Source organism: Misgurnus anguillicaudatus, chromosome 20 (assembly GCF_027580225.2).
Source record: "Misgurnus anguillicaudatus chromosome 20, ASM2758022v2, whole genome shotgun sequence".
NCBI classification, from domain to species: domain Eukaryota; kingdom Metazoa; phylum Chordata; class Actinopteri; order Cypriniformes; family Cobitidae; genus Misgurnus; species Misgurnus anguillicaudatus.
In genome coordinates this window covers 17248282-17824997 of record NC_073356.2, presented here as the reverse complement: position 1 = coordinate 17824997, position 576716 = coordinate 17248282, and the positions used below count along the sequence as shown (strand labels likewise).

The following is a 576716-nucleotide window of genomic DNA, read 5'->3' as shown; positions in this document are numbered from 1 at the left end:
TACCTATTTTTTTTCAATGCGTGCACTTAATCTTTGTACAGTGCCTTGTGAATGTGTTAGCATTTAGCCTAGCCCCATTCATTTCTTAGGATCCAAACAGGGATGAATTTAGAAGCCTCCAAACACTTCCATGTTTTCCCTATTTAAAGAAGTTGTTACATGAGTAGTTACACTTAAGTATGGTAGCACAAAATAAAACGTTTTTTATACAAACCCTCAATTTTTATGTTTATTTCATTCTGTACCAAATAACTATAGGAGGTGGAGAAGGACCTTCAGGCCAAAAGTGAAGCATTAATGGAGACTATGCGCTCAGTGGAAGAGTTTCTGGCTGAACGGGGTGACAGTTTGAGTCCTGAAGAGAGGAACAAACTACAGGAGGCTCTTTCACAAATGAAGGAACAGCACAATTCACTTACAAACTCCATCCACTCTTCGCTTGACCAGGTGGACAATGCCATCGTCACAACGCTTCAGCAGAACACACAGAGAGTACGTTTTTAGCCTTACGTGTTTCATTTATCATTATTATTTAATTCTTACAATAACTCTCATCTGCTTTGACACAAGGCAAAAGCAGAGGAGCAAATGCAGGAAACACAAGAAAAAATTGACACGTTGTTCAGAGAATTGTCATCACTGGACGAGTCGAAGAGGAGGTCGATTGAAGAGACCGTCACTGACTCTTCATCATCTGTATCAACAGAAAATGCCCTTAATTCTCATAGTGAAATGCTTCAGGTAAGATTATTCAATTTAGTCTAGTTTTAAATGGTTTTAGAGTCCAAAAGTCAGTTTTAATAATCTTATTCGAAGGTCTGATCCAGTTCGAATGTCCGCTTTGATGTAAATTCTGAACAGTTCATGTAGAAAACTGTTGTAAAGTCAAAGTTCAGCACATTGACGTTTTGTCTTTGGTTGGTTCCACCAGACGGAGCTGCAGCAGTTACAAGCTCAGCAGGCTCACCTTCAGCAAGTGGCCCAATCCGTCCGCTCCCTGCTGGAACAGCCAGACTCCAGCGTGCCACAGGAGGAAAAGCAACGCTTGCGTGCCAAGCTGGACCAGCTGCAGAGTCAACATCAGGAGAAGCTTCAGAGCTGTCAGGACAGACTGAGGCGGGCAGATGCCCTCAGAGATGAGCTTGCCAAGTTTGTACAAGAGCACGGGAACCTGGGAACATGGCTAGATCAGAGCGAACAAGAGCTACGTTCACTCGGGGAAGGTGAAACTGATGCTAAAGGCCTGAAAGACAGGATGGAGGAGCACAAAAAGGTAGCACATTTTTTATACAGTATTTAAAGGTTCAGTGTGATGCTTCTAGCAGCACTTAGCAATGAGAATGTTAATTGCAACCAAGGCACACCCCTCCTTCTCGAAATGCATAGTGATGCTATGGTAGCCACCACAGGACAAACACATCATCGTCTGAGACAACGTAGTAACAAAATGCGATATAGTTATGTACTGTATATTATATTGCATTTCTGTCAAGAAGTCCTTTTAAAAGTCCCATGTTGCACGTACCTTTAAAGGGACACTCCACTTTTTTTGAAAATTTGCTCATTTTCCAGCTCCCTTAGAGTTAAACATTTGATATTTACAGTTTTTCGGAATCCATTCAGCTGATCTCCGGGTCTGGCGGTACCACATTTAGCATGGCTTAGCATAATCCATTGAATCTGATTAGACCATTAGCATCACGCTAAAAAAATAACCAAAGAGTTTCGATATTTTTCCTATTTTAAACTTGACTCTCCTGTAGTTACATAATGATATTACGCAGCACCTGAAAAGAGTCCCCTGCTATTGAAAGTAACCAAGAGGACTATTTTCGGGCAGTGCATAATATCACTACGCCTGCTGCAGCCATATTACAGCAGCAAAGTCACTGATTATTACACCAGAACGAGAGTATAGTTCCTAGACATATCTGCCTAGAAAATCGCAACTTTTAATTTTCTGTCTGTCTTAGTACACGATGTAACTACAGAAGAGTCAAGTTTTGAGTGGAAGAGATGTCTGAACTCTTTGGTTGTTTTTTGGCGCGATGCTGATGGTCTAATCAGATTCAATGGATTGTGCTAAGCTATGCTAAAAATGGTACAGCCAGATCTGGAGTTCAGCTGAATGGATTACAAAACGGTAAAAATCAAATGTTTAACTTTAGGGGAGCTGGAAAATGAGCAGATTTTCAAAAAAAAGTGGAGTGTCTCTTTAATACGGTATAAAGTTATGTCAAGTGGAGAGGGAGCGGGTGACAAAGTCTGTTTGAACCATCTTTCTTCCGATGTGTTCTGTCTGTGCTATAATTTGAGAAAGACCATTTGTTTCATTGTGTTTTACAGCTTTCAGAGGATGTTATCTGTCACAAGGCAGACCTGCGCTTTGTGACCATCTCTGGCCAGAAGGTTTTGGACTCCGTACAGGGAGCTCTTGAGAGGGAAAGCAGTACTGATCCAGCTCTGGAGGACGCTAGGCAACTAGTGAGCGAGAAGCTCCAGGATGCCACCCAGCGCTATAATTCATTACATAGCAAAGTGGGTACAACACGAAAAACGATTTCTGTCAATCTTACATAATGATGCAATGTTTGCAGAGTGACATATTAAATACTCTCTCTTCAGTCCTCAGAACTTGGCACCCGTCTCTCAGGTCTCCTGGACCGATATCAGCAATACCAAGATGAGGCTGGATCTTTGGGCTCCTGGCTGAGCACTCAAGAAAAGAATGAGAGTATATTTAAGTCCAGCGGAGAGCAAGCTGACACGCAGGCGCTTCAGCGTGCACTCAGTACCGTACAGGTTTGATAATTTTGCAGAATTATAGTAGAAAACTTGCAATGCTTATAGTTTTGACCACCAGATAGATAAACAATGCAAATGGCAGTTATCACCCAAGCGCTTACCATAAAAAAATCATGCAATCTCTTCTCTGCTGTTACAGGATGAGTTGGCTGAACGTACTGTACAACTAGAAAAGGTTAAGAGAGCAGGAAAAGAGCTAGTTAACAGCCAAGAGTCCCCTACTCTTCAAATAGCAGATATAAATAACACTACAGGTAATTTTTTCTTTTTTTCAGGTAATTTCATTTAGCAAACAAACCAATTCAGGGTAAAAGTCCAATTCATTTATTTTAATGTCAGACTGACTGTACATCATCCCTTATATGTATAAATCTTTCTCGTTTTAGATGCTTTGGAGAAGCGATTCGAAACTCTGTCTGATTCTGTGTCACTAAGAGCCGAGCAGCTCCAAACAGCTGTTGCCCAGTCAGTAAGTGTTCAGGAGGGGCTTAAAGCACTTTTGGCATGGTTGGATGGCCTGCCTTTATCTTCTGCCCCAGTCCAGCCTACAACTCAAGCAGTTCAGGATGCTCTGACACAAAATCAGGTATTTTCTTATTATTCTGTCTTATTTTATTTGTCAGACATGTTTCAAATCTTCTAATGTCAAAACCACATGACGCTTTACCCCCCAGAAACTACGTCAAGAATTGCTTTCGAGGCAGGGCAGCGTAGATGCCACATTCGACTCCGTATCAAAGCTGTTGAAGTCCGCAGATGCATCAACTGCAAGTGGCCTGCAGGGGGCACTGCAGGATTTGACTCAGCGCTACACAGAGGCCCAGGCCAAACAGGCCGAAAGAGAGACCGAGTTACGGGCGCTTTTGCCCAAGTTGGAGAGCTTTGAGCGTCAGAGCGCAGACCTCCGTAGCTTCACGCAGAGTCGAGAAAGAGCTCTCACGCCAGTAGGCCAGCCGGACTGCAGTGTGGAGGATTATAGACAGACTGTAGAGGTTGGGGAATATTATAAGGCTTATATAAAATGTTTTTTATTTTGATCATATTTTGAAATAAATTGTCTTTTCCTATTAAAGGAGGTGAAAGCAGAAATTGCCCAAGAGTCAGGTCAGTTAAAGTCATTTGTGGAGCTTGGTTCAGACCTGAGCCAATCTGGGATTTTTGCCAATGTCCAAAGCCTTCAAGACACAACCAAAGAGATTTCTGAAGAGTTTGCACGCCTTGAATCCAATGCCAACGAGAGGTGAGTGCAATGATTTTTCTCTCCAGACCTTAGGTCAAATCAGGGGAGGAAGCAAATATTAGGATATTAGGAAACCAAATAAAATCTTTTTATAATCAAGAGCTGAAGAACCTGTTTTGTTTAACCATTAATATAAAAATTTAGAAATATTGATAATGTCCATGGCAGTTTTAGGAGGATATACTGACAAAAATGCTATATCTATATTACTAGTGGTGTATAAAGACCTTACATAATGAATCATAATGTTTTTATTACCTTAGAATGAGCTTTTTTTATCTACATACACCTCGGGTCTCCTTACATGGAAAGTCGCCGTTTTGCACTACCATGTTTCTAAAGTAGCCTTAAAGGGACACTCCACTTTTTTTTGAAAATAGACTAATTCTCCCCCTCTCCCTAGAGTTAAACAATTGGTTTTTACCGTTTTGGAATCCATTCAGCTGATCTCCAGGTCTGGGGGTACCACTTTTAGCATAGCTTAGCATGATTCATTGAATCTGATTAGACCATTAGCATCGCCCTGAAAAATGACCGAAGATTTTCAACATTCTTTCTATTTAAAACTTGACTCTTCTGTAGTTACATTGTGTACTAATACTGACGCATAAATGTAAATGTAAGATGGCTCATGGGACCCCTTGTAATCTAGTCCAGATTTTTGTTTGTAAAAGATTTGTACTTTAACCACAGTTTAAAAAACTGTTTATGTCTGAACGTGCTTAAGTTTGTTTCAGAAATGTAATGCGGTGCCAGCTCTAATTGACTTGATCTTTGACATGTGCAAAAATGCCAGTCTAATAAAACCATGTCTCAGGCATAAAAATAGCACCATGTTAACCTAATTTGACACTTTGTTTATAATGGAAAGCATTCTGCCACATTTCTTTCTTAAGATGGCACACAGTGGCTGCAGGCATTTCAGAGAAAAAACATTCAGCAGTCTGCCATGTGACTCCACATATCTCCTGGAATGCTTATTAGTGGGATTATTGTAATATAAACTGAACGTAAACAGTAGCATGTTAGGACGTGACCTTCAACCCTAACCACTCCTAACAATAGTAGAGGCGTACTGGCCACACACGAGTCTGGAGTGGAGTCTGGCTCTGCTCTCACACAAACTCTTCATCTATCATAATAGACTTAAAATAGTCACCTCCTCTGTTGCTTTATTAATAGGAGGGATAATTGGCCAAACATGTCTGGTTGTGTTTGATTACAGTAGATTTGAGCTGTAAACAAAATCAAATTTTCACCTATTTTCAGATTTATTTTTATGGCAATGTCAACAAACATTCGAAATTAAATACCAATGAAATATTTTATTATCTGTTTACTTCCTGTTCATTTTCTATTTTTTGTTTTTGATAGCATTTCGGGATGTGTCCTAAATAAATGGTTTAATTTTTATTCGTTGGATACAGTCAAGGACTTCATATCAATATCATTACTTATTTTAATATTTATTAATATGTATTATTTGATATTTTAAAGGAGACTTTTTTAAGATGTAAAATAAATCTTTGGTGTCCCCAGAGTACGTATGTGAAGTTCTAGCTCAAGATACATAATATATAGATCATTTATTATAGCATGTTGAAAATGCCATTTTGTAGGTCTGAGCAAAAATTAGCCGTTTTGGGTGTCCTTTAAAATGCAAATGTGTTGATCTCTACACTAAATGGCATTGCAGTGGTTGGATAGTGCAGATTAAGGGGCGGTATTATCCCCTTCTGACATCACAAGGGCAGCCAAATTTCAATGGTTATTTTTTCCACATGCTTTCAGAAAATGGTTTACCAAAACTTAGTTATTGGGTTGATCTTTTCACCTTTTCTAGGTTGATAGAATCACTGGGGACTCAATTATAACACTTGAACATGACAAAAGTCAGATTTAAAAGGGATAGTTTACCCAAAAATGAAATTTCTGTCATCATTTACTCATCACCTTACAAACCTGTATGAGTTGTGTTACACAAATGAAGATATTTTGAGCAATGTTTGTAACCAAACGCTGACTTGAATTCCATAATATTTTTTACTGTGGAAGTCAATGGTGCTACTGCTTCCTGCTTGATTACAAATATCTTAAAGCATGGGGTTTGTTCCTCTAATGCATTACTAAACGTAATAAAACTCTCTGTTGATGAAAGGTGTCATGCATTCATCTAACTAATTCATTGCTCTTATGTTTTTCACAGGTTCGATTGCATTCAGAGCTGTGCACAGCAGTTAGCTCAGTTTCGCTCGCGCTCTGGCTCCCTCCTCAGGTGGCTGCAAGCCGTGCAAGAGCAGCTACCATGCAAAGAGCCCAACCTCAGCACAGAAAGCCTGCAGAGGAGAGCACAACAGCTTAAAGTAGGACTGCACTTCTCACTTTTTACAGCAGTCAGACACTCAGTGTCTTTTTATAGTGCAAGGAGCTTAAATTAACGTCTCCTTCTCCTATCAGGATCTGCTCACAGAATGGGAAACCCAAGGAAGTCAAGTTCAAGAGTTGAACAAGAGCGGTTCACAATTGGAGAGCCTTGTCATTAACATAACAGCCCCAAAGAACAAGACTGGTAGGAACGGCAATAATGTGAAGGCTGTGTTTGTCTGTCTAGTAGGGGAGAGCGGGGCACAACCTAACGCTTTTTGGTTTTGGCTCAATCATTTAAAAAATATTTGAGTTTGATTAATTATATTTTTACACAAGCAACACACACATCTCTGCTACAAATGAACATTTGAAGTCTGTTTCTAGTACTTGCCATTCTTGGACATTGACACCAAACGTGACAGAAGTGCAAACGTTGCAACTTACCCCATTGGTGGGGTTAATTTTAACAGGCAGGGGGTTAGTTGTAACACTTGCTAAAAATTACGTTTTCAGACAAATATTTCAATACTATTTTGTCTATATACTTGAAGTGGATATTGTTTATATATCCGTCTATAATAGACAGGTATTCACACTGTATTCATTCATCCAGCCCTTTTCTAACAATCGTTCAATTATAAATGGATACAAATGTCTAAATATGTGGGGAGAAGCAGCACAATTATGACAAAATTTTTTTTCATATATGATCCAGTCTGTAATAACCATATTACAGTTTTAAAATCAAATTCTGAGATAATGAGCATCAAAGTGATTTTAGCCATTTATTTTATTATGATTTCAATCTTTGACGTGACCGTATTCAACCAATATTAAAGATATGAACAAAAATACATTTGATACACGATTTTTGATAAGACCGGCACATTTATTTTGTTGGCAGCCAGCAATCATTCGTGTGTAGCCTTTTTAAAACAACAGGCAGAATTACGCTAACGTTAGCTGTTTTCATATCATAAGTGCTGAGAGGTTAGTTGTAACACAGCGTTACAATTAACCCCGCTGGGTCAAAATATTTTCAAGCCCACCAAAAAAGTTGCTAATAGCTGCAGACATATTTCAAAATGATGCTATGTTTTAGTCAACAAGACACTGATTAATAAGACATAGCAATGGATTTGTTATCTTACGCACCCAACTTAGAAACCGAAAAAAAAAAACATAGGATGAAAAAATGTACTTGCATGCCACCAAAACACTCATTCATCAATAACTCTCTGGGAAAACATTATACATTTCCAATAATTTGCAGGAGATCGTCTTTTTGCAGCATGAAAAAAAATACCGGAAAAACAAAACGCTCAACCTTGTGCAACAGTCCGCGCACACCTACTTGGTGATAATTATAAAGTTAATATGAGGAGCTCAGAAGAAAACCCTCTAACATGTTTTCTCTTAATGAATTCTCCCTACAAACTGTTATTTCTGAATGGATTAAGCAAATTTGAAGCAAAAGTATTTAATGAACATATAATATGTGCTGAGAGCATTCGGTCAATATTATGGTGGTGTTTAGCAGCTTTTGCATCTGAGCTCCTTAACACAGAGAAAATAAAAACTTAAGAAACATATTACCACAAAAAAGAAAGAAAAAATTTAAAGTTAGTCTAAACAGTTCTTGTACTCTATGTATCATGCATATAAATAATTTAGATTTTTGTGTTGAGTTTGTTTGGCTTATTGTGTTTGTGTGTACTTACTGCTCACGCATGTCTGTCAAATATTGTGCTAGTGTCTGAGCGCGTGTGTGTTTCTCCCAGGTGTTCCCCACCTCAATGGTGCTTCCAGTCCCAGCAGTGTTAATGGCATTCACACTTGTAAAGGTGAGCTTCCTCCTACACTTTTAACCAGTGAGCCCTCTGCATCACTTTAGTCCTTATTAAAGGCGGGGTGCATGATCTCTGAAAGTCAGTGTTGGTATTTGAAATTACCTAAACAAACACGCCCCTATCCCAATAGAATCTGGACCTTCTTTTGATAGACCCGCCCCACACATACGCAACCAAGGCAACGATGTCTGTTAGTAGACATGCACCTTACTGCTGATTGGCTACAGGTGTGTTTTGGTACCCGGACCGACTCCCTTTTCCAACATGTTTTTAAAAATCATGCACCCCGCCTTTAAACTCCTTAACAACTTTTACTTGCCATTCCCCCTCCCATTAAAACTCCTCCTAGTCTTTCTCAATCTTTTCCTCCCTTTTTTTCTCTCCATGTTTTTCTTTGCATTGCTTCTTGTCCTGTGTTGTTTGTTTGCTTTCAGACATTGGTGTCATCTGTCTATAGTCCTTCATGATCGAAATGCTGAATCATCAGCTTCTGTCTATATTTCTAAAGTGTAGGCACTTACTTTCCACAAAATGGTTCAATAACTGGGACTGGGAAAATAACTGGGAATAACTGGGACTGGGAATAGTTTACTGAAATATTAAAGTTCTGTTATCATTTACTCTCTCTTATGTTGCTTTAAACCTGTATGAATTTCTTTGTTTTGTTCAACAAAAAAATAAAGATAAATTATGGTAAGCACACATGTGATGGTGCCCATTGACTTCCATATTATTTGTTTTTCCCACTGTGGAAGTCAAGGGGTACCATCAACTGTGTACTTACCATCATTTATTAAAATATCTTTGTGTTCAACAGACGAAAGAAACTCATACAGGATAAAAACAGCATGATGGTGTTTAAATGATGACAGAATTTTCAGTTTTGGTTGAACTATCTCTTTAAATAAAATAGTTTACCTCACTTTCTGTAATGCTTCAAAAAGGGTCCAGATAATATTACATCTAGGCTGTCTTTATTTAAAAGCAAAAATTGTAATAGAGGTTAAAAAAACAAGAATCAAGGTTTTCATTAAGAATGAAAATAATATGCATTCCAAACATGACACAATTTAGTAAGTATTTGGCCTGCTTGCTCTCATTTTGCTCTCACAGTACAGTATCTTCTATCTCACCCTTAGACCTAACAGAGATCCAGGTGTCAGTGGCAGACGTGAACAGCAGGTATGAACAGCTGGGCAGTGACTTAAAGGAGAGGAAGTGTAAACAGGAAGCCTCGCTCGACCTGCGGCAGAAGGCCAGACAAGGGACCGAGGCACTCGTCCAGTGGCTGGGCCCTCGTGAACAAAGCCTGATCCAAGGGCAGACCGCCTCACCCTCCCGGCCAGAGGTGGTACGTGCTCAGGCCCAAGAGACCAAGGTAACTTTTTGTAATAAGATATTTTATAATGTTTAACTTTTTAAACAAGCAGAGGTTTCCGGACCGGATCTGCACCAGATTTGCGCCAAAGTCGGCAGCTGTGGTGCGGATCCGGCCCAGAGTCGTCTACAGTATGGGATGGATGAGGAGGTTTGCAATAGTTGTTGAAAATTTCTGGAAACAATTATAGGCTTGTAATTTACTCTGACTTGTGTATAACTATCATACTACAGTATGTGATTATATTGACATGCCGTAATCTTTGTCCAGGCTTTAATCTCAGAGCTCGCTGAGCATTCTGGGAAAGTGGAGGATCTCAAGAACATCCTAAAGCAGCTAATCACAGAAAATCCAGATTCTCCCGAAGCAGAGACATGGAAACGTCAGCTTGAAGACTTAGGTCAGTGAATGAGGAGAGCAGTCTTTAAAATGTGGTGTCCCTGCATGAAATGGTTATAAATATATCTCAGTTTAATGGACTTTGTCCCCACAGCAATTACTTTGTAACTGTTTAATGGTGCACTACACAGAACAATGCATTCATTTGTTAGTCATGGGTCGAGAGCTGTGTACTGGGAATGGAGAGCAGAAAATAACTTAAGCTCCATAAAAAGCACTTACTTGTCTCTTACAGGTCAGATATCCTGAACATCTGCTAATAACTTTTTTATACAATTTTATCCAAATCAGAGTGCATCATTTAGAAAGCATGCAGATGTCTGGCACACTTGAACAGTCCAGTGTGTCCGAACAAATGCACAACAATGTTCTGCACTCCGTTTGCTGTATGTTCACTAAACCAGATTGCTATGTGTCTAGTATCATAATGGTCTGTGGTTCTTGTTATCTTCAGGATTTAAAAAATTATTCATCAAGGTATCCTAGAATTTTAGTGTTGCCATAGTTTTTAAAGCAGGAATGTTTTTATAGAAGCATCCATCCGGTTCTTGGGACATGTCATATAAACAAGCCCACTATTCTCCTCTCTAGACTCACGGTGGAAGAAGGCCAATCAGACTGCAGCACAGAGGCAGACTGAATTGGAGGCGTGTGCTGATAGGCTGGGTAGTTTTGCATCAGCAGCCGGTCAACTTGGCCCATGGCTGAGAGAGAAGGAGCTGATGATGAGTGTACTGGGCCCACTAAGTATCGACCCCAACATGCTTAACACACAGAAACAGCAAGTGCAGGTAAAGTGGTTTGCAAATTTTTTAGATATTAATGCTCACATGCTGTTTCTGCTTATCTTATGTTAATCTTTAGTACCTATAAAGTAGTATTACATCCTTCATTTATCCAAAGAGTCTTTAGTTTCATCAGATTTATAAAAGACGGATTAGCTGTATATATTCTTAATAAGCCTTAAGGGGGTTACACACCGGATGCGCAACTCAGCGCCACGCCACGTCTAGGACAACTCGGAGGTATCGTAAACCGGAAGTGCAAATTAAATAGCACAAACTTCGTCAGATAACGTCTTCTTCAAAATGCAAAATATACGTTATTGATTTGGGATAAATATGATGTTATTTAATGTTAAACTATGTGAGTGGCGCTCTATGGCGCGACAGGGATTTGAGCAACTTCCTGAGTCGTAGCAGGCGCCACCTGTCGGCGCCGGTGTGCTTATACTCATAGAAAAACAATGTGTTCGATTTTTTAGAATGGCGGTGTGCGACCCCCTTTAGCCCCTGGAGGTGTACCGTGGGTTGAGCAAGTCCCGAGCAAGCAACACACACAAAACATTATCCCACTATCTCTGGATAACTTATTATTCACTACGTTCGTTTCGTTTACATTATATGCACTTGTGCGAAGATTGCCAACAAAACACAGACTTTTATTTACAGCATGCGACTCATGACCCGGATGGAACCTCCCCATTTTAACAAAATCCAGCCTTAAACAAACACACACAACTCCGCTGCCACACCGGATAAACAAATAATATCACTTGTTTCCATAAGGCTGGGTTCTTTGGGAAGCTGAACAAGCTTAAATTTCTCTCCCAAATAACAACACACTTCTTTGGTGACGTTGATTTCGTGCCAGCTCTTAGTTGGTGTGTGCATGCGCTATTTCCGGTTAAAGTGCCCATATAAGGACTTCCACTGTACTTCCTGCACTGAAATTGCCCTTAAAAGAAATAAAGCAAAATTGTTACGTATAAATCTTTCATGTTAAAAAATAACTTTCCGAAACTTGTACAATCTTTGGCGAAGTGCATTCAGCACAAAAATGCGTTTTTGACACTTTGGCTATGTTTGCCATGAAGAATCCAACTCTTAAACATTGTTAATAAGTCAGAATGCATGAAATAGCTTTAAACCCCACCTTTAAGAAATTTCACAAACTTAATACCCACTTTCTCCACATCAGTTCATGCTACGTGAGTTTGAGACCAGGCAACCTCAGTTTGACCAGCTGAGACAGGCAGCAGAAGGAATTCTCTCCCCATCTGCAGATGAGGACTCTGGTGATGGCAAAGATCTAGAGGAGGTGAGACGGGAGCTGGCCGACATTTCACAACAGTGGGAAGACCTCACGTCTCGCCTCACCGGCCGCTCCCGGCACATCGAGCAGGCGCAGGGGACAAGCCAGAGTTATCTGGCCCTCCTCAAGGAACTGTCCCAGAGTGTGGCCGATCTGGGCGAGAGACTGGATGCGCAGGCTTCTCTAAGTGCCCAGCCTGAGGCGTTGCGCCGCAGGCTTCAGGAGACCGGGGAGATTCGTGCTGAGCTGGAGCAGAGGAGGAGTCAGTTGGCTCAGGCTGAGCAGCTGTGTACAGAGCTTAGCACGATTGTGGCTGAACCGTATCTCAGAGACGAGTTGCACAAAAGACTGGAGAGTGTGAGCGGTCCTCTGAAGAGCTTAGAAGAAAGAGCTGGTGAGTAATGTCTGAAACTTACAGATGTATTAAGTCTTTTACATGAGTGTTAGTATTGTAGTAACCATGCCCTTCACTGCTCCTTCTCAGCTGATGGCTTGTCCCAGCTGCAGGCCACGCTGTCCAGCACTCAACAATTCCAGCAGATGTTCGATGAGCTTCGTGGTTGGATGGACGGGCAGGTTGGAAATCACACAGCTGCTACTTCTGAACCCTTACCTTGCCAACCTGATGCCCTGAAGAGCCTTCTCATCCAGCAGGAGGATTTCCAAAGAAACATTGCACAGCAACGTGGGTCCTATGAGCTCATCCAGGCTGAAGGGGCATCTCTTCTGGCATCCCTCCCTGCTGGAAATGAGCGATTAGCCTTACAGACTCGACTAAACACCTTACGGCAAGATTGGGAGGGCTTAAACCAACAAACCACCGAAAAACATGGTAGAATAAAAGAGACGCTGTCCCGTGCCGAACTTTACCGACAACATCGCGATGAGCTTCTGCCCATGGTGACAGAATATGAGGCGAGGGAGACCGAGATCCATCCATCACTGGACCCTCCCGCCTTAGATGAGGCTTTGCAAAAGGCTAGACAGCTAAAGCTCGACCTGGATTGTCGGCGCCCCCTCTTGGATTCCCTGAACTCCGCGGCAGATCAGCTGCTCGAGCAGGGATGTGTTGGTGAAGAGAATGTGAGGGATGAGAAAGCCCAAGTTAACCGTAGGGTGGACGGGCTATCCGAGCGATTGCAGGAACGCACGGCCCAGCTGGACGAGTTGGGAAGCAGGTTAAAAGAGTTCGAAGACGGGAGACAGGCTGTGGAAAGACGACTGGAGGCCGCCAAGCATCAGATCGAAGTGCAAGAGGCGCTAGGACCACAAGCTTGCAGCAATAAAAGCCTGGAGCGTCTGCGCAGCCAGCAGGAGTTGTTGAACTCCGTGCAGCCGCAGGTGGTGTACCTGCGTAATTTGGCTCAGGGTCTGGTGCAGGATGCGCCACAGATATCCGGGGTCAGCGAAGACGGTGGCCAGCGGCTGTTACAACAGGCTCTTGACACGGAAAGAGAGTTTGAAGAAGTTACTGAGAAGGTGAGAGAATCTGCACATGATCAGTAGCCGTTGGTATGTGTCAGGACTGAGTTGGTAGACAGGATGTTATATATAACTTCATCTGTAGTTTATGTCTGTGCATGTACGTGTTTGCTGAAGTAAGACAGAATCTTATTCTGGCCGTGGGTCTAGATTTGGCTTATGCATTCCAACGTGTATGTAGTCATAGTTTTGTAATCAAGACTGTACGCATTGAAAACTCACATAAACAATGATTTTTTTCTTATGACCTCTAATGTGCTTTTGTTGTTTTTAAAATACACTTGAGCTCCAGAAGCATGTTCTTATTAATCTCAAGCTACTAATTGTTATTGTAGTGTATGTATAGTACTATAATTTCTATTCTTTCAAATAACCACATGCCTTCTTTTCTACAGACTGAACAGTGCTGCTCATCCCTGGAGTCTCGGTTGCAGGGCGTGGGAGAGGTCCAGTCACGGGTACGTGACGTGTTCTCCCGCCTGGCTGATTTGGACGATGAGCTGGACAGTCTTAGCCCTGTAGGTCGAGATTCTGACTCCTTGGCCTCACAGGCTGATGCTGTCCGGGGTTTCCTGAGCCGACTCGATGCCCTTCGTGCTGAGCTCGAGGGTCATGGTGGAGAGTGCACTACTATGCTCCGTAGAGAGGGGAGCTCTCCAGATCTCCTGGCCCTCAGGAGAGAGACTGAAGCCTTGAGCAGACAAGCAGGCAAGCTGGGAGAACGGGGCCAGAATAGGCTGGCACTCATACAAGCAGCAGAGGAGCGTGTGAAGGAGTTTTACACCCGTCTGGCTGAACTGCAGGGGTTGCTGGGACGAGCAGAAGATGGGCTTAATACACAGGCTGTTGTGGGGACGGAGGTGGACGTCATCAAAGAGCAACTTCAGGAATTTAAGGTAAGAACAGATTTGTGTTTTTTTTAGCTATATTGGTCGAACATTGTGTTAGCAGCCCAAAGCTCGTGGGTTTGATTTTTCAAGGATCACGCACACTGATAAAATATGTGACCCCTTATGGCAAATGGAGTCGCAATGAGCAAATTTTGATTATTCTCTATTAAAAAAAACTTCAAAACTTCATGCTTGTTGAAATCTGACGAAAAAATGTCAGAGCTACACCTGTTTGAAGTTGATAGAGTTAGCCAACTCAATTTTGAGAAAAATAAAGTTAAAGTCAGTAAAGCGTGTGCAAGATCGTTTTTGTGTCTTATGCAGGGTTCACTACAGACGCGGTAGAGGCGGCAAGCGCAAGTGATTTACATGTTAAGTCAATGCAAAGACGTGAATAGGCATCCTGCCGCGCAGTAGTCGCGGCACAAATGGCGCAGAAGGTGCGGCGCGGATGACGCGTTCCGCGTGAATTGAGTGTTGCCGACGGAAACGCACAAGTTGAAAAATCTGAACTTTGGTGGAATTCCGCGTTAACCAATCAGGACTTTGCTGTTGTAGTGACGTGATTACAGGAAGCGAGCGGAGTCTCAGCGGAGTTGCAGAAGCGACGCGATTTCCGTGTGAATGTCTCGAATGACTATAATTTCACGCGTGGCTTTCACACGCGAATGAAGCGAGTAATCTCAAATGTTCAAGCGTCCAACTAGGCGCGAATATCATTGTAAACCTTTAAAAAGGAATTATTTTAGATGCAATTTTGTAATATTTACAGCTTTTTTTTTTTTACATTTAAAATCATTCCACAGAATTCCTCAGATTTTTCCAAAAAATTACACAGATAAAGTCCAGCACTTTATTATCTCATTTCTGCTGTTTTAAACCGAGACCAAAACGTCAGACGCACAAGTGCTTTGCTTCCGAAGGGCGTGCATTGTTTGTATTAGTAAATATTTAGGAATTTCACCTCTCAGAAAACGTACAAATAAAGATGTTAAGATGTTTAATTACAATTTGAAGCATTGGGATTGCTAGATGAGGGCTTAGTGGTATATATATTTAAAATCTTTTTTCACTTCTTTTGCCAATAGCTCAAATTAGACTGTGTGCATTTCGACACATTTAAGCACCAGGGGTCACATATATGTTTTAAATCCACTGTAATTTCCCTTTGGATAAAAGTGTCTGCCACATGCAATATATGTGTCTTTGTGTTTAGACTTCATAGCTCAGTTCCAGATAATCTTTTGCAATGTCAGGTTTCAAATTGCAATGTCAGCTAACCACTATTTAGCACTAGTGTTCACACACAATGCATGCTATCTAAGTAGGACATCTCAGTGGGTAGTGATACTAGTTAGTAGAGTAATTATTAAGCCCATCACATTTTAATCAAGGAATAGGAAATGATAAGCTGATATGATGATGTTCCAGAATCCAGGAACATGAGAAAATCCTAAATGAAAAATTTGTAATGTTTGTCTGGAAAAAAATAATTTTCCCTCAGGTGGACACTTTTCTATTCAAAGTGACTCATATCTACAAAGCAATCTGAATGCAATGAGCTCTTTTCTCTTGGTTTTCTGTTGAAACAAAAGCAAGGAAATTGTGTTACTTTAGTGCGTTAGGGTTTAATGTTCGTGTTACTGCAGTCTTCAATAAATCTTAAAATAAAATAAAATCTCTGTCTCGCACAGCATGTTCTTGCTGTATTTGTCTCCTTGTGGCTTCCTATGATGGGTAGAGGGAATGACAGATATCTCAGCTGTGAGCTGCTTGACCTTCCCTCCCTTCAGCGTCTGATGAGACGTCCGTATATCTCTTACTAATGCCTCTTGAGGGTGGTGAATGAAAAGAGAGTGTGAAAGACGTGTAGGTAGGAGTGGGCAGGAAAGCTGAGGAAATGACATCTGTGGTGGGTGTAAGAGACCCACAAGGAGCAGGAGAATGAATCAGTGCTTTTGTACAGCATATACTTTGTTGAGTCTGAATCATTGCTTTTCTGACATTTTTGATTGCTCAGCAACAACAGGAAGTAAGGTGGTGTTGAGGTAATCTGGTACGTGCGTTCATCTCTTCTTGTTATTGGAGATAAAAGTGAAAAGAGTCTGTGATAAGTTTATCGCTAAGATTGTCTTCTGTAGATTTCAGACAGGGAGCTTATTTAAGATGTCACCATGATGGACACAGCATAACTGATGTATCCAATAGCTTCACATGACAATTCACAAGTCAAGAGACTTCTATTTTTTTCTACATTTGAATAGTTTTCTTACTCCCTGTCTGCCTACCTGCTTTTTTCATAGCTTCACTCCTACCTCATCTTAGGTCAAGCTGTCCAATAAATCTGTCTCTGAAAACTTTTTATAACGTGGTCGACTGAATACACGCCATCACTCATCATTTCGGTTTCTGTTTTTCATTTTTCTTTCTCTTATTCTTTCATGGGTGCTAAACGAAAGCAGATTGGAAAGATGTCTCAGAGCTCAGACAGAGACAAAAATAGGGAAGGTTGTGTATGTAAAAAAATCTGTAAACCCTAAAAGTAAAGATTTAGTATTTAAAAAAATTTAAAAGTCGACTAGCTGAGTTGATTAAACAATACTAAGCAAATAATGTGTAATAATAAAGCTCGTTTTTTTTATTAATTCTCAATTCCAACTAAGATAATATGGATCGTGAGGTTTTGTACAAAGTTGTGGGGTCTATGTAAGCAATAAGGTACGAGAGGCTGTGCTGTATCGTGAATAAGTAACGGATGAAGGGTGTTGTTAGGCACGACGCGAAGCACACCTATTGACCAATCAGAATCAAGGATTGGAACTAACCGTTTTATTTAATTTTTTTTTTATTTTATTTTTTTTTTTGCCTGGTGGTTCCTTAATGCGGCTCATCCGTGCTGGACCTTGAGGTTATGATAAACAGGCAAACATTGATCTCTGCGATTTAATGCGTGGAAGTTGACGTTTTCTATGCACCTTCCACAGCCCGGTTGCAGAAACACGGCTTAAATCTTTGTCACAAGCATGTAGCTGATAGAAGATTACATGCACATTTTAGGTGGCAAAGTGCCGTTTGATTTTTAACATACATTTTATTTTATGGCATTTACAAATGCATAATGGTTAGAACTAACCGTTTTATAAGCTACAGTAGCAGGACCGCTGGTATTAAAGCATTGTATCAATCTAAATGGCAATTTTCTTTACACTTTACTTGAAGGGGTGTTCATAAGACTGACATGACACCTTCATAATCATGAAATTACACGTGCTATGAACACGAAGGAGATTTTATACACATTCATGACAACTTTCATTAAGTGTCATTTGTTCAATTATGTCATTTTTAATGCAAAGATGACATTGTTTGAAATGTCTTTGTTATGACAACTTGAAAACCAATACATGATAACTTGTCATAAATCTGTCATAAACTTGACATAGCAGAATAATTATCAAACTTAAGAAACTACCTAGATTTATGGGTTAACATTACATTAAACTGTCATTTAAATGTCATTAAGTTAATACTGTTGATTAATTTTAAATACCTTAACAAAATGCATCAAACATGTCAAAAGATTATATTTAACTTTATGTTTGTGCACAATACATAAAAAACTGACAACCAACAAAACTTGTTCTTCCTCACATAGAGGATTCTGAAATTTTCTGACATAGAAGAAAAAATGAATAAATGATTTAATCAATTTAATTTAATGTAATTAACTTTGCAGCGATATGGACCCAACGCTGCACAGCTTAACCCATTATTGTACTGTTTTCATATACTTTTAAGGTGAATCGGTTTCCAAATGCAATAAAATATAATTTTATAAATTTTAATTATTATTATTATTATTGTTGAATTATTGATTTTATTTGTTAAACACATGGAGAAAACTTAAAAAAAAAAAGGAACTGAAGAATATTCATGATGTTGTTATAGACGGTTTCATCGGACGCACGTGATACACGTCTGGATCCGAACCTTACTTCCGGTTTCGTTTTTTTAATGGTCTGACTAGTTGCTAAACTGATCTCTTGAACAAATGCCTCGTCGAAAATAACAAATGTTTTGGTTTCCTAGGTAATCTATGTGTTGTTTTTTGTGCTTGTTATATAAATAATCTACGTTTAAAGAACTTTGTTGTTATTTATTCTTAGCGGAGTTTACCGGAAGTTACGTGCGGATCGCGACAGCCGCTTGTTTATGTTGTTACTGCTGAAACCGTCTATAAAAGTATTTGACAGGGTATCAACACTTAATGACATTTTAATGACAAATTATATTTGTACCACTGTAGTTGAGGTCAAGAAAAATATTAATGACGCTGTTATAAAACTATATGACAAAGTATTAACACTTAATGACATTTTAATGACAAATTATATTTTTATCACTGTAGTTGAGGTCAAGAAAAATATTCATGACGCTGTTATAAAACTATTTGACAGACTATTAACACTTAATGACATTTTAATGACAAATTCAATTTGTATCACTGGTAAAAAGTGGTAAGTTATGTTGTCTTGGTAATGTCAAGTTGTCATCATGACAAAGACATCTCAAACAATGTCATCTTTGCATTAAAAATGACATAATTGAATGAATGACACTTAATGACAGTTGTCATAAATGTGCGTAAAATATCCTTTATGTTCATACCCCGTTTCATGTCATGATTATGAAGGTGTCATGTCAGTCTTATGAACACCCCTTCAAGTAAAGTGTTACCCAGTTTTCATTTGTTAGGCTGATGCTATAATTCGTATTGAAAAACTGTATAAAAAAGTATTTTTTTATGGAACTATGGAATGGGATGATCGTTTCATAAGAGGTAAGAGAGGTAGACTGTGTTAAAATGTGTTAAGAGAAGAATTATTTGAAATTCATCCAACTTGGCTGCCAGGAATCATTTTTCCATCCTCTCTGCTCCATTTCTTTTTTGTGTCTACTACTTTGCAATGAAACACATTTTTTACAGCGTACATCTAGTTCGTTTGTGTGTCATGAAATGGTGTGCTCTCATTTCCACGTAAGCCAGACTCCATTTCAAAGACGCTGAATCCAAAATGATGTCATTGCTTGAAGGGGGAAGAGTGGGAGGATAATCCTGTGTGTTTGTGTGTCTAAGAGACTTTTTTGTGTTGTGTAAGCTCCATCGGGGCAGCTGCGGGGGGCATGGGGTATTAAGAGAAGGTGTCAGATTAGTCGGTCTCATTGTTTAGCTTTTCAACAATGAGCTTATTGAGACATTTTTTGAGAGGCAGGGAAGTGACCATTCATGATTGCGTCCTCGATGTAAAATGTATGTATGGGAATTTCGTTAAAGAAATGTAACGCTTCAGATTTCAATTGCAGTTCCATAATGGGTCGGATCAACAATAATTTTTTTAGGTATTAGATAAAGATTTAATGCTTCTCACTATAGAAGTGAACTGAAAACAAACAAGACTACATATTTGTTCCTCCTAATGTTACAACATTTTGTCATATGAACAGGCAGTCAGTGACTCTCACATGCCTTTAGCCAACATAACACAATAACATTTTTTTTTTCAGTTTATTCAGTAAGCGAGTGAGGAGTTATAGTTCATAAGGTATTTTTAATCAATATTTTAGTATGGTGTTCTGACCACATTGGCAGTTTAGTTTAATAGCCATTCAAGAGCAATTATTCGTATTTGTTTTTAAATATGTGACCCTAAATATATCAAATATGTGATGCGATTTGGAGCTTCGTATTTTGTATTGATATTTAGCAGTATGTTGACATGTGCTTTATGGTTATACGTAGACACAGAAAATGTGTTTGTATGTGCTGGGAGTGTGTCCACAGGTCCATGTGTGGGAATGTTTCTAATTCCAGTCCGTTTGGAGCGTCCGGCATCCCAGCTGTTCCCCCACCCTCAACTCCGCTAACGCACACACAACAGGGTGTGGTTGCCCCCTCTCTTCAAAATTCCAGTCCCCTATGCACCCCGGTGCACTCCCCTGCCACCCTGTCCCACGGCAGCTGAGCCCTGAGCCGGCTGGGCGGGACAAAGTGCTAGACTGGAGTAAAATGAGGGCCCCCCGTCCAACTGGGAATTCCTTTGCAGGGCTGTCAGGATGAGGCAGTGACTTTTAAATCACATTGTGCCGTCCGCGCTGTCCTCACCCTCGCTGCTTATATCTTCACTCCATGTACACTTTCCATCCCTCCCTAACGCCTGCCGATCCGTCTATTTTTATCTCAGTTTTTCTGCGCAGATAGCCCTATCCTGCATAATAACAACAGTAGGGAACTGTGTCTTGACCTGCCCTGCCCCATACAAACCGTGGGGGTTTCCCTCCAGTTCATCAATCTTGTGCCCTCACAGTCATGTGGTGTAGTTTAGTACTGATTTCCTCTAAAAAAATGCATTTATTATGTAGTTAATGCAGTTGGAATTAAAGTTCACTCCCCAAAAAAGTATACAGCAGTGGAAAAAAATAAGAAGCCACTCTTGTTTTGCCTTCAACCATTATTTTTCCCTGTATTGTGACCATCCCATTGGAATTCCAGCAAAAGCAAACATTAGGAGTGACATGAAGTCATCCAGCACAAATGAAAAAAGACTGTGAGCATGCCAAGAGTCATGAAAGATGTGATTAAAAATCAGAGTTATTTCATGAAATATTCCATCGCTTTTGAATAGTTTCTAAAATACATAAGACATTAGCATTAATTTAAAATAAATTTGCAGTGTTTTCCAACCTTTTTAAAGGGATAGTTCGGCCAAAAATGATATTAAACCCATGATTTACTCACCCCGAAGCCGTCCGAGATGCATATGTCCATCATTTTTCAGACAATGACATTTTCAGGTATTTTAGAAAATGTTTTAGATCTTTCAGTTAATCAAATGTGAAGTTATGGGGTCCACATCCTTCAAGTCCAAAAAATGTGCATCTATCTTTCACAAAATAAATCCAAACATCTCCACGATGATAAACAAAGGTCTTCTGAGGGTAATCCGCACAGTTTCGTTGTAGAAATATCCACATTAAAAACTTTAGAAACGTAAATAACTTGCATCCGGTAATGCCGCCATCTTAGTTGCGTCCGCATTCAAGATCATAGCTTTACGCAGCGTACGGAGGTTTCTCTGCTGCTGCTCTGTGCCCCCGCCCTCCAAATTTGTCATACGTCACTAAAAGGGCGTACACTATGCTAATACTCTCTCCTGAATACAGAGGAGTCCAAGATGGCAGTGCTACCGGAAGGTAGTTATTTTCGTTTATAAAGTATTAAATATGGATATTTCTACAACAGCACTGCACGGATTACCCTCAGAAGGCCTTTGTTTTCATCCTGGAGCCGTTTGGATTTATTTTGTGAAGGATGGATGCACATTTTTTGGACTTTTGGACTTTTTTTGGACAATTAATTAACTGAAAGATCTAAATCATTTTCTAAAATATCTGAAAATGTCATTGTCTAAAAAATGATGGACATATGCATCTTGTAAATCATGGGTTTAAAATCATTTTTGGCCGAACTATCCCTTTAAGGTTTGTCTGGTTTCAGTTATCTGCATATGCCAATAAAATATAATTTTATTAGGAATTTGGCAGAAATGTTGTTGGTAATGAAACAGAAATTTTCATTTTACTTAAACACAATAGTAAATCGAGAAAAAATGAAAATAAATCCCTGCTGAAAAAAACAATAAAACCATTACAGAAAATTCTAATGGTTTTATTGGTTTTATTGGGAATTTTATTGGTTCTAATGGAATAGTGTATTGGTTTTTCTTGGTCTCTAATGGTATGTATTAGTTCTATGTATTGGTTCTAATGGAATATCGCCCAAAACACACTACAGTGTAGTGGTTTTAATGGCAATAGCTAATGGTTCCTATTGGTATTTTAATGGAAACCATTAGAATTTTCTGTAATGGTTTTATTGTTTTTTCAGCAGGGATGTCTCTTAATTTCTTCCACGCTTGTATAAAGAAAATGAAGCCCCATTTTAAGATCATTATGATTTTTTTTATGTAATGTATTGTAGTATGCGTAACTTTGTAAATGTACTGTACAATTACAATACATTATAAAATTACATTTAAATAATTACTTCTTTATCCAGAAATGTTGTGAATATTATAAATGTAAAATATTAAAATTATTATGTGGTTTCTCTGTAATTTTAGATGTCATGCTGCGTGGTGTAATTTTCAATCTTTTCGGGTTTTTCTGTAGCATCTGCTGCCTCGGAGGAAAACTGCTTCAAATGTAACATTTGGGTCCATCTGCTCATTTTCAGAGTTTATTTTTTGCACCGTACCGGCTTGATTAAATTAGTAAACTTGGTTAGATGAAATCATTCCTGTAGCTCAGTCGGTAGAACATTGTACAAGTGACGCAAAGCTTGTGGGTTCAATTCCTAGGGGACATACAGTACTGTGCAAAAGTCTTAGCCCACCATGCCACAATTTGATGTTATAAGGATCATATATAATTGTTTCTCAGTCTCTTTAATATAATAAGTCCAGTAAATACAGGAAATGTGTATATAGTATTAAAAACTGCATAAAAATGTAAACTGATGTGTCAAGTTTTTAGGGTAAACTCCCCTTCCACTTGTGCAGGAAACTGCAATTTTAAAGAAATATTTTTTTTTACTCCATTCTGCTCAAAAACGCTCAAGATGTGTTTAGTGCCAAGAGAGGTCACACTAAACACAGACGATACCTAAAGAAGACATTTAGTCCTGAACATTTAATGTACATATTTCCTCTATTTTCTGTTTGTATCTTAATAAAATAGATTGAAAAATAAATATGGATGAACATTAAAACTTCTAAAACAACAAGTCTGGTGATGGTAGCCTAAGACTTTTGCACAGTACTGTACATACTGATAAAGCATGAATAGCTTAAATGCACTTAGTTGCTTAGGATAAAAGCATCTGACAAATGCATAAATAAAAGTGTAAATGGACATCTAATGACTTAATTTCTCCAAATTGACTGGAATTCAAGTCTATGTATGCTTTATCTTGCTGCTCCCATTGACTGATGTTATTACAGCTGTTGTGTATTGCTGTAGCATTCCCTAGAATAGCCCACTTTCCCTTCCATTTATTCATGATTAGATCACCAACAGAAATAAATAGGGCTTTATGTGAATAACGTTGACCTACTGATGGCAAGAAGTAATTGCCAAAATAATAATTAACATAATGACTGGCTGTGGGCAAGAAAACTGTTTCTGCCCCCTCACCCAAACTTGGTGGATGCCAACTGAAAACTTGACAATCTGGTTATATGAGGCATGTTTGAAGCTGTTTTAAAATAGTTAAGTTTTGTATTAACGGAGCAAGAAATTGCAAACAACTAACTTGCGCCTCATAGTAATTTCCACCTCAACTTTACACTTAAGAAATATAATGCTCTGTATTTTACTTCTTTTACTTTAAGTTTAACCTTTTTTACATTTAAATGCTTTAAATCCATGCATTTAAAACATTGATTTGTGAACGGTATTCCTGTATTGTGCTACCAGCATAAAGATCATGAGTACGATTTGCAGGGAACCCAAGTAGTGATAAAAGTCTGCCAAATACATAAATGTAAAGAAAGGACGAGACATCTTCCTTATTTTAAGATGTGCTGTTTTTACTTCATTCTTTGTTCTTTTTCACCACCATAGACACAATGCACACATTGAGTTGTTCAGGTAAAACCTGGTGGTTAATTATAAACCCACTGCTGAGATAGAGAAGACCAGTGAGAGGCTTCCTAGTAACCAGTATGCCAAAGGGAACGAGAGCAGACGAGGGGGGTAGATGAACAACCGAAACAAACAGATGAGGCTTTCAGTACCTTTTCACTTTTAGTGCAGTTAGAGAGGGAGGGAGTGGGCAAGAGCGAAACAGACAAAGAGATTGAGGGTGAACAATATCAACAGGTGCTCAGCTCCAGCAAACAAATCGCCGTCTAAAGTCAATAATGTACTCCGGCCCTGTGCTTGTTTTGCCGAGTGACCGCCTGCCTTTAGTTAAGAGTCATTTTTAAGCTGCGAAACACAAATCACTTGCAGCGTTTTACTTATGCCAGTGGGTTCAGCTTTAACCATAAAGTCTGTTTAGGGGATTTTGGGGTTTAAACCCCTCCCTCTTCCTGTCTGAGTCAAGGCTGGGCTCTTTAACTGGGCGAGACAGGCCAAATGACCAATCACTTAAAGAATGAGGAAGGAAGAAATGGACACTGAGGGATGCATGAGCCAAGAAGTCATGAATTAAACGAGTGTCAGGAAGTTCATTAACATGTGAGGTTTAGACGTAACTAAGACAAGCAGGATAGTTTAGATGTATTGTTGCAGTATGAGTTAAACTAATCTTGGTCTCTTTATTCTTTATACGGAAATAAACACGCAGCACACTCATTTATTTAGTAATTTTATCCGTCCTCTAATTGCATTTGTGACACGCATGTGATATTGGTATGGTAAAGTACTTGAATGGTCATTGAATGTTTTGATGTGGGTCAAGGGAGAAACCACAGGCACCAGTAAAGTGGACAACAACCCTCTTTTGTTTCTGTAGGGAGGTTTGTGTTGGAAGCAGGCATGACAGCTGCAACCCAGCTGACAGAGAGGGCAGAGTTTATAAGAAAGACAGGGTATTTAGCTTGCTTGACATGCAGGCCACGGGGAACGTGGCGGTTCAAAGCAACAGCTTAGATCACTGAAGAAGTGAAAGACCTTCCCCCCTTTGATGTGTAATTGGGTCTGTGTATTTTCATGTATTAATATCTCCAAATCAAAACTGCCTACACTGTCCCAAAAATGGAACAGATGAAAAATATTGTTACCATTATGTACTTTTGAGGTACTAATATTCAATCTTTGGTACCAATGTATCCCTCTGAGGTACATCTTTAGGTGTACTTTTTGATAAGGGTACCACCCCAGTGACAGCTAGGGACCTTTTTGACCATTTTTTACTGTGTATAATGGATGCTGCCTTCTATGACGGCAGTATAATCATCATAGCATACATAACTGACTGATTTGCACTGGTGCGCCCTGCAAAAGCAATAATTTATGTCTAAATGTACAATATACAAGAAAATAAATAAATAACTTTACTTTAAGTAGTAAAGACTACTTCAATTTGCTCTGTTATGAGTCAAGTAAAAATAAAGGTTCCTATTTGTTCTTTGTCAGTCTGTATTTAAGCAATAAGGTACGAGAGGCTGTGCTGTATAACTCTGTATAACTTAGACAAATTAATACATACCTATCTTTTTTCAATGCATGCACTTAATCATTCTGCAGCGCATTGTGAATGTGTTAGCATTTAGCCTTGCCCCATTCATTCCTTAGGATCCAAACAGGGATGAATTTAGAAGCCACCAAACACAATATTTTACTATATTGTATGGTGGAAGAGCACTTAGTTTGCAGCATTCGACCTTGGCGTGCAGTAACTTTATCAAACATCAAACTTTGGCGGAAGGAGTGATGTTGTTACTGCGCGCCGAAGTCGAAGTGCTGCCAACTAAGTGCTCTTCCGCCATACAATATAGTTCTCATTTTTTGTCTGCTTAAAAATCGGCACGTTTTATTTTGTGCCACCATACTTACTCGTGTAACTACTCATGTAACAGTCTTTAAATAAGGAACACATGGAAGTGTTTGGTGGCTTCTAAATTCATCCCTGTTTGGATCCTAAGGAATGAATGGGGCTAGGCTAAATGCTAACACATTCACGACGCGCTGTACAAAGATTAAGTGCACGCATTGAAAAAAGAGAGATATGTATTAATTTGTCTAAGTTGAGGTAAGAACATAGTAAAATATTGTTTTCTTTTAAGAACCTTTGACTAAAAAGTCATCTGGAATCTTAAAACTGTCACTATTTTTAAAAGTGTAGGCTGACACCATTTTGGCCTTATTTTCAATAACGTGTGTGTGATGCTTTAAAATACTGCCTTCTTAGGAAAGACACTTGATTTTGGAACAAAGCACATTTGTGCATCTTGGAGGGAGTGCTTTGAAGAATAAGCAGGCATGTGTGCAGTGTATCTCTGCCAAAACTCTTCTTCAACTGAAGGGAGTTAAGGCAAAACTTAAATGCCAACCATTGTTGGATTCACTTTTTATGCTGGTTTGGGTCTGTGGACACCTCACTGGAATGTTCATTCATTTTCATTTTATGTTATCCTTAAGCCCCCTGTCAGAGGCCCCAGCCCCCCGACACTCTCTCCTGACAGGATTGTGTTACAGAAGAGTAGCAGACGGGAATGCACAAGTGGGGTGTGTGAATATGGCAGACTTTTGTATGTCCTTCTGTATTGTTTTGCACAGTTACAGAAAGCCCGTCTGAAAAGGAAGGGACAGTGGAAGGGAATGTGTCTAGGGGATTTTTGCTTTCATGTAGTGCAGTTTATTTGATGGGGAAAGGGCAGCCGTTATTTTTTTATTTCCTTCTCACAAGCTCCTCCTTTTTAGCATGAACACTCCCACTTTAGTTTAATCATTTTCACACTATTCCTATGCATGTGTCCTTTTGTCTTTATCCTTTTGCCTAAGGCATTGCTGTCTTCTTAGTGGTTGTGTAAAATCCCCAGCTGATTTGGGCTTTGGATTGCAACAATCTGATAAATGTTACTTAAACTAAAACTCTGTATCATTTATAAAGTTCAATCTCATTAGATTACTTTAAAGAAGAACTTCGGTGAGCACATGTAGCTATTTTTATTAATAATGTGCACAATTAAAGTGGTTTAAATTGTGCTTACTATGCAAAAGCTACTCCCGTTATCCAGTGAATCTGCAAAAACGTGTCAAATCCCCGGATTGGTCACTCCTACTGACTGTCTGGTCCCTCCTTCCATTGACTTTATCTCAGGCTTAGTCCTCTAGCCTTGTCTTGTGTGTTTTTTTGGAAAAGGAAACCGGCATGATTGGACCACTTCCTGTGTTTTAATACCATAGCAGGAAACAGAACAAACGGAGCTGGATTCAAACAAAAACAGAGAGAAAGAAGAGGGGGGAGAGAGAGAGCAAGAGGGAAAAAAGGGAGGCGATAGTGTGTGTGTGAAAGAGAGAGAGAGAGAGTGAGAGAAAACGAGAGCGAGAGAGAAAAGGGGAGTGAGCGAGCGAGGAAAAGTCAGAGATTTTTTTTAGCAGCTGCAAACCATTTCAGCTGTGTAGTGGCCTTAGAACAGACACAGAGAGAATTTGTGTGAGAAGGAAAGTCTTTGCAAGAAGAAGTTATAGAAAAAAGAGCAAGGAGCTTGCGTGGAGCCTGGCTGATCTCTCGTGTTTGGAATAGCGAAAGAGGAATATAAGAGAAGAGAGAGCGTGTCCGGGGATTGTCTGGAAATCACAGTGCCTGAAGTGCAAGGCTGCGTTTGGAATGAAGCTCTGTCTGGGTCTCTGCCTTCTGGATACGGTCCCTTGACTCTCCACTTTCTCCCTGGCTACACCGGACTCATACAATGGATATCCATACATACCTTCAACCCTTCTGGACATAGACACCTTGGATTTTCTCTCAAGCACTGGATTAAAAGGTTGAAAAGAAAGATAAAAGATTATTTTTTTCCTTAAAAAGTGTAATGAACATGTCACAAAGACCCTCGTGCTCCGCTGCTAAAGAGGACTAGATAAAGAGGAGGATGAGGTATTTCAAGCACAGATGGCTTCTCTTCCTGACATGCTCTATTAATGCTTCATTATGGGATTAAAAAGAGGAGGAAGACATTGATATATTGCAAGAGCAGTGGTAGGACTGTTAAAGACAGTTTCATTACATTTTCTTTAAAAATCTGTGCCATTTAATCAGTAGAAGTGTTATGGAGTACATTTTCTGAGTCATCGTTTGTGAAGCTGGATTATTTTTCTGAATTCATAATTATGAATTTGAAATGATGTGCTGAAGAAAGGAAGATGTGAGACAACATCGCCTGATTGGCAGTTTTTTCTTTTCTGAACTCCATTTCATGTAACAGTGTGGAGTTCTCACCTTAAAAGGAGCCTCATGCAGCTCTGGCTGCTGCTCTCAGAGATGGTGAAAGAAGCTGAAGCCCTTCCTTGATTTTCCTGTTGTGGTAGTAGGAAGGAGAGTGAAAAGGAAGCAGGAGTAAGAAAGGAAAGGATTTTGGATGTGGTGCTTGTTTTTTGGACTCCTGTCTTTGGACATCACACTCTGAATGTCTTTTTATTTATATTTGATAGAATTGTAAAGGACATCTCTAATGCATTTCAGCAATGCATGTGCAGATCTCACCATGTAGCCCTAAATTATGGCTCCTCCCTTTTTACTTGGATATTTACCCTGGATCTTAAGCACCATAACACATCATAAACTGAGAATTTCGTACATGACTGTGAGTATGGTGATTATTATCAGACTGATGGGTAAGCTGTCTACATAGTTTCAGCAGCTCATTTACTGCAAGCTTTGTTTGTGGAATAGTAACCATCCAATCTCAGCCCTTTGAGGGCGCTGTAGTTTGGGATGGGAAAACCTCTGAGCCGCCCGGACTGCTTACGGCAGAACCCCAGGTGCCTTGGGAAAGGTGATGATGAGGAGGCTTATATTGAAGACTGCTATGTACCCCAGCGCTCAATTTACGACACCATGCGCATCAATGAGCAGATTGATCAAGGCTCAAAGATCAGTCAGCCTTCTCGCAGTACCTTGGGCTCAGGTGCCGGTGAGGGAAGTACACTGTCCAGCAATGGGACATTGGGAGCTGACATAGGTGGAGTATTCATCGCACGAGGAGGGCCTTCAGATGCAGGTATAAAAAGGCTAGATGAAAGAGTTATTTTTGATGCTCTGAAACTCACAGGTGATCCACAGAGTATGTCACCTGTTGGAGGAGTTGGCTCTTCAGTGGTAATTCCTACATCAAATTCAGCTGCTGTTGGGGCAGCTGTTGTGACCAAAAGGCGGCATCAGGGTGGTGACAAAAAAGACAATCTGAATCGACGATCCTGGAAAGCTTTTATGCCCCCTACGTACCCTGAGTTTGCAGAACGTTTAGAGCTTTCACCTACAGAGAATGTAGAAAAGCGTCTGTCTGTGGCTGGAATTCCAGTTTCTCCTCACCATCCTTTACCCTCTTTGTTAAACTCTTCGGTTCCTTCTACATCTTCACCCCCTCTGGCACCTTTCTCCGCTTCAACCGTCTCATCAGTAGGTCCTCAAACTCCTCCTGTCTCCAGCTCGCCATCTTTAACCCCCTCTGTTAGCCCGATGTCTCCACATCAGCCTCATCCGCTCAAACTAAAACAGCCACTTCAATTGCACTCTCACAAGCATGTTTCTCCCTCACCCTCTAAAGAAAACCCAACCTCACAGACTACTAAATTTTCCCAAATGAACTCTGATAATTCGCCACGTCCTAGTCCTAGTATTTCTCAGCAGGCTGGGAAGAAGAGCAATGAGCAGAGCAAACCAACAATGACCCCAGTATATGTTAGAAGTGCTTCAGAGGAACAACCACAAAACTGGGATAAGACTGCAAGTAAAACCACTGATACTGAGCGGGACTCACCACTGCTGGAAAATGACCAAGACACAGCTCCCCTTATATCTCCAAAACCAGTATTTTGTCCTCCTACTAAAGCCCGTACCTGGCCTCGTAGCATACGTGGTAGTAAAAAATTACTGGGGCATGGGAGAGTACTTCAGAACTTCTCTATCCTACCCCCACTGCCTCCTGTTCTTGGTGAAGATAGTGACCTGGATGAGGAATCTCTTTATCTGTTGGATCCTCCATCACCTTTCCTGCAAGAGGGCGAGGGAATTAGCTATATGGGTTTGCCCCTGTCCCCCTGCATCAGTCAGGAAGGTGGGGTGGATGGTTTGTTGGTCTGGCCCCCTCCTACTGTTGGGTTACGAGAAAAGACCGCCTCAGAACTCTGCTTTGAAGAAGATGAACGTAGAATCTTAGAGGAATTACAGGAGGATGATGAGATGGACAGGGAGCAGGAAAATAAAGAAGAAATGGAGAGACTGGCGATGGAGGAGAGAAACTGGCAGGCAGTGTTGAAATTGGAGAGCACCGAAACAAGTGGTATATCTTGGGAGTTAGACACAGAAGAATCTCAGTTACAAGACTGGGAGTCACAACAACTTGCTTCCTCAGGCCGTTGGCCCCTTCTGACGCCCCCTGTAGGATTTGGAGGTTCCGAGGCTCCCAGTGCCTCCCCCTGCCCTAGCTCAGAAGCAGGCTCAGATGACCTATTTCTGGAGCTAGAAAGACAGTGTTTGGAAGAGGACATAGATGATGTTTCTCAGTTGAAAGACATTTCTGATACTTCTGAGCACTCAGATACCTGTGACAAACTTTCTAAAGTAGAGGAAGATCAAGCTGATGATACCAAATGTAAACCTGATGTCAAAGAACAAACTGAGCATGTTGTGGCATTAATGCTTAATGTCACGGATAATGAAGATGTAGAGCACACAGTTCAGACTGAGCCATGGGTATTGCAGATTAAACAAAATGCACCCTGGGAGGACACTGAAAGTTTGCAAAGCTGCTCAACAAACCATCAAGATGACTATATTTCATACATTGTTGATGCAGATGCTTTAGATTCTGAAACCAGTGGAATTCAAGTGTCACACAAAGATGAAACTGTGGCGTCAAATGCTGTTCATATAGGATATGACAGACCAGAGAGTGATTCCGATTTAGGCAGTGGTACTTCATTAGATAATGAGCAGCGAGAGGATGAGGAGGTAATGGAACAAAATGAAACATCTGACATTCATATGTCATTACAACATGGACTTTTCTCCTTAGAGAGTTTGCACGCGGAAACAGAATATAATGTGGATTTTGGGATCTTTACTGGTTTAGATGAAGTTGAAATTGAAAACAATAGTCATTATTCCTCAGAGTGCTTCAGCTTGGAAGATGAGGTGGAAAGGAAAATTAGAAACAGTGACTGTGAGTCTATCTCTCAAGAGGATGCAGTTTCCTCTGAGCCTGCTCAAGTTGCTATGGAAATGACCTCTGACCAGGAGGGTGCATCTTCAAGGTCAGAGAAAGAAGAGTTTTCAGTCTCCATGGAAGTTGCTGTTCAAGAGAAAGTATCTTCACACGAGTGGGAGGTAACAGAGATTCATCAGGGAACGACAAGTACTCCAAAATCAGACACCTCATTTACTCAGTTAGACTCAATAGAAGTCAGTATAAAGTCTGATCCCCCTTCCCCTCTGCCCGTGTCAGCCAGTAAACATGAGTCAAGTATTACTGGAATAGACAGCAAAGATGCAGAAGCTTTTGTTGCAACAGACAGTTTTGTGTATTTAGCTGTGGCTGTGCCACCCCGTTATCCTCAGGATTGTCCCCCATCTCCATCAGTAAACTCTGTCCCTCCAAGCCCCCTCTCAAATTGCTGCCTTGAGCCAGAAGATGGTGCATTTTTCTCTTCTGATAGTTTTGTTTACCTTGCGGCCCCTGAGCGACTTGTCTCTGACGGGGGCTCAGCTTGTGAGGACTGTCAGGATTTTGACTCCGAGTCAGAGGAGAGCCGATCAGGTGTTGACTTTGTTCTCGGATCAATGACGGGAGATAGTGAATGGGACTCAGATGGGTCAACATCAGATTTTGTTCACACACAAAAAGACCAATGGGAGAAGCTAGAGCCAGGTCTATTACAGGAACTTTTTAATGAGGGCCAAAGTGAGGCAATCTCTCAGGAGAGTGTGGTATCGTGTAACAATGACTGTGAAGCAACCTGTGAACCAAAGGGTTCTGAGGAGGAAATATCACCAATAAAGCATGACACTGATTTGGACACAAAGGTAATTAAACTCTTTTTAGTTCAATGGTTTATATATACATACATGCATAAAATATGTATGTATATATATATATATAGATATGTAAGTATGTGTATATAGTCACCTCACAAATACTCACTTTGCAGTCTACTACTGTTTACCTGTAGGGTTTTTTCACGGGTTTACTGTTGTGTTATGTCAGGGAAATGACCTAATTTAACACTGCGGTAAACGCTGTGCTGGTTGTGTAATATAATTTTGCCTTATATGATATGAAGTAAACACCCTAATCAAAGTACTCCAGATTGAAATTTCTTTCACAGATCTGTTTTATAAAGAGTGTGTTTGTGAGCAAGTTATATTTGAAGTAATCCATGTGTTTACATTTATGTAGATCTTACTGCAATGTTTTGATAGGTCTGGATATACTTGTAACTATTATCTGACCTGGCTTTAGTTACCCTTATAGACAGAAATCTTTGTTGAGCACAGTAGTTGTTCGGTTTCTAGCATTATTTGTGTAATTCAGTGCTGATCACAGATCTGAAAATAAGCATGCTTGTTTAGTTGGAAAAAGCTCTGAACGTTTGCATGTTTGGTTACAGGCAAATGAGTTTGTGCACACATTTGCATGTTTGCTTTTGCTGCCTGATTGAGCGCTGCCTTTTCTATGAGATCACTTTAGGTTTGTTTTAGAAAGAGATTTAGGAGTCAAAAAGGGACTGGAATGTATTTTTCTATATACATGTAAGAATTCTAGGCATCATTTGAATGTGAGTTTGACAGTTTGACAAGGCCTGGGTCTGCTCTGTTTCACCGTGGCGGGTGGCCGAGAGACTGTCTGTGTTAGTACTTATGCTATTTGGATGGTTATTACATTACTGTCTATTAGCAGCAGTGGCCAACCCTGGCTGGTCATCCATATATATTATTTGTCCCTTGGCCTGGCCCAAATCTGCCGTTCCGAGTGGTCACTACCACTCATAAAAACCAGATCTATCAAATGTAATTAGAAGCAGGACCTTGTCAGAATAGATTTGGTTATAGAAGATTATAGCAACTGAGAGACAGAACAGGATCTAACAGCAAACAATCTTTAAACTCCGTTGGGATAGGGAAATTAAAAAGCAAGAACAAACTGACTGATTTGAGAGGTGCTGCTGTCCGGTGCCAAACCCACTCAAAATCTCCCTCCCCCCCACCTTTTCATCCCTGGTGCAGTCAGATGCTACTCCAATTGAGATATGGAAGTGAGAAATAAACATCGACCGGTAACACACAAACACTGTAGAAAGTTGTTGGAAATATAAATAGATAAGGACATGTCAGTGCTATCAACCCAGGGCCAGGCTTGCTGCCTCCGCAATGCCCAGAGCCAAGGGAATATTTCACAGACCTCAAGAATAATATTTTGTAATCTTTTGGAGCAACTCTCTGTTGCAGGCCATCTCACTGTGAGACTGTGCCAATGAGAGCTGATTTGAAGGGTGGAGTCAGATGATTTTGCAACAGTTTAATCATTAATGGACAAAGAGTCTTTATGGTAAAACACCTGGTAATACTCAAAATGAGAGATGCATGAGCAGTAGGAGGGTCAGGTAAACAGACATACTTGTTGATACACACAGTGGGAAAGGAAGAGTGTTCCGGGACGGGATGATCACTGATGTTATGACGTACAGTAACAGCGTCCATGTTCAATTGTTTGGATTGTGATGATAGTGAAAGGTGGTGTGTGGGAAACATCTGTGACAAAAGACCGTTGGGTAGGAGAGAGACCATAACAAAGCAGTCACATATGCCGTAAACACACTGATGTGATTTTAACCTCAATTGCCCAGTTTTTATTAATGAAACTTTATTAATGTCTTTCATGTTAGAACATCTAGGTCACATAAAATGTTGTCATCCCAAGTGCATTGTTAAAGAAGCAGGGGTGTAGATGACGAAAAAAGACAGGACGAAAGCAGGAAGAGTAGGAATTTTGAAGAATTATGTACATGTTTACATTGATGTGAATGTAACTTGTGCTTTAGCTCTTCTGGATACCTGGAATACCTGGAAGTATAGTAATATTGTTTTTTTAGGCATTTCTTCTCCTCTTGTTGAGGTTTTTAGTAAAGCCTAATGCCATTCATTTACAGTTTATTTGTTATCGCTTTAATTTGCATGGTTTTGCATTTGATCAAATTGTTATTTTTATCCTTGCTACTTTGATATCTTTTAAGAAATACTACATTTTGATGTCAGGGTAAAAACATTTAAAACATAGATATCATTCTCTAGAATTGCTTCTTCTTTATGTGAATTACATGTTTAGAATTACATGTCTATAATTATTTCTTTCCTCAACACCACAGAAGTTTTAAATACAGTATCAATCTGACATTTGGATACATTTATGAAATGTGGAGCATTGCTATAATTAAGTCAACAAAACAATGAAGTTTAAAGCAGAGGAAAGTATTGGAAATGTGCAACAATTCAAAATCTTTGTATATTTTAGCTTCTTCAAAACAGCCATTTGCCTAGATTACAGGCCTTAACACTGGGCATTTTCTCAACCAACTTTACAAACAAATCTACAGTTTTGAAAGAGTTCCCATGCCGTACAAGCTGGCCATGCTGTTCTTTCACTATCTGGTCCAACTGCTCCATTTATTTTATTTTATTATCTTGTAAAGACATTCTTGTGCACTAGTGTTGGCCGATATGCCCCGTTTCGAGATTGTCTTATCATCAGCCTGTGAGATCGCCAATACACAATAGTATCAGGGGGTGGGGCAATGGTTAACTTATTAATGACAAGGCACTTGATTGGTGGACAATAACCTTACAACTTCTCTAGTGCAAGGAAAAGCCGCGTGTATTACAAGCTCACGTGCGAGGAAGAGTCTGAGTCATGCGTATTACAAGTTGAGGTGCCAGAAGGAGTCCATGCCACGCGCATTGAGGAAAGTGTCCAAGACGCACACATTAAGTCCAGGTGCGTGCGAGAAGGACTTACAAGCTCTCTCGCCAAAATAAGGCTGTGCAAAAAATCGCTTGCGATTCTCAGTAAAGCCGGTTCCTTGATTAGTAGTAAATTGCCATCAGCTGCTTTCAGATGGAGTGGCATTTACTACACAGTTCACGGACAAGCTAGGCAAAATCGGGTTCAAAATCGAGGAAAAACGACAATATGCGATTTTGCCTAGCTTCTCGGTGAACTACGGCTCTGTGTAGTAAATGCTGCTCCATCTGAGAGCAGGTGATGGCCATTTACTTCTAATCACTGAACCGGCTTTACTAATGAAACACGCATGAGAATCGCAGGCGATTTTTTTGCACAGCCTTATGCCAAAAGTGAAGCCCACAAACCCACTATCGCGAGAAAAAGCATGCAATGCAAATGTTAATGTGAAATTAAAGCAACACTATGTAGTTTCCATGTAAAAATGACTTACAGCTCCCCCATGTGGTTGAAAAGCGCAACAGTGCCTGGTATCAGACACTCTTCTGCAGGCAGGGGGAGGGGCGGGGCTGTGTTTCCTACCCTCCACGGCCACTTTCAGAGTGTGCTTGTAGCAGCTAGGAGGCTGCTCAGGTTGCAGCAACAGTAGAATTCATCCAGTTAAGAGTTGTTCTATCACTGAAATAATTTTAGAGACATTATTTAAAGGTAAAAAAACTACATAGTGTTGCTTTAATATAGACAGTTTCAGCAGTAACAACATAAACAAGCGGCTGTCGTGGTCTGCACGTAACTTCTGGTAAACTCCGCTAAGAATAAATAACAAAGTTCTTTAACAGAGTTTATTTATATAACAAGCAAAAAACAACACATAGATTACCTAGGAAACCAAAACGTTTGTTATTTTCGACAAGGCATTTGTTCAAGAGATCAGTTTAGCAACTAGTCAGACCATTAAAAAAACGAAACCGGAAGTAAGGTTCGGATCCAGACGTGTATCACGTGTGTCCGATGAAACCGTCTATATTAGATACTATCGTCTATCGGCACAACCCTATTGGCCACAATTAGTTTTAAGCAATTAAGCATAAGTGTTTTAATCGAAATCATGAGAAATACAGATACAGTATCCAAACATTTGAGTGGTACTGTAAAGCTGTGTTTTTCAAACTGGGGGCCGCGAGATGGTGCCGGGGGCCTTTTTTGATAAAATACCTCAGAAAAATAAGGCAACTATCCAAACGCAGTACTTTGTATAATTTAATATTTTGTTTATTTAAAAGTTGAAGTTTTAGAATGTTTTGTCTTTTTGTCAAAAATTTTGTTAAGTGTTTATATAATCCTTCTAGATTCAGATCAGAATTGAGAAGGGTTAGCTAAAGATCAGCCTATAATAGAGTAAATATATAGCAATAAATCCCTTAGCCAGTCATTGTCATTATTCCTTTACTAAAAACTAGGCAGGCGGTTTGTCACTGCATGTGGACTTGTGGTTTGGCCTAAAGAGAAACAAACAAAAGACTCCAATGACTGTGATGTTGGCGGTTGGCGGTACGTTGGAAAGCTGCCAGAAGCTAAAAGTGATCTGTGGGGGTTTGAGTAAGAAACAAAAGAGTTTAAAGTTTGGTGACAACAGAAACAGAGAGTGCTGTAGAGATACGCGTGTGTGAGAGACTTGCGTTCTGGCCAGATTGGTTGAAAAAGTTTGAGTGGAATGAAAGGCATGCTATATATTTTCCAGAGTGGCTAGTGTCAAAAGCTTTGCAAAAGAAAGGGAAAGAAGAAAAGCAAATATATGGTAAACTTTAAATTCAGGAACAATTAATAGTGATCATTGTGAAGTTTAAATTAAAAGGCATTATATAAAGAAGTTGCTTTAGAGCAAAGACTTCACGCTGTGGTAACTGATGAGGTCGCCTTACAATAGATGTGGCCAATTAACTTACACACTGAAACTTACACTTAAAAATCAAGTAAAATACCTGCATACGCTAGTTAGCTCAAAAACAAGAACTAAGTGTTAGTTGCCATTGTTGTCCATTGAAATATTTGCATTAAAGTTTGTAACAAGCCTGTGAAAGTACTCCATATACAGTAGTTCAGTTACTTTACAGCCTTGTTTATGGCATGTGAAAGATATGCCACAGATCCAGATGAATGAAGTTATTTCTGTGCTAGTGGGTGAAAGTGCCACATGTGATGAATGATCAGGATTATAAACGGGAAATGGCTCCAAACGGACACACTGAGGAGGAGGAGGATTCAGGATAATGTTAGACAGGATATAAAAAGCGACTAAACACTCTCTTTGCTTTGCAGACGCGTACACACTCACAGTCACATATGCTATCGGTGAGAGGGTGGAGCAGGTTGGGGATGTCGTTCATTGTTTTGAAGCCGACAGACATCCTGTTTAAAGCAGGAATGAAACCTCTTGTCACAAGGCAACTGCAAACAAATGATAACACGAATGTAGTCACATGCAAAGGATGCTAAGTGTCATAATGGCCTTGTTTCTTTGTACAAACCTGCCTTCGACCTACTTTCATCAGATCAAATAATGTGAAAACTAATCACTTCTGTGAATAAGAAGTGAACCATACAGTGTTAATGCCAAGACCCTGTGTTTGATTTCAGCCACTGTGTGGGGGCTGCAAACTGCTTCTCCAATTATAAACGACCATACCACACTAATTATCTTGTTGTTATGTTTGTCCAGTTGCATAACAAGTGTGATGGTTGCATACTCCTCAAACTATGTGTTCTCTGTCTCACTTGAAGGCTGTGGAAAGGGAACAGGTAGACAGCATTCAACCTAAACTGCAGCATGTCAACGCTGTGGGTCAAGGTCTTATCCAGAGTGCCGCCAAACACACGGACACTCAGGGTCTGGAGCACGACCTGGAGACCACCAACCTTCGCTGGAACTCTCTCAACAAGAGGGTAAGCTTTACATCTGCATTACTTCATTTGTCTTTTAGTAGACTGAAAGATATGGATTTAAATGATAAATAATTTTATTCTCACAGGTCGCTGAAAGAATCGCACAGCTACAGGAGGCCCTGTTGCATTGTGGGAAGTTTCAAGATGCCCTGGAGCCGCTCTTGAGCTGGTTGAGTGACACAGAAGAACTCATAGCCAATCAGAAGCCTCCATCGGCTGAGTACCGTGTGGTGAAGGCTCAAATTCAGGAGCAGAAGGTAAATAAGAGCTTTTAATAGTTTATAGCAGAGGTCTTAACCTTTTTGTCACTGAGAAGGGAGGACATACTGGATAGATAGACATACAGACAGAAAAATAGAGAGAGAGAGAATAGATAGATGGATGGATGGATGGATGGATGGATGGGGTAGGTAGGTAGGTAGGTAGGTAGGTAGGTAGGTAGGTAGGTAGTAGATAGATAGATAGATAGATAGATAGATAGATAGATAGATAGATAGATAGATAGATAGATAGATAGATAGATAGATAGATAGATAGATAGATAGATAGATAGAGATGGGGAGATAGAGAGATAGATAGAGAGATAGATAGAGAGATAGATAGAGAGATAGATAGAGAGATGGAGAGATGGATGGAGAGATAGAGAGATAGATAGAGAGATGGATAGAGAGATGGAGAGATGGATGGAGAGATGGATGGAGAGATAGATGGAGAGATAGATGGAGAGATAGAGAGATATAGATAGAAAGATATAAATATATAAATATAAATAGATAATAGACAGACAGATGGATGGATAGATGGAGAGATGGATAGATAGATAGAGAGATAGAGATGGATGGAGAGATGGATGGATAAAGAGATATAGATAGAGAGATATAGATAGAAATATATAAATATAGATAGATAATAGATAGACAGATGGAGAGATGGATGAATAGATAGATGGAGATGGATATATGAATAGATAGATGGAGAGATGGATAGATAGATAATAGATGGAGAGATATAGATAGAGAGATAGAGAGATGGATGGAGAGATGGATGGAGAGATGGATGGAGAGATGGATGGAGAGATATAGATAGAAAGATATAAATGTAGATAGATAACAGACAGACAGACAGACAGATAGATGGAGAGATATAGATAGAGAGATTAAGATATAAATATATAAATATATAAATATAAATAGATAATAGACAGACAGATGGATGGATAGATGGAGAGATGGATAGATAGATAGAGAGATATAGATGGATGGAGAGATGGATGGATAAAGAGATATAGATAGAGAGATATAGATAGAAATATATAAATATAGATAGATAATAGATAGACAGACAGACGGATAGATGGACAGATGGAGAGATGGATGAATAGATAGATGGACAGATGGATGAATAGATAGATGAGAGATGGATAAATAGATAGATGGAGAGATGGATAGATAGATAGATAGATAGATAGATAGACAGACAGACAGACAGACAGACAGACAGACAGACAGAGATAAATAGATAGATGGAGAGATAAATAGATAGATGAAGAGATGGATAGATAGATGAAACGATGGATAGATAGATGAAGAGATGGATAGATAGATGAAGAGATGGATAGATAGATAGATAGATTGATAGATTGATAGATAGATATAGGTAGATAATAGATAGATAGACAGACAGACAGACAGACAGACAGACAGACAGACAGATGGAGAGATGGATGAATAGATAGATGGAGAGATGAATGAATAGATAGATGGACAGATGGTTGAATAGATAGATAGAGATGGATAGAGAGATATAGATAGATAATAGATAGATAGACAGACGGATAGATGAACAGATGGAGAGATGAATGAATAGATAGATGAGAGATGAATGAATAGATAGATGGAGAGATGGATGAATAGAAAGATGGAGAGATGGATAGATGGATAGATAGATAGATAGATAGATAGATAGATAGATAGATAGATAGATAGATAGATAGATAGATAGATAGATAGATAGATAGATAGATAGATAGATAGATAGATAGATAGATAGATAGATGGAGTGATGGATGGATAGATTGACAGATAGACAGACAAATATATGTAGATATAGATGGATGAAGAGATGGATGGATGTATAGATATGTATATGTATATAGTGATATATATTTAATGTGGGAGGGGCATTACAACATTTTATTAGTGAGCGTCTGCTAAATGTGAATTAGATTAATTCATTGTCCTAAATAACATTCATTCATACTGTACATTAATTTGGAAATGTTTTGTGTTCTCAGCTTCTGCAGCGTTTGCTGGATGACCGTCGTGGGACGGTAGAAATGATCCGAGCAGAAGGAGAGCGTATCGCTGTCACGGCCGAGACACAAGACAGAGACAAAATCCAGAGACAGCTAAAGAGTCTCGGAGAGAGATGGACAAACTTACTGGAAAAGGCCAGCGGCAGGCAAACACCATAATCAGAGCAATATGGACACCCAGACACAACCATAAAAAGCCTTAATCCAATCTCTTACTGGCAACCCAGTCACTTGGTTGTTTAACAAGGCCATAAATACAGAGCGCTCATAAAAATATAACAGATTTCCTCCTCATCAGGCAACGGCAACTGGAGGAGTTGCAGGTGTTGGCGCTGCAGTTTCATGAAGCCGTGGAGCCGCTCGGGGAGTGGTTGAGTGCCACGGAGAGACGCCTGAGCTCTGCTGAGCCAATGGGAACACAGACCTCTAAAATCACACAACAGATTGCAAGGCACAAGGTACGCAGTACCTGGCAGTTTAAAAAGAGATCTATACTAAGATCTGAGTCATTTCTTCAAGCAGTTTTAAAGTGATGAGAGCCTGGAGATGTACAGGAAAGACCAGACTTGAATGCTTGAAAAGTCTCGTGTGGGTTTTAACAGGAGTGTAATTATCATGAAATGTAGTCCTTTGGTCATGACCCAGCCCTCATCTTTTCCATTTTTAAACAAGTTTCATTTTTAAGGTTGTTTCATCTCATCTTGTGTTGATCCATATTTCATTTTACATCATTCACATTAAAGAATTATGATTTATTATTGAGTGCGTTTACATGTACAACAAACCCTGATAACTTTAAATATCAGGTATTTAAGATCATAGCATGTAAACGCACTCACTATTCAATATCCTGCATTTATGTTTGTTTGCATTTTTGTTTCCGTTTTCTTCTTTTCTCATCCCATCATCCCCCTCTCTTTATACCCTGGGCTATAATCCCAGGCTTTCCAAGAGGATGTGTCCTCTCGGGACAAAGAGGTAGACCACCTCGAGACTCTCAGCCAATCGCTGAATCCGCTCAGCTGCGCGGCTGATCGCGATTGGCTGGGCGAACGCGTGAGGGCGGTGCGCAGTGGGCACACAGGGCTGCGTGATTGGTGCGATCGGAGAGCGGCCATGCTGGAGCAGGCCTTGGCCAATGCACAGCTGTTTGGAGAGGAAGAGGTGGAGGTCCTAAACTGGCTAGCAGAGGTGGCTCAGAGACTGGCTGATGTTTCCGTGCAAAATTATCAGCCGGATCTGCTAGAGCAACAACACAAATACACACTGGTACGAGTATTCAAGGGATAACTGAAGCTGAGGATTAGCAATATTGTTTTATAGTGAGTTTAGAGAAGATGCCCTCATTCCAGAAAGAGATACTGTATATAAGGGCTACCAGTTGAAAATTGTATTTAATAATTAAAGTTGTTAATTAATGAAATGAATATGTATATAAAGCATCCAAATGGACAATTTAAGGAAATGCATACCAAAACCCACATTATTCAATGTCATTGCTGTTTCCCACTGGCTCTTAATGAAGAGATTATCAGCCGGAAGAAGACAGTCGATCAGGCCATTAAAAACGGACAGGCGCTGCTCAAACAAACCACTGGTACTTGTCCATCAAACCTCTGTGCTCTCTACTAAAACGCGTTACTTCAGATTTGATCATCTTTGGTTTTCTTTCAGGTGAGGAGGTCCTGCTGATTCAGGAGAAGCTTGATGGTATCAAAAGCCGCTATGCAGAGATGACAGCGGGCAGCAGCAAAGCCCTTCGCACTCTTGAACAGGCCCTTCAACTTGCCACTCGATTTGCCAGCGCGCACGATGACATCAACCAATGGCTGGATGCCATGGAGGCGGAGCTTAACAATAGCGAGCCAGACACGACACCGGCCTATCAAGACAGGCAAAGAGTAAGTGCATAACTTGAGAACAAGAGAATGAGGGTTTCGATTACATTTAGCCATCATGTAATGGGAGAATTTTTTGCTAAACCAAATGAGGTGTCTCTCCTATCACAGCGTTTGATGGTTCTGTGTATCTGTGCCACTGTTTGTCTCAGGAGCTGAAGTGTGTGTCTGCCGAAAAGCGTTTGGTTTTGGACACCGTGAACGAGGTAGGAAGTGCCTTACTGGATCTGGTCCCCTGGCGTGCACGGGAAGGCCTGGACCGCCTTGTTGCTGATGCTAATCAACGTTACCGCCACGCTGACGAAACCATTACACAAAGAGTGCAGTTAGTGCAGGCTGCCATCCAGAGGTCACAGCAGGTACTGCAACCTTTAAGAACCAAAGTGTTTCACTGTTATTTCTTTCAGGAAAATAATTATTGTATTCTTGTGAGTCTTGTATTCATGTATATATAATATTATTAAAAAAGTGTACGTCATTCTTTAAAGAAAAACACCACCGTTTTTAAAAATATTTTACTATGTTCTTACCTCAACTTAGACAAATTAATACATCCCTAAAACTGCAAGCACTTTTAATCTTTGTACAGCACGTTGTGAATATGTAAGCATTTAGCCTAGCCCCATTCATTCCTTAGGATCCAAACAGGGATGAATTTAAAAGCCACCAAACACTTCCATGTTTTCCCTATTTAAAGACTGTTACATGAGTAGTTACACGAGTAAGTATGATGGCACAAATAAACGTGGCGATTTTTTAAGTGGATAAAAATGAGAACTATATTGTATGGCGGAAGAGCACTTAGTTTGCAGCACTTTGACCTTGGCGCGCAGTAACATCATCACTCCTGACTACTCCCCCCTCGCTCAAACTTCTGTCAGTATTACTTCGGACGAGGTCGAAGTGCTGCAAACGAAGTGCTCTTCCGCCATACAATATAGTTCTCATTTTTATCCGCTTAAAAAATCGTCACATCTTATTTTGTGCCACCATACTTACTCGTGTAACTACTCATGTAACAGTCTTTAAATAGGGAAAACATGGAAGTGTTTAGGCTAAATGCTAACACATTCACGACGCGCAGTAGAAAGATTAAGTGCACGCATTGCAAAAAGATAGGTATGTATTAATTCGTTTTAGTTGAGATAAAAACCGTAAAATATTGAAAAAAGGTGGTGTTTTCCTTTAACAATATTAGATTTAGTAAATTAAGGTCAGATTGTTGCTTGAAATTGTAAATATTTTTGACACTCCTTTCTTTAAACGCATCAGTATGAGGAAGCAGTGGACGCAGAGCTGGCCTGGGTCGGAGAGACGGAGAGGAAGTTGGCGTCACTGGGACCTCTCAGTCTGGAGCCTGATGTGACTGTGGCTCAGCTCCAAGTGCAAAGAGCCTTCAACATCGACATAATCCGTCACAAAGACACTATAGACCAACTGCTAAAGACGCGAGAGGACATACTGGAGAGCTGCAGTGAAGAACAGAGAGATGCCCTGAAGGTTAGAGAAAGATAAAGCCTTGCCTTTATTCTTTGATGAGGCTGAATAAGGAAAATTTAATTGTGACTCATGCATTTTCCAATAGAGATTTGATTTAGCTGAGTCATGTATAATGTACGGAAAAGCTGAACAGCTGTGCTGACTCCTTGTCTCTCAAAAGATGACCTGAATTAACCCGTTTTCTCTTCGTCCCGAAGGTGAAAACGGATTCTTTAAGTGCCCGTTATGAAACTGTCAATCAGAGTCATGCTGAGCGCTTCTCGGCTCTGGAGCGGGCTCAGGTGCTGGTGGCGCGGTTCTGGGAGACTTACGAAGAACTCGAACCCTTTTTGGGTGAAACTGAGACACTGATTACCCAGTTGCCCCCTCCTGCTATTGATACGGAGACACTCAGGCAACAGCAGGACCAGATGAGGGTGAGTGAGATGACCCAGAAACCCTTGAATTTGCTCAATCACTGATCTTTAGATATACAATACCGTGCAAAAGTCTTAGGCCACCATGCCAGAATTAGATTTGTTGTTAATAGTGATCATATAGAATTGTTTCTCAGTCTGATTTTAATAAAATACATTCAGAAAATACAGGAAATGTGTATATAGTATTAAAAACTGTTTAAAAATGTTAACTGATGCGTCAAGTTTTTAGGGTAAACTCTCCTTCCAATTGAGCAATAGCAGGAAACTGCAGGATCTCTTAAATCTAAATAAAATTAAATCCTAATTACTAATTTTAAAGAAATTTGTGTTTTTACTTCATTCTGCTCAAAAACGCTCAAGATGTGTTTAGTGCCAAGAGAGGTCACACTAAACACAGATGGTGCCTAAAAATAATTTTTTCATATTTCCTGTATTTTCTGTTATATCATAATAAAATAGATTGAAAAATAAATGTGGATGTACATTAAAACTTCTAAAACAACAAGTCTGGTGGTGGTGGCCTAAGACTTTTGCACAGTACTGTATAAATGTGTAAACAAACATATAATAGTTTTGTCGACCTTTAAGAGATTTTTCTTTTATAGGGTGTTTAGATATTATATTTTGACATAAGGTGATGTATTCAATTAATTCATGATATATTTCTGTTTAGCTTTTGAGGGAGTCTATAGCGGAGCACAAGCCGCACATAGACAAACTGTTAAAGATCGGCCCACAGCTGGCAGAGCTAAGTGCACAGGAAGGGGAAACAGTCAAGCAGCGTTATAATAACGCAGAGAGACGTTACATTAAAATCAAAGAGGAGGTCAAAGGTCGAGCCACAGCCCTGGATGAAGCCGTCTCACAGTCCGCGCAGGTGGGTGCTATGATACGTCACTATGCATGTACTGGACTGCTGTTACGAAAATACAATGTTTGGTGTTATACAGCATATTTTGTCATCACCACCATTTTTTACAGTTTATTAAAAGACAATATACATCATATATAAAAGCATATCACATTTAGATCACATTCATCGGTTGCATTTTGGCTAAAGGTTTGTTATTGATGCTTCCTGCTGGTTTGTTGCATGCTGTTGAATTAACTCATTGTATTGTTTCTCCACCCCCATCCCATCAAACTCTTGTGACCTCACCTGTGTGTACATTTACCCATACCTTACCTTATTCACACCCGCTTGCTGTAATGTCCCTGCTCACCTCCCCACCCATCCCATGTCCGTTTGGTCCATCGTCCGTCCATCACTCATGTTTGTGGATGTGCGTTGTGTGTCCATCACTGCTCTACAACACCTTCAGTTGGTAGAGGTAAGAGCTCCATTGCCCACTAATAGCATCTGTATTGCATTGGGTATTTATTAGGAATATTCATAGTTTTTCTTCTTAAACAGCTTCTATGTTCACATTGTGCCAAAATGTTGTGCCTATATTGTGAAAGAGATCTGTGACACCCCCTTCCTGATACTACTCCTATACTTATTGCTTTACATTGTTTACATTTACAGCATTTGAAAAAGCAAATGGCAAGCATTTTATTTTAAAAAGTTAATTTCTCTAGATCAATTTGAATACAAATACAGGGAAATGTATTAACACTCTTTGAAGTCTTGACATTTAGTCTATTTCTGTGCACTGTATAAGCACATTGCTTCACACATGATTTCACACATGTGCTCATGCAGGATGAAGGTGTCATGTCTCTGTGGTGTATTCTGTAGATAACACCTCTTTCTTCCTCTTATTACCGTATTTTCCAGACTATAAGTCGCTCCGGAGTATAAGTCGCATCAGTCAAAAATGCATTTTGAAGAGGAAAAAATGTATACATGTATAAGTCGCACTGGACTATAAGTCGCACTGGACTATACGTCGCGTTTATTTAGAAAATGACTTCACAAAATCCAAGCCGAAGAACAGACATTTAATTTTGGAAGAAAGGCAAGTTATTCAACTAAACGATGGCACACAGAACAGCAGGCTGAATGGTTGTCCGTACATATTAAAGTAACATAAACAGTTATTTACACGATACACAATAGCATACAAGAACATACCTGAATAGGCTAAATTAACACAACAAGCCAAATCAAGTTCAAAAAGGTCCCGAAATAATTCTGCATCACTGAATCCATTGAATTACATAAATACAGGAGCAGCATAGTGCGGACTCTCACAGCTGTAGACGGTAATGTTTTCTCTTGGTTTAAATGAAATAATTTTGACGTATAAGTCGCACCTGACTAGAAGTCGCAGGACCAGCCAAACTATAAAAAGTGCGACTTATAGTCCAGAAAATACGGTAGCATGTATTTCGGATAAATCTCTTCAACCTTACTTATTTTAGGCATTTCTCCGATTACTTGCATGGTGTATTTGTTCTAATCGTCCTTCACCTTTTCTCCCATCAGTTTCATGATAAGATGGACCCGCTGTTGGAGACTCTGGAGGGGGCGGTTCATCGTCTGCGGCAGCCCCCTCCGGTGGCGGCCGAGGTGGACAAGATCCGAGAGCAGCTGGCGGAGCACCGGGCTACGGGACTGGAGTTGGACAAACTCCTGCCTTCCTTCAGCGCCCTGTGCACCCGCGGAGAAGAGCTCATCAGCCGCGCTCCCCACGACGATCCTGCCGCTCAAGGTAAATTTCTACACTTGTAAGTTTATGCTTCATTGAACAATCAAATTCCCTGGATAAGTGAGCGTTGCGTTCCCATCCTCAGGCGGTGCGTTCCCGACTCTTGCGGTTACGCTCCCTGTGGGATGAAATCAGGCAGAGAGCAGAGGAGAGAGAAGGAAAACTTCAGGATGTTCTGGATCTCTCCGGGAAGTTTTGGGCAGACATGGCCGCTCTGCTGAGCACGCTGCGTGACTCTCAGGACATTGTAAAAGAGCTGGAGGATCCAGGGGTGGATCCTTCACTCATAAAGCAACAGATAGAGGCAGCAGAGGTCAGTGCAAGAGATAAATCTTATGAGTAATTAAAGGGACACTCCACTTTTTTTGAAAATATGCATTTTCCAGCTCCTCTAGAGTTAAACATTTAATTTTTACAGTTTTAGAATTCATTTAGCTGATCTGCGGGTCTGGCAGTACCACTTTTAGCATAGCTTAGCATAATCTATTGAATCTGATTAGACCATTAGCATCGCGCTCAAAGTGATCAAAGAGTTTCAATATTTTTCTTATTTAAAACTTGATTCTTCTGTAGTTACATCGTGTACTAATGGCCGCAGAAGGCGCAATGATATTTCGCAGAACCCGAAAATGTCCCCTGCTATTGAAAGTTACCAAGGGGAATATTTTCGGGCGCTGTGTAATATCATTGCGCCTGCTGAAGTCATGTTACGGCAGCAAAGTCCTTGAATATTACGCCGGAATAAGAGTATAGTCCCTAGAAAATCGCAACTTTAAATTTATGTTGGTCTTAGTACACGATGTAACTACAGAAGAGTCAAGTTTTAAATAGGAAAAATATCGAAACTTTGGTTATTTTTTTGCGTGATGCTAATGGTCTAACCAGATTCAATGGATTATGCTAAGCTATGCTAAAAGTGATACCGCCAGACCCGGAGATCAGCTGAATGGATTCCAAAACGGTAAAAATAATGTGATTGAGCAAACTGAAAATGAGCAAATTTTCAAATAAAGTCAAGTGTCCCTTTAAGCACATTTCATAATGATGGGGTGCTAATTCAAAGCCATTAACATGAAAATATCAAAACCCCAAAAATGGGTAGTTGGAGAAGATGAAACTTAATAATGTGATGCTAAAGATCAGCAAGTAAAGTAGTAAAGATGTTTTCCTCTCACGCTTAGGCTATTAAGGCAGAGACTGATGGTCTGAGGGAAGAACTGGAGATTGTGCGCACCCTGGGTGCTGATCTCATCTTTGCCTGTGGAGAGACTGAAAAACCAGAGGTCAAGAAGACCATCGATGAGGTAGGTCACGCGAACAGCACCCTGTTTCACTCCAATTTTAAACAAGATATCTGTCTAACTTGTGTTGTTGTGTTATACAGATGAATGCTGCCTGGGAAGGCCTGAACCGCACGTGGAGAGAGAGAATGGAGAGACTGGAGGAGGCCATGACAGCTTCTGTTCAGTACCAGGATGCTCTTCAGGTGCATATCTCTCTGATGATTCTTCAGAATCAAATTTGATTGGTTAATCCCCAACTGTATGTTCACAATCTTTCCTACATGCATTTTCAGGGCATGTTCGACTACCTGGATAACGCTGTCATCAAACTTTGCGACATGCCAGTCGTGGGGACCGATCTCAGCACTGTCAAACAACAGATTGAGGAGCTCAAGGTATGAATCTGTTCCTTACCTCAATCCTTTTGAGACATTTTGAGAAAACAAAAATTCAGTTAACCTGTTTTGTTTTTCATGAAACAGCTGTATAAAGTAGAGGTGTACCAGCAGCAGATTGACATGGAAAAGCTTAGTCACCAAGGAGACCTGTTGCTCAAGAAAGTGACTGATCAAACAGACCGAGACATGATCCAGGAGCCACTCACCGAGCTACGCCACCTGTGGGACAACCTGGTGGACAAGATCACAGTCAGACAGGTGAGCAAATAGAGACTGTTTCCTAATCTCAACAACACTGACTTTGAGCTTATCATAATGTTTTTTGGGGTCCGCCATTAGTTTAGAGAGAAGAAAAACAAGAAATGGTCTTTCAATTCATCCTCTCTCTGTCTCTCTTAGCACAAGCTGGAAGGGGCTCTGTTGGCACTCGGTCAGTTTCAGCATGCTCTCTCTGAGCTGCAGTCCTGGCTCAGTCACACTCACGCCACACTGGACACCCAGCGGCCCATCAACTCCGATCCCAAGGCCATTGAAATTGAGCTGGCCAAGCACCACGTACGTAAATCAGGCTTTGCCTGCACACTCTTCTCTCTCTATCGGTCAAATCTGTTTAATCGAGATCTGTATTTAGGTTTTAAGAAATGATGTGCTGTCCCATCGGGCCACGGTGGAGGCGGTGAACAACGCAGGCTCTGAACTCCTGGAGTCCAGTCCTGTAGATGAGATCAACCACCTGAGGGATCAGCTGGACGAACTCAACCGCAGCTGGAAGAACCTTCTGCTGAAGAGTGACGAGCGGCAGAAACTTCTGGAAGCTGCTCTTCAGCAGGTGCTTGAGATATAATAGATTTACAGAAAGCTCAAACAATATACAAGTGAATGTGCATGTTGTTTACTAAGATGACACATAAAGCAGGTGCTGTTTGGAGGGATTCAGTGCTCGTTAATATTGTAGTACAGGTGTTAGATCAATTAGCTCATTGTCTTTGCCCTGTGTGGTTTCTGTGTCAGGCGGAGGGTTTCCATGGAGAGCTGGAGGAGTTTCTGCAGTGGCTCAGACGCACAGAGAGTCAGCTGTCTGCTGCCAAACCCACAGGTGGCCTGCCTGAGACCGCCAGAGAGCAGCTGCAACAACACATGGTACATTAACACACAGTTCACCTGCAGTCTGACCATCACATAACAAACCTCTCTCAATTTAACAACGACAGTTAGAATAAATTGGATATTATCATATATTTCTGCTTCCGATCCGAGTAGTTTGGTTTTCAGAATCGTCCGATTCCGATGTGAAGCTCTGGTATAGCAGAGTGCTCAGAAGACTGGAAAGAGAGGCCAGGGAAAGCACGCGTTACTTTACCCGGACAAAAATGCCCAAGTAAACTCAATTTATTTCGTCGGGTGTTTCAGTTTTGAGGTGTCTTTGAGGCAGTATTAGACGCGGCGTTTAGCGGATTCAGCCCAAACAAATCGACGTGGTGTTAAGCGTGGATTCTGACAACAAATCGATGTGCTGTTTAGATAGTATTGTGACAACAAATTGATGTGGTGTTTACCGTGGATTCTGATGACAAATCAACATGCCGTTTAGAGCGGATTCTGGTGACAAATGGGCGTGGCGTTTAGCGCAGATTCTGACGACAAATTGACGTGGCGTTTAGCGCAGATTTTGACGACAAATCGACGTGCCTTTAAGCGCAGATTCTGACAACAAATCAACACATCGTTTAGCTCGATTCTGACAACAAATCAACGTGCCGTTAAGCGCAGATTATGACAATAAGACTACCTGCCGTTTAGCGCGGATTCTGACAACAAATCAACGTGGCGTTTAGCATGGATTTTGACAACAAATCGACACATCGTTTAGCGCGATTCTGACAACAAATCAACGTGCTGTTAAGCGCAGATTATGACAATAAAACTACCTGCTGTTTAGCATGGATTCTGACAACAAATCGACATGGCATTTAGTGCGGATTCTGACAACAAATCTATGTGGCGTTTAGCGCGGATTCTGACAACAAATCGACGTGCCGTTAAGCACGGATTCTGACAACAAATCAACGTGCCGTTAAGCACGGATTCTGACAACAATTCGACGTGGCAAAATGACGCAGTGTTTAGCGCAGATTCTGACAACAAATCGACGTGCTGTTAAGCGCGGATTCTGACAACAAATCGACGTGGCAAATTGACGCAGTGTTTAGCGCGGATTCTGACAACAAATCTGTACTTCTACATGGCACGAGGCATGAATTAAGCGGATTTTAAGTGAAGGTATTTGATGAACATATAATACACGCAGAGAACATTTGATCAATATCATCATCTCATTTTTGACCGAGGTGGTCATTTAGTGCCTTTTGCATCTGAGCTTCTCAATTGTTGATCCGTATCGGCAAAATGAGAGACTGTACATTTTGAATATTTATATCTTCTAAATGTGAATTTTGTCAATGTTTTGGAGCACACTCGTTTATATAAATACTACATTTGCACTGTTAAGGCAATTGCTGTCTATTGTATTTATAGGAGCTCCAGGCTCAGTTGACCCAAAGGGGTGAGCAGTACCATCGACTTCTGGACAAGGGAGAGTCCATGCTGCTGGCCAGAGGAGGAGAAGACGCTGGACCCGGTACCACACAGACACAACAAAACCTGGCTCTACTACAAAACAAATGGGCCAGTCTTAATGCCAAGATAGATGACAGAAGGGTGAGAGAAGCAAACAGTGACTTCTGTCTCTATGATCTTGTTTGGAATTGAAAAGTGCATGGATTAATTTTCAAAGACTTGAATTGCCAGTTTATCTGTCTGTCTGCCTCTCTCTTCAAAGGCTAAACTGGAAGAAGCTGTCTCGCTGGCGACAGGTTTCCAGACCTCCCTGCAGGACACTATTAACTGGCTGACCCAAGCAGAGCAGACTCTCAACATGGCTCAGGCACCCAGCCTCATTCTCGACACCGTACTCTTCCAGATAGATGAGCACAAGGTTGGAGAAAACCTTTATGTACATTATTACTACTAACAATCTAGATCCTAATCCTCTTTGTCACTGCATGTTGTAGGTGTTCGTGAATGAGGTGAACACCCACCGAGACCAGGTTCTGGCTCTTGAGAAGGCCGGATCTCAGCTGAGGTTCGCCAGTCTCAAACAGGACGTGGTTCTAATCAAGAACCTGCTGCTCAGCGTTCAGGCTCGCTGGGACAAACTGATACAGAGGTCACTGGAAAGAGGACGTCACCTGGATGAGGCCCGCAAGAGAGCCAAGCAGGTACTGGTTACCGCTTTCTTACTCTCTTTTCTCATTACTCTTTCAGTCTCTGATGTTGATCTCTCTTCTGTTGTTCAGTTTCATGAGGCCTGGAGGAAGCTGACAGATTGGTTGGAGGAGGCAGAGAGCAGGTTGGACTCGGAGCTGGAAATCTCCAACGAGCCAGACAAGATCAAAGTCCAGCTTGCAAAACATAAGGTACACTACCTACTTGAGTTTAGGAGCATGCAGTTATACTGCAAACATCCAGATGTGTCTCTTACGCCCTCTGTCTGTTACTTACGGTACTGCAGGAGTTCCAAAAGTCTCTTGGGTCCAAACAGCCGGTGTATGACACCACAGTGCGCTCTGGGAAGGCCATGAGAGACAAAGCCACACTTTCCGATGACACCCAAAAATTGGACCACTTGTTGGGGGAGGTCCGTGACAAATGGGATACCGTGTGTGGAAAAAGTGTGGAGAGGTGAAAAAAAAAACTATACATTTGCAGTGGTGGTCAAAAAAAAGGGGTTAGGAATTGTTATACATATTTTTTGTCCTCTTCAGGCAACACAAGTTGGAGGAAGCTCTGTTGTTCTCAGGACAGTTTGCTGAGGCTCTCCAAGCTCTTGTAGATTGGCTGTATCGCGTGGAGCCTCAGCTAGCAGAAGATCAGCCTGTCCATGGAGATCTGGACCTGGTCTCTAACCTCATGGACTCCCACAAGGTAATGGTTTAACAAATAAACATATAATGTTGTTGAACAAATAAAGTTTGGGTTCATTATTTCATCCCTTTTTAGGCCTTCCAAAAGGAGCTTGGCAAGAGAACCAGCAGCGTGCAAGCTCTGAAGCGTTCTGCTAGAGAGCTAATGGACACGGGCCGTGACGACACAGCTTGGGTCAAAGTTCAGGTGCAGGAGCTCAGCAACCGCTGGGAAACTGTCTGTGCCCTGTCAGTCTCAAAACAGACCCGCCTCCAGCAGGCTCTCAAACAGGTATGTCTGACGAGTAGTTACGTGTAGAAAAAAATATAAATGTAATTTCTTCTTCTCACATCTTGTTTGTTCTCCATCTGTAGGCGGAGGAGTTTCGCACAGCTGTTCAGATGTTGCTGGAGTGGCTGTCGGAGGCAGAGCAGACCTTGCGTTTCCGCGGTGTCCTGCCAGAAGAGGTGGAGACTCTACAGGCACTGTTGCACACACACCGGGACTTCATGCAGACGGTTGAGGAGAAGAGGGTAGATGTCAATAAAGCTGCTGGTATGGGTGAGGCCATACTGGCCGTGTGCCACCCCGACTGCATCACCACCATCAAACACTGGATCACCATCATCAGGGCTCGCTTTGAAGAGGTACAGAGGCAATCAAACCTGTAAATATGTAGCATAGTCGCTACACTGATGCTAAATGTAATTAAATATATTAAGTAGTTTAAACTTAATTTTTAAAGTTCTGTTAACTTAAAGGAACAGTATGTAGGATTGTGGCCAAAACTGGTATTGCAATCACAAAACTTGTGGCTAAAGCTGGTTTCTTTTGTTTTAATAACATTTATTTGTCAGTCAAACTCAAAAATTTCATGTGAACATAACCAAATATTTTTAAGTTGGTGTATTATACCAAATACACAAAATAACGTTGTTTTTTATCAATGAAATAGGTCCTCTTTAAAATTAATAAGTCGTTTAATAGATTGTCACGTTTGTTGTGCTCGACAGGTGCTGACGTGGACCAAACAACACGAGCAGCGTTTGGAGACAGCTCTGAGTGAATTACACAACAATGCTACACTACTAGAGGAGCTGTTGTCATGGCTACAGTGGGCGGAGACAACACTGGTCCAGCGTGACACTGAATCACTTCCCCAGGACATCCCACAGCTGAAGACGCTAATTACAGAGCATCAGGTAGGCGGGACACTTGCCTTAATCAACTGTCATTGGTCCCATATTCTGTCATTCATAGTGTTTAAATGTGACTATAATTAATATATGCGTAGAGATTTCTAAATAGTTTGGTTTTCTTCAGATGTTTATGGAAGAGATGACAAGAAAACAACCTGATGTTGACAAAGTGACGAAGACGTATAAGAGGAAACCAGCAGAACATCCCAGCAGCCTGTCGGAGAGGAGGGGAACCCGTAAGGAAGTTTATTTTTAGCTATACGCATACACAAACCTATTTGCAAATAAACGACATGTACCCGCTGCTCTTCTTATAGGAAAAAACCAGCAGCAACAACAACAGCACTCGGTACAGGTTACTGGCGGGAATCCTCGCCTCACCCAGCTTTGTTCACGCTGGCAACAAGTGTGGCTGCTCGCCCTCGATCGCCAACGCAAGCTCAACGATGCCCTCGACAGACTAGAGGAGGTATTGCATCTGTGTACACAACCTATCAAAGTGTACTGCTATTGAATGGACACTCCACTTTTTTTTTAAAAATTGCTAATTTTTCAGCTCCCCTAGAGTTAAAATTTTGATTTTTGCCATTTTTGAATCCATTCAGCTGATCTCCGGGTCTGGTGGTACCACTTTTAGCATAGCTTAGCATAAACCATTGAATCTGATTAGACCATAAGCATCATGCTCAAAAATAACCAAAGAGTTTTGTTATTTTTCCTATTTAAAACTTGACTCTTAGTTACATTGTGTACTAAGACTGACGGAAAATTTAAAGTTGTGATTTTCTCGGCAGATATGGCTAGGAACTATACTCTCATTCTGGCGTAATAATCAAGGACTTTGCTGCTGTAATATGGCTGCAGAAGGCACAATGATTTTACACAGTGCCCAAAAATAGTCCCCTGCTATTAAAAGTTACCAAGGGGACTACTTTTGGACGCTGCGTAATATTTTCTGTCAGTCTTAGTACACGATATAACTACAGAAGAGTCAAGTTTTAAATAGGAAAAATATTGAAACTCTTTGGTCCTTTTTGAGCGTGATGCTAATGGTCTAGTCAGATTCAATGGATTATGCTAAGCTATGCTAAAAGTGCTAGCGCCAGACCCGGAGATCGACTGAATGGATTCCAAAATTGTAAAAATCAAATGTTTAACTCTAGGGGAGCTGGAAAATGAGCATATTTTCAAAAAAAGTGGAGGGCATCATGTAAACGGTACAAATCAATTTTTTTTCCAACTTCAGCTTAAAGAATTCGCCAACTTTGACTTTGATGTGTGGAGAAAGAAATACATGCGCTGGATGAATCACAAGAAGTCTCGCGTCATGGACTTCTTCAGGCGTATCGACAAAGACCAGGATGGAAAGATCACGCGCCAGGAGTTTATTGATGGCATCTTGGCATCAAGTACGTTCATGTGCCAACACTAGGGATGCATATCAATTAATCGCGATTAATCTATAGCAGAATAAAAGTTTTTGTTTACATCATATATGTGTGTGTACTGTGTATAATAACTTTGTATAGTTAAATGCACACACATGCATGTATATATTTAAGCAATGTTTACATGTGTATATACATTTGTATATTTATGTATAATTTATATTATATATAAATATAAATACTTAATATATAAATATATTTTTTTCTTAAAATTATACATGCATGTGTGCATATTTATATATACATAATTATTATACACAGTTCACACACATATATGATGTAAACAAAAACTTTTATTCTGCTATAGATTAATCGCGATTAATTGATATGCATCCCTAGCCAACACATATTGTTTTTCATTATATGTTGAATTTTTTTTTTAAAGTTTTAAAAACTGACAATTCTTATTTTTTAATATAGCAGTGTTTATTATAAACAGTTTATTTGTGTCTTTTTTATTCATGTGCCCTCATAAACTTCATAATCAAAATCTGAAAATGTTCTTTTGCCCTCTTGTGGCAATATTTCTCTGATGATGTCATCTAGATTTGTTACTGCATTTGTTAACCCCGCCCCCATCCAACTTTTAGTCTGCTGCAAGTTCCATTTTTGAATGAAACGCCCACTTTCCAATGTCCAATCAAAGCACAGTATTAAACACGAAAGTGAAGTTGATCACGACTTCCGGACTTTAATGCTAGTTTACCTTTTGTGCAGAGTTCCCTACCAGCAAGTTGGAGATGACAGCGGTCGCTGATATCTTTGACAGCGATTGCGACGGCTACATCGATTACTACGAGTTTGTGGCAGCTTTGCACCCCAACAAAGATGCTTACAAACCCACTACAGATGCCGATAAGATCGAAGATGAGGTACAGACAATAAGAAAATGCATAGGAGTGGGCTTTGGATGAAAACATGTTTAAGTTGAATTCATGTTTTGAATTCATATCACAGGTCACCAGACAAGTGGCCCAATGCAAGTGTGCCAAGAGGTTTCAAGTGGAGCAGATCGGAGAAAACAAGTACAGGGTGAGAATCTTGAGCTAAAAGACATTATCATTGATTTTATAAGAATTTATACTTAATAAGATATGATGTTATTTAAAGACTGCTGATCACTGCTTTATCATCATTACACCTTTTTATTTAGATCATCACTGAGCTTGCATTTGCATAATATCATAACTTTAACCAACATCACATTCTCTAAAGATTGAATGTGATCTTGCCATTTTTACTAAAGGTTTTGTGTGTGTGTATGCAGTACCACTGTAACATTTCACACCAGCATCAGTTTAATGTTGTGTGCGCTTCCCACCACCCAACTAACGTTAACCACAATACCCATAATTTCAGTGAGCAGGCACGACTGAGTGGTTTTTCAAACCCCAACATCATTAGCCATTGGTTAATGATGTCTGACTAACTAACTTGTTGCATTGCACAGGCTATGGATCCACAATGCTAACTCTGCATACTCTCCCAACCTTCATTTGTCTCCTCACTGCTTTACTACTTCACCCCCTCATTGTGTTCCTCTAGCAGCTCTTCAGCACCACGAGTCAACATAGACCATCTCTGCTGTATATGCTAATATTAAGGAATAGCTTTTAGGGAAGCTATTCCCAACAAAATAGGTTATGAACATGTAAGCTATGTGTTTATGTCTGTATTCATTTTTGTTTTTCTTGTCTTCCTTCTTTTTTCTTCCTTCTCCACGTACGCTGGACTTATTGTAGTTCTTCCTTGGGAATCAGGTAAAGTGACCGGTGTGTTCGTGACATTTTTCTATGAAATCTTACAGTTCCCATGAGCTCTTCCTGTAGACACTGACTGTTTTGTGGTTTTTGAGATGTAAATCAGTACCGATGGACACTTTCTGCATGGGCTTGCTAAGAATTCCCTGTGGACAGGCCACATTCCTGTCTGAGATTTCTTCGGTCCCTTCCTGTATTCTTAGTGGGCATTTCCTGTCTAGGAGACAAAAATCACTGCGCTATCATAAAAATATTAAATGCGTTTATATACGCCATCCAAACCGGGGGCAGATTTCGAAGGTTGTGGTTGGGATGTGCTTGGTTTTTTATTGAAATGATTTGTCATGATCAGGAAACGGTTAACATTTACAGAGCTTTCTGTAGAGCTAATTTTAGACTTGTTGGCTTTTGGTGGAGGAAAACTATCCAACGTCTGATTTCTTTACTTAGCAATAATAAACATTTAACCGAAGCAATTCTTTGAAGTATGAAAGGACAAACATTCAGAGAATTGCTGTGGCGTGATGTTTATTGTAAAGATGGGTTTTAGCCGGACAAGCTTTAAGATGAATCATGGTGAATTTGTAAAGTGTGGTTTGCAGCATGTTGCAGCGTGATTCATTCTGATTTGCCTGAAGCTTTTCAACATAATAAGTATAATCTGACTAAATGATCATAAAGGTAGTTCATCAAAAAATAACCGTGTGTTGTTCTCTGTTCCTTCACTATTCGTTTTTTCCAGTTTGGAGACTCGCAGCAGCTGCGTCTTGTGCGAATCTTGCGCAGCACAGTCATGGTTCGGGTTGGAGGTGGGTGGATGGCCCTGGATGAGTTCCTGGTGAAGAACGACCCTTGCCGAGGTAAATCTGACACAATTGCTGCAAACTGAACACATAGAGGAACAAAACAAGGCTATTGCAGAAAGTACTGGACATCCTGACAGACAATTCACAGAACGTTCATAAGCAACATTTTCTTCTAGCGACTTTTGTCATCATCAGCTTTCACTCTTTCTTCATTGCGTACTGTGATGGCTGTCACGAAAACTAGTGTGCTGCCTTCATTTGCAGCATTATTAGGACCATACACCTTATTCAGTCCACCGCCATGTTGATTACAAGCCAAGGCTGTAAGGGACGTCCAGAGCGTGCGCTTAGTTTAAACCTATTGTTTTGTATCAGGATGCTGGTCATTCAGCCATCAAAACACAGAAAATGCATCGTCAGAAAACATGGATTGTTAAAATTAGAAGGGACATATGATCTAATTTGAGATGAGAATAGCGCATTGTGTACATAATATCTGTTTTGGATATTAGCCTGTTGGCTAATCGCTAATTTCTCATATTGTAAGCATGTTTACTCTTTTTTTGTTTTTTATCACCAGTGTAGTGCAACAATACAATATTTTCTGACAACAACTAAGTATACATCTCCATTTGTACAAAACATATAAGAGTATGTCCCATTACGTCCCGGCTAATAAGGGACAGTTGGCAACCCTATTTAAAGCGCATGCTCTGGACGTCCATCCATCACAGCCTTGTTTTGGAATCAACATGAATAAGGCGTATTATGCTGCCTCTTAAGTGGTTGTAAAAAAACCTTTCTCAGAATTAGGGATGCATATCAATTAATCGCGATTAATCGATAGCAGAATAAAAGTTTTTGTTTACATCATATATGTGTGTGTACTGTGTATAATAACTTTGTATAGTTAAATGCACACACATGCATGTATATATTTAAGCAATGTTTACATATGTATATACATTTGTATATTTATGTATAATTTATATTATATATAAATATAAATACTTAGTATATAAATATATTTTTTTCTTAAAATTATACATGCATGTGTGCATATTTATATATACATAATTATTATACACAGTTCACACACATATATGATGTGAACAAGGGCCTTTGTTCTGCTGTGGATTGATCGCGATTAATTGATATGCATCCCTACTCAGAATGCACTTCGAGTAACACTGTGGAAAAAAGTCAAAGTTCAATGTAATTACAAGAGTATTTACATACAAAAAGATCTGTGTTATGCATGTCTTTAGTTAATCAGGGTATTGCACCTTTATCTTAGCAGCATGTTAATGTCAATATCTATCAAATGTTAAGGATGTATGTGATGTGACATGCAAGTTGCTGTGTGTGGTGTAGCTCAGTTGGAAGAGCATTGCGCTAGCAATGTGACAGCAATGCGTTTAATCTCCAGGATAAACACATACTGATAAAGAAAAATATGAATACTGCCCTCCGAAGGCTATGTGCAGTAACTACACAAACACTGAGACTGAGAAAAATGCCCTTAAACTTTTTACGCCAGCCAGTCAAATATGTTACTGCAATTAATGGTACGAAATTAAACCAGGAGGCTTTGTCAAAAAGCCCATTTCAAGCCTTAAAAGGATAGTTCACCCAAAAATTAAATTCTGTCATCATTTCCATACCCTCACGTTGTCCTAAACCTGTATGAGTTATTTTATAAAGTTTTTAAATAAATTATGGTAAGCTCACAGTTGATGGTACCCAATGAATTTCATCATATTTGTTTTTCCTACAATAAAAGTCAGTGGTTTCCATCAGCTGTGTGCTTGCCATCATTTATTTAAATATCTTCTTTTGTGTTCATCAGATTCATACAGGTTTAGGACAACGTGGGGATGAGAATATGATGACAGAATTTTCATTTTTGGGTGAACTTTTCCTTTAACTCAATGTTGTAGTTTTTCTTTAACCAAATCTGTAGTTACTGCGCTTTGCCTTTGGGGGGCAGTATAGATAGAATGCACTGTAAGTCAATTTAAAAAATAAAGCATACTAAATGCATAAATGTAAATGTATATATAGCGTTTAATTTTGGTTACTAATTACGTTGTGTAACGGTTACGATGCTGCATTAGAAGTCAACTGCTAGTGTAGGCAGCTCACTAGGTTTTGAAGTGTCTTCTCAATACATAAAACATCTAAGTTCACTCTCATCTTTTATCACTTCCCATTACTTCATGTACTGTCTCCCATGGTGATTGTCTTTATATGCATGGCCTTTACATATGGCCCCTTCTTTTTCTGTCTCTCATTATTTTATCCAAAATTGTAGTGCATGATGCATGTTCCTTAGTTTTCTCCCTCTCTCTTTCTCTGCCCCGCCCCCTATCTCTCTTTCTCTCCCCAGTGCAACATCCTGGACTTAAAATCCTCCGTTCTGACTCCAGCATCTCCATATCATCTCGCATAGGTTGGGTTTTTCTCTCTCCTTCTCGTTCGGATGGTCTTCCTTCTCCACACGTTTCGTTTCCCTCTCTTTCTCTCCGTTTCACTCACACGCTGTTTGGTTCTTGGTTGCTTTGCTGTGCTTCGCTGACCTTAGCACTAAACTAACTGGACCGCACCCTCATGCCTGTATCTCGCTTTGGACCAATCGCACATTAAAGACTCCGTCTCAGCCGTTTACAACACTTCCTGCATTGTGATTTTGATATTAAAAGTGCATTTCTGTGGTGCTTATAAACCGACAGGAGGTCTTAAAGGACAAGTTTACCCAAAAGTATATTTGGGTGAACTGTTTCTTTGGGAAAGTGTGTTTGCGTGTGTTTTCATGTTGTCTCTTGTGTCTCTTAGTGACTGTCACTCCTGGCTATTTCTGCTGCAGAGGTACCTCTCTCTTCTCTCCTTCCTTTCCTCTTAACTCTGTCCTGTTAACATCTGTCTGTCTATTTCATTCTCGGCCTCTAAACCTATTTTCCAGCTTCGGATCCATCCCATTACTGCTGTGTCTTTGTATATGTGTGGGGTGTGTGTGAGGACTACGCAAGGTCTATTTGTCAGCTGGCATCATGCCAACCATTCAAACCAGACGTGGCCGAGCCTCGGCTTCATTTCTTTTCATGTGTGTCATGGGTGAATATTGTAAATTAAAAGCACTGGGACCTGGGTGCGGCCAGGCTTGGGGTTTCTAATATCACTCTTAAAAAGCTATTACTCGTGGAGAAATGAATTACAGGCCCCGACTGACATGTGGGGAGCAAATTATATGGTGCGGCAGTTATCAACTTCACCCCTGTTTCTTGGTCTGATGGGAAGCGTGTGTCTTGCAATGACGTGGAAGCTCCTTTAAATCACACTTTTATATTAAAGTAGCTTGACACAATACAGGTTCACTAGTAGTCAGTCAAACAGTATTTATACTAAGACCAGAACACTCTTAAGCCCAGAGTTTAGTATGGGCACAGTCGAACGCACAGCCTTGCGAAGCATCGTGTATTTGACTCATACGTGTACGCAGACGCATTGCGACAAAATGCAACACATCTCCGGGGCTACAGACTACATTCTACTGTATGCACATGTGCGACCCACACATACAATGTAAACAGGGTTTCAAAAATCGGTCCGTGCGCTCTGTACACGCGCACTTTTCGGATGAGGAAAATTGCGTCACGCCACTGTATACTTCGGCCTCTATGCCACCATTCCATTGCATACGACATTCAGACACAACGCTCGAAGTTTCGCACCCTAGTGGCAGTCATAATGAACTTTTAATTTGAATTTCATTAACAGTAAAGCAACGCAAGTCTTTATTCTACGAATATTCACCACATTTGTCAGGTACAAGTAGAAAGGCACCATTACCCATGTATAATTTAACTAAATATTTAAATCTGTGCGATGAAATGAATCAGGGAATTATTTATTTGAACTGATTTATATGCTTAAAGGAATAGTTCACACAGTAATTTAAATTTCTTTCATAATTTACTCGCTGTCATTCCAGATGTATGTTCCCATGGATATGTAACGTATCAATTGCTAAATAAGCTTAAAAATTTGTTTTACAAACGTTTTGTTTCAATTTAAAAGACATATATTAACCCACTGAAGGATCATGGATGTTGAGCTTCAGCCAAGATTACTCGCAGGATTTAACTTTTTTTGACACATTTTTGCGGCAATCACAGAGCCCAATTTGTGACATTCGCATTGCTGTGCGTGAGTTCGCATCTATTCACATCTTTGCATTGACTTTGTATGTAATCTACCCGCACAAATCGTTGAGTTCGCATTTGGTGTGTATGCCCCATGTGCTGCGTATACACCAAACAGAAGCATCACGTTTCTCGCTCTAGATACACGTGGAATTTAACTTTGTGTCATGTCCATTTTTAGCTTGAGTTGAATATTTTCAACTTGCGCAAAGACGCATTTGAGGCAAATAGCGTGTTTTTTTCATGTCAATCGTGTCGCCAAATTCGTGTCATTCGCACTGCCCCGCACAAGTTCGCATCTAATGGCATCTTTGCATTGACTTTGTAGGTTATCTACTTTAGCAAATCGTTGAATTCGCGATGAAGCATCACATTTCTCGCTCTAGATTACTCGTGGGATTTAACTCCGTGTCATGTAATTTTTTCGTGAGTTGAATTTTTCAACTTGCGCAAAGACCCATTTGAGGCAAAATGGCGCATTTTTATATGGCAACCTTGTCACCAAATTCGTGTCATTCGCATCGCCCCATGCGAGTTCGCATCTATTTGTGTCTTTGCATTGACTTTGTATGTAATCAACTTGTGCAAATCGTTGAATTCGCATTTGGTGTGTGTACACAGCTGTGCTGCGTACACAGCATCAAGTTTTTTTCGCTCTAGATTACTCATGGGATTTAACTTTGTGTCATGTACATTTTTAGCTTGAGTTGAATATTTTCAACTTGCGCAAAGACGCATTTGAGGCAAATAGCGTGTTTTTTTCATGGCAATCGCGTCGCCAAATTCGTGTCATTCGCATTGCCCCGCACAAGTTCGCATCTAATGGCATCTTTGCATTGACTTTGTAGGTTATCTACCCGCACAAATCGTTGAATTCGCGTTTGGTGTGTGTAGGCCATGTGCTGCATACACACCAAACACGAAGCATCACATTTCTCGCTCTAGATTACTCGTGGGATTTAATGCGTGTCATGTAATTTTTTCGTGAGTAGAATTTTTTTCAACTTGCGCAAAGACGCATTTGAGGCAAAATAACGCATTTTTATATGGCAACCGTGTCACCAAATTTGCGTCATTCGCATCGCCCATGCAAGTTTGCATCTATTTGTGTCTTTGCATTGATTTGTATGTAATCAACTTGTGCAAATCGTTGAATTCGCATTTGGTCTGTGTACAAGCATCATGTTTTTTCGCTCTAGATTACTCATGGGATTTAACTTTGTGTCATGTACATTTTTTTTGCGTGAGTTGAATAATTTCAACTTGCGCGAAGACGCATTTGAGGCAAAAATGGGCGTTTTTATATGGCAACCGTGTCACCAAATTCGCGTCATTCCCATCGCCCCGCGCGAGTTCGCATCTATTCGCGTTTTTGCATTGACTTTGTATGTAATCTACTCATGCAAGTCATTGAATTAGCGTTTTACGATGTAGGCCAGAAGAAGATAACTTGACAGCATTACTGCCTCAGTTCACCTTGTTGTACAGCTGCATGCGCAATATAATGTGTGTATAACTTTGTTGACACAGGTGTCTTGAGGGCTTAACAGACAACTTCTGTCCACAGCTACTTCTGCTATTGCATCTCTCTCCCTCTCTTTTTCTTTCTGTCTGGCTGCTCTGGTCTGTATGTTGTGCAAGAGCTGCTGCGTTCGGTATCTGTTATTGAGAATGCTCTGTAGAGGCTTGTGTTGGTTTCATTGTGTATGTTTGCCTAAAGCATAATCAGGCATGACCCTCAGGTGTCCGTCAGCGCTGTTTATGCGTGCACTTGTTTCTGTGAGGGGCGCTGTGCTTTTTTTGAGTGAGCTCTTGTTTGAAGATGCTTGCTCCACCGTTTTACCTCCTGCATCATGTTTGTACGCACACAGACCGCTTTCAGAATGGATATAGAGTCAAACCAGTGGTAAACCGCTGACTCGCCTGATCAATGTCTCTTCTGGCCAGTCAGCTAAACTTGTTTTTCTTTTTGTCCCGCCCCTCTTTCCCATTCTGCAGCTCGTGGACGTACCAACTTGGAGCTGCGGGAAAAGTTCATTCTTCCAGAAGGAGCCTCGCAGGGTCTGGCGGCCTTCCGGTCCCGCGGGCGACGGTCCAAACCTTCATCACGCACAGCTTCTCCCACCCGCTCGTCCTCATCGGCATCACACAGTGCCCACAGCTGCGCATCGCTGCCCTCCGCCCCTGCCACGCCCACAGCTTCTTCAAGGGTGAGTCAAGTACTATAGAATTATAACCCAACATACAGTACCCAATTTTTTGTGGCAATAAGAGGGGTTGCCTCTGTATAATACATCCATACATGTATCATCCATTTGACACGGTCTATAAAGGGTCATTTTTACCCCAAAATTTTGTCACCATTTACCATCCTGGATTTATTTCTTTTTTCTGCTGAACACAAAGGAAGATATTTTGAGCAATGTTTGTAACCAAACCGTTTCTGAGCACCATTGACTTCAATAGTATTTGTTTTTCCTACAATGGAAGTCAATGGTGCTTCAGTTTTCTGCTTCATTACAAACATCTTCCTTTGTTTTAAAATCAGCATTGTTTGTCATGTCGTCTTTTCGGTGGATGGTTTTTCTCTGTCACTGATTGTGGTGTTTGTTTACATTTGTTATTGTGGGTTGACATGGGATCACTGTCATAATGTCATCTGTACGATTTTTACGTTCTTTGTCTTTTTGTCCCTCTCCCTCCCTTGTCTGGAAAATGCGGCTTCCTCCACCTATAAAAACACTTCGCTCTGCCATGCTGCGCTACTTCCCTTTACTTTACTCTTTTTTTCCGATTATTATCCTGGCTTTTTCCCAACGCTTTGCTCTTGCGCTCTTCCTCGTCCTTTTTGCTGCCTCGTTTCCCAGTCCTCCCAATCCCAACCTCGTGGCTATGCAAAGCCCTGGCTGGCACACAGTAAAACTCCAACTCCATCCAAGTGCCAGTCCTGCCCAGAGCACGGCCAGACCCCTGGGCATGAGGTAACCGCCCTGTCCCGATGCCCTAACACACTAACAGTTAAAAAAAATAAAGAACGGTAACAAGCTCAAACAAAACAAACAGCAGCAGCTTGATTTGACCCAAACAACACAGACAGGCATTGTGGTAGACTCATCATTCTCCATTTAGATCCAGTGAGATCTAAAGTTTTAGATTTTATTTTATTTCATTTAAAGATCATCTACGTGTTATCATAAATAGCCAAGCGTGTTTGATTAACTTTTTTGTAAAGTGTAGTCAACTAAATAGTGTCTGTAAAAAATGTATCTATATTAGGTTTAGTATCTGTATTAATAAACCTCATCTTCTTTTAAAGGGAGGCTCCACGTCCAAACTTAAGAGACCAACTTTCCATTCCAGCCGTGGCTCTTTGACTGGTGAGAATGGTGGAGCCACACCATCTACTAAACCTGGACGCTCCGGTAGGAAATCCTTTACTCCCTTCCCTAAAGTCAAATACACACTGAAGCTACACAATCTCTCTGTATAGCTCCTAAAAATAGTTTGTCAACCATTGCAAGTTACCATAATAGTGTATAATGGATTTAATTTTGATTTATTTCATCTATAGTTTAAAAACCAATAAAGTACATTAAAAATATATTTCTTATTAGAAATATATTAAATATAAGTAATTAGTGCTGGGCAAAAAATAATCGCGATTAAAATAAAAGTGATTTTAGGCATAATTATTATGTACACACACACACATTCATGTATGTCTTTAAGAAACATTTACATGTGTATATATATATATATTTATTTATATTTTTATAATATATATTTTATAATATTCTATAATATATAGGGCTGTCAAAAGATGAATCGCGATAATAAATGTTTGTGTTTACAAAACATATGTGTGTGTACTGTGTATAATTATTATTTATTTTATAAAAACACAGACAATCATGAATATATTAAAGAAAAATGTGTTATATTTATATATAAAATATTTATATTTATATATAATATAAATTATATAAATGTATATACAGTATATAAATGCAAATATTTCTTAAATATATACATGAATGTGTATTTATATATACATAATATTTACACACAGCACACACACATATGTTATGTAAACACAAACTTTTATTTTGGATGCGATTAATCGCGATTAATCTTATAACAGCCCTAATATTATATATTACATATTATATAGAATATATGTATGTGTGTGTGGTTAAATATACATAATAATTAGACACAGTACACACACATATATTATGCAAAAATCACTTTTATTTTGTATGTGATTAATCACAATTAATCTTTGCCCAGCACTAAAAGTGACGCTTAATTAAATATATTTTTTAATTCGAAAATATATTTAGTTTTAACCTTCATATGTTAACATAAATTTAAAAATGTATTTCAGGGGCAACAAATATATTTCCAATTTTACAACCCATGCAGCAAAAAAATAAAAATAATTCCAGGCCAAAATATCCAAAATTTCCATGTTTGTATAAAATATATAAAGTATAATTATAAAATGTATAATTATGTTCAAGGTTGTTTACAGGTTTGTACAAAATGTTTTTCTTCCAATGCGACGTGAATATAAATGCTTTAAATTGCATTTATTTTAAAATATATTTCAAAATATAAAAAATGGCCAAAACAAATTTGGTGAAAAATACATTTTTGTAAACATATTTCAAAATATATTTCAGCACATATATTTTTTGGCCATTTTTTTTGCATATTTTGAAATATATTTAAAATTATATTTAAAAATACATTTTTTGGCTGTATGGAAATGTGTACTTTATCTCAAACTAATAAACTTCATTTATTTATTTTCAGACACTAAACGCACTCCATCCTCTACGAGCGGCCCGGCCAGTCGAGCAGGGAGCCGTGCCGGAAGCCGAGCCAGCAGCCGAAGGGGCAGCGACGCTTCCGACACTTCCGAGCTCATGGAGACCCGTTCGGCTTGCTCCGATACCTCAGACACACCTCGCCGACCTGGGGCCAAACCCTCCAAAATCCCTACCATCTCCAAGAAGACCCCAAGCCCTAAAACACCAGCAGGGAAGAAATAAAGTCTCCATCACAATCTATATGACTGACGCTGAGCTGGTTCTGATTAACCAGCAGGAGAGAAACAAACAACTTCTCTCGTTCTCCTCTCACTCGCATGCCCTCATCAGCCAGCTCAGACCAGTAGGGGTAAATGAGACGGGACTAGACTCTTACCGAAACCCAGTCCGTCAGACACAGCTGTGCGCCGGTACAGCACCCAGATAAAACCCCACCATAAATGCTGCCTTATTTGTGTTATACATCACGTCCTTAATTTGACGTTTGTGCGATCGAGAAAGTACGACATGACGTATCAAACATCTACAGTGCACACTAGGGGGCGGTACAGACGGCTGTCACTTTTGCACTGGGGTGTTTTTCACCACTATGAATATGCAACCACCAGTCACACTCTCTCTCTCATACAGATGTGCATGATCATGGTTGAAACGTGTGCAGACCACTCGGCACGTTTCTGCCACTTAAATGAAAGAGGAAATCTTATATATAAACATTTCCCTATTTGGGATCTGTGCACTTGGGACATTTTGAAAGTCTGTATGTTTGTGTGTATGTGAGTGTATGGTAGTTTCTTCGAACACGGTGATCACGAGAAGAAATGGAAAGAAAGGTCTCTGTCTGACGTCACGTGTGATACTTAAGGGACCCCTAAAGCGCACAGCAGATATGTTTCACTTGCTTGCATCGAGCGTCTTCTCCACTGTGTTACAACCCAGGTGTCCATGCAGTCGTTGTGTGATATTCTGTTTCTGTTGAGCTTATTTTGTTACAGATATCATGTTACAGAGCTTTGTTTTTACAGTATGCAAAAATAATTACAATTGTGAATGTTTGTTTCATGGTTAATTTATAATCCTGATGTTTTTGTTTCTTTTCTAGAGTAAGAAACTGTATTTATTTGTGATTTGCAGTATCATATCAACTCTCTGACTAGTATTAATATAACCGAAATGACGTTTTCTACTAAGTAAACAACATCTCCTGACATGAAGAATTGCTTTTGACAACGATCATTTCTGATGATAACTGACCGTGAAGCTTAATAATTTCAATGGTGGCCTTTTCGCCAGCGACTACACACTTTAAATGACGTCAAAAGTGGCTTCCTGCTTCTTTTGTGACAGAAGCGTTCAGATTAATGGATCGTGGGGGCTCTAGTGAAGCCCCCATTAAACAGCGCTTTGAATTTTGTCTTGTCTTTGACAAGCTGAAGCATATGAAACCTGAAGAAAGGTAATTTTTATTTATTTATTGTGTCATTTGAGTAGGGGGATACGAAAGGATCCACCTTTTGATTGTTACTTTTTACATGACTGAGAGAAAACTGGGTGCAATTATGTAAAAGTACAGAAGTTATGATTATAAATCCTTTTTTGTTCTCTTTTGTATTAAAATAATGCTTGCAGTCAAACGGTCTCTTTCTTTATCAAGTGTGTGTAGGGATGGCACGGCTAACAGGAAATGACACTGTAATTACAAGCATTCGAGATAATGACACACCCCATTAAATCTTCAAAAGGGGGGCAAGCCTTTTGTGTGTACGCCGTCTGGCTTTTATGTAAGATTTACGTTGAATCATTAGGGAGTTCAAATATAGGTTGGCTCCATCATAGAAGCACCTTTGTTTTGTGTTTACGTCACCTGTGATGTGTGTTGTGTGTGTACGTGTGTTTGTATTGGTCTGTGTGTATGTTTGGCGGTTAGGTGGAACGGATGGGGTTTGGGAAGGGTGGTGTTCCATCATCTCCTTTCTGCAGCTGTGTTTCTGTGTTTATATACAAATATTTAAACCCACTCACATCCTTTCCCACCAAATACCATCCACATCTCGGAGCCAAGAACTTGGGGCATCTCACATTCCAGCAATACAACTTCATTCTTTTCATTAAAAAAAACAACATAATTTTTATTAGAGGAATACGCATAATTGCACATGTTTGAAACAGTATTTAACTGTAAACAGTTTGGAAAGGCATGCACAAGTCTTGTCAATTTGTTTCTGTTAGAGTTGTTTACAGTTGGTGTAGTTTACACAGATATACAGGGAAGTGCACTGTGTGTACTTCATAAGGAAGGAGAACAAGTGTATAAGTCTATTTTAGATGCCTTTTTCAACATATCACCATTTTCTAGTCTCTTAAATCATCGTGATATGTTATTTTTTAATTCAGATATTTTATTTAGGGCCGGACAGGGCTTATTCTAAGTTAACCTTATAACAGATCTTATATAATAGATTCTTTCACTCAGTAATTTAGGTAAATTACCATAAATTTACCAGTAAATACAAAAAAGTGCTGTTCACACATGCAGTGATGTTCCATCTTTAGGTAAAAAGACATCATTCACACATCAGTATCAAAATACCGGTAACCTCTGTAAGAAAGCGGAAGTTACCTGTGGCGCGCGACGAGCTCAGTTTTGTATTTGTGAACAATGGGGGTAATCATATCCACGGTCCGTATTTTGCTGTTTTCACATCTTTGGCAAATGCTGACGGTCGCGAAGTTGCTCTTGACCAAACAAACGAAACCTGCGTCTTAAACACCAGTACTGTTTGCACATTAGACTTCACAGAGGGTGTGCTTAAGTTTTTGGCAAATAGATGGTAAGCTGTTTTTAACAACTTTGGTGAAGAAATGTGGATGATTACTTAAGGTTTGCTCGACTTTTAATCATCAGCGTGTGTGTGTGGAAACGTCCGCAAACAGTGCGGGCCGCGGGGGGTAAACGCGTAATCTGTATCAAAGCATTATGATTGGCCCGTTCTAAATGCCGGTAATCTACATTTTTGTTCACAGATAAGTTAGCGCTTACCGGTAAATTACTGGTAATCTTACAAACTCTCTTACTGGTAAATTAGCAAAATTGATTTTGGCTTTATTTCATTTTAAAAGAATGTTTGGGGAATAATTGGGTCATTCTACGGAAATGTCAATTTACATTATACCTAAAAACACTTTAGGGTTACTTTTTTATATTTTAAAATAAAAAAATATGTTATTTGAACAATAACACCTTCTTGAGCCATCAATGTAGCCATATTTGATTTTTGTTAATTAGTTAGAATACCAAGCACCATAGAAGTGCTCGTCCCCCCATTCATGTACAGAAGGGAAATGCTTTATTTTGAGATCAAAAACTGTGTTTTCTTCCATTTAAAATACAATAATGTGTCCACAACTATCAAATATATTATGTAGACTACATTAAAAACAAAATGCTAAATAAATATTATAGAATATATAATTAAAGTAGTGGTCCCCTGGAGTTGTGTCACTGGTGTTACAGTTAAATAAAAATCACACTGATGACATCACTTGACTTCCTTCTTTCAATTTCCGTGGTTAGTCCACTGTCTCTTTTCAGTTATCAGAAATCTTCTCATTTATATCATGATTTCATATGAAGCTTTTAGTTTAATTCACTGGTATGACCTCATTAACTGTTTGGAAATTGCAAAAACTAGAATACAAATGGATTAAACTACTTAATTTAGTGAGTGTAAAATTATTGACAACATGTGGTTTGATACCTTGCAACAGCAATTTTGTAAAATGCAGTTTTCATGAAAACTGTCACTGGTGTTACCTTAACACCAGTGACTGATGATTTGTTGTGTCACTGGTGTTACTGTTTTTTTTTCTTACACATTTAATAAAATCTTGCACATGTGACATGATGATAACTTTAAAATCATTGAATTCTGCTACACTTAAGAATTAAGCTTTAAAGCTAAAAAAAAAATTCATAAACACCTTTAATATTGCTAAAGATGTAAGGTAACACCACTGACAAAAAAACGTTGTTTATGCAGTCTTTAAGTAAATGCACACACACAAAAAAATCATTAAGCTGTCATTTATGTGTACTCCTAGTCAAAGAGTAATCTAGTAATGTGGACTAAGTTTAAATGTTATGAAATCAATTTTAAGACATCTTGCCATACCAAAAGTGGACGTTTCTGTAGAATGCCCCAACTGCAAAAATGTCAATGTGGTGTAATCGGTTCTTGTCAATTGGTGAAACTAGCTTTTTTTTTAAATGAAAATATATATTCATAAAAATGTGGAATAAAATATAATCATCTAGTTTAGTGTAATATGATTTTTTACATACATTTTTACATCATTTGTCAAAGAATATTTAGAAAACAGAGCTGTTTTCAGCATATGTCCGGACAAATATTACAAAAACGCATTAAAATTTACATTTAGAAATAACTAATAAAATTATATTTTAAAATTATTTTTTTGTGATGATTACGCTTACATGCTATCAAGGTATATTTAATATTTCTCATTCTTTGGCGCAATTGGCGGTTACACCATTTGACATTTTCAGCTCCATTTAGCCCAACTTTCATAAAAATGATGCAAATGTAATTTTTATTGCATAAAATCAACAAAACTACACTATGTGCATTAAAATAAACATGATGCATGCTTTTAAAACAAGTTTTTTTTTTAAGATTTTTGATTTTCTCATCTTGCCAAACCGTTTTTGTCACTGACCCAAAAACATCTTAAATGTCCTAATATAACTAAGGCCTAGTCTTTTAATCTAAACATTGTCCGGGAAACCGACTTTTAATTAATACACTGTAAAAAAAAATTGCTGTAATTATGCAGCTGGTTGCCAGTATTTACTGTAGAAGATAAAGACTGTAAATGTTTCATGTTCATTTAACTTTAAATAAACTGTTGCAAGTAAATAACATAAATGTAAAATCTACAGTAAGTTACTGGCAGCTAGTTGCCAGTAATACCCAGTAATACTGTAATTTCTACAGACATTTTTTACAGTGTATGACATCATAAAGATTTCATGTAAAATAATGAAGCATGTAACTGCCTTCACTACGGTTCATGTCAAATATATATTGCATATTTCCATAAGTACTGCAGGACACAGAATAAAAATGTGTAATTACAAAATAAAAAGCAGGCAAGTGTGTATAATAATAATAATAATAATAACAGATTATAAAAAATAAACTTTATAAATTCAGGGATTTTTAAAAAATATACTTTTCATATTACTATAGCTGTTTTTGTGCAAGCCTGGATCCCAAATGAGATCATTTTTATTTCAATCCACATGAAAATTGGCAGCAATTTGTGAAGTATGTATAGAAGATGAGACGGTTGATAGGCAAGATGAAGATTGAGGTAAGACGGTCTCTGGGAAGAGAAGGAGGAGACTTAAGTCATTTCAAACACTCCCTCTCTGTGGTGGTGCATATTTTAGATAGACAGAGATCACCCGTGCTCAGATCATGCATTTAGGACAAACAGCGCACATGCTAAGAATATCACAGCTGCATTGGATTTTTTATGTTTTTGTGAAAAAAAATTATTAACCAGGGCAGTTAAATATATTCTGACTAAAAGTTTCAGGAGTTTTGAGTGCCTAAATTCATTGGATTAAAACTTTCAAACCTGGATTACTGCAAGAACATATTTGAAGTTTTTGTTCTCAAATAGAGGATTTTATTATCTTGGAGTGAAAACATCTTGGAAGAAGCCAAAGCAGGTGTTGCGTTTGAAGAATATTTGAAGAGCTTGAACCGTTAAAGGCTTGGTTTGTATTTATTGTACCCAATGACTTTAATTTTCCACATTTTGTATTTTCACATTAAGTGCCTTTTCATTTAAGTCTTGTGAAAAACGTGAAGCTGCCAGGAGAACAGTTTGTTTTCCCTGAACAGACTGTAGATTATGAGAGAAACCAGGATCTGGTAAATACAACAGCATGAGTAATGTACATCTTAGTAGTAAACAATGTCCGTAGTGGAACCTACATTGCTCTGCCATTTGTGTGTTACTCAAAAGTAAATTTTCCAGCTTTTAAACACAGAAATTGTATAAATTCAAGGACTGAGCAGATCTTTATATAAGGCTGCAGAAGTAACAGTAAGGTGAACCAGCAGCAATGGAACAGAAGTCTTCCAACCACAGTGCCACACCACTGGACAAACATGAGACTGTGGCCGAGTTTGTACCCTCACACCGCAGCAAAGGGAGGAAAAACTGCGGCAGAATCCGAGGCCGACAACGGCTTTTCCCTCTGGCTGCTTTCCTCCCTCTTTGCGTGCTGCTGCTGTGTGTTTGGGGTCAGGTGGAAGGGGTGGTACATTCTAGCTTCCGAAGGCTAAGTGGTCGGGAAAAGAAAGAGATGCAGAAGGAGATTTTATCTCTTCTTGGGCTGCCCGGGCGGCCGAGACCACACCCACCCCTGCGCCCTCCTTCCTCCGCCCCTCTTTTTATGCTGGACCTTTACCATGCTGTGTCATCTGAGGGTGATGAAGGACCAGGCTTGGGTTTTAATCCGGTTGTCAGCTATGCCGCACTGCCCACCTTAAGCACACACACCCCACCCCTGGGCACGGTGGTCAGTGAGGCAGATACAGTTATGAGCTTTGTCAACTTGGGTAAGTGACAGCTGGTTAGGGTTAAGTATACTTTGGCAGCTCTGTGACCTCAACCAACAAGTTGATATAAAACAAGCCAGTGGCCACTTAAATGAAACATGAAAATGTGTATATATATATAGATAACAAAATAATACTTTTATTTAATGTGATAAACTTTACACTGTAAAAAGTGAAAAGTTGAATCAACTGAAAAAAATTAGGTTTTAAAATTTTTTTTATTTACATATAAGATACTTAATTGTGGTTCTTTCATATATTCACTAAAATTACTTTGTCACAATGTGGTGAAATGCATGTTAGTAAAAAAAGTATATCTATTAGAGATTTTGTTATCTAATGTAATGTATTCATATATTCATGTAAATGTGTCTTAAAGGGACAGTTCACCCAAAAATGAATCTGTCAGGGGCACCTGAGAGGGGCACCATTGACATCCATAGTAGGAAAAAATAACACTATGGAAATGAATGGTGCTCCTGATCTGTTTGGTTATCAAGATTTTTTTCAAAATATCTTCATTTGTATTCAGCAGAACAATAAAAATGTATACAAGTTTAGAACAACATGATGGTGAGTAAATTATGAATTTTCATTTTTAGATGAACTATCCCTTTAACTACCCTAAAACTTTATGGGGCCATTGAGTGTGATAGTGAACCAAATATATACCACCTCCTCCTGCACAAGTGTCATATTATGAAATATTTGAATTAAAGGCGGAGTCCCCCATGTTTGAAAAACGCGTTGGAAAAGGAGACGGGCCGACTACCAAAACACACTTATATATATTTGATATTATCAAATCAAATCAAATGCTGGGTTGCGTATGTGTGGGGCGGGTCTATCAACAAAAGGTCCAGATTCTATTGGGGTAGAGGCGTGTTTGTTTAGGTGATTTCAAATATCAACATTGGCTTTCAAACATCATGGACTCCGCCTTTAATTTAATTACATTCGCTACTGATTCTGGATCAGTGTTAATTAGAGAGAAGCGGGCAGGGCTTGTGGTGTTCATTGGTATCATTCCATATCTTTTCCTCTCAATCCAAACACAGACGATACTTATCTGCCACAAAACAAATAACAGTTAAACATCCCATTTAAACTACTGCTTCCATCTAAATGTCTTTCCTGTACTGATCGGTATCAATCCTTTTCAGATTTAACTAGCAGAGGAAAGCAGCATGAGTTCAAAATATTTGAATCTCTAAGTCAAACCTTAGTTTTAAAGGTGCAAAAGAATGCATTGAAATAATCTGTTAAATTGTCCTTTGATATTTTCATATGGTATGAGACTTTATTAATTGCAAATATTATCCAGAACAATTTTTACATGTCCATTTACAACCCTAGGATTTGTCCTTTAAATGAAATGGTCTATTTTTGCATTTATATTTGCCCTATTTGGAAGGGTCATGAATAATAATGTTGAGCTCTGCTCTGCTCTGAGGCTCATGCCAGTAGCTCACATTAGTAAACATGTTGGGGCGTAAATCTCTACTGTTACATCACAGCCGGCCTGAGATTGGCCTGTTTTTTTCAGCAGTCTGCACAATGTTTACATAAGAATGACATAACAATCATGTTTGAGTCTCACGATATGTCATTATCATGTACAGAGCTCTTATTATTCATCTATGCCTAGGTAAATACAATTTGACAATCTATGGCACCTTTAATTGTAAGTGTGTTGTAACATAAGGGTTTCTTACCTAATTTGATTTTTGCAATTGGTTAAAGGGGTCATCCCACTGTGTGGGAACATTTGCAGAACACCACCCAAATGTATAATGAAAGAAAAAGGCGTAACTTTTATTCTCGCTGTACACTGTTAGACTTTTTATTGTATATATGCGGTAACTCACTGGCAACTGCCCCATTACAGTACCATAACTGTACATGTTTTTTACAGTATGATGCCTTTACCGCAGTTCCATTTTACAGTATAATACCCTTACTGTAACCTAGTTTTAAAGAATAAATTCCCTTGAGGGGTGAATTGAACCCAGGTAGACCGCATCATAGGTCCGTAACACTACCACAGTGCCACACAGTCACTTGATAAGAGTTACTCGCTACACTCCCCAAGTAGCCTCTTCTGTCACTCTCCCGACAGTCCGAGGAGCGAAATCTTGGCGTCACTAGTGTTTTAATGTCTTAAGTCAAATCTGACGGTCAAGCATTTATCCATAATCCCTTTCTCGTTTCTATCTACCATTCTCAATCAATTATTTACACTGCTGAAAAACAATTCACATTTTGAAATTAACATAACAAATAAAATGTATTTCATTTCGTAGATATGTTTTATTTTTCCATTTTATATGCTTTAATAACACTGTTTTATTCAACTACAGTAGCACTAATGCTGTTGTTTTACAGCAGTCTACTGCAAATTCAAAATATACAGTAAATCACTGTAAATTAAATTTGAATACCCATAATGCAATGCATATTACAGTAATGAACTGGAAAAGAAAATGATGGTATTTTACTGGGCACTTTGTGGTAAGTAACTGTAGAAATTACAGTTAAGTCTAACAGTGTTGTATTGTTGCCGCCATTGCCATGGAGACATTGTGCTTTAGGAGCTGATATTCCAAATATGGTAAGGGGCGTAACATTTTCTTCACACGCCATAGCACTGGTTAGCTGGCCAATCAGAGCACACCGCACTTTTCAGAATGATAAGCTTAGTTTTTTGACCCTAGTAGTTGCATTGCAATGTCCTTAAAATCCTTCAAAGCATCTTAACAATGTTGTGGCAACCACCACGAACACCATGGTGGCAGCAGGTTTTCCCACCATCTAGTTTTCTACTCTTTCCTCCTGCCAATTGTCCTAAACACCAGTGTTTTCCTTTAATCTGGGTTGTTCTAAATGTGAATCCTGATTGTTGCTGATTTTTGGGAATTTACAAAGCCCAGTCCAGATCACGCAGACCATGTGATGTTGTAGTGGGCACACAGCTGTGTGAAATTACAGGCCCCACTGCAAGGCAGAGAAATGAGATGAAGTGGATGAAAATACTATCGGGTACTCCTCTAAAAATACATCGCTGGACTGTTATTAGTGGTTGCGTGCAGAGCTGCAGCCAGCGTCACAGTGCCTGTAATTACTCGGCTGCAGAGCCACAGCTGTGGGTGTTATAGTCCGAACTACAGCGCTCTTTATTTCTCCATCTTCTGCCAATCAGCCCTACAAAACATCATCTTTATTCTCATTTCACACACTTACTTGATGGTGAATGTATTTTTTACCAAGTAGTAGATTTGGATCAGCATCACTGCTGGTCCTGGAACAACATTTCTATCAACCAATCAGATTGCAGGATTAGGGCCAGTGGTTAGATATATATGGTTAGGGTTATGGGTTCGTATACCATTCTTAGGATTTGTTTTTTTCTAATTCTCTTTCTGATGCTTCTCTCTGTCTCTGAGCACAGTGGAGCAGGAGAAGGATTTGCTCCAGCCTCGCCCTTATTGGAAAGAGTTTCGTTTCGATCTGACTCCGCTTCCTCAGGGAGAGACGGTGACTGCTGCGGAATTTCGTATCTATAAAACTCTTCCCATGGGATGGCGGGCGAATCGCACCCTTCATATCTCCGTCTATGAAATTCAGAGGGAGAAAAGAAACAGGTCAATACTACATTATTGTTTGTCTGGTTTCACAAACTAGGCTCAGGATTAGGTCTTAGTTAAACTAGGACATATAAGTACTTTTAATAAATGTGCCTTACAAAAACATTACTGATGTTTCTAACTTGAGACAAAACAATAGCACTGATAATTTTTAAGATATGTCAGGGAAGCTGTTTTTAGTTAAGACAGCTCAAACATGCATTTTAGTCTGTGACTAATCTTAAAGGCGGAGTCCATGATGTTTGAAAGCCAATGTTGATATTTGAAATCACCTAAACAAACACGCCCCTACCCCAATAGAATCTGGACCTTCTGTTGATAGACCCGCCCCACACATACGCAACCCGGCATTTGATTTGATTTGATTGGCTATAAGTGTGTTTTGGTAGTCGGCCCATCTCCTTTTCCAACGCGTTTTTCAAACGGATTTAATGGTTATAATGAGAATTTTAATGGGCTTAATGGACAGTAGGAGTCTATGGGTCTATGTCTGCTTATTGTTGGGATGTTATCTGGCAGATGGGAACCAAAAGAACATCATTAAAGGCGGAGTCCACGATGTTTGAAAAACGCTTTGGAAAAGAAGACGGGCCGACTACCAAAACACACTTATAGCCAATCAAATCAAATCAAATGCCGGGTTGCGTATGTGTGGGGCGGGTCTATCAACAGAAGGTCCGGATTCTATTGGGGTAGGGGCGTGTTTGTTTAGGTGATTTCAAATATCAACATTGGCTTTCAAACATCATGGACTCCGCCTTTATATCCTGCTGGGAATTCTGTAATGGTTTTAATAAAAAACAATACCTGTGTACCCTTTTGATAGTACAATTCGTTTTATAGACTTTATTAGTTAATAAGCAATTGTCCAAAACTTTAACTGACCATATCCAAATTACAGGTCACTATAATGGGTGTTGAATGATCCCAATAGTAGAAAGGCATTAAGTTGATTTTGGTGTTTGTTTGACAGGGAGCCTGAGCTGGTGCTGCTGGACATGCAGTCTGTACCTGCAGGTCAGGAAGGCTGGCTGGCATTTGATGTGACTTCTGCAAGCAATCGCTGGCTTCTTAATCCTCGAAGCAACCTCGGTATCCGTCTTTATGTGGAAACTGAGGAAGGTGAGCAATTCCTAGAGTCAGCACTGGTCTTTCGCTCTTGCTGTTTCCCAATGAAAAACATGTTGGCCAGTTTTACCAAATTTCCATAGTGATTGCTAGTGCTCATTAGATCCATTATCAGAAATGAAAAATGACAAAGATACTGATTCTATTATTTTCTATTCTTTATGAGAACTTTAAATTCACTATAGGGTGATTCACACGAAATCCAGATTAAGAAGGTGTCCAGCATCAGAATTTTTAAAAAGCCCTTAAAGCCATTTTTTTTTTGCACATGTAAGATTAAGATCTGAACTTACTATAATCATTATTTTTAGAGGATTTAAAAAATATTTCCTATAGAAGTATTTACATTTTTTAGATTATCATTACCAAAAATTATCATTACCGCAACATGATATTACATGAAATATATGCATTTACAAACACATGTTTTGGTAATGAGAACTAAAAAGTTGTCTAGGGAACTATGACAAACAATTTCAACTTTTATCTGGAGAGAAAAAATAAGAACTGCTTACCTGGTAGCCATCTTGAGTGTCACAGTCAATTATGTCCCTTCCAGCAATTTTTCTTGGACACATTTATATTCCTTATTATTGTCTCTACATTTATCAATGATCACCAAATACCACATGTTACTTTACTGTAAATGTTTATACTATAACATGCACTGAAGCTTTTTATTTTTTTATTTTTTTATTATAAATATTTCCAAGTCAAAGAACCAAAATCCAGTCATGTTGCGGTAATGAAATTTTCCCCTTAAATGTGGAAAAAACAACAAAATTGGTTTGTATGATGTCATTTGAAATTATATGCAAAATAGTACATGAAGAGATGTTTGCTTCTTATTTTGATACTCTTACTTTGCATTTACTTTTTTATCAAAATGTTTCATAACACCTCATAAGTCTAATTTCGTGAGAATTACCCTATAGTGTTTTAGCTCTCTCATGGTAACAATGGTTAATGTGTGTAAGAGTCCAATTGTGACCCAGTCTGGTAAAACCCAGCTAAAATAATTTTGCCATTAATGGTTTTCTACATAAAATCATTCTACATAATGTAAAGTACAATCTGTGAAAAATAACCTTTAAAGGGTACCTATTATTGCCTTTTTACAAGATGTAATATAAGTCTCATGTGTGCCCAGAATGTGTCTGTGAAATTTTAGCTCGAAATACCCCACAGATCATTTGTTATAACATGTCCAAAATGCCCCTATTTGTGTGGGAGCAAAAACGTGCTGTTTTAATGTCTGTACCTTTAAATGCAAATAAGCTACTGCTCCTTACTTCCTTACAAACAGACAGTGAGCGCTTTCAGTTATAATAGATCTGATACAGTCTGAGACAATAGCATCTAGTGGACAGATTACAACTCGCTGAGGGTGAAAAACTATGGTAATTCAGAACTGTAAGTGGGTGGGGCTTTATCAATGTGACCTCACACCGATAAAAGAATCAAAACGGCATGTCTAATGATACTGCTTTCGTTTAATAGGGATTAAAAAAACAAGGAGTGGATTTTTTTTCATCGTAGGGTGGTTGAGTTCACAAACATTTTGCATAATAGGTGCCCTTTAAGGCTACATCAAAGATTGAAATCAAAAGTTGATATTTAGATTGAGCCTTTATCCTGGATTTCACAGAAATAAAACATGATGACATCAAAGTAGTTACCACGAAAGGTGCTGTTGGCTGTTTTACTTCTTCAAACACACACTCTCTTTAAAACCTGCACTACAACAACATGTGCAAATCTGATGACAGCAAACATGAATGTACAAAATGAATAATTTCTGATTGACTAGTTTTCTGATTGTGGGCCAAACAGACTTATTATTGCATCAATTTGCTATTTAAGTGAAATCTATATATATATTTACAATGATTGTAAAATGCTGAAATCTTTTGTCACAGACCGGTCATTGTCTGCTGGGTTGGTGGGTCTGGTTGGCCGTAGAGGGCCACGCTCTAAGCAGCCCTTCATGGTGACATTTTTCAGGGCTAGCCAAGCCCCCTGCCGCCCACCTCGTGCTCTGAGACACAACAACCCTCGCAAGAAAAAACCCAAGTACGATCTGCCACACCCAAACAGACCCGGCATATTTGGTGAGCCACAATAACGTTAGTGACAGTATATTATGAGTCACAATAAAAAGTGCTTTAAAGGGGCATTTAAAATAACGGGGCTTTAATCTTATTAATTCCAGACCAAAATTATGCCACCAGTGGACGCCAAGCCTGTAAGAAACATGAACTCTATGTCAGCTTCAGTGACCTTGGTTGGAAGGTGAAAAACATTACTGTGACTTTTTAGGATGTTGCATGTGAATGCTAATATTATACTATAGATGAAACTCAACTCAATTGTATTTAGATTACATATGTAAAACACATTTAATGTTTTAGGATTGGGTTTTGGCCCCTCCAGGCTACTCTGCATATTACTGTGATGGGGAATGTGACTATCCTTTGAGTTCCTGCATGAATGGCACAAACCATGCCATGATACAGCTACTGGTAAATAATTTGTACTTTGACATTTTAATTTAAAGCGAATTAAACCATTATTATGTGTAGCTGGTTGAAAATTGACTTCTTTTATTGTATCTGTACTGACTCCTCTTGGCAGGTACACCTTATGAAACCAACCGAAGTGCCCAAGGCCTGCTGTGCACCAACTAAACTAAGTCCCATCTCTGTGCTCTTCTATGACGACAACAACAACGTTATTCTCAAAAAACATCGAAATATGGTGGTCAAGCACTGTGGCTGCTTGTGAATCCTGTACGATGTATTGCTCCTGTTCATTTAAGTTTAATATCTTTGAAGCATTTTGTAATGTACAAAGTCATGTTCTCATCTCAAATGACTGTCATGATGGTATATCAGGTTATTTGTTGCATGCACGACAGTAATGATGCGTGCATGGAGATTATCATATTACAATAAAATTATTTTTAGCTTATTCACAGTACTTTTTATGATTATACAGTACTGATGTTAGCTCGAAGATGCAATAATTTTTGGGTTATTTCACAACTGTTTTCACAAAAGTGCTCAGATGAAAGAAAACAGATTTTTTTGCTAATCAACACGACACAAGTACTGATTATATGCATATACATTTATTGAAAACTTTAGAAAACAATGTAACAAAAGTGTGTCCATGGGTACTGACTCATTCCGTGTACAAAAACAGGAGCAGTTGTATCGCATGTGTGATCATTTCAAGCACATTAACACAATTTATTCCATTCCTGGTTACTATTATAAGTAATACACACAATGGTGCAGCTCTTAACCATGGTTCACAGTTAAAAGATCAGGGCATTTTCTGATAACCTTTAGAAAACATGGTGGACAGCACCTAATCATGTTTTAAAAATCAAACTTTACAGGGACAAAAACACCATGGGGCAATAGAAAAGATGTATCGTCTTCAGTGGTGAATAAATATGAGTGAAAGCACATAACAATGAAATTGTTAGGTCACGCAGCACACTTTGAAAAGATGGAAGAAATATACAAATATAAAAAATAATGAGTGCTGGTGTGCTTGTGTCTGTCCTAAAATCTCCTTGTTACTGTATCCACATCTGGTTCAGGGTCTATGTTTAATACAGCGAGTCGAGTCAGTTGGCAGAAAACATGGCATTTCTTACCCGGGGTCTGAAAATTGGACCATCATCAAGAAAAACAGCCACATTAGCATACGGGTATGCATACTTTTGTAAATTGTGGTGTTGATGTATATCTAAACTTTTTACAGACTTACCCCTGTTTTAGGTCCATCTTTTAAGCTTGTACATCAACCAGTTCAGGAGGCATAGGAGACTTTGGGTGTTTGCTTTCAAAATGTTGTTTAAATGTCTTTGGGTCTGGCATCTGAGTCTATAAAATTTCAAAGTTAAAAATGTCAATAGTGAGTTGAGCTAAATAGACCACTACCATCAATTTATTATTAGAACAGAGCTGAACTCGACCTAAATTTGACTGACACACAGCATTCTTACCCTGCAGACAGGACATGTGTGAACCAAAGCTGCTTTGGCTGCAGTCTTCTGATCTGCTGCTTGACCTTTCTTCTTCTCGGCTGCTTTCTTTGCGTTCTTCTGTTGGGACTGTATCTTCTGCTGCCCACGAGCCATGACCTTCTCCAAACACGTACTGCATAATATGTACACACATTTAATTACTTCTACAATAATGTATTTTCAGACAGAATAACATGGGCCTTAATCAAGTTAAAAAAAGGACTAAATGCTATTTTTTCGATTTGTATAATTCCTTTATGCAGAGTAGTATGGCGACTGAGGTTATAACAAAACGTGAGAGTCTATTATGAAAAAGATCGAGTCAGTAAGAGATCGGTAGGAAGTATTTCACACTTTCCAGCTAAAAGTATTAAGTGTCGATGAAAAACCCATATCCAGTGTTTTTATATTGAAACAGAAAACCAATTTTGATGACCAAATATAAAAACCCAGACGGCGCTGAGCCCACATTAAGTTTTAAAGCTCTTCCTCATCCGGCGACTACCGCTTTCCTCACAACTCTCTCTAAACCGCCCTATTACCACGCAGTTAACGGCCTAACATAAAAATACAATCATTATTCATCACATACATTAGAAACCTATCAAAAAGGACACATTATAAGGCGAAATATGTCAAATTAGTAGATATTTAGAGACAATACCTCGGCGTTACCACGGGCCAGGAAGTGAAGGGCTAATGACGTAATTCAACGGCTTCCGTCAATGCCGTTTACATAATATGGGTATTTCAAAATTCACCTACTTTAAAACTGACAAACAAAAAAAATAAAATTAATTAGTATTTAATACTTCTATATGAGTTGTGTTTTTAAACATAATAATCATAGTTTCTGACTTTTCATAAAGTAAACCATTGCAACTTAAATCGAAACATAAACATTATAAGAGACATTTTATAATATTACACGTCTTTTTGAAAAAAAAAAAAACGAACCTTCATTATTTTTATTAGTTCACGAACTGGCTTTTACTTTGACTCTATTGTTCACAAAAAGTTAGCGGCGTTTTTCGGGTGTGTTTCCGGAGCAGAGGATAAATATGGCGGAACGAGGATACAGTTTCTCTCTGACAACATTTAGGTAATTTATCATTTATTGATCAACGTGTGACTTTGATTTTTTTACGGAATATTTATTTATACATTCTTTTATGAAAAAGTTGTTTTTTTCCGGAATGTATGTTACTTTGGCGATGTTTTACGTAACGTCGGAGATGCATTGTCACGATGTTAAATGTAAATATGTACTAACATAAATTTATCAAAACAAAATGTATTATTCACCATCAATACACGAAGAATTGTATTTGAGGTATTCTGTATTTATGTTAAAATACACATTCTGGGCCATAAGATTTTATTTGTCACGGTGTTCAGGGCTGTCATTCACAAAGTTGCCTTGGTGATTATTTTTGGTTAAAATAATTTAATGTATTCCCCAGCCCTTCTGGCAAACTGGTACAGATTGAATATGCCCTAGCCGCTGTTGCAGCCGGTGCTCCGTCCGTAGGAATCAAAGGTATATGTTTTTTTATGCAATTGCCTACTTTAAGTATGTTCTGCCTTGATATGCATTGCATTTGTGAATTAATTTCCTTTAAAAAAAATTGCAGCATCAAATGGAGTCGTGCTGGCAACCGAGAAGAAACAGAAGTCTATACTGTATGATGAACAGAGCGTACACAAAATTGAACCTATAACCAAACACATAGGCATGGTGTACAGTGGAATGGGTCCTGACTACAGGTATTTAACTAATACTATTGTTAATTTAAATGAAAAAATAACTGAATTGTCACCTAAGAATAATCTGCTTTAAAAGAAAGTACATTCAGGGTGCTCTTTTTGTATAGGGTGATGGTCAGACGAGCAAGAAAATTGGCCCAGCAGTATTACCTCGTATATCAGGAGCCGATCCCCACAGGTCAACTGGTACAGAGAGTGGCTTCAGTTATGCAGGAATACACACAGTCAGGGTATGTTTACTTTTAAGCCAGTGTCTGAATTTGTTATACTGGATTTCAGTTTGAGCCTTTGACGTAATAATTTATGTTTCATGTTTTGTAGTGGTGTCCGCCCGTTTGGAGTCTCTCTTCTAATTGCTGGTTGGGATGAGGATCGACCTTTCTTATTTCAGTCAGACCCATCGGTATAAAGGATAAACAATCAATCACACACTTTTTGGTTATTCTTTCATTGTTTTCTTTTAATTTTAAACATGCAACCATTTATTTTGTAAACATTCTTTGATCACATCCCATCGGGAGCATATTTTGCCTGGAAAGCCACAGCAATGGGAAAGAACTATGTCAATGGAAAAACATTCCTTGAAAAAAGATATAACCACCACGGTTGCTAAAACAATGCTAGTGCACTGAATCTAATCAATTGTATAATGTATTTCAGATGAAGGTGGCATAACAGAAGTTTTAAGTGTTTTATAAATTTGGGATTGGTATAAGTTTTACAGTTTTGCTCTTTACTACTTCAATACAGATATAATGAAGATCTTGAACTTGAGGATGCTATACACACTGCCATCTTAACTTTGAAAGTGAGTTCATCTCTACTGACAGTTCAATTTTACATTCATGCATTTCTGTAACAACATGAGAGTGAGTAAATGATAACAGAATTTTCATTTTTAATACTGTGCTCTACCAATTGAGCTACATGATTAATGACACTTAATTTCTCATACAACAGTTTGGCAATTAACAAAATAATGAAACTACAGTTTAGTGTTATTAAATTTAGGTGTGCTGCTCAATTAAAACATTTTTTTATTCCCACAGGAAAGTTTTGAAGGTCAGATGACAGAAGACAATATAGAGGTGGGAATTTGTAATGAAGCAGGATTTCGCAGACTCTCACCTGCTGAGGTGAAGGATTACCTGGCAGCAATTGCTTAAATACATGGCACTACTGCTCACAGTCATTTCGGTTTGGTTGTTTGTTTAAATTACACATTTTTATTATTTGTACATCTGTATAATTGACTTCTTTATAAAGGGTGTATAATATCAACAAGTGTTGTGTCAGATTTATTTCTATATGACTGACATTTCTCTCTGCATTTCCTGAGACAAGACTCCATGATGTACATTTTTCAACATGGCTTAGGTTCATTCACAGAGCAAAAACTATATTATTTCACTCCAAAGTGTTGAACAAAGTCTGAAAGTCCATAAACCTCTCCATAGCCCACTCTGACATCCATGCAGATAAAATCGTCAAGATTCATTTTAGTATCTGAAAGGGCACATTAAAAATAAGACAATAAAAAATTGTTTTATTAGTTATATAGAAAAAATGATGGGTACTACTATAAATACCTGATGCCTCTATACAAGGATATGAAGGAGGTGGCATACGCCAGTTGCCATCATTAGTCTTCATATGTGACCGATCAGAAGCAAATTTCTTTAAGTAGATGTCTGCTGGTATGACACGAAGCTTCCTAAAATGTATACAGCAAGCAAATTTAGTAGTTAGTATATGCATATTGGGATTTATTTCAAATTAAATACTTGCCTCCAGAAATCACGTCTTAAATGCTCATCAGATTGAAAGGCCTCCCTTGAATATACATCAAGTAAACAAGGAAAGGGGAGGATGGTGTCTAGATCGTATATATAGCTTGGTCCCTGTTTACTTCTGTGTAGCAAAATAACATGGTAATCCTAAAGGCAGGCATACAAAATGACATCCCAGATTAGAGAAGTGTAGGTTATCCTAAATGTGATTTTATAATTATTGAAAATAATAATCGTGGTAAGTTTCTTACCCAGATTACAGGTTTATCCCCTCGACTGGATTTTTGTTTCCAGATGGGTATCTGCATTAATTGGACAATGCACATATATGACAACTATATTTATTTACAATATATAGAGACATAAAACAGCATGACATACTCACCATTTTTCTTTCATTTGATATAAATACTGCATGCACATCATCCAAAGAGCAAGTCCCTTGATCCCTGACATATTCACACAGTTTCCACACATTTTCCTCACTGAAAACACAAACGTGTTTATATGTAACAGTCAATTTAGTACCAATATCCAAGGCAGGACTTACTGGGGTGGGGGCCCCTGGGGTCTCAGAATTAAAGGTACAAAAGCTGTCACTGGGATAGTACCCTTTAAATGGGTCCTAATATTTACATATTTAATATATGTAGAAACTTAAAACACCAAAGGAAATGTAAAATCATGAATCAGATAATTGGTGCTCTTTAATAATCATTTAGTGTTAACACTTATAGCTGTTGATTTCTACTCTAACAGAAATGATACAGCATCCTTAACAAAAAAATAACCATGGTTTTATTACAGGTAAAACAGTGTAGTCTAGATTTTTGTAGTGAGTATACTGTGATTTTTTCCTCTCACCTTTATACTCTGATATGAACATAATACATTAAAACCTTGAACGCAAATATAAAAATGAACTTTTTTCAGAAGTTTAAACTGTGATTCTGTGAAGCACAAGCAAGAGGAACTACAGGTGGGCTAGTGGATTATAATAAAAACCATAGGACGAATAAACTGGACTGATGATTTAAATGTTGTTTGTTATATTCCGTAGCTCTAATCCACTCGTTTACTTCTCCACAGGCACTGTTTGGTTACAGTGTCGTGTATGTGTTCTTGATGATGTCAAAGTACCGCGAGAGCGATTCGAAAGAAGACTTATTTTTCGAATCGCTCTCGCGGTACTTTGATGTCATTTGTCTGTCGGTTGTGGCGCCACATGAACTTGAATACACCAGTCTGTCTGCTTTCCAGTCACTTTTGCGTCAAATACTGTATATAGCCGACTGTATATGAGGTTCAACACGGTTGATGATTCAGATGTTAATTCATGAATGAAAGTGTGAAAGGTTTGTCACAAAATGACGCTATGTATCCACGCGCTTTTTTAAGTGGGTATCATTGACCTTTCCTAGATATCTGGGTATCAAGGCTACACCACTGAAAAGAAGAAAAAAAACATGGTTACAAGAGTTAAACAACACTTACTGTATTAATCTTTTTCATTTCACTGAGCGCTTCGTTTTCGGGTTGCTCTTTCTCGTTATCTGTAAGCAGCATGTCTCCCATTTCGCGTATTCACTATATATAGCGTCTAACTTATAAGTTTCAATAGCAGTAAACGCAGCGCATCATATTCATCACAAAGATGACTGACATATATATTAACGAATTTACTGCACCATTCCTTTCAAAGTTTAACCACCATAGACCAACCAATAGGCTGTAAAAGAAAATTTAAACGATGTTCATATTACTGAACAAATCAAATGAACGCAAGCACGGGCTCAAGCCCAATGGTTGCGGCCATGCCAATATCCATTATGTTTGAACTAAAAACTTAAAAAATGACTGATAAATATGAATTGATATAGTCAAACCGACTTACCAGTAACAGCTGGTGTATACACATTCATTTCTAGATGGAGTAATAATTGCATATTCAGACATAGTTTTATCTTCATTCATTCTTCACAGCACTTTGTTCGATTATTTCTAACTCAAATTACAACGACACGAAGAATGAAAAATACAAGATACACCACAATTATTAAAATGATTGTTTACTTTGCGATACCATCACATCGTTATTACCTATTGGTGTTACAGTTTATTTTGACCGTGTGGAACTTCAGAAGATTTGTCGTTCCGACATTTCAACGACTGTTCAAAGCACATCAGCGAAAAACAACAATGACGTCCGACTAACTCCTGCCTGCCTGTGCAGACTATGGTGCAGACTGCGTGTCTTGATTACCACCACTGACAGAATTAACATTACTCAAAGGGGAGATTTCCAATACTTTTTTAAGATGTAAAATAAATCTTTGGTGTCCACAGAGTAAATTTAAAGAAAATATTTTGTTCTCTGTCATAAAGAATAAGATAATCATAAAAATATAATGTATATGTTTTATATTGGTGATGCGCGTAACACGTAGCCTACGATAAACACGTAAAAAAGAGATAATTTTATTTTATTAATATAGGCTAGTAGCCTACGTCATATTGGATTTTAGAAGGCTTGGTTTTAGTCAACTGAAATAAATTTAGTAGTTATTTTACATTTAGGCTATCGAATTATATACGTGAAATAAAATATTTTTAAACAGTGTTTTGAAATGTTACTTAAAGCCTTGCAACAAGTGTTTTTCCTCACATATACCTCATTTACATGTATTCATTTAGCAGACGCTGTTATTCAAAGAGACATGAGAGAGCATTTAACCTTTTTTATTATTTGTCAGATTATGAAAATGTTAAAGCATTTCTAGTTTTTAGAGACAGAAAAAGCATTGAAATTAACGCTGTCTGTCATCAAACAGCTGTTTTACAAAGGTATTAAAATCGCTTATTCTCTATATTGTTTATAAAATTGTTTATAAAATTATACAATTGCAGAACAAATTCCTAAAATACAAAGTTTTATATTTGAATGTATAACTAATATAATTTGATTATTTTTTTTATTCAAATTTATTTGCAGTAACTTTGACAATAGATAAAGGGGACATGCTTAAAGTTCATATCCAGTCCAAACAACTTTTTTCAACAGTTGCCACGTGGTGGCAGTAAGGCACATAAAAAACCTTACGGGGTCTGCTTTGTGTATAAAATAATATTCGTTCATTCAAGAATAAAGTACAAATTAGTTGAAAAGTCAGGCAATTATTCTGGAAATGGTAAGAAACAGATAGGTTAACCTCTTTTCGCTTGATATGCTGTTTAATGCAAACAAACAATATTTTGTTGTAATTTATTATGCAAACAGACAATTAGTCAGCTGATAAACATTTCAATGTGTGATTCTATCAAAATATTTCTAGCTAATGTTTGTGGATGTTCCATCCAATGTTGACTGAAAACTGGCCATGCAAGATCAAGGACAACAACTACACGTGATAAAACTGTTTGCCATGCTTAAAAATAGATATTTTAGGTGATGCTCGTTCCCCTCTTGACTGGTTACATGGGGGTTATGAGAAAAAACGTTGTCAGCATTTACTGATCTTGTTGGTCAAACTGTGTGTTTGTGTGTATGGACATGCAGTTAATAGTTAGTACTTGTATGCAAACTAGTGGTTCAGGCTGCATCACCACGTAGACTTCTCAAGCATTTAACACAAGGACTGTTACAATAATCGGCATTATAATATGATTTTTTTATTTTTTGAGCAAATTTTCCCACCGCAGTGACTCTGTAATGACCTGAAAATGCGTAAAAGATAAATTAAAATGACAAAGAAAAGTTATCACATCAACTATTTCAAGAGAGAAATAATAGTAATACATTAACCAGCATGTTCCCCCACGTCCTCAATATTTCAACTTTGCCTTCAATATAGGCTACATCTATAAATTGCGTCGATTGACTCTTGACTTTATTTAAGGTTCTTGGCATTTTGCGCATAGCAGGGTAACCACAAATTTACAGTGGACTCACAGGAATTTTATATAATGATATTGCATATGCTAAAATTTTATATTTGTAGTAAAACTACAATGTTACGACAAATACAAAAACAATTTAATAGAAAAAAGATAGCCTACAGGTTTGTGAAATGACAGAGAATAAGAATGTGGGTATACATGATTTGCGAGTGAGTTTTGAACATACTTCTGGTAGCGATTGTGACATGCAACAACATGTACTCTCGATCGTTTCCTTTATTTAAAAATTTTAGGAAAATTCAATTTGTTTTTATTTTTTAACCATTACAAGATTTTTTGCCATTTTAAGAAAAGTGGATAATTTTTTTATTACGCTCCTGCGCCCGCCCACAGACGCGCGCCAGACAGACACGTACCATGCACGTCTTCACGAGGACGTGAAAGTATTCACGTTCCTGACACACCTTGTACACTTGTATCCACCAGCTCAGGGGATTTACGTTTTTTTGCGTTGCTTAAGCACTTCAGTGTTTTGTAAATTTATGGTTTACAATTTCAGTGGGCCATGTGTTTATCATGACTATTATAATATTAAACAGGAAATACAATGATTTAACAAGTTGTAAAATATTTGACCCTGTCATTGAAATCCAGTTTGAAGTCTTACAATCTAATTGAGATTTGGAGAATCAAAGTTTGATTTCAATCATTGAATTCAATCTTTGAAATGACTTTATATTTTCACAAAATGTTCTTTACATTATGTAGGATGATTTTCTAAAAACACAAAACCACAAAAATACTTTAGCTGAGTTTTACCAACTGAGTAACATATGGTATATATTTTAGAGGTTATATATAGCCCTATATAAAATATAATACAGTATGCATAAATTTAGGTAACAACCAAAGTTAAGGCTTTCTGGTGTGGATGTAAAATCAAGTACATCATGTGTTAGAACTTCATGTCTGTCCACTGTAATTGGCATTGTGAATCATAGGGTTAAAATAATGTTAAAATGTGACTTATAATGATCATGTGCTTTTGTTTTGATGCTGCGAGCAAGCTATGTGTACCTAAAGTCTTATGACTGGCGAAGAGGTTAAAAGGTGAATAAAATGTTTAACAGAGATATTCCTGTGTCCATCATCTGCCTCAGCAGTGGTGTAATAATTACTTCTGCCTTTGGCTAAGGTTTACTGCCTAAACAGAAGGTGAATAATTTCATTAATTTGTTTTGGTTAGTTTTTTTGCTTCCTGCAAGATAGGATGCTTGATATCGTTTGGACAGTGTGTTTTCTTTTAACCTGTTAAACATAAGCTTGGCATCGAATTTGTAGAACTCAGCACTGAAGGTAAACTGCCTTTCCAGCTGTTTTTTTCCCCAAAATGTTCCTGTTCCAGTAATATCAATAACAGTGGCCCTCATGTGGTGTATAATGTTCCCATTCACAGTCCTCTGTGTCCCAATGTGATAACAGGCCATCAAATACATAAACATGATTACATTTCATATGGACATGTGCTATTAATAGTTATTTTCATTGTGTATGTTGTAGATGAAAAAATATTTCATTTTTTTAACGCAGTATTAAAAATAAACATTTATTTTGGACAAGACTGTGGCCGGTTATCATGTAGTATCGCCTTTGGCGAGTTGTTAGTGAATGAGTTTAGGTCCTGTTTTAAAGGTTATTTTAATGGAAAACAAAACAAAGTCAGGTCAGAGCAATTTTCCACCTCAGTAATTTGTTGCGTCTTATCAGCAGAAGCAATGACCTGTAACAGGAATGCTAACATATTGCCAGGTCAGAATAAGGTGGACATGGCAGAGCAGGAGTTTTCATGCAGGTCTATCACATGCATCAGCAGAAAGCACCTCCGTTATTAAACCATCAGAAATCGAATAAGTGACTTATTATCACTTGAAATCAATCAACTTTTAGTATTTGGTATTGTATGAATATATGACCTATAATATTTATTCATAACATTATTTGATTTATTTTGTTGGGGAATACCTGGGGTGTGTCTGAAAAAAATGCTGCAGAAACTAAAACAGCTGTTCTCACACACAATACAAGAGCTTAGAGAAATATGTGGGTGTTATGATTTAAAACATATTATTTTCAAGTAGCAATGGGACCAATTCAACCATTTTCTGTTTAACTTAATTTTTTTATTTTAAAGAAGTAAGAAAGCCATCCAGATATATATTTAACCATGTTCTGTTACTCAGTAACTTTATTATGCTTACCATCAAAGTGAAATGAGCAATACAGTGCTATTATAATTGTTGCTCCATTGACAAAGATTGATTGTGGAGATAGACTGACCGAAGATCAGATCAGCTTTGGTCAAAACAGACCTCTGAAAATGTTATGCCTATTATACTATTGGCAAGTTACTACTTTGACTAGTCTTCATAGTTGATTTATTAATATTGATGTCCTGTCTTTTAAATGGTTTTTTTTTTTTGTAAAATGTAAGATATTTGCTAAAACACACTTTGGCATTATTGCTTGTTTATGTTTTTGTGTACAGTCAGGTCCATTGAGTTCACTTTGTGCACACATGATCCATTAATACATTATCCATAACACTTTGATCATTATAAGTTTGCGTTGGCATGCGATTATCTTGTTCATTCTTTATTGAACATCTGCTTGTAATCATGGCTAACGTGTTTATTTCTCTACATGTCAATTTTGAATTTCAGGGCATCAGGGAATGATGAAAAGCCCATATAATGCCTAAAAATGACCTACATATACATAACATACTTTAACAGTGCATTATACACCACATTAAGCTATTTTTGTCAATGTATTACTTAAAGACGTCATATTATCCCCTTACCCATTATCTCCTACTAAATACCCCCACTTTAACAACCTGTGTGATAGAGGTGAATTGCATAGCAGACTGCCCTTAGTTTTGGGCGCTGTCTCATATGTCATGTGTTTCTGAATCATGGCTTAGTATGATTCATACTACATCTGACAAATGTTATTGCATCATACTCTGTACATCTGCACTGAAGCAGTCTAATGCAGTTTAAGCCGATTGTGACTACAATTACCAGTAACTTACTGTAGATTTTACATTTGTGTTATTTACTGGAAACAGTTTGTTCAAAGTTAAATGAACATTAAACATTTTCAGTCTTTATCTTCTACAGTAAGTTACTGGCAACCAGCTGCATAATTACAGCTAATTTTTTACAATGTATCCATATCAGATCCTTAGTTTGAAACTGGTATTGCTTGCAACTGTGGCTTGGGATATTAGACACATTTAGATATTAGATATAGGGATACATTTTTATATCACCAGTGTTTGACTAATAAAACAATGTTAACATTTTTGTGCTATCTGGTAGCTGGAATATGATGTTGCTTCTTTAGAGTCAATGGAAGGCAAGGATGTCACATAATATGTACTACACTCCTGTCAGTCAACATCTCTAAGCCAACCCAGCGTCCAATGACCCCTACCTGAATGAAAGTCTTGTAATGCTTTTATAATGTACTTTAGTGTGGTAAACCCAATTCTCACAAGGTAGGTCTGTGACGTTATAATGATAGCATAATAACCTTGACCTGTGAGTTTTGAATCTCCTTGTTTTCTTTATTTGCCTGATGCCAAGAGTCAAAATGTTTATATACTGATTCTGAGACATCCAGAAACATCCATGTTATGCAAACATGATCTTACTGTATTTAGAATGCAAACCTACTCTGTATTTCAATAACAGGGAAATGAACAGAAGCCAATGTCATGAGCCAGATTTTGGATGACCTGACCGAAAAGTGAGAAATGTACACACATGACCTTGAATATCGACTATTGTTTAAACCACAATGGTCTAACATTACTTGATAGACATTGTTTTTCTATTGCGTTTTCTTTATGGGTGTATGTTTTTGATTCATTTAGCTTTTTCCAAGTTAGTAAACATATGGCAAGGATCAAGTTAAAATATTATTTTTATTCAATTGAAGATTGTAGGTTAATGGCAGGAATGATCACATGAGAAAGTACACAGATATATTATCTTGCTGGGTAAAAGTCCACAATTCTTATCAGTTATTATTCTCTTTAACCTAGTTTATAATCCCTGCGACTACTCTTTGATAGGTGCTTACCATTTGCCTATCATAAAATCATAAAGTTTATCTGGTTACCAGTGGTCTCAGTAATTTTCCAGAAGAGAATAATACAACCCTGGGTGATTGCCCAGCTTTAGATCAACAAACTACCTAATAATGTCAACAACCCAAAAATAACTGCGAGCTTTCAATTTCTGAAAAAGTGTGTTTTTTAAATTTAAGTAAAGAGCATAACTGAATTCAAAGAATAACTAAGTTTAAACTGTAATGTTTGTTGTAAATAGTGCTTGAGAGTTGATCGGCATAATAGCAGTTTGTGTGCAATGTGCCCACTGTGGATGTGCTTGCTATCACGGCCTCACAATAGCTTACCACAGTGACAGTATTGTTTGGTTTGAGGGTACACACACACACACACACACACACACACACACACACAAACAATGGCATGCGCAATGTGAACAATGCATACAGATACAAAAGTTTAAATAGGCTAGTTTTCAGAAAATTCTGCTTTAAAGCATAGGAATGTCAAAGTTGCACAGATTTATGTAGAATGCATAAATGCAATCAGTTTAGAAACATCTTTAAACTTAGGCACATAAGAATAAAATGACCAATTAAACTGCTTTTCTACTCTAAAATATAGTAATTGATTTTAACAAGTGGTCAGGAAGACTTGAACAAAATCTAATGCAATGTGGTGAAAGGAAGGCTTGACTCATTGAAGTTACCCAATAGTGGGAGGAGTGGGCAGGACTGACTAAACACACATCTTTATAAAATTGCCTGCGACATCCTGTCTCGAGCAGCACGTACTCAATTTAAACATCGAAGTGTGACGTTCATACGCGTTTTACTTTTTCGTTAATTTTCGGGAGTTTTTATTTTCTGGACAATCAACCGGTAAGTCATGAAAAAGTTTACTTATGTATTTCTTTATTTGATAAACCCACACATATTATATATATCGTGTAAGTTACGTGTTTATCAAAGCCTAAACCCAACAAACATCCTGCGTAATATCAGATTTCTCAAGTTTCTCTGTGTGTTATTTTTATGGTTTAGAAATCTAGCATAAACGTCGATAGTATTTTTGTTTGTCATTATTGTGCGCGTGGGTTTGCTTGTATGTGTAGCACGTGTACATGTCAACAAGGAAGAGCAGCGAACTTCATTGGTTGTGAAAACAAAAACATGCTAGACCACGAGCAATATTTATTTTTATATTATTGCTATTATTTAAATTTATCAGTCAAAATTGAATTTCTGTCACCACTATAGTTATACCACCGGTAGGTTAGTACTTTACTTTACAATCTTGTATACTTAACTTAGCCTAATGTTTAACAGTGTACTAATTTAGGTGACAGCCCTGAACCTAATCTTAAATTAAGAACTTAATATTAAGCAGCCTACGTTTTGTATATTATTTCGTATTTTGTAGCTGTTCAAAATTAAATAGTTGGTTGCCATGACAACATCACCACGCGCTCATACACAGTACCTGCAGGAAGGAACATAACACAACAAAGGTAGGAAGCATGAGGCATAAACCGAGAAATATGACACATTGAGTATGTGACTTTCCTGGAGATCAAGCCTATGACTGTTGTGCTGCTTATGCAATGCATTACCAATTGAGCTACTACAGGAACACTGATAGGAGGAGGACTTTAGTATTCTGTATGAAGCCAGCAGCAGCTGCAGTGATCTGATATACCTCTCAAATAAAAAAATGTGTAGGTCTACACTCTGTAGGTCTTAGCTCAGGCTTCCGGATTTAACTAAATTCAGATGAATTAATTTCTTAAAGATTAAGGGAAGTAGTCATTACTTTTTTTTTTAGATTCTGCTTATCTAAGCATTGTGCTGCTGTGATTCTAGTTAAGATTTTCTTCTGCACTGTAGATGAAAGACAGGTGCAACAATAAGGAGTGATAAATAAATAAATAAACAAATAAATGTTAAAAAATTATTATATACTAAGTAAGTATAAATGACATATTCAATTACTTTAAGGTAGTTCTGACAGGATAGAGTTAAACAAAAAGGAGGAAGATAAGTGATCATGGGAAGTGAAACAAAATATTTCCTCCTTCTGTAGTGAAGTGTATGCAGCTGTAGTGAGGCGCCAGTCTCTCTTAACAGCAAAACATAAACATTTCTGAGTCTGATGCCATTTATGTATTTATACAATGTCAGATTTATAAGTGTATGTGTATTATTCATGTTCTTATGAGGGATTGTAATGTTTATCAATGTATCTAAAGTTTAGGGGTGCCCAATCCTACACGCTTAAGAAAGGATGTGTTAATTTTTTGACATTGTGTTATGCTGTTTAAAGGAAAACACCAGCGTTTTTCAATATTTTACTATGTTCTTACTTCAACTTAGACTAATTAATACATGCGTATCTTTTTTCAATGCGTGCACTTAATCATTGTACAGCACGTTGTAAATGTGTTAGCATTTAGCCTAGCCCCATTCATTCCTTAGGATCCAAACACGGATGAATTTAGAAGCCACCAAACACTTCCACTTTAAAGACTGTTACACGAGTAAGTATGGTGGCAAAAAAATAAAATGAAGCGATTTTTTTTAAAACAGATAAAAATAAGAACTTGTTTGGCAGAAGAGCACTTAGTTTGCAGGACTTCAGTAACATCGGCTGTTTCTCAATTCCAAGAACGCAAAGAAAAGACTTGGGTTCTCATGGAGATCGGTCTTGCCAGGCGACCTTGGAAGAACAAACCCAGAAGGTCGCGAGGACACAGAATGCAGTTGTGAGAATGGGCTTTGTGCCCAGCTGCACTGCTTCCGGGACTTCGGCCGGCTCCTTGTTTCCTGTCTGCCATTGTTGGACAAACTGATTAATCCAGGTGTGTCTGATTATTGTTGTTGTGACTGCTGAGGTCGGGCACACCTGGATTAATCAGTTTGTGACTACTGAGGTCAGGCACACCTGGATCAATTGGTTTGTCCGGTGATGGCGGGCAGGGGGCGGGGAGCTGGCTGAGGTTGGGGAGGTGGTGCAGCTGGGCATAAAGCCTATTGAGATGTGTGCGATCTTCCTGTTGGTCACCGGACATCCTTTGTTTTGCCGCAATGACTTCTGGGACTTCTGCACTCGATGCATCCTGGATATCAAGAACACATCCGTGTATTTTCTGTACTTGTGTTATTGAGAATTGGAATTGAACTTCGACGTTAATGATGATGTAACCCAAGGACGCAAGATCGCTGAAGAACGCATATTGAGACAGTCATCATCACTTCTTAACAGCCTTTAAATAGGGAAAACATGGAAGTGTTTGGTGGCTTTTAAATTCATCCCTGTTTGGATCCTAAGGAATGAATGGGGCTAGGCTAAATGCTAACACATTTATGCTAGCACTGTAAAAAGATTAAGTGCATGCATTGAAAAAAGATAGGTATGTATTCTTTCATCTAAGTTGATGAACATAGTAAAATATTGGAAATGGTGAGTGTTTTCCTTTTAAAATATTATGAGTTGATTTTGTGTTCAAATAAATAAAAGGGACAACACAAAATGTGTTGTTCCAATAATAACACAGAGAGATGTGTTGTTTTAACACAACCGTATTAAGATTGCATGACAGTCGATTGCCAGGAGTACAAAGTTCATATCCAACCCAAATCAAATACACCTAAAGCAACCACTTGAAAATTAAAGGCAGGTGTGTTGGACCTGAACTCTGCAGGGCAGTTGATCGCCAGGAGCAGAATTGGGTACCCCTCATTTTTGTATTATTGCTAACTGTGATATAAACCTGATCTGGAGAAGTTAATGTGTGAGTTGGGGTGATTTGAATGTTGACTGTTCTATGGCATGAGACAGGCACGCTCTGTCCTTATGTTACACTGAATTTATATCCTGCGGAGATGGTACAGACGTTGCCACTCCCAGGTAAACGATTAATCAGGAGAGGCCATAAGGGCACACGGCTTTAAAAAACAAGCAGGTGACCTACTTGCCAGCAAACCTTTGCCTGTCTGCAGCTGCCTCAACTCTAAATCAGATTTTAAACATTTTCATCAGACTTGCTCTGGTATTTACAAAGAGTTTCTTTTCTCACATGATTCAGAACAGGAATGTGTGTAGGGGGCTGCAATAAAAACCTCAGAATATGATGGACTGCACAACCACAGAAGTTCCTTTTGATAAACAGCTTGGCTTGATTCCTAGGTTTGCGCTGTGAATCAAAAAATACATTGCTGCTTGGTTCAGGAACAATCCTTACTGGACCTGGGGGATGATAAGACACAAAGGCTTTCGTGGGACAGTTAAAAATGGTCGTTGTTAAACGGGTGGAGGGACTACAGGGACCCATGGAAGCAGCTGTGTCAGTGGCTTCCTGTGTGTTAGCTTGCAGTACTGTTGAGAGGAAAAGCCTGACATGTGACCTTTAGATACCCCAGCCAGACAAAGAGACTTTTCAAGCCCTCGTTCCATTTATATACCCACCAACATTGAAATGATCGGTCCATGATGTGCGCTATCCCCATCCCAAAACAAATTAGGAGGAACTGAGGAAACAAACAACATAAACTGAAAAAAAAAGTTTTCTTTTTTAATTTAATACTGGTGTAAGAGTAAGAATATGACAAATGATGTCAAGCGCTTTTATATGACTGTGTTTATGTCATATTTCTCTCACCTCTAGGTGTCCTCAGCATTGAAAATGGATGATATCCAGATTGAGTCGAAGCCTTTGATTGTAGAAAAGGATTTGCAAGTATGTGAAGCATGGTTGTATTTGTCAAGACTTGCAATGAGAATGCAGTAAACAGATGTTTTGTTTTCTCCTGTCTTTCAAGGGCTAAGGGAGGCAGTCAAGAAGCTGGAGATTAAGGCAAGCATTTTTTTTTTAAATAAATATTTTTAATTAAATAAAAGTTTTCCCAAATCTGTTATTGTCACCATCTGCAAAAAATGTCAAATTTATACAAAAGTCTGCTAATCTTAGTACTGAATCTAACTGCTTGGGGTGATGGGGTTACCTTAAATAAAGTAATGTTTGTAAATGAGCATTTTTAACACTTAGAGGAGGACTATATACTTGGAGATTTTAATACCGATTGTACCAACAAACCAGTATTTCTGAATGGCCTAAGGCCGGGATTAAGCGGATTTGAAGCAAAAGCATTTGATGGACGTATAATACGTTCTGAGAGCAATATCATCATCTTATTTTTGATGGAGGTGACGTTTAGCGGCTTTAGCATCTGAGCTCTTCAAATTATACCACAATATTAGACCGGTGTGAAAAAAATTAATGATGCATCAATTTTCTATGACGTTCAACTGTACAAAATAAACAACTTTAATGAACACAAGAGTCTCATTTATAAAGTGTGCGTATGCACAAAACGGATCTGGAAACGTGCGTACGCCAGTTCCCACGGAAAGATTGTGATAGGGATGCGAGATAATTCGCATGTTATTGTAATTGCAGATGGACAATCACAATTTGCTAAACAAAGCCGTAATTCACTGGCAATCTGGGTAATTTCGCATTAATTATTGCGGACGTGTCGCCTGTGATATGCGATATGGCCCAGCTTGTTAGTGAACTACGGCTTTGTGTAGTAAATGCTGCTCCATCTGAATAGCAGGTGTATGCCATTTTTGGCTTTTGTGGATACATAGACTTTATGTTTTATAAATAAGACCCCAGATTTTTTTATGTTTACTAACCTTATCTTGCTTAGTTAAGTTATGATGACATGCAAAAAAATTCAAGTAATGCACATTAGCAGACTTTTAAATTATAAGGTACCTTTAATGTGTTTTATGCCATTTGGTTTGCTGGCACGAGATCAGCACTGTCTGTCTTCGCCTCCTACGGGCAAGACTTAGACAGTGTGAAGTACATAGCTAACAGGCCTCTCGTGCTGATCCTTACACGGATTAAACTCCTGTAGTTTGCAGGTCATGTGTTTAATAAAAGACTTCAGTCTTAGATCAGTGACGTGGGCTGCTGAGGGACACACCAGCCATCTGCGCGAGGAGCTCACGTAGGGCTCGTCCCATTTTAAGAGATTAGTGCCAGTGTGGAGACAACATGTGTTTGTGTTGTATACAATGCTACGTGTTATTGGACCGTCTTGGAAGCTTGTGCTTTAAGTCGAATCGGCTGAAACTAGTTTGTGCTTTGTCAGCTTGTTGACCTTTGACTAATGTTTTACCCTCCAAGACTTTCTCATTGACTGCAGTGGATGCTTTTTGCAACTAGTGTTACATTAACTACTGTACAACAAAGTTAAATTGAAAGTTAAAGTTCAAGTTAAAGTTTAATCAGTTGGAGTTGATTTATGATTTGTGGGTTTTAGTAATTATTCTGTTTTCATTTTGAATGTTAAATTGAGCGTACTGAAACGTGATTTTGTTTGGAAATGTTTTTAATTTAGTTAAAGGTGCACTGTGTAACTTTTAGGAGGATCTCTTGGCAAAAATGCAATATAATATGCATAACGTTATTTTTAGTGGTGTATAAAGACCTTACATATTATACTGTTATGTTTTTATTACCTTAGAATGAGTCGTTTTTATCTACGTACACCGCGGGTCTCCTTACATGGAAGGCACTGTCATGTTTTTACAGTAGCTCTACACTGACAAACTGGTCTACAGAGCGCATTTTGACACTACATTGTCTCAGATGATGACATGTTTGTCCTGTGGCAGCTACCGTAGCTTCTCTATGCGTGAGCTGTAGACTGAGCTGTTGGTTGCAATTCGCAATCTTGCCACTTTAAAGGCATAGTTCACCTAAAAAGTTCATTTACTCACCCTAAAGTTGCTTAAAACTAAAAAAAACTCTAACCAAGCAGATCTGGGCCACCACTGACCTCTATAGTATATATTTATTTTACTATGGAGCGCCAAATCTGCTTGGTTAGAAACATTTTTCAAAATATAGCAATTTGATATCTCAGTTCAACATTGCTGGGCCGCCAGCCCTCTATTCAGCAAGGAAGAGTCTCATGTCGCGCCTAAAGCGCATGGAAAACGCTAGGTAGTAGGTTCTTGTCACATGACTTGCGGTGCGCTTGCGGCATTCTGAAAAGTTGAGATGTTTTTAACTCAAAGCGGTGAGGACGCGGCTGGAAAAACGAGAGCGTCATTTCCATTATGAGTGCGCATTATGAGGCCTACTTTTGAAATTACGAACTTGAACACACAAAAGACGCGATATGTGAAAGCCCCCTTAAGGGGGTCGCACACCGGATGCGCAGCTCAGCGCCACGTCAGGTCAAGGACAACTCGGGGGTATCGTAAACCAGAAGTGTACATTATATAGCGCGAGCTTAGTCAGATAGCGTCTACTTCAAAATGCGAAATTTACGTTAGCAGCCAATGTTATTCGTTAATGATTTGAGACAAATATGATGTTATTTAATGTTAAACTATGTGAGTGGCACTCTGTGCCGCGTCAGGGATTTGAGCAACTTCCTGAGTCAAAGCTGGGTGCCGTGGACAGGCGCCACCTGTCAGCGCCGGTGTGCGTATACTAAAAAAAAACCCGAACACATTGTTTTCTATATTTATTTTTTTATTTTTTTAGAACTGCGCTGAGCTGCGCGTCTGGTGTGCGCCCCCTTTTAGAGTAGACATCTCCTTGACCATCTGCTTATTGTTTTATTGAGATATGTCATAGATTCTATAAAGCTGTATTGAAACTCTTACTGCTGATTTGCTCTATGACCGTGACACAATTATTTGCCGCCATTTCCATCACACTTTAGTTTGGCTCTCCTGCCTAAAGTTTCCGATGCCCTAAAGCTGGCTACCTCAAGCATCTGACACAGCCTGATCCAATTTACGGATATATCGAACTAGAATTAACTTGTTTTGAACCTGGTGCAAAGCATGCCGGGAGCATGGGGCTTAGGTCGTATAAAACCCTGTGCACAGAATATTGATGCACACTTACAAGCTTACTTGCAATCGGATCTTACATACTTCATAGTGTTCCCTCATCACAACTACTAACTACTACCTGCAGTCATGGTTCTGGAGGACTCGGATATGGAATTAGTATTTGATATTGAAGTCTCTGTGAGTATAGGCGTACATTTTAGTCTTTGTATTTAAAAATCATTTGAATTGTCCTGTTGTGCAAGTGGTTGACAATGGAGTTAGAATTGTTGTCTCAGTCATAATGGGGGTTTTATGAATCTGAATATTATAAAATCAGACAGACAGTGTGATGGACTGTGAGCTAACTGATATATAACCTGACTTTGAGTGCAAAGATTGATGAAATATTTGCGATTGCTCTGTGTTTCATTTGGAGATATGACCAACAGTTTAATAGGTTTCATGTTGGTTGCAACATACTTTTCCTTAAAAGCTACATTAAATCGCAAGGCTATTGTTAAGATCTTAAAACACAAGTTTTGGAAGTGGTAGATGCATAATGTGTCCTTTTTATCAACATCAAAATCTTGTAAATGGACACAATTTCTTTTATATCATCATTTTCCATTACTGGTTCATTATAAATATGGTTATGCAGTGTTACTGATATTTACAAGTACAATTATTTTCTGTATTCTCTTGATTTAAAATGATTATAGAAACATAAAAACTAATAATTAAAACTACTACATTCTTTTACAATTATTATGCACGCATAGTATGTCATGATGGACAACATAACAGATTTACCAATACAGGCACTGAAAGGTTTCATAAGCCATTGAGATTAATTCTAGTAATAGCTGGTTCATCTGATGGCCAATATCTGACCATGTTGCAAACAGGAACATGATGTGGAGACTCCATATGGCAGAATCCACTGTACCATGAGAGGAGTACCTAAGGGGGACCGGCCTGTCATCCTTACCTATCATGATATTGGGCTGAACCGTAAGCATACATTTAAACATTGTCTAAGACATTTACATCAAGAGCTACTTCTATAGGAGGCTGTAATGTGTTTTCCACATAGACAAAACCTGCTTTGACTCCTTATTCAATCATGAGGATATGGCAGAGATCATGGAGCACTTTGCTGTGTGCCACGTAGATGCACCAGGGCAGCAGGACGGCGCGAACACCTTCTCTACGGGGTGAGCTGTGCTTTGTTTTGAAGAAAAGGTGGATATTTGTATAGTAAATGTTGAATGTCATTACATTCAACTTTGTTTCGTAGGTACGAGTACCCTTCCATGGATCAGCTGTCTGAGACTCTTTCATCAATCCTTAAACATTTTGGGTAAGATTTATTCATATTTAAAGAAAATATGTTGATTTTATGGATTTTCAAACCTTTTAACTTTTGTTTTTCATCCAACAGACTGAAGAGTGTGATCGGTCTGGCTGTGGGAGCAGGCGCTTATATCCTCACCAAGTTTGCTGTGAGTTTGACATGTGGTATAAGTTTTAAATGAACCAATGTGTTCTACATTCAACTAACTAGAGTTTAGTTTGTCACTATAAAAAAATGTTTAGCTGACATTAACAAATGTTATTCCTTGTTATAGTTGGACAATCCAGACATGGTGGAGGGCCTTGTTCTGATAAACATCAACCCTTGTGCTGAAGGCTGGATGGATTGGGCCGCACACAAAGTGAGTGCTAATCCTATAGTTTATAATATCTTTATATTTTAATAGTTTTTGTGTCTGTCATAGACAAATTTTCCACATACGTTGCAGATCTCTGGTTGGACTCATGCCATGCCAGACATGATCATCTCTCATTTGTTTGGAAAGGTAAATTTAATGCTCGATTTTGTCTGCTGAGGTTTTTTGTCTGTAAAAGAAATGAAATTTAAATTCTTTAGATTTTTTTACATTAGAATTTTTGTTAACTCTTTCCCTGCCAATGACAGTATTTCCGGCTTTTCGCAATACCGCTATTATCCACCAGGATAACTTATAAAACCCAGAAGTATCGCCCTAGGGCAAACAGCTATATGTCCATGTATGTTTTGAGGATCGCTCCGCATCTTAACTCTATCAAAAGTCCTTCACTAAAATGAAATTATCTTGGGTGTTTTTGAAGAAACCATATTTCAGAGGTGATAAAAAGAGAACTAATGAAGCTAGCTACATTCATTACAAACATTTGATTTTTACAGTTTTGGAATCCATTCAGCGGATCTCCGGGTCTGGCGGTACCACTTTTAGCATAGCTTAGCATAATTCATTGAATCTGATAAGACCATTAGCATTGCGCTAAGAAATAACCAAAGAGTTTTGATATTATTTCCTATTTAAAACTTGACTCTTCTGTAGTTACATCCTGTACTAAGACCGACAGAAAATTAAAAGTTGTGTTTTTTTAGGCAGATATTGCTATGAACTATACTCTCATTCTTGCTTAATAATCAAGGACTTTGCTGCCATAACATGGTTGCAGTAGGCGCAATGATATTATGCAGTGCCTGAAAATAGTCCCCTGTTATTGAAAGTTACCTAGGGGACTATGTTCAGGTGCGGCGTAATATCATTGCGCCTCCTGCAGCCATGTTACGGCAGCAAAGTCCTTGAATATTACGCCAGAATGAGAGTATAGTTCCTCGCCATATCGCCTAGAACTGCCTAGCAATTTTGAGTTTTCTGTCGCTCTTGGTGCATGATGTAACTACAGAAGAGTCACGTTTTAAATGGGAAAATATAGAAACTCTGGTTGTTTTTTGGCGTGATGCTAATGGTCTAATCAGATTCAATGGATTATGCTAAGCTATGCTAAAAGTGGTACTGCCAGACCGGAGATCGGCTGAATAGATTCCAAAATGGTCAAAATCAAATGATTCACTCTAGTGGAGCTGGAAAATGAGCCTATTTAAGTGTAAAAGTGGAGTGTCCCTTTAATGTTTGACATTTAAATTATTCTTTAGAATTTTGTTTTACATTTGAATTTCGTTTTAATTCTTCTGAATTAATTTGAAATGCTAATCTCTTAAATTTCCTAATTTGATAATAACAATGTTTATGTGTTATTTCTCCAGGAAGAAATCCAGCAGAACCATGACCTTATTAACAGATACCGTCACCACATTGTAAATGAGATGAACCAGTTCAACCTGCAGCTTTTCATCAAGTCCTACAGCAGGTAAGTACACCTGGAAAACAAAGTTTACTAATGCTGTTTTAGCATCGCCTTTAGACCCAACATTCAATCCGTTTCACAGCCGACGAGACCTAGAAATCGAGAGGCCTGTGCCTGGTGGCCACGTTAATGCCAGAACTCTAAAGTAAGTCTGAAATTGTCAGAATTTCAAAACTTTTTTTTCAATTATATTGCATCTCTGTAATAATAATATCTCTGTTTTCAGGTCTCCTGCACTGCTTGTAGTTGGAGACAGTTCTCCTGCAGTTGATGCAGTGGTATGTTTAAGTTAATTTATTTAGTTAATCCATATCACGCTATATATTAGTAAAACATTTTCTAACAGTCTAATATGTTTATGTTTTGTACAGGTCGAGTGCAACACTAAAATGGACCCAACAAAAACCACACTGCTTAAGGTGAGTGGCCGCCTGTATTCATGACCCACATGGAAAAGTCGGTCACCGTTAAGATTCCGATAGCTCAGCGTTATCTAGTCACTAATTTACCCAGATAGTGCAAAAGCGGTATACGCGGGTAAAGCTCCAGGGCTAAAAGCTACCTCACCTGACCTTGTTTTCCATAGTCAGCCCTCAGAGATTCAGGTTTATGGTGTCTTTATGTCCGATTTGTCACTGATAAGGGCTCAGACCAGTGCAGTTAATGGAGCTCTTAATGTTTCAGACACCTGTGTGAATGACTGAAACAAAATGAGAAGCAAGTAGTGACGCATTTGCGTGTTTTCAATGCATGGTAATTTACTGTTTTATGCTTCTTTCCTCAGATGGCAGACTGTGGAGGCTTGCCCCAGGTCGACCAGGTGTGTATTGCGACAGTGTTTATAGCCCTATTCGCACAGGATTAGTATTATCTTGTGTACTTTAGTAAATACCCCCCTATATCTGACTTTCATTTGGTGCATTCGCACAGGATAAGCAGTGCATAAACTGAGATCTTATTTTAATATAGTTTTGCACATTACGAATAGTAATCATGAAACATGGACGTGGAGAGACGAATTAAAGCAGAAATGTATAACAAATCCCTTAAATTGAACAAGGAAATGCATACAAAGAGGAGGGGTATGTGTGTAGAGAAAACTGTGCACAAACACCTTGAAAAATGATATACGAACCCACCAAATCCTGGCCAAATTACAGAGATGCTGATTCGCACTGGACTAATATTATCACAGGACCTCTGTTTTCGGCAAAATGTGGTACATTCTCAGAAATAAAGGTACAAAAGTTGCCACTGGGACAGTACCCTATCAAAAAGGTACACCTTTGTACCCAAAAAGTGCATATTAGTACTTCAAAGGTACATATTTGTACCTAAATGGTACATTTTAGGACATTTTTTAAAGCATACTGCTCCAGGGCCAGCTTTGGACCTTTATTTTTGACAGTGTAGGTCATTTGCAGGGGACATTTTTACTTTACAAATTACAGCATGGCTGTTTCGCACGGGATTAAGATCACAGACAACCTCCACAATTATCACAACATGACTAGAGGTCACCAGGTAATACTTATCCTGTGCGAATAGGGCTATTGACTACTAGATTAATTTACACATTTGAAAGAGAGGCACAGGATAATGGTTAGGGATGAAGTGCGAGATAATCTCATTACAGTCAGTGTTGGCACACTGTACTTTGTTCTAATACCCAGTTTACCACCTGCTACTACCGGCTGTTAGAGTCCTGTTTCATGACGTACTTGGAGAAAATCTGTTTTGCACTTCCATACAGCTACATTTCTTTATATAATCGAATGATGTAGTCAAACTGACTGGTATGTATTGTTTTTCTAGCCTGCAAAGCTCACCGAGGCCTTCAAGTACTTCATCCAGGGCATGGGTTACAGTAAGTATTAACTGATATTATGCTCACTACAGGCTTTCTTTGATTTATGCATTTATGAACAATACCCATAATGGATTTGCCAAACCACAGTGTACTAGTTAGTAGTTGGTAAATAACAGCATCACTGAGCTGTGCTGCCCTCTAGTGGTGGGATTTAAATTAGACCTACAACTTGACTTGCTCAACATGACCTAGACCAGGGGTTTTCAAACTGGGGGGCCGCGAGATGGTGCCAGGGGGGCCCCAGTTTTATGACATTTTATAAAATACATTAATTTATCATGAATTCTGTGTAATTAAACATAAAAAATAAGGCTACTAACCAAAAGCACTACTTTTTGTATAATTTAATGTGTTTTAGTTTAGAACAGTTTTTGTCACAAATTTTGTTTGGGGGGCCGCGAAGGAATGCACCATACACAAGGGGGGCCACACGATGAAAAAGTTTGGGAACCACTGACCTAGACCAGGGGTGTCCCGACCTTTTTGTGTTAAAAATGAAGGCATGAAGGCAATAATGCGCATCCTGGTCAATTTCAGAAATTAGACAACTGAGCTGCAGCGGGCAGGCATAAGATTTATAAAAACACATTTGAGAAGGAAGGCGCAGGAACTCAAAAAGACGTGCATGTTTCACAATTACTCTAACTGTGGGTTTAGACCAAACGCGAAGCATGCAAAAGCGTGTCAAAAGCGTGTTCAACTTGGGCGAAGACGCGTTTGAGGCGAATAGCGCATGTTTTCACGGCAAACTCGCCGCCCATATCACGTCATTCGCATCGCCCCACACGAGGACGCGTCTGATTGCGTCTTTGCATTGACTTTGTATGTAATCTACTCGCGCAAATCGTTGAACTCGCATCTGGTGTAAACCAAGCGTGAAGCGTGCAATCGCATCGCGTTGCTCGCTCTAGATTACTCGCGGGATTTAACTTTGTGTCATGCGAATTTTTCGCTCGAGTTGAATATTTTCAACTTGGGCGAAGACGCGTTTGAGGCGAATAGCGCGTGTTTTCACGGCAAACGCGCCGCCCATATTGGGTCATACGCATCGCCCCACGCATTGACTTTGTATGTAATTGACTTTGCATTGACTTTGTATGTAATCTACTTGCGCAAATCGTTGAACTCGCATCTGGTGTAAACCCACAGTAAGACCATAATGCCATGTTTTCAGAAGCTCGTGGAGCAGCATACAGTTAACTTATGTGCGATCTAGCCTACCGGCATTGCCTCTGCGATCGACGTATTCGACACCCCTGACTTAGACTGTGTCTGTAATGCCCCCTATACAATATTCCCTACATTAGTCCACTTATTTAGTTCACTTGAGTGAATTTGTACATTTGAGCGCAAGCGCCATTTTCCGCCGAGATGAGAGAATAATTTGGCACGAGCCATTTGGGCGAGTAGCGGCTAGCTTTTGGTTGTACACTCATTATTGCGGTGCATTGTGGGATGATTGAGTGCACTCAATAATGTCCACTTTAATTTCGGACACCCCTAAAAATTAAAGTTCACTCAAATAGTGCACTATTTAAGAATATGGGAAGCTATTTAAGACACAGCCCCACTTTTTGATGCTAAACTGTCAAATTTCTATCAGTAAGTTAGTGTCTTGAAAAAAGTGTCTTTTCCTTCATATGTTTTGCATATTGTATATTAAACTAGTGTTTATTTTGCCTTTTTCTCTTACTCAAAGCCTTCATGATAACAAACTATTTTTCAGTGCCTGCCGCCAGCATGACCCGCCTAGTCCGTTCACGCACGGCATCCGGGTCGAGCGTCACCTCGTTCGAAGGCAGCCGCAGCAGGTCGCACACCAACGAAGGCAACCGCAGTCGCTCCCACACCAACGAGGGCCGCAGTCGAGGCCACACTTCCGACAACCAACGCGGACGCTCGCACACCGACACCATGGACAGTTCTGTGGACCAGGGCCCAAAGTCCACCGAAGTGTCCTGTTAGACCAGTGACCATGTTTCTGGTCTGTTATCACACATGCATTAACTACTCTGTTCTGACTGTGCTGCGCTGCCACTAACTAGACACGCGACAGGAATGCAAGATATCGGCTCGAGGCGTTTCCCTCAGAGCCCTAAACTCCGTTTTTATTAATCAGAGAGCATTTTTGCCAAAGTGTCTTGTTTTTAGGATTGCATTTCCTGGGGAAACACCGATGAACGAGCAGGTAGAATGGAAGAAGGACAGAATAATGAATTATTTCTTTTTTTTTCGTTTCGCACCCTACGTAACAGCTGTTTTGGTGTTGTTAGAGGCAATGCAGCACAGAGACATTGTGATGGGCGACATCAAAATAAGCTGGGCACTGGAAAAGGGCACACGTTTGTAAATTAAAGCTGATCTGTAGTCAACAGTTTATTTTCTTTATAACACTCTCATTTATTTGACTGTAGTTTCACTCATTAAATGATTGTGAATGGCTCCTAATAATATTGAACTTTTATCATGCATAATTCATTTTCTGTATATTTTGAAATGGACCTCGATGAGAGAAGGTGTGTTTTTATGATGCTACGCTACCTAAACTATGGTATTGTAGCTCATAAGATGTTAATTTGCATCGTCCTATTTGAGGGTGTCCAGGGTTATATATTTGTAATTTAGTGATTGATGCTCTTTAAAAGTGATTTTGTTTCCTTTTATTTGTGATTTTTATGAAACCAAAAGTAAACAAAAAAATTGTGAAAATGAATCGTATTAGTTTAAATTCGAGAAAATCTGTAGACAAGGATATTAGAATGCAATGGCAGTGCAGGACAGATTTTTTTGTTGTGTTTTGTTTATAACAACAATGATTTCTATGCAATCAAGCACAACAGAACAAATGTGCCATGGATTCCTACTTGGACTCAATGCTTTTTCCTCAAGGCTTTGAAAGAATAAAGCAAAGGATTGTTGGGATAGAGAAAGTCAATTTAAATAACTCGCATGCTCTTCCACGCACACTAAAACAAATGCTTACATGCTCTGTAAGTTTTGCTTTGTAAAAATGTGTACAACAAACCAAATGCACTGCATTTTTAAATGAATAACAGTTTGTATTTATTTTAAAAAGGGGAAATTAAAAGCTGGTTACTCTACTTTCTTGGTTTTGGTTTATTTCAATGGCATACATAACGTACAGTAACATACACAATCTACCGGATTTATCAAATTCATTATAATTCTTATATTTACAGTGTTTTTATAAATGTAATTTTCTATGGGAATGACATTATCAGTATATAGCAGAATATCAGTTTTATCTTTATATTACATAAGTTAAGCTTGTAGCTATAAAAAGAACAACTTACACTTTATATATCTATTACTTACACATCCTTAAACATAAAAACTGTTTAGTTGTCAAAGGGACATTGCGTCTTTTTGTGCTTGATATTTATCTTAGAAGAAAAATGAGTGAGCAAATTTAACGGGCACATATTATATCCATTTTTACAAGATGTAATACAAATCTATAAGGTGTGCCTAGAATGTGTATGTAAAGTTTCTTTGGTAACACTTTACTTGAAGTGGTGTTTATAAGATTGACATGACATGTGTGATGAACATGAAGGAGATTGCATGTTTATGGCAACTGTCATTAAGTGTCATTCGTTCAATTATGTCAGTTTTAAAGCAAAGATGACATTGTTTGATATGTCTTTGTTATGACAACTTGACATAAACCAATACATCATAACTTGTCATGACAACTTGACATTACCAAGACAACATAACTTACCGCTTTTTACCAGCGATACAAATTGAATTTGTCATTAAAATGTCATTAAGTGTTAATACTCCGTCACACAGTTTTACAACAGCATCATGAACACTTCTCTTGACCTCAACCACAGTGACAAAAATATAATTTGTCATTTAGTGTTAATACTCTGTCAAATAGTTTTATAACAGCGTCATGAATATTTTTCAGTTAATTTTTTTAAGTTTCCTCCAGGTGTTTAAGAAATAAAATCATTCATCCAATAATAATAATAATAATAATAATAAAAATATTATATTTTAAAATTAATTATATAAGACCAATTCACTTAAAATTAAATGAAAACTGTATAATAATGGGTTAAGCCATGCAGCATTGGGTCCATATCACTGCAAAAACAGTTAATTACATTAAATGAATGAAATTAAATATTTTGTTAATTTTTTCCTACTATGTCATAAAAAGAACAATGTCACACACCTGTTAGTTCCGGATAGGTGCATTGGATAGAGAGACAATGACGTCCAAACAAAAATAAAGAGTATCCGGCACACTATTAACTTGCAAAATACAAAAAATATTTATAGCGACGTTTCGATCGCAATAAATATTTTTCATATTTTGCAAGTTAATAGTGTGTGGGATACCGTTTCCTACTATGTCAGAAATTTTCAGAACCCTCTGTGTGAAAAAGAACAAGTTCTGTTAGTTGTCAGTTTTTTTAATGTAAGTAAAGTATAATCTTTTGACGTGTCTCTTGCATTTTGTTAAGGTATTTAAAATTATTTTAAGTTTTTTTAAATGTTTTTTTTTTTGGCCGAACTCGGGTCGCCGAAAGTGCGAAAGCACCACATGTCGGAGTGCTGCCCACTACACCATCGGCTTCGACAGGTATTTAAAATTATTTGACATAGTATTAACACTTACTGACATTTTAATGACAAGTTCAATTTGTGCCACTGCAGTTGAGGTCAAGAAAATATTCATGATGCTGTTATAAAACTATTTGACAGACTATTAACACTTAATGACATTTAAATGACTGTTTAATGTAATATTAAGTTATAAAGCTAGGTAGTTTCTTAAGTTTGATAATTATTCTGCTATGTCATGTTTATGACAAGTTATGATGTATTGGTTTATGTCGAGTTGTCACAACAAAGACATCTCAAACAATGTCATCCCTGCACCAAAAATGACATAATGGAACAAATGACACCCAATGACAGCTCCCACAAACGTGCACAAAATCTCCTTCATGTTCATCACACGTGTCATGTCATCATGATTATGGAGGTGTCATGTCAATCTTATGAACACCCCCCCAAGTAAAGTGTAACAGTTTCTTCTTAAAATACCCGACAGATAATTTGTTATTGCATGTCCAAAAGCCCCGTGGGTGGGGCTTTATCAGTGTGATGTCACATTAACAAAGAAACAAAACAGCATGTCTAATGAGTAGAAAAGGAGGCTGGATTTTTTTCATTGTAGGGGTGTTGTGTTCACACACTGCCATTCAACACACATTTATGTCCTTGTAAAAGTGGATTCTGCATAATATGTGCCCTTTAATGGTAAATGAAAGAGTAAAATAAGCCACAGATGAACAGTCTCTTTTCCATATTGGTTAAATAAAGATTCATTTAGATTTATTGAAGTAATGACATGACCTTATCCATGTTTGTCAAATAAATACGGTGTGCAACTCTTTCATTTCACAATCTCACGTTTGTCATAGTACTCTTCTAGATCTGTGAAAATGTCATTAGGGTTCCTGCAGCTCAGGTTGCAAAAACAGGCATTAATCCACATGACGTGCCAGGTGAAACCAGTTCTGTTAGGGCACTGAAACTCAACCTCCACAGTCTTAGATTTATAGGGGATGCAGCAGCGTTCATCTGTACAGACTCCACAGTATTTGGGCTTGTAAGACTTTGTACTGGTACAGCCTGAGATGGTGAAGTTGTGTGGATGCTCTTCCTTGTAGATGTTCAAGCACTTCTTTCCAGGCTTGTGGACAAATAGTTATGACCTTTATGTTACACCCTGCTTTGTTTATTCTGTACATTTTTATATTTTACATTGTTGTATATATTTTTAAATGCACAACTTATATTTTTATTTAATATAACATTTTCATATTAATTAAATAATAATTTTGAAATAATTTAATTTCCCATTCTCTTAAAGGCGGGGTGCATGATCTCTGAAAGTCAATGTTGACATTTGAAATCACCTAAACAAACACGCCCCTACCCCAATAGAATCTGGACCTTCTTTTGATAGACTCGCCCCACACATATGCAACCCATGCAACGATGTCAGTTAGTAGGCACGCACCTTACTGCTGATTGGCTACAAGTGTGATTTGGTACTCGGCCCGACTCCCTTTCCAAAGGGTTTTTCAAAAATCATGCACCTTGCCTTTAACATCTGTTAGCTTAATAAGTTATCTTAACCAACAAGTAAATAATAAGTGCACTAAAATACATCTTATTCAAGTACAATTCAAATATCTCTTTAATTGAAGTAACCCAGCTGAAGTGCTTTTAGATCCGCATGCAAAGGCACAAAATCACTGCTTACCTTGATGTGCTTTGTGATGTCCACTTCACAAGGCCGAATGTTACATAGTCTGTTTTCTGTCATCATCTGACACTGCTTGTTTTTGTTAGTAATGCGTGTAGACAGTCCACGGCCGCAGGTCTTTGAGCAGGGACTCCAGGAGTTGGACTGGATCACACAGTTCTTATGCAAGTCATCTTTTCCACTTGAAAGAGCTATCAGAGATGACAGTTAGTGTTTTTTTGTGAGAACGTACTGTAGTTTTTCATGTCTTTAATTTACACTTCTGTTTACTTATGCTACAATCCTTCAATCTGCACATGCAGTCAATACTGCCACACTGTGGCAGCTTTTGGTCATTTGATAGAAACTTTCATACACTGTAATAAAGTAGGTTCAACTTTTGAGGTAATTCAACTTAAAAATATTAGTTGACACAACTTTACACAATATTTTTAGGTTACTAATACTTTTAAGTTGAATAAACTCAAAATTTTAAGGCAACCAGAGTGGGTTACAGATCTTTTCTGGGGTAGCGTTCAGTCGCTGCTCTGTTGACACTGCACAATGGATCGGCGACAGGGGGTTTCATGCATGACTTTACCATAGACTCGCCAACAACTTTGTCCCGATCCGCAAACTCTTACAACCAAACGCACGAGAGTAGTGACAAGGAGACAAGGAAGGTCACCGCCAATTTTATGTTTAAAATCAGACCTAAAATCGTGCAATCTGAACTCTGCATTACTTTATTAAGTTGAACCAACAAATCAGTTTTAGAATGTAGAGCAATTTAAAGCTAGGTAATAAAAATTACAAATTTTATATTTACCATAGTAATGACCTTTTAAGATTTTGTTAATTGACAATATGTTACCCAGGCTGAAGTGTCATAAACTTATAATGAGATTAGAAGCATCAAAGTTTGATTTCAATCATTGATTTCAATCTTCGACATGACCTTACTCTGTAAATCTAAAACCAGACTGATCTCACGGAAAGTCATGTTATAGTCACGAAAAATTTTATGAATTTATTTGTGTCCATGGCACGAATTTCAGCTTTTTTCATACCTTGAGCACAAACGTCTTTTTCGTTACACTCGCATGAATTTCTATAAATAGTTTTTTGTGTTCGTGGCACGACTTTCTTTTTCGTTTCATTTTATGTATTGTTTTCTCATAGTTTTCTCCCATTTTCTTACCATTGTCGCTTGGGGTTGGGGTTAGAATCACTTTCTGTACCATTTTTAGACATCCTATCCCAAACCCCCTCTCCAGGCGAGAATAGTTTTAAAAGCGGAAGAAAAACCAATGTAGAAACCAATACATAAAAGTACATCCTGACCCAAACACCAAACTAATCCCAACCCCAAGCGACAATGATTTTAAAATAGGCAAAAAATTAGAAAACAATACATAAATTGACACGAAAAAAAAAAGTTATGCCACGGACACGAAAAACTATTTATAGAAATTTGTGACACAAAAAAGACATTCGTGCTCAAGGCACAAAAAAGCTGAATTTCGTGCCATGGACATGTATAAATTAATCAATTTTTTTGTGACTATAACACGACTTTCCATGAAATCATGTTGTATTAAAGATATCAAGGTTATATTCCTACAGAATGTTCTTTACATTATGTAGGATGCAGGGTGCGATTTGTGAAAAAATATATTTTTATTTATGAAAATAAATCATGAACCACTAGGATATATTTATTATTCAGGGTATTAAGCTATTGTAAATGTTGAAATAAAATATGAATAGAAACATAACCAGTCCTACACGCACTCGCCCTGAGTGGGATTTATGACCGTCAGACACTCTAACAAGGAGGCTTAAGGCCACAAAAGCTGTCTGGGTTTTGTTTGATGTTGCATAGAATAAAATATTGCATTTTGCATCAATATCAGAGTCCATTGAGCATACCAGCCATTGTGTGTCGTGGTGCAGTCTTGCGCCCCCTCCTGGACTTATCACAGATCCACAGTTCACAGCAGCGGCCGGGGATTTTAACCTGCTTTGGGTTCTGACACCACACTCTGGGAGGCTGAGACTCATTACACAGTGAGATGCAGCCAATCGCTCCATTTATACAGAGACACTGGTATTTGCAATTGGGCTGGAAGCTCTGGCCATTGCGATAGATTACACCATTGTGCTCGCAGCCTGTGCCTGACAGATCTGAATAGTGAAAAAAGTCACTTTTATTGGGTAAAATTGGATTTATTGATTTTTATAGAAATTGTCAATAACTGCGTCAAATCCGTATTTACTATTATCTATACTGTACATCAGAGGTTATTAATATAGAATGATCGCATTTAGCTACGTTTTACCATTTTAATCCAACCTGTTAGTGTTTAATCTAATCGAATAGCAGAGCAATGTTATTTATTAGACTGTGTTACAGGGTTTGTGTTAGTATAAAAACACTTACATGCACAAACTCCTTTTTCGTACCTCGGCTTGTCAGCGCTGTAATCACAATAAAGACCACGATGATGGTCACAGTTGTCTTTCTCATTGCAAATCTCCCCCCACTGTTTGGCACAAGCTCTGCAGCATTCACAGCCGTCCATGATCAAGCTAACACCTGGTGGACAGGTGGGGGGAGTTTTAGGGCATTTACAGGGCCATTGGCAGTACTGGGTGCGGTTATAGGGCTCCAGTGCGTCAGGCTCCGTGTTGTACAGCATATTAGAGGAATCCTGTGCAAAAGCCCACTGAATCTGTAAGACACAAGACAGAGGCAGTAAAACAACTGTTAATGTACATACAAAGGTACAGACCAAGCACCTGCATACAAAAAAGATTAGTTTACTGATTAGTTAAAGTGATAATACTGCAGTTAGTGCAGTTATTGACCAGATAAAATACATGTAGCACAAGGATTTAGAGGAAAAAGGGAAATCTATTTAGTAAAGGGAGGAAATTAATGTAGTAGAAATGGTTCACATCAAATGGGACATTTATGTGTAATATACATGTAACATAATGAATATTCTCTTAATAAACATCAGACGGCTGTAAATAATGGTTAAGGGGGAAATTTCACAAGAGTTTTAAAGATGTAAAATAAATATTTGGTGTCCCCAGAGTACGTATGTGAAGTTTTAGCTTAAAATATATATAGATCATTTAATATAGAAGGTTAAAATTGCCACTTTGTAGGTGTGAGCAAAAATGTGCTGTTTTTGTGTGTGTCCTTTAAAATGCAAATGAGTTTATCTCTGCACTAAATTGCAGTGCTGTGGTTGGATAGTGCAGATTAAATGGCGGTATTATCCCTTTCTGACATCACAAAAGGAACCAGATTTCAATGACCTATTTTTTCACATGCTTTCAGAGAATGGTTTACCAAAACTAAGTTACTGGGTTGATCTTTTTCACATTTTCTAGGTTGATAGACGCACTGGGGACCCAATCACTTAAAGGTGCAGTGTGTAATTTTTAGAAGGATCTCTTGACAGAAATGCTAAATAATATACAAAACTATATTATCAGGGGTGTATAAAGACCTTTCATAATGAACTGTTATGTTTTTATTACCTTAGAATGAGATGTTTTTATCTACATACACAGAGGGTCCCCTAACGTGGAAGTCGCCATTTTGTGCCATCATGTTTTCTACAGAAGCCCTTAACGGACAAACTTTTTTACTAAGTTGTCTCCAACGATTACATGTTTTTCTGCTGGCGGCTACCGAATCTTCTCTATGCGTTTCAAAAGCGAGGGGTGAGCAGTGGACTGAGCCGTTGGTTGCAATTCGCAACCTCACCACTAGATGCTGCTAAAATTTACACACTGCACCTTTAAACATGGAAAAAGCGACCTGATCTCACAAAATTTCCTTGAAATAGTCACGCATTATTTTGCTCAGTTTTTCGTGGCATTGTCACATATTTCCACCATTTATGTGCTCATGCCACGCATTTCTTTTCCGTGTCAGTTTCACGTATTGGTTACTCAACTGTTTTTCCTATTTTAAACAATTGTCGCTTCGGTTAGATTTGCTGTTTGCATTAGGATGTCACTTTAAGTATTGGTTTACACAATTTTTTCGTATGCTTTTTAAACCATTGTCACCTGACATTAGGGTTCGAGTTGGGTTTGGGTAAGGATGTAATTTTGTTCATCATGTTCTAACCCCAAATCGAAGCAACAATTGTAAGAAAATAGGAAAAACACCTGAGCAACCAATACGTGAAACCGACACAGAAAAGAAATGCGTGGCATGGGCACTTAAAATGGTGGACATACGTGACAATGCCACAAAAAACTGAGCAAAATAATGAGTGACTATTTCACTTATTTTGTGAGATCATATGATTTTCATGATTTGTCCCCTTTAAGCTAAAGTTAATAGATTTGTTTACGGGCAAGCATCCTCGTCTTCACACAAACTGCTTTAGGTGTTCTGTAACAAGATATAATGGACTGGTATGGCAACAGACTTATGTAGCGTTCCTGATGCAGCCTTAACAGGACTGATGAATTATAGCTGTAGGGCTCTTTAACCTTTCACCCTGCATAGCCTGGGTTAAAACAAGCAGACGATCTGAAAGATGAGAAAGAAAACCGTACATAATTGAGGATAAACACCCCCCTCAGGGGAGACAGATCACATTCAAATCGATTTTAAAAATTCGAAAACAGCTATCCTTCATCAACAACACAAGAATCTCATCAACACACCAAACTCGCTTAAAACCCATCTTATTTTTAACAAGGCTATAATATGCAAACTACACCTTCAATCTTTCAGTCTACTAACCACCAATCTCTTAAACATCATTTCAGCATCAGTAGCCTACCATAAAAAAGTAAACCTTGTTTTTTTCCCGACCTTGCAAATTGCCAGTTTTGCAAATTCCAATTCCAACAAGTAATTCAACAAACACATATTTCTGTTTTTAAAAATTGGTACATAAAATTTTCATTAAATGCTTAGAATAGATTCAAAACCAAAAAGTCCTTCCAATCTCTTACTAAGAAACAAGAGCTCTAAGTCCTCCTCTTTCCCACAAACCAGAGAGAGAGAGAGAGAGAGAATCTAAATTCTATGTGTGCATTATCAGTTATACACATATATTGTACAAAATAAACCAGGAGCTTATCTTGTAAAGGAGGCCGCATGGCGGCGGTATTCTATCAGATATCAAATAATGTGACGTCAAGGATTCCTAAAAAGCATGACGTCATTAGTTAAAAATGTCTAATATACGTACTTTTAAGGTTATCATTTATGTTCTAATAAGTTAGAAGGAAACTAATCTGGAAGAAAAGTCACAGGTACTAAAAGCTGATCAAGTCTTATGTAAAAAAAAAAAAGGCTAAATTAGCCTATTCAATTAACCATTACATCAGTACAATTCGTGTGTACATTGCAATGTTTATGCTAAAGAGAATGCAAATATGAATGTCTTCATTAGCCTTTAAATATTTCAGGTCAAAAATTACACTTTTATTACATAAACCTTGTATCTGGCTTCACTATAACTAACTGTCAAGTAAATAAACTGTGCAAATGTGCTAATAGGCTACTTATATATTTTTTTTTAGCAATCAACTCATATATTCGTCTTGTACATATTTGTTTAAATATATTTCTTCGTCCATTCTTGTTTGTATGGGTTTTAATGTGTGAGTTTACTTTTTTAGGCCTAAACGTATTTTTTTAAATCACAAAGTGTAAAAAAGTGTGGTAAATGAGTGTGGTAATTCATTTCACGGATATGCAATGTGACGTTAAACTAATAAAAACGAAATATTTAGTTTTTACCTGAGGTACGCCGGTAACTAATAGAACCCACATCAGGAGCCAAACCATCACTGATTCCGAGCGATAAATACATTGAATCCAGAACCTGACGATGATTTAAAAATCGTCTATACGCCAGCAGGGTCCATTCATTGCTGTTAAATGACAATCAGACACACACGCGCGCTCTGCTGCGGTGGTCTTAAAAGTTTCATCATGACGTCACACAGCAGTGGCAAGAGGCGTGTTCTACTTCATGGGGCGATGCGCAGACCAATCGACGTATGATATCACAGTACCGCGAGAGCCATTCGAAAGTATTGCACAGGTCTGGATTCGCTCTCGCGTTATTGTGATGTCATACGTCGATCAGTATGCGCAGCGTTTTGTGAAGTCTATGTGGTGTTCTAAGCAGACGCGTTCTTTGTACATTAGCCAATACTATCTTGTTTTTCTGGCACAAAATGATGAAAAGGAGGAGGATTTTCCTTCTTTTAAAAACATTCTTTAAGAGAAAAAAGTTAAAGAAAAAAATTATACTTTTAAACAAAAAACAGATTATTTCTTGCTCTTTTCATACCTTGATTTATTAGATTTTCACTTTGGCACATTTTACAGAATGCTATTGTCTTATTCAGTTTCCCCTGATGTACTACAGAAATTCCTTGTGGCTATTCTCTTTTTTTATGTGGAATGCATTAAAGAGGCATCATCCTCATTGAGTTTGTCTTCTATCCGTTAACCTGACCACGTAATAGATACTTTTTAAATAGATTTGAGTTTATTGTCACTAATTAATTTTTATTTATGAAATTATGAGCTTTGAAGTTTGATTTGAATCATTGATTTTCTCTAGATCTTTATCTTTGCATGCTCCTACTCATGTCAATATTAAAGAAATCAAGGTTATAATTCCACAGACTTTTCTTTACATTATGTAGAATGATTTTATGTAGAAAAATAACTTTTTTTCACAGACAGGGTAACAAATAGTTCAAATCCCCATGTATTGGCTTTCTCAGATGTGTATTTTTTATGTGTTGTCTGTCACATCTAATTTATTCTAGTGACAGGAAATTTTTCATCACAGCATGGAGAAGGTGAACAACAACAATGTGTTGCACAGACTTACTCAGATTATACTGGCTTTGAATTAAGATATTTGCACACAGACAGACCTGACCTCTAGTTCATTTTGCGTCTGGTTATTTATCATTATCAAGCTTTAATCTGGAAAAAAGATTAATAGCGATGGGAAAACGGATTATGGAAGCTATGACTCATTATTGGCTAGATCAGCTGTATACGCATCAAAAGATGAATTTCTATGATTATTGGCTCTAAATATAATTAAACTTTTCCAGTAATATATTAATAATACTCCTCTTGTTTAGGTGCAAGAGATGTTAGTAGCATATCTTAAAATACACTCACCTAAAGGATTATTAGGAACACCTGTTCAATTTCTCATTAATGCAATTATCTAATCAACCAATCACATGGCAGTTGCTTCAATGCATTTAGGGTTGTGGTCCTGGTCAAGACAATCTCCTGAACTCCAAACTGAATGACAGAATGGGAAAAAAGATGATTTTGAGCATGGCATGGTTGTTGGTGCCAGACGGACCGGTCTGAGTATTTCACAATCTGCTCAGTTACTGGGATTTTCACGCACAACCATTTCTAGGGTTTAAAAAGAATGGTGTGAAAAGGGAAAAACATCCAGTATGCAGCAATCCTGTGGGTGAAAATGCCTCGTTGATGCTAGAGGTCAGAGGAGAATGGGGTGACTTTGACTGAAATAACCACTCGTTACAACCGAGGTATGCAGCAAAGCATTTGTGAAGCCACAACACGCACAACCTTGAGGCGGATGGGCTACAACAGAAGAAGACCTCACCGGGTTCCAATCCTCTCCACTACAAATAGGAATTTGCACATGCTCACCAAAATTGGACAGTTGAAGACTTGAAAAATGTTGCCTGGTCTGATGAGTTTAGATTTTTGTTGAGACATTCAGATGGTAGAGTCAGAATTTGGCGTAAACAGAATGAGTCCATCATGCCTTGTTACCACTGTGCAGGCTGGTGGTGGTGGTGGTGGTTTAGTGGTGTCGGGATGTTTTCTTGGCACACATTAGGACCCTTAGTGCCAATTGGGCATCGTTTAAATGCCACGGCCTACCTGAGTATTGTTCTGACCATGTCCATACCTTTATGAACACCATGTACCCCTCCTCTGATGGTTACTTCCAGCAGGATAATGGACCATGTCACAAAGCTCGAATCATTTTAAATTGGTTTCTTGGACATGACTATGAGTTCACTGTACTAAAATGGCCCCCACAGTCACCAGATCGCAACCCAATAGAGCATCTTTGGGATGTGGTGGAACGAGAGCTTCGTGCCCTGGATGTGCATTCCACAAATCTCCATCAACTGCAAGATGTTATCCTATTAATATGGGCCAAAATTTCTAAAGAATGCTTTCAGCAGCTTGTTGAATCAATGCCATGTAGAATTAAGGCCGTTCTGAAGGCGAAAGGGGGTCAAACACAATATTAGTATGGAGTTTCTAATAATCCTTTAGGTGAGGGTATATCATAGAAAGTAACCCAAATGACCTATGTTTGCCAGGGATGATGCATCCTCTGCTATTTAAATCAACACTTTTTGTTTTGCATTGTATTGCCAGGCTTAGATGAGGCAGAGAATCCAGGCTTGGTGCCAAAGCCAGCAGAGCATGGGAGAGAAGCACACTTCATTGCACTACTGAGAGATAGTGTTGCCATTAAAGTCATCATGGCAGTAATCCATGATCTCAAAGTTAAATACAGCAAGAAGCCCCTTATGATTTTGATTTCCAACCGTTCTATTCATTATAGAAATAAAAGCAGGATTTATCTCTCGCCACTGTTTATCTTGTCTTGCTGTGAGAGAAAAATTATGTGGGCATAAAAGAAAGAGTTTAACTTTCTCTTTTTTTTTAAATGATCCCCTGTTCACCCTTCAGTGTGATGATAGCACACTAAACCTTAAGAATCTTAAAACTAATCTCCTCTGACTTTGAAACGTACAAACTCCCTAAGATCTAACTAACAAACGCCATTTATAAAGACTGCCACCGCTGATCAAATTCAATATAAAGTAATCCAACACATATGGGAAAAATTGGGGAAAGTACAGGATCAATGATCACAGTCTAGCCATACAGAAATGTGCTTACTGTTCCACTGGTAAGGTTGAGACAGCGACACACTTTGTTTGGCCTGGCACAATAAAAATCGAGAACCACTGAAAAACCCATTAAATCATTTTACTTTTTATGTACCGAGTGTGAAGACGAGATCAAATGCAGGTGTTACTGGAGAAGGCAGTCATGCATCTGTCTAAGCAAAATTTTTGCCAATAAAGTACTTTTAAAATTCATATACTGTAGATATTGATATAGAAATAACAGCAGCCATGACAATAGGAGATTTACACTAAAATATACACACAGCATTAACACAAAATATTTTTAAACAAGAAATGTCCTGGTTGTCAAATTTAATGGATATTCCATAATTCATTTACATTTATGTATTTATCCAAAGCAACTTACTGTGCAGTACAAGGTATACATTTTATATCAACATGTGCGTTCCCTGGGTTCAATAGCACAATAATAATAAACTAAATCTGTGGTGTAGTTATATAGTATTAAATATGAAGTCTAATACAGGGATTGTTATTATGTCTTTGAGGATATTACGTAGGCAAATCAAATATAAATGATCCATATCAATTCTTAATGTTAACATTGTTTTTTCTCATTTGTCAGTGGGTGAGAAATGCATGTCCTAAATAAAACAAATTATGATTTTCTTAAAACGAGCAAATAAACAGTATTTAGGACTTAAACTCTCTCCTGTTTAGTATTAAGGAGCCAAAGCCACAAAAGCTCTTATGTGATCACAGTCTTCTGGATGCAGCCAAACATTTGGTTCTGCATCTGGATTCAGGAGCACCAGACAGAGAAAAACACTCAAACAGAAGCATTACTCTGCTGCCATCAGACAGATCAGATATAAGAAGAGGACCTGGCTGAAACAATGCAAGCTCTATCATTTGGTTGGAGTGATTGTTGAAAGCTAGATAAGTAATATGTGGGTGAATTTGACCATACATGGTGTGACAAAGTGAATTCCTCACATTAGAGAAGCTCGGAGGAATGCGAGTTGTGGCTTTATTCTTGCATCTTGCATTCCTATAATTTTTCAGTGGCTTGTAACTGGAAATACACTATATAGTTATTTTGGTCATTGATCTTATCTATACCTTTTTACCTACTAAAGTGCAATAAGGTTTTTTTTGTTGGTGTTTTTTAGTGTTGGCTGTACCCACCCTTAATTGTTGAATAAATTACAGAATGTTAATTCTGATCTACACTCTCAACAAGAAAAAAAAGTTGTCACTGGGGACGGTACCTTTTAAAGCTCACATAACACACACTGTTTCTGCCTATCTCATGTTAATCTTGAGTACCTACTATTAAATACTTTATATATTCAAAGAGTCTTTAGTTTTGTCACGGCCGGGGCGGACCCGAGATAGCTAACAGGCCACGCCCCTCTCTACTTTCCACCTCGAGGAGGTTCCCAAGACCACCCCAATGACCAGACAGACGAGTATACTACAATTAAAATGTATCTTTATTAAATATTTAAAAGGAAAGGGAAAAGGGGGAAGGGCAGCTTAAAAACAATCTTCTTTTCGCCTCCAGGGCGAGTTGGACCAGGGGACGGGGGCCATGAGTCTCCTTCTGTGTTGTTCTTGAACTCGTGGCGCCCTCCGCTTCCTCCTGGAGGCAAAACACAATTAATGTTGGTCCAGCACTGAGTCACAACTTATCTGACCGTTGTTTCTGTCTCTCTCGCCCTCAGGTCACTCCGTCTCGACTTCACTGAGCGCGGAGGATCCACCACGAGGCGTGGCTGCAAACACAGGTAGGTTACTCACAACACTCTGAGCTTTTGGTTCACTCCAGTGCATACGTGGGGGCAGAGGTAAGGAGTTTTCACTCCTAACACTGTTTGGTCCTCTTTGGGGCGCTGCTGCGAACACAGGTAAGTTACAAACTGCACAGGTGGGTTACTCACAACACTTGGGTCTTTGGTTCACTCCAAAGCACTCGTGGAGACAGAGGTAAAAGGTTCTCACTACTGACACTGTTGGGTCCTCTTCGAGGCGTTGCTGCAAACACAGGTAGGTTACACACTGCACAGGTAGGTTACTCACAACACTTGGGCCTTTGGTTCACTCCAGAGCATTCTTGGAGACAGAGGTAAAGGGTTCTCACTACTGACACTGTTTGGTCCTCTTCGAGGCGTTGCTGCAAACACAGGTAAGTTACACACTGCACAGGTAGGTTACTCACAACACTTGGGCCTTTGGTTCACTCCAAAGCATTCGTGGAGACAGAGGTACAAGGTTCTCACTACTGACACTGTTTGATCCTCTTCGAGGCGTTGCTGCAAACACAGGTAAGTCACACACTGCACAGGTAGGTTACTCACAACACTTGGGCCTTTGGTTCACTCCAAAGCATTCGTGGCGACAGAGGTAAAAGGTTCTCACTACTGACACTGTTTGGTCCTCTTCGAGGCGTTGCTACAAACACAGGTAAGTTACACACTGCGCAGGTAGGCTACTCACAACACTTGGGCCTTTGGTTCTCTCCAAAGCATTCGTGGAGACGGAGGTAAAGGGTTCTCACTACCGACACTGTTTGGTCCTCTTCGAGGCGTTGCTGCAAACACAGCTAAGTTACACACTACACGGGTAGTGGTTGGTTTCTCTCCTCTGGCTCAGGCCTCAACGTGCTATTTCTTCGCACAATCTGCACGGGGCCCGGGCGGCTTCGGTTACTGTAAATACAGCACACACACAGCAAGCTTAGTGAAACACACGATAAAAGTCACAACTCACCACAGCACTCTGCACACGCACTCCACGTGAAGTTAAGACTTGGCCGTCTAGGTCTCGGCTGCTCGAGAGGCGGGTTGGGCGTTGTACACGCCAGAAAGAGAGAAAATAATTCACAGGTGAATATGTTCAACAACACCCCTTTATGTCTCCTGGTTACCTCTTCGGCTCACCTACGCATTCAGTCTCCGCAGGGCCAGTAACCTTCAACACCCTCACAAAGACACCAGTAACTCTTCTTCTAGATAGCGCAGAGCAATTGCTTTGACTGTTACTCACGCTTTGTTGTCAAAACGATTCCCCAATCATACATCCAATAGCGTCATGTGCTCTTCTCCACATCCAAATCGCACGATAACTTCCTTACTCCAACGTCTCCAACCTCTCGTCTTCCCTAAGGGAAGAATGTGAGTCAACCCAGCCGATCTCCACCGTAGCAACAAGCGCAAGCAACGTATTCACAAAGTGCCACCAACAACAACATCTGACGTCTTCAAAGGTCTTTATATGCTCAACCTTCTTTCCTTATCGGCCTATCAGCGATCGCTGTGTTGATCGCTCTCACCTGAATGATATCGGGCTTGATTTAGTGTTTGGGGAAACCCCGGGAATTCCGGTGTTTTGCAGCAGTCGTCCGGGCGGAACCATCGCCGGGCGGAACCGATCTTGCACACTTTTGGTTCCGCCCTCACAGATCGTCACTTGGTGACAGTTTCATCAGATTTGAGCATCAGATTGAGGATCACCACACACAAAACTTTATTCTACTATCTCTGGATAACTTATGATTCACTACATTTTCGTGTCGTTTACATTATGCACCTAAGCGCCAATTGCCAACAAAACACAAACATTTGATGCAGCTTTACTTACAGCACGAGAGTCATGACCCAGTTTGGACTGCCTAATTTCAGCGAAATGTAGCATTAAACAAACACACACGCACAACTCCGCTGCTACCTTGGATAAACAAACTATTCATTGTTTTCATAATGCTGGGTAATTTCCTTTGGGAAGCAGAACAAGCCTAAATTACCTTCACAAACAACAACACACTTCTTTGGTGATGTTGATTTCATGTCAGCTCTTGGTGCCCATATAAGGACTTCCGCTGTACTTCATGCACTGAAATTGCCCATAAGATAAAAATAAGATTTGTAGGTATTAATCTTTCATGTTTTTAAACTTTGGAAAACTTGTACGAACCCTGGCGAGGTGCATTTTGCACCAAAATGCATTTTGCACGTCAAAATTTCGCAAGACTTAAGGATAAGCATGGCGGACGATATGCAGGAAGAAATTTCACCTTGTGAAATTTCAAAAATTTCACTTTCCACTTTAACTTCACTTTGTGCTGCACCATGACTGCTTCTGTCTTCAATCATCTTGCTTTCTGATTTGATATTGTTTCGTTTCACGTGATAATCTCGATGGGGGGGGTGCGCATTTGTCCTCGGGGTTCCCCCCACACATCAGGATTTCTGATTTGCGATCGGGGCGGCTCCGACTTTCTTCCGATCAGGTTTGGACAATCAGGACTTAGCTAGGATTGTCGAAAGGGGGAAATCGGCCCATAATCAGCCCGATTATCTTTTGGTGTGTACCCAACGTGAGTCAAAATGCATGAAATATCTTGAACCCCCCTTTAAAAAGGTCCTTATATGTTCCATTTAGGTACAGATATTTACCTTTGAGGTACAAAAGTGTACTTTCTGAAAAGGTACCACCCCAGTGACAACTTGTGCACCTTACAGTACCATATTTTCTGAGTGTAGTGATCTTTTCAGGGGCCTTGCCATATAAGAAAAGAGGTTGGGATGTAGTTTGGCCTCTTCAGAAGGACAAACCAGGCCTGTATTTTAATAGAGTACAGAGCACCCGTTCACAAATGAGGCATACTGTAGTGTCTGACTATCTGTTGACAATCTGTCTAGTAATTTATTTCCATAAACAAACCAACTGTGTTTTTGCAAGGAAGGCAGATGTTTAGTTGGATTGGTCTAAGCAAATATTTTTGGAAAAGTTACTTTAAGTGCAAACAACGTTCATTTCTCTTGGACTTTTATCAATATATTTTTTCCCTTTAATTACAAGCACTTTACTAGTATTTTGAAATCCAACTCACCAGGCTTAATCACACCATTTACAGTCAGTAAGGTAATTCAAGGTCTTAATATGACTTCTATATCCGATTCTGCAAAGAAAAAAACAAGTAGTTCCAGCTGTGAGGTGTATTTTAAATCTAAAGCTAGACCTTCATTACTGATAATGTCGACATTGTCTGGGAAGCATAAAGAGTGAGGAGAGTTCAAACCTAGAAATCAAACTGAGTACAAAAGATACACTAAAGCCAAAGGGTTCATGCTGTGCACACCAAAAACATTTTGCATGCATACATTACTTGGGCATTAATGCAAGAACATATATTTTTTAAAAGTTTAACTTTGCATCCAAGGCAAAGTTTATCAATGCAGAAATCATATTCAGTGGTAAAATTAGGACTTTATTGCATATTTATTCTTTAACCTCCTAAGACCTAGATGTCCACATACGTGGACACATTTTTTTTGCACCATAAAAATTAATTCTGTGTACTGGAACCTGTTGTACACAAACATGGACAATTACACTGCTTCATGTTCAAAAAAAAATATTTGGTTATATTATTTATTGGTTCTTCCTAACCCTAAAATAGCTGGAAGAAATCTAAAAAAGACAAACTAAAGCTCGGATCTTAGGAGGTTAATAATATTTGAACTATAAGCAAGAGAAAAACGTTCTTCTCCTAAGTCGTTGCTGTTTTTCCTCAGCAGGCATAGTTGTGATTCAAATGCGCTTTCATGTACATTTTTAGACATAGTTTAATTGCCCCCAAAGCAAACATTTTGTCATTATTTACCTTCATGACTCAGATGCACAGCTCTTCCATTACAACAATCCAGACCATGTCAGTCAGATCCAAAATAATAACAACTTGTTGGATAAAATCCTTGCTAATAGTACAATTATGATTATATTATAAAACACAATTTAAATGTTACTGATGCCAATACAACATAGTAGTTCAATTTAACATGTCTTTCCTTCAAATTCAAGCTAATGTCAGTCCGTTCCGTTCTTAAAACTATTCAATTCAATTCAATTCAATTTTATTTATATAGCGCTTTTCACAATTGTTAATTGTTGCAAAGCAGCTTTACATGAGTAGATGTAAAGGAGAACACAGAAAATCAATAGATAATATAAGAAGTATATAACAGCTAAGGTTAAACCGTACAAGCTAGCGTATTAATAATGTAACGTATACAGTAAAGTGCTAAGTTAAGCCAAAGTTGGCTGACTCTCCCTGGGACGAAAAAATCCCCTAGGAGAAAACCCGGTGGGAAAAACTCCTAGAAGGACAAAAACCCTTTGGAGAAATTAATGTATTTATATATGTAGATACGGTAGGGATAGGAAGCAGGTAAGCTGATTAAACTGGTTCAGCCGGTGGTCGTTGGTTGCGCATCGGCTAGGCATCACGTTGAAGGACAGCCAGCAGATCAGTGGTGCAATGACCTTCACAGCAACAGGAACTGGGTCTGTTTGTCTCGTCCTTGGGGTCGAGGACGAGACAGGGAGAGAGAAACAGAATCCTATTAGCGTAGGGGCCGTTCGCATGTAATGCAAGTGTCATACATTATAGTGGTTTAAGTCAGCTCGGTTCCAGACGGCTAACTATTGCGGCAATAGTATATTATCCATATGAGGTATGTGAGTGCTTTGTTCTAGACAAACTAACTACTGCGGGAAAAGTACATTTACTGGACATATTTTATGTGAATGCTTTGTTAAAGAAGAATGTCTTAAGTTTAAATTTAAATTGATCGACTGTGTCTGATACTCAAACATTATTTGGTAAATCATTCCAGAGCTTAGGGGCCAAGTAGGAAAAGGATCTACCACCTTTCGACACTTTTGATATTCTAATTAAGTAATTAAATAATTAAGTGACCAGAATTTTGTGAGCGCAGTCTACGTGGTGGATTGTATTCTGATAGTAGTTCTTTAATATACGAGGGCGCTATGCCATTTAAGGCTTTGTAGGTGATTAGTAATATTTTAAATTGTAAAATTGCCATTTTGAAGTTTGTTCCACTTTGTCAAGTGGATGAGGGAAGTTTGTATGGACAGACCCTCGCTCCCTCGATTTTGACTGAGGGAGTGAGTCTACTTCATATGTACACTTCAGGCAGCTCCATATCCCACAATGCATCACGGTTGTGACGTCACTTCAGCAACTCGCACTTTGCACATGGAGGGGGCGTCTCCACTTTCCATGTGATCAAGGGCTTAGGGCGATCCATTTGAACCTACTTCAAGTGTTTCAGCAGTAGTGGGCAACGTAAGCAATGACGTACATCCGAGTGAACGAGACTGAGGGAAGTTAGCGAGGGAAGGTCATAAAAAATTAACTGGAACGCAGGGCTGGTTTTCCCAGGAGGTTTCCCATCCAAGTACTGACCAGGCTCAACCCTACTTCATTGGGCAAGATGTCTTGAGCTACAGGGTGATGTTGCTGCTGGCCATTATATGGAAAGAATATCTTGAATATGGTGCACAAGACGCAAAAGTTATTTTATTATTTTTCATGTCGTCTTTCACTCTCTAAGCCTTATTCTCTTACCTTAGGGCATATCTCACAAATCAAGGTGTGCTGCTTCATGGGGTTGAACACAAATCCTCTGTTTACTGGGAAAATGCACTGTAGTGTGCAGGTGTTTTCAGTGGGTAAATATTCTACTCATAGAGCAGATTAAAAGAGTGTAATGAGCCATACAAATCTGATGGGTTGTTATGGGATTTAAACTGTTTTGAAGGCAGTTGCATGTAACATTGCAAGCTGAAAAAAGGTGGGCACACAGATGGCCTCATAGATACAATGGCAAGAAAAAGTATGTCAACCTTTTGGAATCTCATAGTTTTCTAAATACATTTGTCATAGAATATGATCTGATCTTCATCTAAGTCAAGGGTATTGACAAAAACATAATGTGTCTAAAAATAATAACACAAAAAAATCTGATTTTTGATGTCTTTTTTTGAGAACAACCAAAAAACCTCATAGTGCTTGTGGAAAAAGTATGTGAAGCCTTGAGTTGAGCTAATGTCAAAAAAGCTATTGGAGTCAAGTTTTAGCATACCTGGAGTCTGGTAAGACAATACGTTTGAAGGTGTGGACTACAGCTACTTTGACTGAAAAAGACCTCTCAAACATTTGGAGTTTGCTCTGCACAAGAAGAACACACTTATGTGAGCCATGCCTGCCTCGCCAAAAAGAGCTTTCAGATGAGCTACAATCAAGAATTTTTGCTTTACATAAAGCTGGAAAGAGTTACAAAGTTATTTCAAAGACTTTAGAAATTCACCAGTCCACAGTAAGGCAAGGGATTTACAAATGGAGACGCTTTGGGACTGTTGCTACTCTACCAAGAGGTGGGCTCCCAGTCAAGTGCACAATGAAGACTCATCAATGAGGTAAAGAAACAACTCTGGACGACAGCCAAAGATTTTAAGGCATCTCTCTGTTCATGAGTCTACAATACATAAAACACTGAGCATGCAGGGTATGGCAGTACACCACTAAGGAAGCCACTGCTTACTAAAAAGAACATTACTGCACGTCTGAAGTTTGCAAAAGAGCACTCCACCAGAGTATTGGCTAAATGTTTTGTGAAACTAAGATGAACTACTGTTACATGTAATGTGTATGCATGTAGTTGTCTGCCCTCTAGGGGGCAGGAATGTGTTTTTTTGTTTCTGTTTAACCAGATTGGGTACACCTGTGGGCCATCAGAAGTGCTATATAACGACCTCAGATCTCACATTCCGGAGGCGGTGGTTGAGCGGCCGTCCGGACACGGATTTGCTCGTGCGTGTTTCCCCAATTTTTGTTCCTGACTAATTTCTCCTACATTGTTATTATTTTTGATATTGTTTTAATAAATTCCCCTAATTTAAATGAGCCTTCGTGTCATCCCTCTTTTTGTTATGGCAGTGGCTGTAACAACTACTATGGTGTAGGAAACAACATCATGATTTGGGCCTGCTTTGTTGCATCAGGGCCTGGCTGGCTTGCAATCATTGAGGGGAAGATGATTTCCAAAGTCAATATCAGACAATTCTTCAGAATAATGTCAGAATATCTGTAAGTCAGCTAAAACTGTGTGGAAGGTGGGTGATGCAACAGAACAATGACCCAAAACACCAGAGTAAGTCCACAACAGAATGGCTTCAGAAAAATAAAATCCACCATTTGGAGTAGCCTAAGTAAGTTAGAGCCCAGACCTCAACCCAATAGAGATCCTATGGATTGAAATGAAGAGGGCCATACACATAAGACGTCCAACTAAAGCAGTTCTGCCAGGAAGAATGGGCTAACATTCCTCCTCAATGATGTGCAGGTCTGATCCACAGCTACAGGAAGTGTCTGGTTGAGATTATTGCTGCCAAGAGGGGGTCAACCAATTATTCATTCTAAGGGTTCACTTACTTTTTCACTCCCGTTTTGAATTATGAATGAATTTGTTTAATAAAGACATGAAGATCAGAATTGTTTTGTTTAATTATTTTTAGACACGTTATGTTTGTCAATACCCTTGCTAAGATGAAGATCAGATCACATTTTATAACAAATTTATTCAGAAAAACATGGAATTCCAAAAGGTTCACACACAATTTTTGCCACTGTATGTATACATATCAATAGATGGCCTGTTTAAAACAAATTATAAAGGTACGTATATTTAAAAAGTAAGTTCTGACTTCAGTATAGTGCAGTTGCTGTTTTGTGGAGTACACTGCAAGAAAAAATTGTCAGAAAATTATCCATAGTCACTGTGGTGGAAAATTGATCCAATATGTACAATTTTGGTATACAAAATTGATTCCAATATGTATTTTTGAGGTGCTAATATGCAGGTCCAAGGGTGTACTTTGTGAAAGGGTGACACCTAGGGACCATTTTTTACCATTTTTTTCTGACAGTATATCAAACGTTACAAGGTGTCACAAGACAAGACTTGTGAGCCCCTGCATACGTCACTAGAGAGTTTATCTGAAAATCTTAAGGATGTAGTGATGCAAGATTTTACAGTTGGGATTGGGCATAAGATCATATAAGAATTGATTTCCCAGCATGCTTTGCTCTCATAACTGGATAAAGACATAGTTGTTGAAAATTATGTTGAAATTAAGTGCTAAACTGTATGTTTTTAAGCAAGATAAAAATGGAGACATGTTATTGTATATATAATTCTGTAATGTGGAGGTTTGGGGGATTACCATAAAGTGTGAAGGTCTTACTTAAGTTTAGGACTAGCACGTTACTGATAGTAAATATAGGAAAGATATGTTTATTTTGTAACATTTTGTCCAACGGAAGCATGTCAAGTTAACTGCCTGAACACAAATGAATTATTTTTTAAATTCAACATAATAGAGTGAACTGAATATTTAATATAATTGAAATGTTTTGACAAGAGAATATTTGAGTTCGGAATGCCATTTTATTGAAATACTTCTTTAAAATTACAACAGAAGCATATTTATTTCTTAATTACAGAGGTCATTTATAATAAGTATAATTACCTGCAAGTGGTTTGTGGGATTGTAGTTTCATATTCAAGAAGCAGGCCTTGTATGTGTCATGTATGGGGGAGACAGAACCTAAGTGCAGACAGCCCTCAACCAAAAAGACTTTTATTATATAACAAAAACACCCTCGAGGGGGCAAACAAAGACAATAATCAAATAATATAACGTGACGTACACTTAGCGGGGCCGCAGGACAAGACGAGACGAGACAGGAACACACAACGTCATCAGAAGATCAACAATAATCCAGCAGCACAAGACAATAGACACAGGGCATTAAATAGGGGAGAACTAAACTGGGGAACGAGGACACATAGGTGAAGGGCGTTAACTAATAATGAATAATTAACAAAGAAACAAGGGGGCAGGTTCAAGACTGAAGACAGGAGAGCACGAGGCAAAAAAAACACAGGCCACACGACTCTCTACACAAAAACAAGACAACAATAAGTGCAGCCATGATCCTGTCACATGAAACAAGGGAAAATACATAAAAGGCTGACAGGATCATGGCAGTATGTTTGTCTTATGAATAACTGTTCTACTAATTATACACACAAAGTAGATAACCCTAAAGTCTTTAATATTTTAATTCTATATTTAACCAAATAAATGTAAAAAACATGGCTTTGTCATTTTAAGGTCTTTGAACACGGCTTCAATAAATCATGTCCATAGTTTTTTTTTTTTGGCCTGAGGCAGTGTATCGCTTCAAACAGCTTTGAGTCATTAGACCTGGCTAAGACTGAAATCTCCCATAAGTTTGTTCTTCAGCGCTGCCGTCTTTAATAAGTGCCATCTAACTGTTTGGTGTGATGTTTTACCCACAATTTCTAAATTGCACTGTGACGTAATCACCGCGTCCTATGTCAGAGTTTCCATTGAAGTGCATGCATTGTGGTCACAGTGAGAGGCCCATATCTGCTATGAGGACCATTTACCAATGCCATTATACCCCACCGGACATGAAAATAACCAGTTGCAATTTAGCTTATAGGCATGTAGAGGAGTCTGTATTATTATTTCAGTCTCTGTCTCGATTTATTTATAAAGCACAATTAAAAACAACTATAGTTGACCGATGTACAATGATATAGAGGACTTATAGAAACATGTATGCAAACCAAACAAACATCATAAGTCATAGTTAACAGTTAGCAGACTCTGGTTGGCAGACCTAAGAGTTCTTTCTGGACGATGTTCACACAACAGATCTGGGAGGTAAAGGGGAGCGAGGTCATTTAAAGATTTAAAAACAAGCATAAGCACTTTAAAATCAATTCTAAAATGTACTGAAAGCCAATGTAAAGACATTAGTACAGGAGAAATATGTTCGTATTTACGAACACCGGTTAAAAGATGTGCAGCCACATTTTGGACCATTTGTAATCTAGATATTAAAGAACTATTTATTCCTAAATACAGAGAACTAAAGTAATCAATTCTAGAAAAAATAAAAGCATGAATTGCAAATATCAAGTGCTTAAAAGAAAGAAATGTCTTTACTTTAGCTAACAAGTGCACTATCAAAAAAAATGGCCCAAGTTTTTAACACCTGTTTTAACTGAAGAGGATAAAACACCAACATTTCCCAAATAAATATTTGGGACTTCAGGAGAGCCGAACACAATGATCTCTGTTTTACTCTTAATTAGATTGAAAAAATTCAAGGACATCCAGGCTTTGATGTCAGAAAGACAAACACTCAGGGAGTCTACAGCATTTAAAGCTGAGTGTAATCCGCATAGCAGTGATGGTACAATGCATGCTTTTCAAAAATAGAGGCTAAAGGAAGCACGTATAAAGAAAACAATAAAGGGGCCAAAATAGAGCCTTGGGGGACACCACACATCAGGGGAAGACTTTGGGGGTTTTCTGCAAAGTAGGCCCCATAGACATAGATAGGCACACATTTACATGTCAGGTTTGAGGTTTGCCTATTAGATGTCATTTATTTTTTATTCATATCTTCAAATAAGTCACACTTTTAGTTTAAGTGGAATTATTGTGATCTTACAAAATTGGTTAATGATGTGAACAGGGTTGGGCAAAGATACATCAAAATGTATTTTAAAATAAAATACCAAATATAAATAAACCACTGTATATTGTATTTTTGGAAATACTAAAATTACTTATACAAGGGAGCATTGAGTCATGCAAAAATCTGACATATGCAACCAGTAAAGAAGGGACTACTTGGCATTAGCAACACCCATACATTGACAAACAAGTCATTCATAAGAAGACAACTGACGGCACCTGTATTGACAGCAACTAGTTTCTAACTAATTAATAATTTGATTGTTATCATAAATATAATATATTGTGTGTCAGGCAGTCATTCATGCAATGGTATGCAAACCAAAATATCATGATCCTACAAATTTTACTAAACGGAGTCGGGGCAGCACAGTGTCTCAGTGGGCTATCTGAATTGAAGATACCAAATTGCCCCCCCCCCAACCGGTTTATGGACCAATTTGTGTATAGATTAACCAGTTCTCACCATGAATATAGCCATAGATGCTGGAATGGCATGAAGAAGAAAGAAATAGTGTCATGCTTGTTGGTTTTGGCATATTTTGATGTGTAGCTTTTGGCTCTAAATCAAGTAAATAAGAAACGAGCAGATAAAATGCAATTGATGACTTTTACAGGCAGTTTTTTTTAATGCAAAGGCAAATGATTTTAAACGAAAAAGGCATATACATGTAAGTCAAAATAAAGCCTTCAGATATTTTTTCTCAACAAAAAGCGCTAAAGGGGGATCCTTCTTTAGGATTCAATTATCATATTAAGAAACATAATGTAGTGAATGTTCTGTGCAGTTTAAATTAATGAAGAAATTTAATGTCTTCATGTGATGATAGAGCTGAGTGTTGTATTCCTTTGTTTCAGCTTATCCAATTATAATGTTTTATCAGAGCATTAGAAATACAGAGACAGAACTTAAAGGGGACATTTTACAAGACTTTTTTAAGATGTCAAATAGAGTGCGTATGTGAACTTTTAGCTCAAAATACCATATAGATAATTTATGGGCAAAAATGTGGTGTTTTGGATGTGTCCTTTTAAATGCAAATGAGCTAATCTCTGCACAAAATGGCAGAGATAGTGTAGATTAAAGGGTGGTATTATCCCCTTCTGACATCACAGGGGAGCAAAATTTCAATGACCTATTTTTTCACATGCTTGCAGAGAATGGTTTACCAAAACTAAGTTACTGAGTTGTTTTTTCCCACATTTTCTAGGTTGATAGAAGCACTGGGGACCCAATTATAGCACTTAAACAGGGAAAAGGTCAGATTTTCATGATATGTCCCCTTTAACCATCTAATCATGTAAGATCTATTTTCCATTGAAACACACGTGACCTCAGTGCAAATGAGTTATAAACACATTTAAAAAACTATTTATGCAAATAATCTTTCATTATTTTTCCCCTTTAAATATCCCCTCAACATGCTTTATGTGTTTTAATGTGGTGATGCTTTACTTGGGTTAGTGTGACATTTCCTGTAAAGTTTGGTTTGCTGCTGATGTTTTGACACCACTGTTCTCACACTTAAACCAAAATAATTATGTCTACGCCAATATGATCGCTCAAGCAAAAAGGGTCTATTTTGTCTATTATTATGAACTGCTGTGAAATGTACTTGTACATCATAATGATAACGTTTTTTCCTTTCATGGAAATGTATACTTAACTTGAAAACTGTTACAAATATAAATTTTTGTCATTTACATTTACAGGGAAAAAATGATTTTTTACTCTACCTGTAGTTTTATTTAGCCCTACCAAATGTATTTTTCAAATTGTTAGTCATTTCACTTAAAAATGAAGTGTGTATTTGTGCACACAAAGAGTAGCAAAATACCATTTATTGGTTACGTTTTTTACGAGTTAGTTAGTTTCACAAGTGGTTAAAAACAAAACAAAACTCTGAATTTAGAATTTTTCTCAGCTATCAAAGACTCGCACACATTTATGTCAGTTGTTTAATCTAATCATTATGATCTTATCATTTTAGGCCTGTTAACCCTTTAGGCAGTGGAACAGAGCTCATGTGCACATTTAACAGATATGGAAACACAGCGCCTATGACTCTGTTAAATTGAAAGCTGTTAAATTGCACAGGAAACAGGGTGACCGGCAGCGTGATAACTAATCTAATTCATCTGAATCATCTCATGAGACTTTTCTGTAAACTTGTAGCAAAAAACTTTTTTTTACCATGAATGCTATTTAACAGGTTATAGAAGCATCGTTTCAGTATTGAAAACATTTGACAAGAGCTTCTAACATTTGTATTATACGTATTTTCATCATTTCAAGGCGGCTTTACAGAAATGTCATTCCATTGATCACAGGTATCCTGTTATTAAATTAGGAAAAATGATAATCTTTTAAACCAAACAAGGTCATTTGTTGACATGGTGGTAGACAATTTGAGACTCTACATTAAAAAATGTCACATTGTTTTGCCAATTATATGAACAACCACAGTTATAAACATTAAAATAAAGTAATCTCCCTGATCTCTAGACATCTATAAAGTTAAACCCCAACATTCGAAAAAAGTCTGTCTAACACATATGTGTTAACCTTTTCAATTGCAGAAGTAGCATTCACATTCAGATGTTTTTAGACATCTCATGCATGGACAAGCGTACGTTTGTGCTTAATGTCATGAAATTCTAAATAACAAAGAAAATTAAAATGTCCCATCCTTAAACATTTGTTTCAAGTGGACATGAAAGTCATAGTTATTCTTGGCAATACAGAAGCATAAACGCAATGACACCCTCCAGTACCAAATACAGGAAGTTGCACAATACTCAATGACGCTACGGGTGGCAACAATAAGTTAATCGAAATAAACATACATCTGAAAGTAAACGTATCTTGACGACTATATCAATTGTTGTTTTTGTAACAAATCGATTCTAAAGAATTTCTATTGGTGCATATTGTGGGAATTAAGGAAACACTGTTAGGAAACTCTTCCTCATTTCACCAGAGGAAGTCTGTGGCTATGCGCTGTTATTTGCAGACCAGTGTTCAGTTCAGATAAGCTTGCAGTGCATTGCAGGCCACTTACAAGGCAACACCGCTGGCCACGGGTCTAAACCTGGCCAGTATCTTAACTCTGAATCACCTGCTTCAACTTCATTGCGAGCAGCCAACCAGAAATGAAGCTTTGCCTTCTGGAAGGGAGAGTGGATATGTAACTACTTAGGCTGAGAGGTAAAAAAACTGATTTATGTGTCTTGTGTTGACATTTATGGGGTGTTTTACTGAATAAAAATGTTTTGTGTTAGAATATTGTTCAGGGGATGTCTGTTTAAAGTTACTTATTTTCATAAACATCTCCCTGCTCATGGCTTGATAGATTTTTTATTGTATCCCAGCAAATACCAAAATGTCAAACTTTATTTTTAGTAGACACATGGACGGCGCAATAAAGCTTTTGTGCTGCGATGGTTTAAATTGCCATACTTTAACCTGTTACGTTGCATGCCGTGTAAATAAGTTTAAGGCTGATTGTGAGCTATATTTACATACGGCGAGTGGAAACAGTGGTAAACGCTGGCTCCCCGCAGCTTCCCTGTTCTAGTTGTTGTGTATTATACTTTTGGAAGGGAAGTTGCTGAATTTTAACGCCAACTGCATTGGTTGCTAGCCGCTTGGAAACCAAATGCAAATGATTTGTATGAATTTACAATTTCAGCATCTACAGTACAGGGCTGTGAGCTCTGAACGGCCATCATGGGGAATGCAATGAAAAGACAAGAAAAAGAAAATACAGAGCCTAACAGCTTTGACACTATGTTTAGAGGTAAGATATGCATTTTTAATAAAATTAATGAAATGAATGAAATGTACTGGTCCGGGGCTTGTTGTCACAAAGGAAAGATATATTTCAATATGGTTTAAAGTCAACAACACTTCAGGTTTTTTTTTCTTGGTCAATAACATTATTGCAAAAGGGCTGTGGGGGATGTTTCTTTGCAAAAACATTAACTAACCTAGAGAAATATTCATTGTATGACTCCATGTATGTTAGTTTTTGCGTACTGTAAGTTTTTAACATTTATAATTTACATTTGTAGACTGTGACAGCCTTGTGGTCCTTTCTGACTATCCGTGTCGGGACATCAGCGAGCCCATCTTTAAAATTGGGGACAGACTCAAGGGTCTTTCTGAGTAAGTAAGAGAAAAATCAAATGCGATGTGTTGTGCTTTATAACACAAAGTGATTATAAATGCAAAATGCATCATCAGATAGTAAAATTCTTGGTTTATATAAATATGTATATTAATTAATACGATAAAACATGCATGGCTTACAGAGATGGTTGCTGGTGGAAAGTTCGTTCCCTTCAAACAGGAACCGTGAACTACATTCCAAATAATCATGTGGCTAAAGTATATCACGGGTAAGTGTGAATTGTTTGTCTGAGATTACACTGCATAAAGTGAGTTCATGCAAAGCGAAAACTTAAGAAAAGATGGAAACTTGATGGAAGTGAAATTGCATTGCGCTTTTAACGCTTTTAGTTTCTGCAGTATATTTTTAGATGTTAACAGCATTTCCCCTTTGACACAAATATGACGTGTTTTTAAAGATGGCTGTTTGAGGGCGTTGGGAGGCAGAAGGCAGAAGAGCTTTTGTTACTGCCCGGTAATAGTGTCGGGTCTTTTCTCGTAAGAGAAAATCCAAAAGAGAGAGGTAAGTACTTCTTTAGTACCATTTTTAAATCTACATTTAGAACTGACCCAGCAAGCGAATTTGCATTTTAAAGATGTCTAATAGCCGTCCTAACACAGCCCAGGCGTCTAGGCTAAAACAAAGCAAAATTTGGGCTATCAGTGAAAATTGAATAAGACCTCTAACCATAGCCCAAACATGAATGAACTTAATTTACCAAAGTTCGGAAGGAGCATTGTCATGTAATCCACCCAATCAGCACGAAGATGTGTCTATATATAACCATCCCTCCTCCACCCCATTACCTCACTCTCACACTGCAAGAAATACAATTCATGAGAAAAATTTGTATTTTTGTCTTGTTTTCAGTAAAAATATCTTAAAATTCTTACATTTAGGATGCTTTTTCTTGATTAGCAAGATGACCCAAGAAAATAAGTCTAGTTTTTAGACCAAAAATATCAATTTTAAGTGATTTTGTGCATAAAACAAGAAAAAAAAATCTGCCAATGGGGCAGTGTTAATTTTAGCAGCAAATTCTGATTTAGTCTTAGTCTTTTGAATAACACACCATTTAGTTTTAGTCTTATTTTAGTCATCTGAAATCTTTTAGTCTTAGTCTAGTTTTAGTCTACGAAATATCATAAGAGTTTTAGTCTAGTCTTAAGTTTTTTAGTCTGTTATGGAATGGTATTAAGGTTTGAATATGCAATACAGACACAGATTTAATGGTTGTTATAGAAAACACGTATTTTATTTTATTCTATTCTTAATGTCAAAAAAACTGACCGTGGCTTCACATAAAATAAGCATAAGGCCCGCTCTACCTAAAAATATACATGGTCCCTGAAAAAGATATGCATTGTCCCTAAATGACATGCACACACAGACACACATGCACGCAGACACACAGACAGAGACACACACACGCACTTACGCACGCACTTTGTCCAATCATGTTAAACCACAACATCTACTATAATAGTAACGTAACACATTTCATTCAATTTGAGGACACTGAATATTTATACTTAGTATTAATTCAGACAACCCAATACAATCAATACAGTTCAGATGTGTATTCCTTTCGTTTCTATGTTATACCAAGTTTAGCGAAAACACGGTGGTTTATCTGATAAAATAACCTTAGCGTGTATGCTTACCTTCGCATGTATTTCTGGATGAGTCGTCTTTACAGGCTGTCGGCTTGTCATATTTGTAGTGTGACCAGATTAGACGCTAGCTCTGACATTTTTGTTGTTAATGAGACATGTCTTCGGACCGGGTGCACCGCAAAACGAGCGAAGTCAACTGAAATCAGCCAAAGCTGGGTAACTAAGACTGTACAACTAAATATAATGTAAACAACCTGTTGTGAAAACGAACTTTGCCGCGGCTTTTTAAAATGCCTCTGCTACCTGCTGCTGCATAGATCAACCTACCCTCAAAGATTCGCTCTGATTGGATTTCTTCCCAACTGTCCCACAAAATGAGTATCTCTGATTGGATCTCTTCTCCATTCGTCCCTCCCTAACATTTTCGTCTTATTTTTATTCGTTGACTAAAGTGTCAGTTATATTTCGTTACAGTCTTTGTCATCATATATGATTTTATTTAGTTTTTATTTAGTTTTCGTCCGTGAAAAAGGTTCGTTGACGAATATTTTTCGTCATCGTCTTCGTCAACGAAATTAACACTGCAACGGGGTAAGCAAAAAAATCTTGAACATTTTTCTTAAACACTAAATTCAAGAAAAATTCAAGAAAAATTTGTTTAACCCATTGGCAGATTTTTTTGGTCTAAAAATTAGACTTATTTTCTTGGGTCGTTTTGCTCATCAAGAAAAAGAATCTTAATTTAAATTTTTTTAGATTTTTACTGAAAACAAAACAAAAATACTAAGATTTTTTTCTTGAAAATATTTTTTTGCAGTGCAGCTAGTTCATCTATCCCAGTTAGATTCGGCCAAAAATTTCAAACTTAGAGCCCTCCTCTCTGACAGCACACCAAATATGTGAAATATCTCATTTCCTATTGATTACATGCTAATGCAAACTCGTGAAATAAAAATAAATAAATTAATGAAACCAAACACCCTGTAATCATTGTTGACTGTGCTTACATGATGGAATATCATACATTTCACAAGTTATTTTGACAAAAACATTTTTATTCTGGTTTTTGACTATATCAGGTCCATCCATAGATGGTGAAATGACGGCTATTGCTTGCTGGGTTCTGTCAATATGGTCCAAATCTGTATATTCAGAACAGATTTCAAAATTCTTTTCAATCATTTTAAGGATACTAGTCTCAATCAAAGCATAAATGACAAGATTTTTAAACTATTTATTTTTTCCAGGTGTGTATTCTCTATCTGTGCGACACAGGAGCATCAAGCACTATAAAATATTTCGCCTGAGTAACAGCTGGTTTTACATTTCGCCAGGCCTTACCTTTCAGTGTCTGGAGGACATGATCAATCACTACTCTGGTGAGAGAACTAGATGTTGTAACTGTATAGATTTTTAACATATATTCTTTGGACAATATAGATACTTATTTCTAGTGGCGGCCGGTGACTTCTCTTCCGAGCGGCGCAAATTCAAAATATGTGTTCGGAGTGTCATGTGTGTTACTCGTCATTTTAAAATATGTGTTCGGTGCGTTATGTAAATCATGTGCATTACGTGTCATGTCAAAATACGTGCCTGCTGCACATGCGTGGAAAGGGTTTATGAAGAGACGTTCACGTTCACAAAAAACACGCAAGACACTCCCTTAACAGTAAACTCTGATTACACATGAGATTATGTGAGTATCTGGCAAACACGAGCATCTCTTTTATCATAAATCCTTTAGACGCGTGTGCAGCAGGCACTTATTTTGGCAAGACGCATGATGTACATGGTTAACATTACGGGCCAAACACATGATGGGCTAAATACATGTTGTGAAAAAGAAGTCAACGGCCGCCACTGCTTATCACCTATTACATTTTTGCTGTTTCATTAATTATTTGTTTTTATAAATTTTGACAACTTACCCCACATAGGGACAACAAGTCACTAAGTTAAGTATGCAACCACATAAAAAACAGGCTCAAAGTTAAATTCCGTAAAACTTCCACAAAAAATCAAAAACAATGCAAAATAAATAAATAAATAAATTACTTTAGTTCAAATAATGGATAAATGTATCAACTATTGCAATGAACTAACATTAGTATACAGTGTAAAATTAACAATGTTAGCTACAGATGGCTTGCCTGGTTGCCAAACAGCGTTGATTCATGCTCGTTTTTAGGCAACCAAAACATTTTTATTTTCGAGAAGGTATTTGTTCAAGAGGTCAGTTTAGCCATTAGCCAGACTGATAAATAAACACAGACTGGAAGTTACGTTCAGGCTAGGCCTGTAACCATGGCAACGTGCATATAAAACCGTCTATAATGCTCAAAATGTTCTAGACTTTTTTCTTTACTTAAGTAACTGAAATAGATATTTTAAAATATAAAACTTACAAATTTTACAGCAGTTGACTTTTAAGAAAATGTTATAATTAGTCTGTTCTTCCTCGAGTCATAACGTTTTATCTAAATACAAACTCATGTTGTGCCTGGAATGTACTTTGTAGATGTAAGCTAAAAACGGGTGCGATGCATTATTGCTGCCATGTAGTTTTTCTTCAGACTCTTCAGACGGCATATGTTGTGTGCTTAGCGCTCCATGTCTGGCTTTATCAGTCCCTGCCCCGAGTTCAACCCAAAACGCCCCGCCTGTGGTGATGCGCAGTAAAATGGATTGGAAGAAAGTAAACAGGTACACAAATTTCTGTCTCCACATTTCCTCTACCCGCTGTGGCTGCATTAGAGCTTCTTTATGTGTAGCCCTGTTTTTTATTTGATGTGTAACTGATATATATATGTCTCCCTATAAACAGGTCCGAGTTACTGAACCCAAATGAGTTGGATGTTGTGGACAACAAAGATAACATGATGAGCTATGGAGTAAGGAGTAGCATAGCTGCTTATATGTCTTTAGCATCAATACCTGAGCCACAAAACCCCAAAGACCGCAAGAAGAAGAGCAAGTCTATCTACGTGATACCCGACCACAGTCATATGGATATAGATGAATGCTAGCACATGACCATAGACTTTGAATCTACACCAGCACATGGTATGAATGAATAATACTTTTGAGCCGTTGGGTTGTCTTATGAAACCATGTTCTGTTAACGGTTCACCAGAAAAACGTACATGTACAGAGTTTTGCTGTGCATTGTGACATTTATTTCTTGGCATAGTATGTTTCCTGCCAAATTCTCATTACTGCAATGCTTCCAGATGCATTAATACAGTTTTCATAGTAATATAATACAGTAAATGTTACTGTAATACATTTCCCCCTTATTTTAATAAAGCAGTAATAAATTATGGTAGTATATTAGAATTCACAAATTGACAATATGTGATATTACAATGGCAAAAAAAATCATAATTGTCTTTAAATTGATTTGTTTGTTTATAGGCAAAATATATTTTCTTATTTCTTTTATTTAATCTTATGATGAAAATGACCGAGACATTCCTTATAATTTAATGGAAGTCAGTCTTTTAGAATTTCAGGAAATTTGGTTTTCTCTTCCATATAAAAACTCTCAAACTAAAACATCTGGATTGGGCAGCAACAAGTATAGATTGCAATATCTGTATTTATACCCTGCAGTATTATTGATATTTGTAGATGTGCTAATGTGTCAGCATTTGGTAATTTATGTCTTTACCATAAGCCACTGTTTTATTTAAACTTGTCAGTAACACTTATGAAAGGCCTGATAAAATTGTCTTTCAGTTTCAATAAATATTTCATTTTGCACTTTATTTTTGTTTTTAATTCGTTTATCACTCGAAACATCTTAGTTATACTCAACACGATTGAGAAACACACTGACCCCCTATCTATACAAACAGCAACACAAACTCTCATCGCTGTGTCTAGTTCATGTTATTGTTCCCATACAGGGCTTTCAGCAGCCTAATAGTAACCATATGGTGTGTTAATGAGAGATATTTATAAGCACCATGAAAAGAACCGAAACAAAGGCCTGTGTTAAGAGACTTAAGGATTACATCACTGCTTTATTACGAGCCAATGAACCACATATAGTGCTATTTAGCACCATCTTTAATTGTATTTATTAACTGAAGTTGAACAAATATGACATTGCACACAGAAATGCACACAAGCATTAAAATGCAAAGTGTAGTTGAGGTATAACGGAAAACAACGCAACAGAAATATCTCATACAAAAGAGCCCCCATTGTTTCACAAAATTTCAGTCTAACATAATGTGATATTATAAATGAGCATTTCGCTAGTTTAAAGAAATTTGAGTAAATTTCTGGATAATTCCCCAAGTGGTTCCTCCTGGTTTCCGCAACATCAACAAGATCCAAGCTTACGACAAACGCTTTTGCTTAGCTTGTTTTATGAAAAGCTTTCTCACACAGAGATGCATACTAATCGTAATAAACCGCACCTAAAAATAACCTTACGCTGTTTAATCAGATTGTACTTTATGGAGTGAGATTTAGCATTTTCTGTGGCTTGTGATATATGATAGTGTTTTATGAAAGCATGTCAAGCGCATATCATGTGGTGCACATATGCACACATGCGATGAATGCAACACTTGACAATAAGGTTATATTTGTTAGCATTTGTTAACATAAACAATGACAAAATCGTTTTTTTAGCATTTATTAACCCTCAAATTACCCTCGTTTCCCGTTAACACTCTAAAAACAAACGGTGCTATATAGCACCAAAAGTGGTTCTTTGCTCGTAATCATAGAAGAACCGTTTTTAGTGTCATGTAGCATCGGTGAAGCACCTGTGTTGCACCTGTGTAGAACCATATGGGGGCCATATAGCACCACATATGGTTCTACATAGCACTATATGGTTCTGCACAGGTGCTTCGCCGGTGCTATATGGCACTAAAAATGGTTCTTCTATGATTACGAGCAAAGAACTACTTTTGGTGCTAGCACCGTTTGTTTTTATACTGGCCCTTGGGGTCTATAGCTGCGTCCGAAAACTCTAAATTGCTACCTTCTGTGGCAGCTTTCTAAGGCAGAAAGGTATCAAGACATGTCTGATGGCATGTCCAATGTTAGGTTTACTTCCTGACTCCTGAGATCTTGTCTTACAATTCTATGCGTGTGCGCGCATGGGGAATGTGATTGGTTGAGACTGGTCAAGTTAAAAAAAATAAAATGGTGGCCAAGAAAGCGGCTGGAGCACAAATTTAGTTTAAATAACGGTAGATTTTCACTTTTTACACCTTTTAATTGCATTTTTAGCGAGAAATTAGTATTGTTGTTTTCAAGTGATTAGTTATCAGAAAGGCGCTCTCTGTTTATATTTCAAACACGCTGCCTTTGAGGTGTGTCCGAAAGCGTTTCTCTTAGCTGCCTTCATGCCTCCGAAGTCATTGACTCATGAGGCAGCAAGGCAACAAGTCACTGCCTAAGTTTTCGGACGCAGCCTATATGACCCCAACATTGAAAGCATAAATGAAAAATATACATTTTCAATAATACAAATAATATATCTTTTTGTTTACTTCTCATCTATACAATAAAGCTGTGTTTTGAGAAATTTGAAGTACTTTTGTACCCATTTACCACTAAATAACTCAACTAAATCATTAGCTTGCCTGACAAAAATATCTAATTTTTATTTTTAAAAAAATTCACATAAATTATTATCTAATTTTGATTTAAATTGTTTTTAGATATTGATCTAGATGTTATGTGTTGAATTCGGCCATCTGTTGTTTAGAAGAAAAAAAACATAAAAGAATTACAATTTAGGAATTAAATCATTTCGACCAGCAAATGCCCATAGAGACCCATTCATTTTACTGGATATGGGCAACTGCTCACATCACTACTTTAGTGATACATTTTGTGAATTTATGTTTATATAAACATTGGAAAGGACATTCAAAATAAATATTATTTCAAATAGTATATTTTTGTAGTTTTTGATGCATTTTGAAATGTCACAGAAATTTGACTGAATGTAAGTGTGTGAGTGTACATGTGCGTGCATTAGATCACACCCCTTTATATCTTTTTTCTGCATTTGTGATTTTATTTGCCAAATTCTATACAAATGCTCTCTGTAGCAGTCATACGTGTGTGTGTGTGTGTGTGTGTGTGTGTGTGTGTGTGTGCGTGTGTGTGTGTGTGTGTGTGTGTGTGTGTGTGTGTATAAGAATGTGTTTTTTGCATTGCATTTGTGCACAAGTACCAGGCCTTCATTTCTGTATCAAAATTATAAGATTAATGCTGTTTTTTTATATTTTTTGACAAATGGAATTTTTTTTTGCATTTTCCATTCATTTTCAATTGGGTTCATAGTTTTTTGTGAATGTATAGATAGATTATTTAGGGAAAAGTCACAAAATGTTATATTTCTGAGATGAAAGAAACCTTTTTTTAACTAATGAAATGTTGTTTGGGTCATATAGACCCTAAGGACCAATTGAGGGTTAATGTTGAACAACTTAATGCCAATTGTCCATCTTTGTTCATTGTGCACGTACTAATGTTGAAAGATAACAACATGTTTAAGTGTAACAACATGAATGTCAACCAATTTTGCATATGATACGTCAATCCTTCCTGTTCAATTAATACCACATACATTTTTGTGTCATTTAATGTATACTCTAAAATGGCTGGGTTATTCTTGACCCATAACGGGTAAATATTGGACAGAACACATGCTGGGTTAAAAATGACACAATGTTGGGTTGTTGTTATGCAAACATGGATTATAATAACCCAACAGTTGGGTTAAAACAACCCAGCATTCGATCAATTTTAACCCATCGGAGTATTCTGTCCAATATTTACCCATTATGAGTCAAAAAATAACCCAACCATTTTTAGAGTGTATTAGTCTAACCCAAATCCCAAATCTAACCCAAATTTCAAGCAACAATGATTTAAAAAAATAGAAGACAAAGAAAGAAAAACAATACATAAAACAACACAAAAGATGTGTAGTATTAAAGGAATAGTCTACTCATTTTCAATATTAAACTATGTTATTACCTTAACTAAGATTTGTTGATTCATCCCTCTATCATCTGTGTCCGTGCACGTAAGCGCTGGAGCGCGCTGCGACGCGTCGATAGCATTTAGCTTAGCCCCATTCATTCAATGGTACCAATCAGAGATAAAGTTAGAAGTGACCAAACACATCAAAGTTTTTCCTATTTAAGACGAGTAGTTATACGAGCAAGTTTGGTGGTACAAAATAAAACGTAGCGCTTTTCTAAGCGGATTTAAAAGAGAAACTATATTTTATGGCGTAATAGCACTTTTGGGAGTACTTCGACTCGCCTGAAAAGTCCGCTCCCCTTCTCACTCTCATAATGGGAGAGGGAGGGTGTTACTGCGCCGAGTCGAAGTACTCCCAAAAGTGCTATTACGCCATAAAATGTAGCTCCTCTTTTAAATCCGCTTAGAAAAGCGCTACGTTTTATTTTGTACCACCAAATTTGCTCGTATAACTACTCGTCTTAAATAGGAAAAACATTGATGTGTTTGGTCACTTCTAACTTTATCTCTAAATGGTACCATTGAATGAATGGGGCTAAGCTAAATGCTATCGAAGTGTCGCAGCGTGCTCCAGCGCTTACGTGCACGCACACAGATGATAGAGGGATGTATCAACTATTCTTAGTTAAGGTAATAACATATTTTAATATTGAAAATGAGTAGACTATTCCTTTAAGTGAATGGAAAGACTGGCGTATCATATGCACGCAAAATTGGACTGTGACGTATATTGCATGACTTTTCAACAGCGTGCTATTTATACGCATTTCATGAGAATAGGTATGTAGTCGTAGTGTGAAACTCATTACTATGTTCTTCCTCTTCTGACTGTGAAGATTAGATTGCTGCCAATCTCATGTTCAGATCATCAGTAAATTACCTTAAATGGACATATCAGTTAACAGGATCAAATGTATAGCATGTAGAACACACAATGTAAAGGTGAAAAGAAGATAAAAGGTGCAGATCAAAGGAACCTTAATGCACATATAATTACCAAAGAACACGGAAAGGGAGATGTTTCAAATGCCTTTTTTTGTTTTGTAAAGTACACCAAAATAAAGCAATGTAATAGTAACAAACATGATACATTCTCAAGGTTGAATTAGGCCCTCAAAACAATATCACATGAAATATTACCAAAGACTTGTGAAGCTACTCCTGATCTTTGTTTTTAAACAGTCTGTAACTAAAGCTGAACCCTAAAGGCAGGTTTCTTTCACATGAGACAGAAATGGTAGATAATAACGTCTTCTCCTCTGTTGTGGTACAATCGCTAACATCTGTGTAATGATCCGGCAGGTCCCAGGATCAAGCAAAACACCAGAAGCAGTATGTGGTGCTTCAAGCCTTTCCTCAATGAGATTATGAAAACACACACAAGAGTCTGCGTGAACGGGAACAGAGGCTGTGTTTAATGTAATTTTGCTTCTTGTACAGCTGTCTAAACCGGTTGGGATACTGAAATACCATGGCATGAATAATGGTTGCTTCACATACTTTTATTTTGTAATGACAAGATCTCTCTTACAAAACCCCTACTTCCATTTAGTTGGACGAACTCTTTTTTAAAGGTTGTTTGAACTATCTACCCACATGAAAAACACTATTAGTATGTAGTATAGTATATTATATTATATAATTATTGTTAAATACTATAAGCAAACATTTTAAAGAGAGCAAGAGCAATGCTAAGCTATTTCATATCTTATCATATCACAGGTCTGTGTCTAGTTCCCTCCCCAACTTTGTTTCCATTAATTGAATATTGTTTATAGACATTATACAAGAAGAGCTTACACAGCAGACTTTCACCCACTCAGAGAGCCATAAACATCTATGTGCAACACTAAATATAAAATTTGACTGCAGACTGTTTTGGCCAAGTGTATACCTAAAAACATAAGATGCTTGAGTTTACTGAAGAAAACTCATGTATGTAATGAGTGACAGTTCACAGCTCACAAAATCTCTTCAGGAAATACAAGTCACTGTAAGTCAATGTACTTTAGGTAATGAAATGTTTATAAATGCTAAAAGATGATGTTTAGAGATGCTCATATGAGCATATTTTCTATGTGTGTATGGAGTAAACATTGACAAAATGCTCCAGTTAAACTGAACCATGGCATGGCCTAATTATCCTGACATTTGCATTATACGCAAATTGCTGGCAGGTTCCTTTGACATAATGCAAATCATTAAATAATGCTGTTATAAACGTTATTAAACATAATAAAATGCTTCTAAATGTTGAATGCAATCTAAATGTGTTGCAAAATAATATTATTGTAAACTTAGTACTGTGAAAATGTCATAGGCCACCATCACCAACTTCCATATTTATTTTTCACTCTTTTTAAGATACAAAGAGAAAATACAGGAAATATGTACACAAAATTAAAAACAAAACAATTTTCAGAACTAAATGTCTTGGCATCAGTCAGTATTTAGTGTGACCTCTCTTGGCACGAAACACATCTTGAGCTTTTTTGAGGAGACTGAAGTCCTGAAGTCACTCAATTAGAAGTAGAAATTAGGATTTAATTTCTTTTAGGTTTAAGAGATCCTGCAGCTGCCTGCTATTGCTCAAGTTAAAGGGGAGTTTACCCTAAATAAACTTCAGCTTATACGTTTATACTGTTTTTAATACTACATACACATTTCCTGTGTTGTTTGGTTGTATTCTAATAAAGAGACTGAGAAATAATTATATACGATCACTATACAATTGCAAAAACATCAAATCTAATGGTAGCATGGTGGCCTGAGACTTTTGCACAGTACTGTATATGTTATTGTAAATAATACAGAAGCAGCAGGCAGGATTAATGGCTTTTGCGAACGTTAAAGTTGTGTAAATAGAGGTCTTTTATGTGGATATGCATTGGATAATAGAAAATAAATCAGTTTTGTCAAATCAACAAATAATTTTGTGTAACTTTAACTTCTTAAATTGAGTTAAACAATTTTTTACTTGTTTTTACACTGAAAAAAAATGATTTATTCAATTTATTCAATTTATTTAAGGTAAGTGGATGCAATCAATTTATTTAAGCTTAATTTAAACAAAAGTTTTTTGTTTTGTTTTTCTCATTTTTTTTTAAAAATGTAGCTTAAATAAATTGATTGCGACCACTTGCCTTAAAACAAAAATGAGTAAATTGAATGAATATCTTTTTTCAGTGTAAGTTATGTCAACTTATCACCAGTCAAAACATAAAATAGCATAGGTTACATTGACTTCCAAAACCAAATTGTTTTAACTTCATATCTACAGTGCATGTAGGTGATATAATTGTCTTGTATAGAGGACAGAGAGCATGCACGGAGGAGGAGTATGCTTTGACATGGCACATTTAAACACTTCCCCTTCTGTTTGAAAAAGCAGATGTGTTCCAGATGTGTCTGGGTCTCTGTCCATGTCGGAAACAGAAAATAAATCTTGTCTTTGCATGGAAAAAGAAGATGGCAGACCATTACGAATCCCCTGCTATAGATGTCATAGCTAATTAAACTGTGTGTGCAAGTAACAGCATCTTCAGACAGTTTAAAAAACAAAATGTTTCTGTTTGAAACTATTTTTGAGGAATTAGTTAGAGGCATTATTACACCAGAGATATTTTTAGGCATTTTGAGAGTCTAGTTACAGCATAAAATAAAAAGATGATGCCATTGGAGCCTCAGACTCAGACTGAGGTTTTTTCCAAAGCAGATAATTCTTTAAAATTAAATTAGTCAAGAAGGAAGTCCAATGTACTGTAAATATTGAATGTGTTACTATAAGTAATGCTTTTAAAAGCAAATGGAGTAGTTTATCCAAAAATTGCATTTCTGTCATTGTTTATTCTTGTGTACACATTTTTTTTTTGACCAGGGATCTGAGATACAGAAGTACAAAAAAAGATTATTATAAAAATATACTAAAAGTCAACCATCTGACACATGCACTATATATATTTTAAGATCATGGATTATCAGATTTTTTACTTTATTTCAACTACCAGATTGTCAGGGAATATAATGACTTTTTTTTTTTAATACACGAAGCTATTATTTAGCTTTACAAAACTTGATATAAAACACATTTTTTTTCTTGGTGCCTTTATTTTTTTTACATACACTGCTTGTTGCACTTTTATTTTTAAGTTTAATTAATTTAAAATTACAGTTAATTTTAACCTTCTTGACTAGTGAGGAGTTGCTATCATCTATAAAAATAAAGTTAAAATAACTTAAGCAAATTCAACTAGATTTTTTATAATTTATAGCAACTCCTCACTAGTCAAGAATATTGAAATTCATTGTAAATTCAAGTTGATTAACAACCTGATCTCACAAATTTCCGTGGCATAGTCACGGAATTTTGTGCTAATTTTTCCGTGGCATTCTCACGGATCTCCGCATTTTTCCGTGGCCCTGCTATGGACTGCCTTTTTCGTGGCATTCTCACGGATTGGTTACTCAACTGTTTTGTCCTATTTTCTTACCATTTTCGCTTTGGTTTAGGGTTAGATTTACATGAAATTACATCTCTACCCAAACTCAACTCTAACCCCAACGCCAGGCGACAATTGTTTAAAGTTTAGAAAATATTAAAGAATAAATCAGAAAAAATAGTATAAACCAATAGTTAAAGTGACATACTAACGCAAACACCAAATCTAACCCTAAACCGAAGCGAAAATGGTTTGAAAATAGGAAAAAGCTGTTGAGTAACCAATCCGTGAGAATCCCACGAAAAAGGCAGTCCGTAGCAGGGCCACGGAAAAATGCGGAGATCCGTGAGAATGCCACGGAAAAATGAGCACAAAATTCCGTGACTATGCCACGGAACTTTGTGAGATCATGTTGTTGATTAAACTTAAAAATGTAAGTGATTTTACAGTGTATTGATATGGTATGACAGGGTAAAAAATAACACATATTTGCAACAACATTAGGGTAGTTAATAATTAGGGCCCGAGAACCAAGGACCCTATTGTTCTTCAAGCAGTTATTTTTATTATTTGAACTTTAGGACAACAATTATATAAGAATAAGCTTGTGAATAGAATTCGTCACTGCAGTCACGTATGCATGGTGACTGATGAAAGGTTCAGTAGTTAGTAGTTTATGGCAGGCAGGTGGAAATCGGTTCAAGCCAGCAATCTGTTCTCTCTTTATCATCTGAGATTTTGGTGTCCATTTATCAAAAGTGTTTTTGTCCTGCCGATGACAGAGACTTTAAACATGGTCTTAAGTTTCTGGAATTATTATCTGTTTTAATGAAAAATATTGAAAAGTTCAGTAATACTTTCCTTTTGCCTACCTCTTTAAAAAATAAATGTGCTTTTGGGTTCCCCTAAGCACCATTTAGTCTATTAACCTTATTATAGTGTAAAGAACTGGCATAACAAATTAAAAATCTTATTAGTAGTAGCTGTTCACGAATGGAAGCTTTCTAGCATCGTAACCCAATCTATAATATCTGCCTAATAATATTTACTGTATATACCATTAAAATTTGGTCACACTTTATTTTACGGCATCACTGTTACAATTTAATTATACATTTAATTACTAAGTAATAATCATTAACAACATGTACTTATAGGGTTGGGGTTAGGATTAGGGTTTGGTTTAGGGTTAGATGCATGTAATTATGCATAATTAACTGTTATTACTATAATAGTTATTACATGTAGCATGTGTAACAAAGACACCGTAAAATAAAGATTATCAAAATTAACAAAATGAATATTATACCCAGAGCCATATGACATGTCGTAAACTTGTGCATGTTAACAATGTTTTAAATAAAGAATCGAAACTCTGTGGTTTGTGAAACTTTGACGGCAAAACAAGCTATTGTTAGGCCTCAGTAAAAGGTAAATTCCTGTTTCTATGTCTCTCGTATACTTCATGTTCTTGTGCATGCTTAATATAGATAGGCATCGAAGGGACTGTGATATCACCTTCCTGTAATAGCCCAGTACTGCAGATTGTTGTAGTAACAACATAAAAATAATTGTCTGCAGATACCTAAATGTCATTGCTTAAGATATTGTGCTTTGAAAAGCTGTTAAACATCGTTTCATTTTTGTTAGTGTTTGTCATTGGTAGCAGTATAGTCAATAGCCTTTAAAACCATTGATAAGTAATTATGAGACAGGAACGAGATGTGAAACAAACACATGCCCCGTTACCCTTTCTAAATTGGTCTGTTAACGTCATAGATACAAATAATCAATGACCTTTGCAAACACAACAAACATGCAGGTAACAAGATTTACTGTCATTGTGGTTGACATGACCACTTTCAGTAAATGTCTTGATGACATAAAAATTACTTGGATTTCTACTGACAGTATTTTCCTACTGACGCAGGAAGTTTGGTTCTGCCAAAAAAAGAAAATTATCACTGATGTCATCAAGGAATGTTCAAATATAAAATAAAACGTTATGAAACAACCTTAAGGGAGTCAGTGAGCCATGTGAATCTTTACTTTGGAAGTATCAAAGACATGTTTCCACATAAACCTTCAAATTATTATCCAGTTGGCTATACCAGAAGCACACAGTAGGAAAAATATGTCAAACTGTTTCTATCTTAAATAAGAAAAGTGAATGAAATATAAAAAGTAAACGGTGCTGGTGTGCAATGTTCATATCATCCTATTTGTTTTCCACTGCGCTGGATACATAAATTGTCAAGTATTTTTCATTGTTAATGCTTTCCCAAAGTAATCTGAGATCTGCTAATCTAGTCTGTATCAAAATACATGCAAACATTTTTTTATTGTGCATGCATATAAACATAACACATACCATGGCATGCTTCAAACTTGCTCTGCCAAGTACATTTTTAGGAAAATGTGCTGTTAAATGTATTGCATTGATTGCTCAACCATTAATGATGCATGAAATTTAACAATAGCATTTAAACTGCAATACGAAAATGAATAAAAATAAATGAAGAGTTTGGTTGCAAAAAGAGATAACCACCAATTTTTTAATTTTTCAGAAAACTCGTTTTTTTTGGTTGTGCATTCAAATTAATTTCAATTCAAATGCAGTTGGTTTGTTTTGATTTAAACCTTCATAACTTAAAAAATACAGCTAAGTAGCACCATAAAACAAAATAATAACATGATAACATAATAATAAACATGTTTTCACAAAAATGTTAAAAAATGGATTTATCTCGTTTTGCAACGAAACTCTTCAAATATTGCTTGTTTTTAGGAATGCTAACTGTTAATAATGTGATTACAAAGATTTTTAAATCACAAAACACACATCAGTGTTAAATCAACACTGCTGGTGTATATATGGGGACCACCAGGTCTGGTGTTACTCATATAAACACCAGCAGTGTTGATTTAACACTGCTGATTTTGCTGTGCACATCTGCATCTTGTTAACTTTTTAAACTATGTAAAAACTGCAGACCTGACCAGCCGTCCTGTTCTCAGGGGTGCTTCTTTCTTATTTGTGCATCCTTGTTTACTTTTCTTAGCTCCACCCTCCTAAGATGGAATCGAGGAAAGACGGGTGAAATGGCATGTCCTGTTCTTACTCTCTGTATAAAGTTCATTCTCTATTATCAAATTATCAAGTGCATTAAAAACCAAAATGATTTAACTAGAAAAATAACATTAAACACATACTTGATAAAGGGGCGGACAGGGATTAGACTAGTCCTAGACTAAAATAAATATAAGAGCTGTCCAAACTGAAAACAACTTGCACTGACATATCTTATAATACATTAGTGCCCTTTGTTGTTTCTCAAAATGCAAGCCAGTAATGTTTTTAGTAGGGCATGTTTGTTAAAACTAGTTATATTTCCTAATTAAACTAAGGCCTAGTCCTGGTTTATGCTAATCTCTGTCCGGGAAACCACCCCTTAGAGTTCATAGTCTCACTACATTATAATAAAGACAAAGTTCTTTAAAATTCATTTACGAGTCTTTATCACTGTCTAAACATGAATATTAAATATACTGTCTGAAATGAGTCTACAATTGTTACGGTCACCCCAGTGGCTCCTTCTACTGGCCACGAGGGTCTTCACAACACATCACCCTTAGGACTCCATCACCTAGAACCCTTTGCACCACACTGATTACTGCCACACATCATCTAAACTATTTAAACCCTGCTCTCACTCTCTAACTTTGCTAAGTCTTGTTTAGTTGTAACACTGCAATTCTGAACTTTGTTATGTGTCTCATATGGAAGACCATTAGGTCACCACCAGCTGCAGGGGGCACCAATGAGCGCAAATGCATTTTAGCAGGGCTGTGTTTTACTGCAGGGCTGGGCAAACTATGACCTGCAGGCCAGATATGGCCAACCAAGCAGCTTATAAGTAAATTAAATATTGTGTTTGAGTTGGGATTTTGGTCCATATTGACTCATTTGATGCAATACAATTAAAGTCCAATAGATGTTCCTAGTCTGCAGTGCTGCGACATGAATTTGTGAAAAATGAGCGGTAACACTTTATTTTACGGTGTCTTTGTTACACATGTTACATGTAATTATTATAGTAATAACAGTTAATTATGCATAATTACATGCAACTTATCCTAAACCAAACCCTAATCCTATAACCCCAACCCTATAGTAAGTACATGTTGTTGATGATTATTACTTAGTACTTAAATATATAATTACACGGTAACAGTGACGCCGTAAAATAAAGTGTAACCAAATGAGCTTGTCACCACGGCAACACGATGGAAAGGTAAACTGTTAATGTTGCGTGTTTAACAAAGAATAGATCTCAAACAGGTAACACCAAGATCAGATAGAAGGCAGCATGTGTGATTTGCTAAAAAGTATTGCTGTGTATTTTTTCATGGTGATTGATATGTAGTTATTATCACTTGAGATGATTTTCCTCTAAGAAAATGAACCAGTAGGAGGGCACCAGTACACTGTAAAAACTATTACTATTATCTACTCAATATTTTTGGTGAAGCATTTTTACACTTAAAAAAATTTAGTAAATTTGAAAGCTATGAAATCGATTAGATTTCAGTAATTACATTAATTTCCTATCACAAATTAAATTGAGTAGATGGAATCAAAAATATAAAAGCAAATCAATAAAAAATCCCAGTGAAGTCGACTAAAAAATTGAGTTGATATCATTAAAAATGTTACTTAGATGTAGCTGAAAATTTTGTGAATATTATTAAACTAAAATAAATTATTTTTATTTACTTAATGTTATAAATTTATTTCATACTGAACCATCAATTATCAATGATAAACAAAGCAATTTGTATACGTTGTTTTATTGAAAATGGCAAACATTGTACATGTTACAAAAACAATCAGCTAAATAAACTCTGAGAGGTTGTCAGTACCCGATCCGTGCCGCCTGTCCAATCTGTTTTGCGCATGCGCATAATTGTGCGCATGCGCAGAAGCGCAACTTGTTTTACGACAGTTTACGACCCTACCTGATCTGTTCTACGCATGCGCGACAACCGGAGTTTAAAAATAGTGAAGAAATGCGTCATATAAGAACACCGGCGAACATATGGAGGCTAAGGTAAGTGACGGAAATGTTCGTTCAAAAGTTTTTAATGCAGATATACAGGCGTCTTTATGCATAAACAACAAGGTCACTAAGACATAATATACAGTATTTCATATCATCATGTAGTAGTTAGCTAGACTAGCTGGCTGGTTAGGCTTACAATGAAATGCAGTGTGTCCGGTTACCTGAAAACTTCGAGTGTTTAAACTAACATTTATTTGATGGTGTATTGGCCCTGACTAGATTCGTGTGACATGTAGGCTAAACCACAATCCTTGTTGATACCAGAGGTGGACACTACTTAAGTATTTTACATAAAAGTAAATGTGTAAGTATTCCTTTTTTAATCAGTGTTTTACTTTGGAAAACATACAGTCCAAAGTGTATTATCATAATTTTTACTCCACTACATTTCATAATTTCAAGTGTTTGGTTTCCCTACTGAAAATCCAGCTAAAACCAGCATAAGCTGGTAGCTGTTTTTTGCTGGTTTAAGCTGGTCAGGCTGGAAGACAGCTGACCCACCAGCTTTGCCAGGCTGGGAGGACAAGCTTAAACCAGCTACTGCCACCTTAAAGCTTATGCTGGTTTTGGCTGGATTTTCCAGTAGGGGTGTATTTTAATCTCTATCTGTTTATCTTATTTATGTTTATTGTTTCGTCATGTCATCTTTGTTTTAATCCCTTTCATTGTCTGTGCATGTCACATTAAAAATGTGCAATATAAATAAAGTTTATTTAATTTTATTTAGACTTTCATCATTGTATCTATGTGTTAACATTGTAGCAGCATATGGTGAGTGAAGATATCTTTTTTTTTAGTCATTCGTATAAAGGACCAACATGGACCAGTAGTTATTTCATGCTGCCCTTCGGCAGTACCTACTAAGTGGGATGTTGATGTTGCGGTTGACTGGAAGAGAGTCATGCGGGTGGCCAACCACTTCGTTGTAGATGGTAAGTTAGTTGAGATAACATTGGACAGACAGACAGACCAATAAATCAATAAATTAATAAATCATCTATTTTTCAGACAATCATCTTTTGTATACTATTATTTTCTTTTCAGTGTTTTACATCTGCTCTTGGTTGTTTCCATTTAATGAATCTCGCACTGCATACTATTGTTTGCTTTGTGACAAATTAAATGTTGTGTTTGTAGGTTTGTCCATGCTGATGGCTATGCAGCATAGTTGAAGCAGACCTGTCAGAAAACTTCTCTAAGGTGCTATGAATCCTATGACTAGTAAGTAGAACCTCAAACTAATACATTGCTGTTCAAAGGTTTAAGGTTGTGGTTTATTTATTTAAAATGCACCCATTTCATTGCTAAAAAACAACGTTATCTTGTGTATTTGGTATAATACAATGTGTTTGCGTGGTTTCTAGTAAAAAAAATATATTTTCCACATACCGTACATTTTTGTAGGTTTAGATTTCCCTCCTTCCTCAAACGCATTGATTTTGTACAGAACTCATTGATTTAAAAAGCTCTGTGTCCCTAATTGACCAGCTAATCTGTACATTGTGACGCTCCTTACCATGTTTAAAAAAAATTGCTCGCAATGCTAACAGGAGTTAACTTACAGGCCAAAGTGGGAAGAATTATGATAATGTCGGTCTTGGCTACATCACCAATCCCAGGAAGTAAACTGTTGCCTACAATCCGTGTCTTTGTAGTCCAATAAAAGATATTTACATTGGAGGCAATAACTTGTGTCATCGTTTACTTTGGGGTTTATACCTTTAGCATATCGTTAACATTTACTAATACACACTTACACACCAAAGGAAATGCAAAAAAGTGAATCAGACCATAGTGTCAAGAAAAAACTTCGGAGACAATTGCAAGTTAACAGAGTTTATTTAGAAAAATGAGAGAGATGGAGAGCAAAGTCACTGGTAATCCACACACGGCATACACCCTCGACTCACTCTGGATGAATCACTACTGTGGGAATGAAGCACGCCCACAGCAGGAAGAGTGAGCCGGCACTACAAAAATCCAGTACAGATCTGAGGGAGAGAGAGAGCCACCCACGCTCTCCGTCGAGAACACCAGCACTGTCACCCACACGACAGAGGGATGAAACACGCCGCCCTGACGGCAGATGACAGGCGGAGATGGAAGATGGTAATCCAAGTTCACCGACGGAGTAATCCACTGAAGATTCCTGATGCAGATGTAGACACCCGGAAATAACTGGTATACCGCCTAATGACGAAGCGAACCAGTAGATCCGAGAGACAGACAGTCATTAGAGTCAATGTAATCCTCAGTCATGAAAATGTATAATCCACTCACGGGTGAAGAAGTCAGCCGGTGGGAAACTGAGACAGCTGGTGTACCGCCTAAAGACGAGGCGAACCAGTTGATCCGAGAAACAAACAGTCAGTAGAGTGAAGTGTAATCCCAAGCGAGCGGTCCAGGCGAAGACGCGCCTCCGGATGCCGTAATCCAAACCTGGGGTAACTAAAAGAGGAAACAGGGAAACGTCCGACAAGACAAGGCAGAGTAGCAAGACTGTGACCAAACAAATGAGCGCGCAACGAAAGACAGGACTACGTGCAATATAAAGGAAAAGGTAAACGAGACACCACCGGTGAACAATCATCGAAACAAGGGGGCGGAGTTAGTGAACACACGAGGAACCGGCACCACAGGTAAACAACACACACACACATATCCCACACACAGCCATCGATCACCCAGCAGTCATGACAGTAGCCCCCCCTCCACGACCGGCACCAGACGGACCAGGAGACTCACCCTGTCGCCGACGGAGGTCCTCGATCAACCCAGGATCCAGTATATCCCGAGCCGGAACCCAGCTCCTCTCATCCGGACCGTATCCCTCCCAATCCACCAAATACTGAAATCCTCTGCCCCTGCGGCGAGAATCTAGTAACCTCTTAACAGTATAGACAGGGGCACCATCCACTAGACGAGGGGCGGGAGGGTTAGGGGCAGAGACAGGAGGGTTATAGCGGGCAAACATCACAGGTTTAACCTTGGATACATGAAAAACAGGGTGAACCCGACCAAGAGAAAGAGGTAACTTAAGCTTTATCGTCACCGGATTAATGACCTTAGAAATGCTGTATGGCCCAATGAATCGCGGAGCCAGCTTACGAGAAGGCTCACGGAGAGACAGATCCTTGGTAGAAAGCCATACCCTTTGACCACAAACGTAACGGGGTGGAGGTGGCCGATGACGATCAGCTGCAGCTTTGGTTCGTCTGGAATTAGATAATAACAGAGTCTTAGCTCTCCTCCAGGTGCGTCTGCACCTGCGTACGAAAGCTAACGCAGACGGAACCGCTGCCTCGGGCTCCTGTGATGGAAACAGGGGAGGTTGATAACCGATGGAAAGTTCAAACGGGGACAAATTGGTAGACGTAACGGGAAGAGAATTATGAGAATACTCAACCCACGGGAGCTGATCGCACCAGGAATTCGGATATTTAGACGACAGACAGCGAAGCGTTCTACCGAGATCCTGATTAGCCCGTTCGCATTGCCCATTGGTCTGCGGGTGATAACCAGAAGACAAGCTGGCCGTAGCGCCAATTTGTCTACAAAACTCCTGCCAAAAACGAGAGATGAACTGAGGACCCCTATCTGATACTACGTCAGTCGGAATACCATGTAACCGAAAAACGTGAGTAATCAAAACCTGAGCCATCTCCTTTGCAGAAGGAAGCTTGGGCAGGGGAATAAAATGAACCGCCTTCGAAAAGCGATCCACCACAGTAAGAATAACAGTGTTACCACTAGATGCCGGTAAGCCGGTGACAAAATCAAGGGCAATATGAGACCAGGGGCGGGAGGGCACGGGCAAAGATTTTAGCAGACCAGCGGGTGGTAAATTAGATGCTTTACTACGAGCACAAACCGAACAGGCTAATACAAACTGTCTGACGTCTGTGGCCATAGAAGGCCACCAAAAACGCTGACGGACGGCAGCCAACGTTCTCCGAATACCTGGATGGCCGACAAACTTGGACTCATGACCCCACCGGATGACATCGGAACGTAACAGCTCAGGAACCCATAGGCGACCCGCTGGACACCCCTCCGGAACTTCCCCCTCCCGGCCGGCCTCTCTCACCCGCTGTTCGATTCCCCATACGAGGGCGCCGACCACCCTCCCCTCCGGGAGAATGGTCTCAGTCCGCTCTGAATCAGACTTCTCGAACAGACGGGAGAGAGCATCAGGTTTAGTATTCTTCGAGCCAGGCTGGTACAAGAGGGTGAAGTTAAAACGATCAAAGAAAAGTGCCCAACGAGCCTGCCTAGATGTTAGTCTTCTGGCCGAACGGATATATTCAAGATTCTTATGATCCGTCCAGACCAGAAAGGGCTCAGAGGTTCCCTCCAACCAGTGACGCCATTCACCCAAAGCGAGTCTAACCGCCAACAGCTCCCGATTACCTATGTCGTAATTACGTTCTGCTGGGTTTAACCGGTGAGAGAAAAAAGCACACGGATGTACTTTCCCATCAATAGACGATCGCTGAGATAAAACGGCGCCTACCCCGACATCAGATGCATCCACCTCCACTATAAATTGTTTAGCCGGATCGGGAATAGAGAGAACAGGCGCAGAGATGAACCGGGACTTTAACGCATCAAAGGCCACCTGAGCCTCTCTATTCCAACGGAAACATACGTTAGGTGAAGTGAGAGCGGTAAGAGGTTTAGCGATCTGACCAAAATTTCTGATGAAACGCAGATAAAAATTGGCGAACCCCAGAAATCGCTGAAGCTCTTTCCGAGTGTCGGGTACTGGCCAATCGGCCACCGTCTTAACTTTAGCGGGATCGGGACGAATCTCTCCCTCGGCAATAACGAAACCCAGAAACGAAACCGACTTTCTGTGGAACTCGCACTTCTCCGCCTTAACAAACAATTGGTTCTCTAAAAGCCGTTGTAAAACCATGCGAACGTGCTGAGTGTGTATCTGCATGGAGGGAGAAAAGATGAGAATGTCATCGAGATACACAAAGACAAATCTGTTAATCATGTCACCCAGCACTTCATTGACCATGGTCTGAAAGACAGCCGGAGCGTTACAAAGCCCGAACGGCAGAACGGAATATTCCCAGTGTCCTGAAGGGGTATTAAATGCTGTCTTCCACTCATCGCCCTCTTTAATACGTACCAAGTGATAAGCGTTACGCAGATCTAGCTTGGTAAAAACGCACGCTCCCTGTAACAACTCGAATGCTGATGACATTAATGGCAAGGGGTATTTATTCTTAACAGTAATGTCATTCAGCCCTCGATAATCAATGCATGGACGAAGAGACCCGTCTTTCTTCTTAACGAAGAAAAATCCAGCACCGGCTGGAGACGAGGAGCGGCGAATGAGACCGGCTTTAAGAGCGTCATTGATATACTTGTCCATAGCCTCTCTTTCTGGTTTAGATAGGGAAAATATACGACCCTTAGGCGGAGAAGTGTTGGGAAGGAGTTTGATTTCGCAATCATACGACCGATGAGGAGGCAGAGAAGTGGCCCGGGATTTACTGAAAACCTGCTGCAGATCCGAGTACTCCGCCGGGACCCCTGAGAGATCGACAGCCGGAACCTGTGAAACAGAACAAGAAACAGAAGAAGGAGCAGGACCAAGACATGAAACATAACACGAAGACTTCCAAGATAACACAACATTGTTCTGCCAATCAACGTGAGGATTATGTTTAGATAACCAGTCATGGCCTAAAATGACTGGTGATTGTGAATCATCTAAAATGTAAAATTCAATCTCCTCACGATGATTGCCAGAAACAAACAAACTCACAGGGGGTGTACGATGCGTGATCACAGCCATATGCTGACCCTTCAATGTCCAGGCAGACAAAGGAGAAGAAAGAGGGATGAATGGAATACCCCAGGACTTGGCCAACCCAGCATCCAAAAGACACGCCTCCGCACCGGAATCCAGCAACGCCTGTGAATGATGGGAATTAATAATGACCGGAAGAGTGGTACTGCTTACGGGAGATTTAAATGACGATGCGCCCACCGAGACTCCCAGGTTCATCGGCGGGCGTGAGCTTTTACCGGACATGAAGCTGCCAGATGCCCCGACTTGCCACAATATAAGCAGAGACCATTAGACAGACGACGACTTCTCTCACCAGCAGAGATGCGAAACTTGCCCAGTTGCATAGGCTCCTCGGTGGAACTCTCCGAGACCATCTCCCCTGGTTCTGACGTCAGATGGCGAAATGAACGACGCAGATCTCTTTGCCGATGGCGAGACTCAACCCGCAGAGCCAAATCGATGGCAGCTTCTAGTGACGGGGGTGGCTCTCTCAGTGCAATCTCGTCTTGAATCGCCGGTGTGAGACCCTCGAGGAATTGAGCTCTTAATGCCGCGTCATTCCAGTTGCAGCAAATAGCGAGAGTCTTAAATCTAATAGCAAAGTCAGTAACAGAGTCATTACGTTGCCGTAATCTCACCAACTCGGCCGCTGCCATGTCTCCCTTGAGTGAACGATCAAATAACTTCAACATCTCCTCCTGTAGAGCCTCAAATGATAATGTAAATGAAGCCTTAGCTCCCCAGGCAGCCATACCCCAGTCTCTTGCTCTTCCCGTGAGTAATGTCAGAACATAAGCCACCTTGGAAGTGGATGAAGAAAAGCGACGGGGTTGAAGTGCAAAGACGAGAGAGCACTGTTGCAAAAAGGACCGGCAGGTGTTGGGATCGCCGTTGTAGGTAGGAGGTGTTGCCGTGTGTGGCTCCCGTTCAGTAGAAACAGCTCCTCCGGGTGTAGCAGGAGGTTCCCTGTTCGGTGCCACTTGGTCCAACCGATTACTGAGTTCCTTGAATTGCTCAGACAAAATGCTGAAATCTCTGGCCGCAGCAGACAATAAAGAAGAGTGTTGTTCAATGACCGCCCCCTGCTGGTGAAGGGCGGTCTGCACCTCCAGACTCTCCAAACTTGCTGCCTCCATTGTTGGCGCGCTCATCTGTCAAGAAAAAACTTCGGAGACAATTGCAAGTTAACAGAGTTTATTTAGAAAAATGAGAGAGATGGAGAGCAAAGTCACTGGTAATCCACACACGGCATACACCCTCGACTCACTCTGGATGAATCACTACTGTGGGAATGAAGCACGCCCACAGCAGGAAGAGTGAGCCGGCACTACAAAAATCCAGTACAGATCTGAGGGAGAGAGAGAGCCACCCACGCTCTCCGTCGAGAACACCAGCACTGTCACCCACACGACAGAGGGATGAAACACGCCGCCCTGACGGCAGATGACAGGCGGAGATGGAAGATGGTAATCCAAGTTCACCGACGGAGTAATCCACTGAAGATTCCTGATGCAGATGTAGACACCCGGAAATAACTGGTATACCGCCTAATGACGAAGCGAACCAGTAGATCCGAGAGACAGACAGTCATTAGAGTCAATGTAATCCTCAGTCATGAAAATGTATAATCCACTCACGGGTGAAGAAGTCAGCCGGTGGGAAACTGAGACAGCTGGTGTACCGCCTAAAGACGAGGCGAACCAGTTGATCCGAGAAACAAACAGTCAGTAGAGTGAAGTGTAATCCCAAGCGAGCGGTCCAGGCGAAGACGCGCCTCCGGATGCCGTAATCCAAACCTGGGGTAACTAAAAGAGGAAACAGGGAAACGTCCGACAAGACAAGGCAGAGTAGCAAGACTGTGACCAAACAAATGAGCGCGCAACGAAAGACAGGACTACGTGCCATATAAAGGAAAAGGTAAACGAGACACCACCGGTGAACAATCATCGAAACAAGGGGGCGGAGTTAGTGAACACACGAGGAACCGGCACCACAGGTAAACAACACACACACACATATCCCACACACAGCCATCGATCACCCAGCAGTCATGACACATAGTTGCACTTTAACAAAAACAGTTAAACTGTTTTTTAACAAAAACAGTTAAGAGTTTACTCCTAAACTCTACCAGTCTTAATCAAGAAAAACACCTCTTCTAAGCCAAGCATTCACATACACATCTTATGACCTTGTTCTCCAGTGATGAAATAAGAAGTGCACATAAGCTTTTGCTTGAAATAATATGAACCACAGTAATCCTCATCCTTCTAATTTTCCTTTCCTGTTTTTTTCCCCATCAGGATACACATCCTAAAATAACTAGGTTACGGAAGCTCCTTTTTGGATCCAGCTTCATTTGTGAAGACTTCAGATGATGCCAACACTCACAGAGGCTTAAGACGATGGCAACAATAGATGGACATACAAAATTGCCAAATATAATATTGTAATTACTGCCCCAAAGCGCAAATTTGCCGATTTTTAACCCACTTTATATTGTTACAAATACAAAAGATGCTAACATTTGAACAGAAAATGTTTCCTCTTTATTCTTGAGTTAATTGTGCTGATTTATTCCCATTTTTTTATCCACAATTCTTTGCCAAAATGATGTTTTGCATCATCCAAATGGTTCATTTTCAAATTACAGACATTGTAACAACACAAAGTGGGTTGAAATTCTGCCAACTTACCCTATAATAATAATTGTCTTTTAACTGAACAGGACTTTAAACACATGACTTGTATTAACTTAGAGCTATTGTGAAATTAATATTGTTTTGTTTCCAGAACATTCTCCTCAGTGAGTCACTGTTACCTCAGACTGATTAAGGGATTTTTTGTAACCTTGAAACATGCATTGGTTTTATTATGGTAAAACTGCATATCTTATTTCAAACCAAGGTTTTGTAACCATGGTTCTACTACAGTAACATTATAGTAATGCTGGAGTGAAACTGTGGTAACCATATTATTTTAAATCATGGTAAAGTTTGTGGTTACTAAAATGCACTTCTATATGCTGTTGTAAGAGCATGATTATTTTTTATTTATTAATAAACCATGGTTGATTTTATTTTTACTGTGGTTTTACTGCAAATTATGGTAAAAAAAATTATAGATAACTTTTGCATGGGTACAGAAAAAAAGTGTAAACTGAAAGTCACGTTGGTTAAATGCATCTGATAAATGTAAATGGATTTGTATATTTATTCTGTTTACTGAAAATAATACATTTGCAGTTGCTATTGTATATTGTTTATTGTTCTGTTGAAAGACATTTTGGTTAGAGTGATTTCAGGGGCGCAATGAACAGTTTCAAGGGGGGTATGCAAGACAGAATTTTGGGCCCCTTTCTTTAGAGGATTGTTTGATTTTCATACCATAATGTGTTTATTTAATTTTACAGATCGCATTTGCACTAAAAATAAATGTATGAAGCAAAATAAAAAGATTTATTCGAAAAACGAATAGCCTACTATTTTAATCTGGTAAGGCAGAAAACATTCACGTGATTTTAAATAGATCACTAAAAGAAGAATAATGCATGGAGATGCATTTCTGAAATATGGAAATCTATGGAAGGTGCTTTGAAAGTCGCGGCAGTCGAGTTTTCTGTGCGGTTTTAGAAGCGAAATGTGTACAATTATGTTTAGCCTATAGTTCATTCTTCCGAGTTCATATTGATGATCTTATAGTAGCCTATAGTTCATTTAAAAATGTGCTTACGAAACTGACTGTATTCGTCAGAAAAACACCAAATACCTTATATTCTCTTTATGTCGCTGTTCTCTGTGTGTGTGGTATGTGTTCCGTCCTCCGCTCATGACAAAAAGCGTGGCCGGCAAAATTAAAATTAATATTACGTTGATCTTAAGATCGCCCGCGCACGCCCTTCAGTGACACAGAAATTGCAAAAAGCACAATCGGCTAAAGTTTTAAATATGACGTTGATTTTTGAAGTCAAAAAAATGCCGCAATCAAATGTGCTGCTGATGGGCATGCAAATTTATTTCTGTGCACTGAAGGCTGTTTTTTAAAGCGATTAAAGTGATATACCCCCTAATATGATTTTGCACATCCAACAACTATCATTACAAAGATAATACTGCCTGTTTTGGCATTTGGTAGGCTATATTGCAGTAGTTAATATTTGTTACGTAATGAAGTGCACCGTGTTCTTTTTTATGTTCTTTTTCTTAATATTCACAACACTTATTAACAAAACATTGATTAAAATTAAGAGACAAACTATATTAAACGAAATTCATTTGAAGCAAACATTTGAAGCAAACAAAACTTAATTTAAAGTCGAAAATTATGTCTAATGACCGACTCCATTTGTAACGTCATATTAGCCTTCAATCCATTACAACGCCCGATATATAGCGTTTAAAATTAGAGATCGAATTAAATTAAAACAAAACATTAACAACATTACAACAATATTTAAACACAACAATACTCAAACATAAATATAAAACAGACATTCTCTATTAGGATGCATGTTAAAAACAATCTGATATAGCGTTTATAATAGCTGCACTAAGTTTACAATTTTGGGCAAAACCTCCGTTGCAACCCTGAATAAAAATGAATCACTTTCACTTTGAAAATGATGCGCTGTCACATTAAAACCAGCTCTTAGTCATTTAAAATTTAACTCAATTATGGCTTAGACAATTCTCCTATTAGAAAATAATATTTTTAACTCCGCCTATTAAGTTATTGTCCGTCTTAGAAATGCAATAGTTGTCAGCAGTCGCTATGCTAATATAGCTCTTGCTGTCCTTATTATCACAAATATTTTTCATTTTTCATGAAACATACAGTTTACGGATCAGAACACTTTTAGTGGGATGTGAGATCTTACCTTGAAATGCCAAACTGTAGGGCTGTCGACTATTTGTGGTAACGTTGCATAGCAAACCCACCAAACTGATCCCAAACAAAAATGTTGTCTACTGAAATTAAAAACCACCAGAACCGCCAAATATGTAATTGCATCATGATTGCACGCTGTTTTTTTAAAGTGTCTCAATTTTACTCAACACAAAGTCATTCACAGTAGTTTTATATTAATTTACTTTACATTTTACTACAGTGGTAATAATTAAACGTGTACAATAAAAAAAAAACGGAAAAGTGATGACGGTGGGGCCCCCTAGAGTACTTATGGGCCCATATGCCTGGCATACTCTGAACCCCCCCCTAACGGCGCCCCTGAGTGATTTAACGATTATGAACCATTAGCTGCTGTATGTTAGCTGGGATGCGGTTTCGGATAATTGCCTTCATTTAAATATGTCTTTAAAAAAAGTCTTCATTTAAATATGTTTAAAAAGAGTCTTTATTAACTACACAAAAGTGTAGCCTACAAAAATACGCTGCCAGTTGTTATGCTTGGCCGTAAAGTGTTTCAACGCATGCGTGGTACCAATCGCACAGTGAAATGATGACGTTTTCTTCTACGCAATTATGCGCATGCGCAAAACAGATTGGACAGGCGGCACGGATCGGGTACTGACAGGTCTCTCAAATTCACAGCATGCAGAATCAACACCTCTTGAACCCAGACAGGTGGACCACCAGCACTTGTACCTGCAACAAAGATAACTTTATTTAAACGGCTGTCCGCTGTGACTCTGGACGCTGCCACAGAGCCCCACTTAGTTTAACATTAAAATAATACATTTGTCTCAAATCTGTAACGATTTACAAAGGCTACGAATGCATATTTTATATCTGGAAGTAAACTTTGTCTGACTAAACTCGCGCTATTTAATACGAACGTCCGGTGCGGTGTCAGAAACTGTGAGTTGTCTACAATTGACGCAGCTCATCTCCACCGGTGTGCGAGACCCTTAACACAAAAAAGGAAAATAAAGCATAGGCATATGGAGTCCAGAGATAATTAATATAAATGTATATAAGCGTGTGAGCTCTGTAAAGCTCTGTTGTGTTCCGCTTCCATGTGAAAGGTCAAATAAGTCCGGGTGAAGCGAAACTGAGGACCGGATTTCGGATCGCCTGACTATCTGCCACTACAGTACACGACATTATGCAGTAATAAAACGATCAGAAATGATTATTTTACACACATTTCAAGTAGCACAGCTGTATTAATACTTTGGTGACCTGAATAAATACGTAAAATAAAAATATTAATGATTAATCTAGCAGTATGTGCACAGAAAGCTGTTATTGTACCCAGTTTACGGTATGGCTCCGAAAGTATTCAGATAAATACACCTTACGTTGTTTACGCAAGGACACATCAAATATTTCATTAAAAACAAGTGTGAATATTAATAAACTCAACACTTACCAGGATTTTTGAGGAGTTTTGAGGTTGTTTGTCTTCCTGCAAGAGGCGCAGTTTCTTCTACTGCTGATTAAAAAACCGTTGGCTTTGTGATTTTTAAATTTACATCTGATTTAATTAATTTTTTTGCCTACATTTACTCAAATAATAAAATGTAATAATGTTTCACCAAAAATATTGAATAAATCATAGTTAAACTTATGCATGAAATTTACTATTTTTTTTGTTGATGTTAAATACCTATGTTAACTAGAAATGAGCAATTATTACAGTTTTGAAAACTAAAATATATAAGTGTGACATTCTCAAATATATTGATTCAAATTTACAACAAATATTAAGGATATCTATTAGAAATAATCTGTTAGTTAAATACTTATTTTATTTGATGTATACAACTAAATAATATCTGTACATTTTACACACAAATATATGTTTATTTTTTAGTCATTTATTTTGGTTTGTCTAACTCAAAAAATCCACTTAGTGACATAAAGAGATTTTATTGAGTTATTTTAATAATTTATTTTAGTGATATTTACAAAGCCACTGAATTATTTTTTACAGTGTAGGGAATTCGCTTAGGGCCTCAAAATGCCTAAAAACGGCTCTGGTAAGTGATGCCCCATGGCGGTATTTGAAAGTGAAACCTGTTATCCATGTCTCTATATTGAATACAACATATTTTCTTAAAAACACTTAACTGGAACATGCTGAATTCACACACTCTATTAAAGAACCCTCTCTACTCATTTGTCAAGTAATTGCCTGGCTTTGTTTGGAAATTTGGCAAAATTGAGCAATATGTATATACACGTTTTATTAAAGCAATAAGCCCCAAGAAGCAGTGGGTCACCAGTGCATTTTATAACAGCTAAGGGGTGTTGTTAAAACCCCCTTAGCTGTTATAAAAGGCACTGTAACCCCACTGCTTTGCGGGGCTTATTGCTTTTATAAAACGGTCACTTCATATGCATAGCAGGATTTCGTAAAATAAAACATAAATAAGTTGTAATTATATTAGTACAAATATTACTCTTCCGCCAAACAAATTAGTTCCTCAGAATCAAGTGTGGCTGCAACAGAGCCCAGTTCCCAACCAACACAGACGCAGCAAAGACACAATGAAAATATGATTTAAGACTGTGCTGTTTATTTTCATAAATCAACATTCTTCTAATTTATACTTTAACATTTCGTGCAACTGTTGAAGTGATGATCAAATATGCGTGGAAGCATGCTTAACTTTAACTCTTAACTTTAATTCCCTGTCAGCGTTTTTTTTTTTTTGGCACCCAAGTTGCCACCCAGATTTAGTTTAATGGCTTCCAGAAAAATGATCTTCTTTAAATAAACATAAAATATATAAAATGAAAGAACAGACGCTCTGCTTTAAAAAAAAGTTTCATCCTACCTTCATTTGCCTCTCAAATTTTCAGCTAAAGCTGAGATAATTCCCTTTTTGTGAATAACTTTTCAGAAAAGACTCAAAGCCATCAAAACTTATACTGTGTTTTTAGTGTTGAGTGAATGCGTCAGTGTTTAAGTTGGGTAAGATCGTCATCTAGTGGATAATAGCAGGAATTTGAGGTAGAAACTCCTCAGGGAATGCTTTCTCTTTATTGACGAGATGACTCAACAATATTTATTGACATTTATCTGGATATCCCATTAAGTGTACAATTGTAGAAAAATAAAAAATATGATTAAAGACTGTGATGTATATTTTCATAAATCGGTACGCAGCAACAGTGGCGCAGTGATAGCCTACTTATGTAATGCGGTCTGAACCGTCGGGTAACTGTGGTATTTTATCACGGCTTAGAACGCGTTTGAACCAATCAGAATGAACAACCAGAACTGCCTGTTTTATAAGACATCTTTTACAAGGGGGCATAATGCGATACTCGTCACAATGTATGTAGCCCGTCATGTGTGTGGCTCATCATTTCAAAATATCATGTAAACATATGTGCTTCACGCACATGTCTGCTGCAGATGCTTCGAAGGGGTTTATGATAAAAGAGATGCTCGCGTTTGCCAGATACTCACTTAATCTCATGAGTAATCAGAGTTTACTGTTTAGTGATTGTCTTGCAAATATTTTGAGCGTCTCTTTTATCATAAAGTCTTTCGACGTGCAGCAGGCTCGTATTTTGACAAGAGGCATGATGCACATAGTTCACATGACACAACAAACACATATTTTGAAATGACCAGCAACACACACAGCACTCCGAACACATATTTAAAATTTGCGCCCCTCGGAAGAGAAGTCCTTGGTTGCCACTGGTCTTTTCTGCCTTTCTGGGCCTTGACAATTAGTTGCATTGCTGTTTATGGGGGCTTGAAGCTCTCAGATTTCATCAAAAATATCTTTATTTGTGTTATAAAGATAAATGAAAGTCTTGTGAAATGACATGAGGGTGAGTCATTCTGGGTAAGTCAGTCTTGTTGTGCATGTATGACCATTCATTGGTGTATATGTAAGGACGGACTGACTTACATATTACGTGACTACTTACAAAATTGAATAATAACATGGAGTTAAATTAGGAATTAGATTATTATGTTAGTTAAAATTATTTTATTATATCAGAAGAAAGAACAACAACAATCAATGCTTGGGTTTACTGCCCACAAGGTCAGTATGGAAAATTTTACCAGCCTACAAATTGGTCGGATCAACAATATTTTTAGCTATTATAACACATATGTATAAATCAAAAAGGTTTCAAAATATTCTAATAGCAATAACTGATGTCAGTTGCTTTCATAACAGCTATATGTAAATTAAATCCATTTAACATCACAAAAACTTAATCACATCAATATTTTTGTGTAATTAACTGTTCTCTTGTAGCTTTCCAGGTTGCCAGTTTTTATTCTGTCTCTTCGTGTAATCTCAGACTGATTAAATGATAGTGAGATCAAATCTACGTGTGATATGAAATGTATTGGTACATTTCCTAATATTACACTAAAGCTAAATATATGAATGAACTTCTAATATGCATCTATTACCCCTTCAGCCATTAGTTTTTATGAGTATAGTAAAAAATAACTCCAGTGTAGAGTTCACTGTTGTTCTGCATCACCTACATCCTAATATGTGCTTTTTTATGCAATTTTGATTCTTTGTATTTCAGCACTTTTTAGGTTTGAAAATGTGCATACATATAGATTTAAGAGCTATAGCAAAGCTATTGTATGACACAGACTTGGAATACAGTGGATGAGTTTGTTTAGATATTTCATCTCTTTCATTAGATGTATTTATCCAAACTCTCAATAGCATTCTGTTTTGTGTATTGTTTCCATTCTAATGAAATCTCATCCCAGTTGTGGAACTTTATTCCGTAGTAATTTTCTAACTGTTCCCTAAAATTGCACACAAACCACTTCCAGTATGGCAGCTCGGACAGATCAGGGGTGATGCTCCACTTTGCATAAACACCTCCTGCACTTCTGTATTCTTTGCATGGAATCCACTGACCTGTATAAAATGATTTCGTAGTAATCACTAAAGTTGTGCAAAAGTCTGCACTTAGAGTATCTGTAAAATCATAACAGCACCCATTAAGTCCATCCACCCGATGAAAAGGAACGCTGTGATCTTCATCATGGTTTTCTATGGAGTTGGTGCAGACAGCTGCACAGAAAGGGCACTGAACCCAACAGCACTGACAGAGGTGATCAATCAAAATCTCACATGGTCTGTCCTTATTTTCCAGAATTGCTGCGAATGTTTCTGTACTGCAGTTTTTTTTTATGTCAGATATTACTGAAGGAAGTTCTTTTTGTATCACATCTTCAAGGATGTTGAAATCATCAATACCATCAAGACTCACTCCAGTGAGGTCCTTCACAGAGAATATAAGCACATCTGAGAGCGGCTCTGTGAAATGCTTTAACCACTCGTGTATATCTCCAGCGATTTCAGTTGCTTTATGAGCTGCTTTCTCAACGTTCCTCTGCAGGAGATCAATGTTCTCCTTTATATTAGGCATTACATTGCTACTGAACTTAGCATCAATGTACTTATTGACTTCTTCTTTGATAAAACTCTTAAAGTGTTCTTTTGGATCAATAATGTACTCAATGTATTTGTCAAAATCCTCATTTTCTGCCAGCATCTTTAGGATATGTTTTTCTAATTTAGATCTGTTTCCATTCAGTGACTCACAGTTTGTTTTCATTTCATTAGCCAAATCTCTGGCAGTCCTTTTGTAGACACTTTTCATAATGGGCTCTTTAAGTTTCTGACAGATGATCTCCCCAAAAATGGCAGCTGATGTCGCACCTTGACAGTATTTTTGGAAAATACTGTAGTACTCTTCTCTCTTCCTTTCAAAATAGAAAACAGGATCATTTGATTCCCTGAACATTTTATGCTGCTCAGTGAATGTCTTGTTTTGTCTCTCGAAAATGGACTGTAGTAAATCCATGTAAAAATCTTTAGTGAACACATATTTCACACGTTCTTCCTCATTTATTATTCTTGCCTTGATGTAATCTGCAAGTTCTTGAATGTAGCTTTTGTTGTAGCCCATTTTGGGAATGTTATATGACATGATCTTTTTTTCCGTCTCATCAGCAATGTCATTGACTAAGGTTCTTATTTGTGTTTCATCCTTTTTAAACAGAGTAAAACCCAACTTCTCTTTAGCTGAATTGAAGACATTCACAACAGGTCCTGCAAGCCCACTAGATTTCTTTAACTGTACATATTTTGAATAACTCTGCATATTGAAAATATTTTTGTGTTCGCTTCCCTGCTTCCAGGATTCAACAGGGGTACTTTTATAGATGTCAGTGTGGATTTGTTTCATGTCACTTATTATGTCGATGTCTTTGATTGAAGGAGTGGTTGAGGTAATCTTCTTGAGACACTTTTTCCAAAAAGAATCAAACTCTTGTTTCAGTATTGTCTCATCTTTTGCTTTGTCTCTGAGTTTTATCGCAAGCTCTTTGCTCTTTTCAAAGAGAGTGTTTTCATGATGTATCTTGTGATCATCAATCTTTTTCTTCAGGTCTCGCTGCTGAAGAATCTCATTCAACTTCCTCTTTGTTTCTTTCACAATGCTTTCCTCAAGCTCTTTGATTTTTATTACAAATGATGCATGCCACTGTATAAGGATATCTCTATCTTTGTCTTTCTCAAAGAATTCTGACATTGATTGTTTTACTTCTTCACTTTTCTCTATTAGTTGTTCTCGAAGATCAGCTTCTACAATCTCATGTATTGCTTCATTTTCTATTCTGTTTTGCAGTTTGCTTTCTATTTCCAGCATGGCACTGCGAAGACTCCATGACCACTTGCTGTATTTTGTCTCCAGTTTTCTATATGCAGCAATTTCCAAAGAGTTTCTGAAGCTGAACACAAACCGTTCATTCAGCAAAGCCTCCCAAAGATCTTTAATACGCTCTTTAATGCGTGACAGCATTATTCCATTTGATTTTGAAAGATTACAAACAAAATTTTTCTTGAGTTCCTTGATGTTTTCGCAGTATGCAGGGTTTGGTGGTGCCATGGGTGGACTGCCCTCCCAGAGCTGTGCAAAATATTTCACATCCTTCTGTATGTCAAAAGTGATGACATCCCTAAAGTACTCAACATCACAGACTTCCTCTTTAGCAGCAAGTTTTGTCATCATATCCAGTGTCTCTTGTAGTCGTCTCCTTCCTTCCATGTTTTTCTCTCCAGCTGTATTGTCTGAAACGTTCTGATGCACAAACATGCAGCTAGGATTCAGTTTGACCTGTTTCATCCTCATGAAGGCCTGAACAACAATCTGAAGAATATCCTGCATCTCAGATGGATTTTCTCCTAAGATATTAATCAAGGTCAGATTTCCAAGACCAACAACAAATGTGGCCATTACATTGTCATGATGTCTTGTGGACATTCCAGACAGTTCTGGAGCACGAAGTCCCTCGGTATCAACGACCAGAATGTAGTCAAATTCAAGCTCTCCTTTCATCTCATCTGACACTTTGACCAGCTGCATGAATGCTCCTCGAGTGCACCGGCCAGCGCTGACAGCAAACTGCAAACCAAACATGGCATTCAGCATGGTGGATTTCCCAGAACTTTGAATCCCTAAAACTGACAGCACAAAGACTCTCTGGTCTCCCAGTTTATTGATGAGTTCATCTAGAACAGCAGTAACCCAGGTCAGAGGAACATGAGCAGCATCTCCATCCATCAGCTCCAGTGGAAATCCAGAGGCCATCATCTCTGCTGCAAGACTCGGGAGAGTAGAGAAGCCACACTCCATACCTTCTTTTTCTTTTTTCACTGCTGAACATGATTCATAGATCTGACCGATCTCTCTCAGGATGTGCTCCAAACCAAAGGTTGCAGCTTGAAGATCTTTTGCTATCGTATCAAGTTCAGTTTCTTCATTATTCACTGTTGTTGACGTCAGTTGCCCAGCTTTGTTATTGATATCTTTCCGTTTTAAGACTTCTGACCACTTTTTATCATACTTGTAACGTAGATCTGAAAGTTCACCTGAGGTATATTCATCTAGGAGGATTGGGAGCCATTTAAGAAAAAACACCTTTTCATCTGGAGGTTTTGAAATCATTTCTCTGATAAACAAGTTCACAAATTGACTTATACCACGTGCATGCTGTTCTTCACGTATTCTCTGCAAGTCAGCTTGTTTTCTGATTACGTCTTCACTTATCACATTTCCTCCATGAAGTTCTTTCTTCTTCTGACACCAATTATGCCACATTGTTCCCTGACAGGGCAGTAGTGATTCTTTGATTTTTGTCAGATTTTCACCCTCCAGTAATCTCATGAGCTTCTTTGCTGCTGATTTTCCTTTCCTGCAGTTTTGATTTTCATCCTCGTCTACTCTATCTATTAGTTTGGACACATTTTCGAGTTTGAAAACAGAAGTTGATTTTGAGAGACAATCCTTTATAGCTTGTACGAGTTCTTCTGACACGTCTGCCTGATTTCTGTTTTTTAACCCAATCGTGTAAATCCCTGTTTTGATTTTTCTTACAGTAGATTCATCCTCAGCAAATAGGCAAATGAGTGGCTTTCTGTACAGGTCCTGGATCTTTGATGCGCCTTTGACATTCCTGTCAAGCTTTGGTAAAAGAACAACATTCACTGAAGCCATTTCAGTCATGACATCCAGCTGTTTTGCATTGTCTTCTGCATCACCATGGAGGTTACAGAACGCAACACAGTCGGTAAATGTATCTGTGTCTTTCCCAGAAGGGCAGTACCAGGCGATCTCCACCACTCCGTCCATCAGAAGTTTGGTTTTGCTGCTTCCTGGAGAGTTTCTATGGAAGAACGTGTTGTGTTTTTCATTGATCAAACTGTTTATCAGCTGAGACTTGGATGACGACAAAGTGTCAAACCTGAAGAAAGACACCATTGGAGTTTCTGCCTTGTATATTGGCTGGATTTTTCTGATGATCTCATTGTTTGTATTTTTCATCTTCAGGGTCTTGTTGATTTGTCTAAATGTCCAGAGAGGAAACTGTATCTGTTTTGTGAATGGATCAGGCACAAGCAGAGGAAGAGCATACTGACACTGTGACAGTTTAGTGACCATCAGCTGCTTCAGGAAACTATCAGCACAATGAAATACAGCCATCTGAACATCCATTGGGTAAATGGCACATTTGTTGCTTAAACTTTCTGTAGATAAAAACATTTTTTCAAAAATATCTACATTACTCTTATCTTCACATGAATCATTGTCGTCTTGTTGTCTCTCGTGCTCTTTACTGGTCTCTATAATTTTAATATTTCTTGCTCTGTAGTTCATCATCAGTAATTTTTGTGTGAAGGTCTGAACCAGCTCCTCCTCAGTACAAGACTCATGTGATTGTAGTGAATGTGCAGATAGTTGAAGAACATCTGCAGCTCTCAATTTACAGTCGTGCCCATTACCAAGATGAAGTCTATGAAAGAGATTTTCAATTTCTTCTCTCACTTCATTTTCTTGGTTCTGATTCAATCCTGCACCGTCTGTTGAACACTTCTCAATCTGAGAAATAGACACAATTATAGGCATTTTATAACATCCATTAAGATTTACTGAAATACAATAGAAGAAAATGTCTGTCTTGTACTGCCTTAAAGGAAAACCATGAGAGATACCTCTCTTTTCTCAATGCGTGCACTTAATTGTGTACAGCATGCCGTGAATATGTTAACATTAACATTTAGCCTAGCCTCATTAATTCCGTAGGATCTACACAGGGATAAATTTAAAAAATTGGCACTTTTTATTTTGTACTACCATACTTACTCGTGTAATTACTCATGTAACAGTCTTTAAATAGAGAAAACATGGAAGTGTTTGGTGGCTTCTAAATTCATCACTGTTTGGATCCTAAGGAGTGAATGGGGCTAGGCTAAATGGACGCACTGGACAACAATTAAGTGCACAAATTGAGAAAAGAGAGATATGTTTTAATTCGTCTAAGTTGAGGAAAGAACACAGTAAAATATTGAAAAACGATGGTGTTTTCCTTTGTTATTTTCTTTGTTATAGATTTGGTGTTAATTCAACTTAAAGGACACGTTCTGTATTTTAGATTGTTTATGATGAAATAGAACAGTTTTGACTGAAATTTGGACATATGATGCTGGCCCGAGAATTTTCGGTTTCTGCTGTATCACCCACTACCTCTACAATGTGTGTATAGGTGCACAGGAGCGATCCTTCCTAAAATGCATTAAACTTTCATTTACAAAGACATGAAACTCACCGAGTGGTCAGGGGTGTTCACTGATATGCTCACACAAAAATCGCTGCAAAAGATGCTTTCCAACAGGTGTTTTAGCATTGGTTGTATACTTGTGGACCTATTTTTCCAAACGCCTCACATCCGTACATTCTCCGTTGAGAGCTTCATTAATAGACACTACAGCCCAGTTGGTGGCGATAATTCACCTTTGCCAATTGCAACCGTACATCATAGCTCATCTAATACAAGTCAATGGAGTTGGACAAAAACTACGATAAAACCTGTTGGAAAGCATCTTTTGCAGCGATTTTTGTGTGAGCATATCAGTGAACACCCCTGACCACTCGGTAAGTTTCTATTTCATTATAAACAATCTGAAAACAGGGCTTTACGTGTTAAATACCGAACTTGTCCTTTAAACAACTTGTGTAAAAATGTTAAGTTAACTAATATTTTTAAGTTGAATTAACTAAAAGCTTTAAAGCAGCAGAAACACTGACATTTTGAAGTTGAAACAACAAATCGTTTATAGAAATATAAAAATTTGATAAAAGGATGAAGAATTTTATATAAGAAAAAAATATTTGCAGTACGTATGCAAATTTTGCATTCAAATGAAAGTCAAACGAAGTATGTCGAAAAGATTTTATTGTAGCTTCCCACCTTTATCCATATACTTTAAGACTTACCTCATTAACTTTTTCTGTCTTAGTATGGACTACACCAGAACATCCCTCTTCAAAAGTTGTGGAGTGACCTTAAAAGAGACGTTATCATTAAAAAAAGAAAATTTTGTTCATTACATTTTAATCTCTCTAAAAAATATAGTTACTCTTTCAAAAAGAGTGAGATAATAACTGGAAAAAACATAAAATAGTTTTGTTGACTATATGTAAACATGTTATGTGAAATATTCATCAAAATAACAATGAACAAAAAATGCTATTTTTATTACACTTTTTATTTTTGTAAATTATAAACATCTTGCATATGTAAACGTGTATATCAGATATGAGGAGTACATTCAATATACCAGTGTATTTAATTACACTCTTAAATGCTGGGTTATTTTCAAACCAGCATTGGATCAAAAAGGGACAAACAAGCCGTTGTTTTCAATTATGGTAACCCATTAAATGTTTGTATTCGACCCAACAATAAGTTAAAACAACCCTGCATATTGGATTAAAATAATCCAGTATAGGTTCAATTATAATCCAACGAGCTGGGTTAACCCATTTTTGACCCAACACTGGGTTGAAAATAACCCTGCATTTTAAGACTGTAGTGATGCATGCACAATTAAAATTAATGGCTGCTGTTAGTGATCAGTTTGTTTTTGATTGTGAGTTATCACTTGCAGCAGTAAAAACACTCTTAACAGTATATTTTGTGAATTATGAATTAAAATGTTAGCATACAATCAAGGGGGAATAAACATGTGAAAACTAGACAAGCATCATCATGAAATCAAATCTGTATACTTACTTTTTGGAAAATCGCTGTTTTTCTGGCCTTCTCTCTTTCTTAACTCGGTGTTGTACAACTCACTGGTGTAGCCTTGCCGGTTATTGTCAAGAAACAGATCCTTAATCCCTTTCATCAGTTGTCTCATTTCTGATTGGTTGTTCATGAATTTGTTGCAGATATAATATCTCCTTCCACATTTCTCATACAGATGCTCCAGAACAGTGTTGTTCTTGTTCTGTAGATCATCAATTATAGAATCGCTCTCTTCTTGTTGCTCATAGGTGAAGAGAATTATCACAAACTGAGCAACTCGGTCACCAAATACTTCCTGGAGCCATTCAATGCCCATCTTATCATCAGCATCTGTGCCCAGTCGGACAACAAAAATGAAGCCGTGGATTTCAATTTCATTTACTAGTTGACCAATATAATGATCCACAGTGTCACGGGGACATTCAGTCTCATGTAAGCCAATCATGTTAATCACTGACATGTGATGTTCTGATATCTTCACCTGTACAGGATCAATCTTGGATATTTCTGCATTTTCAAAATAAAGTTCTTGTCCAAGAAGCATATTATCATGCCCATACTGGACTGCCTCAGAATTTCCAAAGAGTACAATGGTCAGATTGTGCTCTAGAATAAAACAAATGTAAAGCTCAATAATATAGCACATGTCTGGTCAACAGATGGCTTTTGTCATCATGTACTGTACTGTATGGTTCTGTTTCCTTACCCATGTTGATAAGAGCAGAATCAGATGAATCTGATTGTCCAGATGTTTCACTCTTTCCTGCATGAACAACGTCAAGTTTGGAGTTGCTCCTCTTATCTAAAAGTTCTTCTGCAGACTTGAAGAGAAATTTTTATATAAAAATATAGTCATTCAGAAATAATGAAATAAGATAAACCCCTGTTTTGTTTGCTCATTATTTAGTCTTTTACTATTCATTCATCCTGCTACCTGTAATGTATTTTGCATTCTCTGTCTTTATATACTGTATATTTACCTTGTAATCTTCTTCTCTTTGTTTTGGGCTGCTGTTGTAGTCTGGTGGATCCACAGAGCTGCTGACTTGATTGTAATGGAAAGGATAGACAAGATTACAGTTAGACAACATTATTGGACAATTGGAGTGTTTGGTAGATTTACTAAAATCGATATAATAATGCTAGACATACGTGGTTGATTTGAAGGTTCGTCAATATTATTCTCAGTTTCATTTTGTTTCTTTTTGTTGCCACTGGCAGCTGATTCATCTGTCGTTGGAGAACAGTCCATGCTTTCACCTGGAAAAGTAGATTGGTCTCATTTAAATCCAAATATAAGAGTGATTAGCATTAACTAACTGCTAGTTGGTCAGACTTTTAAGTTCTAACTTCACTGCTATATTTACAGCCATAGATCTTCATCCAAAAAGAGTGACCCTTAAACATAAAGACAGTGTTTTTTGTAAAATAGCAACTGATTGCTTGTAAGTTAGAAACAAATTATAAAATGAGTATCAACAACAATTGCAGCCAAATGTTTTCTGTAGTTTTTGCTTCACAGCACTCATTGAAAGTTGTAGGCTTTCAAGAACATTTCAGGTCCTGCTTTTGCATTTCAGCAGGGTTTTGGTATGGATTTTTTTACTGCACTGTCTTCACATTTTTACAGCACAGTAAATATACTTATTAGTGTCCAATAATTGTACACATGCAGGCTACTCAAGTTGCTTTTCATCTTAAATGCAAAGTGTTTTCAGATTGTACACGATTTCACGTAAAAACATGAAATATTCAATATATATATATATATATATATATATATATATATATATATATATATATATATTAGGGGTGTCACAATTAATCGATTGTGCGATGCATTGCGATGCGGGGGTGGACGATTCTGCATCGATGCAGTAATAACCCATAATCGATTATAGCCTGCTGACGTCATTCGTCGCGTACAGGTATGTGGCGGTAGAAAAATGGCGAAGGGTTGTGAGACACGAGTGATAAAAAATGCACTTAAAGTACTTAAGTACTTAAAAACTGTAATTGACAGTTTTATGCACTTTTAGTTTTTCCTAACGTTTAGTTTTAAATGCTGCTGTTGTCTGCTGTTTACAGAACAAGTTTGTCTTGTTTCCTATTAAGCAGTATACTTTAGTATACTTCTTGAAGAAAACAAAATAAAAAGGAGTTTACATACTGTATCTGCTTTCTTACATTCATCAATATAAATGTAGCAATGTGCAGTAATAAAAAAAGGATGCAATGCATCGTGATGCATCGTAACATCGAATTGAATCGAATCGTTAACTTAATAATCGGAATCGAATCGAATCGAGGAACCAGTGAAGATTCACACCTCTAATATATATATATATATATATATATATATATATATATACAATGGTCTCTGTTAGTCCTTTCAGTCTTTTGAAACCTTTGGAATATATTTCTAAATATACACTGTAAAAAAATGCAGCATGAAGATAAAACAACTTTTGTTTTTTGTTCTGTCAATTCAACCTACTATTTTTAGTGGATATAAGCTTTGACCTGTGATAAGTTGACATGACAAGTTGAAATTATTTAACTTAAATTGTTATAGAGATGAAAGATGAAAATTTTGTTCGCATGAACATCAAATAAATAACATTGACATTAAAGGCGGGGTCCATGATCTCTGAAAGTCTTGATATTTAAAATCACCTAAAAACAAACACGCCCATACCCCAATAGGGACAGAGCGCAGCGCGTCATAACCTGAAAACCACGCCCACTGAAGGGAAAACAATCCAACCGCCTCCATTGACGGTGCGTTCCATTCGACAGGGTCCCTACGGAGTGTTCACTGCTCCCTACTCCCTGAGCACGGTATATCAGTTGAAGTGGACTTCACGGATAATAACCGCTCATTTGGAACGGCCTTCAAACGTCATCAAAGAAAGTCAACGAAGGGGTCGCGCAGAATGGTTTAACATAAATATATATAGGACTTCATTCATATTTTAATTTTTATTTACTATCACTATCATTTAAAATATGTACACTATACAATAACAAAAAACAGTGAGTACTACGTAATGAAAAACGTATGTTTATTATACACTTCAATTGACTATTGCTGCTATTACTTGACAAACAGAATTGAAGCCCTGCTAACTGTCATGCAAATATGAAAGTAAACTTTTATTTGGTTAACTATGTGTATTTATGTTTTTTTAAACGATTGTCATATAATTGCATAGCGGTCTCACCGTTCTGATTGGTGATCACGTGATGCGCGCAATGACAGTTGGGTGATTATCGCTCTCCACTTCCTGTGAAGTGATGTATCGATGTTCCCTGATTACCTATGCCGTGCGCAGTGCCCTTCGAACTGAACATGTTCGCTCCCTTCGGATTGGAATCTCATTTAAGATAGCGGAATACCCTGTGAAGTCCACTTCGCAGTCCACTTACGGTCGAATGGAACGCACCTTTTGAATTGCGAGAGGCCGCCTCCCAGTGGCGGAGCTAGACTTTTAAAACAGGGGTGGCAAGGTATTATTTTGGGGGGTCAAGATACAAAGTGTTCAATTACACTAAAAATAAATTATTTTCCACAAAATGTATATAGATTAAATTAAAGTTGTTTATTTTCCAAAATGTACACAATTATATATGTATTAAGTATACAGCAAAAATAGAACAACTGGGTCTGGGATCTTGGCCCTGATCTGCACCTGACATGACTTTTGCTTCTTTAGAACAAAGTTGGTAATATCGCTTTTTCTCTTCATTCTGCTGTGCCTATACAAAGGAAAACTTGGTTACACAAGTTATGTACAATTTGCTTGTTATTATTAACCATAAGTACACCGTAACTAATAATACAAATACTAAAGTAATACATTACGTCAAAATCTGAGTATACTGAGGTCTAGCGTATTTGACAACACATGGAAAATTGCTTAAAGACGTCTAGACATGTTATGTTTAGGGAGGGAACGATTTTTAACAAACTTTAATGTAATTATGTAAATAGACTTCTGTCCCTCACATTAAGCTATGGAATGGCTTCAGATGACTTTGTGAAATTATAATCCAACCCTCTCAGACCCAAGTTACCCAAACTGACGTGAAAAAAAAGCGTGAGGCGCCGAAAAGCGCGCTGTTTACATCCCCCACGGTTGTTTTATTAAGTTCAATATGCTGCATTACAAGTGCCAATATGAATTAAGCCTACCTAATGTCTGTGAATGTTGCTGCATTTGCTAACGACATGTTTTTTATTGTTTTAAGCATCTTCACGCAGGCGTGACAGTATTCAGTTTCACAAGACTAATGCTCATTGAAAGCAGAATGGGCTACAGTGCAACGTCTCCTTACTTCCCGTTAAAACAGTACTTCGTTTAATTTTATAACCAATAAAAGCTGACATACCACCAAAACGCTCTTCATCGATCCTGTGTGTGTGCTGTTGCGTTATGTTTTGGAGCACGAAGGAGCTGCATGTCAGCTTAACCAACAGGCTTGTTCGACTTCATGCGGCGCCGTATTACGTCAAAGTACCGCGAGAGCAATTCGCGAGATCATACGGAGGAGTTTGCTTTTAAATCGCTCTCGCGGAACTTTGACGTCATCCGGCTGTTGGTTGCGGTGCCGCATGAAGTCGAACAAGCCTAATGAAAAGTGTAGCAGCAACCATAGGCAGCAACAGCACACTGCACGTGTGGCATTTGCCACCCCAATTAGCCCTCTGGCTCCGCCACTGCCGCCTCCTTGTCATTTCTGGCTTACAACAAAACACTGAATAATGCCTAAAAGCTGCTGTGTGACAATATGTACAGCTAACAAGCCAAAAAAAACCAGAAATAAGTTTTTATAAGCTGTGGAGCCAAAAAAAAAAAAAACGAGCGTTTAAAGACACAAAAGTGGAAACAGGAATTTTTCATAGTACAAATCAGCAAGTCATCTGTGCCGTGCATAAATGCGCTCAATGGAATCGCGGAAGAGACAGAGTAAAAGGAGCTTTAAACTCATAAGATAAGATAATTTATGGAAAATTAATTGAAAATATGAATCTGTCTAAAGAAATATTAAGTAAACATGCGTTAATATTATTAATTCAGTCAGTGAAGCACAAACACATGGGAGCAGACCTGAATGAATGTGTTTACAGTATCTCACGTTATTGCTTCAATTGGTTGATACTGGAAAAGAGTTTTTGAGCCATGACACTGACTGAACGGTAATTTAAAAATGACGCAGTAATATTAACCGTTGAACATTTTTATCACGGTTAACCATAGCGTCAAACCGGCAATCGTTACATCTCTAATTTTTAGGTTAAAGTAACATAAAAATATAATTGATTTAACAAAAATTTATTTTTACAGTGTACATATCAACGCATAAAAAATAATAAATAAAAAAAACAAGCAAAAATGTCAAACCTGAGTGTAGAAGTCTTTCACAGCATCACCGTTTCTTGTTTATATCAATCAGCAAATAAATGATATCGGTTGATCTTTTAAATGCGCATAAAGGGGCGTGTGTGTATTCCTGATATTCTGCTATATCAGCCAGTCTCACAGGATCTGTAGGGAGATTCCTTCCCTCTTGTTCCAGAAAACCACGTGACTTTTAAGAAACTGCAGTGGTGTTTATAAAATCATTTTATACAGCCTTTATTCATAAAAGAAACCGTTTAATTAGAGATGGAGGTGTTAATACGTTTGTTTAAGGAATTTAAGCCTACAAATGCAAGTTTACTAGCAGGGACATTACTAGAAATCTACAAACTAAACAAAATGCTTTTTACAAAAAATGTCAAGTTTGCATTTAAAAATCCATATATTTAAGACAGATTGTTCAAAAAACAAGTTTTAATATCCAATAGGCTAGCAATTTAGTTTCTCAGACCAAACTTGCTTTTAATGATGGTTATATTTTACAAAAAAAAAAAAAAACACACACACACACACAGTAGGTGAAGCAGTGAACTATAGTAGTCCTGAAGTGCTTTTTAATTTCATACAGTACTTGGAAAGTTTGACTTAAAACCGGGGGCTTGTGTTTTAATGAAATACTTTATATACTTTATGTAGCTGTTAGTACTAATTGAGTAAATTGTATGACATGGGTGTATGTGTTATCAACATGAGGGGATGACCATGCAGCCTAAATATGAATAATTTTAGACATTGTTGTTGTTTTGTACTTTGACCAAATATGGCGTGAACAAATGTATTTGCATGCTTTCTTTATTTGCTTGATGCTTCTGGCATAATTAGTTTAATTTTAATTTTTTTCTCACTGCAGATGAACATCATTTATAATTCTGACTATTATAAATAGTGCTCCGTGTTGCCTCATAACCTAATGCTAATTACTTTATTCACAATTATACTGTATAACTTGCCATGCCAGGTAATAGAAATCTTGAGGTCCCTGCTGATGTACTCCATTTATCTTTTTGGGGCCCTAATCTGATTATATTGTGGGCATAAATTTTGTGCTAAACTCCTGTTTTTCTACAAGAACACCAGTTTCCTAATAATCTAGTAGAAATCATTTATAAAAACAAGTCAGAAGTAACCATTTTTGCACCTCTAGTATTACATTTTTACATCCATGGTGTTAAAATGATACAATATGACACATTTTTTTTTACTTTTATTTTATTTCCTATTATCAAGTGCAGTCATACAGTATGTCACAAATTCACATTTTGATGGTACAATATTGATGGTACAGTAAAGCATCAAGGTCAGGTCTACAAATAGAATAGTCATCCATATGTCTTCCATCCAAAAATATATGTGAGGGGAAAAATCCTTAACTCTGCAATACCACATATGCATTTGGTAGATAAATACAGAATTTGTTACAATACAAATGATTATTGGTAAATAAATGATAAATAAGTCAAATAAAAAAATTAAAATATAGTCTACATAATAATCATATCAAATGAAAATGTTGGGCAATGGAAGACCATTTATTTAGGAATACCTCTGCTTTCAGTTGTAATAATGCCGTTGTATGCTCCATGTTGTAAACATTTTGGATTCTTTCACTCCATTGTGCAACCGTTGGAGGGTGTGGCTTCAGCCAGGAGGCTGTATTACCTTATTCGCTATTAAAAGAAGGATTCTCAACAAATATGTTTGGTTGTTCTCTTCAAGGTCAGCTGGCAGTATCCCTTGCACAAAATATGATGGTTCCAAAGGTAAATCTATACAAAGACATTTTTTTTATTTCTTTTTGTACTTTTTGCCAATATTCTGATATTTTGGGGCAAACCCAAAATATATGGGTGTGATCTCCCACCAAGCCACAACCCCTCCAACAGTTATCCGAATTGTTGATCCATTTGGATGTTACGAATGGAGTTCTAAAATATCTCATTTTAAATTTTCCATCAAAATTCTTTCCATTTTGGACTACTGGTTATGACACATGTTTAGATTAGGTTTTAATGTGAGATCTCTGTGCAAACCTGTATTTAAAAAAAAAACATTATATCAATCTTAAAACGTCTCCATTGTTGACTTTAAATCTGTCTTTAACTTTCTGTCCTTCAGAGATTGAGATCTGGGTTATGCCCATACTGTCAAAACAGTACTTTGTTATCTCACTGTGACTGGGAAACAGTGACACCTAGTGACGGCACTAGACTATTTCCCTGTGTCCACTTATATGTACACAGTTAGCAGCAATAGTAAGCTCTGTTTTGGCTATTGTTTGGAGGTTTGTAGACAAATTTCTCTGCTTAGTCTTAGTGATGCAGCTGCCTGTATCTGTTGAATATCAGGACTAATTGAAGGGGTCTGCAGTGCGCTTCGATCTCTGCTAAAGACAAACTTGATATTCTGATCATTTTGATTTCGACTCTCAAACAACTCTAATTTTATTGTATTCTTAACTGTAGGGATATATGCTTAACCAAGGGTTTCGGACACAACACTTTCAGTTGTAGTCATTAGCCATCATTTTCAGAATTCCATAACGAACAAAAAAAACCCAGTATGTGGTCAGATTTGGGACTGAAAACAATCTGAAGGATCGTCTCCAATACAACTGTGTACAGTAACTTAATGCTTTTCATCATAATTACAAAACCGAAAATATCTGTATTTAAAACTTTTCCTTGAAGTCAACAGGAAATAAAGAATCTTGACGTCAGCTGCACATTACAGTAAAAGCCTCAGCAGATGGCGCTAGATATGCAAGTGATCCTCAAATACACCTGCTATATTATAGTAAATTCATAAAGATATCACAACTGCAAAAATATCTAAATTTCTTCAAAAAGCTAAAAGATATTTGGACAAATAACAATAGCATCAAAATTGCACAGCATAATAATGTGCAAACTGCAAACACAAATGTGATACACGTTACATTTTGACATGACACTGATGTGATGGGTGACTTCTATGGTGTTTGAGTTTCATAAAAACAGATTCAGCTCAATGAAATTTTTAACAACCGTCTTACAGTGCCAGTTATGGAGGTTTCTCCATTGATAACATTTATAAACAAACCCAGTACTACAACTCCCAAGAGACAATGCACAACGTTATCCTTCAAATCCTTGTAAAATTAAGATTTCATGCTAATAATCTGTCAATCATTCTGTCAATCTTAAAAAAAATTATCTTTGGTGCAGATGCACTTGAAAGAACCTATTTTACTGAACCTTATAAACTGGAACAGCTTCATAAACAAGTTTGTTTTGACCCAAACCCTTACTTCTTGTTCGCATCTGTGGCTGTCATACATGGGCCAATCCAAAAGGGCTGCTGTGTACCGCAAAGACTCTTTGACATTTTGTAAGACACGGTTTCCCACTGACTGCTTCATGAGATCACAAACAAAAATATGTGGTTGTTTAAGCTTGATGACATGAATAATGACAACAGGCCAGACAAGAAGACATTAACAGTCTTCATTATCAAACACTCAGAGAGAATTAGTTAGTCACTTAATAAGGATTATGAAAAAATAGTCCCTGTGAGAATCAAGAGATTATAGTTGGTTAAAACTTAAAAAGATAATTGGCAGTGCATAGAGAATTGTGCCATTCACACATTCTTGCATCTGCTTGTGTAGATTTTAATTATTTTTCTTTGTAAGCATTTACATTTATTCAATTCACACTTTAATCCAAAGCACATTAAATCTTTAAATTTTTTCATTTTGTGTTTTCCAAGAGTATGTGTTTTGTTTAATCTTGTCACTTTCAATTCAGAATATATAAGCCTTACATTGCTTTCATTTTTTCTTATTAGTCTCTGGGTGTCAAAGTTTATCTACAGTTCATCGTATTTCTTCTGGACATGGCCGACATACTTCACAAAGATTACAAGCTTGCTTAACTAGGCGTAAGGCTTTTTATAATGGGTTGTTATAAATGCTGTCTGCGTTCCAGAACATTCTGCACTTAAAAAGATACCACAAGCTCTATCAGCTCCTTTTCCTACACAGTTTCCTTCTGTTTGACAAGTCCACATGATTTTTCCTGCCTTGGAGACAATTGCTGAAATATCTTTACTGCATAAGATGGCTGGGCAAGTATGTGAGGTCAAACTCCATACATTAAATGCACACTTCCCTAAACATCTGCACACGCACAGACACATAGGTTAGCTAACCAAATGAAATTATATTGTTTCTATATAATGTGTTTTACAATAGACTATCCCTACCCCTAATAGAAAACCTTTTGTATTAAAAAAAAATATTATATTTATGAATCATTTAATGGAAGTATGTTTTAGTTTAACATCATGTGACCAATTCTGCCTTTATATAATACTGTTATAATACAGTATAACATTGCACACATTGTACACACCTTAGCAATACAAATATACACACTCTTAAAATTGATGTGTTAAAATTTTACACAAAATATGTGTAAAAGGATTCCAACACATTTTTGTGTTAGAACTGACACATAATGTGTAAATATTATGCTTAACTGCTTACACAATGAATGTGTAAAACACGTTTACCAGTACACCATAAAATAAAATGCATAATTATTGTAATTTAATGATGATTTATATTTAAACGAAGTAACAAAATAAAATATATCTACTGTTAACCAAAATATATCTACTGTTAACCACTACTACCACATAACAGCCAGCGGGGATTTTCATAAGGACTTGCCGAGATCAAGCTGCGTTGGGCGGGGTACATTAGCGCTGAGTGGTGGTTGTCTGGATCAGAACTCCGAAAGAGTCGGAGCAGATTTTTTAATAAACGCTATCTTTATAAACCGACCGCACATTTGATCTTTTTATACATACATTCTCGCCTAAATAGCTTTTGAATATAAATTTTGTGACACAATAAGAGTAATATTTCAAACATTATCCAGGCGTTCTCTTCCATTGGTGGCTGTTGTAAGTTCACACGAGTCAGCTGATGACGTTTCACTTGGACAGACAACCACGCATTGTTGTATATTTTTTGCGTGTGTTATTATTATTTTATTATTATGAAATTCGTGAACATTATTATTGAGCCTTGGCAGTCTATTTAGTATTTGTTTTATTGAGGAGAAAAAAAAACAGACAAGAACGCATATTGTGTTGCGCCTGCGCTGTGACGTTCTTTTTTCAACCGCATTTCCAGTCGAGAGGTCAAGAATGCTCCTGTCTGCATCAGGTAAGAATTTAAATAAAAAATTACCGTTATAATATGATATCTATTTTTCATTTAGTGTAATAAACTTTAGCATTAATTGTGCAGGAGCCTGTTCATTTAAACTTTATTGTGGTAACGTTAAATGCTCGCTCGTTTTGCAAAGTTACGTTTGGAGATTCATGTTAACAGTCATTGTTTAATGAAAGGCACATTGGACTACGGGTTAGTATGTGTGACACTTGCAGCACTTTAACGTTAATCTTTAACACCGTGTCCTAAATAGACGTGACACGCGGTAACGGGTTTCTTTTCAGTTTATGTCCTGACGTTAATAGGACGGGATATTATAAATTATGCCTTTCGATTATCGCGACGCCTCGTCGCGTTTGGTTAAGCACATGGTGGAACAGTATGCACGTCACTGTACCTACTGTACACCTGTGAGCGGCATGACGAGACAAAAGACGGTAAAACACATTATTATTCGGTGATGCTGTAACATACTGGATGCACCACCACATTTTATAATAATGTTTTTTATTTTCGTGTCCGCGCCCTCGCGTTTAACATAACGTAGTGGTCTAAATGTAAGGAGTCAAACTTTACGAACCTTTCACTGCTTGCAGTAAGGCTGAAGTGCTAGGTAGTGAATAACATGGGTGTAGTCTTGTGCTACTAGATGTAAATCACAATTTTTGTGTCAATGTTTGTTTGTAATCTTTTTCAGCTATCCATCTGAAAAAGAAAAGCTGGCACTCGCAAAGGAGATTGTGTTGTTGGATTATGGTCTCATTTGGTCAAAATGAGGGACGTGTACTGTAAGGATGCTTTGTTTTACATACTTCATTAATGTGTATGAAATTACTTACTTGACAATGTGTATAAAAACTGTACTACTACTTGACTCTAACTTAGTGCTATTTTTGCATTGATCATGATAGGAGCATTTTTCTTTATTTTTTCTTTTTTTTTTTTTTGATGGGCCATCACACAGTGGATTTATAAAAATGAGACTACAGAACATCAGACGGAAGCTTCAATGGAATTGACGTGAGAGGACATCATCAATGAAGAATGCCATTGACCAAACCTTCAGTCATCAACGGAGATGGATACAGGTAATGACAAAATCACCAACTGTTGGTGAAATCTTTAAGGAATATCCCCAATGTCTGGACATGCCAGTCTTTGTAATATACTTAACTGCAGATAACTTTACACAAAGTGTTTCATCATTTCAATATTAATATTTCTTATTAAATTTACTGAAGGTGGACATCAAGTTTTCCAGACTTACCGACAGGAAAGAAGACATGTTTATCAGGAAATGGGAGGTGACAATTATTGAGAAACTCAGGGAAATAGCATCTTTAGAGAAGAAAATGGACATCAGACATTCATTGAAGAAAGCTGACAGTCAACAAAATGGTATGATTTCCTGTCTCTGTTCCAAATTTTTTATTTGGAAAATGACATTTAATGTAAGATATAAAAGTAATCCTTTTTAAATAATTTTTTCTCATAATTTATATTTTGCATGTGACCTGCATGTTTACCACACCCAGATCTTCTGCTGTGTGAATTCTGCTGTCTCAGACCTGTGGGACTTGGTGGCGGTAAGCTTTGTGACTAAAAACGTTATATAAAATAAGTAATTTTCATGCAACAACATTTTCTAATGATGTATATTGTTTGATTTCTGTAGGCTGGTACCAGCGTGACCTCTTTGCTTACTAAATGTTGAAAAGGTGTCTAAAATCAGCTCAGCCACAGTTGGTTTCCAGCGGTTCTTCAGGACATAGAGGCCACTACGTAATTGTCGCAATGAATGATTCTCTTGCCTTTCCACTTGATGTTTACAATCTGACCTGTGCGGTAGAAAGACTTTTCAAATTTACTAGCTAAGTAACCTTAAGTATCCCTGCCAACTGTCTTCAGTTTTTTTTTGTATGAATATGATCTACCCTTGTCCCAGTCCTCTTGCAAACGATCCAAGCCAATGGAGTTTCAAAATGGACTGAAAATTGCAGTCTGTTTTAACCAATGCATGCACTGTGTGGCGGTTTCCCGGACAGGGATTAGACTAGTCCTAGACTAAAACATTTTTAAGAGCTGTCCAAACTGAAAACAACTTGCACTGACATATCTTAAAATACATCAGTGCCCTTTGTTTAGCCTCAAAATGCACACAGGTAATGTTTTTAGTAAGGCATGTTTGTTAAAACCAGATATATTTCCTAATTAATCTAAGGCCTAGTCCTGGATTAAGATAATCCCTGTCCGGGAAACCACCCCTAAATATTTTGTGATGGAAATTTCTTTGAATACACTTTCAAGTTCATTTGAAGTATTTTTCTTAATATAAAATAACGTGTTAATGTTTCAGGACAAGGTAAGAATTTTTGATAACTTGCTTGTTGAAAATGATTTCAGACATTGTTTCAACATGTTTAACACATGTGCTTTTAAATTCAATGAATTATTTTATAAATGGTGTTTTTTATGTATGAATGTAATGTATGTTTGAAGTGATTATACTTGCACTTATATTTATTTAAATTAGCATACATCTTGCAACATACAGTACTAGCATATTTTCATGCTAGCATTAATTGTCAAATATTTATTATTTTACAAATAAATCGTTTGTGAACAATATTTAATAGTTGTCTGCTTGATTTCATTATTTAAAGTTTACAAATCGTATGTTTTTTTTCTCTTTTATATTAAAACTAAACAATTACTGGGTAACACACAGTTGTGTTAAGTTAATAGAAAGTTACACATTAATGTGTTTACTGAAGCAACACATTTTTTGTGTTGCATTTTATAACACATATTCTGTGTTAAATTTAACTCAACATGTGTTGTCCCTGCGCACACTCAGAACATGTGTAAAAAATAACACATGTTGTGTTGTTTTTAACACATTTGTTTTAAGAGTGCAGTTTTTGTCATGCCAACAAAGCACACTTGAATTAAATTGGCTGCAAGGCTCAGTAACACTGTCATGTGTGTTGCTTGCGTTTTCAAAAATGTGTTTGTTGCGTCATGTAAACCATGTGCATCATGTTTTTTGTCAAAATAAGTGCCTGCTGCACATGCCTCAAAACCGTTTATGATAAAAGAGACGTTCACGTTCACAAAATACAAGACACGCCCTTAACAGTAAACTCTGATTACGCATGAGATTATGAGAGTATCTGGCAAACGCGAGCGTCTCTTTCATCATAAACCCTTTAGACGCATCTGCAGCAGGCACTTATTTTGACAAGACATGTGATGCACACAAGATCTCTCGATGCGCAGAACACATTTTGGAAAAAGGAACCACACACATGATGAGCTACATACATGTTGTGACGAACTTCGCATCGAGCGCCCTCGATAAAAGAAGTCACCAGCCTCCATTGTCTGTACCTTTAAAATGCAAATGAGCTACAGCTCCTCACTTCCTTACAAACAGACAGTGAGCGCTTTCAGTTAAAAGGGATATTTCACAAGACGTTTTTAGTCGAGTACATATGTAAAGTTTTTTGCTCAAAATACCATATAAATAATTAATTATAGCATGTTTAAATTGACACTTTGTAGCAGTGAGCAAAATGCCGTTTTTGGGTGTGTCCCTTAAAATGCAAATGAGCTGATCTCTGCAACTAAATGGCAGTGACGTGGTTGGATAGTGCAGATTAAGGGAGGTATTATCCCCTACTGACATCACAAGGGGAGCCAAATTTCAATGACCTATTTTTCACATGCTTGCAGAGAATGGTTAACCAATGGGTTAATTCAATGGGGACCCAATTATAGCACTTAAACATGGAAAAAGTCAGATTATTATAATATTTCCCCTTTAAAATAGATCTGATTAATACAGTCTGAGACAATAGCATCTAGTGTCTAGTAGTTCTAGTGGAATGGATTTGACTGGTGATGAACAGGCATATGCGCTAAATATGCGCTAGAAAAGTGGGTGGGTACAATATTATTGGTCTTAAATGTAGGTAGGTCTTGTCCTACCCACATATAAAGGTTCTGATGTCAATGTGCACGGATGCCTCGTTCACGCAGTTCACGTTTGCATTGTGAGACACAGCATCTATTAACATATATATCTATGGTCCGAGGTGGTAGGAAAGAGTGGGGGTGAGGACTATTTCCCATATTCATATGTATGGGTAGAGCTGTGCAGTTGAGAAGAGGCAGGGACTAATTCGCATATGCATAGATCCTCGTATACTAAATGAGGCAAGGGTGTAGAGGAGCTGTTTTAAAGCATGAGGAAATTACTGTTTTCAAAGATGAGTTTTAACTGATAAAATACTTGACTACAGGGAGAGGGTTCACTTTGGATTTGATATCTTCCTAGAATGCAGATTTGTGTTTCCAGGGTGATGAGTGTGCTCACTTTGCACTCACTCACTTTCTCCCTGATCTCGAAATTCTGTACATCGCCTTGTGGAACTGAGCAACCCAGGGCACTCTAAAGGTAGAAAATGCTGTCAGCATTTTTATAAAGCATGGAAAAAGTGTGGAAAAGAGCAATCTGTTCACAGGTTATTTGACTGAAGATGCGTGCTCAAAGAGGTGCTGCCATGAGCAAATATGTGGTCTCTGCTAAGAGGATGGATTGCACCATTAAACAAAGCTGAAACTTAAGATTCTGAGAGGGAGAGAGAGATACAGATCACCGGACTGAAATAGATTGAAATGGCCATCGCTAAAACAATATCAATCACATCTTTATTTGATATAGTGCATTGGGAAAAGAAACATGATCAGATCACATTTTGGCTGCCTACATGCTGCTGTATAAACTTATGAAAAAAAAAGACTTCTGACATTGTTGTCACATTTCTGGAGTTTGTGGAGCGGTAGACCTGTGTGACTTTTGAGACCATGTGTGTGGCTTCTGTATGAGCTCCTAGGATTTGAGGAAGTGTTTTATGTCATCTGATCATGATACATGTGACTTACACAGAGCTGGTTACTTCTGCAAAAACACATTTAATCAACACACACATCTCTGCTACAAATCAACACTTAAAGTTTGATTGTGGGACCTACTGTTATCGTACAATTACCCCATAGGTGGAGTTAATTGTACAGAGGGTTTGTTGTAACACCTGCTAGAAATTTTTGTTTAAACACAAATAATTAAATACAATTCTGTCTATATACTAAAGGTGGATATTGTTTATAATAGATGGATATCCACACATTCATCCATTCATGATCCTTCATATAACCATCTTGTATTATGCATCAATGCATATAAATAGATTTTTTGAAAGGGCCGCACAATTAAGAAAAAAAATCATAATTGTCAGTTATTTCCCCTGATATTGTATTAACCGTTATCATTTTAATGAATAGTCAGTGGCAGCCAGTGACTTTTCAAGGGCGTTCGATGCAGCTCATCATGTGTGTGGTTTGTGATTTCAAGATATGTGTTCTGTGCATCGAGAGGTCCTGTGTGCGTCACATGTTTTGTAAAAATAAGTGCCTGCTGCAGACGCGTCTAAAGGGTTTATGATAAAAGAGACGCTCGCGTTTGCAAGATACTTTTACTTTTGCCAGAGTTTACTGTTAAGGGAGTGTCTTGCGTGACGTCTCTTTTTTCATAAACGGTTTTAATGCGTGTGCAGCAGGCACTTATTTTGACAAAACACGTGATGCACATGGTTCACATGGGGCAACAAACACATATTTTGATGAAAATACGAGCAACACACATGACCCTCCGAACGCATATTTTGAATTTGCGCCCCACGGATGAGCAGACGCGAGCCGCCGCTGGGAATAGTATTTGCATTGTTTTTATTTCATTATCATTGTATACCTGAGGCATGATTGTAACACTGTGTTACAACTAACTCCACTGTGTTAAAATGTTTTCAATCCCAGCTATCAGTTACTAAGACTTAAAATGGTGTTATGTTTTTTGTGTAACAAGACAGTGATTAAAATAATATAAGGTTGGATTTGGTAACTTACACACCCAACTCAGACATAAAAAAAACATAGAATGAAGAAATTTACTTTCATGCCTTCAAAACACTCTTTGTTCAATATTTTAACCAAAAGACATTAAAACTTTTTACTAATTCACAGAAGACCAAATGAATAAATATGTAAAGTAGTCGTGTAACAATTAACCTCGCTTTAGTTTGTGCCACGCTCACCCCATGCCAAACTTTTTTATTATAGTCTCTTTATAACGTAACCATAATAACTGATGTATGATGAATAACAGTAAATACAGTCCTATGTACTGGGGGGTCCCTGCTCTTCCTCTCTATCCATTAAGGGGTCCCTAGCCTAAAAAGGTTAAAGACCACTGCCATAGGGAATACAAATACAGTATATGAAGTAGGTCAGACTCACAGCTTTTGTAAACAGAGTCTAGCACTTTAAAAGAGTTTAAAGTGAAAAAACAAGAAAGCGGAAATCTTAATAAAATCAGTTGATCAGACTTGCTTAATTTCTTTCTTAACAGCCAGCAGACTGAGAAATCCATGCAGAGACCGAGACATTTGGAGCACGGTCTGCATTTGTGATGAGATTAGTAACTTCAATTAGCATTTAATAAATGGACTATTGTTACTTCAGCAGCAGCATGAAAATACACAGCATCCCGAGCATTTGTGGATCCGTGTGTGAAACACTTTAGTTATGGAAATAACATAATGAAATCACTAGTTTTAGCATGTACCATATAATATGTTGAAGGTGGAAAGCTGGTTTGTAGTTATAAAGAACTCACACCATTTTTAAAAATATAGCCATGATCCATGATTTCTGTTAGTCATCAGCAGGTGGTATTAGAGAGACAATGTTACTCTATAGAGAATATCTCAAAGTACAGTGATAAATGAGTCATAGTGTTTGTTTTTAAAGCCACAAAAGTATAGTTTTGATTAAATGGGGGCCAAGCAATGAATATTAAGTATAAAGACTCATTAAAATTAGTTTTAAATGTCAATTTAAATTCGATAAAAATAATTTAATGAAGTGCATTGATCAAAAACAATATCTTAAAATAATACTATATTACTGGTACATATTACTGGTACAAAGTACATTTTTGATTTAATGGGGCCAAGCAATAAATATTAAGTATAAAGACTCATTAAAATTAGTTTTAAATGTCAATTTAAATTCGATAAAAATAATTTAATGAAGTGCATTGATCAAAAACAATATCTTAAAATAATACTATATTACTGGTAATATAAAGAAAAGGTAAAAAAGTAAGAAAGTTCAAATCTCTCTCTCTCTCTCTCTCTCTCTCTCTCTCTCTCTCTCTCTCTCTCTCTCTCTCACTCGCCGGTGGCTGCAGCAGTGCTGTGGTTGTTGTTAGGTATATTGCATGTACGTATAGTCTGTCAATCAGAGGCGGCGCGCGTGGATAATAGTGAACAACACAGAGGAGAAACGTGCATGTGGAAGCGGGTGATATTAATCGCGTGCTCTTAAACTACACCAAACACGCGCTTGCAGTATTTATAGACTCGTATCAAACTCGGGAGTTGTCGTGAGCATTAGGGTCTGACCGGCGGGAATGGCTTCGTCTCCGTGCGGCGGTGGGAACTTTGATTGCGGGCTCGAGATCCAAACTCGCTCGGTGGAGCAAACACTCATCCCGCTCGTGTCTCAGGTGAGTGAGTCAGGATCAAAGAAACTTCACGACTGGTTAAACATCACACAGGACTGGAAAACATGCTGCGGACAATAACAAACTTTACTTTTCCGTGTGTTGTGTAAAGATTTACAGAACGAGAACAGCGTCTGTAAACCTTTACATAACAAACTATTGTACTGTATGTAAACTATAGTTTACGCAGAATGTCAAGTTGTTTGATGACAGAAATGACTAATATCACAGTAGTCTCAATTCAGTAATTGCGGTTACTATGGTGTTTTGGCGGTAACTATGGTTATCCTGGTAAATTATGCAAGGACATTTTGTTATTAATTATATTCTGTAGGATCACATGCTAAACAAATGGAACCCCGGGGACTAAAACTTTGTGACAGGTTGTTTGAGAGACACTACCAAGTTTTGTTTTATAGACATATGTCAAAAGTCTCTCACACTTTTTTGATATGAGGCTTGACTTACACAAGTTTGAAAGTTGGCAAAACTAAGGCTTTTAAACATGCCTATGATTCCCAGAAATGGTGTTTTGGTGTTTGACAACATTAGGTTTCTGTGTGTGCGTGCGCGCAAATGCTGCTTTAACAGCTTAACATAATTCATACAGTTAGGAGTGGATTGGTTTGGTTCAGGATCATCTGTCATCTGTAGATCTGACATTATTAGTATTTCATTGATCTATTAGTTGAATTGAAGATGTGTACTGTGATAAAAGAGATGAATGTTGCAATGTCTTCTGGGAACATTAAGAGATGCTTGGTTTGAGTCACTGTTCCTCAATAGTTAGTGGTGCTTACCATTGGACTACTGATGGTAATGAGGCTAAAAGGTCAGTATTAGAAGACATGCTAATCAGCTATTCACCAGACCTTTGGGTAATAGGAGCTCTTTCAAAGCTTTCTGGAATCTGGACAATGGATTGTCCAAGTAGCCTTGGTCACAATAACCCTTCCCCCAACTACATCTAGTATGTTTGTGTCCTCCCTGTAAAAAGTATTGACCAGTTACAGATGAAAATATTTTGCTCTGAGTTTTTTTGACTGTGGTGTCAGACTCGGATACACGCGTCAAGTACAATTGTAACATGTTAGGAACGATTGGAGACCAAATTTGGAAACCTCTCCAATACTGAAGCTGATTTGATTATTTTCTTTGACGATTAGGTGTGATTTATACTTTTACTAGGTCAAAGCCTCTACGTCGTAGTAGGCTATGCGCCAGTTGTCATTTATACTTCTGCGTCGTTGTTTGCGTTCCCATGCAAATACACATGCAGATTGCTGGTAGGCAATGTCTACGGGCATTTATATAAGAGTAAAATTATGTTTAACTATTAAAAAATCTGTAAAATCCCTGTTTGCCATAGCCAGTTTTACTTAAAATGTATGAAGGACAGCGGTTGAGTTCAGAGGTCAGGTTCTGTATGAATAATAATAAGCTTGTTGGCGAAAAGGTTTTAAAAGCTTTTTTTCACAGTTGTGAAGTGCATCCACACAAGCTACCCCAGTTATCTGTTATAATTTCACACATGTGTAATAACTCTTATGTTGTTCTCCAACCAAGATCAGTGCTTCTGTGTTTCTGCATGTTGGCCCACATCAGCTTCAGTGAGACTGGCCTCTGTACCTCACAACTATTTAACTAACTAAATACCAATGTTATTGTATATAAAGGTAAAAGTGTGCTGTTGAGATCTATGACTTTTTTTTGCCCGACTTGCTTTAGGGCTGCACGATTAATTGCATGCAATTGTAATGCGCATCTCATCAGTAAAGCTGGTTCCATAATTTCTAGTAAACCACCATCACCTGCTTTCAGATGGAGCGACTTTTTTTTTAACACAGAGCTGTAGTTCACTAGCTGGATCAGGGTTCAACATAAAGGACTGCTCGGTGGCCCGGGGCCAGTTTGAGAGACGCTCGGGCTAGTAAACAGTATTGTCAGTGGCACGATTAGGCCAGTGCTTTGGCCTCAGTCACTAAAATATATTTTCTGCCTGTGGCCGTTTGTCTGTATGTATTCTTATTCAATATTACCATTGAGATACATTTTAAGGGTTGGGAACATTAACTTCTCAGCAATGTCATGAGGTTTCTCCTACCTTATTGGTGGTGTTGCATGTTACGTCAGCTGGTAGAGCAAAGAAACATTTATGGCCGGCGCCATCTAATTATGATTCCAAATGAAAACGTAATTATTTAACATTTTTGATTGGAAGAAGACATTTAATTGAGAAAAACTTGCTGAAAGAAACAATGCCTGTTTTGCACAGTTTGGCGTCAGTATTCAGGTAAAGCAGACAACTTTTTGTTGAAACAAAACCTCAAATCTCATGAGAAAAGCGATAGCACATATTGCCGATAACCCTTCATCTGGTCCAATGAACTTAATGGCGAGACGTATGAATGAAGATAATTTTAAGCGCATCGAGAAACATATATCAACACAGCATATTAATAACACAGTTTTATTTATATTGGTTCATTATCTTCCATACAAAAAGATTTCTTTGATACGAGTTCTCCATTTCTGTGCACAGTTAATACTGATATACCTGGAACTATTGAAAATATACCTGGAACTATTAAAAATATATCTGGAACTATTGAAATTTCAGAATTAGCCAATTGTCTTAACAAATAATGAATATGTATACAAATATATTTGACTTTTGAATTATTATTTTAAATATGTGACACTGAATTTTTTTTTGGTGGGGCCAGGACAAGTGAAAACCTGAACCACTACCCAATCGGGTCAGTATAAAAAAATATTTGCGTTGAGCCCTGTGAATTCCAATTGCTGATTAGCACAAAACTTTTTTTCGACAAAAACTATTTGTGAAATGATGACCATTAACTGATGTAATGCGACTAAAACGTAATTTTGTTCTCTTGCAATAAGTAATTCCAAAAACCGGCGAGTGTGTTTGGCCTCATATGGCGCCGCACAGAACGACATGCGTATGACATCAAAATACCGCGAGAGCGACTCAAAAAAGTAAAGCATACAGAGCAGTCGACTCCCGAATCGCTCTTGCGGTATTTTCATGTCATGTTACTTCTTGGTTCTTGTGGTGCCGCATGAAGACGCCTCCTCTTTCTTGTCCTCCAACCAACCATACCACGCCATGTTTAAAGAATAATCATGTGACATTTACACATGTCAGGTGACCTGTAAATGTGGAAAAACAGTTGCAGTTTTGCGATATATTCCGTGTTTGAATTGCCTAAAAAACTACTTTAGCCGAGTGTAAAAACCTTTTGGCGATATATGTGAGTTTAGGCGAAATTGACGTCCATTGGGTGCATTTTCTATCGCTACTTTAATTTGCACAATTTAAAGGGTAATGGAAATGCATCTACTGACAAGCTAGGCAATATCGCGTTCATAATCGCGGACTAATCGCCTGCTATAATGAACGCGATATTGCCTAGCTTGTCAGTAAACTACAGTATGTAGTAAATGCCCCTCCATCTAAAGGGGGGTGAAGCCTATTTGCACGGAACTGGCTTTACTGATGATGATAACTGCATGAGATTAATCGTGCACCCCTACTTGCTTGAAACAGTTGATGTTTTCAATGCACACACACATTGCAAAAAAGAAAAGCACAAAGAACATTATAATAGTTTAAAGTTTCTGTATCGGTATGTGCCATGGTCTTGGATTTTGAGCCAAAGCCAAGGACATGATTTATGAAATTACCAGCTCTTTGATCTGATCAGATTGCTTTAAACTCCTGTGACAAGTAAGGGTTATTATTACATATTTGTGCTAGCTGTGTCTTTTTTTTTTGCAGGACTAAGCTTTTGTTTCCCAGGAAAAGATTTTAGCTGTAATTGCCTAAAAATTCTTTCCCTGCCTGTTTATTAGGCCGAGCCCATATGCTTTTGTAGCTCTGCTCCTTTGCTCTGTTATGAAGTGAACCTCTGAAAGGTGATGAAGGTGAGAAAATTTGTGCACGTTCAGTTAAGCACACAGTCGTGCCACACATTCATTTCACATGCAAAGCCTTTGCAACCCCTTGTGACCTAGAAAAGGATTTTAAAGAGCTGTAAGGCTGTAATTTAAAAACATATTGTACACTTTAAAAACTGCTGGGATTCAACCCATGGTTGGGTAAAATATGGACAGACCCAACCAATGGTTTGAATTAATTGAGGTTAAAACAACTCGGCATACGTTGATTTAAACCGATGGCTGGGTTTGTCCATATTTTACCCAACCATGGGTTGAAACACCCCAACAATTTTTTGTGTGTGTGTGCTCTGCTTAAAGACTATTTGTTAAGAAAATCAACTTTAACAAGCCAAATGATCCATAATTTCCCTACTTGATGTAATCATAAAAGAATTTGTGTAGGAGGAAATTACATCACGGTTAAGATAACACATCAGCTAAACAGTAGGGGTTAACCTGGTGCCTCCTGTAGAGGATGTGTCAAGAAAGATGGATTAATGTGTGCTCATTGTAAACTGCATAGGATCACAGGGCCAAATACCTTCCCGTGCCAAAACAAAGCTGGCCTCATGTTAAGTATGCATAAACGTACGTATGCGCAAAGGCATGTTCTGTGCATTTGCTGAGCTGTGTGTAGTTGTTTGTGTCCCATTGTGTTTGCTTAACCAGAGGAGGTGTAAAAAAAGGAAGCTGAAACTGATAAGAGCTGTATTGTGAACCACAACCCCCAACCAGACAGAATCATCTGTAGCTATAACAAACAGATCTTGCTGTGGGCGAAATGCTTTTTCACATTAAGCCAGTCTTACATTTTAAAGGCAATTTTTTTGTAATAAAATATTCAAAAAACACTTACATAGCATGTGATATATAGTTACTTGCATTATCCCAAAAGTTCCCAAGAATTTCCCTTGAGTCCAACAAGTATTTAGGGACCTAATTCACATTCAAAGATGCTAAGATCCTAATGTAAAGATGTTCAAGAATATGTATACTGTATAAAATTAAGAGAAATATTTTTTTTAGTTATACTGTATGACTGAAAAACATTTCTTTTGAAGTGGTTTGGTAATTTTGGTAACGTGTGTGACCACTCAGTTCTAAAACCAAAAGTGGTTCTTGTAAATCTTTGTTGAAGGGCTGTGACTTCCATAGTCATTCAATGGTTTGTCTGATTTTAACAGCATTTGGTAATTCATAGCCTGCAGGTATAACCTTTTCAAGGCAGCTCTCAGACGTTGCCCATCTGATCAGGGATGCAGCATACCACTCAGTTTCTGCATCAGTGACAGCTTGGCCCTGTTCCGAGCTGTATTTACATTACATGGGTACGGGAGCTGTCATTAAGCAGGAAGAGATCTTAATCATGGCAATAGTTTAATGACATTCTTTCTTCCTAAGCTTGCGCTAAGTCTATGAAAAATCTGGAATAGAGGAGGACTCCCTTTGCCTTTAGCTATCTCGCTGTCATCGCTGATCTCAGGGCTCAAGGGTAATACTCATGGAAAGAAGCTGTCAGTTTGAGGAACATGTCAGCTATGTTTAGTGCTTCCTGTTGCTTTTCAGTCTTACAGTAGTTGTTGAATCGCCACAATAGCAGTGTAATAGTTTCGATGGTGTGCTCGCTGAGTGCCTTCAATAAAAAAATGAAGCACATGAAGAAATAAATAGTATCTTAAAAAGTATGTTAAAATCATACACTTAAATGGGATAAATATTTTTTATTTTACCGGAAGCGGGTCAGCTGACATATTGAGATCACATGATGATCTAAATTTATTTTCTGTAATCTTTATTATCTTTAGTTGCTAGATACTGTCACCAGGAATACATTTATCACAGCTGGCTACACATAAGGTGCATTTCTACAATGTCAAAGATGGATTTTCATGACATGAAGCGAATCTTTTCAAAATTTGCAAAAAATTATGTGCATTTACAAGTTGCCACATGGGTTTAATGTTCGCTATGTCAGAATTTAAATGGCAAATGTGTTTCTATCTCTTATTATTAGCATTTACTAGTAAAAAAAAACCTCAAGCAAGCGTAAAAATGTTTTTGCAAATTAAGATATTTTTATTCAAAATTTGTCATTTTTTCCAATCACTTGTTTCTGATGTGATACTTTAAAATGTGCATGAAATCAGGGTGATGGAAACATAGCTATTTGTAAATGGAAACTTTTTACTAGTGATAGGAAAATATATTGCAGAGGCCGATATTTGGACTTTTTTATTATGGGCATTCTTTTTTTATTGATGTTTGTAATAAAAAAAGAAACTCACGGTACATTCACACGGGGCAAAAGCCTTGACGCTTGACGGAAGGCTTGTCTGGAGCGTAGCCAACAGCCAATCACAGTGGCCGCAACGCATGCTCCGGTCTTCCATAAACGTAATTGGCTGGCTCTGCCTAGGTTATTTGCATAAGGCCATTTGATTGTCTGACGCACAAGTTGAAGCTTAAAAAGTTGAGAAATGTTCAACTGACGCGGCGCAGACGGATCCACAATTCAGTTCGGCAACGCATGACGTCACCCATTAAAAGTGAATGGGAACCATTACGCCCCGTGTGAATGTACCGTCCGTCAGTGTCACTCAATGTAAAGCCGAGGTCTGACAGTAAAATGACCAATCATTATTTACTTTTTAACATGACGTTTAACACTAGTTTAACACACTTATTCAAACGGTACCCTGAGATGTCAGATCCACATTAATTATGTCTTGTAAATATGTTTTAAAGCTCACATAACACACGCTGTTTCTGCATTTGTGATGTTATAGAGTATTATTACATCCTTTATATCTCCGAAGAGTCTTTAGTTTAATCAAATTTATAAAAGAAAGATTAGCTTTACTGATTCTTTCCGATAACGTACGAAAAACTGAAGAAGGAGGAGTTACTACTGCGGGAGGAGCGAGTACTTCATACCCGAACCCGACGTGCATAAATACATTTTTTTTAAAGAAAGACCCGACCCGAGACAAACCCGAGAAAATTAGACCCGAGTCCGACCCGAATGGAGCCGGATGTAAACGGCACTGATGTGTGTGCATTCTGCAGACCCACGCACAGCAGTCAGACAGAAAGAAACTCCGGTGGCCTTGCAACCAATTTGGCGAGCTGCTTCATTCGTTTTACTTTGTTATCTGACGACGACACCAACGTAACCGCTAAAATGTACATTTATAATTGACTGACATGTTTGTCTCAACGAAAATGAACCTTCCGACAACCACACAATGTCGCAAAGCGCTCTTGGCAAACAGATGAGAAGTTTGAAAAGGACATTGACGCACACAGGCGAGAGAGTTCGGGTCTTCTCGGGTCCGTTCAGAAAAAACACATTCATTTTTAAATTACTCGAGACCCGATGCCGCTATTATTGTACCCGACCCGTGTCCGAGGCACATGTGAAACTTTTAGACCCGAACTCGATCAGGTCTCGGGTCGGACCTCGGGTTTTCGGATCTAAGTGGACCCGTGAAGACCTCTAATTCGAAGTGCAAATACTCTGTAAAGCCCAACTGCTTTTTTGACACTTTGCCTATGTTTAGCATGAGGAAACAACTCTATAACTGTGTTAATAAGTCAGAATGCATGAAATACCATTGAACCACCCCTTTAAAGGCGGAGTCCACGATGTTTGAAAAACGGTTTGGAAAAGGAGACGGGCCGACAACCAAAACACACTTATAGCCAATCAAATCAAATTAAATGCCGGGTTGCGTATGTGTGGGGCGGGTCTATCAACAGAAGGTCCAGATTCTATTGGGGTAGGGGCGTGTTTGTTTAGGTGATTTCAAATATAAACATTGGCTTTCAAACATCATGGACTCCGCCTTTAAGTACTTTATAATTATAAATGTTATGCATAACAAATGTATTTTTACTTTCGCCAATTTTCTGTTTGTCTCTTATTTACTGTAATAACACTTTTGTTATCGGCCTCATATCGGCCTTTCTTAATATCGGTATCGACATTGGCCATTAAAACCCCCATTGGGTCACTCTCACTCACGGGTGTCAGTTTGTCCAATTCATCTGACACATCAGCCAGAGCATCGTAAACAAACAATTACAGAGTACATCTTTAACTAACACTTCACAACACTTTGAGATAATCAATCTTTGTTTTTGAGGTTGCCCACTCATTTGTATCTTTTCACCCTCTATATTGGCACAGAGATAGTGCTTGGCTCAAGTTGCTGTGTTTGTGGAATGTGAGGGGCTTGTGACAAATACCTACTTACCTTAACAGTCATTACAGAAGACTCATTATTCTTCTGTACTATACATTGCCTCATTTATTCTCTCCCTAGACAACAACAAAACTCCAACAAGCACTCCACTCGCTTGGGTTCCGTTGCAGCAGGATTGTATAACGGTTTTAAACAAATATTTTTGAATAGCTATTTCTTCTTTCACAGCTGAATGAGCAGAGTTGAGCCATTTTAGACTGGCTATAATGTAGGTGACCCATCTGTCACTTTAGACAGAGATTTTAATGACTTAAAGAATTTCATATGGTCGTATTTGGTAATTCTAAATGTTCAGCCCGGAGGAGCCCAAATGTTTATGAGGCATCTTATTTTTTTAAAGTCATCCATCCTCTGACCTGAGACACTGAGGTGTCAAGACTGGGTTATTACTAAAACAAGGCGCTTGAGGCAAAGGGGCATTAAGGGGGACCTCACGAAAACTGTTGAAATGTCGGTCATTTTTGAATCTAAAGTCACAATAATATGTATGTGTATATTTATATTTTTTTAAGTATAAATCAATTATTAAGTCAATTACAAATTTTAGGCAAAATCCAATATCCGCCATGTTATTCTGTCATCTTTTTCCCATATATATCCCATCCTTCGACAACATTTTCTTTATAGAAAAAATAACATTTTCTTTTGTGGTGAAATATTACCCAATGATCCTTAGGGATGTAACGGTATCAAAAAATCACGGTACGGTAGTATTTCGGTATGATGCCCACGGTACGGTAATTATTGAAACATTTGCAGGAAGAAAACAAAACAAATTAAGACTTGGAAAAACTCCCATAAGTGTTTATTAAACAAGACTGAACATTACAATGTACAAAGTGTAGTTAAGTGTTTACAATTTTCATAAAAAGGACAAAAAAATTAAGTTTCATTTTAGTTTGTCGACTTTAAACAACTCCCAATCAGTCAGGTTTTAAGAATTGAGTGACTCCCTCAATTGACCTAGTTTTTATTATTATTAATATTAATGCTAATGCTTGGTACTCCTATGAAAGCAACGGTTGTGATTGTAGAATCAAGAAAAGATGATGGGTTTTAAGATGGGTCAATTCCTGAAAACAAAAGCAACCCAGTAAAAAATGAAAATTGCTTACTTATTGTAGCTGGACTTAATACAGGGGCGCGTTTCCCAATCGGAAGTCTGCAGCCTCTATGAGTCGCATTTGTAGGCTGCATACGTAATGAAGACCGTCTTATTTCAAAATATTAACATTTTTCAAGTTGACTATTATTCTTATTAAATCGTATATTATTGTAACACGCTTATGACTTGCGAATGTAATACTCAGTTAACTTAAATACACCAGGCGTTTAATGACGGATGCAGCCTGCATATGCAACCTAAGGAGGCTGCAACCTTCTAATTGAGAAACGGCATACACACTCTGCTCATTCACGGATTTTTACTCACTCGTTTTTTGAATGTCCATCACATTTTGTCCTTCCTCGTTTCTTGTCACAGCGAACGCGAACTTTTTCGACACATCAGATTTAAAATCCGTGTTTCTTTTGCTTCCGCCATTGCCGCTCCACTTGTAGAGAGGCGTCAGAGTAGCACGCATGGGATTATGGGAATTGTAGTTCCCGCGTCCCTCCACTCCCTTTACTTGACCGGAAAAAAACTACACGTGTTGCCCGGAAGACCTAACGTTTTACTGATCATGTGACCACGGTGGTACCGGGAAAATCTTCTACCGCAATACCACGAAATTTATAATACCGTTACATCCCTAATGATCCTTGGCACAGAGTGTTCTTGTTGAGCCTGTCTAAACACAAACCAGGGCTTTTCTTACTTGTTGAATTCCTTCAGGAGTTGAATGATCTCAGAGCTGGGCTTAAATAAATCACCTGATACCTGAACACCATGCAAGGGCCTTTTGTGAAAGCATTTACCTCTTTTCTGTCTGCCGTGCCACTGTACTTTCAGACATGCCTTGTTAAACCACCATTCTTTAACTGCACAGCTGAGCGCCTTAAATACACAAGTGAAGCGTAATCTGTTCGGTAGACCATACACGTCTTTGTGAAAATAAGCACTTTAAACTACAAAAAGAAGTTTATTCGTTTACCTCAGAGCCTTTTTGGAGTAGAAAGATGCTAAGTCATTAAGATTAAAGTTAAATCAAGTGGCTTTTCAGAAGAGTGGCGCCCTTGATCATACCACGTCATGGATAAGTTGACTTTAAAGTGGTTAAAGCGCAGATGTGTCACCTGGTCAAAACGAAGAATGCAGTGGGAACGTCTTTGAAATCCGACTGCGCTTTCCAAATGCCTCTGGCACGTTGGCTGTACCCGGAGCTCAAGAATGAAAGTTCAGGTTTTGACATAAAGGCAGAGAAGGACCCAAGCACAAGTAGGAGAACATTTCCAGAGGACAGCGTTTATCCTTTTGATTCTCCCAGACGCTGGATCCCTTGATGCTCCCTCTATTAGGAAGATCTAAATGCAGCTCCTTGTGGTAATTACTTCCATCAATCATGTCAGCATCGAGCTGATGGGATTCACGCTGCACACCTCTTCTGTTGGCCAGATAAATCCTGATCTTGTTAATGTTGATGATGCTCACGTCAGCCCAGACATTTTTCTGACTGTACTCTGGCTGCTGTTGTATAGATATTCCTGAATGCTACTTACAATTCGTTTTATACAAAAGGTCCTGGAGAGACATGTTTATTAGCATTCCCATAATTCATCTCAATGGCGATTGTTGGACTGGAGCATGCAAACCATATCAAAGACCATTAGTAACCACAAGCTGGTGTTTTCCAAAGAGTAGACTTGACTCCAAGATGGTCTGGCACACATATTGACATCTGATTAGTTTGGGGAGTTGCTTTTATATCTTTATTGCCTCATAGGGTAGTGAAGAAGACCACAACTGGTGACAGGTGGCCTTCATACTAAAAGTGACAGCAGACACGGTTGTTTTTACTACATGTGATTTCATGATGCAGGTCAGTTACTGTTGGGGGGTTACTGTTTTTTTTTTGTTTTACTTTGATCTTTGAGATGTATTGTATGTTGCAGTGTTGGTGTCCAGCATCATGCATCAATCTTTGATTGGTCACCCTCTTTTTCACACCATTTTGACTTTAGGAAAATCTTCTGTCTAATCTTCTGTTGGTTTAAGCCATTTTATATATTTAATGGCCTTATTTCTGATGCCTCTGTGTGGAAAGGTTCATTCCTCTAGGCAAACACTGGTGTGGTCACTACATTCCTCAATGAGGGTTATGTTTCATCACTCTCACTGAGTGAACGAGACTACGTGTTTATGCATGGCCAATGAGTCTCTCGCTTTGTGTTGACAGGAGAAGAAAGAGGCCATAGGTCAGACCTACATGCACATTTGGAAGACTATGTGACAGGCTTGTAAAATTTGTGGGCCCAGGACAAATTTTGTTTATGGTCGGGCCCCTTTTCCTTTGAGGCCAGGCTACACCTTAGAGCACCTTGGGCTTGGGACAACATTCCTTGTTGTGTTCCCTAACTTCATCCACTGTGGTTAACCTTGAACCACTTTTTGAATTTGTAATGACAGAACATTGGGAGAACATTAGCAATGATGTACTGATATACTTTTTCTTTGTGTAAGATGCGAAGTGTAGGCTGATTTCTGTACAAATTGTAAGCATTATATAACCCTAAAATATTTTTTTTATTTGTGTCTTGACCAGCCCAACACAGCAGCATTGCCTCAATTAATGGCATGAGTTTGGGACTCATGGGAATCTGTTAATCTAACCAATGGCAGGCACAGGCAGTGTTTGGGAAAAGCAGTCGTTTTAGCCAGTTATGCTTGGGTTGCAGAAATCACACACTTTCCCCATTCCATTCATTTTCTAATATGTTTACCCGGCACTGACATCATATCAATATTACATTTCCAGCTGAGGCCTACCATTAATTGATTTCCTAGGGGATTAGCAGACAGAAAACAACATTGGATTGAAATTAATTGATTGTCTGAGGCTTTTCTGAAACACTGCCTTTTGTCATGAAGAACCAGAGCTGTCTGGATGGAGCTTTAAGTCTGTGTAAAGTGATCGTAAATATCACAGTGCAGAAAATTGTGTTATAACCACATAGACAAATTTGAATGATTAAAAAATCAACAAGTAAATAAAATGGGCAGCATTCTCTACTCTTAAACCCTGGGGGCGTGTCCGCTGTCACAGCTGAAACCACTCCCATTCGCGGGAAGTTTGCCTTCTCTTTCAACTTTCAGATACAGCTACAACTTAAAGGTGTAGTGTGTAAATTTTAGCGGCATCTAGTGGTAGGGTTGCAAATTGCAACCAACGGCTCAGTCCATGGCTCACCCCTCGCATCTGAAACGCATAGAGAAGCTATGGTAGCCACCACAGGACAAACATGTCATCGGCGCAGACAACCAAGTAAACAAAGTTTGTCCGTTAAGGGCTACTGTAGAAACATGGCGGCACAAAATGGCGACTTCCATGTAGGGGGACCCTCTGCGTATGTAGATAAAAATGTCTCATTCTAAGGTAATAAAAACATAACGGTACATTTATGTAAGGTCTTTATGCACCACTGATAATATAGTTATGTATATTATATTCTATTTCGGTCAAGAGATCCTTTTAAAAGTTACAAACTGCACCTTTAAATGGATGCTCACAATTGTTTTAGGGGCGTGGCCATGCTCTGTGGCTCCATTGTGTCATCGAACCATCGTTTTAGCCCAACCCAAATAATCCTGAACACAAAAATCTAGAAAAATTGTCTAACTCCACTATTCAGTACTACATAGTTCAAAGTCTTTCTAACGTGTTTCAGCAATACATTAATATATACATTATAATGTGTTCAGAAACAATTCTCTAAAAATGACTTTGCAAGATCAGGGAGAAAATCCAACACCTCATTCGCCAGGGATAAACTTTTGTAAAAGGCTTCTGCTGGCTTGTTGTAATGGCATGATTAGAAAAACAAGGTGATAATTGCAGTTTGGCTGCAGCGCTGTCTTCATCTAGACGCTCTGGGTGATAATGAATTAAACCGAAAGAGTTCAGTATTGATTTGTACTTCCAAAGCAATCAGCTGGCGAATTGAGTAACCATGTTTTTGCCACGTAGGACATGATGTTTCTCGATCAACATCCTTTTTTTTGTGGTTTGGACAATGTTCCCTTCAACCAGATTTTAAGGCTAGGTTTAGGGCTGGGGTTCTTAAGGGGCGTGCACACCAAAGCTTTTACGCCGGTGGTGGGTGTATGTTTTCAGTTGTTTCCAATGGAAGCGCAGGGTTTTTCAAAAAAGCCAGCTGGCGTTTTTTCACGCGGAAAGCCAGCGCTAGTCAAATTTTTAGTGCTCCCGCGCCGAGAGTTGAAAAATATTCAACTGTGAGTGTAAAACTCAGCTCGTCAATGTCAGTTTTCACACAGTGGTCTAATCACCGTGGTGTAGGGCAGGACAAATATTGCAACAACCAACCAGCGCATCGTATGACAGCAACTAAAGCACTCACTTTAAAAAAAGCTGGCAGTCAGCGTCCGCCTACTGTTTTCAGCCACGTTTAAACTAGGGCTGTGAAAATAACGCATTAGTTCAATTAATTAATCTGAGAAAAAATAACGCGTTAAAAAAATAACGCAGATTAATCCATTCCGTATTGACCTTTGAACCTGGATACATTCTAGCCACCATTTGACTGTAAAATAAAGGAGGTAGACGAGAACGCGCTGGCGGTGACTGGATCATTGACTGGAACATTTACTTATAAAAAAACGGCCTGATGGAAGTGATGATAAAAATAAAGTATGCAACGTCTGCAGCAAATAATTAGCATATCATAGAGTTCGTCCACTCTGAAGTACCACATCATACAAAGCACATGGAGTAAAGTTCCCCGTCGTTACACGGACTTGCAAAATTATTAAATTCACTTTTCATAAAGACGACGTGTATTCATCTTTTTAAGTGGGATGTGATCAAAGCCTGGTGTGGAGCAAAATCACGTTCCTCTCTCCACTGTAAGTGTTCTGTATTCACTACGCACCGGATCCACTCCGGGTTTTCTGGCTGTAGCGCGTAAGATGAGGTAAAACTTTATTTCAGCTAGCAAGGACATACTTATAATGCAGGAAGGCTCCGATGTTTTGGAGATCGATAAATGTGTAAAAGACCAATGGAGATTGACTTGGCTTAGCGGAATGATGAAGATTGGGATCAGAAAACCAAACAGCCAATTAACGTATGTCTTTGCACAGTATAGGTGTCCTGTATTTTGTGGGTAAATGATTTCTCTAGTACGTGATTACTCGCGTCCCGTTTTTGACTGCTACGTTGATCTAACCAGTGGCTGATAAAACGGGTTTTTTAAACTAGTGAGTACACTTTTATGTGGCACCACAAGAACCAAGAAGCAGATGACATCCAAATCCCGTGAGAGCAGTTCGAGAAATCATAACAGAAGACTGCTTCCTAAATGCTCTCGCGGTACTTTGATGTCATCCACCTGTCGGGTTCTTTATTTAAGGTTTATGTTCAATTGCACAAAAAAGCCCTGCAATTGATATTGCACTGTTAAACTTTTGTTAAATAATCTTCCTGAGGCACTTTATTTCCTTAGCATATTACATAAATATTTAATACTTTCATATAAAATTTAGATTAATTAATCACAGAGTATGTAATTAATTAGATTAAAAATTTTAATCGATTCACAGCCCTAGTTTAAACGCTTTGGTGTGCACACACCTTTATCTATCTGTTATATCACACTGCATTTTAGTTAGGGCTGCACAATATATCGTTTCAGCATCGATATTGTAATGTGCGTAGGGATGCAGCGATTAACCGGTTTCACTATTAACCGCGCTTTAAAATGTCACGGTTAAGTAACCGTAAAGCCTCCGCTACACCGCGTGTATTTGTTTCACGCACGCACACACAAACCAAATCCACGAACCACCAAGAGCCGCGTGCGGCATGCAACATGCTCGTTAGCGCACTGTATGACAAAGCTCCGCATTTAAAAGAATATGTGCGCGTGACACGTCTCTTGGTTGTTCGTGCATCTGGTGTGTGTGTGTGTGTGTGTGTGTGTGTGTCTGTGTGTCTGTGTGTCTGTGTGTGTGTGTCTGTGTGTCTGTGTGTCTGTGTGTGTGTGCATGCGTGCCTGCACGGGTGCGTGAAAGAGCCACACTCCAATCGGTCTGTGCAGCATTAAAAACCTCCTCCTCGCGGATCAAATCCGGGCGGGGTTCAATAACGTTTAATTATTTTAACGCGTTAATGATTTATGAATTAATAGCATGAGTAAACACTAGTGATGGGTCGTTCGCGAACGAGCCGCTCTAAGAGCTGATTCTTTGTAGTGAACGAGCAGAGCCGAATCTTCAGAGGCAGGCAGGGGTGGGACCGTAAGAGCCGGCTCTTCTAAGGGAGGCGAGCCAGAAGAGCCGAATCTATAAAAAGAGCCGGACTGCCATCACTAAAATGTAGAGCCGGAGCTTGAGCCGAAAGAGCCGAATCTATGGAAAGAACCGGACTGCCCATCACTAGTTAACACGTTAATGCTGCCAGTACAAAATGACTCGCAGAACCCAGTCCAGGATGACCCTTTGTTATTATTCGTTTTGAGAGGCTCTTATCATTTTTACTAATACTTCAAACAAATCAAAATAATATACATTTATTCAGTCCAAATATAAAATTACATTTATTCAAAAGATCATTAAAATGACCTACTACAGGTTTCAAAAGGCACCTATACTGTTTAAGTCAAAGCCTGCTAGGTTATTATTATTATAATTTGTCCAAGAATTACAGAAAAAATACACAAACTGAAAATACAAAAGAATTTAGCAATTGTTCAAAAATTTATTCATGTGATTTTTTACATTAATGTTGTAAAATAAATGAGTGCATAATAACCGTAATAACCGTGCAACCGTGATTATTTATCAGACTATAACCGTACCATTAAAATCTATAATCGTTGCATCCCTAAATGTGCGTATCTCCAGTATCTATTTCGGATGACTTTGTCATTGTTACTGAGTTACACTACGTGAATGGTTTCAAATGCAAGGCAGTTAATTCCTCTTAAACTCTCAAGTCATCTGGTGATGTCTTCCAGTGTTTGTCCTATCGAAATACACATAGCAGGAAAAGAGGTGCAACTATTGCAATAGTGGCCCACCTCCAGGGTTCCCACGGGTCCTTGAAATCCTTGAAAGTTTGTGAATCTAGGGGAAATAATTCAAGGCCCTGGGAAGTTTTTGAAAATATACATACAAGATACAGGTCATTGAAAGTGCTAGAATCAATTTTGTGCAAGAAGTTTTCTGGAAAAAATCCATATTATTCCCTGTGTTGTGTAGGATAATACCATCAAATTTCTAGCCTTTTAGGCACACGAATGCTTATATCTTCTGTATGCGAATGTTGATTCATATCAAACTGCTTTTTTGCATAGTTGTGTTTGTCACAAGGGAACGAGACGCTGCGTCTCACTTGCCATACTTCCTGCGTCCCTGTAACGCCGTCTTTGGCAATATTTCAGATAGCAATATACTTCCGGGGCTCCCGCATCACTCTGTCTTATTCGTTAAGCCTCACCATTGGTTGAATATGATATACACATTCAGACGCACTTACCCCTGGAAGCGTCCCCAAAGTGTCACTGCAGTGACGCAGCACGAGTTCCCTCGAAAGGGAACTGTAACAATGTATCTTAAAAGGTAACACGATTTGTAACCTTGCTCTCACTTGAAATGTGTCCCCACATTTAGTCCTTGAATTTGAGGGTATTAAACCTGGAAAGTCCTTGAATTTGAAGTTAACTAAGGTTTGGGAACCCTGCACCTCCACAACACCCCAAATTTTGTGTAGGCCTAATGTAAGTGTATTTATTGGTTAGGATTGTGTTTGTTGAAAGTTTTGAACACTAAATCAGGAAAAGATCAAAGAACACTACTTGCACAATCAAGGTGACCATTTTTATTCATATTCATATGACAATACGGTACAACGATGAAGTGATATCAGTATATATTTTCTTGCTTCCTGAGATGTCAGTACAGTACTGTAGGCCTATTCTTTTCAAACTTCCCGTATTTACTGAAGTACCTCTGAGACCACACACACAGCAAAGCGATCAGCTTTCCTTTTTCTATTATGCTTCCAGAGACATTTTTTTTTAAACCAGGCTTTATTAAAACCAGACATACAGCATGTCCTACAGCAGGTAACAGTATGCCAGGGATAAGGTGGACTCTATAGCCAGGACACACCCTCTTATAATAAAACAAGCCCACAGCCCCTTATGAAAACAAAGACAATGTATATCATTCCATGGATTAAGCCAAACACATAAAGTAGATGTTGTGGTAGAGTTGAATGATGGCTGTATTGAAACGGCAAGCATGCAAGCTTTGAATGAATGTTTTTACATGGTGTTTATAGCTGCAGGAGAGGGAAACGAGAGAATAAAGAGGCTTATTGTTGTAAGATGATTCCAGTAAGACCAAAGTAATTGAAGTTTTTTTTTAGGTAAAAGGTAACCATGATGAGATCTGATCATATTTAAAAGTACAGTAGGAATGTTGAAGAACCATAACATTACCTTAATACCATGTAACTATGTCTAAAACCATAGTAATACCTTGTACAATGTACTTAAGTACACTTTGAGAAATAAAGGTACAAAAGCTGTCACTGGGACAGTACCCTTACCTTTGTGCCCAAAGAGTGCATAATAATACCCCTAAGGTACATTTTGGTACTTTAAAGATATGTATTGGTACCTCAAATGCACATATTTGTACATTAATGGTACATATTAGGACTTTTTTTCAGGATACTGCCCCATTGACCGCTTTTGTACCTTTTAAGTGTATCTCTTAACCGTTATTGCTCTTTTCTATTGCATGGTACCCCACGGTTTGGGTCAGGTCGGGTCAGCTCACCTCACTGACATCGAGTTTAGTAACCCTTCGGAGTGGGAGGGATTATATTTGAGTTACATTATACATTTGACCAGCTAAGTTGAGTCTGTTTTTCTCTGCTTTCGTGACGCCCAGTTTTTTATTAAACATTTAAATGGATAATTTACAGCTCAAGTGCTGTTGATTCATTTTCTACTCGGTGTCTGCCAGCTTTGTTGCACCCACCTGACTTGTGGGCACATGTTAAGCTCTTCTCAATAATTAATAGCTGGCATTAAAGATAAATGTGATGCTAGCTATGTAAGTATTCACCTGTCAATAACCGAGAAGCTGTGCAGTCGGGCTTTTCAGCACAGTCGGACACCGTCCATGTCAAATAGGGGCAGAAAACACTGACTTTTGCAGAGTTTGTGTCGAGCAAACTTTAAATGAATCCTATGCTTTGGTTTGTCTTCATCTCCTTAAGCAGATGGGTTGGTTATTGTTTTCTCCTTCCATCAGCTAGAAGGTTGAGCAAGAGGTTTCTTTCTCTCCTCTTGACTCATCAGTCCAGGCAAATGAAGAAATGTGACAACAGAATGGACAAGTCCTCAAGGTCTCCCCCTCCTCTGTTAAATACTCTTTAAACAGAAATAGCTTGTGCTCTTCCCACTCTGCAGTGAGTCATCGCTGAACACTCTGGTGTGACATTGTGTTATCTCTCCCCAGGAAGAGGTCTGACATCATTCTCAATGTACAGTAGTTTGGGAAAATCTCAGTTTGCTTTTGTTATCTTTGTTATTAGGAATCTCTAGTATCCAAATTAACTTATGCCTCATGCAGAAACTGTCATTGTTTACATAGACTGATGTTGTTTCAAACTTTCTTTGGAACGCATTCTGAGACTTGTTGGTGGTTATTACAAAATAATATTTCCAAAAAGTTGGACTGAGGCTTTTAAACTTCAAACAGGATGCACCACATAAAATGATTTAACGCAAGCTTGTGCGAAGATATTTCACATTTTGCTGCATATCAAAGTTTAAGTCTTGAACTTTTATAACTGAATTCGTATCACATCAAGATATGTGACCGGTAGAAAACTGGTGCGTCACGGCGTGACCTTTCTCTCTACTGAAATGCAAAGATGGATGAAGTCACGAAGCCAACAAACTTATAAAGACAAAGCGCTTCCCGCTCATGCTCGCAGTAAGATCCTTAAATACTGTCTAGTGTGACCACCCTTAAAGGGACACTCCACTTTTTTTGAAAATAGGCTCATTTTCCAGCTCCCCTAGAGTTAGACATTTCATTTCTACTGTTTTGGAATCCATTCAGCCGATTTTCAGGTCTGGCATACCACTTTTAGCATAGCTTAGCATAATTCATTGAATTTGATTAGACCATTAGCATCGCAATTAAAACAAATTTTCCTATTTAAAACTTGACTCTTCTGTAATTACATTGTGTACTTAAATTGACGGAAAATTAAAAGTTGTGATTTTCTAGGCAGATATAGCAAGGACTATACTCTCATTCCGGCGTAATAATCAAGGACTTTGCTGTTGTAACATGGCTGCAGCAGGCGCAATGATATTACGCAGTGCCTGAAAATAGTCCCCTTAGTAACTTTCAATAGCAGGGACTAGACTATTTTTGGGCACTGCGTAAAATTGCGGTACACAATGTTTTAAATAGGAAAAATATTGAACCCCTTTGGTCATTTTTAAGCACGATGCTAATGGTCTAATCAGATTCAATGAATTATGCTAAGCTATGCTAAAAGTGGTACTGCCAGACCCGGAGATCGGCTAAATGGAATTCAAAAAGTTAAAAATCTAATGTTTAACTCTAGGGGAGCTGAAAATGAGCCTATTTTCAAAAAAAGTGGAGTGTCCCTTTAAAGCAATATTAAATAAGTGTTCTGAGTCTATCACACCACAAAAAAAATTTATTAACCACCCAGCCAAATTGAATGATAAAAAAGGCCAAGTTAATGAAATAAGTTATTAAAATCTTGGAAAAATTAGCTGGATTCTCGCTGAGCATGTCCGCTGTTGCCACTAAAACCATGCCCACTCGTGTAAAAGCTGCCATCTCTCTCAACTGTCAAATACTGTTGCAACCTGAATGGATGCTTGCGACTGTGCAGGCGAACCACTGATGAAGTTATTAGGTGTGTTCGAGATCATCCGGCGCTGCGCAAACCGATCGGTGAGGTTTGCTGCTTGCAGTCGAGGGAGGAGCTGAAGATGGAGCTGTCAAGCTGGACACCTGCTGCTTGCCGTAGTGACGTGTGCCCCGTGTTTCCTTTTTTTAAATCGCGAATGAAGTGATTTAGATGGTGAATTTGATAAAAACAAACCTTTTAATAAAAAGTTGCAACCAGAAACACTTTATATCAAATATATTAATTGCTGTTTATTATTATATGCCTGAAAATAACGTTCACTACATCATTAAAACACCAATAGAGTTTGTTCTTTAGCGTCTTTTCATTTATATTTTATTACATGGCACAATATAACATATTCAGATATATTAATGAGTTACCTGTTATAAAAACATATATATTTATAATGTTTATTAGTGGAACTAAAGGTTGGATTAAACATGAAACGCACGTGATCATTGTCATCAGTGAGACGACCAATCACGAAGAGCTGTGTTGTCATCAGAACTTTGTGCAGCCGTTTCAAGTCAGCCGCTGATTGGTCTGCGCAGCGCAGCATGAAGTCGAACACACCTATTATTTTGTTAGGGGCGGAGTCATGCTCAGTGGCTCCAGTATGTCATCGAGCCATGATTTCAGGCCCGCCCAAAAACCTAAACTCCACAATTCAGTACTACATAGTTCACAGTCTTTGTAATGTGTTACATTTTTTAAATGTATAATGTTTGTACTTTTTTGAATTTTTTTTGATTAACTGCATTTATAATTTATCAGTTTCGTCAGTCGTCCATCAGTGTAGTGTCAGTCTTAATGTTATTCTGTTGTTTTACACTGTTTGTCTTCTCACTAAATTGCTGGCATGTGGTCCATTTCAAAGATGGAGATGCATTCATATTTTACACTCTCGCAACTTCTTTCTTTAAAATAATTTGAAAAAACTTCTTGTAAGGAAACTTCAGCATAAAGGCTGAGCTGAGTCTGTTTGAAAACATATGCGAGTGTTAATTATAGTCCATGGGCATATGCTGCCATTTGTTTCAGCTTGCCTTTTTCCTAATATGGGTCTGAATGCGATTTCTTAAACGCGTAAGGGTTGCTGCCGATGAAAAGGTTGCATGGCTGGTGTGCGTTGAACTGTAAATGTATACTCATTTTCACCCTACCGGGACACCTGGTGCATGAACTGTTGGGACTTGGCTTATCATCTTTGTCAAAGCTGGAGGCGAAAATGGCTTTGTGTTGTGACATACGTGACCTCTCACTTTCAGCCAAGCCATTAGAGGGTGAGAAGAAGATTTCTCAGGAGAATGACACAAAGAAGGATTTGCTATGTATGTGGCAAGGCATGATGCGTGGAATATAAAGGGAAGATATTAAACTGCATTTTTACATTTTGAAAAGATAATGTGATGTGAAAAGTGCTTACCTGTTCGAAACCTGCTACCATGATCCTACGGTGCTAGGAATTATTACTAGGGTGTCTGGGTGGTTGCTACCTACCAGGTGGTTGTTTACTGAGCCAAGTAAAAAAAAGCTTGGTCTCAAACATTTATGATACAATACAGACTTGGCGCATTAGAAATTAAAAACATTACATTTTGAGATTAAAGGATGTCCCTGACTCATGATTGAACTACAACTCTCACCCTTCGGATGACTACAGAATGTTAAACCAATCATCCATACCCACAATGCACCTCAGTTCACTTGTTCCACGTTAATGTACCTCACCTCTTCCCTCAATGTAATAGTGTAGTCTTACAGTAACGACAAGGTCAGAGTCACTGTGTGCTTTAGGTCTTTTGTGCGAGAAGTTTCAGCGAGCAGTCACGTTGCCAGATCCCTCCCTCCATCCCTCTGGAGTCAGTTATCACGCTTACATCGGATTGCTGCAGAATGAAAGAGCTTTATTGTGCTCTGCTGAATCTGCTGAATGAGCTGTGAGAAGTGAAAAGGATGTGCAACGTAAATGTGCCACTTTTTATCACAAGGCAATGAGTTAGTCAGCCTTGGGACATGTACGCGTTTCAGATGACTTTAGATCTGAAGAGTAGGACAGATTCAAATGGAAACGTGTTTATATCAGTTAAATACAATGTGAAATCAGAATTTCTTTGTCAGTTTTGCATGATTTATTCGATTCTGTTGATGTTATCAAGGCTATGTGGGCGTGAAGAAACAATAGTGCCGCAAAAACAATGTTTTTTTTTTATTGAAACAAGGTACGAAATGGAAACAGGGGGGGGGGTGGGATTTTGCATAATTGTTGCAAAATTTGCCATTTTTTCTGTATTATGGATGGAGGAAATGCATGATGGCGGCATAAATGGTGTTAGCCGAAAAAGGAAAGTCGTTTTGGAAGCAGAACAAGTTACCGATTCAGTTAATTGACAGCTTTATCTCCTGGCTTCCTACAGTACACAAAACTGTATGCCTTCTTTTAACAGTGTTGGTGCGGATCAAGTGTGGATGAAATGGAGTTAAACACCAGTCGTATACAGTGATTAAATGCCAGGCCATTTGACATTCGTGCTGTTGTGCAGCCAATAATTCTTGGCAAGGTAGAAAGAACACCAATCACTGGGTATTATTAGCCCCTCCGTTCCAAGAGCACTATGTAGTCCGTCTTCCCATTTCCCTCCTCGTCCAGCCATTCATCTCTCCACTAAAGCACATCTGCGTTAAATCACACGGAAAAGCAGCACTGAACGTCTCCTGTGTTGAGTTCCCAGGTACATAGACTGCGCTTTTCTTCCGCCGCTGTCGTATCGAGTCTGCAAACAGATGAAAGTACTTTTCCCATCATGTCTGGTTTCTCAAATAGTACACCTTTGTGATGGAGCCTAAGAAATGGAGGCTGTACCGGCGGTCTTAGCACATGGCCTGAAGGTATAAAGGGAAACTTTTCTGCTTCACTTGATAGCTATTAGATATGCTGCATCTGCTAATACTTTTGAATGCTTCTTGATGTCTTTTTGCACACGACGAACACATTTTCCAAGCTTGGGAAATGGTTGTCTCACTTGGTCCGCCTAATCTAAGGCCACCATCGTATAACCTGTCAGGCATTTTAAAGGATGAAAGGAAAGGCATGCATGCATTGCAATGCCCCCCAAACCACATGTGGCTTGCCTTGATGTTGAGCCTGAAGATGACCCACAATGCCCTGCATGATACAGTATGCTTGTTCTTGTCCGCAAAGGTTTACACGCTATCTTTTCTAATAAGCTGTGTTTGCTATTCTTTCTTTGTGAAGCTCAGTGACTGTAATATTTCCACTTCAAGTCATTCTTTTCAAGGAAAATATGTGCTTTGGCTTCGTGTTTGGCCCTCTGCCTGTTTGGCCACACATTGTACAGTAATGAGCGTATGGGCATGGCTCAGCGAGTTTGTGTTGAGTGGAGACCCATTGTACCTCAGCAAAACCCCCTCTGGTTAGACTTAGCCACAGTTGATGCGGTAATGACCATGAAGAGAGTCTCTGTGTGGGAGGGCAATTATTCAGTTGGGCCTGTGCTGTCTAAATTGTATAAGTTATTGTAAAGGGACCTCTGAAATCCTTTGGGCAATTTGAGGTGGAAGCTATATTGATACAGTAAGTAGAGAAGGCAGGTTTCGATTTAATAACCGAGGGGCAACCTTCCGATCTCTCAACACGAAAGTGACTTAAACTGCATTGCATTGAGTGGCTTCTAGAGGCTGGCACCAAAAGGGGTCAATTCCCATAGACCCCCCATGTTAAAATGGCCAACTTTATAGCAGAAAATAATGTTTACAGCCAGATACAAAAAGTGTTTTTGGTCTATATAGCTAATTTATACCTTCATGGCAACTGTGAGGGGGTGAATTTTTTTGTAACTCATCAGTTAAAATTATATTAAAGGGACACTCCACTTTTTTTGAAATTAGGCTAATTTTCTAGCTTCCCTAGAGTTAAACATTTGATTTTTACCATTTTGGAATCCATTCAGCTGATCTCCAGGTCTGGTGCTACCACTTTTAGCTTAGCTTAGCATAATCCATTGAATCTGATTAGACCATTAGCATTACGCTCAAAAATAACCAAAGTGTTTCGTTATTTTTCCTATTTAAAACTTGACTCTGCTGTAGTTACATTGTGTATTAAGACCGATGGAAAATTAAAAGTTGCGATTTTCTGGGCAGATATGACTAGGAACTATACTCTCATTCTGGTGTAATAATCAAGTGCTGCCGTAACATGGGTGCAGCAGATGCAATGATATTACGCAGCGCCCGAAAATAGTCCCCTTTGTAACTTTCAATAGCAGGGGACTATTTTCGAGCACTGCGTTATATCAATGCTTTGGTTATTTTTGAGTGCGATGCTAATGGTCTAATCAGATTCAATGGATTATGCTAAGCTATGCTAAAAGTGGTACCTGCAGACCTGGAGATCGGCTGAATGGATTCCAAAACTGCAAAAATCAAATGTTTAACTCTAGGGGAGCTGGAAAATGAGCCTATTTTCTAAAAGTGGCGTGTCCCTTTCAAGTTATGCAATTAAAGGCATGGCCACTTGAGTGACGGGTGAACTGCCACTGCTGTCACTACCATCGAGTTAGGCAGGTGTGGTTTCCACAACCAGCCACCTCTACTTCACCCACGCTCACTTCTTTACGCTGTGTTGCGCTGCCGAGATGGCGATGGCAAGCTTCAAATAAGCTCTTCACAAACTTATGGGAGACGTCAAGGACACTACGTCCATATTTTTTAGAGTCTATAATAACAGCAGAACAATTTTAGTATTTAAAGGTATGGTTCACCCAACAATGATTTACTCACCCCCATTTTGTACACTGTAAAAAATACTTTGATGCCTTAACATTTTTTGTTGAATCAACTTGGATTTACAAGTCATTTCAACTTACTATTATTTATCTTGACTAGTGATGAGTTGTTATAACTACAGGTGAGTTGTTATAACTTAAAAAATTAAGTTGACTTTTCTAAACTATATTTTATAAGTTGTGAAAACTCGTCTCTGTTGACATGACTTGGAAATCTTTGATGATTCAACAAAACATTTTAAGGCAGCAAAGTTTTTTTACAGTGTACCAAAGCAGTGGGACTTCTTCTTTTTTGTAAGGAAGAAATTTAAAATAACAGCATGAGTTTCTGGGGAAACTATATCTCTAAGTTGTTTTCACAAGTGATTTTAAAGTACTACAGATCCAGTATGCAACAAACATGCATTTTAATAGTGTTGACGTTTGCAGAGTCAGTTTTCCTTCTGTAGCAACATGCTATAATCTTCAGAAAGTGCTGGATTTGCATTTTTAAATTATTGTTATTATGCGTTCCTGACAACCATTTACGTCTTGTTAATCACTTAATTACAAGTTGGCAACTTTGAATTTTGTGAGAGTTTTTATGAACGGTTAAATGTAGTTACGTGGAAACCTCTACAGATGATATATGCCATTCTTACCTGGTGTGCTTTGTGTTCTTCATTGTTTTTGTTAAAAATTAGCTAATGTCAGCAACAAATCCAACCATGTTCATTTTGGCATTATGAGTGTTTCCATGGCAACAAATCATTTCTGAGTCCAAGGACCCGAGCAGCTCATATGCTGTACAGATGTATGCGTATTAGGGGTGTAACGGTACGTGTATTCGAACCGGACCGTTTCGGTTCAGGGCTTTCGGCACGGTGCACACGTGCACCGAAAGGCCGAATGCATTTTGTGTGTGCATGTGCGGAACATAATACGTGTGTTTCCGCACGAACATATTAAGTGGCGGAAGTCTCCGCGTTCAGCGCAAGTCTTCTGTCAAACATATAACATAATTCGGCCCGCAGAAAGATTTTTATTTACTTAGTTGTATATTCATTTGATTATTGATGTAAACGTTTACGTGTCGTATCTAAAAGCGCATGTTAAACGCGTGTCAACGCGCTGCTTTGTTCTTTCAAAAGTCCGTGAGAGGATGCGCGTCTTTCGTTGCTACGCAATCATGAGACGCGCTTTCTGTGACAGCGAGAATAAGGAATGCGTGATCAGATTTTTCATCTGCACATCACGTCAATCATATCATTGTCACAATGCGATCAGCTGGTCGGGACAGAGAAGAGCTGTAACCCGGGCTTACTCAGCTGTTACTCAGCTGCGGAGGGGTTCGTAAGTAAAGTCACAGCTTACATTGATGACAAAAGCAAAGATTAGGAGAAACGTGCAAAAGATCAAAGATGCTATGTATGCAGCCAGGGGCGCCGTAAGGGGGGGTTCAGAGTATGCCAGGCATATGGGCCCATGAGTACGCTAGGGGGCCCCACCGTCAGCACTTTTCCGTTTTTTTTTAATTGTACATGTTTAGTTTAATAACACTGTAGTAAAATGTAAAGTAAATTAATATAAAACTACTGTAAATGACTTTGTGTTAAGTACAATTGAGACACTTTTAAAAAACAGCGTGCAAACATGACCTAGTAGATGCAATTACATATTTGGCGGTTCTGGTGGTTTTTAATTTGATTGTGCGGGTATGGATTTGGGTGGGTAGGCAACATTTTGGTTTGGGATCAGTTTGGTGGGTTTGCTATGCAAAGTTACCACAAATAATCGACAGCGCTACAGTTTGCCATTTCAAGGTAAGATCTCACATGCCACTAAAAAGCGTTCATGCTGATCCTCAAACTGTATGTTTTATGAAAAATGAAAAATATTTGTGTTAATACAAAAAGACAGCAAGGGCTTTATTTAAGGAAATATTAGCATAGCGACCGCTAACAACTATTGCATTTCTAAGACGGACAATAACTTAATAGGCGTAGTTAAAAATATTATTTTCTAAATAAACATGAAATAGGAGAATTGTCTAAGCCATCATTGCGTTAAATTTTAAATCACTAAGAGCTGGATTTAATGTGACAGCGCATAATTTTCAAAGTGAAAGTGATTTATTTTTATTCAGGTTTGCAATGGAGGTTTCGCCCAAAATTGTAAACTTAGTGCAGCTATTATAAACGCTATATCAGATTGTTTTTAACATGTATCCTAATAGAGAATGTCTGTTTTATATTTATGTTTGAGTATTGTTGTGCTTAAATATTGTTGTAATGTTCTTAATTGTTTCAATTTAATTAGATTAGACTGTAATTTTAAACACCATATATTGTAATGGATTGAAGGCTAATATGACGGTACAAATGGAGTGAGTCATAAGACATAATTTTCGAGTTTAAATTAAGTTTTGTTGGCTTCAAATGTTTGCTTAAAATGAATTTCGTTTAATATAATTTGTCTCTTAATTTTAATCAATGTTTTGTTGATAAGTGTTGTGAATATTAAAGAAAAAGAACATTAAAAAAGAACACCGTGCATCTCATTACGTAACAAAATAAACTACTGCAATATGCTACCAAATGCCAAAACATGCAGTATTATCTTTGTATTGATATAGCTGTTGTTGGATGTGCAAAATCATATTATGAAGTATAACAGTTTAATCGCTTTTCAAAAAACAGCCTTCAGTGCACAGAAATTAAATTTGCATGTCCATGTTTATCAGCAGCACATTTGGTTGCCGCATGCTTTTGACTTTTAAAAATCAACGTTATATTTAAAACTTTAGCCGATTGTGCTTTTTGCAATTTCTGTGTCACTGGCGAAGGGCGTGTGCGGGAGATGCACACACTAAAGATCAACGTAATATTAATTTTTTAATACTTTTGCCAGCCACCCTTTTTGTCATGAGCGGAGGACGTATTTGCGTGATATTGGGTTGCAACCACACACACAGCGACATAAAGATAGTGTTTTTCTGACGAATACAGTCAGTTCCTAAGAACATTTTTAAATGGACTATAAGATCATCAATATGAACCCTGAAGAATGAACTATTTTAGGCTAAACCTTATTGTACACATTTCGCTTCTAAAACTGCGCAGAAAACTCGACTGCCGCGACTTTCAAAGCGCCCTCCATAGATTTCCATAGGTTCAGAAATGCATCTCCATGCACTATTATTCTTTTAGTGATCTATTTAAAATCAGTTACGTGAATGTTTTCTGCCTTTCCAGATTAAAATGGTAGGCTATTCGTTTTTCGAATAAATGTATTTATTTTTTGCTTCATGGATTTACTTTTAGTTGCAAATGCGACCTGTAAAATTAAATAAACGCACTCAACTGAGTAATTTTATATAGCTACACATTATGGTTTGAAGATCAAACAATCATCTAAGGGAAGGGGCCCAAAATTCTGTCTTGCATACCCCCCTTGAAACTGTTCATTGCGCCCCTGTATGCAGCTCACTAATCTCAAAATGAGTGTATAATAAGTATATCATCATGTTGCTTGCTATGCAGTTACACATAGAGCAGTAATATTATTTTTATACAGAGATGGTACATAACCAATTCAATACTGTGAGTTAAACAATCCAAAATAAATCAAAACAGAAAATTTTTGGTGGCAAAAATGTAGGCTAATAGTTCATAAATGTATTCAGGAATTGAATTTGTTAGTTCAAGGTTTTAGTAGAAAAAAGTTTAAGAGAAGGTTAAGAAAAGAGTTACCTTCTGTTATAAAATAATGTAAAAAAGAACTTTGCAGTAGTATTTTATTTATTATTTTTTCATTTAATATATATTTTATGTGTTATATTTTAATAAAAAGTGTTTAAAAAAAGTGTAAACAAATTGTAAAAAAAAGTTTATAGTAATAAACAACCTGCAGTTTAATGTTTGCATTTTTCCCTTACTGTACCGAAAATGAACCGAACCGTGGCTTCAAAACCGGGGTTCGCACCGAACCGTGATTTTTGCGTACCGTTACACCCCTAATGCGTATATTGTGTAAGGCAAACTACTGTTCTGCTTCAGAATAACACCTTCTGTCTAACCTTTCCCCTCATTAGATAAAGCATTGTTGTAATACATTTCTACTTCTGTGTAGTGCATGGTGTTAAGCGCTAGGCACATATAATAAAAGGAGGATCCAAAAAGAGAGCAGGGTGTACTTTACCTCCCATTGACCGTGGCTTGTCAGGAGCCTGCCAGCGTGACAGCTTCTTCTCCAAACCTGGCACCTTTTACCTGTTTCACACTATCATCTTAATTAGCTGTCTCTGTCTTGTTGGCTTCCAACCAGAAAACCTAATGTACCTTGTCTATGGCAAAGCAGAAAGAGTTTATTGGCTCGTTTCCATTTTGAGCACAACCTCTTCTCTTAACTTGTTCAATACTTATGATGACTGAGTCAGATTGATTCTTATCTCCAGTATAGGCCTTAAAACATTTCCATATAATAATGATATATCAATGCTGGCATTTGCACAAGAATCGATTTGTTTGTGGAGAACTTGACAGTGATCATACTGAAGCATTTAATAGAGCTCATCTATTGGATGTGTTAAACATTATAGCCTAATGATTGTTTCAAAGCAAACATAAACTATTTCCAGATATAATAATGATTTCACAATTACGAATGCAAGATTAAACTGCTGTGGCTTTGTAATATATTAACATTAAGAACCTTGTTTAGTTTGTAATTACGCTTAGAGAATAACTTTGCAAATAACAACCAAATAAATAGCTAAGCACTTTGTATTTGTTTTTGTTGTCTGTGTTTCTAAAATTAATTCATTATGCTGCTAAAATAGCCTGCAATCCATCTGCCACCATTTTGTAGTACAATTGAAAGCGTACAATTCATATTGTGAAAACAATTATCATAACTGATTCTCATTCGTCTCACTGCACTTTTCAACGCAAATGCTTTTCCTAATAACTAAATCTTGTTTTGCTTTGAAGAAGTCTTTGTGTGTTCTTGGCCAGTAATGTAATTTGTTTTTAAAAGAATTATGTAATGTGAATAAAACATTATCTACAGTAGCAAACATCCGTTGCAAAATGGAAATGTCTCGGAGAGGAAATTAAATGTGATGAATGAACTGGGTGTTTGAACAGCTGTCTTATGCGTGTGATGTGAATGTAAGGTCGGCTACCCAGTAAGGTTGTATTTAAAAACATTAGTTAATGCCTTTACAATTTTATAAATAGTCTTCCAAAGAGTTATGTTATTAGTTATTTTATCTGTTTCCTCCTAAATGTGTTTTCTTAAGTATTTAGGTCACACAAACAATAAATAAAGGTTATGCATTGACGTCACTTTTCCACGTGACCACGCTGGAGCACACCCTGTTGAGTGGCAAACGTTCAACCAAATGGCTGGTTTTCATAGCGGCTGCTGCGAAAAATGGCAGTAAAACTGACTATTATCAGCTTAAATTTAATTTAGTTGGTCTTGATAGCAGAGGTGGATAACATTTTGTTACATAAGTTAAATTTTCCAAGCATCTGTGTTGCAAATGTTACTTCACTACATTCTAAAGCATAGAATCATACTGTGTATTCTTTTATATTGCATATTAAAATTTATTTAATACCTAATTACATTAAAATTTTGTACTTTTACTTGAGTAAAAGTATGTTAATGTACTTAAATATTAAATGTTAAACAAAAACTTGTATTTATGTAATGTAATAGAGTAAAAATTATGATAATATGCTTTGTAATCTATGTTTTCCACAGAAAAACACTGATAAAATACAAATACTTCAAAAAATACTTTTAAGTAGAAAGTAAAACCTCTGACCCTAGCGACTTGTCAACCCACCTGTGGTCTGTGGACGTTGGCATTAACAATCAATTTTCTTCTCCTTTCTGTGTTTTTGTCAGTCTGTAAAACAATAGCTCTGAATTCTTGTTAAATCTGTTAATACAGTCTATCGCACAACAGCTTTTTCCCATTTAGACGTGTATTCCCTGTGTTTTCGCTGATTTCACACTGTACACACATGCTGCCACTCTGTCTTTTGCCACTCAGTGGGCGTAACCGCAGTCACTTTCGCCGAAGGTGACATCACGTGCATACCCTCTATTTGTCCTCAGGTTAAAGAAAAAAAGTGGGTGTGAAAATTTTGATATTTAGTTTATGGATATTTAGGGAAAAATCTGAAATAAAACAAATACATCAGTCATACAGTGCCATTGTGACAGCTTGGTAATGCTTTATTAAAATAATAGTTGCAATAAAAAAACATAATGGGGAGTAATTATTAAATGCTATTAAGGTTACTCGAAATTCACTTCCAGGACTCTATCCCCCGCTTTTCCCCCATTTCCAGCTTCGACTGTACCAAGTTCTGGCTAGAGGGGATACAGCTACGGCCTAAATAGGGTTAGGTTTGGGGATACGATAAGGATGAAAACAGGATTCACAAGATTTTGGCCATAGCTTTATCCCTTCTAGACACAACCACTTTTCCTTTACAAAAAGTACCACAATGGTTTTACGACAGGTCAAACAAAAAGAAAACATAGTTATACTATAGTTAATCTGTGGATACCATAAAAAACATGTTTTTGCCAATGGTAATTAATATGCCAAAATAAACTAGCTAGCAGTGATGTGCTTTGTGCTGAAACTGACTGCTATCATGACATTTACTGTTTCCTTGGTAGCTGGTTGAAGGTTATTAGCTAGTCCAAGCTAGTAAACAAACCAGCTGTTTTTTGAAACATGGTAGGTGGATATTCCAGTGGCGAAGCCAAAAATGTTCAAGTGGGTGGGCCTTCATAAAACAGGGTGGGCAAAGCATAGAATGTACATAAACTGGGGGCGTGCACAATAAAGTTTGTATGCCTGTGGCCGGCTTATGTTTTTATTCCCCAATGAAAGCGTAGCGTTTTTCAAAACAGCCAGCAGCTGTCCGTTTTTTTCCGCGCTGTGGTCGAAAAATATTTAACTTTGGGCTAAAAGCTCAGCTCGTCAATGTAAGTTCTCACATGGCCGTCCAATCACAGTGGACGAAGGGCGGGACAAATATCACAACAACCAACCGGCTCACAGCTCAAGTATCACAGCAACCAAAGCGCTGGGCTGAAAAAACAGCTGGCATTTGGCGTCTTCAGCCGCGTTTAAAAGCGTTGGTGTGTACGCTACCTAAGCAATGTTACCTTGATGCCATGCAGGCAGCACAATGTTTCAAGGGGAAAATTATAAAAACCACTTACAAATAACCAACTAGCTTGTCTACAGTATATGGGCAGGTGCTGTGCCTGTTATACAGTCTATGGGCAGTGCCCTACCAAATTATTAATCCACTTGAAAACACAACTCAATAGAATTAGTAACGGAATTAGTTTTTACGTTATTTACGTTACGTGAACGTAGTTCCGAACAATGATCTCATTCCTCGTCAGCAAAATGCATGACGTGAAAGCGTCATAGGCTACGACAGATTCAACAGGTAGTGATTTGATTTTACAAAAGAACTCGTTTGAGAGATTGTTATTTAATGAGAAAATGGCCATCAAACAACATGGCGCAATCCAAATTTCATGTGTTGTCATTTAAGTGTAAATTTTAACAGTAAATCATGCAGCCTATATACACGACAGAGTCTGATATTCTAAATATTAAGAAAGATTTTACAGCATGGAAGTGGTGGCATTGCATAGATAGATTTGCTCAAAATTAGGGTTGCCGCGGTGACGTAATTTTCCCACCGGTTAATCAGCGCGTCACAAACCCGGTGATACCGGTGTCACCGTGTGGGAGGGGCTTATAAATGCGCATGCAGACGTGCACATTTTACTTTCACTTTTGAATTACGCAACTGTATAAATGCAGTGCTTGCGTACGCTGCGTTAAATTGCGTATGAATTTGCATGCACTGCGAGTGCAACAGCTGGTTTACTTAAGTGCTTGAGTCAATGTGCGCAGGTAATTATCAAAGAACCAGCCAGTCCCAAGCAGAGCAACCGGCTACTTCTCCATAAAGCGCTGCTTGAATGATGGGTTTATTATTTTTCTTGATGATAAACACAACAACAAAACGATCTCGCTTATATTAAACATCATATATGTATATTATAACAAAAACAAGAAAGCACGCGGCTTCTGCCTTCGTCTGGTCGGTCAGCTCTTCTCGCAAACTCTGACAGGAATAAATGAAATCTGACACCTGCGGCTCTGTGACGTGACGCGCGTTCAGCTCCGCTAAATTCAGGCACCAGACACATTCAGTTTGCTCTCTCTAACGAAACTAAATGATTAAATTACACGAAAATATCAAAACGACGGTGAAAGACGGTGTCGCGGTGGGCAAGTGATCTAACCGGTGAGAGGCTGAAGCACCGGTTATCACCGTTTCACCGACTATCGCGGCAAGCCTACTCAAAATGCAGTACATCACTTTAATAATGCACATGAAATAAACGTTTTAGAAAACTAATTCAGCATCAAGGTTCAGGCTTTATCTTTACACAAGACAAACATAGCCTTCCAGCTCAGTTGTGCACTCATGATGTTCAGACAGAAGCAATCACCTGTGTTGTGTCAGCGCTGAATCAATGCGTTTCATTTTCTGTTGACATAGCCGAGTGGGCCATGTGCTAATCCAGCAACAGGAAGTCATGAGTGCCACCGCCCTCTTCCTCTGACAAATAAAAACACCCTCATGGTCTCCAACTCTCACGCTTTCAGACTCTGGCTCAGAGACACATACACAGATACTTTAAACAGCTGTAGCATGCTAGGATCCAAAGACCTTTCTCATATTTCTGTGGTCAGACTTAAGTAAGACTAGAAGTCTGAAGCACAGACCCCTTTGGTGATGTGAGTGTTACCACAACATTACCTTCATTACCTATATGCACTGACCTGATCCATCTACATGTACTCACGTAAAGAACAGCGTGTTATGCGCTAGTTTATGATCTTATCATAAAAAGAAATGCATACATTTAGTTTTAATCGCAAATAAGTAAACTTGAGATGCTGCAGAAAAAATCACCCGTTGCATATTACAAATGCAATACATGTCACCTGTGTTCTTAGGATCTGTATGGGATGTGTGTGAAAACATGCACAAATCAGTGTGAATGATCCAAAACTAACAAATCCCGGACACATTTTTTGAGTATTTCCCATAATCTGTGTGTTAAAAGGGCTTCAGTCAACCTTCCATTGTTCATAGCGGCCCTCACATCCTCACCTCAAAGTGTTTCTTTTCCACCTTAGGGAATGTTTGATTTTTCTCCATTTATGAGTCATAGTTGGCCCTCGGTTTGTTGGCAGGACAACTCGTTGCCATCTGATATCAGAAGCGGTAAGGCAGGGATGGGGCCCTTTATCTTTAAGAGTACCGTCTGATTAAAGCCATCTTCAGTGAGATATGTCAGAGACAAATCGAGCACTGGTCCATAGTATGACGTAAAAACAATTCACCCTCGGTTTATCACTCTCTCTCTCTTTTCTCTGGAGGTGTCGACATAAGACACTGCACGGAAATGAAATGACCCTCTGAATAAGCAATTCCAACAGTATGAAACAAAACGAACAGGTTGTGAAAAGGCCCACAGATTTGAAGCACCTCATTATTTTAAAGGACAAGTTCGGTTTTTACACTTAAAGCCCTGTTTTCAGATTGTTCATGATGAAATAGAACCGTTCCGACTGAAACCTCGACACATGCGGCTGCCCCGAGAATTCTCGTGTATCTGTTGCTTCACCTCCCACCTCTACAATGGCTGCATTGGTGCCCCGGAACAATCCCCCCCAAAATGCATCAAACCCTCGTCCACAAAGACGTGAAACCCACCGAGTGGTCAGGGGTGTTCACTGATATGCTCACACAAAAATCGCTGCAAAAGATGCTTGTCAACAGGTGTTTTAGCATTCGTTGTAAACTTGTGGACCTATTTTTTCAAACGCCTCACACTCGTACATTCTTCCGCTTAGAGCTTGAATAATAGACACTCCAGTCCAAGTGGTGGCGATAATCCACATTTGCCAATTGCAAGAATACAAACAAAGTTCCTGGCGCGGAGTAATACCGTACCTCACAGCACATCTAATACAAGTCAATGGAGTTGACAAAAATTACGATAAAACCTGTTGGAATGCGTATTTTCCAGCGATTTCATCATGAACTATCTGAAAACGGGGCTTTAAGTGTAAAATACCGAACTTGTCCTTTAACTGTTAAAACCGAAGAGTGATGATGTAAATTTTCCAGATAATGTAAATTCTCTCAGTTTACTCACCATCATGTCATCCCAAATGCATATAACTTAATTTCTTTAGCTAAACACGAATAATTTTATATTACAATGCCATCATGTTCAACATGCTCAACTTGGCGAAAGTCGAAAAAGCACATCCACCCATCATTACAGCACACCTATTTCATTGCTAAAAAACATTATTTTGTATTTGATATAATACAATGTGTTTGCGTGGTTTATGGTTACAAAAAAATTTGGTTGTACAATTTTGTAGCTCCAGATATTCTGCCTTCCTGAAACGCATTATTTTGGTACCCAAAAAAGCGCTGTGTCCATGATTGTCCAGCTAATCTGTATGTTGTGATTGGCCTGAATTCCTCTGACGTCAGCTGGAAATGTAACGCTTTTTTACCATGTTTGAAAGATTCGCTCACAATGCAATGCTAACAGGAGTTAACTTACAGGCTGAGTCCAAAGCGGTGGAATTATGATAATGTCGTCTTGTCTACATCACCAATCCCAGGAAGTAAACCGTTGCCTACAATCCATGTCTTTGTTGTAGTCCAAGAAAATAGATTTAAGTTGGAAATGATAACTCGCGTCATTGTTTACTTTGGGGTATGTACCTTCTGCATATCGTTAACATGTACTAATTCATACTAACACACCAAAGGATATGTAAAATCATGAATCGGACGATAGTTGCTCATTAAAGTAATCCAAATGACCTCATTGTCATTTTGTAGCTGTTTAATCCTGCTGTACCTTTAAGATTTGAGATTAATTGAACTCCTTTGCATGTAAAATGAGCAATAGCGCTTACAGGTTGTCACACTGTGAATCGGGCATAAACTGAATTGATAGTTTTCTGATGATAAGGACTTTGCTTCTGTCTAGTTCACCTGTAATGACTTTACGTTACTAAGTGGGCCAACAGTGGTTATACATAAACGTGGACAGTCACATGATATTATGATAGTTGTGAGTGACATCATTCTTTCTACAGCTTAGTTTCAGTAAATGACCCATGTGGGATAGGTGGCATGGAAATTTTTCTCCAGGATATGGTCCCTTTAAAAACAAGACATTCAATAGTAGGAATGTAAATTATGATGAATGTGAATGTGACTGATAAAAGGTTCATTTACCATGAATGATGGAATGCAAAATGCCCAAAGGTATGTGATACAGGGAATGGGATTACAGATTGTAACATTTGTGACTTATTCTTAAAAACGTGTTGTTGCTCAGTGAAAGTGAGGTCTGATTCAGAGTATCATTCTCTCAGGCTCTTTTGTTGTCCATGTACCCTGCTGTTTTACTCCAATTAAATGTTTCCTATAGCAGGCCACCTGCCATTACCTGTCAGCAGGGGGTGAGGGATTTCAGCTCTTCAGGACGGAAATTGTAAAAGGCTCCAAGTAAATGATTGATGAACTCAATTCTGACGCAGATGAGAGAGAGGAGTTGCGATTGTATCTGAAAGTGCACGAGACCGTGATGCTAAATGTATGCTGATGAAAAAGATTAGGAGAAGGGAGTCTTTCCACTTTTGGCATCTCACTTTCTTTTTGTTTTTATCCTTTCCCCTCATCATTTTAGCTAAACATTTGCCATTATGGTGCATGTGTACTGATTTTCATATTTAACACACTTATAGATTAACTTTTGTTTGTGGCACACTTGTTGATAATGTGTTTTTGGCTCTTCACTGGCATCTGTGGAGGTCATGTAGCAAATTTTTAAACAAATGTCTACCACTATTGGCTAACCTGTCACAAGCAAGTTATTAATAGCAGCATTCAGTAATCTATATGAAATACCGAAAAAACGCAGCGGAAAAAGCCTGGACAACGGCGAGTGCCAGCTTTCTTCATCTGAGCCGCTTTGGTATCTGTGATACTTTAGCTGTGAGCTGTTGGTTGCTTTGGTAATGCCCCACCCCTCCTCCACTATGATTGGACAGCCGTGTGACGACTGACATTGACGAACTGAGCTTTTTACCCAAAGTTGAATATTTTTCAACTCTCTGTGCTCAGCACGGAAAAAACGCCAAGCGCCAGTTTTCAGCGCGGAAGAAAACCACTAGCTCCTGGCTTATTTGACAAAAAGAAGAGCTTCCATTGGAAACAATTAAAAACATGCGCTGGCCGCAGGCATAAAAGCTTTGATGTGCACGCCCCTTGAGTCACACTTTTTTCATAGTTTGGCTTGTCCTGCGACTTTTAGTCAGGTGCGACTTTGTTCAGTCGAGAAGAAATTATGTTTTTTGAGGAAAACATTCCAGGATTTTTCTAATTTTAATGGACTTTAATGGACACCAACACGTAACAGTTTATATGCAGTTTAAAGTTGCAGTTCAAAGGACTCTAAACAATCCCAAACAAGGCATAAGTGTCTTATCTATCGAAACGATTGTCATTTTTGACAAGTAAAATAAAAAATATGCATTTTTAAAGCACAACTTCTCGTCTATCTCCGGTCATTTGACGCGCCAGCGCGACCTCGCGTAATTTGTCATCACGTCAAGAGGTCACAGAGGACGTATGGGAAACTACGCCCCAGTGTTTACAAGTGTGGAGAAAGAGGACCATTCCAACATTGTATGTGGAATGATACTAATTAATGTCTTTGTGTCAGTTTATTGTTTAAAATTGTCCACAAATGTGCGTTTCATATATGTAACACGTAACCTTTCCACGGCATTACGCAATTACTTGGTCGCGCTGGCGTGTCACAGTACCCGAGGAAGACGAGAAGTTGTGGTTTAAAATTGGATATTTTTGTATTTTTCTTGTCAAAAATGACAATCGTTTCACTAGATAAGACCCTTATGCCTCGTTTGGGATCGTTTAGAGTCCTTTGAAACTGCAACTTTAAACTACATTAAAACTATTATGTGTTGGTATACATTAAAGTCAATTAAAATGAGAAAAATCCTGGAATGTTTTCCTCAAAAAACATCATTTCTTCTTGACTGAACAAAGAAAGACATCAACATTTAGGATGACATGGTGGTGATTAAATTATCTTGATTTTTTTTAAGAAAATGGACTAATCCTTTAACGCTTATAATCATAATAAGATTGTGACTTTAGCCTGAGTGTTACAAACAGTGTCACGCATATATGTTAACATTATGGGAAATTCAACATTCCTTTAAACGCTGCCTTGTTTATCTTGTTTCAGATTACAACACTAATCAATCACAAAGACAAGCTCAAAAAAACTGAGAAGACCTTACGAGCCATCCAGAGGGTGGGACAGGCGGTCAGTGTTGCAGTTAGCCGCTTTGTGGCCGTGGGTGAAGCCATCGCATCGGAGAATGAAGACCTGAAGGACGAGATGGGGCTGGCTTGCTTTGAGGCCAGAAGAGCAGGTCAGTCTGACACTACTCAACTTGACTAATGACACAGCAGGCTTCTGGGTAGAGTTACCAGGCAACCAGGCACAGGAAATTGGCATCTGGGTTAAACTTGGTGCAGCCTGCCTGATATTGGACAACAGCGACAACAAACTCAGAAGAGCCTGTCAGGGGCTATGCTCCATGATCAAAACTCAACTATTATTATTATTATAGACCCTTTTACTGTTTGTACCCAATGATGAAGTGGCAGCGTATGCGTGCACATTTAGGCAACGGAAGTATGGCAAGAATCAGCAGAGAAGCAACACAGTCAGAGAAAGTTATTTTAAAAATTTGACTTTATCAACTTTTTCAACACAGCTACCAGATCCGTGTACTATAGCGGAGTGGATAGAAGACGCTAGCAGATGGCCAAATATAAAGTTGCCAGATACATACAGTATATACGTATATTAGTATATTATATTAGTGCAACCAAACGTAACAACCAGACATTTTGATGCTGTGAAACCGTTTTAAAAAACTTTCTGAGTTGCTAACACGTTAAAACCAATGGGGAATAACACCACTTCTGTTGCCTAAATGCGCGTGCTGCGTATTTGATCATGTGAGCTGTTAAAGGGTCTATTAGACTATTATTTTAAGTAATTGACCTGTTTTTATATTTTAGTATGAATTAGCCCAGTGGTTTTCAAACTGGGGGCCGCGAGATGGTGCCAGGGGGGCCCCAGTTTTATGACATTTTATAAAATACATTCATTTATCATGAATTCTGAGTAATTAAACCTAAAAAATAATAAGCCAACTAACCAACAGCACTACTAGGTATAATTTTATATGTTTTGTTTAATTAAAATATTACATTTTAAAACTGTTTTTGTCATAAATTTTCTTTCGGTGGGGCCGTGAAAAAATGCACTGTACACAAGGGGGGCCGCACGATGAAAAAGTTTGGGAACCACTGAATTAGCCTACTCATGAACATCTTACCATACACCATATATATATATATTTTTTTTTTTTTCAAAATGTATCCCAAAATGGAGGCCAGCATAATAGATTATAATTTCTGTCCAATCGCTGTCTGATTATCAAGTTCTATTGCCATCATATAATGAATACACATGGTTTAAACTAATATAATATAAACTATTTCATATATTTAGACTTGTCGCATTCATATGGATGCAGCTGTATTGAGAGGCCTCCCAATCCTTATGTCTTCATGGTCCGCTTGCGTGTACTTCTGTGAAAGGGAGAGTGGAGCAGTTTCTCTCCTATTGTGTACGCTCTATGCCCCATCTGTCTCTGAAGAGTTTGCCTAAAAATACCCCACAAATGTGCCTTTCCACATCTCTCTCTCCTGATGAAGTGTCTCTGCACTTGCTCTTAGAATAACCAACCCAAGCCTGAAGATGTTTGCTCTGCTTTGACTGTTTTAAAGATGTTTACTAAGTCAAACAGCTGGGTTTATGAAGTGAAAATGATGTGACTTGAGAATTGTAAGAATACATATGAAACAACTTGAATCTTATTTTAGTGGTGCCCGAAATATTTTGATTTTGAGCTAAATGATACCAGTGTTACAATATAACCAATGTGATATTTGTAGATATACAGATATAAAAGTTTTATTTAGTAGCAAAACGACCACCGTGTCAGTAAAATCCCACTATCTAGCACTCAGAGTGTGTTGCGGTCTGAAATAATAGGAGCTCTGTTCTGTATCTATAAATACTGATAGTTGGTGGTCTCCCCCTCCCTCTCATACCTCCCAGGTCAAAAGATCTACCACAACACCGGAAAAAAACCCCGACTTTAAGTTAGTTATCAGACTTCCCACAGTGTCTGAATGCTCACCCACGCATTTAATCCTCTTGATTATTGTTCAGGGTGTCCATGTGTGACAGACAACAGTTTAGCACAACGAACATTAAGGCTGTTGGGAAGACAACAGAGATTCCACTCAGGACGTTGAATTAAATGATATAGCTTTCTTTTGTTTACTTTTATGCAGTAGAATAACAAAACTTATTTTGCTGGGATGTCCTATCAGGGCTCCAGACTGCCACCAAATGGTGGCATTTTGCCACCAAAATTTGAGAGTGTGCCACTGAATTTTACATCGTCGCACATGTGCGACCAGTAAATTAGACTTTTTTTGTGATGTGACACTGAATTTGAAACGGCACATTGTACTTTCTGCATCTATCATCAAAGTATTTATGGTATGGATTTACGGTCTGTCTGTGCCCTTAAAGTTTCTGGTTGGCCCCTAAAATTTTCAGTTGGGGGCCACTGTGCTCCTAGTGAAAAAAGTTAGTCTGGAGCCCTGCCTAATTGTCTGAATGGAATGAAAGAGATTTTTTTTGAAAATGGGAAACACCAATTTGATAAATGATCTGTGACTTCAGACGGGACTAGTTTTCCTGTAGGAGTTTTGAGAAATCCAGTCCGAAAGTCTTTTGTCTCATATAATCTCTGAAAAATTCCAGAGAAATGTACCTACTATTTTTTCGTAAAACTCTGTGTAAGAGTCGGTGTGAGTTTAACTTCAATTGGGAACACTTTAAATTTAAAATTTTTTGTTTAAATGTTCTAACTTTAAAGTGACACTCCACTTTTTTGAAAATAGGCTCATTTTCCAGCTCCCCTGGGTGCAGCAGGAGCAGTGATGTTATGCAGGGCCCAAAAATAGACCTCTTTGTAACTTTCAATAATAGAGAACTATTTTCGGTCACTGCGTAATTGATTTTTATGCCAGAATGAGAGTATAGTTCCTGCCCATATCAGCCTAAAAAATCTCAACTTTTAATGTTCCGTCAGTCTTAGTACACAATATAACTACAGAAGATTCAAGTTTTACATAGGAAAAAACTCTTTGGTCATTTTTGAGTGCGATGCTAAATGGTCTAATCAGATTCAATGGATTATGCTAAGCTATGCTAAAAGTTGTACAGCCAGACCCGGAGATCGACTGAATATATTTCAAAACGGTAAAAATGAAATGTTTAACTCTAGGGGAACTGCAAAATGAGCATATTTTCAAAAAAAAATTGATAACATTTTAAGCGAAAAATTGTTGCAAAGCTTACATTTTTAGGTGTTACAATTAAAAGAATTTTTTTAAAGCAACACTAAATAGTTTTTTTTAGCTTAAAATAACGTTTTCAAAAAAGTTTCAGTCGTTCATCCACTCGAAACAGGGTGAACGGCACTTTCACATTCGCTTTGCATCCCAGCCAAAACCGCACTAAAAAAGTTTTCAACCGCCGGGTCGCGGTACTGTAGTTCGAGTGAAAACTACAAAAACTTGCTTTACGGCAGACCTACAATCCAATCAGAGCCAGCTATGCTGCAGTATTTACGACAGTGGTAATGAACAATTACGCTTCTAACCTGTATGGGGAGCAAAGAGCAAAAACTCTTTAGTGTTGCTTTAAGTAGATCCAACTTGTACTTTTTACAGTGTTAAGCAGCTAGTTGTATAAAATTGTGTCTTTTAAGTAAGATTTTCATAATAATTATTACTAGACTACTGTCCGTAGTTGTATTTTAGTGTTTCTTAAAGGTTCATTGTGTAACTTTTAGAAGGATCATTTGACAGTAATGCAATATAATATACATAACTATATTATCAGTGGTGTATAAGACCTTACATAATGAACTGTATTGTTTTTGTTACCTTGAAATGGTAATTTTAACCTTATCTCAACTGATGTTGTTTAAAAACAATCTGTGGTTAATTTTTTTTTTAATCGCAGAGTAATTTTATAGCTAGCGTTTTATGTATCCTAAATACAGATTAATTAAAGTTTCACACTTTTTGCATATTTGTCAAGATCACAGTTCGGTTAGAAATGCTTGTGTTCACACATCATGTCATCTCAAACAATGCCGCTGACATGTCATCATGGTAAACAAGTACGCTAATCTTTATTAATCACACAAATTGTCATTGTTTCTGCCAAATCCTATTTACATTTATTCATGCAATCTGGTAGTTTTAATTAAAATCATGCCCTCCCCTGCTGAAGAAACTTTTAAATAAAAACTTTTTTTAAACAAGCTGGGGCAAAGGTTTAGAATTAAAATGTATTCCTGCTAAAACATTTATTCTGTTCATCTGTCTGCTCAAGAGACAGCATGGCCTTAAGTACATTGATAGAATGGCATACTCTGTAGTAAAGCACTTCAACTCTGAACTATAGTATTTCAGTGTAATGAAGAAATGCGTGCCATCCATATGCCTTTTAAGGCCACTAGTGCAGAGGTCTTGATGTCTGACCCTATGAAGGCTGAACGCCTCAGGCTGAGTCTCTTTAATGCAGGAAAGGAGCTGGCTGAAGATGCCAGGCGTTCAGCAGAGTGCCGCAGGCCCTATAGAGATTCAGCTCTATGCAGTACTTTATCAAAAACTTGGGAGAGAAATAAGATAGAGAGCAATACCATAAACAAGAAGGTTTCAGTATGCATGTTGCTTAAAACCAACAAAACATAGAATGTGTATAGCCTGCAGGGTCAATGATATTGACCAAAAATTCACATTTGAATTACAATTCTAAATCCCATTTGCTAGTTCAATTCAAGAATTGACAAGGTTCCTACGGGTCCTTGAAATACTTGAAAGTTTGTGAATCTAGGGGGAGAAATTCAAGGCCCTTGGAGTTTTTGAAAATATACATACATAGATACAGGTCATTAAAAGTGCATCTATTTTATGGGGAAAAATCCATATTTTTCCCTGTGTAGTGTAGGAAAATATCATTAAGATTCTAGACTTTTTAAGCACACATGTTAAACTGTTAGCTTTGAATGCTTATATCTTTTGTATGCAAATGTTGATTTATACCAAAATGCTTTTTTGCATAGTTTTATTTAACACATGAAAACGTCTCGAGTTACGTATGTAACTGTCTCCTGAAAAGGAAACGAGACGCTGCGTCTCCCTTGCCATACTTCCTGCGTCCATGTAACGCCGGCTTTGGCAATATTTCAGATAGCGATATACTTCCTGGCTCCTGCATCACCCTGTCCATGTCGTTAAGCCTCACCGATGGACTGAATTAGATATACACATTCAGACGCACTTACCCCTGGAGGCGTCCCCAAAGTGTCACCGCAGTAAGGCAGAGCGAGTTCCCTCGAAAGGGAACTGTAACAATGTATCTTAAAAGGTAACGCGATGTAACCTTGCTATTACTTGAAATGTTTTCCCACATTTAGTCCTTGAATTTGAGGGTATTGGACCTGGAAAGTCCTTGAAAGGTCCTTGAATTTGAAGTTAAAGGAAAAATCCAGATAATTTACTGACCACAATGTCATCCAAAATGTTGATGTCTTTCTTTGTTCAGTCGAGATGAAATTATGTTTTTTGAGGAAAACATTGCAGGATTTTTCTCATATTAATGGACTTTAATAGACACCAAAAATTAATACTTAACTCAACACTTGACAGTTTTTTTCAACAGAGTTTCAAAGGACTATAAACGATCCCAAACGAGGCATAAGGGTCTTATCTAGCAAAACGATTGTCATTTTTGACAAGAAAAATAACACACATACACTTTTAAAGCACAACTTTTCGTCTAGGTCCGGTCCAGCGCGACCTAAAGTAAATGCGTAGTGACGTAGGGAGGTCACGTGTTACATATATAAAACGCACATTTGCGGACCATTGTAAACAATAAACTGACACAAAGACATTAATTAGTATCAGTTGACACACAACAACGTAGGAATGGTCCTCTTTCAACACATTTGTAAACACTGCGGCGGAGTTTCGCGTTCGTCCTCTGTGACCTCTTGACGTGATGACGTATTGCGTCGGGTCAGGCTAGCGCATGACGACCGGATCTAAACGAGAAGTTGTGCTATAGAGGTGGATATTTGTTGTTTTTGTTGTCAGGGGTGACAATCGTTTTGCTGGATGGGACCCTTATGCCTCGTTTGGGATTGTTTATAGTCCTTTGAAACTCCGTTGAAAAAAACTGTTAAGTGTTGAATTAAGTATTGTTGGTGTCTATTAAAGTCTATTAAAATGAGAAAAATCCTGCAATGTTTTCCTCAAAAAACATAATTTCTTCTCGACTGAACAAAGAAAGACATCAACATTTTAGATGACATTGTGGTGAGTAAATTATCTGGATTTTTCTTTTAAGAAAATGGAATATTCCTTTAACTAAGGTGTGGGAACCCTGATTGAGTAACATTTAGACATTCTCAATTGGATTGTGCAGTTTTGTGGACCACTTAGTTAGATTATTATGGATAAAAGTTTGCAAAGTGATGTAGACCCCAATGTGGTGTTCAACATAAGGCTGTGTAAGCCTCACGGTTTTTAAAAACCACTTAGAAATTTGGCAAAAATGAGCTGTCGAATGCAATCAGAACAGTGTCTTCAGAGAGAAAAATCTGTCTAAACATTGAACTGATCTGTTTCACCCTCAGAAATGTATTCTCATCTGTAAAACATCTGTCCCTCCTTCTCTATTCACTTTTGTGTGTGAAAGTCTTATTATCTTTCAGAATAACAATGCCTTTATTGATGCATGAGACAGGGAACTGATTTCACTGAATGCCTTTTAAACACGTTCCAACACTGACTTGACATGCCGGCCCCGCACCCTGTCCCAAAATAAGCCAGTATACAACATTTGTGTCGGGCCTTGGCTGTGTTTCCTGTGTGTATTAGACAACCACCCATTGAGAACAGTGAAATGTTTATATACTTTGAAAAGTAACCACCCACTGTGATTCAATTGATTGTAAATTTAAAGGAAAACACCACCTTTTTTCAATATATACAATGTTCTTACGTAAACTTAGACAAAATAATACATACCTATCTTTTTTTAATGCATGCACTCAATCTTTGTACAGCGCGTTGTGAATGTGTTAGCATTTAGCATAGCCCCATACATTCCTTAGGATCCAAACAGGGATGAATTTAGAAGCCACCAAACACATATGTTTTCCTCATTTAAAGACATGAGTAGTTACACGAGTAAGTATGGTGGCACACAAATAAAACGTGGTGATTTTCTAAGTGAATAAAAATAAGAACTTTATTGTATAGCGGAAGAGCACTTAGTTTGCAGCACTTCGACCTCGGCGCGCAGTAACATCATCACTTCTGACTACTCCACCTCTCACTCAAACTTCTGTCAATATTACTGCAAACCAAGTGTTCTTCCACAATACAATATAGTTCTCATTTTTATCCGCTTAGAAAATCACCACGTTTTATTTTGTGCCGCCATATTTACTTGTGTTTAAATAGGGAAAACATGGAAGTGTTTGGTGGGTTCTAAATGTATCCCTGTTTGGATCCTAAGGAATGAATGGTGCTAGGCTAAATGCTAACACATTCACGAGGTGCTGTACAAAGATTAAGTGCATGCATTGAAAAAAGAAAGGTATGTATTAATTCATCTAAGTTGAGGTAAGAAAATAGTGAAATATTGAAAAACGCTGGTGTTTTCCTTTAATGCCTTAAACTTTGTTCAGATTGAAAATGAAATCTGACTTTTCATCTGGGGATAAGCTCAAGGTTTGGCTTATGTTTACGTCTCACTTACAGAATTTGATGACATCTATTCTGTAGTGACTTTTATAGTAAATTAGTGAAGAAATCAGCGTGTATGCCCACGCTATATGCATCTCTTCTGTTTTCACACTGACAGCTACTATCAGTTGTTGACTGAAGACTCTCACCAGTGTTCTGACGCATTATTACTATAGCAACAGATATACTGGCCATTACCTACCCTGTTTGAACATACTAATCAGATTTCATTACTTGCAAAGTGACGGTGCGAGCAGTCAGTCCTACAGATCGGATTTGAAAACCAAATCGGATTTGCATGCAGTGTAAACAAAGCCTTAATGTACTCTGATGTGCTTCTTATAATGAATTTCTAAACTATGTCAGTTGTATAAAAGCAGTGTTTGTGAATCTGTAAATGTTTTGGAGAGAGGAGAAGGAATTTCTTTGATTTACACTAAGTGACAATATCAGCATTTTCTTTGCAGTATGCAATTTATAGTAGGTGAAAATAAGTTTTATTTAAAGGTGCATTGTGTAACTTTTAGAAGAATTTCTTGACAGAAATGCAATATAATATACACAACTATATTATCATTGGTGTACAAAGACCTTACATAATGAACTGTATTGTTTTTACTACCTTAGAATGAGACGTTTTTATCTATAAACACCGCGGTTCCCCATACATGGAAGTCGCCATCAAGTTTCTATGGTAGCCCTAAATGGACAAACTGCTCTACAGAGCGCATTTTGTCCCTACGTTGTCTCAGACGATGACATGTTTGTCCTCTGCAAGCTTCTCATTGCGTTTCGAGAATTGAGGTTGGTTGTAATTCGCAATCTCACCACTAGATGCTGCTAAAACCCATACTTTAAATTGAATAAGTAAAATTATTAAATTAGCAAAAAATTTAAATTAGTATTTAGATGCTCTCTATACTGGCAGATACTATTTGCATCTCAGTATTTTAGTAGATTAACTGTGGGTTTACACCAGATGCGAGTTCAATGATTTGCGCGAGTAGATTACATACAAAGTCAATGCAAAGACGCGATCAGATGCATCCTTGCGTGGGGCAATGCGAATGACGCGATATGGGCAGCGCATTTGACGTAAAAACATGCGCTATTTGCCTCAAACGCGTCTTCGCCCAAGTTGAAAATATTAAACTCGAGCGAAAAATTCGCATGACACAAAGTGAAATGCCGCGAGTAATCTAGAGCGAGCAACGCGATGCGATTGCACACTTCGCGTTTGGTGTAATCCCACAGTAACAGATTGCAATAGTTAATGTAGAGTGAAAATAATTATATATTTATTAAAATTATTAAATGTATGCTGCATTATTGGGAGAATTAAAGCCCTTCATACACCGACCCCTGACCCTACCAAAAATACTTTTATTCTTAATAAACACTCATCAGGCATTTTATATAAGAGCAAGGTTGGCAAAAGGCAGATACGAACCAGCGACATCGCATCAAAAGTTCGTTCCCGAGCCATACGCTCTACTGCCTGTGCCACTGAATACATTGAATTTCGCACATATTTTGCCAACTCTAGGGGTCCAACCAAGGGGCACCTTCCAAACTCTATCGTGAAGGCAACGCGGAAGTGACACAGGAGCTGATCACACCAAACGCGTTTATGACAGTTGCAGGTGCCTTTTTTGAATAAGTGAAAATTATGCGCAGTGTATGCTCACCAAGCTTTTCTTTAAGAAGTCATTTGGATGAAGGTTTGGATTAGTTTGTGATAAATAAGTGCTTCTTTCCAATGCAAAACTTGTAGATGCAATACTAAGTTGTTTTGGGTGAATGCCAGTTTGTTGCTAAACTTGCTTTGTGGATATAGGCACACTGTGTGATTATTCTCAAGTGGCTCTGCGACTATTTGGGTGTTTTGATTGACTGCCAGATCTATATCAAAATACCTCATCGCTTCTTCCTATAATATTACTTGGCAAACTTGGTGCATGTGTGTATGTGTACATTTCTCAAGCACAGAGTTTCTCTTTTGCAGGCACTGCCATAGCTCAGCTGACGGATGTGTCCGGTCCGGAGCAGTGTGACGGTGATGGCCGCAACACCCTATTCAGTGACAGGGCCGGCATGGTGAAGGCCGCCCGCATGCTGCTGTCCTCTGTTACCAAAGTCCTGGTGCTGGCGGATTGCATTGTTATCAAACAGATCATAAGCTCACGCAACAAAGTACGTGCCATTTGCAGTGACTAAATACGGCATCGGGTGACTTATACAACACTTGATATGACACTTCAGAATAAGTGTATTTTTCTAATACACAGGTACACACACATAGACACATGCCAATCCCTGCTATGTTATCACTGCAAGGCGTCAGAGATATTTGCAGTCCTGCTGCTTTGGAGATAACGGAAGAGAGTACAGGACAAAGTAGGAAGGTCTTAACTTCCATGTTGGAGAGATGAGTGGGCTGTATCTGTGTGTGTGTGTGTGTGTGACTGTACAGTCAGATTTGAAGCTAATCATGTTCGGTTAGTGATGTTTAGACAGCCTGGCAGCAGAGCAGCTCTCCATTAAAGAGAAACACAATTAAATTAGTCTCTGACTGTGCCTGATAACGCCCACTGCTAGCTAGCCAAACTCAAACACAGGCTCCTCTTATCAATTTTCTGCAACGCAAGCATCTCAGACTGCTTCCTTGGAAGCTTTCTGTACAATTTAAACTTGAGGCTTACTAGAACCTGCTCTTTTAACACGCATTTAAACTTACTATGAGCTACCTTGCAAGGGTGCAAAACTTCATTTTTAATGCATTAATAACATGTTCATAAGCCTTCCATTTTGTAACCAACGAGATAGATCTATAAATATTCATAAAATACATAGTTGTTTACATGTAAACTTTTTGATTTGTTATTCAGTGCAGAACTGAATCTGTGCTGCATGCATAACAACTTGACAACAAACTGACAAATTGCTTCTTACTGGAAAGTTATGTACGGGGGCTCATTACTAAAAGGTTTAAGTAAGGTATATGAAACATGGCAAATGTGATTGTTTGGTTCTCTTAGGTCCTTTAAGGCTCTTTACTAAAGCCTTTGGCTTTACAAGAGGGTCTTTTAGGGTCTGTGTGGTTTGTTTTTCAAAAAAAACACATTATTTACCACATACTGAACATTATTGTGGCTCCTCTATGCCCTGCCTTTCTGAAACGCGTCAATTTTGTGCAAAGTCCATTGCTCTGAAAAGTGCGGTGTGCTCCGATTGGCAGTGTTAAGTAAGTTACTCAGTAAGATATGAGAAAGATATGGCTAGGAATTATACTGTCGTTCTGGCGTAATAATCAATGACTTTGCTGCCCTACCATGGCTGCAGCAGGCGCAATGATATTACACAGTGCTTGAAAATAGTTTCCTTGGTAACTTTCAATAGCTGGGGATTATTTTCGGGCGCTGCGTAATATCATTGTGCCTGCTGCAGCCATGGTAAGGCAGCAAAGTCCTTGATTATTACGCCGGAATGAGAGTATAGTCCCTAGCCATGTCGGCCTAGAAAACCGCAACTTTTAATTTTCCGTTATGTAGGGTTCACACTAGACACGGTAGAGGCGGCAAGCGCAAGTGATTTACATGTCAAGTCAATGCAAAGACGCGATTGGCATCCTGTGGCACGGTTGTTTTAAGTCAATGTAAAGACGCATTGACGCGCGTCTGGAGGTCTTTCACCTTGAATGAGGCGTTTAGTGCGGTGCGGTAGCCGCGATTCCACCTTATTCGCGCATGTAGTTCAGGCGAATGACCCGACTTTGTCGCAGAAAATGCGCGAGTTGAAAAATCTGAACTTCGCCGGATTTCCGCACTGGTCAGGACCTTGCTGTAGTAGAGACGTGATTCCAGGAAGCGAGCGGAGTCGCAGAAGCCCCTCCCATGATGCTTATTTTCGTGTGAATATCTCTAATGACTAGAATTTCACACGCGGCTTTCATGCGCGAATGAAGCGAGTAAACTCAAATGTTCAAGCCTCCAACTATGCGCAAATAGCGTGTTTTGTCGCCTCTACCGCAGCTGGTGTGAATACACCATCAGTCTTTCTGTGGGTTCACATCAGACGCGTTTGAGGCGTCAAATGCGCGTAGTTGGACGCTTTAACATTTTGAGTTTACTCGCTTCATTTGTGCATGAAAACCGCTTGTAGTCATCGAGACATTCACGTGGAAACGTGCATCATGGGGGGGGGGGCTTTCTGTGACTCCGCTCGCTTCCTGTAATCATGTCACTACTAGAGCAAGCTCCTGATTGGTTAACACGGGGCATTTTCCGCCAAAGTTCCGTTTTTTTTAACTCGCGGCAAAGTTCAATTCGCGTCATTCGCGTGAACTAGACGTGCGAATTAGGCAGAATCCCGGCTAACGTGCCGCACTAAACGCCTTATTCACGCCGCGAGACCTCCAGACGTGCGCAACGCTTCTTTACATTGACTTGAAACCACTCGCGCTTAACGCCTCTAACGCAGCATTAGTACACAATGTAACTACAGAAAAGTCAAGTTTTAAATAGGAAAAATATATCTTTGGTGATTTTTTTCTTTCTTAAGGCTCTACTATAACTTCTAAATATGTGTTTTTATATAATTGTGCAGGTGCTGGTTACCCTGGAGCAGCTGGAGAGAGTCAGCACTTTTCAGGAATTTGTCCAAATCTTCAGCCAATTCGGAAACGAGATGGTGGAGTTCGCCCATCTCACAGGAGACAGACAGAATGTAAGCAGCATAACACACATTAAAACATATGCCAACCACTCTCCACTTTAATCAAAACACTGAGACCCCTTTTACACCGGGACTGGCTTCATTTCGGCACCGAACCTGGAGCAAACACTCTGCCAGACCTCAGAACCGGCTTGCGTTTCCACCAAAATTAACTAGATGCACTACATCACCAATGACCAGAATCACTCAGGGTTATATTATTAAATTGCTGCGGTCTGTAGTAAAAGCTCCGCCCACTGATGTCATGGGTTTGCTCACTTCGCTGGTTTGAGACCACCAAGATTTTATGGCTGATTCTGAACCAGTGGTATGATGGGGACACTATATACTGCAGATGTGTGGATTTACACAACTCATGAGGGAAGTAAGGGGATTTTGGTTATAAGAACTCAATAGTACCGCACACTGCAGTTTCAATCAGTTCGCTCTCAAACCCCACTGATAAAAACCTTTAGGGTAAAATACACTTGACTGCAGTACGGAGCAGATGGATGGAATAATTGCAGCTCGGTGACGCTTATTAAGGCTCATATCGGCGTGCTGTTGTAATGCGGTAGAACACAGCACGTGGATGGAGGATATGGGAATATACTGTTCATTTGATTTGATGCTAGAATATTGTTTTCTTAATCAATGCCCTGATGAAAAACAGCAGCCAAATCAGCTAAATGTGCTGAAGCTGGTGTTTGAAACACAATAGCTGGTTTGTTAGTGGTCCAATTGGCTTTAAACAGTTAGAACAAGATCACCAAACTTGACCCATTCCAGAATTTAGACCATAAATGGGCAGCTTGCAACAGCTTGAAAATCACACATTTTTAAGGGTTTATGTTGATCCTGAAGTCTGAAAGAAATATTCACTTTTGTGCTTATGATATAATTTGGAATTAGATAAATATGAAGAGTTTGGTTCCAAAACGTAATAAATCCATTTTTACTTATTTCGGTAAAAATGTGTTTTCTATACCAAGAAAGTGACAAGATGAAAACCACTATTTTCTGTTACAAACTTTCATATAGCATCTTTATAATAACATAAAAAATTCAAATCCATAATTTGATTTTCAAAGATTTATTATAAAAACGGATATTTTTTTCCGCAAAATGCAATAAATCCATTAGAAGTTTTCTATTGAATCAATGTATAATTGTGCATTCATCTTTGCCAGGTTATATTCATTTAGTTGACTAGTGGTATACACTGATTAAACATTGTCATTGTTGCTGTCATACGTCGTCGCTAAACTTTTTTGAGAGCGATCAGCTGTAAAATGTTTTGGTCCTGCACGATTTTCCTTGACTTTGAGTAAAATAATGGAAAGTTTTACATAAGATCCCCTGGGGTCAATGTGCTGTTGTCGTGTGAAAACAAGCAACAGTCAGCATTTTTCCATCGCCCGTGTGCCCGATTAGCTTAGCGGTTTTCTCTGCCACAGAAAACCACCAGAGGTTTATCAATGCCATCAAAGTATTATTTGGTTTTTGTTTGTTTGTTGATCACGAAGTACAAAGTAGATGAGGAAAACTAGGTTTCCGTGTGTATTCAACGCGCCGTCATTGTTGTTTACAGTGCGTGGAATGGTGCACTGTGATTTGTTGAGCGGATTTATTGCATTCTGCAGAGAAGGAGGACTGGCGTTTATCGCGTTTGGGAAAAAAGGTAGAAAAGATAACAGAATAACACAGCGGATATCGGATTTTGCGTAAAATTAAGAATTAACTTTTTAATACTGCCCTGATACAAATACCGATTTTGGTGGTAACTAAATAATAAAAAGGTGTTTATTGTGTTTTGGGACCAAACTCTTCATATATATTCAATGTAATCCAATTTATATTAACTTGCTCTCTACATTTTGAAATGATTTGTGACCCTCTCTGTGAAACCCAGGAGCAAGTTGAATTTTAATCATTGATTTCAGTCTTTGGCATGGTTATAAAGATATCAAGGTTATATTTTCACAGAATGTTCTTTACATTATGTAGGATGACTTTAGCTGGATTTTCACAGACTGGGTCATATTTCAGATTCCTGCACTCTTTTAGAAAGAAAGGTACCCCCTTAGAATAGGCACAATATGTTGCATTTAGGTACATATGAAGAGTTTCGTTGCAAAACGAGATAACTCTGTTTTTTATTTTTCAGAAATTGCCTTTTTTGGTTGTGCATTCCAATTAATATCAATTCAACTGCAGTTGGATTGTTTTGATTTAAACCTTCATAATTTAAAAAAATACAGCTAAGTAGCACCATAAAACAAAATAATAACATAATAATAAACATGTTTTGACAAAAATGTTTAAAAATGGATTTATCTCGTTTTGCTACGAAACTCTTCATATATGTACTAAAATAAATATGCCGATATGTACCTTTGAGGTAGCAATATGCACCCTTTACTGTAGTTTTTTTAAAGGGTACTGCCCCAGTGACAACTTTTGTACCTTCTTTCTGAGTTTGGAGTCATTGTCATAAATAAAGCCAGGTCTTATTAAAGGTGCAGTGTGTAAATTTTAGCGGCATTCAGTGGTGAGGTTGGGAATTGCTACCAACGGCTCAGTCCATCATTTACCCCTCGCTTTTGAAACGCATAGAGAAGCTATGGTAGCCGCCACCAGAAAAACATGTAATTCTCGGAGACTACTTAGTAAAAAAGTTTGTCCGTAAAGGGCTTCTGTAGAAACATGGCGACTTCCACGTAAGGGGACCCTCTGTGTATGTAGATAAAAAAGTCTAATTCTAAGGTAATAAAAACATAACGGTTCATTATAAAAAGGTCCTTGATAATTTAGTTTTGTATATTATTTTGCATTTCTGTCAAGAGGGCCTTCTAAAAATTACACACTGCACCTTTAAATGGGTTTCCGGTAGCTAGTGAAACAAAACCATGGGTTTGATTCCTATGGAATGCATGTATGGATAAAATGAAAAGCTTAAATTCACTTTGAATGAAAACATCTGCCAAATGCATATAGTAAATGTAATAGTTTTAGCAAAACATGGCTGTATGTTTCTTCTCCAAAGAACTCTCGGACATAGTCATAATTAGGATGGTAGAGAAATATGAATATGAATGATAGGAAAGGCTCTCTCATTTCAAGCACGAGCTTTTGCATGCGTTCGATAATGTTTCACAAACACATCACGTTCCTGCTTCTGCAGAGCTTCCCTGCCAATCTGCGACCTCCATCTTTTCAGTTTTATTCAGAAGAACATAATAACAGATAATCACATCTCCTTTTGTATGCCGTGGCTCCGGGCCAGGGTGAGAGAGATCAGGTTCCTCACATTCTCTCTGTCATCCACATACTCAGTATGTCTGTCACAAATCCCTTATGCCTCATGGTGTGTCGAGTGAACGTGGCTCTATTGAGTTATATTTCAGCCTCTCATAGTGTCGGTGGAAGTGTCGTTTATATCAGCGCTATCTTTTCCAAGGACCAAATTCACCATTCATTCTTCACACTACCTTGAAAATGAATACGTTTTCAGAATCCCTTGACAGTCTGCTTTAGATGGTTAAGATTCAAGTCAAGTGCACTTTTCTTGTTGAGCAAACATAGTGTCTTTGTTCTTGGGTTGTATGACGTAAATCAGTATTGTCACTTTGGTATGCGTTTTATAAGCACTTTGTTGCCAAAACAATACAGAATAATTCCAGATTTGCTTTGTGTGCGAATATTACTTGCAAAGAAATATGTTTGCTTTTTGAATCGAAAAATGAAGGTACACTTTATGCATTCATACTTTTCTTTTGTGTGTCTTCAGGATCTGAAGGACGAGAAGAAAAGATCTCGAATGGCCGCAGCGCGTGCTGTTCTGGAGAAATGTACCATGATGCTCCTCACGGCCTCTAAGGTGAGAGCAGATTGTGGAAGAGAGTACCATCTGCTGACTGAGAGATGTTATTATCATTAAAGTGTATGTTCATCCGGGGTCCACTTAGAGATTATTTAAGTTGTAGTTTAGGCAATAACCTCTAATTTTAGATACAGATACTGTGGAGTCCAGATGTTACTAAAGGAAAGGCTTTATTTTCAATTCTTTTCTTATTTAAATATATAATAATAGATTATGTAATACAGTACTAAAACTATACAACTTATTTTTTTGTGGGGAATATTTTAGCATTTGGTACAGTATGTCCCCGTTTTGCTTTGAGTTTCAATAAAACCTGATTTTTTTTTGTATTTTTTTTCTTTTAGGTTTTAGTATGAAAGAACATGAAAGTGTGTGTTAATAAATTTTTTGGGCTTTGTTAGGAAATAAGACCTTGATTTGAGCAACCAACATAAATGTTTATTGTCTCTTCTTTCATGAATAGCAGTCACTATTCAAATGCTGTATCGTGTATATGCTATAAAGGCCAAAGTATTTTGATGATCACTAACTGTGCGTGATAAAGTACAACACATAGATGGTAGATAATAAGTAGGGAATAACTGACAACGGGCCGTTGAATTATTAGAAAATAATGCACACCCGAGGTGGTGATGTGGCCACAACGCGAAACGGAGTTGCATTATCGCATTATTTTTCAATAATTTTACGGCCCGTAGTCAATTATTTCCCTTATACTATGGTTACCACACTTCAAGACATCGATCACATGATATATTTAAAGGAATTCGTCCGGTTTTTGTACTTAAATTGCTATTGTGAGTAGGACTATTTCTTCCGCGTCTCATCCAACGGCTCTATTGCTTGTTCCAAAACGTCATTTTAAAGCTGGCAATGGAGAGAGAGAGAGAGAGAGAGAGAGAGAGAGAGAGAGAGAGAGAGAGAGAGAAAAATAAAGGGTGAGAGAGAGAGAGAGGGCTACCTCTGTGCGTCTCTAAACAGCGCTGTTATTGCCTCGAAAAACCATCTGTCGTGTTGTTGTTTTTTAGTCCATAATTACAGTTAACTATGTGAAGTGATATGGAACTGTAATGCGGTCAAGAGAGCTGCATGGAACAACGTTCGCCGTGCGTTTCCCAGAAAATAATTGCATACCTCAGAACGTTCATCAGCCAATCAGATTCAAGCATTCAGCAGATTCGTAGGATAGACAGTTTCATCAGACGCATGTGCGGTGATGCGATATGCGTCTGGTCCAAACTTTACTTCCGGTTTCAGTTTTTTAATAGTCTGACTATTTGCTAAACTGAACTGTTGAACAAATACCTCGTCGAAAATAACAAATGTTTTGGTTTCCTAGGTAATCTACATGTTGGTTATTTTGCTTATTATATAAATACACTACGTTTAAAGTACTTTGTTGTATTTATTCTTAGCTGAGTTTACCGGAAGTTACGCGTTGACCACGGACACGCCTGTTTATGTTGTTACTGCTGAAACCGTCTATAATGTGGTATACTTTAATGCATCTTGAAGTCGCCTATAAATATCATAGTATATGAATATAGTAAGCATTCAGTACCATGGTGTCCCAAAGTACCATCTGTTGTTCTTCATTATTTTATGGCTTTATTTGCCTCTAAGACTTGTTTGAGACATCCAGACTGCGAGTCGGCACGGATGAACAAAGAGGCCGTCTTCCAGCGTATGCGTCTGGCCCTGGAGCAAGTCATCGAGATTGTGACTGACGCGAGGAGCAGCGGGGAGGCCAAAACACCTCCTGTCAGCATCTACGCGGGGATTAAAGACTTTAAGGTGCAGGGACCCTCAGACTTATGTCTCAGTGGACAAAGTTTCTCTTTTACTGAAAGTATTGACTGTACAAGCAGTCAAACCACACATAGTGTGTTATTTCTAGATCATTTAATTGCAATTTTGCACTAAACAAATGGTGTGTACCTCAATTTTATTTTGAATGTAGCCTCTATTAGATCATTAAAAATACAGGTGTAGTTTAGTTTACAACAAAACATGACAGAAACAGACTATAAAATAGTTAACAGGACACTTTAAGGGGTTTGTGTGCAAACACTAAACTTATAATGCAATTAAACTACTTTATGTTTAAGATTTTTAAAGGAAAACACCACAGTTTTTTTAATATTTTACTGTGTTCTTAGCTCAACTTAGACGAATGAATACATACCTATCTTTTATCAATGCAAGCACTTCATCTTTGTACAGCGCATTGTGAATGTTTTAGCATTTAGCCTAGCCCCATTCATTTCTTAGGATCCAAACAGGGATGAATATAGAAGCCACCAAACACTTCCATGTATTCCCTATTTAAAGACTTTTACACGAGTAAGTATGGTGGCACAAAATAAAACGTGGCGATTTTTTTTAAGTGGATAAAAAATGAGAACTATACTGTATGGTGAAAGACGTATGGTTTGCAGCACTTCAACATTGGCACGCAGTAACATCATCACTCCTGACTACTCCCATCTCGCTCAAACGTCCATAAATATTACTGCACCTTAGGTCAAAGGTCAAAATGTATTATGCTTTTATGTTACTCAGTAAAAGAATCAGATAAAGTCCTACTTACAATCAGTCAAGATGTAATTTTTAAAATCTGGATTACCTTGCATGCATGTATATGATATAATTTATATAAATTTCCCCTAGTTTCCAAATAATTCTCATAAATTCTTGTAAATTCTCATTAAGTTTCCAATTTGCAATATTTCCAAAATTCCCCAGATGAAACTCCCATGGACAATTTCTGGAAATTTACAGAAAACTTTCCACCCTTGGCAACCCTACTTCTGAGCAGTATTTAGCGTGACCTCTTTTGGCACTAAGCACATCTTGAACTCTTTTGAGGAGGCTAAAGTCTTGAAATCGTTAGATTAGAATTAGAAATTAGTTTTTCATTTCATTCATGTTTAAAGAGCCTGCAGTTTCCTGCTATTGCTCAAGTGTAAGGAGAGGTCACACTAAATATTTGACACTTTAGCTTATCATTTTATTCTGTTTTTTAATACTGCATATAAGGATGGCCTGAGAATTCTGCTCAGTGCTATATGTCAGCAGCATCATCCCTGTATTTATGTGTGTGTTTCAGATTAAAGTGGAAAGTGTCCGAGACTCTATGTTCTGTATGTCATGTGAGGCTCTACTGGCTCAGTTGGAGGCTCTGGTGGAGAAGACCCACGACTTCACAGACTCCGCTTATACTAGCCATGAGCAAAGAGAGACGATCATTCAGCTCTGTCAGGCCACACACCGTGAGACCAGACAGCTCATCAACACATGGAGACAGGCGGTAGGTGGACATGGTTGGATTTTTCTGCCACTGGTGGACACATCGAGTCTGTGCCCTACATCACTGCATCACAGTGTTAGCCTGGCTAACACCATACCAGTCTAATAGAGAAAGAGACGTGGTCTGGGAACCACATGCTCATTTTCTGGTATATGAGGCGTGGTTTATGAATGCCCAGAGCCGTTTATTGGGCACTACGAATGTCTATCAAATGCGTCTGTACGTAGCTCATAGCCAATCGTTTCAATTATAACAGATGACGTATGTAGCGACATAAATTCAAGTGTCAACAACTTTTATCGGTATGTGTGCACACAGCTGAAAGCTATGCAACTAAACCGCTAGCTGTATATTGATATTGAAAAGCAACACAACTTTATGGCACTGTGACAACCACAGTACAGGCATAATGACAATATGATATTAATAAATACCACTTACCATTTATAAGTTAATTGTACTTTGTCAACGACTATTGCTAGCACGTTGGTCCTATAAAACTCAGTGACTATCATGTCTTGCCATATACAAACATCCTTCTTGGATATAAAATTGTTTTAACGCCAAAAGTTGCTCTTTTTTAAAATAAACTTGCTTTCAAAACTACTTAGAAGACTATCTAAGGCTGCATTGAAAAGTAACTTTGCGTCTGCTGTCGTTTTTGATTAACAAAACTGCTTCGGTGTGTCGCATAGACGTCGTCATCGTCTTGCTGCCCCTCCCCGTTCTGTGATTGGTTCCCTATTTCAGGGGAAAACTAGGTCCCTGGTTTCCACACTAGACTTGCAGCGTGAATAAATTTGTGCACAAGGCAGCATGGGGAAAAGCAGGCTATTTTTATATTGCTGAAAACACCTAGGTTAGCGGCCCTTTAATGAATTCTGACAACAAATTGGTATTTCTGAATGGCCTGAGACCGGGATTAAGCGGATTTGAAGACAAAATATTTTACAAAAACCAATACAGCGTTTATCTTTTTGTTTTTTTAGCTCCTTAAAGGTGCAGTGTGTACATTTTAGTGGCATCTAGTGGTGAGGTTGCAAATTGCAACCAACGGCGTAGTCCACTGCTCACCCCTTGCTTTTGAAACACATAGAGAAGGTACGGTAGCTGCCACCGGACAAACATGTCATCGTCGGAGACAACCTAGTAAAAAAAATTGTCTGTTAAGGGCTTCTGTAGAAAAGTGGCGGCACAAAACGGCAACTTCCATGTAAGGGGACCCTCTTTGTATGTAGATAAAAAGGTCTCGTTTTAAGGTAATAAACACATAACGGTTCATTATGAAAGGTCTTTGTACACCCCTGATAATATAGTTTTGTATATTATTTTGCATTTCTGTCAAGAGATCCTTCTAAAAATTACACACTGCACCTTTAAGTTAAAGATTTTTCAACAGTCTCTTAAGTGCACGGAAGAAGAATGGGATAAACTACGTCAGATTTTAAATTCAGTTTAAAAAGGTTTACCGAATATATTAGGATATTGACCAAATTTTTTAGCCTTTTACCTTTATTCAGAAAGGACCGTGAAGACTGGTGACTTTTTTGAATGGAGAATTTTTTTACTTGAAGGGTTTTGTAGCGAAAGACAAATTAATTACATTTTGAATGAAATTACAAAAGTGACATTTGTGAAAATAAGGCATTACAATTACCAACTAATACCCTTTTCATTGCTATTAAAGTGAAATTACTGAACCTAAACATAAGAGCCTAATAAGAAATGCTCACTTACAAGACAACATGTCAGAAGAGTTTTGCATCTGAACTTTCCATATTTACATTTAGTACATTTAATTAACCAAAGCATTCATAGTACATTTTATTTGTTTCTGTGTTTTCTGGGAGGTTTGAACCAGTGTTGGGGATAATGCATTACAAGTAATGTGCATTGCGTAATAATATTACTTTTCTAAAGTAACGAGTAAAGTAATGCATTACTTTACAAATGTACACATTAATATTTAAGTTACTTTTTAAAACAGTTTTGTAGTTACTTTTCGGTTTAATTAGATTTTTTTCGTTTTAAATAACGTTTTGAATTTAACTGAACGTTGTCATGTAGAAATACGCGCACGTATACGCCTGAGCTGGAACAATTTGATTTAGAAACTAAGATGGCAGGCCATTTTTTGCGATGGAAATATGCAATTTCTGAATGCAGAACTTAGTCATAAAAACACCTACATGGCCTGAAAGAGATCAAGCCTCAGCCAAGTAAGAAAATGTAACGCAAAAGTATTGTAAGTATTACTTTCCATGAAATGTAACTATGTAAAACAAGTAGTTACTTTTTTGGGAGTAACTTAATATTGTAATGCATTACTTTTAAAAGTAGCTTTCCCCAACACTGGTTTGAACTGTAATAAACTTTTGCTTGTGCCACACAGATAACCAGGTTAAGTTAAACATTGCTCATATTTGGCACTTAGTACAGTATAGGGGAGGTTAACATGTCATGCATTGTGAAGTGTTAGTCTCCATCTAAAACTTTTTTTTTTCAACCGTATTTGCTTTATTATTAGTATGCATTTATGCATAAAGCTTTAATGACCTTGTATGTAATGAAGAGACTACATGTAATATTAATACTTGTAGGAATTCATTGGTTACACTGCCAGACAATTAAAAGGAACTAGAGAGCTAGTTTATTTAAATACACAAACACACTTTCCCTTCAATCAAATCATTCTTCCTTTTCTGCATTTTGTTTTTACTTTAGAGCAGCCTTTAAGTGTGTAATGTGGATTCTTGTCTTTTCTGTCACTGCACAATGCTCATTTAGAGGTATTGTTCTCGGAGGGCTTTTACTTTCCCTGTCCAACATTTTGGTGACAGAAACCTTGGGTGTGCTCACTGAAACGAAGTGTCAGACACGGTGTGATGTCTCAGGGTAAAGCGCAGGAGATGAGAGCGCTTCTAACCTTCACACTTCTGTCTGCGCTTTGTTTGTGTTGACACCCCACCGTAATCCTGTCTGAAAGAAATCCCACCCACCTGTCTGCCTGTCCTCTGCGGAGACAACTGCGGAAAAAGACTGTCATGTCTTACAAAGTCCATCTTTGGGCTGCTGCCTGGGCCACATTGACATTTGTGTTGACGTTTGACAAGTTCCTCAACATGGATGGGGAATGTTCAGTGGAAAATATCTCATTCTCTCTCTTTCTCTTTATCAGCAATCGCTCAAAGCCAAAGAGACCACAGAAGAGATGGAGCTCTCTATTTTGAAGACCTGTCAGAGTGTCAGTGATCTCAGGCGAGAGGTGAGATTCTTGTGACAGGCGACACACTGGGATTTAATCCTGAAAGTCAAACTCCTTATAGTGTTTCCTGTAACATTACAGATACTATTGAATCTAAGCATTATCAGTTTAAAGTGTTCATAACAAACACATTGTTAAAGCTCATTCACACCAAGGATGATAAATATAACTATAAAGATAATGTTTATAGTTTAAGAGATAGCGGAGTCCACATCACATGACAATAATAACTATTGTCGTTGGTAAGATCACTTTCAGAGCGATTTTTCAAAGCATTGACCGTCAAACAAATTACATGTAAATGTAAAAGACTTGCACGGTTTAGTTTCACTGTTTAAAGGGATAGTACACCCATAATTTCTGTCATTATTTACTCACTCTTGTAAACCTGTATAAGTTTCTTCATTCTGTTGAACACAAAATAAGATAAATGATGGTAAGCACACAGTGACGGGACCCATTGACTTTTATTTTTCCCATTATTTTTCCTATTAGATAGTTATTGTTAACTCTTTCCCGCCATTGATAAGTTATCTCGTCAATTAAGAGAAAACGCCTCCCGAGTTCTTACATCAATCCATATTTCTGCTATTATGCACTAGGTGGTGCTCTTACTCACCTTATAAAAATATAGCATATACAGATCCAAAAGCAGTAAATACTGTGTTTATGTTTTGATCTTCGTTCTGAATCTGATCTCTAACAAAAGTATTTTACAAAAATGCAATTATCTCAGCTTTTTGTTCAAAATTTCGTATCTTTGAAGAAACCTACCCATATTTGATAAAAGGAGAACAAATGAAGATAGGATGAAATGTTTTTTGTTTAAAGCAAAGTGTTATATTGGATGTTTATAAATTTAAATGAGAATATTTTCTGGAACCACTCAAACTTTTGTGAAAAAAAATGCTGCTGCTGGCTGGCAACTTGAAAAAAAAAAATGCTTGGTGGGGAAAGAGTTAAGGATAGTTATAATTTTTTGTGTCAACATGCCTTTTCACACCATGTAACTGTCCCATTACTGTCAAACGCAAAAGGGTGATTCGAAAATTGTAATGTGTTTTCATGCAAGCAATTTTGGGCTGTCAATGAAAGTCTAATAGATGTCTAACCATTGCCCAAAAATACAGTGGCGGACGGTGACTTTTTTTCCGAGGGCGCTAGAAGCAAAGCTTGTCACAACATGTATGTAGCCCGTCACATGTGTGGTTCGTAATTCCAAAATATGTGTTCTGCGTGTCGAGTTATCCTTTGTGCATCACGTGTGATGTCAAAATAAGTGCCTGCTGCAGACACGTCTAAAGAGTTTATGATAAAAGAGACGCTCGCTTTTGCCAGATACTCACATAATCTCATGTGTATTCAGAGTTTACTGTTAAGGGAGTGTCTTGCGTGTATTTTGTGAACATGAACATCTCTTTTATCATTAACGGTTTTGACACGTGTGCAGCAGGCACTTATTTTGACAAAACACGTGATGCACATGGTTCACATGATGCAACAAACACACATTTTAAAAACATGACCAACAACACATATTTTGAATTTGCGTCCCTCGGATGAGCAGTCACAAGCCGCCACTGCAAAAATAGACAATGCATACATGCTTAGAACATGTAAAATAAATGAAAGCAAACACCTTAAACACCTGTTGACTTTGCTTACAAGATGAAATATCATCCTACGGCGGCAAAAAAACGGCATGTAACCAAATTCTACCTATTTAGTGTAGAAGTGGGTGACTCATAACTGGACTATATTGGGTCTATGGTTAGCTGTCATTTCACTGTCTCGGTTGCTTGCTGGGAGGCTTTCAGGATTCAAAAGGAAACCAAAGAAGCCCAAAGAAATATAAAAGTACAATGTATGGTTGAGAATTAGTAAATAAGGACAGAATTGTGAGCTATTCTTGAGGGGAATCAATTGATGTGTCCCAATTCGAAAGCGGAGACCTTCTAAGGACGCAACCTTAGCAAACAAGAAGGTCCCCGCGGTTCGAGCACCGGCTAGGGCAGGTGGCCTTTCTGTGTGGAGTTTCTGCATGTTCTCCCTGTGTCAGCGTGGGTTTACTCTGGGTACTCCGGTTTCCTCCCACAGGCCAAAAACTTGCAAGTTAGGCAAATTGGAAATATCAAATCGTCCCTCCCCCAACCTGTGTATGGAGCAACTTGTCTGAATAAAACTTGTGTATGGATTAACTGGTTCTCACCATGAATATAGCCATAGATGCTGGAATGGCGTTAAGAAATAAAGGAAGAAGAAGAAAGGAGACGGTCTAGCCTTTGGAGGATCCATAATTTGCATTAATGAAGATTAAACTACCAACAGTATATCCAATTAATTAACCTTAGAAATATAAACAACATACACAGAATAAAATTAATACAAAACATAACTTAAAGGTGCAGTGTGTCATTTTTAGAAGGATCTCTTGACAGAAATGCAAAATAATATACAAAACTATATGATCAGGGGTGTATAAAGACCTTTTTATAATGAACCGTTATGTGTTTATTACCTGAGAATGAGACGTTTTTATCTACATACACTGAGGGTCCTCTTATGTGGAAGACGCCATTTTGTGATGCCATGTTTCTACAGAAGCCCTTAATGGACAAACTTTTTTACTAAGTTGTCTCCGACGATGATATGTTTTTCCGGTGGCGGCTAACGTAGCTTCTCTATGCGTTTAAAAAGCAAGGGGTGAGCAGTGGACTGAGCCGTTGGTTGCAATTTGCAGCCTCACCACTAGATGCTGCTAAAATTTACACACTGCACCCTTAAAATACTAAAACCGTGTCAAGAACATTTTTTTCTGTTAAATACACACATATATTTAACAAAAGTTTAAATGTTTATTTTAAAATAGCCAACCGTTCAGCCTTTACAGGCGCCCAATGAATCTCAGGAAAGTCTAGGCTGTAAATCCATTCGTTCTATCCTTAAAGGATTAGTCCACTTTCTTAAAAAAAATCCTGATAATTTACTCACCCCCTTGTCATCCAAAATGTTGATGTCTTTCTTTGTTCAGTCGAGAAGAAATTATGTTTTTTAGGAAAACATTCCAGGATTTTTTTCAATTTAATAAACTTTGTTGGACGCGCCACACGGGTAGTGCAAGACGAGAAGTTGTGGTTTAAAAGTACATATTTTTTATTTCTTCTTGCCAAAAATGACAATAATCTTGCTACATAAGACCCTTATGCCTCGTTTGGGATCATTTAGAGTCCTCTGAAACTGCGTTGAAATGGCAATTTTTAACTGAATGTAGCCGCATATGGAACGGCTGAAATTCCACAAGGGGGCGTATTTGTTTCTCAGACGTTGCACAATAAACGTGACATCCGAATATATTCATTATATTTGAACGAATGTCCGTTAGTGAACTAATTGTATACAGTATTTATATCGTAATTCAGTCAGAAACATCAAGATTGTGAGATGAACAAATCGTTTTGGATTAAAAGGCTTGGATATTCCATTTCCTTGGACTTTTGGGGATTTTTGAACAATTTGTTGCGGACAATTTCACCGAAGCGGATAAAGGGAAGATTTTGAAGGTAAGTAAATATCCTAAATCGGCGCCGCCCGGTTCAGGTAGCTAACAACTAGATTACAGTTTTATGACTGCTAAAAATAATATTATGCTTTGTGTGTGCGCTTAATGGAAACCCGAAAGTCTAAGCTTTACAACGATGTGCCGCATGACTGTATATTTTGAAGATTAAATGCTTCAAAGTTACAATTACGTAATGCAGCCTCACGTGCAAGAGAGGGGGTGTACCGTGTACGGCACAGTGTTCCTTATCAGGTTAAATTGTAAACTGTTGGGGTCAAATAAAGTCTATTAAATTGCGAAAAATCATGGAATCTTTTTCTTAAAAAACTTAATTTCTTCTTGACTGAACAAAGAAAGACAAACATTTTGAATGACAAGTGAGTGAGTAAATTATCGAGATATTTTTAAGAAAGTGGAGTAATCCTTTAACAGCGCAGAGGATGCATTTGAGGTTTTATTTTAAGCAGCCTTCGAATTGGGATGGCCTTACTAGCCTTCAGTCATGCTGCTGTGATGCAATCGGTCTTAGAATACATCTTTCAAAGGTCGCAGCCTTCGAATTGGGACACAGCTTATGTCCAACTAGAAATCCATATGTTTCTATATGTCCAAAATGAGGGCTGGATCATCAGTAACTCAGTGCTGACTGGTTGTTTATTTAATAATTGTTGGCCAAAATGAAGTTAAACATTCAAAGTAGTTTACAATTTTTTTTCATAAATTTGTTTAGTGTGTAGTTAGAACCACTTATTGGGATGGGTGTACTAAGGAGTGTATTCTGCTTCACACACAGAGTTGGGTTGAAAACACTGGCCCTTCCTTTTCACATTATTGATCCTTTTACTTTACATCTTATGTATATCTGTAATCAGCGTGACACTCTCTCACATGTGTATCTTCAGCTTCATAAGGCCGCAGTGGGCAGAGCCTCAGATCTGTTGAAGCTGCATTCAGATCATCTGGTACTGCAGGCTCTGAAGGCCTCAGGTGGAGATGGAAACCTGGAGGCAGTGGCTGATTATGCCGGCACACTGACCGAGCACAAAGAGCAACTGCTGGAGGTGAGAGGCTACAGGTGTCAGATAAAAAGTGGGTTTGGAGACAAAATTCACTTGAGCTTGGTTCCTTGAAAATCTGAGACAGGTTGTTTTCGATTGTAGCGTTCATATTCTTTCTCTTATTTTAATGTGCGCTGTCGTATAATTTGGTTTAGGCATGCCGTTTACTCTGCCACATTTCGGGAAGCGAGCCATTGGAGATCACCTGCATTCACGCTGAGGAAACCTTCCGTGTCATTGGTCCACAGGTATACAGAGACCCCCACTCCAACATTTGTCATAAAACCACATTAGCTTAAAGGGGACATTTCACAAGACTTTTCTTGTAAAATACATCTTTGGTCTCTGGACGTATGTGAAGTTTTAGCTTAAAACACCATATAGATAATTTATTATAGCAAGTTAAAATTGCCACTTTGTAGGTGTGAGCAAAAATGTGCTGCTTTTGTGTGTGTCCTTTTAAATGCAAATGAGCTGATTTCTGTACTAAATGGCAGTGTGCGTGGTTGGATAGTGCAGATTAAGGGATGGTATTATCCCCTTCTGACATCACAAGGGGAGCCAAATTTCAATTACCTTTTTTTTTCACATGCTTGCAGAGAATGGTTTACCAAAACTAAGTTACTGGGTTGTTTTTATACACATTTTCTAGGTTGATAGAAGCACTGCTGATTAAAATACATTTTCAAGAGTTTACACATAAGAACAGAAGTCTATTGAAAACATGAGGCTCGCATCACAACCTTCCGAATCTTGAATCTAATAAGCTTTTAATAAGATGATTAGTTTACATCGAGTTGGAAAATGCAAAAGGTATGAAAACACAAAGTAAGTTTGTGCTAATATATGCCATTAATTGTTATTCCAGCAATCGTTGCTGTATTTTTATCCGTGCGATTTTAGCTTTAGGAAATATTTGCAGTGCATTGCATCAGCATGTCTGCATTAGCATGTCTGATTGTGTGCTGTGTAATTTTCGGACCTCACCTCACCAGCCAATAATACTGAGGCCTAAAGATCAGCCAGCCAATCAGAGCACAGCAGGAGAGCGACAGCTCCAGGGGTGCATGATAATGATTTAATTATCCGTAATTCCAAAAGCTGCAGGTAATTACCATTTAAATCCACAGCCTCAGCGGACACCATCTCTGTCTACTCTGCTGTGTGTGTTTAAAAAAGTTTACCACAGAGTCAAAAATTCAAGCAGTAGCATTTAAATTTGGTGAGCTTTTAGAAAACCAGCAGCAGTAGGGGTGGGTCGGGAAGGTTGCAACATACAGTAGTGCTACTGTATAAAGTTTTTGTCTTTTCAGATCATCTCAGCAGCACAGACTTTGGCTTTGCACCCCTCTAGCAAGATAGCCAAAGAAAACCTGGATGTGTTTTGCGAGGCCTGGGAGTCCCAGCTGTGCGACATGGCTATTCTGCTGAAGGAGATCAATGATGTGTTTGAAGGACGAAGAGGTATTTAACTTTCTTCCTATTAGGGGTGCACCGATAAATGCAGATTTACACTAATAATACATTGGCGATAACTATTCTGAATCACACAGCCGATATTATTCACAGCTATTTCATGTAATGCTACGTACACACCAAACGCGGGGCATCGCGTTACTCGCTCTAGATTACTCGCGGGATTTAACTTTGTGTCATGCAAATTTTTCGCTCGAGTTGAATATTTTCAACTTGGGCGAAGACACGCTTGAGGCGAATAGTGCGTGTTTTCGCAGCAAACGCATCGCCCATATCGCGTCATTCGCATCGCCCCACGCAAGGACGCGTCTAATCGCGTCTTTGCATTGACTTTGTATGTAATCTACTCGCGCAAATCATTGAACTCGCATCTGGTGTGAACCCATACTAAGTCCTTATCGTTCTGAAATCACTGTTAGTTTGAGTCGTTTATAACATTTTATAGCATTTGAAAAAGCAATATTCGTCAAACATCATTACACATATTCTTTATTATCATGAAAATACCTGAAAAGGTTTGAAGAACAGCAATATATCTTTTAGCCGTTTCCTGGAGCTGCGTGTCATAGCTGCGTGTGTATGGTTCTTCGTCTGCAGCGCATATTGAGTTTCTGTACGAGAGCGCCCTCTGGCTTTTGGATGTAGCGGCATTTCACCATAATTCATTGAGAAGCATAACAAGGATCATCGGCCAATATATCGGTGTACCCCTACTTTCTATGCCATCAAATGCCTTTCAATGGAGAATTTTGTCAGTTTGTGGGCCAATCCAGAAAGGTGATTGGTCATAGATTCCCTCTGGAAGTCCTAGTGGGTTTTAAAGGTGCAGTGTGTAAATATTAGAAGCATCTAGTGGCGAGGTTGCGAACTGCAACCAACGGCTCAGTCCACTGTTCACCCCTTGCTTTTGAAACACATAGAGAAGCTACGGTAGCCACCACCGGAAAAACATGTAATCGTCAGAGACAACTTAGTAAAAATGTTTGTTCGTTAAGGGCTTTTGTAGAAACATGGCATCACAAAATGGCGACTTCCACGTAAGGGGACCCTCTGTGTATGTAGATAAAAACGTCTCATTCTAAGGTAATAAAAACATAACGGTTCATTATAAAAAGGTCTTTATACACCGCTGATAATATAGTTTTGTATATTATTTTGCATTTCTGTCAAGAGATCATTCTAAAAATTACACACTGCACCTTTAAATAAGCCTTTTTTAATTGATGTGCAAAATAGGTGCTGGTAGAGCATTCCTCCAGCTGTCCAGCTCCTCCAAAAAGCCACTTGAGTAACCCGAGCTACAAGTCTTTCATGATCTTCACCTTCATGATAGTTTCTGCCGTACGTACCACAATGTACGGATTTCACGGCTGGTTTCGTTTCATCAGTAACACTTCTTTTCAGGTGCACACAAAGCGTCCGTTCACGCCTGCGATAACAGTTTTTAAAGGTCTTTTTCCTCATGGCCAGATTGCTATCTTTACCGGCCACTAAAGATGAGCTGCTTTGACATTTACACTGCATCCACCACATGCCTCATGTAAGGTGATTGAAAAGAGGCTGGATAAATCTCTGTAGAAATGGTTAAGGGCACTGCGTTCCACCGAGAGTACAAGTCTGTGAAAATACTTTCACTCATCTGTATTTCGACATGCTCCTCGAGGATGATTTCCAGCTTTGTTCAACTTTCAAAGTTAAATTGTGTTTTTCTTATAGCTGTGGCATTATGTGGCAGTGATATTTCGCGGGTAACATGACAGAGAAATGTTGCCCTGGGAGATGCTTTTGTTCTAGATGAGAAGCTTCCAATCATCATCTGTGCCAAAGGAGATGTTTCCCACAACAAACTGTCATCCAGGCCTTTGTATCTGTTGATCCACTTCATTACCCACAGCTATTTGCAGGCTGGAAGTACATATTAAGCAAGCTTTCTGTTTTATAGTTCCCCTTTTCAATTATAGAGTTGCAAATGGGAATTCGTTATAATAATTTGTATCTTGTACAGGAGAAGCAATTATATCCTGTCTTTCTCATTTTAGGAGATAAAAAAGCATATCTGTCACTACCGAGACCAGGGGTGAGTATCTTACAGTTTATTATAATTCACTTATTATTATCATACATTTTCATTATATTGTCTTATTTCTTTGTAGAAACACTCGGCAAACCTGAAAACCCTTAAGGCTGCAAAACTTGATGCTGAGGTAGTTTTGATGATTAAAATATTAAATCCTTTGATTGTACAGTACATTATCTGTGATGTTCTGTTCTTATCCATTGTTGTTTTTATGTAAAAATATATCCTTTAAAGGTACATTCCACTTTTTTTAAATATACACATTTTCCAGCTTTCCTAGAGTTGAGCATTTGATTTTTGCCGTTTTGGAGTCCATTCGGCTGGTCTCTGGGCCTGGCGGTGCCACTTGTGGCGTGGCTTGGCACAATCCGTTGAGTCTGATTGGACCATTGGCATCACTCTTATAAAAATTACCAAAGAGTTTGGATATTTTTCCTATTTGTAACTTGACTCTTCTGTAGTTACATAGTGTACTAAGACCGACGGAAAGTTGAAAGTTGTCATTTTCTAGGCCGATATGGCTCTGAACTATACTCTCATTCTGGCGTAATAATCAAGGACTTTGCTGCCGTAACATGGTTGCAGAGGGTGCAAATGATATTACACAGTGCCCGAAAATAGTCCCCTGCCATTGAAAGTTACTAAGGGGACTATTTTCTGCTGCTGCGTAATATCACTACGCCTGCTAAAGCCATGTTACAGCAGCGAGGTCCTTGGTTGTTGCGCCAGAGTGGGAGTGTGGTTCCTAGACATGTCGGCCTGGAGAGTCACAGCATTTCATTTTCTGTCGATCTTAGTACACGATGTAACTACAGAAGAGTCAAGTTTTAAATAGGAAAAATATCCAAATTCTTTGGTTATTTTTTAGCGTGATGCTAATGGTCTAATCAGATTCAATGGATTGTGCTAAGCTATGCTAAAAGTGGTAGCGCCAGACCTGGAGATCAGCTGAATGGGTTCCAAAACGGTAAAAATCAAATGCTGGAAAAGCTGGAAAATTAGTATTTTTTTTAAAAGTGGAATGTCCCTTTAAAATCTTTAAAATGAGTATGTTCATGTAAAAGATTGAAATCAATGTAAAATCAAATTTTGATGATCCTTATCTCATAATTAGATTGAGACTTTAGACTGGATATTACAGACAGGGTCACACATTGATTTGATGTCTTCTGATTTGATGTTTTCTGACTTGGATCTGTTCAGGAGCAAACCACCATTGCTAAGCTAGGGCTGGAGCTGTGTCTGCTTACCTCAGATGTGGACGCAGAGGTCGAACGCTGGGACGAGCAGGAGCACGAGATGGTTCGGCTTTGCCAAATCGTATCCAGCATGGCGTATTCCATGTATCTTTTCACCAGGTACCGACCTGCCACAGCGACCCTTTTTATAAACTTTATAGTCCATCCATCAGACTATCAAATTGGTTATCAGCTACACTATATCACACAGGAAATTAAGTACAGGGAGCTTGAAGAGACCGTTAGGTTGAACGTTATGAAGAATGTCTGTTCAGGAAAAGCATTTTGTTTTAATCTGGACTCTCCATCAAGCTATATAATCAATTTTATGGATCTTCTAGAAGGATGTTTCATTAACTCTCGGCTGTTTGCTTTTTTACCATCTATCCGTCTTGCATCTGCGATTCAGAGGGGAAGGTCTGCTCAAAACAACACTGGATCTGTTTCACCAAGCTGAGGTACGCAGCGCACACGCTTTCTTGGGTTATTCAATTAAATTTTATGTGTACAGTGCTTTTCACAATTGTTCAATTGTTCCAAAGCAGCTTTACATGAATCAAAACAAGAAAAAACAAAACAAAAGGAAAATCAGCAGACAACAAAAGTAGCAAACTACAGCGCCTAAAATTAAACCGTACTAGTGAGCGAAGTAATAATGTATATTATTACTAATGTATATTACATTATACAATAACCTAGCTGATCCAATAGAAGATTTACTGTATATTAAATACAATATTATACAATTTTATTGGGAATTAAAAATAAAAGTTAAAGGGCAGACTTAAAGGGACCTCTACTTTTTTTTGAAAATAGGCTCATTTTCCAGCTCCCCTAGAGATAAACATTTGATTTTTACCGTTTTGGAATCCATTCAGCTGATCTCCGGATCTGGCACTACCACTTTTAGCATAGCTTAGCATAATCCATGAAATCTGATTAGACCATTTATCATCGCGCAAAAAATAACCAAAGAGTTTCAAAGTTTTTTCTATTTAAAACTTGATCCTTCTGTAGTTACATTGTGTACTAAGACCGGCTGAAAATTACAAGGTGTGATTTTCTAGGCAGATATGGCTAGGACTATACTCTCATTCTGGCGTTATAATCAAGGACGTTGCTGCTGTAACATGGCTGCAGGAGGCGTAGTGATATTACGCATTGCCCGAAAATAGTCCCCTAGGTTACTTTCAATATCAACAATTTTTAATGTTTATTATAATTATGTTCATCATTCAAGTTGTGTAATATTGAATCTTTACTCAGATGTGATGTTATGGATTGTTTTCCAGGTCTTATCAGATCATGGTCTCCAGCTGTGCTCCATCCTGCGCTCCCTCTCCACACAGGTAACACAACCATCATGTCCCAGAGTGGCCTGCAAATACATAGGACCTATAACCACTGACCCTGATACCTGTGGTACAATTTGATTTAATAATCTTAAACCTGACCCACAATGCATTTCCCTAGCTCTAAGTAGAGAATACAGCTTCATCCAGTATTCATCAGTTTAGCATTTACACTGTGAAAGACCTGCAATGCTGTTTTGTGTACAAGGCTTGATTAGGGCTATTAGATTGTTAAAGAAATTATTTGTTTCAAACTTTCTTTTCTTTTTTGTTTCGGTCATGGTTTTAGTGTGGTTACAAAGATTGCCTGGGCTTTCAAGTTTAAAAAAGGATGAAAATGCATGATTTTAAAATTATAAGATAAGTCCATATGGGTCCTTTTCTATATTCCAAGAAGTCATGTAATCATTTTGTGCTTTAAAGTTGTATGGAAAGAATACTACTAAAGTTCTTTAAATTGTTGTTTTACATGGAAAGTAGAGTAAATAATGACAGATATTTCGTTCATCTTTAAATTTCTCTGCCTCAGGAGGTTGATAAAATGTTGGCTGGCAGTGTTTTTCAGATGTGCTGTCTGTTGTGTTCAACCCTTATGTGCAGTAGTTTGATTGTTATGGCCACATGTTGTGTCTGTGTTATAGCTGTTGGATGAAGACAAAATGCTCATTATATCTGAAACAGAGAAGCTGGCAGCCTCATGTCAACAACTGCAGGTCTGTGCCAAGACCCTTGTCCAGGGGAAGAGCGCCATCTTTCAGAAGGTAATGCAGTACAATGAAAGTCTGTTCTGTAGAGCTGTGGTTTTCAATCTTGTCCTAGGGGACCCACTTAGCCTGGTCCAACCAGACTCTCGTACATTCATTTCATTTGTACAGAGAGTCTGGCCACGCTCCATTGCAAAGCGTTACTTCCGTTAAGGAGGGTCCTCTGTTGAAGTTTAAAACTATTGGATCTGCCCAGAGTCACTCTGAATCTGCCATAACCAATCGCTAATGTTTGGTCGTGACGTATGCTACTGTCTATGGACGCTTGTCACTCAGTCTGGCGCACGACCTAAACGTCATCGTTCTTAGCCACCCCCGTCTGTTCGCTGATTGGACCTGCAGATTTTTGCCGGAGAAAACAAAACTCTACACAGCAGTCCCAGACGTTGTGCTGAAGCGAAATGAAAATTAAGCGGAAGCACGTAGGAGGGCGGAGCCAGGCTAGGACCCACTGCTCTGCATATTTTGTATGTATCCCTTAAGCTAGGGCCACACCAAAAGATTTTTTAAAATCTTTTCAGACTGCGCACCACAGGAAAATCTGCTACGATAATCGGTTCAACCACATAGACGATCGGGACCTTACCTAGGGTTGTCGTAAGGAGAAATATTGGCCATATTCAGTCCGATTATCTTATGGTATGTACCTGGCTTTAACTGACACACCCAATTCTGTTCATGGATCTCTCCCTTAATGAGCCGATGATATGAATCAGGTGTGTTAGATAAGGGAGACTGGCTAGGCTCCTTGGTTATCCTGGCTGTGTGCTTCGGGTCATTGTCATGTTGGAAGACCCAGCCTCGACCCATCTTCAATGATCTAACTGAGGAAAGGAGGTTGTTCCCCAAAATCTCACAATACATGGCCCCGGTCATCCTCTCCTTAATTCAGTGCAGTCACCCTGTCCCATGTGCAGAAAAACACCCCCAAAGCATGATGCTACTACCCCCATGCTTCACAGTAGGGATGATGTTCTTGGGATGGTACTCATCATTCTTCTTCCTCAAAACATGTTTAGTAGAATTATGACCAAAAAGTTATATTTTGGTCTCATCTGACCACATGACTTTCTTCTATCCGTGTGTCTCAATTCGTTCCCTAGCTCCCGAGGTCGTGAATCAGTATATCGTGTACACAGGTTCGGGCACTGGTAAGGACCCTAGCTCACTTCACATTGGGACAACGTTCACTTATTTTTCTGTCACGTGGCTGCTTAAGCGCGTTGTGATTATTCACAGCTGTACTCATCAACAACCGGCAAAACCAACATCTATCTGACTTAATTTTAAAAACAGTACATTGTGAAAATGCTGTCAATATTCTCTTACATATCTGTGCATAAAATTGGAGGCATGTAATTACATTTTAAATGTAATAAATATATTTACAATTTTAAATAAATATTATTATTTTAAATATTGAGTAGATTGTGGTCCCTTACTGTGTAGCAATGTGTGTTTACATTTACAACTAAAACAAACGTTTGTCTTTATAAAAGTTCTGTAACATTTCATAAAGTTTATTAAGTTGGATCACATGATGTTCGGTTGACGAGCTTCAGAAAAGGTCACGTGATTTCCGGTTAGGATCGATGCTCACTGGTTTTTGCGTTGCATTGTGGGAATTTTTAGGGAACGAACGTTCCAGTGCACTGAACGGATTTTGCGATTGAGACAGCCCTTAAAATGGCTGACTCCCTGATCAGTGCCCTGACTACTGAACCAGGGAGCTGATTGAGACACACGGCAATGTCTCCTCTGGATCATCCAAATGGTCATTAGCAAACTTAAGACGGGCCTGGACATGTGCTGGTTTAAGCAGGGGAACCTTCTGTGCCATGCATGATTTCAAACCATAATGTCTTAACAGTAACCTTGGAAACGATGGTCCCAGTTCTTTTCAGGTCATTGACCAGCTCCTCCTGTGTAGTTCTGGGCTGATTTCTCATCTATCTTAGAATCATTGAGACCCCACGAGGTGAGATCTTGCATGGAGCCCCAGTCTGAGGGAGATTGACAGTGATGTTTAGTTTCTTCCATTTTCTAATGATTGCTTTAACAGTGGACCTTTTTTCACCAAGTTGCTTGGCAATTTGCCTCTAGCCCTTTCCAGCCTTGTGGAGGTGTTCAATTTTGTCTCTAGTGTCTTTGGACAGCTCTTTGATCTTGGCCATGTTAGTAGTTGGATTCTTACTGATTGTATGGGGTGGACAGGTGTCTTTATGCAGCTAACGACCTCAAACAGGTGCATCTAATTTAGGATAATAAATGGAGTGGAGGTGGACATTTTAAAGGCTGACTCACAGGTCTTTGAGGGTCACAATTGTAGCTGATAGACAGGTGTTCAAATACTTATTTGCCGCTGTATCATACAAATAATTAGTTAAAAAAATCATACATTGTGATTTCTAGATGGTTTTTTTTTTGATTATGTCTCTCACAGTGGACATGCACCTACGATGACAATTTCAGACCCTCCATGATTTCTAAGTGGGAGAACTTGCTGCAAAATAGCAGGGTGTTCAAATACTTATTTTCCTCACTGTATATTGTTTTTGTTTTGGACCTGCTGAAGTTTAAAGGGTTTTAATAAGAACATGTAGACTGTATATGTCACGGACTGGCGTGGAGATTAGATGATAAATTAATTGCTTTTCCCCTAATCTATTTGACCTTCCTCTATTTCCAAACACCTGATAAAATAGGAGGCTGTCCAGGGTCATCTCTCAGTTTTGATAAAGCAAAGGTCACAGCCGAAGGAGGTTTTTAATTGGTTTATATGCGCGAGATGTGCTGTGGAACCAAGAAAACGATCCTTGGAAAACAATCAGAATCTCTCCAGGAACCGCTTGCGCTTTCCAAGTGTACTTTTTTAGACAACCAATTATAAGCGAACCAGGCGGTTCCACAAATCATGTGTCAAAAATGTATAGATTGTTCTTGAGAAAAGATTATGTAAGCCCAAACAAGCAGCCATGCCGCACTTGTTAAAAAATGTAGTTGTGCAGTTTGGTGAGCTAATGATGCGTCTGTGTTTTGTTTTTTTCAGGTTGACGCATCCATACAGAATACCAAAGGCATACTTACAGTGGTGGTCTACCTGCTGCCCACATGTAATAAAATCATCAGGAAGGTTGGTTACAACACACGGCTCTGATATGATCTAAATTTGCTTGCTCTTTAATGATTTGTAAAACATATGTGTGTATAATTTTGATCTTTAAATTAAATCCTAGTGTAAATTAGATCGTATTGGTGTGGGCTCTCCACCACACTGGAGGGACAAACAGCTGAACGCACCCATCAGCGAAGAGACTCTGAACGGCAAGGGCTCCAACGGCTTCGGGGTCAAATCCCTCGAGCATCACATGGCCAATCTAACGTTCCTGGAGAGCAAATAGCCGCTCCAAAGAGCGTAAACCAAAGCCGTTTACGCACACAATGCACTCACAACATGCCATTCTTTGTGCTTTTGCCCGTTTGCTTTGTGGTGTTTAATAGCGTTAGCGTTACCAGCCTCATTCCAGACACCAAAAAATATTGAAGAAACCTCTGCATTGCATGTGTTTAAGTCATTATGCAACTGTTTGAGTATAATGGCTGGTAAATAAGCTATGGTTTTAACCCAGACAATATTCGACTACAACAGTACTTTACTTATTTTGAAGCAGGACAAACTGTACACTGTATTTAACATAACTGCCTCATGTAAAAGTTGATGCCAAATATATCCACTGTTTTTATCATCTTCCTACACTGGTCTTGCCACAAGGTGGTCTGCTCGGAGCTGAAATGCACAATTTCAGTGACTTTGGATATATAGCGCCATAATGTTAAAAGGTTCTGGTTGAGCGTTAAAGGGGAGGAACATCATTTTCCAAAGAGGCATTTCTGAAGGATGTTCATGAATAAAGAATCAGTTCCTTAAAGTGTACTTTGTAATATGGACTGCCTTGTAGGTCACTGTGATTTGTATTTTTATGTCAATATAAAAATGTAAGCTAAGGTTTGGTACATTAACCTAAAAGGCTGGGGTGACTGTATTTGAATTAATAGGTTAAACTGTTGTGTACTGAAAGGAAAATTTTAATGTGGCACAGATAAAAAGACACTTCTGTATTAGGGTTTTATTCACTCATACCTGTTCTAGTGATATACAGTTGATCCTCTGATTCATCCTACAGTCAATCAGCCATAAGCTTTAGAGATGATTGTGCAGCTATAAGCAGTTGTATTAGTACTGGACCGTTGAATGATTGTTTAATCACAAAAAATCTAAATATATGTTATTTTTCTTAAAATATGATGTCTGCGTGATTTATTTATTAAACTAGTTTGAACTGTATTAATTAAAGAGACACTCCACTTTTTTTTAAAAATATTAAAATTTTCTAGCTCTCCTAGAATTAAACATTTGATTTTTACGGTTTTGGATTCCATTCAGCCGATCTCTCCACTTTTAGCATAGCTTAGCATCATCCACTGAATCTGACTAGACCATTAGCATCTCGCCAAAACATAACCAAAAAGTTTTGATACCTTTCCTATTTCAAACCTGACTCTTCTCTGTATCGTGTACAAAGACTGACAGAAAACTAAAAGTTGCAACCTCTTGGCAGATATGGCTAGGAACCATACTCTCATTCTGGCGTAATAATCAAGGACTTTGCTGCCGCAACATGGCTGCAGGATGCGCAATGAAACTATGCTCTTTCCGAAAATAGTCCCCTGCTATTGAAAGTTAGCAAGGGGACTATTTTCGGGCAGTGCTCAATATCATTGCGCCTGCTATTGAAAGTAACCAAGGGGACTATTTTCGGGCAGTTGCGTAATATCATTGTGCCTCCTGCAGCCATGTTACGGCAGCAAAGTGCCCGATTAGTATAGTTCCTAACCATATCCGCCTAGAAAATCGCAACTCCCAACTTTTCGTCGGTCTTAAGCCGCCTTTCCACTGCACACGACAAACGACGGCTGATATGCCGGAAGTCATTCATTTCCTATGAAGAGTCGCAAAGGGGTTGCGTGAGGTGCCGACCATCTGCGGATGCGTAAATATCGGATCCGTTTTGAGCGTTGGATCCGTTAAAAAATTTGAACTTGTGCGACTAAACCGCATGCGATATGTCGACCGGAAGTTATGTATTTCATTGTATTCCAATCACAAACTGTGTGTGAGGTGAAAATGATCAATCCTTTTGGTTTAACTCAATTAGTAACACTTGAATCCTTAAAAAACACTTTTGATTTCTGATAAGTAATACATTATTAATTTAATTCGTGTATGTTATTACTTTAATCTTGTCTTTATATGTTGTCTCCAAAAATATTTGCTATCTTTGTCATATATGCATAGCTGTTTATTGTTTCATTCATTTGCGTTCACTTATTTATTCCACTATGGGAAACACATTAGAATTAAGCCTCTTGCGCTGGAATGAGCTTCTCTCCCATATACGATTAAACTGAAACTTCATTACGACTGCCAGTAGGGGGAGAACTCCGACTGTTGTTTCCGTATGTCGTGTGCAGTGGAAAGGCGGCTTTAGTACACAATGTAACTACAGAAGAGTCAAGTTCCAAATAGGAAAAACATCCAAACTCTTTAGTTTTTCTCAGCACGATGCTAATGGTCCAACCAGACTCAATGGATCATGCCAAGCTATGCCAAAAGTGGTACCGCACGACCCGGAGATCAGCTGAATGGACTCCAAAACGCCAAAAATCCAATGTTTAACTCTAGGGGAGCTAGGAGCTCTAGGAAAATGAGCTGGAAATGATATTTTCGAAAAAGTGGAGTGTCCCTTTAAATTAACATATTAAATGGGCCCAGATGGGAGTCTTTTCCTTTTATTAAGCGTTTATAGATGGTCTGCAAAACTTAAACTGTTTCATAGCAACATGAGGGAAAATTTGTCTGTGAACATTCAGACCTTTCCTCAAAATTAAAACGAAACAATAAATGAAATACAAAAAACCTTGACATGAGCTTGTTCGTGTATCTCATGAATTCTGGTGCAGACCACCAAAATGCAAATGTCTGTTCAGAGCTCCCTTACAGTGCAATGCAGTAAAATCCAGGATTGCCTAAAGATCTAATTTCAGGTGGGTTCTTAAGCGCCAGGCAACTGGGGCACCATTTGCTTTTGCCTTCTTGAAGTTGTTCTTCAGTCAAACACTCGTTCCAGCTGTACTCAGGAAGGCTCTTGATTGTTTGTTCTTTTAGAGATGACCTCCTCATATTGTTCTCTAGTCAAGAGGCCTTCGGTGATGCTCTTACTTTCTTCAAATTTAGGTAGTATAACAGCAATGTACCCCTCTGTGGAAGGCTGTACGATTAAAGAAAAAAAACAGAATTGGTCTTACAATACAAGTATATAAAGTTATCCATTATCACTAAATGTTGAAATTACATTTCTGTAATATTTTAAAATGAGATGAAAACGGAAACAGGTGGTTACCTTTTCCAGTAACAGATCTGGCCTGTTAAGAATAGCTTCATTTACTTCTAAGAGGCGTCCTCTGATACAACTGTGCAAGAATCGCAAGCAGATTATTTTAGCAAACACAGAAATAAAGTGATATTAGATCTACAGTTTTAGTGTGTGGTTAAAAGCCAATAAGACTTACCTATATATCGTATACTCTTCCTCATCTGTACATGTTATTCTACATAGAGGGGCAAAGTCTGTGAGGAACTGACCTCCCTGTATAGTAAAACACACATTTACACATTGATAATTGCAATTCATGTGTTATATAGGTTACAGCATATAATTCACTAAAGACAATCCTTCTGTATGAAGGGAAAAAATTTACTGGTGACGGGTACAGGCACTTACTCTCTTTGACTTTCCAGAAACTTTGTTCTTCAGACGGCTGCACCCGTCACTGATCTGATAGTTGATGTTTTTGATTTTTCTTCCATTCTGAAGGATGGGGTGGGATTCAGCAAGTGTGATGACACAAATCCTGAAAAGGAGAAAATATGGAGATTACATTTTACGCCTGAGCCACTAAAATACAAAATCATGCAGTTGGTAAGCTATAGTGTATAGTATTGAGATGATATAGTGCAGAAACAACACTATATACAGTAGATGTAGGAATAAAGAGGGTTTCGATTTAGAAACATGCGTTACCTATTGGAGTGTTGTAGAATGCAGTGATCCTCAAGTGCTTTTCCCTTTAAATCTGCACATGTATAAAACAAATCAGATTATCATCTGTTAGCAGTTAACATCTTCATACTTCATCAGTTACGGTGATGCTTCAGAATGCTTACTCAAAATACTAAACCACAATGCAATCTTTACCCAGCATGCTATTATTAATGTTCAGCACACATTACCTGTTCTGTACCAACGGGTAAAATATCGGTCAACTACTGATGGAGTTGTTCTGTCTTCCATGATATATACCACTTAAAAACAGCACTTTGTCGGAAAAACATATGAGAGAAAAACAAACAAACACTTGAGTTTTAAGCCGGACCACAAATCTTGCTACACAAGAAATCGTCTCGTCAGAATTCACTTCCGGTTGAATTAAGATGTTGGTATCTGTCGTTGTATAACGGTACAAATATACACGATTTAATAATATTTCATAGAAATTGTTATTCATCTCAATTTATTGTTTTCAAACTTAGTGTTAGAAACGCAAATGTAATAACATACTGCGGAACTACTGTAGTGCTGAATGTTTTCAGAGGGCAGTTTAACTGTAACACGCAGACAGCGGCACTAAAGATGGAAACGTCTGTAATGGACACATGTTATGTGTCTTGTTGTGCCAACCGCACTCCTAATGCTGTGTCATGGGGCAGAGGAGGTCTCATCGCATTTGGGACATGTAATTCAGTTGCCATTTATAATCCGCAGGTATTGACTGTATTGTTTTTCTTTCAGATTGAGTGTAAATGATGTAACTTCAGATGATGCTTCATAGTTACTTCTCACTAGTGATCACTGACTATGACATTAAATAAAGTTTCGATTTTTTGTAATGCATTGACGTGGAAAATATATATTCACACTTACATTCAAAATATATAAAGTAGTTTCTTAATGAATAATGATACATAATAAATCTATCTAATCGAAGGGGCAGGTGTCTCACCTTTGTTTATTTTTTATTCTCGTCAGGAAATTAAGATAGTCGAGGTCCTGAACAAACATACTGGAAGGGTGAATACTGTCCAGTGGGTGTACAAAAATGACTGCAGTAAGTCTGAAATCTGTAATAAACAGTATTCCTAAGTATTTTTAAACTTGAAAAGTTATTTCTTTACAAATGATTTGTGCTTGTTAGAAAATGACAATTCTACGTAGTAAATGTACTCCATAACTATTTGTAAAACATGATTCTACTTTTATTATTTTAAATGTAACCTATATTACTTCTACAGTAGACACTCAAAACAAAGTGAAGGACAGAAACCTGATCTTTCTGTTTCTGTAGGTTCAGAAACACAGTTGGTGTCTGGTGGGTCTGATAATAATGTTATTGTTTGGGAGAAGCATGATGGAAAGGTACATCTTACAAATTATGAATATTAACACACCTATAGTGACAAAAATGCTTGTGGAACAACACATCGTATATATTCTGCTAGGTATCTCAGATTTATTGGTATATTTAACCAAAACTTAAGCTAAAATAAATGTAAAGTAATACGTATATTAACCACAAAAACAGTAACAACTTTTCAGTCATAGCTCTAAAGAAGTTACTGTTTTTTATTGACTTCATCTCTGTTTATCTTCTATCACAGTTCACTGTATGTGCAGTATGTTCAGGGCACTCAGGGCCGGTGTGTGCAGTGGATGCTGTTTCTCTATCCTCTCACTTACTGCTGGCCTCAGTATCATCTGACTCTACTGTTAAACTTTGGACATGCACCTCTGATAAAGGTAAAAAAGATGGTGATTATGAATTTAAAAGCTTTTAATTGCATAGCTTAAAATCATTAGAGGACCTTTCCTTTTCTCCAAGCCTGACATCTGCTGGTTAGATACTGTAAATTATTATTATTTCTTTAAATTAGAACTCTTTCAGTGTTGTTGTACAGAGACAATGGAACAATTTATGTTAAAATCATGTGTAAAACATTATGAATATTAGTTATATATTTTACAAATCACACTAATAATAATATAATAATCTCAAGAATTTTAGCTGGACTAGCCGATACCATATTGATATTAGTACAGAAATATTTGTTTTATATATGTTTTTTTTTATTAGGTATCGGGCCATTTGATTGACATGAGATAAATTAAGCAGCACTGTTAAATAGTGGTAAATAGGAAACTCTAGTTTCCAGATCTACAAAAAAAATGTGTGCCCCTACATTGGGATGATATATAAAAATCTGATTTGAATATTAACAAATTAGTACTTAATAAATTGCAGAAATACTTTCCAGTATTGCAAACAAATTGCATAGGACTCATTCGGGCATGGTGAAAATAGCATATAGTGTTTCACTTGTGCCTGCGTCCCAGATGGTGCCCCTGATCTGGACTTGCGGTCCCATGGACTTGCAATGGCTGCCGGTATCCCCAAGATCATAGTGCAGTGGCAAGGCTAAATAAGGGCCAGTGGCAAGGCTAAATAAGGGCCAGGGTGGCACTGGCCCACTCAGATTGACGGCTGGCCCACCCAGTCAGAAGATACACAAAATATAAGCAAAAGACATCACGCATAAATGATAATAATCTCTTTAATAATAATTGCTCAAATGCACATTATAACCCTAACCCTAACTTCTGTAGCTTTAAAAAGATAAATTATATTTAATTTATAGAATGAAGAAGACTGGAGTAGTGTTTATTCATTTTCTTTTCCTATTACTGTTATATTTTATTTGTAACTTTGTTCTTTTCTATTTCCATATGCTTATAATTTCTTGATTAATTCTTGTTTTATTTTCCTTATTATTTTTTGCTGATCCAAAATATTATCCAATCAAAAATGTAATGTAATTTAAGAGTAGGCATTGAGATCCACTCAGTTTAAAATAGCCGTCGGGTGTCCGATTTTTCATTTTGGGTTAAAAAAGAGTTTTGGTTAATATGCACCCTTAAAGGGATAGGAAGATATTTTGAGAAATGTTTGTAACCAAACTGTTCGTGGACCCCATTCACGTCCATAGTAGAAAAAATAATACTGTATTGTAAGTGAATAGGGTCCACAAACAGTTTGCTTACAAAAATGTCTTAAAATATCTTCCTTTGTGTTCATCAGAACAAAGAAATTTATACAGGTTTGTTACAACATGAAAGGGAGTAAATGATGACAGAAAGAATTTTCATTTTTGGCTGAACTATCCCTTTAAGGCGCACTTTTCCTTAGCCCACACTTGCCCGAGCTTCACGGCAGACTTATTCTTGACAGTCAAAGGGCCGTTACATCACGAAAGCGTGGACTTGTAGGAAGACCATGGGACAGGGCCTGTTTTAGGCTTCAGATTGGTGATCATTAGGGCCCCATTGTGGCCACTATGCACCGTCGGTGTTGGTATTGGTTGAAACACCTATACTGTTAAATATGTACTTGTTACGGCATAATAAAGTAGTCCACATGTGTTTAGTTTGGATGAGCTTGTTTTTGACACTTAAAATATTTTTGCATAGTTTCCTCATGGCATGCAATGATGGTGAATTGCATCATTCTCTACCATTCATGACATTTATCTAATTAGCTGTCTGCCGAGACACAGAAACAGATTTTCTTTTATCCCAAATTATTATGGGCATATCATCATATTTAATTTCAGGCCAGGAGTTTTACCTACAGGTTTACCGGGTAATTGCTGTAATATAGTTAGATTGTTTGGACTGTTCTAACCAACTATAAAAGAAAAAGTTATTATTCTTATCAGAATTTATCATGAGCTGGCAGGTTGGTGGTAATGTCTGGAGTTTCTGCTCTCTTCATTAGCTGAATGCCTGCAGACCATATCTTTCGGCAGCGGGTTTGTGATGGATGTCTCCTTGGCACTGTTGCCAGGCAGCAGAGGTGAGCTGTGCCCGCCGTTCTGTGTTGATTTGCTACATTGTCCATCTGTATCACATGTTGAAATCTCATTCTGTGCTTTAAATATGTCCTGGGGCGATGTTATACTGCCTCTTACCTTTCATTCACTGCTGGGCTGTAGCTGTATTTTGCTTCTAGATGCTGTTTAAAGACTTCGTCACTTGTCAACCTCAGAGATTTGTCCTTGTGAGGCACAGGAGGATAATTACATCTTTTCTTCTCGCAGTTCCTGTACTTGCCTGTGGGGGCGACGATAGCAAAGTGCACCTGTATGTGCAGAACAATGAACTGGTATGGTTGTTAGGTTGTTTATTAATTGTTATGTATCTTTTACTTACATTAATTAAAATTGTTTTTGAGGCGTTCCAGCTCTTTTGTAAATCATCAGGCCAGAAGGCATCCAAAGGGGATCATACAGTATCTCAGGATCAGAATATTAGGGAAATAGGATTCACTTTGAGATTAAATTTGAGCTAAAATTGTCGATACATAAATTTGGGCTCTTTTGACACATGAAACCATATAATGTGAATTTTTACACCGGTAAGCACCATAACCTATCTGTTTTAAATGTGATGTTTTGCATGTTGCCTGTGGATTTGTTCAGTTTCAGAGGGTTTTGACACTGGCTGGTCACGAGGACTGGATTCGAGGTGTGGAATGGGCCAACAGAGGTAATGAATTTATGCACTCCTATATTGGTTATAGGTTCAAAGAGTGTTTCGCCACTGTTTTGTAACCACTAGTGGAGATTACAATGTGTTTTTCCAGTATTTGTAAAAGGGCGAACCCATGATTGCTCGTGGGGGAATTGCAGGGGGTTCGTGAGTTGATGAAAAAATACAATTATTATAATTAAATCATAAAATTTAAATTAAAAAGTGAAATAAAATACTTACGAACAAAATATATATTTGTTAATCTGCTTGTCATGTGACCATTACACAACACTACAATATATCAGAAAACTGAATACTCATGCAAAATGTTATGTACCAATAAAAGAAATGACCAGATGAAGGTCCAATAACTGCTGGTAATATTAACAATAATTATGTAAAATGCTACTAATAAAAACTTGAAAACATGCAAATGTGATATTACGTTATTGAAATATTTACTTAAAATTTTTGGTTGTACCTTTAGTAAATAATTTAGGTCAAGGGGGTTCTGCAGACAAAAACTTTGAAAACCCCTGGTCTACCCTAAAGCCACCAGATCATAATTCACCCCAAAATCAAATAAAAAATAAATTGTTTTCATGTTTATGATGAAATCCTTATTTTCGGTCCCATCCAACTTTTATATTGCAAATTTCACATTCATTACCAAAATGATAAACATATTAATTAAATTGTGATTTAATTGTATATCATTGAAAAATATGTTTTAATGGTTATGGAGATTTTAATTGACAAAAAGTAATTGTGCTTAGACCAGATGAGTTTCATTATTACATTACAGTAATGGAAATTTTATCACAGTCATCAATCAAGAATAACAATAGTTACAAATCAGAATTATTCCTTTTTGAAATATGATGTGAATGTGTTTCTATGAGCTAAAGGTACATTTAAAGAAGATACAGGCCATGTTTCGTTTCAGAAGGCTGCATCGTTCGCATTCCTCCGGAGGTTGCATCCTCTGAGAGATGCTATATGCGGAGGGTCATCAACCTAGAATTAAACGAGACGTCCTTCATAGGACATTCAACAGACAAAAAACGTATTATATCTCTATACTGTACATTAAGGTATTATTTTTATAGCTGATCCTACTGATCCGTCTGTTAAATTGCCACAGATGACACATGTTATCATAATATGTAAATCACAATTTAAATGGGTGTGCATTATAAAAAAATTGCATTACCTCAATATTTTTAATATTTAAAAAGGTGCCTTATACATTATGTGTGTAAGGTAATTTAATTTAACCTTATCGTCTAAGGTAAAACTATTTAAAAACTTGAAACTACTCTTACATTTAAACACCACATCTTCACTAGTATTTACAGCTGCCGGTGTGTAGAATGACGTTGTTTGCCACGACGCAAGGAATTGTGGGTTACTTGCAGCAGTGAATGGTATATGCATCCTCTAAATTCCCATGAAAGAAGGTTGCAGTCTTATCTGAAATGAGACAGCCTTATGACGTATGCAGGATTCGAATGCGACCTCTGGAGGATGCACGCAGTCTACTGAAACGAGACACAGCTACAGTATTCTGCTTGTGCTGTCCTGTTCTTTTATAATGCATGGGACTTGCGCTTGCTGTTAATCTAAAGGGAGCTTTTGCTCAAATATTTAAGCAGGAAAGCATCACATACTGTCGTTTCATTCATCAATGTGTGTTTGAATGTTTAGATGGAGAGCTCCTGCTAGCCAGCTGTTCTCAGGACTGTCTGATCAGAGTTTGGAGGCTGTTTGCCAAGACTGCTGCTGAACTAGAGCAACAGACTGACACTGTCATCAAAATGAAGGAGGATGTCTTTGAAGTGTCTGGAGATGGTGAGGTTGCCTTGAGATGATGATTACTGTAAAGTTTAATATTTGATTATTCCTAAACTGTAAATCCATGTCATGATTTATTAAGCTTGTTCTTTGTTTGGTTAACAATTTGCTAGTAAAATCCCACATGCAAGTTACAACTTACTAAGAAAAGTTAGAAGTAGTCTGGTAAATATATTATTATTTAGCCTATATGTGACCTTGTCTGTGAAGTCTCATAATCTAATTATGATTTCAAATATTGATTTCACTTTATTTCTATCATTGATATAAGAATATTAAAGGGGACATTTCACAAGACTTTTTTAAAATGTCAAATAAATCTTTGGTGTCTCCAGAGTACATATATGAAGTTTTAGCTCAAAATAAATGTTAAAATTGCCACTATGTAGGTGTCAGCAAAAATGTGCCATTTTGGGTGTGTCCTTTTAAATGCAAATGAGCTGATCGCTGCACTAAATGGCAGTGTCGTGGTTGGATAGTGCAGGGGCGGTATTATCCCCTTCTGACATCACAGGGGGAGCCAAATTTCAATTACCTATTTTTTCACATCCTTACAGAAAATGGTTTACCAAAATTAAGTTACTGGGTTGATCTTTTTCACATTTACTGGGTTAATAGAAGCTCTGGGGACACGATTATAGCACTTAAACATGGAAAAAGTCAGATTTTCATGATATGTCCCCTATAAAGATTTCAAGGTTATATTTTCAAAAAAATGTCTTTACATTATGTACATTAAGTAGATCACACAAAAAATGACTTTCTGTTCTTAGTGTTTGCTGTGACTCTTGAAACTGTGTTAGCTGGTCACGAAAACTGGGTTTATGGAATTCACTGGCAACCTCCACTCATCAAAGGTATTCCTGCATGCTTTTATTCTCCTGATGCTTTTTTTTTTGTTGTTTAAGCAGGGTCGCAGGCAATAAACGTCGATCTCTTTTTTACTTTATAACCTTTATGAGCTATGCAATTATCTGCTTTGTCCAAGCTTTTGTTTTATTACTTGTTGTCTCCCCCTATAGGTGACTCAGTGGAACAGCCTCTGAAATTGCTGTCTGCATCAATGGACAAGACCATGATCTTATGGGGACCAGAGGAGGATTCAGGTGTGTGGGTAGAGCAGGTCAGTCACATCACTTACTTTTTACCAAATAGTGTTGTATTATTAACATTTTAAATCTAATTTTGTGTATTTGATTAGAAAAATCTGTTCAAATAATCAATGTACACGTATATTAGTTCACATTTTCAGTACGGCATTCCTCTATCATACTGTGCATTTGTCAAACCTGGTACATAATTCGGATATCCCATGCATATGGAAATGTGCATGCGTCTGCCTGTCTCCCATCTGTCTTCTCTATCTGTTCTGTGAAGCTCTTGCATCAGTGGACTTTTACACCTTCCACCTCTCCATGTGCCATCTGACCATACGCTGCCAACTCTGTCAAATTCAATCCACATGCAGAGAATTTCACAGATAAGCTTGTTCTCTTCCATAGAGCGACTGTGAATGATTGGCAAGTTTTTCTCGGAAATGGTATGGCAGTACCTCGGATAACCTCAAAGCGGGATGATGCCTTCTTATTTTATTTTAGTTATAATAGGATGTTTTGATTGGCGTCCCAGCAGCAGATAACAGGCATGGCTTGGTGGTTTATTAATAAGAAAAACTAACTTTGATCTCAGGGCTTAGATCACTGCTCTGCATAAAGGCTCCTGAATCTGACGCTTGTCGTACAATGTCTCGCATGTTTTGTCATGCTTTAGCACGTCCAATTAAATGAAAGGGTGTGAAGTGCAGCAGTGAGAAGTCTAGGCTAGGTATTAGGTTATTGTACATGGTTACAAAAGGGGAGATCGTATTCCCTACTGTGTGTTGCATGTGTCTTCTGTGTCATGCGGTAAAGGGCATTCGATATGAGGTAAGTGTGATCTAGGTTATCTGATGTGAATTAGAGCCTTTGAACTGACATGTTCCCCGCCTACAACGAAAACGAATGTCTGTTATCATATCTAATTCTCACCGCCTGATCCCCGATTTTGACTTTCAGTTTAAGTGCAATTTAAGACGGCATTATTTTTGGACTTACGCATCTGGCAGATGCTTTTGTCCAAAGCGACTTACAGTGCATTCAAGGTATGCATTTTTCATCCATATGTGTCCTCCCTGGGACATGGTTTAAATAAATCCAGGACTAGGCTTTGGTTATATAACAATTAAGTTGTTCATACATTCCTTACAAAAACAATACTTGTGTGCATCTTGAGACAAAACAATGGCACTAATATATGTTAAGATATATGTCAGTGCAAGATGTTTTTAAGGCTGCTTAAACATGCATTTTCGTCTGGGACTCGGATAAAGTTGAGAGAGATCATTATTTATCTCTGCATATTTTACAAAACTACTTGTGCTGTTTAAAAAAAATGATCTACAGTGATAAGTTTGTAGCGTAAAGCCAGAAGTGTGGTCGATTGTTTGTTTGTTTGTTTGTTTGTTTAAACAAGTGGGTCCGCATACAGTGCGCATGACACAATTTTCGTCACTAGAAGAGTTGGCATGTACTGAATGCACACCACTGGAGTTTTGAAACCTGCGTACATTGTAAGTTTAGGTCGTGTATGCGTCTACAGGAGAATGTATGTAGTATGCAGCCAAGGAGATGCTTTGCATTTTGTTGCAGTGCGCATGCATCGGACGTCTGTTTACATGTACTAGTCAAGCAAACTGTACTTCGTAAGTCTGGCATTCCACCATGCACATAAGTTCGCATACAGGTGATTCTCACAAAATCCTTAGAAAGTGTCCAGCATCAGATTTAAAAAAAAGCCCTTGAAGCCAATTTTTTTGCACATATAAGATTAAGGTCTGAACTTACTAAAACTATTATTTTTAGAGAATTTAAAAATATTTCCTATAGAATTTTTAACATTTTTTAGATTATCGTTATAAAAAAATTATCATTACCGCAACATGATATTACATTAAATATATGTATTTACAAACTCATGTTTCGGTAATGAGAACTAAAAAGTTGTCTAGGTACTATGACAAACAAAATTTCAACTTTTATCTGCAGAAAAAAAATAAGAACTGCTTACCCATAGATATGTATAAAGGCTAGATGGCTCAAGGTGGAGTCCCTAACGGCATCACCTGGCGGCCATCTTACGACAGGGCGCTCGCTCACTCGTAGCATTGAGTTTAGTGGTGCAGGTACTTTTGAATGACCGTGGCTTGCTCGACTTTCTGCCGATTTTCAAACGGTTTGGATTTTTACAAACGTTATTAACGTGGCTATAATTCTGGATGCTTTAACATGTTTCATGAATTTATTTTTTATTTTTAGTATAGGTATGCAGTGTCATAGGTACATCTTTGACGTTTATAACAAACCAAACCGTTTGAAAATCGGTAAAAAATTAAGCAAGTTATGGTCATTTAAAAGTACCTGCATCATTAAAACTCAATGCTACGAGTGAGCGAGCGCCCTGTCGTAAGATGGCCGCCAAAATGCGGACGTTGCACTCCATTGGCCAGCAGCGCGGACGAGCCATCTAGCCTTTATACATATCTATGTGCTTACCTGGCAGCCATCTTGAGTGTCACAGTCAATTATGTCCCTTCCAACAATTTTTTTTTGTGAAAATGTTAGTTCCTTGAGGGCTTAAACAATGACTGAAAATTGTTGCGGAGGATGAGAAAATTGGTTTTGCACACATTTATATTTCTTATTATTGTCTCTACATTTACCAATGATCACCAAATACCACATGTTTCTTTACTGTAAATGTTTATAGTATAACATGTACTGAAGCTTTTTATTTTTTAGATTTTTTCATTATAAATATTTCTATGTCAAAGAACCCAAATCCAGTCATGGACACGTTGCGGTAATAAAAATGTTCCCCTTAAATGTGGAAAAAACAACAAAATTGGTTTGTATGATGTCATTTGAAATCACGTGCAAAATAGTACATGAAGAGATGTTTATAACTGTATGCTTCTTATTTTGATACTCTTACTTTGCATTTACTTTTTTTATCAAAATGTTTCATGACACCTCATAAGTCTAATTTCGTGAGAATCACTGTAAAAAATACTGTAGACTATACTGTGGACTTAAGGTGTAGATCATCAAACCTGTGCTTTTATTCGTTCATACACATAACAGTTCTTGTTTTTTTTTAAACTGTGTCTTTCGGACTGATTGCTAGTGTCCCACTAAGCAGCAAATGCCCAATATCACTGTGGTTAATTAACAGGTTTAAAACAAGAACAGACTCCTCCATAATGATTAGACTAATTGGTCAAATTTAGCAGAGAGCTGACTTGCAGTGGGGTACCGCTGGGTAAAGTACGCCCTGCTAATAAGTCATGTTGCCAGTTAGCAGGATGGCAGACTCGAGGGACCATTCTCAGTCCATGCGATCCTCGGGCTATTAGTGTTGTGCTAATGGTTTATTTTCCTTCATCCACATCTTTAACCTCTAGACCTCATGGGCTCATGCTTTACTCCGAATTCAGACACGAGAGTCTATCGTCACTGTTTGTAGAAATGGGTCATGCAGAGGAAGACACAAGCAAAGCATTAGTTAGTCCGGTAATGACTGCCTTTATCTTGCAAGATAAAGTGCAAGATAATATAAGTGGTCATTTTGCAAATGCTTTTATCCAAAGTGACTTCAAATGTACTTTATGATTGAACGATATTTCCCACCTGTGATAAGTAGCTTTCTCAGGGGTGCAGTAGTTGTGCAGCCGGGCCCTCCTGAAAGAACGAAATGTGCCGTGTTTGCTCTCGAAAGCAATTGAAGAATAGTTACACAACAGGAATCGCTCATGTCCCTCTCATAGCATGAAGAAATGCATCTAATTTAATCCTAATGTCTGTGGTTAGTGTTATAACACACATCGTGCCACAGATCCATATTGGGGTTCCTTCCTGAAACAAGAGTGATCGCGTATTTTGCCCATGAGAGCTGACGTGATATGTGAGTAGCCGAATTCAAAACGTTGCCTTGTTCCCGAATGTCTCCGTGATCCGTGCCATTTAAAGGGAGGGGACGTCTTTATAGCGGCCATTAGTTCCGCCTTTCTCGCTCCGTAGGATACGCCAGTGAAGGGCAACTCAAATGTCTTTCTGTTGGCGTACGCACAAGCGTAGAAAGTCAATAGTCCTTATCAATTGATGGCTTGTGGTTTCAAATCCAACAATACAGTAGGTTTGTCCGTACCACACTAAAACTTCGTAAAACCTTGGCGTAGTTGAGTGAGATGGCCGATTTGTTTACGTAGTGTTGTCATTTTGATGGAGAGCTTAAGCCGGCTACCTGATCTGGCAATATCTTTGAGACTTGCTCTACTGGGCATGACAAAAAGTGTGAATCATTGAGCGCTGACATCTCTGAATGAGACAAATCACTTGATTCAAACATTGTCTTTTGCAAGGTCAAGGATAGGAAAGCCCAGGGCTTTTAGGGCACACAATCGCTTGCCACATGTGCCGCTCATGTATTTACAATAACTTTGCCTTTTTTATTCCGTGTATGTGTTTTGGCAATGATTATATTTTTTGTTTGCACACTACCGTTAATAAAAACTGAGTCAGGTTACCGCTGAAGGCATAATCATGACTAATTGTTTTGATTCGTACAATGTTGCCGTTTGCTCCACCACGGCACGACTCGCTTCTCCATTACCGCGAGACACTCGAACCGCGTTAAGCGTGTTAGACACAGGCCAGACGGAGGCCAAGCTGCTTTTTTACATTACAGTTTACTGAGAAAATGATTACAGTGTTTTTGTCAGGGGAGTTTACACCGATTCATTCTGAATGTAACTATTTTGTCTCCTAGCTTTTGCTCATCTAAAGCTCGTATTTATTTTAATGTGCGCGCTGTGATTACGTTCAACATCGCATTAATGCATCTGAAGGAAGCAAACACGATTTATTTCGCTTTTACTAGCCCCCGCTTTGCATAACTCCTTCTTTTTGGCTGTCTGCCTGATTAATTGCTGTCTTGGGTGCACATTAGACCGATACTTAACTATGATGGAGCGCAGCTGTAGACTCTCAACTCGGATTGCTCGGGATTCATTGCGGATAATTAGCGGCCCTCTTGACCAGCAGGTTTATCAGGGGTCACATTCCATAAAGATCTCATAAAGATCTCTAGAATGTGATGAAGTGTGTGCTGTTCGGTTCCCAGGTTTTTGTTTTGTATATAATTGCTGTTTGGGATAGAATTGAATTCTGCCGGGGGATTCATTTGTGATAATTAACACAGAAGTAGCTACCTGAACATAACTGGTTTCTCTCTGTAGTAATTAAATAATCTTGAAGATTTTGTAAACTTTAATTGCATTTTAATGCATTTGGCGGATGCTTTTATCCAAAGCAACTTATAGTGCATTGCTAGGTATAAATTTATATCGATACGTGGGTAGGGTTGGTTATGGTTTAAATTTGATCAATTCCGATTCTTTTAATTTCCAGTTTTGATTCCCATGTGGTAAAAAAAGAAGTCAGAAGTACCCGGATGATCTACTACTTCCAAAAAGCTTTGAAGTGTCCATTCGATGGACTTTACTATCCCGTGGGCCCCAGAAAGGAGTCATCCAATAAAAAGGAGAGGCGTCATCATATTCAAAAACACCTGTTCAAAAACAGGAAAATTATTATTCCTTGTGTTTTAATTGCGCTTGTTTAACAGCATCCGAGTTAGCCGCTTATTGTTAGGACTTGATGTATCAATACAGCGGAGGTAGTACGTACAAATTTCATTCAAACTACCTATATTCATTCTACATAGAACGTACTGTTTTAACGGTCGATATGTTGGTACTTATATCTAATTTTATATGTTTTACAATATATGGTCTATTTTAAAGGGCACCTATTATTGCCTTTTTACAAGATGTAATATAAGTCTCAGGTGTGCCCAGAATGTGTCTGTAAAGTTTTAGCTCAAAATACCCACAGATCATTTTTTATAGCATGTTCAAAATGCCCCTATTTGGGTGGGAGCAAAAAAGCTGTTTTAATGTCTGTACTAGGGATGTCCCGATCAGGTTTTTTTGCCCTCGAGTCCGAGTCATTTGATTTTGAGTATCTGCCGATACCGAGTCCCGATCCGATACTTCTATAATAAATAAAAAAAGAATAAATAAGAGCGAAAAAACAGAACCAGGATGTTCCTTATGTCATGCCGCACGCATTGCTGTTTCTGTGTGGAGTCAAAAGAGTCTAACTCTGTGCCAGTGCATAACTACAGATGTGTTAAAAAATAATGAGAATATATATAGTATATGTACAGGGGTTAAATTGGGATTTGTTTTGTGGGGATGCTCTGTTGGGAGGGAGGGTTCGAGGGGTAACATGTTTAATCCTGATGACAGCAAAGCCACTGGTGTGTTTCAATGACATTTTGGACCTCTGATAGGATTTTATAAGTTGTTTTAAAGCTGTGCCACATGTTGACCCAAACTTTAAAACCTGAACTTTAAATTATGCAAATCTATGAGTCTGACACCCTATATGCATTTGTTGCACATGTCATTATGCACAATTGATCAAACTTTGAAGGAAGTTATAAGAATCAACCTCCTTGACTTATTCTAGGCATAAGATAGACTACCCAAAAAGACTCAATTAACAAGAAAAACAACATACTGATTCAGCAATATATCTTATAAATTAGCCATAGAGATTCCCTAAGCTGGTCAGCAGTTAGTTATAAAATACCTATAGTTAGGTAGTAATTAATCTGTATAATCAAAATACATTATATTAAACTATAAAATCAGTTGTATCCAGTTATCTAGTTAACATCTTGTAATGAGATGAGTGACATGGCTAGACATACTTTAATACTTTGTTTCTAGACTTCTATTAAGTTTTCTCCACGTGGGCACCATTCTTACCTCTCTATCTATCTCTCATGTCATCTCTACAGTATCCTGCGCGAATGCGCGTTCTTGAGGTTCTGAGACGCAGAGCTGCGTCTGAGCACATGATGACAAAAACGATCAACGCGTAGTTTAAATGAGCGGTAAAAGCCCGGTTTTGTCGTGGGTTCCTTGCACGCAAGTGTGTGAAGCCTATGACTGAAAGCACGTCAATAGGCTTGTTCGACTTCATGCGGCGCCGCAACAATCGACAGCCGGGTGACGTCAAACTACCGCGAGAGTGATCCGCGAAATCATACGGAGGAGTTTGCTTTTAAATCGCTCTCGCGGAACTTTGACGTCATCCGGCTGCCGGTTCTTATGGCGCTGCATGAAGTCTAACAAGCCTATTCTCTTCTCATCAATTCACACGCACCAGCGCAGCGCGTACACTGGCGCGGAGCAGAGCGAGACCTTTAATGGATTTTAAACCCTGATATGTATCCGAGTCCTGATCGGGAGGTAACGTCCGATTCCGATCGAGTCTGAAACCACGTGATCGGGGCCGATTTCCGATCACGTGATCGGATCGGGACATCCCTAGTCTGTACCTTTAAATGCAAATGAGCTGCAGCTCCTCACTTTCTTACAGACAGTGAGCGCTTTCAGTTAAAATAGATCTGATAAATACAATCTGAGACAATAGTATCTAGTGCACAGAGTACAACTCGCTGAGTGTGGAAACTTTGGTAATGCAGGACTTTAAATGGGCGGGGCTTTATCAATGTGACCTCATAACGGCATGTCTACAGAGACTGCTTTGTTTTAATGAGGATTAAAAAACAAGGAGCGGGTGGATTTTTTTTTTCATCGTAGGGTGGTTGTGTTCACACTGCCAACACATATTATGTCCAAAAAACTTGTAAAAGTGGATTTTGCATTTTAGGTGCCATTTAAAATGTGCATGTTGGAACTGACAGGAGGAACTGAAATGTTCATTGTATAGTAAGGATTCAATTTCTGACCTTAAGTATCCGATTCCAGAATTGGAATTGATTTTTTGATTCCCAATCTTATATGCGTGTTCTTTGGTATTGAAAAATTCCTTACTGCTGAGCTACAGAAACATTATGTTTTTAAAAATGTGTTTTAAAGGTGACTGACAGTATAGTAAACCCAACATCAACTCCAATTCTCTGTAAAAAAAGATTTGTTGGATCAACTTAAAAATGTAAGTTACATGGTTGCCTTAAAATATTTAGTTAATTCAACTTAAAAATATTAGATATCAATTAAAGTTTAAGTTAAACAAGTTACAATGTACAGTGTAATAATGTGGTTTAGACTAAGGCCTGTGCTCGTAACTAAAAGCTTGGAGGTTTGAACTTTAAATCCTGACTGATGAATCCAGGGCTTAAAGTTTTCCGGCACCAGGCCAGATCTCTGGGGTGCGAGTTTATGTGTTCGCCTACAAATAGTAAGAGAGGAACACATCTTTCCTTCTCAAGCAAACTACCAAACTAGCCAATCAGAAATAGAATGGGACGGGTCTTTAAAGTGTGGTTGAGGTCCAGCTGCAGATGTCGAGTGGAGACGCCACGTAGCAAGTAAACGTAGTCAGCAGGATGGAGAGTAATTTATGAAGCCTAGGGAAGACGACCTAATTGATAAAGGACTTTGAATTTGTGTTTTAAACTGAAAAGTTTCCATACTTTACTTTCAGAGTGTCAGATAAATATATACATTGTTTTGCTTGGATTGATCAAAGAGATACGTCAGAGGCTTGCCTGCTCGGAGAGAATCGCCTCGAGTTCGGTCATTTTCCCAACACGCACGACCGCCCACTCCGCGTTGACGTCATTTTTGCCGCGCGCACCAACGCACCCGTGCGGACGCGGCGAGCATAAACATAGCTTTTGTTTTAATCTTAAAATGCACCACATTGATGTACTTACCTAGTGACCTGATTTTGTTCAGTCTGATGGTTTACTTTGGGGCATACAGTAAATGATGACAAAAAGTTTAACAAAAACTTTCTGTTTGCGTCATATTTTAGTGAGTAACATTTCTTTTTATTGTGGTTTCCAATATCATATCGTAATCTGTAGTTTAAGCCTGTCAAGTGATAATGGCAATGGCAGATATGTTACTAGTTAGTTTCAACAATGTGTCCGTCCCCAAAAAAGTTCAGGCTCAGGATTTTTTTTTTGCTTCAACCCCTGTGAATCATCAAGCTGTTGTTTCCTTGAGCAAGTCACGTAACCTAAGGGGTGCCAGGGGAATTATGCTTGTAGTGTACTGCAAATTGATTTGGATAAGCATCTACTATATCAGCAGAAGTTCAGCTTTAATTTGTTTACATTTACACATTTGGCAGACGCTTTTCTCTAAAGCAGCTTACATTGCATTAAAGCTATACATTTTAATCAGCATGTGTTTTCCCTGGGAATCAAACCCATGACCTTTTTCGTCGCTTGCGCAGTGCTTTACCAGTTGAGCTACGGGAATGTTTTACCGTTCATCCAGTAAATGTGCTTGGTCACAATATTCAAAGACCTCATGAATACTCTAAACTGGTCAGTACAGTAGAGAGTTGATTCTGAATATTCATGCGTCACTCCATTAATTCCTGTTTTCCCCTCAGGTTCGTGTTGGGGAAGTTGGAGGAAACACTTTGGGTTTTTACGGCTGCCAGGTGAGTCCAGACGGCTCAATGATTTTGGCTCATGCCTTCCACGGAGCGCTGCACCTCTGGCAACATGACCACAGCCAGGTGAGACACCAACCAGCCGTCTGTCACGCTTGAATGATAAAACACAGTTAATACAGACATTACTCGCCATGATCTTTCCCTAATGAAACGGTCACACCACACGCTATGATTTATGCTAAGTATGGGTGCTCATTTTGCACAGGGGGAGTGGAAGCCTGGGGTCGTGGTTTCAGGTCACTTTAACGCAGTGCAGGATTTAAGCTGGGACCCTGAGGGAGAGTTTATTATCACGGCCGGATCAGACCAAACCACCAGACTCTTCACACCCTGGAAGAGAAAAGGATGCTCACAGGTATATAAAAAAACGTATTTTATTTAAATCCATGTTTCTGTCTGTATGCTTTCATTTGTTACATTTTAAGTTGCCTGCACTACATTGCAGATAACCTGGCATGAGATCTCCAGGCCTCAGATTCACGGCTACGACATGCAGTGTCTGACTATGGTCGGACGTTTTCAGTTTGTGTCCGGTGCTGATGAAAAGGTCCTGCGGGTGTTTAGGGCTCCGAGGAATTTTGTGGAGAACTTTGCCAACATATCACGCACCTCTCTGGAGAAGCTACTGGGCTCCAATGTAAGTAATTGGAATGATCTCATCTTCAAATTTTAATTAGCCATGTCAAATAAAACATCCGTTTTAATTACTCCGAGAGAGGTATTATAGTCTCCCAGTGCTTCATTATCTCAATGTTCTTTATGTTTATACACATATGCATATATAATTATTTATACCATGGGGCTGTTAAACGCTTAATTCTGATTGGTAAGAGACATATTCCACGGCTATGCATTATTTTTAGCACACCTGACCTGCCAAATGTCTTAAAATAACCACCAGAGCAATGTTTGTGGTAATTGTGGTATAAGCGGAAAAATTAACTCTTTGAATTATTTGAAAATAATGCACACCCAACGTTGTAACGCTTCAAGTCGTGCTGCATTACCACCTTGGGTATGCATTATTTTCGACTATTTAACGTCTTGTCGTCAATTATTCCTTAATTTGATGACAAATTAAGGAATAATTGATATTTTTTCCTGTTGCTCAATCGGTAGACCATTGCATCAGCAACGCAAAGGTTGTTAATTATAGGGAACACACATACTGATAAAATGTAATGTATAGATTGAATGCACTGTAAGTCGCTTTGTATAAATCGTCTGCTAAATGCAAAAATCTGACGTAAATTAAAAAAACATGGCGTTTTTGTGAGTCAGTCGGCATAAATGAAAGTAAATAATGTAAACGGGTATATAAAATTTTTTTATTTTCCCCCCGAATGTCCAGGAAATAGCTGATCTGCCAGAAGGAGCCAGCACACCTGCCCTTGGCCTGTCCAACAAGGCTGTGTTTCAAGGTAGGATACTTTAAATAATTTGTACTGTGGCACATTGACCACAGCAGGATTATACTGAAACATTGTGCCGATCCTAAGAGTCGCGAGGCAGTTGCTAACCTTTGCCGTGATATCTGATCACAGGCGATCTTACGTCTCAGATCCCTCAACAGGACACAGATGATTTCAATAGCAGGTCCGACCAATACAAAGAGTCCTACTTTCAACCTCTCAGTCTCACAGGTAATTGGTTATTTATTTTCAATTTTTCTTTTTATACAAATGTTACATTATGTTGGTATCTAAAAATTACTTTTTGCAAAATATTGCGAATGTGCATTTCACAATGGTGTCCCTTAACTAAATTACCGTACTTAAAGGGATACTCCAGTAAAATATCAGAATTAGCCCATGATTTACTCACCCTTAAGCAATCTGATACACACATGTACATAATCTTTCAGACGAGCACATTTGGAGTTATTTTAGTAAATGTCCTTGTTCTTCTAAGCTTATAATGGTAGAAAACAAGGATCAGGGAACAACCTCTGAATTTAAAGGAAAACACCACCTTTTTCAATATTGTACTATGTACTTAGATGAATTAATACATGCGTATCTTTATTCCATGCGTGCACTTCATCTTTGTACAGCGCGTCGTGGATGTGTTAGCATTTAGCCTAGCCCCATTCATTCATTAGGATCCAAACAGGGATAAATTTAGAAGCCACCAAACACTTCCATCTTTTCCGTATTTAAAGACTGTTACATTTTGTGTCACCATACTTACTCTTGTAACTACTCATGTAACAGTCTTTAAATATGGAAAAGATGGAAGTGTTTGGTGGTTTCTAAATTCATCCTTGTTAAATTCAACCCTAAGGAATGAATGGGGCTAAATGCTAACACATTTACGAAGCGCTAAACAAAGATTAAGTGCACGCATTGAAAGAAGATGGGTATGTATTAATTTGTCTAAGTTGAGGTAAGAACATAGTAAAATATTGAAAACCGGTGGTGTTTTTCTTTAAACCCCCTATTAAGAGCATTCATCTTTCAAAGAGGTAATCCACACGTCTTCTGCGTGAAATGTCTATATTTCAAACTTATAAACTGTAATAACTAGTTTCCTTTAATAGTGCCTTAAGACTTGCGAGAGAGAAAGAGCAATGCTTTTTTCCCTAGAAAGAATGTGACATGTTTGTTGGTTATATAAGCTTAAATTATTTTATTGAAATTGATTTTACAAACTTATACGCAATGTAATGAGATAATGCTTTATCACATTATTAAGCAAGTTATTACATATTGCATCTTTCTTCAATATCGTGCAACCCTATTTGAGATATTAGCACCACAGCTCACAGGGATAAAATTTCACAGCTTTTGGGTTACGCTTGAAAAAACGCTGATGTTTTGCATCGCTGCAACATAAAAGACAATGTTCTCTGGTTTATACATGTATCTGGGGCATGAATCTGTGATACCGGAGACAAATGTTATTACAGCAAATGGGGGGGAGGGAGGTGGTTATGTGTACTGAAGCAGGGGGTTTATGCCTCTCTTGCTCTAGGCAAATAGTGGCGAACGTTGTCAACGTGATTGAAAAAGCTCCTTAATCTGGAATCATAATTAGAAAGAAAGCTTATATAATTGCAAAGTTAAAATATTGATGACTGTAGGCTATGGGGCAGGCAATGAGGCGGATGTGGAGTTGTTAATGGAATAATACCACCGCCTTCACCTCGTTCCCTCTTGGAGAAGCAAATATAGAAATAATTCAAATAAAACTGCGAACCAGAAATGAAATCCTGGTCTCCATTCTGTTTCAATTGGCTCATATGTTGCACAAATGAATATAACTGCAATGATATTATTGCAGGCCTTCAAAATGAGAGCTAGATTTGTTTTATGACATATTGTAAAGCTTACGCTCATTGAAAATTGTAGATAAAGCTGCCTTTGTTTCAATTGGTGGGCTGTGTATGTGTTGCTGAATTAAAAAACCATGCATATAAAAACACGGTCTATGTTACATCTGTTCATTTCTCATAATAATGGTTGTATTTTGTGGCTGTGTGTGTGTCTCACCAGAGCCCCCGACAGAGGATGATCTCTTGCAGAACACATTGTGGCCAGAAGTACAGAAGCTGTGAGTGTCCCATCAATTCTCATTTGTGTTTGTCTGCTCTTATTGGCTGCTCTGCATCAGGCACTAATGCCCTGCTACATTATTGCTTAACCAGCTTGCATGGATAAATAATGCAGAATAATAGGTATTTACAGTTCATGACAAGACGCATTCATTCTGCATGCGGTGATGCTAAACAAAAAAAGACATTTTAATGAACAAGTTTGCAGTTTACTTTGTTTTAGTTATAACATTCATAAAACGGTGTACACAAACCTTGTCTGTAAAATCCAGGCTGAAGTCTCAATCTTATTATTATGAGTGTTTGATTAAAGATTGATTTCAGCTATTGATACTCAGTCAATATTAAAAAGATCAATGTCATATTTTCACAGAATGTACTTTAGATTATGTAGAATGATTTTATGTAGAAACCAATAAATCACAAAACAATGACTAAGCGTATTTTCCGGACTATAAGCCGCACCGGAGTATAAGCCGCATCATTCAAAAATGCGTTGTTAAGACGAAATAACATATATAAGTCGCAGTGGACTATACGTCGCGTTTATTTAGAAAATTATTTCACAAAATCCAAGCCGAAGAACAGACATTAAGTCTGGAAAGGCAAGTTATTAACTTACCTGGGAGGTTGAATAGTCTAAATTAACCGAACAAGCTAAGTTTGCAGACTCGTCATTCCGCATCACTGAATCCATTAAATTACATAAATACAGGAGCATATAGCGGACTCTTGCGGCTATAGACGGTAATGATGTCTCTTGCCTCATAAATGTCCAAATTAATTCATGCAAGGCGCACCTGACTATAAGACGCAACACCAGCCAAGTTATTAAAAAAAAAACAAAAAACCTTATAATCCGAAAAATACGTAGACTAGTCGACTAATGGTTACAAAACTTCTATTTAAATGATGGTAAATTAGTTGTTATGAGAATCTTTAATAATAATAATAATAAGAAAAAAAAGGTATACAGTGGGGAAAATAAGTATTTGACACATCAGCATTTTTATCAATAAGGGGATTTGTAATTGGGCTAGTGACACAAAATTTCCACCAGATGTAGCCATCAAGCCAAATTTTGAATTCATACAAAGAAATCAGAACATTTAAGTATACAAGTTGAGTCATAATAAATAAAGTGAAATGACACAGGGAAGAAGTATTGAACACACTTTATTTAATACTTCGTAGAAAAGCCTTTATTGGTGATTACAGCTTCTAGACGTCTCTTGTATGGAGAGACCAGTCGTCTGCATTGCTCAGGAGTGATTCTGGCCCATTCTTCCACACAAATTTTGTGTCAATAGCCCACTTGGAAGTCCCCTTACTGGTTAGAATGCTCATGTTTCAAATACCAATTTTCCCCGCTGTACCTGCAATCTGGAGATCTACAAAGGGGGTCAAGAAACTCCAAAATTGGGTGGGAGCTCCAAAACAAGGTGTGGCTTTCTACCATTGACAGATTGACACGACGCGCCTAAACCCCCATGCCCCAGTGTTTCTCAACTCCAGACCTCACGACACGCACACCAAAATGTTTTAAATGTCTCCCTATATAAAACACCTGATTCAACTTGTTAAGGGCTCATTTTAGTTCTGCATAGGTTCTGTGGTGTAGCCTCGATGCTGTAGGGCAGGGCTAGTCAACTGGCAGCCCATGGGCCAAATGCGTAATAATCTCATCCAGTTTGAGCTGTGGATGCATAAAAAAAATTATGTGACTACTCCGCATGTCACACGTCCGATCGGAAGTGATGTATTTCAGTGTGTTCCAATGGAAACACTGTGTGCGAGGTGAAAATTAATAATCCTTTTTTGTTTAACTTTATCAGTAACACTTGAATCCTTAAAAACGATTGATTACTGAGAAGTAATTTATTAAGTATAAATATATTCATAGATTAAAGCAGATTTTTTTTTACCTGACAGGAGGGGTTCTAGCGTACCAATCACACCGCTTGCGATCCGCATAGAACAAAGGCGTCATTACATTTTTGCAGAGACACGCATCAGGCTACGCACAGCCTACGCTGTGTAGAACCTATGCACAATTATAAATTACACTTTAGTGTGTTCATTTGGGAAATGGGTTTGTTTGACTTCCGCGGTGCTGCGCAGATCGATCGGTGTGTGAAGTCACAGATGCACAAGAGTGATTTGAAAGTAGATGACTCTGTAGGGTAACTATATTGTATGGCGTAATAGCACTTTTGGGAGTACTTTGACTTGGTGCAGTAACACTCATTATGAGAGTGAGAAGGGGAGCAGATTTTTCAGGCGAGTCAAAGTACTCCCAAAAGTGCTATACCGCCATACAATATAGTTACCCTTAAAAATCCGCTTAGAAAAGCGCTACGTTTTATTTTGTGCCACCATACTTGCTTGTATAACTACTCAGTTTAAATAGGAAAAACGTTGATGTGTTTGGTCACTTCTAACTTTATCTCTGTTTGGTACCATTGAATGAATGGGGCTAAGCTAAATGCTATCAAAGTGTTGCGGCACACCACAGCGCTTACGTGCACGAACTAAGATGATAGAGGGATGTATCAACTCTTCTTAGTTAAGGTAATAACATAGTTCAATATGGAAAATGGATAGACTATTCCTCAAAGGATTAGGATTGATTGCGTTTGGCAATTTTTATATAGACGGTTTCAGCAGTAACAACATAAACAAGTGGCGTTCGTGGTCAACACGTAATTTCCGGTAAACTCCGCTAAGAATAAATAACAACAAAGTAATTTTAAAGTAGTTTATTTATATACAAGCCAAATAAACAACACGTAAATTACCTAGGAAACCAAAACATTTGTTATTTTCGACGAGGTATTTGTCAAGAGTTCAGTTTAGCAAATAGTCGGACCATAAAAAAAAATGAAACCGGAAGTAAAGTTCAGACCAGACACATAATGCGTCACCGCATGTGCGTCCGATGAAACCGTCTATAGAGAGACAACCAAAACATTCTGGGAGGTGGGTCGGAAGGACTGGAGTACCATACCCAACCCTAACCACCTCATTTGGAGGTCCCATTTTGGAGACCTCCGGTCTTGCAGGTTTATCTACTTCAATAAATACATCAGATTTATTGGCTTTGAAATCTACTCTATTTCCCCCTTGAGTACTGAGCATTTTTATTGTGCCATCACTGCAACACAAGAACACACATGATGGCCAAGCATTTATGTCTGTGTTTGTGTGCTTGCATAAGTATTTTATAGCCTCAAGTTGCCAAGCTTTTGTTACCCAGAAAACCAAAATGACACATGACTTTGACATTTGCAAAACCATCAGCGGTCTAATACAAAATTGGACACTTAAAGGCATTTTGCACTGGTTGTAGGAACAAGTGAATTTTTTCTCATTTTGTGAAACCGTTATTGCACTTTAACAGGCTAACAATTCACTCATAGTTATCACTTATAAGCAATTCAGTTTTTCTAGTACAGTTTTCTAGGCCAGCACTAGGTAGGCTAGTATAATTTCCATGCATGACTGTAAGTAACTGACAGCCTGGCTTCCCGAGCCATTCATCCAGAGCTGGAAATTACTAAGCAGATCCGCTAATGGCTGCCAGAGCGCACAGCTTTCTTCCACTCCCGTAAGCACAGGAGAGAGAGAGAGAGAGAGAGAGAGAGAGAGAGAGAGAGAGAGAGAGAGAGAGAGAGAGAGACGTGTATGACAATCCTGACACACAATGAATCTTTCGCGTTTGAATCACCGCCCCACCGTCTCTCTGAACCTTTCACGCTGCTCAGCCTTTATTTCTGAGGAGACACTGACAGAACACTCATTAGCATACGTCTCTCCGCCGTGTCTCCACAGGTACGGGCATGGCTTTGAGATGTTTTGTCTGGCGTCGGATTCCTCGAGGACTCTGGTGGCCTCTGCATGTAAGGTACAGTCACGTGGGTGACCAGATGGTCATTAGTGTCACATAAACGTACCCACAGAATATCATTACTGGACATCAAATTCATGAATGTGTTAACCTGCCCTAATTCTACTGTTATTACTGTACTACACAACAGTTACAATGTACTCTGTCATCAATCCCACAATCCCCTTCACACGCCTGTTGCTCATAGAGAAGAAATTAGAAATTAAACAAAACCCATTCTTTTAAGGAGACATCCATGTGTAAGTAAATCTTTTTGGATCTTCAAAATAACAAGCCTCCTATCATACCAAAAACACATTGATATCTTATGACTCTAGTTTGTAGCCAGGCCCAGTTGCCTCCAGCCACTGACACGTATATTCTTAGACAGTGAAAGGAGATCATTGGTTCATGTCCTGTGGTTCTGCCAAACTCGAGCTGATCACACACAGAAAGCCCTTCTGAATGAAAGCACATTCTGCGTGTCACCTGCCATTGGTCACGCTTGGGTGGAGATGGTGAAGTTTATTTAGCAGGGCTGATGCTGGGATCCTGCAGGCCCATGGGACTTTGCTGTGGACATGAGCTTCATTCTCTGACACTGCTAGTGAAACTCTCTCTGCCGTATTACTTCAGTACTTGTGTTGCTGTAGCTCAATTGATAGGGCATTGCTTTAGCAGTGCAAAGGTAATGGGTTCAATTCTCAGGGAATACACATCTAGTGTTGTAGTTCTCAAGACCGTTTTCGGTCTCAAGACCGGTCTCAAGACCACTTTTTAAAGGTCTTGGTCTCGTCTTGGAATCGATCGCATTTTTACTCGGTCTCGTCTCGGTCTCAGACAAAGAGGACTCAGAATTTTATTTCAAGACCACAACTGATGGCACTTTGCAAAAAATGATTTTCAAGAAAAAAAATTCTTAGTATTTTTGTCTTGTTTTCAGTAAAAATATCTTACATTTTTTAAATTAAGATGCTTTTTCTTGATGAACAAAACGACCCAAGAAAATAAGTCTAGTTTTTAGAGCAAAACTATCAAATTTAACTGATTTTGTGCATAAAACGAGCAAAAAAATCTGCCAATGGGGTAAGCTAATTTTTCTTGAATTTTTCTTGAATTTAGTGTTTAAGAAAAAGGTTCAAGATTTTTTTTCTTACCCCATTGAGATCTATTTAAGTTTCACAACAACTTATTTCAGTTGCTTAAGAGTTATGAAAACAGCATTTAAACATGACTTATTGGAGTATAGTCTCACAATCTCGTCTGACGGTAATAAAAGCGCATTTTTAAGGTGCAAAGTACTGACAGATGTTCATCTGACAGGAAGTTTCCTTTTATCAGGTATGTGCATGCATAGATATGTATAAAGGCTAGATGTCTTGCCCGCGCAGCTGGTAAGAAACCAAACCGTTCGAAAATTGTTAGAAAAAGTACCTGCACCATTAAACTCAATGCTACAAGTGAGCGAGCTGTCTGAGGTAAGATGGCCGCCAGGTGATGACGTTAGAGACTCCACCGTAACACATCTAGCCTTTATACATATCTGTGTGTGCGTGTACTATATTTTTACTCTGGCAGCACGACGAACATGGCAGGGCATCTCCGGGTTCAAGGTCAGATATTATATTTCGTGAAAGTCTAGTCTAAAAATGGTATTTTTTGTGCTTTCAAAAAATTTAAAAAAATCGAGAATCGAATGGTGACCTTAGAATCGAAAAGGTTATCGAATCGAGGATTTGGAGAATCGTGACACCCCTAATGTACATGGTTCAGAAATAAAGATGACCATTTATTACTCCGCTTGACCAAGATGTTGGTGATAAAGGATGGCATCTGAGAGGTACAAGGTTCAAATCTCATAATGCCTCATACACCTCGGAGCACATGTACTACCCAAAATGGCAAGGGGCATGACATTTCCGGACAAAGTGCGGTAGGTGGTTAACGAATCACAACACGCTGGGCCAGGTTACCAATCTGATACACATATTTCATATTTCTGAGGGAGGGGCTTAGAAACAGGAACTCAACTGCGCATTTTTAGGAGAATGGAAACAGCGTTGTAGACTACAGGTAAAATATGTTTTTTTTTTAAACAAAGCATGAATACTGAAGGTCTGGTGTTTTTCGCTGCTTTTTCTGGACAAAGCACGCCCACGAGCTGTTTGACCGACATGTAAAAACAACCAATCACAGTTTGTTTCGTCTAGCGTCACGTTTAGGACTCCCCACAATAAAGAGCAGGCTGGCAACAAGTCAGTTATTGAAATAACCAGCCGCAACCGAATAGCATTTAAATAAACAACATTACTCAACATAGAACAACGTTGTGCACTTCATCAACAGCCCCACCAATGAGACGCTCCCTTTAATTGTCTGTTTGAAGTATATCTCTTCACTTTGTAACACCTACAAGCAATTCAGAAGAACCAAACTTTTTCCGGACTCCACCAACTGCCTAAAGCAAAACTCTTGGAGGTCTTTTAGAGAGTCTATGCCGCAAACTTTGCATATCCAATGTTTAGCTGATCATGATAACTGGTCATTATTATCTACGTGAACACAACTGATTCTCTTCCTCAATGGAACGTCAGAGCTTTGTTTTCCAGCGACCGAAACTAATCGCGACACTCGCGTCTCCTGGAAATCCGGTTTATTTCAACCAATCAAAGACGACTTCGACATTCTCACAGGGTTTCCAGAAAAGTGTACGAAAAACATCAGACGTTTAGCCAACAGTCTGTGGGCGTGACGTCTGAGACTGAGACTACAGTGCACACCATACACGATCAAACATTCTTAAGCAGCCAGATAACCAGCCCTTCTACTCTTTCCCTGCCTATGACGAGTTTTTTGGTAATCTGTAATACCACTATTATCCACAACAACTTATAAAATCTGGAAGTATCGCCCTAGGGCAAACAGCTGTATGTCCGTGTATGTTTTGAGGATCGCTCTGAATCTGATCTCTATCAAAAGTCATTCACAAAAATAAAATTATCTCAGCTTTTTGCTCAAAACTTGGTGTTTTTGAAGAAACCTACCCATATTTGAGACGGAGAGGTGATAAAAAGAGAACAAATGAAGGTAGGATGATTTTTCTTTGACAGCAGAGGGTTTGTTCTTTCATTTAATATATTGTATGTTTATATATTTTAGTAAGAACATTTTCTGAAAGGCATTAAACTTTTGTGAAAATCATGAAGAATGCTGGCGCGCGCGCTGGCAACGTATTTTAAAAACCGCCGGCGAGGAAAGAGCTAACAGCCAGATAACCACCCCTTTAATATAGAGGAGATATTTTAGTAGCATATAAATACAGTACTATTTTATTATTTTACCAATAATAAGCTATAAAGACACTACTTGCCATTGACGACACTGCTTCCATCCAATTTCATCCACATTATTTAAGGAAACTAAAAGGCAATAAACGTATGTTCAGAGATCATCATGTCTTCTCTAAGAGTATGAAGCCAATATCATTTTTTTTAGATTTATATATATATTTAATCATTTATATTTGCCGCCTTCTACTAAAATATGTTGCTGAAAACATGTTAAATACTTGAAAAAATAAACCAATTTCAATCTATGAAGGCTGCGTGTAGTGCACTCTGGGTTGATGATGTGTATTGGTTGTTGCTAAATATTACTACAGTTTACTATAGTAAATAAATACTGTGGTTTCTACTACTTACATCTCATATTGTCTGTATTTTTCATTATTTATGTTACTTTTTAGTTCATATTGAAAGGGCTGAACAGAAGACGTGAATGTTTTGGTGGTTTTAATGGCATGCAGGTGTCAAGACCACATACCGCCACCTACTGTCTGTGTGCATTTATAACTCTGTTTCACTAATTAAGTGTAAGCTTTAGAAACTTTTTTTGAACATAACTGAAAAGTTTTTATGTCTCAGGCTTCTAAAGCAGAGTATGCTGCCATCCTGCTGTGGAGCTCCACCTCTTGGAAACAGCTTCAGTCGCTGGCCTATCACAGTCTGACCGTCACTCAGATGGCTTTCTCGCCCGACGGACACCTTTTGCTCGCCGTTTCGCGGGACCGCACCTGGTCGCTATGGAGACGGGAAAACCCTGGCTCGGATTCAGGTTATCATACTTCCCATCTGGGCTTATCAATTCCATACCAGTTTTTCCATTTATGCACAATCAATTTGATTCAACCAATCCTTCCTCTATTGTTTGTCGGCACTTCATGAGTTCTGGGACTGTAGAAGGTCACCAACTGTAATATTTAACTGAAGTTTGCATTGCGTTCTGAGCATAAACCACAGTTGACACTAGTTAACCAAAGGAGCGTCTTGTTTCTTCATTTTCTGACGTGTCCGGGGCACCGCTGGCCACCGAGGTCTCAGGCATGCCGCAGTCCGTTCTAGTTGATGCTGGTATTACTCACAGCTTATATGGTGCAGATGTGTCAGGTGTGGAGAAATCTTTTCACAAAGACACGACACTCCTTTTTACGCCACCTTCTCTCTGTTTGTCTCCCTCTTTTTCTCTGCCTTTCTGGCTAATGAGTCTCGCCAGTTGGCGGCTGACTGAGCTTTAATTAGAGGAGGCACGCATGTGTTGGTGTGTGTGGGACACATGAACAGAGAGGGTTTTGGCTAAGATGGCGTCACCGGGGTGTGATGACCTGTTTAGCAGTGGGGATTCAAAAACTGATAATTGTACAGTATTTCTCTTCCAGGAAAACAAGCTAAAAATATCCATGACTCATTTTGAACTGCACACATTTTTGTCCAATCTTATTCACTTTAGAATGAGACTCTGCCGTCTTTTAACAATACATGCAACTGACTAGCACATAGCAAATCATGTGGCATGAATGTAATGTGATTGCATTGCATTGCATGAACAGGGAAAAGGGTCATGGGTTCTAACTCAGGGAACACACATAATGCACTGCAAGTCGCTTTGTATAAAAGTGTCTGCCAAATGCATAAATGTAATGTAAACCTTAACTGCTTCAATAGGAAATAAAGCTGCTTGTCAAGCTATTGCAAACACAGTACAAGAGGTCAGAAAAAGCAGTATCAACTCCTTTGTTTATTATTATTGTTATTTTTAACCTGAAATGTGCAACTTTTGTTCCGTTATAATTAGAGATGCACCGATATAATTTTTTTCCATCGATACCGATAGCTGAATATTCAGACTGATATCTGCCGATATTTAGTTTGGTGGTTATTAGTGTTGGGTGATATGCCCCATTTTGAGATCGTCCTATCATCAGCCTGTGAGATCACAGATACACGATAGTATCGGGGGGCGGGGCAGTAGTTTACTCATTAATTTGTTCATTTTTACTTATTTATGACAATTCACGTGAAAGGTGGACAAAAAAGAAGCAAGGGCAACACTGTTATCATCGCAACCTTCTTAAAACGGATGCCATTTTTTTCGAGCGTATCATTAAGTCCAGGCGCTCTAAAATTTCCTGCATGCCAGGGAGCGGGAACAACAAACTCGCTGGTTTTAACCCTCTGCACGCCTAACAACCTCTCTAGGAAATGTCAGAGCTGCACGTATTACAAGTTCAAGTGCTAGGAGGAGTCCATGCCGCACGCATTCAGGTCCTTTCGCACAAAGTAAAGCCCACAAACCCTCTCATGTGAGGAAAAGCACGCAATGCGCATGTTAATGTGAAATTATGATGATGATAATAATAACTATCGGCAACTATCGTCATGAAAGCCTGCTGTTAGCGATATGTCTGACGATCGTCGATACACGATACTATCGTCTATCGGCACAACCCTAGTGGTTATATTAACTCTTTCTCCGCCATTGACGAGTAAAAGCTTCCCTGCCAATGATGAGTTTTTATTGCAATCTATGTTTCCGCTATTATCCACTAGGTGGCGCTCCTACCCAACTTATAAAACACTATCCACTGATTTAAAAACAGCAGTGTATGTTTTGATCATCGCTCTGAATCAGATCTTTAACAAAAGTACTTGCCTTTTGCTAAAAATTTGGTATTTTTGAAGAGACCTACCCATATTTGAGAGGTGATACAAAGAGAACAAATAAAGATAGGGTCTGTTCTTTCATTTAATATATATATTATATGTTTATATATTTAAAAAAAAAAATGTTTTTTCTGGAAGGCATAAAACTTTTGTGATAACCATAAAAAATGCTGCCGCTGGCTGGCAACTTAAAAAAAGCTTGCGGGAAAAGAGTTAACTTACTTTAACTAAATCTGAAAATTAAATTTTCTTATTGTTATTCATTCATATAATGACCATTGACAATTGAACATTAAACTAGTAATGTTTCTTTACGTTTTCTATACACAGAGCTCAAATTTATTTAATTTTCCTGTTCTCTATTGAGTGACAGACTATATCAGCTGTTTTTAATGCTTTTTTTAAATTGCTTTTATTGGCCGATACCTATTATTGGCCGATATATCGGTGCATCTCTAGTTAAAATAAGAAAAAAAATTATTGAGCAAGTACAAAAAAATCAGTCTACCTTACCTAACTTTAGAAGGATCTTTAACTTTTAGAAGGATCTCTTGACAGAAATACAATATTATATACACAACTATATTACCAGTGCTGTATAAAGACCTTACATAATGAACTGTATTGTGTTTATTAATCACGTGTCCTATTAAAAATGGCTCTGAAGTCGATTCAGAATCGATTCTGTGTTTCATGCACAGCTTGTGCGTGTACTACGGCATTTGGTCAGTAGAAAGTCCTTATCAATCTAAAATCATTATGAGTCGGAGTCGTTTATAACGTGCATTTAAAAAAGCAAAACTCATTAAACAAAATCATTCAAAATATTCTTTATTATCATGAAAATACCTGAAACAAATTTGAAGAACAGCGATATAAATATTCCTACAGATATTTCCTGGAATAGCGTTTGTAATGCAGCTTCTTCTGTGGCACAAAGGGAGCCTTCACTGTAATTCATTAAAATTAATTAATTGAGAAAACGTTTTTATCTACATACACCGCGGGTCCCCTTACATGGAAGTCGCCGTCATGTTTCTACCGTAGCCCTTAACGGACAAACTGCTTTACAGATCACGTTTCGTCCCCATGTTGTCTCAAACTATGACACGTTTGTCCTGTGGTGGCTACTATAATTTTGTCCTGTCGACCATTATTTTGAAATTGAGGGGTGAGCTGTTCGTTGCAATTCACAATCACACCACTAGATTAAACTCGCTAAAATTAAACTCACTTAAAGTTGAGCACATAAAGTAATCTGTAATTTTACATTTTAAACAGAGATGGCGATAGAGAGGCAGATGTTACAACTTTCTAATCTAATGATATCTAATTAGTCCCACCCAAACCTGTTGTAGAGAAACAATCATTTCAATGCTGGCTGTCAAATACTTACCTATTTTTAGACATTGTCATTAGTAATATTTAGCATATTTGAATTATAATTCAATGTTTGACCTATATCTTTTTTTCAGAACCCAGATTTTCACTCTACGCGAACACCAGCAAGGACACAGCGGTTCACTCGCGCATCATTTGGTCATGTGACTGGTGCTCAGACAACAAGTACTTTGTGACATCGAGCCGAGACAAGAAGGTAGCTTCGGTTTTAACTACAGTAGCGTTGATCACCTTCCATTTCAGATCTAACATGAACATTTCATAATCTTCTTGTTTACGTGTTTGTAGGTGATCATTTGGGGTCATCGTGGTTCTGTTGGGCGTATCGGTGAGCATGATGATGCAGATGTGAGTCCCTGCTCCTCTGTTTTGGATGTTGGAGATTCAGCCACAGCCGTGTCCTTCTGCCCATTTCTCTGTTCAGACCAGAGGTATAATTTCATTCATTTTAATCCTTATGTGATGACATTTAAATCTAACTGATATATCTTGTGTTTGTATAGTTATTTGTTGGCTGTGGGTCTAGAGAATGGCAAGATTTTGCTTTATAAATGGAGGCCATTGAATGATCTGTCTTCTGGATCAGACTGGAGCAAATGTGGAGAATCAGACTGCTCGTATCCATTTTCCTGATCTAACACGGATTCAATGAATTAGCCCAAGAATTAATCATAGGTACAGTACAAAAATAACTTTCTGGCTTTAATGTGCGTCTTCTGATTTCAGAACCGAGTCCACAGCTTTATTTTATACACACCGTCAACAATAACCCTAACCGTCTCGGAAAATGACACATTCCCAAGTTAAACAAGACAGTCATACCTGCTCCCGGAGAGCAGTGGTGCTGGTGTAATTGACAACAAAAAGCGGCATGTTTCTTAGCTGGCCCACGCTGCTCTGGAGACGATTCTGGTTGATACGCTGCTCCCGTGGGCAGCTTTCGCATTGATCCGTGAAGAGAGAGAATGAGGTGTCAGTAAGAGGCCGAGCCCTGTTGTGTGTTATGTTTGCACGGAGCTCTCTCTCGCTGTCTATGTCTTTCCTCAAATGGTGGATTCTGTCCAGACTGGCTGAACTCTGTCTATCTGTAGGTGTAATTGATAAACCATCTGTGGAGGCACTTTTAGGTATTTCTTAGCCAGAAGTTCACTCACCTCAGAAACACAGGAGGGAACGTTTGGCATGTTTGAAGTGAGAAGTTAAAGGGACGTGCTGGTACCTCTGCAATGCTCAGTGCACAGCGTTTTAGGCACAATGGTGATTTATCATAGAAAATAATTTTGACTTGAAGGGATAGTTCAGCCAAAAATAGAAACAAAAATTATTGCACAAATATTTTGATAGATGTTTGTATAACCAGTTTTTGAGCCCTATTGATGTCCATATTTTTTCCCACTATGGAAGTAAATGGTGCTCTTGTTTCCTGCTTGATTACAAATGTGATTTACTTTTCTGCTGAACACAAAGAAAGATATAAGTTTTATTTTTGGGTGAACTAATTCTTTAAGAAAAAAAAAATAAAAAATTCTTGCCACCAGACATAAAGGGACACTTTTTTGAAAAGATGCTCATTTTCCAGCTCCCCTAAAGTGAAACATTTGATTTTTACTGTTTTGGAATCCATTCAGCTGATCTCCGGGTCTGGCGCTAGCACTTTAACATAGCTTAGCATAATCCATTGAATCTGATTAGACCATTAGCATCACGCTAAAAAATATTTAAAACTTGACTCTTCTGTAGTTACATCATGTACTAAGACTGATGGAAAATTAAAAGTTGTGATGTTCTCGGCAGATATGGCTAGGAACTATACTTTCATTCTGGCGTGATAATCAAGGACTTTGCTGTCGTGGCATGGTTGCGGGGGGGCGCAGTGATGTTACGCAGTGCCCGAAAATAGTACCCAGCTATTGAAAGTTACCACGTGGGCTATTTTCGGGCAGTGCGTAATATCATTGTGTCTCCTGCGGCCATGTTGTGGCAGCGAGGTCCTTGATTATAACGCCAGAATATAGGAAAAATATTGAAACTCTGTGGTTATTTTTGAGCGCGATGCTAATGGTCTAATCAGATTCAATGGATTGTGCTAAGCTATGCTAAAAGTGCTAACGCCAGACCCAGAGATCAGCTGAATGGATTCCAAAACGGCAAAACTCAAGTGTTTAACTCTAGGGGAGCTGAAAAATGAGTGTCCCTTTAAATGTAAACATGTTAAAAGACAAGGAATGCATCCTTATGATGCAAATGTTGGCCCCCTATTGAATTGCAATTTTTCAAAATATCTTTTGTGTTCAGAAGAGACTTGCGTGAGTTGGGTGCAAACATAATCATGTTTAATGTTTATGATTGGTTGAACTGTTCACTTTATTACACTACTGTAATAGAATTACTTTTTAACTGTCAGTATAAAGTTAATCATACTTACTAACAAAACCCAGCCAGCAGTCTGCTATTGTGGTGTGTTGTATCTTTACCTGTTTTCTGCTGTATAACATTAAGTCACTGTTGATTTATTGGCAACATTCAAAAATATAATTATATCATATTATCAGAAACATCATTACCCAAATATGAAAATTCCCTCAAAAATTTATTTTGTGTCTAGTGGCAAAACGCACGTGACCCTGGATTACAAAACCAGTTGTAAGTCACATGGTTTAATTGCAAAAAAAATATATTTAACATTGCATGGGTCAAAATTGTAGATATTTTATGCCAAAATTTTTTAGGATATTATGTAAAGATCACATTACATGAAGATATTTTATAAATTTCCTACCGTAAATATAACAAAACTTTATTTTTGTGAGTGGATGCAGCAAAATTGGCCAGAAACTCGCATACAAACTTGCTTTCATTGCTACCCACTCTTTGGGGATTTCCTATTCATGTTTGGTTTTTATGTATCCCCATCCGTCATCAAGGTCATTATAGCAGTAAGCCAGTAGAAAGCGCTAAAACAAACATTTTTATTAGTAATGTGTTGCTAAAAGACTTCATTTGGACTTTGACCTTTAAATGCGATTTTCTCAATATTTAGATTTTTTCACCACCAGGTTCCAGACTTTCAAATCGCTATATCTCAGCCAAATATTGCCCTATCATAACAAACCATACATCAATGGAATGCTTATGTATGTAGTATACATTTTTAAATATGTGCCGTTACCTGAATTTTTGGTGCTTCATCAAGTTGTGCCAAGTATAAGACAGCAAGACCACATTTTAATATACAATTATTTGGTTGTGTTAAGAAAGGAAGTCATAAATATCTGGAATGGCAAGAGTGTGAGTAAACCGTCATGAGAGAATTTGTTTTGAGAAAAATTATTATATTTGGATGAACTGTTGCTTTAAACTATGGGTTGAGTTAAAACACTTTTCTGTGGCAATCAACATAATGCAACAAATACTGTTGATTTAGCTTAACTTTGCTTTCATTCCTTATTTAAAAGCAAGGTGTTTTCCGCCTGTATTGCTGTTTTTTACTGGCATGTTTGTATGACATTAAGCAAGTCTCTAAAAGAGTTAAGAAAATAAGCAAAGCTTACATTAAATCTATATAAATTGATGTACAAAGACATCCAGAAAGCGTGTGAGAGGATGTTTTTGTTGACATTGATGAACATTTTCCCATTTGGGTTTTTCCTTGACCATCCTTTCACTACAGTCAAAGTCACACTCTGGTAGTAAAGCGGCTGCGCTGGAGGCCGAGGATGGGCCGGGCTGAGGAGGATGGGAACCAGGACCAGTCATGGGTTCAGCTAGCCAGTGCTGGTGCAGATCATGCTGTCAAAATCTTTAACATCAAAATATCAACACTTTAATTCTAATACCTTTCCTTTGGAAACATGACTGGGTGAAATGCATTCTGGGTAATCTTCTGTGTGTCCAGTACCTGACCCACTGCTGATAGTCAGAAGAATGGACTACATTTCACAGCAGTTCAAGTGAAGTGTGACAATCTTCATTTCAGAAATAGGTTTGCTGTAAATATCATAGGGGAAGCTGGGAGCGGTTAAACTCTAATCTGAAAGTGGTTTAATCTACCTCACTTTCCTTAAGTCTAAGTTCTTTAAATATTGACACAATTGCATATCACTTACGTATACTGTTGTGTTATTTATGATGTGTTATAATACAGTTTTGTACTGTAATAAACAGCTCTTTTCTAACCCAGAGGTGTCAGAGTGTTGATTTATCTCAAGCTTCAGCGACCCACAAAGACTTTTTCAGGGTCTAAAGGCAAATGTTTTTGAATAAGATACAAAAATATGCACAGAAAAAAAAATATATAAATAAACATGAGTATTTTTATTTCTTTTATGTTTGTTTTTTATATTTCTGTGAATATTTATTTTATTTTTTATTTTTGCAGGCTTGGTCCTCCATAATGTGATGCAGAGAGTTTAACACAAATTTTTATATGCAAGGAACAAGCACTTTTTTTTAATGCAATACAAAATACAGCTTTATTGCTGGCAAGAAATATTTTTGGCCTGTAGCTGCGACCCTAATTATACTTGCAAGCATATTACACATTATTCTAAATAATATAACAATGGCTGATAAAACATGAAATGGCCAAGCTTTAGTATTTTTGTTGATCTTTATATCCCAAAATCCCCATATCTGTTCAGTGAGGGTGAGCGCTCTTATGACACTAAATGACCCATCTGTTGTGAAAAGCAAAGAGGTCTTGTGTGTCCTGACATGTTAAATATTTGAGGGTTTGACTGAAGGAGAAAGCCGACTGTGACATGAGGGCTCTAGACTCTAGCATCCTGTTTGCAGTGAGGTCTTAGAAAACTCAATAATTCATTATGCTCCGTGTAGAGGAGTGACCATTACTGATTCATCTACCTTCACTTTCTGGTTTACTGTAAGTCTTTAAGAGGGAGATCAAACACATCATACACCTATCCAACATAGTAATATGTATTTATTTTGGATATTTTCTCTTTTTCTGTATATTCTCAGAATTAAAGGAAGAGTTTATCCAAAAATTTTCACCCATTCGGGTTCTCACACCAAGCTATGATATGTCTTAAAGGTGCATTGTGTAACTTTTAGAAGGATACAGAGCTTTTTTGTCCCTACGTTGGCTGTTTCTCTATCCGAAGGCTGCAGCCTACAGAAGTCGCATATGCAGGCTGCAAACATTATCAAGCCTGGGGCCTAATTTATAAAGCGTGCATACGCACAGATTTGATCGTAAAGTGTGCGTACGCAAAAATCCACAGCAAAGTCTATATTTATTAAAATTGTCTTTGACGTGGAAAAGTGCAGGGTCTGAGCAGACGTACGCACTTTTGCTTGTCCGATTTTGGCAATATAAGCCATTCTTGCTGCTTGAAATTGGGTTTTAACATTGACAAGCGCTATTTTATATGTCTATGACATTAATTAGACATCGTTTAAAGGCGGAGGTCTGAAACTGCTCAGCTACGCACAAGTTCAAGATCATTTGCGTTTTATAAATTCACATCTGAAAGAAAGGAGTACGCGCATTTTCTGTGCGTAAATACGGTTTATGAATCACACGTACGCATTTTTGATAAATGATCGTAAGATCAATTGTAGGATGGTTTCTACGCAGCATTTTATAAATGAGGCCTCTGGTTTATACGTTAACTGAGCATTACATTCGCAAGTCATAAGCATATTACAACAATTTACAATTACCTAAGTATAACAGTCAACGTTAATATTCTGAAATAAGAGAATCTTGATGACGTATGCCGCCAACAAATGTGACCTCTGAAGGCTGCAGCCTTCGGATTGAGAAACGGCTGTTGTCTCAGACGATGACATGTTTGTCCTTTGGCAGTTATTGTAGTTTCTCTTTGTGTTTCGAAATTGAGGTTGGTTGCAATTCACCATCTCACCACTAGAAACGAATTACACCTTTAACTTATTCCCGCACGAGTTATCTTGTCAATTAAGAGAAAACATTTTTCTGGAAAAAAAATAAACATGTTCCTGAGTTTTTATGTTGATCTGTAATACCGCGATTATCAGCTAGATGGCGCTCTTACTCAATTTATAAAAAACTGCAGCAACATTTTTTTTACACACTGTGTATGTTTTGATAATTGTTCTGAATCAGGGGACTCTTTTATAAAATGCTGCGTAAAAACCATCCTACATTTGATCTTACGATCATTTAACAAAAATACGTAGGTGTGATTCATAAACCGAACGTACGTGCAGAAAACGCGCGTGCCCCTTTCAAATCTATAAATTGCAAATTAACTTGAACTTGTGCGCGCAGCCGAGCAGTTTCAGATCTCGCCTTTAAACGATGTCTAATTAATGTCATAGACATATACAAAAAGCGCTTGTCAATGTTTAAACCCAATTTTAAAAAACAAGAATGGCTTATATTTCAAAAAACCTGCAGCAATCAGACAAGCAAAAGTGCGTACGTCTGCTCAGACCCTGACATGGCGCTAAGCACTTTTCCATAAATATGGACTTTGACGTGGATTTTTGCGTACGCACACTTTACGATCAAATCTGTGCGAACGCGCACACGCTTTATAAATGAGGCCCCTGATCTCTTACAAAATTCCTTCACAAATATGCAATTATTTCAGCTTTCAGAAGAATACCCGTATATGAGTTTTTAAACAGAGAGAAAAATAAAGATAGGATGAAATGTTTCTGTTCTTTCATTTGATATATTTGTGTTTATATATTTTTAGAAAATTTTCCTGTAAGGCATTTTGTGAAACTTTTGTGAAAATCACAAAAAATTTTGGCGGGCAACTTACAAAAATCGCAGTAACTTGCTAGCATTTTAACTTATTTCCCACCAGCCTTTTTTTTAAGTTGAAGCTTGCCCAGGTAAAAAGGGTAATAAAATACACGTTAAGTACACTTTATAAAAATTTTTGAGACACCATATATTTCAATATACTACATTTATTTTTATTACTGGTGTTTAGTATACATCTTCAAGTGCACTAAGGCAGTGGTTCCCAAACTGGGGCCGGGGCCCCCAGGGGGGCCGCGAGATGTTGCCAGGGGGCCCCAGTTTTAGGACATTTTATAAAATACATTAATTTATCATGAATTCTGTGTAATTAAACCTAAAAAAATAAGGCTACTAACCAACAGCACTACTTTGTATAATTTAATATGTTTTGCTTAATTAAAATGTTAAATTTTGTCAGTTTTTTGTCATAAATTTTCTTTGGGGGGGCCGCAAAAGAATGCACTGTACACAAGGGGGGCCGCACGCAGAAAAATTTTGAGAATCACTGCAAAAAGGTACAACTGAAGTAGAACTATACTTTAAATTAGCATATTTGTAGTGTATAACCTTTACACTTTTATTTAGCACAAAAATCACAATGTACTAAAAATGTACTTGCTGCTATTAAAGTATATTTTCAAAGCATTCAAGTATATCTTTATCTTTACCTGGGTGAACTCTGTTGTTACTGTGCTGTTTTGGTATAGAACGAAATAAAAAAATTAAATAAATCTGATCTTTCATTATTGGTGTTGATGTGTAGGCCTATATACTGTAAGAGATTTCTGCTGTTCATTTGCAAATAAGACATTGGAGCAATAAGCAAAAATCTGATTATTTTGATGATTTTATTAATAAAACATTTTTTGCAATAATTTATTAAAAATGTTATGATGTCCAATCCATGCAGTTTAAGGGTACAAGAAATATGAAATGAGCACATCCACTTTGATTTGTTCAAGAGCTCCCGTGTGTCTGTGCGTGTGCCATACAAACACACCGAACGGTACAGCAGTGGAGCACACAAGTGTACACTTTCAAAAGCACTGTATATAAAACAAAACAACAAGGAGTTGTGAATTTCCTTTTTTTGTTCTCGGTGGGCAGTGATGTTAAGTGAACTCAAAATGACTAACAAAAGAGGACCACCCGAAAAAAAAGAAAGAAAACCAAAAATCAAAGCAAGGGAGGTCTTCCAGCACAGAATAGTTTTGTATAGCGATCTGTAAACTTGTAGACAGCACGTTTTCACACAGTGGCAAACAGACATACACGCTCACTGCTAACATTCTGTCTTTTTAACGTCATTTGTAACATCCCCATCATTATACTATACCTCTACAGAAAAAAATAACTTGTTTACATTATATACATCAGAAGTGGTTCGCTCCGAGATGATAACCAGACCTGGTGCACGGATGACACGATAAAAAACCAGTTCACATCCTAAAGTCCTTGCAGATTAAATGATGGATCTCTGCACAATTCAGGTTTTTATATATCATCACAAACTTAAGTGACCAACAATCTTGGTTATAGAGTCGTAAACCAGACAGATGATGGTGCATGATGCAAATTCAAACGTAACATCGGCGGGTTATTAACCTTGTGTTTGTTCGATGTGGTTGTTGACACATGCACACAGTGATTTAAATCCACAGTACAGAACATCTCAAAATGAATATCATATACAGGACTACCTTGGTCTTTTATTACATGTGTGTGTTTGTGTTTGGCCAGTGGTATCCTTAAAATGATAGAGACTACATCACAAATTCACTTCTTATAACGGCAATGATTACATCAACAGGCCAGCATTTACCTTTGCTTTGTAAAATAAATAAAAAATAAAAAACAGCTTATGGAGCGTGGAACACTGACAATCGTTTTTCAGTTTGTTTGCATGCTCTTAAATACTCTCGTACGTCAGACGTTTATTGATACGACAGTATTCCTGTGCAATGTCAACATTAGTGTCATCATCATCATTACTGTATGTAACAAAAGTACAGGTAGTGTAAAAACGCAATGCTGACATTTTTAAAGATATGATTCCACCTTTCAACTTAATGTACCATTAAGTATATTTAGCTATACAGTGAATGAGCGAATTATTGCCACTTTCATAATTATGTTGTGCATTTGTCAGATATGATTTTGGAAATAAAATCTACAATGTATGCATAGAATACCTATTTTTACTTTCCTAATAATGAATATTAATGAATAAAATAAATATTAGAGGACTAATTAAATCTCATACATTCATCATACTGTACGGTATGACTTCTGTATTATTTTATAATCTCTTTATTTCCACAATGTACATTTCATCAGCGTTCTTTAACCTCAACTTTAAATTAATTTGATGGTCATGATTATGATTCATTATCTATGCCCTCACCGTGAGCAGATGTTTGGCTGAATCACTTGTAAACATTTGGCTGATTCACTCATTTACTTAAAATATATAGTTGATTATGTCCTTGGGATTATTATTATTATACATGTGATAAATAATAACATTATGTTAAAATTAAAACAAATACAAATCTCAGCTCTATTTTAAATATATCTACCTGTTGAATGACATCACCAGGTTTATTGTTACTGCAGAAAGTTATCAGTATACTGCATCCCACATCTATATGTCACTAATGCAAATGGCACCAAAATCATCTGTATTATTAGTTATGGTATGAAGTACATGTGAGAGTGAACTAGCCCTTTACTTCTACTGATTCACTGAACTGACTTACTGTAATATTGGTAAAAACTCCATAATAACTTAATTAAGAGTGTAAATATTACAACATTGTGTAAGGCTTAAAAGATCATTAGTTAATGTACATTCAGATAGTTAGAAATGTCATTAAACTCATATACATAAACATCAACAAACACTCCCAGAAATACAATTTAGGTACAAAAGTGTACTTTTTGGAAAGTGACAACAGGGTTCCCACACCTTAGTTAACTTCAAATTCAAGGACCTTTCAAGAATTTGTGTGGGGACACATTTCAAGTGAGAGCGAGGTTACATCATGTTACCTTTTAAGATAAATTGTTACAGTTCCCTTTCGAGGGAACTCGTGCTGCGTCACTGCGGTGACACTTTGGGGACGCCTCCAGGGGTAAGTGCGTCTGAATGTGTCTATAAAAGTGTGTCTACTGAATGTGTCTATAGCAGTGTTTCCCAACCCTGGTCCTCGGGCACCCCCTCCCAGAAAGTTTTAGATGTCTCCTTATTTAACACACCTGAATTAACTCATCAGCTTGTTAGGGACACATGAGCTGAATCCCAAACCGCCTACTTCCATACCATACAGTACACAAAGTAGCGCTTTTTACATACTATATAGTATGGAAGTAGGCGGCCTGGGATTCAGCCATGTTTACCATTTTGGAAGGAGGCTGATGAGTCGAATCAGGTGTTTTAAATAAGGAGACATCTAAAACTTTCTGGGAGGGGGTGCCCGAGGACCAGGATTGGGAAACACTGCTCTATAGTGTGCTTAAAAAGTCTAGAATGTTTATGATATTATCCTGCACTACACAGGAAATAAGATGGAATTTTTTCAGAAAACTTTAAGAGATTCAAGCACTTTCAATGACCTGTATCTATGTTTGTATATTTTCAAAAACTTTTCAGGGCCTTGAATTTATTTCCCCAGATTCACAAACTTTCAAGGATTTCAAGGACCCGTGGGAACCCTGTGACAACTTTTGTACCTTTTTTTCTGAGAGTGAATTAATCATTAAATAATAATGCTTTGTTGTTGATTATTAATAATGATAAATAAATTATTATGGAGTATTACTCAAAAATATTTTATAAGAAGGTTGGGCTGGGAGATAAAGATATGCAATGTCGACTATATGCAAGATTTCTGTTCGTCCCACTTAAGTATGCTTTAAAATACAGAAAAACATATATATTATATCCACATACTGTATCCCAGTCATGTTTCATATTGTGGGTGCCGAATGAACTTACAGTAACTGAGGGCTTATTAAAACATTAACATTGAAAATAAGAGCTAATGCAATTGGGAATAACTACCATCAAAAGATTAAAAATATCAAGTCTATGTATTTATTAATAAAGACCATCCATTTGAACACAACCACCACGTGTAGACACAAAACTTATAAACTCATGTGCTATAAATGTCAGTCCAGGTCGTGTCCGTCGTATACAGACAAGCTTACATTTGTAACCGTGGCATTGTGGGATTTTTGCGTACCTGTCTGTGGTGTTTTATTTAAAGGTCTTGGTCACTGACTCATTAGTGAACGTGAGGTACTATGATAAGCGCATCTACCCCAAAAATTCCCCCAAAAGATAAGAAACCATCAATGTTATGATCTCATTGGCCAACAGCCATACAGCAGGAAGTCACAACCCTGCTGAAAAAACAACAAAACCGCTGCAGAAAACTCCAATGGTTTTATTTGGGAATATGTATTGGTTCTAATGGAATATGGCCCAAAACACACTACAGTGTATTGTTTTTTGTTGGTCTCTAATGGTATGTATTGGTTCTAATTGTATTGGTTCTAATGAAATATGGCCCAAAACACATTACAGTGTAGTGGTTCTTGTTGGTCTCTAATGGTATGTATTGGTTCTAATTAAATATGGCCCAAAACACATTACAGTGTAGTGGTTCTTGTTGGTCTCTAATGGTATGTATTGGTTCTAATTAAATATGGCCCAAAACACATTACAGTGTAGTGGTTCTTGTTGGTCTCTAATGGTATGTATTGGTTCTAATGAAATATGGCCCAAAACACATTACAGTGTAGTGGTTCTTGTTGGTCTCTACTGGTATGTATTGGTTCTATTGGTTCTATGTATTTGTTCTAATGGAATATGTATTGGTTCTAATGAAATATGGCCCAACACACTACAGTGTATTGGTTCTTGTTGGTCTCTAATGGTATGTATTGGTTCTATGTATTGGTTCTAATGGAATATGTATTGGTTCTAATGTAATATGGCCAAACACTACAGTGTAGTTGTTTTTGTTGGTCTCTAATGGTATGTATTGGTTCTATTGGTTCTATGTATTAGTTCTAATGAAATATGTATTGGTTCTAATGAAATATGGCCCAAAACACATTACAGTGTAGTGTTCTTGTTGGTCTCTAATGGGATGTATTGGTTCTATGTATTGGTTCTAATGAAATATGGCCCAAAACACATTACAGTGTAGTGTTCTTGTTGGTCTCTAATGGTATGTATTGGTTCTAATGAAATATGGCCTAACACACTACAGTGTAGTGGTTCTTGTTGGTCTCTAATGGTATGTATTGGTTCTAATGGTTCTATGTATTTGTTCTAATGGAATATGTATTGGTTCTAATGAAATATGGCCCAACACACTACAGTGTATTGGTTCTTGTTGGTCTCTAATGGTATGTATTGGTTCTATGTATTGGTTCTAATGGAATATGTATTGGTTCTAATGGAATATGGCCCAAAACACACTACAGTTTATTGGTTTTTGTTGGTCTCTAATGGTATGTATTGGTTCTATGTATTGGTTCTAATGGAATATGTATTGGTTCTAATGAAATATGGCCCAACACACTACAGTGTAGTGGTTCTTGTTGGTCTCTAATGGTATGTATTGGTTCTATTGGTTCTATGTATTGGTTCTAATGGAATATGTATTGGTTCTAATGAAATATGGCCCAAAACACATTACAGTGTAGTGGTTCTTGTTGGTCTCTAATGGTATGTATTGGTTCTAATGGAATATGTATTGGTTCTAATGAAATATGGCCCAAAACACATTACAGTGTAGTGGTTCTTGTTGGTCTCTAATGGTATGTATTGGTTCTAATGAAATATGGCCTAACACACTACAGTGTAGTGGTTCTTGTTGGTCTCTAATGGTATGTATTGGTTCTATTGGTTCTATGTATTGGTTCTAATGGAATATGTATTGGTTCTAATGAAATATGGCCCAACACACTACAGTGTATTGGTTCTTGTTGGTCTCTAATGGTATGTATTGGTTCTATGTATTGGTTCTAATGGAATATGTATTGGTTCTAATGAAATATGGCCCAAAACACACTACAGTGTATTGGTTTTTGTTGGTCTCTAATGGTATGTATTGGTTCTATGTATTGGTTCTAATGGAATATGTATTGGTTCTAATGAAATATGGCCCAACACACTACAGTGTAGTGGTTCTTGTTGGTCTCTAATGGTATGTATTGGTTCTATTGGTTCTATGTATTGGTTCTAATGGAATATGTATTGGTTCTAATGAAATATGGCCCAAAACACATTACAGTGTAGGGGTTCTTGTTGGTCTCTAATGGTATGTATTGGTTCTATGTATTGGTTCTAATGGAATATGGCCCAAAACACACTACAGTTTATTGGTTTTGTTGGTCTCTAATGGTATGTATTGGTTCTAATGAAATATGGCCTAACACACTACAGTGTAGTGGTTCTTGTTGGTCTCTAATGGTATGTATTGGTTCTATTGGTTCTATGTATTGGTTCTAATGGAATATGTATTGGTTCTAATGAAATATGGCCCAAACCACACTACAGTGTAGTGGTTTTAATGGTAAAAGCTAATGGTTCCTATTGGTATGTTAATGGAAACCATTAGAATTTTCTGTAATGGTTTTATTGTTTTTTTCAGCAGGGAAGTTAAGATGCATTCACTTACTGTATGGACTGTTTTTGATTCGTTTATCTGAAGACAACAGGCACACGTAACAAATCCAACCAAAATAAAAAACAAAAACCAAGACACCTATGGTGAGATATCAGCTGAAATGTTTAAAATGGATGATACGTAGCTTATTTCCGATCATTTGTATTTTGATTACATTTCCTTTGTTGTCTCGATATACATTTACAAAATATAACAACGGCTATATGCAGATGTTCCCTATCTCTGCAAAACATTGTGCAAAGTTCACAGCACACAGTAACATTTCGATAGCAACTATGAGGTAAATTCACTGTTGCTAGGTGAGCTAGGTGAGTTATTTCACAATGTCGCTCTGACACTGGACCTTTCTGCCGTATCTCCCCCGACCTGTAATCTAATTCTCACCCGCGCCTCCATCCGAGCCCTTTGAACCCAAACTAGAACCGCATGTGTTTTTATCATCAACCGAGAGGAAAACAAATCGAGAAAATAAAGAGACTGCACCGGAAAGTGAGGCTTTTGTTCATATCTGACTCATTCTTATTACGTTAATTACACTTGTGCTAATTTTTCAGTCCCACTGTTTAATACAATACGTATCTTCTTTCCTGTTGTGTGGACCAGTTCTTTTGTGTAACCTCGCAGCTTTCTGTGAGGATATTTTGGTTTTGCTCTGCATGAAGTACCACTTCCCTGTTATTATCGCAATTTGTGTGTCCTCTTGTTCTGTAACAGCACGGTCACGTGCCGGCTATTGTACATCCGTAGCATGGGTCCGCGTCTCCGCGCTTCGGATTCGCACCACGTGCCCGGGTGCAGGATGCAGGATCAACTCGCTCTGCTGTAATGGAAGACTGACCCTCTGAAACCGCCGCGCTAGGCCGATACGTTTGCCTACGGGGGCTCTTTCGTTCACATTTGTTTAACTGAGACTCTGTCAGCGTGAGTCTCTAACTTAAAGCGATAATTTAAAGTTGTACGTTTCCATACTCTGTTACCAGGTCAGGTCTGTTTTGTCTAAGAATAAAACTTATTTACGAAAGTGCGATACGTGTCGATCCAGGAAGGAATAGTTGGCCCGCGTTACCCTGAAACACTTGCTTGTTCTCTTTAGCAAAATGTACATTTTAATAGTCTTGTTTACCAATAACCACACTATGGGGACAATGAAGCAATACAACAAATTCATACCGAACGGTTTGCGACGTTGCACGTGTCTATTCCCGGTTTGTTACCAGTTTTTCCAAAGCACCAGGCCACATCAGAATAATACGTCCCAGAATATTTCGTTTCACAGCATATTCGATGTTCGAATATGGTATTTACACGGCTGTTGGCGCGGTGAATAGGAATCCACAAGTTGAAGCAGAACCGAAGTCTGCAGATATCGTCTCGAAGGCTGCCGGTAGAAACGTCTCTTTGAAGCAGGTAAGGCTACAGCTCCTGTCCTCGGTTGAGCTTTGCTATTTTGAGGGGCCGTGGGTCTGTTGAGAGTGAGGCGGGAGGTGACGGGACCGAGAACACGGGAGTCTTGGTGGACATCCGATCACCTCCCTCCGAGCCTGAAAGATCAGTCCTGCTCTGATGTGGCCATGGATGGTGGGAGAAGAGGGGTCATGGGTGCAAGAAGAGTCCAATCCCCCCCCGGGTCGCTCACTCGCTTCTCTTAACCGCTGATATTGCTCAGTCTGTTTGAAAAAAGTCGATGGCTTCCTCAGAGTACAGGTCTGGGGTGGGACTCACAGGCCGGAGACCATAACCCTGTAGGAAGGGGGCATGTGTCTGTGATGGGGGCTGGAGGACGGGCTGCCCGTGGGACTGCTGCAGCTGGCATCCACACCCCCTATGGAGGGCAGATAGGCGTGGTGCAGGATGGGCAGCTGCAGAGACAGTCTGCGCTGTATGCTGTAAACACAGAGCAGGGAGGTTAAAGGCGCAATGCTTGTTATTTATATGTCTCTATGAAGCATCTCATTTTCTGTAATGCTCTATAGTGGGATTATCGGTTTAATAGTGTGGAAAAATCTGCCATTCAAGTAACTCCATATGCAAATTAACCATAAATTATACTACATAAAAACTATTTGGAGATGCAAACACATTTTCTTAGAACTAAAGTGTGCTTGTTGTATGTTTAAAAAAATTCACTTTGGTTTGACATTTTGTTTTTTAATGCAAAGGTGTCACTTTGAAGGATTAGTCAATTTTCTTTAAAAAAGTCCAGATCATTTACTCACCACCATGTCATCCAAAATGTTGATGTCTTTCTTTGTTCGGTCGGGAAGGAATTGTGTTTTTTGGGGAAAACATTCCAGGATTTTTCTCATTTTGATGGACCCCAAAACAGAACAGTTTTAATGCAACTTAAAATTGCAGTTTCAAAGGACTCTAAACGATCTCAAACGAGGCATAAGGGTCTTATCTAGCGAAACGATTGTCATTTTTGACAAGAAAACTAAAAATATGCACTTTTTAACCCCAACTTCTCCTCTATCTCCGGTCATGTGACACACCAGCGCGACCTCACGCAATACGTCATCATGTCAAGAGGTCACGGATGATGTATCGACACTACGCCCCAGTGTTTACAAGTGTGGAGAAAGAGGACCGTTCCGACGTTGTTGTATGTTGAATTATACTAATAATGTCTTTATGCCAGTTTATTGTTTAAAATGGTCCGCAAATGTGCGTTTCATATATGTAACACGTGACCTTTCCACGTCATTACGCAATTACTTGAGGTCGCTCTGGCGCTTCACAGGACCGGAGGAAGACGAGAAGTTGTGGTTTAAAAGTGCATATTTTTTATTATAAAACGGCTCGTTCTGGTTCTTCATTCTGATTGGTTGAAACGCGTTCTAAGCAGTGATAAAATACCCCGGTAAACCCACGGTTCAGACCGCATCACAAGTATCACTGCGCCACTGTTGCTGCGTATTGATTTATGAAAATAAACACCACAGTATTTAATCATTTTTGAATTTTTCTACCTTTGCACAATTATGGCGATATCCAGATAAATGTCAATAAATATAACATTTCATCAATAAAGAGAAAACGTTCTCTGAAGTTTTTTTTGTCTTATTGATATTTCCGCTATTATCCACAAGATGGCAATCTTACCCAACTTAAACACTGATGCATTCACTCGACACAACAGCGTTGTGGTGGATTTAGCGTGACGTGTATTTTGATCAGGCTCTGAATCTGATCTCTTTCAAAGTTCTTCACAAAAATGGAATTATCTCCGCATTTAGCTGAAAATTGGAGAGGTGATAACTGATAAGACAACAAATGAAGGTAGGATGAAACGGTTTTTGATGTTGTTGGAAAGCGGATGGGATGTTCTTTCTTTTGATATCTTTTGTTTATTTAAAGAAGATAATTTTTCTGTAAGGCATTCAACTAAAACTGGGTGGCAACTTAAAAAAAAACGCTGACGGGGAAAAAGTTAAGCATGCTTCCAAACATATTTGATCATCACTTCAACAGTTGCACGATATAAATATTAATGTATAAATTAGATGAATGTTGATTTATAAAATAAACACCACAGTCTTTAATCATATTTTCATTGTGCCTTTGCTGCGTCTCTGTTGTTTGTGAACTGCGCTCTGTTGCAGCCACACTTGATTCTGAGGAACTACTTTGTTTGGCGGAAGAGTAATATTTATACTAATATAATTACAACTTATTTGTGTTTTATTTTATAAAATCCTGCTAACGTTATGCATACGTTCGCGTCGTGCCTAACAACGCCCCTTAGCTGTTATAAAATGCACTGGTAACCCACTGCTTCTTGGGGTTTATTGCTTTATTTTTCTTGTCAAAACAGACATTCGTTTTGCTAGATAAGACCCTTATGCCTTGTTTGGGATCGTTTAGAGTCCTTTGAAACTGCAATTTTAAACTGCATTAAATCTGTTAAGTGTTGGGGTCCATTAAAGTCCATTAAAATTATAAAAATCCTGGAATGTTTTCCTCAAAAAACATAATTTCTTCCCGACTGAACAAAGAAAGACAACAACATTTTGGATGACATGGTGGTGAGTAAATTATCTGGATTTTTTTTTAAGAAAATGGACTAATCCTTTAAGTTATATTAAGTGTCCTAATACCTTTTGAGTGTGACAAACATTCCTATCAGACAAACTTAATTTTCATCTCCTGGCCCAAAAGAAAATGATGGGTTGATACATTTTTATACCAAATGTATACAGATCTGTACCTAAATGGTAAATATTAGGACCTTTTTAAAGGGTACTACCCCAGTGACAGCTGTTAAACCTCTAATCTATGTACCTGACTGTGTGGATCCCCTGGCATAAAGTACATGCCTATCCTGCACAATATACTACAAATTCTTCTGCAGGGACATTATACATTAACTCTTTCCCCGCCATTGACGAGCTATCTCATCAATTAAGAGAAAACGTTTGCATGAAAAAACTGAAAATTAGGTTTAATGTTAATCTGTAATACCGCAATAATCCACTACATGGCACACTTACCCAATTTATAAAAAAACTGAAGCAAAAAATTATTTACTAATTTTAAACTTTATGTATGTAGCAATTATGCAATTATTTAAGCTTTTTCCTATTTTTTTTTAAAGAAAAATACCCATATTTAAGAGTTTATAAGCAGAAAAAATATACACTCACCTAAAGGATTATTAGGAACACCATACTAATACTGTGTTTGACCCCCTTTCGCCTTTAGAACTGCCTTAATTCTACATGGCACTGATTCAACAAGGTGCTGAAAGCATTCTTTAGAAATGTTGGCCCATATTGATAGGATAGCATCTTGCAGTTGATGGAGATTTGTGGGATGCACATCTAGGGCATGAAGCTCCCGTTCCACCACATCCCAAAGATGCTCTATTGGGTTGAGATCTGGTGACTGTGGGGGCCATTTTAGTACAGTGAACTCATTGTCATGTTCAAGAAACCAAATTGAAATGATTCAAACTTTGTGACATGGTACATTATCCTGCTGGTACATGGTGGTCATTAAGGAATGGACATGGTCAGAAACAATGCTCAAGTAGGCCATGGCATTTAAACGATACAAAATCAGCACTAAGGGGCCTAAAGTGTGCCAAAAAACATTCCCCACACTATTACACCACCACCAGCCTGCACAGTGGTAACAAGGCATGAAGGATCCATGTTCTCATTCTGTTTACACCAAATTCTGACTCTACCATCTGAATGTGCCAACAGAAATCAAGACTCAAAAGACCAGGCAACATTTTTCCAGTCTTCAGCTGTCCAATTTTGGTGAGCTCGTGCAAATTGTAGCCTCTTTTTCCTATTTTCCTAATGGAGATGAGTGGTATCCGGTGGGGTCTTCTGCTGCTCAAGGTTGTGCGTGTTGTGGCTTCACAAATGCTTTGCTGCATACCTCGGTTGTAACGAGTGGTTATTTCAGTCAAAGTTGCTCTTCTATCATCTTGAATCAGTCAGCCCATTGTCCTCTGACCTCTAGCATCAACAAGGCATTTTTACCCACAGGACTGCCGCATACTGGATGTTTTTCCCTTTTCACAACATTCTTTGTAAACCCTAGAAATGGTTGTGCGTGAAAATCACAATAACTGAGCAGATTGTGAAATACTCAGACCAGCCTGTCTGGCACCAACAACCATGCCACGCTCAAAATTGCTTAAATCACCTTTCTTTCCCATTCTGACATTCAGTTTGGAGTTCAGGAGATTGTCTTAACCAGGATCACACCCCTAAATGCATTAAAGCAACTGCCATGTGATTTATTGATTAGATAATTGCATTAATGAGAACAGGCGTTCCTAATAATCCTTTAGGTAAGCGTAGATAGGATGAAATGGTTTTTTTTCCCGTTTTGTTTGTTTCATTTGATATATTTGTATGTTTATATATTTTTTGATTTTTTCCCCCTAAAATGCATTAGGCGAAAATCACAAAAAATGCTTGCGGGCAACTTAAAAAAAAAGGCTGGCGGGGAATGAGTTAATTTATGGACATTAACCAAAAAACACAAAGCAAATGCAGTGCAAAAATGTAAATATGGGTTAAACAGCTCTACAGAAGCAATACTGATTTTTTTTGTGTCAATTTCAAATCGCACCGCAAGAGACTAAAGCCCTTTATATTAATTACATGAACCAAATGCCAGTTATATAAAGTGTACTAACCACACCTCCGCCCATTGATTTAAGACTAGAGTCTTTATGAGTTATTTGCCCCTGTTAAATATTAACTGCATTCATCAATAAAGAAAAATGTCTACTGTGTTCGAAAATAATTACCATTGATTAAACAGCGGTAGTTAACTTGCAATACAAATCTGACAACTTCTGATGGGAAAAGTGCATGCTTATGCAAACGTTATGCCAATTCTTTGATGGCAGACAGGAAGAACAGGTATAATAAATTACCTGGAGGATATTCCCCTGGCAGAGATGGTGTTATTTAACAGGGTCAAAGGATCATTGACTACTGGGGGAAGTGAGACAGTGGTGTGTGTGTGTTTGATGAACAGTGACACAGTGCAGGATCCCTCCTCGATCTGATCAAACATTCATGTGGGCTCTGAGTATTCCTCATGTCTATTTTCAGGGTCCACTGATTTCATTGCTCACTGGAAATCGCATTTTACATAACACAGACGCCATCCTCCCCTTTACTTCCCCTCAGCTTTTGACAACCCAATGATTTACAATAACTGTGACAATATACACTCACCTAAAGGATTATTAGGAACACTATACTAATACTGTGTTTGACCCCCTTTTGCCTTCAGAACTGCCTTAATTCTACGTGACATTGATTCAACAAGGTGCTGAAAGCATTCTTTAGAAATGTTGGCCCATATTGATATGATAGCATCCTGCAGTTGATGGAGATTTGTGGGATGCACATCCAGGGCACGAAGCTCCCGTTCCACCACATCCCAAAGATGCTCTATTGGGTTGAGATCTGGTGACTGTGGGGGCCATTTTAGTACAGTGAACTCATTGTCATGTTCAAGAAACCAATTTGAAATGATCCGAGCTTTGTGACATGGTGCATTATCCTGCTGAAAGTAGCCATCAGAGGATGGGTACATGGTGGTCATAAAGGGATGCATATGGTCAGAAACAATGCTCAGGTAGGCCGTGGCATTTAAACGATGCCGAATTGGCACTAAGGGGCCTAAAGTGTGCCAAGAAAACATCCCCCACACCATTACACCATTGCATTAATGAGAAATTAGGAACAGGTGTTCCTAATAATCCTTTAGGTGAGTGTACAAATACATTAACTTCCTTATCTGCATGTTTCAGTATTTCTCTTTGCCTTGTAACACAATGAAGTGGTGTCTACAGTGTCACCAAAAACTATTTAGACAATTAAATGTTTAATACAGTGGCATGTTTCAAAATACTTTTAAACAGTTTATCCACTGTACAAACATTAAACGTATTATTGTGAACTATTTTAAAAAGTGTGTTTTGTTATTTTTAAGTAATGCCACATAAATACCAATTGGTTTGATCATTTGTTATGCACGTCAAAGGCAAAACTGTACCCTACTGTACTTAAGTAAGTGAGAACTTACTGTTCTGGTGAGTTGATGTCTTCTAATGGACCTCTGCTTATCCTAGATGGATCCATAGATCCCCACTGAGCCTGAGGTTTCTGCTCTAAATGGTTCTTCAGAGATTTCTCTCCATCTGAAAAAAGATATGATGCTCAGAACACTGTAGTGACATCTAAACTATCTATAATTGATTTCTTATGATTGATATTCAATTCAATTTTATTTATACAGCGCTTTTCACAATTGTTAATTGTTTCAAAGCAGCTTTACATGAATAGATATAGGGGAAAACACAGAATAATCACTAGGTAATATAAGAAGAAGACAACAGCGGCTAAGAATAAACCGTACAAGCGAGCTGAGTAATAATATAACGTATACAGTAAAGTGCTAAGTTAAGACAATGTTGGTTGATTCTCCAGGGGATGAAAAAAAACCTAGGAGAAAAACCCTGTGGGAAAACTCCTAGGAGGAGAAAAACTCTATGATTGATATGATTGATTTCTACTTCTTAGACTACGACATTGCACCTTTAATGAGATTTCAGATGTTTATGTTTATTATTTGTATAGCACATTTAAAAGCAACTCATGTTGGCCAAATGCTTTCCGAAAAAAAAAAAAACATACAATATAACCAAAACTAAAACAGTAAAAACATAAAATCAACATGACATAAACAAATTCCCTCTTAAAAGTGTTTTAACATGACCTAGTGATGTACAACATCTCATTTCCAGTGGCAGGTCATTCCATAGGCGAGATGCCGCAATCGAAAAGGCACCGTCTTTTTTAGACTTTAAGCAGGATTTAGGGACCTTTACAGCCCCCCTAACCCAGAAAAAGCACCTTTAAATGTGTTTCTAGCAAAAAATGCCTGTGTGTGCAGAAACATCCTGTAATTATACAAATCAATCTATTCTTCTTTGTGTAATCTCCTTTAAACCGCAACAGCTGTTGGGGATTCCCTATCAATGTGATGTCACACTGATTACGCCCCACCCATAATCGCTTACAGACTCCGGCCTTATAAGCACGTAGTTCAACTTTCTGCACAAGAGACATGTTTTGATGTAGTCCTAAGTAGATGTGTAAGCGCTCTACCCCATACTTTACTTACAGGAAGAGGAACAGAAGGTTTCTTTGTATTTAAAGAGACATACACAAAAACAGCGTTTTTTCATTGCAGCCATATTCAACGTAGTATCATGAAAGATCTGTGATGTATTTTAAGCCGAAACTTTACAGACACATTCTGGGGACTATTTTTGTATTGATGAAGACACCTACGTTAGGGGTCCTTTAATAACATTTTTGGAGATGACCTTAATGCTCATGTCCGAAATATGCAGGTGCTAGACCATGCAAGGCTTTAAAACAAAGTAAACCTAAATTTTACAGGCGAAAATAGTGAAGCTAGCACTGGGAAAACACTGACCTGTTTCTTGGTACCAGTCTGCAATCTAGTTGATGTGCTTTGTAATTCTTGAAGATGATTCATAACAAGTTACAATAATGTAATCTTGACATGATAAAAGCATTTATTACACGCTTCAAATCATCGAAGGACAGATTTTTGTGATTTTTTTAATGAAAAATATCCTGCCTTTAGCTACCACTGAGTTCACTTGCTTATCAATTTAAGCTCTGAATCAAAGACCACTGCCAGGTTTCTTACTTCCTTATGCAAGTAATGACCTATTTGGAGGTGTGTCATAAAGCTAAACTGTTCTGTTTCTCTCTGTGACAATAACACTGGCAAAAAGTGTCATTTATTATAATCTTACAGATTCCTCATCTGTCTTAGAGATGAGGAACATGAGGTGTGATGTCTGTTTCTTTTACCTTTGCCATCTGTGAAGTTGCGTATGCTCAAGATATTGCTGACTTCTTGATAGTGGTTTTGTTTTATGTATGGAGTTTTTTCTGGAGTGTCCTGCAGTTGCATTGTAACCTCTTCTAGTTCCTTATCCAACTGAAAGACAAAAAAACTCAGTTTAGCAAATGGAAATGTAAAAGTTGTAAATTGAATCCCAATACTCTGCTGGGTTGTTTAAGCTCATTATTGGGCCGGTGACTTCTTTTTTCGAGGGTGCTCGATGCGAAGTTTGTCACCTCATGTATGTAGCCTGTCATGTGTGTGATTCCTTCTTTCAAAATATGTGTTCTGCGCATTAAGAGATCCTGTGTGCAGACGCGACTAAAGGGTTTATGATAAAAGAGACGCTCGCGTTTGCCATATACTCACATAATCTCATGCGTAATCACAGTTTACTGTTAAGGGAGTGTCTTGTGTGTATTTTGTGAACGTGAGCGTCTCTTTTATCATAAACGGTTTTGACGAGTGTGCAGCAGGCACTTATTTTGAAAAAACACGTGATGCACATGGTTAACATGACACATATTTTAAAAACGCAAGCAACACACGTGACACTCTGAACACATTTATTTTGAATTAGCGCTCCTCGGATGAGCAGTCACGAGCCGCCAATGTTGTTGGGTCAAATATAAAACATTTCTGGGTTAATTTAACCCAATGACAGCATTGAAAACAACCCAGCATTTTTTAATTGTGAGGGTCAAAATAAGGTGGAAAATGGTAATTATATTTTATATTTTTGTAAAAATAATTAAAAAACATATCTCGACTGACATCATAAGTGGACCATAGAAGAAAAAAATACAATTTAAATTACATGACTCCTTTAATTAAAACATAAAACAGATATGGTGCTATATTTTATACGGTACTGTAAATCTCTCTGGTGACTTTCGCTAGGTACCCATCTGCTTTTAAAAATAATTCATTGCCCTCTGTTACAATAAAGAAATATATTTTTCCTTATAGACGGTTTCAGCAGTAACAACATAAACAAGTGGCTTTCATGGTTAACACGTAACTTACGGTATTCTCTTTTAAGAATAAATAACAACAAAGTACTTTAAAGATGGTTTATTTATATAAAAGGCTAAATAAACAACACGTAGATTACCTAGGAAACCAAAACATTTGTTATTTTCGATGAGGTATTTTTTAAGAGTTCAGTTTAGCAACTAGTCAGACCATTAAAAAAACTGAAACCGGAAGTAAAGTTCGGACCAGACGCGTATTGCGTCACCCTACCCAGTCTCACGAGGTTTCGTTATAGTCACGTAATTTTTTTATTGTTTTTTCGTGATATTATCACATATTTACGCTGGTTTTTTGTGATCGTATAACAAATTCCTGTTTTCGTGTGATTATCACGTATTGGTTACTCAATTGCTTTTTCCCATTTTTAAACCATTGTCGCTTCAGTTTAGGGTTAGATTTGGTGCTTGCATTAGAATGTTACTTTATGTATTGGTTTATACTATTTTTTCTGATTTATTTTTTTAAATGTCGCCTGGCGTTAGGGTTAGAGTTGGGTTTGGGTAGGGATGTCATTTTATGTAAATCTAACCCTAAACCAAGCCAACAATGGTAAGAAAATAGGACAAAACAGTTGAGTAACAAATACGTGATAATCACACGAAAACAGGAATTCGTTATACCATCACGAAAAAACGTGGAAATTGGTGATAATATCACGAAAAAATAATCAAAAAATTATGTGACTATATAACAAAATTTCGTGAGACTAGACTGCGTCACCGCATGTGCGTCCGATGAAACCGTCTATATTTACAGACTTTCCTCACCTCTGTGATTCTCATTCGGAGACGATGATTATCTGTCTGTAGTCCATCCAGACGAGACGTGTTGGCCTGGTTAACACTAGTTACTGAAGTTGAAGTCTTAGAATCTTCTTTCTTCTGGTTCTGAGTAAACTTTAACCTTCGGTTTTGGGTAGCAGCATCCGGGTTTGTTCGCATCGTGACAAACTATCAAAACAGAGAGAGACATACATAATTATCACCAATTCTGTATACTCGGAGAAAATCTAATCTTTGTAGCCCTTCAAATTTAGGTGCGTTTATCTCTAAAGAGCTTTGAGGGTTGCAAACTAAGCATTGTTCTCAATTATTCAGATGAACTTGCTGGAGAATTGCACAAAACAAATGCCAAAACAGGCCTTTTGCTGACCTCTACAGTTCTTTCCCTCATAGGGTTGGATCGGGCTGTACATTGCAGTACTCACTTTTGGCACAAACACCAGACATAGCGTGATGGTGCTGCAGAAAATAATGACCAGTGCCACGATGCAGAATTGCACGTTAGGCTGATCCCGGGTCAGGAAGGACACGGCTGCCCCGATGATACACATGATGCCCACGTTGTAAACACTCATGCCGATGTACTTGCTGTCATTCAGGGCTGGAATGCTCACGTTTCTGGTTTCCCACGCCAAGAAGCATCCAAACAACTAGAAAATTAAGGCAGAAGATGATTTTAGATTATTTTTAACATCTCTTGAGTAGTTTTATAAAAAACTCATTTGAATCTTTTTTTTGTAAAATGTTTTCGAAAAGTGTGTGTTGCGTTATTTTTGACATGATGTCATAAGAATTTATATGTGTTTTATGAGTTGGCTAATTTAGATGAATTAGTTAGAAGTGAACCATACAAAAATGTATGACTATTAGAAAAACCAATAAATGATAACCAGGGTGCGATTATATTAAACCTCCAGTCTTTATATCCCTGCCTCTGCTGAATTCTTTATTATCCCCGATGGGGACAAAATGTGTCCCCCAATGATAAATGGTAATATAAAAAAGCCTTAAATAAAGATAATTTAATATAAGTAAAAACGCTGCCATGCAATAGTGCAAACAAATAAACATCCCCCTCTGATTTTTTCACAAATAGCACCTTGATGATACCCCACCCCTAACTGCGCCCCTAAACCCAATGTTCCAATCTTACATAAACGTACAAAATTGGTTGGACAAAATCATACATACACTGTAAAAAATACTTTGCTGCCTTTACATTTTTTGTTGAATCAACTCGGATTTACAAGTCATTTCAACTCAATATTATTTATCTTGACTAGAGATGAGTTGTTATAACTACAGGTGAGTTGTAATAACTTATAAAATTAAGTTGACTTTTCTCAACTATATTTTATAAGTTGTGACAACTCATCTCTGTTGACATGACTTGTAAATCTGAGTTGATTTAACAAAAAGTATTTTTACAGTGTATTAAAGGAATAGTCTACTCATTTTCAATATTAAAATATGTTATTACCTTAACTAAGAATTGTTGATACATCCCTCTATCATCTGTGTGCGTGCACGTAAGCGCTGGAGCGCGCTGCGACGCTTCGATAGCATTTAGCTTAGCCCAATTCATTCAATGGTACCATTTAGAGATAAAGTTAGAAGTGACCAAACACATCAACGTTTTACCTATTTATGACGAGTAGTTATACGAGCAAGTTGGTGGTACAAAATAAAACGTAGCGCTTTTCTAAGCAGATTTAAAAGAGGAGCTACATTTTATGGCGTAATAGCACTTTTGGGAGTACTTCGACTCGGCGCAGTAACACCCTCCCTCTCCCATTATGAGAGTGAGAAGGGGAGGGGACTTTTCAGGCGAGTCAAAGTACTCCCAAAAGTGCTATTACGCCATAAAATATAGTTCCTCTTTTAAATCCGCTTGGAAAGGCGCTACGTTTTGTTTTGTACCACCAAACTTGCTCGTATAACTACTCGTCTTAAATAGGAAAAACGTTGATGTGTTTGGTCACTTCTAACTTTATCTCTGTTTGATACCATTGAATGAATGGGGCCAAGCCAAATGCCATCGAAGCGCCGCAGCGCGCTCCAGCGCCCACGCGCACGCACACAGATGTTAGAGGGATGTATCAACAATTCTTAGTTAAGGTAATAACATATTTTAATATTGAAAATGAGTAGACTATTCCTTTAACCAACTCGTAAAATATATATAAATTACCACAAAATTGTGCTGATAATGCCACATAAATGGCACCTGGTTTAAACATTTGTTATGCAGTTTTATGGCCCCACAACACTGTTTTCTTTTATGTAAGTGCAAGGAAAAAAGTGATGTTTGCTTGGAAAACACAGCTAATCAAAGAATTTGTATTAAGTCCTAACCATTGTCAATTACACAGCACTGTGCCAGATCCATCAAAATAACCTTTCCTTTACCTTTTGGCTGTGCAAAGTTATTCAAAATATGCCACTTAATTTGAAAGGAGATCAATGATAAGATAAGCTTATTTGCCAGAGGAGATTTTCTCTAAAAAAACTTTTATTCACACCGATGAATCATAAAGCCATTGGGAATGAACTGCTGCTGACTTATTTAGCACCCTAATGCTTCTACAAGAAAGCTAACAACACCTGCCCAACTTTCCCAGGATGTCTGCAGTAATCAAAACATCTTTGTGAAAAACCGAGAGTGAATACAGTACGGCATGACTCAGCTATCTCAATGATGCACATTAAGAGATTCGATTTTGTACCCATTCTGTTCAAACCTTTTTAATCCAATATGAACACATGTAGAGCAGCCATCGCACTGTACACTGTGTGTACACTCATTAGTAGTTGTGTTCATATCAAATGCAAATGTTGGTCCTGAAAATCTAAGCGTCAGTTCAGTTAAGCAATGTGGTTGTCACACTGGATTAACCCTGAGCTGTGTGTGAACACGTGTACTTTGAAAGAGAAGTGAAACCGGATTCTGCTGCTGTGTGAATGCAGCTATTCTCAATCGCTTTGCTTTATCTTAGCAGGTCAAACTGTAAGTGAAATGTGATTTAGTGGCAGATTTTCAGACATGACAAGGAAAAGTCTATACCATACAAGTGCTATGCCATTTATTACTGCATTTATATAGGAAGAGTGGTAAAGCTGTCTGTGTGGGATTGTAGATGGGGGGTATATTGAGTAAAGGAAAGATACTGATGAACTTTGACTCCGAGTGTCTACAGTAAAACAGGAAACACAGAGGTAATGACCTGTCAATCAACAATGCAACCTGTCACTATTAGAACAGATTTTTTACAGAGCACAGATTGAAACACAGGGCAGTTTTATACTAGGATGTTGTCACCATTGACTCACAGATAACAGGCAATGCTGTTGGCAATTACCAGACAGGGGGCATTTTGCTTCCCGGGGCATCTTACCAGTATTCCTCTGTGAGGTTAATTGGACAAGGCAACCCATATTGCAATATATCTTTTCCTTAAGGGTAAATCCCAGTCAGTTAGTTTGCTAGATAATTACCTAGATTTATGAATAATTCCTTAAAAGTGCTTATAGGATAGTAGAAGAACAATGTTGAGGTAAGCTTAGGTTTCAGGCTTAGGTCAGTTTAACACATCACCAGTACAAAAACAGATGTTAAAGCATACGCCACAAGAGGCTTTGTGTTACAGTGGTTTAACCACAAGGCTTAAACCACAAGGCTTAAAGTGAAAGCTTCTTAACCGTGATCAAATAACTATTGGAATGAATTATTCTTCCACAAATTATGGTTCACTAGCTGTTTGTACAACATTGCAAATTGGTGAATTAATATTAAATTTGTGATCACAGTTGTGCAGTTATCTGTGTTGTAAAACAGCTTTACAATTTAGAGTCTAAACTATAGCTTTATATATGCGCGAAAGACTACCAATCACAAATCAGCAGGCAAATATGGTAGTCATCAATGTTTTTTGCTAGTTTCAGCATGGCGTATTTATCATTTTTTCGTCCAGGATCACGTTGTTAAAATAGCAAATGCATTTGCGCCCATTTGTGTGCCCTTGGGCGTTCTGGTCTGAAAACGAGGTGTGTTCAGGCACATTGTTGGCACATTTTTATTTTGAGGCTACTAAAATAGACTATGCCATTGACCAACAAAAACCTGGTCTAAAGTCTAAAGTCAATGGCGCAATATGTTTTTGTTATTTAATAAGCGCGTAAAGTAACATGCGCCTATAAACAAAATGTTAGAAGGCGTAAAGAGCTGCTTCATCTGTAGCCTGGTAAGTAACAAAATGTTTTGTTTTAAAGAAATGCAAATATTGCATTTAAAAAATGGATTTATTGTATATGATGACTTTGTACCTGTGAATATGGTGAGATGAGAACTTTTTTAAGTAATGCCTTTAAAAACAGTCACGGCGCGAGCCGAGTGTTGAAACGTTTCGGTTCTCCATACTTTTGTAAAATCTTTATCTTCTGTTTGTTAAAAATTAAGTGTTTTAAGAGTAAAACATTTTCTTGCATATTTGGAAATTATTGTAAATTATACAATCTTGTTGAGATTACACTGATCATGTTCGTGGTTATCCATACATTTACAGCAATTAAAAGCCTGCTATTTTTACTTCCATGACTAAAAGAAAACAACTTTTAAAGAGAACCAAAGGTTTTAATACAAAAAAATAACAATTTCAATACAACTAAAAACTTTTTTTTACATCAGTCTTAAACTGGTTGTCTTCTTCCTCCCATTACTTATTCAGTTTACAAATTTCGCAATCTAAATAGGAAATCAGCATGGAGCGAGCGCAACTGGCTTTTAAAGGGGAAGGGAGATGAGACTCTCATTGATTTATTGCACGTTATGCTCAAAACACACCCATTACTCATTATGAGAATAGGAAAAACCCTTTTAGACTGTGCGCCAGGCGCACAAACCATTTTTCCGGCCGTTAAATTAACAAAAGTGGATTCAGACACGCCGTTTAGACTTTGCGCCGTGCACTTTAGACCATGCGCTTAGATCATTGAAAAGGGGGCCTGTATGTTTTAAATGCTTATATATTCGAAATCTTATCATATTTATACTAAAAGCCAAAAAACTCACATTTTTATTCCATAGGGGACTTTAAATATGTAAAACTCCATGAGCACATCTGAGACTGATATTATCTACAAACAAAGTTTGAAAATATGTTTTATAAAACAGTTAGTTCCAATCCTTGATTCTGATTGGTCAATAGCTGTCCTTTATTCACAATAAAACACTGCTAAGACCGCTTCACCCAACGGTTCTATTTATCACTGCACCCTTAGCAACAACCTTAGCAACCAAATGTATCACTTTGAGAACGGTTTGTTGTTTTTATTTGAGCTTTGATGCATATTACACACTGGAACTTTGGCTGCGTTTACATTTTGCATTAACATGCGATCTCGGTGATCCGTTCACGCAGATCCGATCATCCGTATATCAGGACACGGCGCGTTTACATTTGTCACATAAATGTTGGTTCTGTATCTGGATGTGTGATCGGATCCCGTTTAGGGAGACGCGCTGGGTGGACAGCTGTCAATCACATGGTTACAGCTGTCTTTAGCCACGTAGGGTTGTCATGGTAACCGCAATCCCATATTGTACAGTGTTACTGAGAAGCAAACAGCGGAGAATAACTAGCAAACCCAAAAACCGTGATGTTCACATTTTAAGCTTTATTTTTTTTAGCTTTAAAGGCTTTATCTTTGTTTATATGCAACGTCCGCGCCAGGATGCACGTTTCAGCCGATGTAACGTTACCTGAACTTGACTTTCACCCTCATGCATCAACAACAAAATCCATGTGAAACATTAGGATGACCATCCCGACTTTTTAGTCTGCCTGAATTTATATGTTTTTGATTTATGATTTACGAATATGATTTAACTAACGTGTTTTCAAGTAACTTAAAATGGGTTAAATGATATAGAAACTGCTGACTGACCAGAAAGAAGCGCAAAATTCACGTTGATATGTCGCCATGGAAACTCAAACATTATAACGATTCATTCAATTCTGCCATTAAATATTAAATCACTCCATAAATAGTGGAAACATGTTAAACATATGACTTAATAAGTTACATACAGTCAGCAGTGTTAAAATGCGTTTGTATATCAATTTATTTCAAGATACGTTTAAGCTAGCTAGCATTGCTCCACAAATATGAATTTGTGCGTCTCTCGCCTGCGCTCAATGACATAAAGTCCTTTATTTTTGACAACGCGTTTACACTTGTCTTTTCAATGTGTATGTGGACAACATCCGGATACAGGTCGCATGTTAATGCCAAGTGTAAACGCAGCCTTTGTTGTTAACAGTCAGGGACTACTTTTTTCTAGCGGAAGGAATGCGTTTATTGATTTAACTTCATGAAAGTTGCGCTAATACATTTTTTTTATTTAATATTGTGTGGTTACCGTTTTATAAAAGCAATAAGGTACTCGAGGCAAGTGCTGTATCGTGAATAAGTAAGTTTGTTACTTATTCACGATACAGCACAGCCTCTCGTACCTTATTGCTTACATACAGTTTAAACTGAATTAACTGTAAAACAAAAGTATAAAAAGCAAGAGTGCTGTCTGACAAACAGTATAAAATCTATACACTTCATTATATACCATAAAAGGCACAAAATCAAATTTTCTGAATGTATTTTCATGACAGCAAGACATATCTAAAATAATTCCCAAAATGTACAAGGTAACAGTGGAACATTGAGACGCTGTTGTCTGCGGGAGCAGATGGCGATCATGTTGACGCTCTCTAGAACGTTCTCACTCACCATAAGGAGGCCTTTGTAGGCATAGACAATCCCCAGCCAAATGGTCATGTGCGTGTTCTCGCAGTGTTCCAGGAAGGGCCGGATAGCGATGTCTCGTCCCTGAGGATCCGCCTGTGGAGACGCAGTGAGAACGGCAATGAGTGGAAATAATTCTGACAAAAAAAACCTTTGTCACTAACAACAATAGCACGATAGTGTGAAGTCCCGCTGGTTCTGCCTTAACTTTACACGTGTTTTTGTGAAGGAAGACTATCTATTCATTTGGGGTTTTTTATTTACTGAATGAAATGTCAATGCCTTGAAAGGAATAAAGGAGAAGTGTTAAAGTTTTAGGTAAGCTCAGGTTTTAGGCTTTGGTTCTGTGTAAAAGTAAAGCTGTAGTTTGCTATTGCCATGACCATCAACACATAGTTTAACACTGTAAAGTTTAATCACTATAAATAAATAAATAAATATATTCAAGAAGGACAAGACCAAACTCTATTTAATATGCAAATATTACAAGGATATAAAAATATACATGGTAAACAGTGTACATAAAATGTGAAAACTTCAAACTTCTTTCTTTTAAAGGATAAAACCTTGTTTATGTTTTATGTTAAGCTGTTGAAATGTAATACATTTGGTGTTTAAAGGAAAACACCACCGTATTTCAATATTTTACTATGTTCTTACCTCAACTTAGACAAATTAATACATACCGGTACTTATCTTTTTTCAATGCGTGCACTTAATCTTTGTACAGCACGTCGTGAATGTTAGCATTTAGCCTAGCCCCATTCATTCCTTAGGATCCAAACAGGGATAAATTTAGAAGTCACCAAACACTTCCATGTTTTCCCTATTTAAAGACTGTTACATGAGTGGTTACACGAGTAAGTATGGTGGCACAAGATAAAATGTGCCAATTTTTTAGAGGATAAAAAATTAGAACTGTATTGTATGGTGGAAGTTCTTGTATGGCGCTGATGTTAGTGCGCCCAAGGTCAAAGTGCTCCAAACTAAGTGCTCTTCTGCCATACAATACAGTTCTCATTTTATCCCCTTAAAAAATCGCCACATTTATTTTGTGCCACCATACTTACTCGTGTAACTACTCATGTAACAGTCTTTAAATAAGGAAAACATGGAAGTGTTTGGTGGCTTCTAAATTCATCCCTGTTTGGATCCTAATGAATTAATGGGGCTAGGCTAAATGCTAACACATTAACGACACGCTGTACAAAGATTAAGTGCACGCATTGAAAAAAGATAGGTATGTCTTAATTCATATAAGCTGAGGTAAGAACATAGTAAAATATTGAAAAATTGTGGTGTTTTCCTTTAAAGATTACAACGCTAAACAGAACGACTGAAGAATATCAAGCGAGTACTCTATACAAAATGCAAGTTAAAGTGATCATATTATTGTCTTTCAATAATGAACATTGGCTCATTTAAATGAATTAAAGTATCAATGAGTATCTTATGTAACAGTAAATTTATATTTCATTTCATGTAAAAGAATGAAATTTTCAATTGCGAGACATCAAGGCCTGTGCTGCATCACAGCCTCAGCTTTAGGAAGATGAACAGTATGGTGTTGCCAGGCAACAGCCGGTGGGTTAGGCTTCAAGTGTGTGCTGGCTGCTCCATTATTTCTCACTGCATTAGGTGTCTAATGTAATTGTTCAACGGAAGCTGGATAGGATGTGTGTCTATAGAGAAATAGCGAGACACAGTCAGCTGACTGGAGAATTATATTATATCACACTTTATAGACCAGAATAGACCATATGGCAACTGAGAACCACAGTACAAGCAGACAATTGTTAGGACTGTATGAGTAAACAGGTTTCAGGTTGGCATGACATACGGGAACGTGGGCATTTGGGGGGATATACAGTTGACCTGTGATCCCATAACACCCCATGACACTCTTCATTCACAATAACATTGATTTGAAAGTTATTATTTAAATTGAATATGTATAGCCACGCCTGTTTCATAATCAACAGTCACAAAAAAGAGAAATTTGCCATAGAGAAATCATTATCCAGCCACTTTGACTCTGAACCAAACTTTTGTTAAAGAATACAAATGATTTTTATTTGGATGGGCACTCCCTGACATTGCATCTCTTATCTGTAGTAATCCTTTAAAGGTGACATAGAATGATTGAACGGAGTATTTATCCTTGTTTTGTGATGTGACATGTAGACAACATTTTTTTTGTTTGGGTCTGTAATGCCTTAGAAGCTTCCCAAAAACCTCTTTCAGATAGCTCTATTAGGGTGGGAGATTTTAAACAAGTGGTTTTGCACCTATTTGGCTCCCCCTACTGGCTTAACTTGCAATCTCATTACTGATTGGCTGACTTTGCTGCCACTCAAAAAATATAGCCAATTATTTTAAAGTGGAGGGGCAGTTAGATGCCTGTGATGTAATAAGCATCAGTTTTTCAGATTGGGCTGTTTTCTGTCTGACATTTCTAAAAGAGGAATTTCTATGAGACTGAGATGTTTAGCATGTTTAGCACTTTTTGTATGTTTGTGAATGTGGGTAGACTACCATTATTCAACAAAGACAAGGTAAAAATGGTTTTTCATTCTCTGTCCCCTTTAACATTACATCCTGTGATCTATTGGCGCCTACATGCCACCGCGTAAAAGCACTAAAGAGAGGCAGATTTTGTTCAGTGAAGCTAAGAGTTGTTTTAAAAAAAGTTCAGTCAATTATTTACCTTTCTAATCTCAAGGCCAACCCTTATGATGCTTCACTGACCCAATTCAACCATAGCAAAACCACAGCACACACCAAAGAACAATGATAAGCAACTGTACTGTACTTGTTGGCTGGCTGTTGGGTACGGTTGCTCTGCAGCCCCTCCTAGCGTAGTCCTACCTGCTCCGATTTGAGGTTTCGGAGGGACCTGCAGCAGTGAGCCGGTCTCTAAAGATACGTGTCCCTCTGGTACGTGCTTATTTTTGGAGTCCACTGCTCTAAACTCCACTTCAAACACAGTGACTTCAAAGTGGCCCTGCTGCAGTCCCTGCGGCTGAGCCTGGATGCTGCCATAACTGATTCATTACGGGCTAAACGCATCATTAGACCAGGAATCTAACCCTGAACATCGCATGCATTTAAATATGCAAATGAGAACGCGCAGCGCCGAGTTTCAGATTGCCATTGTTATTGCATCCCAAAATGGTTTTGTTGACATCATTCTTTAATCTAATGCTCCGGAATATCTCGGTTTTAATCACAAGTCCCATCTGCTCGCTCCGCAAGTCTCTGATGTTGCCGTCACATGACTGTTACCCACACACCCTTCGCCCTCCACAAACAAGCTCGCTTATGTAGCTAATTTGTGAATAACAACCTTACGGAATGAGGTTCGAGGGCTCACTGACAAACTTTATTAGCGCGCACGCACGAGCAAACATTTGAATTTGGACACTGCTGGGACTGCACTGAGGTATTCATACAGATGTGCTCTCTCTGTCACACACGTGATTGCACACAAATATGAAAGGCCATAATGCTTACAGCTTGTTTTCAGTACGGCGGGACAATAAAGATTGGTGACTTGGCCATACCATACATCCTTGTTGAATCAAGGACACAGAGAGGTCCCACACAGATGAGCCATCAGTTCTGATTACTCATTAGGGGTGTTGTTTTATCCTCAATGAGGGCAGAATTGCAAACTCTGAGTGATGGTGGAGGGCATCGCTCCATCATGATGCACTCCGCTTCCCTATGAAGCAACACACTTTTGCTGCCCTACAGACCACAAGGGTTTGAAACACTGCAAGAGTATGAATACACGTAGATGTTGCTTCAACTTTAGGTAGTTTTATGTTCCAGGGGCTGATTTTTATTAAAACTTAAAAGATTTCTACTTTTAACTATTTGACAGTATTATATTTTATATAATATATAAACTAAAATGTATTATATTTATTTTGTATTATATATTTTTTGTGTATTATCTAAACAGTGAAATAATCATAAGAAATGTAAGGGTTACTGAGCAAAATTATTATTATGAAGTGATTTGCAAAAACATTATTTAATTGTGTGTATTTAAAATAAATCAAATAAATAATCAAATAAATAATTGTTTATGTTTTTTATGTTTCAATGGTTTTTAAGTACGTTTTATTATTATAACATTTATAATGTTATAAAAATATATAAATAAAAATATTTCAGTATTTAATAGAATTAAACATAATTAAATATTATAGCTTTAGCAAGAAAGAGTCTGCCATTTTTCTGTCTAAAAATGTTAAAATTAAATTTCCATCACAATAATTTTCACTACGAAATATTAGCAAACATAAATTAAAATTGTCAACTTTAAATAATTCCGAAATTTTTACAAATATAATTATGAAGTATTGTTTGAAAAATCTAGATTACCTTTGGGTTTGTGCTATTATAAACAACCCAGTATTTTGTTCAACAGAATAATTAAAGACAAATTAAAAGGCACATATTAGCCTATTTTTACAAGATGTAAGGCCTTATCATACACCCGGCGCAATGTGCGACGCAAGTGTCTTTTGCTAGTTTCAACCCGACGCAATGATCATTTTCACATTTAGTGTCATGTTGTTTAAATAGCAAATGCATTTGCCCCCAATTGTGCACCCATGGGCGTTCTGTTCTGAAAACGAGGTGTGTTCAGGCGCAGTGTTGGCGCGTGGCTATTTTCAGGCGACTAAAATAGACTAGATCTAAAGTCAATGGCACAATATTGTTTTTGTTATTTAATAAGCAAGCTCGTAATACGGGACGACAATGCAGGTTTGCTTATCACACACATGTATGCGCAGCAGAACACAACCCTTTATATAATATGAAAAATTAAAGGATTAAAATAAACGATTATTATTGAGTCTCTTGGACATAAATGAGGACCGATTATGAGACCTTTGTACCTGTGGATATGGTGAGATGAGAAACATTTTAAGTAACACTTTAAAAAAAATCCCCATGGCGCTGTCCGGGTGCTGAAACGGCTCTTCACACGTTTGTAAATTCTTTATCTCCTCCTACAAATAAAGTATTTTTACAGTACAAACCTTTTCTTACATACTTGTAAATTATTATCTGATGATATTGGATAGCCATACATTTAAAGCAATTAAAAGCCTGCTTTTTTACTTCCATGACTAAAAGAAAATGGGTTTTAAAGGTTTTAATAAAAAATAACAATTTTAATACAAGTGAAAAACAACACAATTATTTAACATTACTCTTAAACTGGGGATCTTGTTCCTCTGCTTAGTGTTTCAGTTTACAAAGTCCGTCATCTAAACAGAGATTAGACATAGCGCCAGCGCAACAGGCTTTTAAAGGGGATGAGAGCTGAGACTCTCATTGGTTTATTGCACGTTACGCCCAAAATACTCCCATTACTCATTAAAAAAAAGGACCTACCCTTTTCGACCTTGCGCTCGGTGCACGAACCATTTTTCCCGTCAATAAATTAGCAAAAGTGGATTCGGACACGCCCATTTAGACATTGCGCTGTACGCTTTAGACGATGCGCTTAGATAGTTTAAATAGGGCCCAATATCTTTAGCCGCATTAGTGCTACATTGTGCAAGCAAACATATTTAAAAGCTTTTGTGTAAAATTAACCAGTCAGTCTGTGGCTGTGGGCAGGGCTTAATCAGTGTGACATCACATTAACAAGATAATTAAAACAGAATGTCTAATAACACTGCTTTGGTTTGATAGGGATTAAAAAAGGAAATGGTGGATTTTTTCATTTGTAGGGTTGTTGTGTTCACACACTGCCAACACACATTTATGTCTAAACACCTTGTAGAAGTGGATTTTGCATAATATGTGCCCTTTACATAAACTTGTGAGTTGAATATAGAGAATGTTTTCTACCAAGAAAATTACAGCCACAGATCGTGATCGCCCTTTCAGTGAAACGATAAGTTCAACATGGACGGCAGCAAATCCACTTCACCTAATGACTGCGCTGACCCAGTACACTTCACATTAAACACACCGCCAGCAACTTCAAACACAGTCTGATCTAATCCTCACCGTAAAGTCCCACTTGTGCCTCATTCATCTTATCATTCTTACCATCATCTCTACCTCATGTTCTCTTGTTCTGGGTTTACCCTGCCTTTATTGACTCCTCTCAGGAGCATATCCCATCCAGGATATTACCCCTTGTGTTAACATTAATTAAAATGATTATATAGCTCTGAGTCAACGTACTTTCTTCTGATGATGTTATTTTTGTTTAACATACTGAACGTTCTCATTATAATAACAAAATTTGTCAATTATGATGAGCACAGACTGCTGTCCGGAACTCCTATACTGGTCTCAGTGGAGCTGAGTTTACAAGAATTCAGTTTTCCCAAAGTTGGGCCAAAACTATACCGAGTCTATACTTTCAGCATTTAGACAAAACTCTCTTTTTGTCCATCTTGAACAAACGCACACACATCCTGCTGTCGTTGTGAGCTAAGAAAGCAGTAATTGAGTCCTTGGAGGTTTAGTTACTATGAGAGCTGTTGTGATGTGTTTTATGCATAGATATAGAAAGAGAAGCAGTTGTGCTGAATAGCAAAAGACTGTTTGGCTGTTGTGAGAAGGTCAAATGTTATTTTAAGTATAATAAGATTTTTAATGTATTTTAGGGTGTATGGAACCATGCAAATCATACTTTGATGTACTTTTTTTTTTTTTTTTTGGACACACTATTCAGAGCTGTGTATCTTTGTCCCAGGCTCTTTGATAAGGGGGCCAACTACATTGAAAACTACTATGAAAATCCTGTGCCCAAACTACGGATACTCTGTAAAAATATCTCTCCATATATCCATCCATCCATCTAATAGTTTCTGTGTTCCCACCGGATATAAGATAAACACACTGGGTGATGCCTCCTTGTTGACTTCAGGCCAGGTCACCTGAAATAAATGCTGCTACTCGAAATATATGACTCTAGTTTTATCTTGTCTATTCGCAAAGGCAACCGTGAGGTTGGAGTGAAAAGTGCAAGGGTATAAAAAAATCCTATATCATGTTCCTCAGGACCTCAACAAAATGCTGCAAAATCAAAAACAATCTTAAAGCTCACATAACACACACTGTTTCAAAGTGGCGGCCGGTGACTTCTTTTTTCGAGGGCGCTCGATGCGAAGTTCGTCACAACATGTATGACCGTCATGTGTGTGGTTCGTAATTTCAAAATATGTGTTCTGCGTGTCGAGTGATCCAAAAGGGTTTTTGATAAAAGGGTTTGCCAGATACTCGCATAATCTCATGCGTAATCAGAGTTTACTGTTAAGTGAGTGTCTTGCATGTATTTTGTGAACGTGAGCGTCTCTTTTATCATTAACGGTTTTGACGCGTGTGCAGCAGGCACTTATTTTGACAAAACACGTGATGTTTTACATGACGCAACAAACACATATTTTGAAAACACGAGCAACACACATGAGACTCTGAACACATATTTTAAATTTGCACCCCTCGGATGAGCAGTCACGAGCCGCCACTGCTGTTTCTCCTTATCTCATGTTAATCTTGAGTTCATATAGAGTAGTATTACATCCTTCAAATATCCAAAGAGTCTTTAGTTTTATCAGATTTATAAAAGACAGATCAGCTGTACCGATTCTTTTCCGATTAAGCCTAAGCTCCTGGAGGCGCAAGCAACACACACAAAACGCTATCTCGCTATCTCTGGATAACTTATGATTCATTACATGTTTGTATCGTTTACATCATATGCACTTATGCGCTGATTGTCAACAAAACATACACTTTTCATTCAGCTTTACTTATCACCTGCGACTCATGACCCAGTTGGGACCGTCCCATTTCAACGAAATCCAGTGTAAAACAAACACACACACACGCACAACTCCACTGCTACCTGGATAAACAAACTATGGCTGGGTACATTAGGAAGCTGAACAACCCTAAATTTCCCCCACAAACAACAACACACTTCTTAAGTGACGTTGATTTCGTGTCAGCTCTTGGTTGGTGTGTGTGTGTGCGCGCTATTCCGGGTAAGTGCCCATATAAGGACTTCCACTTTACTGAAATTGCCCATAAAAGAAATAAAGCAAAATTGTTACGTATGAGTCTTTCATGTTTAAACTTTCCGAAATTTGTACGATAGCTGGTTTGACGCAGAAATACTCTTTTTTTAACACTTTGCCCATGCTTAGCACGAGGAATCCAACTCTTAAACAGTCAGAATGCATGTAATAGCTTTAAACCCCTCCTTTAAATGACTAAAATAGATGTTAAGACAGCAAGACACAGCGGTAGAGAAAAAGGCAAGATTCTACTGATATAAACAGAAAAACAGCCCATAACATAATCCATCAGCTATTTACATAAGCTGTCGATGCTCCTTAAGTAGTTAAACCCCAGTAATGTTGTTTGTTCAATACTTTAATCCGTTAAAGCAGTGAGTAGCCTATTGTTTGCATGTTTTAGGGTGTTACTATTATATTAAGTAATAAAATAAAAATAAGTAATAAAATTATAATATTATTAAAAAAATCAATCTTATACACACACAGAACATATTAAAAACTTATGTCTTAATAAGATGCAAATGGGTGGTCTATATTATGCCACAGTAACACATTCAAGACCCCCTGTCCTCATACTGCAATGTATATGAATAGCATTTATTGGCTTTTGGGATAACTGGAGCGTTGCCACACCAAACTGTGCACATTTTTGCATATTGCATCATTTCACGACAACAACATTTTTTATGCTCTGTCTGCATCAGTGTTAAATCGGATTACCATTATTGTATGTAGTCACTTGAACTGAATACTTTGCACGGGGTTCAACAACATAAAAATGAATACAGATACATGCTTGCCGCATGCTGCAATGCATTAGGAAATATTCAAATAGTAGCACCCCTTTCCGAATTATTTGAATTGGCCAACTTTATAAAAGCTGAGAGACCAGCAATCTGTCACTTTAACTAAAAGGAACAGGAGAATTGGAGTGCTTTTGGATGAAGCATTTCTTTTTGAATTCTGATGTATTGAATGAATCCTCCCTCTGAATAAGAGATGTCGCTCAGGACAGAAATGTGATGTTTTGAAACACGCTGTCAGAAGGGACAGACTGTATTTGTTTTAGATGCTGCACAGTGAACATTTCATCCTATTCAAAAAGATCAAGTTTTGAAAAGCTTTTGATCCTCAAGAATGTAAATGCAAGATAAATATCTTAAATAGAAGAGCAGGTTTATGGATTAGTTTTCTAAAGCATTGGTTCTCAAACTGGGGTCTTATGTAATATCTTTTGAGCCATATCTTTTTAAAATATTCAAATATAAAAATATTTTGAATGAGAGATGAAAATAATGACGTTATTACTCTTGACTTCGTCATTGGCTTGCTTCGTCACTTTTGTTTTTCTTCTTGTGCACAGCCAATCAGAATGATCCAACTCTCAGGTAAGCACCACGGTCGATTGTGAATCAGCCCCCAAAAGTGTGATGGTGACTTATTTCAGCAAAACATACAAAAAAATATGATGCTCAATATAAGAGATGATGCTCAAAATCTGCTTGACCGCCATCAATTGGCTTTGTACTGTATGTGCCGGGCATAACTGGCATGCTTTGACTGCTAAAATATATGCCCTATATGCTTCTTTGGATAAAACCTTTGTCTGCTGAATGCATAAATGTAAATGTGCACAAAAAAAGAACGGCAGACATCCAGATCTTCGCCTGACAAATGACTTAATGATTAATAGTATGGAATTCAATTCATTTGTTTCCATGGATACAAACAAGCAGCTCAATTCGGAGTCTACTGAAATGAGTTCTGCTCAACAGTGATAACGCGTCTCTCGTAACTTCACTACTTATGATAAATCACACTGCACATCCAGCCAATGAAATAATCCCACAGTCACGCTTCACACATGCCATTATGCGTATGACAAGATGTCTTCCCATTTTTCACTCGTTCTTCTCACTCATACTCCATTTGCATTTGCGTTAGTCACACAGACGCTCATACCATGTGACCTGAGATCTGTATCGTATATACAGTACAGTATGAATGTGAATCTGTCAATCTTAAGACACCTGGTTTTAGTCATCATGATTCACACCAGAAAAAGCAGGTAACCATACATACATTTTGCTTAAACCAATTAAGGTTAACTAATTTTTAATTGTCCTGAAAATAATGGACCTGAAAACAGGCATCATTTCTCCAATATCATTTTTTTTATTTTCTTTTTTTGTTAAATGTAACATGGACATGTTCTCATGTGCATGCATGTCCTTTTTTTGGGAGGTGTGAAAGAGTGTGCGTGTCTGTGTGTTAGTGCTGTTCAGAGGGCACTGATGCCAGCCTGACTCTCTGAAGGATGCTCTCCGGGGCTGTGGGTTGGCAGCGTGTCAGGGGGTGCGGATGAGAAAGAAAGCGGGGGGGCTAGGCTCCATTCGGCTGCCAGGCGGTCTGTCTTGCTGTCAGATGGTCAAAGCCAGTTTGTTATCGGGTCTCAGATGCCCAGACTGGAAACAGTGTCAGTCAGCAGGCTGGTGCCACAGGCTCGTGCCATAGGTGGCCATCAGCCACAGGGGGTGCCAGAGAGGCATTCTGCATCTTATTAATGTTTTCTGTAACAAAGCTATTTTCAAATGTTTGTATTAAAGTCTTCTCTGCTATCTCTGCATGGTTTGCCTAACAGGAACCACAGTTTATATTAGGGTCTAAGGTTGGGCCGATAAACGGTACCATTGTGTTAAAGGGACAGTAAGTAGGGTTTTAAGTGTTTTATTAATCAAAATCAATGTCTTTATTCATGAATATGTCCTTGTTGGTGTCAAATGACCTCTGCAGATGATCTGACTTTTCTTTGTAAGCTTAGCATTACTTCTCTTTACTTACATTGAACGGGTAAGTCCAAGGAGGCTTCCATGTCGTTCGGCCGTATTGATAAACTATAATAGCAGAGAGGGACAAAAAGCACTATCCTATCAACGCGTTTCCACAGTGCATTTTCATTAAAAACACGTGAACTAGCTGAAACGGACAAGGAGATCAGCGATTACATAACGGCTACCGTAATTGCAACACGCATCTGGAAAAGCGAGGCGCTAGAGAGCAATATTCGTTTGAATGCAAAATACAATTCCACCACTAGATGGGGGTAAAACCTACTTATTGTCCCTTTAAAGAAGGTTGTGGTCGTGACTGTGTTGCCAGCTGCCCTTAGAGTAAAGCAGCTTTTGCTTTTTTGTCCACCAATCCAGTGCCTTGTCATTAACCAGTAAAGAATGAATGAATAAATAAATAAATAAATAAATAAGACAACTATTGAAAATGCACATCTTTATGCTACAATAAAAACAAGGAAATCTGATTTTTTTTAACAAAAGTGTAAACGTGCTAAACTTTGCTTACTGCTTACTGACCAGGTCCTTTGTTTATATTTTATAAGGTTTAAATAAAAACGTCAAAGGTATCAGACCTACTGATTTATCTCCAAATAAATACAGAATTGCTTAAATCGCGCATATTTTCTAAACCACAAATCCAAAGAAAACTAATCAGCTCATTTGAAGTCGTACAGTAATGACAGACCACCTGCAGCCCGCCACATCGATCCAATCCCTCCGATCGGGCCGAGGCACCTGCCTCTCACGTCGGCCAAATGACACAATTCATTCTCTCAAAAGCTCAAGTCTTATGAGAGTAATGAAGAGCTGTTTGAGTTATCTGGCTCATGAGGTCTTTGCAGCGCCAGTGCTATCGACCCACTCTTCAAATCAGCCTCTCTTTCACACGCACCCATTTTAGGGGTGTGAGCTTCAACACGCTGCTTCACATTAGGGCTGTGAGAGAGAGAGTCTGTGTGAGCGTGTCTGTAATTTTAAGTAGTATGTTTTGTGTGATGTGTGCAATGGGACAGTTTGGATGCTAGAGAATATATCCCTGTCTCATATGAATATTTATTTACACACAGTTTGCTTGGTAAGGGCAAAATAATTTTACAGTACATTTGCGCAATTTACATTTATGCATTTGCTTATTACTGTATTCAAAGTGGCTTACATTGCATTTAAGATCCATATTTGTGCTTGCTGGGATCAACATCATGATTTGGGCTGCTAATGCAATACCAGCTGAGCTACAGGAGCTATAACACTACAGCAGTAGTAATGTATATTCATGTTATTTATGTTAACTAAAACCTGATCAAATATGTGATCTTGCATGCTTAAAAAGGGCAGAAGAGGGCTTGCCACCATCTGAATCTTTATCGTTATGTTTTGTATTGCCTTTTTGCCTTCTCAGCACAAATGTCCCAGGCTGAGATACTGATAAAGATAGCTGCCAAAAAACAAAGCCATCTGATAGGTTCGTTCTCAAGTCGATCTAATCGACAAAATAATCCTGGCGCCAGTCAGAATGATTAAAAATACATGCATTTTCATTGCTAATTCATCATGAAATCTTAACAAGAGCAGCTATCACATATGCAATTGGATCATCCCATTGGGAACATGCAGATTTTTACAAAAAATAAATGATGGTAAGATAGCAATACCATCAGAAAAGAAAGCATGGAGTATACTTTTATTACAGCTGGTCTTATTGTTAGCCAAATATGTGTAGGAAGAGAGTCAGTGTGAATACATAAGGAAAGGGACAATTCATATAAAGAAGAAAAGTATAGATGCTCTTTAACACTGAACCTGTAGTACAAAAGTCTATGTAATGTATGATTTCAATTGCAAAGGCAACCGGATTCAAATCGCCCGTTCAACCATTCTGTAGATAAGGATGGGCTATATCAAGATGGCAGCGCAGAACAAATTACAGTCAGAATCAATACTTGTCAAGCACTGATGTGAACGCTACAGTAAGTGTCGCTGTCTAAACCCATTTTTCTCCTGTCTAGTCCTGATCTTTGTCATTATTTAACAAAAACAACCAGAATTAACCATACATCAGTAGAAAATTTGGCTCTTTACAACAATAACTTGTAGATTGGGTTAATGTACAGTTTAACACACAGCCAGCAGAGGACAACACTGAATGAATGTCAATTTAAAAACGGTTAAAATATTTACAATAACCTTCTGTTATTACAGTAAGTGACATTCAGATTTAGAGCTTTTTACATTTTACGGTAACTCTACAATACAACGTACATGTATGCAATGAATTTATGCCATTGTTACATTCAATACTAATTTACTAATTTTTAGTGAACATCTTCAGTCTAGCCTCTATGAATTTGATTCTAATACTGTCCAGTGCAGAAAATATTACTGTTTAATATTATTAATAATGTATATTTTTATTATAAATGTATTTATTATGAGACACTATACATTTTAGAATGGTCTCAAGACACAATTGTCTTGCAAATTTAAAGTACCAGATGTAGTTTTGCAACAGCCAGGCCTGTTGCCTGGGTTACAATATGTTATTAATAGGTGTTTGCTTCATAGGCCCTTTTGAAGCCCTTTGATGTGGCCTTGTTCTGGCCCCTGGAGCTGTGCATGGGAAGGGCATCAGAGGCACAGACCTCTCTGATGTCCCCGTTGCCCTCCATCCTCACTTAGCACATGCATCCCTCTCTCTAACAACTGATCTAGAGCAAGAATCCAATGTGAGGACGTTTAGGTCCTTACAGAATAAGACCTAGAGCTTAACCTTAAAACATGTCCATTTTTGACCCAACCATGGGTTGAAACCATAGACTGTAAAAAAGATGGAGAACTCGACGAGGCTTCCTTCAGTTGTAATGAACTGAATGTAAAATGTACGACGATGGGTGCTGACACGTTACGCAAAAGCATCAGTTTGGAGCCAAGGCATGCGCAGAAGGAATCGTCCGTGGAGCCCCGAGTCTAAGCCGCGATATCAAACTTCCACCCAAACGCTCGCATGCCCAATTCAACCATGCCCCTTGAACATCTCATTTGACTGGCTTGCTAAAATAAGATAAGTTAAAGGGATAGTACACACAAAAATGAAAATAATGTCATTAATGACACACCCTCATGTCGTTCCAAACTCGTAAGACCTTCGTTCATCTTTGTAAACAGTTTAAGATGTTTTATATTTAGTCCGAGAGCTTGTTGACCCGTCATTAAAAATCTATGTACGGTATACTGTCCATGTCCAGACAGGTAATAAAAACATCATCAAAATAGTCCATGTGACATCAGTGGGTCAGTTATAATGTGTTGAAGCATCGAAAATTCATTTTGGTCCAAAAATAACAAAAATTATGACTTTATTCAGCATTGTCTTCTCTTCCGCGTCTGTTGTGAAGCGCATGCGCGAGACTGAAGTCACGTGACTGCAGTGACGCAGATGACGTACGACACCACAGCTGTTATTTTGTTTGTTTGTTTTTGTGTTCCCAGGCTTCATTTACAGTCTGAGGGAGACACACGCTGTAAGTTTGAAAAACAACTTTGCAAACATGTCTGAGGATAACACTTCATCCCCGTCACTGCAGTCACGTGACTTTAGTCTCGCACATGCGCTTCACAACAGACACGGAAGAGAAGACAATACTGAATAAAGTCATAATTTTTGTTATTTTTGGACCAAAATGTATTTTCGATGCTTTAACACATTCTTACTGACCCACTGATGTCACATGGACTACTTTGATGGTGTTTTTATTGCCTTTCTGGACATGGACAGTATACCGTACATAGATTTTCAATGAAGGGTCAACAGGCTCTTGGACTAAATATCAAACATCTTAAACTGTGTTCTTGAAATCAACGGTCTTATGAGTTTTATGAGTCATTAATGACATTATTTTCATTTTTGGGTGAACTATCCCTTTAAATACAAATAAAACTAACGCTTTTAAATTTAAATACACATAATAATACACTATATATTAAAAACAGTACGGCTATTTTTTAAATGATTTAAGCTAGTCTATCACAATGTGTTGGACAGCAAAATTAACAATCTTTAGTTCATGCGGTCTGTTTTAACTAATGTTAGGCGTGTTATCTAAGTTAATAACATTTATTAATGTTATTCACTTTTAAGATCCTTCACTTTTAAGGATGAATGAGGCACACCCGGTTGAAACAACCAGCATTTTGGACTAAAAAATACTGCATTACTTTATAACCCAACACTCTAAAAATGCTGGGTTATTTTCAACCTAGCATTGGGTCAAACTTTAAAACTCTAGTGTAACCATGCAAAGTCAAGAAAACTACTGCAAATCTTATTCTTACTAAATGGACTGAAACCTGTCTCACAAAATCAGATTTTAATCTGATTTAAACTACGTACGAATGATTTCATGGTTTTGGCAATCAGACAACAAACATATTTAAATGATTTTTGCTGCCTGTCAGAATGAAGCCAATAAGATCCCATTTTTCTTTGTTTATATTACATATTTACAGAGATGTGATCTTAATTACAGATATGAAAGATATAAACAAATGAACAGACACATGCATGCACACAAACACACGCACATACACAGTCTGTTGATTGGACCGTCCCATCACAGCAGTGTGTTATGGCATGCAGGTTAATGAATGTGCAGATGGTGGTCAGGAGGGGGGCTGTGCCTGCAGCCCGAAACACCTCCCTCCTCTACATCTCCATCTTTCTCTCATTCTTCATGTCTCTCTTTCCTTTAATGTCTCATTTATCTACTTTAGTCCCATCATGCACAGCTCCTCAGCTCACTCAGAGATCACCTGCTGTGTACCACCACTTTGCGTGCGAACGCGTGTGTGTGTGCATCTCGTAAGCAGAAAGCACACTTGATTTCACAGCTTTCCTAACAAGGGATTCGGCAGGGCAATCACAATAGAGTTATTACCGCCTCCTCACGCAGGGGAGAGCCGTAACTAAGGACAATGGCAGGGTTAAATATGTTCAACAGACACCATGTGGTGTGGATCACAAAAGCATGAAATCTCAAGCTAAACACGTCCTGAAGGACGATCGCTCGAACATCCGGTTCAGAATTGGAAAGTGATTCATTTCCCCTTCCATAAGGGTTCTTCAACGTCTTCATTTCTCCGCCGATGCTGATAGGACACAAAGCGATTCACAAACTAATGACTCCTATGAGCCAGTTCTTTTTATTAAAATCAGATCTGAGTTTAAATCAGTCAAATGAATCACTCGCTCAGTGAATCAGTCAGAGCTGAAGTCATTACGTTTGCAATGTACAAATCAAACTGTTATTGGAAAATATTTTTTCTTACGTTACAAACCAACGACTGGAAACTGTGCATGAAGTTAAGCATGGGGCTTAAATTAAAGGGACACTCCACATTTTTGGAAATAGACTCATTTTTCAGCTCCCCTAGAGTTAAACATTTGATTCTTACCGTTTTGTAATCCATTCAGCCAATCTCTGTGGTCTGGCGGTACCACTTTTAGCATAGTTTAGCATAATCCATTGAATCGGATTAGACCATTAGCATTGCGCTACAAATAACCAAAGAGTTTGGATATTTTTCCTATTTAAAACTTGACTCTTCTGTAAGAACATCGTGTACTAAGACTGACAGAAAATTAAAAGTTGCGATTTTCTAGGCTAATTTGTCTATGAACTATACTCTCATTCTGGCGTAATAATCAAGGACTTTGCTGCCGTAACATGGCTGCAGCAGGCGCAATGATATTACACAGTGCCCGAAAATAGTCTCCTTGGTTACTTTCAATAGCAGGGGACTATTGTCGGGCACTGCGTAATATCAGAAGCAAAGTCCTTGATTACTAACTAACTACAGAAGAGTCAAGTTTTAAATAAGAAAAATATCGAAACTCTCTGTTTATTTTTTTAGAGTCTAATTAGAATCAATGGATTGTGCTAAGCTATGCTAAAAGTGATACAGCCAGACCCGGAGATCGACTGAATGAATTCCAAAATGGTAAAAATCAAATGTTTAACTCTAGGGGAGCTGGAAAATAATCATATTTAAAAAAGGTGTTTAAAACCAGTATAAATGTATTTTTTTGCTCAACACAAATGAAGATATTCTGAAACAATTTTGTAACTGAGCAGATCTGGGGCACCATTGACTTCCGTAGTATGAAAAAATAATACTATGGAAGTCAGTGGTGCCCTATATTTGTTTGGTTACAAAAAACTTTCAAAATATCTTCATAAGGGTCATTCTACAAAGAAGGTGGAAATGCTTGTCCCTTGCTTTTGCAGACCCCTTAATCATTTAATTTGACCCAATAATCCCATAATGATATATATTTAATAAATATAGACTGTCCTTAACATGATGAGAGAGTTTCTTTATGTAATTTTCTTTTTTTTCCTTTTTTAAACTTTTTTTTAAATGTCTGGTCCTGAAAGTTGCCCTGTCCCTCTGATCATACATGGAAGTTGAACTGTGTACTTATTATGTAAAACCATGTTTTTTTTTGTAATTTACATTTACCTTTAACCTTGTATGAATTTACTACAACACTGAAATTGTAAAAATACACTATTAATATGAATAATATCAAATAAATATTTGTCCCCCGAATTTATGTCATTGGTGTTACCCTACCCAAAGCACTTTTATTTTGAAACAATGCATCAGCTCTTTGAAGTTTTTCATGGGGCAAGAGGTCAGTGGAAGAAGTGCAGTGGAGGAAGGCAAAAGGTTTGTGAGATGTCTTACCTTATTTGTCTAAAATATCATGATATATCTAAGAATGTTGAGATAAGAGTTTTTGGATGTCATTAGTGTTACTCTTTTTTTAGCTGGGAGTGTTAAGATCTTTACATAAAAATACATTATACTGAATAAGTATGTGATTGTTACATCTCTGATGAAATAGCACATGGCTAATGGCAGCCATTTTGTTAAAATGTTTGTTTTTTCTATAAATTGTCATTAGTGTTACTGTCTACTCTAATGAGTACTTCCTAAGCACTATTCCTTTAACTGACCAACATAAAAGTATACCAAAAAAAAACAAGATGGAAAAATGTTTAAGTTTATAAGTTTTATCATATTCATTATCTATTATTATATGAAGAGCTCTTTTCCAAAACGCGATAAACGCCATTTTAAAAAAAAATGAGTTTGTCATGTCATTTGGCTGTGTACTGAACCTATTCAATGCTCCATGAACGTTTCATGCCAAATCACTACATTTCCTTGTTAAAATGTAGGTACAAGACGCCGTTCTTTTCCAAAACGCGATAAGCGCCGAGTCTATTTTTAGCCTAAACGCGATTTATCCTCTCGACCAATCAGAACTCGATGAGCGTTCGACGCAATCCAATGGCGGCGCTCTGAACAGATGTTTGTTTATGTTCATTCATTACTCAAAATGAGGATTAATGTCATGTTAATACATCATCCGGAGAAGGTACCCGTTTGCAAGTCGATCTTCATCAAAGTGTTTGGTATGTACAACTTTCGTTTCAGAACTGGCTCGTTTAATACCGTTTTGTACGTTCGCGATAAAGTTTAATTCCTGTGAAGAAGCATGCTAACGTAACATGAAAAGTACTGAATAGTTCGATAGCCTGCTGATAGACAGACTGGCGTTTGATACATTGATCAATGTCGTGCAAAAGTACACAATGTGGCTAGTGACCAATGCAGGGACATCTGTAAAGTTGTGCTTTTTGGATTGGACATTATGAGCGCGTTGTTACATGGTATGTCATAGAGAACAGAACGAGGGGAGCTCGCTGTGTGTGCGTGTGAGGTTAATACAAACTGTGTGTAGACGAGAGAGAGAGAGAGAGAGAGAGAGAGAGAGAGAGAGAGAGAGAGAGAGAGAGAGAGAGAGAGAGAGAGAGAGAGAGAGAGAGAGAGAGAGAGAGAGATGTGAAATATATTAAGCAAAAGAGGTTCCTAACGCCCTGCTAAGGAGAAAACTGAAATGGTGGAGGGAGTAATAGCAAGTTAGTTATGTGTAATTCTGTTTATTTCATACTGGCTCCAATGTATATCACAATCTGAATAATTTACTTATTAATTTATAGTAGAGTCCCTGAGTATATGTTGGATGTTCTGTTATTTGTTTTTTTGTTTTTTTTTTAAGAAAAAACATCAATTTATGGAAAAAAATTATGGATTTATAGCGTTTTGAAAAAAAATAAAATTATCTTTGAATTTATAATCAACAATATTGTCGTTTGATTTAATAATCATTATTCAACATGTTCAGATTGAGCAAAAAAACAATTATAACAGAATAAATTGAATATTCACAAAATGTGTGGGTCTGGGTAAAAAATGTACTTTTTCTGAAAACTATTGAAATGGATTTATAGCGTTTTGGAAAAGAGCTCTTCATATTCTCATTTTGTCAGGTATTGAAGATACAACGTCATGGATTATTTATTAAAATGTATTATAAATTAAACATAGATTAAGCCCCCCATTTTGCGGATTCAGATTTGACAAGTTTTGGGTGTTTTGAAAGAAGTTCATTTAAGCAGATTTCCATCACCCGAATTCCACCTTTTCTGTAGAATGACCCATATGTGTTCAGCGAAACAAAGAAACAGGTTTCAAACAACTTGAGTGGAAGTAAATGATGACAGAATTTTTTTTTGAGTGAACTATCACTTTAAGTACTCTGCTTCCCATATATGGGCTTGCAAAGATAGCAGTCTTCTGACTGGCTCCATTCCAAAGATTTTGTTCTATTACTTTCTAGTGTTTCAATAAAAATGAAAAATAAAAGACAGCACCTTTGCATAAACAAAAGAAATCATTAAATCAAAACGAGTATTGTTTTAGTCTAGTTTTTTTGTTCACTATATAGTAAACACTTCCAAAGAAAACTGGAAAACGGAATCAGCAACTGCAGGGATTAAAAGACTATAATCTCTTTCCAGAGCGAGGGGCGAGTAGTGATTAGGAAGGTGTGCACACAGCAGAAGAAGCAGGGGAGAGCACAGATTCATGTAAGGACTCCTACGGCCCGCTGCACTAAGTGACTACTGTAAGGTTTAATAGTGCCATATGGTTTACATCTCCACTCTCACCATGTCTTTCCTCCCATGCTTGTGCATGTATTGATCCTAAAGGGCTTCTTCTTTATACTCTCTCTCTTATGGTCTCAAATGATCCCTATGTCTCTCTGTTTTCAGGGCGCAGAACAAATGAAGGCCTCCATAGAAGACTGATGGAGATAAGAGCGGAGACAACGGGCACCATCGCTGCTACCCTGACTACTGTACATAAAGTACGGCCATATTCACGGCTTTCCATAAGATGTTAGGAGCAATAACATACTGTAATTTACAATACATGTGTAGAAATAAAAAGAGTCCAATTTATTAGTAATATTAACAAGCAGCACAATCTGAGACATCATTAATGCTTAAAGTACAAACAGATTGGTATGAGTTATTACCTACAACATTTTATTCTTAGCGTTAAGGGTTTGTACAGCATGCCTTAGCAATGGCATTTCAGGGAATATCACATCGTTTCAAGGCTGCCAATTATAAAGTCCAGATTACGGTAACAAATCACAGCAATAAAACTCCAAGGTCCACATCCGCACCCCATTCTAAAGAAGTGAGGACTGTTTCCACATCCAAAGCAAATATAATTAGGAGCTCGGAGATGGAGAGGACAGGATCACAAATCACCCTGACTCTCCATCTCGCCCCATTAATCACCCAGCTATCACACACTCATATACTACCACTTTTATTTACAGTAGCGTGATAAACGGATGAATACACAATCATCCCATAGCCCCGTAGTGCCCGTGAACGGATGCTTCTTCGAATCGTCGTGACTCACACCGCATGACCACCTCTCTGGTTCGTGTCACCAGCTGTGTGCGTCATTATGCCCAGGTGGGTTGGCGCCCGGCCATCTCCCATGCCACCGCAGAGGGTTTAATTAGCCAAGTCTCCAGGCTGCGGAGTCCCAGATGCCTCGCGGGACGGCTGAGTTGTGAAACACGCAACGGTGTGACGTTACCCAGCCACAGCTGCCCTGATCCGTCTTGCTCGTCGGACCGTGGATCCAGATGAGATCTGCCTTAAGCGCCTTTTTCCGTTAAGGAGTCTGCGCTGCCACGCGCCTGGCATCTGCCAGCGTGCTGCTGATGCTGCAGAAAAGATCTGCGAGGAAGCAGAATGCAACCCACACGCCTGCACTTGCTTTGCCAGACGCTAATGAACAGCAGCGGGTGTGCGGCATGTGCGCTGGATCAGTAATCACCTCGTATGTGGCCAATCCGCCGTCCGTCCCACACGTTATCAGAGCCCTGCGTGTAATCATGTCCTTTGTTTTTTTTATTACAAACACACACTTACTTAACAGTGCTGCTGAAAGGCACAGCTGTGATTGCTACACAAGTACACATGCACAATCAAGGACACTGGCTGCGCTATACAACCTTGTGAGATCCCTATAGGGTGCTGCCTTATTAGGGTTCATAACCTCTGCCTGTGAGTTGCTAAACTGAATACAAACACTCAACATTACATATGTGCCTGATGAGAACAGTTTTGCATAGTGTGCCAAAAACACACAAGATATTGCAGCTGTGCGTTTCTCTTTCGATCTTTCTATTACTTGCCCTCATGTCCCGCAAACACACACATACACTAATGGATTTTCTTCTTTGTGAAAAGCTGTAGCACTGAGTGTAATGGATCTGTCTGGGGCCGTGATAGAAAGTGTCTGTTCAGCACCAAAAGAGAGAAAGAAAGAGAGAGGTGAAGAAAAGATGACTGTAACCACTGTCTTTGTGACTGGGTTGGATTTTGTCCTTTTCTAGTTAACCAGTATAGAGGCAAATACTACAATAAAACTGCACTTGGACGATTCTCGCGAAACTAGACTTATGAAACATTTTGATAAAAAAAGTAAATGCAAAGTAAAAGTATCAAAATAAGAAGCATACAGTTATAAACTTCTCTTCGCGTACTATTTTGCAGATGATTTAACCAATTTTGTTGTTTTTTCCACATTTAAGGGGGAAATTTTCATTACCGCAACCTGTCCATAACTGGATTTGGGTTTTTTGACATGGAAATATTTATAATTAAAAATCTAAAAAATAAAAAGCTTCAGTGCATGTTATACTATAAACATTTACAGTAATGAAACGTGGTATTTGGTGATCAGTGATAATGTAGAGCCAATAATGAGGAATATAAATGTGTCCAAGACCAACTTTTTCATCCTCCGCAGCAATTTTCAGTCATTATTTAAGCCCTCAAGTAACTAACATTTAAAAAAAAAAAATAGTTTGAAGAGACATATTTGACTGTGACACTCAAGATGGCTACCAGGTAAGCAGTTCTTATTTTTTCTCTCCAGATAAAAGTTGAAATTTTGTTTGTCATAGTACCTAGACAACTTTTTAGTTCTCATTACCGAAACATGACTTTGTAAATGCATATATTTAATGTTATATCATGTTACGGTAATAATAATTTTTAATAATGATAATCTAAAAAAATGTAAATAATTCTATAGGAAATATTTTTAAATCCTCTAAAAATAATGGTTATAGTAAGTTCAGACCTTAATCTTATATGTGCAAAAAATTGGCTTCAAGAGCTTTTAAAAAAATCTGATGCTGGACACTTTCTAAGTCTGGATTTCGTGAGAATCACCCACCTGTGTTGGCTTCTTAACTCTTTTCCCACCAGCATTTTTTTTTAAGTTGCCAGCCAGTGCCAGCATTTTTATGATTTTTTCAAAAGTTTAATGCCTTCCATAAAGTTTTATGTTCTTCTTTAAATATATAAACATACAATACATCAAACGAAAGAACAGAATCTCTGCTTTGAAAAAAAACTTTCATCCTATCTTCATTTGTTCTCTTTTTACCACCTCTCTTCAAAAATACCAAATGTTGAGCAAAAAGCTGGGATAATTGCATTTTTTTGTAAAGGACTTTTGACAGAGATCAGATTTAGAGTGATTATTAAAACACACACAGAGTTTGAACTGTTTGCCGTAAGGGGTTACTTACAGGTTTTATAAGTTGAGTAAGAGCACCACCTGGTGGATAATAGTGGAAGTATGGATTGCCGGAAAAACTCTGCATTGACAGGGAAGCGTTATCTCTTAATTGACGAGTTAACTCGTCAATGGTGGGGAAAGAGTTAAACATGAATTGAAAAAAAAATTGACCTAAGCTCTACTTTGATTCGAACAGGACAGGAAATGAAACATGAGGGACAAACCGGATTAGGAAATTGTACGAGACTTGAACTTGAACACCAAGGCTCAATGTAATAGCTGCTGTAATAATTGTTATAGTGCATATAAATGCACCTGTTTGTTAAGTAATGCCTTATAATAATGCCCACTAAAGTGACTTAATGCGTCGACATGAAACGTGAACTGAAACAGGAAGTGGGACAAATTGAGTGACCCTCCCCATGTAAAAATAGCCAATAGTTTACATCATAGCCTGGAGTGCAAAATGACATTATAAAAATCATTGAAATGTATTGGTGAATGTGAGAAAATTTAGTTTTAAAAGCACAATATGTAAGCTTTTTTCATCAAAACATAAAAAAATCACTAGCACAGTTTTATATATTTTGCTCACGTGTACTACATTATATCATGCTTGACTGGGGTTATATCCGGGTTATCTTATAATGCCTAATATAGTGGTGGTAGGAAAGTCCTACCTTTCACTTAGAGGAGCCAATCACCTCAATGATTGAGGCATCACCCGTTTGTTTGTTCATTTATTTATTAATACATTTCTTTTCCTTTATATTGCCTTTGCTGAAATATCAGTAGGACTTTTAAAAAGGTTTCGGCATTACTTATATACACACTAAAAGGCCATTGATCATTTCTTTCATCTACAACACCACCTTTTGACCACGAAATTGTGGTCATGCAATCACAAGGTTTGCCACTGTGGATGGAAGTCCAACGAACAATTCACAATACCTGCCAAAAATGACTGATAGATCCAGCACACAATAACAGTGTGCACACGATCCATGTAGCCTACTCTTTAATATTTTTCCACCTGCTTCTTACACATGATCAATGGACGAGTGAGGGTGGGTGGCTTTACAGCCCTAAACCACCCAGTTTGTTTTGTTGTGTCATTGATTTCTGCACAAACCACAGCCATTTAAAATAGAGAGCCTTCAAGGCCCCATTCAGATGACTGAATAAACACACACTTCCACGTGTCCAAAACATATCATATACAAAAGAGGAAAAGGAGACAAAACACTGAAACAGATGGTCATTGGTCCAAATATTTTAATTTGCTTTTATCAACTAATTATCTTTCTTGTTTTTCGTTTTCTATTACACAAAAAGATGAAAAACTAGAGGAAGTATAATATTTAAAGAATTAACTGACACTAAAATGGGATTTTGCATAAAAATGTGCATTACAACATCAATGAAAACTAAATAAAAACGCAAAAAGAACATTAGAATTTAGGTGTAATTAAGTCATATTTTATAATCTTATTTATTTAATATCCTAAATAAAACTGGTGGGGGGCTTTTAACGACCAATCACATTTGTCTGTTTATATGTAATCAAGGAGCAATAGCACAATAATACACAACAATGCCGAAAACAGTAACAGCAAATAATGGCACAGCGTTTCTGTGAAACACTGTAAAGACAAAATTTTTTTGGTAGTATTGGGTTAGATTAATAATTTATTATAAACTTGTCATACATTATATTGTCATTTTTGTGTGTGTGTGCATTTGCAATAAAGATTACTTTATGGAGTGCAAGAAGATTGAGTTCAGCTTAACACAAGTGACTATGGATACAACAGGCAGATATTTAAGCAATATCGCTCGAGTAGGAGTGTGATATAGCTCTATATCATCACGGCTGTGATTAGGCCAGAGGCACGAGGCCGCAGGCCGAGTGCCGGAGGCAATCACAGCCGTGATGATATAGAGCTATATCACACGACTCCGAGAGCGATATTGCTTTTATACAACAGTTCGACGGCACACGTTTGAAAAACGAAAACTAGAAAACAACAACGGAGTTATTTTAAAAGCCTCTTTGTTTGAGAACTACTTCTTCCACCACGGATTTGAGGGCGGCCAGAATGACAGGTAAAACTTTCGGCTGCTTTGAAGCTCATAACAACTCAATGGATGGAAAAGCCGTTTCTTTATATTACCGTTTCTTGGTCACAAAGTGTAGTTTTAAGATTAGTTCAGTCGAGAATGTATCTGTATTATATTTAAATCTGCAGTCGATTATTAAAGATAGCGCCTGTTTGAACGTTTGCTTAGTGAGATTCGGTACGAATGAGAACCAAAGCATGAGCGGACGTCAGTGTTCACTCGCCCCGCTGACCACCGCCCTCTCTGGGCTACATCTCTGAAAGGGATTCCCCGGCTCTCATGTTGGCCTTGTTTGTTTATGATCATCAAAATTAGATCAAATCAGCAGTATTTGGTGTCATGATCAAACTTGTACTTGTTTTTTTATTCATATTTAGTGTCTTTTGTGTTGTTATTGTTTTGGCGCGAGGTAAAAGTTAATAAAACTATACTTGTGTAACGTTACTATTGCTTTCTCATTTATTCTTAACGCGATACGAGCACTCGATTATTATTATTAAACTTTGTTCTTGTCAGTACTATACAAAACGGTTTTTTATAAGTGTCAGAGAGATGTTTTTGCATGCTGCTTATAAATATACCAGTGGCGATATCTCATAACATGTTTTAATAGTCACGTCACGATACAGTAAATGATCAATGTCCACATTTAAAAGCTGCGGGGCTTACCTGCAGTTCCACGGTGTTTTCGCGTTCTGATAAAAGATATAGCTCCAGAAAAAAACGAGTGTTTATATTCCTCTTTCCAAATGTTAATCGTCCACACGATGTGACAAGACATTTCTCCCATTAACTTTAACGTAACATACAAGAGCGCTGATCTTTGAAGGAATAATAACTTCCGATTGGGGATTCACAGACTGATTTATGAGCTAGTAAACTAATGAGACGCACGGAGAGTAATTCAAACAGCGCGTCTGTGTTTTTCCATTCAGAGATGAGCCTGCTTAGGACCTCCATTCACTAGGTGGCGGAATAATACGAAAGGTGAAGCGGTTACAGTGCCGTTATCAGTACAATATCGTATAGCTCTTAGCCAATCAGATTCGAGAACCAGAAAGAACTGTTGTATAAAAGATTATAATACACAAGGTGCATTATATAGACATGGTCAGTGACCATAACAGTGCATTATGCGGTAAGACTTGGCAAAATGTTCATTATAGTCTTACAGTCAGGGTGGACACTGGTAGACCTGCGTAAGCAGACCAATTACTTCCTGTATTAAAGGTCCCTGTTAAAATGAGCGTTTGCACATGAAAAGACCTGGTGACTCATGGCTGTCTGCCTGTCCTCAGTCTGGCAGAGAAAGAAAGAAAGATTAAAACCTCTCTGCCCACAGACTGCATCCCCCAGTATCTCTGTGACACAAGTTTGGGCAGTAACTTGTACAGGTGCTGGTCATATAATTAGAATATCATCAAAAAGTTGATTCACCTCACTAGTTCCATTCAAAAAGTGAAACTCGTATATTATATTCATTCATTACACACAGACTGATATATTTCAAATGTTTATTTCTTTGAATTTTTAAGATTATAACTGACAACTAAGAACAATCTCAAAATCAGTATCTCATTAAATTATAATATTGTGAAAAGGTTCAATATTGAAGACACCTGGTGTCACACTCTAATCAATTAACTCAAAACACCTGCAAAGCCATTTAAATGGTCTCTCATGCTGCGTCCGAAATCGCCTACTAATATACTATATAGTATGCAAAAAGCACTACTTTGCCTACTATATAGTATGGAAGTAGGCGGTTTCGGACGCACCGTCAGTCTAGTTCTGTAGGCTACACAATCATGGGGAAGACCGCTGACTTGACAGTTGTTCAAAAGTTGACCATTGACACCTTGCACAAGGAGGGCGAGACACAAAAGGTCATTGCAAAAGAAGCTGGCTGTTCACAGAGCTCTGCGTCCATGCAAATTAATAGAGAGGCGAAGGGAAGGAAAAGATGTGGTACAAAAAAAGTGTACAAGCAATAGGGATAACAGACGCCTGAAGAGGATTGTGAAACAAAACCCATTCAAAAATGTGGGGGAGATTCACAAAGAGTGGACTGCGGCCAGAGTCAGTGCTTCAAGAACCACTACACACAGACGTATGCAAGACATGGGTTTCAGCTGTCGCATTCCTTGGGTCAAGTCACTCTTGAACAACAGACAGCGTCAAAAGCATCTCACTTGTCCAAAGTTATGTTCTTGATGAAAGTAAATTTTGCATTTCCTTTGGAAATCAGGGCCCCTGAGTCTCGAAGAAGAGAGGAGAGGCACACAATCCATGTTGCTTGAGGTCCAGTGTAAAGTTTCCACAGTCAGTAATGGTTTGGGGTGCCATGTCATCTGCTGGTGTTGGTCCACTATGTTTTCTGAGGACCAAGGTCAATGCAGCTGTATACCAGGAAGTTTTAAAGCACTTCATGCTTCCTGCTGCTGACCAACTTTATAGAGATGCAGATTTCATTTTTCAACAGGACTTGGCATCTGCACACAGTGCCAACAGTACCTGTTTAAGGACCATGGTATCCCTGTTTTTAATTGGCCAGCAAACTCGCCTGACCTTAACCCTATAGAAAATCTATGAGGTATTGTGAAGAGGAAGATGTGATATGCCAGACCCAACAATGCAGAAGAGCTGAAGGCCACCATCAGAGCAACCTGGGCTCTCATAACACCTGAGCAAGGCCACAGACTTATCGACTTCATGCCATGGCGCATAATTCAGGCAAAAGGAGCTCCAGCTAAGTATTGAGTGCCATACATGCTTATACTTTTCAAGTTCAGTTGGCCAATATTTCTAAAAATGCTTTCTTTGTATTGGTCTTAAGTAATATTCAAATTTTCCGAGATACTGAATTTGGGATTTTTCTTGGTTGTCAGTTATCACCAAAATTTAAAGAAATAAACATTTGAAATCTATCAGTGTGTAATGAATGAATATAATATACAAGTTTTACTTTTTGAATGGAATTAGTGAAATAAATCAACTTTTTAATGATATTGTAATTATATATTAATATAAGATAGTAAACTATCAGATATAGTCTGAGGTTATGTAATGTAATGCTTCTTTTGAAAAATTTAAATAAAGTTAAAATGCTGTACTGCCCAAAAAGAATCAAGCTGACTCAAAACTATGTGTGTGGCGTTCATAAAGTGTTTCATGGAGTATTCATGGTTTAGTTTCGGTTTCTCAGCTGTGCCGACATTTGGATATATTTACTCAGTAAGCTGCACAGCTGACTTTAGGGTTTGTGCACAAAACCAATGTGTCCACATTTTCAAGCAAATTCATGAAGTAATCTAAAATATTTATTTTTATAGATATTATTATTATGAAATAACTAAGCAAACTAAGTCTACAGAACTACCTCTGAGTAAAAACAATCTGCAATCTGAAATTTTAGCCAGTTATAGTCTATAAAAAAAGATGAACACTAGGCTTAGCAAAGATCATTTAGGTAAGTCACATCACTACATAGGCGGCCATGTTTGCAACACCTCCAGGCATTTATTTCAGTCATGCAAGACTAAAATCCTATCTACTTAAACACTGTAGTCTGCAACTTATTATTAGTAAATGATGTTCATTCTCTTGACCCATTCTCTATGTCATCACAGCTTTGGATTAGCCAAAAACAATTAGGACTGTTTAGTCAATTACTGTACTGTATAAGCTAACTGTGACCAGTCAACATTTCTAGACAACTAGTAAATATTAAAGTCTTATTGTAAAGCATGCACAAGCACCTCAGATTCTACATGTCTGTTCATCATGTATTTTGTGATACGTGTGTGTGCATATGCAGGTGCATGTCATTAAGGTGTCTGTCCAAAAGCTTTCCCTGTATTTTTGTCTCTGGGATCAGCAGTGACAGCACTGGTTTATGGGTGTCAAAAACCTTGACTGTTGCCATGGTAATGCCACACTGCAATACTGTGTGCAGGCAGACTGCGCTTGCTGCGGCATCGACACTAGAGGAAAAGCGAGAACGGTGAGTGTTGGAGGAGAAACCTGCTGAATGCTAATCAGACCCTTCACAGTTTGTCCTTTATCAGACCAGAGAAATACTCTGGATTTACATTATTCTCTCTCGCTCTCTCTCTCACACACTCTTTCTATTATATCAATATACACAAGAACAAACATTTTGTTTTGAAGGCTACATAAGGATAAGCAGATCTACTTTGATGCAATGCTGCATTTTGTTGGAGGGTAACTGACAAATGCCCTTGAACATTTGTTTTCCAAAATCGAAATTTGGAAAAGTCTAAGACCACATTCAAAATGTGGGATTCAATTTAAACCTGCAAATAAATTGAATAAGTAGATGGCAAACTGCTATAAATGACATGTCTGCTACTGCTGTAAATGAAAAACATGTTAAATAATCTGTTTTATACCTAAATAATACTTTGTACAAATCTTGCAGCAAATATGGCCTAGTTTTTAAGGTCCATTACTTTGCACAAATTTCTGCAAGTTCTTAATCTGGATCAGCGGAGGCACAAATGGAGCAGTTTGTTTTGCTCACAACAAGTTTGAAACTCTATACTCATAACTTTGCAGCAAATGTTTACTCCACTCGAATCTATTCATGTTCTTCTGTTTCAAGACCCTGACAGACTGTCAACTGAAACTGTCTTACCGACAACAAGGCCGTAACCACATATTGAACAATGGGGGCAACTCAACAATCAGGGCTATATGTATAAACCATTTGATACGATACGGTGCCACATGTGGAACTGTTTTCCGTGCCCCAGTGAGTACGGTCCCATAAGTGGGATTTTAGAATGTACAGTGACGTCACCACGGCACAGAGAGTCATATAAATATGTGTTTTTAGCCACATGATGTTTTTACTTTATGTTTAATCAAAGTACACAAAAGTTAATAAAGTAATATCAACATATCATAAAAGCACAATCATCCGATGCGCGGTACCATAGTAAAACGAGTAAAATCATTCAAAGCAATTGCAAGTGAAAATTGTTCAAAATTGTTCAAAAACAACTAATATACAACTTTAAATGTAAAAATATGCAGATTTAGCTGTTTTCTGTATGTATTTGTATATATGCGGCTTTATTACAAAAAAATGTTTTTCAAAAACAAATTAAGATTACAGAATATATACGACATAAACTGCTTGTAATTTAATGTTTGTAATATTTCTTTATTCGTTTGTTTGTAATAACGTTTTAAATATAAAATTTTTTCCTAAATTATGCCTCTAGTGCATAAGAAGTGATGTAATAAAATATAACACATGCATGCATATCTAGCATAAAACGAATAAAAATGAATAAATGTAATTGTTTAATATGTTTATTACAGTTAATGTGTCAAATGAGAAAGAAACTGCTGCTGACTGTTCAGCAGGAAACCCCACATTCAGGTGATGAGCTTAATGTGTCACCATGAAAACATAAACACTGGCTGTTTCTCAATTCCAAAAACGCAAAGAACGGACTTGTGGAGATCGTTTTTGCCAGGCAACCTTGGAAGAATGAACTCAGAAGGTCGCGAAAACACAGAACGCACTTGTGAGAACTGAGACACGTGGGATCTTCCTATTGGTCACCTGACCTCTCCAGATTCAACATCGCAACATTCATAAAGTGACAAACATTATTATATACATTCTTTTTTTATTAATATGTCATTTTGTAATGGACAATATGTAAATATTTCAGATATTGTCAAGAAATAATAATATATTCTAAAATAAGAAACGCAATTAAGATTAGTTGTTCTATGCCAATAAAACATACATTTAAATATCAATTTTGCTTTTTTTATGTATTTATTACTTAAAATGTTTACAAACAAACGTTTACTCTAACCAGCATTTCGATTTTTATACATTATGAGCATATTTGTGTTATTGTTGTGATGACGGCATTAACTCTTTCACCGCCAGCGTTTTTTTAAAAAGTTGCCAGCCAGCGCCAGCGTTTTTCATGATTTTCACAAAAGTTTAATGTCTTCCAGAAAATGTTCTTCTTCAAATATATAAACATACAATATACCAAATATACCAAAGAACAGACCCTCTGCTTTCAAACAAAAAAAAACATTTCATCCTACCTTCAGTAGTTCTTTTGTAATCAGCTTTTGAATATGGGTAGGTTTCTGCAAAAACACCACATTTTGAGCAAAAAGCAAAGATAATTCCATTTTTGTGACAGACTTTTCATAGAGATCCCATTCAGAGCGATCTTTAAAACAGACACGGACATGCAGCAGCTTGCCATAGGGCAATACTTCCAGTTTTAAAAAGTTGCGGAAGCGTTTTCTCTTGATTGACGAGATATCTCGTCAATGGTGGGGAAAGAGTTAAAAACTTGTAGCACGTACTTTTTGCCGTTGTTTTGCTGCAATGACTTCTGGGGTGTAAAGTGATTTCATCGTGCAAGTCTGCACTCAATGCATCCTCGATATCAAGAACACATCCTGGTATTTTCATGCGTTCCCTGTACTTGCTTTCTTGAGAATTGGAATTGAACTTCGACGGTTAATGATGACGTAGAGCGAGAACACAAGGACACAAGATAGCTGAAGAGGGCATATTGAGAAACAGCCATTATTACAGTCAATAAAAAACTTCAATTAAAAAAACTTACTTCAGGGGTTACAGTCATGACCGACAATACTTATAGTAATATCAAATAAACACTGCAATGTGGTGGTCAGTAATAGCTTATTTAGGACACACACGCTTCAAAACAACAGCGCCCCCCTACAAATACATTCATAGATTCACGGCTTAGACAGATTCACATGTAAACAATACTGTAAGTTCAATGCACTTCTAGATAAAGACATTTGGTGTCCAATCAACAACAGCTGTGGCCAATCGTGTAAGCTTCATTGGTTGCCATTGATTCGCGGCAATTTGCATAAAGTCGACTTGCAACTTCTTGATTAATCTTAAATCGCCAACACTCATTGAAATAACTTCCAGACTTTTTGTTGCCACAGACTGTTTGAACGCCCCTAAAGTGGCTTCCATGACACCCAAATAAAAGCCCAAATAGAGACATTGCCTCTTAGTTCTCACTTTGTGAGGAATAAGGTCTGCAGTAAACTACATACAGTACAGGATGAGAAAGGAGGCGGACAGAGATGCTCAGCAAAGCACCCTAGAATGATGGGAAAGTTAATGGGCCTCTTCCTAGCACCAATCAATCTGCACTAATCTCCCTGCCTAGAGTTCTCCTGGGAGGTGGCAGCCATGATTCCATCAGCGTGAGAGCAACGTCCACTCATTCACATCAGCTCTTACTGCTGCCTCAGACCTTTTCCCACCGAACCGAACCCTAGGCTTGCGCTACGCTGGTCAACGTCACGTGGCCGTTGATTACACACATCGGGTGCTGACGTGAAGATGAGCTTTTTCTTTCGGTGAGCCTTAGGGGCTGGACACAACAAAACTTTTAAAGGCGGCTGAAAACACCTTGAGGACGCCGAATGCCAGCTGTTTTTCAGCCGAGTGTTTTGGTAGCTGTGATGCTTCAGCTGTGAGCCGGTTGGTTGCTGTGGTAATGTCCCGCCACGCATCGCTTTCATTATGCATAGGCTTATGGTATTTGTCAAAATAGTTTTTCCAACTTGTCATCCTGACATCCTTTTTTACAGTTAAAATTAAATAAAATGAAAAATACACTGCTGTGGACGTTGTTTACTTCATTAATGTGTTTTACTCAGAGCATGTGAGCGGAGCGGAGCGGTGCGACGCTCCGCTAAATATTCCGCTCTACTGTTCAAGCGCTCCACTCAGTCGCTCACCGCCCAAGCAAGCGCTGCGTTAACTTTCCGCTCACGCTCGCAAATAAACCAATTCCCGCTCAGATCCCGCTCCGACATAAAAAAAATATTTAGTAAGCCTAGTTGTTTTCTGTACTGACGTTCTTGGATAATTGCATTTAATTAAAATATTAGCTGATAAATAGCAGTTATGTACAGTTGTGTGTTGGCTATTAGACCTAGTTTAACTGATACGGATATAATTCAAATTAACAATTTGTTTCCACGACATCCACATGTTTTACTAATTCACAATTTTAAGTTATAATAAATGTAATAAGTAATTACGAAATATTATAACAATTCGTTCCCCTTACGAGAAAAAGATTAACAAACTATAATATTATATAAATATATTATTTGAAAAAACTAGAATAAATTGAAGAACAATTTCTTGACAAGAAGGCTTTAAGTGCGAATTTACAGTGCATCGGTAAAAACAGAACACAGTGTCTTAAAGAAATTAAAATTAGACAGTATTTATGAACCTGTAAATGTACAAAACGAATGCAATACAGAATATTTATTTATGGCATTTTCAATAGTATATTAGTAGATAAATTAACATGTATCTATGAAAACGAATAAATCATTATTTTGGCTAAATTAATCTGGATAGATCATTTTAGTCAGACTAAACATTTCATCATTTCAGTACAAGAACAAACTTAATGCTATCTATAACAACTTACATTTTATCCCAAATGTTACATGGTCGAAAATATGTAGAAATATAGCCTATACGAGAACAAATTACAGAACAAAAATGTTTAGCTCACGCGGACCGAACGAAAAGCCGTTAATTAAGCGGACTCTCTGTAAAATAGAGGACGTGCTGAATCAGTCGAGTTGGCAGATTATCATCAATGTTTATAATGTTCCACGCAGATACTGTTGATGAAAAAATGTAATACCTAAATGTCCAGGTAAGTCAAGTGTTCAGTCAGTTAATACTAAAGGCACCGGCGTTTTTGGCTACAGCTTCCTGGAGTGGCCGCTGTACATACACAAAGAACTATAAATGTTTTTATTTTAAGTGGTTTTAATGCTGGTAAGTAATCAGTTATATTATGTACAAATATATTTGTATTTGTGTTGATCAGTTGGATTAAAGTTATTTTAATCTTTAAAACTGCATCTAGATGCAGACGACGCTACAGTTATTCTGTCATCTTAGTTTCATTTCTTTCATTTATATATAAGGCTGGCGACTTCATTAAAACAATATTTGAACTCCATAACTTATTGCTAGCCATTTTTACAGATTCTCGAACTAGCAAAGGGCATTCTGAGATGAGCGAGCGGTGCTGAGCGTATTGAGCGAGCGGAGCGGAATTTTCGGAAATGCGCTCTGCGCTCTGATGGAAATATTACCGCACCGCTCAACGCTCCGCTCCCGTTCCGCACAGCTCACATGCTCTGGTTTTACTGTGTTAATGGAATAAGGATGCGTGTAGGATTCCGCTGTTTATGATTCGGCCGAACCCAAAAAATCTGGATTCGGTGCATCCCTAGCGAAAACACAGTGAATACACGTCTAAATGGGTAACAGCTGTTGCGCGCTACACTGTACTAACAGATTAACAAGAATTCGGAGCTATCGTTTTACAGACTGCCAAGAAACACCACAAGTAAACACAAGTAAATTGATCGTTCATGCAAACGTCCACAGACCACAGGTGGGTTGATAAGTTGCTAGAAGGTTTTACTTTCTACTTAAACGTATTTTTTCAAGTATTTGTATTTTATCCGTGTTTTTCTTTGAAAAACATACATTCCAAAGCATATTATCATAATTTTTACTCTATTACATTTAATAAATACAAGTTTTTGTTTTACATTTAATATTTAAGTACATTAACGTACTTTTACTCAAGTAAAAGTATACAATTTTAATATAATTAGGTATTAAATAAATTTTAATATGCAATATAAAAGAATATGCAGTATGATTCTACGTCCCGGTGTGTAAATGTAGTGAAGAATGTAGTGAAGTAAAACACCCTAATAAAGCACAGATGGTTGGAAAATGTAACTAATGTAACTAAGTATTGTCCACCTCTGCAATCAAGTCCAACTAAATTCAATTTAAGCTGATAATAGTCAGTTTTACTGGCATTTTCGCAGCAGCCGCTATGAAAACCATGCCATTTTGTTGAATCATTTGCCACTCAGCAGGGCGAGTCACGTGGAAAAGTGACGTCAATGCATACCCTCTATATTTAAATTGCTGTTGAAACCCTTTTCAGGTATGTTCGTGAAAATAAAGAATATGTATAATGTTTATTTTTGATGAGTATTGCTTTTTCAAATGCATGTTATAAACGACTCAAACTAAGAGTTATTTCAGATCGATAAGGACTAAACTTACTGATTAAAAGCCTTAGTACATGAAATAGCTGTGCATATTATCGGCTGCGCGATTCACAATAGTTATCGGCCAGGTATTATTAGTGTATATCAGCATGTTGTGGGCGTACATCACGACTGTAATGTCACAGTTGGTGTTATGTTGAGATTGGCCTGCTTTTTAGTGGTCTTTTTTACGGACAAGTTTTACAGAAGAAGAAAACAACAATAGTGCTTGAGGCTCACAATATGTCATTACCATGCACAGAACTCTTATTATTCATCTATGCCTACGTACAGTTTTACATTCTATGGTACCTTTAACTATATTTATCTTCCGATTGTTTTATCATAAATAGCCTAAATCTATTAAATTACGATGGCTTTCAAAATAGCAAGCACAAAAGAACATCACAGTAGCTTCAAAGAGCATCCACTACTGTACATAACTACATCTGAAAAATATTTCGTCTTGCGCTCAGCTAAATATGCCAGATCACTTGCGACTGTTCCTGGCACATAATAAACGCTAGCAGAGATCCTATTTTGAAGCCCCGCTCAATGCCTTGTCGTACACTCCTCCCTCTGCATGTCAGCAGGGCACATGCTCATCCAAATGTTTTTTCCTAACAATTGTGCCAATGCCCCACAATCCAGCTGGCCTACGTCCCCACCACCATGGATGTGGGGTCGAGGCAGGGCATCTCACTTCCTGAACCCAAAATAACATAGATGGAAATGAAACATTGCCTGGAACACATTCACACGCCATGCGAATATGATTGACTGTAGATTGATTAACCATTAGGACTAGAAAATGGACTTCTGCCTAATCGCTACACGTAACATTAACAGTAAGCAAGAAAACTCGCCTCCAAGCTGTACTCTTCCACAGTTCGCTTCAGGGGATCCACGATCTGCCAGCATATGAGGATGCACAAATCAATCAGTAACATCCCACCCACGATGATAAAGAGCTTCTGGTCCTTGATAATCTGGAAAAGAAAGGCGAGAAAAGAGGTGATTAGGGGGTGAGAAAGAAAGAGAGATAGCCAGCAATCATCAATGGGCCGCTCACTCGATTTAAAAGCGTGATCTTCTCTTGCATTCTAAACCTTTGTGGATGAAAGAGCCGTTGCTGTCTGATCTTTTTTCTTTACGTCTATTTAACAGCGTTTGACCTGAGCAGAGTCCGTATCAAAGGAAAGGTCACGTCGAGAAGGCGCGCGTGTATTCTAGAGAAATCAGATGATAGAAATAGACAGGTGCTTTCTTAGCACTGGGCGCGTGATTCAGAGCAGGCCACTAACACGTTTTGATTCGCTGACATTTGATGACTTGCAAAACAGCACAAAGAAACAGACCAGAACTTCTGTATCTCTAGAAATATTGCATTGCGTGGCGAGTTGAGACATTTCAAAGACCAAAAGATGTTTGTGGTTTTCTCTTTGACCATTGAGTGTCATGGATAATCTTCGATCAAATCGAGGTTGATGGTTCTATTAAATGGCAGGACATTTGAAATAACATAGGATCATGACACCCTCACAATGCATTAACCGAATCACTGGAAGTAATGCCATACCGGATGACCGCTGCGCTTCAGTTTATTGGAAGAAATTTCTTTTTATAGCAGCAATGGAAAATGATGATAGATCAAAAACTAACAGCAATCCCATAATCCCAACCTCCACATTTTACCACCTGATGCCAAATGTACTTTCATTCTTAAGGGACTCAGGGGTAAATTCACAGATGTGGCTTTTGCACGCACTACTGCATTACTACCGTATTTTCCGGACTATAAGTCGCACTTTTTTATAGTTTGGCTGGTCCTGCGACTTATAGTCAGGTGCGACTTATATGTCAAAATTAATTCATACTGACTAACATGAACCAAAAGAAAACATTACCGTCTACAAAAATGTTAACTGAAACATTAACTTAAAGACAATGGAGAAAGACTTAACAAACAAAATGCCCACAAAAAGAATAATAAATTTCTAAATAAATGCGACTTATAGTCCAGTGCGACTTATAGTACGGTATATATATATAAAAATAATACGGTATATATATATATATATATATATATATATATATATATATATATATATATATATATATATATATATATATATATATATATATATATATATATATATATATATATATATATATAAACATTTATTCACTAATCACTAACAATCTAAGTTTTTGTTTATAGGTGCAGTGTGTAAATTTTAGAGGTATCTAGTGGTGAGGTTGCGAATTGCAACCAATGGCTTAGTTCACTGCTAACCCCAGTCTTTTGAAACGCATAGAGAAGCTATGGTAACCACCACTGGACAAACATGTCATCTTCGGAGCCAACTAAGTAAAAAAAGTTTGTCAGTTAAGGGCTTCTGTAGAAACATAGTGGCACAAATGGTGACTTCCATGTAAGGGGACCCTCGGTGTATGTAGATAAAAACGTCTCATTCTCAGGTAATAAAAACATAACGGTTCATTATGAAAGGTCTTTATACACCCCTGATAATATAGTTTTGTATAATATTTTGCATTTCTGTCCAGAGATCCTTCTAAAAAATTACACACTGCACCTTTAAATAGGGCCATTATAGATTTGTGAATTGTAGATTCTAGAAAATTTTCACATTAGAAAGAATGAATATGTTTTGTCAGATTTAACACTGTAAACACTTTTATGCATTTTTATTTTAAAATATGTAAAAATTGTTTTAAAATAAAAAATTATCCTTGTCTATGCAGGGGTTTAACAAAAAATTTCCATCCACACTAAACACTACCGTAAGCGCACTAAACACGACTATTCATGCATACTGAGCATGCACTAATAATAGGCAGACACCGGGCCCTATCATACACCTGGCTTTTACATGGGATGGGAGACGAGACTCTCATTGGTCATTACGAGAACCCTTTTAGACCGTGCGCCAGGGGCATAGATCATTTTCCCCCTTGTTAAACTAGCAAAAGTGGATTCAGACACAACCTAGGCGCACTTGCGCCGTGAGCTTTAGATCATTAAAATAGGGCCCACAGTGTTGTAACTACACTACGGCTTTAACCTCTCCAGCCGTTTGTTTTGAATTTCATAACTGAGCCCCTGCCGTCACATTAAAGCCATCTGTCACGTTATATGTTCTCATTAGTGGCAAAAACATTCATTGTAGTACTGACAGTATGCGCTTGTTTGGTTGTTTGTGTCATGAATAAACATATAATGTGCTTAAAAACATTTGTACAGCTAAAACTCTGCAGAGCTTGCAGCTCCATCTCCATTATTGCTTATGTGGTCATTGTTGTCTTTCGGTAGAGTAATGGTTACATGTTAGAGTTATGACGAATCAGGGCAGGATGCGCAATGATCCAGAAGACCCAATAAGGGAGCGAATATGGGCACCTATGGATTTCTTTACATAAGACTCCGGTTAGGTCAGTCTGGTGAAGCCCAACCCCTGGGTTTTCAAACGAAACAGCGTCAAAAGTCTCTGTTTACGACGGTCAAAAACTCTGAATTAATGCTTTTAAAACAAAAAAAGCATTAATATACATTAAACATAGTCTTAGGCAGTAATGTTCTGAAAGCACCATATAGCCACAGTGTTTACATTCAGTGATGAAAAGCTTACTTATAATTGCTTATGCAATAAACTGGAAAAGAGAAAGCATCTTTACCAAAATTACACACTTCACCTTTACTGCTTCTAATCAGAAGCTTTTAAACCAATACCATTTGGTTTTAAAAGCTAATAGCTCTGTTTATGCTTTCTTATTCTGTTTAAATTGCAGAGTTTGTAAAAGATTATTTCTGCAGGACTACAAGAGCGTGTGGTGCATTAGTGTCAGATTGTGTTTGTGCTCTGATGCTTGCTCAAGAGACTGACTGAATTTACAAATACACACATATCTAACAAAATCTATTTAAGATATTATAATGCATATTATATATTTTTTTTCCATGGGCCTGTTGAATGCTTCATTCTGATTGGCTGAGAAATGTTCCATGGGTGTTGATTATTTTTCTGTAAAATCCGCTTTGCATCATGCCGCATTACCACCTTGGGTGTGCATTATTTTCTTATGCATCTTCAGTTATTCCTTACATTGTATACACTATGTTTGTGCATGTGTGTATCTACTCCATCTCTCTCTGTTGTAGGATATCAGATTTGAATTTGGCAGAGACAGATTCGCTGCCCTCCACCATGACTGACACCAGCGCACACTCGCCCCGAGGCAGGGTGAGACTCTAGCAGACCCTTCGGACCGCTAAAACCACATCGGCTGATTTGCGACGGCACTCCTAGGAGTCACATACAGCGAGACAGCTTCTCAGCTTGATAAAGAGATGGCACAGCCACATACACACTCACAAAACACTGTCCTGACAGCAGCCATCCCTTTAGACTGCCAGAAACCAGCAGGAGCGGGAGTCAGGTCAGCGCCAGCTTCCTGCACAACGAAGGGCCAGAGGGAATTAAAAACCCTGAGCCGGGGCATTACCTGTCTCTGGAAGTATTTATATACAGGTATGTAGCAGGTCCAACTAACTAGAAGAGTAACTAGGGTATGAAAGTTAAAGAACACAAACAGGATTGTTATATTCATTGCTTAAAGCTGGAATTACATACAGGCTGTTTATTTGAAACTTTAAGAAGCCAAATATGGTTTTTCACTCTATAATCTCAGTATTGTATGTTTATTATTGATTCTTATGACAAATTACTTATGTTTTGCCCTTTGTACTCCAAGTTTCTTTGGATAAAAGCTTCTGCTTAATAAATGAATGTAAATATCCAGTACGATTGTATTTATTTTATGTCTTACTCGTGCAGTCAGAGTACTATCTAGCTTTTTTGGCTCTCTATATTTCTTCAAGTTTCTATCTCTCCAGCTGGATCATCCCACTGATTCTGATGGCAGAAGTACAGAAGTACAAAAGAAGTAGGCTGTGAGCTCTATAAATAAAGATGGCCTGAGTGTGGCTAGCCATCATTTACAGTACTGTCATACTGTACAGTATAAGCGTGTGAAAGAACATCAGTGTGTGTGTGTGTGTGTGTGTGTTGGGGGGGGGGGGGGGTTTGGGGTTGGTGTGTGTGTGTGTGTACATGAGTCTGTGTTGAAATCTGTTTTGCATAAAAACAAGCCCATTGCACTTTCCTATTAGGAGTGTGATGTTTTTTTCAGAGACCTGTGATGTCTAGCTGAGCAGGAAGACACTGTTCTTTATGAGATATCAGACATGTATCTGTTAGTACTGCTGATTCTGAATTTGTCAGGAAATTGTGCATGAAAATAGCAAATTGACCTAAGTAAAGAGTGCATTTCTATGCTTCAGCTTTTTTGCAGCTGTAAAATGAGCACTGATAGCCCTGAGCATTTTTCATGATGCTTTAAGAGTGCAATAAACAAAACCAATAAGGTGCTGGGCTTTTTAACTGAGGGGCAAGTACAATAATGCTCACATATTTAACAACGACAACCCAATATATACATAATAAACATAATATGTTAGATTTTTGTAATAAAATATCCAAAAAACATGTTTAATGTAGCGTACTTACATTATTCCAAATTCCCAAGGATTTTAAATTTAGAAAAATTTTTGTTTTAAATAATGGCTCGTCTCTTGTCATTGTCGTCTAGCAATATAGTAATATCCGCACTAACTTTGTAGAAAATATAGCAATACGAGTGGACAAATGCAAAAGTGGTTATACAGCATCTAGCACGCAGTTGTTTTGCCCTGCAGCAAATTCATTATGATGGTATAAAATGATGCAATCAAACGTACAGGTAATAAAAAATAATTTATAACCTCATCAGTGAACATGAATAGCAAATTCCACACGTCTCTGGATGGTGAAAACAACTCAAATGATGAAAATCTCCCATCTTTCCTCTCTCTTTCACCTGTTTTGACAATGCACCCTCTAGTGGTGAATTCCTACACATTGTGCCTTTAAATATTTCTTATTTCCCCAAATATCAGGAGTATATTTTAGTGTGACCTCTAGTGGTGAATTCCTACACATTGTGACTTTAAATATTTCTTATTTCCCTAAATATCAAAAGTATTTTTAGTGCGCCATCTAGTTGTGAATTCCTACATATTGTGCCTTTAAATATTTCTTATTTCCCCAAATATCAGGAGTATATTTTAGTGTGACCTCTAGTGATGAATTCCTACACATTGTGACTTTAAATATTTCTTATTTCCCTAAATATCAAAAGTATTTTTAGTGCGCCCTCTAGTGGTGAATTCCTACATATTGTGCCTTTAAATATTTCTTATTTCCCCAAATATCAGGAGTATACTTTAGTGTGCCCTCTAGTGGTAAATACCTTTACATTGTGACATTAAATATTTTTTATTTCCCCAAATATCAAGAGTATTTTTAATGCGCCCTCTAGTGGTAAATTCCTACACATTGTACCTTTAAATACTTCTTATTTCCCCAAATATCAGGAGTATATTTTAGTGCGACCTCTAGTGGTGAATTCCTACATATTGTGCCTTTAAATATTTCTTATTTCCCCAAATATCAGGAGTATATTTTAGTGTGACCTCTAGTGGTGAATTCCTACACATTGTGCCTTTAAATATTTTTAATTTCCCCAAAATATCACAAGAATACTTTAGTGCACCCTCTAGTGGTAAATACCTACACATTGTGCCTTTAAATATTTCTTATTTCCCCAAATATCAGGAGTATATTTTAGTGCGACCTCTAGTGGTGAATTCCTACACGTTGTGCCTTTAAATAATTCTTATTTCCCCAAAATATCAGGAGTATACTTTAGTGCGCCTCTAGTGGTAAATACCTACACATTGTGCCTTTAAATATTTTTTATTTCCCCAAATATTAAAATATTATATTTTTAGTGCGCCCTCTAGTGGTGAATTCCTACATATTGTGCCTTTAAATATTTCTTATTTCCCCAAATATCAAGAGTATTTTTTAATGCGCCCTCTAGTGGTGAATTCCTACATATTGTGCCTACGTATAGATTTCAATGGAAAAAAGCTGGGAGGGATGCTATCAGTACCTCTCTGGCATTCTAGAGAAATCACTTACATTACAGTTCAAAAGAAAAATCTCTGAGATCACACTAGCTCACCTTTTTCTTCATCTTTACGTTCTTAAAGATGGCATGCACTCTCCAGGTCTTTGCAAACATCGCACCAAAAGCTGTTGTGTAACCCACAATGAGGATCCATGTACGGACCTGAAAGAACACGAAAAAGAAGGTTGCTATAATCTTTTAAATTTAGACACTGCAATATACTGTAGGAACATACTAAAAGCAAGATCTGGCCATAACGCCAGCCTATAGAATACAAAGCAGTAAAAAACATAAAAATTAATGATCCCAGGTCCACTATAGGAAAGCAAACTGTATGTCAGGAAACGGGTTCTGTGGAAATCCTGAGGCATGAATCCTTTCTCTCTTCATCTTTTCTTAATGTTCTCTTCTTGTCTCCAAGACATTCAGTAATCCTGAAACTCACTTTATTTTGAGCTCCAATGGCACTAAGATATGCAGCATAAGGGCACTTTTGAAAACTAATCATGGTTAAAAATTTATAAATTGCACTGCATAACTGTATTATGATGTTACTTCTATTCCTGTTATATCCTGTTATTGAATACAAAGACATTATGTATAGCTGGCTCAATTGTCCAAATACTTTCAGGGGGGCATTGTATATCAGGTCAGTCAATTTATGTCTTTGAGTCGCCATGATAAAATAAATAAATAAAAAAACAAGAACTCGCTTAATTAAAAATCTTTTCTTCTAAGCCAGAGAGACCAGACCTGTAACATGTGCCATTCTCAACACTTATGTGAGCTATTTCCCCTAGGACTCAATCTATCGCAGAAGCCAAAGCCTTGTAATTAAAAGGTGAATTATGGTCACATGCAAACATAAAGTGAAGACATGACAAGACACATTCAATCGACCTCAGTTAGGTGATACAGATTTTAAACAGTCAAAAGCTTTCATTTCAGTGTTAAATTTAGGAAAGAACGGGGCTAGTTGTCACATGGGAAAGTTGTCAGGGCTGTATTTCAGGAACTGTGAAGATTTCAAACACCTCTTAAATTATTAATAGTGTATCATTATTTATAATTACACCACGGGGCTGTTAAATGCTTTATTTGGATCGGTTAAGAATTTTTTTTTTGATAAACGCACACCTGACCTGTCAAATGTCTTAAAATAACCATCAAAGCAATGTCCGTGGCAACCATGGTATGAGCGGAATAACTGACGACGGGCCGTTAAATTATTTAATAATAATGCACGCCCACGGTGTAACGGTACATTGACACGGGACGGAAGCCTTAACGCTTGACGGAAGGCTTGTCTGAAGCGTGGCAAATAGACAATCACAGTGGCCGCAACACATGCTCCGGTCTTCCATAAATGTAATTGGCTGGCTGTGCCTAGGTTATGCTGCGAGCAACGGCAGTGACGCGGCACCGGCAGATCCACAATTCAGTTCGGCAATGCATGATGTCACCCAATACAAGTGCATGGGAAGCGTTAACGCTTACGCCCCGTGTAAACGTACCGTAAAGGCACTCTGCTTCAAGTCATGCCTCATTAACTCCTTAGGTGACCATAATATTCGATAAATTCAACGGCTCGTTGTCAATTATTTCTTACATATGATATCCAACAAACTAAAATTCCAATCTCATCATTTGTGCAATAACTCTTGGAAGTTCGTTTATTTTTTTACAAGGCTCATTGGAATGCTTGATTCAGGACATTTGCAGGTTTGTTATTCCTAGTTATACCACGGGGCTGTTGAATGCTGTAATCTGATTGGCAGAGAAATGTTCCGTAGGTGTTGATTATTTTTCTGTAGATCGCACACCTAACTTGTCAAATTTCTTAAAAATAGGCACCAGAGCGGTGTTTGTGGTAACCGTGGTATAAGCGGAATAATTGACGACGGGCCATTGAATTATAAGAAAATAACGCACACCCAAGGTGGTTATGCGCCACGCTGCAAAGTGTAGTGCCGTTACACCGCGGGTGTGCATTATTTTCAAATAATTCAAAGGACCGGAGTCAATTATTCCCGTTATACCACGTTACCACAAACATTGCTCTGGTGCCTATTTTTAAGACATTTGAAAAGTTAGGTGTGCGGTTATTGAAAAATAATGCATACCCATGGAACATTTCTCAACCAATCAGAATACAGCATTCAACAGACCCATGGTATAATTGAAAATAATGCACGTATTTTCTTTTAATTCAACGGCCCGTTGTCAATTATTTCTTACATAACAACCGCTCAAAATTAATAACACATGGTAACCCGGATGCTGCAAATCATTTCGATAGGTCCAGTTTAATATCACACCAAAATAAATACATTTTTTAATAATAAAAAGGACATTATATTTACAAATGATTAAACCAAATAGCGTGATTGTGATATTTCAAAGTCTTATCTTCTCTTAAAACCGAAAGTAAATGGGTTATCCTCGTGAAAGGTCTGCGTTCGTTAAAAATGAGCTTATACAATATTTCAAAGCAATATTTAATGTTCCTTAGCCATGATGTTAATAGCCGTGTAATAAGCTGGATAATGCACAGGCAGTCGGTTGTTATCACGAAATAAGCCCTTACTTACTTATAAATGTCAAGTTGGGGTATATTGTACAAGAAAGAAAGTCATTCTTGTTTTATATTTCAATATATAAAGAGCTCAGATGCAAAAGCAGCTACCTACTGTATAAGAGCCTGATATAATGATATAATGTATATGATGTATAATGTGTTAAATAACCTACAGTAGATCGAGCAAGGACTTTAGGGTATATTCCTATACACACACAGACTTTTATAAGTAAACTGACCCTGAGAAATATTCGCTGGAATAAAAAGTTTGACAACTAGCCCCAGACTCCCCTACAGTAGTTCCTGTCGGATTCACAGAAATAAACCATTACTCACAGTGCAAAGGGTCTCAAATTCCTTGTCTGACACAAAGGATCCATCCAGACCAAAGAGAAAGATGGAGGCGTACGACAGCATCCCTCCCAGAATGATTAGATTGTTCATATAGGGACTCGACATTTTGATCAGCCTGCAGATGAAGCACATGACTGCATTAAATATTTACATTTAATTGACCACTATGATTAAATTTGCATCTATGCGCATGAATGTATCCTTTCAGTGTTACACTATGTGAAGCCTTATTGTTGAATAGTGAGTGGGTTTTATGCTTTATCTCTTACTCCATTTGAACTTTTTTGTGTCTCAAAAGGATGCTTTTTTAGAAGTTGCTCTTTCATTGCGTACTGGAATCCTCACTTATGTTTTTGTTATGTATCAGATGTTTCTCATTAGTAGATGTTAAAAATAATCAAATAAGACAACTGCTGACATGAAAGACAGATAGATAAAATAACTTAAGTATAGATAGTGCAGCTCGTGGAGGACTCTTGTATTTGTGATTACCGGGAAAAGCACATAAAGGCAGACTTGGTCAAAAATCTCCATTTGCGCTCTCATCAACAATTAATTAAATTAAGATGAATGAGATGTCCTTCACAATCTTTCAGCACTGACCTGTGGTTCCGGTTCTTGATGTTAAAGAAGAGGAAAGCTCCAGCCATCAGCATGCCCAGTATAGTGATGGTAGACAGGATGCTGTATAGGGGGACGTTTATTTGCCGGCGCTGCAGACGCACAAACGTCCGATCCTTCGGTGGTTCCACACCTTAAAGAGAGTTCCAACACTTCACAATCAGTTCCCCTCGCAGACATTTCTGAGAATGCCTTCAACGTTTTCAAGAAAGACACTCTTGTTTAAATCAAATGACTGAGCTGCCATGCTAGCCGCAGACTGAACATATGAGGTTGTGTTGTCACTAAAGTGACATATTAGGTCAATTTCAGCACAAGGTTATATAATAATGTTTGTGGACGTGTTTGTAGGTGGTCGTGATGTAAGATGTGATTAGATCTTACATCATAACGTGAAGCTGGAGGAGAGTGGACCACTTAAATCAAATGAGTCACCAAACTGAGTCAAGAGCTGTTTGTGTAATAGATTTCAAACCAGCCCAAACCCTTGAGAACCTGTGGAGGGTTTTACGTGTCAATGTGAATCTTGACTGCATTTTCTTTTCAAAGTTATAAACCCAGACTCATTTGGGGAAATATAAAGTTGGGGCGTTCAGTATATGCACTTCCTGTTACAAGTACATAGGATTGAGCCAAGAGGGTATGCACGTGACGTACTCAAGTAAAAGTACACAATTTTAATGTAATTAGGTATTAAATAAATTTGAATATGCAATATTAAAGAATATGCTGTATGATTCTATGCTATACAGTAAGTGGACCCGCGGTGTATGTAGATAAAAATGACTCATTCTAATGTAATAAAAACAATATAGTTCATTATATAAGGTCTTTATACACAACTGATAATATAGTTATTATATAGCATTTCTGTCAAGAGATCCCTCCAAAATTCCCACATTGCACCTTCACATAAAGTCTTTGTATAATGTAATAAAGATTACGTAAGGTTTTCAAGAATCATAAATCTTAAATATTTTGGCCAGTCATACTGCAAGTATGCCACATGATTCCCTTATATTCTCTTTGCTTCTTAACAAGTTTCTTTGGAGAAAACACAAAACATTACAACAACTACAATTTTACTTAAACCGTCTAACCATTGTTTGTTTCTCAGACAAGATGCAGGGAATGTTTGAAGAGATAAACATCTAGGGATTGTGAAAAATAACAAAACGAAGCATGTCAATGTGGGCAAACAGAGAAAAGAATAACTCTTGAATTATTCAGATGACCACACTTGAGAACAAAACACTGGCAGCCAAATCAACCTCCTGGCTCTTTCTCAGTCAAACACGGACCCACAAACACACACAAACAAACAGGGCTTTTCCTACCTTGGAATCTGATGGTGTGGTTGATAAGGTCCAGTACATCCGCGATGGCATTGTACTCGCCCACCTTCACCTCATGACCCTCTGTGAAAGACAGCAAGAAGAAAAGACAACGGCGATAAGACACACAAGCACAAAGCCATCGGAGAGAAACAAAACAACAGCGAGTAAATTTAGATTCAGTGTGGTGACTGTAGAATCAGACAACATGCCCTAAATTGTCATGTTTCTCTGTAGCTGACTAATGCGAGAGCACTACGGGACCTTAAAAGTATGCAAATTAAAACCTTGCGCATTTGCACATCAATTAAAAGGAACCTGTTTAATGAGCGTGCATATTGTGGAGAAAAAATAATGAATTGGATTTGAAGCAAAACACTCGTGATCGCCAACAGGCAGCATCGCTTGACTCAGAAAACAAACATGATATACGTAACTACTGTACCGTAATTCACTGAGAGGAACGCAATAGAAACTAAGAATAAAATAAAGGCAGCTATTGAACGTTCATGCTGGTGGTGGTGCACACTGAGGTTAGGTGTGCACAGATGAACTAAAATAAAGCTTAATGTCAATAAATCCCAAACCGAACAAGATTTACTCTCCGAGGCCCCATTCAAAGCAAGCCAATTCCAAAAGTCATCTCAAAACTCAATATTTCTCCCCTGTGTGCGCTTTAAGACCGCCTGTGTATTGACTGTCACACTCGCAGAGCCAAATGCGTCCTATTTAGGATGAAAACTCACTTAGAAGACAGTGAACACAGAGAGATAAGATATTTATCATTTAGCTCCTGGAACTGTTTTCTAGGCTGCAAATACTAAAAATGTTTTCTCAGTATATCTCAAAACTGAATGGAAATTGTGCCAAGCAATAGTCTGCAGTCTGGTCAAACGCCATGTAAACCAGAAACACAGGATGAACCTTTCGTAGTAAATGCCAATGACGAAAAATGACAAGAAATATTAAAAGAACGTCATTGCAGCTGAAGGACGTAAACCGACTGGAAACCAGATAAAATGCTTTGACATGCAGGCACAATATTCTTTCTTGTTTTGATGCATTTTGAAGGACTTAAAAATGTGCTTCTATTCAAAAATGGTAGACGGCCTGTTTTGTGCTTTTATAGGACTTGACAGACGGCACTATGAACTGTCATCGTATGAAAAAAATTTCAATGCATATTTTGTCAATTACAGTATATACTCAGATGATCTAGAAGCTATTAGATGTGGACTACAAATTATTGATTTGAATACCCTTCTCTGCCCTTGTCTCCCTCCATCTCATCCAAAAAACAGATGAATTGGGGTGACCCTTTCTACATCAGTCATGGAACACAGAGCGCCTAATGATAAAGTCCCTACCTCTCCGAAATGCTAAATCAACCTCTATTACCCACCATAAACACCTCAAACATCTGGAACCAATGCATGCTTGCACACCCATTGTATGCATAAGCATGTGTCACATGATCTTTATTTTAACATCAATTCAGTGTTGATAAAGGACAATGTTACATTTGTTTATAACTCTGTTTCAGTCCTACAGTTGTAATGTTATGTCATGATTAAAGGTCACGTTCTTCCTGATCCCATTTTTTAAACTTTAGCTAGTATGTAATGTTGCTGTTAGAGCATAAATAATACCTGCAAAATGATAAAGCTCAAAGTTCCTCAAAGTTGGAATCCATTCAGCTGATCTCCGGGTCTAGCACTAGCACTTTTAGCATAGCTTAGCATAATCCATTGAATCTGATTAGACCATTAGCATCACGCTAAAAATAACCAAGCTGGAAAATGAACATATTTTTTAAAAAAGTGGAGTGTCCCTTTAATAGAATTCCCCTTTCAAAGCCTACAGTGAACCGCCGGTTTGGACTACAGCCCTCTACTTCCCGGTTGAATGACGTCAATATAAAAGTTTTTGACTAAACTCCGCCCACAGGAACACGTCAGTTACCAGCTTTGGATCAAACGACTTTGCTAAGCTAAGCTGCTGTTGAATCACAACACACTAAACAAACTACACAATCAGAATACATATTTCTGAAGAGGTACTTCATAGAACAAGGAAGACATCAGCCCGTTTTTAGGACAGTGAAAACAGAAAACAGCGCTATACAGATAAGTCAATTGTGTGAAAAATACTACGTTTTGTCTACACATGAAACATGTACACATGTTATATTGCGCACTGTAAAAACAATCAAAGCTTTAAAAACACAGAAAGAACGGGACATTTAAGACAGTCATGGGTAATGAGTGACTTATGATCACTATTCATGTCAAAGCGCAGTGAATGAATGAGCTGAGACATGTAGTCATGTCTCAAATTTATGCCATAATATGACAGCTTGTTATAGTAGTTATGCATTTCATCCAACCGTCCACACAAGCCCTGAAAATTGAACCCAAAACGTCTCAACCGCCCCCCAGTGACTGGTCCTAGTATAGGTCATAAAACCCGCCTCCCCCAACAAAAAAAATTAATTACATTTTCCGAAGCTGGTTTATGTCATTTACTGTCATTTTTATCACGCTGATGTTAATTCAAGTGTTTGTTTTAAAAATAAGTTTGTTTATGATATAAAAACGGTGGTGTGACGTCATGATTGACAGCTGTGATATGCGCATTCTGCGAGAGCAAGGGCGGGGCCTTGATTTCGCGGCTTTACCTCCTGCTCACTACTGCGCAGGACTGGTCCCAAAATCGCTACTGCGCAGACTCAAGAAGACTCAAGATGTCAGCGCGTATCGGGACACTGACGAACGGAGAGCGAACGGGCATCGTCCATCTTTTTTTACAGTCTATGATTTCATCAGATGCGTGTACGATGACGCGATTCCGGCCTCTGTTTGTTTAATGGCCTCTGTTTAGTTGCTAAACTGAACTCTTGAACAAAGACCTCGTCAAAAATAACAAATGTTTTGGTTTCCTAAATATGATATGATCTGTGCATCACCATGGGTTATCCCTTCCTATCGACTGAAAGATATAGAGAGTGACAGAGTAAAATAGAATAAAAGAGAGTAAATGAGACATTTAAAATATGAAAAGTAGTGCAGTTACGCAATTACTGACACTTTTCGAAAAGCAAGTGATGTAACACAAGTAGGGGGACACCTCTGCATTAAAACAGATAAGACAGAAGTATGTGGGAAACGCTGGTCTGCAGTTGCTGCATAGGGTCCGAGGAGGGAATCCCCCACTCCAAGATTAAAACCCACAAACCAGAGTTAATCTCTCCTGCCCTCAGGAAACACACACACACACAGACTAGATTAATCACATTGGAGGACCGAGGGAATTCTCTGACCCATTAAACCACCGGATGACACCAAAGCTGCCACTGTATGAATAAACTGTCTTTGTACGTGATAAATGTTATAAACACCAGTCCAATGTCCTGCAGAGATATTTGTTTCAAGGACCATGCGTGTATTCTGTTGAAGGTCCCTGTCACGGATTGAGATGTTCATTTCAATTTTTTCTTAGACTGGGAATGACCAACATTTGGCTGAAGGACCTGAACATCATCCAGCTTTTACAATTAAAAGTTTGTTAACTGTGAAAAATGACCGTTTAATGGACCTACCTTGAAACTGGGTGAACTTTATGGTCCCCATGCGCTCTCCGTTCCTGAACATCACCTGACCCTGCAAAACACACACACACAACAACCTTTAACAACGGCCTATGCAGAAAAGACGGTTTGCAGAAGTTTAGATGATTTATATGATGCCACACATTGCAAGTTGAGCAGCTATACTTCTTATGGGGATCGATTTTACATCTTGTTGGCATATCCTGGCACAGCGACAAATTACAGTGTAAATCTTAAAGTCTGGCACAGTGTTTATTTTCCACACATTTATTGAATGTAAGATCTGTGAATTGAACTCTTTTCGAGGCAAACATAATTAATAGCAGACAAATCGATTTACTAAATGACAGAACGACATGATGATCTAAGACTGCATCGGATTGTGCCAGCTGAAGAGGCTTGGGATGTATTCCTGATTCAAATATAAAAGTACATACACTGGAAAAATCGTTTGCACTTCAATTTTTAAAATTCTATTTAAACTTTCTTGTCTAGTTAGGTGTTGCTATAAATAATAAAAAATAAAGCATACACGTAAAAAGAAATAACGACAGTTCCAGTTGCTCATATGGTGCCAAAAAATATAGTGCAACTTCAAACTTTACTTTTCAATTGTTTAACATTTTAAATTATGTGGCAACTGTTTTGTATAATCTATGATGCACTTGCATATTGTGAATGTATCTGCAGCTAAAGGAATTCGACTGCATTCACAATACCGCTTAACCCAGTCACAAAATACAATCATTAGCAGAGGAAAGAGGTTTGCTATTAATCATTCATTCAAACATGACTCATTGCAGACTAATCACGGATTTCTGATCAAAGCACAGACAGGTATACAGTGTCTTCACATAAATGCTTCATAAAAGCACCATCATTAAATCAAAATATGATCTAGTTTGCTCATTATTTTTCAAAAGGAAACATGTAAATGCAGTTTGTTGTCTGCCTGCCCCCAGAGTTGTTTAATGAGCTATTTAAAAAGATCTGGGAACACTCACCCCAATAAAATAACAGGTGAGAGACAAACATTACCACGGAAATAATAAGGAGCCCATTAAAACTCTGGGAGGCAACTTAGAACTGATCTCATTTCTAAAAACGTCTGTCTTTGAAGCGTATAGCACCCGGTGCCACACAATTCTTTGTTTTGATACTCTGACGTGGGCGACTGGATAACTCTCGCCCTCACGAAACAATATAGAGAGTTATTTGCGTAAACGATGCATAGTATGAACTGCACTACCCCCTTTTTTTAAATGAACCACTGAATCCAAAGACCTACTTTTGATCATTTGCATATACTAAGATGCTTAATGCTTTCCAAGACATAACTTTAGGATTTATAGGATAGGAGTAGGATGTAATTTTTGCTGCAGTATATTCAGTAAACAATGACAGAATTGATGTGATTTCCTAAATATTTATGATGAAAGAATTCTTCATACGTCTTCACTCTTGGCCTTTTTCATTCGAGTTAGCATAATTCCTCACCTCCACAGCTGAAAATAGACTTTCTGTTACACTGCAGGTGTGGGCTGTTGGGACTGGGTCAGACGCGTTGATAACACCTTTATCAGTGTGTATGTGTGAGAGTGTGCAGAGGGGTGTTGGCAGGCGGGGTGCAAGGGGCCTGATGGAGGTCATACAGTTGTGAAAGACACCCTCAGGCTTGCAAAAGGGGTTGAGATTGGAGGTGATATAAGCAAATGATGATGGTGTTGTCAGACCAACCATACAGACGGTGATAATAACCCACAAGACTCCAGCTAGCTTAAATCTCCAAAACATACATAAAGAGGTCCCAATGTGGTGTAATCACATAGTGTGTAAGACTACATACAGTAAAGTGCAGTACATAATGATCAATCTCACATACGACTGACTATGTGTTTCGCACAAGTTGTATTTCAAATTGTACATAGTGTAAATGAAGAATTTCGTTGCAAAACGAGATAACCACCGTTTTTTTAATTGTTCAGAAATCTCGTTTTTTGGTTGTGCATTCCAATTAATTTCAATGCAACTGCAGTTGGTTTGTTTTGATTTAAACCTTCATAACTAAGTAGCACCATAAAACAAAATAATAACATGATAACGTAATAATAAACATGTTTTGACAAAAATGTAAAAAAATGGATTTACCTCGTTTTGCAACGAAACTCAATGTATTATTTTGTGTGGTATTTTAAATGCTTAATACCCTTAACCAGGATTTCCAAGTATGTGGTTTTCCTGTGGAAACGCATTCTCCTGTCCAAATTCGCACAGTGCACTTCTTACTCAAAGTGATGCACAGTGGCAACTATAAGCTAATGTTTTACTTCCTGGGTCATGCTGGCACTCAATCAATAGCTAACTTAAAATCTGATGCAGAAGCAAGAACAGCTCGTTCTGTTGGACCTCAGGGGAACACTAAATCAGCTACAGTCACACTTGCGTCCTGTTTTATGTGACTGTGTTCTGGAAGATTGTGTACAATTATTTAGCTAGAATCATGAATACTTTATATGCAATGGCACACAGAATCAGTATTGTATAAGTATATATTTAAAATATAGTATGTAAGTACATGAAGAGTTTGGTTCCAAAACGCGATTACCCCAAAATCATTGTTGTATCAGGTCAGTATAAAAAGTCTATTCTTAATTTTACGCAAAATCCAATATCCGCCTTGTGTTTCTGTCATTTTTTCTCCCTTTTTCCAAACCTTGACAAACGGCAGTCCTCCTTCTATGCAGACTGCAATAAATCCACTTAACCAATCACAGCGCACCATTCCACGCATTGTAAACAATAATGGCGGTGCTTTGAATACACACAGAATCCTAGTTTTCCTCATCTACTTTGTACTTTGTAATCAACAAACAAAAACAAAATAATCATTTTAATGGCATTGATAAACCTGTGGTGGTTTTCTGTTCGGGGAAGAAACGTAAGCCATCAAAATCAAATAATTTACAAAAGAGGCACTCGGGCAAAGGAAAAATGTCGGCTGTTGCTTGTTCTCACACGACAGCATCAAGCTTCTGTCATGCTAACACATTGACCCCAGGGGATCTTATGAAAAACTTTCCATTATTTTACTTGAAGTCAACAAAAATCAAGCAGGACCGAAACATTTTACAGCTGATCGCTTTCAAAAAAGTTCAGCAACAATCTCCCAAGGATGACAGCAGCAATGACAGTGTTCTTAATATGACAAAATAAGGGCCCTATTTTAACAATCTAAGCGCATTGTCTAAAGCACACAGCGCAACGTCTAAATGGGCGTGTCCGAATCCACTTTTGCTAATTTAACGACGGGAAAAATGGTTTGTGCGCCGAGCGCATGGTCTTTTGGGCATAACGTGCAATAAACCAATGAGAGTCTCAGCTCTCATCCCCTTTAAAAGCCTGTTGCGTTGGCGCCAGTGTTGGGTGTAACTAGTTACTAAGTAATTAGTTACTGTAATTAAATTACTTTTCCTTTGAAAAAGTAAAGTAAGGGATTACTCTTATTTTTCTTGTTATCTAATTACAGTTACTTCTGATGTAACTAAATACTGTGTATGGACTCTAAACAATTATATATACTATAATACAATAGTGGATTTAACATGGTTTAAGTTTACAATTCTCACTATTAACTGGTTGATTGTTAGCATTAATATTAATGAGATGCTGGCTGTTTATTAATACTTAATAGCACATATTAATGCCTGATTCTGCAAAACCTTATTCTACATCCTTAACCCTCCCCATTTCTACCAATACTTACAATTTATAACTTCTTTAGTATTAGTTGTTGGAGTATATTGAGGCAAAAGTAGTTAATAGTTAGTTAATAGAGAGAATTGGACCCTAAAGTGGGACCAGAATAATTGATGTACTTTTATATATTATTTATTCGAGCCATTTCAAGCCTATCCTTGTATCATGTACTAAATAGGATTGAGAAAGTAATTAGTAATAATTAAATACTTTTTGGAGAGAGTAATTGGTAAAGTAATCTAATTACATGATTGAAGATGTAATTAGTAACTAGTAATTAATTACTTTTTTTGAGTAACTTACCCAACACTGGTTGGCGCTATGTCTAATCCCTATTTAAATGACTTTGTAAACTGAAAAACTAAGCGGAGGAAGAAGATCACCAGTTTAAGATTAATGTTAAATAATTGTGTTGTTTTTCACTTGTATTGAAATTGTTATTTTTTATTTAAACCTTTAAAAATCGTTTTCTTTTAGTCATGGAAGTAAAAAAGCAGGCTTGTAATTGCTTTAAATGTATGGCTATCCAATATCATCAAAAAATAATTTATCTTCTGACCGATCTAAACCCCTAGTATTATAAGAGGCTGTGACACAGCTGCGCTTCTGTGTAAATATATGCAAAAAACAGAGCCATATAAAACATCAGCTGTCACTTAGTGTTGTTTTCTGTCAGCTGTATGCAACAATCACAGCACGAGCTGTTCGCCGTGCTTATGTTTAGGTACAGCAATTTCACTTTAATGGCAATGAAAAGGTTATAAGTCAGTAATTAAAATGCCTTATTTTCACGAATGTCACTTAAGTCATTACATTGATATTTTATCAATTTGAGTCATTCTTTTGCTGCAAAATCCTCTAAGTGCATGCAAAAATCTCCACTACTTAAGATTCCAATAACTTCAATTGGATTTTGCAAAAAAAAAATGCTATTTCTAAATGGCCTGAGGCCGGGATTAAGCGGATTTGATGCAAATGTTCTTTTATAAACATATAATAAGTGCGGAGAAAATTCGGTCAATTTCATTCTCATTTTTGACAGAGGTGGCATTTGGTGGCTTTTGCATCTGAGCTCTTCATTGGAGACATAAACTATTATATTTATTTGCCAAAATTAAAATGTAAATAAGCAGATCTGAACATTCATCTGAATTCAAATATGGCGGCACATTTAAATGCGGGGGACCAATAAGATCTGAAGTTACCAACATGCTGCTATATTTGAATTTAGCACTTGTTTAGCTGCCTGTTTAATTTCCATTCACTAAATAAGCTAAAATAATAGTGATTATTTGGGATTGCATAAAGGTTCAATTAATAATGATAGAATTTTCTTTCTTTAAAGTGGTATTTTTCTCTTTTTGTTGTATGTTATGTTGTTTGTTTTTTCTTCCTCTCCATTAAGCATCTGAACCGAGATCTTTAGGCACATGCATTGTTAGTTGCCAGCCGGGGCAGCCATAAAGCACACTCTGCTACACATCACATATAAAAGATAACTGCTGGATAAAAGCTGAATATGAAAAGCTGCAGGATACACCCACATTGCTCATTAACCCCTATTTCTCTTTTTCCAAACCAACAACCTTTACTGCAATACAAGATCTCATTACATAGAGAAATTTCCATTTTAGCTTTAGATCTGCTGATTTTCTTTTTATTGTGCTTTAAAATTGTCTCTTTTGGCAGCCCGCGGTGGTGTGTTCTCATAAACAAACACACATTTGGGATGCTTACCTTTGGTGATGTCTGCAGATGGGACATTGGCTGCATACTAATAAATAACCTCCTCTCTTATCTGGCTCTTATTCTGCATGTTGCCACTACTGGTTGGGTTTTACACATTATTCCACCTCGACCAATCATAAGCCGTTTCCTCTTGCATTCACACTAACACTGCCCATGTTCCCGCCATTCGCAAAATGGAGTTTATAATGCATAAGCTTAGGGAAATGTCACTTGACAGCTCAATGTAAAGTGACATGCGAAGATCCTAGCCACTTAGCTTCTAGCTGAACAGGTTACAGAGGCGTCAGGAGGCCATTCAGACACTAAATCACTCCTGAAGAGATCACATTTTCCATTACTTTGAAGCACATAATCCAATGCATCCACTAAAGTAGCATTCTGCATGTATATAGACAATAAGGGCTGTTTGTCACCACATAAGTGCATGAATGCTCTTGTGGAAAACACACGTCGCCTCCATCAGTAAAGCTTGAACGTTCCTTGAAAAACCAGAAATGTGTTTACTCATATTGTATTACATATCATTTAGCATGATCATTATAAAAATGTTTCTTAATTGATACCATGGGTGAAAACTAAATAGCTTTCTCGTTATTAAGACAGCTGAGCTTGTTTGTTTTTACCCTTCTGGGGGCAATAATGGAAAACTTCCTTGAGTGAGACCTAACAGCTATTATATTTTTAAAATGAAATCCAAATGGGATGTTTGACAAAAGTAAACACATTTGCATTCTTTGCTGGTTAAAATGTAACTACTATAGAAGGTCAACAAGTTTGAAATATAAATTTTTTTTGTCATTTTAACAGAATTTTTTTAACTCATTGCCCACCAGCCATTTTTTGAAAAGTTGCCCGGCAACATTTTTTATGATTTTCACAAAATGCCTTCCGGGAAAAATTTCTTCTAAAAATATATAAACATACAAATATATAAAATGTAAGAACAGACCCTCTGCTTTCAGATAAACAAACAAACAAACAAACAACATAGGGAAAAACTTTCATCATATCTATATTTTTTTCTCTGCTTTTAAACTTTTAAATTTGGGTATTTTTCTTATAAAATATTTTTTTTGCAAAAAGCTGAAATAATTGTGTTTTTGTGAAGAAATTTTGTTAGATATCAGACTCAGAACGATTATCAAAACATACACAGACTTTAAAATTAGTAAATAATTTTTTGCTTCAGTTTTTTTATAAATTGGGTAAGTGCATCATCTAGTCAGTGGATAGTGGATAACCTCATCAGGAACACGTTTTTAATGCAAATGTTTTATCTTAATTTACGAGATAACTCGTCAATGGCGGGGAAAGAGTTAAATACTATGGTAAAACCCAGTTAATTGGTTAACTCTAAAAAAACTATATATATATTAGGGCTGGGCATAGATTAATGTAGATTAATCTCATACAAAATTAAAGTAATTTTTTGCTTTGTGATTGTTTGTGATGTGTGTAAATATTATGTATTAAGAAATGTTTTATTTAAATATTGTTTTTTAATTTAAATATATTTTGGAATATATAAAAATATAAATAAATATATATGAAGAGTTTGGTTCCAAAACGCGATAAACGCCATTTTTGAAAAAAATGAGTTACTGCCAAAATCAGTATTATATCAGGTCAGTAGTTAAAAGTAAATCCAATATCCGCCGTGTTATTCTGTCATCTTTTCTCCCTTTTTTCCCAAAATGCGATAAACGCCACTGCTCCTTTTTTACAGAACGCAATAAATCCATTTCTGATATTACAGCCCACCAGCCACGCAATGTAAACAAACAATGGCGGACGCGCTGAGTACACGGAGTCCTAGTTTTCCTCATCTACTTTGTACTTCGTGATCAACAAACAAAACAAAATAATACTTTAATTGCATCGCTAAACCTGTGATGGTTTTCTGTGATGGGAAAGAAACGTAAGCCATCAGCATCTAATAATTTCCCTGAGAGGCACTCGGGAGACGGGTGCTTGTTCTCCCGACAGCAAGCTTCTCATGCTAACACATTGACCCCAGAGGATCTTATGAAAAACTTTCCATACTTTTACTCAAAGTCAACGAAAATCGAGCAGGACCAAAAACATTTTACAGCTGATCTCTGTGAAAGACGTTAAGCGAGGACGTCAAGTAACCGCAATGACAGTGATCTTAATATGACAAAGTAAGTGTTTTGATTAATAACATTAATGTTTATATTTTTAATTAGTGTGTACAACTAGTCAACTAAATGAATATAACATGGCAAAGATGAATGCACATTTATATAGGCTATTGATTCAATAGATTTATAGCATTTTGAATAAAAACTTGTCATGGATTTATTGCATTTTGTGGAAAAAATAATCCGTTTTTATAATAAATCTTTGAAAATCAACTTATGATTTGAATTTTTTATGTTTTTATAACCTAAAGATGCTATGTGAAAGTTTGTAACAGAAAATAGTTGTTTTCATCTTGTCACTTTCTTGGTATAGAAAACAGGTTTTTACCAAAATTTGTCAAAATGGATTTATTGCGTTTTGGAACCAAACTCTTCATATATACATGTAAATGTTTCTTGAATGTGTGTGTATGTATATATACATCATAATTGCACACAGCACAAACTCATATGTTATGCAAAAAATTACTTCTATTTTGTATGAGATTAATCTAGATTAATCTATGCCCAGATCTAATATATACAGTATACATACATAGAGTTAAAAACTGTAATAGATTTTACAAAACATTACATATAATTTTACGGTAAAATAACAATGCAAATTTAAACCGTTTTCAAGATCATCCAGTAACACGAACCCACAAACACAACCTACCGTCACTCCAAAGAAGTTGGTCTCGTTCATCACATCCAGAACCATCTTGCCCACCTCACGATCATCCACTGTGAAGTTGTGGTACATGTCATGCCTCTCCTTATTGCTGAGGAGCTCCATGACACGGGTGAGGGTCTTCGCTATTACCCAGATGCCATCATACGCAAAGCCATGAAACTTGCTCGCCTCCACCCCTTTCTGCTCTCTCTCACGATTGTATTCTCTCGCATACTCTTGTGGTGTCTGGAGACAAAGAAAAATGTCTCTAAGCTGTGCTGCTAGGCGTAGTATAGCACATCCACAGATTCACAAACCATGGATGTTAACACTATTAGATTAAAATATTAAGTCTGGTATTATTTTAGAAGCAACAGATAAATTGGCCATGCATCATAGATGCTCACCCTTCCTGATATTCCTTTAATCTGTTTGGCACTAAGGGGCTCAAAATCCACGCTGATGTAACCTTCCATAGCGGTTAGCAGCTTCTTAGTGGTGCAATTGGTGGAGTTTGCCTGCTCCCACCAGTTCCCCTGGTACCATCCTGGGATGATCCATTGATACTTACTGCCATACATGTTCAAGTTATATGCCTAGAGCACAGACAAGATCAGAAAGAAACTTTTTATTTGGCAGAAGAGCAACGTACAATCCATCCAAGTTTTATTTGTATTTTTTGTTTTATATTTTACAGCTGATGTTTACTGTCAAACTTACACAGCAGAAAACTTTCGAGGCGAGATTTTCATCGAACTGACCAATAATGATCCGGACATCATTGTCCTGTAGGGAAGAAAAATAACAGGATTAAAAGCGTAGTTAATAGTAAGACTTTAATAATAGATACTGTATAAAGTGGCACCAAACACTTGAGACACTTAAGCCACACTTAAAAATGTATGAATGCATGTATTATGTATTAAATATCTAAGTAAGTGGCATTTTAATGAAAAAAAAAAATAGGAAGACTTTTCAACCAAAATATTTTACGAAGCAAAGTTTGGAACCAGTAAAAAGCAATGGGTCCATTTACTTTTGGGGCCATTGCACGGAAAGAAATTATTAATTCAATTTACTCAAGTTAATTGGTTGCAATCAATTAATTTAATTAAATTTATTTAATCAATTTATTCAATTTGCGACCACTTACCTTAAAAAAATTGAGTAAATTGAATGAATCATTTTTTTTTCAGTGTGTAAAGATGAAATAATAAACAAATTATAAACAAAAGATCTTAAACGTAGTCTGAGATTATAGCCACAAAGCTGTAAGTATCACCATAGTCCACTCCTGCTTATGTTTTATTGCAAATTCTCTGTGTATGTCACACTCATTTTCTTAAATAATAAATACAATCATTTTCTGTGTTTTCCCTTTTTTGCTTTCAATCAACACATTGTAAAAAAACTAGGGCTGTCAAAAGATTAATCGCGATTAATCGCATACAAAATAAAAGTTTGTTTTTGCATAATATATGTGTGTGCAGTCTGTGTTTAATAATTTTGTAAATATAAATGCACACACATGCATGTATGTATTTAATAAACTTTTACATGTTCATATATATTTATTGAGATTTTGATATATTTTATATTATGTATAGATTTAAAAAAAAAAAAAAATATATATATATATATATATATATATATATATATTATTTTTCTAATGTGTATACATGTATGTGTGTATTTATATATACAAAATAATTACACACAATAAACACAGAAATATATTATTTAAATAGAAACTTTTTAATACTTTCATTTTTTATTGAGAACAAAGAACACACACAGATACAAGGAGAACAAAATTAATAAGATAAATAAAAGGGTCATCAAACAAAAGGGAAATTTTTTTACAATGAATGAACTACTGTCACACTCAGTGGTAGATGTGCATGATCCATTTATCCCAATATCTAATACAATTTACCAACTTAGTCTTACAGAGAAAGTTAGCCTTTCCATACGGTACACTTAGTTTACAATTCCCAACCACTGGTCTTTTGTTGGAGGATCAACCTGCATCCATTTGCGTATTATGGCTTTACGGCTGCTTGCCAAGAGTATTTTTTAACAAATATTTGTCACTTTTTAGAGCTGTTTTAGGGATTTTCCCTAGGTACAATGTAATAAATGAAAAATCGAATTCCTCTCCAATTATTTTTCAGTTGATACTTCTTGCCCAGTGGTTAGCCATTGAGGTTCCACACTGCCTCCCAACAAACTTTTAATTTGTATGCGATTAATCGTGATTAATCAATGACAAAGTAAGCTAATGAACTATGTTGTTGTCACTTAATAGTGAAAGGAAATTTTTATAAAAAAATGATGCAAGGCATACTGACATCAGGAAAAATAATACATTCTCTAACACACTGCGTGGTGCTGCTAATATTCAGGCGACCTGGGTCCAAGTCTGGTTCCTGCTAATTCCCACTCCTGTTTCTAACTCTATTCCCTATCATTTACAGTCTGTTCTCCAGTGTTTTTCTCAATAAAAACCCCAAAATAAAAAAGCAAGTAAGCAAGCTTTTCATGAGAACAGCCTGGCTCCCCACGGGGGACCACAGTACAAGAACTGCGTAAGCGATTTGCAAAACCACAGCTCCGTTGTGTAGCTTTGCGGGGTGAGATTGCATTATGTCCGAGTGACTCCATCAGTTACAGAGCGACATTAGTGTCAGTGGCGTGAATGGTTTCATATCCACATTGTTTCATCTGTGTCCAGCATGCAGCCTGCATGATTGAGTCTCTAAATAATTGATCCTACTTCAGAGCCTTGCGTTTTTACCTCGCCCAGTTCTGCATCACTAGGAATCAATCTATCACTGGAGCAAAACCTCCATGCATTGTGCACCATATGGGGTCTTCAGACAGTAGGAGAGAGGGTTGGTGGGAAATGGTGTGACTCTGGCAAGATCTGAAGCTTATGAACTCGTTCTCGTGGACCGTAAACACCATTTGAAGGATGTTAGGAATTAATGCATGGAAAGTAATAAATCAAGGGTGTCAAATCATGATCCTTGAGGGTCGCAAGCACACTTGTAGCTAATAAAAGTCAAACATTTCAGTATGATTATACACTTCTGAAATGCATGATACAAGTGGTTAGCTTTGGGATATGCTAATTCTTTCAACTACATAGATGGAAATCTATGTATCTACTTTTGAGATCTCACAATATCCATCACCACCCTCAACTAAACTGGCCTTGACTCTAGAAAAATTTCAGGTAGAAGTGTAGTAAGTTGCCGCAGTCCCATCCATCAAAAGTGTGTCACGGCTGCTGGGATATCAAAATGCCTGTCGGCGAGTAAAATAAACTGAACCTCTATTCTTCCAACAGCAGAACATTTAACATGCACAACTAATAGGTTACTCAAGATAAAACCTTGAAATCATGTTCACGCAAAAGAATAAAAAATAACTCCAGTGGGTTGGACACATATTTCTAGACGTCACTTGTGTCACTAGCAGGTAAGATCACAGCAGATCGTTTTCAACAGATCCCAGACCTGCACTAAGGGAGAAATACTGCAACATGACCGTAAACAGCATTCGCAATGGGGTGGCATTCAAACTGGTTTCAATTGCGAACGCAGAATTAAACAGCATGTGGTTTGTGGCAAGTTGGGATATGTGACTCTTTGACTCAGAAACAACTTCTCATTTGCTACAATACCACCACTGCGCCTCAGCACTGATGAAAGACCGGAGTTGTAAAATACTTCTGCGTCTCTTTCAGGGCCAGCTTGGGTCGGGCACGTCTTGGGTCACAGTCGGAGGCCATCAGAGAGCCTTCTGTGGCTTCCGGCGGTACTTAACCTGAGCGTCTCCAGCTGTCCTGCAATTCTGGCAGCCACAAGTTTTTTACAAATGCAACCTGGATATAAGCCAAGCTGCCCCAGGATGTCAGTCACTACCACCACTGTCATAAGACTTTCCCACACTTGCACAGTGAATGGTATTGGCCACCAGCAGTGGATATGTGCCAAGTCTCAGCATCTTGTATACTGGTAATTCTTCAACTACGAGAACATTTTTATCCCCTTGGATTACTTTTAAATTAAATGCTTTAAAGGGCACCCATTTTATTGTTAAAAAAACGTTATTTTGTGAATTTGGTATAATACAATGTGTCCACGTGGTTTATGGTTTAAAACCCATTTCTTTCCACATACCGTACATTTTTGTAGCTCCAGATTTCACTCTCTTTCTGAAATGCACAGATTTGAAAAACTCTGTGTCTCTGATTGGCCAGCTAATCTGTACGTTGTGATTGGCATTAATACCTCTGACGTTAGCAGGAAATGTGACGCTCCTTACCATGTTTAAAAGATTTGGTCACAATGCGATGCTAACAGGAGTTAACTTACAGGCTGCGAGTCCAAAGCAGGAGGAATTATGATAATGTCGGTCTTGTCTACATTACCAATCCCAGTAAGTAAACCGTTGTCTACAATCCGTGTGTTTGTTGTAGTAAAAGAAAAGAGATTTACGTTGGAGACGATAACTCGCGTCATTGTTTACTTTGCGGTTTGTAGCTTTTGCATATCGTTAACATGTACTAATACACACTTATGCTGCATTTACACCAGCCGCGGTAGAGGCGTCAAGCGCGAGTGATTTCAATGTTAAGTCAATGTGAAGGCGCGTTGACGCGCGTCTGGAGGTCTTACGGCGCGAATGAGGTGTTTAGCGCGGCGCAGTAGTCGCAATTCTGCCTCATTTGCACGTCTAGTTTGCGCGAATGGTGCGAATTGAGCGTCTGGCATGGTACGCGTGATATGCGTGAATGGTGCTTTTTGTGCATTTTGCGTTTGATGCGAATTTGTGGCTGATGCCCGAGTTGAAAAATTTGAAGTTTGGCGGATTTTCGCGTCGCGTGAACCAATCAGGAGCCTGCTTTGCTGCTGTGGCGGCAGCCCCGCCCAGAGTCACTCATTCAACATGAAGGATCGCTTTATATTGTCCGTGAGCAGTCACCACAAGTTCTTATTTCTATAGAGACAGGAATAAAAAGGACCTCGCCTGGAAGAGTGTCAGTGAGGACATTGGGCAACCTGGTCACGTGACGTTTATCGACCCACAGCATTCCCAACGTTTTTTTTATTATTTTCCCCCTATAGTAAGGTGACCAAATACAAACCAGTAACTCTCTCAATAAATGCAAATCAACATCAGCCATCTTGCAAACAGACAACCGCAAAGCACTTGCCCCTCCCACAAGAAGCTTATTTCGCCTCTGAAGCGCGTCAAATGCTTGCTTTTTCTGCGCGTCTACTTTGCTCTAGACGCGCGAATGCATTCAAACTTTTCAAGCGGCAAACTAGGCGCGGTAGACGCGATTTTGACACCTCAAACGCGGTTGGTGTAAAGGCAGCATTACACACCAAAGGAAATGTAAAATCGTGAATCGAACAATAGATGCTCTTTAAAACAAAGGTTTGAACATAGGTTTCATTTTAAGATTTCGAATACCCACAATTGAAGAATCAACCCAGTATGTGTGTTGATGCAATTGATACAAGAACTAAATTTAATCTATCAATCAATATAATGGTAACACTTTACAATAAGGCTGTATTTGTTAACAATTACTTAATTTATTAACAATAAACAATACTTCTACAGCATTTATTAACCTTCGTTCATATTAATTTTAGCATTTACTAATACATATATAAAATCAAGCATTGTACCTGTTAACATTAGTGGATGCACCATTAACTAACATTAATAACTGTATTTACATTAACTAACATTACCAAAAATGAATACACGTTGAAAAATGTTTACTAATAAAATATAGTTTTAAGGGTCTTAAAACTTTGCCATAACAGGCACAGTAGCTGTTTCCCAAACCCTGGGGATTTGATTCAGTGTTGAATATAACTCAATGTTATAACTCAATGTGAAAAACGTGATTTTATAGACTCAAGGAGATGTGTCAAGTGGTGAAAAAAATCTGACCCTGCAGAATCTAAAGAAACAGTTCTTCAGCAGTTCTCTGCCATTTGGGGAATTGTGATAATGGACATACTAAGTCAGGCTAGTAATAGAAGTCAAAATGGTTTCATGGTGAGTATAAAAATGCTGTGGAAAATATGACTCAGCAAAAATGAGGTGGAAATAAACCTTTAGTTGGAAACAGGTTTCTTTGAAAGGTAAGAGAAGTAGCAAACAATGGCCATTTAGATCATGCACAGTCCTGTACGCCATTGTCATTGCATTTCCTCCCACTTTAAAGGTCACGTTCTTTTTAATCCAATTTTTTAAACCCTAGTTAGTGTGTAATGTTGCTATAGTAGCATAAATAATACCTGTAAAGTGATAAAGCTCAAAGTTCACTGCCAGGCGATATATTTTCTTTAACAGAATTCGTCTTTCAAAGCCTACAGTGAACGGCCGGTTTGAACTACAGCCCTCTACTTCCCGCTTTAATGACGTCAGTAGTACAGTTTTTTGACTAAACTGACTAAGCTGCAAAAACACATGAAAAAGAACGGTACGTTTAATTGTTTACAAAATATTTAGCCAAACATAGCTAAACCTCCAATGTATGCACACCAAAAGCTAATTTAATTACACGTGAATTTGCGACAGATGACACGAATGATGCAAATTGGGCAATGCAAAACTGCGAAAGCACAATACTCGCCTCAACTGCATCTTCCGCGCAAGGAAGATGCAGTTCTTTCTTTTTCGTGTCATTGAGCATGAATGTCTTTTTCGTACCACTCAGCACAAATTTCTCAAATGTCCCTAGCACAACTTTCTTTTTCATATTATGTATTGTTTCTATTTATAAACCATTGTCGCTTGGTGTTTAGATTAGATTTGGGGTTTAAATGTCATTTTATGTATTTTTTTCTAAAATGTTTTCTTCCGATTTTTGAACTATTGTCGGGTTAGAGTTGGGGTTTAGGTTAGGAATGTAACAGAAAGTCATTCTAACACCAACCCCAAGTGACAATGGTAAATTTTTTAAAAAGCAATACATAAAATGACACGACAGTGGCTTAGTGGTTCATGTAGGTTGTATTCCAACCAGGAGGTTGGTGGTTCAATCCCGGCTTCACCTGACCAAATGTCGAGGTGTCCTCGAGCAAGATACCTAAACCCAGCTGCTCCCGACGAGCTGGATGGCACCTTGCATGGCTGACACCGCCATCAGTGTATGAATGAGTGGGTGAATGTGAGGCAAATTGTAAAGCTCTTTGGATGGCCATTGGTCTATGAAAGCGCTATGTTAATGCAGTCAATTTACCATTAACGAAACAGAAAGTTGTGCTAGGGACACAAAAACAATTTATGGAAATTTGTGCTGAATGACACAAAAAAGACATTCATGCTCTGACATGAAGAAAAGAGGAAATCGTGTCCATGAACATGAATAAATAAATAGAATATTTCGCGACTATACCACGACATGCCTTAAGACTACGTTGACACCATAGACGATAAAAATATGGATGTAGTGTCCTTGACGTCACCCATAGGTTTATGAAGATTGTTTTTGAAGCCAATACCTGCCGTCGCCATCTTGGCCGCACGTCACCGCGAATCACTCACGAATAACCGAATATAGGTGGCGGGACATGGATGAAGCTGAGGGGGCTGATTGCTCAAACCACGCCCGCCTAGCTCCATTCTAGTGACAGCAGTGGCAGTTCACCCGTCACTCAAGTGGCCACGCCCTTAATTATGCGGAACTTTAAGGCTTAATATAATTGAAACGGATGAGTTACAAAAAAATTCAGGGAAAAATTAGCCATACAGACCAAAAAAACACTTTTTGTACCAGGCTGTAAACATTATTTTCTGCTATAAAGTTGGGCATTTTAACATGGAGGTCTATGAGGATTGACCCCCTTTTGGAGCCAGCCTGTAGCGTACCCTCCAGCCGATGAATTGCAGTTTAGGTTACTTTCGTATTGGCTTCATCAGAGAGATCAGAAGGTTGCCCCTCAGTTGACAAACACCTTTAGGCGATTGACATCACAGCTTACTAGCTTATCAACTGCTATACTGTATATGGAAGAAAAAGTCAGCTTCTAACTGTACACAAAACTATAAATAAAGTCAAGAAGTTTGTAAAAATGCAATTCATGACAAATATTTTTACATGAGGCTTTAGCGTTGTGTACAAACCTACTTATGAACAAATTCAATACACTGGCAAATCTCACAGATAAATATTTCAATCTTTTAGCATTTTAAAAGAGCCAGCACCTCGTGCGTGAGATTTGTTAATTTAATGGCATTAAACACCAAAGGAGAATTTATTTGCTATTAACCATCTGTCTCTCTTTCTCTGTTGATAACCCATAATATTTCCATCTGGAACACAAATATCTCAAAAGCCCACAAACATGCTCTGTATTATTTGGAGTGTGTAAGTATGTTTCATGGTTGAATGTTACAAGGTTAAGGGGCAGTGTAAAAATAGCCAATAATGGCCTTTATTATTACACCACACCACACTGTTTACAGTCAGCATTGTGCAGTAAATATTTTTCTGATATACCCTTCTGTAATAGAGTTGAACTTTTGAGCCTCACGAAGACAATAAAACACAATAAATGTAACCAGATTTGAAATCTAGTTTACCCACAATTCAACACACATAGACTTTGAGACGTACAGTATTTATCTATGAGTGAGACATTGGGACTCCCTTACCTTTAGTTTCTTCACATTCACACAGGGATCATTAGAGAAACTCTCTGTGTCTGCAATCTGGATGTCTGCCTTCTCCAGCTCATTGGTCAAATCATTACGCACCTGTCAGAGACACACAGAGAGAGAGCGAGTCAGTGAGAGAGAGAATCGGAAATGAAAGAGAACAGAACGGGAACATGGTTTGTGGATGGTGGAGCACCCAGAAAAACACCCAATCAAAGCAACATTCCCTTCCTTTGAAATATGTCTCAATTCGCTGTAATCTCCTGCCGATTTCATATTTCCTTTGAATCCCAATCAGCTCAGAGACTACAAGGATGCCTGTTCTCCAGTGGTCCCATGTTCCCCCAAGGGCTTTGGATAAAACATGACTCCACCTCCGTGTGCTTCAAAGTTTGCTCCCCACAGACTTCATCCATTCTTGCCAATGGATGCTTTTGAAAAATCTTTTGCAAATAAAGGCTCAATACCTCTTGTCCTCCATAAAGATTTATGGTTTGAGAATGAAAGCCATATACCATTGAGCTCTGGTGTACTGCTTTCAGACCTCAAATCCACAGGCTCTAAAATATCAACAACACATCGGCTAGTTTACATGCATTCCCCTTCAATGTATTCAATACAGGCCTCTTGTGCAATTATTGGACTGGAAAGTGTCCACCGGTTGCACCAAATGCTGAATGAATGGACATCCTGTACATATAGATGTACTATACATCCTAGACTTATTATGTATGCATACTATACTGTGTTGCTGGCAAGTTTGTATTTAATCTACGGTCGATCTGTGTCCTTTGAGACCACCCATGATCAGGTGACCTGATCAGATTTTAATCTCAAATGTAAACAGGGTCTCGGACTGTGACACAAGCCTGTCAGGCTTTACCTAAAAAAAACCCTGCTGGTCCACATTGTTTCATTACTAATGCAATAAGCATATTTGAAGCTTAATGTTAGCAGACCCTGGAAACCCCTTTCCACATGAGCAAGTGTGCGTGTGGTCCCTGGGCAATGCTATATGTGTGGATCTCCTGAGCATGCATAAACAATTTGAGCGTGTGGGCTTGCATGTGCTTGTGTGTGAGCGCAAGGGACCTCCTGATGGGGAGATTTAAGCAAGGGGAGAGAAAGTGAGAGTGTGTTTGTGTGAGAGAGAGAGACGGGTGGGCGCTGCGAAGTAAAGGAGCTCCAAAGGATTATGGGATTTGAGAGCTGTCCTAAAGCTGAGGAAAAATGAGCATGATGTGATGTAAAATGCATAATGCATTTATTCACTGACCTGTCAAATGAACCTGGTAAAAAAACAGTAAACAGGAAGCCATATGAATCAGGCAGAGACAAGTGCACAGTAGTTGGTGTCTGAAAGCTCTGCGGGCTAATTTACCACAAACAGAGCATTCCTCTGCTTCTCAACCAGAAACACAGACCCACTGAGGCATGCTGGATTAACACAATGTCATTTTTTAAGAAAGAAAAAAAGTCAGCTGTATAAATTTCTATACAGCTAGCAAAATTATTATTATAAATTGTCCAGGACAGTTAAACAAATATAATGCCCTGGAACAGCACAATTTGAGCCACTAAAGCCAAAATTAAAATTAATGTTGCTGCATTAGATACAAAAAAAAGAAAACAACATAAAACCAAGCGGAATTGGTAAACAGACGTTTTCTGAGAAGTAATTTAAAATTTGCTTTTAAATGTTAAACTTTAAACCAACTTTTCCTTAGGTAATTGTAGTTTGTCAAAAGTTTAAAACTTCATTTTTTTAACCATTCTGCTTGACAAGTTTGTTCTTTTCTTATTCTAAAATAAATGCTGTTAGTTTATAATGCATTGTATTCATAAACAGTGTCCGATGTTTGGGGACTGTATTCAGAGATACACCCTTAAATTTAATCTTGACACCAGGAAGCAATATCAACTGTACAGCTGCCATACCAGGTGTGAAGATAATAAATTAACAGGAGAGGTATGGGTCACAGTTTGGGTCACTCACTTATTTTTCCTTTTAAACCCACAGCAGTCTATCACCAAGTGGTGGCAGGTCAATAGGGGGCACTGGGGCGCCGCCCCCTAAAGTTGGCCAGAGAAGAAAGCTACTTGTTACCAAAAAGTTAAATATGAAGAGTTTGGTTCCAAAACGCAATAAATCCATTTTGACAAATTTCGGTAAAAACGTGTTTTCTATACCAAGAAAGTGACAAGATGAAAAACACTTTTTTCTGTTACAAACTTTCACATAGCATCTTTAGGTTATAAAAATATAAAAAATTCAAATCCATAACTTGATTTTCAAAGATTTATTATAAAAACGAATTATTTTTCCACAAAATGCAATAAATTCATGACAAGTTTTTTTCCAAAATGCTATAAATCTATTCAATCAGTGTATAAATGTGCATTCATCTTTGCCATGATATATTCATTTAGTTGACTATTGGTATACACTGATAAAAAATAAACATTAATGGCATTAATCCAAACACTTACTTTGTTATATTAAGTACACTGTCATTGCTGCGGTTATACTTGACGCCGTCGCTTAACATTTTTCAAAGCGATCTGCTGTAAAATGTTTTGGTTCTGCTCGATTTTCTTTGACTTTGAGTAAAATAATGGAAAGTTTTTCATAAGATCCCCTGAGGGCAATGTGTTAGAATCACATAAACTTCACAGATGCTGTCGGGAGAACAAGCACCCGTCTCCCGAGTGCCTCTCGCGTAAGTTATTGGATGTTGATGACTTACAATCTTTCCCGTCACAAAAAACAACCACAGGTTTATCAATGCCATTAAAGTATTATTTTGCTTTTGTTTGTTTGTTGATCACGAAGTACAAAGTAGATGAGGAAAACTAGGATTCCGTGTACACACCGCGCCGCCATTGTTTGTTTACATTGCGTGGAAAATGTAATGGCGTTTATCGCGTTTTGGAACCAAACTCTTCATATATAGTGCAAGTTAATACAAACTAAAATAAATTAGTTGTGCTATTTCACTGCAAGTCATGTTATCATTTATTTAAAAAAATAAAAATAAAAACTTTGTTGTGTGTGTGTGTCATGTGTCTGGGGCACCACCCAAATGTGTGTTTATGTAGGTCAGTAAACTTGTTAAAAGCATGTGACTTGAGGCTGAGCTCCAATTGGCTTGTTTCAGATCCGCCTTGGGGCACAACACTGTGCGCCCCAAACCCTCCCACTTTTATTGTTAGCAAATCAGTGTTTTTTAAGTTTTTGACCTCATGTGATCGTTCTCAGAGTCTCATAACATCATTGCAGATTGCCATGTAACTGATTGTTGCGGTACTGATCAAAGCAAGTGAAATATTTCAAGTAAATACGATTTTATGCTTACAAAATCACCCTTTACAAGGTGTTCAGTTGAAGAATAAATAAAGGATTAAGGAGCTTGGACCAGATTGAGGAGCAGGAAGTTATCGCGGTCAAGCTTACACTGTGTGCTTTTCCAGCACTTACGGTAAACGGAGTTAGCTAATGTTAGATGGATGCTATGCAAGTCTTTCCTTTTATTGTTTTGTCTGTTTGCTGATTGAAAGTCTGCGTGATAGACTGCGTAAAATTTTGTGGCGCATTTGAGCTGCCTTTGAGTGGACATAATGCTCAGATAATCTGGTATATTGTAAAGATTCAACATGTAAAGTGATGAATGCTCTATGTTCATCTGTTCTCTTCTTCACAAATAAATAAACACATTTTAATTTGTATGTGCTCGTCTTGTAAGTTCATGATTAAAAATGTGAACGAAAACAATTATTATCATTAAAACATGAAATGACGGATAATAATTGACCTCTGGTGTGTGTGTGTGTAATAAACCCACATTATACTCAAATTCCCAGATTCATAGTACATTTATTTCATGTACTATATATGTATACAAGATATATACATATATACTGTAAACTATGAGATATATATAGGAAGGTGTGTAAGTGTCAGCTTGGATCTTTTCTCTGATGCTGAAGGTACAATGAGGTCTGACAGAGGACACTGGCCTGAAAATGTGACCCATCACTGACAAACTTTGGCTGTACACTGTGGGAGCACACTAAAGGGCGGATCACACAGAACGCATTTATGGCAGTGGCAGGGACCTTTTTGAATGGTTTTCTATGGGCAGTGAGCATTATGAGCGCTATTTATTCGCGCCGAACGACTCACGTTTTGGCCTTCTCTCACGCCACATGTTTTTGATTGACAGGACAGCTGCCTCAGTGGTGGCACTGCTGTTCACCTTGCGTTTTCAAGCATTTAAAATGCATTTGGTGTGATCTACCGCTAAGATCATTTAGCTTCGAACTAGGGGCCACTCGCACATTTTATTTATTTTTTTTATTTCTGTTTTAGTTTCAGACTTTCCTAGGCCAATCTTAGTTGTAATTGTATTAATCAACTAGACTTTTACAGTTTTTTTTAAGGAAATATGACTAGCACTAGTCCTCACCAAACTACTGTACACACTAACAAGGTTTTCTGCCAAGCAGTTGCTATGTTATTCTTAAGTATTTCTGAGTGGCGTTTAGCACACGGTATCGACCACAAAAAAACAGGACCAAATCAAGACCAAAATGACAGATGAAAGCAATTTTCACACTTTCGGACATCAGACAAATGTTTAAAACAGTCTACAATCAGGGCCATTTATATCCACATACCATATGTTGGATGAGAAGAAAATGTCACTTGTGTAGAAATACTTGAAATGGGCGACAGTGATAGCAGAACTGCACTTTATAAGCTCTGCGCTCCCAGGATTTTACAACAGAATTTAAAACAAGGTGTAAAAAGCAAAACCATTTGTCCCTACAAAGGCAAAAGGCAGTAACTTCGATTTTGGTCGAAAATGAGTATTATTTTTGGGACATTCGAGACCTCCTTTATGATGTGGATAAGTATACACTCTTAGAAAGGATTTACAAATTTTTGTGCCTTAAGCTTTTAACACAAATTATCTTAAAATTAACACAAAATGTGTTGTTTCAATAATAACACAAAGGCTGGTTACACTTGGCATTAACATGCATTTTTGTCGATCGGATGTCACGGTCTTGTCAGACATCTGTGCTAGATGTTGATCTGAGTGCATCTGACAGGACCGTGGCAGTATCATGTTCTGTGTGGGCGCATGTGGAATCACATGGTGTGTGTGGCTTCCACATGTTCCCGGTGTCTTGTTGCTGTCGTGATCTTGCCAGACCTTAGTATAGTTCAGGTCTATGTTAGAGGGCAAGATCCCGACAGCATTGTGTCTACATGGGAACACGTGTGTTTCACATTATGTCTGTGTAACACGTGTTCCCAGTGTTTTGTGGCTGTCATAGTCTTGCCTGACCCTGGTTATTATCCAGGTGGTATGTTAGAGGGCAAGACTATGGCAGCATGGTGTTTATGTGGGAATACGTGTTGTTTCACATCATGTATGTGTAACACGTGTTCCCAGTCTCTTGTCACTTTTACCCTACTCCCTTATGTACTCGTGTCTTAAGTGATTAATTATGTTCACCTGTTCCCCATTGATGTGCTGTCTATTTAATGCCCTCATGTTCTCTGTGTGGGGTGCGTGCGTTGTTGTAGTTCATGTATTGATGTCTCCAGTTACCAGTCCGAGTTATTCTCGTGTTCTGTTTCATTTGTGTTTCATCCCAGTGTTTTTGTTACTTTCTGTTTTACCCCCTCGTGGGTGTTTCTGTTTGTAAATAAATCATAGTTATATTTTCATACATCTGGTCTGCGTTTTCCGGTGTTTAAACCGATCGTGACATCGGATCACAAGTGGACGACGTTAATGCCAGGTGTCCATCCAATATGTTTTTTTCATCAGCAGAACAATAAAGAAGATATTTTGCAGAAACCCCAGTGCTCCGTCATGCAAGTCAACAGATCCGCACACTTTAAGAGCTAAAGCATATATATCCAATGCAACAGTAATCCCCCATAACTCCGTGTGACATATTGATGTCTTGTGAAGCAAATCAATCAGTTTTTGCAAGAAACTGAACGTAATTTACAACACTATTAGCGTGAATGCCAAAGCAGGAAGCGCGCTTTCCGTTCGAGGAGATCTCTTCCACTGGTGCCGTTTGGTGGCTGTTGGCTATAGATGTTGGTCTTTCTGCGCCACCTATAGAGCGGGAGCGTGAAGCGCACTTCCTGCTTGGCAAAAGCTCTGCATTAACGCTGTAAAATATTTATATATATATATATATTCGAATCTCAAAACTGAAAATCGAATGTCAACCCACGGAATGAATATTCGAATATTCTGGTCAAGCCCTACAAATATGGGAAAAATTTATTCTGAGAGAAACCGAGCGAAAAAACTACAACCACGTGTAAATAGACCCTTTTCTGTTTCCTGGCGGCGGAGTGATATATCAGCGAGCAATGAGTCTTCCTAGAGAAGTAAATGGAATTTTACAAAATGCCAAATAAAACACAACAGAAACTGTATTTCGCTACACAACTTGTTTTTAATCATCAATGAACACCACGAACCACTCGGTGAGTAGCACAGTTTTGAAAATGAACGTTAAGTGTTGTTTTAATGACATGTTTGTGCATGGCCATTGACTTCCATTCTGAAGCAGTCAAGAGACGCTTCTAAACGAGTCAAAAAGTCAAGACACGACCCATTGTAAAAATTTCTGTGTCCATCACTGTAGTTCATCCAAAACAAACAGAAATGAGACTCAAAGTGTTAAATACCGGAATTATCCTTTAAGTATTTTCTAACTTTTGGCACAAACACATGGTGTACAGCGCTATTTTAGCCTTTCATTGAAAAGACTAAGTGGCTGATCTCCGCAGTTTCATTTTGCAAGCGTGTGAAAGTTGTGTGACCTTATTTTATCAATTGCGATGAAATATCAGAGAAAGCTTTAACATATACATGTACAAAACACTGTGCAGCATGTTTACTAACAAACACAAGCAGAGGATTCTGACATAATATTAGTTTGTGTCCATATAAACTCGTCATTACTCCCGCTCGCGTTTAAATGACAGCAGAGAGACTCGCCCACAGTTTCCACAGACCACCCCCTCAGGACAGAAGCGGTCAAAAGTGGACAAAAGTGGCGGATTTATTTTACTGAACATGAGTATTTACAATGCCAATCCAAATTATTGTAATTTACTTACTGTATATCTTGTCTTTTTACTGTATTAAGATCAGATTCTGCAGGTAAAAATACAATAATAAGGTGACTTGACTTGGACTTGACTTGACCTACAACAGGACTTGACTTGACATAGCCTGTGACTTGACTTGACTTGCCCAAGAAAAAAATACTTGGGACTTACTTGAGACTTGAAGGTTCAGACTTGAGACTTACTTGAGACTTGCACATGTGTGACTTGGTCCCATCTCTGTAAAATATTTCATTAAAGTTTTTATGTGACCTTCAAAAACAAAACAAAAAAATAAATCTGTTTTATGTCAAAAAAAGTGTCCAAAGTTGGAAATTCACTGCTCTTTAAAAAAAACTATAGACGTTTCATGTCTGCTATTTGTTCATGTTTTATTTTTGTCCCATAATATTCCCACTGCTCGCATGCACCTGTGTTCTGGGGTACAGATGCAACAGAAAGCCAAATTCAGCCCTACATAATTACAGACAAGTCTATACTGGATTGGGCAGTAGCACCGGGATTCCCCTATCCTCCATGAGCACAGAACGCATCAGACAGAGGTCAGGCACAATGCGAACGACAGCGGAGATGAGCTGCGTGCTTCATACACCGCTGCGGTAGAGAGGACGAATGCATCTATTTATAGAATGAGTTTTAATGAGCCTTTAAACTGAAACAGATTTAAATAGGCACAGGGCAGGACACGATGGCCAGCAGGCTCACATAAGCTGATGCTCACAGATAGGACCGCCCGTAGGGTCAGTTTCATAAAAAGGAGAATCAGATGACTTAGAAGTTCTTAAATCCTCTCCTTGGGGAACGCAATTAGCTCGACTGAGCCGATCGTGCTTGTTTTGCCTGAACGTGTAATTGTTGATTAAACCAGCAGAAATATTGCATGCACACACATGCATTCATGCCTGTGAACATGTACCTGAATAAAGATCCATTACTGACACTACTGGAGTGTATTCAATAGGTCACTAATGGAGCACATTGGTGTAAAAGCAGACATACAGTAGTGAAGCCTATGGTGACCTCACAATGAGAGAGAGAGAGAGAGAGAGAGAGAGAGAGAGAGAGAGAGAGAAAGAAAGAGAAAGAGAGAGAGATTTGCTTTTAATTATGGCTACTATAATGGATGCAGGCTTATATGCCTCCAGACTTCCAATTATAGATATAGAAAATGGTTATGTGCTCCTGTATAGCTCAATGGTAGAGCATCAGTAGTGCAAAAGGTCATAGGTTCGAACCCAAGGAACACACGGTAAAATGTACCATTTAATGCACTGTAAGTCACTGTGGATAAAAGCATTGATCAAATGCGTACATGTACATGTACATATTTGTATTGTCATATATTTGATATGATTTTTTATTTTAACCAATTTTTTTAACTGTGTATTATTTTTATCAACCATATATGATATTACATGGATATCTCCCTATTTATATTTATGAACTTATTACATCAACACCTTATAAACCCCAAATATAGAGCAATTTTATGTCAGATATAACATTTCACGCAAATGCACAAACATACACAATCCAACTCAAGTTTGAAGCCTGACGAATAGGTTTAATTCCTCATCGAGCCCCAAGTCGTCTAATCTTTTACCAGAAAAAAAGGAGATTGGGGTTTAATCTGTAAAACAGCACACCGGAGTATGATTCACGCTGGAGTGTGAACTGACCTTAATCCAGTTATTGATAGACACTCAGGCAAAACAAAGACAGTCTCCTGCAATGTGTCAGATATCTAGCACAGGCAGGACAGGTGCTAAATTAGTTCATTTGAACAACCAGAACGAGAGCTGAGATAGGAACCGGGAGCAGTTATGCACAAACACACCTAACACAGATACGGATGAACGTATCCTTGTTTATTCTTGGCGGTAATTGGCAATGATTTCGATTTCAATGCAATTACATCCAGGCACTTCTGGAAATGTATAACACTTTCTGAATTTAGAAATCCTAACAACCCGGATACTTCAAGAAATGGCCAGCAGATGAACACTTCCTAGTGTTCGTGACACAACAGATGCACCTCCTCCTGAAATGTCACATCATGGACAGCTACCCTAAGGTACATAGCCGCTGTGGTGAGAGAGCGTGCATGATGCTGGTGCAGACATGCTAATCAGGATTCCCATGCCCTGCTCAGACAGGTTGATGTGATCAGGTATATCCGGCAATTCCATACGGAAGTAAAGATAAAGGGATTTATATCTTCCGCAACTCTCACCGTGACTTTTATCCCCTCAAAGCCTACAGCACAACACTGTTGACTCATTCAGATAGAAAGCGTGTGCTTTCAAATGATTTTGGTTTGTGGTTTTTAAACCATAATGTCATTGCAGGTTTAAAACTAAAAAATGCACTTTAGTTTCGAATGAATACAAGAGGTTAGTGTTGGGGAAGTAACTTAAGTCCTTTTCACAAAGGCAGTCCTGCACTTTCTTCTAAGCGTCTGAAGTTTGCATATTATTTATTATTTCTTTCTCCAGAAACCAGTCACGTCATTTTTGTTTATGATGAGACCATTCTATGCTGGTGAATGATCTCAGCTATAGAGTGGATATTTGAAAAGCTCTCTGATCTCTGCATTAATCCAGTTTTTAGACATTCCTCATCGTGATTTAGCCTGGCTAACACCAGACCAGTCTCATAGAGAAAGAGACGTGGTCTGGGAACCACATGCTCATTTTCTGGTATTTGAGGCGTGGTTTACGAATGCCCAGAGACGTTTTTTTGGGCACTAAGAATGTCTTTCAAATGCGTCTGTACGTAGCTCATAGCCAATTGTTTCAATTATACCAGATGACGTATGTAGGGCGACATCAATTCAACATAAACAACTTTTATCTGTACGTGTGCACACAGCTGAAAGCTATGCAACTAAACCGCTAGCTGTATATTGATATTGAAAAACACAATTTAGTGGCACTGTGACAACCACAGTACAGGCATAATGACAATATGATGTTAATAAATACCACTTATCATTTATAAGTTAAATGGACTTCGTTGGATATGAAATTGTTTAACGAAAGTTGCTTTTTTTATTTTAAATAAACTTGCGTTCAAAACGACTTCGAACACTATCCAGGGCTTCATTGAAAAGTAACTTTGTGTCTGCTGTGTTGGATAAACAAAACTGCTTCTGTGTGTTGCATAGACGTCGTCATCGTCTTGCAGCCCCCTCCCCGTTCTGTGATTGGTTACCTATTTCAGGGGCAAAAAAGGTTGCAGCGTGAATAAATTTGCGCACAAGGCAACATGGGGAAACCCAGGCTAATCGTGATATTTGATATGCATTTAAAACCCCCGTTTTGAGGAGCTGCACGATATATCTTGTTGGGATGATGCTCGGGCATTTTTGTTTATAATAAGCTCAGATGAGCATGTGACGCGAAATTCTTTATGCTTCTGAATGATCTCCTCTTCAGCGCGTTAAGTGACGAGCTAACTTAACTGATATCTAAGTCAGTCCAGTTTGCTGAGATTTCTCATGTCGTGAATGTTGTATTGCATGTAAATCCCTCATTTTAAAGAGTTGAACCATAACTTCATGTTGCCATGACTCATTGTTTATGCGTCTCATTTATCATTTTTTGATAACTGCTTCAGTCTAGTTTGCGACATTTTTCGTTGTGAATGTTGATCTGCATGTAAATCTTGTCTGGCAATTTTACGGATATTTTCTGGGACCAAAGGTCTGTGTGAATGGGGTTTTAGTTAGATCAGCTATAAGATACTCGGCGCAGTAACACTCTCCCTCTCCCATTATGAGAGGGAGAAAGGGGAGCGGATTTTTCAGGCGAGTCGAAGTACTCCCAAAAGTGCTATTCCGCCATAATATTTTGGATCCGCTTAGAAGAGCGCTGCGTTTTGATTTGTGCCACCAAGCTTGCTCGTGTGACTGCTCGTCTTGAATAGGAAAACCGTTGATGTGTTTGGTCACTTCTAGCTTTGTCTCTGTTTGGCACCATTGAATGAATGGGGCTAAGCTAAATGCTATCAAAGTGTCGCCGCGTGCCACAGCGATGAAGTGCACGCACTAAGATGATAGAGGTATGTATCAACTCTTCTTAGTTAAGGTAATAACATAGTTTAATATGGAAAAAGGATAGACTATTCATTTAAAGAAAAAAAATTGGGGTTTAAAACAAATTAATAATTATTATAATCAAACTAAGGTATATAATTAAAAGATGCATGACAAAACAATAGATGGAAGTAAATAACAATTTAATTTTGTGATCTAATAAGAGAAGAAGATGCTCAGCGCTGCTCTTTGCTGGCACAACTTAATGTAGCGTCTGGTCGTGCTACAACGCTACTTTATGAAAAAAGTATTTAAATATTGTTGAAGCTGCACTTGTTTAAAAGTAACTGAACTACCATCAATCTACAGAAAAACTTTAGTTAATTTAATAACTCGGAATTAACTATTCCCCAACACTGCAAGAGGTGTTTACAAATCAGGGATTGACAGCGAGAAAATGACTGAAAGTCATTCATATTCCAGTTGCTGAAAAAGTTAAGGTTGCTATACAGCAACTACCAGTAGGAGCTTATGTGATCCATCTCCCCTGAGATGTTGTATTCAAAGCATATGGAGAAGTTAATGTGAGTGATTTTACTGTTTTACTGTATATGATTTGTCTTTGGCCACCTACAGGGATACAATTAACAAAATGATGAGCAGAACACAGTATCACAAACTGTCGACATTCTGGGTGCTCCTGATTCATCTTGTTTATGATGCAATGCATGATACACTGCTGCTAATACCGCAGGCCAGAAGAAAACTGATTTCCTGTCAAACTGAAACATTGATTTTTACTAGCAATACATAATTTCTGTGATCGGACTTTCAAACGTTTTGTGCAGCTCCACAATAACGTTAAGGTGTCCAGCCGCAGGAACACATGCTACAGTAGCAACCAATAGTACAGCGACCTGACGACCTTCAGTATTAAAGTCACTGTAATTCACTTTAGCTAGAAAACACAGATTTATCTCCAAAGTGCTTTTTGACATGAAGACTTGACTAATCCTTTTAAATGTTGGGGCTCTTCCCTGACAGGGTTTGACTAGGCCTTAAATTGATACACCAGCAAAAATGAAAAAAAAAAACATGATTTACTCACCCTCAAGCTATTCGAGATACATATGACCATCAACACAATTGAAGTTACAATATAATAAACGTCCTTGCTCTTCCAAGCTTTATGATGGTAGTAAACAGGGACAAGGGAACAACAACGAGGGAAGCCCAAACAAAGTGTATTCACAATCGTAATCCACACAGGTCAAGGGGTAATAAATGACTTCTGACGATAAGCGATTTTATAAGAAAAATATCTATACTAACGTTATAAATATAATAACTAGCTTCCATAGCAGCCTATGCACATTCATCGTAGTTTTAGCGATGTGTAGTGATGAACGCATAGACACAAAGAAGAGACGAAAGCAATCACAGTCACGAATAAGATAAAGTCTTAACCAAGGATTTCAAAGAAAATGGCGCAGGATTTCAATATAAAACAAGATAAGATTTAGTTATCCCAGCTACGACGTTCCATGTACGTAATTTTTTGGTCAGTTTATAACATAACATAACTGTTACGTCCCAGGGACATTATTTTATTGTCTTTATTTTAACTGTTTCCCCGCCATTGACGAGTTATCTCGTCAATTAAGAGAAAACATTTGTAGAAAAAATGTTGCTGATGAATAATGATGTTAATCGCACTTACCCAGTTTATGAAAAAACTGAAGCCAAAACGTTACTTACTCATTTTAAACTCTGTGTATGTTTTGATAATCGTTCTGAATCTGATCACTAACGGAATTCCTTCACAAAAATGCAATTATTTCAGCTTTTTTTCAATATTCCCTAACAATTCATAGTTATCGCGAGAGTCTATTCTCGCATCGTACACTACGCTACTTTCTGGTGAATGCGTATTGGATGTTACCGAAGATGCGTATTGGAAGATGTTTTTCACTCTGGATAAAAGCATCTGCTAAAAGATAAAAGAACCATTGTGGCAAAACCTTTTCCTATTAGCTACAAAAACAGCAGTGTTCGCCAAACAGAAGCAGAATCATCAGGATTTTCTAGCACCAGCAGTACATGATCTATGGCTAGGTGGATCTGTAGTGTTGATCCTTGTTTTAGATCTATCACCTGAGGAATACTTTAAACTCAAACAGCGTGCCGTTACTATGGAGCGGTTGTGTGAGAAAGTGACGCTAATATCCATTTGCCCCCGGAGGGTTTCAACTACATGTCCCACTGGAGGAAGGAATTTCCAGAGGCTTACGATAAACATACAAACACACAATCCATGTAACCACAGTCTACTTACTTTCTTCACTTTCATTTGATGTTAATTAAATAAGACTGACTTTAAATCTGAACAAAAGGAAAATACGCTGAAACAGAGAAGTCCTCTGTTATGCACAGCAATGTAATAAAACATAATTTTTCCAAGTGCATATATCAATCCAGGGTTCCCGCAGCACATTTCAGTTAAGGCGGGCCGCCTAAGCTTGGCAACCCTTCCACCTTAAGTAGGTCGTCCAAAAAAAAAAACCTGCACAAAAGGCCGTCAAGTGCATCTCGGGGAACAGCGCGTACGCGCATTACACTGCAAATGGGGATGCGCGCTACACGGCCAAAATGAGAAAGATGTGATCTGGACCGTCACTGTCTGGAGGATAACTAGCCAGTTGATAAAACATCTCAGAGAATAGTGCGGATGCGCTTCACACCGCGAGCGTGCATGTGCACCACATGGCCGAAATGAGATAAGACGTGGTCCGTCATCTCTGTTTAGTCCTGTTATTGTAATACTCTATAGTTCTTGCAAATTTAAAGTAAGTTAGCTGGTGATTTTGTTGTTTGAGCAACCTGCTAGGGTTTCACGTGCCTGTTGATTTGATATAATTGTTGACCGCTCTTGCTCACTTTATTTATGTGCATTATTTACATGCTACAGTAGTTACACTCCTTTAAGATAATGTAATTAATGGTGGGAAATAATCAGTTTTTACAATCTATCATCGTTAGGCATACGTTCTACAACATCTGCTTTAGTTTGTGTTTATTAACCCTTTAGTTTCACTTCATCACGCAGCTATTCCCGTTAAGCCCGGGATACACTGCACGATTATTGGCTGTCCCAGACGAAAGATTGCCATCGTGAAACTATCGTCGCGTTTTCTGTGATCGTGGCTCTCCATCGGTGGTCCTATGTCGTACAGTGAGAGAGGTTCAAAGACGGCAGTTTTCCCCGTCTTGCGTCCAAAGATAGCCTACGATAGTTTTCTGACAGTGTCAGAAATTTGAAATTCATTAATTAAATTCAATAATAATCTAGTATGTGTTCATTTTTTGTCATAGTTTCTTCAAAATTAAGTTTTATTTGAGTGTTTTAAATAAAAATATTTTAATTTTCATCATGACGCATAAGCCCCACCCCTTTGATATCCACTCCCTTGGCCCCCTAAACCACCTTAACTAACAAATTTTCTGCGGGAAACCCTGCAATCAACAGATGGATTTTGAGAAAAAAAAAGACATAAGATTTTGAGGTGGTTTCCCAGACAAAGATTAGCTTAAACCAGGACTAGGCTTTAGTTTAATTATGAAATATAACTAGTTTTAACAAACATGCCTTACTAAAAACATTACTTGTATGCATTTTGAGATAAAATAAAGGGCGCTGATGTATTTTAAGATATGTCAGCGGAAGTTGTTTTGAGTTTTGACAGCTCTTACATTTATCTTAGTCTATGACTAGTCTAATCCCTGTCCGGGAAACCACCCCTTTATGTTAAGCTATAATAATCAACAAAGTGTCTATAAACATTATCTTTCACTTTTGATTCATTAGTTTCAGTCATACCTCAGAAAAGCGCTGAACGTCTTGGGTCAGGGTTCCCACTCTGCTCCAATTGTAATAGTTGAGAAACTTTACCACAGCGGGGTTCACAGCATTGTCTGAAGGGACCGTCCTGAAGAAATTTGGATACTTCTTCTTGTCTGCCAGCACAGGAGTTGTGGCCGCAAAAGAAAGCTGGAAAAGTTGGAAAGAGCAATTTTTTTAGTAAAGGCCTGTAATTTTGCAATGTTTGTGTGCTACTTTTGCTATACCAGAAACCGAAAAATATACAGTAAGAGAAAACATAATGCATAGCATGACATTATACCCGCATGTCTCACATTACAGTTTGTGCTAATCACCTTTTTGATAAATGCATTGGCACCTTATTTATTTTTTCAAATAAACTGGACCAGCTTTACAATTATGTTGTCTACGTATTTGACATATGGTATTGATTGACCATATGAAGTTAAATAAAGAGTGAAATTAAAAAGCTTATAAACATTGGCCTATTGCATATAGAAAAGCGCTGAGTGGATGATCAAGATGGCCGCCAACTGAACTGTCCAGTTTCTGAAAAACATCCAGGACAAAAAGTGAAATAAAAGTTGAATGAATAAATAAAAGATTATGTTCACATTCAACTTTCTTTAGTTTTCACAGCATGTTGGATAGAAGATAAGCAGCAGGCCCGCAGCCAGTGAACATGGACTGCAGGAGTCTAACATGTGGGTGTGAATGAACACACTAACACGTCTCTATAAAAAGACAACGCTCACACCTTTGTAAAAAAAAGTGCCCGTGGCGACAGCAGCCACTAACGTCTGCCTGCTGATTGCAACTGTGTACTGAAATGCATTATTGAGCCTAAAAGTTGAAGTGGATTGAGCTCTACCTCAACAAAATCTATAAATGTTAATAAGATCCTTTTCAAAAATGCCTTCATGTACTGTTCGGATCTTGCATGCTAAGCATGTTTATATCTTTTCAGGCTTTAAAAAGGCTAGATGTAAAAGAGCCTTCACACTTTATTTCCTTAAAACATGCCCTCTTTCATGTTGTCACACACCAGGCAGAGCGTCTTAAGCCGCAACTGAAGCAAAAACAAGCCTTAAACATCATGGTGTGATTTTTATGCCAGTAGATTAACAAACGTTCCTCCGGTTATAATACATCCTCGGGGTTGTTAGTCTCTCTGAGATAAACATATGGAAATGGCTTTGAGTTCAAACACCAAAAGCTGTTTTACACTTGCTAAAGGGGCACGCTATTCACTTATATAAAAAAAACTCTGCCTGCCCGTGCCGATGCACATTCAACTCTGAGAACATTTCCATAGCTGGGAGAAAAAAATCCAAACTGAAAAGCAAAAGCAAATGTTATCTGGATGTTGGGTGGTTTGTGAAAATGTTTATGCCTGAGTTGTTGAATTCAAAGGTCTGTTGAATAATTTAAAGTTTTACATACAGTATTATCAGTGGAAACTACCCCACAAAGAAGAGTTTTGATATAAAAATGTGTCAAGTTCTATTCAATTCTGGTCTGCATTATCAGCACAAAATGACTTCTGCTGTGAATAAATCAGAAGCGTAACAGTTGGAGTGCAAGGTGGCCATGACCTCTGACCTTTGGAAAGTTGTAGGAACACTGTCTAATCTTATTGCATTTGTAGCCTCTCTGGTGAATGAAACTGGTTATGTAATAACCGCCATGCTGAGAGGAAAAGTTCTGAGTTGAACCAAAGATGTTGGATATAACACGATGTAGCACTCCCATTACTATAAATAGGGGACAATGCAACGCTTAATACGGGCGCTCTGGCAACGGAAGTCCCGCCTTTCCGTTAAAAAACCCAATCATCAATCGATAAAGACTGACAATTATTTGAGGGAGGAGCTCTTTACAGAGTCACGTGAGCTGCAGTAGCTGAAATGACTTTGAAAATTTTAGCGTAATTTGAGCTTAAGATACAAAAGTGTATTGATGTCAGGTTTAATCAAGTGTTGATGTCAGGTTTAATTGTTGACTTGTTTAAAGGCAGGGGTGCACAATTATGAAAAACACTTTGGAAAAAGGAGTCGGGCAGAGTATCAAAACACACTTGTAGCCAATCAGCAGTAAGGGGCGTGTCTACTTACTGACATTGTTGCCTGGGTTGCGTATGTGTGGGGCGGTCTATGAAAAGAAAGATCAGATTCTACTGGGGTAGGGGCGTGTTTGTTTAGGTGATTTCAAATGTCAACATTGGCTTTTCGGAGATCATGCAACTTGGCTTTAATTGTCAGAAATATGTTGTTTAATAAAGCAATAAGTCCCAAGAAGCAGTGGGTTACCAGTGCATTTTATAACAGCTAAAGTGCGTTGTTAGGCACGACTGCTTTGCGGGGCTTATTGCTTTTATAAAACGGTTACTTCATATGCGTAGCAGGATTTCATAAAATAAAACACAAATAAGTTGTAATTATATTTGTACAAATATTACTCTTCCGCCAAACAAAGTAGTTCCTCAGAATCAAGTAATTCCCAACCAACACAGACGCAGCAAAGACAAAATGAAAAATATGATTTAAGACTGTGGTGTTTATTTTTATAAATCAACATTCATCTAACTTAAACATTAACATTTATATCCTGCAACTGTTGAAGTGATGATCAAATATGCTTGGAAGCATGCTTAACTCTTTCCCCTTTTTTTTTTTTTAAGTTGCCACCCAGTTTTAGTTTAATGCCTTACAGAAAAATGATCTTCTTTAAATAAACATAAAATATATCAAATGAAAGCACAGACCATCCCTTTCAAATAACAAAAAAAACCTGTTTCATCCTACCTTCATTTGTTCTCTTATCACCTCTCAGTTTTCATCTAAAAGTGGAGATAATTCCATTTTTGTGAAGAACTTTTGTAAGAGATCAGTTTCAGAGCCATGACGGTGTTTTTAGTGTTGAGTGAATGCGTCAGTGTTTAAGTTGGGTAAGATCGCCACCCAGTGGATAGCGGAAATATGAATTTGAAGTAGGAACTTCTCAGGGAGCGTTTTCTCTTTATTGACTCAACAATATTTATTGACATTTATTTGGATGTCGCCATTAATTGTGCAATTGTAGATTAATTAAAAATATGATTAAAGACTGTAGTGTTTATTTTCATAAATCAGTACGCAGCAACAGTGGCGCAGTGATACTTATGTACTGCGGTTTGAACCGTGGGTTTACCAGGGTATTTTATCACAGCTTAGAACGCGTTTCAACCAATCAGAATGAAGAACCAGAACTGCCTGTTTTATAATTGTGAGTTTAGAAAATTATTTGAGAGATATCTGTCCCCGTTCAAGTAGAAAGGACTGCCCAGAGGCATTGCATAGATGGCCGCCTAGTTGCGTGACTTCAAACAAACACTTTTGCATTTATTTGAGTAAAAATTCACCCCAGCTGAACAAGCTTATAATGATAAGCAATACATTTGCCATGTAGTGACAAAACAGACTCAATTTTAATTCTGTCCCTCATCACACAATACCATGGTGTGTACACACCAGCCAGAGAACTCGTGAGTCTAACATAACCGTGAATTCCATTAAACCTTGTTAAAAACATTTAGATCTGCAAATATTTAGACAAATAAACAGGCTCATTGGGTAAAGGTTTATTTAAACTGTTACCTGTAGATTATAGGATGAATATGTGAATCAAAGCTATAGTTGACAATAGATATGAAAGATGGCATCATAAGACCACCTGCTCCATGTTTAAAATAGAAGGATGGCATTGGCCAATAGGACATCCATTTTCCTTCAAACATGGGTATCTCCAAATTAAAGGAGACTGCATGGGTTAGCAGTGATGTAATGATTTTGTGTACTTTAGGAGAATTATTGATGTTAATCAAAGTAGGGTTCATAGCGATGCTGGAAAAGACATTAGGATTCCTAATAGATACAGATAAAAAAGACACAGATAAGAAGTTTGTGATGCCAGGGCCGGTTTTTGCTATGGGCAATGTGGGCGAACGCCCAGGGCGCAATCTATGTGAGGGCGCACGAGCGCCCTAAAAAAATAATACTATCAAAACCGCTCATTTCCATGTCAAGTTAGTGCTGAGAAACACAGTTAGTGCGTGTCAGAAGCGGCACGGGTGAGGGGGGCGGGGAATCAACTTGCGACTGCAAGTCCCTCGCTCGCCTTTAAGGGGGGCGAGCGAGGGATTGACTGATCCCAGGCCAGAGGCCAATCAACACAAACTGCTGCGTCTGCTTCCAAGTAAATTGTATTTTTCATTCCTAAAATTAACATAGACCCATATACCTACGAACATGTAATAAATTGGGTTATGTGAAAAAAAATCTGTTGCGTCATCTACGTGACTCACGTCACGTGACTCACGTCACGTGACTCCGGTTGATTGACGGGTAAAACGGACGTTGTTGTCAAAATGTAATGCAAAGTTAATGATGTCGAGTCTTCATCTCCATCATCATGGATCAAATTAAAAGACCAAAGTAGCCATCTCAGTTGCCCGGTTCAGTGAAAGAAGATGAGGAGAAACGGGCAAAAGATAAAGGTATGCTGATTTCTATGAGTGACGACGTGAGTGGCAGTAGGAAATAGGCTATTTATATTAGCCTCGCACTCTTGCTAATATGTTGCTATTAGCCACAGAATACGACTGTATTTGGTTTTAGTTTTGCTGAACTAGCAACTATTAGAATTGAGGCCTCATGCCATGCAACTAAATTCACTCTATAGGCAACAGAGTCTAGTTTGTGTGTGCAACACAAAAAGTGCAAATTCACACAGACGTTACACAATACATTACTGGTGTGCAATTTTTTATTGCTTTACGCTATATGTGTCAACTTAAATAACTTCTAATATACATTGACATGGCATTTTGTAAGCTACAGTGATATAGCTTTTGAAATAATTTGTAGTGTATGCTTAGTTTATAGGATGTTAACAAATACTAATAAAATGTGTGTTAAGGTCATTTTAATTGGGTAACTGATGCATGTGTGAAATAAGTGTATCTAACTTACATAATTGTATCTTAATTGTAAATTCAGGGGCACTTCTGAAATATTTTAGAGCTAGAGCACCCACTGGCCAAAATGAGGAGTCAGATACTTCCACAGCAGCAACTGTGTGTTTGTGTGTGTGTGTGCGCGTGCGTGTGTGCATGAGTGGGTGTTTATACTGTATTACATGTTTTTCTCTGTTCTTGCTACCTTTTTGTATTTAAGATTATATATAACACAATAATACATGTGGTGGCGGGGTTTGGGGGTAATTCTTTTTTTTCTGGGGGCGGCCAAGGGATGGTTCGCCCAGGGCGTAAATCTAGCCAGGACCGCCACTGTGTGATGCACTTTCAGGCAAAGTGTGGATTAACTCAGAGACAGACACTATCTAGAATGGTTTTGGCCTTTGTATATAACTATACAACTATAACAAAAAACATGTTTTATTACTATCTTGCTTATATTGTATTAATGTTATTATTATTATTAATTATATTATATTAATATATTAATATAAATGCTTTTGATTACTGAATGCACATTAGATGCAATGTAAATCTATATACAACTATACATGCAATGTAAATCTGTCATAATTTTTCTGCAAGCAAAAGAATGATAGTTAATTATAGGCCTAAATATGTCTTATGTAGAATAAAGCTAACTTTAGTAATCATAATTGAATTTTTCAAGCACAATGATCATTCCTCTTTTCTTCAATTAGAGATGAAAGAGTTTAGTTTCTAACAAACTTAAGAGGCATTGCAATTGGTTCTTGTGCAGCAAATTAGCTGCTTTACAAGCTTTATCTGTGTAATCCTGCTTTCACTTTAATGGCCTTCAGAATAAGAGACAGCAACATTCTGTTATGCCACCTCAACCCAAAACTCATATTGTTCAAATGCACAGATTAGTGCTGCCCATTAGGATTTCTATCATGTTAGCGCCACTAAATTCAAATGCAACTATGGGGCATCACCAAACATTCTTGTCTCTAATCTTATACTGCACTAGAAAAAAAACTACTTTATAAAGTACACCTTTGCACCTAAATAGTTTATTTAAGTACCAAAAATGGCATAATAGTACCCCAAAGGTCCATATTAGTACCAAATGTATACATACATTATCTGTATATAAATGGTACATATTAGGAGCATTTTAAAGGGGACTGCCCCACTAGCATCTTGGGACCATTTTTGACAAATTATCCTACAGTGTGCTGAATGCTGAATACTACTGTACGTCCACAGAGGTGAAAGTAAGAATAAATGGTAATAAACGAATGCAGTGCTGAATGCCAATTCATTGCCTGTTATCCAATCTTTTTTTTTCTATCCGATCTTTTATTTCCCAAGAAATGTGTAAGATAAAAAATGTGTGAACAAATGGCAGAAACAATGCCATAATGCAGAGTTCACACCAGACGCAGTAGAGGCGGCAAGCGCGAGTGATTTACATGTTAAGTCAATGCAAAGACGCGCTTAGGCATCCTGCGGCACGGTATGCGCAGAAGGCGTGGTGCGGATGGCACGTTCCTCGCGAATTGACCGTTGGAAATGAGCGAGTTGAAAAATCTGACCTTCAGCGGATTTCCACGCCGCGTTAACCAATCAGGACCTTGCTGTAGTAGTGACGTGAATACAGGAAGCGAGCGGAGTCGCAGAAGCCCCTCCCATGATGCAAATTTCCGTGTGAATATCTCAATGACTAGAATTTCATGCGCGGCTTTCACGCACAAATGAAGCAAGTACACTCAAAATGTTCAAACGTCCAACTACACGCAAATAGCGCGTTATTGTCGCCTCTACCGCGGCTGGTGTGAATGCATCATAAGGGTTGTGCCATAGTAAAGACCTCTAAAGACGCCTAAAGTAACCCATCGGCTCTTTGATACAGGGGTTTTAAATGCAGATCAACATTCACAATGAGAAATGAATGTTGGAAAAATCATCATGGAGCTCCTCACTATCTGTGCTGAAACTTCATTGTACAGTGCGCGTCATGCACAATTCATGATAATAGCCGATGATAAGCAATCGTACATTTCCGTGTAATTTGTGTGAGAAAAGGGCTAAAATATATGGACTAGCTGTACACACGAAGACGCAAGGGTGTCGGTTTTAGATTTATCCACTCTGGGACCCTGTTTCGAATCTGCACAAGCACACAAACATAAACACCCAAAATTTAGGGTGCCGGCATTAGGCATCTTTCTCATAATCCCTCTGTCTTCTCTCCTCCCCACATTGTCCCTTCATCCTGTTGCTCGCACCGCCACGGAGTTTTAATTGCCATCCCCCGCCAGCGGCGATGCCGTGCCGACATCCCGCGTCCTCTTTCCATCAATCTCCCAGTGCCAGTGTTAATTAAAACTACACAGAAGAGCAACTGCCTGTCACACCTCTCAGGACTGGAAGGTCACAGTGCTCACCTAATAAGTCCAATGAAAGAGACCAGGGATTTGTACTCTAGAAAAAATAAGATGACTTTGAGACTGTGGAGGTGGATAGGAAGAATGAAATGATTTTAAGAGGGTAGTAAATATATGCGTGGTGGAAAGAGGCAAAATGTTTCTTTTAAATAATATCTAAAACGTATACTATGTGCCAAAAACATTCGGTTATATTATCATTACAATCTAATTTTTGACAGAGGTGCTGTTTAGCAGCTTTTGCATCTGAGCTCCTCATATGTTTTGTTTAATTTCTGTAATGTCACTTATTTCCACATTCATACTTTAGTGCATGGAAGTGAGCGAGTACAGTAAGTGTGAGAAACTTGAAGGAGGGGCAGAAAATAAGGCACTTTATATTCTAGTAGCACAACCTAACTGAGAGAGGTGTAGTGTAGCCAACTCTCCTGACACTCAAGCTGAGTCAATAGACAGCATTTCATTCTCATTAAGATTTTCTAGCCAATTCCACAGACTGCGGCCTTGCAGAATGAAATATTGACAACACTGCACAACATTGTTCTCGGCAACGCTGGCATCGACTTGCAATGAGCTTGGTTGCTCTTTGTAAGCTGTCTGCTTCATGGAAAATGGAGAGATTAATAAACACAACAGTGTTTAAAATGAATCCATGAATTTTCCTCTTTGAGATATCTTTATTTAATAGTAAATTATATTTCTGTGCTCATTCATTGTCATTGATACACACTTTACAGCAGCGCACAACAGGGTTTCAAACTTATACAGGTAGGTGGCACAGTGGGATAAGATGGGTCACGCAAAGTTAGTTTAGTCCAACTAATGACTAGGAATGACATTGCAATAAAATGACAAGAAAAATAATAACTATTTGCAAGACAAAAAAATGTGTGTTTTCTCATATTTACATTTAAAAAATATGTTGGTGGGTCCCGGGAAGGATTACACCTATTTACTGTAATGAAAAGTTTGGGAAAAACACTAATGTACTTCTCCAAGAAAGTTTAACCAATCAGAGAAGTTGCTTTTACCCCTTAAAGGGCACCTATTTCGTTTTCGTTATTTTGTGTATTTGATATAATACAATGTGTTTGCGTGGTTTATGGTTCAAAAACACATCATTTTCCACATACCAGACATTTTTGTAGCTCCAGATATCCTGTCTTCCTCAAACGCATTGATTTTGTACAAAACTCATCGATTTAAAAAAAGCGCTGTGTCCCTGATTGGCCAGCAATCTGTACGCTGTGATTGGCCTGAATACCTCTGACGTCAGCCAGAAATGTGACGCTCCTTACCATGTTTAAAAGATTCGCTCACAATGCAATGCTGACAGGAGGTAACTTACAGGCTGGGTCTGAAGCGAGAGGAATTATGATAATGTCGGTCTTTACTACTACATCACAAATCCCAGGAAGTAAACTGTTGCCTACAATCTGTGTGTTTGTTGTAGTCCAAGAAAACAGATTTACGTTGGAGACGATAACTCGTGTCATTGTTTACTTTGTACCTTTGAATATCGTTAACATGTACTAATCACTGTAAAAAAAAATCTGTAGAAAATACAGTGTTATTTGCAGCTGGTTGCCGGTAACTTATCGTAGGTTTACATTTATGTTATTTACTGGCAACATTTTGTTCAAAGTTAAATGAACATTAAACATTTACAAGTCTTTGCCTTTACAAAGTAAAACTAAAATAACAGCATCAAGCAAAGCATTCTGGGAAACAAAGCTGAAGCAAAAAACAGAAAAAGGTTGATGATGATTTCTGGTTCCCAGAAAGCTTTGCATGAGGCTGTTATTGTATACTTTTATTCTGTAAAGACAAAGACTTGTTAATATTTAAAATTTATTTAACTTTGAACAAAATGTTGCCAGTAAATAACATAAATGCAAATCTATGGTAAGTTACCGGCAACCAGCTGCAAGCAACACTGCAATTTCTACAGAATTTTTTTTACAGTGTGGAAACTCTAAATGGGAAAAATAATTCCTAAACCAGGGATAGTGGTGGTGGGTGGCCAGTTGTGCTGTATAAGCTAAAAGAAGAGACACAATCACGCTACAGTAATTCACAACAGCATTGTATTACAGTACTTTGAAATGAACATGGTTTTGAAAATAGCACCGATCGTGCACAAGTCAATCTCAGCTGGCGAATGTAACAAGAAAACGCAACACAGGACAAAATTGCTTGTCAACACTGTTGCAATATTAAATTTACACATCATGTGAAACGGTTTTCCAGAGCAGGGGTTTTTAAACTGGGGTCCAAGGACACCCAGGTGGCCTCCAGGAGGTCCCCAGAAAATGTCACCAAAAAACCAAAAATTCATTCATTTATTTATTTAAGGTTTCAAAGGTTTATCTGTCATTTCTTACTACATACATTCGAAAATAGCTTATACTGTACTTCATTTGCTTTGTATCTTTCTAGTGGGTTTTTCCTATTTCAGCCCCCCTTATCTCACTCATTGGGGTTTGAAAAGCATTAATCCTTTTAAAGCTGCTATAAAATGATATTTATTATCAAAGTTGCTGCAGTACAAATACATCTGAATTGAAAATGTAGCATTATGTGCAGCCAATTATATTTGTTATACATATAAACCTTGATATATATTTTAGGCAGTGGCGGTTGGTGACTTTTATGTAAAAGGTTCATCATATTTGGAGGTCCTCAGCAAGTTTGAAAATCCCTGCTCTACAGAACATGAATAAACCAGCAGCTCGACTGGTCTTCTTGGAGCCCAAAATAGCGCATCACACATCTCCTCATCTCTCTCCATAAGCTAGCAGTCGCTGCCCACATCAAGTTTAAGTCACTGTACTCGTATCCAGATCGGTCTCTGGCTCTGCACCGTCATACCTCCAATCCCTCTTACACATTTACACCCCATCCAGAACCCTGCGGTCAGCAAATGAAAAATTCCTTGTGGTAGCCTTCACTAAAGGGTACAAAATCTTTCTTCCGCTAATTCACCTGAACCGTTCCTTGCTGGTGGAATGATGTCCTAAACTCTGTCCTGTTAGCCTCTCTCACACAACATTCAAAAAACCAAAAATAAAACTAATCTAATCTCTCCCTATACAGGTTGTTATTGCTTTCCAATGACAAATCGCTCTACTGCTTTTCCTCACTTTTGTAAGTCGCTTTGGATTAAAGTGTCTGCTAAATGCCTAAATGTAAATCAAACATTGCATTACAACCACCAACTGCAGTTTAATATAGACATAAGGTGAAGACGCAAAAAGTTATAAACCATTTAAGCAAATATGCAGAATATATAAAGAAAAACATCAATTTTATGACAAGACACTGCAGTAGTGATACTAGAGCCAATCTTTAGACGTGAGGCACAGTGCATTGCAGCCTGACCGGGATACCGTACAAAAATTGAACCAGGAAAGCCGGATCTCAGGGGAGGAACCGGCAGCCAGTAAAGTGGATCTTAGGGTTAAAATGAGACCCAATTAGTTAAAGAGAGTTTTTAAAGCAGACAGTCACAAGGGACTTGGGTTTTCAGCCCATGACCCTTCAGCAGGAGATGCTGCGATCCCCACCGTAGACTCACTCATCAATAACGGCACGACTCGGTAACAGAGTGTTCCTCAGAGAGCATGATGGATATCTGTTCATTCTTTACAGTTTTCATAATCTGATGCCAATCTGAAGCCACAGATCAACCTGCACGGTAACCCAACCTTCTGGTAAACAAACGCAAATCAATCAAAAGCAGAAAGATGTTTATACCGCTTGACATGATGTACCAAGAAATATATACTGTATTAAAACCTCACTCCTTACTCTCCTGACTTACTAACATGTTCATCGAGTCAGGCCTTGCAGTAGAAATTAAAAAAAATTATGGATTTTAAAAAATATAACTTTCTCAAGGCATGCAAGGCTTCAGTAAGACATTAATAATAGCACATGATTAGAGGAATTGCCCAAGGTTATTCCCACTACAGAATTCCCTTAACTCATTGATCGTCTTCTGTTGTTATATTTACTGTAATGAAAGCAGATAGGTCCTGCCTCACACGTACACTGGGCTCCAAAAGTTTAAGTACACTTGTGAAACTGTTTCTGTTTGGCATTTTTTGCATTTTACACATTTTTATGCAATCTGGGAATACCCGTCTTATTCCGATGTTGCGCTGGAACATTTTCAGAAAAAACTCAATTATGTCAATTATTATTCTGTAACATCTTGTCTATCATCTTTGAAAATATCTAAATTCACTTGTTTAGTGCAGACAGCGTCTTTAATGTTTAAGAACACACATGGAGCTTTTCCTTAACACTACAAAGACGGTTTTCCAATAAATCACCAACCCAGCATCATGAAATTATGTACCTATAGTCACTTAAATTTTTGAGTGTTTTCCGTGACACTGACACATTTTTCCGCCTTTTTGCATGTCACATATTTCTGTTTACATGTCACTGTCACGTATTTGTTACTCAACTGTTTTGTCCTATTTTTTTACCACTGTCACTTCGGTTTAGGGTTAGATTTACATAAAATGACATCCTTACCCAAACCCAATTCTAACCCTAATGCCAGGCGACACTGGTTTAAAAATCATAAAATAAAATAAAATAAAATAAATCATGAAAAAAGGTATAAACCAATACTTAAAGTGACATCCTAACGCAAACACCAAATCTAATCCTAAACCGAAGCGTCAATGGTTTGAAAATAGGACACAACATTTGAGTAACCAATACGTGACAGTGACACGTAAACAGAAATATGTGACATGTTCACGGAAAAGGCGGAAAAACGTGTCAGTGTCACGGAAAAGACTCACAAATTTACGTGACTATAGGTATTTCGTGATACATATAGATTGAAGGTGTATAATGCACACCTACCACCAGTTCTGCATAGACCAAGTTGCACACCAAGTTTTTTTATGCAAAGTTATCATTATATCACGGAGCACACGAGAACAACGAGTCTAAACAAGTAGCTGCTCAATTTATTGATAAACATATCTGGTTTTCCCAGATCGCATCACATTTTCCATTTCAAATTATGTTAACAGCATAACAAGTTAAACTGAAAAAATTAACAGGGTCTCTAAAGGTCTATAAAAACTTGATGATCCATGTACGCCCAAAATATTTTAATATTATTTTGATAATGCTCTTGTGTGTTTTAAAAGTAATAAGAAAATCTCATCTTTTTAGTGAGGCATGATTGTCAATAGACATACTTGATTAGACAACAGTGCAGCATCTTTAAAAAGTTTGTATTAGAAGTTAAACTTGATACCGCAGTCTAAATTCAAAATACTTGAGACTGCCCTCCTCCTCCTCAGACTTAATGCTCACATGGGTTGCCTTTAATTTTTACGTTGGCAACATTTGAAATGTTGCTTTTTTTTAATTTTTTCTAATCTTAAACTCGTTATTTATTTATTTATTTATTAAATGAAGACTTTTTTCCATTTTTAAGTATAAATCCCAGAATTTTCGGCCCAAATGAAATCCCAGAATTCCGAACCCAATGTAAACGCCAACAAATCGACGCATGCAGAAAGGATAAATCCCATTTACGTCATTCTCATCTGAAATTCATATTAAGGATATTCACACTGGGGAAGAGGTTTAATCTGCTGCTGAGGATCATGAAGTCCACACAAAGGACGCTTTTTGATATTCAGTATTCAAGAGAGGCATTTGGCACTCGGCATGATAGCTCGGCATGATCTACTGCTCAGGAGGAACGTCAGCCTAATGTACACGTACACCCAGCTCATTAAATCATAATACACACCAAGGGTAAGATTCTTTAATTGTGTATGAGGAGTCTTATTTAGAAAGGCATTTGGGTAATATTATAGGCTTTTTAATATTAGGCTGTTTTACGAGAGCATTGTCATATATCGCTGTTCTCATGGACATTATGGGGCGGTTTTCCGGACAGGGTTTATACTAATCCCAGACTATAAATATATGTTTGAGATTCCTAACTGTATTTAAAAACACCTTGTACTAACATATCTTAACATATATCTGTCATTGTTTTGTTTCAAGATGTACACACATAATGTTTTTTGTGAGGTTTGTTTTTAAAAACGATTTAAATGCCCTAATATAAGCAAGGCCTAGTCCTGGATTAATGTAAACCCTATCCGCAAAAAAGCTCCTGTGTTGTTTCTTGGATTTAAAAGGACCTAAAAAGGTTGTCAAAGTATTTCCCAGAGCATCAGTGCCATAGCAAAGTAGTTAGCAAGCATGCCATAAAGGAATAGTTCACCAAAAAATGAAAATTCTGTTATCATTTTCTCTTCCTCATGTTGTTTTAAAACTGTATGAATATTTTTTTCTGATAAACACAAAAGAAGATATTTTAATAAATGATAGTAAGCAAGCACACAGTTTATTGACATTAAATTACACATTAAATTAATTACAAAGTTGTTAAAATGCTAAAAACAAAATTGTGACTGTTGAGTTAGCGCTACATGCTAATTAATGCTATATGCTAGCATTTAAGCTGAAGTTCTACTATTGACTTTACAGTGACGTTTTGCAGGTCCATACTGAAATAAACACACAAACTTACCACTCAGAAATGTCCATTAACAATCTTCAAACAATTAGTTGTTCCTCAAAATCTGTATTTTTCATCTAAAACAGGCTCAAACATATAAGGTCTGTTTACTAATGTGAGCTACTGGCATGAGCCTCAGAGCAGAGCCAATCAGAGCAGAGCCAATCAGACATTATTATTCATGACCCTTGTAAATAGGCAAAAATAGACCATTTCATTTAAAGGACAAATTTTAGGGTTGTAAATGTTCGTGTTAAACATTTCTGGATTTTTTTGCACTTAATGAAGTAACATACCTTCAATGTAAATATCAAAGAACAATTTTATGTTAACACATTATGTCAACGCATTCTTTGGCACCTTTAAAGGCACAAAGTGTAATGCTGCGTTCAGACCAGCCATGATAGAGGTGTCAAGCGCGAGTGATTTCAATGTTAAGTCAATGTGAAGACGCGTTGATGCGCGTCTGAAGGTTTCGCGGCGTGAATGAGGCGTTTAGTGCAGCGCGGTGCAGGCGATTCTGCCTCATTTGTGCTTCTAGTTTGCCCGAATGGCGCAAATTGAGGGTTGCCGCAGCAAGCGCGCAAGTTGAAAATTGTAACTTTGTCGGATAAACGTGCCGCGTTAACCAATCAGGAGCTTGCTTTAGTAGTGACGTGATTACAGAAAGCGAACAGAGTGGCAGAAGCCCCTCCCATGAATTTCCGTGTGATTGTCTCGATAACTAGTATTTCACGCGCGATTGAAGCGAGATAACTCAAAATGTTCAAGCGGCAAACTAGACACGGTAGACACAATTTTGACTCCTCAAATGCTATATAAGATTTTTGCATTTAAATTTCTAAAAACCACAAGCACTGTGATTTACGGTTATATATTTGTTTACTTACAGTCTCCTAAATGTTCCCAACAATGTACCAGTGTACAATATTTCCAAAAATCTCTTCTCCATTGCCTCACATGTCGATGGTGTCATATCCACGCTCTCCAACTTTTACTAGAAACTATTTGCATCACTGTGCAGAGCGATTGGTGTAGGACATCAAAGTATTAGAAGAGCAATAAGAAAGCAAGACTGCCGAGCAACTCTTGCGATACTTTAATGTCATAATTTGATTCATTGAAAATAGTATTTGTAACATCTACAGTAGCATGCCACTCTATTGCTGTTTTTACCTGTTGTTTTTTTTAACTGCTGGCTTATTTTATAATGTAACAAAACATGATTTGTGTGTCCCATTGGACTACTATTAGTTTTATTTAAGAAAAAAAGGCCTCTAACCACTAGGATTACAAAAGTTATAAACAACAAATCCACGCTGGAAGTACTGTGCAGCAATATTTGTTTGCTAAATTGTGACTAACATCCTAATTAACTAACATGGAAGTAATTGCTTTGATGTGTATGTGTGTTTGCGAGTGTTACACATAACATATTATACAGTATACCTAATCAATCGCCACACAACTTATTTGGTAAGCAACAAAAACAAAATCACTCCCACATCTGTAGGTTATTTTAGTATATTGTTACCTTTCGCTTTGACAGTTTAGTAAAAGTATCAAAGTATCAAAGTGAGTCACTTTTGCAATCAATCTCATGCTGGCATCACTGGCCGATGATTAGAAAAGCTCTTTCTCATCAGTAGCGGTCTCGAACCAAACACACACATATACAGAAACCCATTAGAGGGCACCATTAAAAGATGCCTCTTCTTATTCTCCATCTGCAGCCGCATCACTCCCTTCTGCCAGCATGTGGACCCGATGATGATATGGCAATCGATTTTGTAAGGGAGCCGACACTTCATTCTCCACACTGCTGCGAGTGTTAGCGCCACATGAGTGAGTCTGCAGAGTCCCACACCTGTACCTGAACCCCCCGCCTCCTCCTCCCGCAGGGAAGACGCAGAGATAGAAGTGAGCCAATGCACTGCTAATTGAGGGCATTTAACCCCAATTACCGCGATCCATCCGGCAGGTTGTTTAGATGCCTGTCACAACAGAAATGACCAGCCCTCGCCCCTCGTTTCACCCCCGTTATTTCTCTGCAACATCGAGCGTGTGCAACAGGGGCCGAGAGGGCACGGCGCTTTTTATCTCGCAGAGAAACGCGGCGCAATGTTCAAGAGCTTTCCATTCATCCATAATTCATCACTGCATATGAATGCATAAAGGCACAAATATATTAGGAATAGAAAAACGGTTGTTTTGTAGTACGAATAGAGAGGCTACACGAGAGTTGACGAACGGAAACTAAGGACCCGATTTCTTAATTATTCAAAACTGTACATCATATCTTTTTAAGTCTATGTAAGTGATTTTAAAAGACTGTGGGTCTGAAATGATTGACATTGTTAGAAATTGTCATCATTTGAGATAACATATTTTACCTTTACAACCTATAGTGCTGAATAATGCAATGGGCCAGTGACTCTGATCATCTGGCCTGAAACTCACAAATATTTATTTGTAATATGTCACTTTATCATAGATAGTTCTACTATTATTAGTTTACATTTTTGCATTTGCCATTCAAGGTATACACTCACTCTAAGGATTATTAGGAACACCTGTTCAATTTCTTATTAATGCAATTATCTAATCAACCAATCACATGGCAGATGCTTCAATGTATTTAGGGGTGTGGTCCTGGTCAAGACAATCTCCTGAACTTCAAACTGAATGTCAGAATGGTAAAGAAAGGCGATTTAAGAAATTTTGAGCGTGGCATGATTGTTGGTGCCAGACGGACTGGTCTGAGTATTTCACAATCTGCTCAGTTATTGTGATTTTCACGCACAACCATTTCTAGGGATTACAAAGAATGGTGTGAAAAGGGAAAAACATCCAGTATGCTTCGAAAATGCCTTGTTAATGCTAGAGGTCAGAGGAGAATGGGTCGACTGATTCAAGCTGATAGAAGAGCAACTTTGACTGAAATAACCACTTGTTACAACCGAGGTATGCTGCAAAGCATTTGTGAAGCCACAACACGCACAACTTTGAGGCGGATGGGCTATAACCGCAGAAGACCCCACCGGGTACCATTCATCTCCACTACAAATAGAAAAAAAGAGGTTACAATTTGCACAAGCTCACAAAAATTGAACAGTTAAAGACTGGAAAAATGTTGCCTGGTCTGATGAGTCTCGTTTTCTGTTGAGACATTTAGATGGTAGAATCAGAATTAGGCTTAAACAGAATGAGAACATGAATCCATCATGCCTTGTTACCACTGTGCAGGCTGGTGGTGGTGGTGTAATAATGTGGGATGTTTTCTTGGCACACTTTAGGCCCCTTAGTGCCAATTGGGGATCCTTTAAATGCAACTGCCTACCTGAGCATTGTTTCTGACCATGTCCATCCCTTTATGACCACCATGTACCCATCCTCTGATGGATACTTCCAGCAGGATAATGCACCATGTTACAAAGCTCAAATCATTTCAAATTGGTTTCTTGAACATGACAATGAGTTCACTGTACTAAAATGGCCCCCACAGTCACCAGATCTCAACCCAATAGAGCATCTTTGGGATGTGGTGGAACGGGAGCTTCGTGCCCTGGATGTGCATCCCACAAATCTCCATCAACTGCAAGATGCTATCCTATCAATATGAGCCAACATTTCTAAAGAATGCTTTCAGCACCTTGTTGAATCAATGCCACCTAGAATTAAGGCCGTTCTGAAGGTGAAACGGGGTCAAACACAGTATTAGTATGGTGTTCCTAATAATCCTTTAGGTGAGTGTACATTTTAACAGTATTTGTGTTCCCAGTGAATCGAACCCACATCCTTGTGTGTTGCTAATGTAATGCTCTACCAGCTGTGCACAGTAGGAACACACAACATGATTGTTTTTCAATTGCCCATTGCATAATGAGGTTTCAGCCACTAGGGGATGTGGTGTTCCTAGGGGCTTTTGGGGCAACAGGAATGTAACTAATGTAATCCGAAATGCAGGATAAAAATTCAGCATCTGCAATACGGCAGTTTTAGAGAGAGACAAAATGTTGCACAATGATCCACAGCGCTCATAAATACGCCGAGCCAGCCTAGCCTCATCTCTCAGCAGGGTAATTCATCTGTGGCATTGTGTTTTCCCGCGCGTGTCTGGAATGGACAATGTGACGAGCTGCAACATTAATCAATATAGAAGAGTTAGCTGTCACCAACACTCTTCTGGATGAAAAGGAACCATATGACCTGGTTAAACAGCCTGGGTTATTGATCATGTGACTCAGCGTCCTTCAGACTTCCAAGTTTCCTGGAAGATGGGGATAGTATTCCTCTTAGAGGGGACCAAGGAGCACTCATTTCATCAGCTCATTGATCTGCGCCGGAGAGCTACACTCCTGCACGACCTGCACGTCTTACGGTTTTGAATGATGTTGTAATAACCTCTAAATTATCCATGAAAGGAGATGTACGCTCCAGCGCCGGGAATCGGGCTGCCATTGAGAATAGCGGAGTGCTAAATGAGGCTAAGAGGTTTGATAAAGACAGCTAAACTACCTAGCTAAACTAGCACACATGGCTAAAACTCAGTGCAGTGTTAAAATAATTTATGATCTTCTGATTGGAAATTTAAGTGATCAATGCTTCTATTTAGTATTGTGCTTCAAGTGAAACCAAACCAAATGGTGGCTTTCCATGTCATTGGTTAGGCCAATGTTGCTACTGTATGTTGGGCTCATCAGGATGCTCAAGCAAACAGACTGGTAAAAATACATCAGAGCCGCAGTGTTAAAGTCCCCATGAAATCAAATCTGTCAAATCTTATTTTTTAATGGAATATGGCTGCGTTCATTATAAACAAATTTTCCATCCCTACTGAAAAATCCAGCTAAGACCAGCATTAGCTGGTAGCTGGTTTTAGCTGGTTTAAGGTGGTTTACACTGGTCCTCCCAGCCTGACAAAGCTGGTTATGCTGGTGGGCCAGCTGGTCTTCCAGCCTGACCAGCTAAGTCCAGCTAGACCAGCTTAAAAAGTGACCAAAACACAGCTAAGAAAAAGGAGCCGATGTGTAAATGCAACTTACAGTAGACTTCCACATACTGTAGAATCAATAACGACAGAGTCATTTTACAGTAGTTTATTTCTGACAATAAGGGAAGTAAATGACCTTCGTTCATACAGTATATCATATCTAACGAGTTAAACAATGTTAACTACAAGTCCTTGAATTCTTGCCTGGCTGCCAAACCCCTCCGCACAGTTGTGAGCCATCCTTGTCGTCTCCCCTCGCCTTTAGCAAACCAAAACATTTTATTTTCGGTTATTTATGTTTCAGAGATCAGTTTAGCCGCTAGACAGACGTCGCTAAGTTCACTTTGGTTCAACCATGACAATGCGCGTGCATCCGATAAAACCGGGCAGAGAAAACCAGGAAAGTAAGACTTGGCACTCATGCGGCAGTACATGCAAAAGTAATTGTAGAGATGTGAGGTTAAGGTTTATCCAGACAGTTGCTATAGGTTTGTCGTTTGTCACTTTTTTGTTAAATGCATAGCTAAAGTAGTCTAAAATTCGCTATTGTGTCAAATAAAGCCGTTAAGTTGACAACACTGCCTCAGACACTCTCCGTTACATGAGCAAGAAAACTCCACCCACTGATTAACATATACTTTGCAAATGAAAACCAAGAAACAAAAGAAAACATAAAATTAAACTTTACATTTTATTTTAGTCACTATTCTTACGTGAGCAATAAATAAGCCTTTTTTTAAACAATTGCAGTTTCTTTTTCATACGAAGCCCCTAAGGGGACATGGAGCAAAAATTAAATAAAGTTTAGTTTCGCGTGCGCACGTGAAACTATCATGTGTGCACGTGAAACTATCGCGTGCGCACGTGAAACTATTGTGTTTAGTTTCGCGTGCGCACGTAAAACTATCGCAAGCGCACGTGAAACTACCGCGTGCGCACGTGAAACTCCCGCGTGCGCACGTGATACTTTCGCGTGCGCACGTGATACTTTCGCGTGCGCACGTGATAGTTTATAGTTTCACATGCGCACCCGAAACTAGACTTTATTTAATTTTTTGTTTTACTCCAATGTCACCTTAGGGGCTCGGTATTTTCAGGTTTGCCTTTTAATTTTAATATTGATAGTCTTGCCTTAAAGGAATAGTCTACTCATTTTCAATATTAAAATATGTTATTACCTTAACTAAGAACTGTTGATACATCCCTCTATCATCTGTGTGCGTGCACGTAAGCACTGGAGCGCGCTGCTTCGATAGCATTTAGCTTAGCCCCATTCATTCAATTGTACCATTTAGAGATAAAGTTAGAAGTGACCAAACACATCAACGTTTTTCCTATTTAAGACGAGTAGTTATACAAGCAAGTTTGGTGGTACAAAATAAAACGTAGCGCTTTTCTAAGCGGATTTAAAAGAGGAACTATATTTTATGGCGTAATAGCACTTTTGGGAGTGCTTCGACTCGGCGCAGTAACACCCTCCCTCTCCCATTAAGAGAGTGAGAAGGGGAGTGGACTTTTCAGGCGAGTCGAGGTGCTCCCAAAGGTGCTATTGCGCCATAAAATATAGTTCCTCTTTATAGTTCCTCTTTTTTAAATGCTATCGAAGCGTCACAGCGCGCTCCAGCGCCTACGTGCAGGCAGAGGGATGTATCAACAATTCTTAGTTAAGGTAATAACATATTTTAATATTGAAAATGAGTAGACTATTCCTTTAAGATTGTAGTGAAAATAAAATGTAAATTCATCAATTGCTTTTTGTTTTTCAATATGACAGGAAAGATGCAGTATCACCTTAAAAAATTATAATGAAATAATTTTATTATGATAATTTTATTAATATAATTTTAGCACATATTTTGCTTTTTTTAATGAAATAGTACATCTGGTTTTATTTTGTCGTTTATTTTATTTATTTAAATTTTTAAATAAATAAAATAAACGACAAAATAAAACCAGATGTACTATTTCATTAAAAAAAGCAAAATATGTGCTAAAATCAGAAAAACCTTCCATACATGACCTTTATAGACTGAAGATGTAACGCAGTTACACAGCCATCTCTTTCCAGCCTTTTCTCTCTTTCTGGCTAGAAAGTGAAAGTTTTTGGGATAATTTGCCAGAATGAATCAAAACTTAAGAAAATCAAAAAAAAATTCTCCTCAAAGATGAACTCTTCAGAACAAACTCTATTTATGTTTTCTCTATTGATCATGCCAGTGGTTTTCATCAGTTCATCAAATTACCTGTTATCAGTGCTGTAGAAACACTGACCCCTGAACAGATGTAAAAAATGAAAGCAATGCACTCAGAGAGATGAATGATTGTGTTCCATCACACTCTATATAACTCTCTCTATTTATAAATTGAGATTTGATAGCGTAACCTGAAATCTTTCTGTGTTGCAGCTGCTGGCAGATCGCTCTGTATGAAAGATTAATGAGCAAATGCTGAACTCTAGAAACCATTATAATTCTTTTTCTTCTTCTCGTCACTCCTTCGCATGGGGTGAGAGAGGATTACAATGCGTGTGTTGCTATCTCCCCATGCTGAGCAGGAAATTTTCCAGCAAAGACCCTCCCTGTCACCCCGCCACCCACCTATCACATGAGAGAGAAAGGATTAGGTTTTCTCCGTTTCTTATGAATATGGTTAAAATCGATTTACTGATGTTTATTCTCGTCGGATTTTACAATGCATACTTCTTTTATCTCTTATCTCTCTTTCTCTCTCTCTCTCTTTCTCTCACATTTAATTCCTAAAACATTAGGAGCCAGAAACAAGGGAATCTTTACCTGAAGCAGTTTGGCTCAGTTTTCCCTCTTCCAATTATATTGTTGATGAAGGCAGAACAAATATGGTATGAGTAAATACAAACAAATGCAAGCACATAGCTCGAGTGCAGAAGATTGATGTTTAAATTGAAACAGAGGAGTATTAATGGAGTATGACTCTGCGTTGCCAAGGTTACTTTCAAGACAGGAAAGCAACATGAAATTGCGCTTTTAAAGAAAGAAATTTCCTGGCTCAGTTTGATCAGCAAGGAAGTAACGTGGACCGCTTTTTCTTCTCAGGTAGCAGTGAAGTGTGCTAAGATTTTGCATTAGCGGGCAATCGAATTTAATGTGTGGTTGAGAAGTTACAAAGACTTGACAAAGTCTTGAAGGCTCAGACAGTAATTGGTTATGCATCCGTGGAAGTGTACCCTTGAAATCAATATAACTGGCAGGCCCATTTCCTCCCCTCCATTCACAAAAAAAACGAATCCTCCATTTTCATTTCTTATGTCATGGAGCTTGGGACAGCCCTTATTACACATTACACATTCCTCTTAGCCACAGTAATTAAATTTAGAGTCCATCAGTTGCGTCCTTGTGGAAAGATGGAAAGATCTGTCTAGAGTTCATCCGGATGCCTCACAAGAGCAAACTATGTCTCAGATTCATTACCATCTGTCAGGATGTAAGGATCTAGTCTTTCATGGTTTGAAATGAGCTATGCAAACGTCATTTAAAACCTGAAACAGAAACACTGAAACAGACTCCGCCCACAAAGAACTACAGTATTACTAGTAACTATAAATTTAATTATAATATTAAATGCTTGATATTGCTTTTAAAAGACTACATCTGTTTTGAAGAATATCTAAATAAAAGTTGTAACGGTACTCAGCAAAACATTTTAGCGACAGCCAAAATAAATAAGGTGATAATCGAACAATAAAATAATAATAATAAAAAATAAATACTATAACTACTATAATATTAAATGTTGCTATACATTTCTGTATTGTCTAAACTTTATAACGAAGTGTATTTTCTAGTCTTATGGATTGTATTTAATGTAAATTATTTGCAGTGTCGGGCAAAACGGGACACGCTTATTCTCAAATTCAGGACGACTTCAGAAATGTTCGGGAAATTGTAGCTTGCGCGGAAGATAACGCACTACTTGGTCAAAAAAAAGCTTTGCTATTAAAAACCTATTTGATTCAGAAACCAGCGACGCTACCACCAAGCTACTGAAAAAATGTAGTTAAACACATAGCTTCACTACTTGTAGCGACGCTACTGCACAACACTGATTACTTAAATAAAGTATTTATGCTCTGACTATTATATAATTTATTATACTGTATACTGTGTGCCAGCTATATATACTCTGTATTAGGGGGACCATACGTGCCAATCTTTCCAGACGCATCCTGGCCAGGATTTGTCGACCGGATAGATCATCCATCGAGGTTTACTATTTCAGAGAAGCAACCAGTACATTTTAAAGTAAGAATAAAACGATTGTATGTCTTATGTTTTTAACTAAAATGTGAGAACCTTAATGGCGTGTGTGGTCAAAAAATACGACTTTCGGAAGACGCACCCAAAATCCTGGCCAGGACACATCCGGGAAGAATGGCATGTATGGTCACCCTATCTGTATCAATATACTGTGTGGATGAAGTTTCCTGTCAAGAAAACAAACATCCAGACATCAAAGCCTGTCAATCAACAGCTGTGTTTTATACACTCACACATCACTTTTGTCTCATTGCTGGCTTACGGTACATACAGTCGAATTTCAAGAAATCAAAAAACGTGTGAGTAAATGAGGAAGTCCTTTTCTCGATGGGACAGTTGGGTCTGGTGACATATTCTGCGAATGTCATGGCAAACAGAGGAGAGGATTGAAAGGACATTGACACACACGCGAGAGTTCAGGGCTTCTCGGGTCCGTTTGGCAAAAACACATTCATTTTAAATAACCCGAGACCCGATTATTGTACCCGACCCGTGTCCAAGGCACGCGTGAAACTTTTAGGGGGCGTGCACACCAACGCTTTTACGCCCGCGGCCGGCGCATGTTTTCAATTGTTTTCAATGGAAGCTCAGCGTTTTTCAAATAAGCCAGCAGCTAGCGGTTTTCTTGAAATGTTCAACTTTGGAAGGAAAGCTCCGCTCGTCAATGTCAGTTCTCACGCGGCCATCCAATCACAGTGGAGGTGGGGCGGGACAAGTATCACAGCAACCAACCGTCTCACAGCTGACGTATTAGAGCTACCAAAGCGCTTAGCTGAAGAAAGCTGGCACTCAGCTAAAAAATAGCTGGCATTCGGCGTTGTCCAGGCGTTTTCAGACGCATTTAAAAGTTTTGGTGTACACAGCCCCTTAGACCCGGAACTTTTAAAAGGATCCCTTGACAGACACAACAAAATTTTCAGTGGTGTATACAAACCTTACAAAATATACTTGTGTTTATGATGTTAGAATGAGCTGTTTTTGTCTACACCACGGGGTCCCCTGTAGCTGTACACAGCTATTTAAAAATTCACCAGGAATCTGAGCATTGACCGAAAAAAAAAAAACATTATTAATCAGCTTTGGTGAAGACGCTTCAAAAGAAGAGCCATGCCGAAATCCTGTCACATGAATAATGTATGAATTTAATATCTAACCCAGGCACTCATGTTGTCTTCCCTTCCACATGCTCGGGCCTCTGTGGATTATGCCGGTTGGATTATTATTGCATGATGGAGGTCTGAGGTTTGCATTTGGGTTACATGACACTCAGTGCGCAGACAGACACATATGCTGGAGAGCTCATATAAAAGTGATGCCTGGAGTCAAGAATTCCCCACTTAAGTCCGGTTTAAGGATAACTGCTTTCTACTTAGTCTGGACAATTTCTGGTCAATGCTAAATGGTTCAAGAAAGCAGACTATCATGGGCAGACAACAAACCAGCTTCGGTGGTCAAGCTGACCTAAGATTATGATTGCTGGTTGATTTGGCAATAAACAGTTTGGACCAGCTAAAAACCCCCAAAATTACTGGGAATTACATGAATGCAGGGTGGTCTTGTATTTATGTTTAAGTATGTAAATGTGTCTGAAAATGTAGGTTGTTCTATGTTTGCAGTGAGTGTTGGTCTTTCAGTATGCTTTTGGCACAGAGAGGTGAGAACCTGTCGTCTGCAGAAAGGAAGAGATATCACTAACTGTATTTTTTCCACATGATCTTGGCACTTCTGAGAACATACAGTTTATTTATGCTCAGATGAAAATCCTATCGGATTCAGAGTGTTTCCCCCATATCTCCAAAAACATCACCTCATTCCTGAAATGCTGGGTAAGGGGTGCATGTCTGGGAATGTGAGGTGGGCTACGAGAATGATCTTCACATTTTACAATAGTGATGTAACCTCACGCAGCGCCCGACAGTGTGGTGCTACTGACAGACTGAGTAATTATGTAAGACCTACTGCATGGTGGAGCGAGGGGCTCTGGAGAGCTTTATTTTAGGAGATGATGAAGGGAATTTGCATGGCAGCGAGCAGAAGCTGAAAAGGGGCGGAGAGAATCAGATGAGGTTCACTGCGGGGACCGTGAGAGCGTTTTCCATGAAATATTCAACAATGAATTATGAGTGATGGTGTGACTTCCACCCACCCATCCATCGTACATCCCAGCCAGCTAAAAATGAGCATTAAAGGAGCGTGTAAGCAAAGAGGATCACGACTGGATGCGCTTGGGTGGATGCACCTGAAATATTGCACCTCATTTCAGTTGATCCACATTTCCATCAATACACACCAAACAAGAAGAGGAATTCATGCATTGTTTATGTTTTTTCACATTGTGCTCTTATCATTACAACTTTTATTGTTAGTAGTAGTGTTGGGCGATATGCCACATTTTTAGATCGTCCTATCATTAGCCTGTGAGATCGCCGATACATGATAGTATGGAGGGGCTGGGCAATATTTTACCCATTTATTTATTGGTTCATTTTTTTTACTTATTTATGACAAGTAACTTGATTGGTGGACAAAAATAAGCTGATTTACTCTAAGGGCAACACTGTCACAACCGCAACCTTCTTTAAACTGATGCCATTAATCGGAGCACATCATTAAAGCACAGGCGCTCTGAAATTTCCTGCATGGCAGGGGGAGGGAACAACACACTCGCTGGTTCTTACTATCGCCAACTATCGGCACGAAAGCCCGCTATCGGCCATATGTCTGACGATCATCGATGCAAGTTAGTAGGGCTGGCACGATTATAAAAACTGTGCTGTCACTTACAGTAATTATATATCTCCTTATATCTTTAAGAATAGCATCCTTCACTTCCCTAAATTTGGAATTGCTGTTTTGGAAATGTATGTTTTACCTGGCAGTTCATACTAATTATAAAAGTTTTGGAGCATTTCTTTTAATGTACTTTTTTCACTGTATTGAATAGCTTTGCAATGTATCGAGTTACACTGTCAGTTGTAAGCGCCATCTGATACTAACTCGTTTACACAGGCGTTGCAGCTCCCCCTTGTGTTTTTTAAAGAGATGTGCAATCATTGTGGTGATCTGAAATCATCCCGATGAGGTCAAACAATTCAATCATTGTAACGCCCCACTAGTTAGCAGTAATAGAATCTATCCAGCTTTCTCTTTGTTCATCCACTGTGACTGGGCGGGCCGAGTTTTAACCCTATTAACTCATTCCCCGCCAGTCTTTTTTAAAGTTGCCGGCCAACATTTTTTGTGATTTTCACAAAAGATTCACAAAATGCCTTCCAAGAAAAAAAATCAATAAATACATAAACATACATATATGTTAAATGAAAAAAACAGACCCTCCACTTTTAAACAAAACGGGGAAAAACATTTTATCCCATAAAAGAAACAATTTTGAGCAAAAAGCTGAAATAATTGCATTTTTGTAAAGGACTTTTGTTAGAGATCAGATTCAGAATGAAGATCCAAACATACACAAAGTTAAAACTGCTGTTGAATTTGTTTTTACGTCAGTTTTTTGTAAATTGTGTAAGAGCGCCTCCTAATTGATAATAGCGAATTTATAGATTAACGTAAATACTCGTCAGGGAAAAGTTATTGGCAGGGAAATGTTTCCTCTTCAAAAAAATTTGAATTGCTCCTGAAAGTATACAGTAAAAAATGCAGCATCAAGTTAAAACAACTTGATTTTGCAAGTCATTCATCTACTATTTTTAAATTTTGACATAAAGTTGACATAACTTGTAAAAACAAGTTGAAATTGTTTAACTTAATTTGTTAAGTTAAAGTAGCATCAAAATACATCATGCAAAAACAGACCGTGCATTTTGGCAATATATTGTTTATTACGGTAATTTCTTGCTTTCCGTCGGACAATTGCTGCTCTTTTCTGTATATGTATATACTGTATATAAATGTAAAAATATAAAGTTCAATTTTTATTATTATTATATTATTAGTAATAGTAGTAGTAGTAGTAGTAGTAGTAATAAAACTTTTTTTTATATGGCCTATTTAAAGCAGGCTTTAAAGGACAAGTTCAGTATTTTACAAAGTACTTTAATAAGACGTGAAACTCACAGAGTGGTCAGGGGTGTTCACTGATATGCTCATACAAAAATCGCTGTAAAATACGCATTCCAACAGGTTTTATCGTAGTTTTTGCCAACTCCATTGACTTGTATTAGATTTGCTGTGAGGTACGGTATTACTCCGCCGCCGGGAACTTTGTTTGTATTCTTGCAATTGGCAAAGGCGGATTAGCGCCACCACCTGGGCTGGAGTGTCTATTATTCATGCTCTCAACAGAAGAATAGTGTGTGAGGCATTTGGAAAAAATAGGTCCACAAGTTTACAACGAATGCTAAAACACCTGTTGGAAAGCATCTTTTGCAGTGATTTTTGTGTGAGCATATCAGTGAACACCCCTGACCACTCGCTGAGTTTCACGTCTTTGTAAACGAAAGTTTAATGCATTTTAGGAAGGATTGTTCCAAGGCACCTATACAACCATTGTAGAGGTGGGAGGTAAAACAACAAACACCCGAAAATTCTCGGGGTAGCCGCATATTTCATCATAAACAATCTGAAAACAGGGCTTTTAGTGTAAAATACCGAACTTGTCCTTTAAAGAATCATAAAAACAAAGAATAAAATATAGTACTGAAAACATCCATTGGAAATAAAACACAATATCAATATCTTAATAATGACACTTAGGCAGTCTGATAGAGACAACTAAATTTGTGGGAAGACTAGTTGAATAACTGACTATAGTTTATTTGTAATACTTTTAATTAACAGTTAACGTGTAGCAGCATGATTTAAAGTGGATAAAATAAGAGACACTGTCAGAAGAGGAACTTTTAAAAATCGAAACATTTCAGCAACATTTCATCACTGAGAAAAACAATATACAGCAACCAACAGAGGAGATCCCATTTGTGATTTTACTTTCCTATGGGGGAGATTGCAAGAAAGGGCAAGAAAGAGGTCCGTTCTAGCGCAGTAGATGAGAAACTCTGGGTTTCTCTTCACATAAAGCATTTGATTTTCCTACGGCCCCTGTGACTGGGGCCCCTACAGCATTGATCACACTGATCTGAATCTGCAGACACATTATGATTGCGTTTTGCAGGGTTATCGACTTTGTGTTAAACCTTAAGCCATCACACAAACTCCTCGCATGTCTCCCTCTCACACGATTTCACCATTTCTTTCCTATCTTCTTTTTAATAACTCATGTTCTAGACATTTCTCTCTGTCATCACCACCTTATTATGTCCATAAAAGATTTATCCATATAACATTTCAGTACATTTCAGTGATTTCATTTTCAAGTACAGATGGTACAAGTGTTTGTTTGGGCTTGGGGTTGGAGCTAAACTCTGCAGGACAGTGACCGTCCAAGACTGGGACTGAACAGCCCTTCTGTACACAATTATTTTCAGTGAGGTACTCTACAGCAGTAGCACTCAACACCATGTTTGGAGAGGATTAGAGAGGGTACACACATGACTTGAAAAAGTTAGACAGAGCACAACTGATGGAAAGAAAAACAAAATGACAATCCTAAAGTGCTGTATTTCACACACAAACTTATATGTAGGCTACTAAAAACAAGATGCCCTTGCAAACATTGAAGCATACTGTGTGTTGTAAATATGTACATTGATCAACAGATAAAAATTAGGACAGCGTGATATAAGAGTCCCACCCTGAGTCTACTGCTAATTAATATGATGAGCCCTCAAGAAGTCAAAATAACTTAAATGCACATACTAAGTACAGTAAACATACAATATTAGTTTTCTAAAAATTCAAAGTAATCAGAAACAGAAAAAACATTAAAGGGGACATATCACGAATATCTGACTTTTTCCATGTTTAAGTGCTATAATTGGATCCCCGGTGCTTCTATCAACCTATACAATGTAAAAAGAACAACCCAGTAACTTAGTTTTGGTAAACCATTCTCTGCAAGCATGTTAAAAAATAGCTCATTGAAATTTGGCTCCCATTTGTGATGTCAGAAGGGGATAATAGTGCCTCTTAATCTGCACTATCCAACCACAGCACTGACATTTATTGCAGAGATCAGCTCATTTGCATTTAAAAAGGACACACCCAAAAACGACAAAAAAATTTCTCGCACCTACAAAGTGGGGAATTTTAACATGCTATAATAAATTATCTATAATCTCAACATAACACCAACTGTGGCGTTAGAGTCAAAATGTATGCCCCCAACATTAAATTACACATGAAATTAGGTACAACGTTGTTATAAACAAAGTTATGACTGCTGAGTTAGCATTATATGCTAGTTAATGCTATATGCTATCCGTAGATATGTACACTAGATATCGCCTTGGCTACGGCAGTTCATTGGACCGAATGCGTCAAACAGAGCCGCCATCTTGAAACAGGGGAATCCCGCATCAGCGTCATTGTAGGCAATGGTGTAACGTAAATAAAATCACTATAAATCGTCATGAATGCAATTTTCTTGTTTTTCTTTTGGTTCGTTTCAACAGTCAGGCATGCATTTATCATTGAGTCCAGAAAAAAAATATTTTTGATTTTTTATTTAAAAAGTTTTGATATTATGAAAATCTACTTTTTCTAACTTAATGCATACACTGTAAAAATTTTGCTGTAATTTTGCAGCTGGTTGCCAGCAACTGTCAGGATCCGTCAGAATCATGTGTTTAATTATATCTAGTCTTTGTGTTCGGGGTCCTGGCAGTACCATGTTCTATGTGGGAAATGCGTGGTTTTAGTATTGAATTATTCTGACCACGCATTGCCCGGGTCTTGTCACTTTTTACCCGCTCCCTTACTTGTCATTGATTTCAGCTGTGTCCCTCATTAGTTCTCCCTATTTATTGTCCTTGTGTTTGCTGTTCTGTGCTTGTGCGTCTTGTTTCATTCCTTGTTGCAATCCTTGTCGTGTTCCTGAGTTTGGTATCTGTGAGTATTGAAGTTATTTAGTGTAGTCTGTTATATGTAGTTTGATGTTGGTTCATGTTTAGTCTTATGTTAGTTTAGTGTAGTGTTAACCCTGTCTTGTTTTGCCCCCTCGTGGGTTTTGTTTTCCCTTGTTTGTTAATAAATTTATTATTTTTAGTTCTGTCTGCGTTTGGGTTCATTTCCTTGTTTAAATCCTCACATTAACTTACTGTAGAAGATAAAGTCTGAAAATGTTTCATGTTCATTTAACTTTGAACAAAATGTTGCCAGTAAATAACATAAATGTAAAATCTACAGTAAGTTACTGGCAGCCAGTTGCCAGTAATACCCATTAATACTGTAATTTTTCCAGACATTTTTTACAGTGTAGTGCTAGTAGGCCTAACATTAATACGCAGCACAAACGTCTGGCATCGTCCATGAATTCGAAGTACAGGCAGAGATAGCAGCTTTACCTAGATACTTCCTACAAGACCCCTGTTCTAAGATGGCGGCGGTTTTGACGCATGCTTAGAACCCCAAGGCGACATCTAGTGTATATATCTATGTATGCTATCGTTTAGGCTGAAATTCTACTATTGACGTTACAGTTACGCTTTGCAGGTCCATACTGGAAAAAACACAAACTTGCCACTCAGAAATGTCCATTAACAATCATCAAACAATTAGTTGTTCCTCAAAATACATATCTTCATTTGATACAGGCTCAAACATAAGGTCTGTTTACTGTACACACACACAGAGCTACTCAAATGAGCTGCTCTGAGAAACAGCCAATCAGAGCAGAGCTCAACATTATTATTCATGACTCTGAAATAAGGTAATAATAGACTTTTTAATTCTAAGGGCAAATCCTAGGGTTGTAAATGGACATTCACTTAATAAAGCCACAAACCTTCTATGTACAGTAGATATCAGAGATCAATTAGTTCAATGCATTCTTTGGCACCTTTAAAAGAAGCTTGAAAAACAATAGTTCAACTATAATTTCATTACCAATTGTGTTTTTCATAAAAATCTTTGTGATGCCTGTAAAGCATTCACATCCTTTACGCAAAACACTCAGAAACAACCTACACAGTTTATACAGTAGCTGTATAGATGTTGTTATATTCCTTTTACTTCTAGATGGCTACATTACAACATTAGTTTCCCCACAATTTACAAAATCATAAGTTCGGTCCTATAGCTTAAAGGTGCAGTGTGTAAAGGATCTCTTGACAGAAATGCAAAATAATATACAAAACTATATTATCAGTGGTGTATAAAGACCTTTCATAATGAACCAATATGTTTTTATTACCTTATGTGGCAGTACGAGTTAAACTCATAATTACTTTGCACTCTTTTGGCCAATCGCTGTCCCTGGCTCTCTCTATAAATAAACGTCGTAGTCCTTTGGACTGCTGTCTTGCTCACTGGTGAAGGAAGTGCGTCATACTTCCGGGTCACTCGCTCCGTGTGTTTTGCTGCTGCACAACAGGTAGAGTAGCGGCTCTGCTGTCTCTGTGTACCTCGCTGTTACCAGCTATCATTATGCTTACTATGTACTGAACGTTCGTAGATCTCCGGTTGGTTGGCGAATCCTCTGCACGGTCGCTCAACGCATTCAAAAGCGGATGTTAACGCAGGCTACCTGTACTGTTTGTACCCTTTGAGCTGTCTTCTCCTGGGTGATACAAGACGATGCCTGATCGGTATGTAGGCACTTGGTGCCAGCTTTATTTATGGTTGCATTGGGGTTAATTAGTTATTTATTTATTTTTTGTTAAATGACAGAGATCGGACTGATTCAACTGGAGACTGACTTCAGCTGCAGAGCATTTATTCATTAGCTGCTGTTTTGCCTGGATTATTGTTCGTGTAACGTGCATATGTTGGTTGTTATATCAACGCTAGCTGTGTTGTACGTTTGTCTTGAATGACTGGTGGTGTCAACGTGCAACCACTGATCATTTTGTCAACCACTTTATGTGACTACCGCACGCTCGCCCTGGATTGCTGTTTGTGCACGCATGTGCGTTGAACATTGATACTAGCCCCTTATTTAGTTGTATGCTCGCCCTGTGTTGCTGTGTGAATGCACGTGCATGCTGAGAACATCACATTAGTCCATACTCTATTCAATCGCTGCATGCCTGTCGTGGACTGTTGCTTATGTACGTGCATGCTTTGAACATTATACTAATCATCTCAGCTCATCACAAAACGCCCGCTTTGGACGTGCATGTTTTGCTGTCATCTCCGCGATTCTATTTGAGTACTGCACGCCGGTTTGTTTACTGCCAATTAGCGACGAATGTGTTTTGAACACTGTGATGAACGCATTCTGAACATTGTGTCAGCAACCTTACTGTTTAACAGCCTTTCTGGCCATTGGTCCGTTTGAATGGGCGAGTTCCCTGTTTTATGTGGGCTAGTATTTTAACTGTGTGTATACCGCTAAAGGGGGTTTGTTTCCTGTTATAATTTGGTTGGTTAAGTGTTTTGTTTGTTTTGTTTCCCGTTTGTTGAAACTGTCTTTATTGTTTGGATTTTGTTTCTTTTTTTTGTGCCAATACAAAGTAATTTAGTTAATTGTGTATTTTCATTTATTGTTTTTGCTTTAGTTTCTTTCCTCTGATTTATCCTATTTGACTTACATTTGGTTTTGTTTAGTGATAAGTTTATTTTTGTTATTCTGTTTTGATGTGCACTGCCTTTGTGGAGCCATTGTTGGCCCTGGCAGATTATTATATATTTAGTGATTTAACTTTATTTAGCTTTCTTTGATATTGAGTTTTGTCTGTCGATTTAACCCTTTTGTGTGTTTGTTTTTGTTCCAGCTGCTGAGAGCTGAAGGTGGTGGTATTGGTGTCCCGGGTGGTGGTGTCCCCTTGCCAGTGTGCCGTGGCAATTACCCCGTTTTCTCCATATTCCCTGTTTTGCTGTGTGTGTGTGTGTGTTCACGTGGGTGATTTATTTTTTTGGATTTCTCTACGCCCTTGTGACTCCTTTTTCCCCCACCGGTAAGCCTCAGCAGCCATTATAATTTGCCCCCCTTCCCAAGTATGAATGTGTTTTAAAATGGTGTTTTATGATTGAAATAAAGTATTGCCTATTTTTTTGAACTTCGTCTCTGGCTTAATTGTATACGTTACCTGGGTGTCCTTACGTGTACTTAGAATATAAAAATTAGGAGCTAACACCAAGTATTCCCTGGGTGTAAGTCCCAGGGTGGCGTAGTCAGTGTTTTGGGGGTAGGTTCTCTTTAAATCTAACCACCCCTCCCTCTTTGTACCGCCACATTTGGCGTATAGTCGGCAGGATCTCACAATTTAAAGCCGAGACGAGTTCAATTTTTGTTTTTGTCTGTTGTGTTTTTGGGTGTATTTTGATTCGTGTACAGGAGTGTTTACATTTTGTTTTTGTTTTTGTGTTTTAGGCAAAACAGCAGCTGGTGTTTCTCCACCTTATCTCTTAACGAGAGTTTCCCCTTTATTGGGCAGGATAAGTATGGAGGGAGAGTTACAGGAGTTGAGGGATTTAGTTGAGCAGTTAAGGGCAGATAATGAGAAGCTGCGCCTGGAACAGGCCGGGGCTGTGGCAGGACCTAGTTCAGCACCCTCTAATGCGTCAACTACTGCACTACCCGCAGCTAGAGCCCCTACTACCGAAAGATTTGTTTTCGTGCCCCGTGATCGGAAATGTCCTATGTTTAGGGGAAGATCAGGCATAGGGTTAACAGAATGGATTGAGGAAGTGCAAGCTTGTATGAGGGCGCGCCATTTGTCAACATCCGATCAGGCATTCTTTTTGATTGATCACCTGGAAGGGGAAGCCCGTGATGAAGTAAAGTTTCGTCCGAGTGCAGAACGTGAAGACCCGGTTAAGATTATTGCCATTTTACAGGAAATTTACGGTTGTTGCGAGTCCTACGTAGCCCTGCAGGAAGCATTCTTCTCCCGTCGGCAGCAGGAGGGGGAAACCTTGCAAGAGTTTTCCCTCGCATTAATGAGCCTTATGGCGTCGGTAAAGCAGCGTGCCCCTAGCGAAATACCAAATGCTGAAGTTTTACTGCGCGACCAATTTGTTGAGCATGTACTTGACGGCGCTCTCCGTCGCGAGTTGAAACAGTGTGTGCGCAGACAGCCGGCCGCTACTTAGCTGGTGGTGAGAGCAGAGGCGATACAGTGGGAGCGAGAGGGTTTGCCAGGGGGAGCTAGGGGTAGGAGTCACTCGGTCCCTTCGGCCCTTGGTTTTCAGTTTGGTGTTCAGAGTGATTCTCGGGGAATTGTTAATTCACCCCAGGTATCGGAGCTGAGTGAACTACGAGAAATGCTAAAGGTGCAGCAAGGGCAGCTTAACCAACTTACCCAAAGCATTGCCCGTTTGCAGAGTTCTAGTCAGCGCGGTCGTTCATCTTATAATGCCCCCATAATATGTCGGAGGTGCCAGAAGCCTGGCCACTTCGCTCGAGAGTGCGAAGGGGAACGTGCTCCTGCTCGTGTATCTTTTCCTACACATGCCCCTCCACTTCTTAATAGGCAGTCTCGCCCTGGTCCGGCGTCGGAAAACTAGCACCCGCCGAATTGCAGAGCCACAGTTCGGGGGGGGTAGATATTGGTTCATTTGGTTTTGATCATTTGTCAGAAACCGCAAAGCTAATGTCATCTTGTCCACATTTAGATGTGTGTATGGGTGGGGTTGAGGTTCCTTGCCTTGTAGACACCGGTTCAATGGTTTCTACAATCACAGAGAGTTTCTTTCTCAAGCAATTCAAGCCATGGGGTCAGGAAAGACTCCAGTCTTGTCACTGGCTGCAGCTTAGGGCAGCCAACGGTTTGGCCATTCCTTATCTTGGCTACCTGGAGCTTGACATTGAGCTTTGTGGTAAATCATTGCCGCGGTGTGGGCTGCTGGTAGATACAGATCCCCCTGGTGGTGTGTCTTCTCAGGTTCCGGGTATTTTAGGGATGAATGTGATTCGTAGATGCTACAGAGAGCTTTTTAGTCTTCATGGCTTGGCCATGTTTGACTTACCTGTGGTTGCCAATAGTCCAGAACTTGTTGTGAATGCATTGCAAAGGTGCCAGCAGGCCAGCACTCATTCCCTGGATGATGCAGTTGGTAAGGTAAGAGTGCGAGGCAGGAAGGCTTGTCGTATTCCTGGAGGGGTGATGAAAATTGTCACTACCACATGTTCAGCACAGTACTCTGAAATTACTGCATTGTTTGAACCCCTGAATGCTGGCTTACCAGCTGGACTTCTGGCATCTCCTGCCTTGGTTCGGGTGGTAAGGGGTACTGCCTATATCCCAGTTGTGAATGTGGGTACCATTGATGTGCTGCTTTACCCACATACAGTTGTAGGTACTTTGGACGAGGTTTGTGTTGTTAGCTTGCCTACAGGAGTCATAGAGGTACCTTCACGTATGGCCACAGTGTCATCTCAGACTGCTGCTCCTACAGTGCAGGATCAGATAACTTCTATGAACCTGTCATCATTATCGGTTGAAGAACAGGGCTTGGTAAGATCCCTTTTAGGGCGTTATAGCTCTGTCTTTTCGACTCATGACGGAGATCTTGGGTGCACAAACCTGATTAGTCATGACATCCCTCTTTTGGATAATGTTCCTGTTAGGCAACGCCACCGGCGTATCCCTCCGTCTGAATATGAGGTGGTTAAGGAGCACATTCACCAACTGCTTGAGTCACAGGTAATTAGGGAGAGTAGCAGTCCCTATGCCAGCCCAATTGTTCTGGTTAAGAAAAAAGATGGAACTCTGAGAATGTGTGTTGACTATAGGCAGCTTAATTGTAAAACCCGGAAAGATGCCTTCCCCCTTCCTCGTATCGAGGAATCCTTGGATGCCCTCACAGGTGCTTGCTGGTTTTCTACCCTGGACCTGGCTAGTGGGTACAACCAGGTCCCAGTTACAGAGGTAGATCGGCCAAAGACTGCGTTCTGTACGCCCTTCGGGCTTTTCGAGTGGAACCGTATGCCCTTTGGGCTTTGTAATGCCCCCGGTACCTTTCAGAGGTTGATGCAGCGGTTGTTCGGAGATCAGCAGAACCAGTCTTTGTTGCTTTACCTTGATGATATTGTGATTTTCTCCTCCACAATTCAGCAGCATTTGGAGAGGTTGGAAGTGGTGCTGGGTCGGCTAAAACGAGAGAACCTAAAGGCCAAGCTCACTAAGTGTGCATTTTTCCAACAAGAGGTGCGTTATTTGGGGCATGTTATTTCCCGTAAAGGGGTTGGCACAGATCCAAGTAAGGTAGAGGTTGTAGCAAATTGGCAGCCACCTGCCACTGTTTCAGAGCTGCGGTCATTCCTTGGGTTTGCCAGCTATTACCGCCGCTTTGTGGAGGGTTTTGCAAAATTGGCAGCCCCTCTACACAAGCTTGTGGCACAGTTGGGGGCCACCAAGTCTAAGAGGAAGACTGAGCAAGCTGTCATTGAAAACTGGACAGAGGAATGCCAAAGCAGTTTTGAAGCATTGAAAGCCAAGCTCACAAGTACACCAGTGCTTGCATATGCCGACTTCGCTCTTCCTTTTATTTTGGAGGTGGATGCAAGTCACGGTGGCCTTGGTGCCGTGTTATCACAGGAGCAGAATGGTAGGGTTAGACCCATAGCCTATGCTAGCCGGGGTTTGAGGCCCACTGAGCGCAATATGGCGAATTACAGTTCAATGAAACTTGAGTTTGTGGCGCTCAAGTGGGCTATGACGGAGAAATTCCGGGAGTATTTGCTAGGCCATAAATGCGTGGTCTTTACCGATAATAATCCGCTCAGTCACTTGTCGTCTGCAAAGCTTGGTGCCACTGAGCAACGCTGGGCAGCCCAGCTCGCCTCGTTTGATTTTGAGGTAAAGTATCGCTCTGGCAGAAGTAACAAGAATGCGGATGCTTTATCTCGCCAGTATCCGCCTGCCCCCGCCAATATGGAAGCTATGCTTCCTGGTACTTCACTCCCCAAGCCTTTGCAGCAGGCCCTTCAGGGACCTGAAGCAATTCAAACTGCTGTCATGGCCCTGCCTCATCTCACCACTGTTGATATCTCTACCCTTCAGCAGGCTGATCCCGTTATGCAGGAGGTTTTTGTGTTTTGGAGACGTGAGCAGCGTCCCGACTTTGAAGAGCGCCGAAAGTCGTCTCGATCTGCATTGGCATTACTTCGACAGTGGGACAGGTTGGTTGAACAGCGTGGGGTCCTGTACCGCCAGGTGTTTCGCCCTGATGGGGCAGAAGCAGTCTTGCAGGTGGTGGTGCCCGCTTCCCTAAGGGAAGAGGTGTTGACTAAGGTCCACCAGGAGCACGGCCATCAGGGTATAGACAGGACGTTAGAGCTTTTACGCCAGCGCTGTTATTGGCCAGGTATGTCCGCAGATGTGTCTAAGTGGTGCCAGGCCTGTGAGAGGTGCCAAGTGGCCAAGGAGCCTCAACATTCTGGTGCTAGTTTTATGGGGCATTTGTTGGCCTCCCGGCCTAATGAGATTGTAGCCATTGACTATACAGTGCTAGAACCCACCCAGAATGGTTTAGAAAATGTATTGGTTATGACGGATGTCTTCAGCAAATACACACTTGCTGTTCCTACCTGTGACCAACGAGCCTCTACTGTGGCCCAAGCTTTGGTGGTAGAGTGGTTTTCCAAGTTTGGTGTTCCTGCCCGTATCCACTCTGATCAGGGCCGTAACTTTGAGAGCTCCCTTATTCAACAGCTGTGTCATCTTTATGGTATTGAAAAGTCTCGCACCACACCATACCATCCGGCCGGAAACGGCCAATGCGAACGGTTCAATAGGACGCTCCATAACTTGTTGCGTACTTTGCCAGTGTCTCGGAAGAGGGACTGGAGTTCCTGTTTGCCACAGGTCTTGTTCTCCTATAACACTACTCCCCATCAGGCAACTGGTGAGTCTCCATTCTTTTTGATGTTTGGACAGGAACCTAGGCTGCCAGTTGATTTCCTGTTGGGTAGAGTTCAGGAGCCTGTGGGTGGAAACATTCATGAGTGGGTTCAGGAACACCAGACACGTTTGCAGTTGGCCTTTGAGGGGGCTACAGAGAGGTTGCGTGTTGCTGCGGCGCGTCGCAAGAACAACCACGATTGTCGGGTGAGAGCTCTGCCCCTTAAATTGGGCCAGTTAGTGTGGCTTCGTGATTTCACCGCTCGGGGCCGTCATAAGCTTCGTGACCTTTATGGTCCTGTACAGTATAAAGTCCTTAAGGTACCCAGGGAGGGAGGGTCCGTGTACACAATCGCACCGGTGGATGAACCGACCAAAGCCAGGCAGGTCAATCGTGCATTGTTGAAGGCTGTGGTTGGAGCTCAGCCCTTAAGCGAGGTTGCCTCACCTTGCTCGCCTCCTGGAGACCCGCCTCAGTCGGAGGACGAGCTGCCAGGGGATGATTTGGTGGTGTTGAGGTATGAGCCCCCTTTTGTGACTCCTACTTCAGTGTCGGTTACTCAAACCGTCCCTCCGGTGCAGCCGTTACCAGCTGCACCAGCACTTACTGGTCAATTGCCATTAGTGCCTATTTCTACCAGGGCAGTAGGAGGCCCTGTTCCGGAAGTGGCTGTGCGTCGGACAGCGCGGTCAACTGCTGGCCAGCACTCTAATGTCCATCATCTACCTAGACCGGTAGTGACCGTGGAGAATGCTGCTGATCTTCCTGGTCCAGTGTCTAATGCAGTCATGGCTTTCTTTCGACCTTGGAGCTAGCATAGGGTATTTTTGGCTTTATTTATCCATCGTCAGAGCGACGATCCAAAAGGTGGGATAGATTGTGGCAGTACGAGTTAAACTCATAATTACTTTGCACTCTTTTGGCCAATCGCTGTCCCTGGCTCTCCCTATAAATAAACGCTTAGTCCTTTGGACTGCTGTCTTGCTCACTGGTGAAGGAAGTGCGTCATACTTCCGGGTCACTCGCTCCGTGTGTTTTGCTGCTGCACAACAGGTAGAGTAGCGGCTCTGCTGTCTCTGTGTACCTCGCTGTTACCAGCTATCATTATGTTTACTATGTACTGAACGTTCGTAGATCTCCGGTTGGTTGGCGAATCCTCTGCACGGTTGCTCAACGCATTCAAAAGCGGATGTTGACGCAGGCTACCTGTACTGTTTGTACCCTTTGAGCTGTCTTCTCCTGGGTGATACAAGACGATGCCTGATCGGTATGTAGGCACTTGGTGCCAGCTTTATTTATGGTTGCATTGGGGTTAATTAGTTATTTATTTATTTTTGTTAAATGACAGAGATCGGACTGATTCAACTGGAGACTGACTTCAGCTGCAGAGCATTTATTCATTAGCTGCTGTTTTGCCTGGATTATTGTTCGTGTAACGTGCATATGTTGGTTGTTATATCAACGCTAGCTGTGTTGTACGTTTGTCTTGAATGACTGGTGGTGTCAACGTGCATCCACTGGTCATTTTGTCAACCACTTTATGTGACTGCCGCACGCTCGCCCTGGATTGCTGTTTGTGCACGCATGTGCGTTGAACATTGATACTAGCCCCTTATTTAGTTGTATGCTCGCCCTGTGTTGCTGTGTGAATGCACGTGCATGCTGAGAACATCACCTTAGTCCATACTCTATTCAATCGCTGCATGCCTGTCGTGGACTGTTGCTTATGTACGTGCATGCTTTGAACATTATACTAATCATCTCAGCTCATCACAAAACGCCCGCTTTGGACGTGCATGTTTTGCTGTCATCTCCGCGATCCTATTTGAGTACTGCATGCCGGTTTGTTTACTGCCGATTAGCGACGAACGTGTTTTGAACACTGTGATGAACGCATTCTGAACATTGTGTCAGCAACCTTACTGTTTAACAGTTTTTCTGGCCATTGGTCCGTTTGAATGGGCGAGCTCCCTGTTTTATGTGGGCTAGTATTTTAACTGTGTGTATACCGCTAAAGGGGGTTTGTTTCCTGTTATAATTTGGTTGGTTAAGTGTTTTGTTTGTTTTGTTTCCCGTTTGTTGAAACTGTCTTTATGGTTTGGATTTTTGTTTCTTTTTTTTGTGCCAATACAAAGTAATTTAGTTAATTGTGTATTTTCATTTATTGTTTTTGCTTTAGTTTCTTTCCTCTGATTTATCCTATTTGACTTACATTTGGTTTTTGTTTAGTGATAAGTTTATTTTTGTTATTCTGTTTTGATGTGCACTGCCTTTGTGGAGCCATTGTTGGCCCTGGCAGATTATTATATATTTAGTGATTTAACTTTATTTAGCTTCCTTTGATATTGAGTTTGTCTGTCAATTTAACCCTTTTGTGTGTTTGTTTTTGTTCTAGCTGCTGAGAGCTGAAGGTGGTGGTATTGGTGTCCCGGGTGGTGGTGTCCCCTTGCCAGTGTGCCGTGGCAATTACCCCGTTTTCTCCATATTCACTGTTTTGCTGTGCGTGTGTGTGCGCGTGTGTGTGTTCACGTGGGTGATTTATTTTTTTGGATCTCTATAGCCCTTGTGACTCCTTTTTCCTCCACCGGTAAGCCTCAGCAGCCATTATAATTTGCCCCCCTTCCCAAGTATGAATGTGTTTTAAAATGGTGTTTTATGATTGAAATAAAGTATTGCCTATTTTTTTGAACTTCGTCTCTGGCTTAATTGTATACGTTACCTGGGTGTCCTTACGTGTACTTAGAATATAAAAATTAGGAGCTAACACCAAGTATTCCCTGGGTGTAAGTCCCAGGGTGGCGTAGTCAGTGTTTTGGGGGTAGGTTCTCTTTAAAACTAACCACCCCTCCCTCTTTGTACTGCCACACTTAGAATGACACGTTTTTATCTACATACCCAGAGGGTCCCCTTACATGGAAGTCGCCATTTTGTGCTGCCATGTTTTTTTACAGAAGCTCTTAACTGACAAACTTTTTTACTAAGTTATCTTAAACTGTGATATGTTTGTCCTGGGGCGGCTACCAAAGCTTCTCTATGCATTTCAAAAGCGAAGGGTGAGCTGTAAACTGAGTGCAATTTGCAACCTCACCACTAGATGCCACTAAAATTTACACACTACACCTTTAACTGGTAGAGGACTGTTTTATTTGCGCAAAAGTTTGTGGGACACTGATAAAATGTATAGCTTGTAATGCATCGTAAGTCCCTTTGGATGAAAGCATCTGCCACACGCATAATTGTAAATGTTTTTAATATTTGAAAGATGCAGCTATGTGCTCCTTTTTAATGAATGCGTTGAGCAAACTTAATTTTAAAGCATTTCTGCATTGATTCAATAAATCACACGTACATCATAATTCTTTTTCTCTGGCGTTTCTACGTTTGTAAGCTAGGCACGTTCCCCGTCTCATTCAATGTCCTTCTGCTGTATCATACTGGGTGATGAAGCACTGAAATAGAGCAGGTGATGGTGACTGCAGTGTGAACTTGCGTTCCCTCGGGCATCACAATGAGAAACGTTAGACGGCCACACTCATTCGTTCACTTTAAGTTTGTGTCAAACTCAACGCCACATGCCAAACGAATGGCACTCCTGCAGACGCCCACTTTGCCCATTTCAAATGGCTTGGCTTATAAGATTCACATGAAAAGAGTCCAAAGTTTTTAAATTACTGAGAGAGAGAAATTACTTTTTGGGTGAACTGTTCCTTTAAACACTAAAACTTAACTCGTTTATAAGCTCTGGTGATGTTAGAGACGAGTACCTCAGCGGCATAACAAAGGAATGTCCTTTTATTAAGGTCACGATGAGGGAAAACCACAATTGACAGAGGAAATACCACTGTGCAAAGAGCATGTCAGTAAAAGACAGACTTCATTAGGACTACAACCCCTCCATCCTGTCTCCAGAGCTTACGGCCCAGTTGCTTTAGCGGCGCCCTATTCAACAGAGCCCCAGTCTGCCATCTGAAGACACAGCAGCGTGCCAAGCTTCTAGAAATATCTTCTCACCAGGGAAATGACTCTGCCTGTCAACCTGAGAAACCAATGTTCCCCCCAAGCTCAGGCACATTCTCGAAATAGTTTCGCTTTCTTCCGAGGAGAATGAATAAGATTTCTGTGATTCTGCTTGGCATGAAAGCTTAGCCCTGTGGCAGACACAATGGGCATGGGCAACGATGTGTAGCGACAAAGCAAGAATTGAAAATAATTTGGAGGAATGGGATGTTTCGATTTGTATATCGGCTTTTTATGCTTGATCGTGTCATCCATGTCCCCTTTTTTGGGAAAAATAAGGTTGTGCTTATAAGGAACTTATATAAGACATAAAAATATTTTTTCTTAATTATATAGAAAACAAATGATCGATCTCTGTTTGTAGGATTGATCTTTTTCTGACAGTCGTGCATGAGTTCCTGTATTGTACTTGGTGGTAAAGCAGCTTGTTGTGTTTCACAAAAAGTCAGGACCTGTAAATTCATTGGCTTCCCAGCATGCATTGCACATTTGAGTTTTCCACCGCAGTGGATGAAATTCAGATCCAGTTTTGTCACACTCTCAGAAAAAAGGTACCAAAGTTGTCACTGGGGCGGTACCTTTTCAAAAAGTACACTTTTGTACCTAAAATGTGAATATTGGTACCTTAAAGGTACATACTGGTACATACGGTATCTGTACCAAAATTATACATGTAAGAACCTTTTAAAACGGTAATGTCCCTGTGACAACTGTACCTTTTTTCTGAGAGTGTCCTCGGTACAATTTAGGGACTTGTATACAAGTTGAACAGGATAATTTGTCTAATGGTGCAGTCAAGTATTTCTGTTAAAGGAATAGTCTACTCATTTTCAATAATAAAATATGTTATTACCTTAACTAAGAATTGTTGATACATCCCTCTATCATATGTGTGCGTGCACGTAAGCGCTGGAGCGCGCTGTGACGCTTCGATAGCATTTAGCTTAGCCCCATTCATTCAATGGTACCATTTAGAGATAAAGTTAGAAGTGACCAAACACATCAACGTTTTTCCTATTTAAGACGAGTAGTCCGCTCCCCTTCTCACTCTCATAATGGGAGAGGGAGGGTGTCGAAGTACTCCCAAAAGTGCTATTACCCCATAAAATATAGTTCCTCTTTTAAATCCGCTTAGAAAAGCGCTACGTTTTATTTTGTACCACCAAACCCGCTCGTACAACCACTCGTCCTAAATAGGAAAAACGCCGATGTGTTTGGTCACTTCCAACCCCATCTCTGTTTGATACCATTGAATGAATGGGGCTAAGCTAAATGCTATCGAAGCGTCGCAGCGCGCTCCAGCGCTTACGTGCATGCACACAGATGATAGAGGGATGTATCAACAATTCTTAGTTAAGGTAATAACATATTTTAATATTGAAAATGAGTAGACTATTCCTTTAAGTTAGTACTTACGAGTTGGAAAGTTGTAAGTATGACATCATGTGCTTTCAAGTCAGTTTGGTTGAAGGAAGATGAGGGTATACCTTCTTTTAATGAAAGTATAAAAAATATATCTATAATAATTAATTTTCTGCATTCATGAAACTCAAAATCACTTAAATCAAGATCTTGTAAACGTTCATAATTCTACTTTTCACTTACACCACCAAATCAAAAACTCTGGATTCAAGGAAAATCCCAAATTTCCAACTCGTAAATACAACTTTGTAGTGGCGTTTATGAGCATTTATCTCGTAAATATGATATTTTCTACATGACTTGAACACACCATAATACTAAATATTTTACTATGTCAACAAACTGAAAACCTGTTTATTTGTATGCAATTGTTTTATAATAATCAAAAGTAAAAATTAAGTAAACATGGATCACTTTACAGTCATGAGTGAATCTCATTTAAAGGTGCAATGTGAGTTTTTTTTAGTGGCATCTAGCGTTGAGATCATGAATTGCAACCAACGGCTCAGTCCACAGCTCACCCCTCAAAACGCATAGTTAAGCTACAGTAGCTGCCACAGGATAAACATGTCATCGTCTGACAACGTAATGACGAACGGCTCATTCTAAGGTAATAAAAACAATACAGTTTATCCTGTAAGGTCTTTCTTTATACACCACTGATAATTTAGTTATGTATATTATATTGCATGTCTGTCAAGAGATCCTTCTAAAAGTCCAACATTGCAACTTTAATGTAACACTTAACGTTTTCATATACACACCAAAATTTAGCAACCATCCCTAAATCTGTGTCATCCAGAAGGCAGACAAATTATGGGTAATGTTTTTTGTAGCGTTTATAACAATGCAAGCAGAATGAATCTGTCAGTGTAGATAAGCACACTTTCATTTCTTAACCACAGGATTTCTCCTCACACACTTTTAGCAAGATGCTGCATGCCATGCGGTAAATCATTTACACGAGCTAAACACTGACCTCATGAAACATGATAATATAAAAAGTACTGCACAGTAATGCAGAAAAGCGCATTACAACCATGTTAAAACTATAAAAAATGCAAAAAGGAACTAAATGTACAATTAGATAAACTAGTTAATGATATTGCGCAAATGCTTTCGGTCTCTTCAAAGGTCTTCGCGAATTATAAGATTCAGTTATCATACATCATGTCTCTTCTACTGTAAGTACACAGAACAAAAAATAAGACAAATGGTGCGTGTTTGAGTCTAATTTTTATGAAGAATATGTGACTATTTATGTCACTGGCAAAATAAAACTTCGCCAACCAAACGTTTGCCAAAAAGCGTGCATGTGTATGACAGCAAAGTGCTGCCAGAGCACTGAGAATCCCTGTCATGTTACTTCAATATCATATGCTTAGCATGAAGTCGAGCACACATATTTAGGGTGGCCATTCGTGCCAGTTCCGCCGGACACGTCCCGAACGTGTTTTCGGGTTCGTTCTCCGGAAGTCGCGTTGCTCGACCGCATACGTCATCACATTTCAGTTAAAATACATTAGAAAATTAAGATTAATTTTTTTTTAAGACACAAAATCATTGTAGTTTCATTCTTACCTTGAAATGTAACGGTTGCTTTTCTGAAATTAAACCCGAAATATTAAACCTTGATGACGTATGCGGTCGACCAACGCGACTTCCGAAAAACATGTTCGGGACGTGTCCGGCGGAACTGGCATGAATGGCCACCCTACACATATTGTCATCAGTACGGCCTACATGAAACACAACTGCCATCTACAGGTTTTAGTATTTCCTGCGTCCGACACCTAATGTGGCTTTCACATAGGATGCGGTGTGCGCTGCGCTCGCCGCTGGGTTCAGCGCAGCCAAGCGATTTGTGCTCTGATGGCCAGACCAAAGTAGGCAGGTTTTCAATAAATTACTACAGTGTTTATATTTGAGTTAAATAGTCGATGAGAAATAAAGAGACTGATGTTGCCCGTTTCCATTTCACGTAACTTTAAGCTGCCTACCTACAACAAGCTACTTGACTTAAAACACACCTAACATGCCAACTTGAATCGCTACGTGTTTCCATGACACGGCTTTCCTTCCGATGTCTCTGTAGACATAATACAATAAAAGCGTAAACTTGTATTATAAAGCTCCGGGAATTCCGAGTATAAGCTTTTCGTCCATTTTGCTTGTACGGATGCCCCGTTTCTATTGGCCGCGCAGGTAATCGTCAAACTATTTTGAACTTTTACCGCGGCGTGAGCGCAAGCTGCACTCCGCTGCGCTCACGCTTTGCTTGACGCAAGAAAAAAACACCCTTGCGCGGCGCAAGCCATTGAAATGAATGGGTTTCATAGCGCACACCGTGTCCTATGTGAAAGCTGCATTATCCCCCTTCTGCAGGATCCCGCAAAATTTCGGAAGTGCTCGCGGCATTCTTCTCCCTGAGACGCACATTTTTAAAGGCCACATCTGTAGTGACTACTCAACTATGTTGACTGACTAGTAAAAATTTTTAGTCTTGCAAGTATGTAATACAGTGGCGGCCGGTGACTTCTTTTCGAGGGTGCACGATGCGAAGCTTGCCACAACATGTACTGTATGTAGCCCATCATATGTGTGGCTCTTCAAAATATGTGTTTGGTGCGTCATGTGCATTTAAAATACGAGCCTGCTGTAGACGTGTTAAAGGGTTTATGATAAAAAAAGATGCTCGCGTTTGCCAGATACTCACATAATCCCATGTGTAATCAAAGTTGAGTGTAAAGTTTGTGTCTTTTTTGAGTATTTTGTGAAAATTTGCGTTTCTTTTATCATAAACCCTTCGACGTGTGTGCAGCAGGCTCATATTTTAACAAGAGACATGATGCACATGGTTCACATGACGCAACAAACACATATTTTGAAAACACGAGCAACACACATGACACTCCGAACACATATTTTGAATTTGCGCCCCTCTGAAGAGAAGTCATCGGGCGCCACTGATATAATATAATCTCTCTAAATCTTTAAAATCCTTTTATGCTTATATATTATTGCAATATTTTCTATTGCTATTATAATACAAGCACATTTCTCTCTTTTCTGTCCTTCAAACACTAAAGCAATTCAAGTCGTCCTCCAGACACCGGATTGGAACGGGTGATGTGGTTATGATGATGGACTGAAAGTGGACACAAGCACTCTTGTCTGCGTTTTTCATGGGAAAATGGTTGGGGATGGAGTGCGCTCAGAGAAATGAAACATCTTTGAGGGTGACACCCAGACCAGCTGAGGCAGACACCTGCACTTCCTCATGCGCGGGGCTCATCGGCGGACCGTGATTACGTCGTATTAGCCCGGTTCATTGCTGACGTGACCGGGCTGCCAATGGAGCCCGTCGTCCTATCAGGGTATCAGAGCTCATCTGTGGCACGCCGGCGCCAAGGACTCTCAATGTGAGACGTGCCATCAGGCTTTTATGCCGGTGCACATCTGTCTGTAACAAGCTGTTTGTTTTTTAGACAGTCTGGAATTAAAGGACACCAGCATGGCATTGACTACAATGATTTTTACATAGGGCAACTATTCAGAAATTACCTGTGCTATCCGTACAGTATCTGAAGTCTGTGCTTTTGGGTTTTTTTACATTGGGAATGGCATGGTGATAGCAATACCAAAGTAATGGGTTTGATTCCCAAGGAATGCATGGATTAAACCTTAGTTATGGTGAATACATAAAAAATATAACCTACAATTTCAAAGTACTGCATGTGCTCAATACTCAGCAAGAATAATTTGTCAAAGAAACATATTTTAAACGGGAAATGTATTCATGAATGAAATCCAGATGGGACTACTGTAATAATAGTATGCAGCCGTATGCAGGGCCGCATTAATGCATGGGCTTACCTGGGCTTAAGCCCAGGGCCTCGGGCTGGGAAGGGCCCCGAGTTGACGGAAAAAAATAACTGCCGCATTTTATAAAAAGTTGATACTCCCTTTAAAATTATGCTTAATAGCTTTGCTTTGAATGTCCGTGCGTGAATGCAGTTCCTGCGCAAGAAAATCTCTCACTTACTATAGGCTACCCTGCAATCATTAGTGAGCTTTTTAAAATTTCTGTCTGAAATATCCATTATTGCATTTCTGAAGGCAACACAAAGACAGCTTTCTGATAAAGTGACCACAAGTGCCTTTCAAGTGATGAACAAAGACTAAACTGAGGACGCGTTTTTATCTTAATATGAAAGACAACGTGTATATAAACATTCATTAAATGATTCCTCGTAACATTTTAAAGCCAAGATGTACAGAACAGCACACAAAGATATTACACAAAACATTTTTGATAACTAAATCTAATAAAGAACAAATTAGATTCTGCCTCGGAAGCCACGGCTAAGTTCAGCGATCGTTTCATTTTGAGAGCGTGGCAAGGAAATAAAAGACGAGAAATTACATATAATTTGTTACTGTAAATTATTAAAAAAAAGCTTTATATACAATTACTTAAACGGTTCATTTATAACCAAAAAACACTGAAATTAAGGATTTTTTAGACACTATATATGCTTTATTATTTTGCACAAAAATATCTGATTGCTTACTTTCACTTTGATAATCTCTGTACTTTTGACAAGTTAAGCAACCTTTTTAAATACATTTTAAAACTTATACTTGTCGAAAAAATCAGTTTTTTGATGTTACGTTTGATGAATGCCTAAATATGATCACGCAGAGCACCTAGCACATTCGGCTAAGTTGAATGTGACAGCATGCAACCGTGCAACATCGACACAACGAAAAGCAATCCAAAACTTACAGAACTTAAATTAGATCGGAATTTACCTTTATAATTAATACAAAATAAAAACAAAATAAAGTCAGAATCAATAGGTGCAGAACATGGGTGCAAAATGCCTAAATGCGCAGGGGAATAAAACCCACAAATAGTTTAATCAGATAACACTAAATAATCTATAAATTAAATAAAAACAAGGAAATATTAAAATTAATTTTAAAATAACGAAAGTATAGAATTACCTGTTTTGTCTTTTTAATTGCAGAAACAAAGAGACTTTGCAATGGTTTCTGGATATGGACGTCTAGCCCTGTCACGGGATTTAGGCTATTAACAGACTTTAAAAATATTTATTAAAAGCTACTATATTATTTACTTAGTATTATCATAATAGGATGTATATTTTTTATATTGGGAGAAAGCTGTTAAATGTGAAATCAGATACTGTGCACTCTTATACAGCCAAAATGAAATGATCCTCAATTTTATAACACATTTGCGCCAATTGACTGTGCAGTAGTCGAATCAGGCTTCTCCTGTCAAAGCATCGAATCTTAGACTATTCGGGTCACCTAGGACTATGTGCATATGTTATGCAGTGATATTTGTGTATATTGCGGGCATTCTGATATGGTTTTAATATTTTGTAATTCCATTTATTCCAGCAAAATAAAAGCCTGACAACTTGCACTTAGTGATTATAAAGATTGTGTGAATGTAGGCTGCAATTCTGGTGGATAAAGGGCCACACAAAATGATAAAGCCCAGGGGCCCCTTACAGTGTTAATGCGGCCCTGGCCGTATGTGATTTGATTTTTAAATGGCAAAATTTAATTATCATCAAAACTCAACAAGTATGAAATGTAAGTGAAACATGTGTTTCACACCTTTACACAGATGTCCCACAAAGGGAAACTGTTACAATGTCGAATTAGATAAATGTGTGAACTGTTCTACATGTGATGGCATTACATTCTCACATTAAAATCCTCTCATGACTTTACATTAAATGGCTTATGTTTCACATGTCAGTACGCTATAATTGTACATTTGATCTATCCAAACATACAAAAAGCAACACATTAATGCGATCACATGATGTGTCCTCTCCAGTGTCATGTGTGATGCAGTTTCCATACGAGCCCTGTATCATAGTCTGTCATCAGCCGACAGGAATCTTCTCTGCTTTATGACCATCATTCGAACCCTATTTATGCCTCAGATAATCTTCTGTCCTATTCCTGACGCTCTTGTTATTTGCTCGCAGGCCATGAAGGCTACCGAGCGTTCACCTATGAACACCACGTCCCCATCATGCCTATGCATGGTCCTAATAGAGCATTATGAGAGGATTGATTCGCTCTGAATGGGGGGCAAAGTTGAGTGCAGAACACAGAATACAAATTAATTCAAGCATGCAAAGTCAATAATGGATTCTCAATTTCCCCTTTGATGGTAGATATTAAAAACCAAGAACCCATAAACCTTAGAAGTAAACCAGTCGTGGCATTCTTAGAAGGGGTTAACGCAGTATTTGCAGTCTATCTGAACAAAACAGTGTTTACTACAAGAAGCGAGTTTGAAAGCAGCGGTAGGAAGGACTTGTACGTAGCTAGCTGCTCCCTTTTCAATCTACCGAGGCCTTAGGGGGCAGACGGTTTCAGTTCTCAGACGTAAATATTTAAAATCCTATCACCCTTTCTCAGAGCAGGACATGGCTTGGGTCAGAGGTGTGACCGTGGTGAGAAATAGCAGCCACGCGAGCGCCTAAATGGGTTGTGTTTTGATTTACGTCTCTGGAGAGGTAATATAAATGGAAAGTGATTAAAAGATTATTAGATTTATTGCACAGACTCTGAACATTACCTTAACAGCATAGCCTGGGTTTCCCCATGCTGCCTTGCGCGCAAATTTATTCATGCTGCTAGTCTAGCATTGAAACTATGGACCAATTTTTTCCCTGAAATAGGGAACCAATCACAGAACGGGGAGGGGCAGCAAGACAATGACGACATCTATACGGCACACCGAAGCAGTTTTGTTTATCCAACACGGCAGCAGATGCGAAGTTACTTTTCGATGCAGCCTTAGATAGTGTTCTCAGTAGTTTTGAACGCAAGTTTATTTTAAAAAAGCAACTTTTGGCATTAAACAATTTCATATCCAAGAAGGATGTTTGGATATGGCAAGACATGATAGCCATGGAGTTTTATAGGACCAACCTCGACGAACCTCGTTGACGAAGTCCATTTAACTTTTAAATGATAAATGGTATTTATTAATATCATAATGTCATAATGCCTGTACTTTGGTTGCCACTAAATTGTGTTGCTTTTCAACATTAATATACAGCTACCAGTTTAGTTGCATAGCTTTCAGCTGTGTGCACACGTACTGATAAAAGTTGTTGACGCTTGAATTTATGTTGCCCTACATACGTCATCTGGTATAATTAAAACGATTGGCTATGAGCTACGTACAGACGTATTTGATAGACATTCGTAGCGCCCAATAAACGGCTCTGGACATTCGTAAAACACGGCTCAAATACGAGAAAATTAGCATGTGGTTCCCAGACCACGTCTCAAGGGGGTCGCACACCGGCCACGCAAGCTCAGCGTCGCACCGCGTCGGTTCGCATCGAGGACAACTCGGTCGGAGGTATCGTAAACCAGAAGTGCACATTAAATAGCGCGAGCTTCGTCAGATAGCGTCTACTTCAAAATGCAAAATATACGTTAGCAGCCAATGTTAATCAGTAATAATTTGGGACAAATATGATGTTATTTAATGTTAAAATAAGTGAGTGGTGCTCTGTCGCGCGACAGGGATTTGAGCAACTTCCTGAGTCGTAGCTGGCGGCGCGGACAGGCACCACCTGTCGGCGTAGGTGTGTGCATACTCATAGAAAGCAATGTGTTTGAGTTTTTTACAACGGCCCGGCGCTGCGCTTCGCAGCCGGTGTGCGACCCCCTTCATTCTCTATGACAGTGGTTTTCAATTCCAGTCCTTGGGCCCCCCCTCCCAGAATGTTTTAGATGTCTCCTTATATGAAACACCTGATTTCACTTATCAGGCTCCTTAATTAACACACTAACGAGCTGAAAAACTGAATCAGGTGTTTTATATATGGAGACATCTAAAATGCTCTGGGAGGGGGGACTGGAATTGAAAACCACTGCTCTATGAGACTGGTCTGGTGTTAACAGCGACTAATGTATTGCATTTCAGCAAAGTTTGTGTAAAACCGGCATTTGGGTTGTCCAAATCATATACATGTGTATTTATTATACTTGAATGTAATCATTAATGTAGCAATAAATGTCCAAAGTGATATACAGTAAGGTTTAATGACCCATTGCAGGTGCTTACTACTGTATAAACATAGCCAAATATGTGATCCTGTCTGTGAAGTCCAGGCTAAAGTCTCATAATCAAGATTAGGAGGAGCATTAATGTTTGATTTCAATCAAATTGGTTTTACTTTAATTTCATGTGACATGGTCTTAGTCAATATTAAAGATATCAAGGTTATATTTTCACACAATGTTTTTTACATTATATAGGATGATGATTTTATGTAAAAACAGTAAATCGCCAATAACTTGACTTTAGCTGGATTTTCACAGACTGGTTTACACGTTTTCATTAAAATAAAACGATCATCCACAAGCCCTTGAACTGCAAGCCCCCACCAGTACCAGGACTTTCCCATTGACCGTGGTATTTGAGGTGTTAGCGGATAAAGTGCAGTCATTGCAAAGGGTGTGTGATAAGATGAGAAGCTTTGGCAAAGCCCTAGAGAGCCAAAAGGGTCAGGCTTTATTCTGACATGCACTATATCAAACCACTGACCGTTGAGGCCAGACAGAAAAGCTGCCAAGTTAGGTGTGTACAGGCGAGATAAATGTTTTATAGAAGTACTACATGAGATCCTGTCTACTTTTAATCTCAACTGCTCGTACAAGTTTTTATATCTCAATGTCGCAGTAAAAACAAATATGCTATTTGATGTACCACTGTACTTTATTTAAAGTTATGCCAAAAAGTTATATGCAAGGGATAACTTGAAGAGGTTATAAATCTCTCTCTTAAAGGTCACCTTCTTTCTGATCCCATTTTTTAAACCCTAGTTAGTGTGTAATGTTGCTATAATAGCATAAATAATACCTGTAAAATGATAAAGATCAAAGTTCACTGGCATGCAATATTTTTTCTTTAACAGAATTCGCCTTTCAAAGCATACAGCGAACGGCCGGTTTGGACTACAGCCCTCTACTTCCTCCTTTATAGACGTCAGTAAAACAGTTTTTTGACTAAACTCCGCCCACAGGAATACGTCAGTCGCCAGCTAAGGTAACCGTAAGCTAAGCTAATGGCAAGCTAAGCTAACGGCAAGCTAAGCTGCTGTCGAATCACAACACACTAAACAAACTACACAATCAGAACTCGTTATGTATTTTCACACAGTGAAAACAGCGGTATAGATAAGTAAATTGTGTGAAAAATACCACGTTTTTTTACACGTGAAACATGAACACATGTTATATTGCGCACTGTAAACACAACCAATGCTTCAAAAACACAGAAAGAACGGGACCTTTAACGGATTTATTTATTTGGATTTTATTTGGCTATATGTATACCCAGATGAATGGTGTGTAATTGTTTTTAGTGGTTGTTGTCAGAAAGTCACTACTGACCAATCACAAGTATTACAAAGAGCCCTGTAATACATCTAAATATAATTAAACTAAATTAAAACAATAGTATGTACCTTTTAAGTACTTCTCAATTAAATACTTACGTAATTATTCAAATCAAAGTAAGTAATAAATTATTCTTTTTTCTTGTTAATATTGCTATTTGAATAATGGGACATTACACAAGACTTTTTTAAGATGTGAAATAAATCTTTGGTGTCCCCAGAGCATGTATGTGAAGTTTTAGCTTAAAATACCAGATAGATAATTTATTATATCATGTTAAGGGGCGGTATTATCCCCTTCTGACATCACAGGGGAGACAAATTTCAATGACCTATTTTTTCACATGCTTGCAAAGAATGCTTTACCAAAACTAAGTTACTGGGTTGATTTGTTACACATTTTCTAGGTTGATAGCAGCACTGGGGACCCAATTATAGCACTAAAACATGGAAAAAGTCAGATTTTCATGATATGTCCCCTTTAAAGGTGCAGTGTGTAAATTTTAGTGGCATCTAGTGGTGAGGTTGCGAACTGCAACCAACGGCTAAGTCAACTGCTCATCTATCGCTTTTGAAACACACAGAAAAGCTACGGTAGCCGCCACCGGACAAACATGTCATCATTGGAGACAACTTAGTAAAAAAGTTTGTCCATTAAGGGCTTCTGTATAGAAACATGGCGGCACAAAATGGCGACTTCCATGTAAGGGGACCCCCCGTGTATGTAGATAAAAATGTCTCATTGTAAGGTAATAAACACATAACGGTTCATTATGAAAGGTCTTTATACACCCCTAATAATATGGTTTTAAATATTATTTGCATTTCTGTCAAGAGATCCTTCTAAAAATTGCACACTGCACCTTTAATGCTATAATTAGTGCATGCTTTGTAATAAACAGATATGTATTCTAAGTGGTATTAATCTTCACAAACTAAATATCATTTTAGGATCAAAGACTATAGCTTTGTGCATCATCAGATCGAAAATCATGACATGATTTAATACCTTCATTATGCAACCACATGCCAGTCATGAATTTGGGCAGACTCTCAATGAACTGTCCGTGTCATGTGTTTACAACATACATTTTACAAAATACTGATTTATTCTTCATCTTATTTCCTATAAGAGAATCCTTTCACATCATTGTTTTCTAACATAACCAGATTGCATCTTCTTAACTAATAAATGATCACACAATGAGAAACTGCAGCTGACCGGCAATGTAAGGGAATGCATTGGGAAGCTAAAGCCTTCGGGTTAGCCGTAGACTGCTTTATTAAGGCCAGACTGCTGGCTATTCACGTCTAAAAGTACAACCTGAGGGAGTCTGGTGAGGGAAAGAGCTCTCATGAGTCCACATAGATGAGAGACAGTCCCAAGCATCTGTACTGCATTGCCCTCAAATAACACCGACTCTCAGTCAAACTGATTAATGGGAAGTGGTGGAAGGAGGTGTGCTCGCACGGAGGGAGATTCATAGAGAGCAATCGATAGCAAAAATAAATACTTCACTCCGGCAGAGCAATGGGAAGGTGTGTTGTGCCATGCAAAGATGAAGAGTCTCAAGAAATCAAGTTCTGTCTGAAAAATAAGGATAGAAGATTTCTAAAGGAATAGTTCACCCCAAAAAATGAACTTACAATATTTACACATCCTCATGTTGTGGGTAAGGCAGTGCTTTTTTGGAATTAAACAGTGGAAAAGGAGCTATAAAAATTATATTGTACATGTAGTTCATAAGACACATGGTTTGTGTAAAGAACGGGCAGTAATTTGAAATTCGCCGATAATCTTCATGCTTTTTGTCTGCGTCCAGGCACAAATGATTGTCAAGATTCAGTAAATTATGACTTATTTCAGTCTGTTCCTCATACCTTGTCATATGGATTCAGAAAATAGCGCATGAGTCATACGAACTACTTTTATGATTGTACTGAATACTTATGGTGCTTTTTGAGTTGCTTTACAGCTTGACAGCCATTAGTCACCACCATGAACTCGTATGAAGTCACGGTACTGCGACGGCGGCGTAATGATTCTTTTGGAAAATCTACTTTTCTGTCTCACGGGAAAATGGCAGCAAACTGTCTAGAGTAAGAAAATGATGACAGAATTGTATTTTTGGGTGAAACGACAGTATTATTTTCCTAATTCCCAAGGCGGTATGAAGGAATGCTATTTAAATATGGCTTAAAGGGTAGAGCTGCTGACATCATATCTGGGACATTTGTATGATGATCTTTAAACGAAAAGCTGAAGGAAATGTCAACAGCATTCTCCCAAGTTTTCAGCTCCGTTTGTTTGCTCGGATTTAATCTTTCAAGGAAAGTGAGGGTTACTTTCAATTATTTTCTTATTCATTTTTAATTGTGTTTATTGCTGCTAAAGGTCAGGCTGGCTGTTTGTGTGCATTTCCCAACACAAGGAAAGGAAGTCTTGCTGGTAAATCAGTGGGTCTCTTTAAAAATGCACAGGATCCACCACAGGAAGCCATGACCTGCCACTGCTAACCTATCAAACAACAAATATCAAGTAACACAGCCAATCAAATTGCAGGTCTCCCACTGGGATGCTGGGCGGATGTGCTAGTCAGGATATAATGGACCTGAAGTATTTCGACATATTCAGCAGTATAGTTTAAAAATAAAATCAAGGAGACAGATAACGGGATATTAGCATGCTGTGAGATACCCATTATACAAAGTTACAGATTGAAGTTTTCTTTCATTTGGCTTCAACTGTAGTATAAAACAAAGTACATGTTTTAATGATTAAGTTGATGTTATACCACAAAGTGACTCCAAACATGTACATGAGCTATAAAAAACTTCAGCTGCCTAAAATTAAAAATATTTAGTCCTGAATCATATTCTTACTGATAACCGGATTAACCGATTACATTGTTTTAACATGCAAACATCTATTTTTGAGACCCCATTTACAAAGTTAAATGCCATATCCAGAACATCTTAGCAATCCGCCTGAGACCATTACGAAACACATAACAGCAGCTGTTCGGGTGTGACATAAAAAAGCTTTTCATCTCTGAAGTTAACAAATCGATTCCCAATAATGTAGATTTCTCATTAAATGGTCTCTTTTAGGAATAGGTACCGAAACCTGGCATTAACTCATTCCAAGCACGCCAGCCTTTTTTGAAAAGTTGCCCGCCAGCTTTTTTTGTGCTTTTTACAAAAGTTTCACAAAATGCCTTCCAGGAAATGCTCTTCTAAAAATATATAAACATACAGTACAAATATATCAAATGAAAGAACAGACCCTCTGCTTTCAAACAAACACTAAACAATCAAACAAACAAAAGGGGGGGGGGACGTTTCATCCTATCTATATATTTTTTTTTCTGTTCATTAAAAAAGACAACATTTTAAGCAAAAATCTGAAATAATTGCATTTTTTTGAAGGTATTTTGTTAGAGATCAAATTCAGAAAGCTTATCAAAATAATTTCTTATAAATTTTTTATAATTTTTTAAAGTTTTTTATATAAATTGAGTATTACAAATTACCATAAAAACTCATCAGGAACACGTTTTCTCAAGCAAATGTTTTCTCTTACTTGACAAGATAACTCGTCAATGGTGGGGAAAGAGTTAAACAGGCACCGGGGCTAAATTATAAAAGAACGGAGTATTGATAAGCTTCACCAATTTTTATATCTTATTGCTACATTAGCGTTATCTTGCAATGTTTTCCTCACCAACCGTTTCTAATTCGCATAACATTACAAAATCATAAAAAAACATAGATTTTTATTTTGCATTATGTAAATCTAAATTCGGTTTCTAATCAGTTTTTTTTTTCATACAAAAAGTATCGATACGAATATTGTTAAAGTACCAGATTGATAAGCAGTAAGTGTAAGAGTAGTAATACCGTTACCCAACTTTCTTCTTTGTATATAGGTGTAGAGCCTTGGCTTAAAGGTGCAATGTGTACATTTAAAAAAAATTATTTACAGAAATATAATATCATATACATAACTATATTATCAGTGGTGTATAAAGACCTTACATAATGAACTGTATTGTTTTTATTACATCAGAATGAGACATTTTTTATCTAAATACGCCCCGGGGATCCCTTACATGGAAGCCGCTGTTCCTAAAGAGGCAAACTGTTCTACAGAGTGCGTTATGTTCCTACGTTGTATTAGACGATGACATGTTGTCTTGTGGCAGCTACCTAGCTTCTCATTGCGTTTCGAAATTGAGGTTGGGTGCAATTCGCAATCTCACAGCTGGATGCTGCTAAAAACCCATACTAAACCTTTAAGGGGTCAATCACACAGAACGCATTTATGGCAGTGGCATTCTCGTTTTCTGAATGGTTTTCTATGGGCAGTGAGCCAGTGTTGTTTTCGTCAACGATGACTATAATGAAATTATTTCGTTGACGCACCTTTTTTAATGACGATAACTCAACGGGTCTAAGGTGACGAAAACATGACGAGACGCTTTCGAGCTTTCGTTGACGAGACGAGACGGATGAAAATTATTATAAGTCTGATGTTCACAATGCATGTAATTTCTGCTTATTTTGCGTGAAATCTGTCTGTTTTTAGCTAAAAAGAATCAGCAATGCTGCCGCTTCCTATTCTTGTTTTGGGTACGCTCACCACCCAGCTGCCGCCATGCCGTGCACGCGCACCAGATTTCACACAACAACAACACACCTGCCGCTGTGATGAGTTCGAAGGACCGTGACGGTGACGCCAATAAACGGAAACGACGAGATGATTTATGGAAATAAATTCAGTATAATCCATCAGAAAGAAAACCAGAATGCATATTGGGAGACGACGGTAAATGTGGCCACAAACTAGGTGGGAAGAATATCACCAACCTCAAGCGGCACCTGAAGGCTTATAACGCTGATATTTTTTTAAAGGTAACTAACAAGTCACAATGCTAACATATCATATACATTCAATTTTACTCGACAATCGGCTTGTGACACATTTTATGGTAAGCTTAAAGGCACTCTAAGCGAATCTGTGAGACGTCACTTTTTGTTGATGTTTGAACTGTTTTCAAACAAACGGAGCGTAGCTAACTCCTCCCGCTCCCTTCCGTGCTTTCATGAACGGGCCCAACCCCCAAATCCTTCTTGTCGTTTATTGGCTGGACACTTTGTTTTGTTTCGTTGTGGCCACTGTGTTTTTATTGCGGTTTGTGGAGCCTGGGCTGTCTACAGAGCTCGCGTTTTTTTACAGTTTGTTCAGCGGACAGGCAGCAATCAGATAGTGAGGAGATGTTTGCTGTTTGTAACAAAAAATGTTTTATGGTCTAAAACGCGTGAATTCGCTTAGAGCACCTTTAAGGTTTTACATGTATCTACTTCAAACCTAAGCCCATTTCCAATACCTTTTGACCTAAATTAATTTGTTAAAGACTACTTTTTTAACTAAAATTGACTTAAACTTGACTAAAACCGTTTTGCGTTTTCGTCGACTAAAACTTGACTAAACCTATCAAGTTTATGAGTGACTAAAATGTGACTAAAGCTAAAAAGCGTTTTTGCCCAAAAGACTAAGAATAAAATTAAAAGGGCTGCCAAAAACAACACTGCAGTGAGCGTTATGCATGCTGTTTATCTACGCCGAACACATTTCGTTTCGGCCACCTCCCACGCCACGCATTTTTGAAGGAGCGCTCTGAGCGGAAAAGCGCCCGACATCATTTGCGTTTTGTCCAATCCAATGAGGGAAGAGGCGGGCTTGTGATGACAGATGTTTACAGTTGCTTGGAACAACCAGAGACTGCAGTCACTCACTGTCTACTGCTTGTTTGTGCACCTCTTACCCTCAAAAAAGGTCAGAGCAAGTACCCCTTTTTAAGGTTTCTGCTAATATGACAGTTAACAACAAAAGAACGCTCACACTTCAATATTTGATTGACAGCTGCTGCCTCGATGAATGTCTGGGAATATAAAAAACCGCAGCGCACTGCTCTTTTCTAAAGTCAATTAAATAACGGCAGTACCTTGCATTTTACCATTAAAAATGCGTACTGTGTGATCATCAGCCCCTAAGAGTTTAGGTTTGGTGCAGCAGTCACACCATTTCTAGGTGGCCACGGTAAAAGAAAGGTACCTGTGAGAAAGTCTTGAGTTTATCCATTGGTGTAAATTGGTGCCTCTGTGTGTGTACAGTATGTGCATAAATGTGTATGATTTGGGACAAGACAGCAGCTGGTTCTGTAATGAGCCTATTTCCCTTTGTCTCCAAGGCCATTTTCTGGAACTACTGTAGCTTCACTTGCCTCGTCCTGCTAAAAGGTTTTGATTAAAATTTAAAACAGGACTGTGCCATCCGTGCATCTCCCTGTTTATATTTAAACTGCATTTAAGAGAGAGCGTAGTTCTCCAGAACTCTTAATTCACATATCTATCATCCAGAAGAAAAAAGATGTAAATTCTTATTTTAAAACTGGCAATAAACTGGCCTTAAATGACTCAAGGGAGTGTTTTTAAACATGAAAAATAAATGTGTCCATGACACCACCTGCACAGTGTGCACTTCCCATGGTGCTACTGCATGATGGAACAAGCTCGTGTCGGATCAGGCTTTCCCCCAAAAGTGCAGGAACGTGGGGGAAAAGTAGATTTGGATATGCTAATGATATATCAACACCCTTGAGAATACTTGTCTTATCTAATGTCTAAGCACACAGTAAATTATCTCCCTTACGGTACGTTTGCTGTAATTTTCGGTTTAACAAAGTGTAGCAGCATATTAACAGTAATGAGACAACAGATAAGTCAGCAGTCGGTGAATCAGATAAAAGAGATTCTGTCAAATGCAAAATTTACTTTCAGCAAATTGGAAACATGGTAAGGGATCATGTAAAAAGTTCACACATTATCTATAAACGAACCCACGTTGTGATTAGTAGTGATGGTCAAATATAATTTCATGACATTCACAAGCGCAACACAAACATAACTTTAAAACATAACTATGCATTATCAAATGTGAAATACAAAATGAACTTTGTGTCTCATAAAATTATTTAAAACCTCAGTTGTGCAATCAATATGCTTGCAAATCCTATAAGTGTCTATTTTCATTTTTTCTAAGTGACCAAAAATTCTGTACACCTAAAATACCTTTATGCCCCACCCCTCATTATGTAATGTATTATGTACCGTGGAGTCATTAATAGGCATCATAATTAATGAGAAAATGTGAGTGTACCAGAAGGCATGTGACTCTTTCAATCATCTGCCGCATATTTACACCTTGGTACCGAGAAAACACAATCTCTTGTGTGTGTGTGTGTGTGTCGCCTTTGAGAATAATGTGTATGTGCGAAAACAGCTATGCCAAAAAACACCAACTGTCAAAAAGAACAATTTGGATGAATTGTGAGAGCGGTGATAAACACATCTGAAGGTATTACACTGATGTCCCACAGGAAAGTGCTCATGATAGCAGTGACACAAGAGACTGTGCTGTGTCTTACATTACGATGGCTAAATTTAGGATTTGACAGTTTTAGATCAAATGTGCTGATCTGAGTTTTCTAATAGCGTGATCACAGAGCTGCGTCTGTCGATCTGGTCCAGTTTAAAAGTGAGTGACCATCATGGTGTTTATACAGAAGTCAGTCATAACAGACAAAGTTGATGAAGATGAACTCTGATGGGAAGAGTCACTTAAAGGAACAGTATGTAGGATTGTGGCCAAAACTGGTACTGCAATCACAAAACTTGTGGCTAAAACTGGTACTGCAATCACAAAACTGGTGACCAATATACAACATGACAACATAAACATCAGTTGAGGGCTGCAACTCCACTTTTTAAATGACAATATCCTGGCCGGACCACTGTTGTCATATAAGTATTTGAAATGAAAATGATTTCTTAATGTCTAGTGACATATCAGGGCCATCTTATGATTAATTGATATAAATTTCTTACAAACTGTTCCTTTAAGCATGTAGGTATAAAGAGGCTGGCTACCTCCTTTTTAACATATCAACATCAAAGTTATGCAATTTGTCCAACATGCTTTAGGTTTTCTCTGCTTTTTTAGAAGCAGTATGCAATATACTGAAGCAAAACACACTGAAAAAATATTCATTCAATTTACTAAATTTTTTAATGTAAATGGTTGCAGTCAATTTATTTAAGCTACATTTAAACAAAAAAATTGTTTAAATGTAGCTTAAATAAATTGATTGCAGCCCCTTATCTTAAAACAATGTAGTAAATTCAATGAATCATTTTTTTCAGTGCACTGGTTATTGCAGTGCTGTTCAAAACACTTAAAGAGGTTAACCATCTAAGTGCGTCTGACATGTTTTCTTGTAAATGAGCATTTTTTATCAGACTCGTAATTTGATAACAGTATTTGATAAACGTATAATATGTGTTTAGAGCATTCGATTAATATCATGATCTCATTTTTGATGACGGTGACACAGCAGCTTTTGCATCTTTTCTAAGATAATAGTTAACTCTAGTAATAATTGTAAACTCTATCTCTATAAAACTGTTATATTTTAACATCTTTAATGTAGTCACTCTTTGCTAAGAGTTTGCGAAATCTTACTGTTTTATCAAGCAGCTTCTTTAGGTCTCACCTTTTTGAGTAATTTCAATCTATTATGGGTTCAAATTGGCAGCTTTTTCTTTATTTTGTTAATAATAGAATTTAGTTTATTCTAAATTGTATTCATTTGTTTATTGATCATTATTGATCATTAATTTAAAAATATATTTTTTTATATTATTATAATATTACATATGTTATTACGTAAATGGGTCAATGGTGACGTTAATTATTTTGTGTCCGTATGATTCAATTAAATGCAAAAGGGTTAAAATTTCAAAATAAATTTGCAGATTACTTGCATACATTCTCTTTTTTGAGGACCAAGTCTAAACGTTCTGGTTTTATTTCATTTTGAAAGAATATTTGGGGATAATTGCAAAAATGTCAATGTGGTGGAAAAATTGAATAAAATATAATCATCTATTTTAGTGTAATTTTTTACATACATGTTTAAATCGTTTTGTCAAAGATTGTTTTGAAAACAGAGATGTTTTCAGCATATGTCCAGACAAATTTTACAAAAACATATTAAAATATACTTTTTTTTTGACGATTATGCTTACATGCCATCAAGGTGGGTAAAATATTTAATATTTCTCAATCTTTGGCGCAATTGGCGGTAACAACATTCGACATTTTCAGGTCCATTAAGTCATACATATTTAAATAAAAAGATTTTATTATAAGAAACTTTTCTGTGAAGTGTTTCTAAACTTTTTAGTAGTGTACAAGAATATCTTGTAAAATATTAGGGGGAAAAATTGATTAAGCTGAATATGCCAGCAGTACTTGAACCACCATCTCCTATTTCACATAGAAACTTTGTAAAAGGTCTATATCCATAACGAAAGTGCGCACTGATTTATCGTTTAGTGAAGGGCAAGCTGAACAAAAAAAAGCATTTTCTGATACTACATTTTCAGATATTTCTATCCAGACTGATTTGGGTTATCCAAAGAAAAGTAGCTATTCTTTGTATGGCTGGGCAAAAAATAAATCATTTTTTTTTAGGTGGTCAATTCAAAATTAATTCTCAAAGGCCACAGATAGACTTTAAAAAAAATGAAATAACCTGATCCTGTTTGATCAATAAATGTGACTGTTCTGACTTTTTTTAGCATACATTTTTCCTCTTGCATTAAAATTGTATTGTATTTAAAATAATTAAAAATTAGAGATGGGTTCTGTTTTAATGAACGCAAGTGTACCTAAAATAAAAAAGTGTAATATACAGGTTTGTGGCTCTTAATTTCTTTTTATTAATTATCCACTTGTAAACTTATGTTCACTGTTCTGTTTTATAAATATAGTATTTATATTAAATCGTCCCATGAATCGGAATCGAAAATGAAGCGAGAATCGAAATTGAATCGATGTGATAGCTTGTTATTCGAAATAGAATCAATCTGGAACATCTGAATCGATACCCATCCCTATTTCTTTGTCCAAGAAAATCACTTGTTTCAGATAGGATCCAAACAGCAGAGTATGTCTGTAAAACACAAATTTATCTGATCTTACGCAAACACTGCTTTTTACACAATTTAGGATAAATATCATGTATAGTATTCATTTCTCCAGATACAATGAGGTCATAAATCTTCTACTCGACATAAGCACAGAACATTAAAGCAGAAATGCTGCATTCACTGTTTATAGCCTGAATCATATGAGAAGCAAAATACACCTGCTTAACAGACCAGCAAAAAAGCAAGAAAATAAAAACTAAACACTGGTATACAAAGAAAAAAAAACTGTGGTTTTACACCTTAATCTTAAGTCTTAAGTCTTGCAATAACCTTGTTTAACACTGCCTTTCATTCCCCGATTCCCATGGAGAAACTGTGGGAATCATGTAGGAATTACCCTCCTGTGAAAATCCAGCATGTCCATTGTGAATGTGTGTGTATGTTTAAGAAGTCAAGTGAGGTGGATGGTGTGTGGACGTTTGTTCAGGGTGTGCTGTGTTCTCTTCCATTATAATATAATTTCGCTTCCTCACTCTCTCTTTCTGAATGAGAGTTTATGTTACAGATATTAGTGAGCTTTGTCAGACATTTAACTGGCTTTTATTGATCCTCCGTTTCGATCCAGCAAAAGCACTTTTTTAATGGATTGTAATGGATCTGCACTTTGAAGTCCATTCCTTCGCTAAATCTAAGCTTGTTTGCCTTTCGTTGTCAATGATGGGTTTTTTTGGGCATGAGAGGTTCTTTTTGACTCTGATCGTGGCATTTGCATTGCTTGTTTCCCGTGAGGCCTTTAAGTGTATTGGATGGTCATGCAAGGAAAGCAATGAGTTATTCTGCTTGAGTTTGTGGGCTGAAATCATTAGTAAATGTATGTATCTTTTGATCATGTGCTTATGTTATCTATAAAATTGAAAAAAAAAAGCATTCTAGAAGTACATTTAGTGTACGGATGTCGACACTTACTAATGAGATCATGTTGCACTGTTGCCCTCGGAAAGAACAGGGTCGGATATGCCTGCAAAATCTTCAAATTGCCCATTATCACAAATGATCACATTACAAGCTAATTTTCAGAGAGCATCATTAATGCTAGAAACCAGCCCCGCCCTTATTGACATGCTCCTACTCACTGTAGGGTGTGACATGTTTGGAACAATATTAGGGAAGCTATTGACCTTCAAAGTCCAATCTTGCATCAGATGGCATCTCTGGCATGGTGCGGCTTTGGCATTCAGAGGAGAATGATGACACCAGTACCCGCTGTGTGAATGAGGCCAAAGCATTCCTATGACCACAGGTCTCTGTTTCCCCAGCAGACATGAGTCAACACATTGTCATATGCCTGAACCCATCTGGGGCTTCTTCACAAACACGTCCAGGACTGTAACAGGTTTGGGCTCAAAGACCCACTCTGACAAAGTAGCCCAGTGGCCATAGAAAGAAAATGTATCTCTTTGCCTCGAGACAATTCAGTGGATCACTGTTGCAAATATGCCTCTGATATTTGGAGAATTGTGCAAATGTAAAAAAAAAAACATTAGGACATTATGAGGTGGAAATTCTGGAGTTTGCCTTACTATATGTGGTGGCTAGTTAAAATGTGACCCAGTCTGTCCAGCTAAAGACATTTACTATTTTCTACATAACGTAAAGATCTTTCTGTGGTAAGGCCTCTGAGTAAGGTCATGTCAAAGATTAAAATCAATGTGAAATCAATGATTGATGATTAGATTATGAGACCCTAATCTGGATTTTTTACAGGCAAACAAAGTACATTGGTAAAAGAGCTGTCTAAATAAAATTAAAGTAAATTTTACAACTTGTTTCAGCCAGATTTGAAGAAATTCACCAACAGTGCAATCCCAAAATGCACTGGGAAAAGCAAAAGCTTAACAGCATGCTAACCAGTGATGCGCGGGTCAATTTATAAACAACCCGCACTCGACAGACGTTTTCAACTAACCCACCCACAACTCAGACCGCAAAAAAATACATATATCCGGGTGTCCCGCAGAAAATTTGTTAGTCCGGGGCGGGGCAATCAAAGGGACGTACGCGTCATGATGAAAAATAAAAAAATGTTATTTAAAGTACTAAATTTTGAAGAAACTATGACAGAAAATGAACACATACTACATTATTAATGAATTAAATGTTTTTACCTCTAACAGGAATAGCTGCGTGATGAAGTGAAACTAAACGGTTAATAAATACAAACTAAAGCAGATGTTGTAGAATGTCTGGCGAACGATGATAGGTAACGCAAATTGTAAAAACTGATTCTTTCCCGCTATTAATGACATTATCTTAAAGGAGTGTAACTACTGTAGCATGTAAATAATGCACATAAATAACGTGAGCAAGAGCGCTCAACAATTATATCGAATCAACTAGCACGTGCAGCATAGCTAGCAGGTTGCTCAAACAACAAAATCACCAGCTAACTTACTTTAAATTAGCAAGAACTATAAGACAATAACAGGCTTAAATAAACCCAAAACATAAGTCAACTTACAGTTCTCACGGACACACGTTTTATAAACTGGCTATCCTCCAGACATGACGAACCACGTCTTTCTCATTTCGGCCTTGTGGTGCGTGTGTCTGCTCGTGGTGTGAAACGTGTCCGCACTATTCTCCGAGATGCACTTGACGGCCTTTTGTGCATCAATTTTTTTGGGGGGGATGACCTAGTTCAGGCGGTAGGGTTTCCCAGCTTAGGCGGGCCGCCCGAACTGGAAAGTGCTGCGGTAAACCCTCTATATAAATACATTTTACCCAACCCGCTTCTTGGCCCGCATTTCTTAAAAGTAGTAATTGTTTAAAATAGTTAATTGGCATCTTTATTTCAAACGACCCAACTGACCGCGATTCGAATATCATAAAAAATATTTTTGGATGACTCGTAACCACGGGTAATCGCGGGTGATCACAGGCACCAGCTCATTTTGGAACAACCCGCGCATCACTGATGCTAACAAACTTATTGTGGTTTTCAAAGTCGAATTAATATAGGGTCCGTGGCGTCCGCCATTGACTATTGGAGGAAGCTTCAGGGAGATATGGGATTGAAAACCGACGCTGACACGGCAGACTTTTTGTTGAGCAGGTACGCATTTATTTATACTTTTATGGTGTGAGGTGTTACATAAATATCTTTATATCAGTCTGACAACATGCTCATGGTGGACTTTTTGTTGAGCAGTAGTGCTGGGCGATAATTCGATAACGATAATTTTACCGATATAAACTTTTTCGATAAAACGATAAGGACAGTTCGATAAGTGATCGATAATGTTTACGCACTGTGCGTAATGTTGCGCGAGCACTTCCGGATACGGCACGCGCTCTTGCTTTACAATCACAGTGTCAGTTAGACTTGAAGGAGTGGAAGATGAGGCAAGTTATTCATTTATTAGTAGAGACCTATGATTTTCGCGATGCGGACAACGCGGACGGAATCACGGAATCAAAATGCGCGGAAACATTTTCTTGTGTGTAATGTTGGACGCGCAAACAGGGTTCGTCAAACACAGCAGACACAATAGGTGCAGTATACTGTACTTTCATTCAACGTCCGCCTTGCGCACGCACACGTCCGCACAGCTTTAAAAGTATATTAACAGGACATTCACTAATTCAGGAAACTGAGGAAAAACAGCAGATCCACCGCTGCAGTGAATATTGTGTATGCGTATGTGCGCTCCCACAGCAACGTGACACTCTTGACATCCATTTATCAGCATGTATAGCCTCGTATATGTATAACACACGCGTGATCACTGAACTAAGTTTTCTTTCTTGTTTAAGTGAACATAAACAGCTGTTACTCAGTATATAGAAACTTAAAGCAGTCTGTCTTGGTTCTTAAAGTGACAGTAGTCTGCTGCTTTTGTGTCAGAAATGTGTTGATTTCATAAAAAATAGATTTACATTTAATACAGATGCATGAACATTAAAACAAGATTTTAGTATTTGTATTTGTCATGTTCTGAATAAAAAGTAGTTTAAAACCATTATTAACTGTCTGGTTTTTACAATTTTCATTCAGGAGCAAAAATCTGCCTTTAAATTTGACAGGAGTAAAGATTTGTTATTTATCATGATAATTATCGATATCGACTGATATGGAAAACATTTTCTCGATAATTTTTTTGGGTCATATCGCCCAGCCCTACAGGTACGCATTTATTTATACTTTTATGGTGTGAGGTGTTACGTAAATATCTTTATATCTTTATATGTCGGCATTGGAATGTTAGCCGTTTATCATCGCGTATCATGGGTCAAAGTAATTATATTTATTAAAGTGCTTGAATTTAAATAGGCCTAACGGGTTTCTGTTCGAGCCGATCGGAATTTGAACAAGATGCGCTGTGTGCTGCTATAGCACAGAGGGGTGGGATGAGTTTTTTAAAACGTACTAACCGTCTCAGGCTTTCTCGACTGATTTTCAACATCGTAGACTACAGCTTTAATGCATTTCAACTTAAAAATTCATAAAAGTCGTGTTCATCTGTGAAGATTATCTTGTTAGATAACAAGTCATAAACACAGCTAAACACAGATGTTCTTTTATTGCGATAATCCAAAAGTCTATAGGAAAATGAATGGGCTTTTTAGCAAGGGAACCAGTGTCCTGCTAACTCCCGGGTTAAAAATACATCATGACTGCGGCGCTCTATTCAGGTCTCCCCTGCTAAAAGTTATTTTTGTGTAATGTGTTATGTAGTTTTCCATATTCCTTATAAGGTTGCATGGCAATTTTGGTAATGATGCTGTATTATTAGGCAGTCGCCTGTGCAGAAAGCGAGGTGGTTCACTGCTGTATGTTTTTAAACAGAACTATACTGATTGATTTGTAGCAAAAACATTTCTCCATTCTGTCTTTATGAAGAGACACTAATACAGCATTGATAATCGGCTCAGAGAATGCTTGCCGAGCCTCTAATTTGCACAGCAGTGTAGAATTAATTGTATCTCTGACGTCTCTGGAGTCTTAATGTAGCTGCTTTAAAACAGAAGACTGTAGAAACACAGGCAGCGGCTCCACTCGGGGGGTTTATCTGCCATTCTCATGTTGTGAAAACTAAACCAAGTCTTCATCTTTTCTCCACTTTCTCATAGTGAGATGTGACTGTTTCTGTTGTCTGTGTTACATCATCAGTTTGGTCAGCTGAATCCATCCTCTCAGTGGTTTAGGAAGTGGAAGATTCTTGATGGACTACTGCACTGAATAAAGTAACAGTACATTCACACGGGTCGTAAGCGTTAACGCATCCCATTCACTTTTAATGGGTGACATCATGCGTTGCTGAATTGTGGATCCGTCGCCGCATCAGTGCCGTTGCTCATGGCAGAAGTTTAACATTTCTCAACTTTTCAAGCAGCAACGCGTGCGTCAGCCATTCAGATCACCTTATGCAAATAACCTAAGCAGAGCCAGCCAATTACGTTTATGGAAGACCGGAGCATGTGTTGTGGCCACTGTGATTGTCTATTGGCCACGCTTCAGACAAGCCTTCCGTCAATCGTTAATGCTTCCATCCCGTGTGAATGTACCGTAACTCTGATATAATATAAATGTAAATATAAATATTTATATAAATGTATTAGGGTAGTCAGAAGGGTGTGTAATACACATTGTATTCTGTTTTAAAGTAATTGTAACAGTTCTAAACCATGAGAATAAACAATGATGTCTTGTAAAACATGACACATTCATACTGATTTCTTTATAAGAAAAATTCATACACACTCTAAAAACGGATGTGTTAAAGGGCACCAATGGTCCGATTCACGATTTTACTTTCCTTCGGTGTGTAGGTCAGTCCATCCAGAAAAACACAGTTTTTTGTGATTGTTGCAGGCAAAAATCTCTGATCTTGCGGCACGTTTCTTTAAAAAATGCGGCGGGATATTTATGCAATTTTATGCGATGAAATCGCAGGAACTTGCCAAAATTGCGTGAACAGCTTTTCATTGATGTTCACGTCGCGTAATTACGTAACTTCCTAACATTCCCATGACATAAGGGGACAAGGCTGAGCATGTGTGAAGTAAATGCAACTTTCTGCTAAGATATATATGACTTTTTGCTACAAAAATGTGGGGATTATGAAATCATGCAAGCCTGCATATTTTGCAAGCAGAAATCTGCAATTTATGCGGCGAAAGTGCAGTGTATTTAAAAAATGCGGCCCCTGCATAAATATGGGGACTTTGGCTGATTATGCATTGAATCATGCGATCGCATAATTGCATTTGTCTGGAGGGACTGCACTGAAACAAAGTATTCATTCAATTTACTAAATTTTTTAAGGTAAGTGGTTGCAATCAGTTTATTTAAGCTACATTTAAACAACAACAAAAAAAAATTGAAAAAACAAATAAAAATAAAAACCTTTTGTTTAAATGTAGCTTAAATAAATTGATTGCAACCACTTAAAAAAATGAGTAAATTGAATAAATATTTTTTCAGCGAGGTAGGTGTGTATTAGGACATTAGTTTCCTTTTTAGACGGAAAATTTATGGGAGGAAATGATTTAAATGATTCACACAGTGAGATTAACTAATGATTACATGTGCGATATCACTGGTATTTGTAAGGAATAATTGACGACGGGCCATTGAATTATAAGAAAATAATGCACACCAAGGTGGTAATGCGGCACGACGCGAGGCGGAGTGTGCATTATTTTCAAATAATTCAAAGGACCGGAGTCAATTATTCCGCTTATACCACGGTTATCACAAACATTGCTCTGGTGCCTATTTTTAAGACATTTGAAAAGCAGTGTTTCCGCTATATACATTCTACCGTGGCGGGCCGCCGCGCATAAAACATCCCCGCCACGCCTGCGGTTGTGGATAGAAGGGATACAGCAAACGAAATCTCGCCAGATGAGCACTGTTTTATCCTAATCCTTCACCCAAACCCAACTCTAAACACAAAATTCACACGATTGTAGGATGTATTTGTATCTTATTTAGCCAGACTAGAGCCGCTGTTTTCATCCTAATAATCCTACCTCCAAATCTTTTCGGCATTTGCTGTATCCCTTCTAGACAAAACCCACGGCGCAGCTCGCAAAATAAAGCTACCGAAATGTCCGACCTGCCAGACTGGCTGTCTTAGAAATAAATTATTTTCTGGATTCGCGTTCACTCGTTTATAAATAAATCTCCTAAAATATCATAATTTCCTCCCTGGGTTTAGTTTCATGCACAAATAGATTTAAATCAACAGAGGATGATTAGGCTACGTCTCTGTTTTGAGAAATAATAATAAAATAAATAAGTCTATACGAAATATGCTACACTTAAAGAATTATTAAATTGACAAAACGAATAAAAAAGTATTTGAGTTTGTTCTTTTTTGTGACTCTCTAAAACCAAAGCAGCAGATCGAAGGCACGTCATGTTTTTAATGATTTTAAATAAGCACAAGCTTTTCTCCTTATTGTGAGTTTACACAAATAAAAATACATAATTTGAAGTTTCGAATGTTGTTTTACTATATCTTTATGACTATAAATTTAGGGTAATTTAAGGTGCAAGGTAATCACGCATATGATGTTCACCGGCGCATATACACGGACGCAGCGCAGGGCTGCGAGAAAAGACATGATTAAACTTTCGATTTAACATATTAGGAGTTTTTTGGACATTCATTTGTAATCACTGTACTCATATAATCAACTTATCAGGTCATTAGTTATTCAGAATATAGACTATAAGCGCAGCGCGCTGCTGACCGCTCAGCTGTCAATCTTCCGATCGACACTCACATTAGGTTACACATTAAATGATAAAATATTTGTCCAAAAACAAAAATCTAAATACTGAATACTGCTCATATGCGACTGAAAGACATTAATAGTCGAATCTGTTTGTAAGGAAACTTACATTATTCCCGTGGGAAGAGAAGAACGTTGGTAATAAAACTTGAGGCAGACTGTGAGACTGTTTTATCTGTTTTCAGACGAAACAGCACGGTCGGGGTACCTGCGGGTGAACCGCATAATATTGGATGTAACGGGTGTAATAATAGGCTATTCACGTGTCATTTGCGTTGTAGATGCAGGTCGGGACTCAATAGACAAGAGTAAAATGCGGGTCTAACATCCAAGACCAAAATTCGACTCGTTTAAAATGGCCCCGTGCTTTGTGTTTAAGATCTGTCTGAAGACCGTTAAAGGTTTCTATTCAACTGCGCGATTTGCGTGAGACCGGGTCGGGTGTGGAATAAAATTGCTGCTGATGATGTCGGATAACTGGTCGGGTGTTCGGTCAATCACAGCGGTGCGGATTATCAAACAGGACTGTGCGTGACTTTGCAACAGGGAACTGTAATGCTAAACACGAGCACGAACTTGCATGCACACTACATTAAAACTACAATGAAATATCCCAACTAGCTATATAACGTATTTTTAAGAAAATATGGTTTAGATCAAACATAGAAAAGCAATATGCTATAAATATAAGGAAAAGTAAATGACAGCATGAAAATGATAAAAAAAACATGTTAGTTTACTGTAGCCTATATTCTACATAAAAAAAAATGTACATTTATAATCATCATGGGCGCCCCCTGCCGCCACAGCTGGAAAAAATCCTAGAGGAAACACTGAAAAGTTAGGTGTGCGGTTTACAGAAAAATAATCAACACCCATAGAACATTTCTCAGCCAATCAGAATGCAGCATTCAACAGACCCGTGCAAGGCAGATGGGTTTTTCCACACGTAACAGTTTATTTTGAATGCCGGAGGAAAATATGAATCAAAAATATTGTTTGCCAAGCCATGTTATTTTTTTATTTGAAAGAGGAAACTTTTTAGTGTTCTATTGCTTCGTTGGCTGGGATTTAACAACGCAAATTTTTAGCTGCGATGTCCATGGTGCTGAACCAGGCGTTAGTAGGTCACCTCTTCAGGTATTTGCGACCCTGAAGTAATTTGCGCTGCTCTTAGTAGTTTGTTGTTGGTCATTATGGAAATCAGCTTTTGCGCCTGTGTTACTTAATTTGCGCCTTTTTAGTAAATAAACCACAGATGTTACCACTCCCATCTGCTCTTTTTTTGGAATTGCGCTCTTATGCTAATATGCCCCGTTTAGTAAATCTGGCCTTAAATGATTTGTCCCAAACTAAACACATCACTGTGTTATTATTGGACACATTTTGCGTTACTTCTAACACATCTTGTAATGTCACTTTTATTTATTAAAAAAATTAAACAATGTGTTAAATACTGTAGCATAACACAAAAATGTGTAAAAAATGTACACATCCTTTATAGAGTGCAGAAGCTGCATTAGAAAGCATTATATTGCAATGTATAAGGCGACCATTTTATGCACTATATAGTGCTTTATGTAGACATACAATATTTTTGACTGCATCATGCTATAGTCAATTTTTTCAATGTTTTTAATTATTCTTTAAAATTATATAAACTCTTAAATTGGTTACTGATAAAATGCTTGAATGCACTGTAAGTCGTTTGGATAAAAGTGTCTGCCAAATGCATTAATGTGCATGTAAATGTGTCAAAACTACATCCATTTTGGGCATAACCGACATGCTAACACACACACTGTGACTAAAATGTGTTGACAGATATAAACATATTTGATTTTGTATAATTAAAGCAGGCTTGTTTCGGATATGCAACAATCACAGGATCCATTCATTGTGGTATTTCCTTGTTCAAAGCCCTTTTTCCACCAGTAAATAATTCATACTGCAGCTCCTTAAAGTGATGCAGAAAATGTGACCTAAATAAAAAATATCAAAGCCAATTTCTAAAAAAATAAAAACACAGCATGAGAACAAGGCTAAAAAAATATACGAACAAAACCTTCAGCCATGTGCACTTGGCTGTTCACCCAATAATGAAAATTGTGTGATCATTTACTTGTTCTGAACCTATATGAGTTTCTTTTTTGTGCTGGTAAGCACACAGTTAAAAGTGCCCATTATGTTTGTTTTTCCTACTATGGAAGTCAATGTGTACCATCAATGTGTGCTTACCATCATTTATCAAAATATGAAGAGTTTGGTTCCAAAACGCAATAAATCTATTTTGACTAATTTCAGTAAAAATGTGTTTTTAATGTTTACAATGCGTGGAATGGTGCGATGTGATTGGTTAAGCGGATTCATTGCATTCTGTAGAAAAGGAGGACTGCTGTTTATCGCGGTTTGGGAAAAAAGATGACAGAATAACACATTGGATATCGGATTTTGAGTACAATTAAACATTTTGGCGATATATTTTTTAAAAAAAATGCCGTTTATGGCGTTTTGGAGCCAAACTCTTCATATATTCTTTTGTGTTTAACAAAATAAAGAAACTCATGCAGGTTTAAAACAATATGAGTGTGAGTAAATTACACAATTTTCATTTTTGGGTGAACTACAGTATCCCTTTGAATAAAACATTTTCTATATACAGTCAATCATACACTACTCTGTTACCATTGTATTGAGCAAAGAATACTGCAGCATGAGCAAAGGCTTTATGAAAACCACTCTCTTCATTTTAAATTCAATTTAATTGGACACTCTCAACCCTCAATCTAATGAGTTCTTGCCTTATGTGGTGGTCTTCTGAAGCGAACAGAGAAAATGCACTTGATGCAATACATCCTTGATCCTTCTGTCGTCCTAAACAGCATACACATAACCTCATCACTATAACCAGTCATGTACTGTATAGAGATAGCACTGGTGGTGGTTCAGGGTAAAGGCTGCCGTATTGAGAACAGTACATCCACATAGCGGCACATCGGAGCATCTACTAATGTGCCTAATGAGTGTAAACCGGACACACTGCTCTCAGAGATGAGTACACACTCACTGTGAGATCTCACTGCAGATATACTGTAGTGCACCTCACATGTGGACATTTTATTATTTTCTCTGATTCTGTGCTTCTAGGCAGTATGAAAGTATTGCAGTATTCATTCATTCACCTAAAACTCGGTCCAAACTCGGTCCTGGAGGGCCAGTGTCCTGCAGAGTTTAACCCTCAACCAGTGGCGGCCGGTAAATGTGAAGTTCGTCATAGCATGTATGTAGCCCGTCACGTGTGTGGTTCGTAATTTCAAAATATGTGTTCTGCGTGTCGAGTGATCCTATGTGCATCACGCGTTTTGTCAAAATAAGTGACTGCTGCAGATGCGTCTAAAAGGTTTATGATATAAGAGACGCTCGCATTTGCCAGATACTCGCATAATCTCATGCGTAATCAGAGTTTACTGTTAAGGGAGTGTCTTGCATGTATTTTGTGAACGTGAGCGTCTCTTTTAACATAAACGGTTTTGAGGCGTGTGCAGCAGGCACTTATTTTGACAAAACACGTGATGCACATGGTTCATATGACACAACAAACACATATTTTGAAAACAGAAGAAAACACACATGACACTCCGAACACTTATTTTGAATTTGCGCCCCTCAGATGACGAGCCGCCACTGCCCTCAACACACCTAGCTGAAAGTTTAGCCTAAGATTGATTAAAAAATAACGGTGTTGGCAAACTACAAATGAAAGTGTGAGTTTGTCTGAGTATAAGAGAGATGTTAACCATCAATTACATCCCTATGTTTTGATTCCGACATTATGGGAAAAGCTCAATATAAACACTAGAGGATTATCTCTTGATCCCACATACATCACTACAATTTTTGGTTAACTGCAGTCATTTTGTAAGGCACTAAACACCTTACACATTTATATCAAAGTATAAACTAGTTTAGTTTGTGTGTTGGCTGGCATTTATTGTTGCTTCCAACATTGGCTGCCACCGACAGACCAGACCAGACTAAACCAGACTTGACTTAACTTCTACCATTATTAATTAGAAACACTGGACAGTTTTAGATGAACTTTCGGTTGGCACAGAGTCATTCATTTAGGTCATGTTTGTCAAATGCCTAGCCTGCAACCTGTGATTTTTTTTAACTTGGAGCCTATGAAAAATGGATAGTGAACAAGAAAGGGTTTGACGTTAGTGAGCCGAGCACAGCAGCAGCGCATGTTTTATTTAGGAGTTTACAATGGCGCGCCGAGAAACTGCAGCAAAACTAGCTTTACTTTTCTGAAAGAATCAAATAATGTTGAGACAAAAGAAAGGAAGAGAGAGAGAGCTGAGTGTGGACACAACTGATGTTGTGCAGTAGTCATAAATGAATTCCCTATAGTGTGCTGCATTTGATCAGTTTCGGCCTCTCGCCGGATTCTGCCCAGTGTTGCATCACAGCTACATGGGACTGAAAAACTACAAGGCTATTGTAATTAAAGCATGTCAACATTCAGTAAACCACACAGCATAATGGGAAAATTCATGATGAGAAGTTCTGGTCAGCTATGTGAGCGGTTCTGCTTTTATTTCAGTCCTCAAATAATCGAGTTTTGTGATGTTACTGTAGTTGCTTAAATTATAACAGAGCTGTATATGGATACCATTATTTCTCCAAAAACAGGGAAGCAGGTCCCAACACATTAAGCTTTGAAAGCTTTATGATGCTATAAAAACCCTTTCTGGCTCACACGATCTATAACGGGCTGATAATTCGCAGATAATGAAATATTCACTACTAACAGCTAATTGATCGACAAAGTTGGTCCACTTTTGGAGCAGAGTCGTTGGCAGAGACCTTTTAAACTACATGCCAAATCCTCCATTATTCAACAGCACAGAGTGGACCACGCAACATCCATATACATGTACACACGAGCCAAGATTAAATTGTGTGACATTAAAGATTACAAACAGAGCCGTTTCTTATTCCAGCTTTCGCTGAGACCTCCGTGAACAAGCGGGTAGGGAGAGTGTGAACCTATCGCTAATACCATTCTGGGGCATCATGGGACATGACTCATAGGCGGTACTGTACGTGTGAGAGCTGCTTGTGGATCGGTTGTTACATAAATCTGAGGGCAGATGGTACCCACAAACTGATCACGGTAACACCCACAGCGAAATGTGAGAGGTATACATGTGTGCTGGTGCACAAATTGAATTCCTCAGGCCTTTAACATTGAGCCAGAACCGTATCTGACATGGTCTAAAGATGACCGCCTCCGTTGTGTCAACTTACATTCATTAATAAGCTCGAAAAAAAAGCGATTCTTAGGATATCCAACAAAACTGCCTCACTTTTTGGGTTTCATGAGCAAATGCAAAACAACCAGGGGGAGGGTTTAGATATTCCTTAAAACTAAAAGCATAATGATACATACTTTGTCCTCCTTGACTGTTTCAATACTTTCATTTATACATATTTCCATGCTCACTTTACGAAAATGTTTTAGACCCTGTGTTATCCTGCTGTGCTTACTTCTCTCTGATAGTCTAGGAAACGGCCGTACGTAAAGAGCCTTTGGGAGTTGACTGTTCTTCTCACTCCTTCGTTGACGTCAAAGAGGAAGACAACGCCTGCTGAAGCGCTCTGACAGCAGTCTGGTTTTGGCACATGCCCGGCTGGGAGCAGCTGACAAGCTCGAAGATATACTGCTTGGATCTCAACAATAGTAGGAATAATTCAAGCGCAAGAGGAGACGCCCATGTAAAAATCTCTAAATCATAAAAACGCGGCCTATTTATACTACTGCTGGCCTAATTTTGAGACTGTGACGCTTACTATGATGGCATAAGAGAATCATTGAGCCGTATGAACCTAACAGCCAAGCTAAACGAGGAATGTGGAAGTGCAGTTGACAAAAACAGACAAAAATTTGATTTGACAGGTAGAGTTTCAAGAGTGCAAAAATTGGGAAACAAGCCAGATTAAAGGGACTCTCCACAATTTTGAAAATATACTCATTTTCCAGCTCCCCTAGAGTTAAACATTTGATTTTTACCCTTTTGAAATCCATTCAGCTGATCTGGCGGTGCCACTTTTAGTATAGCTTAGCATAATCCATTGAATCTGATTAGACCATTAGCATCGCTCTAAAAAGTAACCAAACAGTTTTTATATTCTTCCTATTTAAAACTTGACTCTTCTGTATTTACATCCTGTACTAAGACTGACAGAAAATTAAGAGTTGCGATTTTCTAGGCAGATATGTGACTAGGAACTATACTCTCATTCTGGCGTAAGGACTTTGCTGATGTAACATGGCTGCAGCAGGCGTAGTGATATTACGCAGCAAACGAAAATAGTCTCCTTAGTCACTTTCAATAGCAGGGGACTATTTTCTGGCAGTGCGTAATATCACTACGCCTGCTGCAGCCATGTTACATCAGCAAAGTCCTTGATTATTATGCCAGAATGAGAGTATAGACGGGTTGCACGGTGAAGTCACTAACTGGTTGCGCGCGCAACCGAGAGGCAGAAAGAAGAGAAGTGCATTGTGTTGTATGCTAGTAGCGGTGTCTGTAAGTCAAAATGCCAAGGAATTGTTGCGTGGAAAATAGTACCAACAGAGTCAGTGCTGTGTGCCTGATGTTAACATACCAGTAGATGCGACTATTACGTTACTAGCATTATAATTATAACATTATAATTCATATATGTATCACAGTAACACTGCAAAAATAAAGACAGAAAAACAGATCCAACTAAAATCAAGTCTTATTTATATACAAACAATAAAGAACGCTTCAATAATTAAGGTTGTTGCAGTAGCGGATCAGCTCACCAATCAGGCTTTCTGCCTCCTGGATGCGCGCGCACCCTGCAATGTTTGTAAACTTGCAACCCATCTATAGTTCCTAGTCATATATCTGCCTAGAAAATCGCAACTCTTAATTTTCTGTCAGTCTTAGTACACGATGTAATCACAGAAGAACCAAGTTTTAAATCGGAAAAATTTTAAAACTCTATTTTTAGCGCGATGCTAATAGTCTAATCAGATTCAATGGATTATGCTAAGCTATGCTAGAAGTGGCACCGCCAGACCCAGAGATCAGCTGAATGGATTTCAAAAAGGTAAAAATCAAATGTTTAACTCTAGTGGAGCTGGAAAACAAGCTTATTTTTAAAAAAGTGGTGTCCCTTTAAGATTTGCAGGTTCTCAGCTCAATATGTTTGAGAACCATCCCTAAATCCATTCTGTCTTTGCCAATTATACTTCCCAAACAGATGGACTCCATCAACAAAATGCCTGGCCTGAATCAAGCTACACTGAAAAATGAAAAGTACAGCAGTTTTGACACTTAAACAGATGTTATTTGGTTAACATGGAGAAACATAATGCAGGAAAACCATGATTACTCTAGTAAAACCAATCAATAAAAATCATGGTTTATTTTGGTAAGGGAACTCAACCCACAGTAAAATTGTATTGCTCAGAATCTGCTCTTTCAAAGCTTATGAACTTAATGAAGATTGCAAAAATTAACATAGTTATGAAAAAGTAGGTGCATAAACCTATAGAGACAGAGTGCGACATGTCATAACCTGAAAACCACGCCCACCGGGGGTGAAAACAATCCATCCGTCTCCATTGACTTTGTATTGCTGCTTCCTGTGAGGCTGCCTCCTTGTCCTTTCTGGCTTATAACAAAAAAAGAATAATGTCTAAAATCTGCTGTGTGACAAGGTGTACAGCTAACAAGCTAAAACACCAAGAAATAAAATTTTATAAGCTGTCGACCCCAAAAAAAACGAGCGTTAAAAGACACAAAAGTGGATACCGGCAACTTTTCATAGTACTACTATTATTAGAACTACACCCACTGGAGGGAAACACTTTTGTGTCTTTAAACGCTCCTTTTTTGGGGGGTCGACAGCTTTTAAAAAAAAATTTTGTTCATTCATTGACGTATTTTGCAAATTCATTGTGCAAATTCATTGACGTATTTCTGGGTTTTTTAGCTTGTTAGCTGTACACCTTGTCACACAGAAGCTTTTATTCTGTATTTTTATGTTATAAGCCAGAAATGACAATGAGGCAGCCTCGCGTAATGCAAAGTAAATGGAGACGGATGGATACACTGTAAAAAATTTCTGTAGAAATTACAGTATTACTGGGTATTACTGGCAACTAGCTGCCAGTAACTTACTGTAGATTTTACATTTATGTTGTTTACTGGCAACATCTTGTTCAAAGTTAAATGAACATGAAACATTTTTTGACTTTATCTTCTACAGTAAGTTACTGGCAACCAGCTGCAAAATTACAGCAAATTTTTTACAGTGTAGTTTTTCCCTTGGTGGGCGTGGTTTTCAAATTAGCATAACTGCGCTCTGTCTCTATACAATTAAACGAACAGCTCACATCATTTGTAAGAAGATTTGAATATGTATGAGATTTAAATGCAGACATTGGCATATTGATAAATCTGACCAGTCGTTGATATTGTTGAGATTTCTTAGGAGACATACAATATTGCATACTCCATCTAATCTCAATGCTGTCAATGAGAAATAATAAAGTGATTTAATTTCTTATCTTTATCACTATTAAGGAAAGGTTTTACTGTAAATATCTAATTGCAGATTGGCATTGCATGTGCAATAGTCTTAGCCTGACTTTTATTAAGATGTAATGGCCATTATTATCTTCATCAGGGCGAAGATGGGGGCTAGTTAAAGATAACAATAACTTCACAGCGTAAATGCATCTGGTGGACAACAAGACCTGCCTATCAGCTGCATAATACAAAGCTGCATTCCCCTGTTTATCGTTTTCCTCTGATACTAAGATGACTATCACAGGACACAATTTCATCTGGGAGCTTAGGGAGAGAGGAATGTCTCAGCTGAAAATAATCATTCTCTCATAGTCGGGGTGACATTCAATTTGATTCAAAGCACTCAAGTCATGTTAATATCTCCTCACATCGCAAGCACTGATGTAAGCCACTTCATAACAGAGGAGCCATTCAAAGCCACTGAATGCCAAGTGATGATTCGAGAAAGCACAAAGCTCGGCACTATTTAATTACACAGTATGGCACGGCATAAAACTCACATCCTAACGGATTTCAATGACTCTTGAGGTCACAAGTTTACTCTGGGGCTGTTTGCATATTGGCACAATCATCGGTGAAAACACGACCGTTCACCGCCGCTCGGTTTTGGCACTCGCAACTGTCTGATGCTTTCATTAGAAATAATTACACAATCCATCAACCAAGCGGCATTTCTACGCCATCTCCCATTCTCATCAAACGATTTCTCATTTCTCTTAATTGAAAAATAAAGGTACAGCATCTTAGTGTTGATGTGGTTTTGATGTTTTCAACACAACGTTCGTCTTAAGGGTGGGTGTTGATCGATCTTGGAGACGTCCACAATCCACTTTTTAAGCAAATCGTATAGATCGTGATCTCGTGATCTAAAGTAGGGGAGAGCAAGGGCGAAAGTACATTTTTTTCAGAAAAAAAACTTTTTTTAAAGATGTTTTAGAGATATATTTTAGCTGTGGTCAATAACTCACAAGTGTGGTCTATAAATACCAGGTGGAATTTTAAACAAATGTAAAACGACTTCAGTATAATTACTTTTTGAACTATTGGTTAAACTGCATCAAACGTAAAATGCGCATGAAGCAAACTGTCAAAACTGTCAAAAACTGTCAAAAACTGCGTACTAGATGATTGTTATATTTGATGGTTCTGAATTAAAATAATTGCAGCTCTTGCGATTCGAAAATTGCACCGCTTCAAATCGCGATTTCGGTTAAAAAACGATTAATCGTGCAGGACTAGTTAGAGGAGTTAACAATTACAAATAAAACAAATAATGGAAAGAGACTAAAGGGGGTTTCACACCAGACAAGAAGCGCCACGTCGCGTCTAGGACAACTTGGAGGTATTGTACACGGGAAGTGCACATTAAATAGCCCGAGCTTAGTCAGATAGCGTCTACTCCAAAATATGTTAATCGCTAACGATTTGGGACAAATATGACACAGATTTGAGATTTGAGCACTGTCCTGAGACACAGCGGACAGCCGGCGACAGCCGCCACCAGTGTGCGTACAATTCATAGAAAATAATGTGTTCTGTTTTTAGATTCATGGCGCTATGTGGGGCTTCTCGTACGGTGTGCGACCCCCTTAATGTCGTCAGCAGTTTTAGGCTGTCGACAGCACAACACATAAAAGACTGATGCACACTTTACATTAAAATAATTGCAGCTCTTGCGATTCAAAAATTGCACCGCTTCAAATCGCGATTTCGGTTAAAAAACGATTAATCGTGCAGGACTAGTTAGAGGAGTTAACAATTACAAATAAAACAAATAATGGAAAGAGACTAAAGGGGGTTTCACACCGGACAAGAAGCGCCACGTCGCGTCTAGGACAACTTGGAGGTATTGTACACGGGAAGTGCACATTAAATAGCCCGAGCTTAGTCAGATAGCGTCTACTCCAAAATATGTTAATCGCTAACGATTTGGGACAAATATGACACAGATTTGAGATTTGAGCACTGTCCTGAGACACAGCGGACAGCCGGCGACAGCCGCCACCAGTGTGCGTACAATTCATAGAAAATAATGTGTTCTGTTTTTAGATTCATGGCGCTATGTGGGGCTTCTCGTACGGTGTGCGACCCCCTTAATGTCGTCAGCAGTTTTAGGCTGTCGACAGCACAACACATAAAAGACTGATGCACACTTTACATGTATGTATGATCATGATTATAACAGGGTTTTTCTCACCTAGAATTGTTTTTTAGGTTTATCTAGTAATTTATTAATGACTGGTGATGTTTATAACTGCAGGAACGAGCAAAACGAGCACAAACTAAGCACTGTTTCTTTGCTCTCTGACGAATAAATTGTGACGTAGTGAATATTAAACCAACAGGACTGAGCATCTAGCTGTTTCCGCTGACGGTTTCTTTACCATATATGGGGCTCGACGTCATCTTAATGCCCTTGCTGCTTGTGCTTAAATAAAAAATGATGCACTGCTAATAAATTAATAACTTGCCCCATCGTGAATACATGCAGTCGACCTCTGCCGCAGTAACATCATCATTCCTGTATACTCCCAGCCTCTCGCTCAAACTCAGTCAGAGGGGGAGTGATGTTGTTACTGCGCTGCAAACCAAATGTTCTTCCGCCATACAATATAGTTCTCATTTTTTATCCGCTTAATAAATCGCCACATTTTATTTTGTGCCACCATACTTACTCGTGTAACTTCTCATGTAACCTTGTAGTCTTTAAATAGGGAAAACATGGAAGTGTTTGGTGGCTTCTAAATTCATCCCTGTTTGGATCCTAAGGAATGAATGGGGCTAGGCTAAATGCTAACACATTCACAATGCGCTGTACAAAGTGCACGCATTGAGTAAAGATAGGTATGTATTAATTTGTCTAAGTTGAGGTAAGAACATAGTAAAATATTGAAAAATGGTGGTGTTTTTCTTTAAACTAAATAATAAGGCCATATGGGCATGTTTCACCCTGGATTTAAAAAATGTAAAGAAAATCACAATGTAAATCATAGATCGTGAATCTCTGTTATAAAGATCGTGATATGCTTTTTTAGGAAGATAGCCCACCCGTAGTTCGTCTCTTCCGTAAAGTAAAGCAGGTGTTACAGAGGAACCTCCAACTATCGGCACTCCAGCCATCCACTCTGGCTCATATCAGCGCTGTGCGGCCGAAGGGAGGGGAGTGGAAATGGAGCGCGGCTAGAAGAGCTTAACAGGGTGCACCTGGTGCTTATTGCCTCATCAGACTGCCATAAATCTAGCACTAGATGTCTCTTCATCATTGAAGGCATTTCCAGTAAAGCATGCATGAGGTGGTCCAGCTGTGAACAGTGTCTGCATGGATCGGTCTCGCACGACGAGGACACCACAACCCGTTTATGTCCACACCCACATGGATTTGCAAAAGCGTTAATGATTTAGTCCCACTCGCATCATTTGTTTGTGTTTTATTTTGTCATATAAGGCCCTTGTGAAGCGTGTCACTTCTAATCCCACTGTGTATGTGTTCACTTCCCATCACTCTGGCTAATTAGAGATCTACTCAACTGGGGTTAATGTGAGATTAGTCCACAAATTAGGATTTTTGTAAGATTATCCACCACTTCAAACCCTCGGGAAGAAACAGACCCCTCTCACCAATAATTAGTTTAATGTCAAAAGTGTTCTGTTATATGTCTCTAAGTCATTACTGTCTCAAATGTAAATGAAAAAGACTGTAACTTTTAGAACTTAAAACTTTGCTGGCAGTAAAATAAGCTAATTAATTGAAATTAATTGGTTTTTCAATTTCCTGACATCAGATTAAGCATTTGTGAAAATATTATACAAAATAATGAGTCTGAGTAGAAAAGGAATCTTAAAGATTTACTGTAACATGTTAAAAAGGCATTTAAATAGATGTCAAACAAGAGCAAATATTTTTGAAAATGTAGATACAACTGGAAACAACTCAACTTACAATATTTAAAAAAAAATGCTAGGTTATTTTTAACCCATCCCGTTGGGTTGGTAATAAGAGGAAAACTTACACCTTATGATCTCTCTCGTGAAGCCAATACGGATGTGACATAAACTGCAATTCATCGACTGGCTGCTAGAGACTGGTTTCAAAAGGCCAATCCCATTGACCCCCTATGTTAATGCCCAACTTTACGGCAAAAAAAATATGTTTACAGCCTGGACCAAAAAGTGTTTTTGGTCTATATAGCTAATTTTGCCCTTCATGACAATTTTGAAGGGGTGAATTTTTGTAATATAAAGCGTTATAGTTCTGATACGCGGTGGCGAGTTGCCAAGATGGATCCTCTAACTATTGGCTTCAAAAATTCTCTTCACAAACCTACAGGTGACATCATGGACACTACATCCATATTTTTACAATCTATGGCTGTTGTTTAATCTATATGTTGGGTTGTTTTTACCCATTTGGGTCAAATATATACATTTTCTGGGTTACTTAACCCAATAACTTGGTTTGTCAATGTTTGACCCAGCATTTTTAGTGCAGGTTTATTCTGTCTTCTGTCCAATATTTACCCAGCATTTTTATAGTGTGTGACCAAATCACTATCATTTTCCAACTATTTAGTCTGTCCATACACTCTAAAAATGTCTGGGTTATTTTTGACCCAAAATGGGTCAATATTGGACAGAACACAAATGGGGTATTTTTTAACCCAGCATGTCTTCTATCCAATATTTACCCATTATGGGTCAAAAATAACCTAGCCATTTTTAGAGTGTATTTTATTTACAACTACTGTATATACAATACACTCTATTTTACCCCAGCATTGGGTAAAAAATGGACATTTGACCCAAAAATGGGTTAAAACAACCCATTCTTTTTTTGTTGAAACAAACCAGCATTTAAATTACAACCCAACGGGTTGGGGTCATAATTTTTTGACTCAACACCGGGTTGAAAATAACCCATTTTTTAGAGTGTACTGAAAGTTCCTGATACTCTTGTGGTAACAGGCGACTTTTGTAAAATAGCTTTGGAGAACCACCAGGTTATCTTGTGAAATAATAGCTGGTTCTGAGGCTGACCGTTCAGAACATTTGCCAATACAAAAGTGAATGTGCATGTGCCAAGAGGGGTTTACTCAAGCTGTGTCCAAATTCGAAGGCTGTGACCTTCGAAGGACGTATTCTAAGACCGATTGCGTCACAGCAGCGTGACTTAAGGCTAGTAAGGCTGCTTCGAAGGCTGCTTAAAATGAAGCCTCAAAATGCTTTCTTATTTCTCCACGCTGTTAAGGAGAGAACGAATGGATCCTTCACAGCCTAGGCTATCCCGAGATTCATAGCGCACCTGTAACGGCTGAATGTAACGACGGGATATTTTATGTTGTTTATATTTCTAAGGTTGTTGGTTAGTTTAATCTATCAACGTGTCATATTTTTTCAAATAAAATTAATATTTTTCTGGTTTCATATTTATTTTAATAAGTCAGAAACATCTCCGCAGTGGGCGCGTGCAGCATTTAACGTAAATTATGGATCCTCCGAAGGCTAGACTGTCTCATTTCAGTTCTCTTTGTGAACTTCGCAGGCTGCGAACTTTAAAGATCGAGTGCTCGCCTTCTGTGTTGGCATCCTTAGAAGGTCGCACCCTTCGAATTGGGACACAGCTTCAGTGCCATTTTCTTTATACTCCAGCATGCCCATCATCCGAAAGACTTCCTCAAGACATGTGAGCCAATGGCAAGGTAACTATACAACTTTTGTCAATGATTCACTAATACACAGATTAGAGACATCACTAGATTTGGCAAAGAAGTAAGATAAGCTTAGAAAAACCCCATGCTGACTTCCTGTTAAAATCACAGTATTAACACCCCCTCGGCTCTGCTTAAGAAAGAAGCCTCTGTAATATCTGAAAACCTCAGGGAGAAGTTTACTCATTTTTCCACTCTTTATCAGCGTTGAGATCACAGTAGGTTTCTGGCCAAGCTTTGCAGATCTTTCATGTAAAATCTTAGTTTTTATTTATGTCACAGAGGAAGTCATTAGTGCAAATATTTTGCTCCAATTTATACATATACTCTCTCAAAGAAACCAAAAGAAAACAACAAAATGAACTTTAAAAGTTATACTGTAACGCAAAACTAATATCACAAACTTGCATAGTTCTGAAATAGCAATGGATTACATATTGGCACAAACCTGTACGAGGTTCCAACCCTCTAAAGATTCGGCGATGATTGAAGTCACTGATGGACAAACTCCTCCAAAGATCATCAAATGCTTTGGACCGTAGCAGATTGCATCAAAGAAGGCCCGCAATCCCTTTGCATTGTCACACTGGAGAGAGAGAAAGAGAGAGAAAGAGAGAGAATGAAAATTAAGTCTAAGAATAAACTCTACAGATAGAACAGTAACGTCAATCACAGTAGGTACGTTTACATGCAACAAAATAATACGATTTTAATCGTATTGATGACTCAATTACATTGAAAAGCCTTCATGTAAACACCTTAATCAATACGATTACGGTCGATCGGATCCAATTTTCGATTGTATTGAAATGGGTGCTGTTGTCCAATCTGCGATCCCATAATCAGGAGAGAAGTACGCATGTAAACAACGTGAATCGTAATATTTCAAAAATACATTGCGCAGAACAAATGTGCATAAGTTCACGTCTTAGGCCGTTTCTCAATAGGAAGGATGCATCCTTCGGAGGCTGAATACATCATAAAGACTGTCATATTTCATTATATTAACAATTATGAAGTTTACTATGATACTTAGTTACTCATAAATTGTTGTAATGCTTATGACTTGCGAATGTAATGCCCAGTTAACTTAAATAAAGCAGGCTTGATGATGTATGCTGCCTTCATATGCGACCTCAGGAGGATGCAGCCTTTTGTTGGAGAATTGGCCTTATATTTATCTTATTTAGATATCATATGATTCTCGTCACAGAAACATGCAATAACAACACGCATTTTTAAAGTAATGGGGTCAAGCGCTGTACATTCTGCACTTTCATAACATTACATGAATGAAAATAGGGATGAAATAGCATTGTGCCTTTCAAAAAAGTGTTTTCTTTGCTTATATCTGAAAACTTTATAAGAACAACTTTCTCCCCTTCAACTTTGACTTTGTACATTTATCCAGAGATAAGGCGTGAACTCGATGAGAGATGTGTGCTGCATTGCCAAGTCCACAGCTTTTGGAGAAGTTCAGATTTGGGCTACTTTCAAACTGTTTCCATGAGTTGATTTTTTTCTGCGGGTTAAATATTGAAGGATTTTGTTGATTAGTTATTGATGGGCTCTAAATAATCTGCTTTTGGGCTAGTTTTAAATGTCCATTGGGGTTGTTTTGATACGCAAATCTGGTAACCCTGGCTGTGCGCTTGCGCAGACGCTTGGTTTAGATTATACGGAATGCACATGTAAATGAACTAGGGCCGGGACTTTAACGCGTTAATTAAGATTAATTAATTACACAAAAAATAACGCGTTAAACATTTTTAATGCATTTTAATCACACTTATTTTTGCACCGCGGAACATTTCTGATTGGATGAGTTTCGGCGGACCGATTATACTGGAGCGCCAACTAGCGTACATGACTTCAGACAACAACAAACCACAGTGAACACGAACGAAGAAGCTGATGAGATCGCTTTGGTTGGCCCCGTGGATGGGAATTTTTTTTTTATAAAAAAGAACAGATGGAAGCTTCGATAAGAGCATGGTTGTGTTTAAGCTATGCAACAAGGAATTCACATATCACCGCAGCACATCGAGCCTCAAGTATCATCTCAATGCAAAACATATAGCAGCTAGCGTGGACGTTAGCCCGACTCCGAGTACAACGACTTGGTTGAACAAAAATAAACAATATTCATGGTATACTAAAAATCCATGTAAAAAAATAACTCAATGTTCTCAGGTCAAATATGTGATTAAAATGTGATTCATTTCGATTAATTAATTACAAAGCCTCTTATTAATTAGATTAATTTTTTTAATCGAGTCCCGGCCCTAAAATGAACATTTTAATCAGTGTTTAGAGTACATGTAAACTGTATTGTTGTAACCTGCAATCAGATCAAATTCAGTGGGATTGACAAAATGTTGTGCATGTAAACGTAGCCAAGCTCTCAAATCAATCCTGCTAAAATAGCAGTTTTTAACCTTGAGAGCTCTTCCTTCATTTACATTCTTCATGTACCGCCACATTGCAAAAGCAGAAATTTAATGCATTTTTCCTTCATAATGGAAAATCATAATGCAATGTAAATGGGGGAAAATACCGTGGACCTTGATTTTCTGAATGTACAAAACACACTGATGTTTCGGAGAGTCGGACTGCTGGAGCACTCTGCACCCATTTCACATCACTATGGCAACGCTCTTGGCTCTGTAGATGTGCTGAAGGAAAGCAAAGATGGAGCGGCTATTGATTGCCATGTGAGCCAATAACTGTTTAATCTTTGATTTTGGTAATGATATTTCAGTCCCTGGAGTCCCGGTCAGTCAGGTTGACCCAACTTAATCACGGTCATATTCACAAATGTCTCAACACTGTACCATGACACGACCAAGAATTTCATCTAGGTGTTTGGCTATGCTTGCTTGCCTGTTTTTGTCTGGATTTAAATCGAGTTTGAGCTTCTTTTTTTTTGCACTTTTTCCCAATACGCTTAATGGAAAATGTACTTAAGTGCAAATACCTGTCTTACTTGCTAACCACCTGTTTCACCAGGTGCTAAATGTGCTGGATTAGTGCTGCGTCGTGACAATCTGTCATAGAAAGCAGGAAGGTATTTTATCAAGAAAAACGTGTTTGAGTGCATTGTTTTTTAATCATGGCAGCGATAGTGGAACAAATGATGCAGAAAAGTGTTATAACAGCTTATTATCTGCTTTTTTGACATTTTAAAAAGGCCATTCAAGTGCCACGGTTGTGTACAGAGTGACGATGTACAATCCCATTAAACCATGCCAGATTGTGATGGTCCACTGCATTCTTCATAGTATTATATATAAAATGGCTTTCAAAAGCGGCACACAAATTGCGCACAGCAAAAGTTTTCAGGCATGTTTGTGCTGATTTGCACAATCTCTCCAGTGATTCAGATGCTAAAACAACAAAGACAACAGGACAACAACTGTAGTGATGACAATAGACATTCTTGCACAAGCAGTATTTCTGGGAGTAGTGTTCACTAGCCAGTGCGCGACATGGGTCATAAATAGAAGGGTTAAAAATAGACTGTGGTGTTGGAAAAGCAGGAATATGTGATGAGGCACTGCGGGGTGAGTCGATTGAAGTGATGGCGTTCATATTGCTGAATAAAACAGCAGGCTTTTAAAAGATCTCATTTACATATTTCCTCCATTTTCACTTAATTCTGGTCATCAGTAAGCACAAAAACACTCTTCTTTTTGTCTTTTCACCAGCAAGATGGTAGTTAAGTTCAAGGAATATATGAGTATATAAATGAAAGTGCTATAATAAGTGATGTATAGTAAACATTTACACCGAATAGGGGCAACTGGGGAAATAAATCAGCAAGACGGCAATCCACAACGTAACGTATTTATCAACATTGCATTTAAATTTCATTTCACCATAGTGTCACAGATCTCTTTTTAATACAAATATCATTTCTGAACAGAAATACTGTACCATGAGATGTAAGGGTATAGTAATTGAGCAATGAACTGAGTTATCATGTGACTAAAACACATTACGCCACATACGCCTAAAATTAAATGGCAACATTGAACACCGACAAACATAATGCGGTCGGTCGCCTTATAAGGCACACATGCACAATCTGCCGCTTTGATGATGTTGTCATGGGAACGCACTCCTTACTTTAAACACTAAATGAAGGAGAATGTAAGGACAGCATTGATGGATATGGCACGAATTGGGTGTTACATGAAGCTATTACTCAGGATTCAGGGGTGACGTTAAGAGTTCATTTTGAATACAGCAGGACTGGTGCCTGAATGAAAGACGTGTTAAAGCAACCACATCACTGCAAATGATTTCTACAAATTAATTGAAGTATTTAATGAATTGTTTTGATCTAATAGTGATACTTTATATCTAACGACAACATGTCACTAATAAAATATAAAAATAATAGGAATTAATTTTTTATTTTATTTGGTAACACTTTACAATAAGGTTGGATTATCAATTAGCTAATTAGTAAATCAATTAGCTAACATGAACTAAAATAAGCAGCACAGTTTTTTAGCATTATTTAATCATTGTAAATGTTAGTAATGCCAACTCAATTGTTAATGTTAGTTCACTGCATTAACTAATGATAATAGTTACACCTTTGTCTTAAAAAAAATTTGATTAGTAAATGCTAAAATTAACATGAACTGAGATTAATAAATGCTGTAGAAGTAATGTAAGTATTAGCAGATCCATTAACTAATGTTAACAAATTTTAACATTATAAAGACATATAGGCCATGACAATGACTACAAAACATTACCACAAACAGAAGATCAACAAATATGTATAATAGATAAAATTGTAGTCAATGTATGATTTACTTGTGAGCTTTTTGTTTTCCTTTTTAATTATTTATTTTTTGTATATTCAAATAAAACCCAGATTCACTAATTTGACAAATTTAACAAAGCAACAAATTAAAAGCAGTTGCTGTGATACTTCTGCTTTGTTTATCAGTCATTTACGATGTGCCGGTTGGTTGTTGTGATATTTGTCCCACCCCTCCTTCACTGTGATTGGATGGCCGTGTGAGAACTGACATTGACGAGCTGAGCTTTTGACCATAAAACGCTGAAAAGTTTTTTTGTGCTGAAAAAACAACAACAAAGAGCTTTCATTGGAAACAATTGAAAACATACGCTGGCCGCGGGCTTATGCTACGTACACACCAAACGCGGGGCATCACGTTACTCGCTCTATATTACTCGTGGGATTTAACTTTGTGTCATGCGAATTTTTCGCTCGAGTTGAATATTTTCATCTTGGAGCGTAGACGCGTTTGAATCGAATAGCGCGTCGGCAAACGCATTGCCGTCATTCGCATCGCCCCACGCGAGGACGTGTCTGATCGCATCTTTGCATTGACTTTGTATATAATCTACTTGCGCAAATCGTAGAACTCGTGTCTGGTTTGAACCCACAGTTAGAGTGCATATTTTTTTAGTTTAATCTAACCTTACTTTAAATCATATATTGTACAAATTCCCCCAGAACTTCATTTTTGGCCACTGGTGTATAAAGGAAACTTTTTTACTCAAAATACCATAATGTACTGTATATGACAACAAAGCTTAACTTGTTTTAAACCTATACAATTCCTTTAACTACCTGGTCTACTTTTTCACTTTGTAATTGAGCAGGCTGCTCAACAACAGCCTGGCAAAGTTTAAGTATGTGTTTAGTGGAATAAGCCCCAAACCGCTCTTAAAGTCATGTCAGAAGAACAGCAAGCACAGCAGGGCAGACCGTCAGTGACCAGGAGGCTTACTGATGTTGACACTGTCCCTCCTGTGGGCCGACTCTAGACCTACAGTAGACGAAGAGGAAAATGAACAAAGGCAGTCCTCAAGCTTCAGGAGCACTGATGACACAGTCTTAAGAAGCTCTCTCTAAAGCTGAAGGTATACTAGGGCCGTCCGTGTACGCGTGACGTCCGCATGACGCCATTTTCGGCATCAGAAGGGGCTGCGGTCATCTGCAAACAACATCAGCGTGCTTCCCTAAAATTGCGTACGACAGCGCATCATGTGCGTGAAAATATCGAGACAGGACATGCCACTATGAACAATAACACAAAGGCAATTGACAGCGTTTACACACACTATCATCTTTTCTTCTTTTATTTTAACTTTTTCAAAGAACAGAAAGCTGTGGATTTTCGTCATGATACTGTTTGATTCATGTTCTTTGTTTTTTTTCTTCTTTGTTCGCAATGGTGGATCTGCCACTTTTCTTCATCTATCCTAAAAAATGTTATGTACTGTAAATATCGTAAATCATTGCTGCCCTGATTGCCTGGTAGACTAATAATTTGAATAAAAAAAGAATTTTTTATTGCGTACGTGTTAAACACGGCCATCGGTGCAGACACGTGCACGCGTGAGCCGGAAACGGACACGAAAAAAGTATACCCTGGTGTATTTTGCTGGTGTAACCTATTGTAATCAACTTACAACTTCACACTGTAAATAAAAGATTTGTTGGTCCAACTCAAAAAAGTAAGTTGCCTGGTTGCCTTAAAATTTTGAGTTAATTCAACTTAAAAATATGAGTTAACTCAAAATAAATTGTGTAAAAATGTGTCAACTAATAAGTTGAAATTAATAATGTTGATTCAGTATTGTTAAATCATATATTTGACTAATATATCATTTTAAATTCAGTAATTGTATATGCTGCCATATGCAGCACATCTTTTTGTATTTTTAGTTCTTGCTGTAAAGGTATGTGTAGATTCATGTAATTTTCCTCCTGGAAAATGCATTAAAAATTCCCTCAGGAAATCACAGTGTAACTAACTGGTTATTTACGGCACCAGCAGTAACAGGAGCAACAGCAGATTTTACATATTAGGCACATTTTCCACAGCTCATTAGGACAACTACAAACAATCCTAAACTATAAAAAATGTTTTCATTTTGACAACATTTTTATGCGCATCCATTTACATTCATGCATTTCTGTAATTTCTGCTCGATTTTGGGAGTCCTCACAAATTGTAAGTAGGCTAGTATTGTTGTTTATAAACTCACATACAGTAGGTAGCAATTATAATTAAATGTAAGGTAGCAATTAAACTTAAGTTTGTAACTTGAGTGGGATTTTTTGTATAAACAATCACATATTACTCAAAACACGTTAAATTATATTCACAAGCTTGATGTGTTCATTTATCTGTGTGATCTGATGGAAATTAGAAATGGAAGAGGACACATAAATTTGCAATCCCAGAACCAAATGACTCGGAAAGGACAGCAGGCTAAGCGTTATTAATGGGACTATTTCCTCTGACATCTTCAGCATCGTAAAATGGCCACCCGAGGTATTGTGGCAACAACAGGGGATAATCACGGCAAGCTAACCGTGATGAAATGGCTTGTTAATGGTGGCGACAGCGGCAGCTGCACCTGTCGCCAGTCAATGGCAAATTACTACAGTCGAGAAAGCAACCTGAAGTCTTCAAGACAGAGAGAGAGAGAGAGAGAGAGAGAGAGAGAGAGAGAAATATGCATAAAATTACATACATTTTTTAAATCAAATATCAGAAAAATAAGGCTACTAACCAACAGAACTGCACTGTATAACTACATATGTTTTGTATACTTACGATGTTTTGTTTAATTATAAATTTTAAGCCGAGATTGTTTTATGTCAGGACTTTTCTACACGCAATCACAGCACATCTTCTGTCTTGGAATGCTAATAGATAGCAGTCGTCACATATTATAAACCTCATAGATTTTAATCTTCTCAGGTTATTAACTTTTCTCTCGCTCTTATCTTGTGTTTGGGCAAGCGCTTTCTTCAGTCAAGATAAAGTGATTTCGGACAGAGATTTGGTAATTTGACGTCTTCAGGTATGCTGGTTTTGATGAGAAATTAAAACAGAAATGAAAGCAGAAATGAAAGATTAAAGGGGACATTCCATGAAAATCAGACTTTTCCGTGTTTTAGTGCTATAATCGGGTCCCCAGTGCTTCTACCAACCCAGAAAACATGAAAAATAGCAACCCTGTAACTTTGTTTTGGTAAGGCTCTCTCTGCAAGCATGTGAATATATAGGTCATTCAGATTTCGCTCCCACCATGACGTAGTGAGAGGATCTTATTATAATGATACCGCCTCTTCATCTGCGCTATCCAACCATGACGTGGCCTCACGAGTGCAAGAGACAGAGAGAAAGAATGACTGACAGCACGACGCGTTTGTATTCCCTCAAACAAAAACAGTATAGCCTACAATCTTATAACTTGTAATTTTAATGGTCTTTCTTTGAAGGTTGAAGATGAGGATTAACATTACCTTAGTGCAAGAGAGATCCTGTGTGCATCACGCGTCTTGTCAAAATAAGTGCCTGCTGCAGACACGTCTAAAGGGTTTATGATAAAAGAGACGCTCGCGTTTGCCAGATACTCGCAAAATCTAATGCGTAATCAAAGTTTACTGTTAAGGGAGTGTCTTGCGTGTATTATGTGAACGTGAGCATCTCTTTTATCATAAACGGTTTTGACGTGTGCATTTATTTTGACAAAACACGTGATGCACATGGTTCACATGACACAAAAAACACATATTTTGAAAACACAAGCAACACACATGACACTCCGAACACATATTTCGAAATTGCGCCCCTCGAATGAGTAGTCCCGAGCCGCCACTGGCTGGGAGCTTTCCCCGGTGTGCCGCCTCCGAAACGCGTCCAGACTGAGGCAACTGGGACATGAACGCGCCCTGTGCTTCAGATGGCCAGTCCACTCACAGCTACTTATTACATTAAACAAAGTATGTTAGCAAACTAGCGATTTTTTTCTCTAAATGTGGTAAATATGAATATAAAAACAAATGATTATTTGACATTAAAAACTTTATTAATGCGAAAAAAGACTTGAATAATACTCGCATGTGCAGCATGTTGGAAAAATGTTTAACCCTTAGTTTGAAGTAAGAGTCCTGAAAAATCCTTTCCCCTACTAAAAGAAAATTGAGACATCCCTAGCGCTTCACGTGAATGTGCTAAACAGAGGGATGGGAAAAGTGTAGGGGTAAGGGGTAGAAATGGGATTGGCCCTGAAACACAAATGAACCTGCTTTGGAAACGTTTGGTGTGTACGATTGGGAGAAAACATGACTAATGTTTATTTCAACATTACTTTATACTGAATAAGTGTCCAAAATGTTTCTCTTTTCTAATTATAGCCTACATAAAAGAAGAACAGACCTTTTCAACTCCCGGTACATCTGGAGTTCACAAGGACAATGCTGCCATTAGAGCCATTTAATAGTTTGAAAGTACAGGAAGAGATGAGGATGTTACTTATACATACACTGATTGCTTTGCTCACTCCAAAGCACGAATCAAACCAGTCTCATCCACCACCGTCATCATTATCATCATCTAAACCGAACCGCTACAAGGACGCCCGTCATAGAAGCACTTCATGCTATTTTACAGAATACAATGGGATACCATTTCAAAATTATTTATAGTCAAACAGCACCATTCTCGGTCCACGGACGTTTAAATTAACTTTGATGTATAGAGTAAAATAAAGCAATATGTTTTAGTCTATTCTATCAATAATTCAGTATGTCCCCGAGATGAATGATTATTTATAAGAGCACTATTACTTTACAGTACGTCTGGATGTGGCAGGTAATAATGAAAGGAAAGAAAATATGCAATTTAATAAACATTAAAGGCGGAGTCCACGATGTTTGAAAAACGCTTTGGAAAAGGAGACGGGCCGACTACCAAAACACACTTATAGCCAATCAGCAGTAAGGAGCATGTCTACTAACCGACATCCTTGCCGGGTTGCGTATGTGTGGGGCGGGTCTATCAACCGAAGGTTCAGATTCTATTGGGGTAGGGGCGTGTATGTTTAGGTGATTTCAAATATCAACATTGGCTTTCAAACATCGTGGACTCTGCCTTTAAATTTCATTGCATTGCACCGCTACATATTTCGCAGTGAGCGTCGCTTTCATTATTATTTAACTTGATCGGGCACCTGCTGTAACCTTTATGGATGTATGCACACTGCTTCCGTTCCTGGGTGTAGCAAGTACTTCAGGGAAATCATGGAGAGCACGATTAGGGTCATGTGCCTTTTCCTTCATAATGGCCAATGGTGGAATCTCGTCGCATGTAAAACAAACAAGGATGAGGCCTAAAGCAGCTCTGTGCATTCGTTCCCCTTCAATGAGCTCAGAGATCCATCAAGCTCCACTCACGCACATAAATCCACCTCGGTTTTTAAGACCCAGAGACAAGTGGCTTGGGCTTTTGGATATCTGTGAATGCTAAGCGACTGAGATGTTCACACCTCTGTGTCAAACGAAAATGAACCAAGTAGCTTGTATTTGTAAGATTTGTACGACACGCGTTCGGTTGAGAGGATGCATCGATCCGCTGTGGTTTTGCGGTGCTGCTGTTAACCTGGTGATGCCGAGCCATTAATTCTCTTGATGCAATAAGTGTAAATTGCATGCTGTACTTTTATAGAAAACTGGAAACTAAATATTTTCTAGACAGATTGCCTGTGAAAGTGTAAACGCTGTATAATTTGAAGTGCAAAAGTTTATGCTTGCATCCGAACGGTGTTATATTACTGATAAAGACGTTATGCGGTACGGTTGCGAAATGAAAAATGACAAAATGCATTAAAGAAATCTTTAAACTATAGAGGAAGTTCTGCTCGAGGGTAAGATCCCATGCAAAGCAATAGAGGAGCGTCCCGCAGGTTGCATCAGTGTGACATCAAACGCTGCTAAGGTAATTTCATAGTCAAAGATTTCAAGATGTTCCCACCTGAAGATTAAGGAGGCGCGGTGTGCAAACAAATGGTAGGGTAAGCTATTAGAGTACGGTTACAAAAAGACTACACTACAATATATCTTTGTAATTGGTGGAAATGTTGAAAGACACAAAACGAAAAGGCTGACTGAGGAAAGAAAGGCCATTATCAAGTTAATTATTTCTTGGCCCGAGGTTTTCCATCCTCCCCTAGATGTCTCCTCTGGAGAACAGGGGGCGGGGGTTGGTTGCTGGGGTAATTACTGCCTTTTTGGATAATTGTGATGATGTTCTCTGTATAGCATCAGGTTAGGAAAAAAGTCAGAAACGTAGGTGGCGTACCTCTAAGGGAAGACATATAAGTTCAGATCATTTGCAGGCTTGTATTCGGACCATCACAGCATCTTTACGTGGAAAGATTCCCTGTCTGATAAACTACCCTTCAGATGAAAATATCTTCTATGTATTTCTTTTGAAATGTTACATTTAGACAAATGTGAAAAATTAAATATAGTCTGTGACTAATATGTTTATGAATTCTTTCGAGGAAAGAAGATCTCCAGTGTTCTTTTAAGGCTAAAGTTGCCAAACACAACTGAATTATCTTCCCAGCTGCCATGGAGAGATGCATTGCAGGCACCCTATGTAACCCAGCACTTGTAGGTTCCTCCAGACAGCTTACCGGTGCGGATGATCCATGGTTCTGCTCTGGACGGGTTATTATTTAGACTAACACTCTATGAAATCGCATTTTCGAGACTAAACATCACCCTCACATCGGTATGCTCACGTCCAAGGACATCCAGACCAAGAAGGGACAAAGATATGCACTGTAGATTTGCATACGTCATGAATCAAATGTCTGTAAATGATGGAGACTTCAGATCTGAACCACGTGCGATTCTGTGACACAAGCACGTCTCGGTGTGACGGTCATGGTAAAATACTATTCCTGCTTCGGGCCCGAATACCCTCCCATGTGCTCTAGGCCATAATGTTTAGAGTAATGGGTGCCATTCATCAATCTGACTGCTCTCAGACACGGAGCATGGCAAAGGGTGGACAGCTGAGTGACATGGTCATATTAAAGTCTGCTCTGAGCCGCACACTATTTGGAGTCTTGCGACGACAGTGTCCCGCCTCTGTCCAACATAACGCCATTTAATCAGCTGCATGATTGGTTCATGTCTAGACACTGCACTGCCAATATCAACACTGTAACACCTTGTCCTAAGAACACGCAATGCCGTGATAAACGTTTTGTTTTTCCATATGAATTAGAGTTTTTGTCCTACATAGCATCCTTAGTATTACTACTCTTTGCTTCGGTAATGTTTACTACAGTATTCTCTAGCATTAAAATACCATAGTAGACTTTAAAGAGCACTTATTTCATTGCTAAAAAACGTTATTTTGTGTATTTGGTAAGATATAATGTGTTCGCGTGGTTTATGGTTAAAAAACATTATTTTACACATATACCGTACATTTTTGTAGCTTCAGATTTCACTCTCTTCCTGAAACGCAGAGATTTGAAAAGCTCTGTGTCCCTGATTGGCCAGCTAATCTGTACGTTGAGATTGGCCTGAATAGCTATGACGCCAGCCAAAAATGTGACACTCCTTACCATGTTTGAAAGATTCGGTCACAATGCAATGCTAACAGGAGTTAACTTACAGGCTGTGAGTCCAAAGCGGGAGAAATTATGATAATGTCGGTCTTGTCTACATCACCAATCCCAGGAAGTAAACTGTTGCCTATAATCTGTGTGTTTGTTGTAGTCCAAGAAAAGAGATTTACGTTGGAGATGATAACTCGTGTCATCGCTTACTTTGGGGTATGTACCTTTTGCAACCTGATCTCACAAATTTCCGTGAAATATTCATGCATTATTTTGCTCAGTTTTTTGTGGCATTGTCACGTATTTCCACCATTTTACGTGCACATGCCACGCATTTCTCTTCCGTGTCAGTTTCACGTATTGGTTACTCAACTGTTCTTCCTATTTTTAAACAATTGTCACTTCGGTTTGTCACTTCGGTTTGTCACTTCGGTTTGCGTTAGGATGTCACTAAGTATTGGTTTACACTATTTTTTGTATGCTTTTTAAACCATTGTAGCCTGATGTTAGGGTTAGATTTGGTTTTGGGTAAGGATATCATTTTATGTAACAGAAAGTTTTTCTAACCCCAAACCGAAGCGACAATTGTAAGTAAATTAAAAACAGTTGAGTAACCAATACGTGACAATGCCACAAAAAACTGAGCAAAATAATGCGTGACTATTTTACGTATTTTGTGAGATCAGGTTAACCTTTTGCATATCGTTAACATGTACTAACACACACTTACACACCAAAGGAAATTTAAAAACGTGAATTGGACAGTAGGTGCTCTTTGAAGCAACACCAAAGAGTTTTTTTACCTTAAAATAAAGTTTCAGTCGTTCATCCACTCGAAACAGGGTGAACGGCACTTTCACATTCGCTTTGCAGCCCTCTTTCAGCCAAAACCGCACTAAAGAAGTTTCTAACCGTCGGGTCGCGGTCCTGTAGTTCCAGTTAAAACGACAAAAACTTGCTTTACGGCAGACCTACAATCCAATCAGAGCCAGCTATGCTGCAGTAGGCTAAATTATTTACCACAGTGGTAATGGACAATTCTGCTTCCAACCTGCAGGGGGAGCAAAGAGCAAAAACTCTTTAGTGTTGCTTTAATATTTACTATGTCAAAGGTGTCTAGAAATTTTTACAACAATTAAGTAAATACTGAAAAATACTATGGCATATTTTCATGTAGGGAGCGACATAAATAAAAAGAAATACAATTTAATGATTTTAAAAATAATAAAATGTAAGAATTTCGAGAGCATAAGAGAAAAAAATGTGGAACTAACTATATAGTGCAATTCATAAGTCTGACAAATGGCAGATGAGAAAGACATGTATAAAAGACATACATAGTTTGGTGATGAATGATATTATAGTTAATTTAATTAAAATCAATACAGCCATTTCATCTACCACTACCAACAGTGTTGAAAGTTACTTTTAAAAGTAATGCATTACAATATCAAGTTACTTCCTAAAAAAGTAACTAATTGCGTTACTTAGTTACTTTTTATAGAAAGTAATGCTTACGTTACTTTTGCGTTACTTTTTCTTACTTGGCTGAGGCTTGATCTCTTTCAGGTCTTGCAGGTGTTTTTTATGATCTCAAAAATGTCAAGCTTTGGCCTGCCATATCTGTTTCTGACTCAAACTGTTCTCGCTCAGGCGCACAGAGTGCGTAATTCATATAATATGTTCAGTTTAATTCAGTACATAATTTTATTTTTAGATTGAATTATTAAACTGAAAAGTAACTCGCATTACTTTTTTTTTAAAGTAACTAAAATATTAACGTGTGCATTTATAAAGTAATGCGTTACTTAACTCGCTACTTCAGAAAAGTAATGTTATTACATAATGTGCGTTACTTTTAATGCGTTACTCCCAACACTGACTACCAATAGGAGAGGATAAAACCGATCTAGAAACCAACAATCCGGCAATGGATTAATCCATGCAGTGTTGCAAGCAATGCATTATTTTTTCAGTCTGGACCACCATTAAGATATTTACAGACAGTCAACATGCACGCTAAACAGCCATATTTCATTGAGAAAATGACTTCTGTTGATCTGTGAGGAAGAGTTCCTGGTGGCATGCCTTCAGTCAGGAGGGTCGGGAGGAGAATCGTACAGCGGCATTGTCATGTGTAGCGCTGGAGTGCCTGTTCAGATGGAGAGCTCTGAGTGCTGCAGCACAGCTCTGAATGTGTGGCATCTAGCCGACACCATGGACACAGATACATTAACCCGCGTGTTTACAGAGCGCCAACAATGACCCTTGCCAATTACCAATCGGTTAACAAAGAAGCACAGCTTTATCCACACACCAGGTGGATAGCTAATATAAGATGTTCATCTACGGTCAACAACAAACTGTAGATTAAGAACAAAGAAATGTTGTGTTTTATTCAAATGGGATCTATTCAAGAGTGGGATTTGCTGCTTTCGTAACTGATGTTATCATATGATCTTATCTTATTCTGTAATTAGTGGATCACATTACGTATGCTTGCATTTCACTTTAATATATTAACTGTCTAAAGCTAATCGTTTACATTTATTTACACTAAATTGATATTTAAAATCATTACATTCATAAAACACAAGGGCATTCGGTGAGGGCATTGCAAGTTAACATATTGTAAATTAGATCAGAACAGAAAAGCAATAGAGTCTTATACCCTGTTTGGTGTTGCATTTAAACAGGGTGATTGTTCAACTGAGGCCATTTTACACCAAACAAGTGACCGTACAAATGCTGCGGCAGAAAATACACATTTGAAGAGCTGATGTCTGACACAGCGTTGCCATGACTACAGGGAATGAGCAGGGAGACTGAATCTTTAGAGAAATTAAAGGGAGGGTTAACCAGTTTTATCATTTCACTTTTGTTACACTTCCACACTGTAAAAGAAATGCTGCATGTAAGTTTAATCAAAGAAGGTTATGGAAGTCAATTTAACCTACTATTTTAAGTTTTTGACTGGAACACTGTAAAAAAACTTTTTGCACTTACATTTTTACGTTAAATCAACTTGGATTTACAAGTCATTTTAACTGTATTGACTAGTGATGACTTCAACTTACTTATAAAATTAAGTTGACACAACTAAAGCAAATTCAACTGGATTTAATGTTACAGCAACTCATCACTTGTCAAAGTAGTTGAAATTACTTGTAAATCCTAATTGAGTAAACTTAAAAATTGCAAAGTTCAAAAGATTTTTTACAGTGTAGTTGAAGTAACTTACAAACAATTTGAAATGATTTAACTTCATTTTAACGAAAAAAATGTTGATGTGAATTAGTGCTGGGCGATAATTCGATAATGATAAATTTGTCAATGTAAAATTTCTCAATAAAACAACAATGACAGTTCGTTTTTGTCATGTTCTGAATAAAAAGTAGTTTAAAACCATAATTTACTTTCAAATTTTATTCAGGAGCAAAATCTGCCTTTAAATTTGACAGGAATAAAGATTTGTCATTTATCATGATAATTATCGATATCGACTGATATGGAAAACATTTTCTTGATAATTTTTTATCGCCCAGCCCTAATGTTAATTTTTTTCTATAAATATTTAGGAAGTGCAATTCAACTTGCTAAATATTTGGGACACGATATAATTGGGATATTTGTTCTACATTTTTGGAACAATTGGAACAGTCCCAAAGAGAAAACAACTACAGTGTGGTTTAAAAAGATTTTACTTCATTTGTTAAGTAAGAGTAAAACAAAAACCTTATGTTGATGTGAATTTTTTACAAATATTTAGGAAGTGCAATCAACAACTAGGGCTGGGCCGATACCAATTTTCATGTCTGATACCGATGTCGATACCACAACCTTGAGTATCATCTCTATCGCTCTTTTAATCAATTAAGCTGCAAATATCACATTTGTTAGCTTAAACAGAGCTACAGAACTCAAACATTTTACTGTGCAACAAATGACTTTGCAAATTCAAGACTCATGAAACATACATTTTATTTAAATGTTTCAGACTAGTAGCAACATTTTTAGTTAGTCAGCAAAAAATTAATCATCAAAAATGAAATTCAAGGTGTAAATTGGACAATTTAAAGTGCAACTTTGTGCAAATTCATGTTGCTCAGCAAGTTGCGCTTTACCCCAAGTTGCCATGACAAGGTCTGTGTTGGTATTGGATCGGATTGTACTCCCCAGCTTATTCGATCCGGCCATTTTTGCCAATATTGGACCAATATCGATACTGAATATCGTATTGGCCCACCCCTATCAACAACCTAAATATTTGGGACACAATAATTGGGATATTAGTCCACTTATTTTGTAACAATTGGAACAGTCCCAAAGAGAAAAATACTCTTTTGAAGTTTAAAATATTTGGGAAATGTATTTTTTTTTTAAAGTTTAGCTAAATGTTCACCCATACAAATGTCTTTCTTCTGGGGAACAAAAGTGACTCATGGACGACAAATTCCCTTAAATTACCATGTGTGACCCTGACTGTCTTTGAAATCCAGGTTAAGGTCAAAGAATCTAGTTATGAGATTTCAATCATTGATTTCACATTGATTTTTATCTTTGATATGGCCTTACTCAGTCAATATTAAAGACAACTAGGTTATATTTCTTCAAATTATCTTGGATTATTTTTTGTAGAAAACACTAAATCACAAAAAAATGACTTTAACTGGGTTTTCACACACTGGGTCACATTGAAAAAAACAAAGAATAAAAGAAATATTTTAAAATAATGCATGGTAAGATTTCACGTTTTGTTTTTCCTGTCTCGAATGAATTTAAATCTGCTTGAAAACAAAAAAACACCTCATTATGTAAGACCTTCAACGCAGTCTAGGTCTGCCCCTAAGAGATTGAGAGATGATTAGTAAAAACTGCTCACAAGAACACCCAAAACTGCTGTTTGAATCAATAACTCATGAGTTGTGTTTTTGAAGCATGTCAAGAAGTACGCATGGCAATCCAACCTAAGTAGGTCATGAAGCTTTTGAGCGACTTCCATATTTCATCAAACATCTTTTCAGCGTGCATATGCTGCACAACTGTCTTTTTGATGATTTAATTGCGCGTGTGCTGTTTTTCAGCATATGTGGCAAATAAGCACGCAGCAATTGTGAGCCAAGCTATGCGTTCAGAGAAACATCTACTGTACTGCAAAATTAAAGCAGTCGATTAACGGCATTGGCATCTATTTTTATGCACTTCTCAGGGTCACCTTCCATAAAAAGCATCCATCGTTGAATAATATCTCTGCTCCATAAACACCAAATACAGAGATTTCCGGTTTACTGTATATAACAACTGCAACCACTGACTCTCCTCTTTCAGATTAATATTTGACGAAGTGAGCAGGTTGAGTCTTGATTACGGCAGAAGCAGAATGGAGTGATAACACAGAGTCTTGCAGCATTCATATACTGAAGCGGATACCATTTCATTATATCATTCTACCCAGTATCTTCTCATCTTACTGGAGAAGTTTTAAGGAACCACTTCCTCTATTTTCTGCTATGCTGATCTGCCCATGATCCACTGAAGATGCGCTATCACATGCCATTTACCAGACTCAACTAGACATATTGTTGGAGAACTTTAACCGCAAAGGTTACATCCTCGGCACGTGGAGCCCACGATATTCTGTCAGCAGGCCTCCAAGCCATGAGGCTCAGCTCTGAAACCGAGCCCTCTGTGTTGTAGTTCTGTTGACCCGCTGTGGATGAGGGATTTAATCGTTGGGTTCTGATAACATATGGTGTCATGAGCTGATGGCGCACAAGATGTAGAGACAGCGAGAGAGCTACATCACTGTCAGCTGCAGTTTGTGTCAATTCAGTATTTAGATTTATTGACAATAAGCATAATTCTGATGGTACATAGGGTGCATTTAAAGGAAAACAACCCAGTTTTTCAATATTTTATATGTTCTACCTCAACTTAGACTAATTAATACATACCTATCTTTTTTTAATGCATGCACTTTTAATCTTTGTACAGCGCCTCGTGAATGTGTTAGCATTTAGCCTAGCTCCATTCATTCCTATGGCTCCAAACAGGGATGAATTTAGAAGCCACCAAACACTTCCATGTTTTCCCTATTTAAAGACTGTTACATGAGTAGTTACACGAGTAAGTAGGGTGGCACAAAATAAAACTTTTGTTTGGAGCCATAGGAATGAATGGGACTAGGCTAAATGCTAACACATTCACGAAGTGCTGTACAAAGATTAAAAGTGCATGCATTAAAAAAAGATAGGGATGTATTAATTCATGTAAGTTGAGGTAAGAACATAGTAAAATATTGAATGACAGTGGTGTTTTCCTTTAAGGTATACATTATATCAATATGTTTGTTCTTTGGAAATTAAAACTATGACCTTTGTGTTACTAACATATAATGCTCCAGTAGCAATACAGGAACACAGTAGTGTTGGACTATTTTAGATGTTGGGTGTAATAGTGGTATACAATAAGCATACAGTGCATCAATGCCCAAAAAGTTAATTTTTTTAATATATTAGACATTACTTTTTATAAGCATTATCGATATTGTAATATAAGGCAGCTCGCGACCAGCACAGTAAGCCGGTAACATCCACAGCTACAGTCAGTAAAACCCAACAGGATGTGAGCGTCAGAAGAGGAGTGATGTCTGATCCATCTCCCCTCGCTGTGTGCCACACCACCACCCCAAAAGAACGAACATGTGATCACACCTCCGCTTGATTGACAGGCTTGAAAAACAGGGACAGTCTTTCCCTCTAGAGCGTCTAACAGAGGAGACTTTGACAAAGCTCACCACATACAGAGCACTGTGTATATTAGAGCTATAGTTACATATCAGCCACATATTTAATCATTCACTGAATATATAGTATACACATACTGATTATATATACAGGCATGAAAACGGGTCAGGGGTAAAAAAGGTGAGAAGGGCGCTCGAGGGGCGATGTAGCTTCTGATGGGGCCGCGAGGTGGGAGGACCCCCCCAGAATAAATATTATGGGCTCATTAGGGAACATGCTGTAACTTAACTTATTTATTCTTCAGGCATGTGATTGGCCAAGGACAAAGAAGTAAGGAACTCAACATCCCTCCACGTGCGCAGAAACAAAATTCCCACCATAACATACATGACCATTATCAATTATTTAATTCTGACGGACAATTTAGATTTAAAATGTAAACATTTGACTAGTAACAGAAACCATGTTTAATTAAATGGGTTGATAAATGTGGAAAGCTGTAACAAGTAGAATTCCCTTACTATTTTACATCTGCAATAATTTTATTTTGCCATAATCTAACCATTAGACACAAGGCCATACAATTTTAAGTTGGCCTTGCAATAGGGTGGACCTGAAGGCCTACATCTAATTTAAAATGAATTAATTTTACAATATAGTACTGGTTAAATCAATTACATAATGGTTTTTGAGTCATGGGTTGAATAATTTTCAGATAAGCAAAAAAGTGATGTGGGAAAATAAAATAAGAACAAATCAAGACATTACAAGCATATAAAATAGAAAAGAACAAAGTTACAAATAAAGTAAGATCTAACATTATTGATTAGGTAGAAAAACAGTATCAAATTAACATAACACTGTTTTCATACTATAAATTAAATATAATTAATCTTTTTAAAGCTATAAAGTAATTTTCCTTTTGTCTTTTGTAGTTTGATTAACATTATGACTCAAATATAAGCATTTCTTATAAGACGAACTGTCCCTTTAACAACAGAGAAGCGCTGATCTATATACTGACACATCTGATCAACTGCTCACTTATAATAAACGACTGTTTTTATGAGAATACTTTCAGAGACTGTGGTATTACAATAAAGTTTGTGCGTATATCTCCTGTAAAGCCCAAAAAAATATGCGTTTGCTTTGCGTGATTTTTGAAACGCGCGTTGGGCGTGGGCTTTTGAGTTTGTGCGCGTACGCGCACTGAAAACAGTTTACTTGAGCATCTTTGTCGCTCAAATAGTCTAAAATCGCTTAAATGTTACTGTAAACGGTAAACTTTCTTTTTGTGTTGACTTTACTTCCCGAAGGCAGTCGCTCTATGCATCTTCAACAAGCTTGTATGACGAAAAACACAGAAATGCAGATGACATCACAGTAGCACGAGAGCCGTTCGAAAGCAGACTTCCTTATGGCTTCTCGATTCACTCTCGTGATACTTTGATGTCACCTGCCTGCTTGTCGGTTTTTGCAGCGCAGCATGAACTCAAACAAGTCTAATGTCTGGGATACATGTTTAGATGACGGCGAAGGGCGTGTCTTCAAACAACGCGCGCATACCCCCCTCCCCCCAAAAAATGTTTTCTCCTCGAATCTACATGATTCACGTGGGTCACCTTTTTTGGCTTCAAAACGGCCAATTTCGCGAAAGGTGAGGATTTTTCATGCCTGTATATAAATATATATATGAATATATACTGACCCCATACTTAATATATAACTATGCGCTTCGGATGTGAAACCTCATGTTATCTGAGGAACAAATTGTATACAAGCTATAGACGGTTTCAGCAGTAACAACATAAATAACCGGCTGTCGTGGTCCGCACGTAACTTCCGGTAAACTCCGCTAAGAATAAATAACAACAAAGTACTTTAAACGTAGTTTACTTATTTAACAAGCAAAAACACAACACATAGATTACCTAGGAAACCAAAACATTTGTTATTTTCGACGAGGCATTTGTTCAAGAGATCAGTTTAGCAACTAGTCAGACGATTAAAAAAAAACAAATCCGGAAGTAAAGTTCGGACCAGACGTGTATCGCGTCGGTGCACGTGTGTCCGATGAAACCGTCTATACACGCTTGTATATAGATGTGAAAAGCGTCGCGTCTGATCTTTGTTTTCTTGCTGTTTGTTCTAAACTTTGTTTGCAGAGGTGGATCCCTACTTTTCTTCATCTATCTTTAATTTGTGAATGATCCACAAAGCTGTGCTGAGTGCAGACCTGTGTGAGCGCAAGGTGGACGCGGGAAGAAAGTATATTTACCTCTTTTGCAGTAGCCGCCGGTGACTTCTTTTTCGAGGGCGCTCGATGCGAATTCGTCACAACATGTATGTAACCCGATCATGTGTGAGATCTTATGTGCATCATGCGTCTTGTCGAAATAAGTACCTGCTGCAGACGCGTCTAAAGGGTTTATGATAAGAAGTGGCTTGCGTGTATTTTATGAATGGTTTTGACGCATGTGCAGCAGGCACTTATTTTGACAAAACATGTGATGCACATGGTTCACATGATGCAACAAACACATATTTTGAAAACACGAGTAACACACATGACACACTCCCAACACTTATTTTGAATTTGGGCCTCTCGGATGAGCAGTCACGAGCCGTCACTGCTTTCTTTACATCCAACATTACACAAAAGGAAAATGTTTCCGTGCATTTCTGTCATTTTATTTACAGATTAAAGAAACAACATCAAAAACATTTGAAAATTTGTTATTATTTCTTTTAAATGACTGAATCCAAAATTTGACAAATTCCGTGACATTTTTTTATGTTTGGATTCCGGGATTCAGTCTGTGTTTTCCGCATTTTGGAAATCATACAGTAGGGCCCTAAATAATTTTGTCATATGCAGACTGTATTAAACCAATGTCTTGAGTTTTTGAGTCTTCTGTGCACTTCATTGAATAACTCATACGAGTTACATATTGTGTGAGTGATTCATTCCTTTATCGGACAACAGTGATGATGCAACAAAATTATGCACGCCCGGAGAAGCAACACAATACTACGTTTTCTTGCCATTATTTCACAGTACACAATAGTCTTAACTCATCACATTTAATTCAGACTATCAACACAAAACCAAGACATAGTTTCTTGTTGTAGCATGGATATATTGGAATTGGAGAAAACATGGTTTACTCTGCATGTGCAGGTGATGTCACAGGCTGAGTGCTGTGAAGACCAGAGCACACAGAGCTTTAAGGATGTCATTTCAGGAGGTATAAAATCCTCCATAACAGTAAATAAAAAGTACACAAGTCCTAAGGCGTGCCTGTGGTAGTTTGTAAGAATGTTTGGTATAGGTGGTATGAGGTTAATTCTGGAGGGCTCTTGTGTTTCTTGCACTGCTGGGGAGCCAGGACACATCAGCACGACAGACCACTGCATCTCCTGTGACTGAAGCCACTGGCCATTCAACTGTATATACACACACATAACAAGAGTACAGAAGTAGGCATGTGCAAGGGTGTGTGTGCGTGTGCATGTGTGCATGATCTTCTTTATAAGGCTCTACATTTTGAGACCAAACAAGCCCAGGTTTTCTGCAGCCCACAGGGATGATGGTGCAGATGTATAATTCACACAGTTTGCAGTTGGATTAGGCAGATGGGATATAAAAACCACAAGTCGGCAACTGAAATGCTCTCTTTGATCCAAGAAGTGCAAAAAGCACTGTAGAGGAGCAGTTTTGATAACACTTTTTAATAACTGTCAACATTGAACATCTTTATATCGAGCAGTGTCTGTTACGACTTATTTAAGCAATAACTAAAGTACATGAGGCTGTGCTGTACTGTATCATGGAATAAGCCACAGCTTAGTCATGTAGAGCGTTGTTGAGCACGACGCGAAGCAAATTAAATTTTTGGGCCACATAACAAAGAAAAATCACACATGTGATTTTTCATGTCTCAGATTTTTCTCCTAGTCATCAATGAGATTAATGAGTAGCAAATTTAAATTTAGCTTAAAGGGTTAGTTCATCCAAAAATGAAAAGTATGTCATTAAAGTGACACTTTGTAGTTTTTCAACCTTCATAATATATTTTCAAGACTCTTGTGATGGTACATTGACTTAAAATAGGTTGAATGACATGTCTACCACAGGGTCTATATTGCTTTTACTCTTACTTTTAAACGTGGGGTTTTGGGTAGAAACCAGAGCCAAAAAAGAACTACAAAATTCGACTGCTTTACAGCATACGTCACTTCCTCCACTTTCTCAAATTCGGACGTGAGAGCGCAACTAACTATTTTCCTGATGTTTTTGTCATGGCCGAAGCAGCAACTAAGAAAAATAAACCCAATCTTTTGTCTGAGAAGACCAGAAAGAGAAAACCCCTGAGCTAAGCGATATTTTGGCGTTTGAAAAAAATAAAACCCATGAAATTATATTCATATGATATGCTGGAAGTCACACCGCGGGCTTTGTGACCTAAAGAGTTGTCTTCTTGTCCTTTGCGACAGTGCTGCGGCGCTTGTGGCCTCTAGGCAGTGCGAGACGTGAAAAATACATGTCTAGCGCCCCCTAGTGGGCAAAAAGTTCCGCGGTGTGTCTTTAATGACTCACCCGAGCTTCATTTACAGTCTAATGTTAGGTTCACACCAGACGCGTTTGAGGTGTCAAATTAGCGTCTACCGCACGTAGTTGGACGCTTGAACATTTTGAGTGTACTCGCATGTGAAATTCTAGTCATCGAGACATTAACGTGGAAATTCACGTCATGGGAGGGGCTTCTGCAACTCCACTCACTTTCTGTGATCAAGTCACTACTAGAGCAAACTCCAGATTGGTTAACGCGGTACATTTTTCTGCCAAAGTTCACATTTTTCAACTCGCGCGTTTCCCGCGGCAACGTTCAATTCGCGCCATTCGCCTGGACTAGATAAGCGAATGAGGCGGAATCGCGTCAACCGCGCCGCGCTAAACGCCTCATTCGCGCCGAGAGAACTCTAGACGCACATCAACGCGTCTTTACATTGACTTAACATTGAAATCACTTGCGCTTGATGTCTCTACCAGCGCTGGTGTGAACGCAGCATAAGGGAGACGGACGCTGTATTCAAGATATTGTTTGTATTTTGGTATTGCTATATTTTGTAAAATGGTGCGTAAGTGTGCATGTCACGGATGTCCTTATCCTTCAGACTTTAAACAAAGCTCGGGCGCACCAGATAACACTTCAGCAGCGCCGTACTTCATCAGCGTCACAACAGAACCAGAAGAGAAGACAATGCTGAATAAAGTCAAAATTTTTGTTATTTTTGGATTTTATTTTGGATGTATTTTCGATGCTTCAATAAATTCGAACTGACTCACTGATGTCACATGGACTACTTTGATGATGTTTTTATTACCTTTCTGGACATGGACAGTATAGCGTACTTACATTTTTAATGGAGGGTCAGAAAACTCTCGAACTAAATCTAAAACATCTTAAGCTGTGTTCTGAAGATGAATGGAGGTCTTACGGGTTTGGAACGACACGAGAGTGAGTCATGATGAATGACATAAATTTTTATTTTTGGATGAACTAAGCTTTTAAGTCTTCTGCACCTCAGATTTTTCTCCTAAGAAAATGTCTCTTGACATTCTTACGAATGTCTACATTAGAGTTTAGAAGAGACATCAACGCCACAAACTGAGCTCAGATTTGCCAAGCCTGCAACCAAAGTCAATATTATTGAAGATTTCAATATGATCTCAAACATTTCTCATAAATTTGCCCAAAATGACAATTTAACCTACAATATTTTACAGTTCCATGCTCTTGTATTTTAACAATTACCTCATCTTTTCTATTTTTATTTCTCCTAAGCCAGTGGTTGTCAACCTTTTTCAGCGTGCGACCCCCCCTTGTGTACGTTGCACCTCAGTTTGAGAACCACTGTCCTAAGCAATGTTAGGATAAACATCGAAAACTAAGCTAATGAAACTCCAACTGAGAATTTGTTTGAGCAATTTAATCTTCATGGGCAAGTAATTCTTCTAACTGATAAGATGCCTAGATATTCAGAAAATTGTAATCTATTCTATTTTATATGTATTTCTATAATGTATATTTTTGGTATGCAAGCTTTTCCCAGGTGTTGAAGTTTACTTGCTATTTCCACAGAGTTTTCTGGTTTTGACAGTTGGAGCGTTAGAGAGTTCGGCTGAGTTAGACAGGTGAAGCCTGCTGTGTACAGCACAAGCCAGTGGAGTCTGAAAACATTTGGAAATGAAGCAAAGAACTCTGGGACGTGTCAACCGCTCTCCTCATTTAACCTCGCACCAGCACGCAACGCATCCCGCAACTTCATCCCCTAAGCAATGTGGGGTAAGGATGATAAATTAACCCCAAACTCCTTTTTCTGCGATGGGTGTTTGTTGCTTAAAAAATAGTTAAAAGAACTCCAATACAGTTAGAGAAACAATTATTTAAAACAAAGCGGGATGTTCAATGAAAGTGTCTGTTTCACTAAATTTTAATAAATGTTAGTATACTGTAGTATATTGTAGTAATAACTTTAGAACATAATAGTAAAATTGTGGTTCACTTTACGATTTATAGTAAGATTCAAAAACACTATAGTATACCGTAGTAAATATACTAGTCAACATTTGAAGTGGATCAAAACCGTTCATAAAAGTTGTTATTAAACAATACGCGTTCTTGTCTTAGGACAACTTTGATGAACTTTTTTGATTTACTTCAAATGTTGACTTTTGTACTAAAGTGTACTACAGTATTTTTTTCACAAATTAAAAACCTAGATGTACCCTAAGTCGTAGTCCCAAAAAAGTATAACAAAGCCACGTGAAAATATATCATTTAGGGGCGGTTTCCCAGACAGGGCTTATCCTAGTCCCAGACTAAATGCACATTTGAGCTGTCTTAATTTAAAATCATCTTGCACTGACATATCCTAACATATATTAGTAACATTGTTTTTTCTCAACACACACACCACCCTGATAAAAAAACAATAGACACCATCACAGAAATTATATTGGTTTTATTGGGAATTTTATTGGTTTTAATGGAATATGAACCAAAACACACTACAGTGTATTGGTCTTTGTTGGTCTCTAATGGTATGTATTGGTTCTATGTATTGTTCTAATGGAATATGGCCCAAAACACACTACAGTGTATTGGTTTTAATGGTAAAAGCTAATGGTTCCTATTGGTACTTTAATGGAAACCATTACAATTTTCTGTTATAGTTTTATTGTTTTTTTTCAGCAGGGCAGTATTGTTTTTTGTAATGTTTGTTTGATAAAACTACCTAACTGTCCTAGTATAATTAAGGCCTAGTCCTGGACTAATCTAAAACCCTGCCCCTTAGTATACTAACTGATCTTAAATATTTTATACTGTAGTATACTCTAGTAATAATTTTAATGAATTTTTTATGTAGTATAAAATTGTAGTAAACTTAAGATTTATATTAAAGTTCAAAAACACTGTAGTATCAAGAAACCACATTAAATACTATAGTGTACTACAGTTAAAGGTCACGTACTTTCTGATCCCATTTTTAAACCCTAGTTAGTATGTTGTTGTTAGAGCATAAATAATATCTTTAAAATGATAAAGTTCACTGCCAGGCGATATATTTTCTTTAACAGAATTCGCCTTTCAAAGCCTGCAGTGAACGTCTGGTTTGGACTACAGCCCTCTACTTCCTGCTTTAATGACGTCACTAGAACAGTTTTTTGACTAAACTCCGCCCACAGGAATACGTCAGTCGCCAGCTAAGCTAAAGGCAAGCTAAGCTGCTGTTGAATCACAACGCACTTAACAAACTACACAATCAGAACTCGAGACGTATTTCTGAAGGAGGGACTTCACAGAACAAGGAAGACATCAGCCCGTTTTTAGGACAGTGAAAACAGCGCTATACAGATAAGTAAATTGTGTGAAAAATACAGCGTTTTTTACACATTAAACATGTTATATTGCGAACTGTAAACACAATCAAAGCTTCAAAAACACAGAAAGAAAGGGACCTTTAAAAGTAAATGGGTGAGGCTTGTCTGTCATTTACCGTCAAAAATCAGAAATAATGTGTGTATTTTTTTTCAAAAATAGCATTTCTTATGTCTTTCTAAGTTTTATTCAGACGAGTAACAACACAACATCTCATGATCCTCTCCTGGTTTCAGTGCAAGAATAGAAGTGTGTGTACGTGTCAGTAATGGCGGGCACCCAGCATGCTGTAGGCAGGCCTGAAATGAAATATCAGTGAGGAGGAGAGGAACGAGAGATAAGGAGAGAGAGTGAGATGGTGAGAGAGAGAGAGAGAAATGGCAGGAAGAGGTTAGAACTACATGCGCATGATGTGGGTGGAAGAGCGTGGGCACAGGAGAAAGCGGGTGCCCGGAGAAGCAATGCATTTCTTTCTTTCTCTGCTTTTAAATGGCTTCCTCCTTCACTACCAGTTCTACACAGCCTCATCTCACAGATTTGAGCTGTCAGTCTTTCTTGTGCTCTCTCTCTCTCTCTCGACCAGCTACCTCATCTTCATAATGACCATAATCATTAAAGCACTCCAGCATGAGCCACAGATTGAAGTATAACAGGAAAAAATGCTTTTCTATCCGTCTGTCTCAGAGAAGAACAAAATGTGCGGAAGATCACGGAGAAGGAACCACCGATACGAAGTTACAGCTCATTTCATCATCGGTGGGGTGTGGGGCCGCTAATGCTGTTTGCGCTATTTGATGTTTAACATATTTGTGGAATTCGAGTGAGTTGGAATTAGTCAACATCCACCTTCGATCGGCGGTCTAGCTGTTGCCATGGCAACAGTATACCTGTTGTGGGCTTAAACGATCCAGCTGTGTTAACGTAAAGGCATCTACAACAGCGTGTGTACGACTGTGCTGCGCACAACAAGCGTGACGACAAAGAAAGCACGTCCGATCGTATGTAGAAACATGAACATGCGCCTGTATGCGGCATGTGTCCTCGTGTGTGAGTGCTTTTAAATACAACCCTCGAGTTTTTCTGCTCGAGTCTGAGTTGTTTCCATGGTTACGCCGCAGCTGAAAGTCATAAACGGTGCGCTTTCTTAAATGACAATGTTTTGAATTGAAGGCAAGTGCTAGCAGTAGTTGTGTTTCTCCCACGGGAGTCTCTCCCTCCGGCCTCTCAGTGTCAGACAGCAGGAAACCTCGGGAAACCAAAACACGCGCCGCCTGTAGCGGCCAATTCTCACATTCGACATACTGTTACGATGGTGTTTTCACAATCAGGTGTTTCAATGAAACCCTCTAAACACTGAGAGATACACAGGGCTCACATGTGAGTTAAGGATGTGTATAGCAGGTATCAATATTGCTCATATTTTGGACATGTTGACAACTGAGTTGGTCCATTGGTCCATTTCTGCTATGGACAAAATACGTCAAGCCACGTATTTTTTTGACCCTGTCAAACATATTTACAAAAATACAAAATTAGCAACAACCGACATTATCATAATTCCTCCCACTTCGGACTCAGCCTGAAAGTAACTCCTGTTAGCATTGAATTGTGAGCGAATCTTTTAAACATGGTAAGGAGCGTCACGTTTCCTGCTGACGTCAGAAGTATTCAGGCCAAACACAACCTACAGATTAGCTGGCCACTCAGGGACATAGACCTTTTAGATCGATGAGTTTGGTACAAAATCAGTGCGTTTTAGGAAGAGAGTGAAATCTGGAGCTACAAAAATGTACGGTATGTGGAAAATAGTTGTTTTTTAGCAATAAAATAGGTGCCCTTTAAGTACAAATCACATTTCCTTAAAATGCAACAATCTACTACATTCAGGGTTGAAATGAACACCCGCCAAATGCGAGTAAAATCCAATGGCGTGCTAGACTCAAGAGTCGAGAAGTGAACATAATAATGTGGCTATATTTGCTGGGGTTACTAACCCAAACAACCAAGAAGACCAAGAAAGCAGAGGTTTTAATACAAAATGGGCTTGTCTATCCGCTTGTCTCAATCAGTTGCTAAGCTCCCTAGATCAGTATAAAGTTTACAGGGGCTAGGGAATTGTAAGGACACTGGCTCACTATTCCCGGGTTTCCCGCTGCACTTTTCAGTTCGGGCGGCCCACCTAAGCTGGAAAACCCTACCACCTTAACTAGGTCGTCCAAAAAATATTTCACTGCAAAAAGGCTGTCAAGTTCATCTCAGAGAATAGCGTGGATGCACTTCACACCGCGAGCGGCCGAAATGAGAGAAAGACATGGTCCATCACTGTCTGGAGCATAACTAGCCAGTTGATAAAACATTTAATTCATTAATCATCTAGTATGTGTTCATTTTCTGTCATAGTTTCTTTAAAATTTTGTTTTTTGAGTGTTTTAAATACAAATATTTTCGTCATGACGCGTACGCCCCGCCACTTTGATTGCCATGCCCCTGGCCTCGCCCACCCGCACAACCCTACCACCTTAACTAACAAATTTTCTGCGGGAAACCCTGGGGCACTTAATTACTTATTTTCAGGTGACATGCCTGCAAGTCACCACTGATATTTATAAGCATCACGCAGAAAGGACATCTCTCTGACTTATTTTTTTCTGTTTAAAGAACAGTGCTAGTAAGATTAAATAGAAAATCTATTTAGCGTTTAAATATTTACTAAATAGAATTTATTTGATGCTTTATTTAATTTTCAATGTACTGTGTTGATTTGCTTACCTGAAAGACATTTGTTTCAATAATAAAACATTCAGATTTTATAATAATAAAATACAAACAAATGTTTATAAATAAAAATGTTAAACAGTTAATCTGGTTATTTTCTCTCTCTTTTTTTGGCTAGTAGAAATTCTGAATGGCCGGTAACTTAAACATTTAGTAGCCAAATTGGCTGGTGAGTGAAAAAATTTATTTTAAACCCTGACTACATTCTTAAATGTCAGTATTTGCACTTACGTGAAGTTTTTAAAGCCTATATTATTTTTTACTCTTCCTGTACCCATCAGCTTAAACATCATGTTTTCTATCTCCTACTTTAAACAGTGTCCTTTGTATCAATGTAAGGCTTTTCACAAACATGGCAACCACAACTGCTTGCATTTGTGTATGTCATAATAGAAATGGTTGCAGGCAAAAGTGCAGATACAAAAAGTATCAAATGCACAACCTCCAACACTGGGCTCCATTTAGTTGGAGTTCCTGCATGCAGAGGTCGAGCAGAGGGCAAAAAAACCTAAACCAATCATCTCAAGGACTCCCTGCTTTTTTAAGAAATTAGTCAGCTGATAGCAGAGGAACCCATCTTCAGGTCAAACTGTCAACTCTGACTGCTTCATGTCATATATAAGGTGATGGATTCTGCTTTATGTGTCTTATGGCTTGTCCTAAATTTGACCTCCGATTGAGAACCAGAATCATAATAAAGCAGTTTTACTTAGAATTTTACTCTTGCCTAACTGGTGGTGCTTGTTGTAGTCAAAAGGGACACACTTTTATTTAAATATGCTCATTTTCCAGCTCTCCTAGAGTTAAACATTTGATTTTTACCATTATCCTCTTCAGCCGATCCCTGGGTCCGGCGGTACCATTCTAGCATAGCTTAGCACAATCCGTTGAATCTGAACAGACCATTAGCATCGCGCTAAAAGTAACCAAAGTGTTTCGATATTTTTCCTATTTAAGACTTGACTCTTCTGTGGTTACACTGTGTACTAAGACCGATGGCAAATTAAAAGAATATACTCTCATTCTAGCTTAATAATCAAGGACTTTGCTGCGGTAACATGGCTGCAGGAGGCGCAATGATATTACGCAGCAGCCAAAAATAGTCCCCTGTTATTGAAAGTAACCAAGCAGACTATTTTCGGGCACTGCGTAATATCACTACGCCTGCTGCCCCAATGTTACAGCAGCAAAGTCCTTGATTATTACACCAGAATGAGAGTATAGTTCCTAGTAGTGTTGTAGTCAAGACTACCTAAACCGAGACCAAGTCATGACCAAGGCCGAGACCGAGACAAGACCAAGACTTTAAAGGGTCGAGACCAAGTCAAGACCAAGACAGGCCGAGACCAAGTCAAGACCAAGACCAATGCAAGTCACTGCATTAAAATACTTATGATAAAATGTAGACAATAAAAGTGAACAAACACTAAAGAGCTGAAACCATTTATTCTGAACAGTTTTTCCATGGCTTGGCATCCACTTAACACAATGCAGGTGTTTTTAGTAATAAAATTAGAAAATTGTCATTGGGAAAAACTTAAACAATGCTTAAGCAATGCCAACATCATATGCCAAACCGGAATAAACTGCATAAAATTAATGATAAAAAATAAATTTGTGATGTGCCACACTCTAAAAACAAACGGTGTTATATAGCACCAAAAGTGGTTATTTGCTCGTAATCATAGAAGAACCATTTTAAGTGCCATATAGCACCGGTGAAGCACCTGTATAGCACCTGTGTAGAACCATATAGGGGCCATATAGCACCACATATGGTTCTACATAGCACTATATGGTTCTACACAGGTGCTTCACTGGTGCTTCACCGGTGCTATATGGCACTAAAAACGGTTCTTCTATGATTACGAGCAAAGAACCACTTTTGGTGCTATATAGCACCGTTTGTTTTTAGAGTGCATCAGTTGTGGTCTTGACCGGTCTTGAAATAAAATTCTGAGTCCTCTTTGTCTGAGACCAAGACGAGACCGAGTAAAAATGTGGTCGAATCCAAGACAAGACCAAGACCTTGAGTCTCGAGAACTACAACACTAGTTACTAGTCATATCTGCCTAGAAAATCGCAACTTTTAATTTTCCGTCGGCCTTAGTACACGATGTAACAAACAGTGCTATATAGCACCAAAAGTGGTTCTTTACTCGTAATCATAGAAGAACCGTTTTTAGTGCCATATAGCACTGGTGAAGCACCTGTGTAGAACCATATGGGGGCCATATAGCACCACTATAGCACCAAATATGGTTCTACATGGTACTGTGTGGTTCTACACAGGTGCTTCACAGGTGCTATATGGCACTAAAAACGGTTATTCTATGATTACGAGCAAAGATTACTTTTGGTGCTATATAGCACCATTTTTTGTGTACAGAAGAGTCAAGTCTTAAATAGGAAAAATATCGAAACTCGTTGGTTATGTTTAGCATGATGCGAATGACTTTTTTTTTTCGCGCTGAGTGCCAAGAGTTTAAAATTCTTCAACTTTGGGTGAAACACTCAGCTCGTCAATGTCACTTCTCACTCAGCCTCCCAATCACAGTGGAGAAGGGGCGGGACAAATATCGCAACAACCAACCAGAGCATCATTCAACGATTAATAAACAAAGCAGAAGTAGCAACCAAAGCGCACATCTGAAAAAAGCAGGCAAAGCGCCTACAGTCGACGTCTGCCTGCCATTTTCAGCAGCGTTTAAATGCTTTGATGTTCAAGCTCCTTAAGTATACCTAAGCAACCCCATAGCAACACCCTGGCAACAACAAACTCCATACGACAGTACAGTATCGACAAAAATTCCTTCAGAATGTGAAAATCTATTTCTAATGAGCCAAGAGTGTTTATCACCAACAAACATTAGTGGTTTGACTTCGTGCATGAACACTAAAAGTGCACTCTGTCTTGGAGCCATGCAGCCTATTAGCTCTACAGCAGGCCTGCTGATCCTCTAATGGACATCTGTGTGAGCGTCACACCCATTCTCAAAAGTCTCTCTGAATAATGAGAACAAATCTCTACATGTAACTGCAGCATCACTGCACTGAGAGAGAGAGATAGAGAGAGAAAGAGAGAATTCAGAAACAAAACAAACCTTGAAGGAGTTTCAATAATCCCTGAAGATATCTTGCTAAATGTACTAACTTTATATTAGCATCAGCTCACATTGGTCAAATACTCCTGGCTCAGCACAGCCACCGCTTTGTGTGCAAAATCCTAAAAGAAAAGTTTTTAGCTGAAGAAGTCACCAGTTTTCGGTGCTCCCCAGTGCTTGTGTTGGTTAGATGTCATAAATAAATGAATGAGGAGGACATGCAGAATGAAGCATTAACAGCTTACTATGAAATCTTAACGTCCTGAAGCAAAGCCTCGGATCTAAAAGCGACTCTGGACGCACAGCCCTCTCTTCTCCACACGAGTGTCAACCGAGCTCCCCGTCTCATTAGGCACTCATGTGAAAGTGCTATGCCCAGCACAGAAAGACCCACTGACATATGATCAGGTGGGTCTCCGTGTCCTACTTTTCACTGTTCCGGGGTCAGGGATCGTGGAATGGGGAACACCATTTCAAGCTAAGTCCCCTGATGACTGTTATGATATGAGTGAAAGTCAAATTTGACAGCACAGTGATTAAAGCATCAAATAGTGACATTTACAGTATAGTACTTACAGTACTTACTGTATATATCATAAGATAGTTTTATAGGTTTTATGATTCACAATTAAACAACAACAACTATTCAATCAACTACTGTTGGTTGCTGAACACTAGCGTGTAAGATCGCATTAGCTATCTCAAGCGTGAACCAAGCGTGTCATTTTTTTGTACATAAAATCATCCTACATAATGTAAAGACCGTTGTGTGAAAATATAACCTTGATATCTTTAATATTGCATGAGTAAGGTCATGTCAAAGATTGAAATGAAAGTGAAATCAAACTTTGATGCAAACATATCGCATACAGTATGAAAGCTTTTTGTTATCGAACAGGGTTGTTCCGAAAAGAGGGCTTTCCTGAGAAAGAAACCGCTTCAGGCAGGAGAAGGTTGCTCTAGGTCTACTATAAAGAACATGGAAGCATTGGATCTCAAACTGAACTAAAAATAAACATACAGTACAGTATCGTAAGTGAATGCTGCTCCAAATGAATGGAGATCTCCGATCAAGACATCAAGCGTGCATGTACTATTCCCCCATCACCCATCTCCCATGCCCCATTCTTCTGCGTCATTAATCACTCGCCCTTGGGTAAGGACCCAGGAGCAAGATATTTAGCTCAACAGAAGAAACAGCCATAACCACATGAGAGTGAATTACATCACGGCAGATATGTCATATTTTTTACATTGTGTGGAAATGGGCAATTGGCTTTCTGAATTCTGGTGATGGCTATCACGATAGCAGCTACGGTATCTGGAAGCAAATCACCATATGCACAGGCTCAATGGATCACGGCTATTTTCCAGCTGGGATGGATTGTGACCATAAAGATTTAGAAGTATGTAAATGAGGTGCTTATTCAAGGTCAGTATTTGATGTTCTGGTTTGGATGGAGATCAAATAGCTAACATGGACTATAAGTTATTTGGTTATCCTGGAGGGAAGCGGGGGGTATCACACTGAAGGGGCTTATTTCGCGATAACAACCAGTTGCCTGTAAATCATCCCGGCTATTTACCTAATAAGTAAGATAAGGAACATTAAATATTGATTTGAAATATTTTATTGCTCATTTTTAACAAATGAAGACCTTTAAGATAACACAAGACGTTCAAATGTAACAAACACACTATTTGGTTTACGGTATTTATGAAGCAAGGGACAACATTACCATCTACAGCCGCGAGAGTCCGCCATATGCTGCTTCTGTATTTATGTAATTCAATGGATTCAGTAATGTGAAATGACGAGTAGGCGAACTTCACTCTAGTTGGCTTGTTCGGTTAATTTAAACTATTCAACCTTCCAGGTAAGTTCTGTATGCTTTGGTTTATCGTTTAAATAACTGATTATATTACTTTTAACGTACAATCATCTATTCAGCCTGGTGTTCTGTCTGCTTTTGTTTAGTTGAATAACTTGCCTTTCCAGATTAAATATCTGTTCTTCGGATTGGAATTTGTGAAAGAAATGCGACATATCGTCCACTGTGACTTATATATGTTATTTCGTATTAATGACGCATTTTTGAATGATGCGGCTTATACTCTGGTGCGGCTTATAGTCCGGAAAGTATGGTAATCATTTGTAAATATAATGACATATATGTTCCGACCCCCTAAGGTGACATTGGAGTAAAAAAAGTTTAGTTTTGCGTGCTCACATTTTGCATGCGCACATGAAACTATTGCACGTAAAAGCGAAAGTTTTACGTGTGCATGCGAAAGTTTCATGTGAGCACGCGATAGTTTCACGTGAGCATGTGATAGTTTCACGTGAGCACGCGAAACTAAACTTTATTTAATTTTTGCTCCATGTCCCCTTAGGGGCTCCGTATATATGCTATTAAAAGACATATTTATATTTTATTTTATTTTAAAAACATGCCAACATGGCAAACAGTAAGAAAGTAAACTTTACCGTTTCACACAACAATCTATAAGCCACACAGGTGTAAGGGTTTATGATGAATCTTTGGGACAGTTTCTGTGATGCATGGTGTTTACGTCAGTGTCCTAAACCGCTCGCTCATTTTCGTTCACTTTTTCCCATAGTGGACTCAATCATCATCATTTACTCTACTATATAGGGAATAGTGAATGAGTGAACGAGGGAGCGGTTTCGGACACAGCAAAAGTGTACATGCATTATTATAAACAAAGATCAGTTTCATCCCTCATCCATGAAATAATCTCTTTAACTCATTCGCCGCCAGCCATATTTGGAAAAGTTGCCCACCCGCAATTTTTGTGATTTTCACAAAAGCTTCGCAAAATGCCTTCCATGAAAATTTTCTTCTAAAAATATATAAACATACAAATATATCAAATGAAAAAACAGACCCTCTGCTTTCAAGCAAACAATAAACAAACAAACAAAACAGGAAAAACAATTTCATCTTATCTATATTTTTAAAATAACAAATTTTTTAGCAAATAATTGCATTTTTGTAAAGAAATTTTGTTAGAGATCAGATTCAGAATGATTATCAAAACATATATAGAGTTTAAAATGAGTAAATAACATTTTGGCTTCAGTTTTTTCATAAATTGGGTAAGTGGATAATTTAGTGGATAGTAGCGTTTTTTGCAGACTAACATGGAATTTCTTCAGAGACACTTTTTTATGCAAATGTTTTCTCTTAATTTACGAGATAACTCGTTAATGGCGGGGAAAGAGTTAAGGTATATGCTGTTGAGACCAAAGCAGCATATTTGGTATTGGATAAGTTCTGACTTTACAAAGGGGTTTTTCAAATTCATTACCATCCTAGACATGCAAAGGTTATGGGTTTGATCCCCAGGAACACGCATACTTGAATGCACTGTAAGTCGCTGTAGATAAAATAATTTGCTAAATGCATACATTTGTTGCATTTTTACACTTTGATCCAAAGCAACTTACAGTGCATTTAAGGTGTAGATTTCAATCAAATGGATTCCCTAGGAACTGAACGCGTGACCTTGGTATGGCAATAAGAGAATCCCTGCCTAAAGTCTCATACAACAATACAAATGTGCTGTACCGGGTGTAAATTCTCCTTTTATTGCTGATGTGAAAAGGGCATGCTGACTAATTGCCAGGTCTTTGCAGGCTCCTGTGGTGTCTGTAATTCTCTCTAACCTTTACCAGAGATGCTCTCAGCAGCACTGAAGATCCCATCCTATACTGTATGTGCCACGGGCCCTTGACACTCACTACGCTATAAATTTATGGCATTAAGGCCAGACATACTCTATGCAAGGGCGCAAATACAGATGCGAGTGCTCAGCTAATGCATTGCAAGTGCACTTTCATGCCTATAATACTTAACATGCGTTTTGCATCACTGTGGTGGTAACAAACTTGAGTATTAAAGGAAGCAATAGACCTTCACATCTCTGTGCCATTAAACATGACTATTTTTGTGCAATTATCTTTCTCTTCAAACTGTTATTTCACAAATTGTATTATATAATAGTTGTAAATTAGTTACATTTGTATATTGTATGTTGATTTTTTAAGTTAAACACACCTACACTTTCAGAAAAAAGGTACAAGAAGGTACAAAAGTTGTCATTGGGGCAATATCTTTTCAGAAAGTACAGTTTTGCACCTAAAAGGTGCATATTGGTAGCTCAAAGGTACATATCTGTACCAAAATTAGGACCTTTTTAAAAAGCTACCACCCCAGTGACAACTTTTGTGTAGCCATTTTTTCCTATGATGTAATAAGTCACATGGCAAATTGCTGCTTTTGGGATTGGCTGAAAAACAATTGTCCAATTGTCCAGAATTACGTTCATCCGGGAAAAGTACTAACTTAAGTTAAATTAGTTTACGTTCATTTTTATTGGCACAAATCTGATTCCACAGAAGAGCACACACAATGCGTGACACATGTTTACGGATGTACGGTATTTTTTATGAGGGAGGGGTGTGAACTGTGTCTCCTGTAGGAACACGTCTACATGCCCTATGGACTCTACCAGCCCTGAGGAGTCATAAGAGTCATCGCAAACCTCCGCTCCATTCCACACAAACAAACAAAACATCTAATAGGGATTTCAGATCCCTCCCCTTCACAAAACCATTTTTGTGACATTTACGCAATCCCCTATTTCTAATGTGGCACGGCTGCGATTCTGATGGTTCGTGGCAGCTCCATCTCTCTGAGTTTCGAAATTTCTCTTTGATAAAGCCCGGGGAGAGAGAAAGCGTGCCAGCCCGACGCCTCAGCGCAGGACTTGCGTCCCAGTGGGTGGTGTTTTCCTCGCTGCTACTGTGGCAACGACATGTGACGGCAGGAGCACACGGCAAGAGAGTATCTTGGTAAACTCCCTTCGTGCATCTCCGGCCACCCCTTTCAGATACAGCTTCATTCTCCACCGACACATCCGTGTTCTCCAAAGGCCCAAGACAGCCATTTAAGCACGAATTAAAAGCTTGGCTGGTGAGTCTGTTTTTACCAAAAGCCTCACACACTTGGGTAAAATTAGCTAAATGTGTGGGCACACGCAACAAGCTTGCTCATAATACATCACCAAAAAATCCCTCCCAACCAAAAGCCCTCCTACTCTATATTCAGAAGACGTTTAGCTTCAACTGGGTTTTTTTCTCTCTTGCTATTAGTGAGGAAAAACAGTTCTCGTTGCAAATTAGTCTAAAAAAGAAAATGTAAATTTTCAAAGGGATTTTTTTTAGTATTTCGCTAATAAGAATAATTATTAGACATCTTGTGTGGGACTGTAAAGACGGAGCTACAAGGGTCCTGCGCGTGTCGCAACGGTGAATAGATTAACCTGTGCCACGAGAGGAGCATCTAAATAAAATATTCAGATTCGGGTCCCAGTGCTAAGCCTTTGACTTCTGCAGGTGGTGTTAATATTTCAATTACGCTCATGAATAAATGAATTAAATAGGTCCTAACATTATCCTTGTTCCTTTTCTGCAGGAATTACTGCATTGGGCTAGATAAGTCTGGCATAACATCGAGGTTCTGGAACGCAGCTTCTGTTTGCCACGAAGGTCCATTAGATAGGCTCTATGTTAAACGTTTTCCTCTAAGGCAAATCTTCTTGTCCCATGCTGGCGAAAAAGCATATGGCACCTCAGGTGTAGCAGTCAAGCTGTTTAATGACATACGCCAGCCTGAATGATGACCATACTGTATGATAGAATCTGAGCTTTACATACTCTCATTAATAATAAAAGTGTTCAGCTGTTAAAAAATCAGATCAATATACTGTAAAGATTTCACAATGTTTTTTAGGTGTGTGATAAAATTCGGGAAGAGCTGAAAGTATTCCCACAAGGATGCTTAAGCCGTTTGTTCTGTGTAATTGAGTCATTCTTCCAACCAAGTTTGATAGTTTTCTTAGAAATGATGAATCTAAGGGCAGTTTACCAGAATGATGTCTTCTGTACGTGCTGATTATTTCTTGATAATAATAAAATGAAACATCAAACAAGGTTGTTTATTTATTTCCCTATTTATTTGTTTGTTTTCTTTACTCTATAATTTTCTGTGTTTATTGCAAAGGCAGTGTGCAACAGTCCAAAAATCCAGCCTGATCTCACATGAATCCGTAAGCTTTTCTTGAAGTGGCCAATTCGTATTGTATTGCAAGTGAATCGTACAAAACTTATGATAATTCAAATAAAGGTATTCATAAACCCCACCCCTAAAGTAGTGCCTAAACCAACATCATAAAAAATGTGACATTAACTCATTCCCCCCAGCCTTTTTTTGAAAAATGCCTTCAAGAAAATTTTCTTCTAAAAATATATAAACATACAAATATATATGCTGGATTACAGATTAACATAAAAACTCATCAGGGTTTTTTCATGCAAATGTTTTCTCTTATTTGACGAGATAACTCGTCAATGGCGGGGAAAGATTTAAAATGTAAGAGAGATTAGGGCTGTGACGGTTGTAATGACCACCGCATCACCGTGGTGGTGAAGTGCGCCCTTCGGTTGTGTGCACGTCACAAACTATGAAAAATATAATAAACAATCTCGCCCAGTGAGATGTCTACAGGTTTGTGTTAACGATGACATGCAGCCTGCATATGCGACCTCCGGAGGCTGCAGCCTTTGGATTGAGAAACAGCCGTTCTCTCTTGGTTAGTGATAGACGATATTTGCGAGTTTTATGTGTATCGGCATCGGCCGATACATGTCTTCCGTGTTCGCCAATTTTTTCCGGCATTATTTACAGACAGAGTGCTGGAAGCCGCAAGCGATGGCAGGTCATGTGACTAAAAACAACCAACCTTTCCATGACAACATCGAAAGCTCGGCCTAACAGCTGATCATAGCCGAACAAAGCGGGTTTTTATTTCTCATCTCTATGGGGCAGTTTCCCGGACAGAAATTAGACAAGTCCTAGACTAAAATAAATAAAAAATAAAAAAGAACTGTCCAAACTAATAACTTCTCTTTTTAACAACATGCCATTTTTTTACATAATTTTTATGATGTAAATTGAGTTAGCAAAAGCAGTATCGGCTCCAAATATCGGCTCAAGAAAATCGGCAACCTGTATCGGTCATTGGCTAAAGCTGATGAAACAAAAAACGGTATCGGCATCGGCACTGAAAAATCCATATCTGTCGATCCCTACTCTTGGTCACTCAAAGTTGCGAAAAAGTATCAATCTGTGCTACCAGTATACCATCAGAACGCGTTTTCAGCGCGGCTGGAAACATTATAACCCCCAAAAGGTTTCTCACTTTTTGTTTTACGAATGGAAGTGCTACAATAAACACGCAGATTTGCGCGTATCCCGTGGGTGCTCCAGGGCTCGGCTCGACCACCCACATACGCACAGTTGCTTTACATTTACTTCACATGTCACATCTAAAACCATGCAGAAAATGTGACTGTGCCGCTTTCCTCCTCTTCAAAGCCCATGGGCGCATCAGAGCGTCTTTCGTTGCCTAAGCATTGCTTGACGGTGTAACAAGCACCCACTGGCAGAGAAAGAATTCGGTGTCTATGAACACGCACGTTTGTTAAGAACTGTATATTTCATCATCATTTACATTTTTATATTTCAAAATATATGTATGCATTATGTATAAGACCTACAGTCTGGTCTACTTTTGGATTCAATCATACCAACCACAGAATTTTAAAGCACGAACAAACACAACATTTTAGCTAACATGATTTTCCCCGTACCCATTGCCTCAACTAGCTGCGATTCAGTCTGTGTCTGTAGAGAATGAAGTGTGTTAGTTGCGCATGCACCAGCAGGTATATATAAATATATATATTAAAATACTGTTTTTTTGTGTGAAAACATTGTAATCCTGAAAGTAATCCCTTTTTTACAACATGTAACTGTAATCAGATGTTTTTTTATGTAACTGTAAGAGATTACAGCTACTAGTTTTTGTATCCTGATTACATAATCCCGTTACATGTAATCCGTTACTCCCCAACCCTGTCTGAGACAACATAGGGACGAAACAGGCTCTGTAGCACAGTTTGTCTATTTAGGGCTACTGTAGAAACATGGCGTCGACTTCCATTTAAGGGGCCCCGCGGCGAATGTAGAAAAAAACGTTTCATTCTAAGATAATAAAAACAATAGAGTTCATTATGTGAGGTTTTTATACACCACTGATAATAGTTATGTATATTATATTGCATTTCTGTCAAGAGATCCTTTTAAAAGTTACACAATGCATCTTTAAACCCAACAGGTTGCGTTTGTCTCTTTTTTCGTCTCTTTTTTAGTGTATACATCCCCCCCTAAGAATTTAACCTGAGAAAACATTTTGGCATGCATATGATATCCTCATGTTTTTGCGTTTCCCGTTGTTTTGACAGATTTTTACGCATTCCTCTGCTGTCAGAACTCATTTAGCACTTTCTCCCAAGCTTCAAGACCTTTCCGCTGGCTGACATAACTGACATTTACATTTGCCCTCTATCAAAGAAAGAGAAACAAGGGTTTAGATCCCTCTGCTCTCATAACAATCTCTTTCGAAAGGGCAGCAGAAAAATGACCATCCACGCAGCATCTTATCAAGCTCTATTAATCACGGGAAGCTCCCCAGTAGGAGAGAAAGAATCCATTTTCCAAGTTTGTCTCCATTACAATGACCCGACCGTCCGGCCTCAATGGAAGAATGGCGCGTCAACGTTGCGACCCGGTCTGAATGAACTCGTATTACGTTTATCACAGCCATCCCTTGGATCTTTGTCATCAGGTAATTGTTTTCTTTGCGCCTTAACGTAATAAAACAGAACGTGACCGTTTATTGATGTCGCGTTTATCTGAGGTTCTCCTCCTCGGGGTATTTCCACTTCAAAGCCGTGTGTGCAGATAAAACAGAGAACGGGGAGAAATGCTAATTCATACAGTTCAAAATGCAGGCATAAAGGACAGGAAGAAATCAATAGAGCTCCCCTGTGTGAAGCATAGTCAACAGAGCAGAAGAGTCCGGTATCCGAGTACATAAATAATATTTATGTAGACGCCAGAGCCAACCGCCACAGGGGAGCATGTATAATTCTGATTCATACATCTGCGAAGCAATGATCTGGTAAATGTGACTATCTCATTTATTTTACACAAAGAGACTGTGAGGTTAACAGGTCACTGCTGCTCCAGTGTTTACGTGATACCCACAATCAAATGCAAATTAAATGTTGATATGTTTAAGAAAATGGTTTAGGCCTCTAAACACAGTTTGTTATGCTAGCTCAGAGGTGGCCAAACTAGGGCCAGATTTGGCCCGCAGGCACTTTTATCCGGCCCGCGAAGCAGTTTGTAATTATATTAAACAGTTTAGGATTTTGGTCCAGAATGACTCATTTATCTCCAAAAGATGTTGCTAGCACTGAAAAACTCGACTGGAAAATGAGCACGCAAGAGATATAACAAAATAGATAGTGTAATAGTATGTTTAAAACAAAATGGACGCAAATGGAGCGTAATACTTCACCAACATCAACACCAAACCATTACTATGTGTTATTTGCCAGTATTACCATTTTTAAATGTATTTATAATGTTATTTGTAGTAAAACTAAGGAGCCCCTAAGGGGACATGGAGCAAAAATTAAAAAAAGGTTAAGTATCGCGTGCGCACGTGAAACTATCGCATGCGCACGTAAAACTATCGAGTTTAGTTTCCCGTGCGCACATGAAACTATTACGTGCGCACATGCAACTATCGCATGCGCATGTGAAACTATCGAGTTTAGTTTAGAGTGCGCATGTGAAACTATCGCGTGCGCACATGAAACTATCGAGTTTAGTTTAGAGTGCACATGTGAAACTATCGCGTGCGCAGATGCAACTATCGCGTGCGCACGTGAAACTAACGAGTTTAGTTTAGAGTGCACATGTGAAACTATCGCGTGCGCACATGCAACTATCGCGTGCGCACGTGAAACTGAGTTTAGTTTAGAGTGCGCATGTGAAACTATCGCGTGCGCACATGCAACTATCGCGTGCGCACGTGAAACTTTCGCATGCTTAACTCGAAACACACAAAACTAAACTTTTTTAAAAAAATTCTGCACATGAAGTCTTCGTGTGAGCACATGAAAGTAAACTTTAGATTATTTTTACTCCAATGTCACCTTAGGGGCTCGATATAAAACTGTGGTACGGCTGGGAATTAATCTGCTAAAAACATGGTTAAAAATGGCTCACAATCTTACTATGCTAAATATATTACTCAGACTGTAAAACTATAATGTTTTTGTCAGAACTGTATATAAAACTGTATGTGATATGAGTAAAGATTTTTAGAGGTTGTTTTTTTTATATGAAAGTAGTGAAACAAATTAGCGTTGCACACCTGAAGTAAATGGATAGGTGCGTAGGATAAGACGACAAAAAGTCTCATAACATACAACAAACAATTCCCGCACACTATCTGCTTGCTGAAAATTTTAATTATAGTTGCGTTGCAACGTTTCGATCAACTGAAATTCATCAGGCTGATGGGGATCAGTTGATCGAAACGTTGCAACGCAACTATAATTAACATTTTCAGCAAGCAGATAGTGTGCGGGAATTGTTTGTAATATGAAAGTAGTGAAAACTGTTTATAAAAGTAAGGTGTAGATGAAAGTCTAAAGTACAGTATGTTTATAGTATAGTATACAGTAGTAACTGAGTGTTGATTTAAATAAACAAAACTACATTTGTCGTTCATAGTATGGGCCCTTCACCTTTTTTTTGAAAACCTGATGTGGCCCTCGAGTAAGAAAAGTTTGGCCACCCAGCCAGCTGAATAATTGGTCTTTTACCAGTCTTCTATCGACCTAACTTAAGCAGTAAGGGGAGCTACAGAGCCCTCCAACCGCATGAGCTTTTCTACATTCGCATAAGGATTTAAAATATTTGTAATTATTACAAATATTTAAATTACTTTATTTATTAGTTTGTTTATTTCATGTATTTTCTTTTTATATTTTTACTTTTAAAAAAATAAATATTATGAATTTGAAATTCATAATATAAATTTGTGTGTTTTATGTGTACTTTACACACTGAATTTTTTTTTTATTCAATTTACTAAATTTTTTTAAGATAAGTGGTTGCAATCAATTTATTTAAGTTACATTCAAACAAAAGTTTTTTTATTTTATTTAAATGTAGCTTAAATAAATTGATTGCAACCACTTACCTTAAAAAATTGAGTAAATTGAATGAATTTTTTTCAGTGCATTTTGTCCTTTTGTAAAGCTGCTATGCTATTGTATAAACTGTGAAAAGCGGTATACACATAAATGTTAATTGAATTAAAAAGAATATGTCCCTAAAGCTGCAATCTCTTAACTCTCTACCGCCATCTCTATTTGTACATAAAATTTCAAGTAACTTTACATTTTGTTTTGTGGGTTGAAATAAAAAAAAACACAAATTGACATTTCCTACAAATAGTACCCGACAGCTCAACTAAATCAATATTCTAAACTTGCTGTTGTGATAAGGTAAAGAGAAAGCATAAAACACGTTTTTTAGTACTTGCTAAGTAACTGAATCTTCATTTATATAATTTGCGGCATGCAGTTCGGCCATAAAACGTTTTTTGACGTCATTCTTTCGCTATGTTCGTAAACACATACAAAAAATTTGTATTATGTTTTGAACGTAGCACCAAAACTCTTCTAGTCCCACCTAAAATATGTTTTTTTATTATTTTTACACACTTTTGATTAACGATTACGAAGGTACATTAATTTTTTTATTTAAAAAATTAAGCGCACAACTAAGTCATTTGTAAAAAGTATTTTTGAATTTTAATTTCCTAATGACTTTATAATCCAGAATATCCCTTTAAAATTTGAGCACTTTGACGACTTCATCTTATTCTTAACTATTAAAGTTATTATATTTGCTTCTCTGGTAAAAGAAGAACTTTTTATACATGAATCTGTTTCCTTGACTACAGTGAATGTGAAGCAAACAATAACCGCTATCTCCGCAACGGGTCGGATGCATTATGATGCCTTGTTCAACGAATAACCATTACTTTCAATTTAATCTAAAGTGATGGGAGTGATGAAGAAAACACAACAAGCCATTACAACATCCAACTGCGTCAATAATGCACACCGAGACCATGAAGAAGAATTAACATGAAGTATGAACCCAATCCTCCTTTCATTTAGTTTGAAATTATCCAGCACATACAATAATGAAATATCAACTTTATTAAAATACAGGTACAGACAACCATTGTCCTTAATCTTCCAACAGAACCGCAACTTAGACATGATTAAATTCATTTTCAATAATTCAATAATGTTAGAATATCTGCACCGACATTTTGGATGTAATCCAGTCAAAAATGTTGGTATAAATTTATCTATGACAGCAACAAAGGGTAACATATCCTTAGCCTCAAACACCCCCTCAAAGCTTTACTCCTCAATTTAACACACTTTATTCACACAAGGGCTACATCCAACCAACCTCCTCGGGACTTTGTTAAACGTTGTCAGAAGCCCATCTATACGGCGTCTCTGCAATTATTCATCCTACCATTTTGTGTAATTATAGACTGTGAGACAGGCGATATGTTTAGCTTATGGTTCGGTGCTTTTGCAATGAACTTCCCTCTTCTAGTTGTGGAAAGTAGAGTGTTGAGAGCTTTGTGATGGTGAAGAAAAAACCAGTAGGGTTTTTTTTTTTTGGGGTGAAGTCCAAGAAACTACAGGCATTCTGCCATCACTTTATCTATAGTCACTGAATCAATACGAGCAGAGGATGCATTTGAATGGCAGAACGTATCTTAAGAAAGATCAGGATAAGCATCAAAATTCACCAAGCCTGCCTCCGATTCAGATGCGAGGCGGACTGTCTAAAAGTAGAAAATGCATGTAAACTAAGTTTATTTTTACTCTTGGTTGGAACTGTGGGCGACCTGAAGGTGGAATTTAGAGAGTGGAAATATGTGAGCTGCCCACAGACAGGATTAAATCACAATATTTTATACCTCTTAAAACACAAGGAGAGCTAACATGAGTGAACGTTCCTGTAGGAACTAACCCTAATAGAGCTCTTTGCCCTCCACTGAACTGTATAACTTACTAAATAAAGACGCCCCATTGAGCTTTCAGCTCACCTATCCTCTGTAGCCATACCTCACCCAGGTACACTCTTTGAAATGTAAGGTTTTTCACAGCAAAGCCATAGATTTGGTTTCATAAAAGACCAATCAGTCAAAAACTTTCTTCTATAGGATTGAGTATAGCACCATTATTTAAAAAAATAAATGAATTCTCGGAAGGAGCTTTTTGGTTTAATAAATGGCAAACTGCACCACAAGCACCAGGTGGTATGGGGTCTGTAGATAGCAGCCTTTCTAGTAATACTTCATTAGATAGAAACTGTCCTTCATTCTCTCTATAGGCCACCTCATCCATCAAGCACCACATACCACCATGTGCTCAATGGCCTATGAGATTGTCCATTTAAGGATGAACACACTAAAGATGTATTACAAGACTATACCGAACACACAAGCCTTGCTTTACTATGCAAAAATGAGCAATGGATTGACGTTAAAATGAAAGACATGTCCATGTGTGACAATTAAAGGGGACATTTAACAAGACTTTTTTCAGATGTCAAATAAATCTTTGGTGTCTTCAGAGCACATACGTAGAGTTTTAACTCAAAATACAATATAGATCATTTCTTATAGCATGTTAAAATTGCCAAAACGGCCAGGGCCATGTAATCAAATGAGGAAAATATAGTTGATATATATTTTTTTAATTAAAATAGACCAGTTTCTCTGATTGGTTGTATTGCGGCTTCTCATAAATAAAGACGCCTTTACGTCTTTAGCATATTTGTGACTTCATACTAGCAACTTGTTTTTTCTCGGCATTTTATGGATCGTGTAAAATATGGATATTAGAACATTTAGAACAAACTAGCACCGCATGCTCCATCTGACATCATGTAAACACAGATTGGCTCAAACTCGGAGATTAGAGGTCGAGGTGGAATTTTCAAATGTACAGGACACTGTTTTAAGGAAGTTTAATGTTCGTACACGCCGGCTTCAGCTTTTTTAAAGGTAAGTTAGCGTTGTTTTAATTTACGTATATGTGAAGTGTGGCTATAGACCGTTATTACACGGCTCTCTGGAATGCTTGATTCTGATTGGTCAGTTGAGACATTTGCAGGTGCGTTCTTTTCAAATAATAACCGCTCCAACGTAATAACGCATAGCCGGTACTACTTGTACGATTTAAAATCGCTCCGCGCCAATAAAGACCAATAAAGATTACTGTTTGGCGCCATCTTGTGACAAACACTGGACAGCCACAATTAAGAATGGACAATTTTGACATTAATTTTAACATGTACGGAAAAAACAAAACATTTAAACAGTGGATAGAAGAACGAACAACGACAAGACACAGAGAGCTTACTGAGACTGAACTTGACAAAATAGAGCATGACAGCTACGAAGCCAACACACAAAAAAATACAGAATGGGCATTAAAACTTCTCAAAGACTGGCTAAAAGAGAAAAAAATGGAGACAGACAAGTATGAAGCAGAGGATCTTAATAAGGTATTACGATCATTTTATGCATCTGTGCAAAGTTTCGCGGAAGGATAAAAATGTTAATTTAAAACAAATATGCCAATAAAATGTTTCAAATTCATATTCATGTCCAGTTTTTTTTCTTATGTGGCAAGTAGCCGTGTAATAAGCGGGATCCTGATCACACTGTCGGGGCTTATATCCCGATAACTACCGGCTGCCTCTACATTATCCCTTACTTAACAGAATTACGAAGTGATTATGGTAAAGCGGCTTTTAGGACGCGGTGTGCGCTGCGCTATGAAACCCATTCATTTCAATGGCTAGGCCGCGCAAGGGTGGTTTGTGATTGCGTCGAGCAAAGCGCGAGCGCAGGTTGCTTTTACGTCGCGGTCAAAGTTCAAAATAGTTTCACTTTTGCGCATAGTTTGTGATCTTCTGCACTTTATACGGGAAATGAGCTGACAGTCTGTACCAGTTGTATGAGTGTGTGTTTGCACTGTATTTGTTGTTTTAATTCCTTGTTTTTGCAAGTTATTGTTGCTAATTGCGTGCCCCCCGTTGGAAGCCACGTGCCCCCCTGTTAGTTATGGTCTGGCGCCGGCTCTGAAAACGGCACATTTTTGCTTTTGTCCTTTAAAATGCAAATGAGCTGATCTCTGCACTAAATGGAAGTGTGATGGTTGGATAGTGCAGATTAAGGGGTGGTATATCCCCTTCTGACATCACAGGGGGAGCCAACTTTCAATTTTTCACATGCTTGCAGAGAATGGTTTACCAAAACTAAGTTATTGAGTTGTTCTTTTTCACATTTTCTAGGTTGATAAAAGCACTGGGGACCCAATCATAGCACTTAAACACGGAAAAAGTCAGATTTTCATGCTATGTCCCCTTTACAGACACTTCGTTCATAAACCTTCCTACTGTATAATATTTCTTAGACCATTGGTAGTGCGTAAAACCATGCAAGTAAATCCAAGCAAGCCCGTAAGTACAAGCACTTTTTTGTAAGGACATTGTGAGATATTGTGGAACAAATAAGCCAAAAAAATGTGCAAACAAGCAAGCTTAGATCAGCATAAATTTACACATGCCAGAAGATTCTGTTCAGTTTCAAAGGTGTTGTTTTGTCAGACATATTTTACACTGTGGTCAAGTAAAAAGAAACTCCTAAAATCCCTTAATGTGCTTGTTTGCAATAGAAAAATGTCTATAATGAGGTTTAGGAAAAATGCCTGTGATTTTAAATTTTAACTGTTTGTATATGGGGCAACATGATCTCACAGAAAAGTGTGTTATAGTCACAAAAATTTTGATTAATTTATTCGTGTCTATGGCACAAAATTTAGGTTTTTTGTTCCTTGAGCATGTCTTTTTCGTGTCAAGACTTTTTTTCATGTATTGTTTTCTCACTTTTTTTCTATTTTTAAATCATTGTCGCTTTAGGTTAGATTTGGGGTTTCGGTTAGGATGTAATTTCATTTATTGGTTTTAGGGCTGAAACGATTCATCAAGTTACTCAATTAACTCAATTAAAAAAATTCCTTGAGGCAAAAATTCTGCCTCGACGCCTCGTTAAATTCCTATGACGTGCACTACCCGCGCCTAGATCTGATTCACATGAACCGTTGTTCAATGTTCAGGAAGCACATCATGGCGCTTGATACATTTTGAATTTAGTTGCCACGATGGAGGAGATGTCCATAAACGAGAGAATGTCCAGAATGTCTAAAGTTTGTAATCATTACATTATTATCATTACATTACATTCATCATCTGAACCGAAAACATTGACTGCTGTTTCAGCAAGCGTCACTGAAACAAGGTAACCAAGCCTAAGCCTATACTTTGATGTTGCTGATTTTAATCCCATACTGTATTTGTAGCGATGTCGTTATGCGGTTTGACTAGATATGATGTTTAGCTTTGATGTTTTTAAGTAGTAAATGTATTGCAAGAGAGTATAGCCTAAAAAAGAACCCCTTCACACACACACACACACACACATATACATGCACCCTTATCTCTCTCACGCGATTCAGACCAATCACGGCAATGGATCACATATGCTTAAACTTTTATGTAGCCACGCAACAATAATTTCAGCATGCATTCACTGTATACAGCGGGACGTGATGTTGTGATTTTTCGAACGGATGCTTCACCTAAAATGCACCGCAATGCAAGTGATGCAAGACAAATGCAGCGTTCTATAAAAAATGAATGTATGTATTTCTGCCGTACCAAATTGCAATGAAGCAACTGGTCTGACTGGGGTGTCACTCTTCCTTATGCACAGCACGCATGCACACACATACACACGTGAACACACACACAGGTTGTTACCATAGCAAAAAGGCTCAACCCAGAAATGATATATTATTTGTTAGTAGCCTAATGGTAAATGCTTCAGGTGTAGAAATCTACATAAAACAGATATTTACTTTAATGTTGGGCTAGATTACAGCATGAAACCTGTTGTGCATATTAATAAATTAAAGTGCTTAAAAGGCGGAGTGCACAATGTTTGAAAGCCAATGTTGATATTTGAAATCACCTTAACAAACATGCCCCTACCCCAACAGAATCTGGACCTTCTTTTAAAAGACCCGCCCCACACATATGCAACCCGGCAAGGATGTCGTTTAGTATACACGCCCCTTACTGCTGATTGGCTATAAGTGTGTTTTGGAAGTCGGCCCGTCTCCTTTTTCAAAGCGTTTTTCAAACATTGTGCACTCCGCCTTTAATTGTTGGCACTGGTACTTATAAACAATGGGTAAAAATTGAAACAAATATGATTATTTTTTGGAGCCAAATGTCAATACCTCTTTTTTTTTTAGAAATAAAAGCCAAATGCTTGATCATTTTACAGCCACAACATTTTTGTTATATGCATTATTTGTTTTGGTTGTTTAAAAACACACACAAATTTTTTATCAGATTAATTGATTAATCGATCGATTAAGTGTTAGATTAATCGATTGCAAAAATAATCGATAGCTGCAGCCCTAATTGGTTTCTACATGTTTTTCTTCCGCTTTTGAAACTATTCTCGTCTGGAGTTGAGGTTTCGGTTAGGATGTCTAATAATGTAACAGAAAGTGATTCTAACCCCAACCCCAAGCGATAATGATAAGAAAATAGGAAAAAATATGAAAAAACAATACATAAAAAGTTGTGCCACTAAAGTCGTAAAACTATTTATAGAATTCGTGCGAATGACACAAAAAAGACATTTGTGCTCAAGGCACAAAAAAGGCTGAATTTTGTGCCATGGACACGAATAAATTAATCAAATTTTGCATAACTATAACACGAATTTCCGTGAGATCTGTCTGATATGGGCAAATACATAAAGAAGTGTGTGTTAGTGTAATTCAGTAAATGTGTGCTGGTGGTACTTAGCCACATCTGCCTGTGGACCACCACATAGCACAGCTGTGACCACAGCATTTTTGCGTCCCTAGAGAGACACATCCCAGGGGCTTGCTTACACCCATTAACACAACACACACAGACACACACGCACATTTTTCGTCTGTGCATCAGCGGCTCCTCCTTTGCTGTCCAGGAATTACACAGGATTTAATGTAATTAGAGGACTGACAAGGGCAAACTTTACGCCTATTACTCGGCGCTCGCCCCCGGAGAAAGACCGAAATCACATGGCATTCGGCCATCTGTAAAGACAACACCTAAATCCTCTTATTGTGTTTAACTTTTACTTTTTTTGTCAGACAAGCATATATTGAGCAATCAGTTAAAATCCAATCTGTTTGTCTATTCATTTGCATGCACTTTCATAATACTCACATCTACAGTAAATATACTTTATTAAGTTAAAGAAATACATGTTATATGTTCATCAGGCCCCAGGTACTTATAAAAACTCAAGTCAACTCTTTCTTTAGCTCTTTCGTATCTATGCCCAATGCGATCGTAAAGAGAAAAGGATCTCTACTAGGAAAACTTCTAAATGAAGTGATGTACACAGACTGCAGTCTATAAATAACAAAAAGCCGAGCACAAATTAGGGACACGTTTCATAAGATGAATCTCATCCGTTCAGACTTACTCTTAGACTAACTGTGCGGCTTTGGCGTTTGAACCAGGGTCCAGACTTAAACTGTGTCCATTTATCCCTTAGCGTTTTGGAGGGCAGTGAGAGAAATCAGCTTGGAAACGTCCCCACCCATATTTCCCCCCTTCTGGCATCCAATCAGTCATTGTTCCCATCACCCTTGGTAGCAGGAACAATCACCGGGCAAGTGTTTGTTTTACATGTACGGTAGAGCCTGATCCAGCACATTTTGAAACACAAATCGTGTTTGCTGGATAATCAAAAAGATGGATGCCACCGCTAAAAAAAACAGCTGCTGAATGTGTCAAATAAGCATAACCGTGTGGTTCATCTTCTTGGGATTGAAACTAAGTGCATAATAGAGTTTTTGAGATGGGAGAATTCAATCAATGCAACAAAAATACATTTCCTCATTATTTCATTAAATGAACATTTACTACCTATCAATTTTCTACAGTTATATGTAAATGTAAGTTAATAAACATTAAAGCATGGTTAGAAACCCAAGTCAAGTTCATACAAAAGTTGTCACTGGGGCAATGCCCTTTACAAAGGTCCTAATAACCATTACCATTTAGGTATAGCTATGTACCCTTATAGGTACTAATATCGAAGATACTTAACTCTTTCCCCGCCATTGACGAGATATCTCGTCAATCAAGAGAAAACGCTTCCCCGCCAATGACGAGTATTTCCGTCTTTCCGCAATTCTCCACTAGGTGGCACCCTTCCGCAACTTTTTAAAACCGGAAGTATTGCCCTATGACAAGCTGCTGCATGTCCGTGTCTGTTTTAAAGATCTCTCTGAATGGGATCTCTATGAAAAGTCCGTCACCAAAATGGAATTATCTCTGCTTTTTGCTCAAAATGTGGTGTTTTTGCAGACACCTACCCATATTCAAAAGCTGATTACAAAAGAACTGCTGAAGGTAGGATGAAACGTTTTTTTTTTTTTTGTTTGTTTGAAAGCAGAGGGTCTGTTCTTTCATTTGGTATATTGCATGTTTATATATTTGAAGAAGAACATTTTCTGGAAGGAATTAAACTTTTGTGAAAATCATGAAAAACGCTGGCGCTGGCTGGCAACTTACTTACTATGAATAAGGGACAATGCAACGTTCAATATGGCCGCTCTGGCAACTAATGTCCCGCCTTTCAGTTAAAAGAACCAATCATCAATTGAAAAAATATGATATTTAGGAGGAGGGGCTTTAAAGGCATAGTTAACCCAAAAATACAAATTCTGTCATCATTTACTCACTCTCATGTTGTTACAAACCTGTATAAATTTCTTGGTTTGATGAACATGAAGGAAGATATTTTGAGGAATGTTTGAAACCGATCAGAGGCCCCATTCACTTCCACAGTAGGAAAAAAGAAAGCTATGAAAGTCATTGAGGACTTAAGGAAAACACCACCATTTTTCAATATTTTCCCTACGTTCTTACCTCAACTTAGACAAATGAATACACACCTATCTTTTTTCAATGCGTGCACTTAATCTTTGTACAACGCGTCGTGAATGTGTTAGCATTTAGCCTAGCCCCATTCATTCCCCAGGATCCAAACAGGGATGAATCCAGAAGCCACCAAACACCTCCATGTATGGTGGCACAAAATAAAACGTGGCGAATTTTTAAGCGGTAAAAAATGAGAACTATATTGTATGGCGGAAGAGCACTTAGTTTGCAGCACTTTGACCTCGGCGCGCAGTAACATCATCACTTCTCCTGACTACTCCCCCTCTCGCTCAAACTTCTTTTAATATTACTGCGCCCGAAGTCAAAGTGCTGCAAATGAAGTGCTCTTCCGCCATGGAAAACATGGAAGTGTTTGGTGGCTTCTAAATTCATCCCTGTTTGGATCCTAAGGAATGAATGGGGCTAGGCTAAATGCTAACACACTCACGACACACTGTACAAAGATTAAGTGCACGCATTGAAAAAGATAGGTATGTATTAATTCATCTAAGTTGAGGTAAGAACATAGTAAAATATTGAAAAGCAGTGGTGTTTTCCTTTAAACGGTTTGGTTACTAACATTAAAATATGCTTAAAATGCTACAGTTAAAGTACATGGAAATATGCTTAAAGTACAATGAGCATTAAATAATAAAGCAGGTAGTAAATAATAGTGAAATTTGTTACAGTCACTGTCGATTAACAATGATATAGGCTTGGAAACCCAAATCCAAGGCTTGCTAGTTCATACAGAACGTGGTAAAAGACTCATGATTTACACTGCACTGAATCTCTCCATTTGAACAAACAGGTAATATGTTTAAAGAAACCAGAAGCAGAAACCGACAAAGCCTCTCTGCCCTAGTGAATACAGGAGTGTGGGCTCTGAATGAGCCTGGCGGCCGATCCTGACAGCAAATAACATGTTGTTGTGTTTAAAAACCTGTTCGGCATCATACTGCACGGTGCCCTCGGTCCTCAGGGACGTGAACGTCTAGGTCAGGGAGCAGCAACCAAGTATAAGACTAGAATAACTGCTGGCTGTATTAGTATGACTCACTAAAAGGTCAGCAATTAGAGACCTATTTCACAATCCAACAACAAGCATTTAACTACCGGTTAAACAGCAAAAAGTGATGCTTTAAAAGGGAAGTAATAGTTGCAGCACAAATGCATTAGATTGCACAGGGACTGTACAGAAAACATTAGGTAAAATAGAAATACTATGTTAAAATCCTTACACACATTTAATGTAGATTAGATTAAACGCCATGACAGAATCAACAGGGGAAATGTTTTACAATGCAATTATTTTTTCATTACAATGACTTTTAAAGCATAATGGGGAGTTTAGACCTTAATACACAAGTCTTTACGCTATCATCATGTTTATTTTACGTCACCATTACACTTTACTTGAACGTGACCTGATATGGCAATACTTTGTAGAAAAATCATAACTCAGTGCGACAACACGACAAGATGCTTTACATAAGCTTGGGGCTCTTCGTCTTTTGAGAATAATAGAAATGTATGGCAAGGGCTGAGGGCTCTGCAAGGGTTCCTGCACTCGACGCGCAAATCTGACAAGATGCATTTTCTCCTCTGTGAGGCATAAGCTCCAGTGATATCTCTATGCATGACACCAGGGTTGTGGCATGAGCGGGGCTCAAGGAGGTCAACAGTACCACTTCAGCCAACTTGTCAAGACAAAAAAGTCTTCCTGGCTGCACCTCAACTGGTGGAGCATTGCGTTAGCAGCAGGAAAGGTCATGGGTTCGATAACCAAACACTAGCACTGTAAGACGTTTCAGATTAAAGCATCTGCCAAATGCGAAAACTGATGGGGTAAACTGATAATTGGCGTTATCATAGATCAAAGTGAATACAAAAACTGGTCTAAAAAAGTAGAGGACAGGCATCCCAGCGGTCTAAATGATCTAACGGCAAATTGTGACCTTTAGCACAGCGAATCATTTTGAGTTAATTGAAGTAAGTATGGGGATCCTTTAATAGTGCAAATGTTACGTGGGGTTCTCTCTTTAATTTCTCTCCGAATCTTTCAAGTGGATCTATGAAAGGCTAAGCGCTGTGGGCACGGCCGGCAGCACCCAGGCCCAAGCAAGCGGATGGGTTCTGCCTGCCTGGGGATGTGTTGAGAGGGGATAAAAGGATAAAGAGCCACTGCTCGGGGACTGATTACTTACATCTGCCCTGTTAAATCCTTGCATGCATACATGCTGCTATTACTGTTTGCTTTGTTTACAATTTGCGATTGTTGTGGTTTTAGTGTGTATACTCTAAATTCTGCTGGGTTATTTTAACCCAATGTTGGGTAAATATTGGACAGAACACATGTTGGGTTATTAAATAAACCTATGGTGGGTTGTTTTAACTCATGGTTGGGTTAACACGGAGATTAAAACAAAGGTTAGGAAATAGCTAAATGACTTGCCTGGTTCACACCCACCATTGGACTGAACACTAGTGTAGCCATTACACGGTTCAGTGTATACATGGTATGCCCTATTCTTATTGATTTTTAGCACTTTATACATAAATGTAATGTAGATTCATTGATGTATAGATGGTGGTGAGTAAATGTTCATTCTGCTGCAGTTATGCCATTTATCCTACTTGTGTCAGAGGAACATTACTTAAAACCTCTGAGAGCATGATGATAATGGACAAATCAAGGCAAAGTGGATGACAGGAAGAATATGTGCACTAAGAAACAATAGTGTTTAACAAAAGGCATGTAAATCAATACAACAATCAATGAACAATTTAGTTTATTACGCATCACCTGACATTAAAGGAGTAGTCCACTTTAAAGATGGGGTCCATTGACTTTTTATGGTAGGAAAAAAAATACTATGGTAAGTCAATGGGCCCCATCTATAAAGTGGACTACTCCTTTAAGGGTCACGTACCCTCCACTTCCTAGTACTGTAAATGATTCACATTAAAGCATGCGCATGGCAAATAGCGACAATCTGTTTGAAACCCAACATTTTTTTAATGCCGTGATAATTTGCAAATGTATCATTTCACAAACATTCAGTTTCTTTTCCTTTTTCATTTCCCTGTTGTCACACATATAATAGCATGGTGGTAATAAGCAATTGATTAGCTTCACATCTCCCCAGGTTATCACACTTCCAGAAATCGCAAAATCTGAGGCCAAAAAGGGACTTTTTTTACAAAGGAGTAATTCTCACATTTCCTGAGGTGTTATTGTCACAAAAATAAGAGGGGGGAGACTATATGCACAAGAAATTCAATATATACTTCCTTAAAAGAATTACCTGTGGGTATATCTATTGTGCACATTACCAGATTTACTGAGCTATTCATTTTTCTGCTCAAAATAACAATATTATTATGTTATGACTGAGTGCTGCAGGACTATGGACTTGAACGTTAAAAGATATTGTACTACAAGTAGGATTAGCTTACATTTAGCAACATGACAACATCAAGGATAACAAATAACTCAAGGTTAAATCAATTTACTAATCAATACATCAATGACCAACAAATGCATTCTGCTTGGTACTATCTACTGTATTCCTGTGTGCTGTACAACATTTTAAGCAAGTAGGCTACTCAGATTTTATTTTTCCTAGAGGACGTTGGGTCATAGAAATAAAAAGGAGGAGAAGAAAAGTAATTACTGTCATCATTAGGTGCAAGGAAACCAACCTTGCATATGATTTAAATGGCTTATAATTGGAACACTGAAAATATTTTTCGTACTGTTTTCCAATACAATTTTATGTTTGCGTAAGAAAGCAAAATGATGCAAAACGATGCAAGATGCTCTCACATAAACATGTTTTTGCTTCTCAAGTAAATATATATCTTGTTTTAATAAGGATGTTTACATAATTGTGTGTTGAAAAACAGGATTTTTTAAAATTTTTCATGTGGTATTCAGCAAGCAATTTAAAACAGATACTTATGTTGAAGATAATTTTTTCTAGTCAGTCATCATATAGGGCTGCACTTACAGCACGAGCCTTAGGCACGTGCGCATCTCCTGTGCAACACCTGTGCCCCCCTTATTCTGCATTCAAGGGGGCGGTGATCGTATTAAACGATGTGAGGACTTAAATGACAACAAAACTTATTCAGTTTTGCCTTCTCTTGACATGTGATAGAAAATCAAATCCCACAAATACACCGACCAAAATCGTGTTTTCCGCACGAGTTTAAATAACCCAGCCCGCAGTCTATTCCCGCAACGCACACACATACCTGACCCTTAACGAAAACTAATCTCAAATGCATTTACCTCAGTGTCGTATATTTTGGTGATGAGTGAGAATGAGTACTGTCTGGACTCTCGTATGTGTTGGATGGCCAGCTGGACGGCAGGCTCGATGCCTTGACTGATGCTGCTCATCAGCGCCGACTCGTTCATCGGCATCAGGACCATGATTGGCAACTTCTCACCGTCCCTCATGTACCAGTTGTTGTCCAGGCCGTGCCTCGTGTAATCGTTGCAAACCTTCGCCAATGCGGGTCGAAATCCCAAGACGAACAGGAGTAGGCATCCCGACAGCAAGATCATCTCACATCTGCAGTCCCTCCGGGACGGAGCCATGCTACCGTACAGGAAGAACAAGTATCTGCCTTCTCACTGTCCTGGCATGGCAATCTTTAGGTTTTCACCTAAACGCAGGCATTAGATGGGTTGAGCTGCAGTGTTTGCGGTGTGGCGCGCGCTCGATCTCGAGGACGGTCCAGTGCAGTAATTCCTGCGCACCCAATTGAGATGCGTAAAACCAAAGGGTGCCCGGACGCAGATGGGCTTATGAACTATGCTGGTTCTTCTTTTGCGATCCAAACCGGTCCTTGTTACATTCAGTCCGATCCTTCTTCTCAAAACACAACCAATTGCGCAAAAGACAATCCTACGTCTCTACGTTACGCAAAGGTGTGGAAGGCTCTTTTACGCAATTGCGAATGCAATTTCAACACCCAAATATAATCCAAGCAGTTGACACAAGAGTGGCATCCCTGTCCGCAAACTGTTTGCGTAAAAATCGTATAGGTGAGGTCGAAACTGGTGTGTAAAAGCAATCCGAGGGAGGATATCCGTGCGACAACCCCAGCGACTGAGCTCAGTGATGCTGCTCGAACGCTTCACTTCTTGCCGCGCAGTGCATGTGTGTGTGTGCCCGCGCGTTTGTGTGTATGCGAGCGCGCGCGACACACACAGAGAGAGAGAGAGAGAGCATTTATAAAGATGCACGACTGAAAGGCAAAGGAGCGTGTCACTGGTAACGTGTTGGATAACATACACAATACGTCTCCTGTGAGGTAACACGTAAATGGCCACCTGAGCCATACAATTTACGTTTATAAATATCAGGTATTCAGATCTGCGTTCATATAGCAGCAGCAGTTTCGTGTGTCAAATGAAGATTCATTAGTATGCACGGAGACAACACCCCACATTCATGTCAAATTATATTATGGTATGCTTTCAAACAAGTATGTTTGGTGATGGAGATCAATATTACAATGAATTGAACACTGCCACCTAGAGTAGTTTAGCATCGTGTGTGGATCACTGAGGATCTCGGGTTATTTTCAGATATTTGTTATTTATGTATTTATTTATAATTAAAATTAATTAATTTAATGCCGAATTCGTTTAACTGTTCTGTCATGAAAATATTAAACAGGCAAAATATTCGACAGCTAATTGTTTACTGTGTGCCTAGACACGTAAGACATCGTTGCTGTCCAAGGTCCTGAAATCAATGTTTCAAAGTTTAATTGGGAAAAAAACTAGTTTTAACAAACATGCCTTACTTAAAACATTACTTGTGTGCATGTTGAGGCAAAACAAAGGGGACTGATGTATTTTAAGATATGGCAGTGCAAGATGTTATCAGTTTGGACAGCTCTTACATTTATTTTAGTCTACGACTAGTCCAATCCCTGTCCGGGAAACCTCCTCAAAATGTCCTAATATAACTAAGGAGGACTAGTCCTGCATTAATCTAAACCCTGTCTGGGAAACTGCCCGTGATTGTGTATGTTGTCTATGCACACTTCGTTTCATTTTAGATAATATGAGCCTGAATCAACATATGTTTTTTATAATATCCCAAAAAAGTATATGCCTATATTGTTTACACATAAATTTGACTATTAGAAATAAAGAAAGGTTACCAACATGAAAGCAAGAAACTAACATGGCTGTTAATGGCATACAGTAGTTAAAATGTATAGCAGTCCATTTTTGTATAATTATTTTAGATGTAGTTTTCAAGACCTCATAATAGGTTAAAATGGTGAAGTATAAACAGAAAAAGATTACTCAAAAATCCCAGGTGGAATGACCTCCTTCCTGAACTGTTCATTTATAAGAAAGCATGACGCGATGCAGCAACCTAATTTTTTTCTGTATTGTCTGAACATATTAGCTACATGGATTCTCTATATGTAAACGCACACAACAAAAGGCCCCAAACCATAAAATATGTGCTGTTTAGTATATGTTTGTAAAGCTAAAGGGGACTTATATGTTCTTTATAACTCATCATTTGACAGTAGACCCCTAACACACAAACACTATTAAATACCCAAGGATGTTTTCCATATTATGTGCTGCAAATAAGATGACTACAGTTTTAAATGCAATTAATAAAAAATACAGTATATAGTGCACCATCAGCTTATTGGTATACTGTAATGACATCTTACTGGTTCTTGTTTGGGCATTGTAGATGGACCCATTGCACGAGCTTTGTTGATGTTACTCACTATTGTCTTTGTATTCCTTTCTGTTGTGAGATTTCCAGATAAAGAAATAGGTCAAGTTCTTGTCCCATCTGTTTGCTTTTTGCAAGACACCTCCCTCCTTTTTTCTAGAGAGTATGATAAGAAAATCAGCCATAGTACAAATGTGGTGGATTAAAATGCACAGGGAACACAAAAGTCTTAAGGACAAGCCCATCTGTTGTTGTAGAAAGTTGACGTTTTTCACCAATGGGATTGCATTAGTCATTTTACAGGACAAATAAATCTATGTGTTCATAATCACAACCAACATGATCTCACAAAGTTCCGTGGATTAGTCACGGAATTTTGTGCACATTTTTCCGTGGCATTCTCACGGATCTCTGCATTTTTCCGTGGCCCTGCTACGGACTGTCTTTTTCCGTGGCATTTTCACGGATTGGTTACTCAACTGCTTTTTCCTATTTTCAAACCATTTTCGCTTCGGTTTAGGGTTAGATTTGGTGTTTGCGTTAGTATGTCACTTTAACTATTGGTTTATACTATTTTTTTTGATTTATTCTTTTATATTTTCTAAACTTTAAACAATTGTTGCCTGCCGTTGGGGTTAGAGTTGGGTTTGGGTAGGGATGTCATTTCATGTAAATCTAACCCTAAACCGAAGCGAAAATGGTAAGAAAATAGGACAAAACAGTTGAGTAACCAATCCGTGAGAATGCCACAGAAAAAGACAGTCCGTAGCAGGGCCACGGAAAAATGCGGAGATCCGTGAGAATGCCACGGAAAAATGTGCACAAAATTCCTTGACTATGCCACGGAAATTCGTGAGATCAGGTTGTCACAACTTATGGTCTTTCAAATACAGCATTGGAATTGAGATGTGTTTTTAATGGTGGTACTTAAAGGTATAGCGGAAGATTTTCTTTTTCCAGGTGGATCATCAAGACCATTGGTCAACATATTTGTTAATCATTCTGGTGATATGTTTACCTAGGCTGTCATACGTGTTCGTCCCTAGGTTCGCTTTCTGCACATGTGCACTTTCAGGTGTATATGTGTGGTGAGCTACAGTTTCAGCCATTCATTGAATCTCATGTTCTCACCTTATATTTTCGAAGTGTCTGAGGGTCGCAAGAGAAAAAGTGTCTACGAAGAAGAGAATGACAAGAAGAGAAAGGCCTCTGAAGAAAGAAACAAGTACTTTTGGGAGAATATTTCACACGCCGGCGTGCGCTAAAAGCACAGGTTTTGCTTCCCTCGGTCGCGAAGTCTCTACTCGACAGGTAAAGTTTGACATGCTATTTGGAGAAATTCATTTAAAATCACTGCTAGTAAAAGTTGATGTAAGCTATGATTAGCGATGCTAGCCCTGGCACAAGTCACGCACTGCGCAGACACGGTAAACATCTTAGTGTATGAGGCATGCCGACAGCAACTTGTAAACAGAGCGTGCAAGAGAAAAACTAGGCTTGTGCATACTCTGTCATGCACAAGTTTAATAGGCGTTCCCTCTCGGGAGCAGGTAGAGTGTTTTAAAAAGTGGAGAGGGCGGAAAATCTTAGGCTAAACTTTTAATTCACCTCCTTAAATATTTAGATTACATATATATTAGGCATTTGGTAAACACATTTATCTAAAGTGACTTGCAGTGCATCAGTATTTAAATTAAACTGCACATGTACTCTTTGTTGCGCAAGTTCTATTTTTGTGAAATACAATGATGATACATTTAAAGATGCTATGTGGGACTTTTAGAAGGATCTCTTGACAGAAATGCAATATAATATACATACAGCGGGGAAAATAAGTATTTGACACATCAGCATTTTTATCAGTAAGGGGATTTCTAAGTGGGCTGTTGACACAAAATTTCCACCAGATGTAGCCATCAAGCCAAATATTGAAATCATACAGAGAAATCAGAACATTTAAGTATACAAGTTGAGTCATAATAAATAAAGTGAAATGACACAGGGAATAAGTATTGAACAAACTTTATTTAATACTTTGTAGAAAAGCCTTTGTTGGTGTTTACAGCTTCTAGACGCCTCTTGTATGGAGAGACCAGTCGTCTGCATTGCTCAGGAGTGATTCTGGCCCATTCTTCCACACAAATTGTATTTAAATCGTGAAGGTTCCTTGGGCCTCTTTTATGAACTTTGATCTTCAGTTCTCTCCATAGATTTTCTATGGGATTTAGGTCAGGTGACAGCCATTCAAGCAACTTGATTTTCTTTCTTTAAAACCACTTCATTGTTTTCTTAGCCTTGTGTTTTGGAACACTGTCTTGCTAAAATGTCCACACTCTTTTCATTTTCAGCTTTCTGGTAGAAGGCAGCAGATTTTTATCCAAAATATCCCGGTACATTTCTCCATTTATCCTGCCTTCTATAATATGAAGTCTGCCCGTACCCCTTGCTGAAAAGCAGCCCCAAACCATGATGTTTCCTCCCCCAAACTTAACTGTTGGTATGGTGTTTTTGGGGTGGTGGGCAGTGCCATTTCTTCTCCAAACATGTTGTGTAGAATGACTGTCAAAAAGTTCAATTTTGCTTTCATCTTACCATACTATATTCTCCCAATAATCCACAGGCTTCTCCAAATGCTCCTTCGCAAACTTTAACCAAGCCTCAACATTCTTTTTGTTCAGCAATGGAGTCTTGCGTGATGACAAGCATTTATACCATGGCAGTTCAGTGCACTGCTTATAGTTCTCTTATAGTTGGCTCTTGGATAACTCTCCTGATTATTCTTTGGACTCCTTGGACAGGGATCTTACGAGGAGCACCTGATCGTGGCCGGTTTATGGTGAAGTGATGCTCTTTCCATTTCCGGATAATGGCCCCCACAGTGCTCACAAGAACATTCAGCATTCTGGAAATGCGCCTATAACCATTCCCATCAAAATACTTTTCAACGATAAGATTATGAAGATCTTGAGAGAGTTCTTTGCTTTTACCTATCAATAAGTCTTTCCTGTTTGACTCTTGGGTAATGAGAACCCTTTATAGGCCATCAATTAGGACTAAAGCAGTAGGCCATATCAGTTAGTACCGATAGAGGGCAGGGTTTCTCTCTTAATACTTACAGATTTTAGGTGATATCCTGGCTTTCTACAGTATGCCAGTTTACACCTTGCTCTCTTCACGTGTTCAATACTTATTCCCTGTGTCATTTCACTTTATTTATTATGACTCAACTTGTATACTTAAATGTTCTGATTTCTTAGTATGAATTCAATATTTAGCTTGATGGCTACATCTGGTGGAATTTTTGTGTCAATAGCCCACTTAGAAATCCCCTTCATGATAAAAATGCTGATGTGTCAAATACTTATTTTCCCCGCTGTAACTATATTGTCAGTGGTGTATAAAGACATTTCATAACGAACTGTATTGTTTTCATTACCTTAGAATGAGACGTTTTTATCTACATACACCACTGGTCGCCTTACATGGATGTTTCTACGTTCTCTCAGACGATGACGTGTTTGTCCTGTGGCAAACACGTTTATAAAGTAAGGAGTGAGCTGTGAACTGAGCAGTTGGTTGCAATTCACAGTCTTACTGTAGATGCCGCTAAAAGTCCCACATTGCACCATTAAATAAAAATCTACAAACAATTATCTATTTATTTAATTTAATATAATTGCAGACGAATAAACACACATATTTAACCTTTGTATACTTCTGAAGGAAAACTTGTGGTAACATGCTTTAATGAATCCGGTTTCATTTATGCCCTGAAGAACCTGTGAAGGCCACACTTGCTGCAGGTGAACACATAGCTATCGGCCCGCTTGCCACACACATACACAGAGTACTGGCTGACATGTCTCTACTTAATAGAGATTAATGGGACAGCCCGAGGACATTCTTCAGTGCTGCACCGACAATGCATTCCTGCTGGATGCATCCTGAATTTTGAATGTCAGATATTCAAAACAGCACAAATGAAAAATGAAGCCTTATAAAGTAGCCATCACAAAATATCTTGAGGACTAGCCATTTATTAAGGTAATTGTATCAAAGGATTATCAAATTACGTGTGAGTGATAATTATTTCTGATTCCCGTGAGACAAATATTCATTAAGGCGTGATTTACGGCACGTCGCTTCTACAGAATAACACAGATTCTGAAAGAATGAGCTATGATTTTCCTTTGGTTACTTACAATGATGTGTTAAAGTACAAGTGAATCATTTGTGCATCTGGACTTGATGAACACAAAGCTGACATATTGAATCAAATTTACAAGATGCCACTGTTTAGTTTTGCAGGTCGTTTTTCTGAAGTGTAAATGAACACGGGATTTTAAAAATAGAAATTTTGCAGATACTGTAAGAGGATGGACTGTTCTGGTGCTCAATGCAGTTCAACCCAGGCTCAAATTTCATCTGCTGAATGCTCAATGAGCAGCTAAAGTCATACTAAAAGCCTCATACCTTCTCTTTGATTCCAATGTTAAGACATCTCATTCTCTAGGGAGCATCCCTCGAGTCTCACTTATAGCTTATCTTATAGCTTTTGGGCAGTCTTGAGCTCTGAGACTACAGCTTTCATACTTACAGAATATACAAGAAAGAATGTTCTTCCATGTTTTCAAAAGATTTAATGATTGTAAACACTTTTGGTTAAGCTTTTATCCTAAGCAAAATACGAAAGATGTTGACTTTGAAGAAGGAAAAGCTTGTGAAATTAAACCACCAGCGCAAGACGCTTTCCTGGCATAAACACCAGCTTTATTCTTAGGGTGTTGTATGTTGTAGTCTAATGAAAAAGGGGGAATGCAGAGCCGTGAGCTATGATGCATTTCCGTGGGAACAAGGTAAAATTGTTTTTATTTGTTTCTGGCCATGTGTATATGGTTGGAAATGTCACAGAACAGTTAACTGAAGAATTGCTTTTGGTTTTTAGCCAAATCTCTGTAATTTTGGGCTAGGTTTCACTGTCCTAAAAATGGGCTGAAGTTTTCTTTGTTCTACAAAGTCCCTCCTTTTAGAAATGCGTAACAAGTTCTGATTGTGTAGATTGTTTAGTGTGTTCTGATTCGATAGCGGCTTAGCTTGCCGTTAGCTTAGCTGGTGACTGACGTATTCCTGTGGGCGGAGTTTAGTCAAAAAACTGTTCTACTGACGTAATTAAAACAGGAAGTAGAGGGCTGTAGTCCAAACCGGCCGTTCGCTGTAGGCTTTGAAAAGGGGACTTCTTTTAAATAAAATATATCACCTGGCAGTGAACTTTGAGCTTTATCATTTAACAGGTATTATTTAATGCTATTATAGCAACATTACACAGTAACTAAGGTTTAAAAAATGGGATCAGAGAGAATGTGACCTTTAAACAGTGTAAGATAAAAAAAATTATTTCAAAGACAGGGTTTTCCTCCATATTTGAAAGTCTTTGACCTGTGACCACTTTTGACTAGTGTGAACCGAGGGGCAACGATCTCTCTGATGAAGCCAATACGGAAGTGACATAAACTGCAATTCATCGACTGGCCACTAGAGGCAGGTTCCAAAAGGGATTCAATTCCCATAGACCCCCATGTTAAAATGCCCAACTTTACAGCCGGAAATAATATGTTTACAGCCTGGTACAAAAAGTGTTTTTGGTCTGTAAAGCTAATCTTGCCCTTTATGACAACTGTGAGGGGGGTGAATTGTTTTGTAGTCTCGCGTAGCCAGACCTTCAATACTGAAGGTCTGGTGTTTTTCGCTGCTTTTTCTGGACAAAGCCCGCCCACGAGCTGTTTGACCGACATGTCAAACAACCAATCACAGTTTGTTTCATCTAGCGTCACGTTTCGGACTCCCCACAATAACGAGCCGGCTGGCAACAAGTCAGTTATTGGAATAACCAGCCGCAACCAAATAGTATCTAAATAAACAACATTACTCACCACAGGACAACGTTGAGCACTTCATCAACAGCCACACCATGAGACGATCCTGTTAAACGTCTGTTTGAAGCATATCTCTCCACTTTTTAACACATACAAGCAATTCAGGAGAACCAAACTTTTAAACTCCACTAACTGCCTTAAAGAAAACTCTTGGACGCCTTTTAGAGAGTCGATGCCGCGAACTATGCATATTTTTGAGAATCCAATGTTTAGCTGATCATGATAACTGCTCATTATTATCCACGTGAACACGACTGATTCTCTTCCTCAATGGAACGTCAGAGCTTTGTTTTCCAGGGACTGAAACTAATCGCGACACTCGCGTCTCCTGGAAATCCGTTTTTTTCCAACCAATCAAAGACGACTTTAACATTTTCACAGGGTTTCCAGAAAAGTGTACGAAAAACATCAGACGTTCAGCCAACAGTTTGTGGGCGTGACGTCTGAGGCTGAGACTAATTGTTTTGTAACTTATCCATTTAAATCATATTAAGCCTTAAAGTTCTGCATAATTAAGGGCATGGCCACTTGAGTGACCAGTGAACTACCAACCAGCCACCTCAGCCCCAGTCACGTCCTGCCTCTTTAACCATTTGGGGTTAACCGCCTACTATTGGCTTCAAAAACACTCTTCACAAACCTATGGGTGACGTCACGGACACTACGTCCATATTTTTACAGTCTAAGGTGTGAGTAAAAACAGCCATAAGATTTTAAATGAAGTTTATTTAACTAAGTTCGGGAGGAGCATGGTCATGTGATCCAACCAATCAGTGCAAAGAGGTGCCTATAAAGGGCAGTCCCTCACCTCTGTCCCGTGACTGATTTTTTGCAGCATTTGGCCCCGCCCATATGTCGTCACGTCCGGTTTCGAGCGTTGTTGTGCGACGACATGCTTTCTCGGCCCGCCACTACTTACTCAGCAAGGATTCATTTCTTTCTACCTGAAAATTTGGGGATATTAACCGACACTTTCCACTTCACACCAGGACGCCGAATCCTACTCTCGCCCCTGCCAGCGAGACGTCCGCCATTTTTTCGCCTCGGTTCCTATCCGGCCCAATCGAGCCGAATCATTAAACAGGGACTGATAGAAGCCTCGAAACGATCACTATTGAACTATATCTTTCGCGCAGATTTAACGCTATGACTTAATGTCTCCTTTCAGACTACTAACCATTTCCCATTGAGCCTCTCGTACTCATCTAGCAAGCAAGGCCACCGGGCCCAAATTTCGCGCCCTCCAACTTCCACCGTACTCCGCCGAGTACCGGGTTTTTTCCTAATGCCTCTCACCACCGGTGGCAGGCGCTCGGCAGGTCCGGGCCGCGTCCTAGAGCGCCGGTTTCAATCAGTTCCCTCGCCCGCATAACAGTGACTCCCGCTTCCATTTCACCAAATATTTCTGTTATATTCGCCAGCGTCGCAATCCGTTTTCCTCATCTGTATTTTTGTCCATAGGATGTTAACTTCAGGTGCTTCATGGCGTGAGGCTGCCTCCGCTAGCGGCTCAAGCACTGACGCTATTATCTCTCATTCCTCTGTTTTTAGTTCAACCTGTTCTAAATATCACCAAATATAACGGGAGATTGCCTCCGCAGACCACCGATCCTTATTCATTCAGTACCTCCCCATGCA

General features: G+C 38.2%; 13 protein-coding genes, 1 long non-coding RNA gene and 1 other non-coding gene across 20 annotated transcripts in view; 9 read left to right on the top strand and 6 right to left on the bottom strand.

Annotated features, from left to right (window-relative positions):
- macf1a (microtubule actin crosslinking factor 1a) overlaps positions 1-68502 on the top strand; it is a 212967-nt gene extending 144465 nt beyond the window's left edge. Inside the window, exons 43-102 of the mRNA XM_073858236.1 lie at positions 259-492; positions 571-741; positions 932-1273; positions 2347-2538; positions 2626-2802; positions 2945-3059; positions 3192-3391; positions 3480-3797; positions 3879-4045; positions 6252-6408; positions 6503-6614; positions 8194-8256; positions 9402-9640; positions 9911-10040; positions 10631-10830; positions 12020-12527; positions 12618-13612; positions 14011-14511; positions 38028-38189; positions 38276-38446; positions 40483-40649; positions 40802-40961; positions 41446-41773; positions 42017-42100; positions 42178-42404; positions 42554-42760; positions 43674-43901; positions 44099-44317; positions 44994-45197; positions 46752-46975; positions 47059-47287; positions 48156-48278; positions 48359-48460; positions 48551-48652; positions 48740-48913; positions 49055-49210; positions 49287-49484; positions 49667-49795; positions 51191-51373; positions 51495-51650; positions 51727-51933; positions 52012-52131; positions 52227-52396; positions 52480-52639; positions 52715-52909; positions 52993-53265; positions 53632-53820; positions 53942-54053; positions 54135-54286; positions 55064-55226; positions 55983-56137; positions 56223-56297; positions 57008-57025; positions 57768-57885; positions 60221-60283; positions 60667-60699; positions 64032-64243; positions 64901-65014; positions 65350-65455; positions 66852-68502. Coding sequence (XP_073714337.1) covers positions 259-492; positions 571-741; positions 932-1273; positions 2347-2538; positions 2626-2802; positions 2945-3059; positions 3192-3391; positions 3480-3797; positions 3879-4045; positions 6252-6408; positions 6503-6614; positions 8194-8256; positions 9402-9640; positions 9911-10040; positions 10631-10830; positions 12020-12527; positions 12618-13612; positions 14011-14511; positions 38028-38189; positions 38276-38446; positions 40483-40649; positions 40802-40961; positions 41446-41773; positions 42017-42100; positions 42178-42404; positions 42554-42760; positions 43674-43901; positions 44099-44317; positions 44994-45197; positions 46752-46975; positions 47059-47287; positions 48156-48278; positions 48359-48460; positions 48551-48652; positions 48740-48913; positions 49055-49210; positions 49287-49484; positions 49667-49795; positions 51191-51373; positions 51495-51650; positions 51727-51933; positions 52012-52131; positions 52227-52396; positions 52480-52639; positions 52715-52909; positions 52993-53265; positions 53632-53820; positions 53942-54053; positions 54135-54286; positions 55064-55226; positions 55983-56137; positions 56223-56297; positions 57008-57025; positions 57768-57885; positions 60221-60283; positions 60667-60699; positions 64032-64243; positions 64901-65014; positions 65350-65455; positions 66852-67090 — 11628 coding nt within the window. The 3' untranslated portion in view covers positions 67091-68502. The remainder of the gene's footprint in view (positions 1-258; positions 493-570; positions 742-931; positions 1274-2346; positions 2539-2625; positions 2803-2944; positions 3060-3191; positions 3392-3479; positions 3798-3878; positions 4046-6251; positions 6409-6502; positions 6615-8193; positions 8257-9401; positions 9641-9910; positions 10041-10630; positions 10831-12019; positions 12528-12617; positions 13613-14010; positions 14512-38027; positions 38190-38275; positions 38447-40482; positions 40650-40801; positions 40962-41445; positions 41774-42016; positions 42101-42177; positions 42405-42553; positions 42761-43673; positions 43902-44098; positions 44318-44993; positions 45198-46751; positions 46976-47058; positions 47288-48155; positions 48279-48358; positions 48461-48550; positions 48653-48739; positions 48914-49054; positions 49211-49286; positions 49485-49666; positions 49796-51190; positions 51374-51494; positions 51651-51726; positions 51934-52011; positions 52132-52226; positions 52397-52479; positions 52640-52714; positions 52910-52992; positions 53266-53631; positions 53821-53941; positions 54054-54134; positions 54287-55063; positions 55227-55982; positions 56138-56222; positions 56298-57007; positions 57026-57767; positions 57886-60220; positions 60284-60666; positions 60700-64031; positions 64244-64900; positions 65015-65349; positions 65456-66851) is intronic.
- Positions 17370-17508, top strand: LOC141351640 (small nucleolar RNA SNORA84). Its single transcript, XR_012359913.1, has one exon. It is a non-coding gene; the product is annotated as a small nucleolar RNA SNORA84 (small nucleolar RNA).
- Positions 68503-72349: 3847 nt separating the features above from the next.
- On the top strand, positions 72350-81266 carry bmp8a (bone morphogenetic protein 8a). Its single transcript, XM_055167066.2, has 7 exons — positions 72350-73524; positions 76973-77165; positions 78142-78290; positions 80216-80407; positions 80509-80588; positions 80708-80818; positions 80931-81266. Exons 1-7 carry the CDS (start codon positions 73026-73028, stop codon positions 81078-81080), a joined length of 1374 nt encoding a protein of 457 aa, XP_055023041.1. The 5' UTR covers positions 72350-73025; the 3' UTR covers positions 81081-81266.
- Positions 81267-81407: 141 nt separating this feature from the next.
- On the bottom strand, positions 81408-83107 carry LOC129412698 (zinc finger protein 706). The gene is made up of 4 exons (XM_055167072.2): positions 83000-83107; positions 82315-82468; positions 82077-82192; positions 81408-81970 (listed from the first exon to the last, which is right to left on the bottom strand). The coding sequence occupies exons 2-3, from the start codon at positions 82447-82449 to the stop codon at positions 82097-82099; spliced, it is 231 nt and encodes a 76-aa protein (XP_055023047.1). The 5' UTR covers positions 82450-82468; positions 83000-83107; the 3' UTR covers positions 81408-81970; positions 82077-82096.
- A 185-nt stretch (positions 83108-83292) lies between these two features.
- On the top strand, positions 83293-85386 carry psma2b (proteasome 20S subunit alpha 2b). Its single transcript, XM_073858237.1, has 8 exons — positions 83293-83437; positions 83799-83875; positions 83970-84102; positions 84210-84332; positions 84424-84506; positions 84621-84699; positions 84859-84910; positions 85152-85386. The coding sequence occupies exons 1-8, from the start codon at positions 83397-83399 to the stop codon at positions 85266-85268; spliced, it is 705 nt and encodes a 234-aa protein (XP_073714338.1). The 5' UTR covers positions 83293-83396; the 3' UTR covers positions 85269-85386.
- On the bottom strand, positions 84977-88131 carry ntaq1 (N-terminal glutamine amidase 1). Of its 2 annotated transcripts, none has more exons than XM_073858238.1 (6): positions 87993-88131; positions 86278-86377; positions 86144-86194; positions 85887-86039; positions 85692-85812; positions 84977-85608 (listed from the first exon to the last, which is right to left on the bottom strand). In XM_073858238.1, exons 2-6 carry the CDS (start codon positions 86278-86280, stop codon positions 85505-85507), a joined length of 432 nt encoding a protein of 143 aa, XP_073714339.1. In that variant the 5' UTR covers positions 86281-86377; positions 87993-88131; the 3' UTR covers positions 84977-85504. The 2 variants fall into 2 exon arrangements, with proteins under 2 accessions (XP_073714339.1, XP_055023045.2); XM_055167070.2 differs by lacking the exon at positions 87993-88131 and adding an exon at positions 87787-87986.
- Positions 88132-94649: 6518 nt separating this feature from the next.
- ndrg1a (N-myc downstream regulated 1a) lies at positions 94650-109962 on the top strand. Its single transcript, XM_073858235.1, has 16 exons — positions 94650-94808; positions 98591-98663; positions 98745-98779; positions 102696-102801; positions 102884-103004; positions 103088-103150; positions 103232-103292; positions 103419-103505; positions 103593-103649; positions 104891-104994; positions 105074-105136; positions 105218-105269; positions 105363-105410; positions 105776-105811; positions 106807-106858; positions 108588-109962. The coding sequence occupies exons 2-16, from the start codon at positions 98609-98611 to the stop codon at positions 108824-108826; spliced, it is 1179 nt and encodes a 392-aa protein (XP_073714336.1). The 5' UTR covers positions 94650-94808; positions 98591-98608; the 3' UTR covers positions 108827-109962.
- Positions 109963-112200: 2238 nt separating this feature from the next.
- ccn4a (cellular communication network factor 4a) lies at positions 112201-119130 on the bottom strand. The gene is made up of 5 exons (XM_055220923.2): positions 118945-119130; positions 115600-115891; positions 115089-115343; positions 113175-113368; positions 112201-112598 (listed from the first exon to the last, which is right to left on the bottom strand). Exons 1-5 carry the CDS (start codon positions 118990-118992, stop codon positions 112299-112301), a joined length of 1089 nt encoding a protein of 362 aa, XP_055076898.2. The 5' UTR covers positions 118993-119130; the 3' UTR covers positions 112201-112298.
- An 18290-nt stretch (positions 119131-137420) lies between these two features.
- sla1a (Src like adaptor 1a) lies at positions 137421-144125 on the top strand. The gene is made up of 8 exons (XM_055220645.2): positions 137421-137775; positions 138260-138367; positions 138642-138735; positions 138882-138968; positions 139158-139261; positions 141603-141734; positions 142932-143061; positions 143183-144125. The coding sequence occupies exons 2-8, from the start codon at positions 138298-138300 to the stop codon at positions 143382-143384; spliced, it is 819 nt and encodes a 272-aa protein (XP_055076620.1). The 5' UTR covers positions 137421-137775; positions 138260-138297; the 3' UTR covers positions 143385-144125.
- Positions 144126-156750: 12625 nt separating this feature from the next.
- LOC129423240 (uncharacterized) lies at positions 156751-165834 on the top strand. Of its 3 annotated transcripts, none has more exons than XR_012359707.1 (4): positions 156751-157212; positions 157744-157878; positions 158084-158167; positions 165059-165834. It is a non-coding gene; the product is annotated as an uncharacterized lncRNA (long non-coding RNA). The 3 variants fall into 3 exon arrangements; XR_012359706.1 differs by having other exon boundaries at positions 156751-157227; XR_012359708.1 differs by having other exon boundaries at positions 156763-156934.
- Positions 165835-171180: 5346 nt separating this feature from the next.
- LOC129454586 (interferon-induced very large GTPase 1-like) lies at positions 171181-184874 on the bottom strand. 3 transcript variants are annotated; one of them, XM_073858232.1, is made up of 8 exons: positions 183709-184089; positions 183009-183075; positions 180469-180576; positions 180297-180361; positions 180023-180137; positions 179302-179922; positions 178503-178570; positions 171181-177107 (listed from the first exon to the last, which is right to left on the bottom strand). In XM_073858232.1, exons 1-8 carry the CDS (start codon positions 183724-183726, stop codon positions 172350-172352), a joined length of 5820 nt encoding a protein of 1939 aa, XP_073714333.1. In that variant the 5' UTR covers positions 183727-184089; the 3' UTR covers positions 171181-172349. The 3 variants fall into 3 exon arrangements, with proteins under 3 accessions (XP_073714333.1, XP_073714334.1, XP_073714335.1); XM_073858233.1 differs by lacking the exons at positions 183009-183075; positions 183709-184089 and adding an exon at positions 184722-184874; XM_073858234.1 differs by lacking the exon at positions 183009-183075 and having other exon boundaries at positions 183709-184088.
- Positions 184875-197267: 12393 nt separating this feature from the next.
- Positions 197268-274881, top strand: ctnnal1 (catenin (cadherin-associated protein), alpha-like 1). The gene is made up of 19 exons (XM_055219469.2): positions 197268-197590; positions 236141-236330; positions 245891-246078; positions 248491-248610; positions 252389-252478; positions 254105-254275; positions 255591-255791; positions 258970-259056; positions 263518-263676; positions 263829-263921; positions 264987-265137; positions 267189-267226; positions 267303-267353; positions 268430-268584; positions 268874-268922; positions 269757-269813; positions 270458-270577; positions 273630-273713; positions 273817-274881. Exons 1-19 carry the CDS (start codon positions 197495-197497, stop codon positions 273979-273981), a joined length of 2265 nt encoding a protein of 754 aa, XP_055075444.2. The 5' UTR covers positions 197268-197494; the 3' UTR covers positions 273982-274881.
- A 1533-nt stretch (positions 274882-276414) lies between these two features.
- On the bottom strand, positions 276415-278102 carry abitram (actin binding transcription modulator). Its single transcript, XM_055219470.2, has 6 exons — positions 277932-278102; positions 277723-277774; positions 277423-277552; positions 277211-277287; positions 277042-277111; positions 276415-276909 (listed from the first exon to the last, which is right to left on the bottom strand). Exons 1-6 carry the CDS (start codon positions 277990-277992, stop codon positions 276775-276777), a joined length of 525 nt encoding a protein of 174 aa, XP_055075445.1. The 5' UTR covers positions 277993-278102; the 3' UTR covers positions 276415-276774.
- A 171-nt stretch (positions 278103-278273) lies between these two features.
- Positions 278274-313758, top strand: elp2 (elongator acetyltransferase complex subunit 2). Its single transcript, XM_055219468.2, has 22 exons — positions 278274-278463; positions 278728-278806; positions 279044-279114; positions 279357-279495; positions 281528-281605; positions 281850-281914; positions 282231-282297; positions 283990-284133; positions 284910-284993; positions 285159-285259; positions 294675-294803; positions 294946-295095; positions 295186-295377; positions 296092-296161; positions 296285-296383; positions 298235-298292; positions 302125-302197; positions 306103-306292; positions 309654-309775; positions 309868-310010; positions 310083-310196; positions 313250-313758. Exons 1-22 carry the CDS (start codon positions 278332-278334, stop codon positions 313404-313406), a joined length of 2457 nt encoding a protein of 818 aa, XP_055075443.2. The 5' UTR covers positions 278274-278331; the 3' UTR covers positions 313407-313758.
- An 8975-nt stretch (positions 313759-322733) lies between these two features.
- gabbr2 (gamma-aminobutyric acid (GABA) B receptor, 2) lies at positions 322734-567620 on the bottom strand. The gene is made up of 19 exons (XM_055219234.2): positions 566712-567620; positions 509728-509865; positions 424016-424186; positions 408929-409030; positions 400958-401023; positions 400645-400833; positions 400241-400483; positions 391907-391967; positions 388312-388392; positions 386957-387107; positions 386336-386468; positions 383476-383583; positions 377196-377318; positions 341070-341180; positions 334712-334936; positions 334272-334454; positions 332436-332565; positions 330610-330724; positions 322734-324930 (listed from the first exon to the last, which is right to left on the bottom strand). Exons 1-19 carry the CDS (start codon positions 567021-567023, stop codon positions 324765-324767), a joined length of 2808 nt encoding a protein of 935 aa, XP_055075209.1. The 5' UTR covers positions 567024-567620; the 3' UTR covers positions 322734-324764.
- Between the last annotated feature and the right edge of the window lie 9096 nt (positions 567621-576716).

Bases quoted from the DNA above. Each gene is read 5' to 3' on its own strand.
- bmp8a (XM_055167066.2), top strand. From the start codon at position 73,026: ATGGAACAGAAGTCTTCCAACCACAGTGCCACACCACTGGACAAACAT. The intron at 80,408-80,508 runs GTGAGCCACAAT...TATTAATTCCAG, and splicing joins AAACAGACCCGGCATATTTG to ACCAAAATTATGCCACCAGT. The intron at 80,589-80,707 runs GTGAAAAACATT...TTAATGTTTTAG, and splicing joins TCAGTGACCTTGGTTGGAAG to GATTGGGTTTTGGCCCCTCC.
- LOC129412698 (XM_055167072.2), bottom strand. From the start codon at position 82,449: ATGGCTCGTGGGCAGCAGAAGATACAGTCCCAACAGAAGAACGCAAAG. The intron at 82,193-82,314 runs GTAAGAATGCTG...GAAATTTTATAG, and splicing joins ACACATGTCCTGTCTGCAGG to ACTCAGATGCCAGACCCAAA.
- psma2b (XM_073858237.1), top strand. From the start codon at position 83,397: ATGGCGGAACGAGGATACAGTTTCTCTCTGACAACATTTAG. The intron at 84,507-84,620 runs TATAAAGGATAA...ACATCCCATCGG, and splicing joins ATTTCAGTCAGACCCATCGG to GAGCATATTTTGCCTGGAAA. The intron at 84,911-85,151 runs GTGAGTTCATCT...TTATTCCCACAG, and splicing joins CTGCCATCTTAACTTTGAAA to GAAAGTTTTGAAGGTCAGAT.
- ntaq1 (XM_055167070.2), bottom strand. From the start codon at position 87,866: ATGAATGAAGATAAAACTATGTCTGAATATGCAATTATTACTCCATCT. The intron at 86,378-87,786 runs GTAAGTCGGTTT...TTGTGTTTTCAG, and splicing joins GTATACACCAGCTGTTACTG to TGAGGAAAATGTGTGGAAAC. The intron at 85,813-85,886 runs GTATTTAATTTG...CATTTTAGGAAG, and splicing joins GACGTGATTTCTGGAGGCAA to CTTCGTGTCATACCAGCAGA.
- ndrg1a (XM_073858235.1), top strand. From the start codon at position 98,609: ATGGATGATATCCAGATTGAGTCGAAGCCTTTGATTGTAGAAAAGGAT. The intron at 105,270-105,362 runs GTATGTTTAAGT...TGTTTTGTACAG, and splicing joins CTCCTGCAGTTGATGCAGTG to GTCGAGTGCAACACTAAAAT. The intron at 105,812-106,806 runs GTGTGTATTGCG...TTGTTTTTCTAG, and splicing joins GCTTGCCCCAGGTCGACCAG to CCTGCAAAGCTCACCGAGGC.
- ccn4a (XM_055220923.2), bottom strand. From the start codon at position 118,992: ATGGTTTGGCTCCTGATGTGGGTTCTATTAGTTACCGGCGTACCTCAG. The intron at 115,892-118,944 runs GTAAAAACTAAA...TGTGTCTTACAG, and splicing joins TAGTTACCGGCGTACCTCAG to ATTCAGTGGGCTTTTGCACA. The intron at 115,344-115,599 runs GTAAGTGTTTTT...TTCACTATTCAG, and splicing joins CGAAAAAGGAGTTTGTGCAT to ATCTGTCAGGCACAGGCTGC.
- sla1a (XM_055220645.2), top strand. From the start codon at position 138,298: ATGGGGAATGCAATGAAAAGACAAGAAAAAGAAAATACAGAGCCTAAC. The intron at 141,735-142,931 runs GTGAGAGAACTA...GTTTTTCTTCAG, and splicing joins CATGATCAATCACTACTCTG to ACTCTTCAGACGGCATATGT. The intron at 143,062-143,182 runs GTACACAAATTT...CCCTATAAACAG, and splicing joins GATTGGAAGAAAGTAAACAG to GTCCGAGTTACTGAACCCAA.
- LOC129454586 (XM_073858232.1), bottom strand. The intron at 180,577-183,008 runs GTGCAGATCAGG...CTACTTTTCCAG, and splicing joins AGAAGCAAAAGTCATGTCAG to GTGAAAGCATGGACTGTTCT. The intron at 179,923-180,022 runs GTAAGGAAACAG...GTTTTATTCTAG, and splicing joins TTCTGCTCTTATCAACATGG to AGCACAATCTGACCATTGTA.
- ctnnal1 (XM_055219469.2), top strand. From the start codon at position 197,495: ATGGCTTCGTCTCCGTGCGGCGGTGGGAACTTTGATTGCGGGCTCGAG. The intron at 259,057-263,517 runs GTGAGATTCTTG...GTGTATCTTCAG, and splicing joins TCAGTGATCTCAGGCGAGAG to CTTCATAAGGCCGCAGTGGG. The intron at 269,814-270,457 runs GTAACACAACCA...TCTGTGTTATAG, and splicing joins TGCGCTCCCTCTCCACACAG to CTGTTGGATGAAGACAAAAT.
- abitram (XM_055219470.2), bottom strand. From the start codon at position 277,992: ATGGAAGACAGAACAACTCCATCAGTAGTTGACCGATATTTTACCCGT. The intron at 277,553-277,722 runs GTAACGCATGTT...TCTCCTTTTCAG, and splicing joins ATTCTACAACACTCCAATAG to GATTTGTGTCATCACACTTG. The intron at 276,910-277,041 runs GTAACCACCTGT...TTAATCGTACAG, and splicing joins CAGATCTGTTACTGGAAAAG to CCTTCCACAGAGGGGTACAT.
- elp2 (XM_055219468.2), top strand. From the start codon at position 278,332: ATGGAAACGTCTGTAATGGACACATGTTATGTGTCTTGTTGTGCCAAC. The intron at 296,384-298,234 runs GTAATTGGTTAT...GTGTCTCACCAG, and splicing joins TCAACCTCTCAGTCTCACAG to AGCCCCCGACAGAGGATGAT. The intron at 309,776-309,867 runs GTAGCTTCGGTT...ACGTGTTTGTAG, and splicing joins CATCGAGCCGAGACAAGAAG to GTGATCATTTGGGGTCATCG.
- gabbr2 (XM_055219234.2), bottom strand. From the start codon at position 567,023: ATGGCTCCGTCCCGGAGGGACTGCAGATGTGAGATGATCTTGCTGTCG. The intron at 509,866-566,711 runs GTAAATGCATTT...CTCTCTCTCCAG, and splicing joins CCAAAATATACGACACTGAG to TGTGACAATGCAAAGGGATT. The intron at 400,834-400,957 runs GTAAGTTTGACA...TCTGTGCTCTAG, and splicing joins CCTCGAAAGTTTTCTGCTGT to GCATATAACTTGAACATGTA.